The 465672-nt window shown below is 32.4% G+C and overlaps 1 protein-coding gene, 1 non-coding gene and 3 pseudogenes across 2 annotated transcripts; 2 read left to right on the top strand and 3 right to left on the bottom strand.

Annotated features, from left to right (window-relative positions):
- Positions 1 to 203113: 203113 nt before the first annotated feature.
- Positions 203114 to 203749, bottom strand: LOC118610797 (annotated as a pseudogene).
- Positions 203750 to 205480: 1731 nt separating this feature from the next.
- Positions 205481 to 205599, bottom strand: LOC118610955 (annotated as a pseudogene).
- A 16210-nt stretch (positions 205600 to 221809) lies between these two features.
- SEMA3E (semaphorin 3E) lies at positions 221810 to 451623 on the top strand. Its single transcript, XM_036230305.1, has 17 exons — positions 221810 to 222506; positions 352651 to 352811; positions 364204 to 364263; positions 366727 to 366846; positions 406677 to 406770; positions 415776 to 415895; positions 416437 to 416579; positions 417537 to 417651; positions 418089 to 418158; positions 421437 to 421581; positions 423774 to 423996; positions 426413 to 426504; positions 428712 to 428753; positions 430429 to 430595; positions 434708 to 434775; positions 436429 to 436568; positions 450979 to 451623. The coding sequence occupies exons 1-17, from the start codon at positions 222392 to 222394 to the stop codon at positions 451429 to 451431; spliced, it is 2328 nt and encodes a 775-aa protein (XP_036086198.1). The 5' UTR covers positions 221810 to 222391; the 3' UTR covers positions 451432 to 451623.
- LOC118610816 lies at positions 299233 to 299351 on the top strand (annotated as a pseudogene).
- On the bottom strand, positions 418542 to 418644 carry LOC118610856. The gene has a single exon (XR_004954119.1). It is a non-coding gene; the product is annotated as a U6 spliceosomal RNA (small nuclear RNA).
- Positions 451624 to 465672: the final 14049 nt, after the last annotated feature.

The raw sequence follows: 465672 nt of genomic DNA, 5'->3' as shown, positions 1-465672 counted from the left end.
GTTAAGCAAAAATAAGACCAAACTATGACATGATCCAGATGTTTGCTAATACGAAGGCCTCAGCAAAATCTGACAGACTTCAAGGTCTAGTAGGAAAGGATAAAAGTTCCAAAAGTGTTAACAATAATCGGCTTCAACTATTTGGTAATTCTTTTAAAATAATTGCTATTTGTTTGAAGTATTGTCATTTTTCAGCTTTAACTATCTTGGATATTGATAAAAAGCAGCATAAAGAGATGAAATAACAATGTGGGCTTTGAAGTAAAATTGTTTTGTTATAGATACTTTAAGAAACCAATTGGGCTTATCCCCAGTAATGGCTACTGTATAGCTGGTAGGTAGGAAAAGAATAAAGATTATATGAAAGTATTTTATACTGTCCATAACTGAAAATATATATATATTTTTTTTCATGGTAGCACTAGAGGTAATTTTCAGAAAAAAATTGAACTAGACTTTCTTTTATGCCTTAGGTCCAGGCATGCTCTCTTGATATCTTTCTAAGCTCTGTGTTTCTGTTTCTGGTCAGTCCTGCTGTTTAAATGTCTTACCCTGAATATAACACAGCTCACCTTATACATTCAACTTTCATTTATTAGCCATATAATGATATAACATTTAACAGAATATTAAGGAATAGGAAGGAAGTACTCAAAATTTTTTTTAAAAAATTAACAGCATAAAGATCAGAAAAATTTCAAATGCTATGAGAGCATGAGAAAAAAGAGAATAGGGGCTGGAGATGGCAAGGGAAAAAAAGTACACTGATCTTCAATGGAAATAAAGCATAAAGGAACACAGCTATCATAGCATCTCTTTTCTTAACAGTGCAGATGCTTGAGTTCCAGTCTACTTCCTCTCTTTATTCTTCTGGAGATTCCACACATGTGCTATTGATTTTGTCTACTTTGGTCAACTAGCCACTAAGTCCAGGCTACTGGAAACATGTGGTCAAAGTGAGCTTACAAGAAATACAGATACCTAAGACCCACCCCCAGACTCTCTGATTTAGAAATGTCATTTTTAACTAAATCTCAAGGTGATTTGTGCGTGCATTAATGTTCAACAGTGTTCTAGTGCCTCAATCCTATTGATTTGGATTTCATGGTCTTTAAGAGGCACAGATTTAAATCATTCCTACTGCATTTTACGTCTGATTTCTCAAGACTTCACTGGTCCAACTGCTCCACTCAAGCTTTCTCCTGTCTAAGGAACGCTAACTTGCCTCCAGAGTCTTTGGCACTGGGGAAAGAGGTCAGATACTAAGATGTCTAGGCCCTGGTATATTACCTAACAATGACACAGACTGAATTAGAAGTGGAACAATTTCACTTTGAAGACATTTCTACTATTCATCGTTTTACAAATGATGCTTCCTGTGTCTGTTTGGGTTATTATTGTTTTGGATAAAAAAGAATATTAAATAACCTCAACTATATAGATTTTTCTAGTTTTTAAATAACATTCTTGCAAGAGGGAGTACAATGCAATGAGAGTGTATTTTACAGATAATTTCCTTTAAGTTTTCTAGGATAATGAAGGTATAAATTTTCCTGAAATGTTCCAGTATTAGGCTTCCTGAAATTTGGAAGCAGTATGAGAGTGACTGCTTTAATTCTCAGCCATTTATTTCTAGTAATTTTAGAGTATTTTAATTCCATGAAGAAAATATACTAATTTAAATATTTCCCATAAATAGTACTCAAATTACCAACAGAAAGCCTTTTATAATTAAATATGCAATTTAGCAAAAACAATAATTAAAGCCTATTTCCTTAAAATATGTGGGTGCCATTAAATCTCAATAATGTGTAGAGCCAACTCTTAAAAGCACAACCAATGTTAAAAGTCCACAGATGTGTACATGCCATATATTTCTAAGATTTATTTTTCACTTCATCCTGGGTGGTCTTACTACTGTTTTTTACACTATAACCAACTGATCCCAAGTTCAGGGTTATTGAAAAGCATCATAAATAAAATCCATGTGTGCATTGTTTAAGTACCAGACTATTTTTACAAAGGTTTCAGCAACTTTGCCAGTTCGCTGCCAGGGAAAATTACCAATGTCTACCATTATATATTGTACAGGACAATGACAATATAGTCATAAATATTTTTGTAATGTTAAATGCACCTTGATAATCTTTCCTGGAAAATTCGAGTTATTGAAGTATGACTGTGAAAGAAGGAAATTATTTATGTTGTATTCACTGCTGCATGTCAAAGTAGCAGATACCATCTCTTTAAAGCAGTCCATGAACTTCCTATTAGAATATTCATTGTTACGGATATATGCACTGTTATCAAACAGAATATCTGTCCTTAAGAAAAGAAAAAAGAATCTGTGCTATTTTTTTCTATGAAAGTAATGTATTGATTGGTGGCAGCATGTGGGCCTATAACACTTTCAAAAAAAAAATTTAAACTGAAGTACAAGATGTTTTATGTCAATGAGATTTCAGAAAGCAGGGACATTGACTTAAAGCTCAAGGGACTGTCCAACCACAGAGTTTAAAAAGTTCAGTTTTCTCTTAAGTGATCTGTAAATCATCTTAAAATACTGCTTATTTGCTAATGTGTAACACAGACTCCTAAATTTTTGTTGGGGAAAAAATAAATCTGGAGCAATAGGAATGGGAGTTAGGAGACAATCTGAGGGACAAGATACTAAGGGACAAGAATGTTTCTGAAGCAGATATGATATTTTGTATAAGCACAAAATAAGGCCACTTCCAAAGAGGTGCTAGTTTGCTGTCTCTGAGTCGTGAAACATAGCATTTCACTTCATACCATTGAGCATTAGCTTCTTGATATGACAATAACATTTTTTATATTTTTAACATAAAAGGGTAACCCTTGTATAAAATCTCATATAGCATCAATAGCTTTGTCTTTAGCTAAAACCCAATGCTAAACATTTTAAAATCCATATCTCCACTGACAGCAAATAATCCACTCCAGTTTCAGTTCTGCACTGGCAAATGCATTGTCCTGAGACACATTTGTAACAATTTCCTTGAGCACCAACAAGCCTTTAGGGAGCTGTTTCTTAGCCAAGTACCGTGAAGATTCCATATTCCTTTGCTTGTCAATTTCTGTGATGATCATGATTGAGTAGTGGCCAGTAGTTTATGACTTGTAAATGTTGTGTAAAATGGTTAACACTTTAATTAGTCAGAGGGTTGGAAAATTGTTCGGTGTGGCAGAAGAACATTTTCCAGGAGGTACTTCATCATTTTCACTTTGAATCTGAAGAGAGAACTGTACAGGACAATGGCAAATGATGGGACAGGAGGATTCTGACCACTTTTAGAGAGAAATGATGCCTCCCTAAGCCAAAGCAAAAGAGCTATATGTAGTTGGGAGGTCAAGGGAGATACCAGAAAGCGAAAGTAGGGAGAGGAGTGAAAAGAGGGTAGAAGGATAAATAACTTCACCCTCCTTCCTTTAGGAAATCTGAAATTTCAAAGGAGAGTTACAGTGAAGGTAGGAGGAACGTAATTTTAAAGTCTGAGTTAATCTGAAAAGGATATTAAGAGTTTATTCAGAGTTGCTTATTAACTGGAAATGCATATTCTCATATCTTAGGTTATTTTATCTAGGTTCTAAGGAGCTGTGTGTATGTGCTTATGTGTGTATGTGCTTATGTTTGTATGTATGTTTTAACTAATTCGAGAATGTCGAAATTAATAGCCCTCTATTAAATTTTGAAGCAAATAACTTAAAGAACCCTTATTTTCAAAGCTAAAAGCGTTTGATGGGAGTCTGCACCATCTGTGTCTTAAGCACCTGTTCACCTTTCTCATCTTTGCATTCCATACGGCATTAGCCAATAGAATAGATGATAGCTCCTCCTTCATTAGGAATGGACATTTCAGGGGGGACAAACCCAACAGTCCCACCTTTATCACCAAATTCACAGGCAACTCCTTTTCATGGTTATAAATTCCTCCTACACAGCCTTGGCCTTTACTTTCTGTCTAGCATCCCTACTGCAAACCATTTTCAGTTCCTCTGCTCTTAAACATCCAACCCAACTCAAAACCTCTACCACTACACATCTGTGCTCATCCCAAGCTGACTCTGACACTATTACCTGAGCTATTTAGAGCCCACCTCAGTTGATATTCATATATCCAGAAGCAGACACCTGTTCTAAGAAACAACAGTCCCTGGTGCCATTCATCCGTGCCATCCCAATTCTACCCCAGCCTTGCTACTCTTAACATATTCTAGTTCCTGGTGTGTTTCACATAATTGAACAGTAAAAGCAGTCAGTCTACCTAGATTTTTTGTTTATCTCTTTAATAATTATTTTTAAAGGTCTTAATTTCAACCCCAACAGACTTAAGGCAAGATGAATATCTCCGTCGAAGACCTTCTTCTGCCTCAGGTGAAGTACTCAAATACATTTTTCTCATTTACTTCTTAGTGGGCATTTTTAAAGGAGAAGCTGAAAATAGACCTCCAAGTCTTTCTTCAGACTTCTTTCCTGGATTCCAGAGAAAAAAAGGTAAACCAAGTAAGTTCCTCAAGACATGCTACAAATCTCTAGGACTGTTACAAAAAGATTTAATAATGCAACACAAACAACCTCCTAGGTTGCACATAAAAACATGAATAAATTAATTGCTGTGAGAAATTTTCAAAAAAAATTAAGTGGAAATATCAAAAATTAAAAGAGAAGTGTTTGGGGGGCAGGATCTGCCACAAATCTCAGCAGTCGGATTACTGCCACTTCTGCCAGATTGCAAACTACACTTTACCTCACTCCTTAATTAGAGACCTCTTCATTTTTTCTTATGACTGTGGGTAGGCAGGCTCTTGTATGTGGTTAAAACCTGAGTCCATTTAAAAAATAAATCATCCTATCCTCTGTAATATATTCATATCATCACCATACACTTGAGCTCTATTAATCAGGAACAAATGTATATGACAGATAATCATCTGTCGCTTGCTTAGAATATGTAAAAATTCATAATGAAATATATATATTGGAAGAATTGACACTGGGATTAAGACCAGAAGAGATCAATGTAACATTTTTATTAACTCAAAAAATATTTATTAAGTCCTTACTATGTGCTGACACAAGAGATATAAACCTGACTGCCAGGAAGTTACAACTGATAAGAGTTAATACTAAAATAAATAATAGAAAATAAAAAATATATATCTTAAGAGAACAAAAGACTTATGTGCTATGGCAATTGATAGATCACATGATTTTAAACAAATCTCAACAGTAATTCTGGAACAGCTCCTTTTTCTCAGGAAGATTCAGCATTCCCAGTCCTAGTATACAGTAAAATGAACAAGTAGTAGTAGGCTTTGATGCCCAAGTTTATACCTCCTTATAGAGTACTTTCCATACTAAATGTCACTATATCTATAATGTATGATTAGTATAAATATTTGTAGTAATTAAAATATTTATAAAATTCAGTCATATAAAATGTTTTTGTGTAAATATCGTGTAAACATTTCAGGAATAAATATTTCAGCCTATAACTTTCTGCTTTTCAATTTGTCTACTAGTAGCTTTTATGGCTCCATATTTATTATTCCCTCCTTAAAAATTGTTTTGTTTTTATATAGAAAGAACCTAGGCATTTAGATTACTCATTTCCTTCACTTAACTCTGATGTTATACATAATTTGTATTATCTAAGTGTGTTCACTTTAAAGAATATGTTTCAGGAAGAGTTCAATCTTGAGAATAGGTATGTACTGAAGAGAAGCATCAATAGATTGTCAACTTTCCAAGTAAAGACCTCTCAGTATGTGAGTATCTAGGGTTTTGCAAAGGCTATTTTCACACCATAAAATGTTTCAGTCTGGAATTCTTGGCAACTTTTGTTTTTGACATTTTATTTTTCAGTTCAAAGACATCTCAATGTATCATTATCTTGAAGAATGTAACATTACATGAGTCCGAATGAATATAAAAACATTACGGAAAGCTCCACGTGCCATCTCCCTGGAGACCCACTTCTATGTCATTTCCTTACAAGAAGTAAATTTTTATAGATCACATTGCAGTAATTCCCAACTGTAATGGCACTGTAAAATCCTTTCATTGTTCAATTTTTGCATTCTACCTCTAGTATCTTGGAAAATTTTGAAGGAATTTTAAATTGACCTCATCTTGTTGAAAAAACATAAGCGATGGAATTGGATAATTAGCATAAAAAATCGATTATAAAGTAATTGCTAGCTCTTCTTTTTAGATCAGGTTTACATTCCTGGGCAAAAAAAAAAAAAAAAAAATCACTTCTAAAGGTATCATCTCCTTCTATATATCTGATTCATATGTCATCACTCTCAAAGAACGTATTTCATAGATTCATTCATCCATTCATTTAATGTTTGATGACCACTACAGTAAAGTTCAGTGTGTGAAACAGATAACAAAAGATTAAACAAGTAGTTATAAATAATAATAATATATTTATTAAACAAAAAGAGTAATTTTTAACTTAAAAAAACTTTCCCATTGGGAGGCAACAAAATTATGTTTTAGATATGGTGAATTTTTCTCTAAAGTATTTAAAGCTTGTTTCATTTAAAGTATTGAGCTTCTTATTTGTTGCTAATTTATTCAAATTTAGCCAGCTGCATATATCTGCAGTTAGCAACATAATAAAAATATCTACTATTGTATCTAGTAGCTCACAATTTTCTTTAGCACCAAGTAAAGTGTTTTGTAAATAGTATGTGTTTAATAACTGCCCAATGAAAGATGTACCATGGCTTTGCTATTTGCTAACAAGCTATTCACTATCTTTGCTAAATGAAAATAACAATAGTATATACAAGGTTTCCCATGAAGATTACAAAATATAAAGTATTTACTATATATAAGTCACAGTGCCTTGCATGTAGTAAATGGTGAAAAGTGTCAGTTTTCTTCAACACAAAATTATGCACAATATATTGTGTCATGGGAATTAAAGAAAGGAGTTAGTGATGTTATGGCAGGTGGTTAAATACAGCTAAGTGGAGTTGGCTAGACCTGAATGCATCATGAAGGATGAAATCAACATGTCTTTTTCCTTTTTTAACCTTCAAAGATGGTACTTGACAGCTTAAAATTGAAAACAAAAGATATGAAAGAATAAGATTTCAGCTAATGATTTGAATCAGTCCAACAAGTAATTGATAGCTTTGTAAAATGGGAAATACATCAGTATTGGTGTGAAAGCTATAATGGTTAACGAGGCAGTTCTACAGCTGTGGCTTTTCCATGTGGCTTTAATATACAAACTGAAGTGACAAAAGTACTCATAATGGCAGATGTACCAAGAAGGAGAATAAAATGTAAAATAAGTACTAAAACTGATATGTTATTTGAAAGTTCTACTATTTTCATTATGTCTCTTCCTTTTTTATCATCATTAATAATTAAATTTTGATTATAATATACACCTTAGTTTATTAATTCAGCAACTATTGAGTATCTCTAATACCAGAAAATGTGTGTTTACCTTGAACTGGAATGCCACACATAAATTTTTTAATATGATACAAACTCTTGCATACATTATTATAATATAAATTCGCAGCTAACCCTAACAATCTTTTCATTTAATTTTATGCGTGTTGTCCAACCACAGAAGAGCTTTCATTTGGAAATTTTGTTCCTTGAACAGAGAATCAAGTGGAAACCACTTAATGGATAACTGGTCCCACTCTGTTTGAATCTCAACATCTGTCCTTCTTCAAATTAAAAACCTACAGGGAAAAATAACTAACACATTGTAAATCTACGATAGTGTCAGTTGGTAAAATTTACCCAATTCTATTTGAGTTTGTAACTATATGAATAGAGTCAAAGTGTTTGACATGTGTAGATCTCATACATGAACTTAGTTTACTTACTAAATTTACCTATTTTTATTAAAAGGTAAGTAGGTACCATAAATCACAAAATTATAATTTTTCACTGCTGAAGAACCAAAATAAATAATGAATAAGTATAATCGTAAATGCTGAATAATTAAACCTGCACCCAAAAAGTATTTCTTTAGCTTCCAATGCCATACTTGTTAGAAACCACACTGTAAGAAAATATACTTTTGTTTCTAAAGTTTCCCATGAGCTATAGAGAATAAAACCAGATTGGATAGAAGAAAAAAATAATATAAAGTATTATTATTATATAGTTCGATAAATAAATGGAATAGATTAATATGGAGAAACGTGGGCAATTCATTTATTCAGGAACAATTTCTTAACAACAGTTATTTTCTGCCTCTTTCTCTTAACTCTGAAATCTCAGTAGAATTGAATATTACATTTTCTTATTTGGATTGATTCCCCAAATTCTTTGTTAATTGAGAAAGCTGATATTGTATGAATTCTGCAAATGACTGTGGTTTTAAATGGGAGATACATTTATAAAAGAACTTTAATTCCTTTGCTTTTGAAATGAGAACACCATTAATCTTAATTACATTTATTATAGCACCTAATATATTAAACTAAGGAGTAACTTTAAAAAGAGTAAAATCTAACTTAAAAAAAGACTTTCTCATTGGAAGACAACAAAATTGCATTTTAAATATAGTGAATTTTTCTCTAAAGTATTTAAAGTTTGTTTCACTTAAAAAACATTGAGCTTCTTATTCATTGCTAACTTATCCAAAGCCAGCTATATACCTCTGCAATTAGCTACATAACAAAAATATCTACTATTGAAATACTTGGGCAAAAGCAACCATCTCTCAATGTTATCAGCACCTTTTAATTAGTTAAATAATTTACATTAATTCGATCATATTTATTACATGTTAAATGCAAAAGTAAAGTAGGGAAATAGGAATATTGAAATATTTATGCAAAAATAAGCAGAAAATACTAAGATTAGTATTATAGATTATCAAATACAAATTTTAAAGGTATGTAAAAATATCATATAAACAGATCAGTCAACAATGATGTTATGTAGGATAATTTCAATTTTTCCAAAAGTTATCAGCTCTGAATACCGAAAATTATCTAATAGATAGGAAACTGTAACTTAATACCTTCATATAATTAAATTAGAACAATCTTCTAAAATATAGTTTTCTTCTCAAAAATGATAAAAGCATGAGAAATCTATGCCATGCTTGAGAAAACACTAACAGGATTCCTCAACAATATCTGGCTAAGAAAACCCATTTTAGCTTTATTTAATTAGGGTTCTTTACTCAAACTATTTTGGGCCAAGTGTATATGAAGAATAGTGGTAACAGGATGATTTCTAAAATCAAATATAATGACCCCAGGCAGAAAACAATATAATAAAGTTGTTGAGGAAATGCACCTGTTACATAAATTATTCTCCAGTAAAACAATGACAAGAGGCAGGTCAGCCTGACACTGAGCTAAGAGAAAGTGACATATTTTAAATAAAGGTTTCACACAGCTCACAAGACAAAGAGGCGGAGTCAATGTCAGATTTTATAAAGAATGGAAAACCAACAAAAAGGCCTGTGTGCTCAGATAACGATAGGAAGCGAAGGGACTCAAACTGTGAAGCCTTAGCCGAAACACCATTAAACCCCCGTCGGAGAGTTCCTAAAGTCAAGTAAAGAACACAGAGGAAATTGACAATGAACGCGAACCAAAAAAGCAATAACAAAATCTGAATATTGATCTTTCAAGATTCAACTCAAAGACATAGGTTTATTTTTGATTCTTTAATCTTCAGAAAAAAAATTCCTGAATATGCTTATACTCTAGCACTCATTTTATTATTTATCTATAAAGAGGTATACTCTATATTTTTATCTGACTGGCATTGTAATCAAATAGTAAGCTTTTGAAAGAGAGAAAAAAGCATGTTCTATTTATCTTTAAATCTGTAACTTCTAGCTTAGTTTTAGACACACACTAGCAAGTAGTAGAGAGATGTTTAATGGATTAATTTAAGTTAAAATACTCCTAGAAATATGTTAAATTTTCTTAACAAATATATTAAAATTAGTAGTACCATCTTTGTGTATGAATGAAAAATGTGTGTGTTTATGTATATATAGCATAGTATCAAGAGAATATAACTTGATATTATACCATAGCATTGAACAAAAAGGCATACTGAGCACACACTATAGTATTCTTCCCTCACATTTCACCTTGGAACTGCAAGAAAGTATATATTTAAATTGCATAAATGTAGAGCCATACTCAGAAATGGGAAGGAAATTTTCAGAAGATCAAAATTGAGTTATTCCAAGATACTAAAAGGAGACAAACTTTGATCAAATAGGGGAATGTCAGCTCAATAAGCTTTTGGAAGACTATGATTTTTAAAAATTAATAGGAGAAAAACCATATTAATTCCATGGTGGATGCCTGGAATAGGAGGGAAATGGAGCAATTGTAATAAGATTATTTGGGATACCACTAAGAGAATAGTCTATCTGCGAGTCCAAGCACATTCTCTGCCTCTCTGTTATTCATCCTGCACAACACACCCCTCTCCACCAAGACAATCCATAGGTTTAGTGTTAGAGAAAAGTGGGGTGGGGAGAAGACCACAATTAAAGAGCAGAAACACTTCTATTTATGGATAATCCTACCCTTCTACCAGAATCACTGAAAACTTTGAGTAGTGAAAGGGCCAGCTGTAATTTGAGTGCTCTACCCTCAGATAGATTTCATAATCTAAAAGAGCCAAACACCTGAAAGGGAAGTGAGCTGCAAATAGGAATAATTTGATAGATCACAAGACACCTTAAGAGAACCAGCCTCATGAGAGAGACACGACAGGAGAACTTAAACCAGAGAAAACAGATCAGATATAGCAGTGATTTTCAACCATTGCTGCATTGGAATCTCTTTAAAAAGTGTTGAGACCTCAATATCTGAGGGTCCAATATCATGATGTATTTTGTCCAGGGTCCTATCGGAAAACCAGAATTTTTAAAAGCTCCTCATGTGATATTAATGTGCAGCCAAGGATAAAATCTGTGAATGGGTACTGATAACAGGAATTTGAAACACATACCTCATTGAGTTAAAAGAGAGATTGTATCTGTGTTGCCTATTATGATATTCAAAGATCCTTTTAGGATTTATAGTATTGTCTTTATCCTCTGCTAGTTTTCCTTTTTTACCACTGTTATTGGAGAAGAAAAAGGTTTGAATAAAAAGAAGCTGTGTTGAGTTAGGGTATCTCCAAGGAATATCTTAGCCAAATAAAAACCATATAAAGTAGAATTACCTTCTTGTATTCAACAAGGTCCAATATCTGACCTTACATGTTCAGAAACTTGATCTTCCAGGTTAGTTTAGTCCTTTGCCTCAGTTTAGATAGTCATATGCCCCAAATGTTTAAGGGCCTCAGCTATGATGATTGGAAGCATCACTTCCTTATTTATTAAAAATGAAAAGGATTTCCTGATTTCCTATAATGTGTCAGTGTAACATATAAACATTGAGACAATGTTTCTTGTCTCAGGGAACTGACATTTTAGTCATGCATGGAATAAAGAAGACAATAAAGAGATCAATATATAAATCATGAAAAATATCAAACAGTGAAAATAGTGGATCTAATAGTATTCCTCAAAAATCCATGTCTCTCTGGAACCTCAGAATGTGACTTTATTTGGAAATAGGGTTTTTGTAGAGGTCATATGGGATTGGCAGGAGGCAGGGGCAGGGCACCTAAATCAAGCAACTAGTATCCTTATAAGAAGAGAAGATACAGAAAGTCACACAGACAAGAAAGCCTTACAAAGACAAAGGAGGCTGAGTTTGGAGTTATGCTTCCACAAGGCAAGAAATGCCAGGAGACACCAGAAGCTGGAAGACAGAAGAGATTCTCCCCATAGAGACTTCAAAGGGGCATAGTCCCTCTGGCACCGTGGTTTCAGACTTCTGGTCTCAATAACTGAACACCAAGTTTGTGGCAATTCGTCATGGTAGCCCTAGGAAACTAACAAACACAGCAGTGGTCCATTTTAGATAAAGAATTTTAAAAGAGAATGATATAATGGAGAGTCAGTAAGTGATATTGATTCTGGGATTTGAATGTACATAAAGAGCTAGCCACACGCACACACACATGCATGCATGCACGCACACGTACACACACACATGCACGTGAGCATACACACAACAGTAAGAATGCTCAAGATAGAAGAAATGGCTATAGCAAAGATCCTAAGGCTAGAGGAAAGAATGCTACATTCCAGGAACCAAAATCAGGCCACTGCAGCTAGAGCTCAATGGGCTGAGGGAAGAAGGGTAGGAGACCAGATCAGAAAGGAATTCGAAATGCATATAACATAAGAATTAACATAGATTTTAATTTAAGTGCAATTTGAAAATGTTTTTAAAATCTTAAAATAAACAGGAAATGGACTCAATCTGAATGAAGATTTTTAAAAATCCCTCTGGTTGCTTTGGAGAGAATGTTATTTGGTTAGCCCTTCGACAACTAGCATATGGTGGTAGAGAAGGATAACAGGTAGGCACAGCATGTCATCTTCATATCTAACTCTTAGTCCAGTTACTGGTTGCATTTTTAGTATCAGTGCTAGCATTGTCAGTAGGAAAGCTGACGAATACTAAAGGGGGAAAATATCAACACTAAATAATTGTCATGAGTAGCAGGCCTTTTCTGCATTTGCTTTTCATTCACTTCCATTAGCAGCTACTGATTTTTCTAAACTGAAAGTGAAGGGTTAAGACCCATAGCTTATCAGTTGATATTATTCTAATTTTCTTGAGCTAAGAATAATTTAGAGAAGTTCCGTTCATTTATTATGTGTACTTATTTCTCAAAGATTGACATCGCTAAATAGCAGTAGTATTTCTAATTAGTTGCACCTAAGAATTTGAGATTTCCTAAGAAATGAAAAAAAAAACAAAAGAAAGAAAGAAAGCTAGCTCGAAATGTTGTTACTAGGTATTCAGTCCAAGGGGCAAGTTATCTCGTATTACATAAATAAAAAACAATAACTTGCCTGTATATATTGGTGTATGTACTTTAACATTATATATATGTAAACTTACCTGTTAGTGATCCCAATGTTTATAATAATTCTGAAAATTTCTAATTTAAAGCTTCAGTATCTATAAATTACTGAAAGGAAAATGAATAGCAGGTAAATACTTTGTTCTACTAATAGGAAGCAGTGATAGGGATATAGAAGGATAATATATTGTGCCCCAGAATTTGTCAGCATGTAAAGTTGAGAATAACAGCTAGTGAAGGCATGGTTTTTTGGTCACCTACTTTAGGAAAAAAAAAAAAAAATCTGGAGGACTTATGCTCATCTGGGGAACTTGCTCTCATCAGCTAATTTCATGAACAGGAAAAAGGAAATTGCCTCTCAGGCAGCTTAACATGAGACAATGGGGCAGTCTCCTTATTGCTTAAACATACAGCATCGTGCGGAGCCTTCTACTCTTTCCCTCACACAAAACGCAAAATAAGCCTCAAAGACCAGTGAAGATATTGCAAAAAGAGGATTTATTGAGCTTCATTACATCTTGAAAGGATTAGTTGCACCTGCACATAAAGAATCTCAATCGGTTCAGATAAACATACTGAAGGCGCCTTCTTTATTATACTTCTTTCAAGGGAAGATACGTGACTGATACTTAGAAGTATCAAATCCCCCAGGTTCGCTGCTGAGGAGTAATACTGCCATCTTCTGGTAAATGAGACTGGGAACATACAGAAGGCTCTCCCTGAGCTTGTTAGGAAATAAAGTTATTAAACAAAGAATTTCAGTTCTTTGAAGCTGAATTACGTTGAAAATGTTATTTCCTCCTCAGGACCGTATTTCACTCTCAATTACATGAAATGAAGTAAAGATTCACTCTAAAAAGTAAAGTGGGAAGAGACAGAGAGAAGGACAAAGGGATGTCTTTTGACAGAAAACGTTCACAGAGTTCTAATTTTACAGTTAAGAGTGTTTTCTCTCCCCTAACTAGTTATTTATTCTTTCTTGTAAATGCCTTCAGGTAAATTAGCTATTTAAAAATCTAAAAATTTTGATACTTAAAACAATGTTCTCTACTCAAGGACATTAATATCTACATTCGGAATTAGAGCAAGCATGTATCAAAATATAAAAAAGGATAATAGCTTTATTAATGGTAAACTATTTCAGTAACTTCTTTGTTTCACTTTAAACATCATTCACTTATGCAAAGTAACTTTCCGCTTTTCTCTCACTTTCTGACCTAAATATTAATAATATGCTTTAAATAACTATATATTAATTTTAAAAACATCACATTGAAACTATTCTACTTGGTCTACAAAATTTCCTTTGTTCCTAACTACACTTGCCAATTCCAGAGTCCCCATTTAACCAGATTTTCACATTTTTCCATAAAATGAAACTGTGATAAACACAGACAAGCACTTCCCAGATCTCCCTTTAAAGAAGGACTTGTCCCACATTTCAGCTTCCCACCTTTTTAAGGACTCTTCAGCTGCACCCACTGTCTCTCCCAGCTGCTCTGGTTCCCCAGGGCCCACATCCAATGGCTGGTGGTGAGAGGCATGTAAAGGCAGCTATTTAGACCTAATTTTGAACTACCCTAGTGAACCATCTTAGCTCCAGAGCAACTTGTAGGGTTGATTTTTGTCAACCTTCGTGGCTTAAATTCAGTCCTTGCCCAATCCTGCTTCCTCACCCTCCATTCCACAGGTGTTGATCGCAAAGGCATCCCCTAATGAACATCTTGCAGGCTAACTCCATCGCAGAGGCTGCTTCAAGGGAAATCTGAGAAAATCTGAACCACAGCTCAAGCTGGAGAGCCTCATTTTGACCACTTACTTTGTTTTGTCTTCTATTAAAAAATACTTTATTTAACTTAATAAAAATTATTTATCTTATTAAATTGTATTAATACATAATGTAGCCTTAGATAACTAAAAATTCTATAAGATGCATGGTTTGGGACCATTATGTTTATTTTATATCATTGAAATATCCTTGTATTTGTGCATTGATATATCGATATATTGGAAAGCCTGAACAGTTTATTGGATCGTTTTAAATTCTAGCTGGTTTAACTATAGAATATGGATCCTCGAAATACATATTTTATGGTAATATGTGGCAATGAGTATATATGCTCTTAACAATTTGAGATGATTGATTGATCTAAAATATTTTATCTTTGCAAGTTAACAAAGTGCACGCAGTACTTCCAGCATAAAAAAAATAAATAAATAAAAAGATAAGAACTAGGATTTTAAGATGGAAGGAAAATGCCCTCTAGTGGTATAGATTAATAAAATAAGTTTTATTTTAAAACAAACTCAATAACTCATTTAACAAAGAATCAAGTGTCTGATCTGTGTTAGGTGCTATGCTAGGCCTAGGATACAATTATGAAAAAATAGAAAAAGTAAGAAAACCTCTTCTTATGTGCATTCTAGTGAGAGAGACAAAGTCTAAAAAAGAAAACAATAAAATAAGTGCATATTTAGTGTGTAAGAACAAGAAAACAAACAGGATTCTGTGATAGAAAAAAGCAAGGGGGGAAACTTGCTTTATCATCAAACACTACTTCCTTATTTGTAGGAAGTTTCAATCTTCTAATTTATATTTAGTGAACAAAGGATGGTTGTCATTGTTGCTGTTGCTTTGTTTTAGACATTTGAGGTATGTGAGTACCTAAAAGTAGAATCTCAAATTTGAAAAAGGGCTCACTCTACTAAATCAATTATCTATAGATATTCTGGAATAATAATTCATACACATAATGGCTAAAATTTTATATCACGATTTTGCAGGTTTTACAAAATAACATAAGAGGAATAATAGAAGGAATCCACATATATGTAATAATTTAGAAGCTTCTCACTATGAGAACATTACCCTATTATAAAAAAAAAAATAACTAATAGAAATTCCCATAATCCTAACAACTGGATGAGACTCGAGCCAAAGGAAAACGGACTTCAAGATTCTATAAGATCCCACTACTTTTATCATGGATTTTCCTGGCCACTTTGAATTTTCTTACAGGGTTAGACTCTTCACAAATAATAACTAAAGATGGATCACATACTTTAATGTAAAACACAAAACAATAAAAGTTCTAGAAGATAACATAGGAGAAAATCTAAATGACTCAGTTCAGTGATGATTTCTTAGTTAAAACACCAAAGACAGGATCTATGAAAGAAATAACTAATAAACATTTTTTTATTAACATTAAAAGTTTTTGCTCTGTAAAATACGATATTAAGAGAATAAAACACAAACCATAGACCAGAAGAAAATTTTTGCAAAGGACATATCTGATAAAAGACTTTTCCAAAATACATAAAGAACTCTTAAAACTCAACAATAAGAAAACAACCAATTAAAAAGTGGGTCAAAAATCTTAACAGACACCTCACTAAAGAAGATACACAAATGAATATAAGCACTTGAAAAAATGTTCCACATCACATATAATCAGAGAAATGCAAATTAAAACTATAATGAGAGATCACTACACACCTATTAGAATGGCCAAAATCCAGACACTGACGTCAAGTACTAGCAAGCCAGTGGATCCACAGGGACACTCATTCGTTGCTAGTGGAATGCAAAATAGTATAGCCAGTTTGGTAGAAAGTTTGGTGTTTTTTCAAAGAAACTAAATATATACTCTTATCATATGCTTTAGCAATTGTGCTACTTGGTATTTACCTAAAGGAGCTGAAAATTTGTGTCTACACAAAGCCTGCACATAGACATTTACAGTAGCTTTATTTATAATTGGTAAAATTTAGAAGTAACAAAGGTGTATTTCAGTAGGTGAATGGACAAATAAACTGCACATTTAGACAATATAATATTATTCATCACTAAATAGAAATGAGCTATCAAGCCCTAAAAGACACAGAGAAAACATAAAAGCATATTCATAAGCGAAAGTAGCCAATCTAAAATGAATCCATACTGTGTGATTTCAATTACATGACTCTCTGGAAAAGGTAAAATCGTAGACAATAAAAAGATTGGTAGCTGCCAGCTTTTGGGAAGAGGGGAGAAGGATGAATATATGGAGCACAGAGGGTTTGAGGGGCAATGAAACTACTCTATGATACTACAGTGATGGGTACATGTCATTATACATTTGTCCAAACCCATAGAATATACCACACTAAGAGTGAACCTTAATGTAAATTATGGGCTTTGGAGGATAATGATATGTCAGTGTAGGTTCATCAACAGGAACAAATGCACCACTCTGGCATGGAGTACGAAAATGGGGAAGGCTGTGCGTTTTGGAGGCAGGGGATATATGGGAAATCTCTCTACCTCTCTCTCAAATTTTCTGTGAACCTAAAACTAAAAAAAAACGAAGTCTTTAAAAAACTAATAAAAACAAAACACAATGATCTGGAATACCTTTAGGCTGGATTTAGGTTGCTATCACCTTGAAACTTCCTCATTAAACTTAAGTTAGCAAGACCTGTTTGTAGGTCTTCTCCTCACATATATACTCTTAGTTCCCAGTCCAGTGCGTGGCCCAGGGTCAAGACTAATTAATAAATAAGTGAATGACTAATGAATTAAAGAAAATAAGTGAGGAAAGAGTTTATCATTATATCGAAAGAATGATTGAGTTTCTTTACTTTTTGAAACATGTTTATTTATCATTTGCTGTGTCTGTGCATGTTTCCTAATAAAACTTGCTCTTTTTCCGTCTGCTCTGAATGAGAGTACCATTTTTTTTTTCATCATTCACAAAGGATGCTAGGCCACTACTAATTTTCTAGTTTATAAAGAAAGCATTCAAGTGAGCACAGAATTCTGGTATTAGGTCAGATAAATAAATAATTCACAGTACACACTATTATAGGTGAAGATAAAAGAAATTGTGAAGTATAGGTCCTGACGCACTAGTAATATGAGGGCAAAAACATTGGAATGAAATATGTATGATCATTTCATTTTTAAATGTATTTTCCCCCTCAGGACTTAATTAACCATATTTAGGAACTAAATATGCCAACAGGATTCTGACTAACAGATCTGAGGGCAGAGAGCAGTTTGTCAGTAATTATGGAGAAATTATTCTACGTACACACCCACTAAAATACTATGTCCAGCTACCCAGTGTTTTTTCTTTTGTTTTTACAGAAGAAAAAGAAATGGTCCTGAGCTTCTTCAAATAAATTATGGATAACTCATTATAAATAGATGGTAGGTGACAGCTTAAACCAACTGCTAATAAAAAAATCTAACTCTTGCTATATTGAGTTTAAATAAGAAGCAATGGTTTTAAAAAGTTTCAAACCCTAAGAACATTAGCATCTCCAAACTATATATCAGAAACTTAAAGAGTAAACTGCTAAAGGTCAAGAAAATAAAATTTTGATACATTTCCTCACATAGCTACTTGTTAAGAAATTGGGATTTCTTAAATTTAAATTTACGCTGAAATAAATTAAAATATAAGCTTGAGTTTATTATTGTCCTTTCCTCTCATGTCAAAAATTGAAAAGAGCAACTTAGCATTGAAAATGGTTCCCTCTAACGTAATAATCTGAGTACTTAGTTACAAATGAATACTTTCTAGGATCCTCTTCTTTACATGAGCATATTTCTCAAAGTGTTTTCTGTCTACTCCTTGGAAATCCTGAACCCCATTCATGGGATCCATGAGATCAAAAGTATACTACTAATAATGTTAATGTGTTATTTCCCTTTTTACTCTAGTTGTTTCCTAAATGTATACTGAAGTTTTTCGGAGACAAAGAGGAGAATCCAGCCATTTTCTACCATCAGACATTACAAAAATCTCATAAAAGGTGAAACAGTGCCAATGGAACTGAATTTGCCAAAAATGAATAAGTTTGAAAGTGGATTCATAACTAGATCCTCCATGAAGGAGTGCAGTCTTACCACCACCACCACCTTGGTAATGTCCTTGTGAAATCCAGTACAGAGAACCAGCTGAGCCACGTGATACTGGGACTTTCAATGCACTGAAATTAAGAAATATTATACAGAAGTTATTTTAAGACACAATTTTTAGATAATTTGTTGCAGTGACAATAAGAAATGAATATGAGATAAATAGTCCCATATTTTTTATTTATAAAAACATGCATTTAACAAATATTTACAAAAGAATAGTAGTGAGATGTTTAGCAATAACTGTGTTCTAGTACTCTAGGTAAAGAAAGCAAATACTCTGATATAACATGAGTAATTATAAAGATAGGCATTTTGTAAATACCCTTATTGCATAGGAAATGTAAAAATGATGCTCTTTGCCTGTGAAAGGATAGATTAGGTTTTGATTTTATTCATATTAAAAGATGCTGTAAGGAACGTGTCTAGTGTCTTAATAAATGTTCTGCTCAGTATCTCAGTAACATTGTTGAAGAGGCTATATAAAACTGACTTAAAAAAAACCTAACATTTATTCCAGAATGCTTGCTTTAGGTTTCTCATATTCTCACATTATAGAAGTAACATTGTAACATTAGGAAAAGAAGAAAAAGATCTTGCTTATAGTAATAAATTAGGAGATATTCTTTTATTAAAAAAAAAAAAAAAGAAGAAGAAGCAAGCTCCATAAGAGAAGAGCTAAATAATGAACTTGGAGACAAAAAGTAAAACAAAACAAACAAACAAGCAAACTTAAAACAGTAGTAGGCTTTAAAAGATCATTTTGTATTTGAAGGAAGGGAAAAACTACATGGAGTCCATTTTATTTCAAAGCTAAATAAAAAGTAGAAATATTGTGTTTTGGTAAACTCCTGTTTATTCTCAGTACAATCCCCTAAATTGTGATACGGGCATTGTACACCTTCTGCAGTTTGGACCCGACGGGGTCCTGAAATTTATACAATTTGGGGAATCCTCTTGAGAAAAAGGCCACACAATTATAAATATAAAATTAAATAAGAAAGCAAATATGTATTTAAAATGAGAAAGATTACAATAAATAAACAATTTTTAAAGCTGCAAATAACACCAACATTATAAAATCCCGTAAGCAAATATGTTATTGTCTGCCTTACACACTTTTTTTTATTAAGAAGTTATCTGAGCACAAATCAATTTGAATCAGGCAGCGCCAAATTGGAAGTGGTTAGCGCTCCCCCAACAGATTCGGGGAAATATTTATATAGAGAAATTGCGGAATCAAAGAAAATAAATTATTTGAATAGCTATAGCGTAAATCCTAATTGGCTGTTTGTGATTGCTTGCTCTTAATGTTTTGATTTCATAACCATGAGGCATTTACAGGCTTAGATTTTGGTTTGCTTACATAGGCCACCGTTGCATTATTGGCACGTTAGTCTAATGTTTTCTTTGATTAATTGTAGCAATTTCTTTATTTGTTCATCCTCTCATATATGAGAGATTGACCAAAAATTTAGTGTTAGCACCACTCTCTGTCACCATCATAGTTAACTTGCTCTTGTCTTATTGTGCAACTCAAAGCTTACGATGTTAGATCCTGTGGAAAGATTATTTTTGCCGTTAATCTTATTTCTCTTTCTCTACGCCTACTAAGGCCATCTGACGTGCTGCTGATGGCTGTGAACATGAATTTAAGATCTTTGAAAGAATATACTGCACCAGGGAGACTACACTGATGACTATTAGGAGGATAATACCAAGAGACTGAGGTATACTCCTTAACCAGGGCTCCCATGAACCAAACCAGTTGGTATCAAATAAATCAGAGAATGCAGCTGAAAGCATTAAGCTGTTTTAGTCAAGTGCTTATTTATTAATTTCTTCTATTTGCTACAACACCAGAGGTGTGAATCCATGGGCAGCAAGAGTTGTTTGTTATAACACAAACTCTTCCTTGTTCAGCCAATATGTAATCCAAAGTAATTCTATCATTAATTCTATGAATAAGTAATCTAAAACTGCCTTCGTGAGAAAGTCTAGGGACATTTTGTTGTGATTTCATACACTTCTAATAATGCCTTTTTCTTACTCTTTTGGTTGCATACTTTGTGATGGCTTCTTAACAGTAATTTTATAATAGAATTTATTACACAGATAATAGAAAAAGTATCTCTGTTAGAAATATTTTAACCTCACAATTTGTTCTCAGTTAATATCATGTAAGATTTTTATAGGATCGTTGTCAAACTGGAAAGACAGCTATCAAGTTTCTTCTCAGATAAGACATAATATTGCAGAGTATATCAAGGTTTCTTAAATATTTCATTTCTTCATTACAATAATGTATTATAGGTTTTATATTATTTTTATCATGAGTATTTTCAAATGTGTTCATGATTTATTTATTTTTAATAATTTAATCATCATATAATCAAATACCTTATTCTATATTTACACTCAAAATTTACCTCTCACTCTTAAATTACTGCTTTAGTATTGATCAAAAAACATTTTGTTACAATTCACCTCTGGTTATGAGAATGATTTCTACTGATGTTATTATACATCCCTGTCATTTATTTCAGATTTCATTTTTATGAATCTTATTACCATTTTCTATTGAATAAATTTTAAAGTGACAAAAGAAGTTATCCTTCAATTATACCCAAGAATCTGTTTTTTTATTGCTTTAATAAGCATTCCAAACCACCTTTCAAAACAAATTAAATAGCACACTTAAGCTTTATAAACTTTTAAATACATTTTCATATTTTGCTTATATCCTGGTTTCACTTTCAAATCTTCAAAAATACATTAACAACTTTATAATAAGGAGCAGATTTTCTCTTTAGAAAAAAACAAGTTGTCAAATGTGCTTAAGATAAACCAAAGACAAAACTTTTAATTACGGCAAAATACCAAAGCCATATTTCTGGCTCCTTGGCAGTAGCTTTTCTTTAATGACACCAAAGTTAGGAGTTTATGGCCTGTATTCTGTGTATTTAGTGATGTTTTCATGGTATGCTTACAGCTCTTAAAAGTAACATTGTTATATAACAGACTATGAATATTATTCAAAAGTAAGTTAAAATCATACTGATTTTCTGTTAATCAAATAGTTTTAAAAAGTCACTCAGAGAGTTTTCCACTGCAATGGTGGGACAAAGTAATGGCCAATGATTGATATTTATCACAAGATATAAAACCTACATGAGTTATGAGTTATAATTAGTCTCTTATTTATTTGGATCATTATTCTATACTACTTTGTCATAATTTCATGTAATTTAGAATGTTTTAAGTTAGTTGCCTATTTTCCCTTTGATATTTTCCAAGTGACCATGAAAGTATAGATTATATTCAGCAATTAATTCAGTATTTATTATTTCCATTTTTTTTTTGTAGAACATCACATTTCATCTTGACCACTGAAGGCAAGCATATTTTGACTAAAAATGTGACTGCAACTCTCTTTTCAGTGTTTCAAAATAGTCTGTTTGTCGACAATAGTTTACACCAAACAAGATAAGCAACCTTTGGTCTGGGTAAGATGATGTCTTCATAAAAGGTTGATAATTTAAAAATGCTATTTCAAAATTTTTTATGGAAAGTCACATTTTAGTAAATTCTATCTTCTATTTGATTCTCTAAAATTATTAATGTGATCATAATAATAAAAATAAGATCTTTTATTAAATAATTCTGAATAAAATTATTGTTCAATATACTATCTGTAATAAAGTTGATGATGTTTGTCAGTCAATCGATTCTTCAGTATGAAGCTGCAACTAGCCTTTGTGACTATGACTATACTCTCTGAGAGGGTTGAGAGGGTTTTAAAAATTATTAACTTTGTTTCTTTTTTTTTTAGTTCTTATTTTCTACATGTCCTGATCTCATATATTTTTTTAATCTCTTCTTATCATTTTTCTTATCAATATTTTTGTATTGGCCAGAGTTTTCCAAAAATATATATTTGGAAACATGTTCACAACATAATAAGGAATACTCATAACAATTACAATTCTCATTCCTGGAATTAGTTGTAGGCATTTATAATTACCTTCTCTTACAAATAATTCTGTATTTATTTATTTATTTATTTATTTATTTTATTTATTTTTTTTTTTGCGCTCAGCAGACAGTTAAGCTGGTATGGTCCTTGCCTGGTGGTATAATCCAAGTCTCCATTCCCAAAGGGTCTGGGCCTTTAGTAGCCCTCCATAATTGGATAGTTGTAGTTGTCTATTGACTTTAATGATAGAGCATGGTAGTACTAAGAAACACCTAAGGGATCATCTATATTTCAGACATATTCCTCTTTATTTCCATTGTGGAGTAGCAGTTTGATTTCCCCTTGGTAATCAGTATCAGTAACCTCAGTAAATACACTAACTCCCTTTTCTGCCTGTAGATTTAGAGGCATGAAGAGCTCAAAGTGGCTGGGAGGAAGTCTTAACTTTCAGTTCAATAGAATCATTGTTGTGTCTCAAGGTAGACGCATTCCTTCTTTTAGCACTGAGCCCTCTATACCAGGAAAGCATAAGGTTTCAAGAAAAGAGAAAAAATTTGCTAGTTGATCACCATGTTTACACTCTCATTTCCTCCCCTCGATCCCTGGGTCTGAGAATCTGGTTATGAGGAAAACAGCACCATATTAGTACCTGATTTAGAGCATATAGAGCCTTATAGAGAACATTAACCCAGCCCTGAAAAGTAATTCCAGTTTTCTGGCATTGTAAATGAGTCCTCAAAAAGCTATGCCACCATTCTATCAAGTCCATTGCTTTAGGATGATGGGGAACAAGGTGAAACCAAAGGATTTCACAAGCATGGGTCCAACAATGCACTTCATTTCTGTGAAGTGAGTTCCATGATCAGCAACAATGTTGTATGAAGTACCGTGACAGTATTTAGGCATTTTATAAGCCCATGTATAGTAGTTTTAGAAGAAGCATTAAATGCAAGAATGGCAAATCTGTATCCACAGAAGTATATGTTCCAGTAAGAACAAAATGCTTCCCTGTCCATGATGATTAGCAGTCTTATGCAATCAACCTATCACCAGGTAGAAGATGGATGACCCCAGGAGTCATGCTATGTTGTGGGCTTAATATTGATCTCTTTTGCTGGCAGACTGGAAAACATGCAACTGAAAAACATTTCCCAGAATTACATTCCGCAGTACACAAAATATCTTAACAATGTTATCAAATGTGTTGTTCGAAAGTGACTGCCTATTTATTATATTAGTATTAATATATGAAATAGGCACTTCATAGTAGTTGAAATTTTTGAAAAATTTATCTTTTGAAAGTATAACATAAAACATTAGAAAGTATAATTCTATGTGTTTAATAATGAATTGAATAATAATTTTGCGTTCTTTTACATAAAAACCAGCATTTTTTCTTATATGCCAAAAATATACATATATATTTATTTATTCTGACTTTTAGCTAAATTTAATTTAAGGTAACATAACTATTTAACATTGGATGATAGGTATATTTAGTGTTCATCATACTATCTTTCAACTAATAAAAATATCAAGTAAGCTAGAATACACTACTTATTGCAGTTGATCAGAATTTTAACAGCAAATTTAAGAATTGAATTGTAATACTTTTCATGTTATCAGAATTAAGAACTTGTGGAATTATAATCATTTTGAACCACTGAAAAATTAATAGTTTCAAAGTATAGACAGTGACTCTAATGAAAATATTTTACAGATATTGAAAGAGTTAATATGAAGGAATCACACACACGAATATGAAAGGATATTAAGAGAGAAATTTACTGGGGCTTAATTACAACAAAGAGATTTTGAAGCATTATATGGAGGAACCTTTTGATATATTAAACCTTGAAACCTCACCAAAAAAGATGATGGAGACTCCTTTTTGGAGATCTGAACGAAAAAGTAGACTGGATTTTATCTTTCAGACTTAAAACCCATAAAGTGTCAAGAACCCAAACAGACGACCTTTCTGTTCTATAATTCCATTATTTAAAAGGTTTGTGAAATTCCAGCCCTTCAATTGCTTTCTGGTGCTTGTCTCCTGTTAAGTCCCATAGGTATATTTTCCTCCCAGGCACCAGCCTACTTAAAGCAAAGCAGTAATGAGAGTTGCCAACTCATCAAAAGCAAGGTCTAGTCCAGCATTAACCTAATTATATGCTGCAACCACTTTCTTATGCATCTGGGAGTAACTCCTTGGCTTCCAGCCAGCATCTCTGAGATTTTATTTTCAAGTGACATAGCCAGTTACTTTTAAATGTTTGCCTCCTGAATTTTGGAGATGGAATGTCATCATCACAAAAGAGCAAATTCGCAATTGGATCAAAAGCCTCTGCTCATGTTAGCCAGCATGGTTTTGCCAATGGCCAGAGAGCCTCGATCTCTGGTTTCCCTGGACTCATATTTTCTCTTGTTTATTATGACTCACCCTGAGATGATGAAGTCATTATATGCCTTGGTTTTTCTTCAGAGAGCATTGGTAAGCGTTTTCTTAAGGAAAAAATTATACAAATCTTTGAAATTCTGGCAAGGAAATTAGGCAGACATCTGGGGAAAAAGCAGCATCACCTATTCTCATCCAAAATGTATTTTTGTTCCATTTCTATACTTTTTTTTTTCAAAAGACAATATATCAATTCCTCTTATCCATGAGCTTTTCTGGAGCAAAAGTGACTAAAAAGTCTGTGGTTTTTCTTTTGTATCTTAGAAAAAGGAGTTTATGTTTCTCTTCTACCCCTACTTTTCAGAGGGCTACAATGTGGTATAGAGCTCACATGTATTAAATCAATGGCATTTACTGTTGGCAGAAAAATATAAACTGCACCCAATAAGTAGAAACATAAATACAGTCTCACAAGGAAGTTAGTCAATAAGTGCATTTCTTCTCCATCTGTTGCTGCTGAGTTTGGCTAGTTTCCACTTATAGTGGTTTGCAGTCTCTATCTTCCGATACATTCTCCTTGGTAAAGGCTTTATGAGATAGTTTCCTGAGCTGTTATAAGACTCTTTTCCACACTCACTGAGTGACTGCCTTGATTGATCTTAACAGCACCTTCGAAAATTCTGGTGGAAATCTTTTTTTAGTTGAGGTTTTTAGATCAGGGCTATATAACTAAATAAGGAGTTCCATATTTCAAAGTAGTATGTTTGGAAGGGTGCCCAGAGTAAAGAAAGCATTAATAGGCATAAAAAACTAGCATATGGATGCTATAAGAAGTATGATGGAAAATTTCCAAATAAAGTAGTAGAACCTTCCAATCAAAGAGTGTGAGGGGCAGTAAGGAAAATATGTTCTCTCTTATGTTTCTGCCAAAATGTAGGACAATACAACCTACAGAGTAAATTCAGTCGATGCTGGAAACTGCAAAAAAGAAAAAAGAAAAAAACTAGTTGCAGCCAGCTTAGTTTAAAATAATATATGATTCATGTCTGAATTTGATTGCAATTATATATGTTATTTGATCTGTTTTATCTATGTCATTTTCATCCATCTTATTTGGTCTATTAAGACCACCTTAATTTAAGAGTTAGAGTATACCAAATTGTTCTCACAGAAAGAATGAAACACTAAGAATTACTTCCTTAGAAAGGCTAATCTAAAAAAGATCTATAGTATGTCTTGAACTCAATCAGTTGATGACTGTCTTTAAGTTCCTATTATGTACCTAGATATATGCGGGCATGTAAGTGGAGAAAATGGCGTAATTGCTTCTTTCAAGAAGTTTAGAAGTTAGTTAAAAATTGTAGTTGGCTATATTTTCTTTGTCCATTTAAGAGGAGTTATTTCAAGGTTTTTGATTATAAAGATTTTATTGTTCCCAAATTTAAAGAAACACTTTTTATTTGGAATCTTGAATATAAATGTTAAATTGATTATTTTTATTTGACACACATAGCTTTTAGGTAAGGGTTCCCATGTGTTTTATAAGATTTAAAGATTCTTTTGATTGTAAGGCATAACACACTAACACTCAGATAGATAAAAGACAGAACTTTTTGTTACATATAACTCCAAACTAGAGAAGGCTGCAGGCAGGACCACACAGGGGGTTGCCACCAGAGACACAGTAACAGCAAGCTGGAACTGTAAGAGGCAGCTTTTGTGTGCAAATCAAGATGGAGTTAGCAAGGTTCTTCAGATTCCCTGCAGACTGGCTAAATTGAATAATTTTGTGGGTTCCAAGATGTATGGGTTGTCTCTAGTCTGTTACTAGGCCCTAGGGTGATTAGGATTGATTCGTAGTAGCCTACAGTGTGCATGCTGAATAAGGGAAGTGGTTGAGTGTGTACTTGATTAGCTGCTCAAGAAGAGAAAATGATTGACCTTTACTCAGGACTCCAAAACAAGGTCAATGCAGCATAATTTTAAAAATATATAATATGTGATACAGATATAAACTGTGGAAGTATTCTTTATAATTTATTCATACTTTCAATAAATATTATGTGTTGACTCCAAGATGGCTGTTAGGAAAATAAAGATGAATAAAAGGATTTCAGTTTAGTGAAAGATAAAACAAATGATGACAATTTAGTTATGTTAACAAAAGTCACATTATATAAGGTGCTATTGGGACACAAATGTAGGTTTTATATCAGATCACTCAGGGAAAGCTTTCAGGCAGAGGATACATCATAAACAAAGATAAAGAAGCAAGATAGAATTGAATAAGTTGCAACCTTAGAAAAAAAGCTTAGTATAAATACACTGTATAAATAAGTCAAAAAACAGCCCAGAAAGATAGAGATACTTAGTGTATGTCACAGGTAGTATAGGAAACATCCAAGAATATCTTCCATACCCATTATTTGCCTGTCTTTGCCCTTATATAGTCAACATTAACATTGTTTAATCACAAATTGCATATATTTGACTGTCTGAACATGATATGTAAGTATCATAATAATTTGAGCAGAAAGACCTATTATAATAAAAAATAGGTTTAGAATTCCATTCTTTTAAAATGAATGCATAACCTCTTCTAGTTAATAAAAAGTAAATGCATAATCTCTATTTCAGAACCAATCCCCAAACCTTAAGTATTCTAGGCCTTAAAATTTAGATTGTCCATCTCAAACTAACTTTGTCATTATTCTCCTATTCAAATTTCCCCTGATTGCCTAAATTATATATTTTTACAATTGGCTTATTTAGACTATGATTGAAACAAGATACAGTTACTAAATTTGGTTGTATATCTCTCAGTCTGTAAATTGATTTTGCTCTTGAACTGATCTCTCCCACTCCACCTCATTATCATTTTCATGACATTCACTTGTGGACATTTGTTCTTAGAATGTCCTATATACTCTGGAGTTAACTACCTAATTCTTTTGTCATTATGTCTTCTGATTTGTATAGTACGTTTATGTAAATTTTCCTTGTGCTTTTTGTTAATCTACAAGTTAGACCATACTACTATCTCATAGAGACCATACATATTTTAATTTACTTATATATTTACTTGTTTCTCTGTTCATTATTACCATTTGCATCTTTGGTCATTTTTCCACCTCTTTAAGTATATCTAATAGAAATGTCTTTACTGAAGATCCATTAATGTAAACTCTAATTTGAACATTTATTCATTTTGGGTTTTATTTTATATTCGATTTGGCTCATTATTTTTATTGTTTTGTTGTTGTTATTGTTGATTGTTTTACCTTGTTTTGTTTGTCCATAGAAATTGCTTGAGTTTTCTCATGAGCCCAGTAATGAATTAAAAGTATGCTTATTTTTATGAATTTAAAATCTTGTTTTATTTCTATAGGGCTCTTCGAATATATGAACAATATGTTTCAAGGGAATGGATATTGCAGAGGGTTTTGATTTGGATGACTGGTGCAATAAATGTGAGAAGAATATATACAGACCTGAAGTAATACCTAAGGAAGGTAAATCTACATAGAAGACCGAGAACAAGTCAAGGACTAACTGTTTCAAAAGCATGAGGATTTGGAAGAAAAGTTTTCTGAATGTTTTCACAATATAATAAAAAGTTTGATTCAAGGTCATTTATGTTGGAACATCAATACATACTGTCACTACCACTTGATTAACAATTAATCTAGTACATTACAATATTTTCAAAACAAATAAAGTTCTACTTTTGTTAACATAAGTTTAAAACTAATAGATCTCTTAATATTAACACCTTTAGCTTTTAAAGATTATACTTGAGAAATAGATACAGTAGTCATGAGTTACTAAAAAGGCAACAGAATTCTAGTCTTTTTAAAATACAGAGCATAAGTATGATTGTGTATATGTTTAAAAAGCCCTTTCCATTCAGCTTAAAGTCCTTCTTCCTGTTCTGTTACATCTGGTCATAGACTTTGACCCAGAGATGAGACTTAAGAGACACACTAACCATATGGTATTCTTTCTAGCCTTTATCCTGAGATGAGATTTCAGAAAAACCTATACTATAACAACAACACATGACTCTGAGGCTGCCAGTTGGAGGCTCAGCTCATTATTCAAAATGTTTCTCATAATTCATTTCTGTACACTCCTTTACATTAACTGTGCAAATGAGTGTTTTCTCCTCTGTAATTCAAATGACTTAAAGGAAGCTGTATTGACTTTTTCACTCTTTCAATATCTAATAAAACTTAACATCGTGTTTTGGAAAGATACAATGAATGAATAAATCAATGAATTAATAATGTGATTCTCTTTTTCTGGAACTATCTCTTCTACTCGCTTTCTTAGCTATATTTCTTGTCCTCCAAGTTTCAAATTAAATGTCAACTCCTATCCAGTAGCACAGGCTCTGGCCTTTACCACTGAAAGATTAGTGTCTGAAATGTGCTATCAGGTATAGCAGTACAAACACAAATATATGTTGTCTTTTTTTTTGTAAGTATGTTGAGGGCCATGTAAATGTAGTTGCATTGCATTTTATTTAACTCTACTTTTACAGAGTATGTTAAAGTTATACAACTATCATTTTGAAAAGTACTATAAAGAGCACACTCCTGGCAAAATTATAAAATTTACAACAAACCAAGAACATAGAGACAATTAATTAATTTCTAAAATTATTCACTTTCAACAAAAACCTTATTTCTACTGTAAAAATAGAAACAACAACAATAAAAACACAGTTCGATTTTTAGGGGTTTGGGTCAAAAATATTTAATTCAGTGACCTCAGAACATTCTGTAGAGATGCTACAACTTGTCTGAATGTGTCTCATTGACCAGAGAAAATATCTATTTGATTTCAAATACTTATAACCAATATAATTTTATTTTACTTGTTTAGAGCAACATATAATTGTTTCAGTTAAATAACATTAGGCTTTTATAGAGGTGAAAGAAAAGTTCAATTTTATCATCTCCACATGAAATACTGCCATCACATATAAATATAAGTTTTCCTATACATCTATCTGTTTCATAAACCTCCTCCTAAGGATGACTAGCTAAAGAATTTAAATGTCACGATGGCTTTAAACCAGATGCCATGCTCAAAGAGCTCTTCTTGGAAAGAGTTTAGTGAACACTCGTGAAGACTGTCATTCTTGAAAATGAGATTAGAAGCACCAGAGAATTTTTTTTTTCTGCAATTGAGCTGTCATGTATTCTCAGACTTAACACTAATCTAAAAAAGAACTTCCTCTTGATTTGCACTTGTGATATAAACATTTACATAAGACCAAGATTTGAAGGAAGTCAAGGGTTGCCATGATGCGAATTATATAAATGTATAAGATTGTACTGCATTTATAATTTATGTGCATGCTTGATTCATATTTTACTCAACTATATTATGCTTATGAAATAGACAGCTAATATTTAACAATTTTCATTTAAATGTAATGCTACACATTTATTTTTAATTCTTTTGGAGGATAATTAAGAAAAATATTAGTTAAATAAAAATAAAAGTTGTAAAAAAGTAAAAGCTGGATAATTTAATCTTCACCCCTAATGATCTAGATTATTCTAAACTGTCTATTAAGATTAAAATGGAACATGATATGATAAATGCAGTGATGTAGCCCCAAAATTACATTTTATATAATAAACAGAGCAAAAGCTTTTAAGTGAATTTCAATTCAGCAGATAGAATTTTTCCAATGAACAAATATTCCATAAAGGTAAAGTTGAGAGAACATTATTAATGAAGCTCATGTTAAAATTGTATATATTCTTCTTTGTAGAAAAGACACAAAAATATAATCAAATATGTTTATCTAATAAATTCTAAGGAACTAATGAACTTTAATGATAATTAAACAATAGTAGTAGTAGTTATAATAATAGTTCTAGTAGTAATTAGTAATAGTAGCAATAGTTATTTATTAACACTTACTTTATGCCTAATGTATGTAATAAACTATATTTATTAAGCAATTTACATGAATTACACATATGGTCCAAGATCATAAGGCTTGAATGAGGTGGAGCTAGAATGAGAAACTAAAGGGTCTAATTCCAGAGCCTGGACTGTCCACTACTACATAATACTGTCTCCGTTTGTATCAATCACATCACCATTTAGGGGACAAAAGCACAGATAAGAGATAAACTAAGTCTTCAGAAATATTACATTTAAAATATGCTTTTACAATTATTTCTTGTTTCCAAGTCAACATTATGTAGGTTACAAGTATTTGAAACTAAAGAAAAAGATGAGTAAGGGTGAAGAAAGAGTCTAAAGAAACAATAGAAAAAAAAAACAAACAGGACGTGGTTCCATAGTGTAGCAGTTAGCACATCAGTCTTACATGCAGAAGGTCCGGGGTTCACGCCACAGTGGAGCCACAGTTCATGATCTGTGGCCATGTCACCCTGAACAAGCCCAATGTCTGATCTCAAAAGCTAAGCAAGGTTGGGCCTGGTTAGTACTTGATTGGAGACCACCTAGGAAGACCAAGTGCTGTAAGCATACGTGATAATAATAAAAAAACAAAACAGTAATTTTAAAATTATTTAAATGCTGTACTAAATTAGCTTATCTTGAACAGTTTCTAAATAGAGAGCAATTAAATAAAAACAATAAAAGAAATAAAACAAACTCACATTTTATTATGTAGTAAACACAGGCAACTGCTCTCTTTAAGTTGATCCAGTATTATACCAGTCATGTTAATGTATTCACCTGCCTCATTCATAGCCTGTTACAGAGCATCTGCCCCATCTAGAGTTTCTGGATTTGGCTGTCCTGTTACATGGATCCACAGCCCAAAACATTGTTGTTTACATTAGGATAGACACACAACCCACAAGAAGAGAGATTTTCATAGGCTGAACTAAGCCAGTCAGATCATTTCTCTTACAAACCTCAAGAACACAGAATATAGTCAATAATAATGGTTGTCAGCCAAATGTCATATGTTGTGGTTAAGGCTACTAGCATTGAGTTATGTAAGGGCAATAAATAAACAGAGGAAGCCATTCTACTGACAGAAATAGAAAAATACAACAAAAAGCAGAAAGAGGCAGAAATGGGAGACACATAAAGCTCTGATAGACAAAGATTAAGTTACATTTCTGACAGCTTTCCATGTGAGACCATCTCTACTTATTCATTCCTCAAAGTCTCTGAGTCTGGGTTTCTTACATGATAATCCCCTACCTAGTCTTTTGTTAAGTTACTTATGAATCCTTAAAAAATTAAAATTGCCATTGACTAGACTAGATATATGAGTAGTGCATCGATCTCCTTTTTCTTATTAGAAGATGATTGAACTTAGTTTAGATTTAAGTAACAAAGAGTGAGAAATGGAAAAGTCTTCCTCTGTGTAAAATTGTTTTGTTAGGAATGGACAAACTAGCTGAGAATTGGCTCCCTGGCAATATTCCCTGTACCAGATTAACAAATTATCTCCTGGTCAGTAGCTAAAACCTAGGAGGACTCTTAGCTAGAACAACTAAAAAGTAGAAGATGAAGTAACTAAGAGATGTTCAGTGTTCATAATAGTTAAAAACATATGAATTCAAGTTATTTGGTTTATTTAAAATATGTCCTGATAGTTCGTTTCCCACTGTTGAATAGGTTATAAATTAGTGACTTTAATTCATTGTGGTCTACATTATAAAATGATATTTTTGTCATTTATTTCCACAAAGAGAAGGCATTATGCTACATTTTTTTCACTCATTCAATGAACATTGAGTGCCTAACCTCTGCTTGGTGCCAGAGGTTCAAAGGAAAATATGTTATATCTCCATTATAAAAGTAGCTAAAATTTAGTGGGGAGAATACTGATTCTGAAGTATAAAAAACATATTAAACATTTAAGTGATTTTTAAAATCTTGTTAATAACTCACTAATATTTGCTAAGGATTAAATTATAGTTGAAATTAGATTAAGAGTTTTAAGTGAAATGTAAAATGTTATCTGCTAAACTGAAATAATGAAACTATCTTTATTAAAAGTTTTTTGGAAAATATACTACCCAATGAACATTAAATTAAAAACAAATCTGCCAAATGATTTAATTAATTATTTACGGACTTAGATTCAATGGTGTTATAAAAATTCTACTGTCAATGGATTAAAGACATAAATGTAAGACCCAAAATGATAAAACTCTTAGAAGAAAACATAGAAGAAAAGTTTCTTGACATAGGTCTTGATAATGATTTTGGAAATAAGACCTAAAGCACAAACAACAAATAAAAATAACCAAGTGGGACTACATCAATGTATAAAGCTTCTGCATAGCAAAATAAACCATCAACAAATTGAAAAGACCACTTGTGAAATGAAAAAAATAATTGTAAAAATTTTACTTCTGAGAATATATCCAAGAAAAGAAAAACACTAACTTGAAAAGATATTTTCAAGTACCTCCATGTTCATAGGACATTATTTACAATAACCAAGATGGCTATTGTGAATAATGTTACAATGGACATATGAATGAGTATGTATCTTCAAATTAGTATTTTGGGTTTCTTTAGATAAATACCCGAAAGCGAGATTACTGAGTCCTTCTTTGTCTCTTGTTATATCCTGTTTTAAAATCTATTTTGTCTAGTATAAGTGTTGCTACCCCAGATTTTTAAATTTTATTTTCACGAAATATCTTTTTCTATCTCTATGCTTTCAATCTGTGTTGTCTTTTGATCCGAAGTGAATCTCTTGCAGACAAGGTATATAGGGATTTTGTTTTCTTATCTATTCAGCCACCCTGTCTTTTTCATTTAAAGTAAATGTTGATAGATATCTAGTGATTGTCATTTTATTATTTATAGTAAATTTTCTGTTGAGAAATCAGCTGACAGTCTTATTGGAGCTCCCTTGTAGATAACTAATTGTTTTTTTCTTGCTGATTTTAAGATTCTCCCTGTCTCTCTAAGATTTGGAGTTTCAATTATAGTGCATCTTGGTGTGGGCCTCTTTGAGTTAGTTCATCTTGCTTGGGACTCTTTGTGCTTCCTGGGCTTGTATGTTTTTTTTTTCCTTGCCAGGTTAGGAAAGTTTTCTATTATTATTTCTTAAAATAGGTTTCTAATTTGTTGGTCTCTCTCATCTTCTTCTGGTACCCCTATGATGCAAATGTTGATACCCTTGCTGTTGTCCCAGAGACGTAGTCTCATTTAAAAAAAAAAAAAAAAAAATTTTTTTTTTTTACTGCTCTGATTAGGTGTTTTCTACTACTTTATATTCTAATCACTGATTCTATCCTTTGCTTCATCTAATCTACTGTTGATTCTCTCTAATATATTTTTCATTTTGATTATTGTAGTCTTCATTTCTAACTGGTTCTTCATGTTTTCTATCTCCATTTTTATGTTTCCTAGCTGTTTGCTAGAGTTCTTGATGAATTCCTCTACTCTTCCTCTAAATTCATTGAGCATTCTTGAACTCCACATCTGGTATATTGCTTGTCTCCATTTTGTTTAGTTCTTTCTCTGGAGCTTTGTTCTATTCTTTCATTTGAGACATAATTTTTTTCTCTCCCCATTTTGACTACTTCCCTGAATTTGTTTCTATGTATTAGGTAAGTCTCCTTAGTCTCCTAGCCTTAGTAGAGTTGCCTTATGTAGTAGATTCCTGCAGGACCCAGTGCCACTCGCTGGTCACCTGAGTCAGGTGCTCCAAGTGTGTCCCTTGTATTGGTTGTGTGTGCTGTCCTGTTGTAGTTTGCACATCAATGGGAGGGACTGAGCCTTGGGCTAGTTTGTGAAAAATGGTCAAAGAGGGGCTGATCCTATGGAGCAAGACTTGCTTTACCAGGGCTCTGGTGCCTACCCAGTCTGCTCGTTAGGTGTATTGTCCTCAGATGCAGCCCCAGGTGGTACTTCAACTTGGTGGAAGACAGGCACTGGACATTCTGGCCCCACGGCCTCCTAGGAGGGGATCCACAACAGGCCAAGTTCAGTCTCAGCCTGTGCACCTCAGGGGCCATCTGATAAGAGTCACCAAGCATCCACATATGGCTGCCACCAGCATGGTGCAGCCACTATAGGTGCATTGAGGGGCCAAGTCAGAAACCAAAGCCAGCTGCCACTAGTGCAGGACTTGTTGCTTTTCAGCGAGATGTCAGATGCTACTTCTTGGGGTTTAGTGAGCCTTTGAGAGATTTTATGAAAGATCACAACAGGAGCCAAGACAGCCCATTTGTATGGAACAAATCGCTGGAAGCAGTTCAGGTGGACCCATAAGTTGGGAGAAGCGAGGTCTCAGGAAATCATCTGGGCAGAGTGACCAGTGTTAGCCAGGTTGTTTGAAACTTTGATACGGTGGCTGCCTGCATCTGCACACTGGGAGGGTGTGGGGCTCAACAAAGGAACAATGGATTCTGCCAACGCTTCTGTCCGGTAGTAAGCTGTCCCTCCAGCTCTTGCCCCAAAGCCAAAAAATTCAAATTTTCTTCATACATCCCTGGCACTTTTCAAGCAGCTACTATAGCGCTGGATCTCAGAGCAAGTGAGTCCATCAGTGAGTTAGTCTGTGCCCACGGGTTCCTTAAGAGGAATATCTGCAACTCCTGCAGGTCTCTGTCTCAGTCAGCTACAATCTCTACTAGTTTCACAGCCAGAGGGTGTGGTAACTTCTCTTCTGAAATTAGAACCCTGAGCTGGGGAGCCCTGTGTGGGACTGAGACCCCTCCTTCCTTTGGGGGGCGGATCTCTGCAGCCAAGCTTGTGGGACAAGCCTGTTTCATGTCTCTGTCCCTCCTACCAGTCTTGAGGTAACCTCTTATGTCTCCAGTTGTAGGACTTCTGTTCAGCCAGATGTCAGGTAATTCCCAATGATGGTTGTTCTACAGCTTAGTTGTAATTCTGATGTGGTTGTGAGAAGAGGCAAGCACAGCATCTACCTACTATGCCATCTTGAATAGAAGTTGAGAAATTGTTTTCTTTAATTTTATTGTATCAATATAGTAAATGTTAACTAAACCTATTATGGTAATTATTTCACAGTATATGAACATCAAACTGTCATGTAGTACACTATAAATTTATACAGTGATTTTGTCAATTATTTCTCAATAAAACTGAAAAATTCTACTATTAGACAAAAATAATATTTAACACATTAGTCTCCTGTGCCATAGATTAAATTATAAAAAATATAATTTAGGATTCTTTATGCAAAACTGATAAATCATATGCTAAATCATATTTTGAAAATAAATACCAAGTATTATTTTAGCACAAAAGTAATTAATTAGATATTTGCCAGTCTTCACCACATTAACACTTAACTTAGCATGTAACATAGTCAATGATTAATAAAAATTGTTAAATAAAGTAATAACTCAAGAGTAGGCATTCTAACATCTATTTTCTGTTTTTTATTCTTTACTTTCTTACTTTGCTTTAGGAAAGTGATAGTTAATATAATATCACCAACTACAAGGAAACTAGATAATTTAACACAAATGTATCATTTTTTACAGTAGCATATAGAACTATTTCATAAATGACCCTGGTAAAAATTCTAGACTTAATAAAAAATAAAAAATAAATATGCTTTCTCTCTTTTAGTTCAGCTCAAATTAGAAAGACATGAATACTTTCAAAAGAAAAACCCAACTAACTTACAACAAATATTCTTTATATTAAATGAATTGTTAAAATTATTTCAAAAGATTAATCCTTGTTTTTTAAACATAGGTGAGCTAATCAGAGAACATAATTAAAACCAAATGCAAAGAACTTTATTCAACTATCAAATATATGTAAGTTGCTTACATGTTTCAGCAGAGAAGGAGGAAAGTAGATAGACAATGATATTTTTTAGCACTAGTGATTTCAGATAATTACATTTAGATATAAAAATAATCTGACAAAATAAACAATTCCTCAAATTTCTAAAACCCCTTGACATTGCATAAAATTTTCTTTTTCTAAACAAAAAATGTGCTGTCTTTGAAAATATAAATATAATTCACTGTCAAAGTAAATGGAACATAAGCATCCCCATATCACCCTCCCATATTTTTTAACATCAGTAACTTGAACTTTTTCCCTCCCATATTCCTGAATTGTTATATTTATTTTTATTTCACTTCTCAGTGCTCATTCTATACTAACGTTCTTAACCTTAGTTAGGCCTGAGGATAAAATATAAAAATTGTAATCTAGAAAATAATTTAAAATAAATTGAAATCATAATTTCAAACTTTCCTATGAAGAAAACTTCAGGTTTAGATGTCTTTGTTGATAAATTTATCTACATATTAAATAAATAAATGATATTTTTATACAAATTATTCTAGAGAATAGAAAAGGAGAAAATATCAGTTTATTTTTGAAACTAGCATAATCAGTATGTGGTATGACCATTATAACAATGGAAATATATAACATTCTCATGTGCATAGATATAAAAATTACAAACAAAATATTCATAATTATATTTTGTATGTATACATATATTTATACAGATATGTGTATACACACATATATCACCATGTCCAAATGGGAGTTATTTCAGAAATTTGAAATAATAATAATAATAATAATTACTATTATTATTCCAAAAACAATTAATTTATTACATTAACAATAAGATGACTATCTCTGGAGGCAGAGCAAACATTTGATAAAAATTAACAACCATTTATGATAAATATTCTCAAAAATCTAGGAATTAGAAGAATCTTCTTTAATCTCATAAAAATATATCTACCAAAAAATCTACAGCTATTATACTAGAAGGTCAAATATGTAATGCTTTCTTTATAAAATTAGAAACAAAACATTGCTTGCAATTTATAGCTTTCTATAAAGCTTTGTGTAACTATGGGACTAAACACTAGCCAATGTGTGAGATGCACAAATGGTCAATTGAGTCAGAGGGAACTTTATGGAGCTCTCCTTCCAGCTCAGTGTGTAGATACTTTTTCAGTATCAAATATTTGAGTCTTTACAACATGTTAAGAACTGTCCTTTTTGTTTTATGTGTATTACCTAGTTTAATACTCATGACGATTCTTTGAGATGGTACTGCAATTACCTCTATTTGAACAAAAGAGTGAAACCGAGTTTTGAAGTATATAAAAAATGACAAAGCATAGATTTGAATCCTGGTTGGAGTTGTTAATGTAATGATGTTTAATAAATTTTTAATATTTTATTTGTTACATATACTAATGACATTGTCACCAAATATTTCTATTTGTGCCTTCTCAACCTACTTACAAGAAGTTTTCAGTGACATGTCTGCATCCTTTTATGTTTAGTCACTTTTATTATTTTCCTCTTAAAAACCCCAATGTTCCTTTTGTTTAATTTATTTCTAATGTTTCTAGTACTGTGTTTGGCATGTTTCCAAGGCATCTCATCCTTGGACGGTTTTGAGATGATATAGAGAGGCATGTCTGTGATGTGAAGAGGGGAGGAAGGAAAGAGGGAATAGGGAAGAAGGCCCAATCTCATGGCTACGGGTCATTACCCATGCCTTTGTTGTTGAGGATGGCTAGAACCTTCTATTTCTTACCTGAAAAAGAACACTTAATATTTTTTCATGGCTTTTAATCTCATTGAGTAAATATAATGAGTAAAATTTATTTGATTCTGAGATCGTGGCTTTCTAGGTTTATGAGTCTGTTGTCTCACTAGTCATGACAGCACCTACTCTGTACACCAGATGGCACAGGTCAGCTCTAGCTACAGAAGTATAAATCACCAAAACTGCTATTTATGAGAAAGAAAATGGCACACATTCTTAATTTATCACAATTGTATCACATTGTTTACATGAGAAGTGGTCACATATTTAAATATCTCTTCTGCCATAAACACATATTTATTTACTAGAATATATGTGTATATGTCAAATTGAAATATATTCATGTATGTATTTCAGTTATAAAGCTCTATAATAGTTTAGCATTAAAGTTAATTATTGGATTAATGCTTTATATGCTCATAAAAATCAGTACTGCAGAAAAAATAATATTGAGGAAGTTATAAACATTTCACCTGAGAAATAGCTGCATGATGCAGATATATTGTACAAAGAGGCAAGTGGCCACTATGAAAATGATGACATGTTTGATAACAACTACTTGTACTCTCCTGTACCTCTACCCTTGAAATTCACCAGAATGCTTAGGTGCTTCAAATATCTTCTTGGTTATTTGTTAAGAACATGACAAAATTCATATAAATCTTAGCTCTACCATTTAGTTGATGTGTGTTACATGTAGCAAATTATTCATTCCTTTTTCTTTTATCTTTAAGATGTGGATGATAATAATTGTACTACTTTGATAGAATTGTTCTAAGAAATCAGTAGCATAGCATATACCAGATTTAGCGTATAAAAACATACTATAAATATTAGCTGTTTCTAGTAATAGTAGTAGCCATAGTAGTGTGGATTCTGAAGATAATATAAAGGAAGCAACATACATTTTTAACAAGCAATTTTAAGAAAGGGAAAGTATACATTTTACATGACAGGAATTCATGTGTAATATATTTAGTTTTACTTGTGATTTAGAAATGGAGAATCCATGATATCATTATTCAAAACTAAGTAGAAATTCCAAAAACAATAAACTCCCAGCCAACCCTAAAATTCAGTTATCTAGGACTCTAGTTTGTGGTCTTTATTTCCTGCCTTTAAATAATCTCTATTGGGGGTAGCGATGTCAAGGAAATGGCTCTCAAATCACCACACAATCTATCAGGCAATCACAGTTATAACCACAAAACATTGCTTTGAATAACAGTAGTGAACATTGTATATGTTACAGTGATTCATTACTAAAACATTATTAATGCAGGGAAACTTTGAAACTGAGACTAAGGTGTAATATAGTACTACCATGGTTATATTTACAAATGAGATTTTTCTAAGGCAACATGAAGAATTTGGTAAAATATGCTCAGTTCGTGTGGACTTATAATAAAATATTCACTGCCTTCTCTGTAACAAAAGAACCACTTTTCAGCTACGGAATGTTTTTCAAATGTAACACCATTTCCTTAAAAAAAATGAAAGAATTTGACTTGTGCATAAGTAATGAATTGCTTGTGTATATCTTTCTAATTGATAAGGCACTGAAATGACCTTACCAACAATTGCATGATGAAACCAAGAATGTGATACTAGAATCAATAATAAAAAGCACATTTTTTTTAGATAGCAATTCCTATGTGGGGATTATATAAGGTAAATGTATTGAAGGCCCTCATCTATATGTATCACAAAGTAGAAAAAAAAATGGGGGTTTCAATTAACCTATATTACTGCCAGTAGCCTCAATATCTGCCAAAAAATTATGCCTAAAGCAAAACCTATTTTTTTGAATATACTTAAATATTCCACATAATAAATAGATAAAGGAGAAATTTTTATAGGTAATGACAATAGCTAGAAAAATGACTACTAGGCAAAGTGTATCTAAAAATAATACTTTGTTTACCTACAAAATAAATCTAGAATTCATTGAATATTCACAATCTAAACTTCATTCAAACACACAAAGTATATAGTCTTCCTTTGATTATACACAATGAAAAACATATTTGATCTTTACTCTTCATAAAAAAATCATGAAATTTTTATATGTAACTGACTGTAATAAGAAATATATATACGTTTCCCCCAATGGAGAATGATTTATTAAAACTTCTGAGTTTTGTTCATGACAAATATTATAGACAGTGTTAAAAAAAGATTATGTAAGAATATCTAACTTCAGTTTTAGTTAAGAAATAAAAATCTAGGCCATTAAGCACCAAGTCTCACAGGCTAAATGGTCAAGGACATGGTGGATATGGATTTAGAGAACGAGTGTTTAATGTTGGCATTGCTCTACAACCTCAAAGGTTATAGTTGGAGGTAAATTAAATAATGCATACTGTGTTCCACTGGTTTGCGCATCTAAAAGCTTTTTGATAAAAAGTATATGCTTAATAAATATTTATTTAAAAGGGGAAGGAAGGAAGGAAGGAAGGAAGGAAGGAAGGAAGGAAGGAAGGAAGGAAGGAAGGAAGGAAGATACTCTATGCATGGAGTGTTTTATATGGATATAGGGCATTTTGGCTACCATCTTAATTATGGTCAGACAAATCCTATAGTTCTGCTATATATGTATAGTGTGCTGTTATTTATTCTGGTAGAAACTCCTCTAATACAGTGGTCCCCATCTTTTTTGGCACCAGGGACCAGTGCTCCAATGAGAATCTAATGCCTGATGTGGAGCTGAGGCAGTGATGTTAGTGCTGGAGAGCAGCTGCAAATACAGATGAACCTTTGCTCGCTTGCTAGCTTCTCACCTTCTGCCATGTGACCCGGTTCCTAACAGGCCACCTTCCAGTATCGATCCAAGACTTTGGAGTTGGGGACTCCCGCTCTAACATAACTTCAAACTCGTCTTTAATGGTTTTTCTCTTTCTCTTCAAGTTTACCAGTAACAAATGATACTAATAAAATCTTCCTTTATGAAATATAGAATTTGTTTTGTATGAAATATATAGAAGCAATTGGAATTCAATATTTCTAGAAACTTGTTATTTTAGGTAACACCATAAATATATTAACTCCATTAATTGTGTATTTGCATCCCTCATGAAGAAGGTAAACTTTGTGTCTATTTATTGTTGCATAACAAATTATCCAGATTTAGCAGATTGAAGGAGTATTTACTTATCATCTTACAGTTTCTGTGGGTCGCTAACAGGGGCTTGGTTTTGCTGGGTCTTCTTTCATTGTTTCCCACAGGACTGATATTAAGAGGTCAACTCAGAGTTTCCAGGCTCATCTGAAGGCTCGTTTTTTACGCTCATCTGTGCATACTGGAAACATTTAATTCCTCCCACCCCGTTGGAATGAGAGCTTCAGTTCCCCTTTGGCTATCGACTAGATGCTGTTCTCAGTTCTTTAGTTCTCTATCGAAATGTGCAAGCCATGAAAGTAGTAGAGTCCTTGATCAAGATGGAAGTCATGACCTTTTGTAACACAATTACAGAAGTCACCTCCCCTCAATACCACCATAATCTATTGGTTAGAAGCAAGTTACTCAAGGGGAGGAGAATACACAAGCCCATGAATAGCAGGAGGTATAGATCGTGAGGGACCATCTTTGAGACTGCCGAGCACAGTATGATTTTTTAAAATTTGTCCTTAAATTGACAGACATTATTTTGTGTTCAGCACAAAAGATTTTAAACATATTTAGCAGATAATTTATTATTTTGTGATTGTAAACTTCATTTCTCATATTGGCTGTTCATATTGGTTTAATTCAAGCTATTTCATAATATAAAGGATGGGAGAAATTATATATATATTTATAAAGTCTCAGAAACTGAGAAGACAAAAGCCCCTTTCTTTTTTTTTTCTTTTTCTTTTTTCTTTTCTTTTCTTTTTTCTTTTTCTTTTTTTGCTAAACTGTACTCTGGAAATTTAATAGCCACTAAATTAATTTATATTAAAGTATTTAAGAATATGACTAAATTGTTCAGACATTTGTATCTCTTCACTATCATTTCTTCAAAGCCTTGAAAATTTGCCTTTTTGGTGGTTTGGGTTTAGAAAGGATAAAAGAGTTTCTCTTAAAAATAGATTATAACATAATCAGGCAATTCGAACCACTGTTACTATTTTAAAGTTCTAATTTTATGACATTGTTATGTAGGTAAAAATGAAGCTGAAATTGCAATAATGATTATAAAGCTTTTAAATTCTACTTTTTCAATAATCCCTACAAATATTTGAACATGTTGTAGATCCTTAGACAAAGAAGAAGCTCTATTTCTATCACTAATATTTAAAAAAAAAAAAAAAAGTTGTAATAAAATTCCTAAACCTATCCTAAGGAATAGAATAAGTTACCATGAATCATACTTGACTATTACTTGACTGTCTTATATCTGCTAGTTGCAAATTAGAAAAATCAAGTCAACCTAGCCTAAACAAACAAACAAAAAAGAATTGATTGGTTCTTTTATAAATGAATCTTGTTTAATTTATTTAGTGTTCTCATTTAAATTAAATTCACCCACCTATTTCCTATATCTCTCCCTGTAAAGTGGCCTCATTCGTCCTGCTCCTCCAGACGGACATACTTCATACCCTGGGAGTACATGGCCTCTGACACATCCAAGCTTACATATGCCCATGTAGTCATTATAAAAGAAAGAAAAGTTTTCTCTTTCCCAAAGTTTTAATTTAAAAACTCAAGATTTTATCACATCTCTGTGCCAATATTGGTGGCTTAAAGGATAAGGTTACTTTTATTAGTCAAGTCTAAGCTAAACTCTCATTTAAAGTTTAGAACACAGTTCAGTGACTGAAACTCCCATTAGAGCCATATGCATGGGAGAGGCAGATTTCCAAATAAGTCTGGGTGCTATTTCCAGAAGAAATGAAGAATAAATCTAGCAAAATTAAAATAAGAAATGCCATGACACAGCTATAGGAGTGTATGTATTAGAAAATTTTAATCTCCAGCTTAGTAAGCTTTTTACTTTATCTATTTTACACAAATTTTACTATTTTAATGGAATAATTTTGCATTTATGAAGTTGGAAACTAGACTACTAACAAAGTAATTTTGCTTTAAGACTTTCTTTCTTTTCTTTCTTTCTTTCTTTCTTTCTTTCTTTCTTTCTTTCCTATTTTGGTATGATATATAAAATTTATAAACATTCACGATATCTCTAGATTAACACAGCAAATCTTTCACTTTTGTCATGCACCTTAATAAATTTTAAAAGTTAACTAGGTTAAAATATTAAATAGTAATATCATCTCAAAAACAGGTTCAAAGTAATATTACCGAAAGGTAATACACAATAAGGAATCAAAATCGAGAGGTTTGTGTAGTATATACTTTGACAAAATGCTATATTGTCTCTGTGCATAAAACATTTGCAAATGATGTTTCTAACTTCTCCATAGTTCTATGTACTGGAACCAAATATATGCAGCTTCCTAAAAGCTAATTTTTAATATTTTATAAAAGGACATTATTAGAACATGGCTGAAAGTAAATCTTGTATTTTGCAAGATTTCACATATGATAGTGTAAATTTAATTTCTGTAGAACTTAAATATTACTCTCTTATTTAAAATAACTGAAGTCTTTAGATTAAAAAGAGCAAATCATAGTTTTAGTTTTACCTTCGGTTTAGAATTTTAAATTCTCGTCCACTGTCTAGGTTTTATGTAATGCATTCTAATATTTACATAATTGAAACTAAGATACATACATACAAAATATAAATTAATTTTCAAGAGAAATACAATAAAAACTTTTTTCTACATTTGAAAAAAATCCCACTTTCTAAGACTTCAGTTTGTTCACTGCAAAAAACATTCACACCATTTCACCTGGTATGTGTAATGACACTAAATGAAAGATGAGATTGTGATGATAATAAGGAACTGACCCAATTAAATCTAATTAGCAGATTCCCTCATCCTTCTCTATTATTTTCCCTACAATTTCCCCCAAAATTTTTTGCTGGAGGAGAAAGAATTTGATGGAGATAAACTCCTCCCTTTCCATTGATTCTCATCAATAATCTTATTTTTAAATCCATCAAGGAAATAAAAACTTCTACTGACTCTCCCAAATGTGAGTCCTTTAAGCAAGCCTCTTAATGAAATCCAGGATACATTTAAAGCCACAGTAGCAAAATATTTATTTTTAAAAGAAAGTTACATTAGTATACATTTAGTTAAAATTATGTGGCTAAGACACGAAGACAAGAGGCACATGAGTTGTGGAAAAGGGAATTGAAACAATTTTGAGCTGTTTCACAGAAAATAAATTAAGCCACTGGATGAGATACACATAGCCTATACAATAACATTCTCTAACAATTAGAGTTGTTCTTGACTCAAGCAGTTGCTAATTTAGTGACTATTTTCTAGAGAGATGCACAAGAAGAACATGGACTGAACAATCTCTGAACTCACTTTAGATCTGAGGTCCTGGTGATTAGACCTTCAGTGAGCCAAGAGTCTTAAATTTTTCTGTAAAACCATAATGTGTAGTACAGCTCCTAGTACTTTATTAATATTTACCATATGATGATATAGGTTGTTAAGCCAAAACTCTGACATCAGAAAATATATTATACATATCTTCTTATAAAATTGGCTCTTTTGATATAGCCAATTTCAGTTTTACTTTAATGTTTTCTTCTGACAATAAGCAGAAGACACTGCTGAGCATGCAGTCAGGGAAGCCCTCACAGAGGAGCTCTGATATTCTATGTTTTAATAATAAATTATGCATATTTATGCTTTATTATACACATAAAGAGAAAGCCAACTTAATAAATAAATAGCATTTATATTGTTCAACAACTGAAAAAAAAAACAGGAAAAAATAAAAAATATGGACAAATATTCTAATTTTATAATTTCTTGGACTCAATATCACTGAAATAACAGCACCAAAATTCACTCATTTAATTTTATTTTTGTATTTACTTTATGCAAAGTTTACCATTCTTTCTGTTAATCTGTCTTCAGTTTAAAAAGAGAAAAAAAATACTGTATTTTCAGAAATAGTGATTTCAAAATCCACAAGTCTTGAAGAGTACATACTGATTAATAGACTGTAGACGAATTATTTTATTTTATTTTTTGGTTAACAGATAAAAAGAAACCCTGTCAACAGTAGCATCTTTAAATATATGAAAAATAAGCACATCCCAAGAAGTGAAGTTTCCTTTGATTCTTTTTCTATTAGACAAACTGGACTATCCTGTATCTTCACTCACTACTCAGACCATGTAAGACAACTTAATTACAACTATGACTTTATTTGTTCATTTGCAAATCAACAGAAGTTTTTTGTTTTTGTTTTTTAAAACTTCCTTTACCCATTGATCTTAGGGTGCTCTCTGATTGAGAATTTAATTAACAACTTTAAAATCTGCAGATAGAAAAAGAAAGATTAAGGTAGAATGTAAATCAAATTGTGATTTCTCTTCATCCTGCAATTATTAGAAGGCTTTAGTAGTGAGAGTAAATTATTTGCTGTGTTATGGAACTGAATACGGAAAATGTATGGGAGTATGGTAGAAATAAATCTGGATAGAGGACAGATATTTTTACTTTTGGCTGTAAAACAACTAATTATGTGAACTTGGGAACCCTAAGGGCATTTCCATTATGTGCAAGTTGACCTTACTGTCATGGTACCCATAGAATCTATTTTTTAAAGTCCAAAAAGTCTTCAATTCTCTATGCAGGATACTTTGGGAGATGCTGGCCAGCGGGAGAGAGGTGGAGTGTGAGCACAAAGATAATGCTCACAGCCCCCTGTTTCCTAAGAGCAGCTCCACAGGTCCCTACCAGTGTGTCAAACCAGAAGCCTGATACTCAGGTCAAAACTCCTGGACAAGCAATCTCACAGAAAGATTGGAGGTGCATTTCAGTCTGTTGTCTATGCTGTGCCCTGGGAGTAGCAGCCTGCCAAGAACTGTCTCTCGATGGGTCTCAGGCCTGGCTGATCCCAGGTCTGACTATGATCCAGGCTCATGAATAGGAATAGGACCCCAGATTTAGAATGTTACATTAGTGTAGTAGGGCGCCTGTGCCCAAAATATGTAAACATAATTTAGCTTATTGTATCACGCATGTGTGGCTGAATGCCACTATTATATTCGGATATATGTGGAGCCATGTGATCCCCTGGAGAGCAGAAGGGGAGCACAAGAAGGGGCGCAAAAGAGCAGTAACAGAAGCTTGCTCCCTGCTATAGAACTGCACTCGCCGTGAAGGAAGCGCGCTCCCTGTAATAAAGTTGGTGCCTGCTGTTTCATTCTCATGTCTGCCCCTTGTGCATTCTTCCAACTGGGTTTTCCACCAGCGAAAACTTCCCTTCTTGGTCAGCTCAGCGCTGACAGCTGTAGTCTAGTGGGAACCTGGAATGCAAGCTTCCCTGGATTCCAGAGCCAAGCCATGAAGAGGTATCCCCTGGGCAGCAGCTGCTAAAACTGGGTACCAGACTCTTGTAAAATTTTGTTTTCTGGGAGGTATTGGCACTCTGGAGCATGACAGAGGGAGAGCCGGATGATGGTGCCTTCCGAGGAGAAACAAAAAAGAATGAAAAATAAGACCAAAATATTACAGGAAGAGGAGGAGGAAGGAATAGGACTAGAATAATAATTAAAAAAAAGAATTATTTTTAATATTTTTAAAGGCACCTGAGGTGGGGGTGGGGTGGGGTGGGAGATGGTGGGGCCCTGGAGAGAAAAGAAAAAAAAGGCACTCACTAGTTGGGGAGACGGGGTGCGGTGAGTCCACAGGTGGATGCAGCCCTGTCAGAGGCATTTCTGAGTGTGACGTAGACTTGTGGGACTTGTGAACATAACCATCTTTGGTCTTCAGAGCTAGATATTTTGGGGCTTGCCTCTCAGGAGTAAGTCTCAAAAGTGTGGGTCCCCAAAGTGGGCTTCACCTCCTTCCCTCTTCAGGGAGAAGGTTTGGGTTCTCAGTTTCCTCCCATTTGTGGGTTGCTGTGCTAAGGGTGAGATTTATGAGGAGGTTATTTCGGAGTCTCCTATAGGATTTGTTTGGTGGATCTGTAATTGTTGCTCAGTCAGCCTTTAGGATTTTTCAGAGGAAATTGTTCCATTTGTAGCTGTAGCCTTGGTGTGTCTGTGGGGGCTGAGTTCAGCATTTTCCTCCCGTGCCATCTTTAACTGGAACCTCCCTTTTTCTTTTAGTTGAGAATTTTCAATTTGATTTAATCTCATATCTTTGTTAAACTTTGACAGTCTTTTGATTCTACTTGTTTGTTGTCTCTAATTATCTGTGGTTTGGGATATCAAACAGACTTATTAAAAATTATACGTGAAACAGTAAGAGGAGAACAAGAGAAAAAAAACGTGGCACTAGTATGAAACTTCATTCGGACTCTGTTGTAGACAAATACTTTTTGTGACTTAAAGGGAACTGAGTAGAGACCACTTTATCTGATGATTTCATGTTTGGTTGCTCTTATTTCCATGAGAAGCATTATTTTTAGTATCTAAAGTGATTCTCACTGTTTAATGTGTATCTGAGCCTTACCTTAGACTAATTCCTATTAGAGGAAAAGGAAATATTTTTATTTGCTTATCTGTTGCTGTGATGTACAGAAGTGAGGAATGTCAGGGGATTGGGGCTGAGGTTAGTCTGGGAAGAAAAGAGAGAAAAATATTTCTAAATTAGGAAAGTGAAAATTAGTTTAGTATATTGTATAGCAATAAGGGGAATGTATAATAAAACAGTTCCTAAAAAGAACTTTCCTATTATCATTAGAGATTTTAATAAAAAGATAGTAACATAATACAGCCTGCCATCTCTGGATATCGGATTTTTAGATTCTTTGAATAACAAGGATAAAATTTGAAGTTATATTGATGTTACTGATCCATGCAGTTTTTGATTAGTTTCCTTTTCAGTTCTATCTGGAATGCAAATTGTTCAAACCCAATCACTATCGTAAGCATTAAAAGGGCTCTTTGTTCACATTATTCTGATATGTCATCACTTTTGGGGGTTCATTAGAAGCATAAACATAGTTTATACCTGTCAACTCAGTAGGCATTTAAAACATTAAAGGTACGTATTCCTCTTCAAAACAGAAGCTGTACAAGCAGTAACATTTTATGTCTAGAGTAAATAGGAATTACTAAGTTTTTTTGTGGTAACCAATTAATTACCTGGAGTTCTACATATGATCCTGGCGTGGTTAGAGACTTTATTTATATTATTCATTCTTTTTTCTATTTTAACTTTGAATACCTAATGTGTTATTAATTTTGTAAGTTGGCTTTCATTTGGGGTAATTTAGAAAATGTTTATATTTCATTGTCAACATAGGCACTCTCTTACCTTCCCTCTGAAGACTTTTCTTACTTCAGGCTGTCTTCTCTGAAAGAAGTTAGCTTCCTTTCTCTACCATTAATTTGTCACTTTCTACCTTGCACTGTAATTTGCCTTGACTATGCATATATTATCTCCACAAATAGATTTTAAGCTACCTGAAAGTCAGACATTTATCTGAAATCTTTTTGTATCCCCCTAATTCTTCAAGAGCCTTTTATTCATCAATTCATGATAAATTTTTGGGTCATAAATTTCCTCAGCACATAACACAATTTTTTTCTATGTAAATATCTTGCTCTGTACTTTAATTTGTGACATACTCTGAAAAAGCAAATAAGATACTAAATACAATTAAAAATTCCCCTCATCTTTTATCTTAAACCATAATTTATAAGTCAAATACCATAAACACTAGAGATGGTTATTTGTATATTAATGTGAAATTAATGTGTATTACATGTACATCAAAAATGATTTATCAAATAAAATCCTACGTGTCTTTCAGTCTGCCTGTTGTACATTCACTGATATAATCACCAGGTTCTTCAACTGTAAATCTAAAGGATTTAAAATGTCAGAAGACGTGGATATCGAAATCTTAAAAAAACTGTATCTAATGACCTGTTACCATCTTTGTTTGTGCATTCAAGCAAATTTATTGAGGAATACTAGAAATGAGTAATTTTATAAGCACATGGGATATCACAGTAAAAAAAAAATCCTTAAATTAGAGATTACATTACTGTGAGAGTATGTGTGTGTGTGTGCATGTGTGTTAAAGCAGGAGTGGATAGTGATTATGTAAGATGTCAAATTGTTACAAGAAAGCAAAGGAAAATAAATCAAGGTAAGTAAGGCAGTAGAGAGTGATAGATATGGATATTAATTTATACACATGGATAGAGAAGGACTCCATGATGAGATTTAAATGAAGAAAAGAATTGAATGAAGTTAAGTATTTGACTATTCAAGAGAATAAAGTATAGTTAACAGTATCTGAGCAAAGAGAAATATGGCAGAAAGTACAGTTGGAGAGGTGGTCAGGTGGCTGATTCTAGCATCTTGCAGGACACAGAAAGCATTTTAAATTATATTGAGTATGATGATGAACCTTTGAAAGGTTGAAATCAGTGGTGATATGATCTGACTTATGCAATGTAAATGATGGTTTAAATAGACTGTCAGAATTATACCACTGACAAAACATGACTTATACTGTGAGGCAGATTTAACAGGCATTTAAAACATTAAATATATGTGCTCTATTAGCTCAATAGCTGCTGATTTTTTAAGATGTCTGTTTGAATCATCTAGAAGCTTTGAAAAAAAAATCCTAGAGCCTAGGCTCTATGGCAGACCTATGAAATCAACATCTCTGGGATGGATGGGGCCTAGGCATCAGTAATTATTAAAGCTCTCAGAGGTGATATCAATATACATCCAAGACTGAAACCGCTGCTGTAGCTTGATATTTTTCTTGTGTTTTTCTAAGTGTTTTCCTGGACAAGTATATACATCAGAACATATGCATACATGTATATTCGTATGTATGCATGTATGTATGTATGTACATACTTCCATGTGTATGTATATAGTATAGTTATTATTTGAAGGCAGCAGAAGATATCTAACTGGAAATATATTTGGGGGAGTTTTATTTTAAGAAATATATCCAAGCTCTTTTGCAGACTGTGGCAATTTGGTGTAATTATCAAATTGTGTTTGATGTCACTGAAGAAAGAAGCCATCTGAAGCTATGTAGACTCTATGATAATAAATAAAAATTCCAGCATTAGTATCTGAATAGAAGTTATCAGCCCTAAATTAAAATCCCTAATTGTGGTATAGTAATTTATTTTCTTATAAACAAACAGTATGACCTCTCCAAACTTAGACTTTATCTTTAAATAACATGAAACAATTTTGTTTCTATAACTATTTCTCTTTCAACAATTGGATGCTGATGTTACTATTTCTTATCAAATAAATGTGTTGTTCTGTAGTAATTATTTATTGAAAGCTTCTTTCTTGCCAATGATTAATAGACATGTAAAAATAGGTGCTGTACACAAGTGGTACTAACACCATCCTCTGACCAGCACTGTTGTGACTCAATTTGTCTCTTGTTCTAGAATGTAGAATAATTTCTAGAAAAAGAATTTCCGCATGTCTCTATTCCTCATCTTCTGCTGAACTGCTGGCATAATGACCCCTTCAGTCTGTTTCGGCTCTAACAGAAATGGCTACAAACCCAGCCAAACATGAAAGCAGATTCTTCAGGAGCTTAAAGTAAAGGTGGTCTCATAAAACAATAAGGAAATAGGCCACACGGCTTACTTATGTTCTCTGCCCTTAGTGTGAGCAGAGAACCAACTCAACATTAAATTACCTCTATGTAAATAAATTATAACAGCCATTAAGAAACGTGGACGTAAGAATATAGCCTGATACATGAAAAGACTGATTTACTTCTACATCAGCTGGCATACATCTTCAAACCCTTTCATGATGCAAACAAAACCTTTAAGCAGTGTCATTCTCAGCCTCCCTCTTTATCCTTCCAGTAGGATTCCAGCTGTAATTTGTCAGGTTTTATGATGCTTTTATCAGATCTGGATTGATTGTGCTAATTATTTTCTTGAAAGACCCCAGAATTTGATCATGCAATAATATTGTGCTCCTGTTTAAATTATTTTAAAAACTGATTCCATCACATTGTCTTTATTCTTATTTTAAAATTTATTTTGTGTTAGATAATGGATCTTTTATATTGGTACTATATAGGATGCATGACAAATATTTCTTTTACTCTGCAAGGGTTTCCTGTTGAAAAATTAAAATCTGTTGCTCTTGGCTTTTTGGCTTCTTTACATTTCTGTGGTATAGAGACTTCATCCAGCTTGATTCTGTTGCAGCTACTGTTGCCAGATCTAGCAAAGCTAAGACACGTTAATATGAATTATATTCTAGTTTTTGTCAGCGTTGTAATTTAACATCTCCACTTCAGTTCACTCATGTAATTCTGTAGATGTTCAAGTAGTTCTGCAGATATTTCGATGGGTTCTTTATTATACATGGTCATAAATATAATGTAGAGGAGAATTGTGTATAATAATTATTGCTTCTATGGTTATGACATAGGTTCATTCTAGGGATAAGACTTTTTTTTTTTATTGCTAAACGGTTACATAAATTGAAATATGCATGGTTATCCTGATAACACAGTTAATAGATCAGATATGTTTGAGACACATGCAATGAAATCCTAACAAAAAAATGTCTTACTGTAAAGACTTTCCTGACCTCCCATCAACAGGTTTACAAACTTAGGTGTTTATTTGGCTCCATAGACCAGTACTTCTCACTTTTAATATGTGTACAAAATACCTAGGAATCTTACTAAATGCTTCAGAAGGTTTAGGGTGGGGCCTGAGATTCCCATTTTTCAAAACTCCCCAGTGAAACCAATGCTTCTTGTCCAAGGACCAAACTTTGAATAGAAAGGATCAAGGTTAACTGTCTTTAAACTCAGATTTGGGGGCTCTATACTTCACTTAACAAGTTGGAATTTCCACAGAAATATGATTTTTAAAAATCCTTCTATTTATTTTAATGAATAGCAAAGTTATAAATCACACACCATGAGACATAATGTAAAGAACTCAATGGGGCGAGTCAGAATCCAATTTCTAATTAATTTTTTGAACATATAATTTTCTCTTAAACCTTAAAGGAAGTGTTGTGGTGTGATCAAATCTAAGACCCACAGAGCCAATTGAGATGAATTCTGAGCCTTTATTAGCTGGCCTGCAACTGACTCTCTACCATGCAGGGTTAGAGATCAGTCCCGAGCCTCCAGAATAGATAGCTTAAAAAGCCCCAAAACCCCCTCTAGCAAGCAAACAGGTTTACAGAAGCAGAGGCTGGCCATTAACATATATTTACACAGGATAACTACACCCTTAACATTAGCATATCTTTGCACAGAATATCTCCTAGAATTACACCCTGCTTAACATTAAACAATGGAAGCAGAAGTTGGCCATTTGAAAATTTTCCACCCTTAACAGAAGTTCATCAAACTAAGTTACTCCTGAGAATTAGGTGCTTAATGTAGAAGCATGCTTGGTAACGCAGTGGTTAATCAGGAAATAATCTTTCTCTTAGCTGTCCTCTCAATCCAAAAATATAGCAAATGCTCACGTAAGGTCCATTCATTCAATGTTGTTTCATTATAATGTTGATGAGGAAAAAAACTGATTCTTTGCTGGGGCCACTGTTTGTGCGGACTATGCACATTTTCCCCATGTCTGCATTGGTTTTCTACAGGAACTGGGTTTCCTTCTACATCCTAAAGATTCGCAAAGATGAACTGGTGTGTCTAAATGTTCCCATTTGAATGAGTGTGGGTGTGTGGGAGTGGCATCCTGTCCAAGGTGGATTAGATAATCTTTATCTTACTTGTTTTTATTATTTTTTCATAAATGTGCATATGGCTCACGTTTATTAATGTTTAACATTAGAAATGTTTTGTGTCTTCATTTAGAAGTTTGATGATGTTTTGATGATGATATACCATAGGAACTTACCTTGTTTATATCAATTAGCCCTATGGTAAAATTTGTTCTGTTATAGGTTGTTTCACTTAAAGCTGCAGTTTCTAGAACTTTCCATTTGTGACAACCAAAAAGGTATATAAACATTGCCAAATACTCCACCACTACCAGCAAAAGGGGAGGCAAAATCATCTCCAGTTTCCCTAACTGCCTCAGTGGGAGTGAGATGACAGTACGTATACCCCAATTTTCAGTACACGTGCGTTCTACTGTTTGTACTGTTAACCCAAAGTTACATTCACTAATTTAGGGTGTGTACCATGTCCTCATGGAGAATGGCACAGGGTTTCTTCTCTAAGTTTTGTGGCGTGATCAAATTTAAGACCCATGGAGCCAATTGATTGTGAGCCTTTATTAGCCAGCCGGTGACTGATTCTCCCCACTAGAGAATCAGCCTCCATTAGCCGGCCAGCAACTGACTTTCCCCAGTAGAGAATCAGCCCGAGCCTTCAGAGGAGGTCGCTTATAAAGCCTACAATTACATTAAACAAACAAGCAGGTTTACAGAAACAGGAGTTATCCATCTTTGCACAGAATATCTCTTAGAACTATACCTTGGTTAAACATTAAACAAGCAAGCAGAAGTTGGTCATTTGAAAATTCACCCTCCCCCCCTGCCCCCCCTCCTTAACATTCCCCACTGGTTTTTTAGAATTCAAATCACTGATTTCCCAACCTGGAGTGGTTAGCATAAAAACAGCAAGTCTTACCTAAAGGTATACAATTAAAGCAAGATCTATGCTTTATGAACACATTAGTCTTACATGTATGAATTAATATACAAAATTCTTAGTTCATTTTACACATTCTGAATATATCAAAACCAACAAGAGGTCTTTCAAACATGATTTCATAAGGTGTGATCTCTTTACAGTAGGAGGTGTATCATGCCCTTAACAGGGGGAAGGGAAGAAGGCTTACCCAGTTTTTGCCAGTTTCTAATTTGAACTTGGTTAAAGTTTCTTTTAGGGTCTTATTTATCCTCTCTACCTGTCCTGGGCTCTGAGGCCTATAAATGCAATATAACTTTTAATTAATTTTTAGAACCCTGGCTAAAGATTGATTGGTCTGGGCGATGAACGCCAGGTTATTGTCGGACCCCAGTGTTATGGACAGGCCAAATCGAGACACTATTTCTGAGACTAATTTCTTTGCTAATACCTGAGCGGTCTCCTGCTTGGTGGGGAAGGCTTCAGCAGTCCATCCTGAAGAGGTATTCATGAACACAAGAAAGTGCTTGAATCCGAAGGTACCCGGGCTGACCTCAGTGAAATCTAACTCTTAATGTTCCCCCAGTGCCTGTCCACGAAATTTCGTCTCTTGTATATTCCCTTGGAGGGCCCTGGATTCACTTGTGCGCAGGTGTGGCACTGGCCATTTGTTGTAGCCACGGAATGTAATAGTCTCTTTTCAACAGTTCAATCAAATTGGTCTCTCTTAAGTGAGTACTCTGGTGAACCTGGGTTATGAGGTCTTGGCCCAAGGCCTCAGGTGCTACAATGCGGCTGTCTGGGAGCCTAACCCACTCAGCAGATTTTTCTTTTTCTCCCAGCTTGTCTTACCTAGCTGCATAGTTTAACTTCCCCTGGAGTGTAGGTAGGGGTGTCTGCTGGCACCCTGGGCAGTATGGCCGGAAGAATGTCAATTGGCCCCACTGATTTTCAGACAGCTTCCAGTTGACAAAGGAGTTGCCCCGGGCTATCTCAGACTCAGGTTTTTTTTTGTGACCTGGGCAGTGTATGATGGCTACTTTCTCAGGCAGCCAGATGGTTTCAAGGAGAGCTAGGATCTCTTCTCTGTTCCTGATTTCCTTCCCCCGTGAGGTGAGTAATCTTTTCTCTTTATATAGTGCCCCATGAATATGAGCAGTGGCAAAGGCATACCTGTTATCTGTATAGATGTTGACTGTCTTTTCTTTACCCCATCGGAGTGCTTGGGTCACAGCAATGAGTTCAGCTCACTGAGCTGATGTTTTGTGGCTCAGGGCCTGAGCCCAGATGACAGTTCCTCTGGTACTACTGCCACCCCGCATACCTGACTCTGAGATGGAGCTGCTCCCATTGGTGTACAGCGTGGCATCCAGTTGTGGCCACAGGACGTCAGTTGGGTCTGGTCTGAGGCTGGTGATGCTATCCAAGAACTCGAGACAATCACGTAATGGTTGTTGAGGGTCATCATCAGGCAAAAGGGTGGCTGTGTTAAGAGCAAAGTTTTCAAGAATTGCACTTGTGGGGGTTAAGGAAAGAACCTGTGTTAGGTGATCCGTGCACTTGAAATCCAATAATTGGGGGGAGGGGGCAGGGAGGCCGTGGAGCACGGTTTCCACCGCATGGGGGGCTATAATCTGGATGGTCTGTCCTAAAGTCAGTTTCAGTGCTTTTTTGGTGAGGATGGCCATGGCCGCAATGGCCTGCAAGCAGTTAAGCCACCCTGCTGCAACATAGTCCAGTCTTTTGGAGAGGTATGCAATGGGTCTCTTCCATGGTCCTAAGAGTCTGGGTGATATTAACTTTATTCCGGTTGAAGATGCACAGGGCTACCTCAACTAGCTCAGTCAAATTTTTGTCCTTAAACCTTCTTATCCTTATTACTTTTTTTCCCTAATATCTGGGGCCAAATGACTGACAAAAGCAAGGTTTTATTATTTGGGTCCTCCAAGTCAATAGGGGTTTATAATCGGTAAGACTCTAAGAGTTGTTCTAGAAACACCGCCGGCGATTCACCCTTGGCCTGGATGAATTCGCTTACCTTAGGAAGGTTAGTAGGCTTTCTGGTGGCAGTCCGGAGGCCCTGGAGCAGATGCTGGTAATATTGATCGAGAGCCTCTTTACCCTGTTTGATGTTGGGGTCCCAAGGTGAACGGGTGTACGGGAGGACATGTTGAATACAAGCTGGGTCTATAGTGGGCTGTCCGTTTGGCTCTAACACAGCCTTGGCGCTCTCCCACAGGATCTGCTCCCTTTCTTCTGAAGTGAATAAAATCTGCAAGAGCTGCTGGCAGTCATCCCAGGTGGGCTGATGAGTGAAGAAAACAGTCTCTAAAGGAGAGATTAGTCTCTGTGGTTTTTCTGAGAAAGAAGGGTTTTTATGTTTCTAGTTATACAGATCTTTCCTATTATCTGAAATTCCACTTTTAATATCAAGACCACGTATTCACTCAAATCATAGCTATCTAATTATTGTAATAGTTTTATAGTCATGGCCCAAATCAGAGCCATGCCCTTTGCTTCTCTATAAGCCCTTTGTTTCTGAACAGTCAGATCCATTCTTAATATTCATGACATACCAATAATTTATAATAACTGAAATTATGACTGAAAGATAGACAAATTTCTAGGAACTTTACAATTTCCAAAACACTTGTATTAGTAACATGTATTCATAAAAATGTAACCTAAAAAAGGTTAAGCATCATTTATTACTTGACAATGCTTCATATAATTTAATATATGAAATAGACTGAACTAACTTAATATTTCTCTTTTACAAGGTGACAAACTAAACCTGAGAGATTTTTTAGGTGCCCTCTGGGAAGTCTCAAAAAGTTATTTTGAGATAAAATAAAAGATCTTATTTAGGTTTTATGTTAGGAAATTTGTCATAATGTCACAAGGTTTGATCACTTGATTAAATAGGATCACAGGTCACTATGAAACAATACTTAGTTATCTATTAAACCAAAGTGATAATAAAGATTTCAAAGGTAAATATGACTATATAAAAAACTTCGCACTCTTAATGTTAAGAAGACTCATTTTTTTTTTAATAAAGCCTATATAAAGCACAATAAATTATCTTGATAAGATATAGAATCTTTGTTTCCTAAGTGTATTGTTCACAGGTAAAGAAAAATCTTTTACAATCTCTTATTAGGAACAGACCAATAATCCAAACTCCAGTTTTGTGTCGGTACACTGTTGATATTAAAGTTCATTTTAAAACCTTATGATAAATACATTTAACTTTAGCCAACCTGACTGTGTAAAACAAATTTTCTCTTTCTCTTTTCCTTTACAACTTCATATGTTCACTTATGTTCTTGTCCATTATTTTCTTCTCAGGATTTCTCTTCACAAACCTTCTACTACTTTTCTCATTCCTTCAGTTTGCCTCTTCTCATTCACTCAGAAATAACCGCTTTAAGACAAACACCTTTCCTTCAATTCCCTTCAAAATAAATCTCCATACTTTATACCTTCTTTTGTGCCTCAAACGACCTTTAAATAACCTGAACCTATTTTAGGATAAAATTACTCTCCTTTTTCTTAAAAACACCTCCTTTATATCTCAAAACACATCTTATTTTCCTTATATACTTTGCATACAGAATTTTTTCCTTTACTTGTATTTTCCTAGTAATTCATTTACATATACTAGAATTCATAACTCTTAGTAGCCTTAATTCCTAGAGAAAACAATGAAGTAGGCAATTGTAAACTGTTTTATATCAGCATTCAATAGATTAGCAAATTTATGAATATACCAATTTTATAATTTTTAAAGGCATATTTTTTATAATAGAATTTATCAAAAATTGTAAAAATATGGTAAAAGAATATGTTTACTAACATTCTGTAATAAGAGTCCAAAAGTAGATAAATTTATGTTTCAGTATATTTTTCTTATTTGGAAATGCTCTAGAGAGTCAATGAATATCTATCATTAGACTTAACTACGTATTTTGCCAAAAAGATTTTGGAAACTATTTTTAAACATCAAGACTCATTTATAAGCTTTTAAGTTGAATTTATAATTTTATAATTTTAAACACCTAGTAGAAATAGCATAAACTTATTTGACCAATAAACACAGGTAGAAAATTGTGTGTCTGACAACCCGAAGACACACCCATCCCCACTCAACCTACAACATTAAACTATCTTTATTACCAAAGATTATCTCAGATCATGTAGACTTGATAAAACAAAGCACAACATTTGGATTAGTTTCTATTTTTTTTTTGATAATTTTAGGAAGACTTAATTTAATTTATCTATAAGTGTCTATCTCTCTCCAAACCAACCAAAGCAGAGCTCTTCTACAAATACACCTTTCCATAAATATAAACTCCAACTCAAACCGAAGAACCAGTTAGAAAGGAGACTCTACACTGTAAACCTTCTAATCAAATTCACATTGAGTTACTCTCTAGACTCAAACCTCCAACACAAATGCACAACCATCTCTCCACTATCCCTCAATGACATCCTCGCTTCCAATCTCTACTTACACAACCATTTTTCTACTGCTCTTCCCTGCTCTAATCTAAAATATAAAGAAGGATTAGTTTAACAAGCCCCTATTAGCTTTTTAACTCTTGTATTTTCAATATTAAAAACAAACTCACTTCTATCACTGGGTAAATTATTTAAACTCTTTGTGCCTCAGTTTCTTCATCTGAAAGACTGTTTGCAGGTCGAGTGACCCCTCTGATGGCCAGCCACCCCGTTCCAAATGTGGGCTAATCTAACTGGCAGAACCTCTGGAGATGAAAGAGGGTGACGCAAGACCTGTAACCTTGGGCCCGCCGCCTGAAGTCTTTGAAATTACTGAGGAGACACTGCAAAGGAGTGGGTCTGGAAGAAGCTTGACCCATGGCGGTCGGAACAGTGGTCAAATATGATGCCTCTAAAAGTTAAAAAGTCAGAGCAATGGCCACGCGCTGTCCCCGGGACCAGCTCCATGGGGCAGTGGCAGCTAAACCGAGGGAGAAAAGAAGAATTAATAGACCTATAAGGAAAAGAAGAAGGATAAAAACATATAACATTCAAAGAGACCACGATTTCAAAAACAGACACCAAAGAGACAGAGATGACAGACCAATAGGAGACAGGCGCCGACAAAGCCAACCAACCAACCAAGGGTCAGGATCTGGCGTCTCAGTCCTGACCACACTAGGGAAGTTATGCCACGTCCAGCCTTCCACTAGTTCTTTAGGGCCCAACCAGCCAACCAGATACCCAGAAACCTGAATATCTGTAGTGCAGTCTTACTCACCGGTGAAGCTGCTCCAAGTGGCTCGCGCCCAATTGTTACAGAATTAAACTTTTGTTCACCTGCCCTCCTGGGCAAGTCCGCCTGGCTTCTGGGGCTGAGGAATGTCACTTAGCAGCCATTCCCCGGACGGGGCAAGTCCTTGTTCAAGGTGGCCAGGGTTGTGGATCTTAAGAGATCTCTCCTGGAGAGATCTCACTGGGGCCTCCAAACGTTGTGGAACGATCAAATTTAAGACCCATGGAGCCAATTGAGATGAATTGTGAGCCTTTATTAGCCAGCCGGTGACTAATTCTCCCCACTAGAGAATCAGCCCAGAGCTTTCAGAGGAGGTCGCTTATAAAGTCTACAATTACATTAAACAAGCAAGCGGGTTTACAGAAGCAGGAGTTATCCATTAGCATATCTTTGCACAGGATAACTACACCCTTAACATTAGCATATCTTTGCACAGAATATCTCCTAGAACTAAGCCCTGGTTAAACATTAAACAAGCAAGCAGAAGTTAGCCATTTGAAAATTCACCACCCCCCCCCCCTCCTTAACATAAGGCAACGATGCAGCTGTCTTTTCAAAAAAGCACCCTCTCTGCTATTTGTCTACAGCTTCAGGGCAATGGAAGGGCCAAGGGATAAAAATATGTGGTGGGTTTGTGGATCTAGTGGATACATTGCGAGCCAGACTTTGGCCAGGACTTAATTTATCACTGAGTTCTCATACAACAGTTTAAAAATGTCACCATGATGATGTTGCGGGACCTGGGTTATTGGTATCAATTCAGACCCCATGTCCAAGATCTAAATTCCCTATACCTCTCTTCCAATACACAGTTGCCAAGGAGATGGTGATGAGTTTCCTTAGAAAAATACTGGAGGTATCACTACTGTTTGCACTCGCGGTTGTGCTGTAGAGCCCCTTCCTTACAGGGACTCGGTGCGTCTCCTTTAGTCAGCAGACTCCAGTCACAGACTTGCTTCGTGTCTGGAAACTGGGCTTGAGAATGTGACAGTTTATTTGGGAGGCTGCCCTCAGCATCTTCAATTAAAAAAAATTTTTTTTTGTATAGATTAAGCAATATTCCTGTTGGCTTCCCTGCTCTCTTGTGCCTCAGAATCTCGTATTCTATTCTTTTCAATAAGCTCTCTGTGGGTCAGGATCACAAGCTGCTCTCAGACCTTGCTGGTCATTATGGTAATTGCTCCCACCTGAGTTCTGATGGTTAAGTGCTACCAGCTGGATTCTATTATATCAGGATCCTTATTACTTTTAGAGACCTCTGTTCTAAATCAGTGTTTTGTATGATGAGCCCAACCTATAGAGGACAGCTACTAGGGGCTTCACCATGATACTGGCTCACTCTCACTAACATGTTCTGTTCTGCTTTGATAAATGAAGGGTTTTTTGGGCCCTGTCACTGAACACAGTTGGCTGGTGGGTTTTTCTGACTTAAATATAGCAATTACAGCATACACACCTTTTTGAACCCTTAGAGACTGTTAGGAACTGAATGTTTATGCCGCCTTCCCCTGCCCCCCAGCCCCCAAACAACATATGTTGAAGACTTTAACTCCAATGTGATGTTATTTAGAGGTGGAGCCTTTGGAGGATAATTAGCTTTAGATGAGATCATGAGGGTGGAGCCCTCATAACAGGGTTAGTGTCCTTATTAGAAGAAGTAACACCAGAGCTTCCTCTCTGTGGTGAGAGGATATGGCAAGAAGGCAGAGGTCTGCATGTCAAGAAGAGGGCTCTAGCCAAGAAATGAACCTGCTGGCATTTTTATCTTGAACTTACCAACGTCCAGAACTGTGAGAAATAAATATTTGTTGTTTCAACCACCCAGTCTATGGTATTTTGTCATAGCAGCCTGAGAAAATTAAGACTTAGGTCTTCCTCTAGCATGTAGCTTACTTAGGTCATGACTTTTTCCAAAGTTCAAAGGCCACTCTAGTAGCTAATTTGCATTTCCTCATGGGGTCCCTGCCAAAATGTTAAATCACACCTTATGGGAGAACTCTGTTATCTAACTTTATGCCTCTCTCCTTGATCCTGCACCCATGTACGTTCTTGCATCTTTCTCTGATGTAGTTACCTAGATGCTGAAGCTTCTTTGGAGTGTATTCCTTTTTCTCCCATAGCAGGTCCAGCTCTGCTTAGACTGAGTTATGCTGTCATTTGATTCCAACGGTGAGTCTGGTGACCAGGTAGGGAAGTAAGGGTGCATTCAGTAGGTCAGAGGATAATGTCTTGAAAGGCAGAGGCCTCTGCATTGCCCGCAAGCAAGGGGCTATGGGGAACACTATTTAACTAAGATTGGACTACTTCTGCAGGTTCAGAGGCTTCGGGGAGATCGAGAGTTTCAAAGATCTCAAAATCATAAACCTACATTTCCCTATCTCAAATTTCAAGTCTCTATTCTGTCCTAACCAGTGCTTAATCTTGGTGTAGCAAACTTGTCAAAGTTTAGGTGTCGAATTTCTCTAGAGCTTTCCTACCTTTATGATTAAATTCTGGGCTTGACCTTCATTTATTTTCTGCCCTCTAGCTGCAGGTGATGGGAATCTCTTTACAGGTAGTCAAAGAAACACTGGCTTTTCACATTTCATATTAAATTGCTAATCATTCACCTTCAGCTTTTTATTTTTTCTCTAATACATTGATAACTCCCAGTAACTCCCAGTAACAATCATCCAATTTTATAGTCTTAAAATAATTATGTATACCTCTCACACATTTGAGATGTTTTACTAGGCCTTTCATTCCATTTCATTTACTGCCAGTGAGGAGTTTCATAGTTGCCTCACTAAAGAACCCCAAAGGATATTGGTACTCTACTGACTGTCGAAGATAGGGTCTTTTATTGTCATGTGGCTGGCAGGTGAGTCAAACCTCCAGTTCTCATTTTAGAGTTGGCTTCTTAGGACTATTTCTAACACCAACTCTCTTAGGCCAGGTTTTGCTGGAAACAAAAAGCAGTAAAGATTTGTGTATAGGAGGTTTATTGGGAGCAACCCTGAACCACTCCTGTAAGGCTGTAAAGAAAACAGGATGAGGAAAGGGAAAAAGTTTAATTGCAATTCAGTTACAATAACTGCACTTCAATTGGTCTCATTGGCACTCTAGAGCTGGAGTGGCCCTTCAGAGTCATCCCAGTTAGAGGCAAAGAATCACTGGGCATTTGTTCACCACCATCTCCTCCCCCTACACTTAAAATTAGTCATTTTTTATTGTTTCTAAGTAATACCTTAATATACAAAAAAAAAAAATTATTTATACTCGTGTGACAAGTAAAAAAAAAATTCAAAATAATATTATTAAAGCGGGATGAAGATTTTCCTGACAATTTCATAGGACAGAGGAGAGAGTTAGAGCAGGGCTTCCCAACACCCTCCCCCACTCCCCAGATGGCAGACCAAACAGATCAGTGGCTATTAGGAACCGAGCTGCACAGTAGGAGATGAACAGTGGGTGCAGGTGGGGGGAGGGGAGCGAAGCTTCATCTGTATTTGCAGCCGCTCCCCAGTGCTGGCATCGCTGCCTCAGCACCTTCTCAGATCATCAGGCATCATATTCTCATAGGAGCACCCGTCCCTCGTGCCAAAATTGTTAGGGGTCGCTGTGTTAGAGCACATGTAAAGCAAAAATTTTTTACATTCTTTTTACAACCCTTTTTGCCCAACGTTCCACTCCTCAGAGCAGTTGCTACATCTTTTCTGCACTCTCACTCTTCTTGCGGATTAATGCCTCTTGGAATATTTCCAATACCATCTTGGGCTGAGTTCTGCCTTCTTATTCATAATTATATTTTCCTGACCATTGATTTCTGGCGCTCTCTCAGCTTCGGCTGTTTGCAGCCCCATGGACCAGTCCACTTTACTAATCAGGGATCTTCTTTGGCAGCAGGCCCCAACCTGTTTTAAGATAAACATAAAAATTCTTTAATATCAAGGTAATCAAAACTAGAGTTTAAACCTTTTAAAACTAGATTCAACTGGAGAAATTTAAAAGCTATCTCTCAGAAAATGCTGCATATCTTACAGCAGAATATTTTTTAAATGTATATAAAAATTAATAATATTTTAAGCAAAACTTTTTCTGATTCTATATAGGAAAATTATTGACTTTACTATAAACATACATATGATTCATGTAAATGGTAGACAATGCACAACCCACTTTAAGACTTGGTTTTAAAGAGTGATTACAAATGAGAGGGTTTAAAAACTATTATCTGATCTCTGTGTCAAATATTATCTCGTTGACTAAGAGAAAGTCATAAGGAATATTTATTAACCTATAAGTGAGCTCAGAATTTTTTACTAGGAGAAGATATCAGAAACTGCTAAATATAAACAGTTAATGTTTAACAGACTCATGATACTTTAAACTAATGTGAGAAAATGAGCCAGGTAGAAAAACAGTTCTCCCTAGCATGAGAGTTGGCTGTTTGTAAAAATCCCCAGAGAATTTTTTAATGCCCTTTTCTTATCCTTTCAGGACCACTGGTAAGCTGCTTTAGCACTTCATTGGACTCGCTCAAGGTTTTCTTACCTGATTTATTTATCTATCCAAAGCCATCTCTCTTTTGTAAGGAAAATGCATTGAGGAAAAAAAAGAATTCATAATATCCAGGACTACTCCAAATAATTTGAAAATAAACATGCAGACTGCCCCAATGAATTATGCCATCATTATACATAAAACAAAGATTGCTTCATACTTTACCCACCATAATTTATATTAATTTTGGCAATGGAGTCTAAAAATATACCACTTAAATGTAATGCAAGCACTCACTATGAAACTGATTATTTAGATATTAATTCTAAAAACCTTAGATTATGATACTTATTGCTTTGAATCAAAATCTAAAGATATACACTCTGGAACAAATATTCCACTCAAATCCAATAAGGCTATTTTATATATATGATTATTTCTCTGAACAAACTAAAATTGGAATAAGTTTAGAAATCTCATATAATAAAAATTACTAAATTTTTCATTTTTAGCAAAGCAGATTATGACTCTAAAGTTACGGGTAAAGAAAAAACTCACATGCTTACATATCTATAATAAAATTTCAAAGTTTGATCCAGTAACAATGAGCAGGCCAGGCTCATCTATAAAAGAGAACTGAAGAAATTCATCAGATGCCTGTTAATGTTTACAAAATGAGGCATTTCTATGGAATACCTACTTTGGTTAAGCCTTTTAGGCAAGCAGAGAGATCAGCTCTAGGTCCTCTGGGAAAGACCAAGTCAATAGAGAATAATAAAAAAAACAAACAAACAAGAAAATTACCTATTTGGCTGCTTGCTTTTGTTACAAAGATATAAATATCAACCCCCTTCCCAAGGTTATATTTTAGTTAAACCTATATACAAATAGATAATTTTTTATCTTTTGCTCTGAATTAAAATTTTATTTATTGGAAATGATTACTATAATTGAGATTTTAGTATATATTTTCACTTTATTTAACAAACATTTATACAGTGCTAATTATGATACAATCAAGGCTCTGTTCTAAGTGTTTTATCAATATTAACTCATTTAATCCTCAGTACTCCGAGATGAGCAAGATTTGATACTCCTGTGTTACAGACAAGGAAACAGAACCATTAAATAACTTCCTAAAGGTCACACAGCTAATAATTCATTCTTAACCATTATACTGTGCTAGATTATGGATGAATAAATTATAAAGCTATAAACTATTATATAATTTTATTTTTTACATTCATAACAAAAATCAAAATCGTTTCGAAGGAACTCTGTACCTGCTTGACAATTTCTCTTTCTACTCCCCTTACCATCAGCCCTCATGTCCCCCGTGTGTTCAGTGTTAACCCTCAAAATACTGTAGCCTTATGCTCAGTATGTTAACTTTCTCTTTATCATGCAGCAAAACATAGATTTCAAAGGAAGGGTCCTGGAGCTGTGCTCTTTGGGTTTGCATCCAATTAGAAACCTTTGTGCAAGTTATTTACCCAATCTGGGCTTCTTTTAGGGTTGTTTTGTGGAGTAAATGAATTAAAATATGAAAAGCCCTTAGATAATTAGCAGGTAAATATTGCTATTCTTATTAATACTTCCCGTTCTCAGTAGAAATGCTTACTTTATAAGATTGTTGCAAGTTGACTCAGACATTCTGTAAAAATATCTCTACCTCATTGCCAGATTCTTAGTAGGAGTTCAATAAATTAATGAGAGTGTCTTCTCTCCAAAGTTCAGGGCTTTTTCCTTCTTTCTTAGAGTATGGCCTTTTAATTGAGTTCTTTCCTTCCTAATTTTTAACCAATTCTGCAAATTAGTTATATTTCAAAATCTAAATTTGAATTATATTGTATCACATACAGAATAAAGTTTCTAGTTTTAGAAAGACATTCAATGTTCTGTGTACTTTGCCTCTTGCTTCCTTTTTTCTGCCTCATGTCCCTAATCTTTCTCATTCATGCACACAATATTCTATCACACCGGAGAAGTCACTTACTGAAACACATGTTGATATCTCTGGGCTAGGAATCATGCCTTTCTTTCTGCTTGAATGCCCTGTCAAGTTACAGCTCTTAGTCTGGCCTCATTCAAAAGTTCTCTATGACCCTGTTCACTCCTCCGGAGACTATTTATTATTCCTTCATTTGTGCTCAAAGGCACACCACTTCCCATCTCCCTATAGTTCTGATCACCTGCCACTGTATTTTATAATTAGTTGTATAATTATTTGTGTTACTGTGCAGGCACTAAATGCTGTCTACACTCCTCTACACACACTCAAAAAAAAGGCCTTTTCATGTAATAAGTTCTCAAATATTTACCGTATGTATGAAATATGGGTTGAATACTTAATGATTCCTCAAGGACAACTTGAAAAAGGTAGCTATGTAAGAAATACAGAAGGAAAACAAAAACTTAATATTTACATTAGAAAATTGGTTGGCATTCATTTTCTAAAAACAAATTTGGAAAAAATATAATATAAAGCAGATATTCAGTTAATGGGAGCAAGATGGAAAATGCTATTGCCAAACCATATTTAAGAGTAATCAGCTTCTCTAAATTGAGCATAAGTCTGAAGCATGATCAAGTTAACAAAAAAGAAAAGGCCAGTATTATTTTGACTGAATTGAAAACAGAGTTTGGGGAAATTTGTATTTTTCCCTTGGAGAATAGAGTGACTTTATTCCATCATTTAAGCTATTTTGTGCCAAAACTTACCCTATGGTTTAGATCTTTATCAATATCTCTTTTCCCATTGAATTTTGTTATTATTCCCTGTTTCATTCCTGCCTTTCTCTGTTCTCCGCTAAGTGGTTGCTTACTGACTTTAAAGTCTGTTAATGGACGTAAGTGTAATAGTTTCCCTTATATTAAAAGCATGTTTCAAAGAACTTTCTGGATTTAGATAGTTGATTAAAAATAAACTAAGCTAAATTTCCCTTAGATTCATCATGCAAAATGTTTGGTTAAGCAGCAAGTTTATTAAGTATCTAATATATGTCAGCTACAGTAAAATATAGTATTGTCAAAAGAAAGGCCTACTCACTATCCACATGGAGCTTGCAATGAAGCAAGAAAAGCAAACAAACAAGTGTCAGTGAGATAAATGCTATAGGATAATACTGTATATTTGCAAAACTAGAGCTTATTTATCTAGTTTTGGGATAGAAAAATACTTATTTTAAGTGATATTTATTGGTATTACTTTGTAGAGATTAGTCCTAAAACACAAATTATATTTAGTTGAACAGAGTAATAAAGGTAGGGAAGATGTATTTCTATATGAGGGAGTAGTCAATGCAGTGGAAATAACACATGTAGACTTGGAGATAAGAGAACAAAGAAAGACTGTGGTAGAAACCAAAAGATGTCAGCATTTTTGCAGAGGAGACAATGAAAGAGAGAATAGAATAAGTAAGTCTAGAGATAAGGGCAAAATAATTTGAGGTTTTCTAGTGGACTTCAGGATTTTGGACTTGATTCGAGAAACTCTATCCTCTCTCTTCCTGCAGATGATTCTCTCTGCAGTTACCAAAAGTTATTTTTCCTGTTTATGCACTGTATCCCATCTCCTGTAGCACATCAAAGACTTTCTTCCTGGAATCACATAATCTCTGTCTCTCAAATCACTATTTTTTTTTCCTACTAGATTATTCCTATAAAAATAAGAGATCACATCTTAAAAAAACAAAACAAAAACAAAAACAAAAAACATTTCCAGTTTGATAGTCCAGTCCCATTTCATTTATTTTTGCTTTTACTTCCCTTGCTTTTAAGGTCAAATTCTAAAATTCTCTCTAAAACCGATGTCTATGAGTTTATTATCTCTGTTTTCTTTTATGCAATTTATTGTTTCAGGTTTTATATTCAGGTCTGTGATCCATTTTGAGTCAATTTTGGTGTATAGTGACAGATAGCAATCAGTTTTAATTTTTTTGCATGTAAATTTCCAGTTTTCCCAGCGCCATTTATTAAAGAGGCTTTTTTTTCTCCATTGTATGTTTTTGGCTTCTTCATCAAAAATTATTTGCTCATGAATGCTAGGGTTTATTTCTGAACTCTCGATTCTGTTCTATTGGTTTGTGCATCTGTTTTTCTGCCAATACCATGTTGTTTTATTATTGTCTCTTTGTAGTATAATTCAAAGTCAGGTAGGGTGATGCCTACAGCTTTGTTCTTTTTTCCCAAGATTGCTTTGACTATTCGGGGTCTTTTGTGCTTTTACATAAACATGATGACTTTTTGTTCTATTTCTTTAAAAAGTGTCATAGGGACTTTGATGAGGGTTGAATTAAATCTATACGTTGCTTTGGGTAATAAGATTATTTTAACTATCATGATTCTTCCAAACCAGCTACACAGAATATCTTTCCATTTCTTTGCATCTTTTTAAAAATTATTATTCGTTTCAAGTATACAGTACATTGGTTAAACATTTATATAGTTTTTAAAATGATCCCCTTAATTGCTCTTTCTCCCCTCTAGCTCCCCATCTAGCCATCACACCGATGCTAACTACATTTCCTATGCCATGCTCTCCATCCCTGTGACCATCTATCAACTACTAATTTCTATTTCTTTAACCCTTTACCCTATTCTCTCAGTCCTCCAATGCCCCTCCCTCTGGCTGTCACAAGATTGACCTCTATTCTTCTTCAATTTCTTTTAATAATATCTTATAGTTTTCAGTGTATAGGTTCTTCACATGCTTGGTTAGATTTAGTCACCTAATATCCAAAATATACAAAGAACTCATATAACTCAACATTTAAAAAAAAAAATCCAATTAAAAAATGGGCAGAAGACCTGAACGGACACTTCTCTCAAGAAGACATAATAATAGGCATGAAAAGACACTCAACTTCACTAGCTTTTAGAGAAATGCAAGTCAAAATCACAATGAGATACCACCTCACACCTATGAGAATGGCTATCATCAACTGGACAAATAAGAACAAGTGCTGGAGAGATTGTGGAGAAAAAGGAACCTTCATATACTGCTGGTGGGAATATAAATTGGTATAGCCACTATAGAAAATAGTATGACGTTCCTCAGAAAATTAAGAATAGAATTACCATATGACCCAGCAATTTCTCTTCTGAGTATTTACCCAAAAAACTTGAAAATATTTATCCTCAAAGATATGTGCATTCCAATGTTCATAGCAGCATTAATCATGGTGGCCAAAAAACAGAAACAACCATAGTATCTTACAATAGATGATTGCATAAAGAAAATGTGGTACATATATACAGTGGAATATTATTCAGCCTTAAGAAAACATGAAATACTGCCATTTGCAATAACATGGATGGATTTTGAGACTATCATGGTTAGAGAAATAAATCAGACAGAAAAGTTGAGAACCATGTAAGTTCACTTATGTATGGTATATAAAACTGAAAGCAACAAACGTGACAGAGACTCATGCACACAGACAGAGGATTAGTGGTTACCAGGGGGAAAGGGAGAGAGAGGAGGTAGATGGGGGTAAAGGGGATCAAATATATAGTGATGGAAGGAAATTTGACTTTGGGTGGTAAACACACAATATAATAAACATACGAGGTATTATTGAATTGTACACTTGAAACCTATATGACTTTGTTAACCAATGTCACCCCAATAATTTTAATTAGAAGTAAAAAAAAAAGAAAGTGTTTTCAACCAGCTCATCTTCCTTGTCCCATTTTTTTACACTCCTTATAGAATATCTTATCCAAAAATAACATCTATGTCTATACTCACTGTCTGTGTTTTCTCACTAATCCTTCATATATAAATATATTTTATCAAGATTTTATCTCCATGCTTCATTAAATCAACTCTGACAGAGTAATCAGTGTCCTTCATCATGCACACTCCAGATGATTTAGTAGCATTTACAGAGGCTGCATCATGCTGTTTAAATTTTTTAGTAAGATGTAAGGGATTAGTCCATCATCATATCCCTAACATTATTGAATACATATGAAACTCCACATGCTTTCATTGAAGCCGTTGTCACTAGTCTTTCAATGAGTTGAAGAGAGTGTAGGAGCTTACAGCACACCAACAGCTTTTCTTAAAAATCCTTCTTAATACTCCTTTAGTCTTCAACTCCTGAATTTTTGATACCTTAGAGATGAGTAAAGGTTTAAGAGCCCTCTAACAAGCTTTCAGCTACCTACATTTGATATTTCTGCATAGTCATTTCACTTTGTAATGTATAATCTTTGGTCTTCATGGCGCAGGTAAACTGAAATGCGAAAAATATTCCATTTTTAATATGCTCGTGTATCTAGAGATGGGTCACTTTTTTTTTTTTTTTTCATTTAGAATAGAGATTTAGCCCACTCAGGACTCTCAGTTCAAATCGCATTAGAGACTCTCCTCTGCAATCATTAAGTTGCTAGCTGGTTAGTAGTTGAGAAATGCCAACGTGTACTAGTGGCCACGGTAAGGTCATATTTTCTTTTCTTTTCATAAGAATTCACTGAGAGAAGCATGCTTTCCCTACTTGCTCTTCACACAACTTTAGTAGACACATATAGATGATAAAATAAGAAAAGAATTCCGCTGTTCTGCTAATGCACATGAAAGAATTATTTTAGTCACATGGCTAAGCTCATAATAGACCAAACTCCCCAAGAATGTACAAACCTGCTTTTTGTGGGAGAGCCAAGCCCTAGTATGCTATATTGGGTGGGAGAGGAACCTTAAAAGTAAATTATAAAAGGCTAAAAATATTGAATAGGAAAATAGAAATAAAATGAAGTATGGATGTTCTATTTTACACTCAATACAGAAAGAAAGATGGCTCAGCTCAATTATTTAACTGCTTTTTCTTAGTAGCAAAGACCAATGCTCTTTGCAGTTTGATTTACCATTTGTTTGATAAGAGAAACAAATGTATGTTGAATTACATAATAAGATATATATGCGTAAAATATATGTGAAAAGTTTACGTGTAAAAGTATAATTATTTCATGTGAGAAAATAAGCCTATTTTTAAAGCACATCACTTTAGCACTCTTAGAAGGGAGAATAACTAGAACCAGTGTTGCTATTAATACTGTGTTGCTACAGATTCATGGTGTCGCGGTAAAAGTTAAAGGCTCACTCCGTTAGAAAAAAATGCAGGAGCCGTAGACAACTGAGACATAGCTCTTTATTCCAAGAAGGGCACAGCCAGCCTTGCAGGTCAGCAACAGCTTTATATATACAGATTAAACGATAGTAGCACATTGCTAGGAGCCCACACATGCATACTGGGCACCTGGTTACATAAGGGGAAAAACGCTGCGTCACTTCTACCTGGTAGCTGCTGAAGATGGAGTTGGGAGGGGGCCTAACTACAGCCATTTTTCTCTCTCCTCACAAATACCATTCCAAAAAGTTACAGAATTTCAATGTTTGAATTGTTAATAAAATGGACCGTCCCAAAATCATTAGAGATAAATGTAAATTATAAACTGTCGCATAAGAGTTCTGCCATTTTTACTTAAAATATCTCTCACCAATATCCATATTTAAATGTTGCCAAATTTTATTTTAAGTCCCAGAGATATTGTATTGAAAGGTAAGAAATTCACTGATAAATAAAATTTAGGTATAATATACAGAGGGATCTGACTGGTAATTCAATCCATTACATAATTATGTGGCTATTATGTAACATTGTAAACCTACTATTCCTTAAAAATTAAAAAGATTTTTTTGTTCACATGTTATTCCATTTCATATCAGATGACTTACCTTTAGTATGTTTTATAATTTATTTGCTTGTGATTACCATGGTCATCAACAAGATAATACACTTTAACTAGATTATTTTATTTATATACTAACCTTATGCCCATATATAGCTGAGGTGGCTATCATCCGATTGACATTTTGACATGTTGAGGGCATAATCTTTCTATACACCAATGCATTTAACTTTATGATATATTTCTATTAATCAAGAGTCACATGCATGAAAGTTCTGGTGCTGCCATTAGGCTTTTGGGGACTAATTTAAAGAGAAAAATGATGAACAGTTTAGGGAAGTATAGAAATGAGAATATTAGTGATAGATTGAGGAAGAACAAGTAAAACTTGAACATATATGTTATAATACATCTTAATTAACATTTTGCAATTAATTAGTCAAGAATCTTTATCCTTAAAGTGTTCTGCTCTGTCTAATAGCACAGGATGCTTCACCTCTGTTATTATCTTCACCATTTTCTATTTGTTGACTATCTTTCCTACTAAACTAGATTTTTTTCTCTTTATTCTTAGCACTTAGTATCATCTAAATAAAACACTTATAAAATAATGATTTTAAACTATGTGTAAAAATAAACAAATTTGTATATTCTCTTTATTTAAGTCAGTATCCCAAATAAAATATCTTTTTATATTTTTAGTTTTCTAGTAGTGTTTCTTAAAGCAATATCATCTATTAAACACTGTTGATAAATAAGCAAATTATATCTTCAGATGTGAATGGAGTCAAGGTAAGAGAACACTTACCACTTTCCAATTGCTCATTGTCCAGTTGGTACTAGAGAAAAGAGGTTTTATTTAAAATTTTTAAGTTGAGAACATATGGGGGAAAATATGAGAGTTTGGAATTTTTAGCTGAACTCTAACCTTTAAGTGTTCGTCTTTGTTAATTCTTGGCAAAATACAATCCTAGTTTAGAGATAAAAAGGTTTAAATGGGCTATTAAAAATCTTCTTGAACTTCAAAGAGCTTTTAAAGTGAACATTTTCACAATTTAAATACAAATGAGTGAAACCATGTGGGTTACATTTTCTTTAAATTATATATGCATTTAGAAATTAAGGGAAAATACCCACTGAGAATAAATTCTAGGTTTTCCTTAGACTCTACATTGAGTGGAAAATAATGCCATAGCATATCTATAACTAGTTCAAAATTTAAATATATCTGAAGTAGAAAAATAGTCACTTAATTAGAATTTAAAAAATTTACTATAATACAAATCTTCAATGTTACTAAAAATAAGTTAATAATTTTCTGAGTATACATAGCAATGTATCATAAAATGATACCACTAAGTTAGATCCAGTCTCTGCTTTCTGGGACTTTAATAATAATTCACAGACATTGTGAGGTGAATTCATTCATAAAAAATAAAATTAATAGATAATAAAATATTTACAGGATATTATACAAAGTACATTGTGTTTTTCAAGACTACATAAATGGCTGAAGAAAAATCATAGATGGGCTAAGTCAAAATCTGTTGTGAGAGTGATGCCTAAGTCAATTGAAAGCTCTTTCTGTCACATCTGAAAAGAAATTAAATCTTATGGGAGATTTATTTTTAAATGATGACAAGATTGTGACTCATCAAGGTAGAGTTTGAAGGGACATTCTAAGTACTTAGTGTTGCTAACCAAACCTATTCAGTGCACAGTAATTGAGTTTTGGCTGTTGTACTATTATTCTATCAACAAACATCCCATGTATGATAATTACTGGGATATCTAATGGAGCTACAGAATCTTGGAAACAAAGAATCGGTTGTATTTATTTATTTTTTTATTAAAGTCATTTTAGGTTCTCCAAATTGATATGGGAGACAGAAAATATGAAGAAATTTCTACAGTGGCAGGAAACATGTCTCAGGCAAGCTCAGTGAAGTGAGGCTCAAGTATAAATATGGCCAGTTACACTGGTTATATATTTGGCCGCACTTCTCAGTGTTTTCTTCTGGGTTATTGATGCAGGTTTCTAGAATTTTCCTATTGACTCTGCTTTTTCTCTCATTGGGAGATGTATTCTCAAGTTTATTCCAATTGTGATATTAGAATGCCTGTTATGAAGGCTTTCTTTTTTTTTTTTTTTTAAAGCCACTACATTAATTCTTTTTTTGAACTTCTCTGTTTGGCATTTGATGACTTAATTAAAAACTCAATCCCTCGATTTTTACAGGTATAATACGGACTTTCTTTACCATAGCCACATGTACATTCCCCGACAATTAATCGGAGAGCGTATTTGCATTTTGACATTGTTAATGTCAATAAAACCTGGTTCCTATTTCTCCTACATCATCTATCTAAATGAGATACTCTGCCCAGGACTGAGTGTTCTAAATATAATGAGCCCATAGTTACAGTGTTGAATGTATTAGGTTCTCCCAAATCCGTCTTTTAGGAACCCAGAATCAACTTTCATCCATCAACTTTGTCTTCTTTTTCAGACAAGCATAGGCGAACAATTACAGTTCTTTCTTCAAGCACATCAAACAAACTTGTTGCCAGGACCAAAACCTAACTGATCTCTAAGTTTGAAACTTTACCCAGATTCTGATCTCTAACTGGAAAGGACTGACATATCCAATTTAGACCCATGCACAAAGCCTCTATTCTAAACACTGATGGCATTGTTTTGGTGTCAGTTAAAGGCCTTATGTGTCTCACAATTCACAGCAATGAAAAAACATGAAGTTTTGATAAAAGAAATCTCAATTTATTTATATCGTTTTCCAGAATCGTCACTGTTAGTTGACTCAGCACTGGTTTCTGGAAATGGAAGAGGTGCCCATTACCTCTAGCTCACAGTTAAATATTTTCTTCCCCAAGGAAGCCTCTCAGGATGAGTACCTATTTATAGCACTAAGGTTTAAAGTAGGCAAAAAAATGAGACAAGCAGACTTTGGCACACAGTCTTTCTTGCCATCTTTATCAGAGCATGTTTGATAGAAAGTAACTGACACCTGCTTAAGAAGTTTCAAGAAGGTTAAGTGTAAGCTCACAGAGGTAGCCCATGAAACTCAAAGGAAGGAAGCACAGCTGGGCCTGTTTTAGGATAGGAAATGCTTGCTAAGAAATTATCAGGAATTAAGGAAGTTATTGTTGAAATAGTACAGGATTTTATAGTGGTTATAGCATGGAATCTGGAACTAGACTATGTGAGTTCAATTCCTAGTTCCTCCATTTGCTTGCAGCACATTTTTGAGACATAATGTCTGCTGACTCTTATTTCTTCAGCTATAAAATAAGAAAAATAAATTCCTATTACAGAAGGTTGCTGTAAGAATTAAAAAGTACAAAGTACTTACAGTACCTAGTACCATAAAAATCCATTTGATAAAAGTTAAGCACAATAATACCCTGCTTATTGACAGTGTTGGGTTTATCATATTATCTGTGGGTAGTTATCTATTCAATATTTAACTTTAGAAAAAGCTAAAGCTTAACATAAAATATTAACAAATTGACTCAGTCAAAAAAGAAGAGATGACTAAGTTACTGAAAGAGTAATGTCAAAAAAAAACTCATGGTACAGAATACCCATGAATTCACTTTCACATAAGGTCACACCCATTTAAATCATTGGTTTATTATATGTTGCACAAAAATTTCTCATAAAGTCTATATTCCTATTACCATAACTCAGCAAGATATTTTTGTCCTTTTGAAAAATATAAAATAATTATATCTAATAAAAAACCTTTTATATACAATAACATTTGATGAGTAAAGGAGGAAAAAACCTAATGTTGAGAAATCCATTGAGTTTATGTATGTATTACCACCTTACGTAATTATCTACATTTCATAGTGAGAGAATAAACATGAGCAGCTGAGGAGATATGCTCTGAAAAAGAAAACTATGAAGGTAGACTAGTTTAGCAGATATAAAAATATATTATGCTTAAAGAATCAAATCAGTTTTTAATAGGAATGTAAATAGGCAGAATAATAAATAATATTAGAAAGTCCAGAAATAAGTTCAAGCACAAATATTTATTATAGCATAATGATGAGATCTCAAATCAGTAACCGTTATTGGGAAACAGGATAGTCATCTGTAAAAAGAATAAACTTGAATCTATAATACATATCATACTTGAAAAAAATAAAATATTTATATGTAAAAAAATAAAATTATAGCACTAGAAGATAAGTGGTAAAAATTGTTTTGTAATCCCTGAAATGAGTCCTATCTATAACTCAAAATCTGACAACCACAAAAGAACAAATTTACCAAGTATAATTTTATATCAATAAAAAGCCTCACCAAGGAAGGAGCTAAGAGCAAATTAGCAGATCTATGAGAGAGATCTAGAGGGAACATCATGGTCCAGTGACCAGACACCAAGGGAACATGAATGACTTGGCAGATTTTAAAGTGGAGAAATAAGAAGAACCAAGGATCAGGTAGAAGATCATGCTTCCTAGCAGATACCAGTGTGATGACAAAGCCAAGGACGTGCTCACAAAGACATGGTGGTGTGTTAGCCTTCTAGAACTTAGATCTAAAACTAGGGATGTGAGAAAGAAGAAAATGCTTAAATCAATGGAGATATCTTGATTTGATTGCGTTAACCTGAAGCAACTCAGTTTTCGCTATCAGGCAGAAAGGGGGCTCAAAAAACAAATTACGCTCAGTTTCTATTTTTATTTTTTTTTGCATAAAAACTTCATAGCAAAGAAATCATAAATAAATTCAAGAGACAAAAAAACATAAAAGATTATTTAATCTAGTTGCATATAATTAAAACCAATATATATATACCATTAGTAAAGTCAAAATACAAACAAAACAATAAGAAAAGTAATTGCAATGTGTTTTATGGAAGAAGATTAATCTCCTCAATATATATAGAGCTCATAAAAACCAATAAGAATAAAGGCATACAACCCAAAAGAAATGTGATCAAAGATTAGTCATAGAACTTTTGAAAATTTTCCCAGCCTCATTTATAAATTATATTCTATTGTCAAAAGTCATTTAACAATATGCTTTATTGATGAGTTTATGGGGAAACATACTCTCATATATTATAGATGGAAGTTTTACAAATTCTGTAGACAAATACAAATGTGTATAAGTTTGATCCAGTATTTCATTCTTTAGATTATTTGCATGTGTGTGACACAAATGTTTACTTTTTTACAATATATTATTGTCTATAGTAGCAAATGATTGGAAACAATTCAATACCCATTAACAAAGAACCAATTAGATAAATTATGGTAAATCAAAAGAATGAAAAAATCATGTTTTAGATTTGTCATGTAAAAGAATGTGCAAATATTATATGAAAAGTTCTGTTAAGTAAAAGATATTACTACACTCTTTTTTATACATTTTGAATTTTTAACCATGTTAATCACTCATTTAAACAATTAAATTTTTAAAATTAAAAAAATTATGATATAATAGTGTTCACATACAAGAAATAAAATCTAAGTAAAAAGTTGTTTCATTATTTCAGGAGCAGGAACGTAATACACTGTCGAACCTTTTATTATAAGGAAACATCAAGTTAAAATTATGCCATGATACCTTTTTACATTTACCAGAAAGAGAAATCGAAATTTGACATCTACAGTATTGGTGAGGCTCTCAGAAAATAGGCAATGTTGTATTAGAGTCGTCTGCCAACTCTACAGCATTATCCCTCACCTATTTTTTTTTTTTTTTTTTTCCTAGCAGAGCCTTCTTCCCCTGTAATCGCTGAAAATATCGGCTACTTACTCTCCCAACAACGTGTAGCTAGGGCATGGGCATTCAAACTAGAATAGGAAAATAGGACCTGAGAGGATGTCTAGATGTTTGTTTTTGTTTTTGTTTTTGTTTTTGTTTTGTTTTTTCTTTCAAATAGAAAAAGACACACAGGAGGAAAATACTCTCTACTTCATATGATGCCTTTGACTGTGGCAATCATCTTGGACCATAAGGGAAGAAGCTAAAAATGCTTTGTATTCAAATTTTGTGTTATATGAAGAGGATATCTCTGTCTCTTCAGCCTTTGTTAGTTGGGTAATCTTATTTGCAGCTGTAAGCATTCTGATACATGAAATTTGTCAGAAAATGGGTTAAATGCTAGGAAACAGAGCAACTTCAGGTTATAGCTATAACTGTTTTTTCACAAGTCAAGTGAAAATACATAGGAGTATACGGATGAGAGAAAACCAGAAGAGGCGAACACTGCAATTTTCTGTAGATGTGCTTCACTCTGCTATTGCAACAACTTTCCCGATTTGTGTGGTTTAAGAACATATGGTTTTAATCTCATCCTCAAATATAATTTGTGGGCATAACAAAAGTTAACATAATTTACCAAATGAGTGTGGAATTCAAGAAAATAGCTTCTCAATGGACAATGATAACATAGTTTTAGTCTCTTTTATATCTCTGTTGATTTTATCTATTTCAGATGTCAGCACTTCTTTGTCATTTGGACTCTTAAACATAGATATCATTCAGACCATTAATGGTCTCTCCTATATTATCCAGTGACCAGCAATTGCCTTATAAAAATCCAATTTATCTATCCTATGAAACTCCTGCAAAATTACTACTGCCTTACAAACTCAATAAACTTCCAAGCAAAATTCTTTTTTAAACTTTCAATTCTGTAGTCTAAAAAGATCTCGACAATTTTGTTTTTCTCTAAATCAAGTCATATTACCAAATGAAAGATTTTTAAAGTATTTGTATGTAACAGAATAATTAAATGTAGAATTTACAAAAAAGGAATGTAAGTAAAGATTTCTGTTAGCAACGACTGAATCAGTTTAAATCTATCAAAAAGTTGATTAAAATTATTAATTTCCTAGTCCATGAGTCACTTCTCTAAGTGACTGAACTAGAAACACTAATTTTTAATGAAATCAATTTTCTGAACTAGAAACACTAATTTTTAATGAAATTAGCAGTATCATTTGAGAATTGAAAATTTTATATAAACTAATAACCAGAAATCATATGTAATCTTTTAAATTTATGAATACTAAATACATTGCTTTCCTTCTTTTGCCATTGCATCTATGGCCAATTCATACTCCTTATATAAATTTTTTTATGTTTATTATGTTATAGGGTTTGAGATAAATTTTTACAAAACCTTGTAAAATCTAGATGAAATTAGAATTGTTTTATTTTCAATATAACTGGGATCTAAGAAAGTATGAAACCACAAATATGTAGGGTTTTATTTTCCAGAATTGCATAAAATATTTAATGTAGAATTTAATGAATGATTTAATTCTTTGTTAAACATCAAATTCTATTCAAAATATTTCACACTGTCATTTATAATGTTATATGTCGTTCTCTTGATAGTCAGATATTTTTTGTATTCGGAGGAAAGGAAATATATAAAATTATGTAGCAAGTTTGGTTGATTATTATACCTTAAAGGAACCGGAATTGTGCTTTGTTTCAAGGAGATAAATGAGGATGAAAGATATGTTGTGAAGTAAAGAGGAAGAAGAGGAGGGCACAGTAAAAGCAACGTGTGATCTTTTAAGCAATTCATACTTATATCTGAGAAAAACAATAACAAGTTCAACATCTAAAGAATTAAGAGATAATGTAAATTTCTCTGAATGATTCTTGGGAATATGGGGGTGGAGACTGTTGTCATCACATATCACAAACAAAACTTTCTGAAAACCCTCCCTGATCTTGTTTGTTTATAAGTTCTTTTCCTTACAACAGATGATACCCATAGTATTCTCATTCTTTTCTTCTGCCCAAACTTTTTCCCGCAGGCTCCTCCTATCAAACTTTCCCTTTTTTTGTCCCCACTCTCAAGCCTCTCTTTTTTTCTGGTTTTCTGTATTACCAAGCAAAAAGTGGCTCAGCCATGAGCCCAGTTTAGACAATTTTTTTCTTCTTGGAGGAGTGTATATTTGTTAAGATAGGGGGGAAAGTGTCAATTACTCCTGCTGTATATAATATCATATGTCTGTGAAAATGTATCTATCCTTTGTGTCTAGTATGTGCTCAACAGTGGTGATTCACAAATACTCTGTGCATACATGTATTCATCTATGTATGTATATATACACACATATACATACACATACATTTACATACATATCTACACACACATATATAAGCACACACATATTCACACATGTCATATATAATTTTCTCATTTTATTTCATGTAAGACTATTTTTACAATTAAGACTCATATTCAAACACATTACATGCTTTTCTATAGGATTTCACTTCCCTCTTAAGGATATTTTGTTAAGATTTTTTTTTAGAGTCAAAAGGAATGTTTGTTAAAAAAGGGATAACACTCCAAAGATAGAGTGTGATCTCCTCTTAGAGGCAGAGAGTGATAGGGAGTAAGGGAGATGTGGAAAGGCAGTGAGTAGGGGCAGAGTAAAGACTACCAAGAAAAATACAGTGAGAGGGACTGTGAGAGGGACCTCAAGTGTTCAGAGAATTCAGTTTATATATCATTCTTTTACTTTTGTGAGTTATAGTTTAAAAGACTTTGTTAACCCATTTCTTTATATATGGACATGCAGCAAGGAAGGGGAAGAGCATGTAGCATGGAAAGGTAAGACTATGTAGAGTAAAAGGCCTCCTGGCAGTTCCCAGGCTTTAATCTATAGGTTCCTGGGGTTTTAGCCATAAGGAATGACTCTTGGTTCCTGTTGTCCCTTCACAGGTGTATGGAATGGGTTGTTAACAATTTCAGTAGAAATCTTTCTTTGTTCTGAAGGTGTCCTCCTGGCTAGGTTTCAGGGCTGACCAAAACATTACAGTCAATTGTTAAAATTTTTAAATAATTTTATGAGATTTACACCTGATATACTTATCATTATCCTTTGCTTTCTCTGGTTTCAATTTGTCTGCTTCTTGGACCCCAAGAGGATTACCCTACAATGAGCCTCACACATAGACTTGTAGTCAAAGCTAAACAATTATAGGAGGAATGTATTTAAATAATACGCAGAGTAAGTATGCCCTGGCCTCATTCCCAGCTACTCCCATTTTTAAGGTTGTTCATGTTCCATGATAAGCATAGTTCCATATCTATTCTGCCTTGACAAGAGCACCAGACTATACATCTTTACAATCATTTCATTCAACCAGTTCAACTTCCTACTCACGTAAATATGTACTGGTTTAAAATTCCAGTGGAGGAAACAGTTAAACTTAGTTTACCCAGATTCTCCCATTCTATTTTTCCTGCATTCTTCTTTGCTTAAACATAATATTCCTTATTGGTCTATTCTTTGTTAAAATGATAACTAATCATATTTCAATCATCTCTCCTCTATCTGAAGGCCCACTATATATTCATTTTCTCCATCCTGTTTGATTTTATCTCAAACCCTCCCTGTAATTTTAAGAACATACCACAACTTAAAAATAATAAATTATTCTTCAGTGTATTATTGCATTGTGATTTATTGCCTTTCCTTTCAATGATGTCTATATTTTAAAAGATAAACACAGAATTTTTCAAAATGTATCTAATTTTAAACCACTATTAGTATTCATGGGCATTTAACCAAAGGTTTCACTCATTCTGAAATACCCTCAGATATCTCTAAAGAGTGTATCTTAATGGAATATTTTTTCACTTCTATATGCAAAGCAGTAGTGTGTGTATGACTGGCAGGAAACTTTAACAGAATAAAAATTTGTTTCATTTAAACAGACAGCAAAAATAGTTTTTTCAATTTCAATAGATGTTTGTTTTTTATTTTTTATTATATATATATATTTTTAATATTACTCATGTACTCCAATTAGAATATTAGGAAAGTATGACATTTTCTCTCCCTGGGCTCTAAATTTCTAACTAAGATTTTAAGCTTGCATTTTTCCATGGAATAACCAGAGAGAAATGCCTTTTATTTACACATTAGTAAAAAATACTTGAATAAAAATATTTAAGTGAGTTTATGCAGAGCCACATCTAATTATTTGTGTCACAAGGGTTGGGTCATACTGCTAAAGATTACAATTATTTTTAGCCCTTTTACATCATTAGCCTTAATGCACTTAAATGTTACATGCATCATAGTATGGGTAAGCCTTTCAAATGAGTATAATTTTATGACAAAATTGAATAGTGCGTTCCCTTTTCCACATAACTTTTTTCAGTTCTAAAGGGAAAGGACTCATTAGTAGTCATGGAACATTCACTGTCAGGCCATTTCCATTTCCTGAAGAAAGAAAAAGGTCATTAAAAAGCCATTATGGGTAATGGCAGACAAAAAAAAGCAGAGAATAGTGACTTAAAACCCATGGAGACATGTGAGGGAAGGAACACCAGAATAATCAGGAATTGTGTAAAACAACTTTCGTGTGTGTGTGTGTGTGTGTGTGTGTGTGTGTGTGTGTGTGTATGTGTATAAAAAAGATAGTACAGCCTACAGTGTCTAATGAGATGTGTCCTTACCTATCTGGTGTTTAGATTCCCCTGCCTCCGCTACACACTCAGCCTTCATGCTATAGGTATGTTCCAATTAGGGAGTGCACATAATTCTTATCATGTGAGTCTTCCACAAAAAGACTGCTTCCTCAAAAATTTAAGAAAAAATAAAAAGTAATGTTCGAATAGTATTGTGACACAGTTATTTTGAAAATGAATTGCTTATTCTATCCCTCCACCTTCTTACCTTTCTTCTGCCTTCTCTCTCTTTCTTCCTCCCTCCCTACCTTCCTTTTTTCTTTCCTTCCTTTCTATCATCTATTGATCTATAACACATATTCCTCATTTTGTTATATCAGTGCATGTAATTTAGTTCAATTAAATAAACATTTATTGAATACCTGTTGTGTACAAGGTATTTACTACTTTTATAATACCCTCTTGTAAAGGCCAAAAGCTTTAGAATTTTGAGAGCCAGAGATGAAAACATCTGTGATCAAAGATAAAAGGCAGACGAAGCACGTTGCCTATCCATTAAGTGGAAATTCATGTAAGCCTTTATATGTATAATGCTTTTCATGGTATTCATTTGATTTAGAACTCAAGGCCCTTATTTTGAGTATCTCTATGACTATTATTTTCCAAATCTTACTAATTTTAATTGCTTGATTCCCACCATTGATCCATTTAGGACATGAAATTATTCTTTTCAGCTCCATTAAAGTTTATTAAAGTCCTATTTCGAGTTAGAAAAAAATTATTATTGCTATCAAAAATATTAGACTTGAGCTTTAAATTATGGTATATGATAATCTATTCCAAGTGGCTTGAAATCTCATATGTGAAAAGCAAGAGTGGAAACAAAATTGTAAGAACATATAAGAAGACATTTTCATGGCCTTGATGTAGAATAGATTTTTGGAAACAAATTAGAAAAGTGATAACCATTAAAACAAAAAAAAGGATTCGTAAGCTATGTATTTAAATTAAAAACTTTTATTCCTCAAAAGACACCATAAAACAGTGGAAAGACAAGCCAGAAACTAAGAAACAGATCATTGTCCAGAAAAAAACTTATATAAATCACTAGACAAGTATACAAAACGGGCAGGATTTTAATGGTAAGGGAGTCTGTGGAATGGACAGGGAATAGATGGAGAATCTTTGTACCTTTTTAATTTTGCTGTGAACCTAAAAATTCTCTAAAAATAAAGTCTACTAAAAAGTAGGAACAAACATTTTGCTGAGGAGGAAACATTAAAACCTTAAACACAGGAAAATCATTCACCCTTAATAAGAAATATATAAATTTAGACTACGATTAGTTCCCATTTCCATCATACCCCAAAATTGGTAAAATTTAAGATATCCGATGATGTCAAGGGCTGGTGTGCATGTGAATCAGTGGACCTCTTTTATACAACTGGTAGATGTGTTTATTATATAACCACATTAAAGGATAATATGGCATTGACTTATAAAGATGAACATGCACATTTTTCACAACCTGTTCTTGTACAGATGTGCCAGGATACAGGTGTTTAAATGCTGTAATAGCTAAAACCAGAACCAACTCACATGTCCTTGGAGAAGATAATATATAAAAATAAAAACCGTGGTATATAAATAATGGAGTATTATACAGCCACATTGAAATTACAAAATAAAAATAAATATAACTATATGAAACAATGTGGAATAATTTTATAAAATATACTTAAGGAAAGATATCATAAATTACAGTACTGAGATAACATTTATATTGAGCTCAAAAGAAAAGGTTGTTTATACATACAAAACATGATAAAATCATTTAAACAAAAATAAAAAAAGGAAAGAAATGATTAGTCCAGATTTCAGAATAGTGATGAAGTATGAAGGTGAGATTAGAGGATAGAATAAGGAAACACACATAGATGGATGTGAGGAATTGTAAATATTTTAGATCCAAAGTTAAGCAGTGACAACTTTGTTGTTTAGTTTCCTAATTTCTATAAATATTACATATTTTCTTTTTTGAGGGATTTCATTTATTATGGATGCATTTTTATAATATTCATTTATTGCAATTATCAATTATCAATAATGTATAAAGCATTTATAAAATTTGAGGGAGTGGCAGATTTACAGAACATACGAGTCACCTTGTAGTTTTACTTCTTAAAGATAAAGAGAATGCCATCAAACAAACGAACAAACAATTTATTTTTCAAAAGATTAAATCTAAACTGAACAAAATTCTACTCTAAAGTCTATTCCATCTAAATAAAGAAATAAAAGTCAGGATCAATACATTCTCTTCTCAACTTTAGACTTTCTAGGAAAATATATGATAGCCATCAGAAGAATCTCTTGTTCAAAAATAACAACAAAGCAATGTTACCTCACCCTGAGGCCTTAATTCAAACTTTGATCTATTTCACTCCAATGATGGGAATGATACTAAATCAGGCACTTTATGTGATTCCAGCTCATCTTATCATAGACTTGTGGCTATTTTGTCACTGGTGAATAACTTATGTAATCTTGGCATCTTCTCTCCCTTTGGCTCAGGTATGCTAAACGCTGAAAGATTCAACAACACTTTACTGATTTATGAGGGAAATAGACTTTGGAAGACATTAGTCACTCTCTTGCCAGAACTACCTTGGATAGCTCTTCCGGAATAATACTGGAGATTATTAGACAATAGCTATTTGGGAGACCCTCTCAGTGTGCTAAGAATCGAAACTAAGACAATTTGGGTTAAGTCAACTGAGGTATGTGCATGTATAACATGTAACTACATTATATGTGTATCTTTGTACTAGAACATTTTGCCATGACACTGGAGTACTCTTTTATTATCTATTAAAAAGTAATTGAACTTGATTCAAAACTGAGCTGAACTTGTTTCCACCAAAGTATTTGCAATATTTTTTTACAAAGCCAGCAAAATAAATAAATAATACATACATACATACATACATACATATGTACATACATACGTAATCCATTTTGAGAAAGCTGTGTTACTGCTGAATCGATCGGAGTTCTGGTAACACACACACCAAGTCCTTTTCATTGTGGAAGAAATAAATTTCAACTCAGTGAACATGGGAAATATTTGTTTATTACAAGCACATTACAAGGTAGAAGATGAGTTAAGCTTAAAACCAGCCAGTAACGTGGAAATGAGTTTACATACCCCTAAGGGCGGCAGAGAATGGGAGTACAGATTACAGCCAGGGAAGATGGAGAGCCGTAACCCTGGGGAGGGAGAGGTCTGTGTTATATTTGGGGCCATGATGGGGTGGTCCTAAAGGCATTCCTAGGTGATTGGCAAACGAAGTCATTTTGATTGACACCTGCCTGCTATATAACTTTGCTTAGTGCGCAGGTGCTTACCCAGAATTTGGTTTCATAATTAGATTCATGAACTTCCAGGCATAGTCATGATATTATAATGATGGTATAATGAGGCTGAAGTTATGGGCAGTAGTTTCTGCGCATGCTTTGGTAGCTGGTTTAGCAGCTTTTATGGCCTTTTTGCTCTAGGATTTAGGGTAATTTATAACCCTAAAAGCGAGGTGTTTCTGGGAGATACTTAAGGAAGGTTTTCAAGGGAAGGTTCTATGGTTACAGAGCTGGGCCTTTGCTCATGCCTGACTAAATACCTAACAGCTATAAACAATGAATCTACATTTCCTTTGAATTATAGGAAATGTATTTCTCGCATATGTAGAGAAAAGTTGTCTCTCCTGCCCTAGGCCCTAAATTACTGCTTTTATATAATTTCATTTCGGGTGAAGTCCCTGCTGCCGAGTCTGAGAAAACAATCTTGCAACTGCATAGGGATCGTGTTATAAAAATATTTAAGTGTTTTTTACAAAAGCCACCTGACTAGAGGTGTGAAGAATGTCATTACAATAAGTGGAGCCACTTCCCCTCCTCATTTGTGGGTGTGTGGGCCTACATTGTTTAAGCTATAGATGAGGAAATCAATCTTTAACCAGGCAGAGAGCTACAATATTCACATATTTAGATAATACTTCCTGCTCAAAAGAACTGGTGATAGGCATAAGGATGCGTTATGCCTACAACAGGACAGCAGGTTTACTTAAGTAAAACAAAAACTAATTGATTAAGACCTTGTTAATTTAGAGTTTGCCACATCATAGACAATGTACATAAAATGAGGCAAACAAAATTTGACCTGACACAGCTATGCACAAATATTTGAAAAAATAGTTAAGCATTAATAACAAAAACAAAGTAAAACAATAAATAGGAATAACTTTCTCCAAACTATATTTTTTAAAATGAGTAAAATTCTTAACTATTTTATAATTTCTAAATATTTTTACCATCAAAAAAAGATACTTGTTTTCTAGGACTACTGTAATTTTCTCACAGCTATTAGATTCAGGCCCAAAACATAAATTTTGTTTGCTTCTTCTCTATATAATCATGGATAAATGGTCACTCAATGCATGTTTCAACATCACTAAGGACACACTTACTCTTAAAGCATCTCAGACACCAGACTCTTAAAGACATCGCCCTTTTGTTCTTTTCCTTTCTTTCCAAAGATGCATTATGGCCTTCTTGTTTTAAGAACACCAGACAATATTTCCAAACTATGCTTGGTGGTCATTTTAAACTTCCCATAAAAAGAAAAGAAATGTGAAGAAAAAAAAAAAAGATGTGTTTACAATATAAGAGCTGAAACATGAAGGCAGAGTTGCCATTGTTCAACTTCAGGTGGCAACACACACATTGGGTGACATGAATTTTCACTGCTCTGTGCATGTCTGCAAATGAATACAAAGGCACACTTCTAGTGTAAATTTGAGGGTTACAAGTAAATTGTAGCAAATAGCTAACTTCGCAAATGCCAAATCCTTGGATAATGAGGATTGAGTATATTTATTCTAATCCCACTTCTTAGAGTCAAACGGAACAAGCCTATACCTCTTTTGTGTAGCCCTTCTCAAATTTGAAGATAAAGTAATAGCTAATGTTTATTTCTCATTTTGAAAGTGCCAAACTTCTTTTTACAAGACATTACCTGTGTTTATTCATTTAACTCTAACAACAGTTGTATGAAAGAGAAATATCATGATCATTATTCCTATTTTAAAAAGAACCCAACAAGCACAGAGAGGTTCAATGATTAGCTCAAGTTACACAGTCAATAAGTGGCATAGATGGCATTAAATTCAGGTCACCTGTACAGCCTTGTCTAGTGAAGCACTCTGCAATATTATGCCTCACACAACTGTCTCACTGTCTCCATCACTAAATGTCCTCAACATGCCCAGTGGCCTGGTCTCAAGCCATTCATGTTTGATAATGGGTTTTTATCTCTTAAGTAAGTGCAGAAAATTCTGCATTTCAATAACATGGTCTTGGCTCCTTTGAGGAATGCTTTTCACAGTATTTTGTCTTGGGCTTATTCTGTGGGATATCCATAAGCGACATATGGAACCTGTTATTTTACTTATTGAAGAGAGATTGAGGACGTTGTTTTCTACATTACTCAGTGTTCTCAATATAAAGAACCATGTGAGTCATTTCTCTCAGGCCTCGTGCCAGGAGTAGCCTGAGTAATGTGCACGCATGTTTTTTTTTCCATTGGGACACTGTGAGTCAGATTAATAACCATATTTTCTAAGTAGGTGCCAAGAAACTCTAGAACTCTAAAGACCATGTATGTACAACACCCTACGTAGTCATTAAAATTTGCATTACTATCTAATTATTACATGTTTTAGTTTTCCTCTTCCTCTTGACACTATTCTATTTGTATTTTTACCTCTTACATACATTTAAATAAGCAACCTCAAAACAATTGCAGGATAAAACATGGGAAGGTATATCAATAAACACAAAAATTAATTTGATTTAGAGTCACCTCATTTTCCCTGCCACTGTCTCCTAATGAATTCTAAGAAATAGACACAACTTTATAAGTAGCATCCAAAACTAACCGTGAAATTCCACATGTGTCCTAATTAGTACTCTTAGCCTTATTCTCATTTGTTTTTATCTATTTTTGGTTAAAAGAGTATATATTTTTTGTCTAAGTTTTCTTAATTTGGAGTTACAGGATTCTAATACATTATAAAATTTACAAGAACATTTTTAGCAAATTTCTATTTAGATTCTCAGCATGTTTTAAAATAAAAACCTATTTTACCATCCTATCAGTTTCTATGATTGTTTCTACAAACAATAAATAAAGCTATATTTAAGTTGGGCAACTTATTTTAAAACTTATGTAGATAAGTATAAACATGGCGAAAGTGACTATATATCCTTAGAATGAGTAGATAACCGTGTCTGGGTGTAAGTAGAGTTACACCTGCATAGTTATGCTCTAAACAAAACAAGACTCAGTTGTAAATGTTATGTCAGCCTAGCGACAGCATGACATTAGCCTAAATTCTAGGAACTCATACTGACCATTATTAAGAAATCTTATTTTGTTACCATTTTTCAGAAATGTAATAGTTATTTACACTGGCATCAAATTTTTTTTTTTAAATTGAATGTGATGAGATTGAAAAGTGAAATTCTCCTTACAAGTCTGTATATTTTAGAACTTTAAAAATAATCCTAAAAAGTTATTAAGGAACAAGAAGAGAGTATAGATGGCTATCTCTCTCACAGGAGGGATGAGTTAAGTATGTTATAAAGTGAAACAGGGCTTGATATCAATATAAGGTAACTATTTTATTAAAGATAATTGACAATCCAAAAGATATGGTCCATGTTGAGACTTTTAAGAGGCTTTAAATTCTATTATGTTAAGAAAAGTGATTTCTGTTTATTTTCTGAGAGAATAATTCACATTTTGTTTCCATTATTATAGGCATGATATTGAATATAGTTCAAGAGCACACTGTGGATTGATTTTATTACCTTTAGAAAGTGCATTTTGCAGGAGATAGATACTAAGGTTATGTATATGAATCTAATAGAACATTAACATAAAATGCAAAATTCTCACTTTTTCAGAGAACAAGAGGGCAAGTCTCACTAAAAGTAAAACAAATAAAAATATAGACTGCATTTTCCCAGAATTTGCTGAATCTTAATTTGTTAAATAAAATGAAACATATTAATTTTAAACTTTTCTCTAAACAATGCTTAATTTTAAACACTCAAGTTTAAATGAGGAAAAGTAAGGGGAAACTAAACTTGATTTAAAGTGATGAAGAAGAAAAACTATACTATAATAAATAAATAATATTACTCTACATTATAGACCATTATTGAAGAATTTTTATTTTGGTAAAAGGCACATATTTGCCACCTAATAATACATTTATAAATGTGTCAATATAAATCAGTTCTTAATGCTGCCACAAAAGAAAAAAGTGTTTTCCTAAATTAATTATATTAATAAATGAAATAACAGAAACTTCTATAGATATTTATTATTCTTTTTTTCTTTTAGGTGGTCAGCAAACTTAAAGTTTTAAAAGCAAAACAGGTACTTTTTTTATTTATGGCTTTTATCTTGGCATGATTTTTTTTAAATGAAGTAAAATTTATCATGTCCAACCCGTGGAAAGCTTCAGGAAGCATAGTTCCTCCTAGGCAGTGGAGATACATTTATTGGCAAAGCAAAAGAATTATAAATTCCACTGAACACCTTTGTTGGAGAAAATAATGTTTATCTAGAATCTATCCAGAGTCTAAAATCATCTAAACAATATATACTTAGTCTCTCCTCAGCTTTTGAGAGCACATTCGCTAACTGTAGTCCCAAAAGTCAGCAGCAAAGAGCTTTGTCATGTAAGCAACACCTTAACTTTAATGGAAAGGGCTGTATGTTAAGAAAACACTTAATATGGGACTTTAAGCCACCAAGATCAATATTTTTGTAAACAATAACTAAAAATGATGGCATTTTTCTAATTTCTGACATAAAACATTGTTTGGATTTGAAAATATTAGAAATAGAAGAGAAATCACCAAAAATTGCAAAATCTTAATCTCGAATGGTTTGCTAATTGGAGGCATAAATTTAAAACCACTAATGGTAACATCTATTGAATATTTATTGTGTACTTGCTCTGTGCCAAACTCAAGGATTCTATTCGCCTTCTCTTTGTCTTGACTGGTTTATACTCTTTCTTCTTTCCTACCTTACCTGTTTTTGTATATATTTAATTTTATTATCAGTTTATTTTCCATAATTGTTATACTCTATTATTTTAGTGGTTAGTCTACACCTGTATTACTCAGTGTGGTAACCATTAATTTAACTTAACTAAAATTAAATAAAATTTAAAATTGATTTTTTTTAGTCTCATAAGACACATTCTATCAGCACTAACAGAATTTTATGATGGTTTGGATGTAGGATGAAGAGAACAAACATCAATGAGGATTTTAAGGTCTTTGTCATGAGCACTGCTATGGATGGATTTTCTAACAACTGAGATGGGAAAGTCTGTCAATACAGATTAGTAATTGCATTTGAAACATGTTAATGTAAGAAACTTATCTGACCTTTTAGTAAATGTGGCAAGAGGGTATTCGGCTATACAAGTCTAGCACTCAAGAGAGAGATTTGGGTTGAAGATTTTAGTTTGAAAGTTAACAGCGTATAGATGATATTAAAGCCTGGATAATATTACCAAAATAGCAAATGTAGGTAGAGAAGAGAAGATAAGGGACTGAGTTTTAGACACACCAAAATTAAGAGGTCAGGTAGAAGCTTAAGGTAGAGTGTAGAAGAGTGATGTCCTGGAAGCCAAGAAACAGAAACACACACACACACACACACACACACACACACACACACACACACACACACACACACACCCCGCATATATAGTGTCAAATACTTTAAGTCAAATATGAGGAGAACTGGAAATTAACCACTGGATTTTGTTACCTAACTGTAATCAACGAAGGCGGTTTCTGAGGAAAGTAGGAGTGAAAGCTTGATTAGAGTATGTTTAAGAATGAATTGAAGGGGGAATTTGGAAACAGGGTTTATATGTAACCTTTTGAAGATTTTTTTTTTTTTCTACAAATGGGATAGTAGCTACCAGGGTAAATGGGGTCAAGAGAAGGAACTGTTCAATTAGGAAATAACAGCTCATGTGTATGATGATAGGAATGATCCATCAGAGAGGGAATATTGGCGATGTAAAGGGAAAAGGAGAATTATTGGAGAGAGGTCCTTGCTTACAGGAAAGGGAATAAGGTCTGTGATCCTATTGAGCAACTGAGTTTAGGCAGGCTTATGGAGCACTTTTTCATACTAATGGGTAGTAACAGAGATCATACACAAACAAATGGATGCTAGAGGAGGTACATAAAGTAGTAGACGTTTGTGGAAATTCTCTTCTGAATACTCGCTTTCCTCAGTGAGGTACAAGGTTGTTGATTCAGAGTGAGCATAAGGGAAAACATATGAGGGTTAGGGTTAAAGAAGAGAGTGGGAGATAGAATTAAAGACTTGTTGATTCATAGTGTCATTGTCTGGTAATACTGAGTCCTTCTCAAGTTTAAAGGCATAAGGTGAGATAAGTACACATGATTGTATCAGTTTTCTTCAGCTTTCATCTACACAGATGCAGCTGTGGAATGGGACAGAATAGTATTAATCATGGTTGTTGCTCTGCCAAGCTACTATGATAAATACATACAAGTAAAGGAATTAATTTCATATAAATGGAGTACTTACGCTGGGAAAAGGGGTATAGAGGACCCCTGGAGTGAAGAATAGTAATATGGTAGCACCTGGAACAGTGGTTCTTAATGTATGGTCTTGGCATCCCTGGGAGTTCTCCAAGATCCTTTTGGAGAGTCCAAACTATTTTCATAATACTACTGATGTTACTTGCTTTTTCACTCTTATTCTCTCATAAATCTGCAATGGAATTTTATAGAAGCTCATGATGTATGATATCAAAACAGCTTTAACATACAAATAGATATAAAAATTCATCTATCTAACTTCTTTTTACCTGGTATTAAGATTTCCAACATGTAAAACTGCTATATTTCTCTAAATTTATTTGTATTTTGGAAATATAGCAATTTCCCAAATGTGAAAATTGATGATAAAACATGTATTTGTGTTTTCAGAGTCCATTATTGCTATTTTAAATAAACTTTTAAATTATTATTTTGTATTTTTCATTTTTATAATACAAAACAAAAAGAAAAAGTTAGCTATCACCCACATAAATAAAAGTTTCTGGTATCCTCTTAATTTTTAAGTATAAAGTGTTCCTGAGGCTTAAAATTTTGAGAATCGATAAGTTAGAGTCATTAATAGAGTAAAAATATTGTTAAAGTTGTAGTAAAACAAAAAACAAACTGAAAAGATAGGAAGTATTAATAAAAGAGTGAAATACATGAAATTGAGGTTGGGAGGGATTAAAGTGATTGAATGCAAGGTTTACAGCAGTACTACCTAATAAAACTTTCTGTGATGATAGAAATATTCTGTATATGAACTATCCAATATAAAGGCCACAAGCCACATGTGACTATTGAGAACTTGAAATGCAGTTAGTGCATTGAGGAATGGAATTGTATCTAATTTTAATAAATATAAATTAAATATGAATAGTCACATGGGTCTACCATGTTAGATATGGCAGTATCACTATGAAACTGTGCATCTGATATGGGTTGAAGATTATTGGCAAAGATAATTGGAGAAGAAAAATTCAGCAAACTGTGAGGCTAGACTATTGAAAGGATCATCTGTGAATGTATGTTGTGCATCAAAATCAACAATTAACATATTACTTATCAAAATGGCAAATATTCATAGAGCTCTTAATATTAACATGTACTGTGCAGATACCTTCATATGTATTTGTTGAGTTCCTTGTCATAATAGTCCTGACATTTAGGTATGATTATTATTTCCATTTTACAGATAAGGAAACAGAGACAGGAGGCTGTTAGGTAACGTGTCATGCAAGGTAACATATGATTACTGCAGAATTAAATCCAGGTACCCAGACTTTAGAATTCATTCTCTTAGGTAGTACTTTATACTGACTTTCTTATTTGAGGTTGCTAATTTTTAAAAATTGTTCTTTAAATATTATGGGTAGTTTCTTGATATTGGGTATACTCTATGCTAATTATTAAGACAGGGATCCTACAGAAAGTATTTGTGATGCAAGTTAAGCAAGTCTTTATCAACAGAAAATATACCACATAAGCAATTTACAGGTGTGGCCTGGCAAACATTAAATATATTTTGAACCACACCCCTGAAGTGTATTGATTCAGTTTCCAAGGGAGGGTATCAACTTTTCTTAATTTACATTTTTCAGTTGAACTAATTATCCCTCTTGGCGATTTCAACAGTGTTGACTATTATAAACACTGAACTAGGTACTTGGGATAATAACATGGAAAGACTGAACTGACTTATTTTCAGAGTACATTTAAATATCTCCAGGGCAGAGGTGATGTTCCTTTGTCAGGACGTGAGACAATGCCACATTAGCTTTACCAAATTCTTATCAGTACCAATGATGATAGATTTAGCATATGACAATTTACTTATAAACATATTTGAATTAATAATAAATTATACACAATCTTTCAAAATCCTGGCAACAGAACAAAATAACATAGTTAAAAGCAGTTTTAAACTCCTTTTTATTAAAGTGTTTGTTAAACTAAGAAAAAGGTAAATATTAATTACTTTGAAGGTAATATTTTATTTATACTCTATTATTTTAGTGGTTAGTCTACACCTGTATTACTCAGTATGGTAACCACTAAAATAATAGAGTATAACAATTATGGAAAATAAACTGATAATAAAATTATCAGTTGTTATTTAACTTTTATTGCTATTTTTATTAACCTTTTAATATCTAAAGTTAGTTGTTGAATCAGAGAAGAAGATTTGGAGAAAGAATGCCAGTATAAAACATGGGCAATCTTAATGGAATTAGGCTGTAAACAATTAAAAATCATGTAGACAAGAATAATTACTACAAAAGGTAGTACTATCATTAAAAAATAGTATTCTTAAGTTATGTTAGTGACTAAGGCTAATGTATGTGAATGTATAACTATTGGTCTAGTGTCTCTAATGCCCCAGCCACCATCCAAATCAGTGGGGATCCAGAAGTGAACAACACAGACATCATTCCCGCTGCTGAGCCACAACATGCAGCCTTTGAAAATTAAAGAAAACATCTGTGAAGACCAAAATATTTGATAGTGAGGGATAGTTATCAAACTAAATAAAAATGTCAAAAATACCACTACATAACTTTTTATTAAAAAATTAGAAGAGTTTCTAGAAGAAATCTGTTAAGAGACATGTGAAGTACGTGTATGTAGTAAACAGTCTTTAAAGACCTAATAATATTCTTTGTATTTTCCCTCTCCAGTGTGACATCAGGAGTTATTGTACCTCTCTGGGCCTTTTTTTTCCCATCTGTCAGGATATCATAATGACTCATCTCACTTAACAGTTCTTGAGGATATAATGGGCCGTGTTTATTCTTCAAAGAACTTGGAAAAAATTATTATCGTCACAGTTTGGTGCTGCTACCAGTTTGGCAAGTTTTACTGTACAATATATTTAATATGAACATCAACAAATAGAACAGACATTATTATCTGTTATGAAAATAGACATTTCCAGTTATGATATTTATTTAGAAGTAAACATTCTGACCTTAGACATAATGTTTCCAAGTTATGATGCTATTCGCTCTTCATTTAAGGACAAATCTCTCTAACTGATCAGAATATCTGTGTTGACAAACCCCAGCATAACATCACAGTCAAGAAAATTGACTTACATTTCTCCATGATCTAAAATCCACAAAGATTCTCACCTTTTGTATTTTAATAAGCATGTTATAATTTTTACGCTTACAATATATTTTTGCTTAGCTTTTTTAATGACAATTACATTCTATTATTAAAATAGAGTCATCAATTAGTGATCTCTTTAAAATCATAGGTGGAGTGAGTTATTTTTGGAAAGAAAATCAATAAATAAATTTCTCTTTTTGTTCATTAAGTTTCGTGTATCTTTCTCTGTTTTAATACTTTGTTTATTTAGCTCTTTATTCCCTAGTAGTAAAAAAAAAAAAAAAAAAAAAAATTTGTCTTCACATTGAAGCATTTCTCTGTAACAGTAAGATAGTTTTTTAAATATATATTTGGGGATTTTCCATATGCAACATGTTTTGTTTCTGCATAACTTGAAATGTTTTATTAACTTTCTTTGTACTTCTGTTTGACATTTATTATTTTTATAGATAAAATATATTAACATGTTTTTATACTTCAGAAACACTTTATATATGTATGTATATCTATATATATACACACACATATATATATAGATAGATATACAGAGAGAGAGAGAGAGAGAGAGAGAGTTATCCTTTTAGTGTCCTTTAACCGTACACTGGCAATGCATATTGTTATGGTAGTATTACTAACTCTATTACTTTGAAGAGTTTTATTCTTTATAAATAACACTTGAGGAGTTTAAATACAAGGAAATTGGGACATTTATAAGACATATTCTACAGATTATAAATGTTAACGAGAATCAAATTAGAGAAACAATCTTTCTTATTGAATGACAAAAGTCATAGGTTATTTAAGACAATGCTTGGCATATGCAACGTATTATTTTCATTATATCTTGTTGAAACTATGAGGTCCTTTATCTATTTTACTGATTCTTTACAATCAGCTTCCCCTTCTCTGAGGATGGTACAACACAGTGGACAGAGGGTACAACACAGCAACTGGCTAAAGTACTGAAGACGTACTCCAACTCAAAGCCGAGCAATGAAGTGGAATTTCTATCAGCACTGATTTTCAAGCACACTGAGATTCTTAATTTTTAATTATTTCTTAATATCCTTTTGTGAATCAAATTTTATTTTTATAAATCTTAATTCATGAAGAGATCTCAGCTAGACAAATGGTTTTAACTACCTGTATTCACTTCGTTGATGGAGCCTGAATTTAGAGAGTTCTTGTGACTGCCAAATGTGATTGTGTTCTAGAAATAATCTTTTAATATTTTCTTATTTTCTTGTGGATAGAAAGCTGCAGTTATATAATAAACTACATCTTACATATGAAGCAGCTGTGTAGATCAGTTGCCAACCAGATAATAGGCCAGGATGTCAGATAAATATTTGATCATTGCTTCATTTTTTAAAAATGGGTTTCTGAGAAAGTTATTTTTATAGCAAAAACTACATAGAAATTGCATATTTTACTAAAAGGAAATTCCGAAAAAAAATTCTTTTTTTTTATTGTTTAATATAAGTTATTAATATGGGTCAGATGACTGTGCCTAAATGCCAAGATTTGTGATGATGTCACCTATTGCCTAACAAATGGTGCAAACCCTGGACGGTGCCAACTCAGATCAATATGAACTTTAATGTATTAATTGCCAATGTTTCATACTTCAAATATGCTTAATGGTAAAGTCACTGATAGCAATCCAAAGTTTAGTTTGTGACTTTAGAAGAAAGTCAGAAAAATCAGTAAACTCAATATTACAAACTAGTTCATAGACAAGGTTAACACAAACGGAGAGAATAACGTTGAAGAGGGAAATTGTTGACTTCACAGAACAGAAATTCCCTCAAGGAACGTCTGTTCTTATGGTGACTGTATTTTCTTGCCCCAATTCTCCTGGGTAGTTAAATTCACAGTTATCACTAGACTCCTCAGAGCAAGCTGCCTCTACATCTATCTCAGTTTGGACTTATAGAGTCCATTAAAGACTGATTCTCACTCGGGGCTTAAGAGAGTTTCAGCTTGTAGAGAGAATGAGATATTTCCAAAGATGCCTTATTTTCTTCCTCTATAATTTAGATGTTTTATTTCCCCCGTAGGTTCCCCCAGGTCAGAAATTAGCAGTTATGAAATTTACATTTACTCCCAGCACTAATGTGACACTTGGAATGTATGTAACAAGCTTCTAATATATACTTTGTTGAAAAAATAATCAAATAAATTATGTTATTTTCCATTCTTCCATTGTTTATTTAATAATATACTATATATTATTAAATTTTAATAATATAATTTCAATATAATATAAAATACACTTTATATAATGATATATTATATGACAAGAGTATATTAATAGTATATTATATTATACTATAAAATAAACTTAATTAACACATTTTAAAGAAATTTTATGTGGCATATCATTCATTATAAAATAAAAATATTACCTAATACAATGTACTATATTCTTTTGTGTTATATAATTGTATTAATTAAAGCTAATCATAAGTACTTTATTTATTTAGACTACATTTAATATAATCACGTTAATGTTATTTCATTAAAAGAACTTGCTATTGCTGGTCACTGTAAGCACTACATGACATCTAATCCTCAAAACCTCTGATTTATTACTCCTATTTAGAGAGAAGGAAATTGAGATATTAATTTGCTTATCTGGTGAGTGGAGGAACTAGAATTCAAAGAAAAATGTGCCTAATTCTAAAATGCTTTGAGTGGGCAATCTCTATTTTGCCTATTAACACTTTTCTAAGAAATAACAAACATTGCACAAATTTGGATTTTAAAAGAGTATTTAGACTCCCAAATGAAACCACTTAGTATTTTGACCAACACATAAAAGTTCCTTATCTTATGGCATCACCGAAATAATTATTTTAAATGACACATACATACTTTCCATGCATTATGTTAGGTTATATTTGTAATAAGGAAACTACTTCCAACAACTCAATTCACCAAAAAGAAAAGCAGACGGATGCTAACATGGTTCGTCGTCATAGTTTTTCTTAAATTCCAAATTTCAGTTGATATTAAGAGTAGAAAAAGCAAGCTAATTAAAGTTGAAAAATCAGTTGATTGTTTTAATGCCCAAATGACAAGCACTGACGGTCTGTTACCAAATGTCACTCTAACACTTAGTTTCTGAAACTATTATATTTAATGGAAAAGGATATGGGAAATGTGTAACAGGTGCTGCCATCTCTGAAAACTCAGGGCTCAGCTTTGCACTAAGATGTTTGAGCCCTGAGGAATCAAAGGACACAGAGGCCTGGATCTGTCCTTCTGTTGAAAATGAACTCCATGGCTAACACCTGGAGGCGCATTAATTAGCTCAGCAGCAGGCGTACACAGCATTGAATACCTTGTAACTGAGCCTTCTGTCAATCAATATGTCACTGATAAATTTAACTGGCTATAATTAGTGAGTAAACTATGTCCCAAATTATTTTAATGTTTTTCAAAGGGACAGGAGTTTTGTTTTTCTTTTGCTAGTGTTCTGTATGTATTGCAAATTATCTCTTCTGTATGCTTTCTCCTCCTATAATTAGATAAAACACTTTACTTATTGACAGAAGCAGGGGAAACCTTCCAAGATGATTACTTTCTAAATTTGTATTTATTTTTCCTAGATAGGGTTCTGATTTCCTAAATCCTTTTGTTCGTTTGAAAATATAGGGGCTTGCCATGTTCTGCCCTATCTGAATGGAGGCATTATATTTTAAATTTATTTTCTACATATCTTTTTTCTAAAACCTCCAAATAATCCCAGCCAAATATTCCATAGCATGCCAAGAAACCATGAGCATAAATATCTAATTTATGTAATTAGCTCACAAGCATTATTCTTTCAAGAAATGACATGTAAGTTCTTTGTAAAAATGATTAAGCAATTTAAATGTAAAAGTCCCTAATATAAGTAGTTAACCTTTCTAACTTTTAAAAGTATTATGTGTTTAAGTTTAATTTATGAGATTAAAATTTCCATTATGCAGTTTAAAAAAGAATCTTTTCTGCAAGACACTAAAAACAAGACTCTTACTGCTGAAAGGCACCTGTAACAATTTAACTTGTAACAATTAGACATCGGTTTTTCAATATATTGATAATCTATTGACATCTCAGATAATAGAAAATTTTAACAACCTCAAAATATCAACAGATTGTCTTTTCATTCTGGAAAAGTCATCAATTAACATCCTTTTATGATAAGCTGTTATTCTCCAAAAATGTATATATTATAACCCAAAATTTCTAAAAAAGTAAAAAACTCATTCACAAGATTAAAGTAAATTTAGAAAACTTAAAAGAATATAGCACTTATCAACTCACCTGAAAACTTTGAAATTGCTGTTTTTTAAAATCTTATTTAATAAAATATTCTGAGGCAAAGTAAAACGTCAATGGATAAAGATAGTAATGTATAAGATGATCAACAAAATATTTTCTTTTTGTCTGGTGTCTAAATTTTTGCAATTGAACCTAGTTGCTATTCCCTTTTTAAGAGGAAGAAGCTCAGTGTCATTGACTGAACAGAGGTGGTCACTCGAGTGCAGCCCCAGAGGAACATGACCCGAGGCCTACATGGGATGCGGTGAATGTTCTCGATCCCCACATTGGATACACATGTAATCCTTAGAAATCTGCAAGGATAATGGCTAAGAAATAAATTAAAACTTACATATCAACACATTTTCAGTCTATAAAGCCAGTTAGTAATGAATAAAATAATATTTTTTGTTGGATTAGCTGATGTTAATAATAATTTTGCCATAAAATTTTTCCTGGTTCATTTAAATTTTTTTAAATTTAATTTTATTATTAGTTTCAAGTATATAGTACATTGGTTAGACATTTATATAGTTTATAAAATGATCTCCTTAATTGCTTTTTCTCTTCTCTGAGTCTCCACCTAGCCATTACATTAATGCTAACTGATTTCTGCATTCCCTATGCTGTGCTTCCCATCCCTGTGACCATCTATCAACTACTAATTTGTATTTCTTTAACCTTTCACCCCATTTTCTCAGCCCACTAAACCCCCTCTCCTCTGGCCATCACCAGATTATCCTTTATATTTGTGAGTCTGTTTTCGATTAGTTTGTTCTTTTTGTTCCTTGGATTCGCATGTAAGTGAAATCATATGGTATTTAAATATCTTTCTCTGTCTGACTTATTTCACTCAGCATAATAACCGCTAGGTCCATCCATGTCGTTGCGAATGGTAGGATTTCATTTTTTTTTTAAATGTTTGAGTAGTAGTCCATTGTCTATATGAATCATAATTTCTAATTCATTTATCTATTGATGGGCATTTAGGTTGCTTCTATATCTTGACTATTGTAAATTGCGTTGCCATGAACATAGGGATGCATAGATCTTTACTAATTATTGTTTTGGGTTTCTTTGCATAAATACCCAGAAGTGCAATTGGTGAGTAAAAAGGTATATCTATTTTTAATTTTTGGAGAACCCTCTAAACTGTTTTTCCATAGTGGCTGTACCAATTTGCAATCTTACCAACAGTAAATGAGGGTTACCTTTTCTCCACATCCTCACCAACACTTGTTGTTCTTTGATTTATTGATGATAGCCATTCTGACAGGTGTCAGGTGATATCTCTTTTAAATTTAAAGATAAATTGATTTAACCAAATAAAAATGGAGTTCATATCCAGTCATACTTGACTTACTGTTAATAACAGCATTTTTATCAATGTGTTAATAGCTATTCCACAAGAGAAAAGAATGGCAATTTCTTTAAGGAAAGTAAAATAGATTGCATGGCATCTCTAGTTCTCTCTATCTCTGACTACATAACCCTGCCAAATTATGAAAAACGCACATAGGCACTCACAAAATCTAATAAACCACAGACACAAAAAAAGATAAACTTAGGGGATAGACTGAAACTTCCATTAGGCAAGGCCAAGAGCTCAGCAATAAAGTTTCCGAAATAAACAGTAATCCAAAAACGCTTTATATTTGATATTTTAACATAGCTTTGGTTTGTGTGATGTTATAAAATATATGAGACTTCAAGGTATAAAGTGTGAGAAGAAAGAAGATGACTGTAGTCCGGCTCCTCCCGACACACTTAGCAACTTCCAAGCCCAAGTGAGTCAGCACTTCTCCCCTTAGGTAACCATGTGCCCCGTAGGCATGCGCAGGGTCCTGGCAGTGTGACACTATTGTTAAACCTGTGTATAAAAGGCGCTTCCTCCCTGTGAGGCTAGCTGTGCCCTTGCTGGAATAAAGAGCTACGTCGCAGTTGCCTACAGCTCATACCCCTTACCTTGGAACCTCAAATCTACAGCAGTACAATAGGATATTTTTTACAAAGTTAAATCTAGTGATGGGAGAGTATATAAATTCTAAGTTATGGATCTATTTTACTATTCTCTTATGCTGGTACAAAACATAGCACTTAGGTTTTCCTTTCATCCTGTAGTAGGAAAGGCAAATCTTTTAACATAAGAGAGAGAAGTAAAGCTTTTGTCTACCATTGGCATAGATTTCAGTGTGGAGTGATAATAATTAAAATGGCAAGGAATTCAAATTTTGTTTTTGTCAATCTGAAGTGAGAAGTCCAGTGAATAAAAAGAGTTCATTAGAATTTGGAAGCAGGATTTGCTAGGTGAAACTCAACGTCGAAATATATCTAAATGATTAAGTATTTGAGAAACACCAATTTAAATTAAATATTTCATAGCAGTAGTTAAGATAACATAGTGGTTTCTACTTTGGCCATGAATTTTATTTCGAAGCCACTAGATGGCTAACAAGCATAGATATGTAGATTTGCATATGCATGTTTTCTTACATATCATGCATATTCTTACAATGTTGTTTTGACACTATCTGCTAGAGCAAATTTGTATGAACAAATGATAAATAGAAGGGTCAAGTATGAACATTCACCTCAAAGTTTTTAGTGTGTGTTCCTAATTTGAAAAAAAAAATAGAAAAGACAAACTGCTATTTTCTTGTTGCCAATGAGATCCTTTTGCAAAACCTATCATTTCCAAAAGTACTTGAACTGAAAATGGAAAATGTCTAATCAAAGAGTTAAACACAAAGGAAGCTAATTAAGGATTATTAATCCCAACTGTGATCTTAATTTTTAATTTAATTTTGCTTAAATTAAATATATCTTTCTATAATTTAATTTCTTCAGTTTTGAAAAGGTCATATTAATTTTTTCAGTTGCCACTAATAAAGATAATTTTGTCATTTCTAGTCAGAGTGTTATAATAGAAATCTTGACAGTTCACTATAAAACTTAATGAGTAGTGTCACTACCTATAGCAGTTTCATGTTTTACATAGATGTTTTAATCTAGAATTTAATTATAAATAATAATGATAATAATAAATAATAATAATAACATGTCTATATAGTTTTTCCAAAACTTTAGAGCCAGAAATTTTTTTTTTTTAATTCTAGATTTGGGAGTTTGAAAAAATAAAATGATGGTCGTGCCATACCATATCTTATGTCACATTTTCTTTAGAGTCTGGGGCTACAATTTATAAACTCATTAAAATGTCTGCAGTGAAAAATATTTTATCCACTCTGTAGCCTTATATCAGTTCAGGTTAGATGTTGTCACCAAATGATTTGCAAAAAGTCTATTATTTTCAAAGCATTTTAGATTTCCGAATTGTGGACTTGTAATATTTAACATTTTTACACATTATTGTTTGTTTAATCTCTATTTAATCCTTAAAAAACATTCTTAATGCTAGGATTTCTCACACCACTTTGTAGATAGGAAAATTAATATTCAGAGAATATAACCAATTTGTTGACTTAAAGCCACAGTTGACTAGCTTCAACCATGTGATCTTTCTGCTGAGATGTACTGCCTCAAAAAAGTGAAGGGATGATGTTGAAGTAAGAGATATTTATGCTCCTTTTCAAGATGAAGGGGAAAAAATTAAGCCTCTTCCCACATTTAGAAATTATTAAGAAAAAATAGTGCTGTATTTCTGTTCTCTTGAGCTGCAATCATCTCAAGAGCTACAATCAGCTTCGAAGCTCATTCACATAATTGTGGAAAGACTTGACTCCTTATGGGCTGTTGAATTAAGAATTGCAGTTCCTCTCTGGCTATTGGCTAGAGACCTTCCTCTGTTCCTTTCCTATGTATTTCTCGATAGGGCAACTCTTACCATGGAAATCGCAGAGTGAGTGATCCAAGAGAGGCAAAGAAGAAGAGAATAAGAGGGAGAGAAAGAATGTCCAAGATAGAGATCACAGTGTTTTATAACCTACACTTGGAAACAACATACCATCACTTCAGTGATAACCTATTGGTCACTAGACCAACCCTGGTACAATGTGAAACATGACTACTTACAGTATGAATCCAGGAGGCAGAGATTATTGAGGACTATCTTGGAGGCTGAATTCCACAGGGTACATTCTCAAAAACTATGGAGAATACTCTCCTAGAAAATATTACCTTCATATTTTGGAATCCAACATGTATTCTACAATAATATATTAAAATGATTATTATAATACCTGCTATGCATTGGTACTCAATAAACAATAATTTCCCTCATTTTTGAATAATATGTTAAATGAGAAATTCAGCTATTTAAAAGACATTAGTTGTATGAATCCTTTTATTTACTATTGCAGAATGAAAATAATGACACAAGTGTTGAATTGTTGGAATTATTTTCTTAATATCTTTTCTACAAGCCAAAATTAGCCATGTTTTTAGTCTAACACTTATATTATTAGTATTATTTTCAATCTACAGTTTAAAAGATTTTTAAAGCGATGTCTGTCTTGCGAGGGCATTTTATATTATGCTAGATATCATATCAATACCCATGTAACTGAGCACACAAAAGCTGCTATATGTTACATGACTTTCCTTTCACATAACTTACAAGGCAAGTGATCAAGTAAGACTACGTGAGCCCACCAACATCAATTCAAGTGCTGGGTGTTATTAAAGCATTACTTTTCTTATTTTTCTATGAGAAATTAATATAAAAAGAATTTATATATTTCTTCATATGCTGCTAGATCATTTGTAGACTTCTCCATACATTACTTTAGAGATTACTAATGAAATAATCCCTAAATCTGTCTCCATATGCACTTGATTTGTCAATTAGAATTATTTTTTTCAATTTCGACTCATAAACAGCAGTGGGCTTTTGATTGCAGCTTCTTTGAAATAATTCAGTTCTTCCTGACATTCATCTCATAAAAACCTTTTGTTTTGGGGGGGAATTTTATTTTATTTTATTTTTATTCTTTTTATTATTTTTAAGTTTATTAGGGTAACATTGGTTAATACAATTATATAATTTTCAGGTGTACATTATTATTTAACATCTGTATATTGTATTGTGTGTTTACCACCCAAAGTCCAGTTTCCTTCAGCTACCATATATTTGATCCCTTTTACTCACTTCGCCCTTCCCATACCCCCCCTATATTTGACCCTTTTACCCCATCCACTTTCCCCCTCATCCCCCATCCCACTAGTAACCACTACTCCATAGTCCTCTGATAACCGCTAGTCTATAATCCATGTCCATGAGTTTCTGTTTTACAATGACCTTTCAAAAATAAACAAATTAACCAAAAAACAAACAAGAACAGCTTCAACAACATACCTACACAAGAACAGAATTCTGCAATTGTCACTATTCAAATAAACTTAGTTATGAAGTCATTGAGATCTCTAAGACAGTCAGGAGGGAAATCTGATTTGGGGGAATAGGACTTCACGTGAATTAGGCAAGGTGTCAAGGATCCAGGCAGTCTTATCGATGGCCTGGATTTCAATTTCAGGAAAATAAAGTGCAAACAAGAACAATAAGACAGAGCTCATTTATATTACCCAGGCAGACATGGTGCTGTGCTTGCTGAGAGAAAGAGAAAGCTGCCAGTTCAACCAGCACATGGTCGCCTAGGACTTAATTCTAGCCACATTCAATTCATTATTTGGAGCAACTGGACTGGTTGGAACTCCCACTCACTATAGAGATGAGATTCCTAGTAACCTGTCTGCCTTTGTGAGAATCAGAACTGTGCATAATTTAACTTCTGATTAATGGAGCAATCAGAGAGCCCACAGTTGGGTATTTGCAAAGTTATATTTTAGTTAAACAGGCATCATTAAAACCTCTTAACAACAAAAATCAGAACAGTATAAACAAATGGATTTTGTATGCAATAGGAGCCCTATATTCGATAATGTTTTTATCTACAATCACCAATTATATAAATGCTAATAATGGTAGATCTGAGCTCTTCTCCCACACTTTGTCTTATGAATGTTACAGAAATTGCAGAGACTAGATCTTTCTATTTAATTCATGACTGAATTGGAACACCACATGAAAACTGATTTCCAAAAGGGAAAATATAGACTCCAACCATATAATAAAACATGCCAGTCATATCCTGGAGGTTTGAGACTGGGTGCATAATAATTAATTACTTATTTAAATTGGTTTTAAACAAGTACATTGTTCAAAGTGACTGCATTTACTTGTTGCAGGAAGGCAACACAATTATATTTGAGTGTATAGGGAAAAAAAGACCCGATTGTGAGTACTGCTAAATGATAAAATAATCTAAAATTATTTATAGTTAGAGATTTGTTTTCCTATTTTTTTGTTTTTTCTTTTCAATCAAATGATAAAGAAAAGTAACAACTTTATAGAGTTAATTGACTGTGTTGGGCTTTTGATCTGATACCTTTTTAATTGGGAAAACATTGCGCTGAGCTAGACCTCTTTTGCTTATTTTACAAATAAGGAAGATTAGGCTCTGAGATATTAAGATACTTACTCAAGGTCACTCAGTAACTGAAGGAAGTTAGCTTAGCTTGACTCCAAGCTCCATGTTTTTAATCTGTTTATACTTCTGCATTCCTAGCTAGTTGAAAATTTGTTAGTGATTATCAAAGCATATTTTGCATGAAGTCAATTCAGTGTCTGATTATTCATCACTAAGAAAATAAATTTAAGATGCATTGTTTTAATGTATACAACATTACAAAAAAATTAAATAGCTTTAAAATAATAATAATTACTCATCATAATTTTATCCCTATATAAAAATGTAGACTTTAACTAGTTGAATGTTTTTTTTAAAGTTCACAGATTTTCATAGCCCAGAAATTTATAGTTTAGAAGGTTGGCAATTTTCCACACTAAGGATTTATATGCAAAGGTGGACTGATCTTACCCTTCGAGGGAATAAAAATGATTAATCAGCCCAATGATCTCTCTTCTAGTAAAACATATGGTATAATATAAATATAATAAACATTACAAGTAGCTTGGCTTCTGTGATCTTTGATAAATCATTCTAAAACAAGGGAGAGTTCCTTTATTTTAAATATGAAATTTAACAAAACATCCTCTTACCATATGGTTCTGAATGAACATTGCTATATATAATGATATTGCTATTGTTCCCAAGTGAAAGATATTCTTCATCAAACTGTAAACTCTACTCTCCTGTGGTGCATATAATTAAATTGTGGAAATATAGATACTATAGAGAACATAGAACTATTACTTATGAAAGACCATAATGACAGCCAACTAATAGAATAAAGCATCTAGTAAATTTATAATTGAAAGCTTTTATAAGATCAAATTTGGTGACTGGATGAAATCATCTGAGATAATTCAGACATCAGATTTCAGTCAATATTTATTAAGAATTTTTCTTGCATGAGTTATACAAATATATTATCTACATGACATGTTAAAATGTATTTTCATTTATTATAAATAATTTGAATTCGAAATGAAGTTTGTTCGTTAATTAACTTGGCTTATTTTAATACTGAGTAGTTTAAAAACTATATATCTTACAGTTGCATTTACACATTACTTTTAACAACCAAACTTTAAAAAACTAAATGCAATTTTTTTAAAGGTACAAATTATAACATCCAAATTTCTAACTATAGAATAAGGTATATTTTTACTTTATGAAAATACACCATTTTCAAATTCAACATTTTTCACTCTATTAGTTTTTTACAGCATTATGAAATTTTAAAAAATTAAAACAACTAACAAAATTAAAAACATAAATGCATTTTACATGTCATAAAAATGTTTCAGACTTAATTACACAGATCGTACCCTTATTTTTTAGCATAACTTTTTCTTAACCAAAAATAATACATGATGTTTTTAATTTTGATGTCATTGAATAAATAAAGCAGAAGGAAAGATTGTCATTATTTCTTCCAAAATTGTTCTTTAGAGCTTTTTTGTAACCATATAACTATATACATATTGTGCACCCTAATACATTTTGCGTGAGAAAAAGACCCAAAATTACCTTTTTAAAATTTAAATGCTATCTTCAAACAATTACTAAAATTTCATACTTAATAAATGAAACAATAACCAGAAGTCTAAATAAATGTTTTCTGATTATTAAGTCATCACAAAGAAATAAAAATACTTAGTATTTTGCTGGATGATTCAACTAGAAGTAGGGTATAGCTATTTACTTCATATTTTTATCCTTTAAAGTCTATTGCTACTAGTAAAAATTTTAGAAATGAGTTAAAATTATTTTAAACTCAGTTTCTAGGGAAAAACAGATTTGTTTATCTAAAGATGATACAAAGAATGAACTAGAAGAAAATAAGTATTGAAAAGAAAAATAGAAATGAGTAAACACATTTGCAAGAATGAATAAGTTATATTCTTGCAACTCAAGGAATTAATGTGAGTGTCAATGCTTAAAAAAATTATTTATTTCTTATAAAATTGGTCAGCATAAAATATTTAAAAATTGAAATAATCTATGAAAGTAATTTCTTCTCTCTATTCTCAATTAAATAGTAACAGGTGACATTGAATGCTTACTTGGGTCAGGAACTATGTAGTTAATCATCTGTCATTCATTACCTTGTTACCTTTAGGTCTTCTCAACAGCATGGAGTAGGAAACTGAGATTTAGAGGGATTGTGAATCTTGTCCAATTCATTTATGTCAGGCAACAAAGTGATGGTACCAGCACTGAAATACTTTTATTCTACAGCCAATATCCTTTAATTCTATGCTAGGCTAACACCTAGAACACAATTGGTAAAAAATATTCTCTAATTCAGTAGAAAATTACATACTAAAAATCTCTACCTATTAGAAGGTGAAAATAGAATTCTCCTCATAAAAGAAAATAAGCAAAGGTCGGAGTAATGAGAGAGAAATGAAACTGTTCTATAAGCTAGACTTAAGCTCAGCATAAAGACAGAAAAAGAACGACTATTAAAATAACCTAGGCGAACATTGTTGATGAAAGTCTAAAGTAGCGTCATGATAACAGAGAAAGGAATGAGAAAAAAATATTCAACAAATATCTAGGAGGTATAATTGGTGAAATTTTTAGTGATTAAATTTGGATACTGGAAAAGACAGAACTTGACAATAGTTCCCAGATTGCTTTGAGTGGATACCTTGATCTTGGACTTCACAGTCCCAAGAACTGTGATATTTCTCACAATGTTTATTGTTCAAGCCACCCTGTCTATGGTACTTTGTTACAGTAGCCAAAACTGACTAAGACTGTCTATAGTCTTTATATTTCTAGCAAATTTAAGTTGGATGTGAAAAATATTCTTTTTAAACACTCTGTGTACAATCAGCATCTCTCCAGTTCAGAGGAGGTATTGGAGATATTGAAAGATTACTATTGCGTCCGGCTCTATAGACAATTTTTTGAGAGCTTCACCTTATGGAAGAGTATTTTCCCATTTACGTGAGTGCAGATAAAGGAAAGGTTTGTGCAAAATTTGAACATTGTGCATATAATACACAGTACACAGTACATACATATAGTACACAGTCGCAACCTACGTTACATTTTTCTCTAGACCTTCATTGTCTAAAATAGGGTTCTTCAGAGAAACAGAACCAATAGATTTATATACAGAGAGAAACATATTTATTTTAAGGAATTGGTCCTCCTGATTATAGAAACTGACAAGTTATAATGTCAACAAAAATTGCTGTCACAATCTTGAGTCCAAAGGCCATCCAGATGTAGAATTCCTGCCTTTCTTAATCTTTCCTCTTAAAACCTTCAACTGATTGGATAATGCCCACCCATAATGTGGAATATAAACTGTTTTAATCATGTACTGATTGAAATGTTAATCACACCTAAAAAATATCTTTGTAATACCATCTAGACTGGCATTTGACCACAAACAAGTAGGTACCATAGCCTAGCCAATTTAATACATAAAATTTACTATTATGTCATCCTTCTGGGCTCACCCATTGATTTATTGACATCGATTTGCTATAACTTTTAAGGCAAATTATTAGTTACTTATAAGTCTTGTTATGCTTCCCATGATTTTTAACAAGTCAGTGCAAAAATGGTAACAGTACACTGCATTCTTTCTGATCAGAGACCAGTGCATCAAATCATACCTGTCAGAACAAGTTTATACTTAGTATTTTCTATTTACATATATCTTATACCAATATATACCTGAGATTCAAGGGAATTATATTTTTAATCCAGCTATTTACATGAGAATCATAGATTATATAAGACACTTTGGTCAAGAAATTACAATTTTAGGACTGCATAAAACAGTAGTTTTCTGAGATAAAAAGCTAAAAATATCAAGTTTTTAATAGAAAATACTTATCATGGAAAAATATTTTAATTCACTTTTATGCTATTTGAGGACTTAAATTAATACTCTTAACAGAGATTGAGAAAACTTAATATAAAATGTAACTTGCACTGAAATTATATAATGAGTCTCTTTTTTTTAGAATTTTAGTATACCTTTGGTAACATTACTATCTTATGATTTTGCAAATATTTAAAACAAAGAGAGTGTAATTTCACTAAAAAACTTTGAGAAATCAGTTTGAAAAAATAATACACAAATTTTTCTCAGGATTTTTCATTATGAAAATTTATAAATATTTACATAAGTTGATAAAGTTTCAGTAAACTGCCATAACACTTTAGCATGCATATTATTAACTAAAATGTTCAATATTTGTTTTCATTTTGTTTCTATGTAAAGTTTACATGCAATTAAACATGCAAATGTTAATTGTACCATTCTATAAGTTTTGAAAAATGCATACAACCGTGTAATACTATGTATTAGCTATTAACCATTGCCATTTTTTCAAACAGTTCTCTCATCCTCCTTTTCACTCAGTCTTCACCACACCTTATAGTAGAAAACCACTGTTTTGACGGACTTTTTTCATACCATAGACTAATTTTGCCTGTTTTAGAACTACTTATAGTGATTAGAATCATACAGTTTGTACTATTTTGTGTAATAGCACAAAACGATCACAGCGTATTTTGGAAAATTGGTGACTCTATATATCTGTGTATATATGTGTTTTCTGTTAAGTTTTTGGCATTTTGACCCCCCCAAAAGTATATCTTTATGGTTCACAATATACACATTATAAAAACACCATGTATTAAGTTAATATTTTTGAGCACCTAACAGTAGATAAATCAGTACATTTTCTTTTTAAATTTATCCATTGGCTATATATTAGGGAGTTTTTAATTTAGTTGGAGAAACATCAGAAAGCCACAGAAATATTAATTCAATTTGGAAAAGTTAAGTGCAAACTACTATCAGAGCCAAAGATGTATAATTAACCTAAACTAAAGGATTGTAGCTGGTTACCTTTGTTGTAAAATATAATGAGTTGTTTTATTTTTAATAAAATAGGAATGATTGTAACATAATAAAAAATATACAGTTTATGTGTAATAAACACATTGTGAGTTTTTTCATTATTTTTAATAACTTCATTAGTAATCTTTTGAAACCATACTTCACCAAAAATAAATTTTATGAATATCATTATTTTTAAATTAAAAAAATGATTTAAAAGAAATCCACATTATTTGCATTTTTTTATAAAATGAATAAGAACTGTTCTTCCACACGATAAATATCCAACTCAAGTACATTTTAATGAGAGCCAAGAAATATTTTCAGAAAAAGATTTTTAAATGATTACTAAGAAATTACTCAATTTGTATGGTAGTCAATCTGTTGTTAAGTGATAACAGTTGTTGTAATAAGAACATATCACAACCTCATCAGGTTGAGTAAGAGCAGGACAATATTTATTCACACCCACATCAAAATAAGAGAAAATGTTCTGTTATAAGGAAATACCCATTTTATGTTTCAAATTAGCATATTCGAGGTTATTATTTTTAATATTTAATAATATTAAAAATGGTAAAGGCAAAAATGCTCCAACGTGTGATTTAAAGAAATCAAAATGTGTATAGAACTGCAAATCACAAAGCTGACAAAACTGTCAAGCTAAAAATGTAATGTAACAGATTGTATATATCTATCACTTCTCTGTAAGCATTAGCAATAATGCCAGACATAGAGAATATGTATGTGATAAAAACAAACATTAAATAGCTATCTGAAAAATAATACAAATGTTGATTAAAATGTAAATAACATTCGCACATATCAAAACATTAACTACATGAGAAAGATACCCAAAGTTGGCTCAAAAATCAAAGAATCTTAATGTAATTTTAAATTTCTCTTTAACAATTTTCTTAGTTTAGATCAATGTAACCTCTATATCTACAATCTGTAAAATACCATCTATTCATTTAGTATTTTATTTATAAATTATTTAGCATCTATACTTTCTGAGGAATCACATTAGGCTCTTGAAATGTATTGGTGAACATACAGAGCTTGCATTTATCAGTGGATAACTGATAAAATAAAACTAATATATGAGTAAAATATACAGCATGCTAAAATATGATCAAGAATATCAGGTGGGATGTTGAGAGTCCAAATGTAATCTTAAAAAGTCAGGGTCATTCTCAATGACACTGGAACAGCGAGAACAAAGTTAAGAGAGCAGATTAAGATGATATCTAGAAGGTATTCTAAGCAAAAGGAAGAGCTACTACAAAGACTCTAAGACAAGGAGGCCAGTGTAGCTGGAGCAGCCTGAGTGAAGGGAAGAGAAGTAAAAAAGATAGTAAAGATGAGAAGGGATCCAGAACATCTTTTGTATTGTAAGTCATGTTGAGGACATTGGTTTCGATTCTGAGTGAAACTGGGAGACAGTTTGCATAAAGGAATGACTGTAATAGTTAGGGAAGGTTGGATAGTGCTTGTATAAGAGAAAGAAGAAATCAGATGTTAAAGATTTTTGTTTGTTTTTCTAACTTCAGCATTGAAGGATGGATTTCTAGGGTGACCCTACAACATAGTCTCCTCCATCTCAATATGTGCCCGTTATCCAATATAGTACACTTTTAACTTTGAAAGTCTTTAGTTTGAATGATAAATTATGTTTTTCCTATGCTTGTTGAAATTGGAGATACTGACAGAGAGTAGAATTTTGAGAGAAGACCAGTAGTTAAGTTTTAGAAGTGTTCAGTTTGTTTATTTATTTGTTTTTAATCTATAAGAAGGAAGGTTGGCAGTTAGATATGAGTCTTATCTCATATGTCATGCCATTTCATTTTGGACTCATTATCACATGAATAATTTAAAACATGAGACTATGCTAGATTATTAAAAAGGTGAAATACAGATAGAAAGGAAAGTGGGCCAAGAACTAAGTCCAGAGTTGTGAACATGAAGGAGTGAGTGAACCAGCCAAGAACTTGACTGGCAAAAATAAACTGTCAGTGAAGTGGGAGGAAAACCAAGAAAATTTCTGTCTTGGATACAATGTGTAGAAATTATAATTAAAAGAAGGCAGTGTGTTCCTGATATCTATTGACATGAATCAAACCACCTTGAAACTTAGCTAGCTAAAACAGAAGCCATTTTATCACATAATCACAATTTTGTGGGTCAAGAATTTCATCAGGGCTCACATGAGTGATTATTTTGCTCTTTGTAACATTGACTAAAGTCCTCAGTAGTGTTTAGCTGGTGGAGGGCTGATGTAGAGGGTCCAATACAGTTTCCCTCACACGTCTGGCTTCTTAGCAAGAATGTCTGAAAAGCTATGTTCAACTGGGATGGTCTACCAGAGACCTACAAATGGCATCTCTGACATGGTAGCCTCAGAGTAATCAGGCTTATTACAAGGTGGTTTAGGGCTCCCAGAGGAATGTGTTTTTTTTAAATGAGGTAAAGGTGCCTGTGCCTTAAAGTCCTGGTCCAGAAACTGGTACAGTGTGACCCCACCATTGAGGGGATGGGACAAAGACCTCATCTCTCACTGAGAAGAGTGTCAAAATATCCATGGCTCTTTTAAATCTATCATTGAGTGACTAAATGTTAGCTATAGCTGCCAGCCAAATATGTGAGTTGACAATTGAATTTAATAACATGATGATCATTTTTTTATAAGAAAAGTTTCAATGTCATGATGATGAAAGTTTGATTAGAGTACATTTAAAATATAATAGGAGAACAAGACAGAATAGATGGGTTCCCCCTTGACTCCGGTCAATAACATTGAGCAATTCTGAAAATAATATTGCAACTTAAAGCACTCTGAATAATTTTCTAATACAGGAAAATAAAAGTCCCTTAAAGTATTTGTTTTTGATTTCCTTTCAGCTACATCATTGAAGTTGCAATGTTGAAATGACTCTAAAAGAATGAAATGTCGAAATTTTTTCATAAATATAAGGTTCCCTTTGAGTATTTAGTTTGTTTAAACATTTTTGTTTGATCAAATGCTTCATTAAAAAACAAAAATGCAACATGCTGTCCCTCTAATATTTTTTTTCAAATTTTGTACAATACATGCTTAATAGTGAATACAAATATTTAATCAGTTAAATTCTCAGTGATAACATTGCAAGGCCGATAGATTTGAATGAAAAAACAATGTTTGGTCTATTTTTTATAAATATTTAAATATATAAAATAATTTTGATATATAATGTAATTCAAGTGATACATGATAACTTTAAAAAGGTGTCTCTAATGGCAAAAATATATATATTTCATAAATTTTAGGTATTGTAATTAATTTAAATGAGGGAGAATAGAAAGATCACCTTTAATTGTAGGTACTCATTTTCCTTGATTAGTATTTTCTGTAGCTTTTTGTTTTTGTTACTTTTACTTACATAATTTATGCCTTCCAACCATCATAATATGTATTGGTTAAATTATGCTATCAAATTCATTTAAATGCAGTTGGGCAATTCATTTATTATTAGGAATTTCTAAGAGCTACACAGGTTAATAAAAAGGCACAGATAATGTTTAATAATTGCTATTTTCATTCATTTATACAAGAGAATTAGACTATAAAATAATATACAGGCTTCATGTTGGAAAGATGTATGAATTAAAATTAATATTTACTAACAGTCATAATATTGACAAAAATTTTGAACTGAACCAAGGTTATTTATGTCTTTAACTTTTCCTTTCATCATCTTCACTTTCAATCCATCAACCCTTTTTCTTCTCACTCTACCATAAAGTACTTTTGCCCTCTTCCCTTCATTCCACTCAGGTCAACTGTTGTGAACATTCCTCTGAATCTGTTGCATGTTCCTCCATGTAAAAATGTTCAATATTCTGTTTGATTTTTAGTATATCTCTCTTAGTTGATAATCAGACTGAAAAGAGATTGATTTAAAAAAAAGGTGGGGGGAGTGGAAATTGATAATCTTATTTATATCAAAGGGTTAGTAGCTTGGTGACTACTATTGCTTAATAGCTTACATTAATATTAATCACCATATATTATAGCATGCAGATGGTCATGGTATACAATATGAGAAGCAAATATTTGTTTCTTTTCTTTTGTATATACCTTATTATTATTAGTGTCCAAGGAACAGAGAGATGTCTATGGAAGAGGTATTGCTTTCAGGGAAAAGAATTTGTTTTTCTAAGGAATTAGAACTAAAAGGGTAGATGAAAGACTGATAGATAGATGATAGAGAGACAGACAGATGGATATAGATATATGATAGAAGACACATACATACATACATACATACAAGATTTATTAGAGAATAATCAATTATTCATGAAGTTACAGAGGCTAAGAAGTCTATCTGCTGTATGCAAGCTGAAAAACCAGGAAAGTTGGTGGTATAATTTAGTCCAAAGGCCAGGAGAACAGAAGATAATGGACATTTCAATTCAAGAACAGAGAATTAATTAACACTTTCTTCTTTTTATTCTAATTGGGCCTTCAGAGGATTGAGTAATGCCTGCTCACACTGATGAAGGCAGATCTTTATGGAGTCTATTGATTCAATTCTAATCTCTTCCAGAAATACCTTCATAGACACACCCAGTAAAATGTTTTACAGCTATCTGGTTATCCCTTAGCCCATTCAAGTTGATGCACAAAATAAACTTCACACATACATATGTTTCCAAAACTAGCATCATTTGCAGTCTGCCTTCGTGAGTTTTGCCATAATAGCATGCCACATATATTGTTATTTAACTTTTAATTTTTAACTCAATTCATTCTTTGAATCTAGTAAATTTATTTAGAAAATAAAATACACATCCCAGTGGTAAATGAAAACCAGTGTCATCACCATAAGGAGTAGATAAAAATCAATATCTATTAAATAAGGTAATAAATATTAAAATTAAAAATATCTATTCATGCACTACCTAAAATGTCACACATTAAAAAAAAAGAATATGAAATCATTGACCTTCAATCACTTAAAATATAAAAAATCTACGGCAATCCAAAACAGCCAAGTTAAAGATCCACTGATACAAATGCTTTTTAAATTTGTATAATCTCTCTCTATAAATCTCAAGAAAATGATAGTAAATTAAAAATTGACAAAGGAAAAAAAAAAGAGAATTGGAGAGGGGAATAATGACAGATAAAAGATATCAACAGAAGTTTATAAGGTGGAAAATAAATCATGAAGTGACTATCCTTGTAATCTACCAGAGTAGAAACTTAAATATATGCACAGAAGGCATCTCCAAGGAACCAATTGATTTGGATTAATTTGTACTAGAGAATTCACAGGAGTTGAGAGCAGCCTACCTAATCATAAATGAAGTATTCTTGCTCCTATCTAAAGCTAACCCTTCCATGTGTGCATTAGGCTTCATCACTTTTCATCTGCTTAAAAGTAGCAATCCAGAATCAATTTCCTAAATCATAAATGATTTCTAATCCATTAGATCCTTTCCATCAGCCTCCAAATATACCACAATCACTATCATCTAAAAACAAAGTAAAACGAAACAACCCTCTTGATTCCACTTTTTTCCACCATTTACTACTCAACTTTTTTGGTTTTAGGAAGAGTTGCCCAATTCCATTCTTGCTTAAACCCACTCCAATAAAGGCTTTATTTTGACTGGTCCACAGAAAATTAGTCTAAATCACCAATGAGCTACATTTTGCAAAGTCCAATGGCCAGTTCTTCAAACTCATCAACTTGACCTATAAGAAGAAGTATTCGATACGGTTTCTCAAAGTCTCCTCTAGAAACCTTAATTTGGTGTTAAAAAACACCCCTCTTTTGGTTTTCTTTTGTATCTCCCTGAATGACCTTGTCAATTTCTCTTCTCTTCAATCTCAGTCTTTTAATGTGTGTATCCCAGTCTCAGGCTTGCTCCTATTTTCTTTTCTTTATGTGTATTCATTTCTTTAGTGATATTACCAAAACTTCTGATTTAAAATTATATTTATGCTGAGTATTTTCTAATTTTTATTTCTACCCATATACTCTTTCCCTCTTAAACTCCAAATTCAAATCCCTATTTGACATCTCTATTTGGATATCTAATCTTAACATCTCAAACATCATGTCCAAAACAAAATACACTGTTTTCCCCTCAAAAGTTACACTTCTGGTTATTCAAAATTCATGGAGTTATTTTGATTTTATTTCTCTCACATTTCACAGATAATTACTGAGAAAATCTTTCAAAATATATCTAATATCCAAAAAAATTTAGTGCCAGACTACCATTTTCTTCTCTGTTCTGGATTCTTGCAACCTGCTCATTGATTAGTTTCTTCACTGGTCAAACAATATTAATTGAACATAATACCTCTCTTTAAAAAGGTAAAAACTATTTTCACAAAAATAGAGTTTGGCTTCCATTCATACACCTGATTTAATTTGTCTCTCCAGCGGGCTCAATAATTTTAAGGTCAACAGGGTACAGTCTATTTTAAGTACAATCATGTCCTATATTCTTGCTGTTTTTGTACACTTCTTTGTTCTTAGTTTAGGAAATACTGAAAACATGTTTGTAAATAATATAATTAATTTTCAATAGAACATGCATATCTGAAAGAAACTATTTATCTTCTACAATAGCAGATTTTCCTGTGCATCTAAGAAGCTTTAGCAATAGGTCATGTTACAACAAGATTTAAGTTTAATATTTCATAATATAAACTAGTCTGTGATAGACCTATGTGGTATTAACTTACCTATATTGGGACGTCCTAGTGTTCTGGCACTATTTATGATGTAAAAATGTAAACTAAGTAAACTGTTTAATGGTATCAAACTTTATGTCTCCAGATCATTGTGTTTTTTTTGTTTTGTTTTGTTTTATTTTTGTTTTGTTTGTTTTGTTTTGTTTTTCTTTTTGTTTGGCTTCTCCATTCCTGAAAAACTGAAGCAAATGTTTGAATCTATTCCTCAGATTCTAGGCATAGCTAGCTAAATCAAAACTTTCAAAATACAGCTTTATTTAAAAGTATCTTTTTTATCTTTCCTTGTCTTGGCTTTTTGTCTTTGCTTTCTCTAGTCTTTGTTTTTTTTCCCTTTAATAAACTTTCCCTTCCTCCCTCCCTCCGTCCGTTCCTTCCTTCCTTCCTTCCTTCCTTCCTTCCTTCCTTCTTATGAACAGAGTACTTTAACTTCAGTCCTTTCGCAGTGCCCAAAAGGAAAAGAATTTACATTGTGAATATAAATAGACAAACAAAAATCATATTTTATGAGCACCTATGGAATTTCTTGCCAATTTAAATCTTGAGTATTTTTCTAATAGCAATTTTTGATGAGGAAGCATAACAGAATAGTTAAGAGCATGAGTTCTAGAACAGATCTTGTCCTCATTCAGCACAGTAATGTATTGTTATTCTATGTTTCACTTCAGAGGTCTGTCTATTTTGGTCTCTTTGCCAAGTAAGATTAATTTTACTTTATAACAGCTGAATTATACCCTTAACATTTAACCGTAGGTGAATCCACAGTATTACTTAGCAAGAAGTAAAACTCTGCATTTTAGAAGTCTCACTATGAATACATCTGAAGTACAGAAGAAATGCTAAGTATTTGTTTTTTGTTTTGCATTCAGTAACTTTATAGTGCATGCAGGCTTTCTTTTTCATAGTTCCCTTCCTCTTTTTCCTCCACTCATATTTATTTTTATCTTTTTTTAATCTTTCAGCTCTCCCAACAAGATCCAGATTTTCAATCATTTGGCTTCACCCAGTTTTTCATCAAGGCAGAGAAAGGGGTTATAGATCATTTTAGATTGAAGATAAAATATTTGGCATTCTTCTATCTGACTAGATCAGAACTAGTAGTTTTGTTGGTTAATTAAAATATTTTTAGACAGAAAAATTTTAAATAAATTAATATAAAATGTATGCATCTTGTTTTAATATAAAGCATAAGCATATGTATTCATTCACCAATTTTGTGATGTAGAGCCAAGCCTCTTTTTTGAGTACTGTCCAATAAATAAAAATTTTTGTGATATTTCTATAAAGCATACTCATTATCATCTACGATTTTCACTTCAAATTTTGTTTAAAAAAATAAGAACTTAAATATACTTACAAAGCTGTCTGAGTAAATAGTAATTTTGCTTCTATAAATTTTCTCCCAACCTTATTTGTTGCTTCAACCATACAGCAATTTTTTTTTTTTTATTGACTTGTTCTTATCAAGATTTTCCAAAGCATTCCATTAGTGGAAACCAAATCATTTTTATTCTGTTTGCACTTACATTTCATTGCTTTGCATAATCTTAACTGAATCCCACAAGTACATTAGTTAACAAATAAAATTGATATAAACAGATTTGAGTAATAAACACCAGACTTTTAGCAAGAAAACATCACTATAGGTGAGAGAAAATGCTCTATGTTGTAGAAAAATTAGAAAGATTAATGGATGCTTATTATATTTATTTGCTAGAGCTGCTGTAACAAAGTACCACAGACTAAATGCTTAAACAACAGAAATGTATTATCTTAGTTCTGGAGGCTAGAAGTCCAAGATTAAGTTACTGGCAGGCTTGGTTCCTTCAGAGGGCTATGAGAAAGAATATGCACCGTGCCCCTCTTCCTAGCTTCTGGTGGTTTGCTGGCAATCTTTGCCGTTTCTTTGCTTGTAGAAACATCACCCTCATCTCTGTCTTCATTTTCACCTGAGATTTTCCCTGTACGTACATCTGTCTCTTCATACGGCCTTCTTTCATAAGGACACCAGTCAAATTGGATTAGAAGCCCACCCTAGTCCAATGCAACCACATCCTAGTTTAAATAATTATATCTACAAAAACCCTATTCTCAAATAAGGTCACATTCTGAGGTACTGGTGGTTAGAATTTCAACATATGAATTTTGCAGGACATAATTCATCTCATATTTTTACCTTCGAATACAAGAATCTGTATAGAAATTAAATAGATGTATAAATTTAATTGGAAGAAATTGTTATGCACTTGTCTAACAACTTTAGTTTAAATCCCATAAATGAGATAAGAATCTATATTTCTAGGACATAAGAATGAAAATCAAAACATTATAATTTAACAGATTTTTACTTGGCTAAAGATAGATTTTTTTTTTAAGCTAAATTCCTCACAGAAATGACAGCAAATCTCTCTTTTCATTTGTACTTCATTTAGAACGTTTTGTTTAGAATTATAGTCGAGTTGTAAACTCAAATTAAAATATTCTGTTTATTATCACTGCCTTCAAATTCCACATTCTTAATATAAATTATTTTTATAGGCTATATTCTCTTTCTATGTAGATCTGCATAAATGAATTATAAAATGACTTTTTAAAGTCCAGTGTACATACATATATACATATAATATTAAGTGTATGTGTATGTGTGTATGTAATATATATAATGTCCTATTTAAAACACAGAGTACTTTAGTGATTATTTTAGTTGTTTCTATTTACCATCCTTATATATTTTTTACATTTCTTTTTCCATTTCTCAGCTTACTGCCTATATTCAATTCCTTTCTCTTTTATTTCTATATGAAACTTTATAAAAGCTTCATTTGTCAGTTATTCAAGTTTAAATACAGTTTCTCTGTGATTCATTTTTGAAAACGTGTTTTGTACCTTATAATTACATTTTCTTAAATTACATTGTATGATTTTTTTAATCTTTTGAAGTTATGATGTTAACGATACACTATAATTTTTAGACATCTTATGGGCAATGATGAGAAGTAGTATAGAAACAAAAGCCATATCATATAAATTTGGACTTCTTTGCTAATTAATTCTACTTTTCTAAAATTACATAAATATAAATCATATTACAACTTTATTATTTTAAATGTCTCCATTTAGTATTAACAAAATTACAGCTAATAATAATATAGTGTTCCCAAAGAGCACTGATTTGCATCTGTAACCCTCTTCAAAGATCAGTTCTTGCCATTATAAGTCAATCAAAAATCAAGTTAAGCCTCTTGACATAATTGGAAGTTTCAAAGAGATCTGAAGAGCATAATTTTCTGTTACATATGTCAAAGCTAAATGAGAAAAATACCATGGGAACAGAAAGGTCAAGGGCTAATCTACTTAAAAGTCATTAAAGATCATATTTAAATGGCTTCAGAAACTTCAAGGTTTTGTAAGCCATCATCAAATTCCCCATCAGAACAAGGTGCCTCTGATGACAGCTGCTCTGTTACAGGAAAGGAAGAGAGTTGCTTTCTCGGTCATGCTAAAATGGACCTTTGGTTTTCAAAGTTTATTTTGCCATTCACATGCTGGTATTGCATAAATTTAGTTCAATTTTAAAGCAGAAATTTATTGTGTTGTAATAGAATTTTTCAGCCTAGACGAGCCTATTTCAAATTGAACTTTATAAGAACATATTTGCAAAATTAATTGTAGCCATTTGCACAATGCCAACATGTTAAATAATGAAGAATAGATATTTCCTATTTATCCAAAGTATCATCACCATCAAAGACCTAGAAAGGCAAGGTAATTACCTAGAAAAGAAGGCTAACCAGAAGCATATTTTAAATAAATTATCCTGATAAGATAATTACTTTTTTCATTTTATTTTGGAGATGAAAACATTTTAATTTGTCATTAAATTATAATAACTAAAACTTGCTATGTGACTGCTATAGTTAAAACAGTGTTAGACACAGATACATGGATAACCACAACACTACAAATAAATTAGTAGAACAGAATTAAGTTCATAAACATATACAATTATGCATATATTTATGCATTTACTACATAATAAAAACTGCATTTCAATTCAATGTGAAAACAGTTTATATCAAATGTTTTTAGCAGAAGATAAAAGTAAAAATGAACCATAAATCTATGAATCAATATGCCACCTGGGGAAATGTAAATGCCAAATTAATTGGATACAACATTTAGCCATTAAATTGATAAGTGCAGCATTATTTACAATAGCTAGAATATGGAAAAACTTAAGAGTCTGTTAGTGGGTGAATGGGTACAAAATATGTGATATAATGTATACGATATTAGCCATGAAAAAGAAGGAAATTTTGCCATTACAACAACATGGAAAGGCCTTGAGGGCATAATGCTCATGCTAGGTGAAATAAATCTATGCAGAAAGACAAATGCTGCATAATATTCCTTATATGTGGAATCTAAAAAAGTCAAACTCATAAAATTAGCAAAATAATAGTTGCCAGAGCCTGTGGGGTGGGAGAAAAGAAGAGATGTTGGTCAAGGGTATAAATTTCCAGTTATAAGATGAATAATCTAATGTATAACACAGTGATTATAGCTAATAATACTGTATTATATACTTGAATGTTGCTAAGAGAATAGATCTTAAATGTTCTCACCGGGGGGGGGGGGGGGGGGGGAAGTAATTATGTGACAGGATAGAGATGTTAGCTAACACCATAGTTGTAATAATTTTGCAGTCTGTATTTACCAAATCAATATGTTGTACCTCTTAAACTTACTCATGATATATGTCCATATCTCAATAAAGCTGAAGGGAAAAAATATTTAAATCAATAACTGAGTAAAGCAGATTATCCTCCCTAATATGGGTAGAAGTTTTCCAATCAGTTGAAGATTTGAATAGAACAAAAAGTCTGAGGCTCCTTCAAGTAAGAGAGAATTCTTCCTGTCTGATGACTGCTGAACTGGACATTGTTTTTCTTCTGCTTTATATTCAAATTAAAATATTTGCTCTTCCTGGATCTCAAGTCTGCTAGCCTATAAACTGAAATGGCACCATAAGCTTTCCTGGTTCTTAGCTTTTGAACTTGACTGGAACTGTGTCTCTAGCTCGCCGACTCACCCTTCAGATCTCGAGACGCAGTGTCCATAATTGCATGAGCCAATTCCTTTTAATAAATCTTTTTTCCCCCCCTATATTTATACGCACCTTATTGTTTCTGTTTCTGGAGAACCCTGACTAATACAAATTAAAAAAGCAAATCAAGAATGATTAACTAAAAATTAAAGGAGGTGGTCACATGTTAGGGTCAGAGAAAAGGATACATTCAGGATAGGATACACAGGGAACTATAAAGTCCATGAAATGTGTACCGAGAGGCCAAGTCATTTAACCAACTTTTCCTGGACCATGTTTTATTACTTAGGATTTCATCTAGGTAGTAAACTTCATGAGTATTCATCTTTAAAATGTACTTGTATCATGTATTATTTTATATGTATGTTTCACAATTTTTTAATTAAAAAACTTGCAATATTGAAAAAATGAAATACATAAAATAATTGATAATATCAAGTGTTAGTAAGGTAGAAGAGACAGATAGTCTCAAAAACTATTAAGATAAGTATGTATAACGTTTGTTAATGAATTTTTGGAAAGATATTTGGCAGCTCTAGTAAAATGTGAAATATATATGCATTTGATACAGTTGACCTACTTCTAAGACTGCCATTCTTAATAAATACAACAGCAAATAAAAATATATGATACTAGAATTTATTACAGCATTATTTGGAGTGACAAAATGAGAAATAATAATTATTAGAAAACCTAAATAATTATTCAAAATTCATATTACGCAGCTATTACATTTTCTAAACATGAGTTAGATCTACAGATACTGACCTGGAAAGCAAATATTTACAAGATGTTGTTTACAGAATAACAAAGCAAAATGTTTTTAATGTGTGTAGTACGATGTTATTTTGTAAGAACAAGATGGGAGGGGGCAATATATAAAGAAAGGTGTGTATAGCTATAATGTAAAGCCAGATTTATGCTACTTGAGTTTTATTTTAAGGTAAATCAAATATAAAAAGATCTAAACATCTGGATTGGTTTATCACTCTATATTGCTGCTGTCATATAGACATTTCGTTTAAGTAGTTAATGTTTTAGACAGAAGAAACAAAGGAGTAAATCATTTGCTTTGAGAATATCAATTTTTAAAAGGAGAATTCAAATGCTAAAATAGGTACTGGGTGATTACAAATGCCTCCTAAACTTCAACTCCCATGCTAAAATCCAGAAAAAATAAATGTATACTTCCCTTAACCAATATTGCTGACTAGAGGGTAAGCAAAGGAATAAGACAGAAGAAGATGTATAGCTGTTCAACTTGTATTACCCTCCTCTTAAATTTCTAAAGTCCCTGCTCACCTTAGGAAAAATCATTCTTCATTCTAGAGACTGAGACTAATTATATGACAGCTAGTAAGTACATATCGCTACATCTTTTCAACTGTTCTATTAACATGATATATTGTAAAGTGCATTTGATGCCCATTCCAGATATAAATGAATATTATGGTTCCTGTATATGAGGTAATAATTTTATTATTTTTAGAGACATTAAACGGGACCTAGCCATAATTAAACTCAGAGTTGCTAGATGGGCTATTGTTGTAAATAAATAAATAAATAAATAAATAAATAAATAAATAAATAAATAAATAAATAAATGTTATAGACTAAATTGTGTCTCCCCTCAAAATTCATATATTGAAGCCCTCCCCCAGAGTGATGGTATTTGAAATAAGACCTTAAAGCAGCAATTGAAGTTAAATGAGGGAGTAAGAGTGGGTCCTTAATTCAAGGTGGTTAGTATACTCATAAGAACAAAGACATCAAAAATGTATGTGCACAAAGAAAAGGTCCTGTGAGAATACAATATTAAGGTGGACTTCTGCAAGCCAAGGAAAGAATGCTTTAGAGAAACCAAACCTGCCTACACCTTGGTCTTGGACTTCCCAGCCTCTAGAACTCTGAGAAAATAAATTTCTGTTGTTTAAACCACCCAGTATGTGGTATTTTGTAACGGTAGCCCTAGTAGACATATATATATCATGATAAAGAGATGATAGATAGATGATAGAGAGAGAGATAGATAGATAGATAGATGATAGATAGATAGATTATAGAGGTAGATGCATAGATAGGTATATGTACATGTAGATTATATTATATATGTATTGATATAATACGTTATTGTTATACTATATATAATATAGTATACATATAATCATACATATATACTCACACATATATGTCTTCTAGGACTGCCTTGACAAAATACCACAGACTGAGTGGCTTAAACAACATTTTCTCTGAGGCCTGGGAAATCTAAGGTCAAGGTTTTATACACACACACACATACGCGTGCATATATATATATACACACACACACACACACACACATATATATATACACCCATATATAATATGTAATGTTTTATATATGTAATATGATATATATCACAATAAACTCAGAAATATATAAAGCTATATAAAACAATCTCATCGTATTTGTTCAAATAAAAAGTACACTGTCATATTCAGGTGGAAATTTGTACCCTAACCCATAACACCAAAAGAATGATAAACTATACTGCATATAAAATTTGGAAATTTAAGTTATACAAGACCCAATACTATGCAATTATTTTTCTTATATTCATTTTCTTTTTCCTCATTTTATTCCTCCACTTACATCTGTTGTGAATGGAAAGAATTGTTGCTATAAATGATTATAGATATACGGTCCTAGAAAAGTTGAAAAGTTGACTTGGCCAAGAGGCCAAGTCATTTAACCATCTGTTCCTTGACCATGCTTTATTACTTAGGATTAGACCATGATGAAACAAAACCATTTACCACATCCATAGACCCCCAAGGAAAATGAAAACTCGCTTACATGTTCATGAATCAACCACACTAATAAGAAAATCTACTGGGAAATCCTCATTGGAGATATTAATGAAGAAAAAATCACATGGTAGGACAGTATTTTTGACAAGGACTCACAACAGATCATTTTCTATAAAGAAATCTTTCCAGAAAGCAGTAAGATTACCTTGAGCAAGAGAACATGGTTATAGTACAGTAGACAGAGAAATTCAGCATGTGGAAATTTATATCTCTATACTATGCAAGCCTACTAGGGCTGATATCACCCCCAAATTGTTTCTTGGAGAGGGTGAACAAAATTTAGACACTAGAGTGGCTTGTGGCCCTCCAAAGTTCCATAATACCTAAACATATATACAGTATATCTGTGGTGTTACAATTTCATGGGGTGGGGTTGGAGCAATTAGAAAAAAAGAAAATATCTACAAAGATTTCTTAGTAACATGATTGTTTTAAACAAAAAGTTTAACATTGCTGCTGATAAACTCTAACATGAACATATAGAGATATAAATCGACAAAGACCTGGACCTATCTGATCCCAGCTGCTTGTTAAGGAAACTTGACTAAAACACTCCTCATTCCTAACTCACCAAATTCTCACCAAAGCACTCTCCAAACTTTCTCTGAGTCAATAGGAGGCTTATGTACTCTTGGCCTATTTTATCTCCTGAGACCTTGCTTCTCTCTGTTAGTCTCTGTTCACTCCTATACAAGCCAAAATGTGAAACAAAGCCACTTCACAAGATAGTACAAAATATTAACATATTTTAATATGCATAAAGCACTTATGAGTCTGGTAGATTTTACTGCAAAGTTGAGCATAATAAAGAGTCACAGACTTCAGTGGACAACAAGCCACATTACAGTACAAATCAGACATTTCTGGTCTTTAAAACACCTGTTGGCCAACCCACCACCGGGATTTCTCATTTGGTCCTTTCATCACAGAACACTAGACCTGCGATCTCTTTCCTTTTTTTCTCCTTTTGTTTCATCTATGCTGAACCCCACCCCCTACTCTGTCCCCCAAACATAGACAAAACTTCTCTTCCTTTTTTTGAAAAAACACTCAGTCCTATTCTCTGAAATATTAAATCAAATGATCTCTTGGTTACATCTCTAATTCTTTGAAGATTTTAACTCCTGGCTTACTCTCTATGATCATTTTATGTGTTAACTTGGCTGAACTAACAGATGCCCAGATAGCTGGTAAAAATATTTCTTCTGGGTGTATCAGTGAGGGTGTTTCTGGAAGAGATTAGCATCTGAATGCATAGACTGAGTAAAGAAGATCACTTTCCATCCAATCAGCTGAGGGCCTGAATGAAAGAAAAAACAGAGGAAAGGTGAATGCACTCTGTACCTGAGCCTGGACATCCATCTTCTACCCTTGGACATCAGTGCTCCTGCTCCTCAGGCATTCTGGCTGAGACTGATACTTATACCATTAGCTCCCCTGCTTCTCACACAGTTGGGTTTGCACTGGAACCAACTTGCAGATAGCACACTGTGGAACTTCTCAGATTCTATTATCACATGAGCCAATCCCTCAAAATAAATCTCCTCCTATCTCTTGATAGATGATATAGATACTAGATAGATGATACATAGATATAGAAAGATAAATAGATAGATGATAGATGATAGATACATACATATATACACACATAGATGATAAATAGATGATAGATAGATGATAGATAGATAGATAGATAGATAGATAGATAGATAGATAGATAGTGGATAGATGATAGATAGATAGATGAAAGATCTATTGGTTATAATATATATATAATTATATATGTAATATGTATATAATTGGTTCTCTTTTTTTATTGGTTCTATTTTATTGGTTCTATTTCTCCAGAGAATAGTGACTAATACATCATCACTGATGTCAAAATGACTCCTGTTGCATTTCTAGGTGATTTCAATATCCATATAGATTTAATTTTTCTGGCTTCTAAATCTATTCACCTCTTTCTTCCCAATTATCTTTTTTAACCTCAGACACTTACTTTAATGCTTATGACCCAGCCTTGTTTTTACCTGTCTTTATACCCTTCTTGTAGCTTTAATTCCAGGCAATTCCAGACATTACCAGTTTCTGACTCCCACCTCTTTCCATTTCTCATCCTGACTGCAGAAGTACTGAGATCTCCAACTCACTGGTACTACTACTATTTCCCTTTCCCTCACCCCCCTTCATGCCTTCTCTAATCTTCTAATTCAATTTATATTCCATGGAAATCATTGTAATCCTTCCCTTGCAAAAACTCTAAACTCCCTCACATCTCCTATTCTACCATCCTTATTTGGCAAAAATTTCACAAGTCTGGTTAAGTATAACTCTCTTCTATCTCCAAGCAAAAACTATCACAGCTGATAGAAAAAAACACAATCAATGATGAATCATCAACTTTTAAATTTGTGACCACTAACCAAGAGGGGGCTCTTTTTCTGCATAGTAAGGCCACTTCATTTTTAAAATTTTTTATTTCATTAAATCATTTATTCTATATTACAACTTCTTATGTTTCTTCTTCATTCCCATTCTCAGCTGATGATCTTGCTTCACTCACTAAAAAAAATTAACTATAGGAGAGAAATTTCATAGATTGTTCACCCCCAAACACCCCTTTTCTACATATGTATCCTAATATTCTGCCTTTGTGCAATTACCTTAGATAAACTGTGACCCTGCCTGAAGACAAATTTCCTTCATTTAACACTAAACTTTATCCCTTCCACCTACAAAGACATGGCTCTAAAATGCTTTTCTCTACCTCTAACGTTTTCAATATTTTCCCTTCTATGGGATCTACTAGATCATCATTAAAAAAAAAAAAAACTGCAGTGTACAAATGTGCTACTTCCTTCTTGAAAAACTAACAGAACTTTCTTTTGACCCCATTTTACCCACCAATCACAGACTAATTTTATATCCTCCTTTTAGAGAAAATCTTCTGAACTTACTCTCTCTCTAATATCATTTATTATGTTTGCTAATATTGTAACACATGTCTATTTGTTAATAGCCCTGCACCACCAACACTGCTTTTGTCAGAGTCACTAACAAATTTTACATTATTATATCCAATGATCCATTCTCAACCCTCAATTTACTCCTTCTATCAGAGAAGTAATTACACCTTTTGTTTTGATTAAATTGCATGGCTTATTATTCCTTTTGTTTAAACCAATTTCTTCAATCCCTTTGTGACAAACTACATGTCATTTCCTTTATTACTTGTCCTGTTACTGCTTCTTTCTAAAACTTGGAATGTCCCCAGCATCAGTCCCTGGGTCTTAAATTTTTCCTATTTATTCACTCTCTTAATGATCTTAATATGTCTAATGGTTTTAAATGCCATTTACATATCTTTAAATTTAATCTCTAGCTCAGATTTTTCCCTTAATCTCCAAACTCTTACATTTAACTGTTTAACTCCCTATTTGAATATTGAATTGGCCTCTTAAACTTATCCAGGAGTGAACTCAATATTTTTCTTCAAAAATATGTTTCTCCTACAATCTTTCTCATTGTATAAGTAGCCTTTTCTATATTTCTAATTACTGAAGGAAATTAGAAATCATCCTTGATTCTTCTCTTTTATTCACATTACCCATCTAATCCATTTGTTCCTGTTTTTGGAATCAATCCCAAGCATAACTGTTTCTCATTATCTCGACTGGTTACCTGACTGGTTTAAACCAAAATTATTTATCCCTTGGGTTGTCACAATAATCTTCAAACTGACCTTTTTTCTTCCATACTCTATCCTCCTCACTCTTTCCCTAGACAAGTCTGTTCTCAACATAGTAGTCAAACTTTCATGTTAAAATATAAATCCAATCACGTCATTCTCCTTAAAACCTTGAAAATTTTTCCCAGGCTTCAGTCTGTATAATGCTAAAATCTACCAATGATAAATTCCTTGTCTACCTCTTGTCTTTTTCTCTGATTTCCTCTGCTCCCACTCTGCCTCTTGCTCACTCCATTCCAGCCCACTCACCAATTACTTTTACTTTCCTTCTTCATCACTTTCTATTCCTTGTGCCTATAATATATCTCCTCCACTTACTAATAATCAGTAAGATTTTCTTCAGAGACTTTAAAGTTTACCTTCTCAGTGATACTTTTTCGATTACTGTGTTTAAAGGTAGGACTCTATCACTTCTTGCTCCCCTTGTAATCTTTGTTTTCTTCTCTTATTTAATATTTCTCTTTAGAAATTTTATTCACATAACAAATGATACATATTTAACTTTTTTTTTTCTTACAGCCTTTCTCTAGTAAAGAGTACCACCTATGAGAAAAAGTATATATATTTGTTTTAATCGGTTTTGTTCTTCATTAGGGGGCCTTAATTCCAGAGGGAGAAATGCTTCCACCAGGAGACACATAATGGCTTCACTGGACTGGAAGTTAAAACGTCCACCCAGTCACTTTGGGCTCTTCATGCCTCTGAATCAAGAAACGGAGTTATAGTGCTGGCTGGAGTGGTTGATCCTGACTACCAAGGGGAAATTAAACTACTAGTCCACATGCAAGTAAGGAAGAATACGCATGGAATACAGATCCTTTAGGGTGTCTCTTAGTATTACTACACCCATTTTAAGGGGAGTAGAAAGCTACAACAATCCAATCCAGGAAAGTCTAGTAATGGCCCAGAATCTTCATGAATGAAGGTTTGGGTCAATCCACCAGATTAAAAACTACAACCAGTTGAGGCAATCGATGAAGGTAAAATAGAAGAAGGTAGTTAAAAGTACAAGCTTTAACCACAAGACTAGTAACAGAAAGGACTGTAATTGTCATAAGTATTTCTCCCTTATTTTATTATAAATAAATGTGTGATTATATATACATATATTAAGCAAATAGCTTTGTTTTCTTTTATCTTATTGTTTTATCATATAACATAAAATGTATTGGCTTTCTATCAGTATTTCAATATTGTTAATTTTACATCAGAGATTTCAAGTTTTGAGATATCAGGAGAATAGTAAACATCATTTAAGAATTTTGCTTCCCCTTCTGGGGAAGAGATTAGTGCAATTTTGGTCAAATGCAGGATAGTTGTGTTATAGTTGGAGTGATCAGAGTTCTGGTAACACACTTCTAGGTCCTTTTTACTTCTGAAGAAATGAATTTGAGAAATATTCATTTATTAAAAACACAATATTAGGTAGAAGACAGGTCAAGCCTAAAACCAGCTAGCCACGTGGAAATGAGGTTATGTACCTCTAAGATGGGGTAGGGGTTGCAGCCAGAGAAGATGGAGAGCATAACTCTGGGGAAGTGGGGGAAAGGTCTGCATTATATTTGGAGGCCATGATGAGGTGGTTCCAAAGGCATTCTTAGATGATTGGCAAATGAGGTCACCTTGATTGACATCTGACTGCTATATAACTTTGCCTAGTGCACATGTGCTTACCCAGAATTCAGTCTATTATAATTAGATTCATGAAATTCCAGGCATAGTTATGACATAATGATAGTATCATGAGGCTGAAGATATGGGCAGTACTTTCTGTGCATGCATTTGTGGCCAGATTAGGCCAGCTAAGACTATAACCCTTCTCTCCTTTGTCTCTGGGGATGCAAGAGAGATTCTCTAACTATGTTCTTTGAGTGATCTCTAGGCTGGGCCACTATTCCTTTGTTACCCTGTCACTTTGTCTGACTAGCAACCTAACAGTTGTATCATGTTAGGCAGAATTATATCCTTGTCATTGTCTTTATTTGAAGATTAAGTATTATCTAAGGGGAAGTGTTTATGTGCCAAGTTAACAATGAATAAACCTGTAGTGATTAATTGTATGTGTTAACGTGACTGGGCTACAGAATGACCTGTTAGCTAGTAAAACATTTTTGGATGTGTCTGAGGGTGTTTCTGAAAAGATAAGTATTTGATTCGGTAGAGTGAAAATGGAGATTGAATCAATATGGGCAAGCATCATCTAATCCCTTGAGGGTCCAAATAGAACAAAAAAATAAAGGGTTGATTGTTTCTCTCCTAATCTAGGACATCCTTCTTCTCCTGCCCTAGGACATTGAAGTTCCTAGTTCTCAGACCTTCAGACTCCAGGACTATACCAGCAGCCCCTACCTGGTTCTCAGGTCTGAAAACTTGGACTATAAATTACATCACCAGGTTTCCTGGTTTTCATCTTCTCATGTAGTTATGGAGGCAGAACTTCTCAGCCTCCATATCCTGTTTCTTTTTAGAACTCTAACTAATATATATGGCTAGGTAACAAATTATCTCAAAGCTTAGTAGTGTAAAGTAACTATTATACCCATTGACTCTATGGATCAGAAATTCAGACAAGGAAGAGTAGGGGTGATTTGTCTGTACCCTGAAATGTCTGAAGCCTCAAATGATAGTCCTGAAGCCAAGGAACTAGGATTATCTATAAATTTGTTGACGCTAGCTCTCCATCGAAGCACTCAGGTCCTCACTCTATGGGTCTCTCCATGTGGTCTCTCCACAAAACTTAGTCTGAGCTTCCTCACAGTGTGGTAGCTGTCTTCCCAAGAGTAAGCAAACCAAAAAGAGCAAGACAAGTGGAAGCTATATCCTTCTTATGACCTAACCTCCAAAGTCACCTAGTAATCACTTCCACTGACTATTAGAGTAATTATAAAACTCCCACTGGTTTAAAAGTAGGGGACGTGCACCCAACTTTCATCAAAGAATGTCAAAGTTACATTGTAAGAAGAGCAGGTGAGATGAGAAACATTGATGTAGTCATTTTGGAACACATAATCAGTTGCATTTGCACATGTAAACACTGTCAAAAATTTTCTTGTTCTCTGCCTATTTATTGATGAATGAAACTAGGCATTCTAATTTTCTGTAATTCAAGGTGAGAGCCAGTCACATGTGTAACATTAAACTTATTCTAAGAAAGCTGAGCAGAATAGGAAATCACTATCATAGAAAATCTTATTTAAAAAATATTTTGGGACTCATTTTCCAACATTTTCTTTTTGCAATATCAATAATAAATTGACATTCGGTCCTACTTATAAAGATTTATTTGGAATCTCCAATTATTATAAAGATATTTATCAGCATGAATAGATATTGACCAAAATTTGAAGTTAGCCAAATCATAGCTATCATATAATCTTTAACAAATTTATTTTAATAAGATTAACATTTTGGTTCTCTAATCTGTAATTCTTCTATTATTATTACCCTCTTCAAATTAGGCTCATCCATCAAAGCAAGTCAACGGAAAGTCACAAACATTTTATCCATGCTATGGGATGGGTATAGAAAAAGATAAAAGGTGCTGCTTTCCCTCTATGATTATAATATTTAATGATTCAATAAAATAATAAAAATATAGCTACAATACAAGGCAAAGTAAGAATAAGTGCTGTAAGAGGACATAAGTAAAATGCTTCAGAGATTGAAAGGAAGGTCATTGCTAAGCAAATCACAGCATACAAAGAGAAAGACAAAATAAAGAATTTGTTAACCAAACAGCAAACTTTTCTTCCTGACTCGGGGGGATTGCTCACTGGTAGGACAACCTTTAAGAGCCTCATAACACTAAACAGAAGCAAGGCCAGTTTAAAGTGAACTCGGTGGCTGAAACAGTTTTCAACTCGTTGGCTGAAACATTTTTCTATGCCTGGGTCTATAATTTAAAGTCATCATTGGGCCTTTCAGGCTAATCTCACTAGAACAAGTCAAAGGGCTGTGGGCGGAGGACAAGTAGAGAGAGAATGAAGGAGTAGCAGCAACTTTTTGTAAACAAATTCTGAAAGTTAGTATCTAGGTAATCTCTCGGGAACCAAATTCCAACCGTCAGAGATATTTTATGACCATAACATATCAAATTTACTTATATGAGTAGCAGTACAGGTGTGCCTTGAACAATAAAAAAACGAAAACAACCTCTTATTAGTCATAAGAAAGTAGAAAAATATCATTTATTTTGTTGTTGTTGTTGTTGTTGTTTGTTGTTGCTGCTGTTGTTATGTAGTGGAAATGTACTTTAAGGCCTGGAAATTCTTAGTGTGTTGAATGAGAATTAGGTAACAATGCAAACAAACTGGACTCTGTCATTTTATTTATAAGTAGAGCTTAAATTCTGTGGCTTTATATATCACCTTCTATGTCACATTGTATTTAATTCGAGCAACTAACCTGACTTTTTAAAAATATTTCATTCTATAGATTTTAGTTATTTAACTATTACTTGAATGAAGAAACTGATGTTTAACAAATTTTTATAAATATAAGATCTTTTAGTAATAAAACTATAAGATCTTTTGGTTATAAAGTTTTGATAAAGGCAATTTCCATTTATTTTCCAAGTAAAGAAATAAAATAGTTCCTTTAAACTACTAATCATATTAAGATTGACCCTTATTTTGTTTATCTAAGAAAAGATGAAAGCATGGTCACTCCAGGCATGTGACATTGTCGACAGACTTTTCAGCACCCCTACTAATTTATGGCTATTCGGAGGGAATACTCAGGTGGCTGAGGGTAGACATCCAGTGATTTACTCACAACATCTGCCATCTGTCATGGACTATATGGGCTCCATTCAGCAGGCAGCTTCTCATAAAATAGTTTTCCTCCTGAGTTTCTTCTCTTGTGAGAGTTAGTATTAATTGACACTGACCCTCAGATTGGTACTGAAAGAGTTAGTCTCCCATAAGAATTACCATGAATAAACTTACTTTTCTGAATCACATCATATTTAGCCAAGTAGTTAATAGAAAAAAAAAAAAAAGAGATGAAGAAAGAATGATAAAAGGGAAAAATCTACAAAAATAATTACAAGACTCTTAACTCTTAGGATTTTATAACCACTTAATAATTCTGATAGTGTACTTTAATTTTTTAAGAGAGTAATCTTCAAGAATAAGTATCTGTGAGCATAACCTTGAAGTTCTGATATTTACCTGTGAGAGAGATGATTGCGGGGAACCAAATATAATTACTTTTTTTCTATTACCTCCAGGGAAAGTAAGAAGGTATATGTGAGCACATGTTTGTGGACTAACATGTTTGTGTTAATTATGGTTTAATAAAAAAAATTATCTCAGATTTCCATCTATCACAAGGATTAAAATTAATAAAGCCACAGGTTATAAATAAGCATTATAGCAATTAATCCAGACTAAAAATAATTAGTTCCAAGTAAATTTATGATGAACTCTAAGATTATTGAATAATTAATCACAATAAGGATCAAGTTCCATTAAAATCTCTAAAAGTTGTGTCTGCTCAGATACATGCGTGCTTTAGATAATCCGTTTTTCAAAGACAGCATAATTAAACCAAAAGCAAGTTTAGAGCTGTTTAGAAGAAACAATGTTTCGATTGCTTTTGAGGTTATAGCAAACCATTTGGCACAGAATTAAATTTCTTAAGTGCAACACAAAGAGCTTATCTATAAATCTTTCCATTGTATTATTATGTGTTACTTTACACCAATATGTGCTCAGGCTAGGAAAAGAGACTATAATTCCATCATGTGCCTACCATGCAGCGAGACATAGCAGTTTTCTCTTGCAAAATTTATGTTCCCAGTGGTGATATAGGAAGAGAAAAGAAATTGAGATTGCAGAAAAAGTATGGGTAAAAATATTTGGATTCACCAAAGGGTAGAAAAATGCATTACAGTTCAGTCTCTGGCTCTGAATTTTGTGACACTAACTTCCTAGTCATTCTTTACTTTTGTCATAGAGCCTTTCATGATGGTCTTCTCCCTAAACTCCTAAATTTGTAACATCAGTCATTTCATTTCTCTTATATTTAAAATGGCATATATTCTTTCAATTATAATTTAATAAGTATTAAATATTAAAAAGTTACTATGGGAAAGGCATCGGGAATGTAATGGTGAACAAGACATAGTCTCTGCTCTTTGGTCTGTGGTTTTACAATTTGAGATTAGCGTGGGAGAACACAGTATTAAAATAAATAATATTAAATATAATAAATCTCTCGTAAAGTTTATCTTTGAAACCTCGGTAGCGCTTAACAAAGCAGCCTGACTTAATCTGATGCATCAAAGTAAGACTTTCCTAAGCATTGATAATTAATCTTAGTTCTGAAAAGAAGTACACATTAATCAATTTACTCATAATGGGGAAAAAGAGGGGAGTTTGTATCCAAAAGCTTAGAAGGGATAAATAGTATGCTCAACAAATTAAATAAAACTCAGAGTCACTGAAGCAGAGAGGAAGCAAATTGATGTGCTGAAATAAGTAAAAAGAATGACAGAGGCAGGAAATGCAACATATTGTAAGTTTTGCTAAGAATCCAATTGAAAGGCAGTAATAAGCAACCATCCCAGTGTTTTAAAATGAGGAGTAATATGATTAGATACACATATTTAACAAATAATTTTGAAAGCAATGCAAAAAATAAATGGACTGAATAGAGTGAAGGGAGACTCAAGGAGACAAAATAGGTAGCTAATAGTTTAAGATTTAGTGCCTTGAGCAAGGATTGTGGTAGTGTATATGTAAACATGAGAACAGATATAATATGTATTTAGATGTTGAATAGATGAGGTAGGAGAGGGAATGAATCCAATATTATTTAGATTCAGGAGTACTGAATTTGATGTGCCTATTAAATGTCTAACTGCATATGTTCAGTGGGCAGTGGGTAAATGGTTTGAAGCTCAGGAGAGAGAACCAGATCAGAAAGATATTCATTTGAGAGAAATGTTACAGAGATAATAATTGAATCCCCCTCAATGAATAAGATTGTTGAGGAAGAGGGGGTAGAGGAAGAATAAAGAGCATAAGACAAAGCAAATGATGGGTTCTGCTATATGAGAATTAATTAAAAGAGGAAAAGCTTAATTATAGTAAAGGTGACTAAAAAGAAGTAGGAGAAAAGTCATAGCTGTGGTGTCATGAAAGCCCAAAAAAAGGAAATTCAGAGAGGAAAATGATAGGAAACTATTATAATATTCACAAACAATAACTAATATCTATAAATGCTCCACACTCTAACCAGTGTTACCCAAAATTTTTATGCAATGGCACACATTGTAAATTATAATATTATTGTGGCACACTTTGGTCACAGAACCCAAACTGGTGGCAAGGAGGTTCGAGTGGGAGGTGCAGACGAACTTGATTCTTTATATGTCACCCAGGAATTTAGCCTAAAGAAATAATATGTTTCTCTACATTTCACCACACTCTACCATCAAGTTCACTGTGATATACTTTGTTCCTCCTTGGTGCAGAGATGTCTTTCCAAACTTCTATGTGGAAAAAGGGGAGAAATTTGTATTCCTATGAAATCCCCAGACATATCTAATATACTTTTCTGTTTTAACTACCTCCTCTTCATCTTGTTGGTGAGGGAGGGATTTTTTTCCTAGTGTGATAGGGAAGGCTGAATATATAACACTCAACATTGGGCAGATGAGATTGGCAATATTTATTAGTTCCATATACTCATACCTGAAGAAATAGAATACCACACACCACACAGGACCACATACATGCGAATTTCACCAGGGGCTGTGGGAGGCAGGCTTTGTAGTATCAAGAGGGTGGAGTACCCCTGTTTCCTGGTGAAGAAAGTGATTGGTTTATTTGAATAATTCCAGGGACTGAAGCCTGCTACTCAGAGATAAGTAGAAATTGCACCTAGTCATTTTAATAAGGAAGTTATTTGGCTAGGAGACCTTATCCACAGGAACAGAGTGCAGAGTGGAACTTTTGATGTTAGGACATTCTAGTCCCTCTCAGTTTTCTCCAGACTTCAAGGCACATGTAATATTAGGCTATAATCTTAGAACTTGTACCACATTCTCATGAAAGCCCAGAGAAGAAAATTTTTCTATATAGATATGAACACTAAATATCTCTGAATATTCTGAACTCTAAACACTGTATATGGAACTCCCTATAGCTCTCTCCCTCACTTCTATTTTCTTCCCCAGGCCCCATGACCACTTTCTAACAAAGAACAAAAAAATCCTAGACTGAATTGTTTCTTTTCTATAATATAGAAGGATGTTTTTAGCCAGCCATCCAGGCTTGGTTCTTGAAATGCTAAAAGGGAAGAGGAAGGATTTAAGAAGCCCGTCTGAAAGGCTTTTTGTCTAACCAAAAAGGTCAAGTGCCCATCAGCCCTTGCCCTGGGGAAGCAAACATGGAAGTTTGTGTTGGGGTGAGGACTTGCAAGAATAGGTTTTTAGTGAGTATTAAATAGCATTTGTTTAATATTTGAGTGTGTGTGTGTGTGTGTGTGTGTGTGTGTGTAATCTTAGAATCTTTTCTGACCAAAAGTTTTAAACACCTTGAATATAAATATAATATGTCCTTGTTATATATAGAGAAATCACTTTTAAAAAAATTCTACAGTCTTGGACATTTTTGTCTACTTAATTATTTTCAGTATTTGTACTTAAGTGACTTTGTAGATCCCCTTAATGTTAGGGATTATAAGAACGGCAGAAAGCTGAATGCTGGAGAGTGATAGATTGTTTGGTGAGAAGCAAAGTTAAGGATAAGGAATTCCATTTGGGACATATTGACTTTAAAGTACTGTGAGACACCAAAGAATGAATGAGATTTCCCAGGAGAGCACAAATGAGGAGAGAAGGGAGCCCACGTCCCAAAAACATGAGATAGGTTTCCTGAGCTTGTACTACTGAGAGAGAATACACTAATATTTACCTACTAAATTTTTCAGAGTAATCCTGAGTGAATATCCCTGTCTCAGGAATCAAGATTTTATCCACATGTGGACTTACTATTTTTCTGTTTCATTTCGGTCATCTTCTGCCTGGAGTATACCAAAGGAAATCTTTCATTTTATCGTATATGCATTTGAACAAGTGTTAGAAAATATTCACAATCTGTCCTTTAGCTTCTGCTCTAGAAATATAATCCAAAATTCTCCAGCCCCTTACCCAACTTATATCTCTACTTTGATATTGGATCTTTAATGACAGTCATGATATATTTCCAGAATATTCATGAAAAAATATTCACAATACTGATACCTGAAGTCCCAAGAATGGGTCTATACCTCAGATATGCATGAAGAATATCTAAGATCATTTTATTCTCGCATCAAGTATTTTATCTAACAGAAGAAACATAGCTTTTAATTATAAATTTAAAATCATGAAAGAAATATGTTCTTTCTCACAGTCTCGACAAATTTGCTCTGCCAATTGGAATATTAAAATAACTTTTTCTATTTTTTTTTCCTGCTTCACATCCATAAAATTTGCACAGAACTTCTACCATCATGCGTTTCTAGAATCAAGTTTATAATGGCACTGCAGGATTTCATTGATAGTCCCATATAACTCACAAGAAAAAAAAAACAAGAAATAGTATCACCATGCGTGCTTTGTTTTGAACATGTTAAATAAATATTACAAGGGCAGATTAGAAAATCAATCCCTTTTTTTAGCTGAGTAATTCCCCATTTGAATCCCTAAAGATCCGTTATTGTAACATGAAGTATAAGATTTTCACTAAGAGTCTTAAATGAGTCAGTAAAAGGTCATGTTTATATTCGTTACAAACACTTGAAAGAATAATATTAACATTGACTCTGAGGCCATGCCCACACTTGCCCAGTGAAAGATATTTTTCTAGGAAATATGCTGCTTCAGTATTCTTCTAAATGTCCAGTAAATGTGATCATTAAAAATTGTTTTCAATATCTTTTGACATAATTATAATTAAAATAAGCCAGTGTAAAGTTCATTGATATGCAAGGAGATCTTGTTTAATGCCATGCTGCTGATATTGGCCATTCAATTAATAAATACAGAAAGCCTCCAAAGTGTATAGCTAATGTGTATTCTAACACTGTTGTTTTAGTCTGGCAAAGTAGATATTAAAAAGAAAGGGAGTTTCTCAGTACTTTTTCAGTCTGTTCTTAGCAGTTAAATTGATACATGTAGTTGAATTTGCAAAATCACTGTGCACTTTGCTAGTATAAAAAAAAATATGGATTTTAAGAAATTTCTTATGAAAGACTAGATTATTAAGTATAGTATGATCTCTAATAAAGCTTGGTTTATGAGTTTTCATAGTCTCAGAATATACTTTCTTGGTTACTTTTACTAAAAAATTATTTAATGAAATTTGTCACATAAGAAAGTTATGAAAGTCAGAAGTGGAAACATAAAAGAAAAATAAAACCCTCTAATTTAATATATAAATTGTTACTGGAAAATTGAGGAATTCTTAGTAACTCCATTCCAGGAGCCAAAATCTAGAACTTTGAAGGGTGGTTAGGAAGGTCAACAGAAACCAGAATGGTTATCAGATTTAGAGCAAGAATGATGACCCCAGTTTTGTGAACATCTCTATGGCCGTGCACTTAATTACTCTATAAAGAAATTTATAGACCTTTTATGAAGATTCACATTATTTACAGGTCACTTTTGCTATTTTCTGGAAACGACAAAGATTCAGATCTTAAATTCATACTTATGACTGATTTGGCAACTAATTTTCTGACATTTCTCAGATAGCAGAGTCTAATGAAGGTGAGATAAACCCAACGACCATCCCCAAAGGGTCCTTTCATTTCCCCCAAACCTTGGGTCCTGAACATAGTTCAGTACTTGCTTTGTTTTTGGCAAATAGAGGTACAGTGATTGCTGCAACCATAAAATCATTTATTCCTGGTAATGAAGAAAAAAAAAGGGGGGGGGATTTAAGAAATCAGCTCCTAAGTAAGTACGTTTTCTCCCTAAGAACTTCCCTCTTGTAAAGTGTGAACTTTTACAGAAAGGAGAAGGGTGGACTCTTTTTTCCCCAAATGCAACAAAATGATTTAAATAATAAGGCCAAGTAAATATACATAATGATTCACTGAAAGAGAGGAGTAGAAGTAAATGAAAACTAATGCTACTGGGAAAAAGAGGACAGAAGTTTTATTTTTTAGAAGACTGAAAGAGAATGACATTATTTTAATGGCATGCTAGGAGTAAAGGTGTCTGGTCTTTTAAATCAAATAATCTTTAATAAGTATTTTCAAGACTATATATTTAGATTATTTTTGTTATTTTTCAAAAAATAACAGTAAGGCATATGTTGCACATTCTGTTTAGATGCTTATTAAATTCTTCCTGAAACACACAGAATAACTTCATATTCTTACAGCTGGATTGAATCTAGGTGTCTTGCTTCTGGCCAATGGAAGTGGCTAAAAAACATGTATGTACTTACTGGCCTATCTCTAGGACCTCTATTTGGCGGTCTTTACACACCATGAGTTCAAATTATCAGCATCACATGAAAAATAGCCTGAACCCTTAGGTACTTGCTTGAAGGTGAACTTTTAAAGAAGTCAATTCTACTACACATCAGATTATGACAGAAGCAAGAAATAAATGCTTTATCAATACTCAGCTACTAAAATTTTATGCTTTATTTTTAATAACAGCATACCTTAGTCTATCCTGAGTAATTCATATATTGGTATTATGTGAGGGCTACTGTTGTATATAGGTTTTATAGGTTGTATATTTGTTATAGGTTTAGAGATCAGGTGATGGGCAGCAATAAAAATGACATTAAAATTTAGAAAAATGATGATCCGTATTATGCAGGGGCAAACTTTTGGTGAAACTTTTGTGTAGTAACTTGAAGGGTAGAAACTCTAAGAGGTTTGTTTAAGAATGAAAAAAAAATTAAAGAATTAAAATATTTTGAACATTATTGACTGCATTTAACAAAATATTACCAACCACCAAATAGAGAAATTTAGGAATAAATTGCCATCTTCCAAGCAGAATAAAAGAAAATAGTCTTGAAATTTTGTGCCTTGTAAAGTTGGAAGAGCTAGTTGCTTTTCTAGGTCTAGAGACGATGAAATTTTAAAAGGATCGAACAACAAAAGTCCCGTAAATGACTTACATGAATAAAATCAATCAAGGCTAAAATCAATAGATGTATGTACAGACTTTTCAGTATCCTAGATAGGTGGTTACCATTAAATTAAGAGAAAAAAACAAGTCAATGAAAACCAATGAAATAAAGATATTTGAGAACAACATCTGGACTTAGGGTATGTGATTACTGGTACATGTAAAATTAGAATAAGACAAATCAGCCGTCTACTAGCTTGAGATAATTTTATTGCCCCAAATCACATATTTTAACTAAAGAAATCATTGACCATTTCACACTTAAAACAAACAAATAAATAATAATAATAATAATAAAACATCGAGCTCCTCATTTCCATCAGAATGAGAGAGATTTTGAAGGCTGTGTAGTCTCAAAGGAGTTATTCTTTGTAACATTCACTTGAGATGTAGCTATGGAGAAAAATAAACTCAGAGGAGTCTATATATAGGTAAATAAGGGGCTATGGAAAAAATGGGGAAAACAATTATTTCTTCTAGGGAGATGAAATAGAGCCTAATCCAGTCCCACTTCCTCACCCCATGCTCAAAAATAGGCCAATCTAATATCATACTCAATGATGAAAAACTGAAAGCTTTTTCTCTAAGATTAGGAAAAGAAAAGGAAGCCCACTTTCACCACTTTTATTCAACATAGTACTAAAAGTCTTAGCCAGAGCAATCAAGCAAGAAAAAGAAGTAAGAGGTATCGAAATAGAAATGACGAAGTCAAACTGTCACTTTTTGCAAATGACATCTTTCTCTATATAGAAAGCTCAAAAGACTCCACCATATAACTATTAGAAACAATAAAAAAAAATAGAGTTATGTCGCAGGATACAAAACAATATACAAAAATCCATCGTGTTCCTACATATTAACAATAAATTTCAGAAAAAAGACAATAAAAAATTTTTTGCAACAGCAAAAAAATAAATAATACCTAGGAATAAATTTAACAAAAGATAGGAAGGGCCTATATATTGAAAACTATAGGACATTACAAAAATCAAAAAAGACACAAAAAAATGGGGAAAAAAATTCCATGCTCATGAATTGGAAGAATCAGCATAGTTAAAATTACAATATTCTTCAAGGCAATATACATATTTAATGCAATCCCCATCAAATTTCCAATGATATTTTTTCAAAGGAATAAAACAAAATATCATCAAATTTGTATGGAACTACAAAAGACCCTGAATAGCAAAAACTGACTTCAGATTATACTAGAAAGCAACAACAATTAAAACATCATGATATTGGTAGAAAAGAGATATACAGACCAATGGGACAAAACTGAAAGCCCAAAAATAAACCCACAAACACATAGGCAAATAATTTTTTGACAAGGGAGTCAAAAACATACTGTGGAGAAAGGAAAGCCTCTTCAATAAATGGTTCTGGGATATTGGAATGCCACATGTAAAAGTATAAAACTAGACTGCTATTTGTCACCATACACAAAAATTAATTCAAAATGAAAGACCTAAAAAATAAAATACATAGAAAAAAATATAGGTACTTAACTTATGAACCTTCGTTTTAGAGATTCTATGAATCTGACCTCAAGGGCAAGAGAAGTAAAAGTGAAAATAAATTAATAGGACTATATCAAACTAAAAAACTTTTGCATAGAAAAACAACCATCGTCAAAACAGTCATTCAACTAAATGAGAGAATGTATTTGCAAACAACACCTCCAATAAGGGGCTAATATTCAAAATATACAAAGAACTCACACAACTCAACCATAAAAAATTCAATTAAAAAAATGGGCAGAGGATTTGAACAAACTCTTCCTCAAAAAGATATACAAATGGCTAACAGATATATACAAGGATGCTCAATGAGATACCTCCTATAAGAATGGTTAATATTCAGAGGACAACTAACAAGTATTGAGAAGGTTGTGGAGAAAAAGGAACCCTGATTCACTGCTGGTGCTGGTAAGAATGTAAATTGGTACAGCTACTATGAAAAACAGTATAGGAGCTCCTCAAAAAATTATGAATAGAATTACTATATGACCCAACAATCTCTCCTCTGGGTATCTGCCCCAAAACTGTGAAAACATTTATGCATAAAGATGTTTGCACCCCGATGTTGATTGCTATATTATTCATAATGACCAAAACATGGACATAACTGAAGTATCCTTCAACAGATGACTGGATAAAGAAGATGTGGTACATATATACAATGGAATATTACTCAGTCATAAGAAAACATAAAATATTGTCAGTTGCAACAGACATGGATGGATCTCAAGATATTCATGCTAAGTAAAATAAGGCAGATGGAAAAAGTCAAGAACCATACAATGTCACTCATATGTGGGATATAAACCTGAAAGCAACAAACCAAGAAGACAAACAAACAAAAACTCATAGACACAGACAACAGTATAATGGTTACCAGAAGAAAAGAGGGGAGATGGGAGGTAGAAAAGGGTAATGTGTATCAAATATATGGTGACAGAAGGAGATTTGACTTTGGGTGGTGAACACACAATGCAATATACAGATGATGTACTATAGAATTGTACATTTGAAACCTATATAATTGTATTAACTAATGTCATCCCAATAAATTTAATAAAATTAAAAAGATAAAAAAATAAAGCATTAAGAAAGAAAAAAAAAGTCTTTCCAGTAAGATTTCAGAAATGTAATGGGCAGGTGTCCACTGTGTGTCTTTTATCCTTTCTCTTTTTGAATGGGAAATTTTATTCTTTTTATGTTGGCAGTGTGTGTGTGCGCGCGTGCGTGTGTGTGTGTGTGTGTGTGTGTGTGAGAGAGAGAGAGAGAGAGAAAGAGAGAGAGAGAGAGAGAGAGAGAGAGAGAGAGAGAGAGAGAAAAGTTGTTTATTTAGTTCATAGGTTGCCAATACAAAAAAAAAATCATATCTGAATTATAGGAGAGGATTGCACATTACTAAAAGGCAGAACACTTTGATCTTGATGCAGACACTGATAAGAACTCTGATTTCTACTTTTTGGGTGGAAAATGAGGTTATTGTGTATGAAAAATAACAAGTAAAATTGATACTTAATGATTAAAAGGTAGACTGTGTTAGAGAATAGATATTCATCAAATCTGTTTTCTCTTCCTTGGCACAGGACAATTACATTTTCAAGTTTCCTTTGCAATTATCTTGGGATCACATTAACAGTTTGTATGATGGGAAGTGGAAGAAAATGATGAACACCACTTGCCAGATCTGGTTATTAATACTTCTGAGAGTTCTTGCAGCTAGCTCTCCCTTGCCTTTTGGCTATGATCTGAGATTGTGCACTTAAGATAGTATTAACACAAAATGGAAGCATCCTTTAACTCAAAATCCTCATTTATTAAAAAAAAAAACAACACAAGGGGAAGCCATGATAAATAAAACCTTGTTGACGATATATATTATAACACCTGGCATTCTATGAAGTGTATCGTTGATCCATTTCCTCCTTTACCACTATTTCCATTCAGTCCACATGACCACTCCATCTTAATTCATTCTCCACACAAATCAGAGTAATTTCACAGTTGTGATTGTGTTGTTTCTCTATTTGTAAATATTCCATAAATTTTCACCTACTATGGTTTATCTTCAAATTATTAACAGAGTATAAAGATTCAAACTGCCTTTTATTGCCTTCTGCACCTCAAATTTTTCTAGTGTCTTTGAATCACTCTTAATTTCATTTCTCTGTTTGGAAATTTTTTATTTATTTTTTAAGCTTCTTGTGTATGAAATTTTTCTAGTCATCGCTGGGGTGAGTGATGGAGTTGGGATTGGGGGTGGTGGGGAGGTGGGCTTGGTTACTTTTTCCTTCATTCTCTCATAACACATGTTGCATATTTTCTTTTCTTTTAAATATTTTCTTATGCCTATTTTTTATTATAAGTGTTTCCTCAAAAAAGGAAATTTAAAAAATGTAATTTATGTTTACATTGCTATTTTCTGGCATAGTTTATAGCAAATATTAATCCCATCTTCATAAATACTAAATATAACAGAAAAAGTACCAACAGAAATGTTATTCATGTTGGCCAGTTTATACAATCAATTGATTGACAAATGTAGATTTTAGTTGAAGAAAATACTTAGGTAATTCCTTCTGTCACATATTTTCCTATCTTATGTTTTTATAACTTCATTCATTATCATACTTATCTATAAAACTTTTTTAGCTCAATGCTTCTTTATTGTATTTTAATATGTTCTTATAATTTCTTCATTTTACTTTTATTAACCATGTTTTTCACAGTCTGAGGAATTCATTCTGAAAGAGAAAATAATAGTTATAACATCCTCCTTGGCAGACACAACTAGAACATATTTTAAATGTAGACTAATTGTTAGTACAAAACTAGATTGATAGTCTAAACTCCTTTTGAAATCAAATTATATCATTAATTTTATAGAAGACATTGGGCTTGGAATTATAAACATGTCTATTTCTGTCTTATTGAAAATTAAAAATTGACTTCTGATTAATTTTTAATGTTTTAAGTTGAACTGTAAAAAATAACTTCTAACTCCTTGTCATTAATGGAATGAGATGTGACCAAATAATCTATAAACTTCTGCTTTGCCAACAAGTGATGTCTCTTAGACCCAATCAAGAAAGAAATTTAAAACCAGCTAATATAGAACTGGATTTTATAATGAGGTGTCAACTATTCAAAAACCAGAAATTATTTTATGCTAACACTATATTTATTTCCTTGGCAATGTCAAAGAGGCTCACCTTGAACATTTTATAATATGACTCAGTATTCATAGCAGTGACAGTTAAAGTTTTCTTTCACATTTCCTCTTATTTAGGTTCCAACATACTTGCCACCAAACAAGTTTACTTGGATGTTTACTCTATTCTGTCTACATGGATCTTTGCCTCAAAATTCTAGAGCCCTCTCTGTGACCAACTCTCCATCCATCTCCCTTTAAAGCAGTTTTGCATTTCCCATTTTCAATTCCAATTCCGTAATGCTAGAGTCACTGTCTCAAATCTGTGCTACTGTATTAACCTTCCTCTAATTGGTATCTCTACTCCAGATCTCTCCCACTTCACAAACCCCATATCATCACACTTCCTAAAACACAAATCTAATGTGATTTCTTTAAAGGCTAGGCTTTTTAGCATAGAATTCTACCTATTCAACAGCCCTCATCTCTTACCATCTCATGCTCCCCAATATGATCTAAACACAAGAAACTTTTAAAGCATTCTCTCCACCCAAAATACTGCTCTAAACCTCTGTTTTTGCTCATGTTCCCATTATTTGGGATGACCTTTCACTCTTTTCTGTATGGAAATAATTAAATATCCCCACATTTACAAAATCCCACAACGCTTTAACAGAAAGAGGTAATGCCTCTTTCTTTCGCAATCTTGTGCATGTTTTAAGCAAACTTATTCTAATGTTATCAAAGTACACTGAACTTTTTTACTTGTGAATATGTTTATCCCATTAGATGTTAATGTTCTTAAAGTCAAAGTAAGCAAAAGCCGATAGTTATAATACCCCACTATAAAGCACAAGTTATTTTTGCACATTTAGAGAGTAGTTATTCTTTATCATATATATCTGATCTTTCTTCATGATATACTTTTATGTTTGTTTTCTGTATGTTAAATTTCTAATTATCCTAAGATTCTGTTTAAATGTCGTTGCTATTAGGAAACAATTGGTGCGTGATGAATGACGCAAGATTATTCTGCCTGGCTTCAGAAAGTATTAACATTTCCTCCCCTGTTCTTTCATAACACTGTATATATTAACAAGAACACAGAGTATTGTATTGTAAAAAAAAAGAAGTATAATATAGTAAATAAGAACAATAGTTCTCAAAAAAATAGGCCTAACTATAAATCATAACCCAACCATGTACAATTTCGAACTTGGGAAAATTATTAACTTTGTTAAGACAGTTTGCTGAGAAAAATGATTTCATTTTTGTACCTAAGTTCAGAGATTGTTTTATATGTGCTGTGTTTATTTAAAAACATTATTTATAAAATACTTAATAAAATACCAGGAAATAGTAACTGTTCAATAAATATTATGCTTACTAGATGAATTATGCCTATTTCAAGTGAGAAGGTTGGAGGGAAAGCAGATATTCCCTACTTTAGTCTTCCAGTAATCTGGCAATTCTGAGATGCCCTTTCTAAGACATCATGGCTACTGGAGAAGCAGGAGTGTTCTGCTACATTTGGAAACATCACTGAACCACAGTGGTTAGAACCACTGTTATAGATTTAAGGCATCTGGAAGTCAAGGGCATACTTTAATTATTTTGCCCTTTAATAAATGGAGATAATATTTTGCATAAAGCAGGTGCTCCAAATTTTGTGAACCTGAATCAGAAATTCAAAGTTAAGATATCATTTCATTTTTTTCATTCAAAACTTGATTGTATGCTAATTCCAATGGCTTTCAAACTTTTTTATTTTTATTTTGAGAAAAAATAACTTGGCTAATAGAGAAAGGTTTTCAATTGGCACTCTGAAATAATGACATTACCAAATAGAAGTATAATGAACAATGAATAAAGTGTGGGCTTTTAATCATGGAGGGTAATACTGGGAGCCTTATGTTTCCTCTGCATGGGTGGAGGTATTTAGAAACATTCACAGAAATGCCTGAATCATTAACCAGATCAACCAGATTGCTTCTGAGAAAAAATGTCTAGAAAAAGAACTCAACCTAACTATTTTCTCCTGGCTGTTTAAAAAGTAACACTATAACACTATGCCCTACAATGAAACCTTACTTCGAAGACTATAATTTCAGTATTCATGTAGAGAAGAAAAAAATTCTTAAAACTACTTTTGTTCCATATTAATGATAATGTTGTCTACAAAATATGGATTGGGCAAATTGATTTTTTTTTTAGTCATTTATTTCATTTTTGACTAAAATGGATATAATTATTTCTCAGCCTCCTAGAAAAAAAGATTTTTTTGTTTTAGAAAAAAAATTATGTCACGAAATTCTTAGACTGGTTATTTTTAATGGGAAAATAAGTAGAAGAAAAGTCACTTCATAAAAAATGTAGATTTCACTTTAAGTTTTTAAAAATTTGTTCATATTTATAAATTTTCCATTTTAAATATCTGCTAAAGAATGCTTTATAGGCATGTTATTTTTTTTTAAGTTTTTATTTGTCTCAGTTAATCAATTATCCTGTGGTTAAACTGCCATCTGTATTTAATTGTCAAAATTTTTATGCAAAATGAACTGTTAGGGCAGTATTTACATAATTTTATGTGCTTCTGAGTTAGTATTTCCATAGCAACTATTAATGTAATTTATATTTGCCTTTTAATTTATTGGAGAAAAGGAGGTTGGTGATCCAGCCTTACTACACAGGTACAAAATAATATATATGAACAACATTACATAGTACATGTGTTTCATTAAAATATATGTGATTTCAGTATTTGGTGGGCCAGAACATGGATTACATTTTTGATATCACCTCGTAAATTTATAAACTAAAACATATTATATTCCCCCAATGCTCCCTTTTTCGGAATGTAGAAATCCACTACCTATCCACATTTTTTAGTGTATATTTTCTAAATTTTGACGGTGTATACTTTCTCAAAGTACATTGAGGATAATTGACTAAAGACATGTGCACATTTTTAGTCTAAGAAAAGGCCTTTTTAAAAAGTATTTTTGGAAAAAATCTAAATATAATAGGTGATAAATGCTCATTCTCCAAAATGAACTCTATCAATGATCAAAATTTGAAATATTCAGATTTGAAATTATGAAAATGATAGCATCTCTGCCATGGAAATTCAATGTAGATCAAGTGTTAATTTAATTTTTCTCATCAATTGCTAAATTATTTATACGATACATGTATTTTGTATTTAAAACATGTATATGATATGTTCACATACACATATTTTATAAATATAACTTTTCCAAGAGTAAAGAATAGTATTTTAATAAAATAAATATTAATTTTAAAAAGAGAACTACTTTTTTAAAAATTTGATAAATTTATGCCAGATTGCCTTTTGGAAGTATTACTAATTTAAAATGTCTTGAACAGTGTATGAGAGTGTCTGTTTCTCCATATCTTGTTTCAATTAAAATAGCATAAATTTTTAAATCATTGTTAATCAGGTAGGTAAAAAACATCACACTGTTTCATTAATTTAAAACTATGTTATATTTTATCTACTTTTAATTTTTTCTTTTGTTTTGTGACTTCTTTCTTTTGGTATACATTAAGTGGCACACATTTAATGCTTAGAATTCTGTCCTTTTTTCAAACAGACCAAGGACATTATAAGAAATAGAACACAGAGTATGCAACTGTAGGGCAACAAGAATTCCCTTTGTAGTGATAGGTAGACCCAAGGGTGCTGATGTGTCTACTTTTTCAGGATAATAGTATAATTTTGGCAATGAATCTGAAACTCACAGTCTTGTTGATTGTCATATTACCACTCCTATAGTATTACATATAAAACTTAGGACATGCCTCTGCAAGGAACTAAGAAAGCATTAGGAAGCACCTTTGATCATTTGATATATATTTTTTATCTTAGTCTTATTAAAAATCAAAGTGAAGAAAATTTAACTATATTGTCATTCTTCTCTATATTCATACTTGAACCAGTCCTTTGTAATCTGGCCTAGCCCTTACTCTCCAGGAACAGAACTCTAATTGTCTATGAGAAATCATCTCTTCTGCCAGTCAGGACATTTAGCTTGGCTGAACTAATATCACGTAAAAGGATTCATATGACTAAGGTGTGACCAATCAGAGAATTCATCTCTGATTTCATCATTGGTCCAAGATGGGCAAGTGGCCCAATCAGAGCAAATTTGAGCTTATTTTAGATTTTGTGGAGGGATGCCTTTCTTCTTTGCGGTAGCTGAGAAAGTAGGATGTATCCCTTAAATAGGTGGTAAGTCTCCTTACCACCATGGGTAACTATTTGATTATAAAAGTATACTATATGTACTTATTTTATCTTTTTTAAGAAATAAGCACTTGTAACTATATATTAAGCTATATACTAAATTCTCCTGTTTTTATGGGTCTCTTTGTTAGCTCATTCTTGTCATTGCTTTCTCTCTTTTAAATAGCACCACACTAATTTTGATTTTTAAAATATTTTTGCACATTTTAATGTTAGTATTTTTTAATACTACTATAATTGTTTTATTTTTTATTGTTTTTGCATTTTTACTTCTGTGGTAGAATTTTAGAATCATTTTATCTTATTTCCTAAAATAATGTTTGAGTTTTGATTACAATTGTATTAAATATGTGAATTTATTGATGGTAATTCTTATTTTTACAACACTAAACTTTGCCATTTAAGAGGATAAAGTATTTCATCTGCTATTTAAATATCCTGTGAAGTTTTACAGTATTTCATAGAGGACTTACATATTTTTTAACTTTCTTCTCAGAAAATCTTTTGTAAATTAATTTTTTCCATTATATTGCATTACTGTGTATTGTGAATACATTAGAAAACTACAGGTCCTGGCACATCACTTTTTTATAAGATTCATTAGTCATTTCATATTAGTTATAATAATTATTTAACTAAATTGTTTGGGATTAATTGGTAGAGAGTTGCATTTCTATAAACTTTAATAATTTTGCTTTATTTTTCCCAGTATTTGTAACTTTTTTCCTTTGTAAATTGGTTAATATTTTCAAAAATTACTCATATTACTAATAATGAGCATACTTATTTTATTTCTGACATTAATGAAAATACTTCAAGAGTTTCTAGTAATAGTATAATGATTGTGTTGTGTGTGTGTCTAGACTGTTAAAAGATAAAGTGAGGCATATTACAATTTTTTGAGAGTTTATTTGAGCAAAACATCAATTTCAATCGGGCTGGGCAAAACCAAAAGTGGTTAGGAGCACTCTACTACAAGAGCCAGGAGAAAGGTATTTATAGAGAAGACAAGGAAGCAAAGCAAGGAAATTATTTGATTGGCTTTAGTGTAAGTGGTTGCATTATCTAGGAAAGCCTAGGTGGCATTTTGTGATTGGTTGTTCTTTGTAAATTGGAGGCAGTTATAGGAATTGACTCTAGCTTAGATTTTGGCTTGCTTATATAGCTTATCAAGGCATTAGAACAACCTCAATTGAATGACCTTCTTCTTTGAGTACTTTAATAGTGTATACATACAACTTAAATTCAACATGATATGTAAGATGTTTAGAATGGCAGAGAAAATTTTAGAGCAGAAATATAAACATGATTTTCTACAGCTATACAACCTAAAGTCATGCGGGCTCCTAGGTAAACTGTTTACCTAAAAAAGCAACCATTATTCAATACTGCAATTGTCATATATTCTGATTAAATAAGAAATCACAGATTTTATTATGTAAATATTGGCAAATCTTTAAGAATAAGCAAGACTATACTGTAGTAACAAACAATTCAAAAAAACCAATGACTTACAACAACAACAACAAAAATCTATCCATTCTACATGGCTTTTACAGGTTTGCTTTAGTTGTACTGCATGTCTGCTACATGCTAAATCGCTCAAGGCTGATTGAGTTGCTGCAGAGGCCAAAGGGAATATGGCAAATCATCCAGTACTTCAAAATTAGTTAACATTTTACATACCAAATTTTACAGCCACACTGTCAAGACTAATGTCTATGAGGTTGGGAAGGATAATTCTTCCCCAGAATGGGGCAGAGAATAGCAACTAATACATAATGTATATAAATACAAAATAGAACAGACAAAACTTGTTAGAGGGCCGGGTTTGGTGTGTTGGCCACCATCTTGCAAACTTTATTTCATGTTCTTTAGTTCTAAATTCTAGTTCTAAAACCACATAATTGATGATGATCCTTAGTTCACCAAACCAAAAAATAGACTTAATTCAATGAATTGCAGATATAAACCTTCTAGTATCCATTAAAAAGCAGGAGAAGCAAAACTCCACAATAGACTTTGGTAACTTTGTGGAAGATTCATTGAATCATAAATCTTGAGTAATCATTTAACAAAAACTGGAATTAAAATTATTTTCTTAAAGTCAAGAAAAACATAGTCTTATTTTTAACCCTACAAATTTCTTGTTTAAAAATCAAAACTAGAATTCTGTGGTGTATGTATTTCTAGCTGTTCTACAGACCACGTTAAGTTTAAAATCCATTTCTTTAATCAAATAATAGCCTTTGAAAATAACAAGGACACTTTCATAAAATAAATTTTATTAATTTATTATGTCAGTATTTCTTGTTAAAAAATCAATAATCATCATTTCTCCTTGTCTGAAAATGTTTTTTGAACACATACAGTTCTTCCCAAAGATTATATAAGCCACTGAAATGGACAAAGAAGCTCTACTTATTTCCTTTTCAAAAAAGGCCTTGCTGTAAGGAATGTTGCCAGCTCCTTCAGGATGACCTCAGCTGCAGTGGATCACCTCACCCAAGATAACACTTCTTCCCATGGCTGCCGACATCCAATGAGTGATCTATAGGGGAGTAAACTACTCAGCCTAGGTGTGGGAGTAGAAGAAACACAATCTTGACCCAACTCAGAACGATTCCGATGTGTTAGCTCTAGAGCTCCTTGTGGGATCAGCCGGGGTACATTGGTAAGTACACAAGCTCTCCTATCAGTTCAGTTGACATCCCCTCTCTACTTCCAAGGTCACTAATTGCAAGGCAACTCCCTAATAAGCCTTCTACAGGATAAACTCTATTATAGGCTGTGCTGTCAAGAAAACCCAACCAAAGACAATCTTTGAATATGCTTCTATGACTTCGTTTTCATATTACAAAAAATCAAAGAAAAGTCATAAATTTAAAATATCTAAAATTTAATATTCAATTAGAATAAATAATCTAATCAAATTTGAAGATTATAAAATATTTTTAAAAGTACAAGAAAGAAATAAAGTACAAAGGTAGAATTACTGAATATTTTTAATCTCATCTGCTAATTATTTTTATTTCATTTAATTACTAAATATTGCTTAGTCTAATATATTGATTGTATTTTGTGATTACATCTGGTATTAATGAATGATTCCTTCGTTATTCTGTGCACAATACTTTACTGTAATATTAGCTAAATCTCCCAAATATGTGCCATTGATGACAATGGTATGTCATCAACTTATTGCATCTGAGAGGAATGAGGTGGGTGAGTTGGAAAGAAGACAGGGAAGGATTAATTTTGTTCTGGTGGTGTTTTTATAATTCATTTAATGATACTAACTTCTAAAAATCATTCCATTCCATTAAATATTTGGATAAAAATAGAAAAAAATATTTTAAAAGGGGAAAACAGGCGATAGAAAACAAGGGGAAATAGTCGCTGGTTACTGAGCCATGTTTAATGTTGTAAGCATTGAGCTGTATGTTTATCTCATCTGCTCTTCCCATAAACCAAGATTTAAGACTCTTGCTCAAGGTTGCATATTTAGCAAAATAAGACTCAGCTTTGAATTCAGTCTGATTCCAGAGTCTACCCTGTGAATAACTGCATAGTGCACTTAACACCGCCTTTAAACCAGATGACTGGTGCAGAAAACAATTGCTATGGAAATTCAAGCACTAGATAAATTGGGAAAGGAAGCAAGTGGGATGAATTAAGTATTCAACCTAGGCCTTGAAGTACTGATATGAATTTGAAATAAGATGGGATCTCACAGGGAGTATTCAAAATTCAAGTGTGTGTGTGTGTGTGTGTGTGTGTGTGTGTGTGTGTGTGTGTGTGTTTGAATTGTATGTCACACTGCAAACAAGAAAAGAGTGAGAGCAAGGCTGTGGAGATAAAACAATGCAAAGCAAATATTCTCCTATAAATTATTGATTCATTTTAACATACATAATTCATTAAAACATAAGTCTCCTTAGAAAATGCATGAACAGAAACAGTATCATTATTAATATATCACGAATATGACACCTAATCATGTTGCTATCAAAAGCAAAATTTACTCGCCTTTCAGAGTTCAAAGCTTTATAGGCAACTTCATGGTCCTCTAATAGGCACTGACAGTATCATATGTTTACTTATCTTACCTCCGATTTTCTTTTTTAGGTTGTTATAAATATATTTGGATTAAAGCTTGATATAAGGACACACATCTATATTTAGATATTAATTGAAAGGACATCTCTTTCCTTTGATAATAATTGTTAATCACACTCTCTAACAGGGATAAAGGCAATAGTCAATGCTTGTTCCTTAATACACATACTCATTTTGCCTTTCTCAAAGGGAAAAATAAAATAAAAGCCCTTAACACAAAACAACCCTTTTTTGTAATGTGTCGTCACATGCCAATAAGTGTTCCTTGATATATTCATGAAGTGGATCTAAATTTTCTTGTTTATGCTGTCATTAGCTAACCGAAATTTCTGAATACTATTCCCACATGTTTTCAACCTTGTGTGATCATGCGACTGCTGTGAGGCAAAGCCTAGTCTTTTTTCCCCCAAAGAACTCTCCACTTCCTAGCAAGACAAAAACAAAAACAAAACAAAACAAAACAAAACAAAACAAAACAAAACACTATCACAAGCAGGTGCTTAGTAAATATTTACCAAATTAATTAATAAGCGATCATTTGCTGTAACACTGGGAACTTTTTCCATGTTTATTTTTCATTACATATTTGCTGATAGACTCTGTTGGGGAATGCTGTTAATGTACTATTTCAGAGGTGGTAAATGACACTTTAAATGGAATATGACAAAGAAGAATTGTAATTATAGCAGTCTCCTTAGTGAGCAAACTATGATGTACATAGAAATTTCTTCAGAAAACTTTAAGTGGTTTTATTATTTCTATAAATATCTACAATATTAAATGTACTATTAACATTTCATTGAAATCCCAAACTAAATATGGAACAAAGTACATTTTTGTTGTTGTTGTTCTAGAGAATATGACATAAACTTGCAGTCTTACAAATGTTCAAAGTAGAGACCATAAATATGCTGTTCTAGCCTGTTTTATTTCAACGTCAGTAAGATTATTTTCATTTATTCATGATTCTTTAGAAATTTGCTAACCAAAATTAATAGCTATTTCTTTTCAAGTTAATGTCATGGCTTCTATTAATATACCACTGTCCACAAAATATATAAAAGGATTTTAATACCAAGAATGAAAAGTTAAGATAATATGCTGTATGATAAAAATAATAATTGGATATAAAATATATGATAAAAACTTGTCACATTGATTAAAAGAATATAACTTATTTAAAATATTATTAAGTACAAATTTTTAAAAATATTGCTGAATATTTTTTTTGTCAGTATTATGTGATAAAAATCTCTGTAAAAGGTCACATTTTCACCCTTCATCATTTCCATTTGATTTCTAAAATAGTCAATCTAGAAATATCTATGAACATTTACTTCTACTTTTAAGTTTTGGGGAATAATACTGGAAATTGGCCCAAAAGCATAATTGTATTTGTACTGTCACAAAATTAAATTATTGCTTTGAGATTTTATAATTTACATGCACACACTTTCATGCCTTATGAATTTTTCATATATGATATACATAGGAATATATCAAATGATATATATGTTTATTTTTTCTAAACCCATTTAATTCTGTTAATTTTATATTTCTCCATTATTTATAAAATATCAATTATTATTTCCCACTTAAAAGTACTGGCATTATATCTATAGTAATTTTTGTAAAATGTTTAAAGACCAAACACATTTGAAGAATGTGATTAAAATTTATAAATCAAGGAGAAATGATCCATTCCTCTAATAATTCCACAGCATATTATTTTCAGGATTTGGAATTTAATTAATCTAGAAATATACATACTAATTCAGAGAACTTTGCTAAAATCCATTATCCCAAGAACATGGAAGGTAACATACATGGAAAACAGAGTGAACTTTGAAAATAGCTTTAGAATCTTGCACAATTTCTTGTCCTTTAACTGCCATTCTTTTATCAGGAAAATGGAGAACAAGATGAAATATACCAGAGTGGGCTATTATTAAGGTTAAATTACCTATCACATCCACCTGGGCCTGTTAGTATTTTAGAATTGTTGGTTTATTTGCTTTTCATTTCTTTTCTCCTCTTTACCAAGGAAGCCTGGTAATATGTTGGTGATTAAGAGTGTGATCTGGTGTTGGAATATTTGGATGTAGAGGTAGCTCTGTCACTTAACAGGTATAATAACCAAGGAAAGATATTCAGTCCCTCTTTGCTTGTTTCCTTGTCTGCAAATTAGGGATGATAATATCAGCACTTACTTTCTAGGGTTTTATGAGCATGAAAGAAGTTAATACATTAATGAGAAATGCCTCATAATAAGCCTTCCAAAATTTCAGATATTCTCAATATTTAGAAACGAAAGTTGTGATTTCCCAATAATATTTACCAGTGACACTATTTTTCCATACCTGTAGTGGGTTTAAGTGTGTCCTCCAAAAATTCATATTTACTCAGAACCTCAAATGCAATCTTATTTGGAAATAGGGTCTTTGTGGAAGTAATTAAGGTCAGATCAAGATGAGATCATACTAAATTAGGATGTGCCCTAAATCCAATGAGAGTATCTTTATAAGAGCCAGAAAAGGACACAAGGGAAAATGGCAAAGAGGCAATATGAACATAGAGGCAGCAATTGTGGCTACAAGGCAAGGATTGCTAAGGATTTCTGGCAACAACTAGAAGCTAGGAGAAAAGCCTGGGATGGTTTCTCCACATCATGATACAGAATTTGATGTGTACAAGTGTGTGAATGTCAAGTCTTTGGTACCCCTGCAGCCTTAGACTAAATCCTATAAGAACTGTAGAATGGTGCTAAGAATCAACTTCAAAACAATAATCATCTCCCTTAAATATTAAGATTGTCACTTATGAAATATTGTCAGTATTGCTGCTGGATTAAGGCTACTACTCTGTATAGATTAACTCTCCTAAATCTGGGAATATACTTATCTAAAAGGGTTTGAATTTATCTACTCTAAAACCCACTTATTTTTTTCACTCTGTTGTAAATAAGTGGAGGGTTTTAGCAAGACATTTTTCCATAGCACATGTGATAAGCCTCAAATAAGATTAATTAATATACTGATTCAACATAATATTATTTTATGTTTCATATATATTTTTATCTGCTTTTTAGAGGGTAGAAAGATCTTTATTTAAATAATTACCCAGAGTTTGACCATCTTATTTCTGATTCTGAATCATAAAACCTGAATATGCAATCTATTATTTATTTATTTAAATATTTTGCCACTTGAAAGTTGAGGAATTTATAAATATTTTCAATTACATTTTTAATACCCATAATATTCTAAATGCTATGTAACACTTTGCAAAGAAAAATGTCTGAAATTCTATCCTAAAGTCAATGAAATTAATTGGCTTGATTTCTGTGTGATTATTACATTTAATGGGAAATCAGTGTTGTAGAATTAGAACATGTTAAAATTATGTCAATTAATTTTTATCTCAACTATAATATGGCTAAGGAAATATATTTAAAAATTATTTGATGACCGCTGTATCTTAATAATGGGGATTTGGATTTATTTTAGAGGTCATATAATGTTTTTGCTTATATTACATCTGCTCAAAGATTACATTTAGTCACTTATTTGACAAATCAACAAATAGCTTGCATGACTGTAATATTCTTCAGTAATAATATGACAAAAATACATCAAATTATAGCATTAATAACTGTCATCAATAACTGACTTAAGACTCTTAGTCATCACCACTCTACATCAATGATCATCAGAGAAATGCAGATTAAAACAACAGTGAGATATCACCTCACACTTGAAAGATTGGCTATCAATAAGTCAAAGAACAACAAGTATTGGTGAGGATGTGGAGTAAAGGAAACCTTCATGCACTGTTAGTGGAATTGCAAATTGGTACACTCCCTAATATTTTCTTGCCCCGCTAGCTGCTTCTCTATACCAACTCTTGAAACCAAGTATTTTCAATAAGGCTAAACTTTGACCACTAGCTAAACTTTGACCAACCTCCATTCTTAATTCTCCTTCTTCAACTCTATATTTTTCCATAGTACTCATTGCCTTATAACTCATGACCTTATATGTTTTACTTAATTATGATACTTATTATTTATTTTCTGTCTTCTCCACATGAATGTTGTGTCACAAAGACTGGAGTTTATTTGTCTTCTTAATGTACCAAGCACTCTATTCTTAGAACACAGTAAACACTCAAAGAATATTTGTAAATAAATAAAAGGATAGATTTTTAAAGTATCATGTAGAAATAAATTATTTCTAAGAACTTTACAAATTACAAATTTCAAAATATTTATACAAAATGACCAAGAAAAAACAATATTCTGATTGTTGAACATAATTAAAGAGATATTCAGAATAAAATTTATAATTTAAAAAAATGACATCAGGAAACAGAAAATGAAAACAAATAAACAAAACAGAAAACAAACAAAATCCCTTATGTATGCAAATCAAGATGTTGGAAGGGAAAGTAATATAATAGTGTCATGGAAACAAGAAAGCAGGAAATGGTATTAAAACTGAGCAAAAATATCTGTGAAATAGGGAGCAGAACAGAGAGATTACAAAAGACTTTGAAAAAACAGTTAAAATATATGAACATACAGCATTAATGATCAAATTTAAAAGAGATGATTCAAAGATACAAACTACATAATAAAAGAAAAATTACTTTAGATAAAAGATCAAAATGCTTAAATAGTATAAAAACAATTATAAACTAATAAATAATCTAGATGATAAATGTAAAATCCTGAAAAACATAATATATCACAATAAATATAAAAACACTGGCACAAGAAGAAATGAGAAACTTGGGTAGATCCTTTAAAGAAATTGAATAAAAAATTAAAGAACTATCTAAAAAGCTCCCCCAAATCCTCTAATCTAAACAGTTTTACAGGTGTTTTCCCAAACATCTAATGACAAGATGATCTCTAGCATATTTATATTATTAAAAAGAAATCCGAAAAGAGAATTGACTCAACACTTTTTATAAATCTACTTTACTCCTGTTTCCAACACTATCAAAAATATTTTTAAAAAATTGTGAGCCCATTATATTTATGAATGTACATACAGAAATCCTGAAAATTAATCTTTGCTAACAGAATCCAATAGTATATTAAAGCAATGAATTATCACTAAGTAAGGTTAATCTGATACATAAAAATAGTTTTCATCATTTTAAATATTTTTGATGTAATCTAGTGTATTAATAAGCTAAATGAGAGGAAAAGAGCAGTTAGTAAACTACTACTTATATTTAAAAACATATTGGGATTTACTTATAGCAAACATTATATTTAATGAAAAATATTTAAAATCATCCTCAAGAACAGAACAACTATGCTAGAGTTTAATACAATATTAGAATTTCTCATCAACAAGACAGGAAAATGGTAGATATATGTATTAGAAGGAAGAAATAATACTGTCATTATAATTGCATAGTAACCTACACAGAAACACTCCCCCCATAAATAATTAATAAGAGTATCCAGAAATGGTAACCAATACCAGACCAACTTACAGAAATTAATAACTTTTCTCTATATTAGCAACAGCATATATGAGATTATAATAATAACAAAAATATATTAATAATGGCAATGAAAAACTTTTCAATATTTAGGAATCAACTTAATGAAAATGCAGAAAATCATTATACAAGCACTTTAAAGAATGGCCAAATTTAGAGAAGTGATAACACCAAATGTTAGCAAGGATTTATGGTATAGACTTGGACGTATTTAGCAAGATTATGTGTGTGGATGCCTAATGACCCAGTGCTCCTATTCTTTAGGTATACATGCCTGTATCAGTTATAGGTTATGTTATGCTCTGACAAAAAATATTTTCAAAATCTCTGTAATTTAAACCAATACAGATTTATTCTTCCATTACATGACCATTATGGGTGTTGTGGAGAGTTTTTTAAGTATTGTACTCATATCTGGGCACACAGAGAAATACCAGCTGCGATATTGCTGGTCAATATGGTAGATTGTTTTTGGACGTGGTCTTACATGAAAAATTCAATGATTGGGTCAGAATTAATAGATGTCTCCTCTGTCACATCATCTCATACTTTCATTTGACCAAAAGGCAGAGAGTCAGAAATAGTTCATGAGCAGTATTATTGGTAACCACAGTTTGCCCTTCTGGTTATTTGGCTCAGTCTCCCTTCTACAGGCAGACTATACTCAGTCCAAAAGTTTCATCTGACCATAGGCAGGCATCAAGCTCAAAGTCCAGAATCTCTGGGTGATATGTGGTAGTCCCTATATCAGGTCCAGATGAGTTTCTTCTGGATTCAGAGACATAAAAGATTATCTATCCCCATGCTGTCAATATACCCTAGTAGAACGCAGAGAGTCAGTTCTTCTCTTCACAAAGATGAAGGAAAGAGACTCACATTGCAGTCATTGGTCCACTGCAATTATGAAATATATATGCTGAACACATTAAAAGTTGATGTGGTCTAATCAAAATTACAGCAAAATTCTCACATAGGCCCTCATACAAGTTTATTGTGGCATTGTTTGTGGTTGTGGGAGTTAGAAGCACCAAGGGAAATCACTAGGAATTTAAAAAGTAAAATATGATAGATGCAATAGAATACAATGCAACAATAAAAGTAAGAAAACTCAACACACAACAACAAAAATGCATCTTAAAAACAGTGTTGAGAGAATGAAATAGAAAAACATTTATATACATTTAAAAAAAACAAAAATTATTAAATATTTTCCAAAGTTTACTAATTTTAGTAAAACATATGGCAAACATATCAAAGAAAATGCCTATGTAAGAAGCAGAAAAAGAGTGGGATTCAAGGAGAAAAGAAAAAATAAAGTGAGGAAAATTGAAACAAATGAGAGCAACCTTGCACTGATTGCAAATGACAACACTCAGGGAACTGTGATGCTGGTGTACCTCTCCTCGTTTACCATAGCAACTAAAGATGGTAATAAGAAAAAATTCACAAAGAATACATGAACAACACAGTGATCTGTAATAGGAGATGTGATTAAGTCACAGCAAAGAACAAAAACTATTTTGATACATGTAATAAATTCCATCTATCAATTATTTACATAATACACTGAGATCAAATGTTATGTTGAAATTTTTTCTTACATTTTTGTGGAAACTTGATGCAAGAGTACTGACTTCTTGTCAATAGTATTTATTGTACTATTATATTTAATATTGGGTGATGATGTCAGGATTTCTTTCCCTAAAAAGAGTCCTATAATTCAACACACTAATTGGTTTAGGAAAGCAGCCCATGTTAGGATATATTGTCAGGGTTTTGTATTGCTTTCCTCCAAAAAACAAGGAAACCTGCACGAGTTGGCCAGACTGCTGAATGGTTTTGGAAAATAGACTTGCTTTTGGATTGAAAGCCTAACATCATCATTGACCAGGTCAAGTCCCGCAGCACAGAAGACATTTAAAGTAGAACTTAATTATACACATGAGAACTTGGTTTCAGTGCTAAGGTTAGCACTGTCTGCTGGAAAATCTGAGACTGTATGTAATACAAGAGTGAGAGCGTACAAAGGTGGGAAAATTGTGTACTTGATTATTTATATTATGACTTTTTTGTCTCTCTCCCTTTCTCTTTTTCTGCCTCCCACCCTCCCCCTCCCCTTCTCCATTGTCATTTGCATTAAGTGATAACATCCTGTAATAGTCAGTAGTATCTGTCCAAATATCACTAGAATTTTACTTTTAGATAAAATCAAATTTCTTAAAAGCTTACAGAACAACATTGATTAACAAATGTTGAAATGGCACTTAATAGCCAATAAAAGCTACTAGAGGTTTAAGCATGGATTAATAAATAGTATAGAATATTTCTAGAACCAGAACTTTCTAGTATTTTAAGAGAAGGCAATAGTCTTATTTTAATAGAAATAACCTCTACAATATATACTATTTTCATATTTTCATATCTACTATAAAGTAGGGATGTATAAAATTCATTCATAGCACAGAAATTAGAACAATATGCCAACTATTTAGTACACACAAAACCATGCCATTATGTAGGTGAGAAGCTACATGAGTTGAGTAAATTAAATTATAAAAATAAGGAAAATGTTGCTAAAGATTAGCACTTACTTTGCCAAAGCAGAATATTTAATTTAGCAAACCACTTTCTAATCTGTATTAGTCATTATAGGAAAAAAAAAAATTCCTTGCCCCGCTTTTATAACTTTACTGATTAAGTGATTTATTTTTCTTTATTTTTGATAGTTTTATTAACATTATTTAAATGAAAAAAGTGAATATGGGTTAGCTTAGGAAATTTTTGATAAATGGGAAAAAGGTGATACTTACATTAAAAGCTGTGGTAGAAGACATAAAAGGCTGAAGATATAAAACTGGAGTGACTATGGCTGGTATACAGAATGTCAGAAGCTATTTATTACTCCTCTCCCAACCCGAAATAATTATGCCAAATGGGCTTTCTTCAACTTAAATATAAAACTTCTGCTTCCATGAATTCAAATAAGATATTATTTTAAAATATTACACAGAGGAGATATATTTTTTAAATACAATGAACATATAAATATTCTCAAATCTGTCCTAAAAACTACCTTACAAAATCATAAGAATAGCCATTTGGTGTCAGGTACAAATATAATTGGGGCATTTCTCACACCAATTAGCAATATTTAACAAACTGTGATATTTATAATATTTAAATGAGGAAATACTATGTTGAAATCAAAAGCATCTTAGCATAAATAGATTCATTTTTGTATGTTATTTTGAACAAGGTAGAAAAGTTTAGGACAGTTACAAAGTATCTCAAGGATATGTAAGACTATATACTTATTAGATGACCTATCCTTTTGCTGAAAACAAATGAGAAAAAAAATTAAAAAATTTTCATACCAGTAAGCTTTACTTTACTTCTGTCCAAGATTCTAGAATTCACTTTTAAAACTTATTGAAGCAAAATTTACATAACATACAATTAATAATTCTAAAATGAACAATTTAGTGGCATTTAGTACATTCCTGATATTATATACCCACCATCTCTGTCAAGTTCCAGAATATTTCTGTTACTTCAAAACAAAACCCCATATCCCAAAAGCAATTTCTATTTTCATTGTCTCCTCTCCCTAGCCTCTGGAACCCACCAATCTGTGTTCTGTCCCTATGTATTTGCATTCTCTGGACATGTCATACAAAAGGAATCACACAATATATGACCTTTTGTGTCTTGCTTCTTTAACTTAGTGTAATTTTTTTTGAGGTTCATCCACTATTTCGTACATGTATCAAAACTTCATTCCCTTCTATCACTGAATAGTATTCCATTTTATGTATATGTCACTATTTATGCATTAATCTGTTGATGGACCTTTTGGCTATTGTTCATAAAACTGTTATGTACATGAGCATGTATTTGTTTGAATACCTGTATTCAGCAATTTAGGGTATACACTCACAAGTAAAATTCCTGGATCATATAAATAAGTCCATGTTTAATTTTTTGAAGAATTTCTATTTCCTTTTGAGGATAAAGATTTTTAATACTCTTTTCTATAACCATTAAGATGTAACAAAAGAACATTTAAGAAACTATCTGATCATTTGGAGTAAATACTCTTCCTCCATTATTCAAAAACTGTGTTTAGTATATTTAAAAGTGAAGTGGGGGGGAGGAAGAGGTATTTTAAATCTTAATTTAATTTTCATTAAACTCAGCCTCTCAAATGGCTTATATTTCCCAATTTGAAAAGTTTGGTTTAATCTTTTCACTCTTTGAAAATTCTAAAATTTATTTTTATGCATTTAATTTGAGGTTTATTTATTCCTTTAGATTGGCTTAAAATTAATTTTAAAACAAGAAAATTGATTAGTCCTTCAATAATTAAAAAATCCAATGGGCAGAAGACCTGATCAGAGAATTCTCTAAACAGGAAATACAGATGGCTAATAGACATATGAAAGGATGCTCATACTTCTCAGAATGGCTTTCATCAATAAATCAAAGAACACTAAATGTTGGCAATGATGCGGAGAAAAGGAAACTCTTGAGCACTGTTGGTGAGATTGCAGACTGATACAGCTGCTATGGAAAACAGTATGGAGATTTCTCAAAAAATTAAAAATAGATCTACCCTTTGAACTAGCAATTACACTTCTGGGTATTTATCCAAAGAAAACCAAAACAATAAACCATAAAGATCTATGCACCCTAATATTTATGGCAGCACAATTTACAAAGGCCAAGCAAGATATGGAAGCAACCTAAATGACCATCAACTGATGATTGGATAAAGAAGGTATGGTTCATATATATAATGGAATATTACTCAGCCATTAAAAAAATGAAATTCCACCATTTGCAATAACATGGATAGACCTAGAGGTTATTATGCTTAGTGAAATAAGTCAGACAGAGGAAGATAAATACCACTTATATGAAGAATCTAAGAAACAAAAAGAACAAACTAATCAAAAACAGACTCATAAATATAGTGGACAATTTGATGATGGACAGAGGAGAGGTGAGTTGGGAGGCAGGGAGAATAGGGTAAAGGGTTAAAGAAGTACAAATAGTTGATAGGTGGTCACAGGGATAGGGAGCACGGCATAGGGAATGCAGTCAGCATAAGGTAATAGCTAGATGTAGAGCCAGAGGAAAGAAAAAGTAATCAGTGGGATCACTTTTTAACCTATATAAATGTCTGTATACATGAAACTAATTAAAATTTTTAAAAAAGAAAATCGATTAGTCTTAAACAGAAAAACCTTCATGTGTTTTCTTTCAGAATAAACATACAATAAGTTTCATATGGTTCTGCCTCTTTGCATTACAATTTATACAAATGCACAGTGTTAAAATTAAAACAAAATATTAAACATTAAATAGAAAGTATGTGATTCTTTAGACAGTGAAGACTCTCCTTTAAATGAACTTTCATTAGGAAGAATTTGATTCCCTTCATTTCTAGTTTCAGTCGTTCAGAGATTCCCATTCTATATAATGTATCCATGCAAACCCATTCCATTCTCTTTATATGAAATAATTACCTTAAAACAGCAGAGAATGTAACTATTTATTAAATTAGATTTATGATACAATCGAAATATAATTTTATTAACTAATTAAGGCTAAAATTTGAGGTTCAACTTTTATGATAAGACTTTAGATCAGTAAAAATCTACAAATATATTATATTTTGTTAACCTCAAAGATTATAGCTAATTTTATTCTCTAGGGGTTATAATTTAAATATCACATCTGTATGGCTCAGGAGTAATCCTAACTTCATTCCTCTCTAGTCAGAGTGCTACTTTATGTACTTAGTGCTTTTTTATTAAGGTCCACAAATAGACTGATATTGAAAGTTCTCCAAGATATATTGTTAAGGGGGAAAAAACTCAGTGTTTAAAACAATATGCATACTGCAGTTTGTTTAAAAGGGGAGAGATAAGAATGCATTTTATGCTTATTTGTATGTGCTTCAAGAAACTCAGAAAAGGTAAAGACTTAAGAATTATACACAAAAAATTCATAAGAGCAGTTATGGGTGGAAGTGGTGTTTATAATATCTAGATGGGGACAAGGATGAATGGAAGGCCTTTTATTGTTTATCTCTTTATAGTTTATTATTTTTAAGCCCTATGAATATATTACCTAGTCAATATTGTTTTCCATGTGTTGTAAGCTGCTATTCAAATTGACCATATTTTCAGAGGCAAACATTTTACCAGATAATGAAAATATAAAAAGATCATCCTTAAAGGAAATATACAATTGTATAGGGAAACTTACCATAAACCTTATATTTTGATCTATTTTTTCACCCCCAAATTCCCTAGAAAAAAACTAATTTTATTTATTTTATGATTAGTGCACTTCCCGCAACTTTACTGTAAGATGGATTTTCCACATGACATTAATTTATAAACTTTTATATTAAATAGGGAAACCAAAACACAGATCTAGATTACAAATTCAGTTGTAGTCTAAGCAGGAAAGCCAAAGTATGCCACTTTCTAAAAACAGAAAAGCAGAGTTTACTTTAGACAAAATTACTCATTCTTCCGTTGGTTCTGTCTTTTTGAGTAATTCGGATGGGTCACGAAATGAGACCAAAGTTGGATTTTAGAAGGTTACCACAAAGTATTACCAATTTAAGATATTGGGACTATGGATACCAAATACACAACCCATACAAAAATGACACTTACCTACACACACATACTTTGAATTGTAAAAGAAGATCCCAATGTTGTTTTTCTTGGAATTAAATAAAATTTTAGCTATTGCTATGATGGAACACAAACATCTATAGCAAGCTACTTTAATATAAAGATGCCACTGGAATGAATTTAGGTTATCTTCCCTTGATTACACTGTATTGTTACTTAAAAGTAAACTAACAAAACAAAACAAAGAAAATTAAAAAAGAGTTTAGACACTTCCGGATATCAGTCATGAAACTCAGAAAATTAAACCAATCAACATCTTTCCTTATTTAATTATAAATAGCTATAGATATTATAAAACATGTTGATGATTTAGCATTAATCTGATTATGTATTCTAGCTACAAAATTATAAAAAGTTATATAATTAAAAAGATTGTTCATCAAACTTAGAAAATTTATATACCTAAGTACTTAAAATCTAAAATACAGAGATGAGTTAATAGTAGTTTAGGTATTTGCCCCAACTCTTCAAAGCTAAATCCGCTACCATAAAATTAGCATTTTATTTCCTTAATAAATTTCTCACTGGTGACACCCTTTATATAATCTGGACATGAAACTGTAAGATAGAAAAAAATATACTGCTGATAATTGTGGCTTTGCTACTACAAAGAAGAGTTCCCTATCTACTTTCCAGCATGCATTGCAACAACTGTAGAGAATGGATGAAATCAATGAAATTTCAAGTTTAAAACATTACTTTTAAGTAGAAACAAGTTGATGTAATAAAATAACTCTAATGTATATCTGTATACCATACAATTAATAAAAGAAGTAAAGTTTATTCTTTTTTAACAAAAACACCCAATTTAATTATCAACAATAAACCAAGAAAGGTATTTACTAAAATTGTTTCTTTAATTACAAAAGCAAAGATTGAACTATGCTTAAGCATATGCAAAAATAGATTAAGCTTTAGATGAGTTACCATTATCTGATGTTGTGCTAACAATTCATTTTAAAGAGGCATCAGCAGGAAGAAGAAACTATTAATTCTACCAAAGCTAATAATTATTTCACATAGGAAAACACATAACTAGATTTCTAAACCTTTCTATATATAGAATCTCAAGCATCGATTAGTTGTCCTTGGAAAAATCGGATTTTTTTCTGGAAAAACAAAAAAGGAAAATTATTCCTAAAGAATAATAAAAAAAGGTTACTTAAGAGTGTTTGAATATAATAATATAAAGACTTTCTTGACTATCATTCCCCAATCCTTTTTTAGCTTTTCCCTATTTGAACTGCTGTACTTAAAAACTAAATAATCTATAAGGCCCTCTTAATTATTGTTGTTGTTTTGTTTTGTTTTGTTTTGTTTTGTTTTGTTTTGCTTTAATCTAACAGAAACCCAGTTTTATTTGTGGCAACAGTGGGCTCAGGTAAAAAAGACTAATTTCCCAAACTCTCTTGTACCTAGTAGTCAACATATGATATAGTTCTGGCCAATGAGATTTACGAAGTCTACTGAATGGACTTCTGTAAAGAGTATCTTGTATAAGTTTGTGATAAAAAAGATTTAAAGGCTATTTGTTTTTTTCTCCCTTTCTCTTTGAATGAAATGGTTAGAGTCCAACAGTTTTTTTAAACCAAGCTCTAAGATGATAGAACAATAAGCTTGAAAGAAATAGGGAATCATCCTATCAGCCCTATACTGACTAACTTTCTTTTATGTAACATATATACTTTATCTTATGTAATATTATGTTGTTTTCTGTTAAATATGGCTAAATTTATAGTAATATAGTATTTCTGTGCTTTTCCACAATGCCTGTACCTTTATCACTGTATGTTTCAGAATGATAATTGTCAATTTATTCAACTAAATTAGATTTTTAAATTTCATGGAGCAGTAGTTTTTCAGTCAATAAAAACCCTAATATCAAATCTACTCAGCATCACTTTATAAATGAAATGAAAGATATTTTAACACCAAAAATCTAGAAACTGTAATTAAAAAAAAAAAAAGAAATTAGCTATATTAAACACTTGTAACATTGTCATCCCAAACATGCTTTTTTATAAATAAGCATAGTGCTATCTACAAACAATTTTGGGGGAATCATTGCACTGAGTTATACATCACACTGAGCTATACAGTTTCTTAGAGAAGGCTCATTATATTGTTCTCCTTAGCACAGCATCTGACAATGTGTTTACCAAATGACTGACTCATACAAACAAATTTCCATGCCCAAAGAGAAAAAAAGAAAAAGAAAGAAAAAAATTATCTCTTTTTCTTTACCAGAGCCATGTGAAAATAATTTAAAAGGTTCTGTGCTGATTAATGCAAAAAATAAAAATAACATATTCCTTGATTTCTTTGTAAAATCTTGCCCTTCCTAGAAGGAAAGCCCATCATCATCTCATAGTTGTTCATCCCAAATTTAGCTACTGTCAGGAGGCAGAGCCCTTTAAGCTAAGTCTGCAGTTTCTAGTCTGCCACCTACAAGATAACCTTACACATTGAGCCTTCCTCTGTGGGTTTCAGTTTTCTCTTCTGAGAAAGGAGGGGTTGCACCAGATGATTTTATGTCTTTTTCACCTTGGTCTGCTATAATTATATATCCAACATAATCCCCTTACACCGTGGTTTAAGTTTCTTCCTTCATCTTTTTCCAACCTCAGTGGAGTTTAGGATCATAGTCTCTGAGTGCTTGAAAATCATCACTCAATTTAACCTTTAATATTTCTGGGCAACATGAATAATGCCTTTTTCTCTACTCTTCTCATGCTCCCTTAAGTGTAGAGCCTAAAGTGAATGTAATGACTTATAAAGTTGTGAATGATACAATAGATGATAGAGAGAATGATTCTTATATTTTACATGTCCTAGTGTACTCTGCTTGTGGGCAATGTGGATAGTGGAGAGAATATTAATAGTCCTCATTAAAACTGGTCTTGTACATAGAAAAATTTCTGAAAATGTGGTTATTAAAAGGAATTTTAACTATTTGCTTTTATACTTTCTACTAAACTTTAAAACGCTACATTAATATATAGGTATGGGTCTATTTTCATTATTTATTTTGAAAATTAAGTGAAAAATGCCACACGAGAATGACTGCAATGTCATTCTGTAGTTCTGCTTCAGAAAAATAGTTTATTCTAAAAACATAAGAGATAATATCCATGGAAGTTTGACCAACAGAGAGAGGGGGCGGGGAGAGAAACAGTTCAAAAAGTTTATCTTACTGTTCCTTTAGGATAATCTCTCATTTCTAGAGCAGCGATTAAAGAAACATTATATATTTATTCATTTTTTAAGTTTTTGGACAAAGGCTCTCAGAACTTAACAATAAGATCTCAAAGTATGAAGATAATCAGTCTAACTAAAAAGCATTTAGAAATAGCAACATAAGAGAACAATAGCAAGCTATCTGGGATGAAGAGATATCTTGCAGATGAACAGCTCTGGGCTTTGTCATATCTCAGATCTGTGGAGGCAGAACAAACATTCATATTAATGAATCCAAAATATATCACAAATTTCTTAGAATACATATTTGTTTGGGGCTATTTTTCTTGGCTGGTGCTATGTATTTCTCTTGTTTGTTTATACAAACACAGACACCGAAGGTGCTGAATTTTTCTGTGATGTCTTTTTTACCCCCCTCAGGCTTCTTGCCTACATCAAAGGACCCCACCACAGTTAAAAAGGGAACTAAATTATGTTCATGGCAGAGAAAAGAGTAGCACTGGTATACACCTGCAAAATTGTTGCTCAATAGTTGAAGTCATTCCTTCACTCCTAACACATTTAATATTCTCCCAACAAACATTCTGACTTTATCTTACCAGAATCTAGCTCAGTTCCAGGACCAATATAGTTCCATTATTTATTTATTTACATTGTCACTGCCAGCATTTATATGTATATGAAATTGGGACAGCTCAGAAGTAGATGGGATTCTAATACCATTAATTTAAACTTCTCTTTCTACATCTGTAAAATGGGAATAACATTAATATTATTATATCTGTATCTTTGCTGCTGAAATAGCAACCTACATAAGGCAGCATAGTACCTATCTTATGGACTGTTTTAAGGATTTAAATGAGGTTCTATTTGTAAGGTTCCCATAGTTTATGCTATATAAGTTTTTGCTAAATAAAATAAAAGATTAATCAGCATTCAAAAACTATTACTTAACAATTTTAGGGTGATATCGCCACTGTTTGTATTCCTAATGTTGATGACAGCAGGTACTTCTAAGCAGTCTTTGTCTAGTACAGAATACGAACATATACCCAGGTTGTTTTAAAATAATGGCATAATACCAGCAACTGAGATGTGCACAGGGCATTAGGTAAGCCCCACACAGGTGTACTCATACTTTTGACTTGCTCTCGGTTTATTTTTAAAAAGAGAAATCAGTAAAGAGTCTATTTGTTGGACCATGTAATCCTTGTCATTTTGCACTTTCTGCAACTTTTTGTCCTAAAAAGCCGAAACCGGTAAAGCAGCTCAATTTTTTGAATGGAGCACAATATTAACTGTGTCCTAAGTAAACCCAAAAAGACTATGGTAATAGTCAAACTGTCAAGAGATTATAAGCATGAAGAACACAAGGCTTTGGTAACAGATTCATGCAGGTGTATTGCCTTAGGCAAAGGAAGGGGGCGTATTTAACCCCCCCCCCTTTTTTTTTTCTAAAAAAAGAAACAGCTGGAACATAGAGAAGCAAGGCTATTTTTTATGAAGACAGGTAGTGTTATCCCTGGTGTTACATATTTTCAAGCTTGACTTGCTTCTCAGAAGTTTTTCTTGTTCTGAAATGGTCAGGCATTATTGGGGCCCAGAATCAACAAAAGAGAATTTTACATGGCCTCAGCATTTTGAAAATAGTAAGTCAGGGCCTCCTTGAAAATGCTGGATATGTTCCTGAAGGTCCTCTATGTTTCCTAAGGTTCATCTGTAGGCAGATCATTTCCAAGTGCATCTGGGCAACATTAGAATAAAAGTCACACTTTGGGCCCTACCTTAAACATAGTGAATTAGAACTGATAGGAAGATGTGATCTGGAAATCTGTATTTTTAATAAGTTTCCCCAGGTAATTTTGATGCTTTCCAAACGTAGCCTTGGTGCTAGATTCATACTGTGTAGTCACTGCTTCTTTGTTATGTTAAAAAAAGACAAATGTGAAAGACAGCTAGAAAGTAACAGTAACATTATCCTAAAGTGTCAGAGAAATGCTTATTAAATAAAAATTTATTTTAAATATTACTTTGAAATCCTAATTAAAACTCTTCAAATTAAAAAGGAATTGACAAATATATAAATTTTATTCTACTTCATTATGAAAAGTTTTAGATACGAAAATAATATTAAGAAAAGGAAAATCCACATAAGTGACTTTTTTGTAACAAATTGATCTTTATTGCAGAGTATCCATTCAATACCATAAGCACATTAAGCAATGTCAGTTGTAAGAGAATCTCTCTGGGTTACATTTTCTTTAATGGATTTTGATGGAAAGCCATAGAGTAATTCTAATTCATATTTGTGTCCCAAAGGACACAGATAGCCCAGAGAGTTATCAAGTTAAATGCAAGTATCCTTAAAATACTTTTAGTATTTAAAGCTGATATGATATTAAATTTGGATGTCAATTTAAAGGACTTGTTTAAATTGAATATCAAATATCCATTTGCTGTTAGTTTCCTAAATCTCAAATGCCACTTTAATTTTGAAGGCCAATACATATTTCTAAAATGTGTATGTGTATGTATAAATAAATGCATAAATGTGTAGATACATGTGTGCTACCTGTATTTCAGAATGAATTTTGCACAAATTATCATGATGACATTAAATTCATAAAATCCAGTTTGGTGATATATTATATCAAGATTTAAGCAGCTAGCATAATTTGTCAGTATCAGTATTGTTCGATGCAATAGGTAAATTCCAATTCTAATATTCAAAATATACAATATTTAAGGCAATGATCACATGTTTTCTAACATCATTTAAGTTAGTTTTTGACAGTGGTACTATAATAAAATGTGTTCATTAATTCAGAAAGCAATGCTTTATATTCTCTCTTCAACTTACTCTTGAAAAAGCTCTTATCGATAAAACCTATAACCTACACCAGTTATTCTCAAAGTGTGGTGTCCAGGGTAACAGTATCAAGATCATCAAGAAATTTGTTTAAAATGTATGTCCTTGAGCTCCTCCTGTGCTTATTTCATCAGAAACTCCGGGCTCCAGTGACATGTGTTTTTGTATGCCCTACAGATATTTTCGATGCACACTAAAGTTGGAAAACCAGGCTCTGTCAAAAGCTTGACTTTCTGCAAAAAAAGTTATAATGGAACACTTTCAACTTTAAAATTTCTTATTTAATTACGAAATATTTCAAAGTTCAAAGAATAATATGAAATTTTTATGTCCTCACCATTGCAACTTAACACACATTAAAAATTTTGCTATACTTGATTCAAATAATTATTCAAAAAGAAATGCATTAGATTCGGTTGAAAACCTATACCTTATCCAGTATCCTTTTTTTTTTTTTAAGGCAATTGCTGTGCTAAATGTATGTATATCCCTTCTATTCATGTTTTTGTAGCTTTAATGCCTGTATATATGTCCACAAATATATAACACTTCACTGTTTTAAAGTATTACATAAATAAATTTTTACATAAAAATACGTAGTTTGAGGTACATGCAGGGTTGCCACAAACAACTTCAGGGGGTATGATTTACATCTTAATCTATGTAAACACCACCACCTAGACCTCTGGATTCGTCATCCTGGAAATCTACAGAAATTCCACTAGACACTGTTAAATGCTAATTTCCATTTTTTTTATTTTTCATAGTTGTTTGATGCGGTTTTTATCTTACCTTCAGGTTTTTAATTACATGTATTGAGTATAGCTTCTTAAGGGGTCTGGCTTTCTTTTGAAATTTTTTAAATATTGCCTTTTGTTACATGGATTTTTTAAACTTTTAAATCAACTATATGTACAGAAAGAAAAGATCTTAAGTTTAATAATTATCTTAAAGTGAACTCACCCAAGTATCAACCATCAAGTTCAAAAAATCAAAAATCACATTAACTAGAAGTTTTTTTTGTACATTCAATGCATTTTTAGTGATTTGCGTTTTTGAATCTTAAGAAATTATTCCCTAATGTGCTCATGAAAATATTTCTATAGTTTTTCTTAAAGTTATAAAGATTCAATTTTTATATGTAATTTTACTTTTCACATTTTTTAATCTATCTGTAATTTATGTAGGATATGAGGCAATGATCTAATTACTTTTTCTTATGAGCAGCCAATTGTTTAAACACTGATCTTTGCTTTCTTATTGATTTGGAATGCTCTCTTTGCCATATTCAATGTCCTTATATTCATGGTTCTATTTCTGAATTCTCTATTTTCTTTCATTGATCTATGACATTTTAATTATTATAACACTATAATAAACTTGTTATCTGGAATGGTGTCCTTCATCACCATTCTTTTTATTAAAACTATGTTAGTTAATTTTGGACCTTTAATATTCCATATGGGCTTAAGAATGACATCAATTCCTGTAAAAGAATAACAGGCTTTTGAATAGAATTCTATTTTCATAGATTAATATGGAGAAAATCAATATGCTTATTAAACTGAATATTACATGTCTTCATCTATTTAGGTGTTGGTATTTATATGTGTTTTTCAATAAAGGTTTTCTCCATCAGCCTGCATGTTATTAATTGGATATTGCAGTAGGATACCTGAGTTGGCTTACCTATGTGTGTATGTAGGTCTGCAGGTGGCTAAGTTCTACAGGTAGTTTTTGCAAAATTGAGATGCAAGCCAAGGAAGCCAGGCAAATTTGCAGTCCTTTCAGCACATGTATGTATGTATATATGCATGTATGTATGTATGTTTTTATGCCTCTAGTCTCTTTCAATATTGCGCCTCTCTGACATGACCAGGGATATTATAAAGAAATTTTATCAGGGCACATCTAAGCATGAATAGTCTTTGCTACAGATATTTCTACCACCGATCATCTCTTTGTCGAACCATGAAGGTAAACTTTCTCCATGATTTCCTTTTGTAAGAAAAGTTAAATTGAAAATTTGTAAATATTTTCCTTCTAAAGATGAAAAGCAAGATAAAGAAACAAATGAACCTCCTTAACCTCTAGCCATATACACTACTTACAAGACACAGGTAGATAATTAAGAGGAAGTCCTCTACAAAACACAGTGAGGTGGAGCAATTTCTGTGCATGGAATGGTTTAGTTTTAGTTTTCTACTTTTATCCAGCAGCTCCTGTCACGGAAGCTAAATCAATAATATTCTCTAAGGAAGCTCAAGGCAGAGTTAAGTTCCTAAGATTTTACTGTTTGTAGTGCTTCACACATATGTGTGGAATGATTGCATGTTCCTAGGAACCCTAAAATACTTCATTTGCATAGAGTACTTTTCTCAACTAAATTCCTTAAATTTACAGGGCTTTTTTTTCTCATTAAAAATACCTTACTCATATATTGATAATTAACTGCTCACATAGTTCTAGACTGAATGGAGAAAGAGTAAAAATTTCCCTTACTCTTTTCTTTTTTCTCTCATTCGTCTTATTAATACCAGTACAGTCCTTATAAAAAAGAAAGCTGAGATCACTATTTGTCAATTAAATAATGAAAAATACTCACTTCCAAAAATATATACTTGGAATTTCCAAAATTTTAATTACATTAGCGACTACATGAACACAACAGAACAGAACAGAAGATTTATTACTATTCCCCTAATATAGTCTCCTAGACTTTGACCATCTCAAATATAAGCTTAAGATAAAGTGAAAACCAACTCTATATTTAAGAAACACCTTATGCTACTATCGATTCTTTATTAAATGAATTACAGGTTATTTACTTAACATTAAATAAAGAAAAATACCAGTAGATGTTAGAACTACAAAGTATCAAAGCAATACATCAAAAAGCTTTGAAATTATTGGTCTAATTAGTAATTATAATCACATACTTAAGAAAATAGCTGCATTTTTATTTTCACATTGGACAAGCTTTATTCAGCCCTAAAGTAAGAATTTTGTTTTGTAAATTAAACATATCATGCCTCTGTTCTTTCCACTAAGATGAGTGCATTTTGCTTTTCAGTTATCACTACATTTATAAAATATTCCAACGTTTTCCAAGTAGATTTCCTTAAATTTTGCACATTTGCAAAGTAAAAGGAATTATTTTTTACAAACATTGCTGAAAACAGATATAATACCCCCCACGTAGCTGTTCCACAAAGGTATGTTAAGTAATTCTTTTAAATAATCACAGAAGAACAAAACCAAAAATATTGATTCATGATTAAAGCAATACATTTAAATGAACTAGTGACCTTTGATCTATCCAACTAGATGGCCTGCTTCTAGGATATATCTGTGGTGTGCATGTTGGAGGGAAAAGGTAGAAAGGAAAGGTATATAAATTCAAAGATAGAAACAAAAAATATAAACATCTAGTGGTTTTAAAACATCCCCAAATTCTTTGACAGTCCTTCCATTAAGAGGTGGAGCTCATATTCCCTCCCTTTAAAACTTGTGGGGCTTTATAATTACCCTGGCAAATAGGACGTAACACAAATGATATGGTAATGCCTTGACTTCTGAAACCAAGTTAGAAAAGACGAGGTAGCTTCTGCTGATATCTCTCTTGTACTGAGAGCCTTCAACCACCATGTGGAAAGATCACGTAGCAGAGCCCATCAGTGGAGAAAGAGAGAGGCCCACAGAGCTCCAGCTCTTTGCATCTTCCCAGCTCAGATACCAGATACATGAGTGAAAATCCCTTGAGATGATTCCTATCACCATCTTACTGCAGTGAGAAACTCTGAGCAAGAACTGCTGACCCGAGCCAAATCAAATCCCAAATTTTTAAACAAAATTAGTGGTTGTTATTTTTTTTTAAGCCACTGTATAGGATGCCTTGTTATACAATTACAGAAAGGATAGTATATGATAAAAATAGCGCATGCATTGTATGTAAACATATAACAATAATATTTTTTTCACACTGCTTAACAGAATTGCCTTATAACCTTATATAAATTATATAATAATGAAAACATACTAGAGGTAGATGCTGATATAATTTATTTTTTCTAACAGTGGAAAAATTATAGTTTTCTTTATGTTATTATTATAGATAATTACTATAATTTCAGGGTTACCATTTATTTTTTTGTGACAAGTTACTAGACTAGTACTATTATGTGAGATAAGAATACAAGAATTACAAGAATATGCTTTATTCTATACTTTTGTTACTATAAACAAGTTGTCTTTATCAATTTGTCAAATTTCTTTCCTAAGAAAACCATGTATCTTCCATCATTATAATTTCCATTCACTTATTTCATGTAATGTTCTTTCTTCATTGGATAATTGCTTTTAAATGTCTCCATCTCCTTTTAATAATTGCTGGTTTTCATGGTCAGAGTTCTACTTCTCTAAATTAGGTGTAATGCAAAAAATATAGAACTCGACTTTGTTGCATTTCTTTACAGATTCACTGTCATCTTCCTTTAGTTTTGTATATAGTCAACCTTTATTTCTAACTCTAATAATATGCATACTGAAAATCCAGTCATCGTATCATTATTCTTTTATTATGCTTTTTCTCTCATTTGTTTCTTATTTGTACAATTTAAGATATTGTAAGGGTTTTACTTACTTCCAGGCATTGAGCTCATCAGTTGTTTATTTGACTCAGGGTCTGAAATCAACAGGTAAGATTAAGTCATATATGCAGTCAGCTTTTATGGAGTAACAAAGCTCTCCATGAATTAGTGATATAAAACAACCATTTATCTAAACTCATGATTCTGTAGTTGGGTAATTTGGAATGCCTGAGATAAGCTGGTTTCTCAGACATGCATGCCAGTAGAATTATATGCTTGATGAAAAATTGATACTTTACCAAATACCTAATTCTTTTTCATTTAGTAGCTTTTAATTTCCACTTAGTTAGCAGGTAGAAAGCAAAGAAGTGTTCACAGTTAATATAAATTGATGAAATTATTATCTGGATAAACAAGATAATCCATTCAGAAACACTGTGATTGTAAAGGAAGGAGAAATGTTCATTGATGATTCATCCCTAGTAGGAAACCCCTCTTTTTGGTGCTGATTAAAACCAACCAACCAACCAACAAACAAACAAACACACAAAAAAAACACTAAACAAAAACAAGAAAAAATAAATTGTTGCCTTAAGAATCATTAAATAAATGAATTTTGAATGTTGCTTTTCTTAGAATGCTTTTCCATCCTCTAAAACTTTTCCACCAAATGCCTTTTTATGAGATACTTCCCATGAATCTATGTATTACAGAGAGAGTCTGCTGTGATTTGGCCATAGAGAGAAAATTCCTCATTAATCTAGGTATTTTTTGCATCAAACACTGCTTTCATACAGTGTCGTGATTTCCTGAGGCAGCACAACTTATTGGAAGAAGATCTGTGTAAAAAGTTTAATAAATCTTAAATGATGTGCCACTTTAGAAAATTAAAAATTCTTCTGCTCCAAACTTTTACTGCTTTGAATAAAAAGATAACATATTTCTATCTCACATATGAATTGCAATCAGAAGCAGAGAACCATCATGCCAAATTTCACTTATTCACATATTATCGTATATGAGAATCAACTGTACTAACTCAATATATTTCTATAAATTGACTTGCTTTTTAAAATCAAGTCCTACTTTAATCTTTTCCTAAAAAATAATGTTTATGAAATCACAAATAAGCTGTGTTAGTTATTGTTTCCTAATACATGACCGTTGCACGTAATTATTAACAGAAAACAGTTATTCTATAAATCATCTAAGATCACATTACATAGTACCCATAGTATGCATATTGTGTCTCCAAAAATACTAAAATTTTCATAACTGTTTGAGAATTAAGAGTAAGAATAAATATTTTTCTTTTCCTGGTGCTATATTCAGGAAGAAATGTGGTGATGATGATAGTGGTAATTGCTGACAAATTTATAGTAGTTAAGGTGATATGTCTTAACTAGTTTACTTCTCAGAACCATATTTTGAAAGCACCGTGGATAAGCTAGAGAAGTTTTAATGAAAGAACAATTCAGTTTCTATTCTCTTCCAAAATTGTGCCCTATACTTTACTTTTCAAAAAAAAAAGGGGGAGGGTTAAGATTTATGTCTTTGATATAACCTAGATATAATTTTTCAAATTTGAATTGAACTACAGAAGTAAATTATATCTACAGTGGGCTTATACGACTTACTTTTTACATTAGATCGAGAGCATAGTGGTGATCTAAAATAATTTTAAGATTGAGTGTGTATATGTGTGTGTATACAGCAAAATTTAAGGTTATATTTACTTAAATGTAAAAACATCTCAATTAAACCAGTATATTATACAAAAGAAAACTCTAAATAGTTATGTTGTGATACTATATTTTAATTAATTAATAAATGTCTGATCATTAAGTAAGGCATGCTCTTAGTTCTGAAGTGAATTCAATATTATTTTGCATATCCCATAATAAATAATCTCTTCTAAGATCAAGCTTACAAAATGTAGGCCTGTAAGAAGTTTATTATATTTTAATTATTTTCCATGTTATCAGATGTACTATTAAATGTTACAACAGTTCCCCTATATCAGAAGTTTCACTTACCACAGTAAATCAGACTCCAAAAATATTAAATTAAAAATTCCAAAAATAAACAATTCATAAATTTTAAATTATGCAGTATTCTGAGTAGTGTGATGAAATGTCACACAGTCCTATTCCATCCCACTCAGGACATGAATCATACCTTTGTCCAGGGTATCCAGGCTATATACACTACTCACCTCTTAGTCACTCTGTAGCCATATTTATTATCAGGTAAACTATCTTGGTATCACAATGCTTACGTTCAAGCAACCCTTATAGTAGCTTAATGCCTATGTCATTCATCTTACTTTTTCTTATCATGTAGGCATTGTATCATTTCACATCATCATGAGAAGAAGGGTGAGTACAATACAAAAAGATATTTTGAGAGAGAGAGACCACATTAATATAACTATCATTAAAGTATATAATTATAATTATCCTATTTTATAATTACTGTTGTTAATCTCTTACTGTGCTGAGTTTATAAGTTAAACTTTATCATAGGTATATATGTATAGAAAATAAACATAGCATATTTGGGTTCAGTACTGGGGGTCTTAGAACACATCCTCTGCAGATAGGGGGGTCTACTGTACATTCAAAGCCATGTTAGCTTACTGTTGGTTTCTCTCATAAGAAACCCTCCATGATTATATTGTTAATTTCTCTACATCTCCACTCAAAACTTGGCAGAATTGTTGGACAGGTAGTAACATATACCTGAATGTCCAAATCAGAGAAACAAAATCAGTGAAGCTATAAAACAAAATAATTGGGATAATGTTTTGTTAACAGGGTAACAGCTGAATAAAAATTTTCCTTCTTATTTATGTGACATATTACATACCATATAGACGATGAGATATTTGATATACTGCTAAAAAGTTATTATGATCATGATAATATGTTTCTCTAAAATGTACCAATATAATTAAACTCTTTTGAAAGAAAGTGCATTTAATTTTTAATTTAGTTCTTTTTTAAAAAATTACTATTTTGGACTATTATAATTTCAGGACTTTCCAAAATTTGTTGAATCCATCTGGTAAATTTATATGTCTCTTTTTTAAAAATCACCTAAATGTCACTCTTTTACAGTTGAAATCCAGCCATCTCTTAAACAAGGAATGGAAACTACAACTCAGTGAACATGGCTGTAAAATGGTGGAACTCAGTTTTGCAAACCCGTTATTAAGCAGATTTTATTATTCCAGAATTCAAAATATTGTAAAAAACATAGTTATAAGTACTAAAATCTGCTCTTACATAATTATAATTTATGATTTACTATCACATAAAATTAATATTCTATTACTATAGGCTTATACATATTGTCTACTACATTACGACATGATAAACTCGAGCCTCCCAAAAAAGTCTTAACCCAAGTGAAAGAAAAATTTATTTTGTTAGAAATCATCTGTAAAATTTTAAAGACACAGGTAAAAGAGTCTGCTTTGCAAACTGTCACTTGAAATGCTAATTGCTTTACAGTGATATATTAGTTACACTTTAACACACTGCTGCATTTTTACTGATATCTAATAGAAAATCAATGCATTCATAATAATTTTGTGTAAAAAAGTCTTGTGTTCCTAAAATGTCTACTAGCATTTTCACTTATCCATATTTTTTAAATTAATGAAAAAAAACTCAGAGAAATTCATTTTTTAACCAATTATAAGTGTGTCTACCTAACATTGGATCATATACAAAAAAAAAAAAACACAATATAAAATTTATATAACCTTTTTCATTTTATCAGCAAAAAAGAAATTCTCGGCAAACATTTTGCTTGGCAGGGGTCTTCTGATTCTAAATCACTGACAGGTGCTGATTGGCAAAGAGAAGGTGGTTTGCAGTAAACACCTTTCTCCACAGAGAAGGTGTTGGGCTGCAAAAGCCAAGTTCTTTGAACTTTATTGGCTGTTCAACAAATAAGATTTCCAAAAAAAAAAAAAAATGCTTAGCTTTACATCAACATTACTTTGAATATGTGGTAAATTTCACTGGCTTAGTTTTACAATTACTTTTATTACTCATGCAAAAAGTAATCTGAAAGAGAATTCAATACTTTGAGCAATTAAAGTTTTTGTTTGGATAATTATTCCTCTCACTGAACTGCAAAAGGACCCAAGGTACAGGTACAGTTTTATATTTATTATGTATTGAAAAGGTGCTCCCTGTGTAGAATTACAAGGCTCTAATTTCATTGAAAGTTTCTGTGATATCATAAACCAAAAGGCTGAAAAATAGAATCTTTAAAATGCTGATATGAAAAGTTAGTCTTATATTACCTCAATATGTTCTATAACCTAATCTGTATATTATTTGTTTCTTAAATGATCCATTTCCTACTCCCATATCAAAATTTGTAAATCTAAAAATATTCACAAAATCTTTAGTATTTTATTTAACAATCAGTAATAACCAATTTCAAAACTCATTTCAGTTAGACATTAAGAATTTTCTTGCCCTAGAAATAAGGCAAAATCATATTAAAATTTATGACATCAGTGAAAACATCTATTAAAATCCACATATAAGGTAGAAGAATTTAATCAGGATCTACCTCTCACAAAATATTAGGCAATAATGATGGCAATAAATCCCAAAGTTACTCCAAGGTAATAAGAATGTCTGTTCAGAACTATAAACTCTCCTGCATAGCTTGGGGTATTTTACAGGCAATGGCCTCTTTATAAAGAAACAATGCTACAATTTCCTATTTGCTGGGCCCAGCTTGAATTTAACAATGCAAGTTGGCTCAGTGCATTTAATTTTTACCAGAGACAGAGAACCTTTGGGTGAGGAAGCCTTCATCAATGGATAATAATATCCCAGCAATGAAAACTCTGACTGTACCACACTAATATTCACAGTAGTGTACATCCTATTGCATAGGCATTTAAGGGCAGAGATGCTATAAAATCTGCAAGTAATTTTAGAGACTGTGGAAAGATAAATAGAGTAGGGGAAGACAGAAGTATTCCCTAGTCATCTCATTGAATTATACTTGATAATCTTACCTTAATGACAGTTTTTTAAATTTCTTAAAATGTAAAATTTGCCAAGCAAAATTGGTCACTTATTATGAGATGCATGAACTATAAGGTAGATATAATCTAATTATACTAACTAGTGAAAAATAATGCAAATGTCTAGATAGCATTTCTTCATTGGAATCATGCAGTAATACTTCTGACCTAACTTTACAAGTTTTCTAAGTATAAATTAAATAACTTTCTCATGTGCTTGAATTCCCATTAAAAAAAGAGAGATTTTTCAACTCCGAATAGCTACACTGAAATACTACAGGTGAAAAGCAGGCTGCAAACTATAAATGTCAGATTGAACAACTTGGTATGAACAGAGACTTTAATTCAACATAAATTAATTGAGAAATGTCTTTAACATAGAGAGAAACAAAGATTACATGAAATTTAAACAGAATATGGTGAAGTAATCTTCATTTGGTTTAATTTGAGAAAGGTCGAGGTACGCCCTCCTGCCAACGGAGCCTGCTGCGGGCCCCGAATTCTGACATTAATGCTCCTTTAAGAGTGTGCAGTTGCTATATTAAAGGTATTATCTGGTGTATCATTAACCAGTAGTTTAAATTTCTTGAAAACATTAATTATCCAGTCACCCAGCAGTGCACTGAAGTAACGAAACTCAAGATGGGTTCATTTTACATTACTAAAGATCTGAAAAATTGTGGAGAAACATGTATTGACCTGAAGAATTAGGCATATGAGAGGCGATGTGTCATACACTCTAAGTGAAAAGGCAGTGATTTCCAGTAACCTGGAGACTGGGCCAGGGTGGAGTTGTTTAAAACTCTCTTCTCTCAGCTTCCTATACTTTTCAATCTCTTATACTTCTCCCCTTAAACACAATAATTCAATGTCATTTTCCCGTAGGATTCCACCTACCATCTTTTTCTGTTCTTCTTCTTAAGTAATCTCTTTGTGTAATATCAATTGTGTTCTGCTCCTGATAAATGACCAATATTTCCTGCATGTTGAATTGATGGAAGAATATAAAAACAAGCAAAATGTAGGTAGGTATATCTTAACCTTTGAAAAATCTAAGCCTCTATACTATGCGTGTGAACTTATTATTTTTAAAAACTTTGTCTAAATTATATATGCATATAAAATTCTTGCTTATATTTTATAATTTTTGAAAATCAAAGAAAACCATTTTTCCCCCTCTACTATTGTAAGGAATACACCCTCTGTTCTCATTGAACCAAACATAGAAAATCAGACTATTAGTAATTTCACAAGAAAAAAATGTAAGACAAAAATACAAAGAGAATAGATACCAATAGGTCTGAATAGAAGATGAATATATGCAAATCATTGAAAAATATTTGTAGACCATCTGAACCAACTAAATGAGTCATAAATTGGCATTAAAAATTCCAGTGAACTATTTTATGCCAAACTCTTAAAAGAGGTTATCATACAGCCATTACAAAGAGAATAAAACAGAAATAATAAATAATAATTATCAAGATAAATTATTAAATTAAAAAAGCAAAATATATTTGCCGCAAACGTTTGGTGATTTCTAAAAAATATGCATCTTTTCCCATCATATAAATGTTAATGTGTTCAAAGTTGCTATCTTTTTTGCAATTACTTTTACAATTTGTAAGTATAGCAAACCTTGTGTTCTTTATATTTGAAAATAAATATTTATGTGTGTAAAATTAAAAAAGAAAAAACATGGTTCAGTATAGACCAAACCATGCTACCAATTTTACAAACTTTGTTAAAGGAATTTAACAAAGTACACACACATACTTTGAGCCTTGTGAAACTGAAATGTTTTGGGAAACACAAAGTGTACAGTGAATAAGAAAGACAAGATAAGTGTTATATTAGTGGCACTAAATTCTATGAATTTAATCCCAGATTTGGGGATAGTGGTGGGGGTAGAAAGATTTAACTGGAAAAGATGACACCCAAAGTAGGCCTTGATGGTTTTATAAGAAGTTAGCCAAGTAGAAGATTATTGTACCTTTCTGAGAATTACCCTTCTCTTCCCCAAGCCTTCCACCAGGATTTGCCTTTGACAGGCATATATTATTATTAGATCCTCTCTACTTACCGCAATTGACTAGACCATAAATAAACCCCTGACCCCAACTGCTCCAGATGTTCTCTCTTAGGAATTAGGAATTTGGATTTAATCAGTGTAGATAGGTGTAACTTAAACTGAGGGTTGTAAATTCAGGAGTTACTGGTCTGTCATCGTCAGTTATCTATATTTAGAGGCCGAGAAAGCCAGGTTGCATAAGTGGATAAAAAAAAGGATACTCAGAGAGAAGTAAAGATAAGAAATAAAAAGCAAGTACTACTAGGTTACTGATAGCTCTCTCCTTCCTGCTTCCAGGCCAAGCAGCCCTGCCTTTTGTAAGATATAGCATTATCCTTCAATAAAAGTATACTTTGGCTTCAGCGGAAGTAAACTGAAAATAAAATGATGAAATAAAATGTGAAGAAGGCAGGAATTCATTGTCCATTCAGAAGAATTGACATGTATAAGGTCACAGAGCTGTGAGATTTGAGTAATACTCTAATTATTTAAATGTAAATTATTGCTTTTTATGTTATTTATTTACTACACTATTGGAATATATATTTTCATTAGAGAAAATCTAACAAAATAATTCAATTCATAATGAATTATTTATCATGCAGCAACCTCTAAACATCAGTGAGTATGATAAACAATCAATGGGAAAAAATACAAGTCCCACTGGTAATTCTTATTTCTATCACTTCCCTAAAAAATCTAAGCTATTTTATGGGATGATAGATAATTTAGTTTTTTCTGGAGTAATTATGTCACAGAATATATATCTGCAGTCAGAAAGAAGTAAAAGACAATCAATAGCAGAACTTAATTCTCTGGATTAGATATCTAAGATAAAATACACCTAAATTTGAGATTTGGGATATTTTTTACAGTCTAGAGCAAAGAATAAAAGTAATAGTTAACTCATATACATATACTAGAAATTTAAATTTAAAAATTTCCAGAAGTGAGAACTGGTAAAGAAACCGTTCAATTAAAATACTGAAGTAAAACAAGGATTAAAAATATTTTTTTCCAGGGAAATATAGAGAAGTTATAAATACTTTCAGATCCTGAATCAGATAAGAATGAAAGAAACAAAATCACTAATAACTCTCTTACAATTTATTTACCATTTTCTGTAGACTTTTGGCCAAGAACGAATATCTTCTAGTTTATTTTGCTCATCTGACACTTTCTCTAACATCTCTGTGCTTGGATTGATCCATATGCGTTTCAATATTCAGCAATCTCTTCTTATTATCATACAGAATAATTTAGTAAAGAACACGACTGTTTTCAGTATCACATTCAAAGACAGTTTCCTCAAAATGTTTTTTTTAAGGCACCCTCAGTTCGGTACATACAATGCCATTATAGCTAGTGTAGTTCTCACAGTTAGCATATTGCAGTAAAAAAATGAAATGACATTTTAAATTCTTAAGCCAAGTCATGTGCGCTTTACATATATAATTCACACATAATTCTGAGTAATGTGTTAGAAGAATTAAACGTGTCAACCAACTTATATTTCCAAATAGGAATATTTCATTGATTTTGGATAGGCTGGCAGATATTAAAGTTTAGATCTTAATTTTTGTCCCCAATAGCTGCTTTCTATGATTACAGTTCTAATGGAAATAATGCTAATGTCAGTTCACTCTTTTATAAGTAACTCTATGAAAATCATGTATATTATGTATGTTAATATAGTCCACATATCAGACATGATTATAAATGTTCTTGGGAATATAGTTATAGAGTTCTTTATCATAAAAACATTATGTTAAACTGGATGTCATTTAGGAAAACATTATACATTTCAAGTGCTAATGGGAAACACTGAATAAGAAATGTCACAAAGAGTAAACCGTTTTTATCTAATTCTCTATCCTCTACACACTCTATATCCTCTAACTCTTTCCCCACTGTACTTGAGCTCTTTAGTTAGATTGTATGTCTCATTAATCATAGGTTTCTAGAGTATGACATTGTGTCTATATATTCTAGATGCTCATGGGTATTTATTCAGTTCATCCAGTTAATACAAAATTATTGCATTATTGCCAGGTCCTGTTCTAGGTAATGAGTTATAGCAGTGTACAAAATAATAAAAAATTCCTACTCATATGGAGCTTGCATTCTAGAATAGTGAAACATAATAAAAAATTAAAATAAATGATGTAATACATTAGATATAAGTAAATGCTATGAAAAAAATATGTCTGTGAATGAGGATAGTAAATGATAGGATACAGTCACAATTTCAAATGGGTTAACCATAGACTTCCTCCTCACTGAGATTCTGTTTGAGTAAAGACCCAAAGGAGTGAGATAACCATGTAGAGTCAAACCCTCTGTGTATGACACCTAGGTCATGCTAAAGACTTGAGTTTCAGAACAAATGAACTGGGAAAAACAGCAGGGTTGAAGCAGAAGCATGTCCTAATCTGATTTGTGTATTTACACGATCATTCTGGTCCCTGCGATAAGACCGAGAGGAGAAGCCCTGCAACAAGTTGACCATGGCCACATTAGGAATCAGAGAGCCATGCACAATCATGTGCAAACATTAAAAAAAAAAAAAAAGTGCAAACATAATATAGATTGGGGAGGAAAGGAGAACTACCTGCAAAAAACTGGTGGACTACAGTTTGCTGAGCTCTCAGTGTAAATAGAAAGGGGTCATGAGCAGCTGTATTTGTTTGTTTGGCCTCCCATAAATATGTGGTTGGGAAAAAAAAGAAATCATTTTTATAGATAATTTATAGAAGACAGTCTATAAATTAGTCTTTTAAAGGCCAGTTACGATAAGAAATCTGAAACCATATCAATAAATGTTTTATACTCTTTTGCTCTAAAATCCATGGATCTAATTTGTACTTTCATTGACCCAGTGGCTATATGTGATGACATGGAATTTAAAGCTGGAGGGTGTAGGAAGGAGGAAGGTAATGTAGTGACAATAAAGACCAGTTAGGATCAGTAAGGGTCCAGCAGCATGAGGGGTACTTCTGAGCACTCCAGTACAGGCCAGTTTTGATTCTCTAGATTTTTCTGTATGTATTAGTAGCACTTTTTAAAGTGTTATGCACTGACACTTAAAACTTTAAAACTAAAGTTGACTCCTTTCTCCAGGTTTCCTCCTGGTGTATGCAAGACACCATCTTCTCTTGAGTTTATTGCTGCATGAGCTTTTATTAATTTAGAAATTCTTCCTTTGTTTTAATTGCCACTGATAGCAGCAGGGTTCAAGCTTTTATTACTCTGTGCCTGGCTGTAGATTATCACACAGCTATTGGCTTTAACTTGAATCTATTAAACATTTTATTCCATTGTGAAAGTTGACATAAGTGGAGCCATTTTAAAATGGAGCTACAGTGGTCATTTCAGAAGAACAGCCTTGCACATCTTATTTTCTGAAACTTTGAAATGAGCGAAATCACCAATGTTTGAAGAAGTCAACACGAAACAAGAATATCCTGTTTGAAAGGATTGATAAAAGTGAACTTTGACTAGTAACCATTTTACCTGACCAATCAGTGGAGTACAAATCTAGCCATTTCTTATCAGCACCAATGAACTTTCCTTGTAAATAATTTATTTAATCTTCATATTTTTTCCCCCATAAAAATCCTTTTCTCCTCTGTAGTTCGGAACACTATTTGGGTTTTCACCTATATCTATGTACCCTGAATTATAATTCTTTGATTCCAAATAAATTCTTTCCCCAAGTAAAGGCTTTTGCCTATTGAACTGGTTCTTGCTTTTTTTTTTTTTTTTTTTTTTTTTTTTAAGGTTGGCATTTTCTGGCACCAGAAGTGGGATATGAAGTGATCTGACCTTCATGAACTGGTATTGAGTGCAGTACCCACAAAGTCCCTTGTGCTCACTGGACCACTGTTTCTTCTGAACCTGTGTCCTCTCAGTCTTCCTCTTTTTGATCAAGGTCATCAGCTTTTTTTTGAGATTGGGGAATGACAACACTGGAGATGACTGTCCTTCTGTGTTGGCTTGCAACCACTGCACCTGAGGGGTTACCTGCTTGGTGAGTACTCTACCTTTTTGTGTACTTTTCTAGATATGGGACTCTCCTTTTCTAAGTCTCTTCAAGAGGTTCTTTAGAGACTTTATTTGGTTATATGTACAAACATTTTGGTCCTTCATTTTGTGTCCTTTTAATAAAATGGACCAACTTAGCCACAATAATTAAGAAGTCTGATGGCCATTATGAAGAATGTTCCAAATTGATAACCTCATTTTAAAAGTACGCTTAAAAGTAAGGGCTCCCAAAGCAAATAAACAGAATGGAATATTTATTCTCATTAGAATGCAGAAGCTTCCAAAAGACTTCAATATTCTAAATAGCTTCATTAAAAGATTAATTGCAAAAGGCTAATAAAAAATTAAAGATATAAAAAGCAAGAAATTAGGAGAGAGTTTTTCTAAGTAGTGGGATTTGGGTACAAATGGTCAAGAACAGAGAGAGACATATTTGGACACTACATTATATGCTATTTATTTTTTTAAGCAAGTACAGGTATTATTACTTCAAAAATAATTTTATTTTTTTTAAATTATGATACTATATTTTCTTACCATTTTATCTTTCTATTTATGTCATTAATCAGTGTTATTCCTTTATAATGTCAAAAGTTTAAAAATCGTTATACAATAAGATTTAATTGTCGTATAGCATTGGAGAGCTTATCATTGGCTCAGTTCATAAATATCATTGAAAAAATGATTGATTAGAAGGCAGTGCAATATCTTAGTGGCTGAATCTCATATCTTCTGACTCTTGATAATTTATTCCTACAGAGAATTTCAAATAATGTCAAACTATTTGATGAATATATTATAAAACTAATGATGGAATTAAATTGACTTTTTAAATAATCAGAATAATATAATTTTTAAATATAATTTTTCAAAAAAAATTAGATCTAATGTAACATTTATATTACTTTGAGATTGACATTAAGTAATTAAAAGATAATTTTTGTTCACATTTATTTGCTAAGTGAAAAATTTGGCTTTAAGAATTTCCCATACATTTCTAACAGTGAGGTTAGAAGTGTGACGATAAATATTCAATTAATTATATTCACTTGGAAAAAAAACTGTCTACAGAACATGCGATGGTATGAAATTTTGCAGCTGCATGAAAATTGGTAGTTTTACACAATTGTTAGAAATTGTGCTGGGATTGTGAGCTATGTAATTTTTTTTTGCCATACGTAATTTTAGCTTATAGTCAATAAATTTAGGAATTTTTATAAAGCAAAAATTTTATACTTTTTAGACTATTTACTATTAATTTTAAATAGTAACCATATATTTGTCTTTATTTCTTTTAGAAACAGTTATATTGAAGATTATTACTACAGTAAATAAGGATATAAAGCAAAACCTACTTTTACCTGATTTTATAAAGCTGAAACTGACTTTAAATATGTTATGATAAATTATATATTTATAATTTTGTTTTTTAAAATTTTAATCCCATATACCTCTCTATATAACATGCATTTTTATTAGAAAATGCACCTTAAAATTACTTATTACAATTATGAATTCTGTAAGTGTTCATATATAAACTGAATGTACAACTGAATTCTCTCTAGAACACACACACTCAGATACACACACAAGTACATGTTATATAAATTTGGATATCTCTAGAGTCATGGAACTACCAGTTTTTTGTTTGCTTTTTTTTGAGAGATCCCATTTTTTAACACTGACTTTTTTAAAAACAAATTTATTTATTTAAATTAGTTTGAAGTATACAGTACATTGGTTAGACATCTATAATGTTAATAAAATGATCCCCCCAATTGCCCCCTCCCTCCCCTGGTCCTCCACTTAGCCATCATATTAATGCTCCCCATTCCTGTGCCCAACTATCAACTACTAATTTGTACTTCTTTAACCCTTCACCCCATTCTCTCAGCCTCCCAACCCCTCTCCCCTCTGTCTGTTTTAACATTGACTTTTTAATAAGTTTTTTTTTTTTTTTTTTATGTTCCAGTATTCATTCTATAGTGAACACTGCTATGGAATGAGAGTAAAGAAAGTTTGAGTTTTAGAATATATTGCTCTAAAATTAATTAGTGATTATTTAGCACTATTATTCAACTGTACAAAAAATTATGATAGATAGACAGGTAGATAATAGAAGATAGATAGATGATAGATGATAGAGAGATGATGATGATAGATGGTAGATAGATAGATATAGAAATAGAGGATGGATAGATAGATAGATAGATAGATAGATAGATAGATAGATAGATAGATGACAGATAGATAATGATAGTTAGATGATAGCTCTTTTTAAGGAGTATTACTTAGGTTATTTTTTTTCTTAATCGCAAGTATTTTAATGTATGTGATATTTCCATTTTTTTCTTTTTTCTAGTCAAAGACTTCAAATATTAAGGCATCACATTAAGGGATCAGGTTTTTTATGGAATAATCAGTTACATATGTTAGATATTCAGAGTAAGATTAATTTATCTTTTGCACTAAGTAAATGTCATAAAAATGTCAGTAAGAATTTGTTAATATGATATCAACTAGTAAATATTTCAACTTATGACCTGATTTTATTTTAAGCTTTGTATTTGATTGTACTTCATGATATACCTGCCAGTTATCACTCTACCACAAAAAGACATAGGAATTCAAATAACAAATGCCACACATATCTCAGCCCCTTGTTTTCTGGTTAGATGATATGGGTATCTTAGACTTTCAGGCAACCAAATTATTTGCTTTAATGAAGAGGAATTAAAACTATTTTTACAACGTAGCAAAGATTTCACTCTTTGAGCCACAGTTATGCTTAACATAAAACACACCACTCATCATTTCTCTTATTCTTTAATGGGCCTTCAAAATGTTTATTTTAGGTAGAGAAAACTTCTTAAATATTTCTGGAATTAACCATTCAAACAAAGACTCCACAATACACTTTGGAATGAATACTACAGATACAGAATCTTCATTACAACCAGTAGCCGAGGACAAAGTAAAGGCTGATCAACTTTTTTTTTTTAATCCAACACTAAAGTTGAGAAGTAAACTATCAGGAGATAAAGAGCAATCAAGATAACAAGATCAAAATGACTTACTCAAGTAAATTTCTAAAAGCCCTTTTCTATTATATGTTCCATAACCTTGAGCAGGACTGAATAGATTTAATCTCTTATGTGAAATTGATTTATCTGGATATTTTATAATTGAAACTCAGTATCTTTCAAGAACAGCTATGTGTTTTAGAATATCTGCCTTTTATTAAAAATAAAACAATCTCTTTGGTTAGTATATATTAAGTATTTTAATCTCCTCTGCTGATTATTTTAAAGTTTCTACAGCTTTGTTTTTTTTAAAGTATGCTCTTGTTTTAATTTTAGCTGGTTTGAACTAAACTCTGCAATTCTGCAGCTGGTTTGTTAAATAACCTTGGGAAGTCACAGAAAATGCTTCTTTGATTCCATTTCTCTCGATTATTTCAAAAGAGAAAAATAACCCATCTATCTCAAAGAAAATATACATGCTCTATAAAATATTATTAAAATTTAATAAAAGATATTTAATATGTATGCATCTTTTATAAAACAAAAATAGTTTTTTATGAAAGTATAGCTTCGTTCTATAGAACACACAATACTGCTGTTGAATTGTTCACTTGAAACTTAATTGAATTTTGTTGATCTATGTCATTCCAATAATTTTTAATTAAAAAATAAAATTGTTTTTAAAAAAGTATAGTTTTATTTCGTAGTTCCTCAAATTCTCCATCCACTTTAAGAAAAAAAAAAATCTTACCAATCACAATGATGTTAAAATATGCTTGGATTCTTAGGGAAAAGGGCTCATCTGTTAAATAATTACTGATTAAAAAAAACACACATAAATAAATAAATGAGTAGTCATTTTATTTGAAAAACCAGGGAGCTGGGCTGGGGAGAAAGTAACAAATTAGAGCAACTTGTCCATCCCCGGACTGGTAGGAGAAAGGGTAAGGAACAGAATTCACCCCAAAGCAAATCTGTTTGGGACTGAACAAGTATGAGACTAAAACGAACATTATGAGAACTGTAAGAGTGTAATCTTCACTCATGTGGTATTGTTATGGTGCAATCAAATCCAAGACCCACGGAGCCAATTGAGATGAATTGTGAGCCTTTGTTAGCCAGCCGGGACTGACACTCTACCACACAGGGTCAGAGGAAATCAGCCCCGAGCTTCCATTAGAGGCAGTTCATAAAGCCTAGAACTATACCCTGGTTAACAAGTAAGTAGATTACCATACCCTGGTTAACAGAATCAGAAGTTGGCAATTAGCATATCTTTGAGCAGATTACCACACCCTGGTTAACAGAATCAGAGTAAATCCTTAATGCCGCTTTACTGGAAAAATTTCCACCCTTAACAATGCTCAGTAAACTTACTATAAATAAAACAGGATGATTTAAGAAAAATAATGGGTTAATGAGTGCCTCAGACTTAGTTTCAATCCTCCATTTAGTACCTTTCTGAACTTGGGCATATTATTTAACAATTTTATGCTTCAATTTCCTTATCTTTCCATAGGCATCCCAAAACCTAAATTGTAACATTCTTTTCTTCCTTCCTTTCTTCTTGTGGATTAATGAAAACTTATTTAAGGCACAAAGCATGGTGTCTGATAAAAGGTCATTTTTAAAACAATCAAGAACTTGAGATAATAGGATTTTAAATATCAAGTCCAACTTCTTTATTTTTCAGATAAAGAAACTGAAGCCCAGAGAGAGAAAATTATGTCTCAAGCTGTGCAATTCATACCGGTACCTGTGCCAACCCTGTGATTCTATAATGCTTTTTAAGTTTCCTATCTTCAATCCTAATAATTAAGCAGATGCTGCACATGCTTAACTTATTTATGGCCTTAAAGATTACAACATGATTTTGTGCAAAACCATAATCTGAGTGAAAGGTCTGATCATGCCAAACCTATAGATGGGCTTTTAGATAATGAATTCTTTTAACTTTTCCCCTATTTCTCAATTTGTTATTTATTTGGTTTCATTTTTAAAATATGTGTTGAAATAATGCCAAGATAATATGATCACTAAGGTTGCATATTTCAGTCTCCACTTTGATTTAGAAGGAAACCCTGGACCTTCTTCCTGTGAGCCCTAATATTTTCAGCTGGCTGAGGCCTTCAAAATGATAAAGAGCTCCCTGTATTTTCACAGGCCAAGGTAAAGTGGAGAATCCACATTCCATTCATTCCTTCAGAGGGAGCTTGTCAGGGCTTCTAGACAGAGCACACTTCTGAAACCTCAGAGAAATTCCCATGGATCTTGACCTTACAGTCAGAAGCTCTCTCCCAGGATTCTATTCCTGGATTTTACTTCCTCACCTGCTCCTTTTCCAACCGCGTTCCCTTCTCTGAATCAGATGGATCATGTGGTTTGTAACCACATTTCTCATAGTTACTTAAGCAAACAAGTATTTCCCACCCAGTTTCTTATTATTTCAGTTGTGTCAAATTTCCAGAAATTTGAAATCTAGCAAATACCATTAGAGCCAAAATTGAGGTGAAAAATGTGACTTCCTATAACTCTGAAAGAAGTCCTTGATGTTTTATAATGATAACCACTAATTCATATTATGGTAAAAAATAGACAGAATTTTAGATAATTTGGCAACTAAGATCAATTAATTTTTTTCTTGAGAAAATATATAAACAGACAATTATTCCCAACCAAATCTATTTAAAATGCATAGATGAGCATATCAGAACACTATATAAAACTTTTTGAAAAATATGATTTTTTAGTTCAATGACTCATACTGTTAAAATATTAAATAATTTTTTATTAACCAAATAGGATTTTGATAGACAAAAATGTGTAATGTAAGTAGGTACTCCATGCTCTTACTTATATGCCCAAAATATTTGTAAAAGTAAAAAGCAGAGAAATAATTATTTATAGTTACCAAATATGAAGAAATTCTGGCTAAAATAATCACCTTGTTCTTTTATATTTTTCTTTTTTTCCTTGAAAGTGTATATACTTGCATTGGGTTTACTAATTATTAAAAATGATAATGAAGAGCCGCAAGTTCTTGAGAGCTTTATTTTTTAAAAAAAGGAAATTGATGTTATATAATACAGAACAAATTCTTAGGCTTATATATCTCTAGACTTTCTCTCAATCTCCATTACTAGTTCCGGACTCAAGAAGACTTAATTTTGAGCTGGAAGTTTTCCTAATAACCATAAAACAAATCATCTTTGAGAGATTTTGATTTCTGACTTTTAGATTTTCATATTTTCAGTATGTACAAATAATCACATTCTCAGATTATAAAATAAAATTGTAGGATTGAGTAAAGATATGACAATTGCACAGATTTGGTTATTTCTAAGACAATACAAATTGTAGAACCTGACATACCTCCTTTAAATAATTTTAAAGGAGCAAAAACAAAATTACAAGCCTACATTTTTTAAATAAGTAGTGGAAATAATTTTGTAATGTTAAGTAGTTAGTCAAACAGGAGCGACAGGGGAAACAAAGGAATAGGGGCCCAGCCTAGAGACCACCCAAAGAACACCCAATGGTAGTAGAATTTTGGGTACTCCCATGTGCACCAGACAAAGTTATATAGCAGCCAGGTTTCAATCAAAATGACCTCACTTGCCAACCACGTAGGAATGCCTTTGGAACAACTCATCAGAGCCCAAATATAAGGAAGACCTTCCCACATCTGGGCCCTTCTTTTTTATGCCTTTTTGTTGGTCGCAGCACTGGGACCATGTGCTTCCTTGGGGACATACTTTGTCTTTTTCCATGTGTCTCCTTGAGGTATTCTTTTACTTTATAAAATATATTTTTAATAAAATTCAATTAAATTTCAATGACCTGTGATTCTTCACTGCTGTCATTTGAGGAAGAACTGAGGAAAATGCTAACTATACGTATGCGTCATTGTTATCCCTCTACCTGCCCTCTACTGTTGGGGTGACACTGAACTTCGATTGGTCCCAAAGGTGACCAATCTTTATATACTGCTTATAATATCTTTATATACTGCGTATTAATAAAGAGCCCAATGACTAAGTATATAGTCTAATATTTTTCTCTCCCAGTGGTGGAAATTGTAGAAGATGATTTTATACATAATTTTCTATTAAATATTTTTTCTAAAAAAACTACAGTTTACAACCAATTTATACAAAATTATCACATTACACTTGCAACATAAGGTTATTTTGCATAAAACTGCTGAGAATGCTGATAGGAATCATGAACCTCCCTTTCAGTACAGAAACTGAGATAGCCACCTACAAATAGGATAACGGTAAAAATCATTTGGGGAAATGTGAGATTCAGAGGATCCTAAACCTTTACTTCTTGTTCAAAAAACAAGAACCTGGCTTTAATGCCAACTAAGGTGCCTGCCCCCATGAAGCAAACCAGTGACCTCTCCACCCTGAAGACCAAAGCCAAATGTTCTTGTTTTACATAGCACTTACTTTCCTCTTGAAATTCTCCTCCCTTGGCTCTTCTATGCTTTACCTCCAGTTTATAGTTTCTTTATTCCTCCTAGGCTCTTCTTCCTTTGTCTGAAAGTTAAGTGTTACTGTTCTCCCAGTTTATCTCATTAGCCAACTTCTGTTATTGAATTTTCTCTTGCTGAGTATTCCATCCTTGCAGCTCCAATCTCAGGTTCCAACTGGAATCCATAGACTAATTACTACAAAACAATATCATAACTTCTTGACTTATTCTTATATATCTTTGTTCTGCCTTGCATTTCCATTATGTGTTTTATAGTAACCTCAAATTCAACTTGTCCAGAATTGAATACATCCTTCTGTAATTTGTGTTATGTTCCCTACCTTATTTTTGATGCCAACAAGCACCCCACCATCCAGGCAAGAAAACCAAGAGATAAAGCCTCATTGCTTACTAATCTCCAAATAATGACCAAGACCTGCTGATTTTACCTTTTATATGAGTGTACATGTGTTCCCTTTACCCAATCATTATTACCATTTCCCTTAAAATTATGTTTTTTTTCTTTTTCCTGGATCAATCTAATACCAAATTTCCCCTTTGCAAATACATCTTTTTCAATGCTGCCAAAGTGCTTTATGTAAAACCCAAACTCAAACATATTTTGCCTCTGCTTCAAATTATCAAAAGCCTTCTATGACGTAGAGGATAAAGTTAAAGATTTTTGGCAAACCATCCAAAGTCTCTCTAATCTTACCTCTTCCTAGATCTCCAGCTTCATTCTTTCCCACTTCCTCTTCCAGTCAACCCTTGTCTGTATGCTTTGCTTGTTCCATTCCCTCAGCCCATATTTGCCTCTGCCTTCAGACCATCTTTTACAAAGTTCTTAGTTGCCTTTCAAGTTCAAAAAAAGTCTTATTTCCTCTTGGAAGCTTTCTCTGATCCATCTCTTACTTCCTTTCCTGCCAGAAATTGATACTCTTAAAGATTGGTAAAATTTAATATTATCCGTAGTTTATTAAAACAAATGTCTTTACTTTCTGACTTCCAATTCATGCCTGACCCTACCAAAAGCTGTCTTTTATTACTCCACTCCACGTAAGCTATTTAGAAAAGCCAATCGACAACTTTTAGACTTTTTAAAAATGAACTATCTGAGGCACCTGGCCATGTTGGCACCTTCACAGTATATTTTTTATTACATGTGAACACAGCTTAGTTTCTTGCACATTATGCAGTCTTTGGCAAGTTATTTCACGTGTCCCTACCTTGGATTCCACATCCATAAAATTAGTATAATAATGTAATCTATCTCAAAGTTTGTATAGTATGTTAACGCATGGAAACTACTTACTGAAACTGATAATCGATAATTATCATTGTCATTATAATTAAGAGTTTATGTACATGGTATATGTGTCTATATAAGTATGCAAGTTTACCTATAAGGAATAAATAAGTCTTATACTGTTATAAAATTTGACCCTAATAGAAATATAATAGACTTGTTCAAAAACCAGATATAAATGTTTTATTTAAGTCAGAATGTCTTCTAAAGAATGAGAATATATAATAATTTTGTAATATAATATAATAATACAGATAAACATGTTATATGTTCCTTATTAAGGCAAAAGGAAATTCTCCCATTTAAAATATGTATTTTCTTGCCCAACTTAAATTACTTTGTTTTCATTGATAATGTAATACTAATAATTCTGAGTTAACATTTTTATACCTTACACTGTACTCCTTTATAGCCTTTACACTGTACTCCTGGTTCATAAAATTAAATCATCTACATATTGTTCTCTTCCCTAATAAAAGTACTTTTCCTTTATAAAAAAACAAAAAACAAACAAAAAACTTGCACTGTCCCAATAATACAAATCACTGAATCTCTACTTGTACTCTTGTTGTTGTAGGTATTACATAGTCAGTTTTTCTAAAAATATACAAAAACAAACAAACAAAAAACAAACCAAGGTTTTAATCACACAATGAAAAGGATTGAAAAGGATGACTGCCATATTTTAAATGAAAACATTACTACCAGCGTCACTGTGTGATTGTTGAAGTGGAAAAATTGTCTTTCTTCTAAATGAATATTTCAACTGACAGATGCAAAGTGCCAGCAAAGTGTCCTTTTGTGACCTCACGTGAACTTATCTCCCTTGGCTGACCCACTTCCTCAGGATCTTTTTCTTTCTATATTGTCCAGTGAAGCATATGTGATAATATTCTTTCCATGACTTTTCTGCTTTATGATTAGATAATGATAATGTAAAATAACTTCAGAGACAGTATCTTAAACCTCAAAAATAATGCATAGATTTTAGAGTAAGGATATCTGAATACACAATAGAAACAGGCATAATGGTCAGTATTTTAGTGTGTTGGGAAGATGGTGAGCTATCTCGCATCTCAAATTTGAACATTTGTGGAGGTGACAATCCAACTCCCCTGTCCCCACAATTTAACATTAGTTCTTTTAATACAAAATGTTGTGTTATCTTTTATAATAACAGGAAAAAAATGAAAATTCTTTCTTATCCTGCTGAAAAATCAAAAATACTATAACTAATGTATATGAGTAAGCTCCACTTTTGTAACTTTTTCTAGGAACGATAAGTTAGATGGCTACAACAATAAGAATATGTACTATTGTTCAAATATGATTCCATCTTTGATAAAGCTGCAGGGTGGTAGAAATCAAAATCATTCTGAAAGTAAGAGAATAAAGTAAACTGTTAGCCAATAATAAATTGAATTTATAGTCTTAAACACATACTGTTTCATGATTAATTAGCATTGCAAAAAAAACTTTGGGGGGGGACCACCCACACTTTTTTTAAATGAAAACCTAATTATATATCCTCAGAAGCTTGTGAATGGAGCATGCAGATATTTACGGAAAATAAAATCAACTCCTTGGAGAATGGCGCTATCAAGTGTTTTCTTAATTCTACAAGGAATCATGGCAAATCTCAAAACATGGGGATCTATAATGTGGAAGTTGTACGTAAACTTCAAGGCCCCACTTGATTTTGAGACATCTAGGCATAAAATAATTATTTTTATAACTTAAATCACAACTAGTCACATTCTTCTTTTTTAAAAAAATACATTGAGCAAATATAATATTTTATAATCTACTTAAGAATTAAGTAGTATCTGTAAAATGGTTTTATAAAAGAAAGCCGATCATTAGATTAATATTAAGATTTTAAATTTTGGAGATGTGTTCCATCCATTCTAAAAAGCAATAAATTAATGAAACTTTAAATCTTTATAATACAATGACCCAGAATATGGGTTTTGACTGCTAATATGGAACAATCTATTTTAGTTCAGGAATTCTAAAATATCTCCCAAATAGCCAAATCTAACCTTATAAATACTCATATATTAAGTATTAGAAATTTCAATTTTTAGATCATTAGAAAACTACTCAGCTATTAATCATTTCCAAGAATCTCGGTTAACTAAACCTAATACGGAAATAGAATACATGAGAGTCCCAGGAGCTGGCCTCCATCAGAGATATAGGCTAGGGCATGGTCCAATAATTTTTTGACTTGAGAAAGTCATAATTTACATTGATTAAATTAATTGCCTGTCCAGTACTGAGTCCAACAACCCAACCCTACAGCCTCATTAGGGCCTATGGTCCTTGATCCTACCACCTGTACACTGTCCCTCCCACCTTACCTTTATTGTATCAGTTTTCTTTAGCCTAAATACATTCTGTGGTCAATCTTTATGATCATTCTGTATATTCTTTCAACTCTCTTGTCTCTTTCTTTCTTCATCATATTTTCTTAGCAAGACACCTAAAACTGCGACATCCACCACTTTCTACATCTTGGCTAATGAATCTCCATTCCTCCAGGTGGTCAGGCCTGAATCAGCTTTTTATTTCATAGCCCATATCCAGTTGATTAGCGAACTCTGTCAGTTCCACCTGCAAAATATGTCCGGAGTCCAAATCGTTGCTTTTTATCTTCAATACCGACTCTTGTCTGAGGAACCTTTATCTTGTTTCTGAATTATAGTGCGTTATCTTCTAACAGATCTCTCAGGTTGATCATTCACCACGGGGGGTGGGCTGTGGAGCAGGTTGTGGGGTGAGCTGTTACCCAGGACATGGTCTCATGCAGCTTCAGAGCTCCCTTCTCTATCAGCTGTGACCTTGACCCTACCAGAAGCCTACTTCAGCCTCAATGTCTCAGACTGTAAAATGGGTCCAAGAATTTTCTCTCCCTTATTTGCCTCTCAGGATCAAACATGATGATGATGATGGCTACAAACTACTCAAACGAACGAAACCTTAAAAACCAAAAAACAAACAAACAAAAAAACAAATTCTTTTAAAAGAAAAGTACAAAGCCTTAAAAGAGAAATCCTTTTAAAAACATAGTACAGATTATGTTCCTCTTCTGCTTGAAACACAAGTTTCTATACTCATCAGAGTAGAAGCCTCTCCTTCTCTACTTCATTATCTCTCCCACGGATCTCTTTGCTATTTCTGGGTCATTCTAGCAAGGCTCCCAGGTGCCTCAAGGCCTTCAAACTTATCCCTTTGGCCTGGAATGTTATTTCCCCTGGAAATTAGATTGAACTGAGGATGGAGAAGGCCCTGTTTCCTCACTTTTTTCAGATTTTTATCTGTTCTCAGGAAATCATTACTAGCCACATTTTACTTAAAATAAACTTAATTTAACTTAATATTTTAACATCTCTATACTCTCCTTTCTTGACTTGTTTCCTCTGTTGCATTTATTATTCACCACAATACTATTTATTTACTCATTCATTTTGTTTATTGTCTTTTTCCCCTTAGAGAATATAAGCTCCATATGGTCATTTTTCTGTTTTATTCACTGATGAATTCTTTAGTAACTAGAACAGTGTTTGAATATAGTTTCTGCTTAATGTATGCTTGTTATGTTGAGATTTTTCCAAAGTGATTATGCCTTTTTTTTCTTAAAATTTAAATTATTTGTTCAGGAAAACAAGTACAATTGGCTTTTAACTATCATAATTGGTAATAGCTCGAGCTCTGGGGTCGAAGATCTTGTGTTCACGTTTTGACTCTACCTGTTACATAAACATAGGGATAACAACATCCACTTCACAGAGTGTTTGTAATATATTATGGATATCAAGCATGCAAAAGTTGCAGAGTTCTTGGCCAGAGTAAAAACTGGTCATTATTAGGTATGTTTTTATTAAATTTAGTTACATGGGCATGAAAATAATACTGTATATCCTATATTTCATTAAGTCTGCTTGCCAGTGTGTTAGACCTGAAGTGCTATTGCCTTTGGAGACTCCAGAAATATCTGGACTTCTTCAGACTTCCGGACTAAAGGAAGGTATAGGAAGGTTGAAGTTTTCTCTAGGATTATGTCATTCGAGTATGTGTTGAGCGTATCTTAATTTATTCTGCAATTACTCATACTCACAAGGACTTATTGGAAATGTAAACAAAGAATACTATAAATTAAGATGAAAAAGATGGGGAACCACAAGAATAATAAAAAGGAGCTAGAAATACTCTCTGAAACCAGGGCAGTCCAGACACAATAATAGGCCCCAGAAGGGATTCCAGGTCTTAAGGATCCCCTAAAGTCCCCAGGGTTTGCATTTTCCATTTGGGTGTGGAACTGTGACTCAGGCTGACTCACCGCCACTTAAGTAGTCCAGCTGTTTCCACTTCCGCAGTGAGAAACTCCTGGTCTCCAGGTTGTCAAAGGTAGTCATTTATAGTGCTTTTTAAATTTGTTGAAGTGACTTCTACTTTAGAAAAACCAAAAATAAAGTCTGCCTTGTTTTTAGACTTATGAATCAACCTAGAAGCAGCTCCTAAATTACAGAAAAGGAAAGAAGTTACTCCAACTCTACATTTAGAAACCACTCTTGCACTGGGACTCTTGATTTAAATGGCACATGCTAACATTGGAAAAAGAAAAGAGGAAAAACATTAACATAATAGGAATGGTAACTTTACAAATAAATCTTGGTCACAATTTGGGATTTGAAAAAAAGGAATTAAAGTTCTAACTAAATAGTTCTATAGAATTGTCAGTAAATACACTTAAATGGATACCAACTTATTTAGGAAGAATATATTTTATTACCATTTGCAGAGTGAAAGTGCTAACAGCACTAGAGATGAGTTAAATCAGACTCTGGCTTATTTCCCAGAAAATATATCTATAAAAGAAAGCATAATAATTGGTTTCTTATGCTATCCATTCAGGTGTCTCATGGTTAGTAAAAGTTTAAACTAGATGTGCAAAAAGAAACCTACTTAAAATGTAAAAGAATAAGACCAGATACCAACAGTAGGTGAGTATTTCTTCTGTATATAAAAATTTCAGATGCATGAAATTTATAATTTTCATAGAATTAGTAGGAGCAAACCATAAAATAATATTGCTAGATTTATAGAATTAGAACATATTCAGTAAGGAAAAAGGGGCTCAATTTCACTCCCATAAATAACATAATTAGATAATCCTGTCTGATTTAAAGGCTAGACCAGATTAAAAAATTAATCACTATCCTAGGTACGGACATGTGCTTGGTAGATGATGTTGAATGAAATAATAAAGAAAATTAGCTGTTGACCAAGCTCAGAATGAGACAGGTAAAGAAGACTGTGAAACTAACAAAAATGCATGAAACTAGTTGAACAGGTAGATAAGGCCCCTATTAATAATATGAAATGATGTCTAATGATATATATTTTAAACATGCAGATCTAGTTTTTCTTTCCTTCCTTCCTTCCTTCCTTCCTTCCTTCCTTCCTTCCTTCCTTCCTTCCTTCTTTCCTTCCTTCCTTCTCTCCTTCCCTTCCTCCCTCCCTCCCTCCCTCCCTCCCTCCCTCCCTCCCTTCCTTCCTTCCTTCCTTCCTTCCTTCCTTCCTTTCTTCCTTCCTTCCATTCTTCCTTCCTTTTTCTTTTTTCTCGTTGGGCAGTCCAATGCGAGAAAATGGCAAAATACTAGAAGGCTTCCAGTCACACAATAACGCTGAGGCACCGAGTGGGCAGTTATTCTTTGTGGTCTTTGTTGCTGGCGCAGGGGGATCTGACTTTGGATTTGACTTCAGAGCTGGTCTATCACATCTGGATTCTGCGGTTGCATCTGCTGAGCGAATTGCTGGTCCTCCTGAATGAGACTGGTCAGGTCCTTCTGCAAGGGGCTGGTGCCGGGAGCCCCCAAGGAGTTGAACTGCCCAAAATCATCTGGACGTGAGTTGCCGAACTTAGGCATCGTTCATGAGGTTTGATGTCATACTCATGAAACGAGCTGTTCAGCACTGAGGCACTGAGTCCCACGGGAGGTGTTGGCAACTTTGACATCACCTCCCGTGGGACTCAGTGCCTCTTTCAGCTTGTTGGCTGGTTTGAGATGTGACTTGTGTCGTCAGCATCCAGCTGTAAAGCCTTCTTGTAGTAGGCTGCTGCCGCGGTGTTCTTCAAAACTGGAACGCTCTAAGCTCATCCTGTTCTGAGTTGTGCTGTGGGACCAATCTATGCAGAAGATACTCGCAGCCCTCACCGCTCACTCGCCTAGGTGGAGTTTGCTGTAGACTGCAGCTGCCTTACAGAAATAGACGCGTGGGCCCTATAGAGCTCAATGGCTTTTCGGTAGAAATGCACAGCTGCTTCAACATATTCTTTCATTTCCTTTGCTTCGGTTATGGTGCGTCTGCCTTGGCTCAGTCCTCGCCTGAAGGCGAGGTTCGCTTGGTTTTCTCTGGTCCTGTAGTCTCTCCGTGCCTGATGGCAGCCGTTTCAAACATTTCCAGAAGAGTTTCAGGGAGTGCGAGGTCGCTGTCCTCACCACCGCCCCAAAAGTGGCCTCCAGGACTGGATTTGAGAACATTGAATGTACAAAAATGTACATTCTTGTGCTTTCAAAGTGCAAAAGAATACGTTATTTAAGTAGCTGAGATAAACTCATTGCTAAAACAATTAAGGTAATGTGTCCTGAAAATCTAACATGCTTTATTGTTGTTGTTGTTGTTGTTGTTGCTGCTGCTGCTGCTGCTACTACTACTACTATTATTATTCTGATTCTTTGCTCTATGATATAAGTTCTTAATTGATTTTGTAGCACTAGGAAACATTTGGGGTTTGTAAGGCATTTATTTTGGTTTTCGCAATGATTGAGGGACACTACCAAGCATCTAGTGGTTGACAGCCAGGGATGCTAGTCACACTGCAATACAGGAAGAGTTTGAAATGTTTTGCTTAGCATTCATATAATTGAAATATTTATTTATCTTATCTGAACGTAGAGTCTCATTCTATTTTACTTGTAAAGCAAAATAGTATTTCGGGCATGTTTTAAAATATATGGGATTTTCCAGGAATGCAACTGCAGTGTAAAATGGAAGTATATTTTTATGTGTTTATTTGTTTTTATTACCAGGACTTTAATCCCTCAAACACTGGGAATTCCACCATCCTCTAGTTTTAAAGTTTAGACTGGTATTAGGCTTAGTGGTCTTTTTCCTGATTTTGTTCCTAGAGCATACTTCCCTGCTAACAAGAGACAAGGAATCTTAACCCAAGTAAAAGAGTGTTTCTCCCTAAGGTTTAGAGAAGAGCTGCTGTAAACTGGACACCCCAGGTGTCCTTTCCTTGGTTTTGCTAAATCTCATAAGCACAAAGAGACCTCCCAAGAGAAGGTAATCACAAGCTCATCCTCACCATACCAGCCTAAGGGGAGAGGAAGCAATTTAGAAAGAGGGGAGAATTCAAACAGAGAGCACTCCACACAGCACAGATGGGAACCCCTTAGTTTCTCCCTGGGAAAGCTCTTCCAGCACAATGGCCTACTTTGTCATTCTATCGGTGCTGAGAAAGAGAGGCTTAGGGCTACCCCTCTGCTGCATAGCCAATACTTACAATAATTTACTGGAACTATTTTCTTTGTAATTTTAAAAATATTTTGAGATAATTTTCTTCAAAAAAGGAAAGAACCAAGCAATTATAACCTAACAATTATTATAGATTTTATATGCATATTGCATATGTATTACTAGTATGTTAGAATTAAACACTTTTAATGTAGGAATATAGCATGCATAATTTTTCTATTATTACATGAATAACTATATTTTAAAATACAATCTGTAGGTATATGTCAGTGTATTAAATACTTTATATAGGCTAGAACGTTTAGAAATCCTCCCCTAAAAATTTAGTGTACATCAATGCTTTGTAACTTTTTTTTTTTTTTTTTTTTTTTTAAGGAGAGGCAACCTTTGGTTGACCTCGCAGATTGCAAGGACCGTGCCAGCTTACAATCCCTTATTTTTTATTTTATTTACAACCCTTGGTTGACCTCACAGATGGAAAGACCTTACCAGCTTACAATCTCTTATTTTTTATTTTATTTACTTTTTACGCCTACAGCACCTGGTCTTCCTAGGTGGTCTCCCATCCGAGTACTAACCAGGCCCAACCCTGCTTAGCTTCTGAGATCAGACAGGATCCAGCTTGTTCAGGGTAGCACTGCCATAGACTATCTCTCTTCTTGTGTGTTTTTTCTATTTGTACTTACAAACTGTCCAGATACACTATTACACTATTATTGATTTTCAATAAAAGGGTGATCTGATCTCTCTCTCTCTCTCTCTCTCTCTCTCACACACACACACACACACACACACAATTGAAATGCCCTGAAAACGACTTTTGAAAAAAATGTTTTATGACTAGCAAATTTTGCACATTATGTTAAAGTTGTAATCCAGAGCTTTACTACTTAGAGGGTGGTTCATGGATCAGCAGCATTAACATCACCAAGAACTTGTTTAAAATGCAGTTTCAGACCACAGAATCAAAATCTATATTTAAGAAGATTCTTTTTGTGAGTTGTATGCATATAAAATTTGAGAATTCAAGATCTTGATCAAGGATTAGCAAACTTTCTGTGAATGGCCTAATAGTAAATATTTGAGGCTTTGTGGGCCATTTAGTTTCTTTTGCAACTGCTTAATACTGCAGTTGTACTATGAAAGCAGTCCTTGATAATGTGGGAACAAATGTGTGTGGTAGTGTTCCAATAATACTTTATTTATTAACATTGAAATTTGAATTTAATTAAGTTTTTACATGTTACAAAATATTATTCTTTTGATATTTTCCCCACCATTTAAAAATGTAAAACGCTTCTTAGCTCACTGTGGGCTGCCTTAGCCTGTGGGCTGCAATTTGATGACTTCTATTCTACAATATAATAATCTGTCATAAGGTGACTTTTTATGTAGAAGTAATAGAATATTTGAGAAGCAAAATGCAGAATTACAAGTAGAATGGATCAAGTTTCTAACACCTACAAATAATATTAAAGACAATAAGAAAAGACAATGATATGAGACAACCATGAAAAGAAAAGGCCCTTTATTATACATGTAATTTATGCTTACAGAATTTATTGAGAATTAGAAAGGAGAAATTAAAAATTATGGAAACCATTTTCTTAAAAGACAGACACTGTTAAACTCTCAGTTTAGCAAGATATTTTTGTATACATACGAACATTAAATACAATTTTATTTTATAATTTTCCCACCTAATACTATTTCATAAGTTTTTTACATGTTGTTATTAAATGGGTTTTCAAAAAAAGATGATTTTAAATTCTAACAAGGATGTGTCACATTTTATTAGGCTTTGATATCTTAAGAGAATAATGAGAAACAGTAACGATAACTGAAAGTTTGAAGAATGACTAATAATTACTCAGTTTACCATGCTAAACCTAAGAAAAGAATGGCTACAGGCATGCTTTAATTATAGATTTCAAAAGACAAATAAGAGCATCAATTGAAGGATCACCTCAGGGAAGGGTGGGTACTTGGATATATGAAGGAAGATGCCGGGGTATTTTTTTTTATTATTATAAAGTTAATGGATATTTAGAAAAGCATTTTTTACAATATTCAAAAGATATTTGACAATCTGAATTCTTCTTGATTCATTCCTGAAATACAAAATAGAAGTTCTACACATCTAGACAAAGGAGAACGACTACAAACCTCTGTAATCATAATTCATAACAAAGAAATTATTGAAATCATGCCGAAGTACTACTAACATGTTCATTGCACATTGACTGCATCAAGAAAAACAAAAATAAATAGTGTGAACTGTAAGGTTCTGTCACCTGTGGGGTGAGGTGAAATCTGGTGTCACCCCAATGGCATGGGGAGGAGGAGGAGGTAAATAGTGGAGGATGGTATTGTGTGTTGTTCTTCGGTTCTTCCCCGTTGATGCAGCAAAGCATTACAGGTCGACGAGATTTAGAAAAAGTAAGGTTTATTGAAAGTACATTTTAGGAGACAGGCCATGCTAAGGAAGGCTGCAGCCCTGTGGAATTTAAGAGGTAAAGAGATGAAATAGTACACCCCAAAGGGAGTGGCAGATTTCCAGCCAGTAGTGATGTAACAAAGGGGAAATTGGAAAATCTGTTTATATTTAGTCCTTGAAGGAGGTCCTATATGATCCCTACGTGAGGTCACCTTGACTGACAGTTGGCTGCTATATGGCGCTTTGCCTACTACACATGTGCTTACCCAGAATTCGGTCTGTTATAATTAGATTCATGAACTTCCGGGGATAGTCATGATATTATAATGATGACATAATGAGGCTGAAGTTAAGGACAGTAGTTTCTGCCCATGTGTTTGTAGCTGGTTTAGTGAGCAGCTTTTATGGCCTCTGTGCTCTGGATTTGGGGTAATTTATAACCCTAAAAAGGAGGTATTTCTGGGAGGTCCTTAAGGAAGATCTTCAAGGGAATTTTCTATGGCTACAGAGCTGGGCCTTGGCTCCTGTCACTCTTGACTGACTAACTACTTAACAGTTTGTCCTGTTTGAAAATAACAAAAATCTTTATAGCAATGTGATGACAAAAGATAACACATTAAATACAAAAACACTGAAATGAATTCTGTACCTGTGTTGGCTTCTTAACGAAAATGGTATCATTTGCAATTGCGACTTATCCTCATTTATTGTTATGAGTGAAAAATATTGCACCAAAGTTTCTTATTATTAGAAAAGTAATTTATTGTCTTCCAATTTAGAGATGAAAATAACCTAAAAGAAAATTCAATTTTAATCATTTTTAAATACTCTAAACTCTAAAAACTCCAATTATTTTACAGAATTTAAAAGTTATAAGCACTTATTTTAATCTAACAAGCATTAATATAATAAGCATTTCTTCAAAACTTTCTTCAGATTCCCTGAATATGTTGAGAGACAGAGACTGAATTTCTGTGCATGTGAATGTGCGTATCATTTGTTCTTTAAAGTAATTCTTGGGATTTATTCTGTGACTATTGCCTTATAGATGAATAACTGGGTAAGCTAACACTCTACAGTGGTGTCCTAGGTACAATTATGAATACTTTTACAAAAGAACATCATTGTATTTATGTAAACAGCAAATTATTAGGTCATTGTAACTTTAATAACAACTGATTAGAGTCTACCTAGAAAAGAGAACAGAAAACTGCCTAGGCTATAGACGTGGTTATTAATAGAGATGATCTCAACAAAATTATAAAAATAGCCAAAGCGAATATGACCAATCTATTTTTTTAAGCATACATAGATCTTATAATTACTTTAAAAAATTACATTACCCTTTTTTTCAAAAGATTACTGATAACTACTTGGAAGCCCTTTAAAATGGACAGTGTCTCTTAAGTGATAAGTTATTGCAAAACTTAAGCAAAATAACTGTTTAAAGAATGTCAAATAGGAGGCAACCTTATAGGTGTATTTCCATATTATAGGTGATATAACTATAAATATAACCATATGTAACATGTAGAATATGGCAATATAATATGGCAAAGGTGATGGGATAGACATGTTTACGAGTATTGACTGCATGAATACATTATTTGAGATTGCACTGCCCATTGTGTTGGAGTGTCTTTCTCTTTTTCTCACTTTGAAGAAGCTGGTAGCTATGTTGGTGAATTCCACATGACAAGAATCTGTTGGGGTACAGGGCTCTAAGACTTAGGGCAGCCTTCACAGACAACCTATTAGAAACCAAAGCCTTCATTCAGTTCTACAGTCACAATAAGCTGAATCTACCAAGAAACTGAATGAATTTGGAAGAGGATCCTTCCTTAATAGAGTCTTAGATGAGACCTCAGCTCTGTCAGTACAGAGAGCACAACTGAGTAAGTGTTTGTATCATTAGTTTAACATCCTTCCTCCCTGCTATGACTTTCTGCAGCAGTGCCAAGCTACCTCGGGTTTAGTCATGGAGAAAACATGTAATCAGATTAATACAAGGCTGGTGTTTTGCCAGATGGTAGAAGAATAAATGAGGGGGACTAAGGAGTTTAGGTTATTGGTGATAGCATTATTAAAATAGGGCAATCTTAGAATCAAAGCAGGATAAAGAGGGAAATAGAGACAGAAGAGGGGTGATGTACTGGAAGAAAGTCAAATGATGAGTAATCTAAAGGTCCTGATGAGATAGAGCAGGGTTTGCAAATGACAGTGAACAGGCCTGATCTGGCCCTATTTTTGTATAGCCTGTAGCTAAAACAAGTTTTTCACATTGCTAAATAATTGAAAAAATGTTAAAGGTGTATAATACTTTGAGGCATGTAAAAACTGTAAGAAATTCAAGCTTCGGTGTCCATTAAAAAGTCATGTATTCTAACTCAGACATGCCCATTTGTTTACATATTGTCTACAGCTGTTTTTGCACTATAATGGCGGAGCTGTGTAGTTAAGGCAGAGAGACACTATGGGTCCAAAACCTGAAATACTTGCTCTCTGGTGTCTGAGGTTTAGAAATCAAAGGATTGAGAGATTAAACTTGAGGTAGAGTTTTTGTTCTGAAGATGATTACAGAATTAATGCTTTTGGAAAGGGAGCAGTTCTGTAGTAAAAATATCTAGATCATAAGCATGAAATTGACACTTAGGGAAAAGCTAATCTTTGGTGATTAGAAGGTCAAAGAATTTAAAATGTTGGATAAGTAGGGCATTTCAATACTGAAGTCATTTAGAATAGCATGAGATAAGTGCCATAGTCTCTGATGAAAGATTGGGACTAATAAAGAAGTAGTATGTAGGCAGTATCAATGAGAAGAGAGTGGTTAGTTCAAAAGGTATAAGCTCCAAAATAACAGAACTTTTTAAAAGAAGAATGAGCTTTAGAGAAAGGTGGGTATTGACCATGATGCAGTCTGGTGGTTGTGGTCTCTGCCTCTCCAGACCAGAGTGGTGGGAAACCCGCTGGTGGGAAGAAGAGATGAACTTTGAAGTTTTAGTCTCAACAAAACAGGATTTTGGTCACAGATAAAAGGAACAAATGATTATTTGTTAGACAAATTTTTTGTTTCATCAGGAGTGTATGTTATTACCGAATATATTTTTAAATGATCATCTTATGTTGATGATGATTTAAAGTTCTGTTTTTCTTTTTGTAATTTCTCTGCACTGTGCTCATCTTGAATGATTCTAAAAATGTTTTATAAGTTTAAAAACTTTATATTTAATATTGTGATTATGAGTTTTAAAAATACTTTATTGAGAAATAATTGACATAACATATACATACTTTGGATGTTCAGTTTGATAATTTTGATGCATGTATACACTAGTGAAACAATCACTACAATCAAGATAAAGAATATATTCATCACCCCCCAAATTTTTTTGTTTAATTATTAATTTCTCGTAATAATAAACTTTAAAATATTTGATATATTTTCATGTAAGTAATGAGTATTTTTAAAAATCTCTTAGTGAGTCAATTTTTACAAAGAAACAAATCCATAAAATAAATGAAACTACTCTAAGTTAGATTTTATAAAATATTTTGCTCTACAAATTAAATTCTTCAGCAGTTTTCAAAAGTGTTTCATTCTCCTTTAAATTCTGATCATGTTGAAAATGTGTCAAAGATTGTTCCTATATTGATTGTAAGATATTAGCTCTCTTTTATTTTGAGAGGCTAGCTTGTCTTTCTGCAAAGGTCTTTCTGCAAAGGTCATTCATTTCATTAATGGGACTGGAGAGTTAATAGGTTGCTCAGTACCTACATCTTTTCAAAAGTACACAAGAAACATTCCATGTTTCTGAATGTATAGAACATTAGGAATGACACAAGAGCCAAGTTATTTAAATCCTGAAAAATCAATTATCCTTTTTGTAATGTTATTTGCAGAAGTATGTGATAAGAGTTTTTAAAAGGCAATATATATATATGTATATGTATATACACACATATATATACATATATACATGTATATATGTATATATATACACATATATACATGTGTGTATATATATGTGTGTGTATATATGTATACATATATATATATAATTTAACTCATTGTTTAAATAGTAGGGAATAAAAGCTAACATATTTAGAGACCTTCGTACAGACCTTTTCATACTCCCCAAAATTGAAATAGAACTTATATAAACATTTTAATGTGTTAATGTTAATATAAAATACTATAAAAATTATGGAAATGTTTATATATTAAAGCTTTGAATATAATCACCAATTTCAAAATACTTATTCTATACAAGCTTACTTATTATAACTATCTCTGTTATAGAAGCTAGAAAATAATCCTCAGAAAAAGTTAATATTTTGATTAAAGTAACCAGAAAAATAGTATTAAAGCAGTATTTAAAACATAGCTTTTTCCTCTATATGTTGGTTTGAAAAAAATTATTTCATGTAAAAACGTCATGATAGATATTTGTAGATGATTGAAATATAAGAATTAGTGTTTAGCATTATAAATTATAATGTAATTATGTTCTGCACTATTTTTCTTAGTAATTATGTCTTCTTAACTTTTTGACTTGTAATAAAAATTTAGAATTATTATGAGGCAAGAGATGGCTTTCTGAGAGTAAATCTTTATAGGCAGAAGAAATAGTAAATGCAAAGGCTCTGAAGGGGGAGTGTACTTAGCCAATCTGAGAACGAATGAGGGACTTGTAGTTTCCAGTGCAGTGAGGGAAAAGAAGAATGATACACAAGGTGGGAAACATGGCAGGAGCCAGATCAAGAAGGAACTCATAGACCGTTATAAAAATTTGACTTTTATTCTAATGGATATGGAGTAGAAAAGTATTGGTAGGAAGGGACCTAGACATTTCCATTTACTGGGATGGGGGAAGTATGTTTACAGATCGAGGGGGAAAGGGCAAATAAGAAACTAACAATTCTGCTTTGAACATATATAGATAAAAATGTTTGTTAAAGTCCAAGCAGAAATATTAGGAAGGCAATTGGACATACAAATCTGTCTAAGTTATGTGGAGGGATTGATGGGTCGAATTTATTGATGCAAATTTGGGATCCTCAGCACACAGATGTTATGAAAAGCTATGGATTTGGTTAAGATTACTAGAGAGTGTAATTAGCCAAGGTTCAATTGAAGAAGTAGAACCTCTAGAAGATACACATGAATTTGTTGCATGGAGGCTGGTTTAATAAGTCTCTGTAAAGCTGTTATTTTCATGTTTGATGTTAGACATTTAAATACACAGAGCAGACAGACAAAAAGAAGGATAATGTAAAGTGGGAGAGGAAAAACAAACTGGAACCCACAAATATGAACCTGAACCCAATGAGGACAGACCAAAACCCATGTGAGCAGGTGTTGCCTCTGACCTTAACAATGTGGGTGTCCAGCAGAAGCCATGGCCCTTAGTCATGGGATTAAACACAAACACCCCAGAAACAGAGAAGCTGAAGGAGGTTCCTGGGAAGGTGGAGCAGTTAAAGATGCAAATAAAAGAAAATATGTGTATTACAAAATGACTGCTGTTTCCCTTTCACTCTCCAAATCTCCCAAGTGTTCTGGTTCAACCTAATTAGAAATAAGCAAGTAAGGGAATTCTGGGAAAGGTATTTCAGCTTAGCCAAGCTGACACCTTGCAAATCCATTATGGATAGCTGGAGGAAGTATAGATAGAAAAGAGATGATTTGTAGGTGTGAAATCTGTGGCACTCAAAAATTTAGAGGTCAGGTTTATAAGGGTTTCTAGGAAGTGTCTTAAAATGAAGAGAGCATGTCCTTCTTCATTAATTCCTAAGTATTTTGGGCTGCAAAGAGGGTATGATGGTTAAAGCTTAGACTGTGAGAAAAAGACCACCTATTAAGTATGGATAAGGAACAAATAGAAGGTGCTTATGTTGATTAACTCATTATTCTGTCACACCAGCCTTGGACCCACCCCTGGACTAAGTTTACAAGAGGAAGAAGTCAAATTGCTCATGTTTAAATGATTATTGCTTTTTTTTTTTTTTTTTTTTTTTTTTTTTTTTTTGCCACCTGCAAATTCAAACTGATAGAGTGGATTCAAGAGAAAATGAGAGGTGAACAAATGAAGACAGAGTATAGACAATATTTTGGAGGGATTTAATTATAAATTGGAACTTAGAAATGAGTTTCTAGCTGAAGGATAAGTGAAGATAGGAAGAGATTTATCTTTAAGATAGGTAATGGTATTATTACATTTTTTCTGAGGTTGGGGATTATGCAATCGAGATGAATTATTTAATCCTATAGAAAAAGCTTAAATTGAGATAAGAAGTCATGAACTAAATAATAAAAATAAAAGAAAATTCTAGGAGAGTCTTTTACTTAACTGCTTATTCAGAATGGGTAAAATTATGTTTGAATTATTCTCGTATCATATAGTTGTTAATATCGTTCTAGTTAAAAACTATAGGAAATAGCTTTCTGCACATTTAAGCAAATTAGCATAATTTTTAATTAGGTTGAAATTATACGCTATGTTTTTAATACTGTAAAACTTCATTAAAAATAATTGGTAAAGTACACTTTGTGTTTTAAAATTTACACCACTCAGAAAATCTTTAATTTATTTTTTGCCTTTGTTTGCAACACACATTGTTGTTTCTTGTATTTAGTCCTGGATAAAGCTTATCAAGCTCATTATAAGAATACAATACACCAATTAACTTTTCATGCTCAGCTATTAAAATTTCATTTGAAGTGTACAGTTTTTATTGAAATTACACTTTTATATCTTCCTTACAATGATAGTGATCCACCTTCAAATCATTAAGGAATTTATTGAAGTTCTCAAATTAATTTTAGACATAGCTCTTGTATACAAAAACTAATTTGTCTTTGAAAACATGCTAATTTCTTAGTCCCATATAATAGAAAGTGCAATTCTAGCTTGAAATATTCTTTCTGTTTCAGTTTCTAGGGAAAGGCATTGTTTTATTTTGTTTTTAGTGTTTTGGCAAGCAAGTGGAGTGAGTTTTAGATTGAGAGCTGTTGCTATTTTCTGATCTTTTTTTTTTTTTGCATTATTTATTACTTATTAAAAATATGAGATTATATAACTAGGACATATTTATATGCAACTATATTATTGTGCCATAGTAATAACAATAGGGAAGTTTTAGATATGAAACACAGTAGTCATAAAATTGGCGATGATTAAATTTAGAGTTCTTCAAACTATCAAATTTTGAACCGTTTGCTAAATTTTAATCAACACATTTTCACGAGACATATTTTCCTATTTATTACCTTTGTTTCTGACACATGCTTGGGTATCTCTTCAAAATTCTAAGCCTTTTATTCAGAAAGTATTTCTTGAACAGAAATATTTACGTTCTTAAGTCTTAAAAGTTTCTCAAGATATGTATAAATCCTTTTCCCCATAATTGGCAAGACTCATCTGTTAGCCATGAAAAGTGGCTATGCTCAGAATATAAAGTGTCACATCATTATTGGATTAGCACATTTTTTTTTTTTAATTTTGTAATAAGAAACAAATTGTGAGCTTGAATAGGCTTATAGGGTGGTTTCATTTGCAACTGAAAACATGTAGTACCAGTCTTGGCCTCCACATGGTGCTAGTGTTATGTACTGGGACACAACAAGCTAGAACTACCTCGTAATGAAAAAGAATCACTCATCCTGCCCATCAAAAATAATCCCCAAAATAAAACAACAGATTCAAATAAAAAGGCATTATACCTGAACTTCTGCCTTATGAAAAATCTGGCTCATACACAAAAATAGCTTTGCCAAATCATGTGTAGAAATTACAGTAAAGCTAAATAAATGGTGACATGAAATAATGAGTTTAGATTCCTTGTTTCGTCTTTGGGATCTCACCATTGGGTTCAACATCACATTCTTTGCTTCTATGTATCATTTTCTCTCTTCCATGGATGGGTATTTGGAATGGTGTGAAGGAAAGGGAATCCTTGGGGGAGAAAGAGGCTTCACAGGACTTCTGCCAGGTTTTTACTTTGGTCATTGTGATTCCTTTGAACTCTGAAATTCCCTCTCAAAGCCAAAATATGATTTATTTTGAATATTCTTATTTTCTGTCAGATTCTTCACAACTTTAAAGTTAGTGCTTGTTTCTATTTATTTTAATGTGAAACAGGTATAGTCATTGAGTTGATGGCAGCTTTATGTGATGTATAAAATTTTATATTCATCTGCCAACTGTATGACAATAGAAGACACAATAATATATTGCAAAATATGTGGCTTTTTTGTTTAGTTTCTTGCCAACTGACTAATGGATAATTGCAATGGCTTTATCTAAGTCTTTTCTTCTTTCATAATTGGACACAATTGTTTTCTTCACTTTATGCTTACATATTGGCCATGCATCTTCTGTCAAGACAAAGTGAACGACTAGAGAAATGATCCAAATAATAAACAGAAAAAAACCCTAATTTTTAGTGTCTATATCTCTTAAACTATGTAGAGTACCTTGCAAACATCACACACTCAATAATATATTTATTAAATAAATTACCCCATGACAACTGGTTTGGGTCTGGCTTTAACAGTTGTAACTAAAAAACAATGGATACTATAGAGAGAATCAAAGAGGGTTTAAGACTTGAAATAGAGGAAAAAAATAAAAATTACATTGAATTTCTGTGTACCCTCCTCTCTCTTTCTTTCCTTCCTTTTCTTTCTTTCTCTCTCTCCTCCTATCTCTTTCTTTTCTTTCTTTGTAAATAATCCAGAAATTGACCTTGAAACAATTAGATTGCTTCTTTCCAGGAAGACAAAAAACTACAGGTGGTCTTAAATTCTAGATTGAGATTAAAGAAGCCAAGTGATAGGCAACTTTTTTACTGAAGTTTATGGCACTTAATACTGGTCTCCTTCTGAGGTGGTTTCTTAAGTGGACTGAGTATAAAATGCTGTCTTTATTTTAGTGTTAACATTGTTTAAAAATCTTGAAATCTTTTGGACAAAATAATATAAACATCAGTAACTATTTGTAAGTGATTTATTACTCTTAAATCCTTTCTTGGAAACTTCTTCTCTTGTAACCATAACAAAAAATGCGTGTATGTCTGTGTGTATGCATGTACACACACATATATATACATTTATATATTTTTCCACAAATATGAATAACTATTATTACCAGATAATTTTTCTTAAAATTCCTATTTTCTTAATTTTTTAAAGACATTTCTTCTTTAAATTTTGCCTGATATATTTAGCTTTAGTGTTTGCCTGATTACCAAGCTAAGAAGGCTCTTGTCAAACCTAATAGCTTCAAGGGCGATTATCTGGTCAACTAAACAAATCACTATAATTTGCCAGCTGATACTCTGTAACCTGAAATGGAATGAACAGAGTATGCCCCACCATCTGATACAACCTTGGATGGAGGCCTTTATCTAGTGAGGCTGATTGTGACTGAATCACCTGCTGCCTTGAAAGATTTTTATTTTAAAACCATATATAGTTCATTATTACAATCTATTAAAGATAAGTTCCTATTAGAACAGTAATTTGGAAGGGTCCTCATAAATATTTATCTAAACAATATTCTCCAAGAAGACAGTTGTTATGGTTGGAATACAGGCCCTGAAGTTTGGGTTTAAAGTGGTGGTGGTTCTGTTGCTTAGTGGTGTTTCACCTCAGGCAAGTTACTTAACATCTGTATCCCAGACTCTTCTTATGTGTAAGTGGCAATAAAAATAGTATCTATTGTATAAAGTTGTCTGGGTTAAATTGAATTATGCATGAGCGTGCCTTGTATGATGCCTAGCATATAGAAAAGAACAAATTAACAGTAGTCATAATTTTTACTCCTTTAAAATGAAATTGGTTTGATATATGATATCAGGTTTTGAAGATATAAGTCATTATAAACGATTATAAACAATTCATCATTGGTGCCACCAATAACTCAGAAAAATAGGTTATAACAGACATAAACTAAAAACAATAAATTATTATATAGGCTGGAAGTTTATGTTACATTTTTTTTTTAAAGCAACCGATTGGAGCTCTGTCTTTTTAGGAACTCTCTAAAACCCATAAGGGAGAATATAGGGAAATCTCTCGGGACCTACAAATTAAAAGATTTTCAGTGTTAATGACACACATAATAATTTTATTTTGCCATAGAAAGGGCATGAGAAACATTACTGCTCTTTGATTAGAATCAGTTAAAGCCTATACTTGGCACAAAATGTTCAAGCTACTTCTGTTTTGCTTATTGTCAAGGAATAAAAAGAAAATGGGAATAAACCTAGCGTAAGTCATAAACAATTTTAAATTCTATAATTTGAAACTAAAATTTTATAAGTTCTTTTCTTTTTTTAACAATGGATGGTCAAAATAGGAAAAGTAAAAGGCCAATTTATTGAATTGTTAGCTGTCTAAATAATGACATAAGACTGGCATCAGCCAAGTGACTGGATTGGATCCTGGATGGTACCGATTGAAGGGTTGCCCTACTTCATACAAATCAAGAGTAATTTAGTTGTGTTTTTCCTCATCTCCTTGAATCGGTGAATGCGGGAGTCAACCCAGACTTCTGGAACCCTCACAAATTCTTTGATATAAGGCACCTGAACTGACTGACCAATAAACACATCAGCAGTCTTGCCCTATAAAACATGGCAGTAGTGATAGCAGCAGCGGCAGCAGCAATGGCAAACCATATTGGGGCATTTGAGATGCTCCAGAAAGCAGAGTGAGCAGAAGTAGAAGGATTAGTAAACCTGAAAGCCATGGTCACTGCAGGTAAAGTTTAGTTCTAAAAAGAATCTTCATATTGCTGTTTTGATATATTGGCTTATTAACTGTTTTAATCATAATGTCCTTGAAATGTAGTACTATGTTCACCAATAAATACTATTTATGATGTCATTTTTGTGTACCATATTTGATTGGAAAATCCAAGGGTGTATCCTATTCCATTCTAAAAGTGACATAGGGAACCACTTTACCTCTCACTTAGCCCTCAAGTATCTATAAGTCTTGCTGGATGTATTACTCACTTACGCTGAAGTAGTTTTAATGATAGGAAGGAATACAGTATCAGTGACTCATTTATGCTATATATAAGTTTCCAAAAGCGTATTTCCCAAAGCACAGTAGGTGAAGTGTATGCACTTAGGAGAGGCTATGCTATGCTTTGGTAACAAATAAACTGAGCAGCTTAAAACAACACACATTCAGTTCCTGCTTGTATAAAATCTGCTGTGGGTCTGGAAAACTTTCCACGGCAACTGTTCCTCATGTAGTGATTCAATAATCCAAGATGCTTCAATCCACCATTCAACACAAGGCTTCCTCCATTGTTATAGAAAACTCTTGAAAGAGACAGAATGAATTACTTAGAAGTATTTCACTGCCTCAGCCCAGATGTGATGTACATCACTTTCACTTGCATTTATTAGGTCAACATTAGTCAAATGGCTTCCATAATTATCAAGGGGCTGGGAAGTACACTTTCCCATATATATTTCCCATCTTCCTGTGTAGGAAGAAAAAAAAAATGAATATTCTTGAGGTCATTAGTTGGTATTCTCTCTCACAGTGTGTAAGATAATCTTAAGTGGTATAGAGATCAACTTTTACAATTTTTGCTGTTTTCACATGTATTTGAAAAATATATGTAGCACATCAAGCCTATAAAGTAATGGTTTGATTTTACATAAACGTAAGTTAAATTTTAATTACAGATACTACGCTATTACGACAAAAATGATGAAAATGGTAAAAAGATGTTCACTGTTTGAGTAACACTGATGTAAAGGAATCACTGTAAAACTCAAATTTTGGTACATATAACTTCAGGCAAACAGGGAATATGGGGTGGGGCACAGAAATTTGCTGTTTTAACAAGTACCCCACAGGATGTAGCAGCATATAGTCTGGGACGACATACTGGGAAGGGTTGTTTCAGAGGCCAGTTGCTGTTAAAATTAGGGAACCAGTGACAAAAGCCACCATGGGAGAGCCTAAAACTCCTTGATGAGTACCCGTTTTCTCTCTCTTTTTTTTTCTCTCACTACCAGACAGTGCTTGCTTTTCATACAATGTTGTGACACCAGCAATAAAGGCTTAAGATTTTGGAATGAGACGTTTGATCTGGCAGACAATCAATACCTTCAGAGTTGCCATTTGTCTTCTCACTTAGTTTTTCATGTTGTCTAATATATTCAAACTGATAGTCTAGTTCCTCTCAAATTAAATGTAATAATATCAACAGATATTGTTGCTAGTTCCAAAGCTCTTTTGTTCACTAAAGACTTTACTTTACTCTTGGTGGCAAGTCAGTTTTGTTGTGTTTTAATTTTTTTCTATTTTCATGTTTCCCAATAATACCTACAAATCTCTCCCAAGTAGGGTGACTTTGATATCTTGATTTGTCTATAATATTCTTTGTTTGTATGTAAGTATTAATAGAAGGCTCTTTTACTCTTAAAAAATGTTATATTTGAATGAGAAATTATATGGTTATTCTGCTCCTGAGGTTTCTCATTTTATTCTATGATGTAAATAACTGATTTGATGTCAAAGACTCTTTATTCCATTACCAGTGGCTAAAGCCACAAGGATAGTTCTGGATGTTTAGGATTTTTTTAAAGTTATTTTTTGGCACTATCTATATGTTTTCTATAGGATATAGAGAAAGGTAGCAGGATATACAGAGGAGTTAAAGGGAATAAACTATGACATTTATGACTGAGAAACCCAAAGTAACTCATTATTCTGGCATGTAACAAATTGCCTTAACCTAATTTGAAGGATAAGGTATAAAACTGAAAATGAATCTTAGTATATAGCTTGTATATATGTAACTGGCATTTGTAACATTTATTCCCCCATAGGCATTTAATGGTGTGAATTTTGTATCTTATTGAAATTAGATACACCTTACGTCAACTCAATTCCATATAGATTTAAGACAGGTACTGTGTAATCTTAAATAGAATTTCAGTTGAATGAAATTTAGCCATAATAATAAAAGTTATATGCACTATATTTACTTTTCTTGAATCCTACCATTAGATAGCACATAAAAGCTATTTATTTTCTAGTTACTCCAATTCTAGGAGAATGTTAAAGAGGATTCCAAAGCTATAGTATATCACATTTAGGTCTGTAGCCCATCAGACTGGCTTTTAAAATATGCAAGTGCCTACAGAGACCACCCCAGGTTAAAAGTCTCTAAATACTTCATGTTGCTTTACTGTTGAAAAAAATGTTTAGAGTGTGTTATCTTTTTAGTGCTTGGAAATCTAATTATTTATAATATCCAGTGACATTTACATTTTGCTAAATATACTCTGCTTGTAATAGAACACATCATGCCTAGGAAAATGGGTAAAGAATGCCTGGCTCTACGTTTGCTTATATATAGTGTGAAATAACAGGGTAACCTATGTTATCTTTTTGTTACAATAATATGATTTTAAAACACAATTCTCAAGAAATGTTCTTAATCATTATTATTTAAAATACAGAATATGAAAAATTTATCATAGTTGAAAAATGTGTTTACCATTTAACTCTCAACTATCAAATCAAATATCTATTCAAGTTTATTGGTATCTTAAAGCAATACCATTCATTTCCATGCCAACAGCTACAGCGTGTTTGGTTTAGTTTTTGAGATTGATTGAAAGTAGATTGTAAAGTTGACCTACTGTGTTAAGCTTATTTACACAAACATAGTGTCTAGGAAAATAAACTCTGAAAGTACATAGCAGTTGAATCCTAAGGTATTTCACATCCTAAGTTTTCTAATACCTGCTTTACTGGGGTCTGTTGGATAGAGAATCCCAACTTTATACAATTACCTTACATAGGAAAAAATCATTTGAAATTTTAATTATTCTTAAATTTGAGGTGACATTTATGACTTACTTTAAAAAAAAAGCTTGCTTTTAATTGATTTGAAAACGTTGCCTAAGCAAAATAATTTGTTAGTTCTAACATATCTATGAAACAACCACAGATGAAATTTTTTCAGGCTCTTGAAACATACTTCCCTTACGAAAGTTGAAAATAATATTTGTAAGATGTAATCAATATAAAAAACTATAAATGTGAAAAAAAATCAGTGGAAACTCTCTTAAAATTAATTTGGGTAAAGATGATGACAAATAGATTATTTAAAATAAATTTGCATTTATTCAAGGGTTAATCTTGGTGAATGGGCATTTAAAAGCCTTTCCTGACGCTGCAGCCTCTTCTGTTACATATTCTTAATAATCAGCCTGTTATATACTAGTCTCCCTCCTGATTTCCCCTTTGCCATCAAAACTCGGACTTTTCTCCTGCTGCTGAGTGACGGCGGGGCCAATAATACTGAGAGGGCGGGTGGAAGCAGGGCACGTGCACCAGAAACACTTCCTAGAAACAGCAAGTACGCTGCTCAACCCTGCCTGAACTTTCCCTGTAAACATAGCTCCCTGACAGAACGGCAACCCTGCTGGGTGGATCTTGCAACTCCTAGAGGGAATGGCACTTCTTGTTTTTAATTAGCAAGGTGAAAGGTGAATTAAAACTAGCTGTTTGGCAAGTCAGTGCAAGAGGCTGACTTCTGAGAGGCTTCAAGGAGCCAGAAGAGAGGAGCTCCACTGGGGGAAGGCACTGCCTGCGCTCGGGGGCTTTTTTTTTTTCCCCCTGAATGAACCGCTTGCAGAAGTGACTAAAAAAATACAGTTTCTTCCTGAATCTACCCGCGTAGTTACTGAAGAGAGCGCTAGACAGGACATGACTCTGAAGATTCACTCCTTGGAATGTCCTCTTGCTCCTGGCTTATAAACAACTGTCCTGAGGAAAGAAAGGTTTTACATATCCAAATATCGCCTGACAAATGGCACTTTGGAACTGTGCTTTCTGATGACAACGCGTTTGGTTTCTGACAAAGCCTCTCCCACGCTGCCCCTGGAGGGGACTCCTAAGTAAAACTCAAACCCGCCTTAAATTGAGGATCGGAGGGCTTGCACGGTGAGCGCGACAGCATGGCTTCGGCTGGGTACGTTCTCACCTGGCTCCTGTGGGGCTACTTACTGGAGCTTTGGACAGGAGGTCACACAGCTGATACCACTCATCCCCGGTTACGCCTGACACATAAAGGTAGGTCACCTTTTCAGATCCTTTTGTTAAAAATAAAATAAAGTCATTTAACATAGGTCTTTGGTCTTCACAGACCCTTTAAATGCACCTGAAAAAAATTATTGCAAAACTGACTTAAAATTCGAAGCACCTCTAATTAATGGCATACTTACCACAGCTGAAGGTAGTACGAAATCATGTGCCAACTTGGAGATGTTATTTTCGTCTTGTAAATATTAGGTTTTATTAATGAGAAGTTAACTCACTAGCAGACACAACAGAAGGTAGAAAGCAGGTTGTAAATATCGAGGGGGGACTCCACCAGGTTATCAATTGTTATTTAAATACCAGTTTATGCATTATGGGAAACAAGGATGTCTGAAATGGACTTTAGAAAGAGATGCAATTGTTTTTTCTTGTTTGTTTGTTTTGTGTTGTCCATAATGAGGATGAGAGGAGAAAATAAGATTTTTGAAAAGCAAAATAATTTCTTATTCATAATAACAAAGTGCCCATCATGTAATTAAATTATTGACAGTTAATATAAATTAATTTTGTTGTTGAACTGATTATTAGAATTGATTTTATATATGGCAAAAAATTCAGTTTATTAGTGATCCTTGTAAACTGATACATATTGATTAAAATATTAGATACCATTCACTACCATCTATTCTTTTTAATGTAAACTCATATTGCTCAACTGGTGATCTATCAGAGTGCTTAAATATTTTATTATGCAAGTATGTCTTTTAAAGCAGCATCAAGTCATAAATAAATGATCAAAAGATAGCTTTTGCATCAGAATCAGTAAAAGCCAGTCATGAATAGGTTTGGTGATTCTTCCTGTAAACAAACAAACAAACAAACAAGCAACAAACAAAACCCACCCTCTGAGAAAGTGACTTTGCTAACTTAAAAGAAATTTGGAATGAAATTTCAGGAAAGAATTATTTCATTTAGACAGATAACAGATGCAACAACAAGAATTACATAAGAATCATTTTTCAATTGTGTAAGCTTTCAAATCATTCCCCACTGTAGAAAGAACAAAACCCTGTATTTTTAAAACATAAATGTAATGTTTACCAGAAGAAGAAACAAAAAGGCCTGCCTCAGTTTTATATGACATGATTGATCTTTTTGTCTTTTTATTGGATAATTATCAGTTCATCTTGACTGTAGAAATTTCTCATTTTTAGAAGAGCTAAAATCTGTGGATATTTTCTTAGTTTAAATAGATTTCTTATAACATTCTCCAGTAAGTAACATGAATTTAAGAGATAATTGACATTAAATCTGTAAAGTATTTAAAATATAGTACCTAGCATTAGCACATGTCATTTGATTTGGGAAGATCTATTATAATATGTATTAAAATACACATTTTAAGAAATTATGATCAAAAACATCAAAATGTGAAAATTTGATGTAATGGAATATGAACAAATAAGAATGTCAGAAAAAAAAAGGTAATAAATGGATTGTTTTTCTTATGGAGACAAGTAGACAAGCTGTCAATTTGAGAAGGTACCATTCTACTATGCCTGGTATTAGGCTCTTATACCTTGTTATTAGGGTACTTGTTTTTCAATAGCTCAATATCAATATGTTTTCAAAGATATCTTATTTTAATATTTTATTAGAGGACTTATAAATAATTTAGTCAATGTATACCAAATTCTCTAATGCAACTAAATACTATGCAAAATATTGTTATTAGGCTCTTCACTACATCTCTTAATCAAAGGAATAACTGTAACTGATACATGACTTGTGTTAAATGGTATGAGAGTAGAACTGCTAGTATCTATGCATACACTAGACTAAAAACTCCTACAAGATTTCCCTTTGGCCTTAATGGCACTAGTTAAAGATGTGCAATATTGTGCTTTTATACAAAGACGGTATAGAGTTAACTGAAAATAGAATGTTCTCACTTGTGCAGTTAGCAAAGTCAGCTAGGAGATCACACTTAGATGCAATCCGAAGCAGCAATGTCTACTGTACCACAGGTGCCTTCAGTGAGAAGGAAAGCACTGGACTGTCAGAACAGGACTATTTAATCCTGTCAATACAAAATGAAGAGCCCATTTACTGCTCTACACTTTGAAATTCAATGGAAATTTAGAGATGTCCAAAAATTAAGGATAGGATATTTCAGAATATAATCTTTTGCTATCTTAAATGATATCAGAAGTTGTAAGATTTCAATAATGGGTGAATTAGATGGTTAATGTTGTGAACAAGTGCATAGTCCTTTAAAATAAGAGACACTAACGTAACTCCTCTGCCCTGCTGCCTGACCCCAGCAGGGAAATCCTGAAGACTCCCTGGAGGTGGCCTACTGGATTAATCCAAGGATTCATTTCATAGCAGTGGTCTGTTCTATATGGGAGAAAGACAAGCACTTTTCTAATATCATCCATTATCAAAATGACTCTGAGACCACAAGCCTAGTGTCTCTTCCCAAAGAGGAGAAAATTTCGGAGTCATGTAGAAAACTTGAGTTAAATTATGTTCAGAAAAAAGCCTCCAAATTTCTCTTCTACTCTCTCCTCCATCCTTCTCTACCTCTAGAAGTGGCGTGTTCTTAAATAAAGCTTGAGAAGAGGAGATCATTAGGACTAAAAAAGAGACAAAGCAGAGAAGGAAGGAGACAAGGTAGAAAATTGGTATCAGATATGGAGCATCTTCTACTATACTTTTCACAGCCCTCCATCCACAGCGGGATGATATTGAATTCCTCCCTCTGACTGAATGCTCACTCCACCTCAATATTAAAGATATGCTAACTTAGGGCAAGCCTAGTGGATAAAAAATATGAGATATTTGCTATGTTGGGGCAATGCATATGTCTTTTAATGTAGGTACAAGATAAATATCGTTAACAAATAAAGATGTAGCAAAGATTAAAATGACAAGATTTTTGTCCTGCTCCGTAAGAATTTTTAGTAATGATTTGAGTTGAGCTTAACTATATCAGGCAAGTATTTGAAAGTTTATGACTCTTTAAGAATTATAACCAGTTTATGGTCAATACCCTAAAGAGGGTAATGTTGGTATGATTAATACTAATTTATAATTTTCTACCTCATGAATTTCCTTGTGAAATGGTTATGACCCACATCACAGAGATGAAGGAAGGAGGAGTCCTGGTGGATTCAGCCACTTCCCTCTGTTGATATCTGTTCTCGCCTTATCTTTCACCATCCTGCATTAATGAGGTTACAGGGAAGGGAAAAATAACCTTCTTGATAATGGTGCTCAAAGAAGAAAACAACAAATGGGCAAAGCCCCATGTCAGAGGAGAAACACCAATGCACGTGGAAATCCCCAGAAATTCAATCAGCAGAGCTTGGAAGATGGGGTAGATGTTCAATGTCCCAGTGAAGAATGGCACAGTCAGAGAAGCCAAGGGAGAATGGCTGCTTAAGCAGAGGGTGTTCTCCCAGGGCGTTTGGCAAAAAGATAGCTAAATAAAGCATGGATATGGCAGACTATCATTCCTAAAATATGTTGACATTATACATATAGATTTGAGCATTGAAATTGTTTCCATATATACAGAAAGTAGGATAGGGAATGCTAATTGGTCTTTCTGTATTTAGATATTATAACCAATTAATACAGACTTATCTCAGTTTAGAGAACTCAGATTTTAAATCCGAGGTCTCTACTTCAGTTCTAGTCAATCCTTCCACTTATATCAATGGTAATTATGCCTTAGCTTCCTGAATTTGAAATTAGGGATAGTAATGGTGCTTTCCCCATATATCTTACTGGATTTTTGAGAGGACCAAATGGAACAACATCTGTGAAAGCACTTTATAACCTAAAAATTATAATATTAATGTTTTCTGAAGACTTCTATAAACTGAGAAGATTGGAAAGAAATGTGTTCTAAAGAGAAAAACCCTTGGAAATGGCATGAGTTTGGATATCTGTAAGTGCTAGGCTAATGCTAATATAGAAGACAGAAGAAGTTGGTCTTAATTAGCAGAAAATGATAGATTGCATTCACTTCAAATCCCACTTTCCATATCTTTGACCTTGCGTGATAATAACTTAGAAGAGTACATCATCTGTACATATATCCACTTATTAAACATAGTCACTTTTTACCACACATCTTAATTTTTTTTTTCCATTTATATGGAAAAAAATTGAGTAGAATTCTAGAAGAGCACAATTTCTCTCTCTCTCTCTCTCTCTCTCTCTCTCTCTCTCTCTCTCTATATATATATATATATATATATATATATATAATCTTTTGTATAATCATCTTGAAAGCTGTGGTATTTGTTTTGTATCTAGAGCAAATGAAAAAGAGGCAGTGCCTGATCCAGTTTTTCCTGATCCAGCTTTGGTTCCTGAACCAGCAATTAAGTATTATCAATAGTGACATTAGTCACACATCCCTGTTGGTTAATAAACAAAAACTGGTCATAAGTCATGATTCATGAAGAAAGAAGCTAAAAAGGACCCAGGAGTAAACATGATCTTCATGCCCAGATCTCCAACAAGGAGAATCAGTGAGAATGAAGTAGTGGATTTATTAAGTAGTTTATATTTTTTAAAAAGCCACTGGGTAAAAGAAATGTAAGAAATTGCAATATGTTTTTCTTTGTGTTTAGTTTACACAGAATGTACTTTCTATAGAGGCAGCCTATGTAAGAATTTTAAACAGTGCTACTCTTTATATTTTTATATTTGTTAGAGAGTTATTGCCTATGCATCTCAGAAGTGTATGTGGATATACAAAAGCCATTGAATGACTTCATGAGTTATTCAGTTCTTATCTGGATATTGGGCATTATAGTGGAAAAACAGTATCATTTAGTATAGAAATAAGGTAAGAGAAGGTCAGAGTTAAGAAAAGCAGTAAATGAAATTTATAAATGAACTGGCCCGATTTTTGACTGAAAAATAATTTCGTTGTATAAAATCATTTCTTAAAAGTTGTATATAGTATTCTATACAGAATAAATAAAGAAACAATAATTTTCTTGGCTAATAAATATATGCAGTAGTCATGTTGTCATAATGGAATATTCTTTCAAAAATTCATCTCGTCATATTATTACTTTGGTATTTATATCACATCTGTTATTAGCCTGAGAGCATTTCATAGAGAGGGCCTCTCTGTCTGGAATGAGATCACTTGGTGGCCTCGGTTCTATGACCACATAATAAAGCACCAAACATCAGATTGGTCATTGCTGGTGAAAATTGTTAACAATCTGCTGAGGCAGTTTTATTTCATCAAAGATGTCTATCGTCATCATCTCTGGGAGTTGTTAGTGGGGGAGTGTGCAAAGACTCACTCCTTTATCTTTGTGTGTAAAACTCTACTGTGATTTACTAGAGGAATTTACTTTGCAGAAATCTAGAAATGGCACTTTGCATGCATACATAGCCCTTCATACATAGCCATTATAGTGTTAAAGTGGTCTTTAAGTTCATTCTCAAAGAATTTAAAACAAAAAATAACTGAAATTATACCACTTAAAACATTTTCCAAAAGGTTCAGAGTGAAGATTAAGATTATTTTCTTGGTTTCAATAGACAGGGCCAATGTAGTTAATAGACTTTAGCATGACGTCTGGCACTTTGGAATATTATATAAATTATACAAAGTATGATGATTATTTTAATAATGAATTTTTTTGCCGTACGATTTTAAGTAACATTTGAAGCATGAAAGATAGCTATCAATGTCAGTTATTTCTTGCACCTAAGCAAGTTATTTTTTGTACTTACGATAAGGATGATAATGACAAGACTGGACACTTTATAGGCTGAATTTTCTGGGCTATGAATGAAAAAGATATGTTAATTCCACATTTGAAACAAGTGTTACAGTCTCTCTCTGATATTGAGAGAACATTTTCTGTCAAAGAATGTGCTGATCAAGAACAGAAATGTCTGTGGAATTGATAACTTGACTTCATATGGCTCTGGTGGTGGCCAATGCAATTAATGGCTCAAAACATTTTCAGCCTGCCTTAGTTCTAATGGCTGGTATAGGATATTCCTACCCTAAGGCCTCGTTTTCCTGGTAGTTTTGCCTCCACATCTAGTATGGAAAGGGGAAATAAAAATCCATGACCTGACTGATTTCTGTGGTTTAGAAATGTATTTCCACTTCCATCTCTGGTAACTAAACTCTCAGCTACTACTGTTCTCTTCTCACGAATTTAGCTCATAGCCTGTCACAGTACACATAAAAAAGTAGTTTAGGCCCAGGTACTACAAAACAATCTCACATTCTAATTTCAATGGCCTAAAACCCTAGACTTTGGATGAGGCATATCTAATGTGAATCTTGTTTCTGACTATATGAACTGAGCAAGTGATTTACCTTTTCTAAGTATAATTTTCTTCTCTTTCAAATGGGGTAAAATATAATTTACAGTAGTCTGAAAGGATTACAGGAGATACTGTAAATTAATGTGGCAAATACTTTACCTTTATTAAGGTTTTCATAAGTTACTCAATGAATCGGAAGAGATTCAGAGAGAATTAGCTTACCCTGGTTCCCTTTTTTATTCTAAAAGTAATCATGAGTTAATTACTAATTTATAACAAAATGAGGGAAGATCCTTAATCTTGAAAGCAAAGATTTTTCTTTTATGAACTCCAGCTCTTATTGGCATAGACAAATAGAAGGAACAAGGGATATTGGTGTCTCTAATGTTTGTAAGTTACTATAGAATTATTTTGTTGACAATTTAAGGAAAGTTGAAACTCTATCTGATGGTACCTTGGAGACAGCAGACCAAAGCCACAAAATAAACAAAAGTTACTAACAAAAGTAATTGTAGACTCAGCTTAATGAAGCACAAAAGAGCTAATATCAGTAAAGCCTGACCACACCGTCAAATTTAAACTAAACAGTGTCCTATATGCTTTGAAAGTAAAAGAACACTTTCTACTCTAATCTTCCCCTGGACAAACAGGTAATATGTCTGGTGTGGGGCACCATTCCTGATGCTTAATAGATGTTCAATAAATGCTATAAAGTGGGTATATGAATACAAAAAAAAGTGATTTAGAGCAGTGTTTTTAAAGGGAAGTCTGATGTGGGATAGGGTGAAGAGTACCAAGGAAACTAAAGAATCCTGAGCAACTATTTATGGCTCCTTTGGTAAAACATACATTAGGAGAAAAGCTAGGACTTTCTCTGCCTATTCATCTTTATGCTCCATTGTAGTGAAGCAGCTGGAGCCTCCAGACATCTTCCCAACGCAGCAACCATTTCTCTCATCTATAATTAGTGTTCTTTTTTGTTGTTGTTGCTATAAAGTCTACTTTTTGATACTCTAGTCATTCCTGAGTGATCACCACAACCTCTTCCTTTGTTTCTTATTGCTTCCTTCTTTGATTATCCTTCTGTGTTGTCACCACACCTCTTCTCTTTTACTCCTCCCCTTGGCTTTTCCAGATAGATATTTTTATTTCTTCCCTATCTTAGGCCAAAAGCAGGGGGGTGGGGAGGGGAGGGTGAGGGGGAACATATTTTAGTGAATGATATGTATTTATTAGTCCTCAGTTTATCTTTGATATTTATTTCATTTTTGTTGTCTAATTCAATGAATAGAAAACGTGATGTTTTAATTTTTAAAAAGTTTAATTACACCCATTAGGCATTCAAAATCTGTTGAAATGCATGACTTAAGAAATGAAATACTAGAATAAATAGCTTACAAGCTACCTGGGCAACTTGTTCTCTTTGTTGAGCCTATTTTTCCAGTGGGAAGCTGATACTTTCAGCCACTCTGAGACTATAGGGAATCAGAGAGGAAAGGATTTGGGGGGAATAGGAGGAAACAGTATGTGCCATCCACTCTATGGCTAAACTTGAGTTGCATATAATTTAGAATATTATGTATGTAAACCTGCCTATTTCTATGCAGTTTGGGCTTGTTTTCTCTGAAGTTTGAGTTTTAATTCATTGAAAAAAGAACAAGAGGGATTTTTGTTCACAGGACAGTGCAGAGGATCAGCAACCCTATAAATAAGTCATAGTGGTGACTTTAGGTGTTTGGACTAACTCCAGAACCAGAAGAGAATAGCAGCAAAGAAAATAGGAGTAAAAGAAAGAGAAAATAAAGGTCAGCTGGGGATGCTGACTCCTTTCTGACCAATTCCCTCTTAAGAAATGATGGGAATTGAGGAGGCTTTAAATTCAGAGCTCAAGATACTCTGGAACTAAAGCCAAAGAAGCTGACAGTGTTGCATATAACTATTTCTGCCTCCTGATTGCTTTTTTCCTAACCCTGAGTCAAAAAGTTGTGAGTTATGTGACTTCTGAGATCATTTTCAATTCTAGAAAAGTAGGACTCGTTTCCTTTCCAGACCTCACAGTGTGTCTAATTTCTTCAAAACACTTTTGGAAATTTTATTAGCATGTTCAAGTGGAAGGAATATGCACACACAATTTTAAAATCCTAGGTTTGAATCCAAAGTGTATCCTATTTGATGCTGTATTATTCTTGCTTAATCATTGAATTTCTGAGGCTTTCTTTCCTCAGAAGTAGAAAGGGGCTAATGAACACTGTCCTTCTATCTCATATGCTTATTGTAGAAAATTTAACTGTCCCGTTGGAGATGTATGACATTATGTTGTGATGGCTTATAATAGTCTCTAATTTATGTTATTGTCTTTAAATATATTTTAAGATACTTGAGGGCAAGGGGTATTTTGGGGGTAAGACCTATGGACTGAATAAAGTGACTTATTCAGAATAATTCCTAAAGCCTGTAATTAAAGGCTGGGTGTTTAGTATCCACTGAATAAAAACGACAAAATTTGCTGTCATTGTTGGCTTCTACGTTATGCTCAAAATAACAAAATCATAAAGGCTTATTTTATTTTTTTAAAAGGTAGAGCTACTGCTAAATAATTTACCTAAGGAAAGGCTTCATTCAATTTCATTGCAGGGGAGATGATGATGTTTATGATTTCCTTCTACTCCTCTTCTGAACTGGGGATAGAAAGGAAATACAAGCCGGAGTTAAACCGCGCTGTGCAAAGCATCCCAGAATGATAGCAGCAGCCTGTCCAGAAGATACTGAATCAGGCCTACTGAATCTATAATTCTGGGGCTCAGGAATTTGTGTTTTCACAAACCCTGCAGGCAATTCTTAATGCACACTTGAACATGAGAAACACTGAGCTAAGTGTTTGGGAAGATGCTTCAAAGGAGCCTCACTTTCATGTTACCTTTTTCATTTTTTTTTCCCTTCAGTTCTATCACCCAGGTTAAGAGTGTCACTTATTCAAATGGCAGCCTTGGTCTTGACAAACATACTTAAATTCATAAATATCTAACTAGTATATCATCCTCTACCTATCATTGTTATATTAGATAAAATATTTATATACAGTTATTGATAATAATATAGAAATTAAATCTATTTTAATGATTATTGCTGATATAAATTGTGACACATTATGCTATCACTGAGTGCAGATAGGAAAACATAATATTGTTTGAATGTGGAAAAACATTTTGAAACATTCTAGAATTCTTTTATCTCTCAATGGAAAGTTTTCTTGGTTTGATGAAATTAGGTCTACTTCATTTCTGTTATATACCCTAATCTTTTTCTTCAGGAATTAAGAAGTATCTGTATCTTTTAAAGAAATATTATTCATTCAATCATTCACTTATTCTATGATTATTTGTTGAGCTTCTTCAAAGCTTTAGATAATAAACATCACGCTAGGGATTTAAGAATAAAAAAGATAGTTTCCTACATATAATGTGTATCCTGGATGAGATCCTGAAACAGTAAAATAATTAAGGTAAAAACTAAGAATACTTGAATAAGATATGGGTTTTAGTTCATAATAATGTTAATATTGTTTCATTAACTGTGTCAAATGTACCATAATAATGTAAGCTAATAATAATGTAAGCTGTTAATAATGTGCCATGTTAATGTAAGCTGAGTGTGGGTATACGAGAACTCTGCACTGTCTTACAACTTTCTGTAACTCTAAAACAATTCTAAAATAAGTTTATTCACACACATACACTACCTTTACTCAAACTCTTTTCCTGAGAAGCTTAAGATCTAGTCGTAAAAAGAGATGTCATGATAAAGCAAGATATTTTTTTTCTATAGTAAAAGTTAACATGAGGTGTTATGGAAGCACAGAGTTGGGAATGAAAGGACAACCATACCTCAGTATTGCAGATGAGTAGGAAAAAGCTGAGCAAGAAGCGATGATGAGCAAATTGTGTTGTATCTTAACTTGTCTTGCCAAAATTCCTACCACCCTTTCACCACCACTGTATCATTCTTGAAATATAGTTACCTTTAGATATTTAATTGACCTGATTCCACTGTTTATTGTTCTACTACACACAATAGTATCACAAATGCTTTTTTTTCATGCTAAATTAAATTGTCCCCAATTTTGTATGACTTTAAGGAAGTCTCATTTTCTTTGTATGAGTAACATATAATTAATGCAAATTCACAAATAGGTTTCAAAATTTTCAAAGGCACGTATATTACATTTTATTGTTTGAATCCTTAGACTCTAACAAACTTTAGGTACTTAATAAATTCATTTTATCTATTGCATTTAATGCATAGAATTTAGTTATCTCTATTCACATTAGTATTGCCAATCTTAATTTTTTTGTTGAAAGCCACATACAAAAGGTTTCTAATAAAGATCTCAGAAAATGAGATGATAGGGCTTGGGGAGCACTCAGAAGTCAGGAAAAATGCTCAAGAATACTTTTCTTCTGCTACTGCTCCAAAACGTTAAGCCCTTTTTGGGTTTTAGGTCTTCTATTACAAAAGTTCTGAAGAGAAATCCAGAACTGCTTTATAATTATTTAGAAAATATCTATATTTTATTGAAAGATACAGTTAGAGCCTTTAGTAGAGGGTCATTTAAATTTACCTCGGCCATTTCATGATCAATGTCACATTTCAATCACCTTTTCTTCCTGTTTGGTCCAATCGTGATCTCCCAATGTCCAATAAAGCATCTTCTTTATTTTTAGAGTGATACGAAGAGAGACAAAGAATGCATGAAATTAATGACAAAACAGAAAGCAAAGGCAAGACTATGAAAGTATAATAACTTACCTGACATCTTTGATTTTGAGGAATGTCTGCAATGACTAAAAGCAAGAATGTTTTCTGTTTTTATCAATTTATCTTTGTGCAAAGGTTATTTTAGGAGTAATGATGATGTTGCCTCTGTTTTGTGGATTTATTGTTTTAAAAGGATAGGGAATAATATAATGAGAAAAAGCAATGGTTACAAGTTTTATAATTATAGTTAGTTTATGCAAGATATTTTCAGTTTTCAGTTTATTTCCTAACCCAAGTTAATTGAGAAAGAATCAATGAAAATTTTATCTTAAGATTTTATTCTCTATAAGCCTTATAAAAATTGACAATATATTTTGAAATGTTGTATCCTTGACATTTTGTTTTTCTTTTTGGTACCATACTAATTAATCAACTATAATACACCTAACATGAAAGATAAAATTAATGGACATAAACAGAAATGTCAAAAGTATATTCAGGAGAATGCACACATTTGCCACCGTCTCTTATTACTATAAGGAGTAAATAAATATGGAAATGAAAAACACTTGATTGTTTTATTTTTTTGAATCTAAGGTCAGGTTGTCAAAATAAATATAGAAAATAGGATCACTTTGATCATTCTGAGTAAGACAGAAATAATATAGTTTTTAAAGAAAATGGGAAAAGTTATAAAATAAAAATGGTTTCTTTGGAAAAAGTGCTATTATTATTGATGAAACTGAGATAGCTTATATTTCCTTACAAAAACAAAAAAGTGAAAAATAAAAAGAAATAAAAAATATTTCAAATTACACATTATCACAATGTGTAAACATTGCACATATTTCTGGTCAGATGAATGCTATCTGACAGATACTTTATAATTGCTTAAAATGGGTACTAGAATATTGAGCTTGCTGACAGTTTAAGGGTCTGCATAAATTTGAGTTAACCATATGTTGTGTTCTTAAAATAGCCATACTACCCATGTTTAAAATTTAAATGAAAAAGATAAAAAATGTTTTTTTCAAATTCAAATGATATAACTTTAGTTAATGATGTACTCAACTATCTAGAAACTCGCCCCTTCTCATTAATAAGAAAACACAAGAGCTTCTTTTTTATTTGTCCAGGATGAAGAAAGAAAAAAGGTAGGATTGAGAAATACTGGAATGGATATTACGAGCCACTAAAAAATATAACTTTTTTTCTATGTTATTACAGTTATGAGAAGTTAACAGGTTTAAACTTAACATGTTAGGATGCTTTGATTTCCTAGTAATTCCCCAAAGCAAAATTCACTGTAATATAGAAAGAAGGAAAATATTACAGTTAAGTCGATTATGCTTACAATTAAAAGAATAATTATATCTTTGTCATTATATTTCTTAGAAATAAGATAAAAGTTATGTAGTGGGCACTGCTTTTGACAGATTTTTTTGCCAAATGTTTTTTGCTTGCTACAAAATGTGTATGCGCAAACTGAAGTCTGATTTATTTTAAGATCGTAGAAGAATTTTTTGTATCTGGAGAATAAAAAGAGAAGTGCCTTAAGACTTAAAATCAATAAAGTTGGAGAAAGATTAAAATTAAAAATTAAATTAGGAAATTGATGCCAATGAGAAAGTCTACATACAAATAAAGCAGTAATCACTTAGAAACACATTAGATGCCTTTTGTAATACTGGTCTCGGGATGGAAAATAAACAGAATACTAGGAATTATTACACACAGTTATGTGTTGGAATAGATAGTTATGTTTACAAGAATTTGCATTTTTATATTAATGAACATTTTATAACAGTAATATATATATATATATATATGGTATAAATTAGCTGACTAAAAGAGCAATGGCTAGAAATGCTAATTTATACCCATTGCACAGTTAGAACACACTTGATACTGCTTTATTCTTGAGTACCCAGAATACTGGTAAATGAGAAAATTTGTACACAATTTGTCATTGGTAAGAACAAAACTCTTGCCAGCAAAGGTATTACTGTAAAGCACTGTGTCCCTGTGAATGGTTTCTAGAATACTGCAAATTCACTGCTGCCTTTTACTTCTGAGGCTCCCCCAGCCAAGCTCCAAATTCCCATTCACACCGCTAGCCACTGAAATTTCCCTTTGTCTTCACTACTTTTTTTTTTTTTTCTCTTAACAAATAAGCCCAGCTGCTACTGCAGCCGGTTGCCCACACTCTCCCATACTGCTCTTGCTGAGGATGGCAGTCAGAGCGAAGAATAACAGCTGGGATTGGCTTACTTTGGCATCTGAATAATTTGGGGTGGGTCCATTCCTAACTTTATTATTTCATTTAATTTTATAATCTTTCCTTCTGCTGAACTTTTAAAAAATAGATAAACGATGTTTTTCCACGATGTTTTCCTCATCTGGCTGTGACTGTCTTTTACCTGGCTGCTCAAGGCAAACACATTGGTTCATTTTGCACATTATTTTTTGCACTTTTAAATGCCTTTTGGAAAACACAAGTATCAAAAACAAATTTATTAGTGGGATCTTGGACACGTTACTCACCCTTTTCTGACTCAAAGAGGTGGAAAATAAATAGCACTTATGTTATTGATTATGATAAAGATTAAATGAAAAAAACATTCAAATAAATTTAGAATAGTGCTTGGCACATAATAAATGCTAAGTAATTGTTTAATAGAATAAAAGTCAAAGGGGGGGGGGAGAGAATAAGGGAGCACACCAAAGTAAGGATGAAGCAAGAGGGAGGAAAGAGAAGAGGGAAGAGAGGGAAGGAAGAGGGAGGAAGAGGGGGACGGAAGAAGAGGGAAGAAAACAGGGAGGGAGTAAGGGAGGGAGGAATAATTGCTGGAATATGGAGAAAACATTAATTTCGCTTATACAATTAAGACCAACATTGTATACACTTGGTATTTTATATATCTTATTCCAACCAAGCAATCAAACAATATCGTTGATTAGAAAAAAAGACTGGAATTTAGGAAAACTTGTGAAATTTCACCCAAATGAAGAATTTTATTGATGGTGAGAATTTTAGTGATTTAAATTCTGTTCATTACATCCAGACAGGTGGTCAGACACGTTTATCATTTTTAACTTGTACATTCTCATGGAAAGGGAAATCACTGCTTGATGAGGAAGTCCATTTTATTTTGAATGTTCTAATGAGGATGTATTTACTTACCTAATCCCAAATCTGACTTAATGTATATCTTCTACCCTTTAGTCTCAGTTTTTTCCTCTAATGCCCTCAAGGGCATAAGTCTTAACGCCCTCCAAATGTTTAGAGACAGTTATCATGCCTTTTTGTGGAGGATGAATATTCTTCCTGCCATGATTATCTTTATTGTGCTGTCAGTGTTCTGTTCATGTTCCTCTCTTAAAACGGAGCACCACAGCCAATACTCAAGAGATTCCTGCCTTGTTCACAGAATGGTGCTGCTAACTGGTGACTTTTGTTTATTAAGGGCACCTGAGTTGACAGCAGCTTATTTGGCAAATATGGCAACCTACTTGTTTATGTAGATTGCTGTTAGCCCTTCTAAGGGTTTTTCACTTAGACGCTAAGCCAGCTCTTTCCTTTATTTCACATGTCTAGTTTATTTGTTGAAGTTATGAAAATCTCCTACTCTCTCCAATCTAGAATGTGAATCATAAGCATAGTAAAAGTATATGGTGCCTTGAAAAAGTACAGCTCTGGAGTGAAACATTCCTTATTCAAATGCAATTTTGTGTTCTTGCTTAATTTTCTTAATATCAATTTCCATATTTATTGCATTATGGAAACTAGTTAATTGGAAATGATAACTTACATTTGTTGTAGACATTCTTTTAAAGGAATTTTAAATTTAAAATATACATTTTTGGGCTCTCTAAAATGTCAGTTTTTGGAAGAAGTTAAACACAGATTTAAGACAAATTTTAAATTAGAATGTACAAAATATAGGCTTTTGGTTTTCAGGAAAGATTTAGACCAATAAATGTCATTGCTGATTTTTTCCTAAATATTATAAGATACTTTATATAATTACAGTACAAAGATAAATTCAAAATTCTTTCATATGAAGGAGTAAAATACAATCTTCAGATTTAAAGTAAACAGGAGATTTTAAACATCTTAATAATTTTTTATTTTAAAAGAACCTGGAATGGTCACCACAACAGAATGGCAGAATTAAAATATCATCATAGCTGTGACTGCTTAATTTTGTAATTTTAATTTGCTGTCATTTTGCAGATTTGCCAGTCTCTCTGGATATTTGTAGAAAGTTCTGTGTTTTAAAAAAAGAATCACATAATTTTTGGAATATTTTATTACTCCTTGTAAATCAAATAGTAAGTTCTATAAAATTAATTCCACAGATTTTATATATTAAAAAACATGCCTCATTAAAATTAAATTTAAAAAAACTGTATTTTTACCAAACTTAGTGTATTTTTACCAAACTTATTTATGGCCTCTGTTCTGTTTTTATTATAGGATTAACTTAATCCAGGCTCTTTTTCTATATTACTAGTTTATGAGTTGTTTACACTTTTTTGGAATTTTGAATGTAGAAGAAGAATGATTCTAAGTGGTAAAGCATTGTTGCCTTTATAAGGAGTATCACTATTGTATATCTCTGCATACAAGTTTTTATAGCACTAATCAATGATGTTTCAAATTTTATACTGTAATAAACCGGATATCTGTACTATTTCAGAAGATAACATATGACAAACAGACTCACTGCTCACCGGAAATCAATTTGCTTTGTAGGGTATGTTCAGAGTGTTTTTGCAGTTATTATTAGTAAATTATTTTAAGTGCTTTCAAGCATATTCGAATGTAATATTTTCCTCTAAGTTCTATGTATTAATTAAAGAGATAGGATTAACCTTTTGCTATCCTATTTTATTTATTATAATAATTTCATCAATGTGAGGAAATGGAGAAATGAAAAACACTTTCCCTTACATTGTTACAGAGACTGTCAAAGTTAATTATTCTTTAAGTTAGACAAGTCTTTTTAAATAAATTAATCTATCTCGGGTAAACAAAAAATATTCTATAATGCTATAGAATATTTTATATTCTAAAGAATATGATAACAAATATAATTTCTAAATCTAAATTCATGTTAAATATGAAGAGGCATTTTTTTCAAGTAGAAGTTTATAAAGCAAAATTATTTTATTGCTCTTCTTGATAGTAAAGAAAAGAAAAAAAACTATAAGTTAGGAGAAAGTACAAAAACTATCTGAAATTGTAATACATGCTTACGAGTTCCACTAACAGTTGTTCATATTTTAGTACATATGCATCCTTCCAGATACACAGTTATATATTTAAACACAACTAATTTTTATAAAAATGGGTTCATATTGTACATACTGCTTATTAATCTGCTTTTATCTATACTATGAAATGTTTCCATGCCACGGATGAGTATAGAGATATACTGCATCCCTTTTAATTATCCTATAGTATCACTTTGTTTGACGGTACCATAATTTATGTATTCAATTGTATATTATAGGATATTTAAATCATTTCTAGTTTTATTTTCTTACTATAAATAATATTGTTGTGATAATTAATATATGTATCCTTTTGTGCATGTTTCTAATTATCTCCAAGGTATCAATTTATAAAAATAAATTTGGTTAGCCAGGTGAGAAAGTATTTTAGAAACCTACTAGGATAAATTGAAAGTAATATTATTTTTAATATTAAATATTCCACTTTAATCCATTATATTCTTATCCAAGCATCCCCTTGACATCAGGACACTTTAAAACGCCTACATTTTAAAGCAAGATTCATCTACATGATTGTGAACACTAAGTATACTATAAATTCTGATTTGTTTTTGGTTAGTAAATATAATCCACAAATACCATCTAAGTCAGGAACAAAATTACCTCACAAAATGTTTTGCGTTCATTTGGATTCTTTTTAGTATGAAAGTCTATAGATAATTTCACAGAATATGGAAAAAGAACCCTCATTCTTATTACTTTATTCTTTTCATTCTAAACCATGTAGGACATGTATGATAAGAACTGCCTTTGTATCTTCTAGGATTTATTGAATAAAGCATAAAACATTTAACTATTTATGGCATACCTGCTTATATATTGAGAACCTATTGAATGCCAACGTACCATTTCCAGGGGTTTGGATAAAATGACAAACACAGTTTCTGCTCTATCTATGTATCTATGCATGTATGTATCTACTGCCTATAATTCTATAATCCACAATTAATAATGCCATATCCTCTAATAACAGTACTTTTTTCTCTCTTTCTTATACTTTTGCTTTGTTTTCCCTTCCAAAATAATGTTCAAAGAGGGAAGGAGATAGTATTTTCTCACATGTGACAAATTCAAGGCAAGTATGATTACTTCCTCTTGGATATAGTATATTAGCAACAGACACAGAATGTGGCACTGGCATTCTGTACTTCTGAGCCCAGGCATAGCCTCAGAATCTTCCTCAATACAGTGCTTCAAGTGAACTATTATTTTTTTTTTGTTTCTTATTTTCTATTAAAAACAAATACATAATTTGAACTATTTGAAATGACAGAAATGGGTTAATAATGGGTCTTACTTAGTAGTAAGCTGAGGGCTCAAATTTATGGTTTCCAAATAAAATCCAGAACACTCAGTTAAGCATATTCCAGGTAAGCAATAAATAATTTTTAGTTTGGGTATGTCCCAAATATTGCAAAGAGACATACTTATACCTAAAATTATTCATGTTTACATGAAAAATTAATTAATTAATTATTATTATTATTTTGCTAAATGGCAAATCTAAGTATGATTCATCTATATTTTAGGAAAAATAACCACAAGAATATGAAACTGTATGGCCTACTTAGGGTTACATCATGAATTTAACACATAATGGTTAGTATCTACTTTATAGTTAACACTGTGATTCATAGTAGATACTCACAAATGTTCATTCCACCAATTCCCCATTACTTTTCTTACTCTGACTTTCCACCACTCCTTTGTTGGCATCATCTTTTCTGTCATCTGCCATCCCACTTTGACTATATAAGGTAGCGATGAGTAAAGCAAAAAGCAAGAGGATGGTGGAGAACTATCATTCCTCCCCTATCCCCACCCTAACTCTAGACATCAGTTAAAGAAGGAAGGAAAAAGGAATGTAAATGGTAAACTCTGGGAAACAGGTCTCTCTCATGAATTCCAGACTTGTATATCCAGTTGTTTGCTAAGAATACTAGTGATCCTTCTTGTAGCCTTCTCAAACTCAGCATATCCAAAATTTGATTCACTAACTTCCACGTTGTTTATGCTCTTCCTCTGGTGTTTCCTATCACAGTAAATTGTGCATGCTTTAACCTACCTGGCCCAGTCACAAATAGGTAAGTGACCCTTAATCTTGCTCTCTCTCTCAGTAAACCCTACCTTCACTGACTCAGCTACCTGCATTGAGTCAGGTGGTCATTGAGTTTATTAACACTGGATATTGTTTCCTAAATCAATTTATATCTCTCTTATCTCACTAATGTTTTCATGGTCCACCTGCTTGATTTTAATTGTCTGATTTCTTACTGTCAATTCAATGTACTTTTCATACTATAAGCAGAGTGATCATTAAAAATTAAAATCTTATTCATTTCACTCCCCAAAATAACTCTTTAATGGAAGAAAACACATGGCTTTTTAGAGATAATGCATACTTCTTGGCATAGTACACAAGGCTTTTTGTGAGCTGAACCCCATTTATTTTTCTCCTCCTTATTATACATCTTTTTTTTTTTAAGTTCCAGTCTCCAGCACTGCTAAATTCCATGACATTCTGAAGACTGATAAGATTTTTCTTGCCTCCAGGCCTTTGTACATTGCTTCTGCTTCCTAGAATGTCTCTTCCTTTTGTCTGCATTCTCCCCTTCTATTCTTCTTACTGTTAATGTCTGCTCATTCTCAGGACTCAATTTAGACATGTTATGCCTTTGCCAGTCTTTCCTTAACCTCTGCAGCATTCCATGCATACTTTATTACAATTATTATACTGTTTGCACTTGTCTATCTATTAAGTTCACTAGGATAAACTCATGGAGAGTAGGGGCGATATTTTATTCACTATCTCACAAGCACATAGCACAATACCTAGCCAAGAGTAAAACCTCAATAAACATATGGATTAATGTGTTGTGCTATGATTAACTGGTCTTTTCTGGATGCTCATTTTATACAAGAAACATGTGGGAAAGACAATATTTCAATGGCACAAAAGCATCTTTCTCTAGCATAGAAAAGCCAGAAAGAGCCTCTTCACAGATAACTCAGGAATTATTCACAAATATGTTTTCCTAAACTTAATTATTTTAGGTTGATAATATTTTTTGTTGTTGCAAAAGAATACTTTTAAAGCACTAGTCTACTTTGTATGAATTCCAGATCCACATCTTTGTTTGGTAAGATCTAGCACATGAAGCAACCTTTTAAAAAGCCTATCAAACAATGATTTATAATTTCTTCCTTTATAAAATCACTTATGTATCCTAATTATAAATTTTAGTAAAGGAAGTGGAAGCTCTTTGTACTCTGTGGCATGGTTATTTGGTGGGCTCATTTCATTCCTTTATAGTCAATCTCCTTAGGACATTTATTAGCACTCATACATGAAATGGAAGTTGACTATTCCCAAAGTAGGATTATATACAAATACCATTGCAAAATGCAGATTATATAGAAATAGAAAACATTAAAGTATATTAATAATGAGAAGGAAAGTGTTGCCTACAAAATATTTAAAATTATGCTAAAATATGTTCATACTTTGTATTTTCTATTTAAAATAATAATTTTAACATCTATTTTGGATTTTAACCAAATTAGTTATTAAAATGAAGACAGTAAAAGATATGAATTGGAATATTTGAAGATCGCTTCTTGGCAGAGGTGGAAATCTCATGTGGGCCTCGAAGGGTGGGTAGGACCTCAGTAAAGAGAAAAGAAAAAATACGGCATTGTGGGCCGATGCAAAAAAAGAAAGAATGAGTTGGAAGTTGTGGATTTTAGAAGAAATCTGATCATTTGTAAAAGAGCAAGGAACAAGTAGATTGAGACCAAATTACCAAATACTTTCTATTCATTAGAAGATATTGAAGTGTGACAATTGTGATTTTGGTACAAATAAAAATTCAAATATAATTTCTTTTTCTGTTCTGTCAAATGTCTCATCTCAGAATGAGTTATCTCTAACATGAGATGTATGGTAATTCTATTTGATCTAGAATATGCTTGCACTAAAAGTAGGAAATGCAAAAAATAGATTTTTTTTTCTATGTAAAAGAGGTCATAATATAAATGACAATTGCCCTGACTAGGGCGTTTTGTAGTAATCCAAATGTTTCTCTATTATACATCATAATTACTGCCTCAGTTCAAAATGTTTTTGTAGTATAAAAACTTCATTTACCAAAAGCTTAAGAAAATAGACTCACACACAATTAACAGCATCTATTTACCCCCAACTGAACATAATTATTACAATCACAAAAACATAAATTTGGAAGAGACCCAAACAGATTACCTGGTTCATGGTCTAATCTCCTCAAGGGCATACATTTAAGCTACCACAAACCAGGTACTAGCAAAGACATTTTTTTTTTCTTAATCAATTTAATTTATTTCACTAACTTTAGGCAGAATTGTTTAAAATCATTCCTGATGAAAAAATTCCATTTAATAAATAAAGCTCTCTGGAGAGAATGAGATTCCACAACAGCTTTAGGTATTTAGCAGAGCTTAGTGATTAGAAAGCTTAGTAAAAACAAATTCTTAATTATACCTAAGGTAACTTTCCCATGTTTCTTCCATTTGAGACCACTCTAGTGTTTTGTGGTTCACTTACAACAGTAGAATTACTTTATGGTTGCTATAATCTTCCTTCACATAGGAAGGTGTGGGTATATATGTGTGCAAATCTCTCTCCTCCGGTGGTAAAATCATGATGGAGGTATATAAAATGTGGCTTATGAATGTTATTCTTTTTATGACCTTAAAATTTTTATGTAGTTTTGACCTATAAACCACTTTTCCTTAAAAATATAGATATCATTCTTCTCCTGCTAGCTTCTAGGAGGCCCCCGAACCCGCTCATGGCTGCCTACATTAAGGCAGAGGCCATGTGAATCTATTGTTTTCCTTTGGGCCATCATTCAAACTCTTACACTCCTCCTAAATTTTCCTAATCATAAGTATTTTATTCAGTCTCTAGGTTCCTCAATGCCACACTAGCTGGTAAATATGGGATTAAAAAATAATCTTATGTGATTTGAATACTATTTATAATATAAACTGTAAAGACAGTATATTCACATTTTAGCACTATTTAGAGAGATTAAATTCCAAGTTAAGAAGAACAATGGTGGTAATTTCAGGTTACTTGTAGATCTATAAGATATGTAGGTGCCATGAGAGCCCTAAGATTAGTGCTGGGAACAAAGTAAGTGCTCGATTAATAATAGCTCCTGTTATTAGTATGGTGAAGATGGTAGTGGTGGTATTGTCTAAATATGTTAGAGCATAAGCTATATCTTATTCATTTTCATCTTCTGCATGGAATATAATTTGTTATATTCATAGGTATATTTAATATATATATATATATTCATACATTCAATAAGTATGCATTTTCAACCAAACAAATTCCTCTATTTAAGAACAATGAGTAAGAAGTTACTTAAGCATTGAAGTTTTTGTGAGCTGTTATTTGAACTGTTTATTAGTGTTTTAATTTATCGTTGGGCACATGATAGGATTGTACATCCCTACCTCCCCTTGGGAGTTACCATGGCTTTGTGACTTGTTTTGACCAATTAAAAGAGGTCAGAATTAACAACTGCCACTTCTATGCAGAAACTGAGCTATGAGACCAAGTGTGATTTGTCACATTTCCTTTTCCTGACTCAGCAGTCAAAAATGCACTTGCCAAGAAGGAGATTCTGTTTTCTGGGTCCTAGAGTTACTTGCTCTGCAGGGTCTCACTTGAAGACCTGCCTTGGTTATGTAAACTGAGATAGAAATTAAACGTATATTGTTTTAAACCACTGTGATTTCCTGGGTTGTTTTTTTATTAAAGCATAATCTGTCCTCTCTTGACTGACAATTGGCAACACATTCATTTGTGAAAAAAACTTTTTTGCCACTAGACATGACTAAGCAAACTATTTTTTCCACATACAAATAAATTATATTCGGGTGTCACACTTTGCATAACTGATTGTGTCATGCCAACTTTCTTTATACTAAATTTGGTGAAATTCTTACAAGAAACACAGCATCTCATATTTGAACAGGAAAACAGCTTTTGGCTGGCTGTTCACAGTGCCGAATTGGGAATAAAACTTAGCTGGCTATCTCCTGAATTTTAGCACTTTGGAGGAATGTGAGGAGCTAGACTTATCTATATCATTGTATCTCACACTTTTTCTCTCATCTTATGCATTAAAAAGTACAGAGTGAAGCGGCAACTTGTGACAGGTATAATTGTTAAATAATCACTTGAGACTTTCAGAGGCAACCAGAAACTCTTTTCTCTTTTTGTAACAGCAAGAAAGACTGAAGAGAAGATAATTCTTATTTTGTCTTCTATCTCACATACTTGGTACTTCACTGAAAGTTTCAACAATATTCCTGGAATTCTCGTCCCCTTGCTTTTGTATATGAATATTGTTGTATACTTTAAAGGATGCTACATACTTAAAAGTCATTTATGTTGCATTTTTCAGTAAATTATTATAAAGAAAATTACATTTCTTACTCTGTAATGGGGATGAATAAGAAACTGTTATGAAATATATAGTTTTAGTGGCAACTAAAAGAGAAATGTGAAAACAATTATTTTGAAGTATTGTTCTTTCTATTTACACCATCCACAAGAGTACTGTTTTGAGTATAAGATTTACATTAGTTTTACTATCTTGGTGTTAAGAATGAAGAATTATGATAAATTGAAATATGGATTATAGAATACAAAGTAATATTAAATGCAGAAAAAATAGTAACCTTAATTCAAAAGCTTGTTAACCATATTAGTATAGGTTATTTTTAGTTCTGAATTGCTATTGTCATATCATATTTGAGTAATCCTGTTTCTCCATGTAGCTAGTAAATAGAGTTCCTTGTTTATTCAATTTTAGACAAAATGAGTAAAGAAAGAATACTTTCTGAAAACAGTAGTCATTTCATATTGTTTTGTGGTTTACAGTGCTCTATTAAAAAGAGCATAGCATTGTTAGGCCTATTTCAAACAATCATACAGTCTGATTCACAAAGGAAAATTGATTTTTTTATCCTGTTTTCTTTCTGTATATCTTAGCTTTACTTCTGTATGTTATTTATTTATTTTTTAATTAATGGGAGTATGGTGAAGGAGCAGTATGAGTTAAGCAGATTCATTGGGAGATATTAAAAGGCAAACAGTGTTTGTTGCTTTCACATTTTAGAATAGTTATGTTGTTAGGGTGTGTCTTCCAAATGAATAAAAATTACTATTTTTAAATATCTACTATGTGCCCAGTGATTTTGATGTATCATCTCAAATCCTCCAAATAGCTTTATTGTATTATTTATATTTTATGCATAAGATAGAGGAGCCTCAATTTTTTATGTATTGCCCAAGTAAAGCCATGCAGTTAGCAAATGACATAACTGGACTCAAACCCAGTGTCTGTCTGTACTTTTTGAATACAGCAGGCTGAACTATGGATATTGGTTTTGAAAGATTATCTTCACTTAATATATTAGACTGTCTTTCCCACTGGTATACAAATTAGTATTCATTATTTTTTTTCTATATAAACTACTAGCTTTTATAATAATTATGATTTAAAGATGGAGAGATCTTGCAGGGGAGTTAATATATGAACTCTGAAACATTATTTCCAAAGAGCTTGTTCATCAGGTAAGAGTACACCTATCCTGGGAGTAAGCAGTTATGTGTTCTACCTCATCCCTGGTAACACTGGAGCCCTCTGTTCTTTAAAACTCGGGGTTAAAATGAGGCAAGGGAGGCTTGAACTGACAAACATACAGCTACCAAAATCTACTCTTAACCTGAGGAAGGCAGTGGGGACTGAGAAGGTTTGTTTTTTGTTTTTTGGGGGCGGGGGCACGGAGTGGCACTTATTTTTCTCATCAATTGGAAATAGTCGAATCCTGGCTGTGTGATCTCAGGTACTACAGTAGGAATGCAGATGAACAGCAGGGTATAGAAGTATTGATGTAGATGATCAGGTAGAATTGATGATGGTGGGAGAATTTGGGATTTCTTTTCAATAACTTCTAGTTTCTCTATTAAATATAAATGTAAGGCAAGGTCCTTAACTGTGGAAGAGAAGGAAGGAAGGAGACGTGTATTAGTTTGTTAGGGCTGTCATAACAAACTACCCTGGACTAGGTGGCTTAACAACTCAAATTTATTTTCTCACAATTCTGGAGACTAGAATTCCAAGATCAAAGTTTTGGTAAGGCTAATTTCTTCTAAGGGCTCGCTTTTTGGCTTGTGTCTTCACATGGTTTTCCTTCTGTGTCTGTCCGTGTCCTAAACTCCTCATAAGGACACTAGTCAGATTAAGGGCCACCCTAGTGACTTTAATTTAATTACCTCCTTAAAGGCCCTACCCCCAGATACAGTTACATTCTGAGGTACTGGGGGTTAGAATTTCAAATTATGGCTTTGGGGACATATTTCAACCTATAACTCATAAGATTAAAAAAATTTGGCATTAAGAGTTCTCATCACAAGAAATACACTTTTTCCCACTTTTTTTTTTTTGAGGAGGATATTTATATAGGATAATGGATGTTAATTAAACTTGTGGTAATCATTTCACAGCATATGCAAGTCACAACTTTATGCTGTATGCTTAAAACTTATACAATGCTGTATGTCAATTATATAAGTTAAACTAAGGGAAAAAAGGGAAAAAAACACAGAGAGAGCTTAAGTTTAAAAGTTTTTTGTAATTTTAATTAATTTTTGCAACTGAAGTATAATTGACATATAACGTTATATTAGTTTAAAGTGTTCACTATGTTTCTATAGTTGTATATATTAAACAACTATCAAAATATATCTAGTTAACCTTTCACCATGCATAGTTACAATTTTTTTGTGATAACTTTTAAAATTGACTTTCTTAGCAACTTTCAAATATTCAATACAATTAACTATAGTCACCGTGCTATGTATTATATCTCCATGACTTATTTATTCTATAACTGAATTAAATGTAAAGTATTAATAAATCTATTCATGTCAATTAAATTCAATAAATATTTTCTGTCCATATATTCTGTAGTAGTACAGAAGATAAAATAGAAAATAATAATAGTAGCTCTAGATTTATTCACTATGCATACACATGTTCCAAATACTTTTTTCATTTGCTTTACATTTGTTATTTTATGAATTATACCCACAATAGATTAAGATCAGAAAACTAGACAAGAAGGAAAGATCAGTAGAATGAGTTCTCTTTGTCTTTCATCCTATGTCTTTCAGACTAAAGTCCACGTTTCTACTAACCTCCAATACAATCTAACATTCTCTATGAAAAGTCTTTCGCCATTCTTTGTTCAGGTATTTGATACATAATATAATATTTTTTCAAAATTTATTCGTAATTTTTCTTTAAATGAAGATTCAATATTTTCCAGAAATACCTTGATTTTATTTTACAGCTCATGTTAGCATATTTAAAGTTTTTCTGACCTTTTTAAACTTATTGTTCATAATTATTTACTATGCAATATTTAATTTTATTATGGTAATGTTTGAAATACATTATAAAATCAAGGAAACTTACAGCATGCTATTTAACTATTATTTTGAAGAAAATTTGTTGTCTGGTCAACTTAGGATATTTATTTGATTTAAGATAATAAAGTAGTAAGCAATTAAGTTCTGCCAAGGTTGTTTTTTATGAGACTTAAATAAACCAAGCTTTAATTCATATGAAAAAAAGTTTATTTTATAAATAAAATCTATAATTTCATTACTAAATTTATTACCAATGACCACAATATACAAAATACGGCTATTTAAAAGTCAAAATTAATAGGCTAGCATAATTTTATTAGCTACAAAAAGAGTAAAATTGACAATTTTAAAAGGATAAAATATTTAATTATATTTGGACTGATGTATGTTAAAATAAGTTAAGTCTAGGTCTTAATTCTCTAAAAATACACACATGATTTAGATGTTATACAACTCAATTTATCTGAAAGTAATTCTAATGAAAAGGTTGAGAAAAAATATATATTGAATTTAAACTATACAATATGCCTTGAGCCATATCACAGTATTTTTTTTCCTTTTAGTAAACTAAACCTTTATTGTTGTTAAGTAGAATTTCTCTATTTAAACATTACCATTATCCAATATAAATCTCATTTTTTAAAGTAGGAGACTAATATACGTAGTTTCAACATTTTTTATATTATCGATGGAGAATTTTTTGACCTTCATGGTTATGCTATATAATCAAATATAGAGCAGTGGTTAAAATATTACTCAAAATATTTTTTTAAGAAAGGTAAAATGTATGTATAGGGATAAATTATACATAGCATAATTTTTAAATTATCTTTCTCAGTGCATAGTAATATGTCAGACATTTCTCTATACTTTGTCAATACTTAGAAATTTGTCAGATGGCTTTACTTTAACTTCTTGGCAAGGAGTCCCTTGAATCCTTAAAATGAATGAAATTTTATGCTGCAAGTTATATCACAGTGTACATTTCTTTCACTTAGCTCTCTTAAACAATGAGACTTGAGATTTTACCAACTTTAAATGCTTAAATGTGCTTATAACCACTTGAGTTACATGCCTTTTGAAAACTTGATAAATACTATGAATTCTCTAAAAAAATTAAAAACTTTGCCTTATACACTCAAAATGTTGCACTCACATTCAGGCAATTCATGGATTCCCATAAGACTATCTATTAATGTTCTTGGGCTTCAAATTAGTGCTTCTATATCCACAATGAAATCCTGGTTATGACACTATCTCTATGAAATACTATACTTTCACACACACATATACATATATGTATGGAGCAGGGGAGTTATTTATGATAAAGTATGAAAAAAAAACAAAATTATATATGTACTGTGATTACAATGATATTCATTCTCTGACTAAAATTTTTAAAAATTCACGTAAAACAAAATTAGTCTTATAATGGTAGAGGAATTATGAATAACTCTCTTCTTCTTTTTAAAAATTTCTTTTAATATTGTAGATGAAAACAGGGCTACATACTAAACCAGACATGCTCAGTGGAGGCCAGCATTGCGAACCCTACAAACTCAGAGACAGAAAGTAACCACATAGGATGGTCTGAATATAAAAATTCCTAAGTAAAAGGGAGTCATGGCAGGTACTCATGTCATAGCCTGTAGCTTCCTTGACAAAGGTCAGTCTTTACCAAGTAAGACTGTCTATGTCTTTGTGCATCTAAAATAACATACCTTTGAACTGTCAGAGTAATTTTCTTTTCCAGATCCCTCAGAGCACATCCACAGGACCAGACAAGGGACCACAGAATCCCTCATTGTTATCTTGTTCCCTGAATACCATCTCTATGGGCTGTATATTCTGTGCCCACTGAAGTAAAAAGTATATATCGCTTTGTTTTATTTTTTATCCAGACTCAGAGATATCCCTGCTTTGCTTTTCCCATCCCCTCAATTTACCATTAATGGATTTCGTGTAATCCTTCTTATGGCTTCCTCTTTTGTTCTAATGTATAAAGTGAACTGCAAGACTATCATTTTCTAGAGCATCTTCTCAAATCGCTGGAGTTTTTGCTTGCCAGGAATTGTAATCAGTTTGACTCAAATAAGCTCATAAAAAATTGTCTACAGGTTTGCACATTTCTTATGTTGACAATGCTATATTGTTTTATATTAAAAATAATATAGTAATATGAGAAAACTGGAAAAGAGATAACCTATCACCTGGACAAATGCAATCATTTCTTAATTGTTCATTAAACATTCATTCTTGCTTTCTTCCATTTTCTCTTGAATGAAACTAAAGTAATCTTTTAAAAATTCCAATCTGACTATACCACTCTTCTAATTAAAACTGTTCAATGGCTTCTAATTGCTCTAAGAATAAAAATCATAAATGTGGTCTCCAAGATTCCTCTTCATGAGATAGCCTGTGCCCATCTTCTCACTATTTTCTCCATCTCTCCAGCATGTCCCTCTTTGTATTCCTGTCTCTACGCATGACTTTACACATCCATTCCCTTGTTATCCTGCTCTCTTCTAAATTTTATTTATCCTTAGATTTCCAGCTTTACTTCTTCAGAAAATGTCCTATTTATCCTCAAGCTTGAGAAAAGTACTGCATCATTTACATTTGTATCTATCTGATGTTTTATTTCATAGCTTTTTAAATAAATGAATGAATAATAAACCCACCAAGTTCATATTTTTATAAAATGTTAAAAATATTAAAAACATGGATTTTTTTTATGGTTCCTATATACAATGGAATATTACTTGTCCATAAAAAATGAAACACTACCATTTGCAACAACATAGATGTACCTAGAGGTTATTATGCTGAGAGAAATAAGTCAGACAAAGATAGATACCATATGATTTCACTTATATGCAGAATCTAAGGAACAAAAAGAACAAACTAATCAAAAACAGACTCACAAATATAGAGGACCATCTGGTGACAGCCATGGCGGAAGGGTTGGAGGGCTTGGAGAAAGATGTGAAGTACTAAAGAAGTACAAATTAGTAGTTGATAGATGGTCATAGGGTTGGGGAGCACGGCATAGGGAATACAGTTAGCATTAATATAATGGCTAGGTGGGGAGCCAGAGCAGAGAGAGAGTAATCAGGGGGATTGTTTCATGAGTTATATAAATGTCTAACCAATGTACTATCTACTTAAAACTAATAATAAAATAATATTTAAAAAAGATTTTTTTCTATATAAAGTAAAGGTGAAGCACTGCAATTATCTAATTTAATTATTATAGACAATCCATATCCCTTAAGATTAACATGTGTAAGGTAAAGCCTCTTCAGTATAATATAATAATGAAATTACCAAGATAAAGAAATTGCTCAATTTCTTCAGAAATTGCTCAGAAGATATTTACAACACTTAACATTTATGTCTTGATATTTAGGCTGATAAGATGACCCCCAAACGTTTAGTGATTTTTATACATTCAGAGAAAGAGCAAGTCAATTAAGTTGAAAAAAATTGAGCTAAACATGTTATTTGTTGTCATGTGGATAGATAAGTGACTGATTTAATCTGCACTTTTTAAAAGTTATGTAAATATTTCTTAAGTCATTTCACATTAAGGAGTTTAAAAGGAAAGACAAATTAGCTCAGCGGGAGCTAATTTCAGCATTATCTCAAAGGCTGGAATAGCACTCCTGAGCTCATTTAAAAGTTCAGTCTTCTTGAACTATTTCTGTTTGCACCAACCAGAAATTGTTGGTATAATCTGACATAGCATTATTCCTGGGGACTTAGCATTTAAGGAATGGAAGTATATTTCACAGCCAGGTAGCTATCTTTCCACAAATTGTAGACAGCTTGATTCAGAGTATACACGTAGGGCTGAAATGGAACAAAATATCTGAAGAGAGCAGGTTTTTTTTATATATATATAGTAATTATTTTCTCTATATAGTTATTATTAAACTAATTTTGCTTCACTTTCAGGGGTAGGGAAAAAAATTTCTCTGTCCTCCTCTAACTCATATCCTTTGCAAATTCACGAATACACTTTGTTCTAATGGTTAAATAAAGGATCAGCTTTTTATTCATTGTTAGAACAGTTTTCACTTTCCAAAAATGTAGTTATAGTCAGGTTCATTACCAGAACCATACAATTAGTGGGAATCTTAGCTTTCTGTTCCTGAAGGAATTTCTGACAATAGATGATTTGGCAGAATAAACTCTACACATATTTAACTCCCTATGCAGTTCTTTAGCACCTTAATTTTCTTTTTATAGCCTTTAAAAAACACTCATATGTGCAAGAAGAGTAGCCAAATCCAAAGAAAAGGATGCAAGTGTTTGTATAAATACTTATTATAAGTGCTGTTGTGTTCCAATAGACAGCCCCAAAGATTGGGAAGGTTTTTATACAATACTTTAGAAGAACACAAAGGTTTACAGCAAACAAAATAAAAATTTTGTCTCAAAGGATTAAAAGATACTTGCTTTTGTGAGAAAATCATTAAGCTTTTGGCCTTTTCCATTATACTTTAGGTAGAACTGTACCCATCTTACTGCTGATATTAGAATTAATTTGTTAAACTACTAAACTTATACTAAGATTACAAACAGAGCACCTTCTGATATTTTCAGTAAAATTCCTACAGCAGCATCCAGTTTTGTTTTAAAGAGATATGCCATTTTTCTCTATGAGTAGTTATGAATTATTTAAATAGCTTAGCACTTAAATCATAAGAATACAAAACCTCCTCATTCCTTCTACTGGGTGGTAACAGAGATATTCCTATTCATGGTACAAAACAAAAAGAGTCTGCCACAAGTTTTCACACCTTTTTATTCCCTGCCTTTTTTTTACATTTCATCTCTCTAACATGCCCACCGTGAACTGAACATAACGCAACACTCATATTAATGTATGAACTTCAGGAATTGTTTTTTTTTTTTTTTTTCATGAGGAATGTAATGATGTATAGATTCATGTTATATTTCTAAATGCTTTATCATTCCCCAAAGTAGAAGACTTTGACCAGGATGTTAATGATATGTCATGGAGAAATATAATTTGGGTTGGAAGCTTACTGAAGAAATATTATGCAATAAAACTACATTGTCCTAGAAAAGTATCTATGCATAAAACAATATAGAACTGCACATTTTTAGTGGACTAAATTTTAATTTTAATTTCATTTAACAAATATTTGTTGAGGACCTACTCTATGCAAATTATGATACTCAAATGGCTCAAGTACACTTTTAGCCATTAAGTGACTTATAAGGGGAATAATAATATATATAAATAAATATGAATGACATGGGCAAATGTGGTACCGCAGAGACATTAGAAACAAAAAGTGAGGAGAGTCATAAGGAAAAATTAAACTAATGTCTAACAGTGCTTAAGTTTAAATTAAACTGGAACAACTAATTTTAATAGTTTTAGTTTTTGAGATTAAAGTTGATAGAATGCTTGGATTTTAGTGTGTTAGTTGGCTCCCGAATGAACACTCCAAAAATATGATTAATGCTGGCACATTTTGAATTATGTCATGAAATTAGAGTCTATTAAAATTAAGCACATATTTAGAAAAAAATAAAGTGCTTCTAATTGTCTGGTGCTGTAGACTCCTGAAAATATTTTCTGAAAGGGGAAGGGGCTGTGGAGAGGGGCATGCTCATCTGAAATTTATTGAACACTTACTAGATGAAAAAATGTGTATATAACATTAACATTGAGAAAGGTTTTAAGAAGGCAGTGTTAGTTCACATGGCAATTGTGACTTGTGATTTGTGACTACCTCAAAACTGCAGAGAATACGGCTTGTTTTATCACAAATTTCCACTTTATTACATTGGTGTTATTGACTTTATTGTGTCTGCCATGATTAGGCAGGGCTGGAAACAAAACTACATTGCTCCTATCCTAAAACAGAATTAGAGAGACAAAATTCTCATCCATCCTACCTGCAATGTAGGATATAGGAATAGGAATCCTCTTTACTATTCTTTAGAGTTAATTAAAATATTCCCCTCCTCGCTCCCTCCTCTATCTCCTTTTCCTTTTTCTCTTTCTCTTCCTCCTACTAGTGCCAATAATAAGGGTAGTATATAAGTAAGCATAATTGCCATTTACGAAACTCTTACTATATATCAAAAATTGTTCTAACGACATCAATTACATTATCTTTTATCCTTACACTTCTGTTTCGAGGTTCATTTTTATGTCAGATTTTTTTTCAAGTAAAAAATAAGAATTTGTACTAGATTAAACCAACATGGCAGATTTATTATAAGATAACAGATGACCCATAAATCAGAGAACCACAATGTAACTAGGCCTGAATAAATGAGAAGAATCAGGACCTGAGAATATATGAGGAACTCAGGAAGAAGGCTCTTATCTTTGCTTTTTTCTGTATATCTGTAGTTTGGTTTTCTCTAGTTTTAGGTACTCATGACTAGAAAAAGGTGGTCACTCTATGGCTTCAGGAGACTAACTGACATTAATGGCTGTCTCTCAAGCCCAAGTCTAAATTTTTAGAAAAGAAAATTTGACTATGAGAGCTTGGGTCAGGTATCCAAAACTGATTCAAAGAACTTTAGCTAGAGAGTCAGGATCACTTAGAATACACATGGGAGAAGAGTACTCAGAGAAAGTGATCTTGTGTACATCCTCTAATGTAAAGATGGATCAAAGAGGGTAAGTAAGTTACCCAAGTTCATACATTAAATAAACGACAAAATGAGATTTCAGAACACAGATTTGTCTGAATTTAAAGCCCAAGTATTTTCATTAAACTATGTTGACTCTTGTGTTAGTTCCTTATTGCTACTGTAATAAATTATTATAAGCAATGTCTTTAAACAACACAAATTTGTTATCTTACAATTCTGGATGTCAGAAGCCTAAATGAGTTTGAAGGGCTATATTCCTCCTACAGGCCCTATGAGGAATCTATTCCCTTGCCTTTTAGGCTTTCTCAAGGCTTTTGTAATTCTTTGACCTGTGGCCCTTCTCTTACATCATTCCAACCTCTACTTTCATCATCAGATCTTTCTCTTATTCTGATCATCCTACCTCCCTTTTATAAAGACCTTTGTGATTGCATTAGATCCACCAAGATAATCCAAGATTATCTTCCCATAATAAAATCCTTATCTTCTTTACATTCCTAAATTCCCTTTTGCCTTGTAAAGGAACCTATTCACAAATTTCAGGGATTAGGGTGTGTATATCTTTGGGGAGGCCATTGTTTAGCCTATGATAGCTCTCTAGAGTCTGGTTAATTTCTATTTAATAATGCCATTGGAATTTTTATAATGTTTTGTAACTTCATTTTTTACCTCTTTTTAGTTATCCTATTTCTCTATAATTATGACCCTATTTGGTAAAAAAACAAAACAAAAAAAAAGCTATTTTTGTTTTATTTTTATATTGCTTGAGATTCTGTAATGCTTTCAATAATGTGTTGTTGTTGTTATCTTGATAATTCCTAGATCCTAATTTCTACTGTAATCCATGGACTTTGAAGCAAAGTTTTAATTTCAACAGACACAGTTGAGAATGAAAAGACATTTTCTATGGCTATACCATATATATCTTGCTTTGAAGGATTTTTATAAACAAAAGCCCAAAGCAAGATATATATGGTATAGCCATAGAAAATATGTCTTTAGGGAATATTTGATGGAAGAACAAGAGAGGGAAAAAGGATTGGGAGTCATATTTTGGAAGCTTTCAAATCACTCAGTAGTATATTTATATAATATGATTGATGGAAAAATTATTGCAAAATTAAGTTTCCTATAAATCTATTAATTTTAAAATATGTTTATAATGTGAAAAAATGAGCATTAAAAAAAAAAGCTGGCCATTCTTTACTTATAGTTAGGTGCTATTTTAAAATTCCAAAAAGGTGTTTCAAAAACAATTGTATTATTTATTACTTATTTAGATATAAAAATGAAACAGACACATACACATTGACACACACACACACACACAGCCAAAATAAGATTGGAGCACTATAGGCATGCACCTTGAAACAATGGTTGTTTATTCTGCTTATCTTATTCTGTAGTTCTAATGATTTTTAATAGTATTGAATGGTATTCTGAATATGGAAATTAGTTTATATGTAAATTGTTAGGTGGTAAGTTTTCAATGGACCATAGATATACTCATTTCTAGATTCATATTAATGTTAGGAAAAATCAACTTAATTTTGCTCATTAATGACCAACTATGAAAGTATTCAATAGCTGTAAATCAACCTTGGAGCAAAAGTGGGTTATTGAATTTAGGCTCACATTATAAATGAAGTATTTTGTCACCCAGTAGATTAAAACAATTAAATTACTTCTCTCCTGTGTCTCATATCCACATAAGAAGTTCTGTACTTTTGCTTAACGACAAAATACTTTATCCTCTAGAAGAGGAAATAAGTAATCTCATAGCTTTTTATGAAAGGAACATTGTATTATGTGTAACTTAATGTTTCCTCTAGATTTACTATTTTAGAAAGGGCTAGAAGCGGAAAATATTAGACACTAGTGACTTACAATGACATCATTCTGTATTTAATTAAAATGTGCCCTTAATACTTTCTTAAGGCTTTCAAAACCATAGAGTTTATCTAAATTTTTACTTTTAAAAACTGGAGTTCTTACAATTTTTATATTTGAAGTTAATTTTCTGAAGTATGGTAAATGATAAATTCAAATATTTAAGAAAATTTAACTCAGAACTGTTTTTCCTATTACAATTTTCCTAGTGAGTGTTTATAAAGAAAAGTTTTCATAGTGTTTACTGCCTATTCACTTAGCTGATGTTTATTAAGTGTCACGTATTTAGAGATAAAGTCTTATAGAGATTTGAAGTCTTAGCGGTATAAAAATACATAACACATAGATTTTGTTGTAAGAATACAATTTATATGCAGTTAAGTATATAACATATAATTGGGTAAGTGCTGATAAAAAAGTGCAGAGATGCTGTGGGAGCACCGAGGGATGTCATAGCAGGTTTTCTGGAGATAAATTAGGTTGTAGTTAAGCCTTAGGAGCCTTGTTGATTTTGAGCACTTGGTCCCTTTAAGAGAAGATTGGAATTCTCCCAACTTAAGCTCTGCAAATGCTCAGAGCAAAAAACTGCAAGCATTATTAATGCAGTGTATTTCCAAAGGGAGGACACTAGCTGTATAATAGCATTGACTCACCATTGATTTTTATATATAAACACTAACTCAATTATCTACATGGGCAAGGAAAGAATGGATGAATAAAACTCAACATCACTTTGTAAAAGCCTCTAGAATGCAATGCTTTATGTTATTTAATATTTCAATGCTTTCCTTCATTTACTCATTTACTAAAGTTGACAAATAGAATAAAATGGCATCATTTATCATGGTTTCATTCTTATAATCCTTTAAAGGATTTCTAAAATAATTATATTTTGATATTATCAAAACTCAAAGTATACAGAAAAGTACTAGAGAAATGCTAGATCCAGGATCTCGCTGCATTTCAGTTTTGGCACAATCCTTGTGCCATCTGGACGATCCACCCTAACACCTGCCACTGCAGGTGGATTTAGCTCACCTATGCTCTAGCGTTCCAGGCTTCAGTGGAGCCAACTTCCATAAATCTCTATATTCATGAGATAATATAGTATATGTGAGAACATTTTATGAACCACAATTGATATATTGTAATGAAACTTTATAATAACAGTGCAAAGTTAATTGTAATGCCTTCCAAATATTCATCTTCTGCTTAATTTCCAGAAATAATCACCAAATGCTTTCTAATTATTTTTAATTCTTTGTCTCTCATATATATTCATTTTCATAAAGATATATAAATACAATTTTCCATTAGAATAATTAAGTTTTTTCTTTATACCAAAGTATGGAATAATAGTTCGGTAGAAACAGTAGTTAGTGGTGGGGCATTATAATTGGCTTTGTTGTTAGATTACCACAGCTTGACCCTACACTATCTAGAGAGTAAATTTTTCATGAATTCATATTGTTTTACTGCAATAATAACCAAGAAAAGTATAGTTTGTGAAACATTGTCTTATATATGTTTAACTGAAGTTTGGACAAAGTTGAAAATAGTCCAATAAAATGTAGCATCAATTACTGGATGGAAATGGGCAAGAAAATTAGGAAGCTTACTAAACTACAACAGTGTGTATGAACAGGTTCATAGGACACTTTCTAATAGGTAGGTCAGCTCATGGAAGCCACAACTAATGAGTGAAAGCTGGTGAAATTAGAACTAGTTTTGAGCAAAATATAGTCAAGACAGTAAAATGGTTGGACATAAATAACTCAGTCCTAAGACAGTTCATAGCTCTGATGCATCCTTACCAGAGAGTTCATAGAGATGGAAGATTACATAGTGAATATCACTTATGACTCTTCTTGGCAGAGACACATTTCAGCAAAAATAACTATCATAAACTATTAAGCTTTGTTTTATTTTTGTTGTTTGTTTGTTTGTTTGTTTTATATAAGACCTGAGTTTTACAATGACCAGAGACCTCCATGACCAAGATTATGTAGTTTAGGTCATGCTTTCAAGTGTCCCCCCACCCCCATCTAGTCTCACACACTGTGGCCATAACACTTTGTGAATCACAGTGCTAGTGTCAGAAGAGATACTTAAAGAAATATGTCTCTTGCCAGGAATATAGGGTAAGCAGGCATTATTCATAAAATAGACAATTGTGCTGACAGTTCTATAAGCTGAGCAATACTGTTCTTTTTTAAAGTGTCAGGCAATCACCTGTCCAATTGGTCTAGCCATTACTCTATGGATTTATTGAGAACAGCATGATCATGACATTGAGGGTTAAATGGAAAAGCTGTAATTGGGGGTAAATCGAGGGACCATTAATAGAACTGTCAGGTAAGAGATCTCTCTAAAGACTTCCCTTAGGAATTTATTATTTTCAATTAGAGTATTTGACCCCACTGGTATTGTTTCTCTCTGCATAGGAAAATTTTAGGGAGGAGCTAAAAGATTCACACAAGTTCATATAAATATAAGAAAGTCCAAGGTGCCATCATGAGATCAGAGGGCACAGGGTGAGCACAAGAAAGGCTAGGACATTAATCAAAAGAGATTCCATCTTGGGTAGATTGGTGAAAGAAAATGGGAAACTGGGCACTTCTGGGCTGGAGAGCCACATCTCCTGCCCAGGGATTAGAAAACCAGGTGAAGGAAGCAGGCTGGAAAGTAAAGATTAACAGTATTTTCATGGATTTAGAGCCTAGAAATAATGACACTCAAGCAGCAACAAATATTTCCAGCACACAATATTCTCCATTGACAGGAACCAGGGTTTCTTGGAGAAGTGGTTGGAGTGGAGCAGGGAAAATACAAGATGAATCTGGATCATGAATGCACTACAAAAAAAGTAAAGAAAAACAAAAAAAGGGGAGAGAGGGAGAGAGAAAGAAGAGAGAAGGATTAGGGTGCGCTGAATCAAGATGTTCAATAAAGACTCTGCTTCTTGTAACATAGCTTCTCTTTAGCTTTTCTTCACCAGCCACTTTATCCTCACCCTATTAATGAGAAAGCTATAGGAGTTCTAGGTGGATTACCTGTGTCCAGAGTGAGGGGACTGCCAATTGCAATGGCTATCTAAAAAAGTAAGGGACTGACTTTTTCAGAAGATCTCAGGAAACTTCAACCCCTCAATGATCTAATTGGAGTAAACTGGGCTGGATACTCATCGCTAAGTCAATTACACGAACAAAGCAAATCATACTCAGACCATCTGTCTTAGGCCTGGTTTCTAAAAGCAATCACTGGCCAGGGTGTTTCAGCTACTATGCCCCCTTCCCCCCCACAGGAGCTGAGGATGGGGTGCTGAGCTGTGGAGCTGGTTTAAGTAGATGAATTAAAATCAAGTTCTTAGGAATAGGAAATGATTATTAGGAAAGAATGAAATAGTCCAATAAATAGATATCTTAATATGGAAACAAGGAATATCTGAAATTTGCACCTTTCTGGAAAAATTGGGAAGGTTTGCACTTATCCTCTATACAACAGTGCTATAATTGTTTCAGCAATCTGGTGAAACCCAGTAGGTTAACTCATTAGTTCTTTAAATTCCATCACCAATTACTCTTATCCGTTGCCACTTGTTTCAATCAGCATCCTTGAAAATAATTCTTTTGTTTACATACATTTGGTATATTTCCCATCCCTAATTTGATCACCTGCGGCTGGAAACAGGTAATTTCATTTGAAGATTCAGGTGCCCTCATTAAGGTACAAAGCATTATATAGCTTCCTGCTGGCTGAACAAATTGAAATTGTTCTCACATAAGCTTCTCACTTTCTAACACACAAAAAGTCATATGAAAAGAGAAACAAAAGAGTGTCTTTTGACAGAGAAGGTAAGAATATTCCATGCTCTCTAAAGAAAAACAACTTTAATTGGGATAAGCTGGCAAAGTTCTCTATATTGGCACCATTCACTATATGGAAAAACCTGTTACTAATACTAGTAAATACTAATTCATATAATAATAGTATTAATAAATACTGATACCACTGACACTAGTGAATGTATTGTAAAGAAAGGACATGACTGGTTTGTGTACCTCCAAATGCAACCACAACTTTTAACAAATGTGAAATAAAACCTGTTCACTTTTTAATATTCAAAATCGTTTTATAAATTATCTACAAGTAATTATAGTTTTATAAATGCCGTCTTTAGAAACGAACTTTCATTTACTCACTATGTATTTTATTATATATTTCTAATATATAATAAAATATTTAAAAATATTTTTTAAAGATACATGGATAAATTGCTCTTGCACTGAGTATCAATTGGATCCACATTCGTAGATCTGAATTCTTTATCTCCAGACCTGGTATCTTACTGCTTGCTAGTTTTCTCAGTGTAGCTACATCTTGATTGCTCAAACTCAGCTTGTTTAATACAACCCAAACCTGTTCTTCTTCTTGATTCTCTAGTTTCTCTTGGGAACACCACCATCACATTGTCATCACTAATTACTCCTAGCTTCTTTTCAGCCTCTACATGCAGTTACTAAGTGCTCTTGATTTTATGTCTCAGTATTCTTTTAATCTGGGCTTTCCTTTTCATTCCCACAATAACAACCTTGTTATAACAGACTACATATTTTCCATATTTTCTAGCTGGTCCAAAATTTTCTCCTTGTCCCAGCAACCCTCTTCCCCCAACACACACACACACACACACACACACACACACACAGCTTTCAGAGATAATTACTACTACATAGGTATTGTCTTGACACTCTCTGCTTCAAAATATTTGATGGCTACCTAGAAACTAAAGTTTAATAAACAAAGTTTTTCATCATTTGGTCAGTAACTACTTTAGCAGACTACTCAATGCATACTTTTTAAGTCTCAGCTGAATGGATTTTATTCATGTTCTCATTGTTAAAACACTTGTTTCTGTCATTCTCCAAGATGCTTTTTCTCATTTCACTTCCTTCACTGTGTTCATCAGTTTGGGCTGCCGTATCAAAGTACCATAAATTGGGTGGCTTATAAACATAAATTTATTTCCCACAATTCTGGTAGCTGAAAGTCCAAGATCAGGGTGCTAGCATGGTTGGATTCTGGTGAGAGCCCTCTTAAGTGTGGCATACTGCCAAATGCTTGTCGTATGCTCACATGGTTTAAAGAGGGCACTAATCCCATTCATGACGTCCATAGCCACATGACCTAATTACCTCCCAAACACTTCCCCTCCTAATACCATCACGTTTCATGTTAGGATTTCAACATATGAATTTGGAAGGGACACAAATATTCAGTCCATTGCACTCCCCTACCAGGTTTTCTTCAGCTGTTTCATCTGCCCCCTTAATTATCACTAATGCCTCTATCATAATTGCTCTCAAGTACCTTCAGCTGAGATACTTTCCTGACTCCCAAACCTACCTATCAACTGCCTACTAAATATATCCTCCTGGACACCAATAAAACATCTTTCCTCTTCTCACTAAGTCCTTCTATATTTAATCATCAAGTAATGATAATTCTACCTTCTAAATATTGCTGTGATGGTAGAAAAGTTCCAAGCCTTTTGGTTTAACCTGGACAATGACCATTGGTGGGGGTGAGATAGAGAAAAAAGTGTAAATTTGGATTTGTTGTTTAAAAGTTATATGAACCTCAGAAAATGTTAAAAATACAGGATGAACTCCATACTACTTTAAAACCTAGAAATTATGAATGTTTTGTAAATATAGTAAGCAAAGTATTACCCCTAACAAGCCCATTAGCCTAACCCTAAGTATATATTTATTAATTTTATCTAGCTTCTATCCACACTTAGCATAAAGCATAAGTTTGATATCAAACAATAATCTTCATTTAGAGTAGCGGAATAATTTATAAGTCCCAGTTTCATCCTTTTACATATTAATGATTTTTAAAAATAAAAGCATTATCATACACAGTATTTCTAACAACAATGGCAAAATTTCTTTCATTCTGCTCTCCACAATCTCTGTCAAAAATACCTGTTAACATATTAACACCATACTATGTTAACATACCTATACTTATAAATATTTTTATTTCCACAATTAGAACAGAACATTATACTTACAAAGTAGTGTTGTGTTTATATTTTTTGTTTGACACCTGCAAGACAGATTTAATCTTATAAATGGATCAAAAATATTTGATTTAGAATTACATATAATAAATTGGTTTACATTAACAAATAAAATTCTCACCCAATCACTGCCCCATTTGCTATATTACAGTTATCTTATCAAATAGAGCTATAGTTCTGGTTTCTTAAGTGATGTAAGCATTCTGTACTTATTTGATCATTATGAAAAGAAAAAAAAACTTTGAAATAACAAGCAATACTTGTTTTTATATTTTAGTTTAAACCATGTAAATTGATAATATTTGATTATTTTGCTTACAAAAATAGTGGTTTAACATGATTGATATGGTTTGATCCCATCCCATGAACTCTACTCAAACTATTTGCTTAATTTCCATGTTTAAAAACTATATTATATAAAAATGTTGAAAGAATATTTAAATTCAGCTTCACTAAATGGTAGCTAAAGCTATTTTTGTTAATATTGTATTATATATAGTAATACATGTAAATCATAAATATAATGCAGATTTTTATATTTTACTCCTTCTTCAAACTTGGTATTCTAACACTAGCCACATTCCTTAAGCAAAGTGAAGATTATAGTAATTTAACAACAAAAAAATCTCACCACACTATAAAAACAATTATAACTTGCTGCTGATAGCAGGTCCCATGATATCCTATAATCCAATAAATATTTGCACACATATAAATAAGTTTTTAAACAATTCTGATGATGTGTTTATATTTTGCTTACTTAAATTGTGGCAATTTTATTTGTACTGGCAGTAAAACTAAACATTTATTTATCATCTGTCTTTTGGAGAAATAATCTTTCTTTGTAAATAACTTTAAGATAAAGTTATAATGTATGGATGATGTATGGAAATAAATTGACAGATAATGAATAATTCTTCACCAAGAACTGGTGGGTTAAAAGTAATTTATATACTTGATATCAATAAATATAAAATATCTCATTGATTAGATATTGATTACATATAGAAATAATATTTTGGATATTTTGAGCTAATAAAACTATATTATTAAAATTATTTTCATCTGATTCCTATTTAATTATTTTTTAAATGTAACTCATAAAAGATATAATGTCATGTGGTCATGTATGTGACTAACATTTGCAACTTGCATTCTATTTCTGTTTTACAGCACTGTTCTTAATGTGTCATGAGGAGGACTGGTGAGATTTCGTTTGCATGAGAGCTAAGAAGCCTCATGTAAAGATCAGTAGCTGGGTGTACTGGGATCAAAGTGAAATTTACCAAACTCAAATTGTTAAGTCTCTCAGAAATAAGAGCAATTTTAACCTCATAGGTAATTATAATACATATAAATAAGCTTATAAGAGCAATTTTAACCTCATAGGTAATTATAATACATATAAATAAGCTTATAGTTATATTTTTAAAATCTCATTATTATAATATATAAATAAATATATAGATATAGATAATAATCTTGGGTGGGAAGGAAACTCACTCTGAAGAAATAAGAGAGGAATGCAAACCAAATAAGAAATGATTATTTGTTAAAAGTCTGAGGTAATTTCTTAGTGTTGAGAGTAACAGAAAATCCTGCCAATCAGATTACCTTCTGGGACTAGTTATAATAAAGAAAGAGTAAAATTACCAGTAACTTAAGAAAATGATAATTGGCTGAGCGGAAGAAGTACCCTGAGAGCTGAAGGTGTTCCTCACTGGTTATTATGAAATTGAATGTAAGAGTGAAGATTTCTACCCTTCTTCCTAGCTCATGTCCCTAAGTTCAGTGAGCTGCCAAAGATAAATGAGGAAGGAAGGCATCATCTTTGGAAGGGTTAGAGGATGTCGCCTCAAAGACCTAGGTTTATTGATTTCCTTTGGAAGCATCTGAGGAACGGGACCCTGTAGTTGAAAGATTCCCTCAGGAGGTTCAAGAAGTAGCCACGGGGATTTGGGGATGAGATTTCCAGAGACGACACTAATGGAGCCGGACCTAAGATTTCATGTTTTTGGTTTTTTTATTAATGACCTTTGTTTATTTTTCAACTTAATGTGATCTAAAGGCAAATGTAAACTATAATTTAGAACATAATAGTTATCTAAAGTCCATTAAGCTAGGGAAAAAGGGTCTAACACCTTCCATCTTTAAGCTATTGGCAGATGCCTCTATAATTGTGACTTTTTGTCATTTGCTTAACTAGTGTGGAATATAATGAGTGATGTTGATTTAATATTCATATTAATTCTAGAGACTCCACATTAGCTAGACATTTTCTCAATGTCTCTACTCAGAGAGCTAAATACTCGGCTGCTTTAAATGACAGTTTCTTAATGTCCATTTGCCTAAGCATTTGACTGCAGAGTTTTTCATAATTCTTACTTTTTAAATTGCTTTTTGGCTTCTTAAACATGTGAGAATCAATTATTATATTCAACATAAAAAGAGAGACATTTAACATTAAAAATAAACCAGTAAAGGGCTATTAGTATAGATATAATCAGTCTTACACCAATAAAAAATAATTAACTTACATATATATATATGAAAATCAAATTAATGTAGTGATAACTGAAGCATAAAAGATTATGAAAAATATAGAAATTACTGCTTAAAGCAGCAACTATTAATGATTTTAATTACATAAGTAATTCTCCAATACAATACACATGCATATTTTGGAACTTATGCATCTTTATTCCTATTATATAATCACTATCTCTAAAATTTTTATGGCATACTTTCAAATTCTTTTCTACATAATCTCATGTATTTACAAATATGCTATTAATGATTATGCATACATGTATGTATATTTACCTGATCATATATGCATAAGTTTTTATATTGTATGTAAGGTTTTTAGCTGATTTCCATATAAATGGGCTCATACCAAATAACAGTAAAAGATTTGGGAACTTGATTTTCAGTCAATGTATCTGAGATTTTTTTCATATCATTACATCTAGATCTACTTTATTCTTTTAAAGGACTTCTTAGATTTTCATAGTATGGATAAAACATAGTAAATAGTGTAAAATAACTTTTAATAAAGTTGAAGGAAGCAAGTTGCTTTACTTAAGAGAGAATAAACTTTATTCTTTTAGTCCAAGGTATGTAAGCTTCTGAGGGTTTCAGATTTGATAGGTTGACCTATATTATTGTATCAATTTACATGTAAGAAAACCGTGTCTAGAGAGCATAAGAATCTTACTCCAGGCAGCCTTCCATTTAAGGTACAAAAGAATTGATTCTTAAACTTGAATATATAGTTGTGATAAAGGAGTATTTCTGACAGAGGAAAAAGAAAACAAATACCCAACAGATTTTATGTAATTTAGGTCGTGAGTGGTATTAAAATGAAATTGAATCATGAATCCCTAAGTGACTAAGACAGGATGGCAGCAACTACCCAACATATGTACAGATACATTGCTTGGATGAATTGGCATTAAAAAAAAAAAAATATATATATATATATTTAAAAATTTATTTCAGTAATCTGCATTTCTTTTGAAAAGGATCAAGCTCAACAAATTCTACTGAAAATTATAATGAATTCTTTTTAATTCCCTATGATTAATAACTGGAGACACACGTTAGAGTTAAGCAGTCCAAAAACAGAAACAGCATATGCATACCCACAGTCCTTTCCCTTCTTGCCTGCTTAAAAAAAAAAAAAAAGTCTGCCAGCTTGGCTCCTGGTTTTTACTAAACTTAATCAGGGTAATGGGTAGAAAAAAAGTAGATGCCAGGAGTGCTAGATTGGATTGGAAAAAACACTTTATTTTTGGAAAGAAAAGTAATAAATACATAAAGGAAAGAAAGGGAAGAAAGTTTTTGAACATTTGGAGAAAAGACAGATTTTTTCAGGCAGCTTCTGTATAAATGAGGTCAGAAGACAAGAAGGAGTTTTGCTGTTGGTTATAAATGGGCTCTCTTTCTGTAATTTAAAAAAGACTTTAGTAAAGATTGGTAAACTTGTTATGATTTTTCAAATATGAAATTAAAGTGGTTAAAATAATTTTAAAAAATAGATTTGACAAAAAAGTATTTATCATACTGAATAAAAGCTATATTACATATATAAAATTGAACAAAAAAAATTGGGGAAAGCAAAGGATAGATATAGGAAGTATTGAAAAGAGAAATATCAATGCATTACATGGTTACTCAAGAAGCCTTAAGATAAATACTAGGTTGAAGAGTGTCAGTTGGGAGTACTGATTTATTAAAATACTTCAACATGAAAGAAAGAGAGTACATGATAAAAAACTGAAATGTAAGAAAATGAATCTTTTAGCAAGGTTCGGCATAGATGTAATTGAAGAGAAATAGAAACCACATGAGAATTTATTAACATGGAACAGGTGTGATTAGTTAATAAAGGGTTAACTGTTTCTTACAGACACTATAGTTAGCCCATGAACAAAGAAAAAAGTGGGGGTTAGAGGTGCCAGCCTCCAAGCAGTTGAAAATCCACATATAATCATCGACTCTCCAGAAACTTCAGTCATCCCTGGGTATCCGTGGTTATAGGACTCCTGTGTACAGATGTTCAAGTCCCTTATGTAAAATGGCATGGATCAGTTCATACAGTTGGTGTTCCACACCCACAGAGTCCCAACAGTGGATCAAAAATAGTGTTTTCAATTTTTCAGTAGAATCTGCTGATATGAAGGAATGACTGTATGTTGAAAAAAAAATTGGATGTAATTGAACCTGCACAGGTTTAAACCCATGTTGCATAAGGGTCAATGTTTTAAGGCAGTAAATAACAGGTACATAATTGAATTTCTGACCTAACCTAGATTTATTTCTGTGAAAAATATTAAAGGTAAATGAAATTTAAAATATTACATGCAAAGTGGTAGTGGTAGTATAACCTATGTATTTTCAAATTAGGTATCCCAAAATATTTAAGTTAAATATGAGAATGAGTGATCACCATGATTCATAATATATTAGAAATATATTTCCTATAAATCTTAATGCATGATATTATTACATAGAATGCACATTGAGCCATAGATTCAGGAAATTATACATTAATAAAAAAATTTTTCACAATATTTTAAGTAAAATTGTAGCTAACACTATTGGACACTTACTATATTCCATGAATTTGCTAAATTCAAAGTAAGATACCATGTTAACTCATTAAATTCTCTAACAACTTTAAGAGTTAGTTACTATTATTACTCCAAATGTTAGAGAAAAGAAAACAGATATCTATAGGTTAAGTAACTTGCCATAGTCACTTCTAAGTAGTGGGACCACATTTGAATCCTAGAAATCTGGTGTAAGAGCTTGCACTCTTAACTACTGCTCACCATCACTTCACTCAGCAGTTCATGCAACCTATTTTTAAAAACCACAGCAAAGTTCATTTTTAGGGGAAAGCAATTACTCTTCAAAGGCAAAATTTTAAAACTGATTTGATGACTTCTAAGTGGAAGGCTTTCATCTACATAATTATTTCTGTGCTTTTCTAATAATAAAAAGGTACTTGTCCATGTGCCATCTAAAAACAGCTGTTATGCCAGATCTTAAAGACCATAATCTAATCTAATTGTTTGTATTTCCTATATTCTTTATATACACCCATGGTGAATAAATTGAAAACTAAACTTGCTTTAACTTTCAAGGGACGCTTCCTGATAATCCATAATATATTTCTTATAAGCTTCAAATTAACTTAAAATTCTGTTAAGTTGAAAGAGGTGGGAAATTATAAATATTCTTTACAAGAAATTGCTCAGCATATGATTTATTCTATGTGCAGTTAACATTTGCTTCATGCAATGATATTATGCAAAATGGTCTTCAGTTTCTATTAGGTCAACTTTAGAAATAAATAAAAGAGAACCAGCGAATTTTAAGAACTCTATAGCATTCAATTTTTCTCAGATGCATATGCATTCCAACCTTATTTAACAACCTTCAATGTAAAAAACACAGAAATATGGCCAGTCCAGTAAGAATGACCTTGATTTTCCTATGCTGAAAGAAATAACTTGAAGATAGCAATTTCAGAGCTCAAGGAAACCTAGAGTCTGTATTTATATTGTTGAGCATAGAGATTATTTTCTTTGCTGGTGGACGGTGGGTAATGACAGACTGCACATAAGGAAACGGAAACTTGTAGATTTTTATTATAATGTTTGGAGGAAGATAAGTTTACTTAAAACAACTTCTATTATAGTGTCTTCTTTGGCTTACTCTTGGTCTTTAAAGATAGGATCTTACTGATTAAAATAGCATGCCAAATCTCTTTGGCTGCTTTAAAGTGATATAAACTCAAAACATTGTATCAATGTAACAACTAGATAGGACCTTCAAGATTCTCCAAAGTTTACATTATTACTCTTTTGGTGGTATATTTGACTATAACTTCAACATCTGTTTCTTTTATAAATAATAAATGTGGTTGACTAAGACAGAGACAATGACAAGGGCATCTGTGTTCAAGTAATTGCATTTATCTATTTGCATATACCTGTGCAGTGATCTATTTACTCTTCGTACCATGTGTAAATTGAGTTTAAGTAATTGCATCTCTGTCTCCATTCTCATATCTACCTCTCTTTTTCTCTTCGTGTATCACTTATAAGAGGACACTTGTCATTGGACTTAAGGTCCATCAGAATGCTTTCATTTTGAGATCCTTAGTTATGTATGCAAGGACCCTTTCTAAATAAGGAAAACTTATTTCCTAGGAAGATTACATTCCCATGTTCTGAGATGCGAATATAGGTTTTTGGGGGTATCATTCAACCCACTCTAGTTACTATTATTGATCATTTGTTAGTCACGTGGTACTGCATATATTTTTTTCTTTTTATCTTACCAATATTCTGTGAAGTAGGTAGCAGGGAACCCATTGCAGATGAAGAATTTGAGATCCACAGAAGTAACAACCAGACTTCATGCAGTTTAGTCAGTGGTGGAGCTCTGCTTGGCCTGTGCTCTTACTGTTCAAGGCTTAATAAGAAGAGCTCAATTAGCTACCCAAAGTAAAAACAAACAACTAAAAAGGAAAGAAAAATAAAAAGGTTCTTGAAGTCTTTTTGGACTTTGTGATTTAATAAAATAGAAAATACAAGCACAAACAGCTGAGATACAAAATAGAAAGTACATACAGTAAAGAGAAATATATATAGATATACAGTTAATGGTGTTCAGAAGAAGTTGATTTACCCAGCCATTTTTCAATTTATGATGTCTTAATACCCTAAGATGATAAGGCTGATTATAAATGTCTAATGTGACATTCTATTTCATTATTTTAGTACTCATGTACAAATATACATCATCTTACTTAATGGGCATGCAATCATTTACTTATTCAACATTTATGGAATACCAGAAAATTATGTTATACACTCAAGATGTATGGGGGAAAAAAGACAAATGCGGTTTCTGTTCCAATGTACTTGCTAATGGGAGAGTTAAACAGCAAAGAAATAAGAAGGCATATATATAAAATGACTGCTAGTTTTAGTGAGTGCTATGAAAGCAATGGAAGGCTCTGTTAGAGAACAGTGGAAGCGATCCTAATCTTAGTGGAATGCTTGGGAAGGCCTCTCTGTGAATGGGGCATTGTTGCTGAGGTGTGATCATAGAGGACTCACCCATGAGAAGAGCAAAGAAAGAGCATTGCAAACTGAGGGAACAACATATGCAAATCACCTAAAAACAGTCAATATTAACCATCTTCAAAAACCTGAAAACTGATTAGTATAGAAGTGTTACATACTATGAAATAAGCAGGGGCCAAAGAATGCTGACTCTTTAACAAGGAAAGGAGTGAGAATTTTCCCCTGATGTATTAGGAAAACACTGCAGGGTGTAAGGAGGAAAATGAAGTAACTGAGTTCCTTTTGGAATGATTGCTTTTGCCGTTCCTTAGAGCACGGATTTGAGGATGGCAAGAGTAGAGAAGGAGGGAGAAGTGAAGAATTTAAAAGTATTTGTCAATATTCAAAGTTGACATAAATCATTGCCAATCTCTGATGTATATATTAAGGGTACATTTTGCTTTTTAAAAATAGTTTATATATGTAATCAACAGTAACATGCATACATATAACATAGGATAGACATAGTTGTTTCATTGTTATGTTAAAGAGAAAATTTATCTAAAAATAATTTCTCTCAAGGAAGAGATTAGATGGCCATCCCATCTGCCTAGCACCTGGCTATCCAAAGAGAAATTAATTTATCATTGATAAAAAGTGGGCATTATTTATCTAGTCTGAGCTGCTGTGCAGCTTTGCACTCACTAGCCATTTGTCCAGAGATTTTAGTTTCCCAACCTGCACACTTGATAGAGGTGTGACAGTCCACAGGGCAGAATTACTGCTGGTTGTCAGAACTTCATCCGCCCAATGGAAAAGGGAGGCATATGATCTTACTGTCTAGATTTTCATGTATTTAGACCTGAAAACTCTAAAAAATAAGATTATGATTTGTAACTCAGGAAAACCTTAATGCAGTTAGTTTTCAATTCCATTTTTTATTATGAGTTCAGGCTCCTATGATTTTATTTTTTAAAAAGTAAATTATATTCTTCCTTGTATTGCATTTGTAACTGCAATAAAAAGCAATGTTCTCTCCACAACTCAGAAGTTAATAGTTACTGTACAGTTATGACTACCTATTAGACCTGCCTTAAACACTTTAGTATTCTTAAGATGTATAGTTTTATTTCTCCTCAGAGAAAATGACAAGGAATGTTTCTGGTATTTTGTATTTAACTCAATTACTCTTCACTAGTGAAAATAGTGGCAAGATTTCTTATTGCTAAGAAAAGTCCCCCAATAATTACCCTTGATTGTGGAATAGACAAACTTCTTGTGAACGAAATCAAAATATTCCCAATTCATTTCTACCTGCACACTGTGACAGACTGTTTCACATTGATGTTTTAGTCCATTTTCTAAGCAGTTTAATGATCAATTGGTCAGCTATTAGCTTTCATTTAATTCCAAGTTTTAATGATCACTTGCAGTGATTTAAGTTTTATCATTTTATACCATATTTGTTTTTATATTTAATCTACAGATGTTTGCAAAAGTTTTCAATTTATTAAATTGAAAACATTAAAAATAGTAGTTTGAAAATTTCAGTTTTAAAAAATGCTATATATGTTAAACAAATAGGTATACACTAAACAAACAAACAAACAAACAAACAACCAGTTTTTAGCTTAAAACCCAGTGGTGTTATTTATTAGAACAAGTACTTCAGACAGAAAAATTGATAGATTTTACTCTGCTCTTCTCACAATGTAGAAGTTTAAGTTATAAGAAAAATCTTTCAAAGTTCATGGCTGTAAATATTACTCTGAGTGATGCAGCAATCTGCTGCAATATACTGTGTGTGGAACATTTTTAAAAACAATTTGTAATCTTTAATGATGAAATAATACACAATGATAGGGACTTAGAAAACATGTATTGAATCTATTTTTAAAGTTATTTGAGGAGTTGAGGACCTCAGATATGATATGAATCCTTTAATGATGCTGAATCCTGTGAAGCTGTAAGTCTCAATTCCAGTTCCCCTACAGAATGACTTTAGCATTCTGATATTACTTTGCAAGTCTAGGATAATAAATCAATTTCAGAGTAGACATGTGCAAGGCTTAATTTATGAAACTTTACAGTACTTGCAAATAATTTAATGTCATTCTTAAAATCCAAATTCATCATCTAGGGGATATAATAGACTGTAATAATAAAAATTTGACATAATTTTTGACATGGAATTTAGCGTATTAATAGGTACAAGGATCAAGGATTTAAAAATAAACTTCTTGGCAACTGTATTCATTGAACAAACATTCACAGCATTTAGTGTCTCATATTTGCTTGGAACAGGTGTTAAAATTGAAGTAACATAGGCCTTTTCTTTAAGACAAAGAGGGGTTATATAAATTAACAGTTATAGTTCAATGAAATAAATACTAAGAGTAGATTAAGAAAACACAGAAAAGACACTGATCACACTGAAAAGTTGAAGAAGGCCTCCCAGAGGTGATTCATGACTGTATTTGATGAAAAAGTTGGAACTAGCTATATGAAGGCGTGTTGGGGAAATGCATTCCAGACAAGTGGCAAATCATTCAGTTACTAAAATACAACAAAGAAATGATCATAGTCTAAATGGAAGAAGGACCAGTGAAGGCAAAGGGGAAGGGTACAAATGATAGTAAAGTCTAGAACATACAGGATTTGATGAGAAAATGGAAACAAGGGAGCTGATTGGCAGAAAGGCATCTAGAATGATTTGACTTGAGTTTATAAATGTATCTATAATGAAGGTTGTGATAAGGCTAAATTCACTTTTGAGACATTATTTAGTTTGAAGAAGTAACTGATATAGGAAGGGTGAACTCAAGAATAATCAAGAAATGATAATATTTCTTGTGCAAACAGAAAATAGAGAGATTGGAATAGTCTACCTGTTTCTAATTATTCCTGTTGAGTTCTAGGAAGAATTTTGGATAAAGGGACTTACAATATCATCAAAGTTATCCTCTTGCCAAAGTCAAACTTTTTTGTTATTGTACCTGACTTTTTAAAAATGTAATTTACTCATAGAACTAAATTGATTGATTGTTTAGGCACAGAGTCTAGTGTACTTTGGTTAACTAAACTGGGCAAAAACAAGAATCTGTCATGCTGCTAAGAATGACTTGCTTTTTCAGTGAGTTAATTCATTGCTAGTTTTTCAAAAACAAATTTAACAAGCCAAAATTTTCGATTAGAGTTAGCTACTCTTCCAGTTAGATGATCTTAAATTGACTATGGTAAATGTGAATTAAGAAAGAAAAAAGAAATAATTGTGGAAGTTGAAACTTGTTTATGGAGTTTTTATTAAAATTTCCATTGTATTTATAAACTAATAAATTATACAAAACATTTTGCGTTGACCTAGGATTTTTATTAACCACATTGTCTTTTTCCAAATTATTTAGCATACACTGATTGTTGTATTTCTACAAGTGATATGTATAAATCTGCAATGTGATAAGCAAGTTTTAATTGTAATTTGATTTATACTAATAATGTCAAAATATGTTAGACACTTTTATAACTCTAATTTCTATTTATTTGTCTATATTAAAAATGGTAGGCTGATTTCTTTAAGAAAGTTTTCTCTAAGATTTTTTAAATTTCAAATTTTAAATTTGAATTTGAAAATTGGTTGAAATTTTTAAAAAGAATACTCAAAATTCTTTGCTAATCCTAACTAAAGTATACAAATATTTAATTAAATAATAGATTAAAACATATAAGTAGATTTAATTTTGTATAGCTTATTATATAATATACAGTTATACATAATAAATAACTAAAGTTTTTGTATTTTTAAATCCCTGTTCTAATAGATTTAAGTATAATTAAATAATGTGTCATTCAACTAGGAAAGTAAATCTAAGGAAACTTCTATACAATTTAACATATATCTAAAAATAGTTAAATTTTATAATAGGATAAATTGTATTATATCTTTTAGAATCTGTCTTAACAAAGCTTGGCTTGGCCAAACTTCACTCTTTGTATATTGAATACTACAATATAAATAGTTATTAAATTTCTGTACATTTCTGATTAATTCAGGTAATGGCGATAATTCCATAACTTCTGTTACTTTTATTATTCAAGGACTTAACAAAGCTCCACAAGTTTAAAGGCCTGATATTTGAATAAGCTGTCTTTTGTTAAGTCTACATTTAATTAAATTTAGTCATAATACATTTTTATTCTAAAGTCTTCTGCTTTTTATTATAGTGAGTTCTTTATTTCTAGGTTTTCTCTTCTTAGTTACAACTGATTCCACTATGAGGAGTTTGTTTTGAGATAGTTGTGGAATAAAATAAATATTCTCTACCTTAATTTTGATATTAGCTTTTCATTTATTTTATAAATTGTAATGAGTGTTAAAAACCAGTTTTCTGTATTGAACAATGCCTTTTATTAGTCTAACTATAGATTCTAGTTTTCAATAACTACAACAGTAAGAAAGATAATTGGCATAGCAATGTTACACAATATAGCCTAAGGAAACTCCTTGGGGGGGGGGGTGTATGTAAAACATTTTTATTATTTCATTGTAATATTTTTTAATGAGAAAGCTGTCATGGTCATACCTAGATGCAATGTTCTTTCATAAAAAACTTTAAAAAGTAGAATTTATAAGTCATATTCTTTTTCTTATAGGTGCCAACATTCTGAGTTAAAATTTAGATATTTTTCAAATTCTGGAAGCTATGTAGATTACACGCATTACTCAGGATCAATGTATTTTAGGTTTATTTATTTAAAACTAAAATTTGGATAAAATGTTATATGAAGATAATTTTGTTATTCCCTTATGGTTTATTAAAATATAAATACTCTAAGGTTATTTATACATGTGAAAATATAAAAGAATAACACAATATTATATTAGTTCCAACCCTCTGAATTGAGATTTTTTTGACTTTTAATAACTTTTTATTAAATTTATTGAATTGACATTGGTTAATAAAATTATATGTTTCAAGTGTACAATTCAATAATAATCTGTGCATTGCATTGTATGTTTACCACTCAGTCAAATCTTTTGTCACCAAATATTTGAACCCCTTTACTGTTATCTGCCTTCCCCCAACCTTTCCTTCTGGTAACCACTAAACTGTTGTCTGTGTCTATGAGTTTTTGTTTGTCTTGCTCATTTGTTGCTTTTAGTTTTATATACCACATATGAGTAAAATCATATGGTTCTTAACTTTTTCTGTCTGACTTATTTCGCTTAGCACACATAAGATTCATCTATGTTGTCACAAATGGCAGCATTTCATCTTTCCTTATGAATGAGTAATATTCCATTGGCTATATGTACCACATTTTTATCCAGTCATCTATTGAACGACGCTTAGACATATGCACCCAGATGTGCATTGCAGCATTATTCATGGTGGCCAACACATAGAAACAACTTTTTCATCACTTAAAAAAATCACTCTACATTCTCTCTCTTAGAACCAATTTTCCTCCATTTTTTCTTTAAACCTATTATCATCTATCAGAGGCTTCATCTGAATTAAAATGAGTAAATAATCTGCCAACACTTTATTCTTTGTTTCAATTTTATCTAGTTTGGGTCTATTAGATAATTATTAGGATATAACTCATTTAGACAAATCATTACAAAGCTACATATCATATTACAGTAATTTTCTCTACCTGTAACATAAATGCAGACTGATCAGATGGCTACTTGCAAGACATATGTGACTTCTATAACTACTAGAATATGTCTTGGACATTGCATTATTCCCCAGTCTTTTTAGATTAACATCTTTAGTCTTAGCAAATTACTGAAATCCTATTGTTCAAATTCTAATTTAAGCTAAAATAGTAATGAGTATATAAACTATACAAGAAAGAGCTATTATATAACATATTTTTAAAACTTTCTTCAAAGTTTTGGTCCCATTGGACAAAAGAGCTATATATTTTTCTAATGTCTATTTATTTGTCCTATATCATTCAATTTTTCTGAGTTTTAACATAAAATATATCCCAACTCTCTTGTGAGAAACTAAGGACAGTGTAGTACCATCCTATTTATCTATTTATCTATCTATCATCTATCTATCTATCTATCATCTATCTATCTAGCTATCTATCTATCTATCATCTATCTATCTATCTATCTATCTATCTATCTATCTATCTATCATCTATTAATCATCTATCTATCATCTATCTGTCTATTTATCTATCTATCATCTGATTATCTATCTAATCTACCATCTTTATATACATATCTATCATTATGTATGATACACATCTTTATGCATAAATTTTAATATAATTATTTTAAAATTAGATCTAACTCTTTGATGTTTTGAATTAAATGATTACGTGCATATAATATATATGTGGTGAATGTAAAACATATCGTGCAAGAAAATGTTAAATCCAATTTATAGATCTTCAAATGATATAAAACAAACAACTCTCATAGAAATTATTTGGAATTTTATCTAATGATAACAATTATAAATATAGATTAATCATGTTCTTTCAGCCTAACACATTTTACAGATTCATCTGGGAAGTCAAAAAATACATATTTTATGTCAAATTTACTTATAGAAAAAGACCACTAGAAACTCTTTGATAAGTTTTAGCTATCTCATACTTATCTATCCTGTGACAGTTTCCTCTTTTTTTTTTAGAAACAGAACCCCATGTTTTAGCTGAGCCTAATGCTGCCTATTGAAAAATCTACATTCTCCATTTATATGCTATTTACTCCACATTAGCATATATTTGAAATTTTCCAATAAAAGGTTGAAAATATTAATTGTCATAGCCCAATAGATAAGCTTCTAAAGGATACCCAGGTAAATTGAAGAATGAAAGAAAAAGATTTATAGTACATGAAAATGAAAATTTTAAATTATTTTAAGATGACTAAATTTATTAATAAGATTTAATAAATCCTGGCTTTGGGAGACAAACCTTTTGTTGATTATCATTTGTATAATTCTTAAATGAAATTTACTTACATATGTACTTTTCTAATAGATTTAAGAATATTACATATTCTTTAATAATAATATAACATTATTCACTTAAATTTTCTTTTCTTTGTAAACTAATATAACAATACATTATTCGAAGGCTTGAAGCAGTGAAGCTGAATATAGTTAACCACCCAGAGCTTAACTATATAAATAAAACTTTCTTCACAGTGTTCTAAATAGCTGAATTTATCTAGCTGTTTATGGGTTTGATGAAATTATACTCTGAGGGTGATAGCTTGTATCCTTGTCCTTCGATCAAAAACTTATAAACTTTATTTTATCCACAAATTCAAGAAAAATGTTAAAATATCTCTTCATTTTTATTTATTCAAAGGGTAGAAAAAATTTTTAAAAGGAGATAGTATATGTCTTTGGTATTCAGAAAGAAAGTGACCCACAGTTTACAATAACATTAATTACTGACGATAGACTCGAAGGAGGTGTTCCAGATAATTATGAGTCCAATGGCCGACATAAAAATAAAAGAAACTAAATAGTACATGAGAGTTTTGTATGTTAAAGCTCAAAAAGAGTAGAAAATATAGATATGATTAGAATGTCAGGCACATGGAAAATTACATTTGATAAATAATTGTTGAATTTATAGCCAAACCAAATAAAACTTATATCCAATAATGATAGGTAAGTAAAATTAACAAATTAATATTTTTATTAATTTAATTAAAATGACTGCTTTTTACTTTCTATCTAAGTAATACAGTCTGCTTAAGATATCATAGTCTATAGAATATAATGCCATATTCGTTTGATTCTTTCTTGTTAGAAGGTAATAATACTGTGATTTGCTTCTATCCAAAGAACAATTTTAAGATTTTAAGTCCATCCCTTCTGGCACTCTCCTTCAGCTAGGGAAAGGGGGTAGAGGTGTACTGTTATTTTTAAGTTCTTCAGCAAGGCTATCTTTTGGGGTAAGAACAAACTTATGATGAATCAGATTTATTAGACAAATGCATATTTCAAAGGGAAGTAAAATAGTAACCTTTTCTGAAGCCAACAACTAAAATTAACCACCAAGTGGAGAATTAATAAAGAATTTATTTTGTATTATTTCTGAGCAAAAGCTACTGTCCTCCGTTTCTATGTATTGTTTTCTATCAGTTAGCTTTTGCCATGTATCAGATTACCTCAAAATTTAGTGACCTAAAACACTTCAGTTTCTTAGTTCATTGTTCTATAGTTGGAATGGGAAGTACTTCTGGTTTGTAATAGATTTGATGATTTCTGTTGGGCTTTCTCAGGTTGGCTGGCTGCTGGATGGTCTAGAATGGCCTCACATATGTATGGCTGTTGACAGATGGTTGGCTATTAGACTATCGGCAGAGGCTCCTCACTTTTCCATATGGCTCCTCATTCTTCATTAGATTAGCATACCCTTGTTCTAAGGATATACTTGCTATAGTCTAAGGATAACACAAGAGAGAGGAAGTCACAGTAGGCAAACACTGTTAAAATCTCCATTTGTATACTATTTGCTCTTATCCCATTGGCCAAAAAAAATCACAGGGCTTAATGTATGTTTATGTGGGTGAGGATTACTCAAAAATGCAAATATAAGTAAGGGAGTTATTTTGTCCATTTTGCTAGCAATCTACCTGTTTTACTTTTTGACCTCTATTTTGTTTTTCTTTTTCTTTCTTTCCTCAGAGTAAGGCCTTTCTTTCTCATTGTATATATTATGGTCTTTGAAGCCTCTTTTCCACGATAGTAATTTGAATTCTTTTGCGGCCCTATGCCTTCCCATTTTCTTTTACTCTTTCTCTCTTTTCCTAAGGAAAAAAATTCAATTAAATTTTATTTTTCTACTTTTAATAAAGTAAAAGTTTTTGACTAGAAAAATAGAATTATTTCCCATTTTATTGCTTTGTCTTAACATTCTAAATAGTGTTGGAAACAAACTTGAAATGTCCTTCGAATGCAACAAGGCCTGACTGATGAAAATTCTGCACTAAGATTTTTTTAATTCAAGTCCCCAAGGATTTGCTTTACATTTCTATTTAGTAAAGAACTGAGATGAGTCACGAAGGTTAATATTTAAAGATCAAGTGCAGTCTTGATAGTCACATATAAAATGTTGAGTGTTGATTAGAGAATGGAGGGTTTGTATCTGTAAAATTTACCATCTTAATCCATTTTTAAAAATTTAATGAAAACTTTAAAATTTCTTTTTTTATTGGCTTACAAAAGCCAGTAATAAAACTAATTAGAGCTATTTTTTAAATTATTTTGTTCTATAAAATGCTAAAGGAAACAATATTATACATGATTAAAATAGTTTTCTAATAAAAGTAAGAACCCAAGAAGATTGGAGTATCTGATATATAATAAAGCAGCTATTTTTATTATTTCCTCCAAAATTGAAAACGATGTCATAAATGTATACATTTCCTTATATAAGATGAACTGATTACCTTAAAGAAGTAAGATAAGAAAGCTAAAACAATAGATATTAAATAAGTTAAATTCCCTAATTTTAAAGGTTTCATGTAATTGCAAAGGCCAAAGAAAATTACAAACATGTGCTCATTATTTGTGCTTAAGTCAATATATCTTTATTCTCCTTTTATTTTTATAACTGTCTAGAAAATTTTAGAATAGTGACAACAGCAAACTGGATTTTCCTCTCCATTCCCAGAATGTCAATATTTGCCAGAAAATATTGATTTTTCTTACGACAATACTTATCTTAAGACAAGTTAAACATTTATGTGTATGTCCATACACTGATACATATGGTATGGATTTTAATTTTATTAAATACAATAGTCTATTAAAGTATAAATTTGATTAATTTTAGGTTAGTTAAATAAAGATGCTTGATGACAATAACAATTGACAGTGGCATTCTTCCTCAACATAAATGGCCTACAGAAACCAATTCTGAGCAGTCCCTACAATTTTGAAAACAATTCCAAAAATAAAATAATGAGCATTTAATGAGTACTTACTATGTGTGTATGGTATATTATGCAAAGTTCTCACAAACTGCCAGTGTTCCTTTACAAATGAGGTGTTCGAGAAAAAAAAAGTTAACTTGCTTAATATCAAATAGCTGTGAAGTGTTGGAACCAGAATTAGGATTACTGTGCCAAAATTTTTCTCTCATAATTTATTTCTTGGATGCAGAATTAAGATTGTCATAAACAAATTTTTAAGCAAGGAATTATATGTATGTAGCTGTCAATATACTGGAAAACCAAGATAAATATAAAATGATGTTGACAGAATTGGGGGAAGTGGTAGTTCTTCAAAACACACTAGACTTTAGAAAACGTAAATAAATTGGAACAAATTATTGACACTACCAACATAGACTGGCAGACAGCCATTAGGATATAATAAAATGAGATTGTCTTGGCCTTGCATGCTAAAAACAAACCAGTATTTCACCGCTTTTGTAGGGAAAAAAACATGATACCACATTAGGTCATATTAGAACCTATATAAGATGACAAATCAAGAGTTAATATGTGAAGTACAATAAAATAGTAAGCCAATATATAATATAGATTTTGAAAAAAAAATCACGAGAAAGTCTTAAGAAGAATTAGTCATTGGTTATAAAGCTATAAATAAATACAGCGTATGAAAAAGGGTTGAATGAGTTAGGTGTTTTTAGCACAAAAGAGTGAAAACATTGGGTAAGGAGGCCAATGTGTAAATCATAGACAACTTTTAAGATGAGTTCACAAAACTCAATGATGGTAAGGTTTTTTTTTTTTTAAATTCTCTGAAAAAAACTTTGTAAAATAAATAATGTGAAGATGCTATTTCGTAGGGGCAAAAGGAGGACCTTCTTTACTGTCCATCAGATAAAATGCAAGAATTCCAAAGAAGTTCATAAAATTTCCACCCCTGAAAAGTGAGAAAAACGTTGACAGCTGTTTTTTCTGTTTAGATATCCTGTAGCCTGTAGGCAAGGAAGCTGGAGCAGACACGCTATCAGAGTCTGTGCCATGAAAACAATATTAAAGTTTGTACATCAAATATATATTTTGGATACCAATACACAAATTGATAATGAGTCACAAAAACATTAATTCATTATGCATTTGCTATATATTCCCAAGAAATATTTTTTGAGTTCATAATAATTTCTAATCCTGTCATTATTTTCTTATTTATAAAGTATTTTGATTCTTTTTTACCAACTGCATAATTGTAATAATCTATTATGTCATTTATGCAAACATATATTGAATGACAAATATGAGCCAGATACTGAGTCAGGTGCTACAGTTATTAAGACAGGCAATTTTCTATCCTCGTAGAGCTGACAGTTAATTGGGAGAAAGATGATTGCATAAATGATTAGCTGGGCAATTGTTAACAACAGTGGCTAAAGAACAAAACTATTTACTAAAAGTATTTTAATAATGATGAGAGTTGTTAAATTGATGGAAGACTTTTTTTTTAACTAATGAAAGTACAATGTGAAGAACACTGACCCAGAAAGACCTGGACATGGCATTCCAGGAATGCAGTTTTATGAATGTATTTTTTTTTCTGTAATGCTTGCAGCTTTTTTTAAAAAAAAAATCCTTGCAATAGTTTTTCCCCAGATGATTATGATTCATTTTTAAAAATGTCTTTATTTGCAAAATATATTCTGGGAGACTGTCTAAAGCAATGGCTTTTTAGGGAAAGAGTTCACTGTCTGCCAAAAGAGAATATTTAATCCTGTATTTTATTATATTTCCAAAACTGGCTTCTACATAGAACTCTAGGAAATTTCTATATCTCTTATTTGTTTTCATACATGATAGGTAGGACTGGTTGAAAAATAAAGGTGAAAATGTTGAATCTAGTTAAATTGTTGTCATCTTAAATTTAAAATTGATTGATTATATTTCTTTTTTGGTGAATTGACTTTTAGGCACTATTCTAGACAGATACCACATAGGAGTTGATTAATAGCTTTAACTCCTGTGGGCAAGGAGAAGAATAATGTGAAAAGAGTTTTGTTTACATCAAAGATAGGAAGGCCAAATAGGGATGGGAGAATCATTTTAAACAGCTATGTTGTTATATTTTATATGGCTCAAGTATTGAGGATAGATTAATCAGAGACCTCGTAGAAGTTATTAGGAAGCAGGTAGAATAAAGATAGAATGTATTTGGACTGATGGCACAGAGCAGTGATTTTCAACTTTAGCATGCTTCAGGACTTCATGAAAACCCAGAGTCTCTCCACTCCCAAGTTTCTGATTAGGTAGGTCTGGGCTAGGACTCTAAAGTTTACATTTCTAATAAATTCTCAGATGCTGCTGCTGCTGGTCTGAACACAACACTGTGAGTCCCACTGACATAGAGTATTTCTATAGTAGCCTTTGAGTAAAAAAGTCACCAAAATAATAAAAGTATAAATAATAATAGTAGTGGCTGAGTCAAAACAAAAACAAAGGAAAAGACTGCAAGTGTACTAGGGATTTATTTCATTGTTTGCTTTGTCTACAGCCCATTCATAGAAAAATTGTCCTTTCTACAGTCCTGCTGCCTTTAAATGATTATGTCCCATTACAAGTGATAATCGTGACCCTGTAAGCTCCATGAGGCCAGTGACTTTATCTGTCTGTTCATCCCTGTATCTGTAACACTGTCCTTGATTGTACAGTTTACTCAATCCACAGGCTAAGGACTAGATTCTGACTCTCAGGAATCTGAACTGAGACATACAGAAATGCCTGTCCATAGTGGACACGGGAGCTAAGAAGTAAACTGGTTCCACCAACATTATGAGAAAAATGAAAACCACTAGTGAAAAACAAATTTAGTAGATAGAAAAGGGAATAGAGCTCAGAAGGTGTAACACCATCCTTGAGGGCAACTTGTCTGTTTCAGATGACTTTTCTAGGTGTTGAAATTTGCTCTATTTTATTTATTCTTCTTGGATTCTTATAGGATTTTCCAGTATCTGTAAAATAACTCTCCCCTCTATCCCTTTTTTTGGAGATAGATTGGATGTGTCTTTGCTTCATACCACCAAAAAACTCACACTAGGACTTACAAGTTTATTTCCCTGAAATAGATTACAAATAATAGCCACTTCTAAAGGTTGCAGAAGGCAATTTTGTTAGCTGAAACCAAATTTCCTTTGCTACAGATAAAACTGGCTTCTCTAAGGAAGATCCTCTGGATGAGATATTTGAATCGTCAATGTCTGCCAGTCTCAAGGAATAGTTTGGGTGAAAGACTTTTTTTTTTAAGATAGTGATCCTTCTGTAGTCATTTTTTTTTTAATATGGTCAGTATTTTATATTTTAAAAGGAGTTTCTGAAAACAAAACAATTGTAGGGTAAAGATCTGAATAGGATAATTTGCATACATACACAAAAAGAAATGCAAATGGCTTTTCAACTTGTTCATAGCATAGCAAGAGAAACAAAAATTAAAAGTACATTAAGATTAGCAAAATTTCCAAAGTTTGAAAACATTATCTTGATAAGATTTTGAAAAAAGAGGCACTCTTATACATCCCTAGTGAGAATGTAGAATGACACAAATACTATGGAGGGGAACTTGACAATATCTCGCAAAGCTGAATATGAAATTATCTTTTTTTAATTTAAATGTTTCAAGTATACAGTTCATTGGTTTTATATATATATAGATAGATATAAATACATACATATGTATACATACATACATATGTATATGTATACACACACACAGACACACACACACGCACACATATAGTTTATAAAATGATCCCCTTTATTGCTCCTTCTTTCTTCTGGCTCTCTACCTAGCCAATCTATTAATGCTAACTGCATTCCCTATGCCCTGCTCCCCATCCCTGTGACCATCTATCAACTACTAATTTGTACTTCTTTAACCCTTCACCCCTTTCTCCAAGCTCCCTACACCTCTCCCTTCTGCTGTCACCAGATTGTCCACTATATTTGTGAGTCTGTTTTTGATTAGTTTGTTCTTTTTGTTCTTTAGATTCCACATATAAGTGAAATCATATAGTATTTATCTTTCTCTGTCTGACTTATTTCACTCAGCATAATAACCTCTAGGTCCATCCATGTTATTGCAAATGGTAGGATTTCATTTTTTTAATGGCTGAGTGATATTTCATTGTATATATGCACCATAACTTCTTTATCCCATTATCCGTTGATGGGCATTTAAGTTGCTTCCGTATCTTAGCTATTATAATTTGTGCTGCCATGAAAATTAGAGTGCATAGATCTTTATGAGTTATTGTTTTGGTTTTCTTTGGATAAATACCCAGAAGTGCAATTGCTGGGTCAAAAGGTATATCCTTCTTTAATTTTTTGAGAAACCTCCATACTATTTTCCATAGGGGCTATACTAATTCACAATCCCACCAACAATGTATGAGAGTTCCCTTTTCTCCATGTCTTTGCCAACACTTGTTGTTCTTTGATTTATTGATGATAGCCATTCTGACAGGTGTGAGGTGACATCTCATTGTGGGTTTAATTTGCATTTCTCTGATGATTAGTGACCTTCAGCACCTTTTCATATGTCTATTAGCCATTGTATTTCCTCTTTGGAGAAGTATCTGTTCAGATCTTCTGCCCATTTTTTGACTGGATTCTTTGTGTTTTTTTTGTTTTTGTTGTTGTTGTTGAGTTGTATGAGTTCTTTATATATTTTTTAACATTAACTTCTTACCAGATGTATCATTAGCGAATATCTTCTTCCAATCAGTCAGTTGTCTTTTTGTTTTGTTGATGGCTTCCTTTGCTGTATAAAACCTTTTTAGTCTCCTCAAACTATTCCAAAAAATGAAAGAAGAGGGAAGGCTCCCTAACTCCTTTTATGAGGTCACCATTATCTCAATTTCAAAAACAAATAAAGACATTACAAAAAAAATAAAACTATAGGCTGATATCTCTTGTGAACATTGATGCGAAAATCCTCAACAAAATATTAGCAAACCAAATTCAGCAATACATGAAAAATACATACACTATGATTAAATTGGATTTATTCTTGGGAGGCAAGGTTGGTACAACATCTGCGAATCAATTAATGTGATATACCACGTTAACAAATCAAAAGATAAACACCATATGATCATATCAATAGATGCAGAAAAAGAGTTTGACAAAATTTAGCATCCATTTATGATAAAAACTCTCAGTGAAGTGGGAATAGAGGGAACATACCTCAATATAATAAAAGCCATATATGGCAAACCTACAGCTAACATCATACTTGATGGGGAAAGGCTAAAACATTTTCTTTAAGATCAGAATCAAGGTAATGATGCCCACTTTCACCACTCCTCTTCAACGTTGTATTGTAAGTCTTAGCCACAGCAATAAGACAAAAAAGAGAAATAAAAGGCAGCCAAATTGAAAAGGAAGGATAAAACTTGTTATTTGCTAAAGACATGATACTATACATAGAGAACCCTAAAGATTTCACCAAAAACTGTTAGAACTGATCAATGAATTCAGTAAAGTAGCAGGTTACAAAATAAATATTCAGAAATCAGTGGTATTTTTATACACCAATGATGAACTTTCAGAAAGAGAAATTAAGAAAACAATCCCATTTACAATTGCATCCCAAACTATAAAATACCTGGAAATCAAATTAATCATGGAGGTGAAAGACCTGTTCTCAGAAAATTATAAGTCCTTGAAAAAGGAAATTGAAGAAGATACAAATAAATAAGAGCATGTACTGTGCTTATGGGTAGGAAGAATCAACATCATTAAAATGGCCATACTAACCAAAGCAATCTATAGAGTCAATGAAATCCCTATCAAAATACCAATGGCATTTTTCGGGGAGGTAGAACAAATAATCCTAAAATTTATATGGAACCATAAAAGACCCCAAATAGCCATGGCACTTTTGAGAAAGAACAAATTTGGAAGTATTACACTACCTAATATCAAACTATACTACAAGGCCACAGTAATCAAAACAGCAAGGTACTGGCATAAAAACATATACATTGATTAATGGAACAGAATAGAGAGCCCAGAAATAATTCCATGCCTATATGCTCACTTAATAATATATGACAAAGGAGTTAAGAATATACAATGGAGTAAAGACAGTCTCTTCAATAAATGGTGTTGGGAAAATTGGACAGATACATGCTAAAAAAAGAAAAAATAGAAAAGAAACTGGACTACCTTCTTACATCATATATAAGAATATACTCAAAATGGATCAAAGACTTAAATGTAAGACCCAAAACCATAAAACTTCTGGAAAGGAAACACAGGCAGTAAACTCTCTGATACTACTAACAGTAATTTGTTTTTAGATATATCTCTTCAGGGAAGGGAAACAAAATTAAAAATAAATGAATGGGACTACATCAAACATAAACGTTTTTGTATAGTGGTCATTTTATACACTTAACTGAAAAATGAGATTCTAGAAAGCTCACTCTGATTGCCGCTATCTGAAGCCCTGGATGTGTTCTAGGGATTCTGAATGCTTCTCGGCAGGAATCAGAGCTGGATGGGAAAATGTGCTGATGACATCACTCTCGACTGTGTTATAAAAATTCATCTGCTAGTATTTGGAAAATTAGGCCATTTTCAATTTAAAACTCTCAATAACAACAACAATAAGAACTCACAAAAAATGAAAACAAACACAACCTAAAATCACCCTTCAAGATAAAGTTTTCAACTTTAAGGTTAAGAAAACTCCATGGTTTTAGATTGTTCTTTTGAAAACATATTTTTTCAAATATTTCCATTGAAATATTTTTTTTTGTTTCAAACATGCATATTAAATTCTAACTAAATTGTTGAATGTCAGACTGATGAATTATGAGTAGTATGCTCAGTTATTCTTTGGTGTTGTATCTTTCATATGGTGACCTAGGAGCCTGATAAAAAACCATGGATTGCATGTTCCCTCCCCAGGGGGTCCAAGTCAATAATAAGCTTAGTGAGAATTTTTTTGTATGGCTTTTTTTCAAGAGGAGTTCTATGGCTAAAAATTTTGAAATTCGATTCTCATATTATCGGTATACTTCCCCACATACCTCAGCTAAAATGTCTATATTTTCTATTTTATTTACTATAAAATCCACAATTCTATATACACAAGCTATAGGGTATCAGGGAATATCATTTTTGTTAGAGTAGTGATAGAATACTCATTCCAAATGAATAGCTTAACATTTATAATCAGTCTGTCATCATGCTGCTGCAGGTAAGATTGACACAATTTCCAGAGTGAAATGAAAATGCTATCAGCTAGTTACTGTGAGAGGTCATGAGACTATGTAGTGGGGCTTTCTGGCAAAGGGCAAATCCTTTTAAAAAGCAGCTTAATTCAAAGCATCAATTGAGTTATTGAGGGATAGGGTATTGAAAAGGAAGTTGCCTGCTGGAAGAAAGAATATAATCAGGGATTAAGAGGCAGACAAGATTTGGAAAAAGAGAGAGAGAGAGAGAGAGAAAATTGAAAAATTTACAAAAACCTGAAAATTCTACCATGAAATTATTTTACAAGCTCAACAGGGAGGTAGGCAGTCAAAATTCTAAGGGTATTAGAGGAGATCCCATGGGAAATATTTTATCAGAAATGAAAAGCAGAGCAATAAATATTTTTTTAAAAAGGTTCCTAGTTTATTTTGTGGAAGCTAAATCTCACTTAAAATAGATTGTTATTTTAGAGATCAAGGTGAGTTCTCACATCTGTCATGTTAAAAAAATATATATATGGCTACCTCTATTTTTATCCTGTATTTTCACACTGACAACCTTATACATGGTTTAGTAAATACAGATACCTTATTGGTTTTATTAGTTCTATGAGAGTAGCTGTGCTCCCTTAGCACAGTTAATGTATGCAATAAAAAGACAGTGAAATTCTTATATTATACATAATAATCCCTTTAGGATTTCTAGATAAGAAAATTCCAGTAAATTAAATTATACCTACTTTATCATAGACTTTCATTCCATTTTTTAAACTATGTTTTGGAAAACAGTATTATAAAATTTACAAGGCTAGTTTACCCCAATCCATATGTTTGAAACTCTGTAACACACTTCAAAAAAGATTAGTGTGAAAGTTAAAAAAGATGTAATTAGTAACAAAAAATTATGCTCAAAGTAGTCTTCTAAAAATTATTTCCTAGTGTGCAAATTCCATTGTATATAGGAAATATAATTTATTAAAAATGGAGGATAGTTTTGAAGAATATTTTAAAAGTTAAAGTCTTCATTCTCATAAAAATTAAATAAACATGTTAAAGATTAATTTAACTTCCTAAAGAGAGAACTAGTAAGACATTATAAGCAGTTAAAAGGAATGCTAAGAGCCACACATGTATAGAAAATAAAAAAATTTGAAATGAATTTACAAATAAATGCAAAACCTCTCTGTCCACAAGGCAGTAATCAATTGTATACCATCACACACATTTATATTTCTATAGGCAGAAATCACTTACATTATTATTAATTTTCTACATATGTAGCAGGTGAGCTAGACAGAACACCACAACTTCTCTGTTTTCAAAGTATTATTTCCCGATAGTAATAATAATAGAGTATTAAAATAAATATAAATAAAAGAAAACCATTAAGACTGTTTCATTTGATAATTGCTTTCATTGTGCCAAAATGAAAGCAATTATTAAATGTGTATATATACATTTTTATATACACATAATATATAAATATATACATCAATATATGTTATATTTATATATTACATATAAGAATATATAACTATAAATATATAAATAAATGTATTCTATATCATATTATTATAATTATGTAATAATTATAAATGGATATATCTATATTCTGTCAACTATCCTTAGGGAAAAGTATCACTTTGCAGAAGAGAGAACTAGCACTCAAGAAGATAACCTATCTGAAGTGCCACAACTAACAACCATCTCAGATAGGGTTTAGACTTTTTCTTTTGCTCCAAGTCCAATACTATTTCTGCTACATCAAAATTAATGATCAAAATATGCCATAAGTATTAATACTTTATCTATGATTACTAAACACCAAAATGGGCTTCAATCATCAACTAGCCATGTAACTGGTTAAATTTTTATTTCATTCAAAACCTATGAGCAGAAATAATGTCGAAACAATATCACTTTTGACTGATGAGCTAATTGGAATTCACAATTCAAGGAAAGCAAAAAGGAAACCCAAATTTGGAAGCTTATATTTAATTTATGTTGTATTTCTTTTTTATTAAAGAAAACATATTTTGAAATTTGATTTATGAAATACATGACATTATTAGTCATTTCTAATTACACTAAAGATAAGAGTTCTATTCTTCCATATTTAAGATACTAAACTAGAAGAATTATTTTCTAATTTTTTTGTGTGGTTTGTCATTGTAGCAATGATTTTTAACCATATTTTTATTAAAATGTATTAAAATATTTAGTTCGGTTCTGAAATGTAACTATAATTTAAGAAACCCATCTGGATTACATCTCTACTAATATTAGTGGCTCTATTATTTTTTTCCTGCTTCATAATTTGACAAATGTGTTTTTTGAAAACTGGATAAAAGTATATTTTTATAACTTTGTTTCCTTCCCAAAATGCCACATTTTACATTTTAAAGGGAAATTACTAAAGAAATGTTCTTTAAATAATCCTATAGTTGTCTTTTGAAACCAAATACCAGTAGCAAAGAAGACTACAAAAAATTATTCAGTAAAATCTTGGAATCAGTCTCTAGAAATTAAAACAATATGAATAATGCCTTGTTTTGAAAAATCAAGGCTGGTATTTTTTAGATAACTTATTTTCTGAAATATTACTCATGGTATCCTAGGGCAGCTATGGTGATGTATTAGTTAGGAATCTCCAGAGAAATAGAACCCATAGGATGTATATATAGAAAGAGAAAGAGACTTATTACAAGGAATTGGCTCATTCAATTATGTTGGCTCAGAAGTCTCAAAATCTGCACTTGTTAAGCTGGAGACTCAGGAGAGCTGAAGGTATAGTTTCGGTCTGAAAATAAGCAGGTTGGGTTCCCAAGAAGAGTCATTTTTTCAGTTCCAGTCTGAAGGCAGGAAAAAACCAATGATCATTCAGTCAGGCAGGTGGAGTTCCCTTTTTCTCAGCCTTTTTTGTTCTATTCAGTTCTTCAATTGATTGAAAGAATCCCTTCTACTTTATAGAGAACAATCTGCTTTACGCAGTCCACAGATTGAGATGTTAATTTCAGGAAGAATATCTGCATCAGACACACCAAGAATAAGGTTTGATCAAAAGTCTGGGCATTCCGTGGCCCAGTCAAGTCGCAAGATGACATATAAAAATTAACTGTCACTGGTGATATCTTCAAGTTTAAGGTAATTATATGTATATAATTACTACAATGCTATACATTATATCCCTAGAATTTATTTGTCTTATAACTGGAAACTTGTACTATTTTTTATAACCTTCGCTTATTTCTCCAACCCTAGCTTCTGAAAACCACCAATCTGTTCTCTCTCTCTCTTTTTTTTTTACATTCCACATGTAAGTGTGATTATTTTGAATGGTTTTCTTAAATTACTGTATTGATCTCAAGATTTTCTCCCCACCATGTATTGAAAGTGCTTATTATATATTACATCTACTTTTTCAGATTATTAAATTACAAATATTATGAAAGCTATTATTAGGAACTTTTTTAGATAACAAGTTAAAAATAGTGCTTAACTGAACAAGGACTTCAATTTTCTCCTATAACTTTGCTACACAGAAAAAATATTTATCCTTCTAAACAATTTTCATATAGAAAAACCATGTGACTGAGCTGACAACCTTGGGTATATGTGCAAATAAGAAGCTAATTATTTCAGAAACACATGATGTACAGTTTAAATGAAGTTATAATACCTTCTTCTTGAGGATAAAACTTTGGGTTTTTCTCATATGCCTATCCCAGAACAATTCTTAGTTGGGAACAATGGGGACTAGAGGAACATGTATCTAACCATCTAACCATTATGCTAAAGAGAAACAAACTACTGCAATAGTAATTTCATTCTTCAGAAAAATAGATAAAAAATAAGAATATTTTTCTTTGTGCAACTGTTAGTATCATTACTGACACAAAATATAAAATTTAATTTATTGTTTTAATTTATAGGAACTTGTGAAAGGATTTCCTTAAATACTTTGTCAAATATTAGCTAATGTTTGTTTAAAATAACTGTATGTTTTTTGAATTCCTTAATAACTGGCACTCATGTTATTAGTGAACATTGTTTAATATTTTTAAATTGGAAATAATGATGAGCACTGAAATATTTATAATGTGAATTAGGTAGAATAAATTTAAAATTATTTCTCCATATTAAGTACATTAGTTTAAGTAAAATCCTATGTTAATGTGCTTTGTTAATTTGTTAAAATATATTACTATATACTATTAGTACTTATATTTAAAAATGCATAATATTGATTATTTTGATTTTATGTCCCAGATATAGATAAATATAAATTGCTTATCTTTTACCTGCCCAGTGAAAAATTAGGCAACATTCATTTCAACTCAATGCATCTAATTGAAAAAAACATAAATATAACATAGACATATTTGAAAAAATATAACAGACATAATTGAAAAAACAAATATATGAAAAAAACATAAATTACATAGATTTAGAGATAAAAGGCAAATTTACTTTTAATAAAATGTATTGATGTACAACTTTATTGATCTTTATGTATTGTGTTCCATACATTTTCCAGCAATCTTTAAACTTTGTAAACTAATTCATAAATTTATCTTGAGATCCCCAGGTGGTGATCTGTGTCATTATTATGTGCCTACTATTTGTACCTACAAATGCCTCCACTGCACATACTCTATAAAATAAAACACAGAGTCATTAAAATTTGAATTTATTCCCTATCTCCTTGATGTCTAGGTCTTTTCTAAACATGGTTGTCTCATAAAATATAAAATTCATGAGAGAAGGAATCATTGCCTGCTTTATTAACTAATGTATCATGGCTCTAAAAACTATGCCTGGCATCTAGTAACAGGCCCAAGTAAATAGCTTAAGTGAGTGAATAATGATAATAATAGCCACTCGACAGTATTATGGATTGAATGAGAGCATCCTGCAAAGTGTTTGGCAATCTGAAAAGCTTATTTCTCCACATATATACCAAATTATTATCAATAGTTACTTCAGGAAGAAAAGGAAATATGCAGGGAGAATAAGCAGAGGGGAAACAATTTTTTTCCTCCTTTTACTTTCTGTGTCCTTTTTTTTTTTTTGAACAAGTTCATGTGGCCTATGTGGATATTTTTTGTCCTGCCAGAAAAAGAACAAAGTATAGTTGAAACTGCCTTGTTCATTTATTATAAGTTATATTGAGGACACTCACAGGGAGCAGAACAAAAATAGTGAAGTCTGCATTTTAAAAAAAAGGACGTTAGAGAAAATGCTGGAAAATGGCACGGACCATGTTGGGGTGACATTTCCTTGGCAAGGTCCCCACACTCATTGTCTTTGTATCTCTAAGGGTAGCCAGTTTATGATGAGTGATCTATGCTATCAAATATGGATGCGAAATAAGGAAAATTGAATAAGATTTGCTAAAGTATGGTAGTTATATATTTGGGGGGAAAAATGAGAAGGCATCAAGAGGATGCAAAAACATAATCCAGTTTTCTCATGTCTAAAATAGGTAAGCCAGAGTATTTCTGGCAGCCTTTACATCTGTAATCATTATGAGTTGATTCTTTCACTGATTTGCACTGATACATGGGCAAATCACAATTCACTATACCTCAGCTTCTTCGGTTCTTTTTTATGCATGGGAAACATATTTGCTTTTAGTGGAAAAAGGAGTAGGTAATTCCCTTTGGAATGGAAATTGTCTAGAGTATAGATTATTTTAGACAATAAGACACATACTTTCATCTCTATGGTGAGAAAAAAATGCTATGATTTCCACCATATACTTTATTCTTTCAACTCCACTTAAGTGGGAGGGAAAAAAAAGAAAATTAACACAGTAATTCACAAACTTTTGGATGCAGAACATAGACTAGCATTACATAGATTTAGTACTGTACCTTATGTCAAGGCTAAATATTTTTGTTGTTGTTGAATTTCAGTTCTACAATAAATTAAATAGGAAAAGTAGTGTTTGCTTAACAATTCAAGGCTGCGACTACTTTATTTGAAGAATGTTTCTTCCGCTTAAATTTAAATTGTTTTTAGTGAATTGGATTGTTTCTGTAAGAAACCCGTGTTTAAAGGGTTATTATACTTGTTATAGGGTGAATGTTCTAGAATTATGCATTAAGAATAATGAATGAAGGCCTTTTCCTTTTTTTACCTTAAGTGGCAAGATAATTGCTCTTATGTTACTGGACTAGGAAACTGTTGATAAACTACATTTCATAAATCAAATTTTATTAAATAGCCCAATATTTTTATCAACCTAAATATATCTATATTTCTAGAATTATCAGCAAAATTGGCCCCCCTCTATATAGATCTTGAAAGTTTTATTGAGTGCATATATTTATACTCAAGGCCTACAGAAGTGTGGCTGCTGCCTCATGTCAAGCAATTTGATTTCAGCTTTTCTATATGGAATCATCTTTTCATTTTTTGTTAATTTGACAACCTTAATTTAAGGTTACTGTTGAAATTATAAAAGAAAATACAAATGTTTACACCTATTTTACATAGAAAGTCAACCATTATTTGGTCATAAAAATGTGAACAATCACTTTTTACGTGCAATATACATGACTGGGGTAAAGTCACTATAAAAAAAACTTCATTATATTGATTTATTTATGTTCAAATCTGATTATGAGAATAAATTCTTGATGTATTCAGTGTCAAGAGTGGCATACTTTAGTATGCGAGGTGAAATATTACTGATATATTAAATTTTGAAGTAATAATTCAGCAAAGAAAATAAATTCAACAGGGATAGAGAAAACAATTAGGGCACAATCTTGGTAATCATTAGCTTAAATGATACATATGTGGAGATTCATAGTACTGTTCTTTCAACTCTTATGTATCTTTGAAATTTTGCATGAGACAAATATAAAATCTTAACCTAAAAGAGACATTGCATAGTTTTTCAAAGATGTGTAACCAGGAGATGTTCTATTTAATGTATGGATTAAAATGATATAGGGGTGGGGAAAAAATCTTTTCTTTTACCCTTCTAGATTCTTGTCTGGGGCTCTGAACAAAAGACAGATTATTAACACTAGAAAATTATATGCATTTATTTAACATAAGTTTTATGTGACACAGGAGCCTTTGTAAGAAATTGAAGACCTGAAGGAGTTGGTTAAATCTGAGCATTTTAATGCTAGGTTTGATTAAGAGTGGAAAGTCATGGGAAAATATGGTAGGAAAAAGGAGTAGGAGCTAAATGTAGTAAACTGGAAGAAACTTAGCAAGGCCTGTTCATTTGGATTCCTCGCAGCAGCCCTGTCTTTGGAGACAAAGATGCTCCTTTCCTCCAGCATGGGAAGGGCACGTGAGGGTCTTAAAACCTGCTTCAGAAGAGAAAGAAGTGAGTTTCAGAGAATCCTTTCAAGACCTGCCATTTCCCAAATTCCTTTAATTTAAAATATTCAATGTGCCAAGTTGCCATTATTTGGAGTAGCAAGTTCTGAACCTTGTCAATTGATAACTTTGCCTGTATAACTATAAACTTATAAAGGTATAAGGAGAAATTGGTATAACCTTTGTAAAAGTGTGGAACCACCTAAATATTCACATATGCTATGATCTGGCAATTTAACTTCTAAGTATATATCATAATGAAACTTGTTTATATCCATCAGGAGGCATACAATAATGTTTATAACATTTTCTATAACACCAAAAAATACTGAAAATAGCCCAAATGTCCATCAGAAAAAGGATGGCTATATAAATTTAGCATATACTTACCATGTAACGTGCAGCAGAGAAAATTAATAAAGTATGATTATGTTAAAGATTCTTAAAAATATAACAGTGCAATAAAAACACAAAACAGAGCACAGAGGTTATGATATTGCTTTTATAAAGTGCAAAAAAAAATAATCTAGTATCAGGATAATTTTTAAAAGAAGAATGAAACATAAGATTCAGGATAATGATTACCTCTTAGAAAAATTTAAGAGGGTGAATTAGGAAAAAAAAAACACACACACAAGTAAATGACATAGAACAGGAAAGATTCTAGATATTAAATTGATTAATAGGTTCACAGGTATACATGTTTTATAATTTATATATAACTACTCATACTAAAATATTCACACATATGAATAAATACCAGAAAGCTCAGAGATTTGTTTTTCTTGGGCTTTTTTATTAAAATAGACCCATAGTAATCTCAGAAAAGAGTTTCTGTAGCTTGGCACTATTAACATTTTGCATTGGATATATTTTTTGTGATGTGAGAACATTTCGGAATTGTATTATGTTTAGCAAAATTCCTGGTCCCTACTCACTAGATGCTAGTAGTAAGCTCCTAGTTTTAATAACCAAAAAGGTCTCCAGACATTGCCAAATATCCCCTGGGCAAAAATCACCTCCAGTTTTACAGGAATAGTTTCTGTGAGATTTACATGAAATAAGATTGTGTTCACTTGCAGCCAAATTTGAACACTAAAAACCTCCGTGCTAAAACCTCAGTGCTAATACATTGTATTTTATATTAGTCATTCTATTTTTATTTTGTATTGTTATGTGAAGGATGTCTCAAAGAATCTGCAAAGAACATGCACTTAGATACCTTACTATAGTTCTGACTCTGACGAATGTAAATTCTTCTACTTTTTAATGAGCTTGCCCACATTATTCTGTCTGCCATAACTTCTATCTCTAACCAAGTACTTGTAATCCTTACCCCAGAAATCAAAACAAATCTCTCTCCTCCTCCATGTTTCCACATAACTTCTCTGCAGTCTTTGAAGCACTTATCCACACTATTGCAATTCTGTGTATGTATGTGTGTGTGTGAATGTGTATGTGTGTGTATCTCTAGCTTCCTCAGTCAGTTCCTTTAAAGTTGGTGCCATGCCTTCCTCATCTTTATATACCAAAATTTAGCTTAATATCTGGCTTCAATAAGTAATTAATACATGTTTGTTGAATACATATAAATGGATTAATTAATTTGGGAGCTTTGCTTACTCCAAAATAGTAGGCAAAATCAATCAGTTCTGTCACTTATTCAATATTGAAAATAAATCAAACAGAATTTGACTTTTTTTGGTAAAAACTGAACATTTTATTTATTTAAATAAGATTTCCTTGCTGAATGTTACTACATGATAAGTATATGCTAAATTTATATAGCCATCCTTCTTTTAATGAACATTTAGGCTATTTTCAATATTTTTCTTTTTTGGCATTGTAAAACATGTTATAAACATTATTGTGTGTCTCCTGATGGATATATACAAGTTTCATTAGGATATATACTTAGAAGTTGAATTGCCAGATCACAGAATATGTGAATGTTTAGGTAGTTCTACACTTTTACAAAGGTTATACCAATTTATATATAGTCCTACCAAATGAGCATATGGGTGTTCCTTTTAATTCACATATTCACCAACACTTAGTATTATCTGAGTTTTTTTACTTTTTCAATCTGATGAGTATAAAATTATATTTCATCAATTTTCAGACTTAAGCTGTGGAATCAGGATTCTAACTCAGGTTCATCTGATAGGCTATTCCATTAATAATTCTTTGTACATCTCATTGAGGGCTTAATTCTGTTATGATTTGATTACTAATGAGGGTGAAAATTTTTCATATATATTAACATTTATATTTTTTCTTTTGTGAAAGCCTAAGCATTTTTCATAACTTTTTCTATTGGGATGTTTGCTTTTATCTTGTTAATTTTCAGATATTTGGATAAATTTTCTAGTTCTGTGTGATGTCAAGGATTAATGATCCCAGGAAATGGTTGGAGTTTCTACTTGTCAACTCTTCAAAATTACTTCATTAAAAAAAAAAAAAAAATCATTGATGGGTAGGTGGTAGGATGTTAAGAAAAGGAATCCCATTTTGAGATATTCTTGATTTAATATATTTTGTCTTTTATCTGTCACAGTGTAATAATAGAGAGTGATACTGAAACTGGTGGCTATTGTGTTCATAAAAACATGCAAAAAAAAATCCTTAAAAGGTCATATGTTTTCTTGATAAATGAATGGAATGTTGAATGGTAACTGCTCATTCACTTAGAATGTAGTGTGCTGTGTTTACCTTTTGAAAAAGATATGTCACCACTTTTAAAGAATCCACAAAAGGAGAAGAAGAAAGAGCAATAACTCCATTTTGCCTTATTTCAAAAGGATAAATATAAAAGCTGAAATGAAATATTGCTTGCTTCTGTGTGCATATGCATTCCACTCATATTATTGCATACCACACATATATACAGGAATTCAGAAGTGAGCCTCTGGGAATTTAATCGAATAACCATTTTGAGATAATAATAATTTGATCAGTCTTTCAAAGCAGGGATTTCAGATCAACACAAAGTATCATCTGTCCTATGCAGTTATGTAGGTGTTACCACTTCAAATGATAGGTGACCTTCATATTCAATAACCACATGTGTTTAATATTGAAAGGGGATTAAATAAATGAAGACAGTTGATTTTCTTGGCCCTTGATGTTTCTTTAACATACTTTCTGTGGATTGACTTGTGTAACCTCAAGCAATGTAAATAAAACTGGGGTCTTTACTTTGCAAAAATAATGAACTAGAGTAAATTTAGTTCAGAATAGGGGAAGGTGTTCCAACGTGCTGCTGGTAATAGTGTGGATGATCAAGCTTGTTTGCATTAAATTAGAAAAACTCCTTGATTTTGAAAATGAAAACTCCTAAATACGATTATCTGCTATTCATTGCTGAGGTGAAATTGGTAAGGCAAGGAATGCGAAGAAAAAAAGGGGGGTGGAATTGAATTTGACCTCACAAACATCATATTCTAGGAAAATGACAAGACATTTACGTTGCTGACACTAAAAGGAAATCTTAGAATATCTAAAGCATTTGTCTGGGACCTAGTGGAAAATGGAAAAAAGTGAATAAGCTCATTTCGAAATGTTGTTTTATCTTTAAAAGCCATCCATATTGGTGAGAATGTTGTACAGATGTAAGATTGAATAATGGTGAGTTATACATTAGATGTACATACAGAGACAATAATGATTCAACGAAAATTGATAAAGTAGTTAAAACTTCTGTCAATTTTTAATAATAGGGATAAGATAAAAATAAAACATCAAAATGGTTTAAATAAATTATTAAAGTAGTTGGTAGACTCTGTATTAAGGAAAATAGTGACAAATGCCTAAAATAGATGAAGAGTAACTGGAGTTAATTATCAGATTCATAAGTGGTGGAATCAGGATTCTAACTCAGGTCCATCTGATAAGCTATTCCATTTATACTTACCTGTATCCTTTAGAGTATGTTATCATAATGCTTGAATATTTAGAAATGAGAATAGTACTGGTTTATTGGGGTATTAAATGAGATAACATGGTAAAATATTTTATAAATTAAAGAGATTGCCAAGGATAAGTTAGTATAGGATATTGATAAAATGTTTCCACATGACTCAAAAATTAAGTCTATTATATGGTAGAATGTAAATTTTAATATCAAAAATTTCTATTCTGGTCTACAGCCATGCCACCCTGAACAAGCCCGATCCCGTTTGATCTCAGAAGCTAAGCAGGGTCGGGCCTGGTTAGTATTTGGATGGGAGACCACCTAGGAAGACAAGGTGCTGTAGGCATAAAAAATAAAAAATAAGGGATCATAAAATGACAAAGTCTTTGCAATCCATGCGGTCAACCAAGGGTTGCCTCACCTAAAAAATTTAAAAAAAAAAAAAAAAGAGGAAAAAAATTTCTATTTTGTGGGAAAGGAATATAGATATAAATGTGATATTATTTCTGATTTGTTCTATTTTCATACTTGAAAATTCCCAGAAAGCAATGTGGCTTTTTCTTTTCTTTGTCTTGGGGGCGTATGTGGTGCTAAGCTGAAAGAATAAGTTACCAGACAAACATAAACCCTCTCCCTGGCTTTTGTTTTTCAAAACCTAAATGTTGAGCGATTATGCTTGGAGGTAGAGAGGTAAGAGTTGAATTTCTAGATGAAAAGAGTCCTTAGCACAGAAGAGGCCAAGGAGTTGGGGCATTTTGGGAGAAGTGGGGATTCTTACTCTCCTTATTTTCCTCACTCTAGGGAGGTAATCAGTCTTAAAGAAGTGCTGTGTGATATGCTTGGTGAGAATGTACTTAGTGCTCTAGGCACTAGCATGCTCAGCCTCAGTAAGAATCTTGATGCCCAAGTTTGGTAAACACCAGAGAGATGACAACCTATTAAGGGACTATGCAGCCTAGAACTTCAGTCACCTTACAGGTGATGAGTGTGGATCAAAGAACAGAGAATCTGCCCACCATTCTATCTGTATGGGAAAGACCCTAAGAGGCTTTTCTTAAGACTCTATGGAAAGGGAAGAAGTCCTAATAGTGCATTAAATTGAAATTCCTCCTTCCTGTTTAGTGGTGTCTTAGAGTTATATATAATTTTATTTAGATAAATGAGATATTTCATACCTATCTAGAGTACTATAATACTCATAATTGCTATAAAAAAGATAAATTCTAGGGGAAGGAGCAAATCACTGACCTTTATACGTCAACTTACTTTTAGAAAGCAATAAAAAAGTTGAAGAAGGGCTCTCATCAGGTTAAGGAAAATTAAGTAATTAAATATTTTTAATTACCTACAAAATTACAGCATCAGTGTAGGTGTGAGAAGTGATCAAGTTCATCTCACTTCTCTGTTTCTTTGAAAACTCTTAAACATAGGCATGAAACTGGAGAAAGGAAAGCCTTGGCGATAGACATTGTGCATTAAAAGAGAGTACAGAAAGATTAATCCAGGAACAAAGTCAGGAAATAAAGGAAACCAAATTTTTTTTTAAAAGCTCTAGTTTCTAAACTTACCTTGGACTCACTGGAGCCAGATATGGAAGAAGGTATTTTACTGAGAATAGCAGAGTTCACCCAGCATGATCTGGCAGCCTCGTCCAGACTGGGAAATGCTACCCATTCCTCATTCTCATACATTTTATTTTCTGTTGAAAGATTGATGATTACTCTAGCATCAGAGTGGGTGAATTTTTTCTTATGTCTGCTTTAGTAAGCCTATTGGAGTCTGGCAGCTTGCCTTACCTGGCAGCTAAAAGGCAGGATGTACCCCTCTGAAATTCTGTGGGTGGAAGAAAATTTGCCTTGGCCTGTGTTTGCATTAAACAAATCTACTAACTACCACCTCTAGCAGCAACCAAGTGCTTTAGGCAAGCAGCCAATTTTCTAAGGGTAAACATAAATCTTTAAATATGATTTGATAAAAATATAATATCATACATTCTTTGTTTTGGGGGTGTTTATAGCAAAGTATGTTTGACCACAGTAGAACCACACTACTATGGGTTACCTTCTTTATTTAGGCTGTAAAAATGGCAGAATGACTAATTTCATGGTGAAGAGAAAGCATAACCATACAGAAAATTGAAGTTGATGGCATTTTTGCATGAAGTCTGGACTTTCTACTAAAATTTTAACAATAGTTTTGCAAACTAGAGAAAAATTAGGGAACATTATAGACCAATAATTCTGCTGCTATCACCGTGATGAACTGTTCTCAGAATGTTTGACCTTATGTGGTGCCTATGGATGAATAATGTACAGTTCCATAAACTGTGATTTCTGACTCTTCCTAAATGTTAATAATAACCTAGAATATGACTTATTAAAGTTTATAAAAAATAAACTTTATAAGTTATTGAATAAAATGATAAAATGCATAAATATGAATGTTCATTAATAATAAAATTATATTATGCATGGTTTACTAATAAATAAAATATAATTTTTATTTGAATATACTTAGGACTCTAATTCAGCATTCCAGAAGAAAATTTGGCTCTAGGTAACATTTGGTAGCTTTTCAGAACTCTTGAGGTATTCTCACATTGGCCAGTGGCTGAAATTTTAGTAAGGACAGTTTATTACTTTATTCTCCATCTTGCTTTGAGTTGCTTATATTTTTCAACTTAAGCCATTTTTGTTTCTAAACCAGTCATTTTGTTTGCTTAATTATATTTTCCATTTATTTTGTTTAATTAAATTTGTTTAAACAACTTTTTGCTTAAACAATTTTGAGTAAGATAAATATCTCTTCATCAATAGAATTTTGACCTAAGATTTGGTAACATTTAACTAGTTTGCTTGGCATTTTAAACATAAATCTGCCATATCTTTATTGCTAAGGAGATAGATATACATATAACTTGGATGTGTACTGTATTATTTATTATCGATTTATTCTTCATTGGAACATAAGACTTGATTGGATAACAAACACGAGATCTTTTCCTGGCCTTTCAAAGAAAAGTTTGAGAGACACCGATAAAATGTGATTTCAAAGTGCATAATTGGATATTGATACAACTCTAATCTTGACTCTAAAGTGAAAGGTAAAGGAGCTAATGGAGTAAAAAGAAATACACATAAGACTTGTGAGTAAAACTGTAACATGGGAAATGTTGGCCTTTTTGTCTTGGTCTCCCTCCTTGACAGTTGTCACTGCCCTGCTGACAAGAAACTGGAGCCTGTCCACTTGGAAGCTACCATTCCTTTCCCTACCACACCCTCTCACTAGCCCTACACTTGTCCTACATTCATTCACTATATCCGTTCACTATATCCTCTCCTCCACCCTACATACAACAAAATGCCTTCAACATATTCTATCAAGTACACAGTGCTTCACCTAGCTAAGTTACCAAATCATCCAGTAAGCCTGTTCAGGTTACAAATCTTGGTGTATTAGTGAAGAATTGTAAAATACTGATATAGTTAATTCAGCTAAAAATGGAACTTTTTTCTCAAATAAAAAAGTGAAACATTATAAAATATAAGCATGAAGTTCTGCCTCATCCATTAACCAGTGCTGACACATTATAACAACTGGTCATATTAGATATTACATATATTTGATATATATTAGAAATCATACACACACACACACACACACACACACACACACACATATATCTGTATCTCCATTACACTACTGGAAAATGGTGTTACATCTAGTTTTCTCATAGCTTATTCATGGTAAATGGAAGAGACTCCTATCACATACCCTTATGAGCTAGAAACTTATGCTATACAATACTTGCCTCAGTTTGACATTTACTGGCCCAAGTATTTATTTTTTCCACTATGGTTTCTCATTCTGCCATTTTTTTTTTTTATTTCTCTGAAACTGTTTTGACACTTAATGGTTAAAAACAAAATTTTGCCAAAGAATGTGATCAAAATGGATATAAAACCTAAAGTTTAATAGACACTTAAAAAAGCTTTCAGGAACAGTCATTGGGGATTGGAAGTACATATTTGTCATTATGAAGGCCACAATAAATACCACTACATCCTGGGATGACTGACCCAAAATGAATAGAACTGGGTATTGGGTGAAGCCATGGCCCCAGGAGTTTATCTTCAGAGGTTTTAAAGAAAAAGGAAGAACATTTGACATCTTAGCAAATGAGCATAGTTGCAAATGGACTATGCCCCCTGTAGAGCTTATTCAGTTATGGCTCCCATTTCTGAACATTCCTAGCACTAAATGGAAAATGCGAAATGTACAATGTTCAAATATCCATTTCAGGAGCAATAAGTAATAACTAAGTTGCTGGATTTAGCAAGGTCAGCAGATCCAAAGCTTCCTATTAATGTGTTTATATTGCTAGTTCATTAATTTTTTCAACTGGTATCATTATTAGCTGCTACTAAAGGTTTAAATTTAATAATGCTTTTATCTAATAGCCTACTTTTTCCTGTTTATTAACACACACACACACACACACACACACACACACACACGCACACACACACGATTTTATCAGTAAACACCTTTTGTCCAAGTCAAAGAAACTATTGAAACATGGTTTTATGAGCACGTAACTAATCCAAAGGGCTATAAAAGAGTGAGAAGAAAAGTCCCACAAAGATGAGATATAAATGTCATGAAACTATAGCACAAGTATTCTACTGGTTTAGTTTAAGAAGCCACCTTTAAGGCTTTGAATCAAAAATATTTGACTTGAAATACAAGCTCTACCTATAAATACATAATGTGTCCTTGGGGAAATTATTTAAACCCTAACTTTCAGTTTCCCCATGAATAAAATGAGAAAATAATTAGTATCTATCATACTGAGTTGTGATGATTAAATAAGATAATACATGTAAAATACTTAGGACAAAGTATACATGTAGATACTTAGCATTTGGCACTTATGCTAACTGGGATTTCTGAGAAAGCTCTCTTATTAATTAAGCTATTGAGCCTCCCTCAGGTGGATCTCTATCCTCTCCTACAAATCATACCCATAAATAGTCACCAACTTAAGGTTTGAAATTATTATTTATATGCGTAGCCACTTGAATGAATAACTAACACCACTTTTACATGGTATATTGGATTTGTTTAAGCACCATGGTTTTCAATTTTCTGTAATTAGAGTTTTAAATGAATGATGATTTAAGGAAGAAAAAAGTATAAAGAATTTATAAGGTCTACTTAAACATATTTTCACCAGCTTGCTATCAAAGGCCCATAAACTGTTAGGATCTTCTATTAGGTAATTATACAGGTGCCTAATAGAAAAATCTTTTATTTACAAGATGTCTTCTGAAGTCTTAGAAAATAATTGAATTGGTACTTTATAGAACTTTTTGTTAATACTTCTATTTTTTTAATTTATTTCTTTTTAAATTTTTATTTATTTATTTATTTTTAATGGTGACATTGGTTAACAAAATCCAGTAAGTTTCAGCTAATATCTTTATTCTAAAATAAACATTCTACAAAAGAGGAAAAAGAAAGCAACAACTTAAGGAGAAATTTTAGGAGGGAAGAATAAATGGCAAAATTCAATGGTTAAAGAAGTATTAATCTAATTCAAGTTTAAAGGTTAAGATAAATTGACCAAGTGGTTTGAAACCAGAGTGGTATAAACATCACCCTGATGTTGAGGTTTCAGCTTGTATTTCTTCTTTTCTCTACAGCTTAGCAGAATGGAAGTGTGTTCACAATTCTGAAGTCAACATTGTTTAGTGCATCATTTTTATAAGCAGGAAGGACAAGTCCAAGGAAGTAAGTTAGGAAAAAGGCTGCATTTAACCAATTTTCCCTACTTCAATCTTCTTCTTCTTCTGCCAAGAAGAATTTATTTTACTCTTTTAGTTATGATAGGACAGTCTTAGCTTGTTGATGCCCCACAAGCATTTTTACGTGCATGTATTACTTTAAATTTCTAGAGTCTTAAATCACAGACTATTACAAAGGTGCTTGTTAAGAGGATGATTTGATTTGGAACTTGACCATATTAAGTAACCAAAAACACAAACTTGAGTTTATATAAGTCTAGACACATACGTAGGCTCCCTGGAATCACAGAAGAGGTATTTTAGTACTTGTAATCCTTAACAGATTTTTCTTTTTATCTTGTCTGAGAAACAAAGAGAAATCTATTTAGTTTTATCTTATTGATTTTGGAATAACATCTTCAGTATTTCAGAGGATCCATGAAAATTAACTGCCATATCTAAGATTGATGCTTGTGAGTTTTGTGTGTGTGTGTGTGTGTGTGTGTGTGTGTGTTTCTTTTTTGGCTTACTTGTCCAAATCACTTTACATCTATTTGTCTTGATTTACTCAAACTGAAAGTCAGTCCATTCATGTGTTTTATCCATGCAAGACTGTCAATAATAATAACAACAATTTATTGAAACTCTGTACAAGAATTTTATGCATTATCTCCTACACCAGTCCTACAAGTAGGCATGATTGGGAGAAACTGAGGCCCACAACAACATAGCAAGTAACCTTCCCAAAGTCTCAAGATGGATTAGATTTGTTATAGTCTATACATATAGAAAGCAGCTCACTTTTTTGGATTTTTAAGCCACAAAAAAGCCTACTGTTCAAAATGCACCATTATTTATTTGATTATAATATGAATATATAATTTAATAACTTGCTAAAATTGTTGAATATCTACTGTATACCAGTGATAGTGGCTTAGAGGCAGACATACACATGAAAACATAAATCACCATCTAAACTCTGCCTTTTGGGAGCTTACAAGTATAATGAGACAGGCATTTAAGTTGATTATAAGACCAAGTAACTATAATAAAAGGTAAGGCTACAATCAGTAACAGGAACAAAAATCCTAATCTTCTGTCTACTTTCTAAGGTGAATATTACGTTATTTAATGTTATGTTTCGAAACGGTCAGATTTTTATCTATGAATTTTATTTTGCTCATTCAATTATTCAAGCACTACAAAGTTCTATCAAGTATTCTATTATTATATACATCTATAACTAGTTCTATTGTATGTAAAACAAAATGTATTATACATTTTATATAATCTATATACATATATTATATGTATACATAGTACATTGAATATGGATATATTTAAATGCATTATATACATATGTATTAAAACTATTGTGCACATAATAAAATTATATAATTATGATATATACATATATAACTAGTTCTATTATAGAAAAAAATAAAATTTTCCGTTAAAATATTTTAAATTTAAGTTTTAAGACTTTTTAAATATGAAATAAAAGTTAACATTAACAAACCACTTGATTTCTATGAAGCTAACTCTCTCAAAATCCTCAGAATTCTCTGTTGGTTTATCTAATTCTGGTCATTAAGAGTTAGGCCTCAGTCTTAGCTGTCACTGAGTTACTGTGCAGCACTAATCATCAAAAGTGCCCTGTAGAGATGTGACTGACTGTAACAGTGAGATGCCAGGCTCATTCGATTTACTTTTCACAGGTTCTATGTCCTTTAGTCTAGCCCTTCTAGGGCCTCTTTTAAAGTATGTCTCCCCATGCAATTCCCTCCTAAGAACATTCCTTGGAAACATGAGAGGTTATACATTCCTTCTGACTTACAGAAAGTCACCTTATCGTTCTGTTTATTTTTGATGCCATCACTAGAGGTCTCACTCTTGGGGTTTACATCAGAGTCAGAGTCTTCCAGGTTCTCTCATGAAAGCTCTGAGTTTTTCTGCATTTGCTGGCCATACTATACTGGTTGCCCAAAGTTCCCCTACCTACTAAAAGAAATCAAAGTTAAGCCAAAATCAACTTCTTCAATAATCTCCATTTTCTATAATGTTGATGTTTCATTGGCCTCTGAGAATGGTTCTCAGATGAGCAAACAGTAACTTCTATGTTTACCTCTCTTGGCAGAAGAGAGGGACTGATGGAGAGAATTAGGCTCATGGTGCGAACTCTGGTTTAATCCAGTAGCATTTATGGTATGAAACATCTATATTTTCTTAGTATTGTAGTCTCTCATCAGTTAAGTGTCAATATCTGTTCATTCAGTCAACAAATATTTACCTCACCCCTACTGTGTTAAGGAAGGCACTGTGCTGGATGCTGAAGGTGAAACAAGAAATTTGATAGAAATAATCCCTGCCTTTATGTTGTGTAGAAATTAATTGCAACCTTTATATTAACATTAAAGAATTTTTGAACAGTTGAAAGGTGAGCCCCGCTCAGTCCTCCTTTCAATGAAGTCAGTGTTGTATATGCAAATCAAAGTTCTTAGACTCTAGAATTCTTTCTTCCTAAACTAATGATGTAGAGCAAATGCTGGCCATCCCTCTCCCCCAAATAAATTGGGTGGAGTTATCATTTAAGCCATTTCCTAAGAATCTGAAAATACTCAATATTCCTTTTACTGAGGATCTAGGCAACTCATTTCTTTCCTTTAACTCTTTTCTCAAGACATAACATGAAAATGACTTCTGAGTTATTTGGATGCAAATTTATCTTTTTTTTTTTTTTTTTTTTTTTTTTACCACACAACAGTTATATTTAAACAAACACTCCATGTTTTATGCCATTAGGGTATAGAAATCAAATTCGTTATAACCTACAGATAAATTTAACTTCATAACCTCATTAAACACATTCTTTTTTTTTTTTTTTTTAGCATGATTCTTAAATCTATTGTACTTCAGATTTGCCTAGGAAGGTAAACAAAATGAAGACTCTACCCTCAGAGGTTCATACACAGTAGATCTTGGGTGGAGCTAAGGAATCTACATCTGTATTTTTAAAAAATTGCATTTTTACTGAAATGGTCTGTGTACCAACCCTTGAGAAATATTACTTAAGGTAATGCATACCATAATTAAAGAAGTAGACTTTTGATAGGACATTAATGTTTATTTACTTATTAAAGTATTATTATACATTTTTAAATAACATTTAAAATGGATATACACATTATAGGGACATAAAGTAAAGCAGAGTCTGAGGAAGAAATATTATTAAATAATGGCCATTCATGCTCTTAGAAAGTATCTTTGTTACATATACTGGGTTATTTCCAGGTCAGAGACCAGCAGTACTGTTTGATATCCTCATTGATATCCTAAATTTTTATAAATTACTAGGTTAATGTTTTAGTAAAAATTATGCCTAGTGGGCAATTTCAGGTCTAAAATTGTATTCATATCTGTTTATGCAAAACAAGCTATTAATAAAATAACTCACTGAATTTGTTTTTCAACATCTTTGAAGACTACAATTAAGTTTAAGTGGAAAGGCTTTTTAAAAAAATTATGACAGGTTGAACATGCACATTAACCTTCACATTTTGCCCAAAACTCATTAAACATGGATAATGTGAATATAAGATTTATTACTAATAATATTAGGAAGAAAATAGAGTAGGAAACTGGCAGCAATGACTTTAAGAAAATAAAATAAAAGTGGGCTTAGCAGTAATAACATTTGGAAGGCTGAAAACCAAAGAGGTAAGTGGTAACATTTTGAAAACCAGGAAAGCTGGATCCTAAACTGGAGTAAAGAAGGCTGAGAGTAAATTCAACCTATCAGAGAATACCCCCAAAACATAGAAATTGTCACTATCAAATTCTCTAAAATTTGGATAAGGTGGGGCTTACATAGAAAGATCAGTTTAAATCTTGTTTGAGAGGTGATCAGAGTCTTCTTCCCTTTTTACAACCAGATAGATGTCTGCCACTTTTTAGATCATCAGAAGAGTTAAAATTTATTATCTTCAGAGTATAAAGCAGAGCTATCTGACTGGGAGATACCAGGCAGAGGTGAGAGGAAGGAAAATGCTTCAAAAAAATTCTGGAGACAAAGAGAAATTTTACTAAGCCTTGAAATTCCAGTTCTTTCCCCCCGGGCTCTCAGAGTCTGGCACTAGGCCTATACCTAACAGAAAAAAGGTTTTAAAAATCTTTTGTAATGAATGAGACCAGCTCAACGCTAAGATTCTGTATTTTTCAGTTAAGTTGCCAAACAAAACCACCCTGCAGGTCTATTGTTGAAATGTCTCACCTACCCAATTGGAGCTTCTGATCAACTTTTTTGTGTCCTAGTCATATATATGAACAAACAGATAGGAATGCCACTTAGCATTTGAGGAAAGAATGAATAAAAAACCCACATTAAAGAATTCATATTACTATACAAATCAAGTTAGAGAAAACAGAAGTATGCAGAAGTACTAAGTAAAAAAGAAAGAAAAACTCACAAATATCCTCAAAGAGAACAGTAATAATGGCAGTCATGAAACATTAAAATAATACTATTTTTTTTAATCAGGAAAAAAGAGCTCTTTACATTAAATATGTGATAGTGAAAAAAAATCAACAGATAAATTGGACATAGGATTAAGGCAATCTCAGTGAAAGGAGAAGAAAAAGACTGAAATAAACAGAAAACAGAAGAGGAAATACTTAATAAAATAAATAATATTTTCTAGAATTGAAAGGCTAGTATAATGGATGAAAAGACTCAAAATAAAACACATTATAACCACATTTCAAAGTAGCGAGACCAAGAGAATATCACAAAAGCTTCCAAAGAAAAAGAACAGTTTTATACAAAGCACAAGTGTCAGAATGGCATTGGATTTCTCAATAGCAGTACTAAGGTAAAAGACAGTAAACCAATTTCTTCCAAGTTCTGAGGCAAATCATTTCCAACCCTGAATTCGAGGCTTAGTCTAATTATCAAATAAATGGGAAAGTAGAATGACATCGTCTCACAAATTTTACTTCCCATGAGAAATTTTCTCTAGAAGCTACTGAGCATGTGCTCTACCAAGACAAGAGAGTAAACCAAGAAAGTGAAAGTCATGGGATACAGAAAACCAGTCTTTAACATAAGAGAGAGGAAAGAGAATTTCTAGTGATTGAGAAGAGAGATCCCCAAATAATATTTGTGTAGCTGGTCTAGAGCAGGTCAAAGGAAATGAGGAGAGATTTTTTCAAGAAGAGAATACAGATTTTAATGAATGGAGAGAAGATTAACAACTGAGGAAGATCTGAGATATGGCCGTGAGAACTATGTAAATGAAAACAGGATGACAATTATGCCAAGGCGAGGAGGGGGGTGGGGAGAATTATGAAATCATAATTGAAGCAAGTTAGAGAAAACAGAGTTTATGCAGAAGGTGTCAAATAGTTTGACAGTCAAAAATAATTACATAGCTCTAATAATATTAGAATGTAATAACCAAATATTGATTTAACAAAAGTACAATTTCAAAGAGAAAGAGATGCGTGCATGTGCATCATGTGGGTTGCTGTCATAGGTAGAAACAGAAATCCTAATATGTCTCTAAGGAAGAAATGCTAATTGCCAATAAACATATGAAAAGATGTTCAACTGCTTTAGTTATCAGGGAAATGTAAATTAAAACCACAATTCTGTAATAATTTGCACCCACTGAGATGGCTAGAATCAGTCTGACAAGTTTTGGCAAGGGTGTGCAGAGTTCAGAACTCTCATACACTGCTGGTGGGGATGTAAAATGGGTACAGCTGCTTTGGAAAATATCCAACAGTTCCTCAAATAATTAAACAAATACCATATGACCCAGCAGTTTAATAGACAAAAATAAGCCATAAAACAAACTTATTATTTAGAGATTTGAAGATAAACACTAAAATATTATGGTGTAAAAGTGATTGCCTCTAAGGCAGAGTTTCTCAAAGTGGACATTAATGATTTTTGGAGTCATATCATTCTTTGTTGCATGGAGCTGTCTTGTGCATTGCATAATGTTTAAAAGCATCACTGGCCTCTACCTACTAGATGTCAATAACAACCCTCTTTCCTTCCTTCATTTGTGATAACGAAAAATATCTGTAGACATTACCAAATGGCCCCAGGGGGTGGGGGGTTTGGTTTTCTCTGGTTAAGAACCACTATCTAGGTATTGGGAACAAGAGTGGGATTGGGCTGTAATATAAAGGCATGGCTATTTTTATAACAAATATAGAGGGACCATTTGACTATTTAAACTGTGAACATGTGTGTATTAGCGTGGGCTGCTATAACAAGATGTCACAGATGGGATAGATTAAGCAACAGAAATTTATCAAGATTTGGTTTCTGGTGAGCACTCTCTTTTAGTTGGGCTGCCTTCTTGCTTTATCCTCACATAATGGAGGAAAGAGTGATCGCACTTTCTTTATATAAGGACACCAATCCTATTGGATTAGGTCCACCTTTATGAGCTCATTTAACCTTAATTACTTCTAAAAACCCTATCTACAGATGCAGTCATATTGGGGGTTTGGGTTTCAACATATGAATTGAGGGGGAGACAAAATTTAGTTTACAGTCATACATACTGGATATTTTCACAGAAAACCTTTGATAAAATTAGCCACAAGATTTCTTTCTTTACTGGGTTACCATTGAGGTTACTGTTACTGGGGATGTCATTAACAATACTGTTTTTTGTTGTTTTTGTTGTTTTCAATATTTATATTTCTTTGACAAAAATCTTCTCAAATTGTTATTGTAAACATTGTGGTGTTTTATTATGAAATTGTCTCAATATAACTGGTGTCAACAATGGTCATTGGCACCAATTCAGCACCATCAGGTGTCCTCAATTTTGGGTGCAGTGAGGGAGGAAGCTACTAGGGCACACAGCTCAATTGTGATTAAGCACAGCTGAGGGAATAGCATAGCTGTGATACAGGTCAATAGTGTTGCCACCGTTGGGGCCGATCTCAGTATCACTCCAATGGCAGGGGAGAATGAAGGGATATCAGCAGGCATTCTTCCTCAGTTCTTCCTCATTGACTCAATGAAGAACTACAGGTTAGTGAGATTTAGAAAACACTTATTAAAAGCATATTTTAGAATACAAAGCATGCCTCAAGGAGGTATATGTTCTCAGCGCTGTAACCAACACAAAAAGGCTACAAAAAAGAGCCCAGAAAGGCAAAAAAGGCCCAGAGGTGGGAATGTCTGCCTTAAATTTGGGCCATAATGGGGTGATTCGAAAGGCATTCCTAGGTGAATGACAAGGAAGTCATTTTGATAGAAACCTGGCTGCTATATAACTCTTTGCCTAGTGCGCATGTATATACCCAGAATTCTACTACCATTGGGGTGTTTTGGGAGCGGTCTCTAGGCTGGCCTCCTATTCTTTTGCTCCTCCTGTTGCTCATAGATATGACTAGCTACCTAACACTGTTATAGCTCAATTAGGAAGCAACAGGGCTATAAAACAGCAAGGCTGGGAGGTGGCCTTGGGGTGAGGTAGTCCTGGAGAGAGGCCCCTCTCTAGCTAGACAGCTCTGCCCTGCTCTTCCCCACTCTGGTCTGGTGAGATGTCTTTGGTGGTTCAGCTCCAGCAGGGAAAGTATGGAAAGGGAAAGTATGCTTTCCAAACTAGAGGGAAGCTGACTTATATAGAGAGAAATTCCCCACACTTGGACCCTGACTGGTGGATCATCATGCAGATAAGGACTCTGAATCCTAGAGATTTGATCAGTCCAAAAGGCACTGTCCTGATTGGTCAGCATGGAGCTGACCATACTGTTCAGTGCAGAAGCTAAAAGAGATATAACTGTGAATCTCGAATTGGATGGAGAGAGCCGCAGTCCTATTGGTTGAAATACAGTTCCAGAAACTTCTTTATAAGGCCAGCTCAAACTACAGGAATACAACACAGGCAGGCAGTTGAGTGTAGGAGGTCGGCAGTCCGGTGCAGGCTTCTCCATGAAGTGCAGTTTGCATGAGAGTCCCCAGTTTAGACATAGCTGCCAGGCTCTTTTTAAAAAAATTTGAGCCCAGTTAGCCACCAGGAATCTTCCTTGTTATGTATCTTTTTTCTCAGGACCCACATTGGTTATTAAAAAACCCAAGTGAGTTGTCTTATAGGGAAGTTTTTTCTTTATTATTTGTTTTACTTGTTTGGTTTTGTGTTAGGTAAACTTGGCCATAAATCTTTACCATATTTTTCCAAGTGATTCAGGGGAAAAGGTGCCATATAAATGAAAAATTAACTGAATCATCCCACAAGCACTTTCATATCAGACCTGAAATATATGTAGGCAATCAGACTGTTTTTATAAAGTGTTATTGATTATTCAAAGTCCTATACATGATATTAGTAACAGATAGTAGTTTTAGTTGGTCTGAGATGTTCTCTCGGCAAACTAAAATTGTGTTGTGGTTATTGCCCTGTACGTTCAATCTTTTTAAACACAGATTCAGTCGAAAGTTTTTATTTGGTCAATTCATTAAAAAAAAATCAACTGTTCTTAGTCAAAGTGATCAAAGCTTTATTTAGATTTTTAGCAAATAATTAATCTTAACTTTACTATGTACATTTATCAACATATATAAAAAAAAACAGAGTAGGTACTTTTGAAAGAAGTACCCCATTTATCAAGCTGACATTTTGGCTGTTTCACAAAAAAAGCAGATTCTATCATTGGTGTATATAGAGGCAAAGTCAAATCAAATCATTTGTTCCACATGGGGATGTTTGATTAATGAGGTCCTGCTTTGTTTTATTAATCTTTCCGCGTTTTTCACGTCTCACTTTTGACATGTAACCATTCTCTTTGGAAACCACCATTATTTTCTTTATGTACAATGAAGATTTAATCATAATTTAGGTTTGGAATTTTTTCCTCTTGAGTCTTTTCATAAACCGTTTTAGGACCTTATTTCTAAGCTAAATATATTTTCTACTCTATTGTACATTATGAAAATCTTTTCATTTTCCTAACCTATTTTAATAAAACCCACTTGTCAAATAAAATAGGACATAAGAATAATTAAGACCTTTTGCTTTAAGCATATTTTTCTTTCCATATCTTTTAGAATATGATAATATATTAAAATGCAGCTTTAAATTATAACATCAGAATAATATGGCTTTGGTAATCATTCTCAAGATCAATGACAGTTTCTTTAAGGCTGTCTTTGAAGCAAGTGTGAATAGAATTAAAGTTGCCAGGGGGAATGGTATAACTACTATGATTAAACAAAACATTTGATAGATGAATAGTGTAAATGTTTACCATGTCAGCTTAAAGAATAAATCAAACATTACTTGCTTTTAAAAAATAGCTATTTTTTTTACTGGTCTTTTGGCCACCTTTAATTTTATGAGCTTGCTGCTTATTTTATGTACTGTCAAAAACCACAGCAGCTTCAGACAGGAAGCATGGTTAATTCCCAACACCACCTATCCTTAGAGAACAAAGGAGAGCCGCCTTTAGATGGAGCCAGAATGCCCACTGAATATAGTCCAGAGTTATGAAACCCTTCGATGAGCCTCAGCGGGAGTCTTTATCTTAAAATAGGAAGGTTATAAATTCCAGGAGTCTCATAGTCAAAGAGAGACAAAGGTTAAGTGTCATTTAGTGGATTCACAAAGAACATCAACTACAGTATTGGAGCTTAGAAATGCGCAAAGCACAAGATATAATTTTATCCCTGCCTAATGTGCTCCATTTTCAGGGTTTCAGAACCCAGCTGGAGACAGTCGATTAGAAAGAGCTTCACTCCTACATATGGGTGGTTCATTATCGCTCCTGGGATAAAATCCAATTCCTAGCTTGGAATTGGACAGTTCAAAATTTGAACCCTAATTCCCATTCTAACCTCTTTGCTTCTTACCCTAGTACCACCTCTCTTGAGTCAAAATATTAACTTTAAACAAGAGGGATAAGCAAACTTTCTGTGAGGTCCAATCAGAAGTAGCTTAGACTTTTGCGTGCTAAACCATCTGTCACACTTCTCAACTCTACCAGTATTGCAGGAAAGTAGCCATAGGTAATACATTAAAAAGTGGTTGTGGTTGTGCATCAATACAACTGTATTTACAAAAATAGATGGAAGAACCGATTTGGCCACTGGGCCATAGTTTGCCTACTCCTGCTCTAGATCAGTTGATTTACAAACTGTGAGATAACTATTTAACAGACTATACAGTAAATTTTATAGGCCACAGCCATTTGTTTGTTTGTTTATTTATTTAACCTGAAACCACACAATCTATTTTAAAGGCGAACTCTGATAGTCCCAAAGGGCTTATGGGTAGGATTTCTGGTAGTGAGCACCTGCACCTGGGCCTCTGAAATTTTCATATTAGCCAGATGGGGATCAACCATCAGCTGGTTTGGCCACATCGGATGAAGATGTTTTTCATCTCCTTTAGCCTCATCCATGTGTATCTGGCAATAGGCCTCCAGGGTTTTTGGAGATGGACTGAAGTTTTGAGTAAATCTGTACCACTTGACCATGCAGTGGATTTGCTCCATGTTCAAAAGTGGAACAGGTTCAAGGTATTGGATTGCAGCGTGTCTGGCTCCAATGGGGTGGACTATTTACCTTGATGAGGGCTTCACTCCATTTTCAATGCACCATGGTTGTGGTGGTTTTCTGGTGCTTGAAGACCTGTACAGAATGCAGAGAGCCCTTTGACCGCATGGCTGAGGGCTCCTCTCAAGCACAGCATTATAACTAGAAAAAAACATTTTTGTTCTTGTTTTTTTTTTCCTAGATGCTTTGTTTTATTACTATTTAAGGTTGCTTTAAAAATTCTGGGTAATACACACACACACACACACACACACACACCAAGAAACAAGTTAAGAAATATAACAATTGTAAATGAAAAGATAAAATTGTTATTTACAATTGATAACACCATATTTCTCGAAAATCTGATAAAATTACCTGAAAACCCTTTAGAATGGTGGTACTCAGTTACCTACACATGGGATCCACCTGCAGAAAGCTAAGAAAAAAATAATCATAATGTCGGAGCCTCATCCCCCAAGAGGCTGTGATTTAATTGGTCCAGCCAGTATTTTTTTTAATATGGATAAAATAAATTATAAAATATCAATATATATTGCATGTAATAAGAGCAAATATTGTTTTATGAAACCTTGCTTTCAGATATATATTTTTTACATGTATGTACGTGTGTACTGGCTGAGAAACAAAATCTATTTGTTATCTGGGCATGGTCTTAAAAGTTTGAAAGCTGCCCTACACAACCTAAAATTGACAAAAGCTTAAAGTGGGAGCTACATTGTCTTCCTATGGAATAAGTTACATAGAATGATACTTGAATTGTCCTTTGAATTCTTCACACTTAGGTTAAAGAAGCCCCATGATGGATATTAGCAAGGAAAGTGAGCTCCTCTTTGTTTATTTATTTGTTTGTTTGTTTGTTTGTTTACATATTTGATAGTTTCAGACTACATTTAATTGTTCTTCGTAGTGAATTTGAGCTCTTCTTTTGAACAATGGCCTAAAGCACAGCTGGGAAGGCAGCATGGGGACTGACCCATCAGCAGTGCCTGGGTCATATGACCAGCTGTGGTTCTAGTAACTCATGATTTTCCTCCTCCTCCTTTTTAACTATTCAGATTTCATTTAAGCAGAGTAACAAAAGGGAAGGATATTTTTAGATGGAGGTAACTTCCCCCAGGATGGAATAACCCTGCCTGAGGTATAGTCGGGACCTGAAACCCCTCATCTCCTTGTCTTGTCTCTGATGAAGGATATTCGTGGCATTTAGTCATTTTCCTCTCTTCTCCTGACTCATAGCCTTGCTTGTTTTCTTTCCATATGAGACTTAAACATAAATGAAGATGAGAGAGGGGAGGTTCCCTTTTAGGTTATAAATCCTGGAACCCCACAAGAGGCCCTAAGGAAATTCAGGTAGTGATGGTTAGGTGGAGGGAGGTGGAAGAATAGAAGAGAAAGATACTGAAGGAAGTGCTATTTTACATATTGTCTTAAATTTTTGCATTGAAAAAGCTCATTCAAATTTCCTTCATTTGTACGTACTGTTACCCAGAAGAAATACCAATCAACAACATATGCTGATTTTAAAAAGTCATTTTTATCATATGTTGGTTTCAGAGCCAAAAGCCAAATGTCACATCTCCTGAGAATACCCATATGGAACAGTGGAATGCAAATATTTATATCAAAATTATTTTCATAGGTGCCTATCTTATGTCTTAAGGTGGTTCAAATTAATCAAAGAGAAAATATACAACTCTTTCTGTCATACTTTTTACAAAAAAAAGTAAAATATCTGTTAAGTAAAATATCTTGGTATCTTAAAACATGCATTTTCACTCTTAGCATCAGTTCTAAATTGAAATAAATAACAATTAAATTTCATGTCATAGAACATGAAAGAAAATATATAGATATTTGAAGACATCTATATTAATAATATTCCAATTAAGAAGCACACACACAAAATAACTTGTTAGTTTTAAAAAAACTAAGATTTAGGATTTTTCCCAAGTTGCTTCTTATTTGATTTTCTAACAAAGTAAAAATAAATATTTATAGTAGAAAAAAATAAAATAATAACTTTAGGTGCCTAATAATGAGTTATAATATTAGGTAAATACTAGGGCAAGCTGATTCCATCTTATAAATATATTTTATTGATTGTGTATGCCAAAATAAAACTTTTCATACAATTGCAAACACCAAATTCCCTTTAGGAAAATCCATGGTCATTTTGGGCAAAAAAAATGATGTGTGTATGTATAGACATATGTATGTGTGTGTAATGTATATATACACACACACATACATTAATACAATGTATAATATATGGGGAATATTTATAATTTATAGTATAAAATATGTTAATATATTTAATGTAAGATACGTACTTCCACAAACACATTGGCTTCATGTTGTACTGAATAGAATCTTTAATTATATATATATATATATGAAATTGTTTCACATACAACAAATAAAACTTAGTCTTGCTTTTTAATGGCCATAGAATATTCCACTTAATGATTCTCCCATGATTTACTTAACTAGTTTCTAATAAAAGATATAGTATTAACTGTATAGCTCAGGAAAGAAGTGCAAATTAGAGTAGTTAATGCTTAGTTGAGTGCAATGAGTCAATGAAATGACAAAATGTGCCAACCTAGAGAAGTCGTGTGATTTCTCTGGTGGATGCCATATAAACAGAATTACTGAGGCATTGAAATTGAGACACAGGATGCTTAGAAGGAGGCAGATCTGAGCGTCAGTAAGCACAGCTCTCGGTGCATTAAAATATAATCTGCGTGTCAAATAACTTTTAGATGCATTTTTAAGTTCACTTAGGCACCTGGACAGTTCAATTTTGTGTAACACAACCACTGTGTGATCTGCCACCCTCTTTTTCAGTAGAATTATTATTAGTGTATTGTGTTTATTCACCATTCCCTAGCTTTAATGTTTTAAACATGTTATTTGATTCCTTTTAAAAACATAAGTTAGACAAAGCAAATTGCTGATGGTACAGAGGAGAAATTGAAGATAAAATTTAAATGATGTGTTAAAGCCACATAGATAGACAGTATCAGGACTGAGACTAGACAAGTTTATACAGAAAATTTCACTGTTTGTTATAATATTGCCTCTTAACCAATGAATAATGCCTTTTATAATTTTAAATCATAAATATTTTATATAATGCTAATTTCTTCCACTGTGATATCATGGTCATTTCTATTTAGTGCTTTTTCTTGAAAATTAGACAAAACACAAAAGAAATCAAGTTATATGAAAATATTTTAATTAGTTCATTTGAAAACTCAAGAAATGTTCTTTAAATAATGCTCACTTAGTTTCAGATTAAAGTAATAATATTTTCTTTAGAACCGGTCATACAAATGACTATCATAAAATTACTTTATTTCTAAATATAGGATTTAGTAAACATCAAACACATTTATCTAAAATAAATACTTAAAGTGTTTCATAAATCAACATAATCATTTTCACTTATAGTGATTAAAATTGATGTGCATAATTGATATGCATCTCTTACTCATCTCTTGAGGATAATTAAAGGAAAAAATGCAGGGAAGACAACTCCTTTGCTGAGCACCATACCATAGAATAATTTTAGTGACCAAAATGGTTTAGAGATGTGGAAAATCACTATCATAAAAATTACGATAACTAAAATAACTAGGATCTGTTTTACCAAAAAAAAAAAAAAAAAAAAAAAAAACCAGCATAAATGTAGTCCTACAATGAAATATAGGAGATATTTCCTGAGTACTTTGCAGAATAAAAGAATGAGCACACAGATACTTTTTGCTTCTTTTTATCTTTTGATGAGAATGTATTCTGGTTATGCCATCAAGGCCATAAATAAAGCATTTCTATTGTGTTTCTCCATGAACCTGATCTAAAATCCTACATATTTTATGTCATCTGTAGGGTTTCTTGCAAAATGAAAATTTGGTGCATTAGAACTAATATTGGGAAATATTGCAGATTAGGTTTGGTGAGAAGTGACTGTGAGAGAGGTTAGCATGCAGAAACCTTATTAGAGGGCTTTTGAAAGGTCCACATATGAAAGGGAAAGGAAGAAACACAGATTAAGCAGTAAGAAAGGTTGAATAGAGATGCGGTCTCAATCATGGCCTCAGCCTAATGTAAGGGGAGCTCTGAAACTGGGATCATTCTTCAGAGTTATCCTGTATTTTACCCCAAATGGATCAGGCATAAGATATGGGCCACCCTGGAAGGGGCTTGACCTTGGGCAAGGTGGCTCTCTTCCTTTCTTCAGCTGAAACATTCTCCGAAAGGGTCAACAGCAGAACTCTTTTAGCAGCACTTTGAATGGCTGTGGGAGTATTTCTTTTTCCTCATGGAGCCTACTGAAACTTAAGCAAAGAAGGAAAGAAGGAGCCCAGAAGCCAATTTGTTAAAGCAGAAAGTGTAATGGGTAAAGAGGGCATTCAGGAAGAGAGTTGGGTGACAACACAAATGAGTGACAAATATTTTGAAAGAAATAAGTCCTATTATTTCTTATGAGCAAGATGCAAACTAGTTATCTTCTAGTCTGTAAAGATAATATTAAGAAAAGTCCTTTCTTAATATTTATTTATGGTGAAAGACAGTATTTCAAAGTGGTTCAGAAGACATATTTTGAGTCAAAATACCTGGTGTACGTTTTTCCTCTTCCACTGGTTGTTTAAGACCTTTTATAAGTTAACCTTTCTACCCTTCAGTTTTCAAATCTATAAAATGGAGAAAACAATATTACCTACACCATAGGGCTATTATAAAAATAAGCAAGTTAATATTCCTAAAGTCCTTAGAATAGTGACAGCAGCCTTGTAGTGAGCAATTAGCAACATGAAACTCTACATCTGTGCCTATTGAAATGTACGTTTCATTCGTAATAGAATCTGTGTTATTCTCAGGGCCTGGAAAAGTTGGCAACGCGTAGTAGGTATGGATGATTGAAACCTGAATTCAATTTGAGAATGTATTTTTATATTGAAAATACATAATATATTTAATAATTTAAATAATACTTTTAGGATATAAATAAGTATATTGATCCTATTTTGAAATATATAAGACTAAATTTTAAAATATTTTAATCTTTTGTACATTCTACTTAAAATTTTTAAATAATGTAACATGATACTAAAAATGTATCAAAATTGCTGTTCTTTCCAATTATGCTGCCCATTTTGAATTGTTTTTTTCTTTCTATATATTCTAATATATAATGAAAAAATTGAAGGAGATATGTAGTATTTTATCGTTAACATCCATGTGTTTAATGTTTTTCTCTATCGAATCTGGTTTACTATTTTGGTTTTCATTCATTTTTAAGACATTTCATTGAGAACCAATTTAAAATCATCTTCCTTCCTCTGCCTCATGGAGCCTCTGTCTAGAATTGAACAACTGATTGTTCTTTTATTTGGCAAACATCAACTGGGTGCCCAGATTCTTTTGACTGTTAGAAATACCCACTATAGATATAAATCCCCCAAATCCCTTTTTTTTTAATGCTTGATCCAGTTTCAGTGAATTTTCATCATGGAAAGAATACTGATACTTGATTTCCTCTTCAGCATCCAGGCCTAGCAATTCTGTTCCATCAACTCCAGACATCTTAGTGGGGATCTTTGTTCTTTCCTGACCTATTTCCAGGTAACGGTAGATCCTAGAGCTATACTAGCTAGGGTCTAGTATGAATCCTCTTACCACCTGGACTAGCCACCTACCTGACCACAGCCTATTTTAGGACTAAAACCCTTTGGATGCACAGATTACCTAGGTTCATAAGATGTTTATAAATTTTTGTGAAGTTAGGATATAGTTTCTTCATGAGAAATTGAATCCCTTTATCATATATCCATATATTACTTTCTGAAACATATTTGCTAGTTTTTGACAGAGGTAGCTCAATTTTCCACCAATTACCTAGAATATACAAAGATAGCTATTAACTGCTCCATACTTTAGTCAATTTCTTTTTGAATCGGTCACCCTTAGCAGCAAAGCAAAGTCATGGGCGAACAAAAGCAAATATATTGATACAGTGACTAGAGTACAGTTTAAAGCCATGGCATTGTCAGTAAAGAATATGCCAGAATTATAATAGAAGAGAAATTACCTTTTTTCCCTTTTATCAAGAATGTAATTTTTCAGTCATTTGAAGAGTTGCTTGTTATAGCAGTTAAAATTGTTTTTAGTTACTATTTAAAACACATATGTTACATGCCAATGACCATGGTGTGAATGATTTAAATACTTTACCAGAAATATAACCTTAATAAGGGTAAAATAGGCAACTTGAATATTCTTCTAATCTCAGACTTTGTCTGGAATACTTTTGTAGAGACATAACACACATTATCTAAAAACATTATCTAAAAAGTATTTACTTCTCCACTTGAGCATACTTTTCACATATTTAAACACTTTACAGTATGGTTCATTAAGAAAATTTAAGACTCTGAAGATAAAGACTAAAAAATCACTGCAATTTTATTTGAATTTTATTGTGTTTTTTTATTTTTAAAGACTTTTTCTGAAAATGTACTTAAATGTACTTGTTTTAAGAACTTGAGAGCTAAATCATGTTAAACGACTTTTATTTTGTGGGTCATATTTTGCAAATGAATTTATTAAGTAAAAGTGTTAAAATAAAGGTTTATGTGGGAACAACTTTTATGACGGATCTTGGATTTTACTTATCCAGTCATTTTTTGCCTACGTAGGTTGGGTAAGTAGTTAATATGAAAAATAATAGTGAATTGGAGTGATTATAAAGGAAGTTTGGCAATATTATTCATCTATGCCAAATTTTATGCTAATATCTTATAGTTTACAGTTAGCAGTTTGTTACTGCAGCCATTTCCTCAGTCCAGTCTGTGGCACATTCTAGCTAGTCTTCCACAAACTATGTCATCAGTTGTAACTAAGCTTTAATTCAGTCCCTGATTTATTGCTATTCTGATTTCAAAGAAAGAGAGGAAAATATTTGATGTTATACTTGTAATGTCTGATATTTAGTTTTTTTATTCTTTCTTTCATCCTAGTTAGAAATGCTTAATAGTTCTTTTGCTAGAGATTAATTTCTATAATTAGTATATAAGAATTATTTTTACTTAATTTGTATTTCATATTTTCATTACTTAGGTAACAATTATTTTTGTCTTAATGTAGAGGGCATTATGGTAAGAGTTATGACAGAAACTGTATATAAGCATGTAATTACATATGTTTGTAATGACATATAAATTAGTCCTTTTCATCATATGCATGAATTATCAATTGTTTTTTAATTTTAATTTTTCAATTAGAGTTGACTTTTATTATTTTTTATTGGTTTCAGGTATACAGCATAAGTGGTTAGACATTTATATAATTTACAAGGTGATCCCCCAGCTAGTCTACTACCCACCTGATACTGTACATAGTTATTACAATATTATCGACTATATTCACTACGCTGTGTTTCGCATCCTCATGATTATTTTATAACTACTAATTTATACTTCTTAATTATTTCACTTTTTTCAACCAACCCCCCAATCTCTCTCCCATCTGTCACTCATCACTTTGTTCTCTGTATCTCTGTATGTTCTCATTTTGTTTGTTTATTTTGTTCCTTAGATTCCACATATAAGTGGAATCATATGGTATTTCTCTTTCTCTGTCTGACTTGTTTTACTTTGCATAATACCCTCTAGGTCAAATCATGTTATTGCAAATGGTAAGATTTTATTTTTTTATGGCTGAGTAATATTCCATTGTATATATGTACCACTTCTTTACTAAGGTAAGTTAGTTTCACATAGTTTATGAAGTATTTTATAACGGTATTTTAGTTAATACAGAAAATATAACAATTTCATAGTTCACCAGTGATTAAGCAAATATAATATTCCTCTTTTATGGGAGTTTTTAATGAGATTTTAAAGCATTTTCTCAAAAAAAAGAGTATATGAATTACTTTTGATTGTATGTTAGTTATTCAGAAAATAAATTCATTATAACAAATTTATAAATAACATATTCAAAAAATCTATTATCGGTTACCTTCTAGGTCTCAGGCAATGGAAATATAAGGCCAACACAGGACCTTGACCTAACAATGGCATATTTAATCTTAAAAAAATACATCAATATTATTGCTTATAATTTGATAAAATACATTTGAAATCATAGATGTAATAGAGGGACACTAAAGGAAAATACACAGATGGGCCTTAACAATATCCTTGTTTGTGGGAAATCTGAGAAAGAGAAATCCAGGGAGGAGACAGAGTGATTGGCCAGAGCTGGAGAAGAATACACAAGAAAGTATCAAGAAAACCAAGGACAGATAGAGTTCAAAATGGCAGAATGACTAACCAAGACAAATTCCAATGAGAGAGAAAGAAAGCAATGACAAGAAAATTAGCAGTAAATTTAACAGGACAGAGTTGAGTTGTTTTATTACTTTCCTGAATGGAGCTTTCATGGATTGATGAGATTGAAACAAGTTGTAGTGAACTTGTCTATTCATATGGATTTTCTTACATTATAAAAAATATTACCACCTGACTCTCCCCAACCACTACCCACTGTGATTCCATTCTCTGACTTCTTTCCTAAAGACTCTCTCTGCCTTGGCTTATCTAAAAGTCAGTTTTCCCTTGGGATCACTCTAGTCTAAAATCACAAGCAAAAATTGTTCAGTCTCCAGCTCAACAAAAGTTGAGATCAAGAGAATGGTAGTTAGACCTCTTTGTCTTCAGTACCACTAATAACAAAGAAGAGGCAGAACCACCACTGAGTACACATGGACCTTTGATGCTCATTTCCTCAGGCACACTCCCCCTAGCTCTTTTGCCATTGCCACCTGCCAGCCTCCTGTCTGTTTCCTTGGATTCAGCCCCTCTTTATGCTGATGTTGCAGTTAACCTGTGCTGTTCAAGTCTCTGTAAGCAGTTGATCAAACATTACACCCCGATATTGTCCCACCTCTCCAACACTCTTTCCATCTATCCTGAGAATTGTGCTTTGAGGTTCATTAAGGGTTAATAGGAATGTTAGAAAAAGTGGGAAATCCCATGAGACTAAGTGTCTCAGGCAGGCCGAGCTAAGTATAAGGGAAAGGAAAGCCCTGTGTGAAACAATGAACCAAAGGATGAGGGATTAAATTTGAAATAATAACAGAAAGGCCCCTAGAAGGATGTCATATAAAAAGATAGTAACACTTAACTATCCTGTTTTCCCCATTGTATCTGTTGATAATATCATAGATGTTATCACAAGTGTTGTCTTAAGTTGTATTTCCCAGAAGACCCTAAGATGAATATTGATATGCAAGTGATTTATTAAAGAAGAGGTCCCCCAGGACACTGGTAAGGTTAGGAGGCTCAGGACAAATAAGTGGAGAAAACGAGAGTGGCTTCAGCCTAATCTCCCTCGTGGCACTTTAGGTTGTAAATTAAACCCTAAAGTGTTAACCCCTAATTGACTGAAGCAAGTGTTCTGGGTTTTTATATCCTTGCATATTTCACATACTAGTTAGTGGGAGCTGAAGAAATAAATTCTTAGGCACTTCTCCTTCTCTGTTGTGTTAGCAAAACAACTCCAGCAGTTGAGGACAGTGATCTGAAGTCACCCATGAATACAGGATGTTAGGGGGAAAAAAAGCCCACCAAATTAAAGGGACATACCACAGCAAACAAAAAACTGATTTAAGAGGATGTAGGTAGAACATTAATGAATATTTTGGGCTAAAATTATTGCTAAAGTTAGCATTGAAATGTAAGGGATTGAGTACTACTTGTCTATCTGGAAAAGAAAGAAATTTAGGGGAAAACTAATTTATAATTTCTTAAGAATTAAGCATGATGCATCTGTCTGATACATCTGTAGGACACTTTTGAGTAGCACATCTTTATAATACTTCTGTATAAATATATTTATAATACTCAATCTAATTCTTATCTCTTCCCTTACATTACATTAGATAATACATAGCTTTATTTTTTGTAAAGGTACCTGCTACAAACGGAATTATGTCCCCCCAGATTCATATATTGAAATCATAACCTGCTATTGAGACTATATTTAGAGTAAAGAAGAACAGTAGTCACCCCTTACCATTGGGGGTTATGTGCCAAGACTGTCAGTGGATGCCTGAATTTTCAGATTGTACCAAACCCTATATAATATGCATGTATTTGTACACACACACACACACACACACACACACACACACACACACACTATGTTTTTTCCTATATATATATATATATGCCTATTATAAGGTTTAACTTATAAATTAGGCACAGAGATTAACAACAATTATCAAATAGAACAATGATAACAGTGTAGTATAATAAAACCTTTGTGAATATGGTTTCTCTCTGTTTTTCTGAACACTGATCTGATAACGGAGGCATCTACTAAGTGAATAATGCGTAGGTTACATATACAGCAAGGACATGCTGGACAAAGGGATGATTTACATCCAGGCAGGATGGAGGAGGATGGCATGAGATTTCATCATGCTATTCAGAATGGCACACATTTTAAAACTTATGAATTGTTTATTTCTGGAATTTTTTATTAATATTTTCAGACCGTGGTTTACCACAGATAACTGAATCCACAGAAAGTGAACCTTGAGTAAAGGGAGACTACTGTAATTAAGGTTAGATAAGTTCATAAGGGTGGGGCCCTGATAGAGTTAGTGCTCTTATAAGACAAGACACCAGACAGCTTGCCCTCTCTCTCTGCCTTCTGAGGACAAATTGAGAAGATGACTGTCTGCAAACCAGGAAGAGAGCTCTCATCAGGAATTGAATTGGTCAGCACCTTTATCTTGGACTTCCCAACCTCCAGAAACAAATTCTTTTTTAATTGTAATGAAAATGTTTTCTTTATAGGCATACTGCAGAAGAGGCAGTTAGTCATGTGTCTGACGTCTCACACCCCACAACCTAATGCCCTATATTCTTAGAGTCCCAAACAGAGCAAGGCAGATTGCTATTGGGAGCCAGCCAGCAAGACCTGGCAGCCCTCCAGTTTATTCTTTAGGGCAGGTGTCTGTAACAGGGCAGTTACAAAGAATTTGAACTTGACAATTTGCTGTGATCAACAAACCTGTTTGGCTTAAAATGATCTTTGAGTGGGTATGTCTTTAAATGGACTAAATAATAACTTTTATACATCTCCTAAACAGTATTGAATTGGAAATGCTAAATTTGCATCTTTGTCTTAAATAAAATAAAGGGTAGCAATCTAGCACTAATGAGAGAGTTGGATTTTGTTCCCCAGAAAGCTTTTACCTTTTACCGCTGCAGAGCTAGTCTTGAGCTCATTCTTATTGATCCTTCCTTACCAGCCTTTCTCTGAGCCCACATTTCTCTTTTAATCTCATTTCCCACTGAAAGGAGGTTGTGGTACAAGTGGGAGGTGTTGGAGAAATTGGGTAAACTTTTGTGCTGGTTGATAGAGAGGAGAGTATAAAGAGAGAAAATTAACATCAATTCTATAGCCAAAAATTTCTCCAAGTTTCTTTCATTGGTGAAGGGGCTTGGTAACTGAGACAGGAACAGCTGTCTGACCAGACCCATTTCTGAGATTTCCCAATCTTTTAATAAACGTAATTAAAAAAATACTAAGAATAACTTGAGAGAAGAGCTGCGAATGGCATTCAAATATTTAAATGAGTGCAGGCTCTCTGGTGCAGAAGAATAGTTTTGGAGCTTATTCTATACAGAGAGATCAGAAAATTGCCTGCAAGAAGGTAACATATTAGCAGTGCAAATGCCAAAAGAATATCAGGGCTGATTTTATGCTAAGCCTTCTTCAACTATAAATTACATATTCACTCATCTTTTATTTATATTATACATTTATTGAACACCTACTATACAGCAATCTATGGGATTGAGAGACTAGTGTAGTGTTTAGGAAGACTGGACAGATCAAATAACCTGGTTCATGACCTAGTTCTAAACCTTAAAAGTTTGTGACCTTGGGAAAATTTGTTCATCTTTCTGTGCCTTGATATTCCTTTCTATGACATGGCAGTGATGAGAGAGATACATATCCTACAGGGTGGTTGTGCAGCTTGTCTGGCACATGGCCATAGCCCTTCAGTGTAATGTCTTTTGTTATTATTGTTTATGCCAGGTTTTATCCATGTAGAAATTAGTAAGGTAAAACTTCCAATATTCTCATAATTTGGTGGGGTCTAACAATAAGGAAAAAAATAATGAAAACTCAGAGTTACAAGTACTGTAACAGAAGATATGTTCCAGAACTGTGGTGCTCATATCAGGGGTTATTCAAGAGGAGAGAGGATGATGTTAGGATTTGGTATGAGTCTCGAAGGACTTTACCAAGGAGACAAGATGATAAGGGCTGCAGAAAAGACACAAGCATGAGAAAATGTGATGCCTTCAAGAAATGTTACATAATTTAGCATATCTACTACCAGAGGAGATACTGGGGGCATGCTAGAGAATGAAGTTGGGGTAATTGGAAGGGCCAGATCATGCTATACAATGTAAATTTCTGTTGTAAGATATTTAAAAAAGATCTCGGTCTAGTGAGAAAGATTTATTTGATTTGATAAGTCTGACGGCCAAGACAAGATAGAAATTTATGAGAAAAAATAACTGCAGTGAGAAGTTTTATTATGCTGTAGAGCTGGGAAATAGACCGCACTGGAAAAAAATAGCTAAATTTGAGGGCCGTGGAGTAATAGAAAGAAGTGGGGAGCTAGCCTAAGAGGGAAGGCTGTGCTAGAGTCTGGACTAATAGGATCTCTCTCTGGGCATTACCAAGGAAAGGGAGTGGAGAAGGACAAGTTAGCATTACCGTTGGCATTTGCTGAGATCTCCTTTTGTACCTTTATCCTCTTTACATTAATGAACATAATATTCTGGTATATGCTATTTTACATAATCATTTCATTTTATCCTTATAATCATTCTATCAGGTAGGTGCTAGTGTCTTCTTGTATGGATAAAGAAACTGACACAAAACCAAGATATGTGATTTACTTGAGATCAAATAAGTAGTAACTTTATTTATACATCCTCTTACCTTTTTACAATGTCCAGTTTCAGCCATTGGTCTTTGTACCTTTAGATTTCTTTGTACCTTTTCTTACTTGTGATTTGTAAATGCTCGTTCATCTGCTGTCTCTTATGATTGGGGTAGTGAACATATTTGGCAGAAACCACACTCATTAATTCATGTTCTTCAACTTCAGCTGAATCTTTATAGTGTTCCCCAATTTTCTACATGTATCTTGTCTATTCCGTGACCTGTTCCCCATATATACCTCTCATATTGAGACTATATGAGTCTTTATGTACTAACTTCAGGTGCATTCCAAACTCACAGATGTCATACTTTTCTTCTTTCATGAAGAAAATCAAGGCCATCACATGAACTTGTTAAATTTCTGTTTCTTCTATAGATTTTCTCTGTCCCTTCCTTACAACCCTCTGAACATTTATGTGCCTCTAATGGAAACAATAGCCTTGGGATTTCAAGCTCTTAGTGGAATTAACTCTAGTAATTACTTTTCTCAGAATCCCTAAACCATTCTTCTCCACCATGATCCTTATTGATTACTACTGTATAAACACATTCTTATTTACCTCAGAGTTCCCTAAAAATTTACCTGTGTTTGTTCTCTTGTAAATTATTCTTGCCTCAGATCCCAATAGTGATTAAAAGCTGGGAAATTTCATTTTCCAATGCATAAGAGGTGTATGGGGTACGTTGTTAGCGTCTGAAGTTTGATCTATAAATGTATTTTTGCTTATATGTTGATTCTTTTCTCATCCCCTCCTTTCCTTTTTCCTTTCTTCATTTATGGTGATCTTTCTGCCCTCGGTTTCTGCTATCCTTCTCCCTACCTTGCACTTCATTCTTCATGATAAAGTAAGGGAACATCTGTCAAGCTAAATATTCTATCTACTTAGAAGAGGATGAGGTGATAATAACAAAGCTGGTATACTGTGCATTACAAATTCTTTACTTAAAAGATAATTAAAAGCAGCATTTCCTGGAGTATAATTGCAATTAAATTCCAAAATAAGAATAGTTTTTTTTTTTTTCCTTAAACTTTTGGGTAAATCAAGCTTGCAAAGTTGTTAATGTACTTAGAATAAGCTTTAGAAGTGACAATGCTTCTTTTGCTCTCTTCTCCTCTACAAAGCCAACTTGTTATTTAGAGAATAGTGTGCATAAATGCCATGGAGCAAAGTCTTTCATGCTCTGTCTAGCATAAGGCAGCTGCAAAAACACATGATTTGGAGCATCAAGGCTATTGCTGAAGTCTTTCCTTGTCAATGCAGATGTTCAACTTAAATGCATGTGCTTATAGACCCTGAAGGGAATAGGGTCAGCCTACTATAGGAACACTAAAGATGTGTGGTGCTTCTTTCATTTCAGTAGTCACAAGAGTACATTGAGTTAAAAATTGCATTCTAGGAAATAAAACATTCCCTGGAATGGATGCAGTATTCTGATAGTAACAAATTCCCTTTATATATACTATATTTATTCAAGACATGTATAAATGATGTTTGTGATTGTACCTCTTACTTTTACTGCTAAAATTAACTGTAATTTCACTGGAAGGTACTGTCAATATTCCAACTCTCTCAAGTATGTTTGACTTCTGTCATATAGTTAAAAACAATGTGATAGGTAGAAACTATTCATTCCCTACTACCGCTTAAACACTTCATTTTGTGTTCACTGAAGTCGAATGTGAAAATTTGATGCTGATAATATCAGAACACATTGGGTTTAATGGTTTTAAACATGTATTCCATCCATTTTAAGGATTTATTTCATTAAAAATATTGAATCTACATAATTTTGACCTACCCTCTACAATTTCTTAAGCCAGTATCTCTCAGCAATATCAGAATCAAATAATAGAAAATCCTCTTCATGTTAAGATTTGCTAAGTGTTGTTTACATTCTGAGAGATTTCGAATTTGCATTATTTTTATTTGTAATATATGTACATTTTCCTTAAATTAATCTGCTGTGATTTTTTTCCAAATAAAATTAATATTAAAAAAGTAGCCCAAAATATCTTTATACTGTTGTGTGTCACTGTCAAATAGTATTTAAATATTGCTGTAATTGTCTAAATGCCTGTTTAGAAAGAAAATATTTTCTCTTTAAAGGAGAAAATGTTTTATTTAGAGGAGGGAAACTCTTTGAAGCCAGAATCCATGACTATTTTATACATTAGTATACCTAGAAATCAGTACTGTGCATAAAAATACTTATTAAATTAATGAATAAAACTAAGTTTACATGGAAGAAAATTATTTTATGGTTGGCAGTGATATATTATACAAAAATGCCAATTTAATGACCTAAGAATCACTGACAACTAGTTTTATATACAGACTCAGCCTTTGGGAATAATATATTATCCAAATTTTTTTAATAGTTTGGTGTCCTTGCTTATCTCCTAGAGATCTCTTATAATAATGACTTTTGTAGTAAACTCTAAGGATTAAGCAGATGGATTAAGAATCGTGATACAGGCAAACCCTGGACTTCCAAATGTATTTTGTGATCGGACAGTGATGCACATTAGGAATATCTCAAACTCTCCCAAGCAATACAGGAAGGATAAAGGGGGAGGCTGAAGGTTAAGGAAATCAGTATAATTTCTGCTAGTTTTCTTGATAACTTGTACTAATATTTCAGATTGTTTTTAAGACAAAGGAACATTTCATGCTTAAGTCTCCGAGTACTTTGTAACATTTACTTGGAATCGAGGACGTTTCTTCTTTTCATAAGAAAAGCCCTTTATTGACTTTAAAAGTTCTACACAAAGTAAAACACCTGCAGGGCAGGAGGTTGCCTGAGAGGCCTCTGCTTCCCTGCAGAGCAGTGGGAAGGAAAGGAGATGAGGCGCGAAGAGGAGGAGGCCCTGGGTGGCGGTAGTTTTTGCAAACGGATTATTTCCCAACTCTCCCATCAGACCAAGGCTGTTGGCTTAGTTTAATTTAATCGCTTATTTTCCCTGGAAAGAACAAAGCACATTTTAGTTAGTCAAATTTCTGCTAGCAACAGCGATTGCTATTTTAAGGGGGAGGAGAGACTAACACATGGGAAAAATAATCATTCTTCATTTTTTACTTACCATACGTATATATGCGTCTATGTGTGTGTGGGGGCGGGGGGGGAATGTGTGCCTGTAGGCAGGTGAAGTATCTAAATATGATATTAAGTCATTACCCAAAATAAGAATAAATTTTCCTCTTTTTCTCTTCCTAACTCTTCTGATTCTTTTTTAAAAAAAATCTTGACAAATACTCATGAAAGCAGCATATTTCCATTTAATCACAATTTTTTACAGAATGTCTAATTAATAATAATCATGTAAATCTAACTTTACTTCATTAATTTTGTTTCTTCTTAGAATAAGAAATGTCTTTTTCCTCTGTTTCCAGTTCAAGAGGAAAACATAACCTAGATTGTCCGTTAACTATGATATTCAATCGGCCCATAAAATTTATGCATTACATTTAAAATTGAATTTGGTATGCAGTTACATTGGACAATAAAGTTTTGTTACTTTTTTTTTACTTTTAAGAAAACAAAGTCTTTAAGAAAAAACTTATAGAAATAGATCTATTAGAAACTTGTTAAATACCAATTTTGAACCCTTGCAACACTTATACTAAAAACTTTAAAGAGATTTGATGGCTGGATCAAAATCGTATGGCCTTTATTTCAAACATATATAACTAGTAAATGATATTTGAAAACCTAATTTTATAAGTTCTAAAAACGCAATGTAATTAATTATTGGTTTCCTGAGAGCGCATACTAAAGTCACTCAGTTAAATCATTTCTCTCGTAATGTGCAAGTATACGTATAGGTGTATTTATTAAAGAAGACCCAGTGATAGTTTTGCCTTTAATGATAAAAGATAACCTAAATATGGTCTTATGAACTTTTAATTTTGTGGGAAGTTCACCTTCACATAAAATGTGCAATTAATTTTATAAGATTTTAAAATGTGTTTATGTAATCAACATTGGACAATTATTGTATTAATTAATCTTTGTCTTTCTTAGAAAAATTACTTCTTTTTGCTTCTAACTCAAAATGTTTATAGCACCTCTGTGCTGATTCCCCTGGGAACGCTGCACAGAGTGTTTGGAAGTGTTATGGGAAGAGGTAATTATGCTGTCCAGGGAATTTGTCAGGGAACAGAGCTGTGGTAGATTAAAGGAGATGTGATGGTTGCAGAGGTCACAGCCTTGATTTTGAGCCAAGACTCACTATCATTTTTTTAATTGAGTCTGAAAACTAGAAAGCTGTGATGTGGTAGCCACCTATTACCAAGCAGGACACATCTAACTAATTGGAAATGAGTATGAGGCTTAACGACTCCCAAAACAAAGAATGAGAGCAACCAAATATGAATGGCAGTTCATTAAAAAAATATTCAGATAAAGACTTTCATATTATAATTAATGCATAACCTCCCTTTGATATTTTAAAAATATAATTCTCACTATTCCTATCTTAAAAATATGAATAATTTGGTCCTTCTCGTAGCTTTAGTTTTTCTTTCAGAAACAGAAAAATGATTTCCATTAGTAATGAAGCTTTAAATTCAGAACATTTTGTCCTTACATATTAAATAATGTTTTTAAAGTTATATTGATAGTATTAATGTGTTGTAATTTTATTTCTGCATTACACTGAAATAAAAAAGCAGGTATAATTTACGTCATATCATCATATTCAAAGTACAAAAATAGCTCATGTCATGATAAATAAAACATTTAACCCAATTTAGTATAATTGCCTTTGTTATGATTCCAATTCCTTTTAGCACATTTCCTTGTATATTTAAACCTCAGATGATAAATTACTAATTTCAAATACTAATTGCAAAATAATTTGCAGTTATAAAGAAATTTGATTTATTTTACTCCTTCTTATTAAGTTCAAATTAATATCAAATACAACTATCTCTGAAATATACTTATCTGATTTTTTCCATTTGCCTTCTTTAGAAGTTATAGAATATTAGAACAAAATATAATGCTTTTTTGAAATCAAACACACATCCCTTTGTTTTGTCTTATCCAATGTCTATACACACAGTAAAATGAATGCAACCAATCCACAGCCCATAATTTAAGAGTTTTCTATTTTTTGAGTTCCTGTAAATGAAAGCTCAGATCAAAAGTTTCAGCCTTAAGTAGTTTAACAGTGTCCATAAAGGTTATTCAGGGTTGCCCACCTGAGAGATCTGCTAATTACATATCCCTGTCAAAAGACTTTTTTTTTTTTTTCTGGAAAGTATGTTCGCTTCTTCCAAGTGCACAATTTCAAGGGTGAAATATATGAATTTGGAAGGGCAAAAAAAAATCAGCCACTTGGATGACCATTTCAGTTAAATTAACTATGGGAATCAAATGAGTGAAAATAGTAGCATTAGGAGATTTTTGGACAAATTTACTTTTACGGGCCTAAATGGTTCCTACTATTTACCTTCCAATCAATTACAATCATATTTTTTCCCCATTTCTGTGAGGTAAACAAATGAAATTAGCAAATTGTGACCTTTTTTTCTTGTATTGAGGTAACACTGACATCATATGCTTCTTTCTCAGAGAATACATTTAGTATATTGCAACAACCAGAACATGCAGTGGTTTCTTGCTGTTTTAATGTTGTTACTAGAGAAGGGAGAGGGACCTTCACCTTGACCCTAACCTCAGTGAGCAAACAGAGATCTCAGAGTTCTAAACCCTTACCCCTTAGAAGCATTCATCTGCGGATGGGCAGGAACTAGATCTACTCAGACCTTTTCAAAATGTTCATCTACTGATTGGAGAAATGCAGTCATTGGGAGTAACCACAAATGTTGTTTGATACTCTTTTCATTAGAGGATAAGTCATTAGAACCCTTTGACAGATCTCTATATCTTGGAGTCCTGAAAGATCTGCTTTATTTCTCACTGGAATATAAACACATTGTAGTCTGACCAAAAAATTCAACTCTGATTTTAATAAGCACTTGATACAATGTCCCACCACATTTTTTTGCAGTGAACGAATTAGATATGGCCTGAATCTTTTAGACTAGCTAGATTTCTTGCCTCGATGCATTAAAACTTTGCAGATGACAGGAGACACATAGTTTATCGAAAAATCTAGAGAGTTCCGAGTTGCTTAAAATCATACTTGTAGCACTCAGCGCAGACATTTATTTTTGATTTTATTCTCCTTTAAATTGTTATAAGTTTGAATGATGAAGCACCATCTTTTAAAACTAAATTTTCTTCCAGCTCAAATAATTAAGGTTATGCATTATATGAAATACATACTTTCTTAAAATTATCTTCTTGAACAGTGTACAAAATAGATTCATAACATGATAGGTGTCTTATGGGACAGATGAAGGACATTACACTAAACACCAACTAACCATATCATAATATGGCATAAACAAGTAGGAAGAGCCACATTTGCTTTCATTATTAATATGTCGATATATTCAAGTAAGATTTTTTTTTCTTACTTCTTCTTAGTATTATCTATAATGTCAAGCAGTGATCAGCTTTATTTTTCTCCTACTATTGACTCAGGGTCAGATAATGACTGGAACATTTTGGCAAGTTTGGGATCCTGGCAATTCTTTATAATTGACACATAAGCTTGCAAACCTGTGATTATGTGCATATAGTTTTAAATCTTGTCTAATAGCCAAGCTTCAGCAGAATCATTCTATAGCAGAGGTTCTCAGCTTTGTGTTATGTTGGAATTACCTGGAGAGATTTTTTTTAAATGCCCATGCCAGACTAAATACACCATACTTCTATTTATGAGAGACCCAGGCATCATCCTTGTTTAGAGCTTCCAGGGGATTCCAGCATACAACTAAGGTAGAGAATCACTATTCTAGAAGATACAGAAACAATCTAAATTGACATAATATCAGTCTCCCACACTGAGCACTGGCTTTGCCATTAAAAAATCTTGTTTTTCTGTCAGGTCAATGGGTGCCAAAGCAAATTTCTTATTAAATTACTTAGATTTTGTGACACCGTTCAGACATACTCATATATCTAATTGCCTCTAGAAAACTAGGGCCAAAGTGAACAATTTAGTTGGCTCTGGCTCCCCTGTTATGACAACGTAGCAAAGCTGTGTACCGGGACCTGGAAACCTGGCTTGTTGGGGCGACATTATGAAAGTTGTATTGGGGTATCAACATTCACACCTTCCTTCCATCACTCCCACATGCCCCTAACATAACATATGAAAAACATTTTTTTTTCCATATGAAAAACACCCCTCCACTAGGTTCATCTAATATTATATTTATGCTAGACCCAGTCCAATTGTTCAGAGAAAGCTGTTATTAGTTGTTAAAGGTTTAAGGTATTATCCCTCCAAGAGGTTCTGAAATTTTAATACAGTCCCTTGAAAGCCAGAAATATCAGAGTTGTAAAACTTTAATGACATGAATGACTGAGAGAGAATTAAATAATTGGACTCAAAGGACCCTCTATATTATCATTCTGCAAATTATACCACATAGGTAGTCTTGCTCATTAGATTGGCCCCTCTGGAAAACATCAGATTTCAAAGTAAATTCAAAGTTCGTTATTACCTGATCAAAAAAATTTTTGTTCTTTTGGTTTCATCTCTTTAGTCATATAAGTATGATAGGCAATTGTATTAGAAATCAATTGTTATTTTGCCCATGGTAATTTGCCACTAATGATGCACTAAAAATATTTTATTTATTAAGAGAAGTGTGCTAATAAGTGCCTTCCAAAAATTTAATTTACTCTAGATAATTTATTGTCCTAAGAGACCTTATAAGGTGTCATACATACTATGTTGAATCAATAAATATTAAAAACATAAATGAGGTAAAGATAGAACTTTAAATATCGCAATTGACTTTTTAGGAGTTATAACCTCTATTAGTAATCTTGCCTTTGCCAAAGAAAGTACTGTTACCAATCAATTATTTGGTTATATTTTTAATGTTCTTGAATGTCCTCATTATAAAGATTTTAACTATATGAAAGCATTTAATAATTTAGGTAAGCAATATTTGTTTTTATTCTTTATATGGGAGATCGAAATCAGGAGGCTCACTGAAGGCTGGAATTGGTAAGTTCTATAAAAGCAAACTGGGACTTGATAGATTTAAATACCTCAATAACATGTCTATTAATTTATACTATTTTTAATAATGTGAACTGTAACCAAAATGATCATTTCTTGATATTATTTATATAATGATTTTACTTATCATTATTCTTTTTTTTTTTTCTTTCCCTTGTTGCAAAGTAAAAGATGTTGCAGGGAAAGATTTTATGCCTCCCACTTGCCTCTGCTTGCCATTTGCCCACAACTACCACTACCGCATTCACATTCTTTGTTTTCTCTCAAAACACACACGTGCACGTGCGCGCGCACACTTACACACCCCTCTGTTTTAAGGTGATAAATTTTAGCAGTCACTAACCCAGTCACGAATCATAAGGATTCTAAAAAATGCCTCATCACTTTGAAGGGTGTCTGCTAATCAGGGAGGTTAATGCATTTGCTTCTTTCCAGTGGCAGACGCTATCTCTTCTTAGTCATAGCAGGAAAAGAAAATTGACCTCCTGTTCCCAATTTCATATGAAATTTTTTCCCAGATAGGGGCAGTGACCTTGCCAGAAGGATCCAAGTGCATGTAAAATCATATTTGACTTGATGATGGATGGCCAGTTACCTGGGTATAAGCATCTGTTCTGATAAGGTTGGAGCCTGGGGATAGAGCAGCTACATGTTCTGCATTTTACTCTTGCTTCCAGCTGGCCGGAATGATATTTTCAGAAATTCAGTTGATTCTCAAAGGAGATTATGGGCAGTCCATCATAAAATATAGAAAAAGGACCTGGTCTTGAATTTCATAACAGAAGTTAGGTTTTATTCTTCAAACTTGTTCCCCTAATAAGTTGCTTGTCTAGAGCTAATTTTATATTTTGAAGTTTTTCCAATGAGTTCTACAAAAGACATTTTAATTTATACCACAAAAATGTCTTCCAAGTTTTCCATGCTTTTTATTATTTATCATCCATTCTCTTGTTCTCAGCATGTGGAAGGGAGTTCACATTTGCCGAGTTACTTGTTTCCTGAGTAATAAAGTTTTGGCTTAGATGATTACATTATAATTTTAAAGGTTTTGATAAATTTTTTTAGTTCTAATTTTAGTATGACATAATTCATATTTTTTCATTTTCTTAATAACTATATTATACCAGTACGAAGTTAGAATGCATTTGATTTATAGCTCCTCCCTTATATTTGAAGCCTGTCAAAAATTATACAAAAGTAGATCGATCAATAACAGTACATATGTTGTTTTTTATACTCATAGCGATATATTTTTTTAAGCATGAGAACTCAACAAATATAAAATTATATCTTTAGCATTCATTCTTATCTTTCCATACAGCTAGAATTAACTTTGCGGTTCTCATGGTTTGCAAAAATTAACACATTAAAAAGTTCTGGAGAGCATATCTTTTGCACACGTCCAATTTATGTTTTCCCCAATTAGTGATGATATAGCCCATGGTGGGATACAGTTAATGGAGCTGGAAGCAACATTAGTGATGATCTCATCTACTCCTCTCATCCGACAAATGGGGAACTTAATCTCCGGTAAAATGGCATGTTCAGTAGAAAAGTTGGCAATAAAACACAGATGTCTTTATTTATTTTTTAATTTTTTAAAAAATATTTTTTAAGAACATTATCTTCTCTTGCTTATTTGAAGTTAATAGGTATAGGCTTTTATTTCATTTTATTTGCCTTTGCTTTCTGTATTATCTGATCCTTTGGTCCCATTTTTTTTCTCTTTGTTTTGACTAGGTTATGAAACATAAACATGGTTTCCTTGAGAAAGCCCTTAGGATGCAGGAGGCAAATTATGAAAAAAAAAAAAAAACCTGAAGTATATATTCAAAAAATACCTGTCTCCAAGGGTGTCTATTACCATTTATTATAGGTTAATTTTATTTGATAAATGCATGAAATATGGGACACACCTATGACGTACTCCTAAGAGATTTACCTGTGACTAATCTGAGTCCATGAATTCTTCCATTATGGTCAAATAATAAAATAAGCAAAATAATGTCCTAAATCCAGAGGCATCAACTTTCAAATGAGATGTGACCTTAGGAAGTTTTTAACTTTCTCTGTGAACTTCTGTTTCCTAAACTGTAAAATAGGGAGCATTGTGCATCCATTGCTGGAGTGATGTGGAAGGGCAAATGAAATTATGTAAATTAGATATTTCATGCAGTATCTACCATACAAGAGCCTTTCTGTAAAAGTGTTTTTCTCCCTTCATACTTTGCAGAGAAAACATGGGTGGTCTTTTTCAGTACTATTTGCCTTGTGATAGGTTATAAACAACGGAATTTTCTGGGAAGTGAATCAGTGCTTATTGAGGATTGCTGGAAAAGAAAAACAGAATTTGTTCACAGTTTAGTTGCTAAAGCAAATTTTTCTGAAAGTCATCAGTGAATTGTACACACAGCATTGGTTTGTCTCCTCTTTTTAAGTTTCTCCTAGTTTGACACATCTGAAGAGAACTCACCTACCCAGGGGGCCTATTACCTATTAAGAGACATCCAGTTCACATGGCAGCAGCTATGGTAATTGAAGCATGTAATTTAAGAGCAAATGAGCTTTTAGTGGTTGTCTAGCATTTCCAAACCTATCAAATGATTGCAAATAACACACAGCCTCATTTTTGTATTCTGATACACATCTACCAATAGTATTATTGGCATTCTTTTCTTTGTGATTATAATGTCGATGAGTGGATTTAATTTTTATTTAATTAAATGGATATCAAAAGATTATAAAGTTGCCCTTCATTCTGCCCAAATTTGAAATTCAGTTATTATTCTGTCAGTATTGAAACAATGAGGAAAATATGATGTTAATAGAAAAATTACCCAAATTACATAGTAGTCATTACTTTATGGTAATATGTCAGTCTGGAGATTACATATTTTTAAAGGTGCAAACATTTGGTGTGTCAGATTGTCAGATTACAAACTTTTGGTACATCTGGAAGTCATTTTTTTCTGAGAAAGAATGTTTTGTAGGGTTATATCATTTGGGTTGAGAGAAGTTTTATTTTTATAAAGATCAGGCTACAGATCTTTATTAGAGGTCATGGAAGAACACAGAGGCTGCTTAGCTGTGATGCTTTAACACCACGTCAAACCATGCACCTGTTTAGAAATTGGTATCTTTGTTCTTATAAAAAAAAAAAAACTACCAAATTAAATATTGGAAAATTCATAAAAATCTAAGGTATAATAATAGTAGCAAAATGTTGAAAGAATTTTTGCCTATTATTTTGGTACTTAAAATTTTAATTTCAGAGGTGGCCTGGACATAGTTTTGTATATTTTAGATTAAGCTTATAAATAAAATGATGATAAAGAAATGAAGCAAATTTTCTAAGGAAATAAAGACAAATTTTCTCTTCCAAGCTGAGATGGATGTGGTTTGAAAGAAGGAATAAAAAATTATTCCAGTCTATTTTTGGTAAGAAAGCAAGATTTTAAGTTAAAATACAGACTAGCTGTTTACACTGATAGTAAGTATATGTGAAAAACTTCCTATTTTACTTTAAATATATATAACAATCCTAGAGAGCAACTATGTTCATGACAGAATATAATTAAGAAAGGTCTATTTCTATAGGGAAAATTTTTTATTCGATGCCCTAGGTCAATAATTTATCAATGTCAAAGAAAGAAGAAAGAAGCCCTTATATATTGGTCATCAGTTAGATACTATGAATCATTTGATTCTTACAGCAACCCACTAATTAGTCATTATTAACCCCATTTTTACACATGAGGAAGTTGAGATTCAGAATTCATTCATTTTACACATCTTTATCGAGTGTCTACCAAATAGATGGCTAACACTGGTCTAGGTTCTGGGAATACCACAGTGACCAGGATGGAGAAAGTCATTCCTCTTATGGAACTTGTTTCCTGCCAGAGGAGAAAGAAAATACATAAGGAGGGGGGTGGGGGAAGCATTCATATAATGAAGGATATTAAAAGAGAGTGATATATATGAGAGTGCTTAGGTCGAACTTTAGATTCCTGAGACTGGGAAAAATTCACGAAGGGAAGATCTACATGACAGGAGGGGCCTGATCTGTAAAGGTCAGAAGGAGGCTCACATTAGGCAGAAACAAAGAGCCAGGCAAAGCTAAAGCCTGTGCTGCCTGGTCCATGCTCCGGCTCCATGCTCCATGAGCAAGGGAGAAAGTGGAGCAGCATCTGAGTAGGTAGGCCATGGATGGATCGTGACAGACTTTGAGCCAGGATTTTAACCTAAGAACATTAGGAAACAGTTGGAGGGTTTTATGCAGAGGAAGAAACATCATGACCCAACTGATATTTTTAAAGAAAAAGTCACTCTGGTTACTATGAGGTAAAACTATTAAGTATAAGGGGAAATGGTAAAGAGTGGAAGCAGGAAAATAGGAAGCCTTTTTTACTGGTCCAGTTCAGCAAAATTGTAGTGGAGATTTTGAATACAAGTAGTATGGCATTCAGAGAAAGAAGAATCAGGACAAATCCTAGGTTTGGAAAAAGATCCACAGAATCATTTACTGAGAGCAATAGACTGAGAGTTGTTTCATGGGTAGAAATCAAGAGTTTAGTCTTCATTTACTAAATTGAAGGAACCTTTTAATAGACTCTAGAAGAAGATCACAAGTAGACATTTGGCTAAATAATGGATTTGGGGGTCAATTTAAGACATAAAAAAATTGAGATTCATATTATTTTGGAAAACTTCAGATACCAAATATTCAAACCAGTATATAATGAAAAAAAATATTATCCCAGTGTTAGTTAATTTAGTTGTTTGTTGTTATGTGATGGATTATTTCTTAGAGAAAATATAATTTGTTGTAGATCAAAGATCAATAAAGTTGTTAGAGAAAGATACGGAAATTCAACGAGAACATAAAAATTTAGAGGTGGGGAAAATGGGTGAAGGTGTTCAAAAAGTATGACCTTCCAGTTATAAATGTTATGGGATCATAATATACAGTATAATGTCTATAGTCCACAGTAATGTATTTTTGAGAGATGCTAAAAGAATAGATCTTAAAAGTTCTCATTATAAAAAAATAAAACTGTTAAGTGACGGATGTTAATTAAACTTCCTGTTCTAATTATTTTGCAATATAAACATGAATCATTATGTCATATCCCTTAAATGAATACAATGCTATATGCCAATTATATCTCAATAAAACTATAAAAAAATGCATACTATGTATTAGCAAGTTATATTATGCTAACATTAAAATGATAAGATACAAAATAAAAAAATGATACTAAACCTATTTAACTTTTTAGCATAACTAAAATTCAGTTAAACAGAAATTATAAGGAATACATTAGTTTTATAGCAAACATAGAACATTTCTGAGTTAAGATAATAATGAAATATATTTATAATTAAATTAACAACTAATTATACTAATTACAACTATGTATACATTAGCTAATGGTGTTCAAAAATCAAAAAACATCTCACAAATGCATTTTATTGGTAGTGACATATAGATTGAGCGATAGAAGTCAGGATTGTTAAATATGTTGTAGGAAATGAATTATAGAGTACTATCACTCATTTATTTTAAATCATTTCTAAGATAAAATGCCATATACAGTCATAGAATATCTGCATTCTACTATTCTGTAAGTTCTAAATGTTAAATGATAGCGAATCCATTGTGAAATGGCATAATCCAGAAAAACTGGCTTTTACTGTACAGTGGATTCTATTTATAGATGTCTAACATTAAAAAAATAATTAAAAAATAAATGGAATCAAAGCTTTGTTGCCACAACTTCATAGATTATATGAAAATATTTTGAAAGGAAGTTTTTAGACGATGGTCAAACCTATAGCATTCTATTAAAATATTGAGAGTATCTTATAGGACTTTTAGAAATCTGTTTTTTCCCATTCCCCTCCTCTAGAATAAATTTTAAATGACTAACAGTACAGAAAGCATTTTACTAATATTCTTGGCTTCATTAACTCTTACTTTGAATATGTAAACCATCTTGTAAAAATTTGTTACTCAAGCATTCTGGAATTCTCATAAACAAGTATTTAGAAATCACCATAAAGTCAAGCTGAGAGTAGGATTTAAAGGTCACTTTTGAGTGAGTCATTTTTCCCTCCATATGAAAGAAGCTCTCTAATTGGCTAATATTCAGTAATAGCTTGCCCATAAATAAAAATCGACCTCCACAGCAGTGGCCTTGAAAAACTACACATAAAGCACAATATTTTGTAGTAGTGGGTACATTATTAAGAAAATATTATATTACACCTCTTAATATAACTCCTAGTTAATCCATATACAAGGAAGGGTGGTAGATTTGGGAAATTATGGGTGATTGAAAATAATTGTTAATACAAAACCAGATGAGTAAAAATGAATTCAATAGTGAACTTCAAAAATGGAGCCATAGGAAAAGTCTAGAGGAAGTCTGAAGGGGATTGGAATCTGAAGAGTCCAAGTGGAAAACCTGGCTCTGAAGGCAGGGAAGATGCATGAGAGGAGGGAAAAGTCCGGATCAACAGTAGTATCCTTGGGAAGGAAGCATCTCACCAAGTCCTCTGGTCGAAAAACCACTGTCACCACGCCAGCTGTGTCACCTCCACTGTGGGCAAGGCTACACATTTTCTGTTCCCATATAACTCCGCAGTGGAACAGTTTGCCAGGGAGTCTGGTGACACTCAAGTTCAGTTTGTAGGAGACTGTGTATATTCCCTACCCGCTTCTGATTTACAACACTTTTTGTGTGTATATGAACTATTAATTTTCAAACTGGTTAATTATCCCGGATAATCAAAACTTAACTCTATTTGCTATTGCAAAAGTATAACAGATTAAAAATAGCTTTCTAATATGGTTGAAACACAGATTTCTACATTGAAGGGCCTTGCCTCCTCCATCTCTAACCCATGACTTCACATAACATAAAATTTAAAAGTTTGAAAATTTCCTAAATTCAGATATTGTTAAAGCAACTTTAATATTGGGAGAAAATAGGCAACAGATATGAAGAGCTAAGTAACAAAAATTAAAACGAAGTACTCTAAAATATGTGGAAAAATGCTTAATTTTACTCAAAATGAGAAATATAAATTTAATTTGTATTTCCCCAATCAGATCAGAAGAAATCCTAAGCTTTATTTATATACTGTTGTCAAGGCTATGGGGAAACAGTCACTCTCATATGTAGTAGTGGAATTTTAAACTTATATAATTCCTATGAAGGCAAATTGGCTATATATATATACACACACCTAGTAATTCCACTTCTAAAAATGTATTTTGCAAATTTCACATATGTGAATTGACATCTACTCATGTATATACATCGTAGTGCTGTTTATAATGACAAACTTTTGAAAGAATTTAAATGCCGGCCAATAGGTGATTTATAAAATGAAATATAATGCAACTATGCCCTCTCAAAGTTTTGGTGCAGATATATTAAGATATATTCCAAGATATATTAAGTGAAGAAAAACAAAATAAGGAATAACATTTATATTAAGATTCTTTTTGTGCACAAAAAAGGTGAAAGATTATGGTGTATATATATATACACACATATATGTGTGTGTATGTATACACACACACATATGTATTATGTATGTGTATAGATAGATAGATGAGAGAGAGAGAGGGAGAGAGAGAGAGAGAGAGAAAGAGAGAGAGATGCATAAGAAATTCTAGAAGGATACCCAAGAAACTAATAAACAGGGTTATGCCACTGAAGGCAAAGGAGTGAGAACTGTGCAGGAATAGAGAGTCCAGATGTGAGGAAGTTTATCATTATAAACCTTTATATTCTTTTTAGTTAGAAACTTATAACGTATTTTCTTAAATTAAAAAAAAAAAGTGAATGGGCCCAATTTATCAAGTACATAAGTTTGAAAAACCTTACCTCTAAAATTAATTTACAGAAATAAAATGAGGAGTACCAAAATCTAACTTCTGTTATTTTATTTTAATAGAACTGTATTAATCCTTAATATCCCTCTGAAACTCAGATATAGCACCTAATAGAGTGGATGTTAATATTATTAAATTATTCAGCAAATTGAATTACAATTTGTTATCCTAATACTAACTTAAAAAAATAATTTTACCTTCTTATGTAAAATTTGAAGTGTAGCTTTCTTCCATTTAATGCTTCAGGCTCTACCTCTATAATGTACCTTGCTTTGCTACTAGTACTTTCCGCACCTGCTTATAAAAAAAAATAGTCTTCAAACCACCTTTCACTCAGCTTTTGCACCCTTTTGGCCTTTATGCACAACAAAACCAATTGGTATTTTTAAAATAAATCTGAGCATATAATTGTTCTTAAAATCTTTGCAGGCCCTGTGATTATTTTTTAGAATAACATGATATAGTTTACAAGGCTCTAAAGAATGTTGAATGGATGACACACTGTGATTCCAGTTCAGCGTAACCCCAGGCAAGCAGGTTCAGTTCAGGAAGATATTCACATAGAACTTACTTCTTTGGCCTCCAATTAAATAGAATATAATCATATTTAAACAATTAGGAGGCAGTCAAAAGCAAATTGATAAATCATTTACTTTTAGGTAGTAGCATTTTATATTCTATGGTTTTCAGTTCAATAATTTAAATACATGCACACATATATAGTATATGGATAGACAATGACACTCTGTAACCTTGTACTATGGTGACCTGTGTTCATAGAGGAGTTCAGAGACATTTAAGCCAGAATATCATGTATAATACTGACTAATAATTTATATAAGATAGGAACACAAATAATCTTAAAATTCTGACACCATTTTGTTTTCCTTGATGGAGGAAATAAAAGGCAATTTAATGTCTAAGCTATTTATAGGTCCATTTGAACTCTGTTTGCTTTTGTTGGAGTGGTGTGTGATGAAAACTTGGAGCACTGCAATGACAATGCCTGTTGTGGACCTTTGACTTATAAGAAAGAAAGAATCTAAGTTTAGAGAACGCATGAAAGGCCAGCTACAGTCCATTGTGAGAAAGACCAATTAGCAAACCATTGCACTATCCACTGTTTACCCTTTAAAAAGTTAATTGCTATTTCTTTACCACTCTGCTTCAACATTATTACAAATCATTAGCGATCTTTGATCAGATCTGTCAAAATCATAAAACCATGTTGTAAGAAACCTCTTCTTTTCGAACTGTCAAGAAATTGAAGAAACATTTTCATGGTTATTTCTATATCTCATTTTCATTAACAATGCTTACTATGTGTGCAATTCAGTGATTTATTGTTGACTTAATTTTAAGAGATGCATTGAATCAAATAATTTATTCAAAAATAATGAAAAGTTTAAAGTTGGGAAGTTGCTAATTTGCAAGTGACAGTGGAAGAAGTGTACATTCAAGAAGAAAACAGCCCTCCCCTGGAAAATCTTTTTTTTTTGGTTTGAGAACTGAAAAAGTGCACTTCCTCTACCCCCATCTTAAACATTGATGTGTGAAATTTAAATATATTTTGACAAAATGAAGAGAACTGTCTCTGTAATATATTGATCTCAATGAATTTTAAAACTATATTTCCCTTGCAGGTTAAGGAGAAAGGCCATGAGAGGAAATGACTAAATCCTCTGTATATCTTCATTGACAGCTGATAATTAGCATGCAGCTTAGCAATAATAATTAGTTCTCTCTCGAGAAAATTTCCGGATGAACTCTGAGATGGTGCATCTCAGTTTAGTCTCGTTTCTTTGTCCACTCTCTCCTCCAAGTAATTCATGTTATTTTTAGAGTAGGAAGAACTGAAGATGAGCTCCCTCCTTTAAACTGAGTCAGCGCTGTCCATTATTTGCACTGTGTTTTCTGGAGATTACCTGTGATTAGAGTTTCTTTTGTCCCCCTTTTCCTGTTATGTTTTCTGATTCTTTCATGTAGGCAGTTTGAAACAGTGCGAAAGGATAAAGAAGTTAGCCATTGCTTGGTAAATATGCCAAGTCCATAGACTATAATTTGGAGCTAAGATCACTAATAATATTACTTAAAGTGTTGACTCTAAAACTAAAAAGAGACAAAAAATGAGGAAAGTTTCCTGCTTAAGTTTTATTTGCTTTAGTATACATCAAAAAAAAAAAAACTTTCCATTTGAAACTCTATGAAAATTAAGTTAAAATTTTCCAATTTTTTCAAAAGATGCATGAAACTGAAAATATCACAGATTAAGTCAAAGCAAATGAAAAATTCTGTAGTTATTTGAGGTAGTTTATAAATATGATTAAAGGTAATTAAAATTAAAAATTTATATTAACTTGAATTTTTCTGTTGATATTACTGATGTTGAATTACTCTGAGTTATATCAAGCCCAAATATTGACTATCGGGAAAACCTTCTATTTTATCTTGTTACTTATATCAGACTCTGCAAAAATGCATTTTATTTCAGACACATCATCTTTTAATAAACTAGGCTTTTCTTTATTGCTTTTGTAGAGAGTTTTATATGTAACAGGTTATGGAGTTATCATTGCTAAGGAATGAGCTTTTAATAAATCAAACAATCTTTTTGCTCTTTGACTCTTGGGATCAGAACTGGGGATGACAAAATGGTGTGAGTTCACAGGCACCCCATTTCACATGTATTGGTAATAGCAAAGCTCTTCAGTTAACTTCTCATTAAATTTTGGTATTATTAAATGAGATAATAAGCACTAAACACTTCAACAGTATGTGACACAAAGCTGCTCAATAAAAATATTAATTGTTATTACCAATTTGAGAGTAAGGGCTCTGATGAACAATATTAGGATGTAGAAGAAATTTGGTTCATAAAACAAGAGGCATTTCCCCATTCCACTCCTTTTTATTTATTAGACATATTTTTAATGAAATAATACAAATTTGCTGAAAAACATTTTGATAAAATAGAAATGTAACACTGACCTCTAGAAGAGTCCTAACAGCAATATCCTGAACCTCATTTTCACTGGTTATTATAATTTTTTAAAATGTTTCACATTTATTTCTTTGTGTACTTAACAAAGTGAATTCTTTTTATGTGTATTAGTTTTTGTCTTCTGTAATTACATGTCTATTTACAGAACAGAGGTGATAGCTTTTCTTTTCTTTAAAATATTTTTTTCCAACATACTAAAGGAAATAATTTGTTTTCATATCTATCCTATAAATAAGTAGTTTTTTCTCAATTTTACCTAATAATTATGTTTCCACTTGTTTTAAACATTGGCATTTCATGGTTTATAAAACTTTACTTTTTATCTTATTAATTGCTTTTACGTTTACAATGCTCTTTTTACAAATAAAGTGTGCTTTAATTCCTATAAATTTCATAAGGATGATATAAATGAATGTCTCCCCATCCCAAAAGAAAACAGAAGTTAAAGTATTCTTCTCTATGTAGACAGTTAGGTTTATTCTCCAAAAGTGAATGACTTTAACAAGTTAGTTATTATCAGGAAGGATGGCTCAAGGCCAACTAATGAAAAACTCAAATTTTCATTTTTGGCAGATGTTCTTCAACAGTTAATACTATTATATGGAACATCTGTAAACAGCAAGTCAACTTATCAGCCTACTGGAAATACAGATTGTAATGAATTTGTTATTATGAATTTACTCATCAGTAAAGACAGACTGGATAGGTTTGCCTGTGTGATAGATACATGATTTATGGTAACAGTTCTGACCCTATATAATTATAGGGACCACACTATTTACTACATGACTTCCACATTTAACCATGGATGAATAATTAATAGTAAAGCATACAATTTAGAGAAAAACAGCAGTCTATGAATTGTGAATACTGGCTAACCCAATTATGCTCTTTTCCCTGAAAATTTTGAAATGAAAGATATAAATGTCATACAGTGGTAGACTGGAAGCTGGAAGGTCATACAGTTGGGGCTAATGTAAGCAAACTAATCAATAAACCCTCAGAATCAGTATAATGAAGCAGTGGCATTAATAGAAACAAAAAACAAAGATGAACCATCTCCTGAGTTAAATTACTTTGAGCTTCTGCTGGTTTTACAGTTACTATTAGGCCTGGTTTTCTGTTCTTAGATTTACATTACTTTGATTTAATTAACCTCTATTCATTAAAATCATTAATGTCCTAACTCATATGGCCACCCATGGCCATAAAGTCACTTTTGGTAAATTGCTCTTTGATATAAATTTAGTTGGTTTGTATTGAGGATGTAATTATAACCAGAGGTATGGCACTAGATACCTTATATTTTATTGATTTTTTTTAGTGATGTTATATATGTACACACAGACACACACACACACACAGACACACACACACACACACACACACACACACACACACACACGCACACACAGTGAGGAGTGAGTCATGCAATTAGGGAGCCCGAGAAGTCCCACCCCACAATCTATTATCTGCAATGGAGAAAGCCAGGAAATCTGATATTACAGCTCAGTCTTGAGTCTGAATACCTCAGAACCAGGAAGCTGATGATGTAGATTTCAGTCTGAGGGTAGGAGAAATCTAATGTCTCAGCTCAGGCAAGATAAAGGAGTGAATTTTTCCTTTCTTCAACTTGTTCTACCTAGACCCTCAACACACTGGATGATGCTCACTTATATTGTAGAAGGTAATCTTCTTTAGTGAATCCAGCAATTCAAATGTTAATCTGTCATCTAGAGATGCCCTTCCAGACATACCCAAAAATAATGTTTAGTCAAATATCTGAGCAACCTAGATTCTATCAAGTTGACATATAAAATTAACTGTCACACCAGACAATGTTCCTTAGCAACTGACATTTTTTCTCTTGTATTATAGTGACTTTAAGTTTTAGGAAGCCTGGGGTTGGTTTTAGTATTCACTTTAACTCTATGGAATATTAGAGAAGAGCTTCAGTTAATAAATTTTATTCCAGTCTTTTCATCTTATTCTCTTTTTTGTCCCTTTATCTTAACAACCCTAGCAATATGTTTATTTGCTTAATTGAATATATTTGCATAAGTCATTTCAGATCCTTTGGGAGAAGAGGCGAATTAAATAAATAAATAAAGTGTTCCTTTTATAGAATGCCTGTATTGTGTCCAGTATTTCAGATATATGTCCAAAGCACAGATATTTACCCATAAAGGATACTTTTAACCCTTTCAGACTTAAATTCAGGATGTTAGAGAATCAGAGACAGGAAGGACAGTTTGGACCTTAGAGAAAATTAATTATCACAATCATGTTTTATGCCTGTGAAAATGTAGAAGAAGAATACAAATGATTACATTGATATATTTTGGTTGGTATCTTAATTCTGAAATAATATATTTACTGACAATAATATATTTACTGAACTTAGGAATCTGTCATTAGCACTATTTTGTTGCAGTATGATAGTCAAAGTGGAGAGTTGCACAAGAATTCAGAGTATTTCTTTCATATTGTAAAAATGTTTAAAGAAAAGTCTAATCTAATCATTGGGTCTTATAAGTTTAAACAATGACTAGGAATTAGTCTGGGAAGTGTTTTCACAAGTGAAATAAAATTTCTTGACTTATTGTGTAAAGTATATATATAAAATATTTAATTTTATGTATCCAAATTTACCTTGGTAGCAATTTCATCTGAGACAATGTGAATAAACCAAAATAAGCAAGGTTCAATATTTTTTATAGCTTAATAAATACATTCTCTGACCTTATATAATTTAAATATAGGAGAAATCATAAATGAATATTTTAACTACCACCCTTTAGGCTTGTTCATTGATAATTCCTGCCATTTGGTAATCCTCCAAAAACACAGGTTCAGCACTATACTTCAAAAGACTGTAAAATATCTGTGTGTTGAATTATTTATTTTTACTGTGTTTTATCACCTCCATTTTGGAAATGCAATTTAGTCAAACGATTAAGAATTTTGAATGAGGGAACCAATCTAAAGAGGTTAACTGATTGTTCAAGGTTCCTCAGGTAATTAATGGCAAAGTCAAGACTAGAATCTAGTTTTCCAGATTCTCAGTCTAAAGGACTTTCTTTTATAATACACACATTTGTTGTACTTTGATTGCCTTGTTTTGGGGGGCAGTTAGAGAGGGGGTTGAGGTTTGTGTTATGTGTGGTAATTTGAGTAATTTTTTCATTGTTATAGTATATATCTGTAAGATAGTCGTTTAATCTCCAGGCACCTGAGTTTCTCTACCAATAAAATAAAGGATAATGGTTATTTAAACTGTTATACTGTAGATGTTAACTATTTTGTAAAAAGAAAAAAAAAAAAGAATGTAAAGGCCATAAGAAGTGAACATTTAAAAAAATTGCATTTGTTGAATGCACAAGTCAGTTTTTTCCCTTTGCATTTCCAAACTATGTCTCCATGGGAACATGAGTGCATTTTTGTGATCTCCTGGGATAGATTTGGCTATAGAGATGGAAAGATGGGTCAGAATAACAGTTAATATATCAGAATATAATAAGATTGATGAGTCAGTAATTAGTTTCTATTATTACTTAGTGATGAAGAAATAGGAACTACCCCATTCAGACTGTAAGAATTATAGTAAGTGTAGCAGAAATCAGCAAGTGATTAAAACAAGTAGAAATTGATGTCTTTCTCTCCATATGTACACAAAGGTAATGAGGTCCTAGTGACCTCACCGGGAAACGAGTAAATTCATTCCTAAATGGGACTCATCCATGTAGTGCCTCCTTTATTTGTTGGGCTTTCCCTTATTCCTGTTCAGACTTTTTAATATTGGCATGAACTGCTCCATCGTAGCAATATTCGAGGGCAGGACCCTTGCATTTTATTACTTTTATGACTTTCTGTGTTTTCCAGCACTTATTTCCTAAGCGCTGCACCTTAGCATGTTTGGTAACTCTAGAGTTTAGAGACATGTTAATTCTAGATAATGAGTAGCCTTTCTTTGATTGGGTGCATTGTTTTAGATAATGATTTCACTGTGCAGAAAACTTGGGGAATTTTAGCAACCTATTGAAATAACAGGAAATTTTTCTGGAAAAGAATCCACTCAGCAGCTATGCTGTAAAACAATAAGTGATTGTATGTGTGGGGCGGAGAGAGAAACTGAGAGAGAGAAAGAGAGAGAGAGAGAGAGAGAGAGAGAGAGAGAGAGAGAGAGAGAGAGAGAGAGAGAGAAGAGAGAAGGTGTAATAGCAGTGGATAGCTTGGATCTATACTTGTGTTATGGGATTAGATCCCTAAAATGAGTATGTCTTGCAATTTGTGAATGCCTAGTAAGGTAGGAAAACAATATAATTCTACTTTTACAAATTTGTCTCTCAGGAATCAAAAACATCTAATTTCTCAAATTTCTATTTTCTTCTTCTCCAAATAATGCACCATACTCTTTCCATATCTTCTTCAAAACCTGTTCCCAGTTTCTTTATTTAGATGAATAGTCAAATGACTCATTTTCATGAGTTTTACCAGTTTCAAGTTAAAATATTCTTTGTGTGTTGGTGTCCATCTGAATTAAATGGACAGACTTTGGGAATATTTATTTTGAATTTGGAATTTTTGTTGCACATAGAGAAGTGAATATAAAAGTCATAATACAGTAACTTTTCCACATAGCTTTTTATTTTAAAGATTGCGAAGGATAATTCTTTCTGTATTTAAAAACATAGACTATTTACCTTACATTTTAAGTTGAATTGGTCTTTAGATTCATACACATAATAAATTTTAATTTGTGCACATTAAAATTTATTCCCAGTACACTCTATTTTTTTACATGATGCACAAAATTTTTAAAAATTTTTTTTGTTTTGAGACATAGTTGATAAATAACATTATATTAGTTTAAAATAGACTACATATGATTTAATATATGTGTATATTGCAAAATGACTCTCACAAGAAGTTTAGTTAGCATCTATCACCTCACATAGGTAGAATTTCTTTTCTTGTAATGAAAACTTTTAAGATCTTTCCTCTTATCAACGTGCAAATACACAGTACAGTATTGTTAATGCAGTGTCTATTTTTAATCTTTTCAAGTAATAGATTTTAAATGCTTTATATTTCTGATAAAATGAATGTGACTACACAGCTCCAATAGGTATAAAAAATAGAGCCATAAGAAAAGTATTATAAAGATATTTGTATTTTCTCGTGTTTAGCATTCATTTCCTTTTGCATTTCAGAGCTCTTGGAATTAAACAGAACATCAGTCTTTCATAGCCCTTTTGGATTTCTTGATCTCCATACAATGCTGCTGGATGAATATCAAGAGAGACTCTTTGTGGGAGGCAAGGATCTTGTGTATTCACTCAGCTTGGAACAAATCAGCAATGGTTATAGAGAGGTATGGAAATATTGGACTGTATTTCATGTGAGAAAGAAAGGGGCTGAGACATATCTTTTGCATAGGTGTTATTTGGATTATTATTTTTTTAATATCTGTGGGATACTTTTATTGAAAGAAATAAAATAGTCATTAAAATAAAATCATCTTGAGAAAAGTTTATAAATCATCAAAAAAAATATAACATTGAACTTTCATCCCACCATTAAACTCTATTTTCTCAGAAAAATTCATATTGGTTCATTTGACATTCTTCTTTCATGATGGCCCTTGTCACCACACCCTGAAACCTGGATTTGGAACGTGATGATTTACCAGCAGTCCCTATCAGCAATATTACTCCCCAAACCCCAGCCTGAAAGAATATGGATACGTGATCTCAATATACCTTACTCATGTAGTTCAGTTGGTAATATCACTAATTCATGTGGATGCTCCTTAAACCTGGTGGATTAAATTATATTAAAATAGGCAAGTGCCCAACATTTTCAAGAAAAGATTGACTATGATAAGAAAGATTGTTCCATAGTCTATGATTACGCAGAGTTGAATTGAGCTAAATTTTTTTCAGGCCCCTATCAACCTTACATAAAACATACAGAAATATTTAGACCATAGTATTTTTGGCATAAATATATTTATTATGCAATATATTTTTCTTTATAATTTACTTTTTATTTTTACATTTATTAAAATGATCAGTGTCTATATTTTTAAGTCAATTCAAAAAACTTATGAGGAATAGCAGCATACCTTATTTCTGCCAGTTCCTAACATCTGAAGGAAATCACTTAAAACTTTTGTTTGTTTCTTCTGGTACTTACCTCCATATTCCTAAGTAGAGTTTGCGTACTCTGCTTTCTTAGTGTCGGTGATTTTACACACTATCCGTTTGACTTTCCATTAGAGAAGATGAGCTTTCTTTTCTTGTGGTGCCGACAACTAGGCTTTATTACTCTGCACCGTTTCAGTAGTACTCCCCATTCGTCAGTCCCCATCTCAATGTAGCTATACCACAAAAACAGTTAAGTAATAATTATTTACATTATTATAATTAATTAGAAAAATAGTTCATACTTCTTTGAGTTTACTTTTTGCATTTTTGTATTTTTTCTGAGATTAACTATCCCATGGTATCATTTGTTTAGATTTTTATATTACTTCCACTAATTTTTGACCAAACTATCAGAGTTTTTTATACTGCTCTCAATATAGTAAAATGAATCAGTTTCCATCAGTTCCAAGTTTTTGGATTTCAAATTAGAGATAACTTTCTAGGTTCTCTTTTCGACCTGGAGTTTAATTGTACTGTCATCCTGCAGATCCCCTTGCTCTCCAGCTTACATAGAATTCATGTCTTCTTCTTTCTGGGTTTAGTCTGATGTTTACTGAAATACACTTTTTACTAGCTTTTGGAAGGAGGATTCAAAGCAAAACTTTGAGTTTGTATTTTTGAAAATAATATTATTTAAACTCCACACATAATTGATAGATAGATATAAAATTCTAGAAGAAATATAATTTTCTTTGGAATTTTGAGAATATTGTGTTATTCTTTTTAAACTTTCAGTACAGCTACTGAGAAGTCTGATGCCTTTCTACAGCTTGTTTCCTGCTACCCTACCCCCTAAAGCTACCCCATACATGCATCTCTACATTTTAAATTTTTCTCAAATTTCTCTTAGATTTGATCTTTTTTCATTTATTATGCTGGGATGAAAATGGGCCTTCTGAAGGGTCTCAATGGCCTTCAGCTCTAGAAAATTTTTGTTGTTTCTCTGATCCGTTTTCTTCTTGACTCTCTATATTTCTGTAACTCAGTTCCCCTCCCCCCCCCAATTTTCTGCCTCTATTATTATACAGACTTTGAGCCATTTCTCCTGATTTCACCCATATCTACCTCTCTCCTCGTTCTCAGAGGGACCTTGGGTTTCCAACTCCTGAGCGTTTTTGCAGTTCCTTTCATAAGAATCAACGTGCTTATTGGCTCCCTGCTTACCTTGCAGGCATTTAGATTTCAGTTTTTCTAGAGTGCAAAGCCAGTCAACACTTGTCTATATGTTGTAGAACTTCCAAAATGTTGCTGCTATTTCTTTTGCATATTCACTCAAATTTTACTTGTGCTTTTTGGTTTATGTTCTTTTTACTATGATCTTAGTAGTTTCAGGATAAAGTGGAAGCACATATTGTATTATACACACACAGACACATACAAATCTCTGAGATCATCAATGACCTCTTTCTTCCAGTCAAATTCAATGCATTTTTCTCTCCTTCCTTGGATGGTCTATTCCCCACTAACCATAGTGTTTACCATGTGGCTCTGCTTTTTCTTTCAGATCATCTACACACTCCATTCTTCTATGAAGAAATAGATAAGCTAGGGGTCACAAGTATGGGCAACATAGAAACATCTCTGCTATGAACTGAATTGTATACCCCCGAATTCATATGTTTAAAAATAGTCTTAACCCCCAGTACCTCAAAATATGACTGTATTTAGAGATAGGGCTTTAAAAAAGGTGATTAAGTTAAAATGAGGCCATTAAAGTAGGTGGTAATACAATCTGATGGGCGCCCTTATAAAGAGAGGGTGTTTTGGCACAAAAAGAGACATCAGGGATACTCGCTCACAGAGAAAATACCATGTGAGGACGCAGTTAGGAAGCAGCTTTCTGCAAGTCAAGGAGAGACACCTTAGAAAAAAGCCAATCCTGCCAACACTTTGATCTTGGACTTTTAGCCTTCGGAATAAAATATATTTCTGTTTTTTAAGTCACCCAGTCTGCAATATTTGTTATGGCAGCTCTAGCAAACTAATATAGTTGCCATGTTAAAATTATGAGTATGTGAATATTAAAAGATCCTTCGAGGGATCTGAAACCCTAAAGATTGAGAATCTGCCTTAAGGAAATAGATCTTAAATAGTTGTCCTTGGATCAGGATCATGTATCTCTCACAGAGTGGGTCCTTGGTGTTCACATTTATAACAAGATGACTCTCTGTATAGAAAATCTCTTAATTTTTCTCAGCCGTCTGTTTTCTATGTGGAACTAAAACCAAGAGATAGCAGCTTTCCACTCTAATGTGATTCTGCTTTAGAGTAGGAGAAATTGAATTGCCCACTTATTCTCCTTTGTTGTTTTGGCCTAACTGTACCTTCATGCCTTTGATGCTGGAAAAACCGTTTTTTATCAAGAGAATGACCCATGAAGACTATATAAGAGTAAGACACCTAGAGAGTAATGAGGTTTTATTAATTGCATCTTAGGGAGCTAAAAAAAATAGTATGTGATCATTGATGCTTTAGGGTATCATCCGGCAAGGATGTCAAGGAAAGTAGCCATATAAATTATTTAATTGAATAACTTTCCTGCATGCAAGGGTAAATCCTCATTTGTGGGGGCTGAAGTGTATACAATTTGGTAGACCTCTTCAAGAAATATAATTAATTCAAAGTTACATAAATTTCAGAATTTCTAAGCCCCCTTCCAGGACCATGAAAGAGTAGGCACCAGGAAGGAGTCCTGAGACTTAAGCTTCATGACTATAAAATAAACTATAGCACCTTTATAATGTATTGAGGATGATACATATATACATATCTGTCATAGCACAATTTGAATATAGCTATAATAAATATCCAAATAAAATACTAAGAGAGTATACAAAAGCTGGGAGTTAGGGTTACCTGGAGATGTATAATTTACATTGGACTTCAAATAATAGTTGGAATTTTTATTCACACAGATTAGTAGTGGGAATAAAATGAGAGAGAAGAAGGACAAATATTTTAGAACAGTTGGAAATAACACTTATATCCATGGCTGAAGTAAACAGGTAAGGTGAGGACATGTTGGTGGGAACAGGGAACAGAGTCAATATTGAGAATGAAAATATGATCGAGACCAGATCCTGAAGAATATTGACTGCTATGCTATTGAAACTAATCTAGGCAATGCAGGAACAAGTGGGAAATTCTCAAAAAGTGCATAACATAATTATAATTTAATGTGATTGTTTGAGCAGCAGCATGTCAGATAAATGGAAGGAAGAGGAGAACAGAGTAATAAAGCCAGTAAGTAGCAGTTAGAATTTAAAACCAGGTCTATTTATTTTAGCAGCCTATGCTCTTTCCACTACATCACATAATTGAGAACCAGATTACTGCTTTCATGTGAACTTCATGCCTCCCAAATTGGTATTCAGTGTACCATTAGTCCTCTCTTTTGCTATGAGTTTTTTTTTTTTCTCTTGCTTCTTATTCCCTTTGCATGACTACACGTTACCCTAGTAATGGTTAACAAACTAGTGGAACAGTTAGTTGTTGGTAAATGGTAGAGAAAATACACTGAAGAGTAGAAGGAGTTGTATCCCTTTGTTTATTTATGGCAGAGGTAGAGAGTCCAGGAGGCTTCAATACTCAACCACAGATAAGAGAGTAGAATGTCTCCGTTCCATCTGTATAACCCTTTGCAATCTATGCAATCTTAGAATTACTAAGGCTGCCTAAAAGTAAAAAATAAAAAATAAATCAAAACTATTAACTAGTTTGAAGTGTCAAATTTTATTATTCCATGAAGAAATCAAAAATTGATGTCTGTTTATTTAAACTATATTTTATGGGACTTCATAAACTATTTCATATTTAATAATAAACATTTTTCTAACAAACTCTTACCATACTTTTTCTATTTCTATATTTCAACTTTCTTTTCCTAAATTATTCTCGCCACTATTATTTTAAGATAAAATTACAGTATTTAATTTGGATATCTATAGATATAGTTCTGTTAAATAACTTGTTTATAAAAATATTTATATTTTCTCATTTATTCAACTTTATTGCATTGAAAGCAAAAAAAAATCTTGTATTTTAGAATTTAATGTTTTATTGAGTGGGAGAAAGGCATTAAACTATAATTTTCATATAAATGGCAGATGGTATTTTGCATTAATGACAGCAATTGAGTAAACATCACCCATTAAAAAGGGCATGTGTCAGACCAATAATATTTGTGTACTTATAATATTGTCCTAGTTCAAATGCTTTGGAGTATAAACATTTCATGTACAAATCTTGTCTGTAGTCTAAAAAAATTAAAATTCTGGCATAAAAACTGCTTGAATAATGATAGTCATTATAGTTAAGCATAAAAGCATACACACTCAGAAGGGTAATGTGTGTCAAGTTAAAGACTACCACTTATAAACCATTAGGACTCTTAATATGTTGTATTCAAAATATATTTTCTTGATTCTAATAGTATTTATAGGGCATACAATTAAAATATACATTAATGGACACTTATGTACCGTACATATATGTAAAATGTATAAAGGAAAACTAAAATATAAACAGATATTTTTTATTGTAATAATAGAATTAAGAAGAGATTATTAAATGAAGTTGCAATAGTGTCTTATTTACTTAAATATATTCCATTAAGATTTATAATAACTGAATAATTTTATTTATTTATTTTTTAATTAAATAGGCAATAATCTTTTTTAGCTAGATTTTTTTCTTCTTTGTTCATATTTTTCTGCTCTCCTAAATCTCTGAGTGTCAAAATATCTTCTAACTATCAGTTGTTAAATCCTTATTTCTGGTATAATTATGAGACTCAACAGGGAGTTCAGAAAAAAATTACTTTGTAATTGAATTTTTATTTTATTTTTCTCCTTTGAGATATACAAGAATAGTAAATGGCCTGTTAATGTGCATTAAAACAATTAAATTATATTGTAGGAGTAATCTGATGAAATGATGTGTATTTAACCTTTTGCTTTTTGTAACTTTTTGAGTGCAGAGAATTTGGAAATATCATTACACCCTGTTGTTTAACTGCCTTTATAAATGTTTTGTGCAGAACAAATAGCTTAATTTTATGGGTTTTGTTGATATTAAACTCTGGAGCAGAACCAAAAGACATTCTGACTGCCAAAACAAATGAAGAAAATCATTTCCCTTACTATCTTGGCAGAACATTTATACATTATGGCTTTAAAATATCTTTCCATTTCCAGTGAGGTCTTTGTCATTTTTTTCCACCTGAGTGAACATTTGAATACAGTCCTGAGCCTATTAAATTTTGTTTGAAACAAAACACAACAACAAAAACAAAACTTGAATGAACCTATAATTACATTGTTCCTTCAGAGAATTCCAATGTGTTGGACTTTACAGTGGTGTGTGTTCTATCTCTCCTTTCCATGTATCCAAAGTGACCTGGTTAAGATCCTTTCTCTGCTCCCAGAAATCCTACCAGTATTTCAAAGTCTAGATTATTGCTAAAATCCTAAAGAATTTCCTTCCGGATTAAACTGGAAATTACTTATTCCCATTCGTTTTACATGTTCATGTCAGTGAATCTTATCTCTCAAACTTTACTGTAAGTTTCTTTATTAAATTGACTTTTCAAAGAATGTGATAAAGGTATGTTGATTAATACAAGTTAATCATTAGTCACTGAATGAGCAGTGATCACAATTAAGGCATTGTGCCAGGTAGGCATTGGTACGGATACAAAAATAAGTCACTGCCTTGCTCTCTATAACTTTTAGTTTAATAAGAGAGTTAAAGATAAGTACATAAATTACTGTAGTCTGAGACAGAGAAAATAAGAAAAACAATATAGAGGATAAAAGGAGGGAGAGATACTATCTGTTGAAAATGTCATCAGGAAAAGTTCTGTTGTGAAACACTTTGAAGGATTTGCCTAAAATAATGATTTCCTCATTTCTAGTGCAATTGCCATTTTTAGGTGTCTTGCTAGAAACAACTATTGCTAACAATCCTAGAAAAAAAACATTTATTTCTTCACCATCCCATTATATATTATCTTTTGTTTGTGTCAAGGACTATGAAGCATTGGAGATTTTATCTCAGTTTCAAGAAAAGTTAGCCTGTCGTCATTTCATAGATGCTGGCAGAAGACATGAAATTCCTGAGTCAGAGACAAAGGACTCTATCTCTCACAGCACAGCATGCAGCATGAGCTTCATGTTTCCCCCTCAAGTTCAATAGGGTGTGAGGCATAGCAGCCTAGATAGACATTGCACACACAGTGAATATATGTTATACTAATTAACCAACCTCAAGATTAGAAAACTCCCAATTTTATAAGAGGTTTGCTAGCAAACCTATCCAATTTTTGCCCATAGGGAAACATTATCTTTATTAGCTTGTACATTAAATGGATCTTTCATTTGCCCTGGACAAGGATTCTATCTATTTCAAGACTGTTCAAAAAGGCTGTGTGGAAAAAAAGCTATCAATTAATGTGTAGAAATGCTATAAAGAATTGCTCCCAAACTATATTTAAATAATCCTGGAAATAGTCATTAGACAGCAGTGATTTAGGAGAATATAGTATAATATGTTAAGGTTGTTTTTTCACCTGGATATTATTTCATCATTGAAAACCTGAACTTGGTATGTTTTTTCCAAAAATTGGTTAAGTTATCTAATACTTTGAAATTATAAAATACAGTTTAAAGAAGTCATTATTTTACATAATGATGAAAAATGAGTAAGAAGGGATGCTAATGTTCTAAGAAGAAAGAGCCCTGCATCTCAAGTTAAAAGTGTTAAGAATACAAAGCATTATTCTGAATTACAGATGAGATATTCTCTAATTTATTTATATATAATTGAATTAGTCAGGAAAATTTTTCATCATGGATTATCCTAAAATGAATTTCTGTTTTCTTTATGTTCTTACACACATGAACACACACACACCTTCTAGCATATACTTTTGAATAATTTATGCATCCACAGTAAAAATATAATTCCAAAACCAATTGAACCCTAAGTTAGAATAGATTTTAGAAATCATTTGAGAAAATCTCTCTCGATGCAAGTATTTTTTCCAAAATAATGAAACAGTGTGCGTTAGTGGTATAGTGACGAATATAGCTGCATTCCAAAATAATGGATTAGTAAAGTTTATAAATTCTAGAGCTTCACTTCCAGGATTCTTTATAATGGTATTAGTGACCCTCCACAGGCCGATGCAGGGCTGAACCTGAACCTAATATTATTGTATTCATGTGATATCTTTTCTGAATTATATATAATAAAATCCACTGACAGATTTGTTGCTATAATCAAGAACATTAATGCTAGGATCTTATGTGTGTGCTTTTGGTTTTTTGGTTGTTTGTTTTTTTTTTTTTTTTATCCCTACATTTTTCCTTTGTCTTTTGTGTGTGTGTGTGTGTGTGTGTTGCAAAAGAAAAAGAAAAAAATCTATGTTTTTATTTAAAAGTCTGTACACTGCACTATGAAAGCAAAGGAACACTTATGTTGAAAATTGTTGGTAAGAAGTTGGGGGGGAGGCACTACACTAATAAGAACATTAAAAGTAATATGACATGCCTATAAATAAAACCATAGAGTGTTATTCTCATGATAATAAATATAATCATATAAACATGATCATAATAAAATGCTATTGTCACCAGTTTTATAAATTCCCAATATTTTTTATGTATCAGGGATTGAATTTGGCTACATAATATATGAGTTAAATGGCAAGCCTCTTCTACTTCTAGAATGTAAGTACCTAACCTGATATTTTATGGGGTACAGCTTTAAAAATAAAGCTTAAATCTTGATCATATATTGGGTTCAAATAAATATATCAGATTTCAAAAATTAAAATGACCACAAGGGCCAGTTGGGTAAAAGAAAAGTCTGAGACAAACAGAGAGTGTCTGTCCCATTGAAAGAATACTTCAAACTTTCAACTCTACACAGGAATGCAGACTTGTTGTCTTCTGATTTTTCTAGAAAAAACAGAAATGTGGATTTTTATGCAAAATTTCTCATTTTCGAATATTAGGCACTAATTAAAAATAATTAAATAGTGTGCTCACTAAATAAAAAATACTTTCAATCAACAATATCTAATATGTAGCTAATAACCATAATGTCCTTCCAGGCTTGCAGAACACAAGATGGTATGGTGGTAGGCGGAGAGAGGGGAGACATCAGGGAGAGGTAATAAGGATCTTTAGGGAACAAACAAATTACCATGAAAAAACAATCTGGCATACTGGCCCCAGCCTTCCAATAGAGTCTCCTGATAATAAAGGTTGACACTGGATAGTAGGAAGCTATTCACGGACTCTTTTCAATCTAGGCTCTGAAGACTCTTGAGGAAAAGAGTCTGAGGAAAAGACTATTTTTAGAAAAATTATCTTGAGAGGCCAGGATACTCTACTAAGGAAATTTATACTCCTTCACTATAATGTTGACTTAAGAATGGAAAGCGATTGTCTACAAAAAGTAAAAGAACTAAAGGAATATTGATGTAGCCTGACTCAAAGCAGCCATTAAGGTAGGAGAGGAAGACAAAAGATGTTAGGATTTCTATGGACCAGTGCATGTGAATCCAAGATTCAGGCCTTTGGAAGCAATGAAGAAAAAACTATAAGGTGTTCTGGTGAGAGTCAATATCCCTCAAAATAGAATCCATCATCACCTGACAGAGCCCATGAAGATGATAAATTAGCCTGAGAAGGTGCTCAATGGAATTCCAAGAGAGATACAAGAAAGAGCCAATTGAGATTTTTCAGTCTACTGAGGAATGGTGGTGATTGATTCAGCAGATACAGGGATAAAGTATTAACTAGTAGATGTAAGGTCTTGAAGCATAGGAAACTATTTGGGAACTTACTGGTTGTTACAGTTACTCAAGTGGATCACATTCCTTGGTTCCCATCCATAGATCTACTCTGCCTTGTGGGGTTAGACAAAGAAATATGCAGTTTTTTAAAAAAGTTCCCAAATAATACTACTTCTTTGATAAAGTTGTAATAAGAATTAAATTAAATGTTGAGTCTAAAGTTCTTTGTAGAAAATTTAGAAAGCTGGTAATGCCAAGTGTCAGTGAAGATTGCTGGCAGAGAATGAACATGTCACCATTCTGGAGAACAATCTGGCACAACATTAACATTAAATATGTGCTTACTCTAAAACTCAGTGATTCTGCTCCTGGTTATACATGCCAATGATATTCTTACACCGATCCCAAAGGATGTGTACAAAGATGCATTAGTGTTTAATGTGGTGGAGATTTGGTGGCAGTCTGAGTGTCCATCACTGAGAGAGTAGATAAGAAAATGTAGGGGGCAGGGATCTATACATTGAATATTATAAAGCAATTCATAAAACAGACTATACATATACATAGAACTATGTATAACAACCTTAAAAACCCAGTATTTAATAAAAAAGATAAAGACTTTACATAAATTTCAAAATAATATTTACATAAATTTGAATATGTACACAAAAGCAATAGTATATACTTTATAAGACTATATACAAACAAATAATAAGTGCCAGTAACAGTTTACAATGATTTCCCCCTTGGAGGGATGCAAATAGAACATGGAGGAGGGAAAGACAGGAAATAAAATAAGAAAGGAACCTTTCAAGATCGATGATAATAATGAGCCATGAATTGAGTAGTATGACAAACTCAAACCTCTGCACATGAGTTTGTTAAGCAAAAGAAAGGAAAACTAAATTATGGTTCTCTTCATACTGTCTGGTACATAGTTAATCATATAGTTCAAGCAAAAAGAACAGAAGCAGTCTGAGGAAAAAAAGGATAGAAAAAGTTTATTTCATTAAAAAAACACATTTCATAGTCATAAATTTGTGGCATCAGATAACATGTACTTAATAATTTCTGCTTGTGACCCCAGCAAAGGTATAATTAGAGATAAAAAAATAAATAAATGTCCGATATAGACTCCCTCTTCAAGAAAGAAACTGAAAAACTTGAAATATAATGAAAAATTTCTAAAATGTAATGAGAAACTGGTAGAGTTAATGTTTCAAAAATAAAGACAATGATATAAAGACCATCTGGGGTGCATTATTAGGCGATACTTTATAAATAAACACTTTAAAGAGTCATTAATGTTTTAATCCTTTCATGCAGTAAATGTTACTGAATTCAGCACACACCAAGTTCTGTGCTAAGTGGTAAAAATGCATAAGGAACTCAAGGAAATGCCTGACTTAAGGGGGCAGACAGGTTCAGGAGACAACACTGGAATGCAGAGGTTTTACAAGGCAGGTTAAACACAAAGTGAGGCTGGTTAAGGTGTGGGCAGCCTCTGAAGGGGTGAGACATGATGTGACCCTTCCAAAAGATTTTTTTAGAAATCAGGTTTAGCATGAAGTGAAAACTCAAAGATAAGTGTCTTAGTTATGCAAATAATAATGTGAAAAAGATAAAGTCTTGTTTTATCCTTTCGGAAAAGAGTGAAATGAAAATATATTGAACTGCAGAAAAAATGTAATGGTCTCCCAGTGTGGCTTATTTTTATGTGCAGTTGAATAATAGTGAATTATCTTTTATTTCAGATACATTGGCCTAGTACAGCACTAAAAATAGAAGAATGCATAATGAAAGGAAAAGATGCAGTAAGTATTATTCATTGTAAATTACACAAATCATCAATTATATCTCTTGTCAATCACAAAAGACTGAATCCCTAACCTTTTATTTGCTTTAAAAAGTATATATGCAATTCATTTCAGGAAGAAAAAAGAATACACACACACACACACACACACACATACATATACATTATATACATATCATTATTTAAATATTAATGTAGAGTTAAATGGAGCTGAGGTACCATGCAGAACTTGGCTTTTATTTTGTTTTATTATATTTTAATCAATTCAGATTAACAAATTCCTTATACTAATATTAATTTTCTATGTATCTGGGAAAAAAACAATTGCAGGCAATCTGTCAATTTGAGGAAAAGCTAAGCACACTTTGTGAGATTTCATTTCACTTGTTTAGTCAATTAGAAACATGAAACAAAAGGAGAAAGAAAAAAGGTTTGAAAGAAGAGGACAAGGGCAATAAATATGTCTTATGTATTTCACAAAATTTCTAGGGTCATACCTGCAGAATCAAAATTCCATTTCTCCATGGTTCTCTGCAGTATGAGTAGGAAAAGGCTTTACAGGACCACCATCCCCAACACAGTTGCTAACACACTAAAAATGAGTGAAAGAGGGACCTTCACATACTAGGGGGAGCTGGCCATTCATACCTTACATGTCTTTGGAGGATGGCATGAACATTTCCTTTTGAAAGTGAACTTATTATTATTTTTTTCAATAATAAAACAAAATATCATCTAAAAGACTAATGTACATTATACCAACTCCTGAATCTCTGAAGTAACTGGGTCACAGATAAGGAATGAATCAAAACCTCCTTGCTGCTCTGGTCCAGAGTGTTATGTTGACTAATTGAACATACTTTTATGCTATGTCAATCTAAGCCCAGCTGAACCAAAACATGGTCTAATTGGCTGTCAAGTAGTGACAGTGTTTCAAGAGATGAAAAGCAGGCACTTATACCAATATGAGAATAAAATATTTTCCCCATGCTTGAATGAGTAGATTTTTCAAAAATATGGGTCATCCAGAGAATAAAATACTACATGAGTGGGAAATTAAAGAAATAAATATATCTGTGTGCCCTGAATAATCAATTCAGTATTGCATTCCTTATTCTTATCAAGGGAATGCAATAATCTGAATCATTTATGATGAGATGGTTCTGCTGGATTTTTAATATTAATACTATTATATGAGAGACTTTAAAGTCACAATCTGTTCTTATGAAACATTACATTTAATGATTATTGCATGTATTAATATTAAAGTAATATTAATATTTAAAAAGATTAATATTTCTCTCATTATTTATTTTAAATAAAGTAGTAATGCCTAGTTTGCCAACATGGTGTTTACTAGAATTAATTTAGTCATGTTCATATGCAACAATTTTAAATTTTTTTCATTCAACATACCAGACCATAAAACTCACCTAGTGATTGATTTATCAAAACTTTAAGTGTGTCATATATATTAGATGCTGCGTTTAATTAAGTAGGAATATAAAGATTTGCAAAATAAAGATTTTGTCCTCAAAAAGCTTACAATTGAATCCCAATATAAGCAAACTAGAGCTCCTGGGCCAAATGCAACCTTCCGTAAATAAAGTTTTATTGGAACACAGCCATACACACTTATTCATGTATTGTCTGTGGCTACTTTTATGCTATAGCTGCAACCAGAAGGGTAAGTAGTAGAAACTAGATCACCCAACAAACTAGATACATTTAATATCTGGTCCCTTATAGAAAAATTGTGCTGATCCCTGGTCTGTAATCTTAGTGTAATGGGTATAAAATGTTGTTTTTATTGGCTAGCTTTCTATTTTCTTGAAATTTCTCTATAAAAGTGTTTTATGTGAATTTATGAGTTTGAAGATATATCTTATTTTTCCAAACATGAAAAATCTAATGCTCTAAAGTCTGTATATGTTTTCTCGTGAGTAGTGAAATTTGATAATTAGTTTTCTGACAATGCTGATTCATTGTTTGTATGTACTTAAAAAAATAACAGCAGTGAGAATAACTTAATTGCTTAGTGGAACATATTGCCATGCAAATTGTTATGCTTGAATAAATATCTAAATAGTGTTTTTTTTATTCCTCCACTTTGTAGTAGAATACATGAAAATAATACACTCCCTTTATTAAACATAATCATACATCGCTGCTAACTAAAAGGTGCATCCATCACTCTGGTCTCTTCTTCTGATGGTTCTTGTCCTTTCTTCATCTGCCCCTCTTGACTCCTCTAGCCATGATAGACTTAAACATAAGGTTTCTAGGGTTAGGGGAAAAAATCAAAAAAAGGCTAAATATTTTTATTCCACTAACCAATTTCTTTCTTTCTTTCTTTCTTTCTTTCTTTCTTTCTTTCTTTCTTTCTTTCTTTCTTTCTCTTTCCTTTCTTTTTCGTTCTTTCGTTTTTTCGTTCTTTCTTCTTTCTTTTTTTATGCTTTAGAGTGAATGTGCAAATTATGTTCGGGTTTTGCATCACTATAATAGGACACACCTTCTGACCTGTGGTACTGGAGCTTTCGACCCAATTTGTGCCTTCATCAGAGTTGGATATCATTTGGAGGTAAGATGATTTCATTCATTGCTATCAATAAAAGTAATGATTAAAAGAACTTTGTTTTAAAAGGTTGTGGCATTTCCTCCAATGAAAGAGAAAAGCACTTGTGATTTAGTTTGCTTGAGTCAGAGAAGTAATTTTCCTCTCTGAGCCTTTGAAATCTTTGTCAGCTATAAAACCTAAGAACCAATTAATTCTTTATGTATTCATTCATTGAACAATTTCATTTACTTAATTTGTTTACTTAAAAATAGTTCTAAATATTGAACCATGTTCTCTCTTGTGTTCTTATATGAATTCTTATTAATATAAGCACCAAACTAGAATAAATATATATTAATATATATGTATGTGTATGTATACATATATAAATAAGTAAATATACATAAATAAAATTGCTACATATAACATTTTATAAAGGACATGCAAAGGACTTGTTGATTCTGTAATTACTCCTTAACCAGGTGAAGTAGGAAGGTGGAATTGGGGGTGAGGAGAGATTGCAAACTGACAAGCTAAATATGACTGGGTGAGAGCTATATACATACCTTCCTCCCAGAACCCACCACTGGGTGATGTGGTATAATGAGAGCAAATCTCAACAGAATTCTGCCACACACATAAAATTTACTAACAAGCAGGCTCGAAGATCAGTCATATAACCAGTTTCAACAAACTGGGTCAACTTTCAACTCTCATTTATTTTAGGCACATTTTCAAGCACCTTACAGCACAGTTTCACTCTGAAGCATATTAAACAATATTCTGATGTCAAGATCCGTTATTTTTCATTTATGTCCAAAGGCAGAATTCTATGTTAAGAGAGGACACAAATAAAGCAGAGCTCTAGGTATTCTGTAGTTAAGCAGCTGGTTTCTTGATTCTTCTACCTCACTTATAAGAAAGAACAGCAGTGACTATAAAATATTTTCAGCCTGCACATATAAAGACCAACATTCATTTCACTAGTGAAAAATTATTCCTGATATTTTTTATACTTAGTTAACACTCAAGTGCACATATAATTAATATTTGAAGTGCTTACTGTAAGCCGTCTCTGGAGAGTGCCCTGACTGAGGTACTCCAGCTGTTAAGTGTCCTTATAGACAGAGTTTTTGATTAGCGTATTTTAAATTTTAACTAACCACCCTGAGTTGTAGGTTAAAGCTAAGTAGCATGCATAAACATATCAGTGTATTTACTGAATTATTTTAAAGAAACAGTACAGACGATGTAACAGGAGAACTTTAGACAGAGCTGTGGAAGGCAAATCAGTCCATTGCAGTCAGTATATTTACATATATACACATGTTAAAAAAGTACACATATGTATATACATATAAATATACATATGTGTACACAAACACATGTATACAGATGTATGAAGTCAGAGTGCATGCATCTGAGATACAGATCAATTGCAAACAAATCCTCTCAGTTTTCATTTATCTAAAAATGCTTTTATTTCATCTTTGTTTTTGAAGGATATTTTCCCTTGATATGGAATACTGGTTTATTTTTTTTTTCTTTCATCTCTAAAATGCTTTATTCTCTTCTATCTCTTTCTGATGTAAATTCAGATTTCATTCATACTGACATTATCCTGTTTGTAATTGTTTTATCTTTTAAGATTTTCAAATACTTTGGTTTTCAGCACTTTTTCCATGGTGTGCCTATGTGTGTAACGTGTGATATGTTTTTCTATGGAGTGCCTATAGTGTGCTTATGTGGTGGGGAGATTGGTGTTTATATTTCCTGGAATACCAAGGTTCTTGGATACAGAAATTTATGTTTCGCACCTAATTTGACAAAATTTTGGTCATTATTTCACATAACATATCTTCGTTATTTTCTTATTCTCCTAGGAGATATATATACATACATATACACACACATATATACATACATATATGTGTACATACACACATATACACACATATATATGTATATGTATAACTTGATATACTGTTGGGCATTGTCCCACAGATCAAGACAGATCAGTGAGATTTTGTTCATTTTTGTTCAATCTTTTTTTTTTTACTGTTTTTCAAATTGAATAAATGCTATTGATTTATTTTCAAGTTCATTAATCCTTTCTTCTGATATCTTCAATATGTTATTAAGTCCATGCTATTAGTGGTTCATACTGATACTACACTTTTCAATTTTAGAACTTTCATTTTATATATTTTCCATTTCCATACTGAGCACTCCCCCAAAGTTTTATTCATAATGACTATATTTTCCTTTAAGCACTTAAAGATGTTTTTAACAACTATTTAAAAATCCCTGTGTGTTAATTTTAACATGTGAGTCCACTTCAAGTAAGTTTGCATTGACTGCTTTTTCTATTGACTATGAATCATATTTTCTTGTTTCTTTGAATATCTAGTAATTTTTATTGTGTACCAAAAAGTATAGACTGTATGTTTTTATTCTGGATTTCTTTGGCTGAACTCAAACTCAAAACTCTCTTGTGATGGGAAGCAGCCACAAATCTCTTTAAACTTCTCAGCCACTGCTTTTGAGGTCTGCTTGCATACAGTTTAGGTGTCAGCCAAGGGTTTGGGAGAGAATATATATACAGATTTCAGGGTGTCTCTCTGTTTCTGGATATATCTTTTTACTTTTCAGCTGATCTGGTACTTCACGTCTCTATTCTATAATTTTCCAAGCTAATCAATCTCTAGCTTTCTGCTTGATTCTAGCTTCCTCATAATATGTATTAGGGGATTTCCTTTATTGAAAAAAATGTTCGATCTTTATCTGCTCTTAATTGATCTCCAATGCCTTCAAATAATTTTTTAACAAATTATTTTTATATTTTTTATACTTATATTTTTATTTTATTTTATATTTTATTTATTTTACTTTATTTTATATTTTTTATTTTATATTTTTAACTTAGTTCATTATCATTATTATCTGTAGAAGAGTTACTTCACCACAAGCTGCATTGTCCTTAACAGAAGTAGAACTCCATATAATTCACCTTAATATGCATGATGTTGAGTATTTTTCTCATGTAGCTACCTAAGCATTAAATATGATTAAAAACATTTCAAAGAATTCTGTATGTCATAAGAGGAACTTATGACCATATGATAGTAAGAATATTGAGATTTACTCTCCAAATTTTACATATAAGACAAGGCAAATACTTTGATTTAAAACCTCAGAGGCAGACACATATGGGATAGTTTGTAGACATTAGTTTAGTTGTTTGGGGAACAGCAAGATATAAAGCTGGGGCAAATTGGTGGAGGATTTTAATGCTAGACAGTGGCACTCTGAGTTATTTTAAAGACAGCATGGAGACCATGAAGGGTCTGCATGAGCAGAGTATTTGATTGACATGATGTTAGTAATATTTTGGATTAATCCAAGCAGAGAGGTAAAACGCAGAAATTAGAGGATATTTAATCATGTTGCCACAATAGCAAAGAAAAAGAAGTGTGGAACTGAGGTGAGAAGCTGCTCAGCAGGAGAGTTTATATAACTCAACATTTTATTGGAATTGCTAGTGAAAGAGAATTAAAAAATTATTCCAATTTTATTTCAAGGAGGCAGAATAGGTTTTTGTGAGAATGTAAAAATGATAGACAACATCGTTAATACCACAGAGAGGGCAGTTTTGATCAAGGGATAAATAATTAGAATGTAGAAGATTAACAAGTGACTGAATAGTGACAAAATAAAGGCAGTAATATTACCTGTTTAATCCAGAAATAGAATTGTTAAGAAAAAGAAGTATGGGGAAAGACATAAAAGGTTTAGGAGTGTTGAAAGAAGGTCTTCTTAGGATAGTAGATAGTGGAACTTAAATGATTTATCAAATAAGAAGATTTAACCACTTACTTTCTTGGAGTTAAGGAGGACTGGGTGGGAAACATTTTGCCAAGGAGACGACTACTGAATATTCAGTGGAGAGATCTCATTAATAGCTGGATATAAAGGGCTATTATTCAGCAGAGAGACCTGAACTAGACATGCAGATTAGACAATCAACAGTGTGTATGTGTGAAAACTGAGATCTTTAAGTATGATATCAATTGTTTAGAAAGAGAATATGAGTAAAAGGGGAAAAGAGCTGAATATGGAGCCCAGAAACACCAATATATGAAAGGCTGACAAAGGAAGAAAAACTTTCAAAGGAGATTAATAAAGAGTGACTTAAAGGATTAGGGGGAAGACAAGAGAGTTAGATAGCACAGAAATTCGGGCGTGCTTACTATATTAGTATATTAGTAACATAATTATTGATATGTTAGACATCTCAAAGAGTCAAAATGTCAATGGACCTAGAAAGTCTTTGGAGACATTTATGAGAAATTTCAGGAAAATGTGGATGTAAACCATAGATTTCTGGCATAAAGGGTCAAAGCCAACTTTCTTTTGAATCACTTTTATCTTTCTTTATTTCATTATTTTAAATATTTTACTGAAGTATAATGTAAATATAGTAAGTATACCACATGTGAATATATTGCTCGATCATTTCCACAACTGGAATCCCCATGTGTAACAAGCACCCAGATCAAATTACTTTTCTTTCTTTTGTTTAAATTTTTGTTTCTTCTTGTTGTTTTTATTTTGTTTTGTTTTTGCTCTTATGCCCCTTCTAATCTTCATTTTCAAAATATTTGTTCTTTTGATTTCAAAGAACTTCTATCACCTCCTATTTGAGTTTTTCTAAATTTGATTTGTTTTTCTTTTATTTCTTCTATCATTTTCTTAATTTATTTTTGCTTCTTTTGAAATATTAATTTATGGCTGATTCTCACACATTTTGTGGTATGTATGTTTGACAAACTTTCATTGTGGTAATGTTATTCTCTTTCTTATTCTTTTTCTTATGATAAAATTGTACTGGATTCAGCTGGAATTTTTTTGCTCATCGTTATATAAAATTAGTTTTTCTCAACTTTTAGAAAGGAAGTATAGATCAGAATAGACATCTAGCTTCACATTCTTGAACTCACCATTCTGTTTGTGTGAATTATTAAAATATATATATATGGATATATATATATGGATACATGTATATATCCATATATATATATTAATATGGATATATATATATCCATATATATATATTTTAATATGGAGATATATATATATCCATATCCATATTTTTTTAATCTGGCTATGATATCGTCCTCTTTTACCTGGATACTGATTTTTCCTTGATGTTCTTTATCACTTTTTTGAAAAAATTGTGTTCTACTCTTGGCAGTTTTTTTTTCTTGGAAAAGAGATGAGCTGGTTAATTTTAAGGATTCACAAGGCTTCAGCCTTCCTGTAGACTCTTTGCAATCACCTGCAGACTAAATCAGCAAAAAAATCTCTCCCAGGTTCAGCTACCATTCTAAAGGAATGCTACAGTATCAGTAAGTACTTATTGGGAATTGGAGAGTTCTTTTTTTCTCATGTTCAACAAAACCTGGTTGCTTCTTTCTGCTTTTTTTCTCATGTTCTTTTTTTCTCATGTTCAACAAAACCTGGTTGCTTCTTTCTGCTTTTTTCTACAAGATATTGATACTTGGGGTTCATAGTTTGCAGTAGTTCATCCATACCTCCTTGTGCTTTGAGGTTCATGGAGAGTCTTAACAGCCAATTTTTCTACAGGCATTGTCAATAAGTTTTGCTTTTGCATTTCTAGTTTATTCATCTGTTATTCTTGGAGAATTTATGGAGAATAGAATGTATGCCTGTGTTGCTATCCACTTAGAAATCTTAGAACACCTATTAAATTGTAAAATATTATATAAAGTATGACATAAAATACTACAAGCTCGTATCTACCTATAATTTTACTTGTCACTCAAAGAAAATGAAAATTATCTGTTAAATGTAGAGGATAGACAAAAACTCCAGGGGTTCAGGTATAAAACATATATTTCTAGATAATTGGCAAAGACCTGAACTCCTTAAAAATTAAAATCACTTTTATTACTTAACAGCTTAAGTTGCTCTTAGAACAAGATGACTTTAGCACCAATTTATTACCATGTTACTCTTAGTATTCATTTTCTATGTTGCAAAACAGATTACCTAAAATTTGATGCCTTAAAACAACATGTATTTATTATCTCACAGTTACCATGGGGCAGGAGTCCAAGCACTGATTAGCTACCTCTACTGCTCCAAGACTCTCAAGACTGAAATCAAGATATTTTCTAGGCTGTGGTCTTTCTGGAGCTCTGGGTCATATTTCAAATTCTTGAGTATGTTGAGAGAATTTATTTCCTTGCAGTTGTAGGACTCAAGTTTCCATTTCTTGATGGCTGTCACCCAGGGCTACTCTGGCTCCTAGAGGCCACCTGCAGTTGCTATGTGACCCTATCACAACATGCCAGCTGACTTTTTCAAGGCCAGCAGGAGAATCTGTTCAATTTAGTATGAGGGAGTCATCTAACATAATGTAATCATAAGAATTACTATATCATCACCATATAAAGTACTGTAACTTTGAGAGTGGTTTACCGCACTGTTTGTAGGTCCCTCCCACACCCAAGGGATGGAGATTGTATAGAATGTCTCTACATGGGGATGAGAATCTTGGGTGCCATTAGCATTCTGCCTACCATACTATCCTTTACACATGTATGAAGGGGAGGTTGCGTAAGTAGATGTGTTTTAAAAGGATGTTTCTTGGGGAGATAAGACAAAGTCGCAGAGAAAAGGTAAGAAATTAAGTCATTCTTTTCTGAACTTTGTCCATGGCTCTTCTCTTAAAGGAATCTTGCATTACTTCTTGCAAGAACCATAAAGATTAAGGAATTAATTCTAAAATTTATATGCCTAAATGTGGGAAAATCTGCTTTCCCTTGATAGCATAAGCATTTGAATATAAATTACTGTCATATTTCATTAGTGTAGGCTAAATTTTTTTCAGTGTATTTTAATTTAAAGCCTATTTATATCAGTTTTTAAATATGCTGACTGTTACTCATGCAAATGTATTTGGCACCAAAGATAAGCAATAATTTGCTTTTTCATTTTCAGTATATGACTTTGACACATTTCCTCTAGTACAGAAAGTAGCAACTTAGCTATTTAAGTTGGGATGTTATCAGCTTCAAAATCATATATATATATATATATATATATATATATATTAATCCAGTATATATCTCTGAAAACACGTTAGAAACTGTACCAAAATAATGTTCTTACCAAGTTAGTTCACATTTGTACTTCAGAAACTGGAAGTGATATATTTTTCTAGTTGTTCATATTCGTTAAGTATTTTGTAATGTGTAACAAGAGATGACTAGTTAGACACAACAGGATTCTTGCCTTTTAGAGTCATACATTTTACATACTGTCCCATGGATCCTTCAGAGCTTGACCACTTTATTTTCAAAAAGTATTGAAAACATCCTTTTAAACAATAATACTTAAGTATACAAATTAGATTAAAATATACATGTTATAAATACACAGATTTTTAGTAGATATATTTTTCTCACAGGTACTTAATATTTGTTTCTTAGATTAAATTTTAGTTTCTGCTTATAATACAAGGTAAAAAATCCATTGAGATACTAGTAAAATTACTAACAGTTTCTAGAAATTTAAAAGGTAACCCATTTGAGTTTTGACTGCTATTGGTATTTTACTGTACATAACTGAGATCAATGTGCCATATAATTAATATTTTTTTGTTTTTTTTCACAAAGATATATTTATATCTTGATTTCACAGATTATTTTCTTTAATATCAACTTTTGCCACATCAAGCTTCTAAGTCCACTAAATTCCAAAGACTTTCAAATTTGTTTTTTGATGGGTTTCTGTTAGGTGCCTGTTTATTTCTATTTGTTTAGCTGCGGATACCTTGAAAGGTGAAAAATGTGGAAGAATAAATTTTAAACAATTTTGCAAAAATCTTGTGTGGGTGTTAGTCATTTTAATAGAATAGATACTCAAAAAAATTGCATTGATTATTTAGCAACATTTATATTTCCAAATAATTTATATATTAAATAGGTGTTTACTTAACAAAAATGCCCAGATTATAGTTTGTACCAAGATATTTTTATAAATCTTATTAGTCATATGTTTTGAAGGATAACTCTGGTCTGTAATTTTTTTATTCAATTATGTGAAAATAGTATATAGAAATGTTTTAGTGATTGAAAAATAGTCACGATTTTTTATATTCCTAAATAAGTGATTAAAAGGTAAAGTCTACCACCCTATGAAGTCATGTATATGTTCTATTTTGGCCTCAGTCTATGATTTTTTTTTTAATTCTGCAGACCAAGGGTTGTATGTGTATTTTGACTGGAACCACAATGGAAATTATGAGCAATGAAAATAGAAATTATCTGACAATATTTTTTTTTTAAGCAGAGAGAATGGAAACTTTTTATACATTGAAGTAGATGTTGCAATTTAAATGTGAAGGAGGAAATTATTTACACTAACACAGTAGCTATTGAAAAAAGACAATATAACAATAGTTTTTTTCTTTAAAAAAAGACTTTTTGAGTAAAGAAAGCGATTTCAAATTTCATATCACAATGTATCAGGATTGATTATTTAGAAATTAGCATTAGAAGACAAATAGAACCAATATTTTAAAAGATATTCTATATCTTGTCCATCGGACACTCAGTTTTTTTCTATGTTCTTTACTGCAAATCAGCTTTTTTTTTTTTTTTTTGTGCAGGTGATAGAAAAGGCAATCTTATTTTCTCTGGGGCATTAAAAGTGAGCATGACACTTTCTCCAGGAGCTTTCATTCTATTATTTTTGTGATTTTTATAATTCCTAGAATTATTTAAAAATGTCTCAAAATAGAGAGATTGTTCTTTTAGATCTTTCTCTTCTGCCAGTCATGATAGTAAAAGCTGGTGACATGATCTGGTGGGAAGGAAAACAGTATTCCTTATCTTGTTTTTTGTCTGAGAATGATTACATGAAAGCTCTTGGAAAGGCAGGCTGCTTGATACGCTTCACTTATAGCTCTCTCTTTTCCATGCTTTCTGTGTATGAGTCAGTTTAGTAAGTAGCCTCACTCTCCAGACCACGTGCCTGAGAGCACAGAAGGCACAGAAAGAAATGGGCTATGCTGTGTTGCTGAGCAGCTTTCTTGTTGGCCTCTGGGGAATGAGGGACCAGGAAAAGCTTATGTTGGGCCTACACTGTAACTGATTAAAGAAGTAACAGATCAAACCCTTAGGGAGCAATGAGCTCTACTATTAGGGGTTTTTTTTTTCCCACTTAAAAATATGAATACATAGAAGGAATCAATAAAACAAAAAATGAAAGTGTTCCAGTGCCAGCTTTTGCCCACCTCTTCCACTGGAACTCCTCTGTTAATAGTTTGATGCTTATTTTTCCAAACGTTTTTGTACATGTATGTGTAATAACAAAATAATGTTAATATTCTACTTGAAGTTCTGATTTTGTTGATTTTAATAAAAGATATTTTATTACTATATATATGTACATATATATGTATATGTAAGAGCACACTAATTCTATCTCATTTATTTAAATGGCTACATAGTATTTCATAGTAGGAATGAACTATAGTGTATGTAATTAAGGGATTTTTTTAACTGTTAATCTTGAGGCTACAGTGAAGCAGAAAATGAGCATAGTGCTTGAATGGTTGGGCACCTAAAGGGCAAATGATATGCTTATGGCTGTAGCCCAGTAAGCATTCATGTCTCTTTAGTTTGATAAGATGTTATAAACTAGTACCATATGCCCGATTCAGCTCACAGATGTGCTTTGTTTGTCACAAACAGTGTTTCTTGTTTGTTTTCTTTCATAGAGCCTACATTTGAAAAACGGTTGGTTTCACATAGTAAATTGTGATTTCCATTGGACCGACATAAAAAGAATCAGTTGGTGCTAAGTAGTTGCTGCCCCATTCCTCAATGGGGACATCTGATGAACAATATCCCACAGTCTCCATCACTCACACAATACACGCTTATGCCCAGCCTCTCTTGCCAGTTTGCCATCTCCGCCTGGCCCTGACAGACATCTGCGTTTGTTCCTCAAGTACTAGAAGAGTTATGAACTTCCTCAAAACCCTTACGTGCCTAGAATCTAGTAGTTAGTCATTAGCCATAGAGTGAATGAGTGAATGAATTAATAAATGAATGGGTTTTTATTACATTGATAATTCGATATAAAATTCTAAGATTCTAACAAGTTCAAATTAAGAAACTGGTTAAAATGTTTATAAGAGAATTTATAAGTACCCTCTCACATACAATTTATTTTGATTGTGTAGGGTTTACCAAATCCTGAAAAGTTTTAGTGATAACATAATAATAGATATCTGTTTTAACTTTTCTGATCTTTAGAACATAAATTAAGCAGCACACCATAGAGAGCAGAAACAGTCTTTAGGTGTACTTTTTTTTAGTAACATAAAATTTATACAGAAAGTGCATCGATCAAAAAAAAGTACCTATGGGTTTTTTGTTTGTTTGTTTGTTTGTTTTGTTTTGTTTTGCAAATTAAACACATCTATGCAACCAACATCTAGATCAAGAAATAAAATATCACCAGTACCCCAGAATCTCTGTTCTCCTTCTTTAATGTCATTGTTCCCACCCCAAGAAAAACACTTCTAAATTCTATCACTAAAGATTACTTTTGCCTCTTTTAGAATTTTATGTAAATGAAAACACATAGCATGTATGTGTGTGTGCATGTAGCTTCTTTTAGCTTAATAATATGGTGAGCTTAATCTGTGTTGTGTGTAGTTTTAGTTCTTATATTTTCATTGCTGTGTAGTATTTCTTCTTATGGATATATCTTGATTTATTTACTCATTCTCTTTCTGCTGAACATTTGGGTTGTTGTGGCTATTTTGCTGTTATTGTGCTGCTATGAATATTCGGTGCATGTCTTAACATAAACATATGTGCATGTTTTCGCTTAGTATGTTGTAAGAGTGAGATTACGGTGCCAAAGAGAATACATATTTTCAGCTTTAGTAAAAACTATTTAAACTGTTCTCCAGTTATTATACCAATTTCATGCCCACCAGCAATGTATGAGTATAGTAGTTACTCTACACTCCACAGACAATACTCGGCATTGTCTGGTTTTTTTCTAGTCATGTTGGTGGATGTGTAGTGGTATTTCATTGTAGTTTTAGTTTTCATTTTCCTAATGACTAATAAAGTTGAGTATTTTTCATATATTGAGGCTTAGCATTTTGAATCACTCTTGAGTTGAAGTCTTCGGTTGGCCATTTAAGAGCCGCTTGGCATTTGTCAAATGGGTTTCTTGGGGACTTTATAAGGGAACAAATGTAAAATATTCAATTCAGTGTTGGACCCAGAAAAAATATCCATTGTTGCCCATTCGTTTTGCTATTTGGAACCAATAGAAAATTTTAAATGAGTCAAAATTGGGAAAACTGGTGGAAGAAAACAGTTGGATTATATATAAAGAGATGATGAGAAAACAGGAACAGGGAGGAAGAATAAAACCAGTATTTCCTGATTAAATTTTGACCTTGTTGTTAACCAAGGTAAGTCCAGAATAAAAGATGTGTTATAGAGTTATCATTAGAAAGTAAGAGTGTATAGACTAGCGGCATAGCTTTGGATTCAGGAATACCTGAGTTTTAATTTTCTCACTGTAACTTAACCATATATCTTATAGGTATTTAAATATTACTGTCTTCATAGGGAAAGCAGTGAGAATTGCATAAACATATATATAATATTTAAACATAAAATATTTTAAACATAAAAATATATAAATCATATATAAATTTAAAATTTAGCCCACTAGGGAAGTAAGTACCCAATAAAAATTAGCTGCATTTATTAACTTTCTGTCTTCGAGATTTCAGATATAATTATGATGTAATTCTTTATATAAAGGACATTAAAACATAATGCATATTGTCCACAATATAAGTTCATTACATAAAAAAAGCAGAGACTTACTACATGTGGACTTTTATACCTCATGTCAATAACTTAATGTTATCTCAGTTTATCACTTTTCACATTGTGGCAATCAGGTGATTTATTTTCCTCATATGATGGTTATTGAGTAGTGGTGGGTGTTTTATAGTAGATATATCAGTCTGCTCTAGATTGGAAATGAGCTCAAATGGATTGTTTTAAAATATTTTCTTGAAAGTACCTGGAGAAATTTTTTTTTTAAATATTCCTTAGGATGTTAATAAAATTCTCTGAAGATGTATTTGACATTCATTGAAATTTAATGACTATAAGGAGAAAACATGTTAGTCTGGTGGGACTTTTTTTTTTTCAAGAATATTTTCACTAAGACATTTGAGTAATATCAGGTGATTAAGTAATATGTTTGCTCTATACAACTAACTTGAATTTTATTAGTGCAGTTAGGTTAAATTATTAAACATTCAATCATGTGCTATACTACTGCTAATTTATGAACAGATATAGAACAGATGTACATAGAGTTAAATTTGATGGCCTAATTAAAATATTGGCTTAATTAAAATGACTTGCTTATTTCCAGTCTGACAAATTGAATTTTGCCAGATTTTATTTTCCAAAAGAAAATTAAAATACATTTTAAAGTAAGTAAACTCTATTTCTACTTATTTATTGTGTTAACTTTTAAAATTCTTTAATAGTATAGATATATTTTCTTAGAAACTTTATTTTGAACATTTGAAGAGATAAAACAGCTGAACATAGAAAGGTAAGAAAGAGGAATAAAGAAGGTCAATAGAAATATAGGATTCTTATTGTGCTGTTTATCACCATCATTTTAGAACAAGAAAATGAAGGAAAAAGTAATATAAGAGACTCAATCTGAATGGAGCCCTTTTGTTATTTTGATGTTAGAAGAAACATCATTTGGCAGGGCACTTTGGCCACTGTGCCTTTTTTTTTTTTTTTTTTTTTTTTTTTTTTTATTGACTTTGAAATCCTCTTCAGAATTTCCTACACTAACTGCCTCTTCAATGCTATTGAGGAACGTAGATGTCCCAATTTTTCTCTCTCTCTTAAACATCTTTTCCCTTTTTCATTTAGAGTAAATAAAGAAGCTTCTGTGCCAACCTTTTTCTTTCTCCAACAGACTTCTTTCTTTTAAAATCAAAAGTTAAATATAGTTTTATATGTCCATCCACATTCTCATATCTGAAACATTTGTCAGGTTTTAGTAGTCTATATAGATTTTTGAATATATAGATTCCATTTTATTTTTGTAATAAAATTCTGGAGCAAAATTAATAAGCTGTAGCCTCATCCTGGTTCAACATCTTCAGGAAAGTCTGTTTTTCTCTCTACTCTCTCATTTTCTCATTTGTAAAGTGAGATGAGGGCATCTTCTAAATTTAAAATTATATGTCAATGAAGTTAATTGTCTACCTCAGTTTTATTGTAAGAATTAAGTCATCCCAGTAAGAATCTTAATAAATATAACACCATATATTGAGTACACACCATGTGCCAGATGTTTTTGTTCATTTGCTTTTATGCTCATAACTTTCCACAAGGGAGGAATTATTGCTCTCACATAATGAACAAGGAAAGTAAAAAGAAGTTAAGTTGCTTCTTAAAGATGTACAGTAAGTGACTAAACTTGGGTTTCATGGTCCAAGGCCAAGATTTTTTCATTATGTGCTACTTCTTTTCTGAATGCTGTAATATATTAAGGCATTTTGTAAACTATGAATTACCATATAAAGAGTTTAATAATAATGATAATAATTGTGTCTAAGCAGGCATCTTCTGTGTAAATCTATGTTTTCCACTGCCCTTCCACTCTTTCCTCTAAACTTGATCTTCATCTTCAGTTGTCCCTAGACATCTTCCTATTCTCTCAGTTCTTCAAACCCTCCAGATTTACTCCCTTCTTGAGACAGTGGCAACCTCACTGCAGTAATATTCATAAAATGCCACCACAAACTACTTCATTCTTTGTGTATCCACCTTTATGATTTACTAGCCGTGGTTTTTTCAAACATTTTACTTTCTCGGCTAATGTTCCAAAACCGCCTAATAACATTAGAGACAATTAGAGGATGTTGGTTGTCACCATTGTTATTCAGATGAGCTCATTTACAAGTAGTCAGCCATTTTACTGGTCCCCAATTCACTTTCCTTTTATTATTCAAGTCACTACTATTCTGGCAGTGGAATGGGGGTAAAATATTGTAGTGAAGGGATTCTGATCAAAATGCCACAGAAGGTAGATGCTGTGCTTACTTCCTATCATAGCCATATCAAAATTACGATGAAACTATGAAACAACCATCACTGGGAGTCATCATCTGAGGTCTGTCTGAACAGAAGTCTCACAAGAAGGGACCTATTTAAGAGGTCACTTCAAGACTGGTAGGAGGGGTGGAGATGCAAAACAAGCTGGTCCCACAACTGCATGTGGCAGTCGAGAATCAGAGACCCCCTACCCCACTGCTGAGGAACAAAGGGTCACAGCTCCACACTGGGCTACCCAGCCCAGGATTCCAATTCCAAAAAGAGAAGTCCACAGAGCCTCTGGCTGAGATTGTGGCTGAGTAAGACAAAAGGTTGCAGAAGTCACCGACATTTCTCTTAAAGGACCCATATACAGACTTACCTGGTGATGGACTCACTCACTCTGAGCTCCAGTACTGGGGCAACTGCTTGAGGAGTGCCAGAGACATATGGGGAGAAACTGAGTTGTCTGGCTTCAAGGTGAGGGTTAGAGGTGTAGCTTTTTCCTGGACAGAAGTGCTGGTAGTACCTATTGTTCTTTTGTTGAGCCCTTCCCTCTCCCAGCATCCAGGCACAGGCAGTCACCATACCTGAGTCTCCACCAACCTGGATATCACAGGTTGCTCCACCCAGGGGATTCCCTGAGACTCCATCTCTCCCAACTTGCGGGCCCACCCAAGCTGCCTCCAGTGATTTAGTCCATACAAATGGCAGCTCATTTTGTGGACTTCCCTAAAATCTCTCAAAGGCTTGCAAAACCCAAAGAAGCAGCACCTGCCCTTGGTGTCCCCTGTAGCTTTTGCTGAGCCTGGCACAGTGGCAGCTAGCCTCATTTCTGGCTTGGCCTCTCAAGGCACCTATAAAGCCAGCATGGGTGGAAGCCATCTGCAGATTGTTTTGTGACTCTTACCAGGTAGCCTCCGAAGTGTATAGGCTGTGTCTGAACTTTGTCTGTAGCTGGACCCCTCCTGAGAGGCCCTTAGGCCAGCACACCTAGTGGCCTGTTTCAACCTGTGATGGAGCCAGAGCACCACTCAGGGCTGCATCTGAAGAGGACACAGCTGAAAGGTAGACTGGAAAGAAACTGGATAATGTGAATCCTATTCAATAGTGTTGGCCCCTCACCTGCCAGTCTTCACAATCAATCAACCTGAGAGTCAGTCCCTCCCATCAACATGCAAACAGCAACCAAGGCTCAACTATAACAGGAGGGCACACACAACCCACAGAAGAGACACCCTCAGGTGACCAGGGAAGACGATACCACTAAGCCCCACAGGACACCTACTACATAAAGCCACTCTATTAAGACTGGGAGACTTAATAGCCCTACCTAATTATAGAAACAAACACAAGGAAGCAGCCAAAATGCAGAAACAAAGAAACATGTCCCACGTGAAAGAACAGAACAAAGCTCCAGAAAAAGAACGAAATAAAATGGAGGCAAGCAATCTATCATATGCAAAGTTCAAAACATTGGTCAATGAATGTAGGAGAAGAGTAGAAGAACTCAGTGACAACTTTAACAAAGAGATAGAAAACACAAAAATGAAGATGGAAAACATAAAAGAGAACCAGTCAGAAATGAAGAATATAGTATCTGAGATTAAGAATACATTAGAGAAAATGAACAAATTGGATGAAATGGAAAATCAAATCAGCAATTTAGAGGATAGGATAGTGGAGGACACCCAATCAGAAGAGCAATAAGAAGAAGAATTCCCCTAAATGAGGATAGTAAAGGCCTCTGGGGCAACATCAAGTGTAACAATATTTACATCATAAGGGAGAGCAAAAAGTTAAAAACCTATTTGATAATGATAGAAAATATCCTTAACTTGATAAAGGAAATAGACGTACAATCTCAGGAAGCTCAGAGAGTTCCAAACAAGATGAGCCCAAAGGGGTTCACATCAAGACACATCATAGAAAATGCCAAAGATTAAGACAAAAAGGATCTTAAAAGCAGCAAGAGAAAAGCAATTAATTACCAATAAGGGAGATTCCATAAGACAGTTGCCAATTTTTCAAGAGAAACTTTATAGGCTGGAAGGGATTGGCACAAAATATTCAAAGTGATAGAAAGGAAGGACCTACAACCAAGATTGCTCTACCCAGCAAAGGTATCGTTTAGAATCAAAGGATAAATAAAGAGCTTCCAAAACAAGAAAAAAGTAAAGGAGTTCATTACCATTAAGCTAATATTACAGGAAATATTTGAGAGACTTCTTTAAGAATAAGAACAAAATATATGAATCAAAAATGTAAATAATAAAATGGCAATAACTACATATCTATCGACAAGTACTAAAAATGAAAAAGAATTAAATGCCCCAATCAGAAGAAAGAGTGGCTGAATAGATAAGAGACTCACATATGCCTCTTACAAGAGACTCACTTCAGATCAAAAGATACACACAGACAGTAAAAGGATGGGGAAAGATGCTTCATGAAAATATAAATGAAAATAAATCTGGAGTAGCAATACTTATACCAGATAAAATAGACTTTAAAACTAAGGCTATAATAAGAGACAAAGAAGGACCCCGTAATCCCACTTCTTGGTATTTATGCCAAGAAACCCAAAATACTGCTTTGAAGGGACATTTGCATCATATGTTCATTGCAGCATTATTTACAATAGGCAAGATATGGAGGTGATGTGGGTTTTATGGATGAATAGATAAAGAAGAGATATTACCTATATACAAAAGAATACTACTCAGCCATAAAAATAAATAAGTAAATAATAAATGAAACATTGCCATCTGAAACAACATGGATGAACCTAGAGGGTATGTGCTGAGTGGAATAAATCAGATAGAGAAAAACAAATGACATATGATTCCACTTACATTTGGAATCTAAGAACAAAATAAACAAAACAGAAACAAACTCATAGATACAGAAAACATTTTGAGTTACTGGATGGGAGGAGTTTGGGGGACGAATGAAAAAGAAGAAAGGAATTAAGAAGTACATATTGGTAGTTACAAAGTAGTCACAGGGATGTAAAATATAGCATAAAGAATATAGTCAATAATATTTTAATAATTATGTGCAGTGTCACATGGGTACTAGACTTATTGGGGGATCACTTTGTAAGTCTAATCATTATGTTGTACACCTGAACCTAATATAGTATTGTATGCCAAGATTAATTGAAAAATAAAAATTTTTTAAAAGAGTAAAATAATATAGTGAAAATGATATTAGCAATGAAACTGGACAGATGAAATTTCAAATTTGGGTTCTTCTACGCACCAGCTGTGTGACTTTGGGCCAATACTTCATGTCTTTGGATTTCACTTTTTACATTTGTAAACATGTCTCTATTTTAAAATGAAGCTTGCCAAAGTTGTATGGCTCTTCATACAACTGATGTGACACGTGACAGATGATATGTGGGGAAACAGATGCCCTAGAGACTGGTGCCTGGTAATGCACGCTGATGTTACCTTTGTCTTTTTTCATGTTAAGTCTCCAGTGTTGACTTCCATGTTCTAAACTCTTAGCATTTGAAATGTCTTTCTATTAAAAAGCCAGTGGAGGCTGTGAAGTAAAAGCCCACAACCTCCCTTTTTCCCACTCCTAATTTAGGTATCTGATGTGACCCTTCGCTCTGTCTCAGATGAAGACAGCTCTGGACTCTCCTACAAGATTACTTATTCCATTTATACCCTTTATTATCTCTTCTTCATTACTTTACCAAATATTTTCTACCAAATATTTTCTTTCATTTTCTACTGTCTTACATTTCATCATACAAAAGAATGTTTAGACTTTTCCATTCTAAAAAAAAAAATATATATATATATATAAAAAAAAACAAACAAAAAATTAGCCTCACCTCTACTTGGCCTACAAGTTTATTTCCTAACTTTATTGACTCTAGAATTTCCTGTGCATTTTTCTATAAAGCTCTTGAAAGCATAGTCTGTATTTGTCATTTCTACTTCCTAACCATTTCTACTTGGGTCTTCAACCCCAGCTACATCGATCACTTTGTTAAAATCACTCCTGTTACCGTTACTCATGTCCATCTAGTTGCCAAATAAGTATCTCTTTAACTCATTTTTATGCTACTTCTCTGCTGCATTTGACAGACTTTTCATTTTTGTATAGAAGTTTTCCTCTTTTAGATTTTAGGACCATTATTATTATTTTTTCATAGTTTTAAAATTCTGAATAGTTTACTTTTCCAGCCCTTTAATTTTTATGATTGCAGGACTTCTATCCATGGTATGTGTTTTCCTACAGCTCATGCTTTCGTTGGAGTTATTATTAATTCCCTTGGCTTTAGCTAATATCTAGTTGCTGACTTGAAACCTTATCCCCAGGCTTGACCTCTATCCAGAACTCTACATTCACATTTCCTATGCTTACTAAACACCCATAAAATAATTTCTTAGAGACATTGTAAAGGAACGATTTATTTAATAAGAAAACTCTTAAAATTCAGATTGACAAAAGAGGGCGAATCAATCTTATGACAGGAGAAGGAGGTAGAGCCCACCCTCCCTTTATGACTTCTCTTACCTGAGACCAATGAGACAATTACAACATTTTGTGTCATGTCTCAAAGATATTGTATTCTCACTTGCTTATGTCTTTGCTCAGGCTGATCCCTTTACTTGAGAAACATATCTCTATTTTCTGCTTGGAAAATCCTAACTCATTTTTCAAGACTGAGCTCATATATCACCACCTTTGTGATGCTTATCTCAGCCTCTACCTGGTGAAGTTAATTACTTTTCATTGTACTTATAAAAGCTTGAATTATGAATTATGATTCCTATATAAATGCTGGAGTGTCTCTAGTGAAGAGATTGTCATTTTTATATTTCTTCATGGCCCAACATAATTCTGGTAGTAGTCACTGAAATCATTCACTAAAATATATATAATGAGCATATATAATAGGCTCATCATTTTGCTTTACCTAATTATTTATAACATTATTTGCCAGTGTTTCAACTATTTACTGAATTGATGTGAATCTATAAAAGATGTTTCCGAAGAGAATTGAGTATTGGGTTGACTTTTAAATTCAAAATGAGCTGTGATAAAAAACATTCAACATTTGAGAATATTTTAATCAATATTTCTTGTTAATTCAAGATCACATATATAGTTGTGTGTCTGTATAAACACACATAAATGTGAATGCATATATAATATTTCCAACATCCTGGACTAATTAATTTTGGACAGTTTCTTCTTTTATACTACTAAGTTCTTAATCATCATTTAGATTTTTACCTCTTATGTAATCTCTGTGGTGAACTGCTTTGATTTTGGCTCTAGCGATTTTCCTATACTTCAGATGGCATCAATTGTAGGCTATCTTGACCCAAAGCTGTGCAAGTAAACTTGTGCTTAGCTCAAATTAGGAAAACCTTGGTTGAGTAATTCAGAGGAGGCAGAATCTAGTCTGTCTTGCTCTGGTTCTGTTATGACCTATGGCAGTTCATATAAACACTGTTTTTGTGATGACACTTTCCATTGGTATACTCTGTCTATAATAAGTAAGCCCCCAGTGGGCTCTTTTGTTTGGGTTTTTGGCTATGAACTGTAGTACAGCCTTTGGGGCCCCACTTCTAGTTTTAGCTCCTTCCTTATTCTAGTGCTCTACCTCCATGGCACAGGGGTACAACTACTCTGATCTTTTTCTCTTACTGAATTTTCTGGGCAGTGACTGGATGTCTGTTATTCTCAGACTTACTTTCTTGATGTGTCTCATCTTATGTTTTCCTGACTTTATTGTCATATCCTGCCTGTGGCGTGGGTCTCTGCCCTGACAGTCTCATCTCTCTGTAATTCTCTCAGATTTTCCCAGTCCCTCACATGTACACTCTTGCCACAACTTCTGACTATTCTTTATTATGCTATACTATCTGTCCATCAGCTCCATCCTGATCTTTCTTTCCAAAGTCATACTCCAATTACAAACATGTTCTATTCTTAAAAACAAAAACAAAAATAAAAAACAAAAGCTTCTCTTAACAATAAATTACAAATTTTATCAAAGAGGTAAATTTTCAAGCATAAAAACACTTATATTTTTAAGTTTGGATTATATTGGGTAATTAAAAAATTTATATTTGAAGAATTATAAATTGACTTATATGAGAAAATATTTGCAACAGGTGACAAACATTAATATCCTAAACTCTGAGATGTCTCTTTAAACTACTAAAAAATATACTAAGAACTTAATAAATAAATAGAATGTGGACATCAAGATAAATTTGCAAAAGTATAAATGTATATGCTATTAAATATATTAAATGTGCAAGCTCATTATAATCAAGTAAATGAAAATAAAATCTCATTCATTTTGGTCTATGAAAGTTACAGAAATTTTAAATATATTTTAGTCAACTGTGGATATCTGGAGTCAGAAACTCTTACACACCTATTTCTAGTAGAAACATAAAAATATACAAATTTTTTTGTTTATTTTAAAGTATTATTATTTCATTTTGTATCTAGTGTAATTCATCTTATTTTGATAAATATATTCTAAATTTCCTATTAATTTTCATACTTTCATAGATTCTGATAACTACCACTAATAGGATTTACACGCCAGTTCTTCAATTCCCTCCCCAACCTTCGATAATTATTGACCTGTTATCTATCCCAAAAGTTTTGTAATTTTGGAAATGCCATTTAAATGGAAACACAGTAGGCAAACTTTAAAATTGGCTTCTACCTCTTAGCGTAAAGCATTTGTGATGCATCGAGTGGTGTGTGTATCAATAGTTTGTTCCCTTTCATTGCTAAAGAGCATTTTGTAACATGATGTATCAGAGTTTGCTTATCCATTCACATGTTAAGGGGCATTTGGGTCATTTCCAGTTCTAGGTGATTATAAATAATGCAGCTTGTGGTAGGTCAAGTTCTAAGATGAGCCCAGGAACCATGCCGGTATAATCCCCTTCCCTTGAGTGGGTGAGACCTGTAATTTGCTCCTACGTAACAGAATATGACAAAAGTGAAGTGACATCTCTCCTGTGATGTTGTGACCAAAGGGAAGGAATGAGGGATATGTAATTAATCCTTAATCAGGTGCCTTTAAGCCAGTAGTTGCTAAATTTAGTCAGTAGATGGTGTTGAGAGACATTCCAGAAAGAAAAGTCTGTCCTTGGGCAGCTGTTTCACCAGGCTTCTGGAGAGTGCATTTTCTTCTCACCGCCCAGCCCCTGTGCTTTTCTTCAGGATGAGATGCCTGTCGGGCACAACTTTTCCAGCATCTTGTCACAGCTTTCAATTTGGGCAGAGGCAGCATGGGAACTCCAGGTTCTGTGGGGCTGCACCCCAGGTGGTGCAGATTGTGGCTTCCTCTCCCCATACACAGGCTGCAGGCCCATGGGGCTGGCCGTCCAGTGAGCAACCCTTACCTACAGCTCACACCTACAGCAAGCTAGGGTTTGAGAGGGAGGCCTCTCCAACTCCAAGTTCCCTCTGATGCTCTATGCACGGGAGACTTTCTCTGTGTGCCCGAGGGTTGCTCCCCTGGCTTGGGGACAATAAACCAGCTCTGACTTGACAACACCATAGGCTTCTCTATCATTTAGTGACAAGCAGCCACACATTCTTCAATGAGATTCGAACCGCCCCCCCCCCCCCGCCCGCCTTCCCAGTTTGTCCTTCTTTAACCCCTGATTCATCTTTATACTTGCTCACCTATCACTTAATATTTGTTTATATTAAGCATTCTCTGTTTAATTTACTGTATTTTTTTTTTTTTGGTATTTTGATTGGATCCAGACTCACACAGATAATAACCTACTCCCTCTACTTCTTAAGAATCACCTACTTGCTAATTTTCTATTGAAATTACTAAAAAGATTTTACCAAAGGGGAAAACTTACATCAACAAACACTACTAAGGAGAAGAGTGCTACCATATGATAGAAGTCCAAGGATGTTTTGTTAGCTGTAATACAGAACCAGATTGGAGGAAGGTGCTTGAGCAGTGCCACCTTATGGGAAGCCAAGTAGTTTCTGGAAAACCATCAGGACTTTGCCAGGAACATCTGAAAAGGGGCTTGGTGGCAACATATTATTTACATGTGGTAGAGGTTGGCCTAAACATTGAGTTGCATGCAAAAGGCTATAAAACAAGCAAACATACAAAAAATTGACCCCAGTGTAGCAGCTTTGGCAAATGTAGGAAGGAAGAAAACAAACTAAACAAACCCTTCATTGATGGTATTTTCTTCTCAGTACTTTCTGTAGGACTCCCATTTCTTCCCCCTCAGGTGGCTACATAATTCTTGAGATAATATTAAATTTTTGTCAGCTGAATATGTAAGAGGACAAAAGGAACAGGAGCCAAGAGGACACTGAGACAGTTAAATGGAGAATGCTTACCTTGTTTCAAGACAAAACCAGGCTGGTAGACACCTCTTCTCTCCAGTAGTATCTAAATAAAACTCACCCAATGTAGAGGCTAGAAAAAAGGTTCTGCACCTAAAATAGCATAACACTGGAGATTGAAAAGTATTTATTAAATAAATGGAGATGGAATATAATATCATTTGATACTCAAGTAAAACTCAATATAACATGAGCTCTATGAAATAAGATATCAAAAATTCCATAAAGACTGGAAGGAAATATAACACAGCTTCAACTGTGGTTCTCTCTTATTAGTTAGGATTATCAAACTTCATTATTTTCAGCTTTTATATATTTACATTCTACATTTTTCTCTATAAAGGTAATATTAATTTAACATGTAAGTAATGATATTATTTAAGTCATTCATAGTCATGCAATGATTGTCTTCTCCTTTGTAAGGAATTCAAAGAATAAAGACGAATTGAAAGTATTTCTTCAACATTTTCTCAATCTCAGTACCTTCCCCATACTGAACCATCACCAGCTCTTTGGATTGTCTCTCAGACCTCTCTCTTTCTCTATGGAATGATACAATTCAGATATATAGATCTATCTATCTATCTATCTATATATCTATCTATCTATCTACCTATCTATCTATCGTAAATCCACATGTGTAGGCTTGATCTCAATCTTCTACTGGCTGTGTAATTTAGAGCAAGTCACTCCTCTTCCTGACTTAGCATCCTCCTCCATTAAGTGGAGTTTGTATTAATATTTCATTTCTAAGGGCATCGTGAGGATGAGATTAATATAAAGAAAGCACCCAAAATAGTGCTTGATGAATAATAAATATTATGTATTGTCAGCTATCAGCATCACCAGCAGCAGCGGCATTGTCCACATCTTATTCCTTTAACCTCTCCATTGGCATCGACTATTGTCATTACATGTTCATTTAAAAATCTGAATTCTTAGTCCTAACATCATTTAATATCCTATATTGAGTTTCTGTTATTTCTTGTCATTTAAAAAGTATTCAAATAGTAAATCAAACACATTCTTAATATGAAATTTACCATGTTTTCTTAAAAACCTATTATTTTGTTCCTTTTTGCTTTGTTCCTTAACACAGTTAAAAGGTATTACTCTTTTCCTTTTCACCCATGCTTAAAATTGCAACATTATATTATCAGCCTAGCTTTTCTAAAAGTTGAATCAGTGGTAAAATCCTTTGAGCTGTATCTTTAAACTATCTTTCCAACCCTTCTATTTTCTGTTTCCTCTGCCAGGACTATTATTATCCCTGACTGCCTCCACTAGCTTCTGTACAGTTTTTGCTTGCTCTTCAATCTGGCTATTTCTCTACTGTCAAATTAACCTTGCTAAACAATATGTCTTTTTAAAACATTTATGATTTACCCTTGGACATCGAGTGAAGGCAGTCCAAATGCCTTCTCTCAGAAAGCCAGTGTCTTTCACAATCTGGCTTTAATGTACTCTCTCAGTCTTCCCCCGTCCTGCTTATTAAGCTCTCCCTGTCCAAGTCTGGTTACAGTCAGTCAGGCCTACTCACTTCTTTTCTACCCATTCCTTCATCTATCCTTGAATGAAATGATTTTTTCCCTCCTAGAATGCCATCTTAGAGGAGAGTGGTTGAGTCTGGAATTAGATCTTCCTGTAACTAGCTGTGCAAATTTAGATAAGTTTATTAATATCTCTAAGCTTCTAAAACTATTTGTAAAATGATGAAATTATCTGTCCCTTAAGTTTGTAGTAACAATAAATAAATAAGCAATGTTCTTAGCATAATACCCGAGACATAGTGTTCCTAATATAAATCTTAATCAACTGTATTTCTGTTTCCTTAAGAAAAATATCCCAGATTATCACCACTCCCTCCCTCAGCCTTAGGTTCCAATTTCCTGTTCTCCTAACTGTTTGTATCTCATTATGACTTTTCACATTGAGGCGCTCATTATATTAATTGTATTTCCCTATCTAGAGCCCAGAAGACACAGTTCCTGTCCTGTGATATTCTTTGGAGGATCACTGTACACTTTTCTTAATTACGTTTCTGGGGGTAACATTGGTTAATACAATTATATTATTTTCAGGTGTACATTATAATTTGACATCTGTATATTCTATCGTGTGTTTACCACCCAAAGTCCAGTTTCCTTCAGCAACATATATTTGATCCCCTTTACCCACTTCACTCTCCTCCTGCCTCCCTATAATTGACTCCCTTTATCCCATTTACCTCCCCCCTCCTCCCCCACCCCTTACCCTCTGATAACCACTAGTCTATAGTCCATGTCCATGAGTCTCTGTTTGTTTGTCCTATTCATTTGTTGCTTTTTTGTTTATATCCCACATATAAGTGATATTGTGTGATTTTCAACTTTTCTATCTGGCTTATTTCACTTAGCATGATTATTTTGAGGTTCATCCATGTTATTGTAAATGGCAGTATTTCCTCTGTACATTTAAACACCTATCTTAAAGATTTGTGATAAGAAATAAAGGAGAATATTTAAGGAAAAAAATGTTTTGTAGCTTAAGTACTCTGCAGAAATGAATTGGTGTTACCTTCGCAGCACTGAACAGTGCTGTGCAGGGTACTGAAGTGCACAATGAAATGATGTCATATGGAGCATATGTTAAGTACTGTTTTTGTTCTACATCTACATTCTGTTATCATTGATTATGTGGTCCTAGTGAAACATGCTGGTTGTCTTTTTTAAGTTTTGTTATATTTTTATTCTATTCTATTGTATATCTACAGACATGAGCCTCCTGAATAATCATACAAAAGAAAAAAAAAGAAAACTAAAACATGCCAGGGATATGCTCACACTCCCTTTACTTCTGAGGCATAAGCTAAATTTTGTGGTTTGATAAAGGAAGAGATAAGCTTCAGGATAAAAGGTGGGACATGCTTTCTTGCCCTCTAGACCAGGTCATGGAGCAGGGTTTCCCATTTTAGCGAATTAGACTGTAGCCTGGGAATCATAAAATCAGAAAGAGTTTACTTTTTATTAGCTTTGAAAATAATTTTAGAATACTTTTTCCCAACTATATAGAATTACTACAATGTGGATACATTTCGGCATTTGCATATTTCCCCTTTCTCTGAGAAAAAGCCAAGAATCCCTTAGCCTAGACTCTTCTGATAACCATGAAAAATTTTACCCATTAACCTTATTTTTCCAAATTTCCTTTGTTGACACTGCTAACTCCAAGAGCTGTATGGTTTCAGCCAGGGCTGAATGACAAATCAGCTGTTACAGAAAGTGTCCTTTCGCTTGCAGCTGTCTAGTTCTTACTGTGCAGATGGTGGATTTATTTTTCCTTTTACCAGCAATTCTTTTCTTCTCCACATAGGACTGTGATCCTTTGTGATCATGTATGACTTAGTCAGAAGTAGGAACACTCATAGAATTGAGGAGTTTTCAGATGTGTTCAAGTAAAAGGGAACAGGGATTTGGAAATGAGGAATTGCTCTGAAGGCTGTCTGCATACTAAAAAGAGGCTATGACTTCCTTCCTATGAAAAGTAGATATTCATAGTTTTATAAAAAGCATCTTTGTACTCAGAAAAGAGTTTTGAATCTTGCTTCATTGTGTGTGGTCAGAATAACAGTGAGAATAGTCAAATCCAGAGAAGGTGGATAGGAAGAATATAGTGCAGAAAAGAAATCCAGATCTTAAAACTAAGGAATCAAAATAGTTCATTTCTTGCTATGTGTAAATATCTTAATAATCACCTCCATTCTTCAGTTAAGTTTTTTAAAGCATACATCAATATTTATTCATGATCATTTCTAGCATTCTTATTTAATATTTTAATATCAATATTAAGTTAATAGCAAAAAATATTCAATATCAATATTTCCTTTTTAATATTTTACATATTAAAATATATACTTACTTTTATCATGTATAATTATATATACATATATGTTAATACACATATACTATATATTGTACCTAAGAAACAGATACAGTTCAATCCAATTGCTTTATTGAATATGCTGTGCCAATTATTTTATTATACAGTGTATAGAGACTATCATAAGTTAAATACCTGTTTACACTGAACAAATACTTACTACCACTAATTTTTTTCTATAAAATTTACCCTAGCATATCTGTATAGGATAGTATGTTAATAACTGTTCAAAAAGCAGCCATAGTTACATTCACTAAAATTGACATTTTATTAAGTAACAGCTGAAATTATGAAATCTAGATCATTATGTCAATTACTCCAAAACTTCATTTTCTTCAGCCTTCTTACAAATAATTCTGCATTGAATATTTTGTAATTTGTTTATGTAAAGATATTCCAAGTAAGCAACTTGAGTAATTTGTTATGGAATGCTATTTCAGTCTCAATATTAATTGTAAATTTAAAGTTGGATTAACTGGGTAGCCCAGAAAGGGATTGACTAGACATATGTGATGGATGTTTCTATCATATTAAATTTGATATTTTACAAAATCAAACACAAATGATAAGGTAAATGAATTGAATCAGTACCCATGCTATAATTATAAGAAGATTGGGTGTGCTCATCTTTCAAATAATTAAAATATACAATTTCTTAACCTCGGAACTAGATATTTGTTATAATATGATATTTTATGATGCAGGCTTATAGGATATTTCCAACAAATATTGCCAACATTCAGCTATTTACATAGGCTAGTTTAGGCTTCTTTTGATTTCTTCCAGTTACTATCTTTATTGATAAATAGTCTCATTCTTGTCAAGTAGATACTTCTTCAGGTTGACATCTAAGTTTTTGTGATATAATTCTAATAGTTTGATAGTTTTCTTTGCTTTCTAAAATGAAAAGATATTCCAAGCCCACTTGGTACGTCAATGGTCTCAGACCATTTTTAAAATTAATTGTGTTGTCTTTTATTGACTCGTACACATTCATTATGTATTAAAGAAAGAAGAAAGGCAGTTTTTTTTATTCGAGTGAGAAATGATTGTGTTTTATTTTTACCGTAGGATTTTTTTCTTTTAATTTATATTATATTATTTATTAATCTTTCTTTGGTGTCTTATGGATTTTGTGTCTTATTTTAAAAGACCTTTTCATACACCCAAGGTTATATACAAAATTTCTATGTTTTTTTCCATTTTTTGTGTAATCCTATTTCTTATGTTTAAATTGTTGATCAATCTGGAATTTGGTTACAGGGCTATAGGACATGAGGTAGTAATCAAACTTTATTTTTTTCCAGATGGTGATCCAGTTGTCCAAACACCATTCATTGAATAATCCATCATTTATCCACAGTGCTTTGAAATTCTATCCATATCAGTGTGCATCCTTATACCATATTGGCTCTTTGTAATATAGAGCAAGATTTTAAAGTTAACTGTAGAACAATAAAAACAAAAACAAAATGCTGAATGAAATCAGCATTATGTACCATTAGGTTTAATATGAAACACCTAGTTGCAATCCCTTGGATTTGTAAGAGATCAGTTTTCTTTTTATATATGATTACATCATATATTCGAATTTTCTAGTTCTTGCAGTTTCTCAAAGGCCTTTGTATTCATTCCTTCCTCTGATTCTCACAACAGTCATGGGAGATGGCAGCATAGAAATATTGATTATGTACACATAGACACAACACACACACAAATACATACACATACACAAGCAATGAAGTTGAGGTTGAAAGAGGTTATGGGACTTGAGTAAGATCAAATTAGAACTTTTTAAATCTCCATTTTGGATTAACTCTCTTTGTAAAACATTTTGACTCTTATTATAATTCTTATTTCTATTCCTATTCTCCTTCTTCTTCCTCTTCCTCCTTCTCTTTTCACTAGTTTATCCCAAGATAGTATCAGAGAACTTATTTTATTTTTGCCATTGAAATGATGGATTTGTCTAATATGATTCAACTATTAAAATGTAGTTATTAGATATTGAAGTATAGTTAATAGGTAGATTAATGAAAAATATTATTCTACTATTTTATATATTACTTGTAGTCATTTGTTCATTTTGGTTTTGTTATTTGTCATTTGACAATTAGAAAGGCTACTTTGCTTAATTTCTATAGGCTTTAAAATGAGTAGCATACATCATGCTTCTTAAATTCAATATTGACTAAATACTTGGAACATATTAGGTTTTTTAAGTATTTGTTGAATTATATATATATATATATATATATATATATATATATATAATCACAATGCCATAGAAATAATTCTGTAAGAGATACGTAGCATAGTCCATGGGAGGTTTTACCTGGAGAAGTCTTGGAGAATATCAGTAAAGTCATTTTCCAACATCATTTTCCCATTAAGTAGGAATTAGTGATGTAGAGCAAGGAAAATTGGATTCCCTTTTCTCAAAGAGAAAATGTAATCAAAAGCTCTAGGTATTATCATTTATAGAACTTTTAAAGAAAGTCAACCAGATTGCGCTACTAGAGTTTTGATTGGATGGTGGGAGTTAGAAAGATCAAGCCTGAGGTCAAACTGTGAAGGTCCTGAACTGCCATTCTCGAGGTTAGTTTTTATTAAATAACAATGTGGAAGCACCAAAGGTTTTTTCAGAAGACGAATAACATGATTATATTTGAGAAGGTGATGAGGAAGAGGTAGGCAGCAAAGATGATGCTATTTACTAGTAAAAGCAGGACACCATAATCATTAAAATATAAAAAGTATTTGCTTCCAATACTCAGAGTATACTCAGGCATACATATCTGGTTGACAGAGCTATTGGTATGGAATTTAAGAGAATACTGACATAAGGCGAGAGCACTTAGGCTGAGGAGAAGAATGGAATCCTGAAGTAATAATTAAAGAATACACCAAAGAGGGAGAAAATTTATTTTGCCTTCAAATATAGGTTTAAACAAATATTTATTAAAAGTTCAGTACAAGAAAATTGAGTTAGAATTTTACTCAGGTGCATTATGTTTTTAAAAGAATTTTTGTTAGCATCCGTAAGCTATTTCAGTAATATTAAAGGAAATAAAACATTAGAACATATAATTTAATAAATAATGGAATAAAATATTTTTTCTTTAAAAAATTCTTAATGTACATTTTTGAACCCTGATTATGCATTTAGTACCTTATAAAAGACACTAAACAAGCCCAGCAGCACAAACACACACACCCTTTCCATGACGATGGTAGGTAGGATGGGCATTACTGTAAAATGAGTGGAACTAGAAAATACTTTTCGAGACTTACAAGCCTTCACCCTGCCTCTGATTCCACACCTAAAAAATTAAAACTATACTTGTGAATAATATTATTGACTCTCTCTTAATTTATAGGCTTATTTTTAGGATAAAATAATATATGCAAAAATGCTTTCTAAATTTTACAATATTATACAAATATATTACTTTTAGAGAAAAAACATAAAAACAAAAGCAATTAAGATGTAAAACTATTAGTCTTAAAGTCAAAACATTTACTAACAACTTTACTCCCTTTTTTAGTATTTTTTTCTGTTTGTTTATTTAGCCTTTGGAAAATGTTTCAAATATTTTTAATAAATGTTTTTACTGCTTGGCAGAAGAAGGGGAAAATATGGTATAGTTAATGACATTTAAAATTAATTTGTGATACAGATTATTAAGTAGATATTAGATAAAGAATTAAAGCGCATATTTTTTATTTAAGACATTTATCCAAACTTTATTTCTGTTCAATTTTCATTGTCGACAGATGTATGTGTATGAGCTTTGTGTAATTTAGTTTTTCTCTAACCATTAGAAATAGCTAATATAATAGGTGATTATTTGTTTTGTCTTGTAGTATTTGTAATGTCGTACTTTACTTTTGACATCTTTCAGAATATCCCAGTGGCACTGAGGTCAAGAATGATATTAGCTCACACAGCTGATTTATTAACAGGAAAACCTGATTTCATTTAATTGGCTTTACATTCAACACCTGATATGTAATGACTCAACACCTATTGAAAATAGCTTACAGTAGGCTTGCTGAGTTCTGAGACCCCTCCTCAAGGCCTAAAGAGGAAAATTCACCTGGGAATTTCTACCATTTATTCTATACATTTTCTTTCCTGAAAGGCATATGCATCTGTCCACATCTATAACCTAGATGTCCTGCTTTCTCTCAAACACAGGAGGATTTATTGGGAAACTTCTTCATATCACACTGAAATGAAAAGCTCAGCCCACACTGTTAATACTAGCAATGTCTTGTAAATTTAAGCTAAATTACTCAGGCAGAAATTCCAGCTGTTAAAACATAGATAATGAAAAGCCAGTGTAAGTCGTGACCAACATTCTCAATAGGGTTAAACACCAACATTACACATTACTTGAACCATAAACTCGATTGCTTTGGGGTCATTGACGATGTCATCATGCCTTAAGTTTTCTGGTTGATTTGGTTGCAGAATTCCACTTCACGGAAGCAAATTATATTACTCGCTTTTTAGTATTTTATTGGATTGTGCATTAAATTAAACACTGCATATAAGACCACAATGAACTCTCAAACTAATATAAGAAACTTCATTCTTGAATTTGTAGTTAATTTTGAAGTTAGCTTTTACTATGCAAAATAAATAAAAGTTTGGAATTTGACTGCTTTTTATCATAATATTAGTATTATTCGGTTTATGGTAAATGCTCTTTCATTTTTTACTTCTTTTTAACAACTTTCACATCTCAGTTATATAAAGTTAAAAAATAACATATTGAGTCCTGAGGCATTAAAAATGAATTGGATTGGTGTATCTTTCTATCATATGTAGCTTAACAAGGTAAAGAAAGCCTTAGCTTTAAAATCATGAAACAAAAGATCAAATAAATCATTAAAAACTACCGTCGTTAGTTGTTTGAAAAAAAAAAAACAGTCTTTACTCTCAATTCTGTATTGAATTTTCATTTCTGTACACCACTGTATCAAGAGAATACCTTTTACTCATGAAAAAAAATCAATCATGTGAGAAAAAGGAAGCCTTAACTAATAAATGTTTGTACCTCCATGCCATACCTCTAATATAACTTCAAATTATATAATGTCATCAATAAGGTCTTCAGGGATAAAATAAGTCATCTTTATAATTCTCCAATTTTATTTTTAATAACTGTCATGAGATACTAAATTATGTTATATTCATCCTAAACTTTAATATATTAATCCAGGCAAAAGTCCATCATTAATTATAAAAGTACATATAAAAATACATCATCTTCATTCAATAGTTGGAGAAATTAAGGACATATCTATTCTTCCTTTAGTAATTGTAGCAATGCAGTCAGTTTCACTGAAGGCAATGGCAGTCAAAATATGGAAAAAAGAGAACCATGAAAATAGGCAAGGGTCATGCAAGAAAGGAGATAAGAAAACAGTTTCTGGAAAGGTAGTATTTATTCAAACAGCATAAACAGTTGTACATTTATGTGCTAGGTATTTTATTTGATATAAGTGATCAAAGATAAATGTAACATGGGCAATTTTCTCAAGGAAATCCCACAAACCGGTAGAGAAGAGAATCAAACGGATGATTTTAATACAAAGAAGCAAATGATATATATATAAAAAAAGATTCTTGTGATACTATGGGGAGAACCAAAGGGGAAAAATAATTGATATTAGGTCAGGCAAAGGGGCCAGACCAGTATTCCTGAGGGTGATAAAGTCTACGCTAAAATTTCATTATATGGGCATTATTATTCTAAATGCATTGATAATCCCAAGAGAAACCGGCAAATAGTTCAAAATTACTTATATACAGATGGTAAGAGAAGCATTTTAGAGATAAAAAAGTCCTATGTTTAAAATCTCTTATACAAAATCCTAAGGACTTTAGATTTTGTTCTGTGGAAGCTATGGGAAGTCAATGAAAGATTTGCAGCAGAAAAATAATAAGAGGAAATTCACATTTCAGGAGGAACTCTTTGACAGCAGTATAGGGAATTAATGGCTGAGGCCCGGGAGACTGCTCAGGAGGCTGGTGTTAAAATTAAGGCGATAAGTGTTAAAGGAGTGAATACAGTAAGTGCTAGAAATCAGGCAATAATGTTGAATATTGCTAAAAGAAATGGCTAAGAAAAAAGAGAGAAAAGTCTATTTGAAATAATTTTATGAGAACAGTAAAGTGATTGGTTTGAAGCTTTGCTTCGTTTACAACTGTTTCTCGTTCTAGGGCCAGGCCCTGACATACAGGAAACGTTAATTAAAAAAAAAAAAACAAAAAAAAAACACAACTTAAATAATGTAAACCTATTTTCTCTATCAAAAATAAGATGTGAGGCTGTTTTCTGAGTGTTGAGAAAGATCATAAGTTAGGGTGCTTGAGTAAATAGCCTCTCAAAGAAGTTGTAAATAGACATAACCAGGAAAACATACATTTCTTGGCAATTTTGAAGGCAGATTGATAGTATTGTTTTGTATTTTTGGATGATTTTCTCTAGCAGCTATCAGTATCCTAGTTTTAAGAATGCGAAAGACAGACATATGGATGATAGATTATGGGATAAAGGAGTTGAAGGCTCAGGGGAAGAAGGGAAAAGGGACTTCTGCATTTTGAAAAAAAAAAAATAAAAGGGTCTCAACTCTGGAAGTTTGTATGAAGTTAAAAATATTTATAGTGTTATGAATAATTATGTAGAGGGGTTGAAGGGTGAGAGGCTGTGGGTAATCAACAAAATTTTCAAGCTTATTACCTATCCTTCAATTTATGCAGTATTTTTTTATGCAAGTTTTTTTTTTTTTTTAAATACAGGGTAAATATTACCCTCCTGCATTTATGCAGACTTTTTATATGCAGTTTCCATTCATGCAATCTCATTTTATGTGATTCTTTCATTTTCATTTCCATTATTGACAATTACTCTTTCTAGAAAACAATAGCTTAACTCAGCAATGCATAAAGAACTAACACTAACACATAATTATTAATGATCTTCTCATCATTGGATAGCAAATTAAAAAAGCATGGGTGATTACTGTTGTTTTTCGGGATTGGTTTTACAAATATTTTGTAGAAGCTGAAAATTAAATGAAAGAAAAATATCTTCCTTTTTAAATACTTTTACTTTTAGATAATGCACCTGGTCATCCATACAATTTAGAACATTTAAACATAAAAATTTCATATTTGCCACCAAATACAACTTTCTTGATCCAAACTTTGGATCAAGGCATTATTTCCACCTTTAAGACTAATTAGATTAAAAGAAGTTTTAATGATATTTTTAATAAATTTGAAGATAATGAATCACAGTTACAGAGCTTGGAATAAATATACAACTTTAAGTTGTATCAAGAATATTGCTTTAGCTTTGAATGATCTAAAGCCATCAACTTGAAATCTTTCTGGAAAGTGATATGGCCAGAAGTGGTTGTACCAGGGAGTATGGTTCAAATAATTGAAGAGAGATTAAATGGCATTATTAATTGTTAAATACATTTCAGGAAGAAGGCTCTGACAATTTGAATGTAGATGATATTAATGAATTACTTACTGGTTGATCACAAATTAACTGATAATGAATTAATTCATTTAATGTCTGAAGCCCATTCTGCCCATGAATATGGCAGTGACCTTGAAATGGTTTCATTCACTGCAGAAAACATTTACAGAGCTTTTCAATGGCCACAACTGAACACTGAAATTCTAGATATTGATCCAAACATCTAACGAGCCTTAAAATTTCAAACCAATTTTTAAAAATGTTGCAGTGAATATTAAAGAATTTTTGAAAACCTAGTAAAAGATGGGGTTGAAAATAAAGATCATCTAAAAACATAAACATAATGAAACCAAAGCAGTACTACTAAATATTTTGAGCAGTGAAGTCAGTGACTTTGTGCCAATTAAAAAGGGGAAGTTGATTGTTTTGGATTACAGTACAGACACCAATAGTGAATAAATTTATTTTGATTTTTCTGAATTTTCATTAGCATTTTTTGTGAAAATATGTGAAATAAACATTTTTATTACTTTTATCATCCTATTTCTTTAGTATTTATTTTGTACTGGTGGACTTTTTTTTTTATGTGGTTTTCTTCCACATAAATAGAAAAGGATAATCCATGTAAATCAAGGGGTGGGTGTATTCCATATTTGAACAGTTGCACTGGATAATGAGGTCTGTGGTCTGGCTTTGGTGCTGTGGCTCAAAAGGAATGGCCCTGAAGATAATTCCCACTGAGGTAATAGGAACCATGAGGTTAGATTGTGGAATGGGTGCATGGACATTGAAATTATCCCTCATAAGGGTGGATTTTGGATGCAGAATAACCCTGTGAAGGTAGATGTGATTGTGAAGGTGGTGATATAGATGTCAGTGGATGACAGAAATTGAAAGGATTGCGTAGATGGATGGCATGAGCCTTGATAAGAATGGTTGATGTATAGTAGTTTAAAATTTGGATGGAGGAAGCCTGAATTATATTAGTATTGCCTTGCAAAATGTAGATTGTGGGAGAAATGGGACTTACCATTGAAAAGGACTTAGGCAGGAAGCAGAATCCTCATAGGACTTGTATTAGCTGTGGCTGTTGTAACAAACTGACAAAAATTTAGTGGCTTAAAACAACATGCTTTTTTTTTTTTTTTAATCTCATAGTTTTATAGTTGACAAGTCTAAAACGATTCTCACTGGACTAAAATCAACAGGGCCACATTCTTTCTGGAAGAGGTAAGGGAAGAATCTATTACCTTGCCTTTTCCAGCATCTAAAGACCACCCACATTTCTTGACTCACAGCCTCATTACTCCATCTTCAAAGCCAGCAATGAATGGCAGGTGTTGTCTCCCTCATACTGCATCACTTTAGTTGGTTCTCTGCAATCATCACATCTTCTCTGACTTCTTTAAAAGATTCAAGTGATTACATTGGGCCCACTTGGATAATTCAGGGTAATCTCGCCATCTAGAGGCACTTAATCACATCTGCAAACTCCTTGCGACATGGTAAGGGTAAAATTCAGAGGTTCTAGGGATCGGGATGGGGACATCTCTGAGGCTCTATAATTTTGCCTAGTATGAGAGCTCTGACTCAATTAAGGCAAAGATGTCTTGAAGCATGTTGCAAATTGAGTGTGGTCTTAGGAATTTACTTACCATGAAATAAGGATTTCAGAATGCCTGGTAAGAAAGGTTTGGGAGGAGCAATAAAATTGATCCATAATTATGCTTTTAGTGTTCATATTATCTCTAATAGAAATTACCTTTCCAAATTTGTTTATGTTTCTTGATTTATTCAGTGGAACTCTTATGTTAAAAATGGGAATTTTCAATATGTTTCTAAAAAAGGCAAAACTTTTCTAGGTTTAATTAGCCTTAACCATTTACAATTTTAAAAAAAAATCATAAAGCAGTGATTTGGTAAGTGAAAGATAATTTCATGTTTTTATGCTAGCATTGACTTCTGTTGTTTAACTGCTCTGAGGTGTTGTAAATATGCTTTAAGGTTATGATTGCACATAATGTGCTCAGTTGACATTTATTGAGGCCACTCACTCATGTGTCACAGTCAACAGTTGTGATGAAGCTATTACTTCAACACAATATTAACAATGTAAAGTTGCATACTTAGTCTCACAAGTCACAAACAAAAAATGCCAAATCTTTATTAGCTTTTACTATCAAATATTATTTTAGTAATAATAGCATAATAGCCTTTGTTTTTTTTTTAAAAGTGCAACATATTTTTGTTACAACTACAATATTGTAACCCTGGTTTTTAAATAAAGTAAAAATCAGGGTTAATATTACTGTTTTTAAAGCATACAGTGATTCAAATAAAGAATATTGATAGCACCTGCATTACACTGCTGAGGAAAGGTATTCTGATTGATAAAAAGAAATGTAGAACTTTGTTATAAGTACTGTAGTCTTTAAAATACAAATTACAAGTCTTCAACTTTACAATCTGTTATACTCTATAATCTAATTCATTTCTGTATCGTCTTCCTGGAGTATTATTAACCAGTTATTATGTATGAATGAGATGACTGTATTCTCTAAAGATATGGACCTTTTTCTTCTCTAAGTACAGAAAGATAATAATGCTTATAGAAAGCAGAGATGTTCTAATAGTTTACCATTTTTAATTATTAGAGGGCTGAAAAATCAGAAACTGCAGGACACCTGCATTTTTCAGTATTATTAAGGTATAATTGACAAATAAAATTGTTAGATATTGAAAGAGTACATCGTGATTTGATATATATACCTCAAGAACATATGCATTTTTAAATGAAAATAAATGTCTATCTTGTAAGCTATTGAAAAATATTTTTTTAATAGTGATGTAAAAATCAAGCAAGAAGTGTAATTTGTTCATTGTTTTAAATGACTTTGTTGAGGTGGTTTTAGACATTAATCAAATAAATGAGATATAGATATTTGAAGTCTTCTAGGAGAAAGTAGGAAGATGTGCTTCAATCAAGCACATCTAAGTTTGGACCTGAGGCATAGGTCTCTGAGGATGTGTATATTTTCAATATTCAATGATTATGTATTCTCAGTATCAAACTGGAGGTTTCATAAAGGCGTATGTCCTTTCACAGACTCAAATAGATTTACATACTGATCAGAATTGTGGCTCATACATAACTAAAAATTCCAGCATGATTCCGAATACACTTAATTTTTTTTTCAAAATGTTAGGATTATAGGCCATACAAATATAGTTTACTATTAATTTAATCTACTTCTCTTGAAAGTTGAGTACACTGATATATCAGATACTTGATATTCTTAAATGCATAATGAAATTCACAAATCGGCAGTAGCCTCAAGAGCCTAGACTATGATTTACATTTATGAAAATCTGACTATTCTAAAAAATTGAGTTCATTTACTTCATCTGACTGATTTTTCAAAATCTGAGATTCTCTAGAACTTAAAATTCTTACAGTTTGTATTTTTTTATGTTTCATCCACTTCATGGTTTAAATTTAAATGAATTTGTTGTACTTTAGTAAATAAGCAATGTAGTTCTTTTTCTCTTGCAGTTTCAATTTTAGTGTTTAAGATGTCTAGTTGTAACCATTAGATAAATCAACTTCATCAGTCATTAGAGATAAAATTGATTATCACAGAATTTTGAAGATATTGGAAGTCATGATTTAAGAAAGCAATTCTACTAAGAAATAGATTTTAAAATTTCTCATAACAAGAAAGAAATGTTTTATTACAATGTATGGTGATGAGTATTAACTAGATTTACTGCAGTGATCCTTTGCAATATACACAAATATTGAAGCATGATGTTTCACACCTAAAACTAATATTTTGTGTCAATTATACTCATTAAACAATAAAAACTAAAAATTAGAAGAAAAATTTAAACAGCACAAGAGCATACAGTGAAAAGTGAATTCTCCCTGCAAAAAAAAAAAAAAAAATGATTCAGTATATCTCTTTGACAGCTTTCTATGACCAAAATATTGGACATTTGACTATATAAAAAAACATATATAATCTACCTATTTTTTAAAATATTTTATAAAGTGTTAGTGACTAAAGGAGCAAACGACTATTATAGTCCTAGACTTGATTACTTCCTCCTTTATATGATGCCATGGATCTGTTTACAAATTTAGATGAAACCCCTTCAGCATAGGAATTAGTTGACTAGACAAATAATTCTAACTTATTTGAAAAAAAAATGTTTTCCTGTCATGTCATTGTAAATTTTTCATCTGTGGGAAGTGAACACAAAAATGTCTCAAATGATTTACTGGCATACTTACACTCTACTAATTTGTGTAAAGTGTCTGAATAGGTAATACTCGTTTTGCTTAAAGTATCAGTTTAATCACACTCTGGATCAGGAGAACACATTTGTTCTATAGGCTATGGTTCAATTTCAAGGGTAGGACTAGGAGGTTATAGGAGTCAGGCGAACTCCACTTTCACCAGGAAGGTTTGGAAAGGCAGAATCAAAATGGATATTTTAGGATATCATAGAGAGAAAGAGGAAAGTGTCAAGTAAGAATGGCAATACAGAATAGAAAAGATAAAGTAGAGTAATCAAAGAAACTAGGAAAGTCAAGATAAACTTCAAGAGAAGTGCATGAAACTCTCAGAGGTTACTCAGAACTTTAGGATTCGTGATTCACAGGTGGGCAAAGCTACTCATATATGCTACAATGAGCAGGATCAGCAAATTTCTATTGCAAAGTACAGCTGACCTTTAAACAACAGTGATTTGAACTGCACTGGTCCAGTATATGTTTTTTTTTTTTTTTTAACAAAATAAAGATTCGCCTGAATTTTTGATCTGCACCTGGGAATCTGTGGATATAGAAAGCTGACTATATCTATACATGGATTTTCAACTGTATGGGGAATGGGCGTGACTGCATGTTGTTCAAGAGTCAACTGTAGTTTTTTTTGATAAAATTTTGATATTGATTTTTATTGTCACTTTTCCAAGATAACTGTCTCTTATCCAAACCATTTATAACATACTTAATGGAGATTAATTATAAAAATATCAGTTTAATTAGAATTCTGTGGTTCTGTGCTTGAAGTAGGAACCAATAAAGTAGTAGTTTTTCATAGAAATGTTTATTTTCAATATCTCATTTGTGTAAAGCCAGACCGAAATAATGCTCATAATATGACATTTATTTATACATATAAAGTAATTATGAAACAATCATTATCTAAATTATTAAATATTTGTTGTCTATACAAGAATATAGACATCTAATGTGAAGAATAAAGTGATTGAAAATAAATATTACCAATTATTTATGAAAAATTTTATCATTTTTAAAAAATTATTCAAAAATTCAATAATGGTCTTGTGAAATAGAAGCCCATTTCCATTTTACTTTTTACTTTTTACTTTTTTTCCAGCCAGTTTCGATTCCTTCAGAATTTTTTTTTTAACAGCAGAAAAGAAAAGCTTTATTTTAAGGAAAAGTACACTTCCAGACGTGGAGGCGGGCCTGAGCAAGAGAAACATAGCTCAAAAGGCTTCCTTCAGAATATTTAACTGACACATCTTAGAATAACAAATCTGTCCGATCAAGTGATAAAAACTGCTAATTTCATTGATTCAGTACCTGCATAGTTTAGGGAGAGTGAGAAAACCCATATGGGGCTGCAAAACCTATGTATTTATTCATAAAATCTAGTTTGTTCCTAAATAACTTGACGTTACTCTCTGATACCCTATTTACAATACCTATTTTATAAATAATTAAGGTTAATATATTTATTTGAGTAATTCTCATTAAAAGTTGATACGTACATAATGGTATTTTTGATTTTCTTTCAAGGATCCCCTGTTTCACCTGGAATCGCACAGATCTGAGAGAGGAAGGGGCAGGTGTCCTTTTGATCCCAGCTCTTCCTTCATCTCCACTTTAATTGGTAATTATCGCTGCCTCAGACATCAGGTGGCAGTCATATTAATTTTAAAAGTTTAGTTACAGTCTTTTGGCATTTCTTTATATATGTTACTTTGTCATATCTATTGATTTTCACTGGGAGTGATGATATTAAATTTCACACCATGCTAACATAAGCCAGTTTGACTCTAAAATAGATGCAACTTCTATGAAGTGTGTCTCATTCTGAAAACACAAATTGTTACTTAATGCCTGGTATGAGACATTTCCTATTGTGCCATTTATTATTTACAAAATGTGTTGTGTGAATATTTTATGAAAATTTAGCTAGAGAAACTAAACTATTTTAGCATCTTTTAATTCTTTGTTTTTAGTTATTCTAGTTATTAGATTTTAGGGGAACTTTAAATATTCTCTTGTATCAGTAGAATTCAACAGAAGAAAGTCATTCTAATTGAGAACTTCAAAGTTATTTATCTAAATTCTTGTTAATCTAAATGTAAACTGTAGAGGTCGGCCAGCTCCAATTACCATGAATTGTCCACATTGGAATAAAAAAATAAGCTGGCTATGTCTGGTCTACATTTCAGTTTGATTCAGTTCAATTAGACGAAGTACCTGAGAACCTTCCTTAAGACACAACACGAAACTTTCTCTTTTTTACTATTTGGGTTTGAAAAATGGCACAGTTGTTAAAGTACTCCAGCACTGTGATGGTACAGACAGATGGCTGAGTTCCCAAGTATAAGACTGATGAGAGTGATCCCTGACACCTAACACAAGAGTTGTTAGGGATCATTCTGTTTACTCAGTGTTAAGAGGTTCTGCTATAGGTACGGTATAATGTACAAGTTTCTATTATTAGATTTGCAACGCTTAGTTATATGCTAGTATTAGGTCACCCTGTTTTCAGAAAATGAAAAAGTGTTAAAAAAATGTAGCAATTTCCTATTTTAAATAAATTGTGAAAACTTAAACTCTCCACTGATGATTAATCAAAATATCTTATGCTTGATTTAAAGTTGATATAGATGTCCCTGTGTATTCTACCGACTGTACATCTGCATGTTCACTGAATATATATATGTATATACACGTGTATATATATGTGTGTGTATATATATATATATGCATATTTACATATACAGAGAGCACATTGATCTTATGTTAGTTTTAATTGATAAGAAAAGTTTGATTTGACTTTCTTCAGCTTCATAATTTGAAAGAGCTATAAGATAAGAATATCATATAGTAAGTTCTTCAGGGACTTGAATAAAGAGGTATAATATCTTTAAAGAATATAAAATTTTAAAGAAAAATATATTTTTAAGATATCCTGAGTTCCTCTGCCAACCTCCATGTGTATGTGTGTGTGCATGTGTGTGTGGTATATAAACAGCATATGAGGCAAATTTTTAATATGGGAATAGTATTGCCTAATTTAGACTTAGTAGGAATCCAAACCTTAGGAATAACCCTTTTGGTGAATGCCAGATCCATAAATGTTATAAATTTCTAGTCGATTACAACATATGAATTAATATACATGCTTTTGATAGACTCATACAATTTTTTTCCTAATGTTTTCAGTGATTTTTCAGCTGCATATATTTAAGATTTGAATATGTCTGAATGAAAGAGACTTTCTTATCTTTCTTTTACTATACAATACCTCATACAGAAAAGGACTCCAGTAAATATTGACTAATTTCCTAAATAAGTGAACAAACAAAATAAACTTTGGAATATTATTTAAAAGATTATTACAAATGGTATCAAAAGTCAAAAAATTCCACAGTAAACGTTGCTTTTATAGTGAAATCCTAAGAATATTTGAATATCATTTTATTTTAATATTTCATTTAAATTGTTAAACGTAATTTCTTTTGCCACCCTGCCACTCACCACTCAGACTCCCTGGAGCTTGTTTATTCATGAAACCAGAAATTCGAAACTGAATTTTTGAAGAGGGGAAATAATACTGGAGGGACATTTCCAAGCGCGTTTCATTGAACTTCCAAATCGAATTACACTCTGCTGAAATGTGAAGTGCTTGCCATCTGGGTGGCTGTTTCTCTTATTCAGAAGAGAAATCAAATCATGAGAGCCCTCCAAGCTAAACACAAAAGTTATAGAATAATCCCTCCAAAGAGAAGAAATAAAAATACAATTCTTCACATTTATCCACTAGCTTTCATCTCAAAGTACCTTTGAGAGATCATTCAATGACTGTAGAAACGCGGCAGCCACTGGGATGGAAACCTGATAACCTATGTGAGCCAGCAACTCTTTAAAAGAGAGGAAGCAGAAATAATTTACCCAATTGAAAAAGCAATAGGAATTCGGGTTGGAAAAAAGGAGCTACCTGAGTTGGAATTTGGCAAGCTCAGCGTAGCTTACTCTGACAGGGAAAGAATGCATTAATGTGGTATTTTATGACTACACATGTTTTCTGCTGATGGGTTAGGACAAGACTCCAGCAAAAAAGATGACCATCTTTAGACAGTTGCTCCTTTTTTGTTTCTTTGTTAATTATAGGTCACATTTAACATTTAATGCCTGTTCACATTAAAATGCACTTTCGTGATAAAAACTTGAATTTGTAACAAAACTTATAAAACTAATGAGGCTCCCTGCCCCCCCAAAAAATGTGCTTGCAAATCAGAGAATTTCTTATAATTTCTTAACCTCAGAAATTATTCATTTCGGCTACCTTAAATTCAGTTGACATGGAGTAAAAGCTTATTGAATAATTGAATAAAGAATGAAGATTTTGCTAGATTGAAAATTAAATACATTTTAATTACATTTGTGATTTAATTTAGAAATAAAATATTAATAACTTGTAATGATTCTATGTGAGAAAGAACTTAAGAATAAAACAGGCTCCTCGTTGAGCTATGTTCTGTACATTCAGAAACCGATCAAAATGTAATTATCTATTAATTAGTCTTACTCTTCAAATGTCAACTGGTAATAACATTATTTGGGGGGCATGTAGGGTCATATCTCAGCAATAATATTTCTACATGTTTAACCACATTTCCCTCCCCCCCCCCACTACGATTACTAATATATTAAAAGTAGTCTTAAATATATAAGATATTAGAAGCTGGTTTTAAAAAGTTTGTTGAAACAATGAATTATTTAGTAAAATGAATTGCTGCATTACTGCTGATACCTTTCAAGTTATCCAAAATTACTTACTACTTATCTTGCCACTAAATTAGTGAGCTTGGTGATTGGACAAATAAAAATTCAGGAAACATTTTCTGTATGTTATGTCATTTTATTCAGGAAGGGAAAATGATAGCTGACTCTTTTTCATCAGTTATGTCTGATATATGATTGTAACATTCTCCTTACAAAGTTGATAACACCTTCAGTAAGTCCAGGATTTCTCTTATACTTTGCTACATTTTAATGTTTCATTTTGACCCAAATTTGTATTATCAGTTCTAGGTGAAATTTAATACCTACCATACCTGAAGTGTCTAAGGTATGCTAACATTCACATTACATATTATCAGCGTTTGTGGGAAAACCGCTCTGATTTGTCATGTATTTTTTTCACACTTTGCTTTGAAATTGTGAGCTTTGTTATTTTTAGGATACTTCTCAAGTTAAAGTCAATAAAATTTATTTCAACAAATAAGAGATTTTACAGCCAGCGAAATGTACTTTCTATACTTTTATTTATAATAATGAGATCTTTGTGAATATATCTTCTCATGACCAATTCTGTGAATTAAAGGTTGATGTTGATAAAATGAGAGGGAGTTGGAATACATGCAGAAAAAAAGTTAAATATTTCAGCTCTTAATAGCATTAAAAATTTTTGAATAAATAAATGTTTCTTCTTTATTACATTCAGGGCAGAGTTATGAATGATGAGTTCTCACACAAAATAGGACTTACTAATATTAAAAAAATAAATGAAAAATTCTAAATGAAGGTAAAATATATGTCTCCATAATTACAGCAGCTATAAATGTAACAAGTAAATGTGCTGGCCTGTTTCTTGAATTTATCCCAAATGTATAGAAATGTAGACTTAAAGTTACTCCCTTATCACATTTCTGTTCCTAAAGAATATCTGTAATTTCTTATCCAAGACTACTATTCTCTCACATTGGACAGAATGCCAAGTATCCACATGCTTAATGTTGCTTCTAGCCATAGCTGTTGGTCTCTAAGGAGCTATCTGAATACTTTGCTTATGGTTTCCTCAAAACAAAATAAAACAAAAGAAAAATTTTAAAGATAGAAGAAAAGAGTTTTACTCTTCAATTCCCCATAAACGTTCTCTACTTTAGGAATCTGGTTTGACCATGCCAGTATCCATGTCACTGGTTTGCCACCAAGAAAACTCAGAACACCTCCAAGGATCCCAGCAGATGCAAATGAACAGGTTCAAAACACATTTTCTATAATTCAAAACTTCAATTAGAGTTTGTATTGTAAAAAATGAGTTATGTAGAAAGGTATGTTAAATATGTATTTCAACTTGGAATTATTACAATGGATTTGTTTTTGTATATTGCCAAAAGTCAAAAAAAATTCTTATTTCTTTCATATAAGCAATTTAGTGTAGACACAGTCTTCTGGGGCTGAAACTATTAGGAAGAAGTACTAGAAAACAATGAGTCTCAGTGTTCATGAATTAAAATGATTAAATAACAAGGAATCTTAAGGAGCAAGATTTCAAAGAATTCTATTAATTCACACAAATACCTAGTAGTTTTCTTTTGATATTCCTCTCTGAGGCAGTTTGAAGAATCTTACCCCGAGTTCTTATTATTGCATTTTATAGCTCTTCAATTTAAATACCTAAAAAGAATTTTAGATTTATTCATTTATTAATTCATTATATCATTCACTGATTCAATAAATGTTTATTGAGCATTTCCTGTATTCCAGACACAGTGCAAGATACTGAAGACAAAAGAATATATAAAACACACCAAGAAGTCTAAATTCTAGTGAGGCATAATGTCAAACACATGAGGTATCAATTAAAATATAGTAGGATGAGCAAGGTGCCATAAAACTAATGAAAGTCTGGTCAGGGGAGGCTTCATGGAGAAAGTGGGAAATAGCCGGGTAAACTGAATATGAAGTGGGAAAAAAGGTGAAGAATTCCAGGCAAAAAAAAAAAAAAAAAAGTGCAACAGATAGAACATAAAAGCTTGGCAGGCTCAAGAAATCACATGTAGATCTCTCTGATTCTATGGTTACTGAGACCATGAGATGTACAGTTTTGCCAAGGTCAAACAGCAGACTTTGAGCTGCAGGTTTAGTTTGCCAGATTTCCATTGCAAAACTATTCCCACTATTCTTGTATCTGTACATAGAGACTATTGTTGAGCATAGCAATGATAAGTTACATTCACTTGTCAAAATACCCAGCAGATGTTTTATTTTTTAATTGTAATTGTACTTAACCATCTAAAGTTAACATGGCATCAATTACCATCAGAAGCCAGTGCTATAACAATGAAAAATAATATATGACATAAAAATTAAGTGGTTATTTATATTCAGAGTATCAAAATAGATTATATATCAGTTAAATTTATGACTAAGCTAACACATTTGTTAAATATCATTTTTCCATAGACGTAGCAAACTGAAAACTTGGTTAGTTCTGTTCTTATCATTGAAACTCTAACACATTTTACTATTTATATAAAACTTTTTTTTAATCCATGAAAACATGATTTTTCCAGATGTCATTTATGTGCGCTATAAAATACCAAAATATCGATGCACAAATTTTCTCTAGCTGTACCAAATGGTTATAAAGTTTTTAATTAGAAACTGTGTATTTACTGTAAATACTATCAATTATTATAATGGTGAGTATTTTGCTATTATATTACTGTCAGGTAACATTTGTGCTTATTCTAATTTATTATTTTTCATTAAAATGTTTATTTTTTCTTAGGAAAGTGCTTTACTAAACACAATTATTATCTATTACTAATACTAATTTATCTTGTTCTTCACACTGGTAATAAGGTACAAAAGGAGAATATACCTTCTGAGGAAAATCTCACATTTCCAATAAAACATATTTGATTCAGTTTACATAGCATATATTTGAGCACCTGTTTAGCATCTTTAACGTTTAAATTATACAGTTCATATTGTGTTATTTGCATTATTCACAAACTGTTTTCTTTTATCCGTGTATAAAAGGGAAATTGAGTAAAATTGGTAACATATTACCTTTTTTTTTTTCCTTTGCGCAGATAACCAGCCCTGAAGATAGTATTATTTGATATCATAGGGTTGCCATCTAGTGGCTCTGGTGGGGTACTTGTTTGCTAAGTTTATAATATATGTTAAAACAAGTAGAACTTTGAAACAATGTTCCAAATTAGGATAAGTGTAATAAAATTGATGTGAACTAATATAAAGATTAGTTTCCAATAATAATAACATTTTCAGATATCGAAGTTCTAGAAATATTTTAGGGAATTAAGTCAAATATTAAAAATTCATGAAATAGAAAACTGTCATGATTTTTAAGAAATCTGTGTTTTCTTCTCATTACATACTAAATATTTGGCCCAGTCCATATTAGAAAAATAAATCATGTTTAGAATAGTTCTACAAAATGGGCTTTTATTTTAGGTGAGAAATAGAATCAAGTGTAATAATTAAAAACAAAAATATCTCAGTATAATCCTTACTCTGATGGTTCAATAGTCAGTTAATTCTTTTATGGTCAGCTTGTTCATTTATGCCACAAAGATGATGATCCCCAAGGTCTTTTAATGAATTTAGCATGACTTTTATCCATATTCAAGAAGTACAGAATCCAACATATTGTTCACATCCCTAACCACTGAATGTATTTTATCTCAAAATACATTTTTCTCCATATTTGGTTTTAAAATTTCTACTTGAAACAAGAAATTGCTTCCATTAACAATTAGCACTAGTTGACTTTGCTATAAATTATGTTGCTTTTCTCCCTTTCTATTACTAATGAATGTGTTTAAATAAGAGTCTCATATGACTTCCTCTACCAAGTTATATTTTAAGTCCAGGTGTAAATCTTTTTTGTTTTCAAGTTCTTTCATTTTTCTTATCATTCTTTTCAGTTAGTATATGTTGAATATATTAGATGAACTCGACAAATACAGCTCTCTCTTAAAACTTGTAATCTTTAAATATTTCAAGTTTACCTTGATTCACTAGTTGTTAATTTCTCTCACATTTGTTTCTGTCTCTCCTTCCCTTCCCTTCTTCCTTCTTCCCCTGCTTTTTTCTCTCTCTTATATAATATGTATAGTTTTAAAGTGAATTCCTGTTGTGGGAAACTTGTACTTTAACACTTGTATCATATGTAGTTTTTTAAGTATTCATAGTAAATTTTGAGAACTGAAAAAACAATTTATAATTTCTTGTCTTTGATAATGAAAAATAGTTTCTTATAATAACATTTCTAAAAACTTATTTTTCTTAAACCTTTTAATTCAATTCATATCTCATTTTATTTTTATATCTTGTATAACAAGAGCAAACATTTTCACTTTTTAAAAATTAAATCACTTAATTCAAGTTGAAAATAAACTTCCTTACAAAGTGTCCTATTTATAACTGGTTACTTTCTCATATATTAAACCATACAAACATTTTTACTCTATTCAAGTTTTTAAAAGTTTTAAAGGCCTCACCCTAGGAAAAAAACCTTCATAAATATTGAAACATTTTTTAATCTAATCACTAAAATTTAGAAATATGATACTCAAGTTCTTTCAAATTCTATTTATATACTTGGTCTTTTTTTATATACCTGTACTTTTAATAATTTGAATTCTAAAATTGAGTATATTGTTAAAATATATTAAATTGGAAATACAGTTAATTTGAATTTTCCTAAACTTTAAAATATCATGTGTGTGTGTGTGTATATATATATATATATATATTCCAAATTAAACAGAAAAGCATTAATACTTTGAGTTTAGTGTAGTCATCATCTCTGTCTTTTTACAGCTGACTAGGGGTATATGACATTCACAAAGAAAAGAATTTTACCACTCCAAATTGAGGTTGCTATTTCCAGTGATGTGCTGCTATCATATGCTTCTTGGTTGGAGATTTTGCCTGGACTGGCTGAGTAAGCTCAGGACAATCCTTCTGGCACCACTGATGGGTACACTATTTACCTTTTTTTGTCTCTGATAAAAGAGAACTCCAGGTCCCTAACTTAAGAGGTGCTATTTTTTTCTGGAGTCCAGTTATATCCTTATGTTATTTTTCTTAATTGTTAACTTTTTCTTTCTCTCCTCATAAGCTATTTTAATGTCTTTCTTTCTGGATGACTCCAAAGACACATTGTAATGTCTTGAGACACTGCATACATTTGTGTGTTCTTTGGTATGATTTTAAGTCTGTGACCTCTACTATATGGTACAGCTAACTTCATTCTTTTGACTGCATGATTAAATTATAACTTGTATAGCTTTTCTAAAGTCACAGACTTACCCATTAAATGACAATTAACTGGATAATATACAATTTTATCAGACTTCATAGTTCTACACTCAAATCACATTAATGGAAGCAATTTCTTATTATAAAAACAATTTGAGTTAGCTGACACATGTATTCCAATAATAAGTAATAATAACCTGATGATATCAAGGTTAAAAGAAGTTTAGTAAAATAAGATCAAATCATGTTGTTTATCAAATACTCATATAGATCTTAGTATGTGCCAGCTACTTTTTTTTACTCCTAACCCTTTTGAGTCGCTATTTCTATTTATAAATAAGGAAACTGAGCAGTTAAACAGTTTGCCTAACTTTTTACAGCTGGTAAGTGGCAGAGTCAAGATGAAACTGGCAGTCAGACTTTACCATGCATGCCCTTAACAATAGAATAATTTCATAAGATCATATTCATAATAAACCTAGATGTATTTAATGTTTTAACGTAATTGTGGTTTATGCACTATCTTCAGATCCAGAAACGAGCACTGACTTACTTTTAACTGATATTTCCATGTAGGTAGTGAATTGTTTGCCGGACTGTACAGTGACTACTGGGGCAGAGATGCTGCCCTCTTCCGGAGCATGGGACGCCTGGTCCACATTCGCACGGAGCACGATGATGAGCGCCTGTTGAAAGGTGGGGCTGAGGAGCAACGAGTATGTAAATGAGAACTGAACATAATTGAAGAACTCATGGGGAATTTCTCGTTTTGATGATAATAACTCCAAATAAAGTTTATAGTTTTTACAAATTTTAGGATTTGTAAAATTATCAATACTTGTGAATTAAAATGTTATATATGATATGTGTATATCATTTTATATCAAAATTAATTGGTTTTATTATAAGACCAAATTACATTTATAGCAATGCTTAGAAATCATTTAGGTTTTAAATGGAGAAAACAAGGCAAATACATGAAAAGTGAAAAAAAACTTTCATCTAATAAGTTGTTTTATCAGTTGGTATAATTTTAGATGAATTGATTGCTTCGCTTTGCTATTTTAATAGGAATCATTTTTCATCTTTAATATAAAATTTCAAGGAAAATATTTTATTTCTGTATAAATAATGGAAGTTAAACTGAAGCTTTTATGTGATATAATTTATTAAAATAACATCGTTTTGTTTTAATAACTGTTTTTCCTCCTTTCTAATTTTTTTTTTACCTCTATAGAACCAAAATTTGTAGGTTTATATATGATTCCTGACAATGAAGACCAAGATGACAACAAAGTGTATTTCTTTTTTACTGAGAAAGCTCTGGAGGCAGAAAACAATGCCCATGCAATTTACACCAGAGTTGGGCGGCTTTGCTTGGTAAGAAATGCATTTTCCTCCTTATTAAGCTTGCTTACCTCACAGTTTACAGTGAGGACTTTGTAAATGTTTTATTAGGTTTCTAACTTAAGATTTTTTCTACTATTTAGTAGGCTTCCTAATCTTTATACTTCATATCTAGTGAAAGTTTTCTCTTGAAAGAGCTTTGCATGTTGTATGAGTTTCCACGTTTTCAAAGCCATACTAAGAAGAAATAGTCTATAATGAGGCATACTTCTTACCCCCACAGAAGTTTGAGCTCCATTTAAAAAAATTAATTTAACCAAAACCTTTTTAGTTTCTTTAGTCCACATTCTAAGCCATTTCTGTGAGTATGTTTCAATAATTCAATTGGTTGATTCTGTAGAAAAAATATCTGTAATTTGTTGGGTATTCAGATAGATTATTTGGGAACATTCAAAACCAACTGAAGTAGCAATATATATTGACAGAATGCTAATAATATTTCAAGTGTAAAGTTAATTAGATATTTAACAAGAGATTTGTATACGTCACTATGTATATATATATGTATATACATTGTGTGTGTGTGCATGCAAATATATGTATGTTATATGTGTATGTATATTTGAAGCTTTTTTCTAAAATAAAAAAGGAATGGATGCTTCTATATTTATGAGATAAGCAGATTATGTAGCAATAAAATAGTGAAGGTTACTATATCATAAAAGCCACTACTTTATTTAGGAGAGACCCCTGTATTAACACTGTTTAATGCCTGGAAAGTATATTTAATGGACTAGTGTGTAAGTATACAACCCAGGTAGAATGTGCAAACCTAAAAAAATTGTATGGGGAATTATTATTTGTGTTATTATTTGAGGATTATGCTAAATTTTCCACATTAAGTAAAAAATCTGCAAGTTTAATACTACGAAGTCTGTTATTAGCAAAAGTTCTTTAGGTACCACTTACCTGCTTTTTACTTTTTTACAGAATGATGTGGGAGGGCAGAGAATACTGGTGAATAAGTGGAGCACTTTTCTAAAAGCGCGACTTGTTTGTTCAGTACCAGGAATGAACGGAATTGATACATATTTTGATGAATTAGGTAAATATTGGGAGAATTATATTTTACTCTTTGATGTATTTTCTATATATGTATTTTCTCTATAACCCTCACTTTCCATAGCACATAAAAAAACTTGTTTTCTGCAATGTTTGATTTTTGTCTAACTTAGAAGAAGCTTTTGTTTTTTTTCATTTCGGCCAGGTCCACATGGTGGGGCAAAGGAGTTACAGGGACAAAAAGAGACCCTTTTCATTAGCTTAAAACACTTCTTGGTCCTTTCTTGAGCCTCAGCTCAGAGCCACCCTGAACAGCCAAGTATTTCACTGTTGTGATTGGGGCATGGTCATATGACTATATGTGAAAATTTATATCTTAAAATCTATAATGAGTTCTAAACTATTTTATAACAATACATTTTCTTTATGTGCAAAGAGGACTGAAAGTACTAACTAATGTAATGGTCTTTAATTTTTCAGAGGATATTTTTTTGCTACATACTAGAGATCATAAGAACCCAGTGATATTTGGACTCTTTAACACTACCAGGTGAGAAATGTACATGGTCAATAAAAACAGTACGAAACAAAATATGCCTCACTCCTTCACTGTATATCTAACTTAGAAAGACTATTGACCTATTGTCATTCCTATTTTCCATATTTCAGAAGTCACCAATTTCTATTTGTTATCTTGTGTTTGCAATTACTTTTTCCTTTTTTAAAAACTTATGAATTGTTTATTTCTAGAATTTTCCATTTAATGTTTTTGGACTGTAGATAACCATGGGTAACTGAAACCATGGAAAGTGAAACCTCAGATAAGCGGGACTGCTATACCAATGAAGAAAAATTTAAGATATTTATGGCAAAGCAGACCATTGACTGCAGATTAAAATCGTGCACGCTGTGTTAGTTCTGAGGGACCAAGCGCAAAATATGGAATGCCTCAGGGATTTGCATGTCATCCTTGTACAGGGGCCATACTAAGCGTCTCTGTATCATTCCAATTTTAGTAGATTGCTGCCGAAGTGAATACTGTTCTTTCTTTTTTAAAACTGTGATCTCAATTTAGACCCTTATTTATTTTTGTTAGAAGTATTCCAGCATCCTGCTATGCTTGCTCTCCTAATTTCTTCTCTCTCTCTACAACAGAATGTTTTCTTTTTCTCATATAGTTTGTAAGATATCAGTTCCATGCTACAGAGTCTAGAATAATCTTTTTATCAAGGCATCATTATTAGTATATTTCAGGTGTACAACATAATAAATTAATATCTGTTTACATTATAGTGTGCTCGCCCCCAAAAGTCTAATTTCTATCTGTCACCATGCCCCATTTTCCCATTTCACTTTCCCTACTCCTCTTCCCCTCTGGTAACCACCAATGTATTATCTGCATCTGTGAGTTTGTTTTTGCTTCGTTTTATTTGTTAATTTGTTTCTTTTTAAAAAACATTTTACATATGGGTGAAATCATATGGTTTTTGTCCTTTGTGTCTGACTTATTTGTGAATTTGACTCCAAAGGCAAGGAAAACAAATACTATACATCTTTTAATCAGCATATAAAATTTCCCAAGTCAGGCCCTCAAGGCTATCAACTGTTACCCACTCAGCTTTGGAAGTTTTTCTTCTCAGTTCTCTAATGCTGTCTTTGACAAGGTAACACCCTGACAGAATCCTAGTGTCTACTTTATTAGTTCCTATCACTATGATTTATTTATCTACTTCTGCTGCTTCAAATGACTTTCTTTCCAACACTGATTTACATTAGTTCTTCAGTATTTGTTGATTGTCATCTTCAAGAAATATTCTTTGTTCTTTAATCACAAAATGGTTCACTCACCCTTGACTCTGATTGTTCTACTGCTTTATCGATTCATAGTGAACACATGTTTGTGATTTGCTTTCCATATTTAAATAAGCTGCTCATGTTTAAGGCTTATAATCTATTGTTTTTCTTATGTTTTTATATTTTGTTTTATTGAAGAGTTCTGGAAAAATGAATCAAATATAATTTTATTTGTATTGACACAGGAATAAAAAATATTATTAGAATAGGTTTAGAATATAAAATATTTCTTGTGTGTTTTTCCAAATAAGGCAGAGTGGAGGTGAGATGGCTGAAATGAAAAATATAGAATATGCCTCAATTCTCTTCACAGGGATCAAATGATAAAACTTAGTTCCTCTTTTGCATTGCACTGGGTTTATAACCCTCTATAACTTATTTGCTTAGGATTTCTCCACAAAGCTTTTGCTTAATTTTTCAGCAGGTGATTTCTTATGCTTACTTTGAAAAAAGTAATAAAGCTCTTTTTACATATCTCCTGCTATTGTAAGGAGACCTTTTTTTCAACAGAGAAACATGGAAACAATTTTGCTACCAATTGTTCCTTGATGAAAAGAAAAGTATTTAATGTAGATTAGTAGTTATTACAGTCTATAGAAAATCCTTAACTTGTTTTAACTTCATCTTCTCCCCTATGCCAGTGAATTTATGCATGGCTTTATGTGATAAATACAAGCTATAGGATATTTAGTATAGTTTTCTGTAGGTTAGTATAGTGGATCTGTCTGGATTTTAAAGATAAGACATCATTTTATTACATAATTTCATTTTTGACTGTTCAATTTATACATAAATCTGAGGAAAAGGTTTCCCAGCTGTTACCTGATGTAAGGGTTAATATTTGTAGCATGGTGATCAAAGGTTTATTGTCACTTTTTTGTGAGACTATTTCTGGTTTTCTCACTATGGCAGGCATTTCCAATTGCTTCAAGGTGTGTTATAAAATGTGTGAATTGATGCCCTAAGACAGTAATAACTGTCGTTCTACAGGTGTGTCAGAGTGTAGGAACTTTTATATTTATGAAGAACTTTGCATTTTGCAAAGCACTTTCACAAACATTAATTATTTTGATTCTTACAATGAGAGGGCTGGGGAGATGTTAGAATTCTTTCAAATGCTACCAAATTAAGAAAAGGGGCCAGATTTTTAAAACGCATCATTAAAAAATGTCCTTTTGAAGAATATTATTACATATTCCCCCAATAAAACTTGCTACATAGTTAGTCAACTACTGTCTTTATCCTCTTCAAGCAGAAATTTTTATCAAGGAAATAATTTTAGTTGCTGCTAGTTTGAGAGGCAAACAAGCTGGATTTTATCATTTAAATCATTTTCCCCAAGTTAATCTAGTTCGGTCCAGTCATCTTTCCACTATACCACAGTTTTCAGTGACCTGGAGGAAGGAATATACAGCAAGCTTCTTAATGTCCACATGACCCCAAGGTAAAGAATGGAACAAAACCCCAAATTTTCATGAGACTTTAGCTTGTTATTCAGATCATATATGCTGAGAAATCTAATGAAATGTGAATAGAATTTGTAGCAATAATAACAGCATAATGATTAGAATAATACTGTCTGCTCTGAATTTGGAACAACATACAAGGAGATAAAACTTTAAAATGAATAATTCAACTTGAAAGTGAATCTTTTTAAATATTAAGGCCATATCTTCCTTAATAAAAATATAAAAATGCAATATAAGACTTAACAATAGTAAAGTGAAGTGATACAACTAAGTACTTTTTTTATTTGAACAATATCTTTTTCTATTATAACAAAGAGGCAAAGAAATAGTAAGTTTTGGAGTACTTGGAATATTACAATAGTTAATATTTCTAGAATGTCCTATGCTTAAGGGATTGCAAATTTTTTACCCAAAAGACTTTACCCTTAATATCTATGTAGTCTGGAGGGTTTGACTAAGTGACTTCCTAGTCATTTCCAGAATACTAATTATCTTTTTTTTCCAGTAATATATTTAGGGGGCATGCTATATGTGTCTATCATATGTCTAGCATCCGGGCAGCTTTTAATGGACCATATGCACACAAGGAAGGACCCGAATACCACTGGTCACTCTATGAAGGAAAAGTTCCTTATCCAAGGCCTGGTTCTGTAAGTTTAGACATTTAACAACGTGTTGATATATTTTAAAGGCTTTTAGTAATATTTCGTTCAATGTTTCAGATGCTTTACAAAACTTTGCGTTAAACAATTAAGAAATTCTACACCTAAAAATATACTTGATCATTTATGATAAAGAAAAATCACTTCTTATATCTAGTCATATGATTGTTATTTAGTAAAAAGAATCTATAATGGGTACATCTTAGCAGCATTATGAAGCATATATATTATCATTGATATTTTGGCTAAGTATCCCCAACTAAAATTTTATTTTTAAGTGTACTAAAAAATTATTACAGAAACATCCAATAAAACGAGCATCATATTCCTCTCAGCCTCTTCAGAAGAATTAGTGCCAATTTTCAAACAGGAGACTGGGACCACATTTTTATATTCTAATATTTGGATCAACCTAAGTATCTCCTCACTTCTCACTGTAGCATATCTAAAGGAAGCTTTTTCTCTGCCTCATCGGAATACTTAGCATCTTGTTGAACATCCTTGCTGGCTCCTGCAAGAAAAATGCCAACACAAAAATATTGCTAGAGTACAGGAAGTTCCACCACTTGCCTCTGAACTGGTGCTACCAAAATTCTCCCTAACTAGCCATCCAAACTTTTGTGCTTTTGATTGCAAGCACTTTACCCTTAATATCTATGTAGTCTGCCTTTGATTGCACATATCTAAAAATGATAACAATGATGTTGATGATGACAATGATGATTTTGCATCATGTATATTGTGTGCAGCTAGATTGGAAAAATGTACGATCATTGTACGCGCTATGTGAGCCATGGAGAACATTTAACTTGTCTTGCAAGTCGAAGTCTACTCTTTTATGAGCAGCTGGTGAACACCCATCACCACACTGATTCCACAAGTACTTGTAAGTCAGGTAGAAACTGTTTTTGCAGAGCCAAAATCCAAAGTGGAAACAAACCTTACCTCCGTAACAAGTGTAAAGCTTTACCATTTCAATCAGCGACTCTCACTAACTTAAAATTATGACTTCTAGTAAGACATAAAGTATATTTTATTTCACTGTATTGATTGAAATTACAATTTAAATGGAGAAACCTCACTTCTGTGGCTATGCTGGAAATGCTTCTTGAAACCATATGGTATTAAAGGAGATTTGGAGGAAGCGACTGGTTACTGAACTGCTTCCAGGCTGGTACAAAATGTTTCCAATTATATATCATAAAAGTACACTCAAGTGAGAAATTTATGCCAAATTAAGAATATGGCCTGAATTTTTAAAACAAATGATTAAAAATGCCCTCTTTGCAGAATCTGATTACTAAACTCCTAGACTATTTATACTCTAAAGCAGAAAATTTTTATCAAGATTATCATCGCAATTGCTGCTGGTTCTGGGGGAAAATATGTAAAACAAGGGAGCACTTAATAACTAGCATAGCTCAACACAGTTGACGGTATCCCAAGAAGTAACCTAAGGTGCTGTTGAATATTTCTTTTTAAAGGCAGTGATTTAAGAATTGAGACATCTTATAGCAAATATTTCTGGCTTTCTCAAATTATTGTATCTAATCCATGCAGAAATAACACAAATTCATACAGATAATAGTAGAACACAATGTTTTTTTTTTCTTAAGCAATAATGATAGAATTTGAATGTTTCTATGTTACAACACTAAACTCTGTAGTCACTGACACAATTGGAACCATCACCAATCATATTATCATAGTCTCAAGAATTTTATGCTGTTGTGATCCTTAATTTGGGGAAGGGAAATTTTAGAACAACAACAAGGCTTCTTGTTTTGCTATGAACAATACATTGTTTACCTTCAAAATTTAATTTACAATGCAAAAAACTAAGTTTAAGGAAAAGGAAAACAATTACAATTTTATGATGTCACACTATTTACTACCTCCAAACTGTACTAGTATTAAATATACTTTACTTTTCTAGAATTTCACTGCTTTCTGTATATTTCTAGTGCTGCCTGTTTGAAATAATTCAAGCTCACCTTGCAATTTTTAATGTGAACTTTATTTCTGTAATGAAGAATATATGCTCGCTAGATGTTTCTAAATGCACAATTAATTGAACACATCCAGTTTTTCTAATTCTTTTTATAATTAATTATAAATTTGCCATTTAGATTTAACAAGTGTAAAGTGTAAAAAAATGATCTCATGCACTTTTATTTTAGTGTGCCAGCAAAGTGAATGGAGGGAGGTATGGAACCACAAAAGACTATCCCGATGATGCTATTCGATTTGTGAGAAGCCACCCACTTATGTACCAGCCTATAAAACCTGCCCATAAAAAACCAATACTAGTAAAAACAGACGGAAAGTATAACCTGAAACAAATAGCAGTGGATCGAGTAGAAGCAGAGGATGGCCAATATGATGTTTTGTTTATTGGGACAGGTAAGAATATTAAAAACATCAAAGGTATTTAAATTGAACCCTAAAATCAATAACATTGTTAATGTTAAAAAAAAAAAACTATCAGCAAATCTCTTTATGATCCATTACGTATTTATACACTGCTTATCTACCTCAATGGGTAAGAGGGTTTGGGGCAGTTACAGCACATAATTCCTAATACATGGTCAATACTTAACAGATTGAACAAATGAGTAAGTGAAAGAATGAATAATTGATGTTAATAAACAATGCTAGTTCTAAGTAGAACTTATCATAGAGGAAGTAGGGCACCATAGCAAGGATGGCTCTCTTGTCATTCCCCAGGTCCATTCCTACCTTCTGCTACTCAGCAAAGTTTCAAGACTTTTTAGACATTTGGGACAATCACTTTACCTAGATTGATAATTGCAACAATGTTTATCAGGCCCCATCAGAATCAACCATTTGTACCAAACAGGCCAAGTATTACTCATAATGAAAATAAACTTTTAGTTCAAAACTATAATATCCTGTATTAATAAAATAAAACATAATGTACATGCTAAAAGTAAAACTTTTAAATAAATCTATAATTACAATTAATACCATTTAGTAGACCTAGTTTGTGGAAGAGAACTTTGAAACTTTTAGCATGCAGAGAAATATATAGCAAATTCTGTCACATACTTTAAAATTCTATAGTCATGTAAAAAAAATTTTTAAATAATCTTTTCTTTCTTTTTTCATATAAATTATAGTAGTTGCTAAAGCAATTGCTATTTATAACAGCAAGTGTTCTACCATATGTAACTTTAATCATAGCCATATAATTCTAAATGCATATGCTCAGATCAGGAATCAGTATATAATATTGACTTTGGTACTTGGGCTGCTGTAGTCATAACATTTTTAAAAAGCAAAGATTTAAGTAAGGAAACATTCATCTGATTGGCAGAAATTGATTTCTGGTGCCGGCTACATTTTATCCGTTTATTTTAGGAGGTTAGTGTTACTACTATGCTCTACCCTATGGGATCAAGATTAACAAAGCATTCAATTTCTTTGACAGACTTAAAATCACCTGGCCATGAATTCATTCATAGCGATGTCTAACAAAGTCAAAAAAAAATTTCATAAGCAACATTATACTTGGTAAAATTAATCATAGAAAAATGTATGTTATTTTTAAATGTCCAGGAAAGTAGTCCGAGAACATCTTTAAAAGTATTTTTTTTTGTTATTTGACCAAAACTATTTGAGAGAATTCCCAAAATATTAGGTATATATTTACATTATCATCTAAACCATGTTTAACTCAAAGATGTAATCATATTTAACCACACACAGCTTTTCAACACTAAAGAACATATTCAGTGAATGTGTGATGAGTACAACATTGGAAAATCCCACAAATGATAGTTGTTTCCCCAAAATTTACCAGATATGTGCTTTAATATTTATCTGTCTTTCTCTCTATTAAGTCCTTATTACAAAATCACTAGTTAAAGTTAATAATTTGGGTTTCATCTTTCTTTTTGCTTATGTAGTGATTGTACAATACTAATCATGTGTGCTTGGTTTTAAAAATTATAACAATTACATTCCTTTTAATGTATGATAGAGGTAATTGCTATTTTATTTTAATCAAATTTTATTAACATAAGATTTGATGTTTCTAAAAAATTGCTTAAGTACCATAGAAACTCTTGTATCATTATCTCCAAAGTACTTATTTTTTTTTCTGAGTTATTTCTAGCACTACATCAAGTTATTTTTACAGGCAAATTAGTGTCTTATCAAATTTTTCATTAAAAATAACAAGTGCAGAATATCAAGAATAATAAAAATAAGGTAGAACTTTAAAATATGACTATAAGTTTATAAAATTGATGAGCTAAATTATTAGTTCAGGAGGACTCATTATATTATTCCCTCAATAGCATATACTTGAAACTTTTCTTATTAAAAGCCTGTGTGTATGTGCATATATTTATAGATAGATAGATAAATAGGTAGATATCTGTAGTGCGTTGTTTTCAAAAATTAAAAGTATAGTTTCTTATCAGGAAAGTAGTTTTTGGTAAAAATTTTTCTTTCATCATATATCACAGAAGCTAAAATAATTTGGTGTTTGTGTTATATTTCATTAATTCCAAAGATTTCGATTTCTGTATCTTTAATTAGGTTTTTGAATCAAATTATTTGAAAAACAATTACACATTATTTGGTTTATTTTTGGTCAGGTATATAAAGTTTACTTTTTTGCTAAATGAAAATATGTATACATAAGCAATATAATACATAAATGATTAAATGTTTCATGCATCTAGATTTCAAATCTTATTTGAATTAATAGTTCTCATGTGATATTTTTAATTGTTTGAAAACCAGTTTGTGACAAAACTTCTAGTTTATCTCTTCTTTTGCTTTCTTATAGATAATGGAATTGTCCTGAAAGTAATCACAATTTACAACCAAGAAACAGAATCAATGGAAGAAGTAATTTTAGAAGAACTTCAGATATTCAAGGTATTTTTAGTAAAAAATATAAAAATTTATGTATCACAGATAATTGCAAGTAAATCGTAAACAGGAAAGACATTACATCAGTTTTGTTCTGATAGATATGAGTTCAGAATGAATTGAAGCTAGGAATGATTAAAATTCTTCTGCATCTATTTTATTGTCATAACTATTTAAATGAAGAGGCCAGTGGTTACCTAGCATGAGAAGAATTTCAATATATGAACTATAACCAAAAAAATCACACTTAAAGCATATACGAATTCTAGAACCATTATTGCAAAGTTTCATCTTGTATGAATGTACTATCAATACAAACAATTGAAAAATAGCAATGTTTTATAATGGGGATATTGTGGTATGATAAGTATATTGCTTTTTATTATAGGATATCAATTATATTCCTTTGTAGAATTTACTACAAAGGAGAAAAAATGCAAAATGATAATGGAAATATCAGATATGACAAAAACAACTGTACATATGCACACTCACGTGCACATACACAATCAAGTCTCAATATTCGTGGTAGTTATGGTATTTAAAGAGACAGTGAACACTGAATTCATAAATATTGACCATTGCTTCTAGAAGAATTATATGGGTAGGTTCAAGTCTCTGGTCATAGCATTTTTATCAACTGATCAATATATAGCTTTGTTTAATGTGTGTTTCTGTTTAAAGACACATTATTTAGTATATATTGTTGATTAATTAACATTGAACTTGCAGCCATTAGCACTATAACTCATGCCTGAACAAAGCTTATTGAACACATGTATTTTCTCCATAAGTCACATCACAGCCTCGTTGCTTAGGAACCCTGAACAGCGCATTGGCACTATGCTGAAGGGCCATTTTAAACATCAAAATCGCCAGCAAAAAGTACAAAAATGTGAAAAAGTGGCACTAAATAGTCCATGAAAAGGACTCTTGTTTATAATATGAGAGCTGAAACAGCTGGATCAAACTCAGCTGGGACCATGCACATTAAGCAACTCAAACTTTTTGCCACTCTGTGCATGCACATATCCCTGAATGACTGACTACAAAACACCACAAATATTGATATTGGGGTTACAGACAAATTTTAGAAAGTAGACAAATTTGCAAACAGAATTTCTAAATAATGAAGATTGTATGTGTATGTAATGAATATGAATATGAAAATTTTTTTATTGATAAAAACCAGTTTTATTTCACCATGGTGTATTGGTTGGAGATAAGCCAAACCCACATCTAACCGCATTCTTGTCTCAACCAGTTTATTTTGCATATAGAACCTCTATGTAAGATTTCATTTCACATTAAAGACCATAGCTCTTGTATTAAGAGCATCCACCACAGTATCTTGTCAATATAAACTTTTAAGAAACATTGTCACCTGAATGAATAAATGAATGCACACATGCATGTATAAAGGGTTCTATAGTTTAAGTTATTTTTAAAGATGACACAGGAGCATTTTTTTTTCTTTCAACAAATAATTTTTCTAAGAGTAATTATCCACAAAGTAGATCCCACCAGCCAATTGCTTCTTCACATGCAGAATTGATTTGAGTTTGTGGTGTTCCTTAGATACACTCTAGTCTTAATCACCATCCCTAGAAAAATGTATAGGCTCAAAGTTATGCTATAGGTTGCTCTTCTTCTGGTGTGATTCTAAGACAATAAGGTTATTCATCTTGTTCAAAGCATCATGGGTTCATGGTTATTAACAACAATAATTACAACAGAAAAGGTTTTTATTTTGGCTTGGGTTAAAACAATTAAAAATTTAAAAATAACAATTAAAATTTGCATGGTTTACTAGCAATACATAACTGTTTTACTTGTAATGGTTCAACTATTTTAGAAGAAAGAACACTCTGACTTTATCATTTTATTTAAAGATACTTGAGTTTCCAAAACATGAATAATATTCAAATGCAAATACAAAAGTTACATTCCAGAATATATGGTAAGCTGCTTAAATTATCCACAAATTATTACTTTTTTCATCTATGTTATCTGTCTCACTCTTTTAGAAAAGGTTTTTAAGTAGAAAGCTATATTTTAATAATCATATTTGCCTATCAATTTACTAAAATGAAAGCTATTCACTCCTTGGCATAGGACCACTTATGTATATGATTTCAGGTGATTTATAACCATATTAAGATATGTTTCTATTTTTTTTCTTAAAGAGAAAACTTTTCTTGTAAATTTTTCAGGATCCAGTTCCTATTATTTCTATGGAGATTTCTTCAAAGAGAGTAAGTTGTGTGTGTGTGTGTGTGTGCGTGTGTGTGTGTGTGTGTGCGTGTGTGTGTGTGTGTGTGCATTCTATGAGTTAAGGTCAAAGGATAAAGAGCATAAGTACATGTACTATATGTGAATAAGTTACACTTTTATTCTGACAAAAATATATAGTGATTCACATGTAATAGATTTCTATTTTCTATTTTTAGAAAGATAAACAAGAGTAGATTTATTTCTACAATCATAAGACTTTATGCCATAATTTTTTTGCTGATATTTTTGCAAAAACAATAGTAATGATGTTAATACAAAAGAGCGTGCAGTGATACACAAACTTCCCTTCCATTTTGCTGGTACCAGTTTCTGGTGTAAATTTCTAAGAAATAGCTGTTGCATATTCCTCAAATTTATAAATAACATTTTATGTTTAGGAAAATGGGAACATGTTGTGCTAATTGTTCTGCTACTTGTCCTTTTTACTTTATGACATATCTTACAGTTTATTCTTCATCATTCTATATACATATCTATGCCACTCTTCTAAATGTTATATGTCAGTGTGCACTGTTGGTGGGAATATAAATTGGTGCAGCCACTGTCTAAACCAGTATGGAGATTCCTTGAAAAATTAAAAATAGAACTACCATATGTTCCAGTAATTCCCTTTTGGGTATCTAGCCAAAGAAAATGAAAACACTAATTCGAAAAAGTAACCCTCCTTCCCCATTCACTGCAGCATTATTTTCAATAGTCAAGACATAATGCCTAAATACCCATCGATGGATAACTAGATAAAGAAAATGTGATAAAAAGAAGGAAATCCTACCATTTGCGATAACATGGATGGGACTTGAGGACATTATGCTAAGTGAAATAAGTCAGAGAAAATTACCATATGAACTTCACTTATATGTGAACTTCACGTATATATGTGTGTGTGTGTGTGTGTGTGTGTGTGTGTGTGTGTGTACATATAAGCTCTTATAAGCACAGATTGGTGGTTGCCAGAGGCATGGTGTGGAGATGGGCAAAATGGGTGAAAGTGATCAAAAGGTACAAAATTCCAGTTATAAAATGAATAAGTCCTGGGGGTGAAATGTATAGCATGGTCATTATAGTTAATAATACTGTATTATATATATGAAAGTTGTTAAGAGAGTAGATGTTAAGTTTTCATCACAAGAAGAAAATAATTTGTACCTGTGTATGGTGAAAGATGTTAACTAGGCTTGTGGTGATCATTTTGCAAAGTATAAAAATATCAAATCATTACATTGTACACCTGAAACTAATATGTTACATGTCAATTATAGGCAATTTTAAAAATGTAAAAAAAGACCATTTTCTTATTCAATCTCTTATTGAACATTCCTATAGATCTTTTCAAAAGACCTTTAATGTTAGATGATGAGTTTTTCTTTTTACTTAGACAATGAGCAAAAGAATACTCGACTGCTTAAGAACTTGTCAAGTCACTCTAGCAATTTTATTGTTTATGCATCTAAGCCTATAAAAGTATCTATCTTGGAAAAATTAAAGCATCACTGTTCCATTATCTGAGTAACTGCAATAACTTTGGTGACTATTCATAGAAGTAATTGTGTATAAATGTGAAAATCTATGTATACGAGCTCAGTGAGAGTTCTCTCCATTTCTGTGAGTGGCCTCTCTCTCCTTTGCTGTCTATAGCAACAACTGTATATTGGATCTACTTCTGCCGTGGCCCAAGTCAGATTCCATCAGTGTGACATGTACGGAAGTGCTTGTGCTGACTGCTGCCTGGCTAGAGACCCTTACTGTGCCTGGGATGGCATATCCTGTTCCCGGTATTACCCAACAGGCACACATGCAAAAAGGTGAGAGAGAGTCCTTGATGGAATATTTCTCTTGTTTAGGAAAACTCTAACACTTTCTTTTTTATCTTTTATTTTCTAACACCCATTCCATGAAAAAAAAATCATGTTTTATTTAAATAAATCATAGTCATATTTGATTCTGAATAAAAGCTTTGAAAACTTTAATTTTTCCTGAAAATAGCTCCCATCAATTACTATGTAGAGACAAGCTGAGAGTACTGCTGGATGTCTCTTTTACCACCCTGGTTTGAATCAGTGCTTCACCCTCCTGAAACTTTTGCTGCAAGACATGAAACCAGTTTAGATAAACTTAAAATGTGGAAATGGCAGGCTACCACATATGAGGGATTCAAAGACTTAAAAGGATAATAAATAAATAAATTCTAAAATACATCCTGCATTTGCCCCATGTCCTCTCGACCAGCTGGTCTTCATTTATTTCATTTTGAAAGTGAATATTTTAACTCCTAGGCAAATGCATGACCTGTATAATTAATGAAACGTGCTATTTAATTCAACACAAATGAAAAGCACCTAATGACTTCCAAACTCTAATGTCTACAGTTCAGCAAGGTCATTGACACTTGTTAGAGAAGGTAAATCCCAGGATTCTTTGAATAGGAGATCTCGAGGTGCAACAAGTATTTTGAAGAATGAGGACATTTCTTTATTCAAGCCATATGAAATTGTGCATTCTTTGGTGGAAAATGGAAGGGAAAATATTTTTATTAAATTTACAATAGGAAATTATTTTTCCCTTAATAAATTGGCCAAAGACAATAAAAAGCAAAAAACAGAACTATATATAATTTACTTGTTGAAAGGCAATTTTTAACTTCAATTATTCTTACTCTTTCACTTTCTGTTACTTTTCTTTAAATCTTTTTAAAAATTTAATCTATCTTAATATAGTTTGTTTTTATAGGCTCACATATATAGTAGAATTTCATTAAAAAAACCTAGTCACTTCTTCAAAACATTTGTTAATTTGACCTTAGGTAAATTAACATTTCAATAAGTAAGGAATATAATAAGCAGATAGTGAAAAGATGCTGTGAGAGGATATTTATGAATTATATAAGTTACCAACTGTATTAAGAATTGAGTAAATTAATTGATTTTATACAAATGCTTATTGATATTTGAAAATAATTCTTACAGAATATAGCCACGTTATTTGAAAATATTTTTAATGACTTATTCACCCATTAAGCCAATTACTATAGTATATGTGAGAGGCATAGAGAAATAATCACAGCCCCTTATCTACGAGAAATAAGAATGTAAAGTGGAGAATGGAGTTCTAAGTAAGTAGATCACTACTGAGACTTACCAGGTATAAGGTACTGGACTAAGCTCGATACACATAATACATTATTTAATTCTCAAAATAACCCACCCTTTGAACTCGGTCTTGAAGATAGAGATACAAGGTGATTGTAGCATTATACTGTTATTAGCAACAATAAAAATGTTTACGAGCCTTGCATCAAATACTTATGAATAGAATGTTTTCTTTTATTAGACATGCAATAGTGATAATAATTTCACTGAGCAGTTTCCATTCTTAATATTTCTTGGTATATGATACATCTCATAAGAGTGTACAACCACAAGCTTTGTAATATATTTAAAAGGGGTAGGCAAAAAGAGTTATTTAGAAAAAGGTAAATGAATGGGAAAAATTGTAGACAGGAAGGAATGAAACGCTGGAGTCAGGAGCTGTGCTTCATAAATGAATTAATTCAGTTCAGTGACATGTAATAGAGATCTTTCAGTGGTGTCAGATTCTTTTGAACCATCACTCACCCCTGGAGGAGAACTTTTTGGATAAGTCCCAGCACATGAAGGGAAAATAGTTTGTTTTTATAGCAGATCATTTTGCTTTGGACCTAACTAGCAGCAGAAATTAGAAACTGGCCATTAAAATAAATACTTTTCTGTTCATAGAGTGAAAATGAGTCAACAAAGGAAAAATATTAATTCACAATCCAAATCACTTGTTTAAAATAGTCTTCCAAAAGCACCATAAAAGTAGAGCTAGGTCTTTTTCTCCTCTTTCTTTTGTATTTTGTCTATTTCCAGTGTTCTCTTAAAAAGTTTCTAAGAGGCAAAGGATGTAAGAAAAATATGCGATTTTGAGAATAAAATGTAACTTTGTTTAATCTTTCTAAAATTCCTAAGCATTTGCATTCCTTTTTAAATGCTAAAATAAAAGATAGCTATATTATGATTGTACAAAATAAACTGAAGCCTTGAAGAATGTGCTTTCTTTTTAAATGCATATTTCCAATTATTTCAAACAAAATTTTTGCAGTTATTATTCACACTGCTTATCTAGAATTATCTGATTCTAATTTCGTTTATTCTCAACATCACTTTAGAATAAACATGACACAACATCGTTCCTGAAAAGGAAGCTATCTCCCATTTTGTTGATTTACCCCTGCTCCATTATTCATTATTGCTCATCACATTTTGGATTCCTAACACCAAAGAAATACTCAGGGAAGTGAGAATTTAACAAAAGCAGTTTAATTCTCATTTAGAGCTGTTACTAGTTGTATAATAGCTGTACATGTTGGTATAAATTAATACAGGAGCATAAAACTTTTATTTTTGCTCTTTACTGTCAAATTCTGTTTTCAATTTAACTCAATAGAATGATTCATGTGGTAGTTTTATCTTAACTTGTAAATCCCAGGTCTTTAGGTAGGGTTTTCAAATCAACAATAAAAAAAAAAAAAAAGCATGGTTTTACACATAGGTCATAATCCTAAAAATTGATTGGAAGTGTTCATCTAACTTAACTTTTAATATAGGGAAATTCTTAAGCAATTGCTGTTCAAGTATTGAGTTGCTAAGATCTGAATTCATATGTGAGAAAACACTCTAAGTCCAATAATGTTCTGTTATTATTTGAAGGCAGTGAAGAAAACCTAGAGCAAAACAAAAACAAAAGCAAAAAAAAAAAAAAAAAAATGAGACGACTTGATTTGAGGCAGGCATCAGAACAACTTTATTTCACAAAGGAGGACACAAAGAACCAGGAAATTGAAAGATATGTATAAAGTCATACAGAGTGTCAGTGGTGGTACTGGGATTTGAATCTGGCTCCCTTTCCCACATTTTATTGTTACATATGTTAAAGCATCTCATTGTCGCTTTGGATACCTCACCATCTCCCTCTAGGGTAAAACTTCTGCTTTGCTGTCTGTCTTTCCCACAGTCTTGAAGAAATGCCATGAGGAGCAAGTGGTATTTTCTGCCTTTATGTAATACTTTTATTTTTATTTCTAATCTGAATTAATATGCTGAAGATCTTAATTTTAAAATTTCAGTACTAATAATGACAATTTTCATTATCTAATTTCTCAGGAAGATGCTTATAAATTTAAAACAAGACATTCTGAAAGCGTTTTCTCTGAAGAATGTTATTTTTAAGTTACATATCTAATCAATCTATAAAATACAAAAATATGCTAGAAGTGATCCTAATTCTAGTAGGCAACAGGTCTTGCAAGACATAATGTTAAAAATCTATAATATATCATCATATTAAATAAAAGCATATAATTTCTACACATTATATCTGAATAAAAGAGTAAGTTGAATATGTTATTATTTTATCTTTTTATTGGCAACTATATATGCATTAATTGGCAATGATAGTAATAAAACAAAATATTTGGATTCAGATACCTTTTCACATGCACCTTATTATTACATATAATATAATGCCTCAAATCCCACTTTCTTTGTCTATACACATCTCTTACCACCAAAGATACTCATTTCAAACCAGTTTCAATTCTTATTGAACTAAAATTTTAGCTAAATGTAAAGAGAACCTTTTTAGATTACTGTTTCCCAATCCAGAATTCAAATTTATGTGAATATTTAAAGAATAGTTTTATATAGATCTTATTTATTGAATACAATTCAATGGAGATATGGAGAACTATGAAACTTGGATTTTATCCTTGTTTCACATGACCAATCATTGTTTTCAGTAGCAGAATACCACTTGAATCTTTAATGCAGTTGGCTATATTTTAAAGTCTGGAAAATTGAAATCTGAATGACTCCTAAATGCATTTACTTTCTTTCAGGCGATTTCGCAGACAAGACGTTCGGCATGGAAATGCAGCTCAGCAATGCTTTGGACAGCAGTTTGTCGGTAATCCATAGAAAATCGATTGCTATGGGTTACTTAGAGTGTTCATTGAAGAGAAACTGCAAACTTTTTTAAAAGGATCCTTGTTTTCTTTGTGATTGACATATACAAGAACAGTGTTATTGAAAGTATCTTCTTCCATTAGTTAAAATTTTGTGGATTTGACATATAATTTTTACCTGTTTTTACTTATAAAATTTATAAGTAAATTTTATATACCACTGTCAAACTTTACTATTCAACCCCAAAACAGGGTAATCCTAGAACAGAATGATGCATATTTTAGGTAGCTGATGTCATAGCGATTTACAGGACTTAACTCTTCATCTCTACACTGGGAATATCTCCACTATGTTATATAATTTATGGTACATTTATCAAGAGTGATCTAACTTGTTTCAAGTCACCTACTAAGCTTTGGAATAGAATAAAGCGTAAAACTTTGATTCTTTCACCAGAGTAGAGTAAACCTAGAGCTTGGGTTGGTGGGTGCAGATTGGATTTCTGAGGAACTGTGGTGGGTGGTCTGATGGATAAAGGATGAGAGAAAATTTCATCTTTAGGCAGATGTAAGGAAGTTGAACAAGACAGAACAATAGTGTCATGGCTTTCACGCCACGATGGTGATTGGTGAACAGGCTGTACTTGGTGTCACTGGTTTCACAGGTTTCACAGGAAGTAACAGGGAAAAGGGGCACCATGCCTGAGAGACCAGCAGTGCTTGCACACAGATTCAGAGACTGCGGTCCAGTAGGAGTTTGCTAGACCTCAAGGTGACTCGGAATTTGGTGCAGGTCATATGCCTCTGAGAATATTGGCTAGAGAAAAGCAGGATCTTAATTTTAGGAAAATAGGGGTCAACTTCGAAGGTGAGGAGGACACAGGAATAGGGAAAACCTCCTGGGGCCTAGTTATTGAATTTGATCTTGGTTCAAACAAAAAAAGAAATCCTGTTGACTTTATTACCCACTTTAATTAGGTATACTTGCTGTAAGCAAATTTGGGTTCAAGTCCAGTGAGAGCCTTTCTGGTCTGAGATACAAGTTACAACAAGGAAGCTTTGGTTCACAAAGTCCTTAGTTCAATTTCATATTCTTTTCTTAATGCAAGAGCCCAATATCTGGATAAGTGTAATTCCTTGCCAATATACGACTCATGCTTGGAAAGCACACATCACCTAGATTTCTGCTTTTTGCTTTTGTCATCATGAATTAGGTCCTATGCCTTGAGTGAACATTTGTTTCTCACCTTCTTTTGCCTGCTTTGAAAAGCACTTGCCATCGATTTCCCATAAATTTAACACTGATGATGATTTTAACACTGACTCACCATCTCACTGTCTGGATTGTCCCATCCTTTGGAACCCAGCTCCCAGTTACTTCCTCTATCCCATCTCATAGCCTGCTGTGCCTTTTTAATGTTAAAATTTTTTTATGCAACTAACTCTAAATAATTTCATTAAATGACCTTGCATAGAAATTAGCAATAAGTAATAAAAGTTATCACTTTGCTGCAGGGATCATATGTGTATGTGTGTGTGTGTTAATATATATTAATATTATTAATATAGTTTTAAATAATTATTTAAAATATTTTAAAAATATTGCTTACCAATAAAATTAAAGTCTCAGGCTGATGTTAACATTCATGTTGTAGGGGATGCTTTGGATAAGACTGAAGAGCGACTGGCCTATGGCATAGAGAACAACAGTACTTTGCTGGAATGTACTCCACGATCTTTGCAAGCAAAAGTTATCTGGTTTGTACAGAAAGGACATGACACAAGAAAAGAGGAGGTAATTCATAGCTGCACATCCACACCATGGTATCTTGCATATAGTATGCAATTAGTAAATAGATAATAATATGTTTACAATTAAAAGAAAGTCTGTTGTTTATATATGCCATTTTAAAAGTGGGTTTATTTATTATGTTATTTACATACACATAAAGATTTTTAAATATTTACATAGATTTTTATATACCTCTATATTTATATACATAATATAAATACATTATATGTCTAATTTAGATCCTGAAAACTAGGTTATTATTAAGAAGGAATAATTAAAATAGAAAGAATATGAAAATTTGATTATATTAATGGAAATAGATCTTCGTGGATATTAGAGAAATGGTCCTTGATAAAGAAAAGGTCACAAGTTGAATAAGGGGAAAAAATTGTAGAGACCTGCCTTAGGACATGTAGGGGAACCAACAGGTGCAGAGCAGATAGTGAGTCAATGAAGTTTCCACCCCATTTTGGCAGTAGAGACCAAACACGTGTCATTGGAAGCTAAGATTATTGAGCCCGAATGTAAAGCACATTGACTTTTTATGCTTTTTCTCTATCCTATTGTAAAACTAAAATCTAATATGTTTTCATCTAAAATCATAAAGTACATTCTGGGAGATGATTAGATTTGTAAATCCTACATTCCTATGATAGCTGTTAGAGAGAAAGGCACCTCAACTTAACAAAGGCTATTAGAGATAATATAGAAAGGCAATTAGGAAAGGAGAATTTTTCTAAATTTTATGCTGTCATAAGAAGAAACACGTGTACAAAATGTTATAGCATGTCGTGCTGAAGTAAATAGCTGATTTAGCACTAAAGTATTTTCCATTCCATAAATTGGAGGTGAAACTGTTTATTAAATTTCATCATGGGAATATGCTATAGTTCCTTCAGTTGAATAGCTTCCGAAGACAGAAGTAATTCTTTCATCAGTAGTTTTATTCATTCAACTTGTTCTGTTTCTAATTTGGAACCCACCATGGTCTGTCTTATTTGAAAATCTTTACCAAAAATCATTCGACATATTGCAGCCATCACTATGTTAACTTTTAAGCTTCTTTCTCACATTGTTGATGTAATCTACTTCTTTACCCAAATTTGAGTCCCTATTTTCAACTATATTCAAATATTCTTGACTGATATATTTACTGATATTAGAAGTTTTGAATTTACTCTCTGCATTAGCAGTTTTGTCATAATAAGATTGTACTTAAACTCTATCAACATAGCAATATTTATTGATTTATTCACAGTCTAAAACACAACACCACATTGTTATTGACTTTAACAAAAGCTGAATATTATGCTGTAGATACAAACAGAATAAATTTGCTTATATGTCCTTTTGAAGTATTTTAGAGTCATTTAGAATCTTTTTAAGAATTTTTAGAGTTCATATTTTCATTTAAAAACCATTTTTGTATTTATTGATAGTTACTGAGACATATAAGATAATCATTTTATTATAAAATATTAGCCATGGTAAGGGATGTTTAAATTCACCTACTTTAGTTCTTACTTCATATGGAAATGCTTTTTAGACTACCCCTGCTAATGACTATCAAGGCTCATTGCAGGCACTATAAATCACAAAAATATTAATTTGCAATCAGACAATACCCTTGGTAAAATAAATAATTAGTTGTCATATACTCATCTTCCTTTTATTGAACTGAAATCTTTGAGTCTGGAGTGTCTGCCTGCAAATCTGATGTCAGCCGTCTGGAGTTATCCAGAAACCACGTATTCAGGTGGATAAAATATTTTCTCAAGTGAATCTTTAGAAATGCTATATAATTCAGTCATCTAGTTTCTCAATTAGATTACTGTAGTTGTCTCAAATATGAACTTTATAATCTCTTGCTTCTTTATATATCACATATGAAACAATCTCTATACTTTTTATTTCATAAATGTTTATTGAAAGCCTACATTATAAGTACTTAATAAAAGAGCATTTTCCTATGGCTTGATGAATTGGTTGATTATGATGTGCATCAGTTATTATGAAATCCTAAGGAAAAAGACATACAGAAAAGATTTGATAGATGGGGCTATGTTTTAGTGTATATCTTCTGCATGAACCATGGTAGATGCTTTATCTTATTATTCTTAGTTCTCATGACTTCACATTAGATGTAATAATCCTCATCTCTTACAAATGCAGAAACTAAAAGAAGCAGAGCTCATAAACAAAGCCAGTAACAGACCCAAGGTTTGAACCAGTTATTCTTGACTCCAAAGCAGAGCTCTTTTACATTTCTATGTTGCCTAAATAACTAGGAATTTGCCATATGCATTTTATATAATATGCCACTTTATTCTAAAAAAAAAAAAAATACAGATGAGGTAATTTAGACATAGAACTTTCCTAGTTACTCACAGCTAGTAAAGTGATTCAAATTTAGATCTCTATGTTCTTTCCACTAAGCTACACAACCTTCTGAAATTGGATTAAAAATACAGTTTTAAATGCTTTGGTACATGGGCAAATAGAAAACTTCACAGCAGAAATTCTGGAATTTGATTTCTGAAAAAATGTCCTGATGTCAGCTTGAGATATACAGATGTAGATGTAGATATAGATGTAGATGCAGGTATAGGTATAGGATAGGCATAGGCATAGGCATAGGCATAGGCATAGGCCTAGGCCTAGGTATAGGTAAAGGTATAGATACAGATTTTGTTTCTCATCAGAATTTAGTGGAGCATAATGCTGCAACCTTGGTAGCAAAGGCATTGCTCCTTATGTTTAGATGTCTGAGAACCTGCTGATAATTTGAACAGTTCCTACTCTAAGCATTAATACCAGGAATCATTATTATATGATCTATACCTCAGTGTATTTCCATTCTCAAATTGCTTTTTCAGGCTTTTACTCTATGCCTGTCGGTAGCAGGGTTCCATATCAGAATAAGTGTACTCTATCATCTAAGCCTATGTAAATATAAAATTCAAAGCACTCTACCTCATTTTCTTATGTTTTTAACTAAAATAATGCTATAGTCATTCCTTTGAAATTTATTGAGCATCTACCATAGAGCACCTACCATACATTCTGCTTTCATAGAACTTGTATTCTGGAGAATAAAGATATGATGATGATGATGATGATGATGATGATGATGATAATGATAACAAAATATGACTAAATAATAATTACATATAATCTATCAGAAGATGATAAGGAAAAAAATACAAGAGAGATTACTCACAGAATTTTAAAGGTATGTTCATGGAATGTCCCATTAAGATGGTCACCAACAAAGTGACATTTGGAAGAAGATTTGAAAGAGGTAATAGATCATGTGACAGTGTTGGGGAAAAACTTTTGGACAGTACAAACAGAAGATACAAAGGCCCTGAGGTAGGAGCACTCCTGATATATTCAAAGAATATCAGTGTGAAGAACAGTGTGGCTGGAGGTGAATGAGCACTGGGGAGACACACTATGAGTCAAAGGGTGAGGTAAAGAGCAGCCCAAGCAGGGATTTGTAAGCTTTTCTAAAATGTCTTTGGTATTTGCTCTAAATTAAATAGAAAGCCATTGGGTAGTTTTCAGCAGAGCTGTGATATGATCAAAATTTGGTTTTAAAAAGATCATTTTGGTTATTGTTTTAAGAATATAGTATGGCAATGGGAATAAAAGTGAAAGCAGATAATCATTGATATGAGAGGGACATAAATTTTATGTTCAATGACACAATATTAACTTACATGTTCTTTTTACCTTCAGGGTCAAATAATGTGCTAGTGATTACTTCATACACATAATAGCAATGTACATATGCTCTCAGATATTACTGAGACTTGCGAAGGCTGTTTAAAATCTTAAATGGAATATTTTTTCAACCTTTTACTTCCCTCTGTGTTTAAGTCTGCAATTAACATTTTAAACTCAATAATTATTTACTTGGAACCTACTTTAATAGGTGATGAATAAATTATAGCCTTAGCTCTTTTGAAGCCTATAATCTTATAGTAAATATAAGAATGTAAACAGATAATAATAAAAAATGTTTATATATTTATGTCGAAACTATGGAAAAGAAAATGGTCTCAACCAACAGGTCAAGTATGAGGGTTGCAGATGTAAATGACTCAAGGTAGAGGTGACATTTGAGTCATATCTTAATGAATGAATAAAAGTTAATTAATATAAGTATATGTGATGGAAATGAGAAATAATATGGTAAGTGTAGATCTGTGACTAAGCATAAGGAAGCAAAAATAATAGGTAGATCAAGGAACCATTTCACTTTGTTTGTAAGCCAATGAGAACACCTTAGAAAAAATGTTTAGATACATTACTCTAGAAACTGTTATAGAGTCTTAGAGGATAAGCAAAATGTCAAGAAGACCATTTAAGAAGATATTTCAATAGTCAACTGAAAGATTTTTAACCAAAACTGAACTGTGGTAGCAGGCATAGAAAAGACATTTTTAATTTTTATGAGATAATATTGAATGTATTTGATATTTTGAAATAAAAGAGAAGCAATCAAAATGATTCACATGTTCCTTGTTTGAGTGTTTATGTGGCTAATGGTATGATAACGTGATTCAAAGAATATAAAAAGGAGGTTTAGCAAAAAGATGTTGAGCTCATTTTTGACCATGTTGAGTTGGAGACTTATGTCAAGCATTCATTCAGTTGGAGTTTGCCTTCTGGTATCTGCATATTCAGAAATATAATGCCCAAAAGAAAGATTCGATATGATGAGAGATGTGTGAGAGAGATCAGCAAGAAGTAGTAATCAAATTTAAGGAAATAACAAAAGTAAGAATAATATACCAACCATCAATACTTAAATATCATTTAACTGTGTGCCAGGCACTGTTCTAAGCATTTTAGGTATAGTAATACTTTTGACCCTTGCAACAGTCTTATGAAATAGATACTATTATTATTTTCACTTTATAAAGAAACTGAAGCACAGAGAGATTGAGTTACTTGCATAACTTCACATAGCCTGTGAAATCAGTCTGAATTTGAGCCCAAACAATCTGTTTTTAATTCTAGGCCCTTAGTCACCATGCAGCGGTACCTCCAACTACCATCACTTATCTTGGAGAATGAGTAAATAAGAAGCAGTATAAACTAATGCTAGAATCAAGGAGAAAACCCACATCAAAGGAAAAATTAGAAGACAAATGCTAATAGACTAAATGAAGATGGAAAAACAAATAATTATTGTTAGCTTTCATTTAGTGCTTACTATGCACCCCGTGCTATTCTAAGTACTTTATGTGTATTTATGCCTATTTAACACTTACAAAATTTCTCTCAGGTAGATAGTATTATATGGATTATGGAAATGAGGTTAAGTAATTGCCAAAAAGTACACAAATAGTAAAAATCTCTCGAGTAGTAGATATAGCTTAAATACATTAAAGTAGTATGTATAACTTAAGTGGCATCAAAATAGTGTGGTATAGTACTCATCAAAAATGAATTAGATGAAGGCAAAGTAGTAAACATCACCCTTGGAAAATTTCAGAGAATAAGTACACGTAGTGAGAATGTAGCCAGTGGAATGGTTATTGGGCTGGAAGCTATCTAGCAATAGGATAAGTGATTCAATAGGGCTGTGTTGTATTAGAAACAGCTAGTATAGTGTACTCTTCCTAAAGGTTTGGAGGAGAAAGAATGGTTGACATAGACAAGAGTTAAAAGAAGTTTTTTTCTTTTTTTTTTTTTGACTTAAAAAAAAGGTGATTTGGTAATATTTTCAGGTTGAAGGGAAATAGGCATAAAGAAGAAAATGTGCAGCTAACAGGTGAAGCACAATAAAAACCATGTGGGAGAGAAAATAATTACAGACAAAAGTTAAGAGGTGGATTCTAAGAAGGAAGAGATAAGCCTCTCATTCTCTGAATTGGGAGTAAAGAAAATATTTTATGTATATTCATAAGATAATTTCATTCATAAAATCCAAGTTTAGTTGTTCCTAAGGCCTTCTATAATTATTTAAATTCAATATCCATATATATTTCTACATAGTTTTAATTTAGAATACCAGCTAAATTCTTCCTTATATGAAGAATTCATAAATTATATTTTTGCGATTGCAGGGGACAAAACTGTTATAAACACAATTAAATCACCCTAAAGTGATGCACCCTAGTTTATGAACTCTCAATTTCTGCTATTCCATGTACTGGAATTTATACGCCTCAAAAATAACTTTAAAAATTTAATCCTGAGTAAAATCCCAAAGGAAAAAAAAATCATCCTTGTTAAGGTATTTCGCTGGACAATTGAAGTCCAAGTTCTCTATGCATTTCTCTTTTTTTACAATGCATAAGCACTATATTTTAAAACTAAATAAGTGAGGTAAAGTTTTAATAGGTATTTATTGTCTTAGATTTAAATGTTTATTAGTTCACTGTGTACAATTTTTAGTTATCATGATAAAGAAAACCATAGTTTCTTCAAAATAGTCACAAGATTAGTAAGTAGCTTCACTTTGATGTGATACTCACTTTGAATGTTTTGCACTTGGAGCATATTATTTTTAACCTGAAAATAGAATGGTCCTCTGAACCTGACAATGATTTAAAGTAGAAGTTGGTAACCTATAGCCTAGAGGCCAAATCTGACCCTCCAACTCTTTTGTAAATAAAATTTTATGTGAAAACTGTCACTCCCATTTGTTTAGCTAGTGACTGTTGCTGCTCTCCTGATACAACTGCAAAGTTTATAACAGAGACCATATGACCTCAAAGCCCAAAATCTTTACAATGTCATTCTTCACAGGAAGTTTATTGACCTCTAATTTAAGGGATCAAATGAAAACACTCAAGGGAAACTTTATTAAATAAGTATTATTGTGAAGAATATCTCTGTATTTTGGACAAAAATATCTTCCTATGAATAAGCCTTCACTTTGTACTAAGCGCTATAATTTCATAGGAATGAGTTTTTAATAAAACTAAGCAATATCAATAGTTCTTGGAATACGTACTTTTAGACTTTAGTCTTTAACTGACAGAACCAAAAATACTGTAAACAAGATTATATTCTAAGAAGAAGTTGAATAAACTTACATAAATCCCCAGTGTGCAAATTTGGATATATAGTCCCAAGACACATAATTTTCCATGCCTACCCCAAGGTGGTATGAGAGAGGCAAATAAGCCTCCTGTCCCTAAGACCAGCATTATAATTTATCCTTTTGTAAGCATGGAAGGTTTATTTCACCTTGATCCTTGTTGATCTTTACATTGTGTATTTTTTATTTAAGAAAATATTTGTGTGTGTGTGTCTAAAAAAAAAGTCTTATTTTAAAGTCCCATTTTAAAATGTATGTATTTTATAGACTCCTCACCTGGCACTGAGACATTACCTTAAGAAAATATATTTATTGTATTGCTATTGTTTTGATGCCTGCCTTTCATTTTATGAAAACACAGAGGAGATTTTTCTCAGGCTTTGGTGCCCGGAAAAGATGTACTTGAATAATTTAAAAAATATGTCTGAGACCTTTGGATCTTAGAATTTATCATACTTTTCTCTCATCACTAGAAAATTTCTGATCGAACTTGTACTCCTGTTATAATAGTCATTCAGTGCTGTGTGGTGTGCATTTTTGTGTTCAAATATTATCTTTACTTTTATCCTCTGTCCTCTTATTTTTCCTTATCCTGATCATCTTGGTATTCTTATCTGTGGAAATTATAACAAAACATTATCCTTAAACTTCTGCTGATTGTTTATTTGGGGGCAGTATTTATTAAAGCATATGACTGTAGTATACTAGAGTAGGAACTGATCTTACGAACAAACTTAGTTTATTGGTTACCAAACCAGGATAATCATCACCAACAACTGGAGATTTTTTTTGTATGTTTTGGTTCATCTTTTTAACTTCAGATGCATAATTTAGTTAAGCATACTAGTTATAATTAGTTTATGACACATTGTCATGATTGGTCCACACAAATCTCTCTTGTTTGACTTTATTCTTCCTTCACCATCTTTTTCCACTTTCATCCTCGTTTCCCTAGATGCATCCATTGCAACGACTGGAATATGTCCAATACTACATTTGTATATTGAATGAGTATATGACATTTTGAGTATTCATGAGCCATAAAAATAAACACATTGTAGATCTTATTCTGCTTCTTACTTTTTAAAACTCAGCACTATGTTTTTATGGTTTGCCCATTCTGTGTGCGTATCTGTTTCATTGTTTCTGTCTGCTGCTTGACACGCCATACCATGCATTTAATTGATCCATTCTCCTAAGAGTAGACTAAAAGTGTCATTCTCACCATCATGTCTTTCTTTAATTAATGATCATTTCTGAAAATAACCCCATCTATATCTGAATGAAAATTTCTGCATTATTAACTGTCAATATCCTTCATTTCTATAATTATTGCTGGCTTACTTTCCATAATTTCTTCCCTCTCAAAGCAGTTCATGTGAGTTCCCATTTTGTCACATCCTCACCAATATTGAATATTTTCTAATTTTTATCTCTCTTCTATGTATAAGATTTTATCTTGTTTAAATTTGCATTACTAAAATTATTATAACTAGTTGACCATTAACCTACATGCTTATTAAACAATTCAGTTTCTCTTTCTCTAAATTGCCTATGCATATACTGTTTTCATTTTTCTCTTTTATGTTGACTTTCCAGAGTTCTTTGTACCTTCTGTATATTAATCTATTCTTGAATATAAATGTTCAAAATTTCTTCTTTGATATACTTGGTGTTTTTAATATGCCATTTTTTCACAGTGTGATAACTTTATAAGTAATCACAATGTGATTACTTATGATAACTTTATTATTATCTCATATTAGAAATGTTTTCCACAATTGGATCTTTAATCTGAAGTATCAATATAACTTTGTTTCTTATTTAGTAAAATAGGTTTCCCAAATGAGCTATTAAGTAATTCACCCTGTCTCTTTTGGGGGTATCCATCTCTATCATACAGCAGGTTAACATTAGAAAATGTTTTTACTAAAAGAAGATTTTTATTTTTATTCTGTCATCTTTAATATTTTTTCTGTAAGTCAACCATTTTTTTAATTTTATTGAAGATAGGCCAGATAAACAAACAAACAAATATATAAATTGTTGGTCTTTATTTCTCGACTAAAACCAATTTCATTGTTAAATATATTCTGACCTAAACCAATTCAAGGCTATGTCTGTCCTATTCCTATGAAAAGTATGGAACCATATGGTTGATACACATGGAAATCACTGTTTCTTCCTGACCAGCTACCAGATGTGCAAAGTTCTTTGCTCAATTACTTTTTTTATGAAACATATTGAATCAATTTTTATAGCTAAGAATATTAAAACCTTTTTCAGTATGAAATTCTGTATTTTTTTAGATTGCCTATAAGAATACTTGATAAAGTGATGTATTATGTACCATCTTCTTGCCCAAGGAAATCTGGTCTGCAGACATAGAAAAAGAACAGCTGGATGAAAACAATTCTGTAATCAAAATTTGACATTGAAGGTATCCATGTTAACTAAACTGGAAAGATTAAATTGTGGAAGGACTTCAAGTACAAATTTCTAAGTCATTTATTATTTTTAGGTATTCATAGGCCATGGAAGATACATTTAACTTTCAAGGTTATTTAACTTACATAGTGTATATCTATACAGATTTGAGAATTAAAACATCTTTTATGCTTGAATTTATGATTCACTGTAACAAGGAGGGGGAAACTAAATTCTAAGACAGGCCCTATCTCTAACATTCAAATAAAAAATATGGGACAGTTCTCATTGTAATCATCGTGTTTCCACATCTTTGAACCAGTCTGGACTGTATATATGCATAATGCAGTGTAGATCAAACTTAGGTTTCTGATTATGAAAGAATGCCTGCCTTTTACAACAGATTTGAAAAAAAAAAAAAACATATTCCTAATCCAGTGATCAAGGATTTGTATTTATTTCAATTTTTGCTTTTTGTTTTATTTTAAAACACTTTCATAAATTGCTTGCTATATGTCAGAAAATAGGCCAGATGACTTTTATATTTCCTCATGTGTTATTCACTCTTACAGGAGATATAGTAGAAAGAGAACAAAGGATCATATTCAGTGAGGATGTTTGTGTGCAGATTCTTTTCAGATGAAGGCAGTGTCCCAGAACTGCTTGCCCTATATATTTGTGAAGCATAACTCTCTTATATTAGTACTAATTGCTCCTGAAATTATGCTTGCTTTCTCCCTATCCAGGCCATTATTGAATTTATGTAGATGTGAATAACTTGGATGCATTCTTATTGGTATACCCTGTTGCCTTATATGCTTGTATACTCTGAACAAATTGGTGTGTTCTCATTTTTCCCTGTGTTCTAAGCACTCTATTCATTGTGAAATATCCACAATAATTAGGAGATAGACTTTTGCCCTTATAAAGTTTCTGTTAAAGATATAAAATTATTGGAAAAGGATTATAAATACCATCTTGCATGCTACAAACCTGGATGTTATTGAGTTACAGAAAGAAGCAATAGATATTTATGTGCTATTTTAAAGAATGTGTTCATTTAAGAAGTGAAAGTTCAAGCCTGGAAAGAAATTTTTAAAAATGGATAGGCGAACATCAGAAAGGAGTTTACTGAGGAAAAGAAAGAATAAGACCAGAATAAGATATAGAACTTGGAAATAAGGTTGCAATACAGGGAACTGAGAACAGAAGAAATTACGAAGAGGAAGATTTGACTCTAGTATTGTATAGGTTGCCCCCCACCACAGCCCTTAAAAGTAAAATATTATCCTTGGGCAACTAGCATGACTTCTATTAAAATGTTTATTAAATATTCACAAGAATCAAACAAGATATACATTCTTTATGCTTGTAACCCTTATTTTAATATAAAACCAAAATAAATTTATAAATAAAATATAAACAAATTATAAATTACTTAAATGTTTATTTAATGTGATGATGTTTTTCACTTAAATAAGGTGTCTCTATGAACATAATTTGAGACACAGAGTAACACGTATGTGTTATATGTGTGTGTATAAAACATCTGCCTATAGCCATGTGTTGACTCAATCCTCTTAACAGTTTATTCAGGTGACTTCAAAACTTTTTATGTACATTATTACATAAGGATGTTGTTTGGTTCTTATTTGGCTGGAATGTAACATTAACATATGAAATCCGTTTTTGTTCTTAGCAGCTGGAAACTATCAAACATTGAAAATGGTTCAGAATGTATGATAAACACAAAAATATGAGGTTGATCTTCCACATGATCCCCAATATATATTTTTTTAATTTATATTGATTACTATTGAAATAAACACACTAATTTAAGAAATCCTTCTAGAAAGCTCAATGATCTCCAGAAATGCACCTATTCCACCAACTGCAGTCTGAGAAGCACTACATTAAGCTGTTGGGGATATCGATTTAGAAAGACAAGATCTGGTTAATTGAATAGTTCTCACCTGCTCGGGCAAGCAACAGAGAGTCTGAATAACTAGTCAGTCAGGAACATGGCAAAAAGAAATGAAATTTGAAGAAGTAGTACTCACATTTGTCAAAATAAAGGGGAAAGATATTAGTAAGAACACAATTAATTAAAAGATTGTTATATATTTGCAGATAATGTTGCATACTCGGTGTATAAAGGTTAACAGGTGAAATGGTGGTAATAAGGAAAGGAGGACACTTACAGGGACGTGAGGAAGGCCTATTGAAGAGACAGCATTTAGGTCAGCCTTTCTGGATGAGGAGGAACCAACTGTAGGGAAATTTCTTTAGGCGGAGACAAGAACATGGACTGTGAAACAGAATCCAGCTGGACATGAAAGCAGGAACAGAAAAAAAGGAAGATTTGGGGGAGTCTACCAAGAGATAAGGAATCAGTCATGAAGTATGAGAATCTAACATGACAAAAACAGTGAAAAAGAATGGCTGTTTCTGATGGTCATCCCTGAAGAAACTTTGAAGGGGATTTGGAGTGTTTTGGATCGAGAACATAATGAGAGGGAAGTATGTATGAACAATTGGGGACAGGGAGGCTAAAAGAATAATGATATAATTTTCATAAGTAAGAAAGTTAGTAAATGAAGGGGTAGTTTGAGTGGAAAGACATTGAATTGTAGATAATGAAGGATCATATAAATCCTGGTGTATTGTAATTCACAGGAAACAAAACAGTGGATTATCTATGTGTAAGATGTACCATCTTAGCAAAGTTGATTAAAATGAGGAAATAGGTGAGTTATCAAATAGATGGAAATAAAACATGAGGACAGAGGATCATGCCTCAGAGAGAATAGAAATTTACAGAAGACACGGAGAAGGAACCAGGAAGAGAACCAGGACAGTATAATGGCATGTACTACACAGAAAAAAAAAAAAAAAAAAAGACATTTAAGGTGGCAGGTCCAAGTATGTCAAATGTAGACACAAGTTTAAAAACAATGGAGGCTGTCCTTCAGAGTCAGTATTCTGGGGGGCATGGTGTGGTGATAGTCAGGTTGTAACAGATGATTAGTTTATGGAGAAACCTAGCAGTGAGGAGAGGACTGCCACGGGGCCTGATGAAAATGAGCAGAGCAGCACAAAGTCCTTTAAGAGTTATTGGCTATGGCAGGTGCCAAGGATACATTGTTAGCAAACCTATCAATAGATAACAGATTGTTTTTAAATAGTAAAGATGTTTTAAGGTTTAGGGCTCTTCCTGATTCCTCAATGGAGAACTTCTAAAGTTAATAGCGATAGCATTCTGTCCACCAAGGCGTGGTCCTGCCAGGTCAAGAGGAGCTCCTATGATGGACGTGTGAAGCCCCTTTTGTCACACAACCATGTCACTCTGGAGCTGCAGAGTAGTTAATTTACCTCACATAGCTGAAAAAAAAAAATACCTCAGAGAGCCTCATAATGTATTATTAACACTTCTATTTGAGATACAACCTCCTTCTATACCACTAATGTCATTATGCCACATTATCTCAAATTATAGAAATAACCACACATGAGATTACACATGAGTAATCACATTGCAACTTTGGACATGCTCAAACTGACCAAGGCTTGAGAGAGCTGAGTCTGGCAGCACTTGCTAGGACCTACCACTGGGGCAAAAACATGCTTGCTGGAATGGCCTTTACTGTCAATGTGGTTGTGGTTTTTGCTGCCATGCCCCTTTTATATTGGCAAAGGTGAATATTACTTTTGTTTTGTAATCTCAAAGGGGAAGTCAGCCAGTACAGCGTGAATCACCTTTATATTTTCATGATCCTGGTCCACATGAAAACACATATCAATTTGTTTTTAGCTAGACGATTATATATAAGGAAAGGTAGAGGTAAGTATTGATATATTGCGGAAAATATTCTCACCTGTGTTACTTTAAATTTCACAGCAATTCTCCAAGTAACATTAGGATTATTATCTCCATTTTTACAGGGAAAACTAAGGCAGAAAATGTGCATAAATGCCCTAGATCACACAATTAGTAGAGTGTGTTTCCAGTATTTGAATATAGTTTTATATGATTTTATATATGTAAAATCATATACTCACTAGTACAACTATTGGTGATAAAATGTGAGTTATTTATTGAAAGCCATATTGTGGTCTTCTTACCCTGAATCATAATTATTTGTAGAAATAATGTGCATAATTTATTATGCCATAAACAGAAAAAGAATATATTTGAGCATTGAATACATACCCAAACAATATTTACTAGACTGTGAGAACCTTCAGGACAAAATCTGGATTTTACTTGTTAATTTTTTAATCTCTATTAAATGGACAGCATCGTGGAAATATAAGGAATGCTCACTTAATTGGGAAATTGTGTGTGTGTGTGTGTGTGTGTGTGTGTGTGTGTAAATAGAGTGAAAGTAGCCGAGTTGTTTAAACAGAAATGCTTATAGAAGCATCGGTCATTAATACCTGGAAGGCATAATGTGAGAACCCCTGAACTAATAATGTGAGAAATGGAATTTGTTATGTCCGTTAAAAAAGAAATCAGATAAATTTGACCAATTTTTATTTTAAAATTAGAGTACTATATTGAACTGGATATTTTTCTTTTTCTAATGATTAATTGAAATCACTAGACAAAGGTCTCTCACTTTGCTCTTAAAAATACTAATATGAAATGACCTGTGAGTGATTGATATGAAGTGACCTCAAATATAAAGTTCAGAGCACACATACACGTACACACACACACACAAACACACCCCACAGAGTTGATTTCATTACTTAGCCCCACCCCTTCTTTCTCTGTTATATAGGTAAGACTTTCATGATTTCATTACGTGATAATTAAAATGGAAAACTCAAGATGATAATGATGATAATGGAAAGGGTTATAGGTTGGTCTTTTTTCTCTTCTGCATAGCATTCCAGTGCCATTATATTTTTTTGTTCTTGCAGGTGAAGACAGATGACAGAGTGGTTAAGATGGACCTCGGTTTACTCTTTCTAAGAGTACGCAAAATAGATGCTGGTACCTACTTTTGCCAGACAGTAGAGCATAGTTTTGTCCATACTGTTCGTAAAATCACCCTGGAGGTAGTAGAAGAGGAGAGAGTAGAGGAAATGTTTAACAAAGACTATGAAGAAGACGGGCCTCACAAGATGCCTTGTCCTGCTCATGGTAGCTTCTCACAGGGAACAAAACCATGGTACAAGGAATTCTTACAGCTGATTGGCTACAGCAACTTCCAGAGAGTGGAAGAATACTGTGAAAAGGTATGGTGCACAGATAAGAAGAGGAAAAAGCATAAAATGTCACCTTCCAAGTGGAAGTATGCCAACCCACAGGAAAAGAAGCTCCGTCCCAAATCTGAGCATTATCGCCTGCCCAGGCATACACTGGACTCCTGATAGGGTGAAACTATTGACTGGCTTCTGAAGGATTTATGTTTGGAACCTAAAGAAACAGAAGGAGAAAGGAAAAAAAAAAAAAAAACATGAGAAACTATCCAACTTCTTTGTATTACCTAAAAGAGATTTCTGTAATACAGAAAAGACTATAGAGATGTTATGGTAAATTATTTCACATACTCATTTGGTTGGTTAAATATCACATAAAATTAACTAATTTTTAAAGTAAGTGTATGGCTCAATGGTTCACATTATATTTATCAAAAATTGACCATAGCTGTAGTCTTGAGTACTTGGTTGTATTTCCATGGCAAATATTATTTTACCCTTGGAAGACTTAAGATTATTGGAATGGTGATGAAAAAGTTAAATATTTTAATAATCACAGAAAAATAAAAATAAATGTTTTAATCTTTCTGAATTTTTCCTTTTCACCACAATGTAAATATTCATAATATCAGATACTTTAGCATTCTCATTTGAACTATCTGTACTTTTTAATAATTATTGTATTAGTGTTGTCAAAGCCATGAGTTTTATGAAGCAGGTGTGTTGTAATTATTGTAAACCATGAAAGAAAAATTGTGGTCACCTGGAGGCTTGAGACCTTCATAAAACATTTATTAAACCACCACATTCACAATGGTTATGTTTCATGATGAAAACACATTTTTTCAAGTTCACTCCAGTGTGAAAGAATTAAGTGAAGATAACTTTTGAGAGAGATATCACAGAATGTCAAAGCAGATGGAGTTACAGTTAGAACTCTAACTGAAAAATTTTTTGCTGCCCTCTTCTGGGAGAAAAAGTATATTCTCTCTCTCTCTCTCTCTCTTTTTTTAACTGCAGCTTGTCTAGTTAAAAATTGGAAGCAGTTTCTTTAAGCACATCTAATCCATTTACAGAAGAAAACTAAGTGAAATAAAAATGTGTTAATGTTTATGTCATGCTTTAAGATGGAAATAACATGTTATGATTAACTTATTGCCTCACAATCCAAAATGGATATATTACAGCACTGAAGCTCTATAAGAATTAAATTTCATGCCTTCTAAATAATCTTCCCTGAAATCTAAACTATATTTGAGAAACGTAATGTTTTATTTATGAAAAAATATTAAAGCATTTTGCTCTGTTATCAAATTTCCTTGTTTTATATTAACAAATGGGAAAAATGTTTCATGTGTTCATTTAACTACCAAGATGTTCAGAGTGCTTTTACTTTTCTTTTATAAATATTATCAAGAGCTTTTAGCTTTGAAAATGTTTACTCCCTGAAGTTTTTCTTCTATTTTATTTGGCAATTACCTTTTTTAAATATAAAATTTTTGAGATTTTCATTTAAATAAATTTTTTAAATTACACATAAAAACATAAATATTTCTATTTTAATTTTAAATAACATTCATTTTAGCTTTAAAATTAGCTTATAGACTATATAGTTAAAAAAATTAAAGTATTGAAGACATAATGGCTTTCTATTTTATTCTAAATTTAGCAAATACATAAATGTTTTAAGAAAGTTTAAAAAGTTAATTCAGTAAACCACCAAGCTTCAAAAGGTCTAAAGAAAACAAATATATTGAAAAATTAACATTTTCTGAAAAACCCAGTTGCTATTTACATAAGAATCCACAGGAGGTCAATGCTGCCCACCAAAATTAGCTGAAAAAAAAATGTGTCGAAATTATATTAATAAAAAACTATTTTAGTAAAAGCTACCTAACATGGAGAAAGAGAACCATAACCACAGATAACAGGATCCTTAGCAAAGTTTATATCTGAAGTACTCAAAGTGATCAGATAAGTCAATAAACAATTTATTGAAAATATTATTCCACTAACACAAGAAAAGCGAAAGCAGGATTTCTTCTGTATTCAAATTTTTTTAAAAATAAGGCCGATATGGCAGAAATATTTATTTTAATCTTAATAACACAAGCAGTTGACAACAAATGATGTCACTTGTGAGCTAAAATATTTGGTAAGTGAAGAAATAAATCTGAGGAAAATAATTTTTCTACAGCATGTCTTAAGGATTGAATGAACCTACACACTGTTCAATTTAAATGAGATGACTTAATAGAAAAAGAAATATTTTACATAAAATGCTAAACTGGAAAAATAAATACAACCCAAAACTTTTTAAATTGCTTATTTGAAAGACCTAACAAGAAAATTTTGAGGGCCCAAGTCCACAACAGAAGTGTGCATGTATGTATATATACAATTGTATGTATATATGTATATTTATGCTTTTTCATTTTTCTTTTTAGTTCTCTTTTTTCCTGCTCCTTTTTCTCCCCCATACATGCAGCTGTGTGTGCGTGTGTGTGTGTGTGTGTGTGGTGTGTGCATGCTCACATACCATGCACACACATCATGACATACTTTAAGATAAATCTATTGCCCTCTCAGAGCCTATGCTGCTCTATCCTTCTTGAGAATCTGAAACACGCCACAAAAACATTCCTAGTATTTCATTCTTCCCGGCTAATTTGAATTAGCATTCAAATTCAGAATCTCATTTGGGAAATGCTCAATCACAAATGAATTGATAAGATTTTTTTTCTCTTTCCTGAATTTGAGAAGGGCACATGCTTAGTTAGCCATCTGCAACACCAGGAAGAATTAAGATTTTGCCCCAGCCCTACCACAATTTCCCCAGACATAAACTCAGTAAAGGAGAGAAGTGCCCTTTAAGAAGATATAGCTCAAAAAGAATCATAACCATCCATCTTACTTTCAAAGGGGACGCTTCCATGTAGGGTCAGTCTCCTGCTTCTTAAGACATCAGTAAGTCGTTCTCTGCTGAGGGAGAGGACCTATAAATGGAACGAGTGTGCACTTCTGTTTTCAGTACAGTCAGTCACCATTGAGCTAGAGATGCAGATTTGTTAGCAAGGAGAATTACAATCTGAATGGATTTTACATCATGATTTGTGATGTCTCTTTTTTCTAACATCCTACATTGTCAATTTTTCTTTTGTGTTTATTACTGAATACTTCAGCACAAAGCTATCAATTTGGAAAAACAGGGATTAGAAATAGGAATAAACACTAATAAGAGCTCTAGGAAAAAAGGGAACAGAAAGCCTTTGCCTATTAGTAAGTGGCAATTCCACATACATTTTAGAGATTTTTGCTTCCCCAAATTAGGTACTTATAATGTTTTTATTGTGTTTAATATTTGCTACAGGGTTGTAAGTCTTCACAGTGATTATGAACATTTGTAAAATTTGTAAAATACTATAAATTGTTTTGAGTGGTGGTGTGAAGCACGAAAAAATACACAACAGCTGTTGTCCTTAAAAATGAATTATCTTTAGCCTGACGGATATGTTAAGAAAATCACCTAGCGTTGTACAGACATTTGAGATCTCAGGAGAAAGTGCAGCAGTTATGATGACAGTAAGAAGTCAGTGTTCTTTTTCTTACAGTGAAGAATCACATCGAATTACTTTTTCAAAAGCAGTAATCATTTTTAAGGATAACAACTGTCGAATTTAAATCAGATATAAATAATAGATTTCCATGAACACTCTTTTGATTGTAGTGTGTTATTTAAGCTGGCATGTTTATTTTATTTTATTGAGAAGATAACATTATATTTTGGCTTTCACTATAAATTAAATGTGTCCTGTTTGTTTAAATAGCTTAGTTATAAGCTAGAGTACTATATTGGGGTATTCTTGTCTGTATGGCTTCATTTTATGTGCTTGCCTGGGTCCATAACGGCATGTGGCATATTATTTCTTTTCACTGATTATAAGTCATGAGAATTATTATCATCTGGTGGCAAGCTTTAAAGACCATTGACAATGTGTCTCATTGACTATCACATGATCTGCCCCATGCACTGTGTAATTTGTACGATTATGTACAATTTCTATTTAGTTCAACTTAGATGATAAAGAAATAAATATTTGCTAAACCCTTGTGTGCTGTCCGAGTGTATTGTTTAAGTTTTTGTGAGTTGAATAATGTTTCATAGTATTATAATTTCATAATATGTCAAGCCTAAATATAAACATACAATGCTAGACTAGCACTATTTTTGTAAGAAGTTAGAAAATAATTCAATTATCTTTCCTTGAAAATTCATAAATCAACTTTCTTAAGGAGGAAAAAGTCTGTTCATCTCATTACCTTGCATCAGTTGGGTTTATTTAAGCCACATCATGCTTCTAGAATACCAGCCAGAAACTCCTTTCAAAATGGCATTATGCAGATGAAAGATGAAAATGAATGCTTTTAATATGGAACTGGTAGGATGTTTGTGATTTTTGCAAGCCTCGACTTCTTTCTTAACATATCAAAATTACTGTTTTCTCTGCTATTTTTATAAGACTTTGGGGAGGTCATTTAAATAAGATTTAGTATTAAGTGAATCTCTCTTTTGGGAGTTCCGTTTTAAAGTATTGTATCAATAAATAATTATTTACAATGTTTTAAAGGAAGAATTTGGCAGCAGCTCCAGCATAGTGTTTATCTGGCAGCTTTATGATATGTCTATGCCATCAATGGTAATTGCATATACGTGTTTTAAACTTGCATTCATTTATAATCCAAGGCCTACCAATATACATATTTTTAAAACACATTTAAACTGGTCTTTAAATATGTATTCACTCATTAGTCAAGGGAAAGTAGAGAAACAGTTGTGGTAACTAGAAATCCGTTACCTATTTATTGAAATGGAACCGAAAAAAAAAAAATGCTCCTATCTTTTCATTCAAAAGCTATATGCCAGGAACTAGAGCAGGTGCTTCATAAAATGTAGAAGTGTTAATAATGCCATTCAGTTATATGGATAAATGAAAGTTGAATTAGATTTGTTTTGAGGATGTGTTGACAGTTTCCACTGGAAAATTTTTAAATCATTTTTTACTTTATCCAACATGAAACCCAATCAAAGTATAACTTTTAAAATGTATTTTGAGTATTTAGAATGTTGTAGAAAGAATTTCTAATTATGTATCTTGAGACTTCTGGTCAGGGTGACATTGAAAATCTAGTATTTGATTCATAGGAGCTGCAATGATGTAGCAATGATAAGTAGTAGATAAAAGGAAAAAATAATTTAACCCAAAAAAAGAGTCAAAAAAGGCACAGCAAGAAGGCAGCCTTCTAAAAGGAAGAGGGCTCTCACCAGGAACCAAATCAGCCAATACCTTGATCTTGGACTTCCCAGCCTCTTGAACTGTAAGTAATAAATGTCTGTTTTTTAAGCCCCCCAGTGTTTGGCATTCTCTTATAGTAGCCAGAGCAGACTAATATGCAAAGGAAAAAAGAGAAGGGCAGACAGATTAAGCATAAACAGAAACATGCAAATAAGCCTACAAATATTCCAGAACTCCTAAAAATATCTAAAGTTAATTAAATAGTAGTATCTGTAAAAAGTGATAAAAAGTGGCCTCTGATGACTGTTGGCTTATTATCAGTTAAGTTAGGACACTCAGAAACATTTTCACAATTGAGGGTGATTTCTTTTCTGTGGATCAGAAAAGATTTCTGGGGAAGGAGAAAATGACATTATAAACTCATTTTTAACAGCAGCAACAACAAAATAGTGACAAACAAAATGATCCCTTGGATATTGTTCCATTAAAGAGTTTCTTATTTTTTTTTAAAGTAATATAAAACAACTCGAATTTATTATGTTATGGTTTCCATAAGTGAGAATTCAAAACACGGCATGTCTCAGCTCGATTATCTGCTTAGGATCTCAAAAAATCAGTACCATCTGCCAGTTACCTAAAATCTGAGGAAGAATCCACTTTCAAGCTCATTCAGGTAATTGGGAAAATTCTGTTCCTTAGAGTTCCAGGACTGGGATCACTGGCCTTTTCACCTTCAATGCCAGCAATGGACTGTTGAGTCTTTCTCAGGCTTGGAATCTCTTTGACTTCCTCTTATGCCTTATTTCTCTCTCCAACTGGAGAAATTCTCTGCTTTTAAGGTTGGTGTGATTAGACTGGGACCACCCAGATAATCCAAGCTAATCTCCCTATTTTAAGTTTTGCAAACTTAATTACATCTGCAGTCTTTTTTGCAATCTAACACGATTTATTCTCAGGGTCTAGAAATTAGGATGTAGACATATTTCAGGAACCACATGTCCATCATTTGGCCCCCAAAGATTCACATGCTTCCCAAATACAAAATGCATTTACTCTATCTTAAAGTCCTTGAAGGTCTTACTCTATTACAGCATCAGCTTAAGAATCCTGCATCATATCATTTGTCTTCCAAATCAGGTACAAATGAGGCTTTTGGTGTAATCCATCAAACATCTTTCTAGGGCACAATTCCTAATCACCTGTGGCACTGTGAAACTAATGAAGTTATCTGCTTCCAACATACAATCATGGGACATGAATAGGGTAATAGTTAATAGATATGCTGGTTCAAACAAGGAGAAAATGGTTGTTGAAATGCAGTTAAAAGCTGTTTAAAAATTGAGTTGGGCAATACCCTTTAGGTTTCAAGGCCTGGAAATATTCTTTTGTGGCTCTCAGACTTGCCCTGTGAATCTCCATTTTGCACTGTGGGCTCTCTATCCCACCCTCTGGATTCCTAACTGACCTTTTAAAAGTCAAAGGCATAGTTTTTCTGAGAAAAATTAATATGAAGTACATACGTAATTATCTCAACACCTGATTCATAAAATCATTTTTCTGTTAAAATGAAGATCATATAAAATTAAAAGATGGTATTGAATGAGTCTTGTTGACTACAACTTTCTACAAGTTAAATAAATTAAAATTCTAAATTCACAGTGTATTTCCTAAAGGGATGTGGAAAGATGAAGTCAATGCAAAATTTAGGAGAAAAATAATAATTTCATATTCATAAGCTCCCGTTGTGCTAAGTAGTAAATATTTCAAAGCATTATCTCATTTAAGATTAAGAAACAAAAGAAAACCTCTTCAGAGTAGGTAACTTTACTCATAGATGAGAAAACAGAAGTAATTTGTAGGTCCTAGATGCAAGGAAAGAGATTAAATAATGATATTTACCCAAAAGTTGAGGCAGTGAAACTCTGGGACCACCCGATGGTGAGTAGAACTTCTTTGTAAGGTGGCTATGTAAATATCTCTTTGTCTTTTTAATTGCTTTTGATTCAGACTTTCATTTTTTTTCTCTCTTGGATTTTTATGACAGTCTTCACTCATCTTCCTGCTTATACTCTTCTCATCTATTCTTTACCCAGAAGCCAAAGTCATCCTTCCTTTTCTAAAAACACCAACTGGATCCTGTCTCACCTCTGCTTAAAACCATTTATATCAGTGTGTCTGTGTCACTGATATAAATCTCAAATCCCTTGAGTTGGCTTTATGCCCTCTCTTGAATTAACTGTCCAGATCACCTCAACCTTCATTCCCCGCTCCCATCTTTTTTATCCTATTGCTATATATATTTATATTTTCCCTAGTCTACCTAACTACCTTATCTGAGGCTTTATTCCTGCTGGAACATCATGGAATGCTTTTAGTATCCCCAAACTTTTCTTATCCACAAGATGAGTAAGGTGACACTACTATGTGACCTCATAATTCTCTGTAGTCAGCCATTTTGTAGCACTTTTATCAGTGTATTGTGATTGCTGGTTTGCTTTGTTAAGGTTTTTTGAGGGTAGGAACTCTACCTTGTTCACTTTTATTCCTGGAATATAACACCAATAACTGGTAATGGACATTAAATAAATAGGTATGATATGAATGAATTAATTCATTATATGTTAATTATGCTGAAATGATTCATGAATTTCTTGAAATTCTATCCAAATTTTATTCTGTAGAAGAGTTGATAGACAGTTTTCACCAATTATTAAAAGAACCATTGACCCAAAGATCAAGAATTGTGCCAGTATAGTCCATCAAATTATACATGAGGAGACATAATCAATGATGTTAAATTACTTTTTAAAGGTAAAATGGAGTGCAAAATGAGAGCTGAATCCAGATCATCAGATGTTTCACATTCTTATAAAAGACACGGGGTTTCTATTATCAAAAAAAATTTTGATAACATAAAAGATTTTTAGATGTTGAGGCAGAGTATTAGAATGTGACTAAGATCCGAATAACAAATTGCATTCATTGTAGCAAGCTGTAAATTTCTCTTTTCTTCTGGCTCAAGGTGAAGACAGATTTTTTTTTCCTTTGGCTGAAAAAATCTATGAGCAAGTGGATGATGAGTGAACAAATCAATCAGAGAATAGCATCATTTTGGCTCAGGTAACAAACTATCAACAATAAGTTATTTAAATGATGAAAATATTTATTTCCTAAATAACTAGAAATCCAAAAGAAGACAGTTTCAGAGTTAGTTACTTCTGTAGCACAGTAACATTTTCAAAGGCTCAGTAGTCTTCATCTTCCCTCTGCTGTACTGAGCATTGACTTTATCCTCCAGCAGATGCTCTAGATATTCATTTTTTCACTCTCAAGATGATAAAGACAATACTCAAGGTCAGATTATCTGCTCGTCTTGAACCCCAACCATACTAAAGCCTCCAGAAGACTTCCATACCTGATAGGGTCAACGTCCACATCAGGGAATCTGGGAAAGGTAATTTCCGACACCATAATAGGAAACAAACCTATAAGAAAGAAAAAGAGTGGGGGAGACAACTGAAGGGTGGGAAAAAGACAGGATCTTCTACAGACATCATCTGTTAAAACAACAAAAAAGTAGATTGAAAACTAAAATTTAAATTGAAATTACTAACACTGGTATGGAATAAGCAAGGAACTCATCCATCTTCCTGAACTGATAGTTTAGAGAATTAGCTCCCTATTTTACAATCCAAATTTTGGCAAAACATTATGCTTAGGCAATGTAAAAAATATGAATTATTTTGTTGGTGAATTCTATACATTTGAAATTTTGCTACAATAGTTTATAAGAAAGTAATATTTGGGAAAGCTTTCTGAAAATAGTTGTTAACCATGAATAAAGGTTCGTTTTACATAATCAAAGAAAAGGGCAAAACCTTGACACCAAAAAAGAATATTCAGAGTTTACATTTTATTAGACATAAAAGGACAGCACATTTTTTTCTTGTTATGCAAGTTCTTAAAGAACAAATAGAAATAGAGACACTTTTGGAACATTCTTGAGATGTCTGTTTTTTGTCAGTTTTGTCATTGTTTGTATTAGGAAATGTTGTCTTGTGGAATATACAGCAAAAACTCCAGAAATATGTGAAAGGTATCTTAGCCTAAGCCAGCAAAACAAAATTCTAGTTCTCATTTTGAAAGATAACTCAGGAAAACCATTAGTTTCTTTACTTCCAAATATGGAAAATATACTATGACTACCACATATGTAAAATGAAATGCTGGATCAGATGATCTTGGAATAATTACCATTTATAACATTATTCGATCCTATAAAATGAGATTTCTTTTCAAAAGACTAACTTTAAGTATTTATGGAGAAAAATCAAACTCTTCAGTACGAAGGCCAAAACTATTTTATCCTTAAACTGTTTTTCAGCTTATTGTCATATAGCTGATGTAAAATAAACTGTGCATACTTAAAGTGTGCATTGTGGTGAGTTCTCACACATGTACGCATCTTTGAAACTACCACAATCAAGATAATGAATGCATCCATTACTCTAAAGTTTCCTCATGTCATTTTTAAATTTATTTCTTTCCCCCCTCCCCTACCCCTACCCAGGCAACCAATCTTCTGTTTTCTGACACAATAGATTAGTTTGTATTTTCCAAAATTGTTTATAAGTGGAAACATAAGGTATATTGTCTATTTCTCTAGCTTCTTTTACTCAGCATAATTATTTTCAAATTCTTCCAAATTGTGACTGTATTAATAATTTGTTTTATTTTAATTATCCACTGTAATGGATATACAAAAATTTGATGAATATTTATTTATTTATTTATTTATTTTTGTCTATTACAAGTAAAACTGCTTTGAACATCAATGTACAAATGTGTATGGACATAAGTATTTATTTTTCTTGAATAAGAGTGAAATTTCTAGATTGTGTAGTTGGTACATATTTAACTTTGAATAAACTGGCAAATTGTTTTCCAGTGATTATATAATTTTATATTTGCACAAGTAGTGTATAAGAGTTCCATTTCCTCCATATCCTTGCCCACACTTGATGTTGTTTTTTTATTTTAGTCCTTCTACTAGGTGTATAGTAGTCTCTCATTATGTCTTTTAATTTGCATTTTTTTAATGACTAATGATATTGAACATCTTTCATGTGCTTATTATTATCCATTTACTTCTTTGGTGACATGACTATTCAAATTTTTGTCCATTTTAGTGATCTGTTTGTCTTCTCATTATTAAGTTGTAAAAGTCGTTTATGTATTTTAGGTAAAAGGCCTTTGTTAGATAGAGGTTTTGTAAATATTTCTCTCAGTCTTTGGATGTTTTCATTCCTTTTGGTAACAATGTCTTACAAATAGTAAAGTTTTTAAATTACATTTAATTTATTAACATTTCAAGTTTTTTTTTAATGAAGCGAATTTAAGAAATATTTGCCAAACACAAGGTCACTAAGATTTTTTTCAGTATTTTCTTCTAGTTCTATAGCTTTAGCTCTTACATTTAAATCTAAAATCTGTTTAAAATTCATTTTGTGTATGCTGCGAAGTATTTGTCAAGATTTATTTCTTTGCATGTGGCTACTTCACTATTCTAGCACCATTTGTTGAAAAAAAAAAAAGGTTTTTGTTTGTTTGTTTTTATCACTGAATGGTCTTTGCACCTTTTGATGAAGATAATTGGTTAGAGAGAATGTAGGCTGGCCAAGCCAGGCTAACTTCCTAGACATAATGATATATTTTTGTCCCAAAATGTGCAACATTCTGTATCTTTGAAAGTCTTTTACTCTAGCCTTAAAAATTCTGTCATATAAAGAGGTGTCTTTGATATACCAAACACCCTTCTTTAAAATGCTAATAACTTGTGGAATTGAGTGGTCTAGAATTCACAGGAGCAGTATCAGTCAACCACCTAACCACCATATAAAACCACCTGAACTGTTAAAATTACTTTTTTGAAAGGATAGAGGGGCAGGAAGGAAGCTGGGGAAGAAAGGAAGGAGCTAGTTGGCTTTTTAGAATGAAACCTATTCGGGAAGGTTCAGGACTTAGTGTAACAAAGGAGGAATGTGGTCTTAGGGGTAAGAAAAATAAAATAGGAGATAAAATTTATTTTTATGCAATTTTCCCCATATCTGTTTCATTGTTTATTCTGGAGAAGGGATAAATTTTAAGAATGCATCCTTTAACCCCCTTCATGTCTGCCATCTACTTCTATTGTTCACCTCCGAGTTCTAAGATGCCAATGCCTTCCACCCCCCCCCCCCGCCCCCGTACTGTGTGGTCTCAGTCTCAAAAAGCAGAATTCAGGCTAATTAATACAGATGAAGTCTTTAGGGATGTATCAGTTAAAAAAGACTCTTGTGATCTCAAAGTAATTCAATAGCAGTTTATATTATTTCTTTAGGGATGGTATATTTTTTAATTAAATTATTGTTATGACACTGGTTAATAAAATTAAATAGGTTTTAAGAGTACAATTCAATAATATATCACATATATATTGTATTTTGTGTTCACCGTTCAAAGTTAAATTTTCTTCTGTCACCAAATATTTAATCCCCTTTGCCCATATCTACTTCCTCTCTCCCCTCTTCCCTCTGTTAACCACTAATACATTAGAGAGAATACATTTTTAGGTTACCAAACTAGTTAGAAAAGGAATGTGACCTGTCCCTTTGGGCAGGGTTTTCTATGTTACATAACCATTAAATACCATCTAAACCCTCAAAGATTTAATTATATGAAAAATAACCAGTGCTGATATATTTTACTGGAAAATTATTTCTAAAATTTTTAATGCATATTTGATTATATTCTTTATTAACTAGACTATTATAATAAGTAGAATAAAATGTCAAATGTAAACTAATGCCTAAAATGTATGCATAAATAAAAATTTACTGTATCATTTTTACTCTATAAGGAGCGATATTGCAGATATATTCTTGGTTACAAGCTGAAAATTAGAGTTTATTTTTAAATGTGAGAATTTCTCATCTTTTCAACTAATTAATTCCATTTAAGGAGGACACACATTAGAACATTGTGAATTTATTTATTCCTGTTTGTTGGGTCTATGTAGACTAGCAGTCAAAGCATTTCTAAATAGGAAGCTTTAAAACTGCATTCCTTTTACCACATTTTACGATTTGGCTCAACATAACAGAAAAAATATCACTCAGTGTTTTTAGAGAATCCATAAATGAAAGACTGAAACACTTTACTAAGGAGGTCACTATTTTATATGCTTCTTATGTCTGCTCATCATCTATTAAGTCATGTGATAGATGTTGTATTTGGTACAAAGCATGACTCTCTCTGTAATATGTAAAAAATTATCTCTGCGCCAAGCCATTGCCTCAATCTCCTGCCTCATGTTATTCTCCTTCTAATCCTTTATATATATGTATAGATGAATAAATATATATTTTTAATTGAAGGGACCTCTAACTTGCATCACTAATTCTCTTATTACCCTCCTAAAAATCTCCAAATACTCTATTCTTTGTACAGAATAAAGCCAAAACTCCTTAGCATGACTTTCAAGGCACTTTCACTATTTCTCATCTATTATATGCAATATATCAACTGAGAAAATTTACCAAATATATCTTGCTTTCAAAACTTTTTTACCTTGATATCCTTATCTCCTGGAACGTTATAAAATAGAGCTACAAATTCACTCACATTATTGTTTGGATAGGCAGAAAAACTGTGTTTTTCTTTTCTTTTCTTTTCTTCTTTTTTTAACTGTCTTTATCAATGTCCAGGCCTTTTTCACAAGCTCTCAGAATATAGGTATCGGGAAAAACACATTAGTACTTTTAGTTTCAATTCAGCCTGATGAAATGACTTTGAAAGCCCTTTCAAGTAGCCAAGGTCTTTTTTGGGCCCTAATGATCAATCTTTCAGATGACCATGTGCTTGCTCTCACCCATGTTCTCTCAGGAGGATAATGCCCAGGGGTATGTTGGAAGGAAAAATTAAGGAATCCTGTGTCATTGTGAATTACCATGTCTTTATATTCAAACCATGCTTTAGGGTGTCCTTGGTCTACCAGAGTTTTCAGTTGAATTATGATGACATAAAAACTTCATTTCTCTGAGGGCTTTGGTAATTCAAAATCTCTGCTATTAAGTTACCTTGGATCTGGCTATGGTACTCATGACCTGCTCAACCCAGATAGTCCACCTGAGTACCTTTCATTTCTGTCCACTAGGAGCATAAGAATTTCTGGTAATTTATAAACTTATAAAGACTCATGGGAACTTTGTTGGTTGATGTCCAGACCTTGGTTCGCCACTCTCTCAACTGTAACACCAGGTTTTGTTGATTAAAACTAGTCTCAAGTTTGTATATGAACCGTTTTTAAGAAAGTTTCTCCCAACTCTTCCAGATGATATATGGATTCTTTTACCATCAGGGGCCTCTTCTTGTCATGCTTTGAGCCTTTAAAGCAACTGAGAGAGAGAGGTCAATTCCTGAGATTTTACACTATTCGTAAGTTAAAAAGGTAACCTATTTCTGTTTCATAGATGCTAACAGAAGACACAAAGTTTCTGGATCAGAGACAAAGAACTTTATTATTATAACATAACTGAAGAGCATAACACATCCTGACACCTATGAGAGGAGATGGGAGAAGGAAGGAATATTTGGGAATATGATTCTCTGTGATGTACTTCTGAGAAAATTTCAAGCAGCTTAGTGGGGAGTTAAGCGCTGAGAAGAAATGACCAGATTCCAGTACCCCTGACATGATAAATCATTGAATCACCCTGGCTGAGGGCTTCAGCTAGAGGTCATCAGCTGACTGTGCCATTGGCAACTGGTTCTGCCTTACAGAGAGTTCTTATGGTGTACTTTTTGGGCTACCACAGGAACTGAAGGAATTACATAACCTCTTCATATTAAATTCTGTCATCAGACTAAAGAACTCAAGTACCACATCTATCTTGGAGCCATAATTGATAGATTGTACTGGAAGATGGGAGATTGCAATGGGGGAAATTAGAACTTATCCTTTAATTTTTGAAAAATATTCCCATTTTAGTTTTTTCTTTTGTCTTAAGATGTCGAAATCTTATTTCTTCCAAAGTTCAAAGTACACCTTTTTCATAAAGTTCTCCCAGAGTCAATCCCT

Source organism: Rousettus aegyptiacus, unplaced genomic scaffold (assembly GCF_014176215.1).
Source record: "Rousettus aegyptiacus isolate mRouAeg1 unplaced genomic scaffold, mRouAeg1.p scaffold_m13_p_13, whole genome shotgun sequence".
In the NCBI taxonomy this organism is placed as follows: Eukaryota; Metazoa; Chordata; class Mammalia; order Chiroptera; family Pteropodidae; genus Rousettus; species Rousettus aegyptiacus.
The sequence above is the reverse complement of the archived record's forward strand: the minus strand, read 5'-3'. Positions and strand labels throughout refer to the sequence as shown.

What these genes read in the sequence shown, in the direction of transcription:
- SEMA3E (XM_036230305.1), top strand. Translation starts at nt 222,392, where the DNA reads ATGGCTTCGGCTGGGTACGTTCTCACCTGGCTCCTGTGGGGCTACTTA. An exon ending in TCAGCAATGGTTATAGAGAG is followed by an intron (nt 352,812 to 364,203) that starts GTATGGAAATAT and finishes CTTTTATTTCAG; the next exon opens with ATACATTGGCCTAGTACAGC. An exon ending in AAGAACTTCAGATATTCAAG is followed by an intron (nt 426,505 to 428,711) that starts GTATTTTTAGTA and finishes TAAATTTTTCAG; the next exon opens with GATCCAGTTCCTATTATTTC.